At 36.8% G+C, this 576,716-nt stretch overlaps 5 protein-coding genes and 3 long non-coding RNA genes across 28 annotated transcripts in view; 5 read left to right on the forward strand and 3 right to left on the reverse strand.

Annotated features, from left to right (window-relative positions):
* LOC148132563 (uncharacterized) overlaps nucleotides 1-40,861 on the forward strand; it is a 90,934-nt gene extending 50,073 nt beyond the window's left edge. Inside the window, exon 3 of the long non-coding RNA XR_015748216.1 lies at nucleotides 40,587-40,861. This is a non-coding gene — a long non-coding RNA (uncharacterized LOC148132563). The remainder of the gene's footprint in view (nucleotides 1-40,586) is intronic.
* Nucleotides 1-80,345, forward strand: part of LOC148132562 (uncharacterized) — a 179,127-nt gene extending 98,782 nt beyond the window's left edge. The window contains exons 2-3 of the long non-coding RNA XR_015748215.1: nucleotides 61,077-61,146; nucleotides 80,131-80,345. This is a non-coding gene — a long non-coding RNA (uncharacterized LOC148132562). The remainder of the gene's footprint in view (nucleotides 1-61,076; nucleotides 61,147-80,130) is intronic.
* Nucleotides 80,346-94,396: 14,051 nt separating this feature from the next.
* Nucleotides 94,397-114,820, forward strand: CD180 (CD180 molecule). 2 transcript variants are annotated; one of them, XM_087958340.1, is made up of 4 exons: nucleotides 94,397-94,467; nucleotides 103,820-103,937; nucleotides 110,216-110,382; nucleotides 112,346-114,820. In XM_087958340.1, the coding sequence occupies exons 2-4, from the start codon at nucleotides 103,848-103,850 to the stop codon at nucleotides 114,060-114,062; spliced, it is 1,974 nt and encodes a 657-aa protein (XP_087814466.1). In that variant the 5' UTR covers nucleotides 94,397-94,467; nucleotides 103,820-103,847; the 3' UTR covers nucleotides 114,063-114,820. The 2 variants fall into 2 exon arrangements, with proteins under 2 accessions (XP_087814466.1, XP_026526258.2); XM_026670473.2 differs by lacking the exon at nucleotides 94,397-94,467 and having other exon boundaries at nucleotides 103,715-103,937.
* Nucleotides 114,821-118,575: 3,755 nt separating this feature from the next.
* On the reverse strand, nucleotides 118,576-323,319 carry MAST4 (microtubule associated serine/threonine kinase family member 4). Of its 12 annotated transcripts, none has more exons than XM_087958342.1 (31): nucleotides 322,628-323,319; nucleotides 294,261-294,414; nucleotides 285,458-285,579; nucleotides 235,931-236,005; nucleotides 229,634-229,665; nucleotides 182,939-183,027; nucleotides 171,972-172,041; nucleotides 170,874-170,894; nucleotides 169,875-169,953; nucleotides 167,067-167,224; nucleotides 164,694-164,769; nucleotides 164,007-164,216; nucleotides 162,042-162,143; nucleotides 160,247-160,379; nucleotides 156,855-156,916; nucleotides 155,848-155,933; nucleotides 144,572-144,780; nucleotides 143,856-143,994; nucleotides 143,140-143,272; nucleotides 142,358-142,523; nucleotides 140,153-140,254; nucleotides 137,212-137,334; nucleotides 136,941-137,059; nucleotides 135,762-135,886; nucleotides 135,435-135,667; nucleotides 133,513-133,713; nucleotides 132,549-132,778; nucleotides 130,150-130,272; nucleotides 128,085-128,221; nucleotides 126,850-127,031; nucleotides 118,576-122,714 (listed from the first exon to the last, which is right to left on the reverse strand). In XM_087958342.1, exons 2-31 carry the CDS (start codon nucleotides 294,385-294,387, stop codon nucleotides 118,957-118,959), a joined length of 7,422 nt encoding a protein of 2,473 aa, XP_087814468.1. In that variant the 5' UTR covers nucleotides 294,388-294,414; nucleotides 322,628-323,319; the 3' UTR covers nucleotides 118,576-118,956. The 12 variants fall into 12 exon arrangements, with proteins under 12 accessions (XP_087814468.1, XP_087814467.1, XP_087814469.1 ...); XM_087958341.1 differs by having other exon boundaries at nucleotides 156,849-156,916; XM_087958343.1 differs by lacking the exon at nucleotides 170,874-170,894.
* Nucleotides 323,320-413,793: 90,474 nt separating this feature from the next.
* On the forward strand, nucleotides 413,794-449,119 carry LOC113413868 (interleukin-6 receptor subunit beta-like). The gene is made up of 16 exons (XM_087954233.1): nucleotides 413,794-413,881; nucleotides 414,577-414,627; nucleotides 415,940-415,972; nucleotides 422,102-422,213; nucleotides 430,632-430,795; nucleotides 432,348-432,487; nucleotides 433,333-433,474; nucleotides 433,609-433,691; nucleotides 434,546-434,759; nucleotides 435,114-435,272; nucleotides 436,643-436,762; nucleotides 439,320-439,472; nucleotides 444,320-444,463; nucleotides 444,792-444,888; nucleotides 446,698-446,779; nucleotides 447,476-449,119. The coding sequence occupies exons 1-16, from the start codon at nucleotides 413,794-413,796 to the stop codon at nucleotides 447,779-447,781; spliced, it is 2,088 nt and encodes a 695-aa protein (XP_087810359.1). The 3' UTR covers nucleotides 447,782-449,119.
* Nucleotides 449,120-449,918: 799 nt separating this feature from the next.
* Nucleotides 449,919-476,686, reverse strand: SREK1 (splicing regulatory glutamic acid and lysine rich protein 1). Of its 5 annotated transcripts, none has more exons than XM_087958355.1 (13): nucleotides 476,504-476,686; nucleotides 471,585-471,718; nucleotides 462,813-462,935; nucleotides 462,432-462,544; nucleotides 461,744-461,905; nucleotides 460,770-460,948; nucleotides 458,875-459,005; nucleotides 457,210-457,324; nucleotides 455,961-456,083; nucleotides 455,071-455,628; nucleotides 453,781-453,876; nucleotides 452,682-452,823; nucleotides 449,919-451,920 (listed from the first exon to the last, which is right to left on the reverse strand). In XM_087958355.1, the coding sequence occupies exons 4-13, from the start codon at nucleotides 462,489-462,491 to the stop codon at nucleotides 451,771-451,773; spliced, it is 1,716 nt and encodes a 571-aa protein (XP_087814481.1). In that variant the 5' UTR covers nucleotides 462,492-462,544; nucleotides 462,813-462,935; nucleotides 471,585-471,718; nucleotides 476,504-476,686; the 3' UTR covers nucleotides 449,919-451,770. The 5 variants fall into 5 exon arrangements, with proteins under 5 accessions (XP_087814481.1, XP_087814480.1, XP_026526346.2 ...); XM_087958354.1 differs by having other exon boundaries at nucleotides 462,813-466,116; XM_026670561.2 differs by lacking the exon at nucleotides 462,813-462,935 and having other exon boundaries at nucleotides 462,441-462,544.
* A 2,050-nt stretch (nucleotides 476,687-478,736) lies between these two features.
* Nucleotides 478,737-565,359, reverse strand: ERBIN (erbb2 interacting protein). Of its 4 annotated transcripts, none has more exons than XM_026670556.2 (27): nucleotides 564,284-565,359; nucleotides 536,198-536,254; nucleotides 535,420-535,617; nucleotides 526,381-526,498; nucleotides 520,386-520,464; nucleotides 520,179-520,268; nucleotides 518,213-518,269; nucleotides 516,118-516,181; nucleotides 515,642-515,716; nucleotides 515,004-515,148; nucleotides 513,980-514,052; nucleotides 513,524-513,653; nucleotides 512,193-512,308; nucleotides 511,346-511,415; nucleotides 509,896-509,995; nucleotides 508,279-508,400; nucleotides 506,906-507,076; nucleotides 505,308-505,487; nucleotides 503,359-503,473; nucleotides 501,613-501,796; nucleotides 498,919-500,434; nucleotides 492,221-492,364; nucleotides 488,257-488,373; nucleotides 485,032-485,241; nucleotides 484,508-484,600; nucleotides 482,232-482,306; nucleotides 478,737-481,605 (listed from the first exon to the last, which is right to left on the reverse strand). In XM_026670556.2, exons 3-27 carry the CDS (start codon nucleotides 535,606-535,608, stop codon nucleotides 481,501-481,503), a joined length of 4,338 nt encoding a protein of 1,445 aa, XP_026526341.2. In that variant the 5' UTR covers nucleotides 535,609-535,617; nucleotides 536,198-536,254; nucleotides 564,284-565,359; the 3' UTR covers nucleotides 478,737-481,500. The 4 variants fall into 4 exon arrangements, with proteins under 4 accessions (XP_026526341.2, XP_026526342.2, XP_087814485.1 ...); XM_026670557.2 differs by having other exon boundaries at nucleotides 485,047-485,241; nucleotides 564,284-565,251; XM_087958359.1 differs by lacking the exon at nucleotides 492,221-492,364 and having other exon boundaries at nucleotides 485,047-485,241; nucleotides 564,284-565,251.
* Nucleotides 565,360-565,627: 268 nt separating this feature from the next.
* Nucleotides 565,628-574,066, forward strand: LOC148132564 (uncharacterized). 2 transcript variants are annotated; one of them, XR_015748217.1, is made up of 4 exons: nucleotides 565,628-565,728; nucleotides 566,398-566,450; nucleotides 569,297-569,414; nucleotides 573,490-574,066. It is a non-coding gene; the product is annotated as an uncharacterized LOC148132564 (long non-coding RNA). The 2 variants fall into 2 exon arrangements; XR_015748218.1 differs by lacking the exon at nucleotides 566,398-566,450 and having other exon boundaries at nucleotides 565,640-565,728.
* Nucleotides 574,067-576,716: the final 2,650 nt, after the last annotated feature.

Below are 576,716 nucleotides of genomic sequence, written 5' to 3' on the forward strand. Positions count from 1 at the left end.
TTTATTTCTAAAAGGCATTTTTAAATGATTCTTTAGCCACTTTTCAGTGATGAAGATATGTAAAAACAATAAAATGAATCAGTAATTAGAAACTACAAAGAGAAGGGGAGATGACTTGAACTATCGCAGTTATTGTCTGTAGCCTCTTTTGAATAGAAAATAAGCAAACTAAAGTGAGCTGCAGCTTTTAAAATAAGAAAGGTCATCCTGAGACCATGTTTGCTTTTCAGTTACTAAATATGCTTCCAGGTTTCTTTATTTGCCTACAGGGATTACCTATAAATGGGTCCACACTCAGTGGAAGAAGAGTTAGTAGGCTATGGAGATTCTCAATCATCCAGATCATAGTTGTGCCAAAGATGCTTCTCAAAAGCAACTGAACTTCCTTGGGGTTTTTTTCCCCATGGAAACATTTCACCTCTCATCCAAGAAGCTGAAGCTGAATACCTATGCAAATACCTATGCAAGGGTCCTCTTTGTAGACTTCAGTTCAGCATTCAATACCATCATTTCAGACACTCTTCTAAGTAAATTAAACCAACTAGCGGTACCTGAACACAATTGTAAGTGGATCATAAGCTTCCTAAAGGACAGGAAAGAGCAGGTGAAGCTAGGCGGAATCACATCCGATACCTGTACAATCAGCACAGCCCCGCCCCCCAAGGCTGTGTGCTATCTCCACTTCTCTTCTCCCTATATACCAATAACTGCATCTCAAATGATCCATCTGTTAAAATACTGAAGTTTGCTGATGACACAACAGTGATTGGTCTCATTCGAGACAATGATGAATCTGCATACAGACAGGAAGTTATACAACTTGCCTTGTGGTGTAACTGGAACAATCTGGAACTGAACACACTCAAAACCGTAGAAATGGTGGTAGACTTTAGAAGAAACCCTCCCATACTACCGTGTTTCTCATATAATAAGGCCGGGTCTTTTTTTTTTTTTTGAGCCCCGAAAAAATGGCTGGGCTGTCTTTTCGGGGGGTGACTTAATTTCCCCCCCCCTTGCATCTTTGGGCGGGTGGGTGGGCGGCGACGGCTTGGATGTTGACCTCAGCGTTGGTGGGGCACTTCGTATCGGGGTCAACGCAGGCAGCACCATATCCGGGTGTGCAACAAAAGTACTTCCTAATGGCAAGCCCCCCCACCATTCCCCCCCATTTCACATGTTTTAATATAGGCCTTAATTTGGGGGGAGGGGCTTAATTTCATTTCATGCCTGTAAAACATGCTGGGACTTCTTATTGGGGGAGGCCGTATTGTTGGAGAAACAGGGTACCACCTCTTACAATACTAGACAACACAGTATCAACAGTAGAGGCTTTCAAATTTCTAGGTTCTACTATATCGCATGACCTATAATGGACACCTAACATCAAAAACATCATCAAAAAAGCACAACAAAGAATGTTCTTTCTGTGCCAACTCAGAAAGCTCTAACTTCCCAAGGAGCTGCTGATACAGTTCTACAGAGGAATGATTGTGTCTATCATCTGCACCTCTATAACTGTCTGGTTTGGTTCTGCAACCCAACAGGACAGACACAGACTTCAGAGGATATTTAGGACTGCAGAAAAAACAATTACTACCAACCTGCCTTCAATTGAGGACCTGTATACTGCATGAGTGAAAAAGAGGGCTATGAAAATATTTACAGACCCCTCACATCCTGGACACAAACTGTTTCAACTCCTCCTTCAAAACGACACTATAGAGCACTGCACATCAGAACAACTAGACACAAGAATAGTTTTTTCCTGAAAGCCATCACTCTGCTAAACAAATAATTCCCTCAACACTGTTCAACTATTACAAAGTCTGCACTACTATTACTGTTAATCTTCTCATCACTCCTTATCACCCATCCCCTCCCACTTGTGATTGTAGGACTGTAACTTTGTTGCTTGTATCCGTACAATTTATATTGACTGTTTCCTAGTATGATTTGATTGTTGATTGTACCCTATGACTATCATTAAGTGTTGTACGTTATAATTCTTGATTCTTAACGAATGTGCCTTTTCTTTATGTATACTGAGAGTATTTACACCAAGACATATTCCTTGTGTGTCCAATCACACTTGGCCAATAAAGTATTCTATTCTATTCTAACTGAAGAAACTTCTTGAATGAGAGGTAAAATGTTTTCAACAAAGAAAAAAACCCCAAAGAAGTCCAGTTGCTTTTTGAAAAGCACCTTTGGGATACCCCGAAATTGATAAATCTAAATGTTGCAGATGATAAAATTCAAAATAACAAAAGTGATGCACCTCAGTCAACATAAATTTATAGTATAGTAGAGACTTGCAAGGTGACAGGAAGCCAAGGAAAGACTGGTTAATAGACTGGGGAAAAATTCTACTTCCCCCTCTTTTGTACCTTGCTCCCTTCTTTAAACATCTCTGTTAATTGTAATGTTAATATTCATTAACTAACTGTGTTACTGTTTTAAACTGTTGTTTTTACTGTTGAAAGCCAGCTGGAGTCACCACTAGGCAAGATGGGTGTCATATAATTTAATAAATAAACAAAATTAAAACAAGAGATATATTTTGGAAACATGGGAAGAAACTACTTTGTGCAAAGCAAAGATTTTCCATTCATAGTGTACATCATTGTAGTGCTTGTCAGTTCTACAGGGTCATTCACCTCTAGTTGATTATCCTTCTTTTATTTAAATTTCCGGGGCACTCTGATAACTTTTATTTGCACTATCTGTTAAACAATCAAGATAAATTTATTTCTCTAAAAGTAGCAAAAGTTTTGCTACATTATGTTTTTGCTTCACTCATTATGTTTTTGCTAGTAATTCCTAAGCATAATAACGACCTAAGCATAGTACATAAAATTACCTATTGCAATGTCCTACCCATCAATGACTACTTCAGCTTCAACCACAGCAATACATGAGCACACAATAGATACAAACTCAAGGTAAACCACACCAAACTCGATTGCAGGAAATACGACTTCAGCAAAAGAGTGGTTAATGTCTGGAATATACTACCTGACTCTGTGATTTATTCCCCAAACCCCAAAAACTTTAACCTTAGACTGTCTACTGTTGACCTCACCCCATTCCTAAGAGGTCTGTAAGGGGTGTGCATAAGCGCACCAACGTGCCTACCATCCCTCTCCTAATGTTTCCTTTTATTCGTATCCATTTCATGTATTCATATTTATGTATTGCTGCTATAAATCATGTTTATACTTATATCTGTTATCTAATACATGCTTGACAATAAATAAAATAAAATAAAATAGCAATTCTTGTTGACAGAGGAGAGTTTCATGTCATTCATGTTATTGAAATGTACTTTTATTAGTCAATAAAGTTTCTGCCTGTCTACTTTTAGTTCTCATCCCTGCCTCTAGAATAAAATACCTTCTCCAAACAGGTACTTTGAGAATTGATGCAATTTGTAATCCAATAAAACTGGAAGGAGCCTGAGCAGGAAAAGGGATTCAAGCCAAATATTACCCATTTTCCTTTTATTCTGTTTAATATTTCATGGCACTCAGGCATCCTATAAGCACTGTTTGCTAGTCTGCTAAGACCTTAAGCAGAAGCTAATATATTTAATAGCACGTATTTAACATTAGCCAATATGTGTACAAATGATAACATATTTTTGCATACCCTCAGCATTGAGATCACAAGCTTGTCATTGGGTGGCACTGTTTCACTACTAATCTGATAGGCACTGGACCACCAGGTTTGATATTCGAAAAAAGGAAGATGATAATTACGTAAGGAGAGAACTTTATTAGCAGAGAGTTTTTGTTAATCCCCAACATGAAAAGAAATTATCTTGCTCTCCTATTTCCCTTAACTTCCAATGAATCGCTGTTAATTATAAAATTATTTTATTTCTTTTTCCTTAATTGCCTTATAGATTATTATACGCTTGAGGTGACTGACATATGCACAGTTGCATTTGCTGAGCTGCTTTTCCAAGGCTTCATTACACAGTTGTGCTGTAATTTCTGGTCAGCATTTATGATAGTAAATTCCAGAGGGCAACCATATGAAATGTGAAGAAGTACTGCCCTTTTATCTATCATGAATCTCCTACAATTTAGCTTCATTGAATACTATGCCTGCATTCGAGTGGTAATATTATGAGAGACAAGACTGCATGATATTATAATTCTGCCTTTAATTTAAAAATCTCCCAAGCTAGCTGTAAACTCCATCGCTGGAATTTTTTAAGGAGTGGTTGGACAGCCATTTGTCTGGAATAAATAAATAAATGGGGACAATAGAACAGGGACGGTAGGCACAATTGTGCACTTATGCATGCCCCTTACAGACCTCTTAGGAATGGAGTGAGGTCAATAGTGGATAGTTTAAGGTTAAAGGAGTGGGGGTAACAACAGAGTCAGGTAGTGCATTCCAGACATTGACCATTCTGTTGCTGATGTCATACTTTCTGCAATCAGATTTGGAGTGGTTTACATTGAGTTTGTATCTGTTGTGTGCTCTTGTATTGTTGTGGTTGAAGATGAAGTAGTCTTTTTTAAAAAAACAGATTTTATTGATTTTCAAAGACAATACACAAACAAACAAAACATAAAAACATAAAACATCTTTTCTGAAAGCAGCTTGATCCTGGGTTACATCTCTTCGTACAGACACAAATTCAAATTCATGTTCATTTTATATACCATTCCATATCTTATTACCATTTTACATTTTCTATATAGCTTCTCCCTTCTTTTAACTTTCTTAGTTTTATTGTATTCATCTCATCTCAGTTCAGATCATTATGCTTATTATTCTTTGTCTGTCCTGTTTCCAGCTATCTATTATCTTTTCTCTTTAAACAAAATTTCTCCTGTACACTAATTAGAGTATGACGCCTTTATCTCTTTCCCCTAGATTTATAACACTTAATATAGTACATAACTTTCATTTGGATTCTGCTTAGTACATTCTAAAGTTACACACTATATTTTAAAGAAAGAAAAAGTATAAATATGTAATATAATTAAAACAACAATCCATACCAATTCAAATCTATCATTAATATTAATATTCATCTGAGTCTTAAACATTTTACACATTACTTTTCAATTGAATATCATACTTTTATGGGAACACTTATAAACTTTCCATAATTATTTCCCCCCCACTTCACATCACTTGTATTTTAAAACATTGTATCATTAAAATGTTCCCATTCCTTCCTACTTCAATTCTCTCATTTATTCCATTGCCTTCCTTTTATTCACAAAAATTTCACTAAATTATACTGAATATTTTATCCCATTTTTCAATCACATGTTGTTTCCAATTTTCTAACATTATTTCTAATTACAAATATAACAATACAATCTTATGTACCTTTGCAGAATCCCTTTTCCAGTTAAGTTTTTACCCATTATCTCTAAATAAATCCTGTTTACATCTTGCTCCACACCATTGAAACTTCTCATCCCTTACTTCCTCCCTTGCTTCTTCTTCTCCCTGCCCTTTTTACCCCCTTGTCTCTCCACCTCCATTTCCCTCTTCTGTATTCCCCCTTTCTGTTGTTTTCTAACATTATATCCACTTTTCACCTTATTTTTCCCTTTTTGGTTGTTTTTTTTAAATCTTAAAGTCTCCATTTTCTTTTCCTCCTTTTCCCTTTCTTCCCCAAATAAAGTTACTTGTTCATCAAAGATGGCTTCTTCTTTGTCCCTATCCTCTTGTTGCACAGTCAGTTTCTCATAGGTGCAAATCACCATTTCTAAGAATTGAAAAAGAGAGCCAAAGGAGCCCTTCCCTTCTTCTTCTTCTTCTTTGTATTTTTTAAATTCAATTTTCAATTCATCCACAAGTGATGCCATTGTAAAAAGAAATTTTTTTTTCCAAACAACCACCCAAGTGTTTTTAGTCCTTCAAGGATAATTTCCAAAAGTCCCAAAGTCAGCAAACAATCCAAATAAACTGTTTCTTTTTAAACACTTTCTTCTTTCTTCACTTTCTCTTCCTGGGGTTACTGTTTATTTACAAAATTCCAGTTAAAATGTATCTTTTAGAGGTCTTGTTAGTATTTAATGATTCTTTAAAATTCTAGGCAATCTCCTCCTTGCTTCCAAATCCTGCTCCAATTCTTTTCCTCTCCCTTCCCACTTACAGCAAAAAAAAAAATTTTTTTAAATGTCCAGAAATCCTTATTATCCCCTTGACATTTAATTATCCAGTTTAGTTACCTATTGGTGCCAAAGCGGGTTTTTCCGATTTCTCATTCATTTCTGTTCGCTGTCAACGTTAGAAAGGAGAGTGAAAAAAAAAGAACTTTCCCTTTTAACTTTCATTCGCTGTCTATGAGTCTCTGGGAACGATGTATCTTTTGCAGATTTTAAATTCCAGGATACCTTCAATGTTACTTTTTGTCCCGGTCAGCAAAAAAAACCTTTCACTTCTTAACTTCCTCCTGCACTTTCTTTTCCAGCTGAGCGCTTCTTTGTGACGGCCATTTCTGACCGCCGCTCTTACCGCCTTCGGAAAAGGGAGTTTGCTGGCTAAGGAAGAGAGGTGCGATTTCTCTCGACCCTGCCAGATCCCCCCTGTCTTCACCACCTTCTACGGGGTGGCTTAGCCCTGAAGCCGGGTGGCTCAGGGCACTCCAGTGGCAAGTGCAGGCAGAAACTGCGCACGATCGCGGATTCCTGCCTGCCCCGAAGTGCTGTAAACTGAAACTCCCAAAGATGAAGTAGTCATTGAATGGTAGGACATTGTAGCAGATAATTTTGTGTACAACATGTAAGTCCAACCATAGGTGGTGTAGTTCAAGGTTGTCCAAGCCCAAAATTTCAAGCCTGGTGTTATAGGGTATTCTGTTGCAAGCAGAGGAATGTAGTACTCTTCTCATGAAATACTTCTGGACTCGCTCAATTGTATTAATGTCCAATATACAGTGTGGATTCCAGACAGATGAACTGTATTTGAGTATTGGTCTAGCAAAGGTTTTATATGCCCTAGTTAGCAAATCAATATTACCGAAGGAGAAGTTTCATAAGATTAGATTTACAACTCTTAATGTCTTTTTGGCAATGATGTTACAGTGAGCTCTGGCACTTAGGTCATTTGATATGAGTACTCCAAGGTCCTTGACAGAGTGAGGGTTGTCAACGAGGTCATATCCACCTAGCTTATATTTGGTGTACTGATTTTTTTTACCAATATGTAGGACAGAGTATTTGTTGATCGAGATTTGGAGTTGCCAATCGTTTGACCATTCAGACATATAATCAAGGTCACTTTGAAGGACAGTAGCATTGTCGGTGATGTTGAATAGTTTTACGTCATCCGCGAATAGGACTGATATGGTCCTCTTCGCGGATTCTTCATTCTTCGCGAAGAATAGTATGGAGTCTCTTCCCTGAGCAGAAGGTTGACTAGACCCTGACTTCCAATTCTGTTATACTGTTACTTGTAACTTCCTCATTGTAGCTGTTTTGGTTGCCTATTTTTGTGAAACACAATTTCACCATACAAGTTTTGTTTCTTCCTTTTGCTGACATACTTGATGTGCTTTTTAGAGACACTGTACAGATGGAGTAGTAAGGATAAATAATTCCCTGTCAGTATGTTATTCTTATATGTTTGTTTTTCTGCCATTCAAGAAGTTTAGGTCAGGGGAAATAATCCTTTCCCACCCATCAAAATAAACCATGTCAAATGTGGCACACTTGGGGATACAAAAGGTCAGAAGATATGCTCCACTACTAGGCTAGATTTTCCAGCCAGGAACCAGTAGTGAATTCCCATCAACCCCCCCTCCCTTGATCCCAAATAACTTCCTTTAGTAGATAAACACAATTTACAGACATCATGAGATCAACGCATACATATAGTAAATGTTTTAGGAGAACTGCTTTCCTATCAGTTTTTAGGTATGAAGAAGTGAGATGGAAAAGAACATTTAAAAGCTGCAGTCTGCTAAAAGTCTATAATAAATAATACATGTTTTAGAAAATTGTGCTAATATTCTGGAATTTTATCATGATGTTCCATTCCCACAAGAAGAGGCCAAAAAAAAAGCTTTTGTTAGATTGCGCCTGAAGGATAAGAGTTCGTAATACAAACTATAAATACAGTGCCAGTTAAAAAGAAACTTTGTGGTGGAAAGGTTATACTGTGCTGCGTGACTAAAATGCATCTCTTGTGATGCCAACTTAACTGCAATTATTTTTGAAAAAGAACTCCAGACTCCAGAATGTGAAAAAGACAATGTTAAGCTGTTATATAGTATTGGAACATTTTAAATTGTGGATGGAAGCCAACAGGTTTAAAAATCCGGAAACTGTTTCCCATCTTTTACTGTAAACAAATACTGTGGAAGCCTTCGTAGATAAAGCTCAAAATAGAAATTTGGAAGATTCAGATCAGAAAGTACATATGATGCAAGTGTTGTAGCAGCCTAAGAGCTAAGTGTGTGCATTTTGTATCAAACTGTAAATTTAAATTAAGGAGGACCGCTTATGGAAAACCAAAATGATATTAGGCAGAAATTAATATAATCTCAACAACCCCAAAAGGTTTTTAAAATATAGAAAAATCTATGTGATTTTAAGAAATAATGTAAGTGTAATTTTTTTAAAAAAGTATTTTTTAAATATTATATTTCTTCTCTGCCTTTTGGCTACGATCAAATGTAATATAGCCTGGGAACAAGGGAGAAAGCAACAACAAGAGATAAATCTCCTTTAACCAACATGACGGAAGCAAAAACAACAGAGCTAATTATGGATGGGAGGCAGTTGAGAGGACCTATTACTAGTGCAAGGGCTAAATTGATTAATGATATATAAAGGCAAAGATCTCTGTAATGGTAGCTTAATACTCTGACGATGTCAGCAGAGGCTGACGAAAGCTTTAGTAAGTACATTAAATGTAATTTTAAGTTCCAGAGATAGCAGGATGTCTGTTTCTTCTTTTGCAAGTATACCTGGAACTCGTATTTTTAGAATAGTTTGTTATATATATATATATATATATATATATATATATATATATATATATATATATATATATATATATATATATGCTATTATATATTTATTAATACTATACAGACACACACACACACACACACATGTATGTATGTATGTATGTATGTATGTATGTATGTATGTAGGTCTAGGTGTGTTCGGGTCTTTTCCCATATAAGATTAAGAGTATCTTGGCAATGTTTTGGTGAGGTTCCACTCGTCATCCTCACGCTGGTGCTTTCGGCTTCATGTCAGTGCAAGCAGTGTGTGATCGGAGCTGCCATCTCTCTATAAATACTGGTGGTGGGGGCTGGTGTGCTGGGCTGGTTGGCTGCGCTGCTGCCTCTTGATTGGTTGATGGAGTTGATGTTGGTATAATGGGCTGTGTGATGGCCTTGTGAGTTTTGTTGTGGAGATATCTCACAGCCCATTATACCAACATCAACTCCATCAACCAATCAAGAGGCAGCAGCAGAAACGTCTGTAAAAGTCTGACTCACAAACGAACACTATACAGAAGCCTGATGATGGCAGATGAGATTCTGCCGAAACGTTGCTACAACTTTAAAGCACAACTATAATGACATGGGAAAATACCCGAACAAAGCTGAATACCATACATGTAAGTACCCACGAAAACTTAATATATATCTTTGGTTATTCAGGTTTTCTCCCACATAAAATTGGAAGTATATTGGCGAAGTTTCGATGAAGTCTCATTCGTCATCTTCAGGCTTGTGTCTTCGGCTTTGTGCTTCTCGGAGTAATGTGAGCTTGCAGCTGCTTCTTCCTTTTAACTGCTAGTGGGGGTGTGACTTGATTGGGTGGTGGCTTGGCTGTGTTCTGATTGGGTGGGGGTGTGTTCTCATTGGTTGGGGGTTTGGCTGTGTTCTGATTGGTTGGGGGTTGGCTGTGTTCTGATTGGCTGGGGGTGTGTTCTGTTCAGGTGGGGGCTTGGTTGTGCTCAGGATAGTCTTAGTTGCCGGGGGATTTGAGCTGGTGAGCTGTGATCCTGTTGTTTGGCTTCACGTTCGTGGTCATGCCACATCTTCATGGTGGGCATCCGTTCACTTCATATATGGGCCAGAGGGGTTTGAAGTGGGTAGTGATGCAGCTGTGGTATGGCTTCTGGTCCGTGGTCGTGTCTCATTATCTGTGTGGGTGTGAGTCTGCTTTTTACGTGGAAGTGTGGTGGTAGCATCTTGTGTGGCCCTCGTGGGTGTGGGTCTGGTGTCATTCTTCATGTTAGGTACTCGTTTGTTAATGAGGGCAGTTTTCCAAATGGCTGGTAGGCGGGAGGTATCATCTCATTTGTTCATGCTGTGTGGGCATTTTTCTATCTCTATGCACACATTGAAGAACACAAGAACTCAATCAAAAAAAAAGAACCGACCTCTTCCCTGGTCCAACACCTCAAAGCCACAGGACATGAGATTGACTTTAAAAATACCAGAACTATCACCAAAACTGAACACTTCAACAACAGAATAATCAGAGAAGCCATAGAGATAGAAAAACACCCACACAGCATGAACAAACGAGGTGATACCTCCCGCCTACCTGCCATTTGGAAATATACCATATATATATGGTATTCAGCTTTGTTCGGGTATTTTCCCACGTCATTGTAGTTGTGCTTTTAAAGTTGTAGCAACGTTTCGGCAAAATCTCATCTGCCATCATCAGGCTTCTGTATTGTGTTTGTCTGGAGAAGCCTGATGATGGCAGATGAGATTCTGCCGAAACGTTGCTACAACTTTAAAAGCACAACTACAATGACGTGGGAAAATACCCGAACAAAGCTGAATGCCATACATGTAAGTACCCGCAAAAACTTAAGAAAACAAATATACATATACATATACATATATAGAATAAGAGAGAGAGAGAGAGAGAGAGAGAGAGAGAGAGAGAGAGAGAGAGAGAGAGAGAGAGACTGTCTATCTATCTATCTGTCTATCTGCTAGAAATTAACTGCATCAGTGGTGGGATTCAAAAATTTTTACTACTGGTTCTGTGGGCTTGGTGGCTATGGCAGGGGTCATTTGATATTGTAAAATCTCTAGTCAGAGATGGTATTTGCCGGTTCTCTGAACTACTCAAAATTTCTGCTACTGGTTCTCCAGAACTGGTCAGAACCTGCTGAATGCCACTTCTGAACTGCATCTGTTGAATTCTATTGAAAGAATTGAAGAGAAGGAAAGGTTGGGAAAAATAGCAAGACTACAGTGCAAAAAGAAAAAAAAATACAGGGAATCCTCAACATCACCATAATTGAACCTAATATTTCTGTTGCTAAGTGAGACATTTGTTAAGTGAGTTTTGCCCCACTTTACAACTTTTCTTGCCACAGGAGTTAAGTGAATCTCTGCAGTTGGTAAGTTAGCAACTGGGTTCTTAAGTGAATCTGGCCTCCCCATTGACTTTGTTTGTGAGAAAATCACAAAAGGTGATTATATTTCATGCCTTGGGACATTGAAACAATCATAAATATGAACCTTTTGTCAAGCATCTGAATTTTGATCACATGATCATGAGCAAGCTGCAAATATTGTAACTGTGAAAAATGGTCATAAGTCACTTTTTTTAGTGCCATACCAGAGACAATTCCTTGTGTGCCTAATTACACTTGGCCAAATATTCTACTCTACTCTACTCTACTCTACTCTACTCTACTCTACTCTACTCTACTCTACTCTACTCTACTCTACTCTACTCTGCTTGTTCTGTTCTGTTCTATTATATTCTATCAGTAGGCAGCTTGGCTTTAGGTTTTGATAAGACATGAGCCATCTTCCTTGGGAACTACTCTATCCCAGAAAGTTGTTTGTCTTTGGGAATTATAGAAATTGAAGTTCAATCACCCTGGAAGCCATTCATACTAGAAAAAGATGCCTCAGCTTCATAGCCTCTTTATAGAAGCATAAATGAACAGTATCCATCCAAACAAATTGTCTAGTGATAAATAATTGCCCCAACTTTATACCTTGTCTTTCCCAGTTATTTATGATCTGTCAGCCCTAGCACTGGCATCTGAATGCATGAAATGAAAATGAAATGTCTTCTCCTTAAATGTGGATAAAGATTTGAGAGAAAAGCTTTCCAAAATTCTTAAACAAGAATGCAAAACCAGATTCCTTGGAATCAGTTGTCAGATCCCTTGTTATTATCAACTCCATTCTAAAGTTATATAAATCAAGTGTACTTACACTTTGGCCAGAATTAGATAGTGTTCCCCCAGTATTATTAGATGTCATTCATATTTTTTTTCCTCAAAGAGATGAATCTGGATTCACTTATTATTGCTCAGAATTCCACATCTGCAATATTCCATGCATTTACTCCAATTGGCAGAAGTCAGATATTCACTGAATATATTAGAGAGTTTGTCTACAGCTTGACATGAAAATGTTTTGAGGTTTCAGGAACAGTTTAAAATATTTTGAAATTCTCAGAAAAATGAACAGGCTAAACGAATTCAGGAAGAGACCAACGACTCCATAAAAATGCTTTCAAGTCCCCATGGCCTACTTGCCTTGTCACCAGACAGGGCAACAACTATTTTTTTGAGGGAAGAAACAAAGAATGTTGGTCTTTATCCAGTTTTTCCTTTCACAAACTGCATCTCCAGGTGCCCTGCTGTGCTTTGAAAGTAATCTTTTCCTTTTAGTCCCCTGAAGTGATCTTGTCTGGATGCCCTCTCAACTGTGGCAATAGAGGCAAGTCCTTAACTTACAAACACAATTGGGATGAGAATTTCCACTGCTAAGCAAAGCTAAAGGAATCATACCCAACTTTTTTGCCACAATTGTTTAATGAATTGCTGCAGGTGGGAGTCATCTGTTAAGGGAATATGACTCTCCCCACTGACTTTATTTTTTATAAGCTGGTTGGGAAGATCACAAATGGCAATCACATTACCCTGGGATAACTGCATCTGTCATAATACATGTCAGTTGTCAAGCCCCTGAATTTTGATCGTGTGACCACGGGGAATGCTGCAATGGTCATAGGTGCGAAGATCAGTTGTAAATCTGTTTGTCAGTGTGAGTTGGTACTCTTTCATCTTTTGGAAAGAAGAAAGGTGAGACAGAACACTTTTGTATAGACTTGTATAGACTAATATATAGACCTCTCCTCATATAAGGTATATCTACCTATTATTGACAGATTACATCATAACATTCAGAGAACTGTATATTTCAAATACAGTTTGCTTCATGCTTTAGTCTGAAGACTCAAAATTATACATGTTCAACTATACACTTCCAAACTCAATGCACCGTTCAAAACTCACATTAGACTGTCTTTCTCAAACTAGTGTCTTCACATTTCTTAAACTTCAGTTCTCATAAACTCTAGCCAACATTGCTAAATGATTGTAGGAGCAAAAATCCAATATATCAGGGAGGTACCATATTGATAGAGTTCTCTTGATATACATGTGCAGGACTATGGTTCCAAGAACAGAACTTGAAGTTATAGAAGCCCCGGGGACATGCTGCTATTATGGCCTGAAACTTGAAGAAGATGGTGAAATATCAATACAATTTTTTAAAACCTAGGATCAAGATTATTAGCATGTTGTGCACACCCACAACTGGGTGTAGCAGATACATGCTGTATCTGCTATTTCCATCAATGATTTAAATTCATTAAATTTCCACTACGGTGCTATTTTGGGTTATGATATCTGGGTTATACAGTAGTTAAGCATGTGCTATTTCTGTGGCTAGGAAAGCATCTTGCATTAATATACAAACTTCTGATGTTCAAGAATTCTGCATTCACCTGCAAAGCCATTAATCAAATCAACTCTCCAGGTGAATTTCTTAACCATTGGACGGTGGATTGTTTTCAAGTAAAACTAACTGTTATATTCTCAGGCAACAGAGTTGACTGAATGCACAAGGGATAGAAAACACTAGAGATATTAACAATGGGCAGATTTTGGATTTCCGGTCTGCAGCGCTTCGGAGCAGGCAGGAATCCGTGACTGTGCGCGGTTTCTGCCTGTGTTCACAGCCCGAGTGCCCCGAGCCATTTGGCTTCGGGGCTAAGCCACCTCCGTAGAAGTGGTGAAGACAGGGGGGGTCTGGCAGGGTCAAGAGACATAGCACCTCTCTTCCCTAGCTGGCTAAACCCCCTTTTCCAAAGGCAGCTGAGCGGCGGTCAGCAATGGCCGCCACATAGAAGATTTCAGCCGGAAAAAGAAAGTGCAGGAGGAGCTGTCAAGAAATGAAAGTGATCTTTGCTGACTGGGACAAAGTAACAGTGAAAGTATCCTGGAACTTAAAGCTTATTAAAGATACATCGTTTCCAGAATGTGTCAAGCGGCGAATGGAAATTAAAGGAAAAACTTTTTTTCTTTTCATTCTCCTTCCGAACGTGACAGCGATAGAACTTTAAGAGAAATCGGAAAACTCGCATTGGAGGTATGGATTTCTGAACACTTAAAGGAAAATCTTTTTGCTGTAAGTGGAAAGGGAGAGGAAAAAAAATTGGAACAGAATTTAAACAAGGAGGAGATTGCCTAGAATTTTAAAGAGCTATTGAATATTAATAAGACTTCTAAAAGATATATCTTAATTGGAACTTTTTGATCAAACAGCAACCCCAGAAAGAGAAATGGAAGAAAGAAAAAAGTATTAAAAGAAATAGCTTATTTGGACTCTTTGGTGACTCTTGGGAATTATTTTTGATTAAAAGCACTTGGGTGGTTGTTTTGGGAAAAAAAATTCTCTTTACAATGGCATCGCTGGTGGATGAATTAAAAATTGAATATAAAAAATATAAAAAAGAAGAACAAGATGGGAAAGATACTTTGGGCACTCTTTTTCAATTTCTAGAAATGGCGGTACATACTTATGAAAAATTGACTGCGCAGCAGGACGACTGGGACAAAGAAGAAGCCATCTTTGATGAACAAATGATTCTATTTGGGGAGGAAGAGAAAGAGGAAAAGAAAAAGGGGATTTTAAGGCTTGAAAAAACAACCAAAAAAGAGGAAAATGAGGTGAAAGGTGGATACAAGGTTAGAAAACAACAGAAAGGGGGGAAGCAGAAGAAGAAAAGGGAGGAGGAGAGACAAAGGGGTAAAAAGGGTAAGGAGAAGAATAAGCAAGAGAGAAAGGAAGGGATGAGAAGCCTTAATGGTGGGAAGCAAGACTTAAAGAAACAAAATTCATTTAGAGACAATGAGTAAATTTAATTGAAAAAGGGATTCTGTAAGGTATATAAAATTGTGTTTTTATATGTGTATTTAGAATAAAATGCTTAAGATATAAATGAGTATTAATATGTATGATTAGTTTTTTAATGGCATTGATAGTGGTCTTATATAATTATAAATATGTTTTTTTTTGTTGTTGTTTTCTTATAAAATACATTGTGTAATTTTAGAATGTACTAAACAGAATCCCAATATAAGTTAAGTGTTATATTAAGTGTTATTAAGTTAGGGGAAAGAGTTAAAGGTGTCATACTCCAATCAGTGTACAGGAGAAGTTTGTTTAAAGAGAAAAGATTAATGGATAGCTGGAAATAGAACAGACAAAGAATGATAAGTATTATGATTTGAACTGAGATGAAATAAATAAAATTAAATTAAATTAAGAAAGATAAAAGAGGGAAGAAGCTATATAGAAAATTGAAAATGGTAATAAGATATGGAATGGTATATAAAATGAATATGATTTTTGAATTTGTGTCTGTATGAAGAGTTTTAACCCGGGATCAAGCAACTTTCAGAAAAAATGTTTTATGTTTTTATGTTCTATGTTTTGTTTGTCTGTGTACTGTTCTTGAAAAGTAATAAAATTTTAATTAGCAAGAAATATAATTTGAATAATAGAATGAAAGGGAGAAATAAAGAGAAGTTGGGATAAGATACGAAGTTGAACAGATAACGTAAATATATATATTATAATTTGGAACTATTCTGTATGTTCTATTGTTTTTTTCAGAAAAGATCTTTTATGTTATCATGCTTTGTTTGTTTGTGTATTGTTTTGTAAAAACTAATAAAATTTGTTTAAAAAAAAAACAATGGGCAGATTTTATTTCTTTTTTCATTCCCGTTTTAGCCAATGAAAAAGAAAATACTGGTCCCCTAAGCAACTACTGAAGAATTTAATTTCTGTTGATTATTTTTTAAGAGAACATGATTTGCAGAATTGCAGTTATGGGTAAAAATTATTCCAAATTGTGTTATGTATTTATCCCTATATATTCAGTTGATTCTGGGCATAAAACTGTTTATAAATCAGGTAATTAGAAGTTTAGGACTGCACTTGATACTCTAAACCAGTAAATATTTTTTAAAAATATATATATCTAAAGATGTGTCATACCAGCAATATTAAAAGGGGAGATAGATATAAGATTCAATACAACAGTTTTAAAGAGGAATCACTCCTTTGTCCATTTCTTTGATAGTTCTCACTTTAAAGGATTAACATGATAAGTTTCAGGAGTGGGATACGACAGGGTTAACTACCGGTTTGAGATTTACGAGCTTCCCTGCCCGCTGTGAGCCACGCGCCTGTTAATCGCCATCAGTACGTTGGGTGCAGAGAAGCAGCCTTTGAAACAGCCCTCTTTTCCTGCTTTTTTAACTGCAGCTGTGCCTCGTTCGGCAGCTGAAGTTGAAAAATCAGGAAATAAAGATCAGGTAAGAGCCCAGGTAGGTGGGTGGGCAAAAACATCAGCAGACATAGAACAAATGTAACCTTACATTGCCTTCAGTCTGATAATCCCCTACTAATGTTTGTGGAGATAATGCTAGTCAACTCTGCCTATGGAATGCTTGGGCAAAAAAAGTACAAAATGGCTTGTGCATTAGGCAGTTGCACATATGTAGAATCCTTCCAGAACTGTTAATGTACTTTAAATTGCATACACAATATAAGTGAAGAAAGAAAACAACACTTGTATTTAAGGAGAACCTGTGGGATCTGTCCAAATGTCCCCCTTGGAGTGACCACAGGACAGTCAGTGACATCAAAATGAGTATGTGAGTGAAGTCCTGCTCTTTTGTATAAGTGTGCAAATATATAACACACATTTTAAAAGGGTGGGTGTCAGATCTATGTATCTATCATTTCTTCAGTGGAAGAAGAAAAGGAAGGAGATTGATAAAAAAAATCCTTTCTTGATGTAACCTGAATATATTTAATCTTATATCGAATCTGTATAACCCACACATGATACAATGGAGGGAAAAAACCCAGATGGCCGGAACCTATCACCTCCGAGAGGCACAGCCAGGAGATGAGAAGATCATAAAAATTTCACAGTGAGATGTGTCCTGGGAATCTCTGGAAAAGTTCGTTCTGAAAAGGGGGTGGGGGGGGGGGAAATTAGGTATGCCCTGGGAAACTGTGAAAAAGATCATTTCTACAGAAAGGGGGGAAATTAACATACTGGCTTTTGTTTCACTAAATACACATCAAGATAAGGGGAGGGGTTCTAAACTCCCTTATCTATCCCTGTATGCCTGAGGGACCTCAGACACTGCTTTGAACTCCCACATGAATTGTCTCGACTCAATAAAGGATTCCTTTTGATACATTTGGTTTTCAGAAGTTCATTCTTGTTAATTGAATGGGAAAAACTTTTTGATTGATTGATTGACCAATCCTGTGGATGACCTTGCTCCAGTCTATGATCCGGTTTCCACAATGGTCACCTTCCTGCTGTTGTTATCCATCAGTTCTTCAAAACATATTGTCTGTAGAAACTCCATGGCGCTACTGTAGTAATAGCTTTGTGATCACAGGTTGGTTTTATTCTATTTTTCTCTATAGGTGTTTACATGGCAGAGTTGATATTGAATTTAAACTAGTTTGTCAAGCCCACTCTCTTTAAGCATAAGGTATTTTGAAGATGGCTGGCTAGGTGCATATGCAAATAACAGAAAACTACAGGCCAAAGCCAAACTTGAAAATGCACAGGGGCTAGTCTTAGTATGACCACTTTAATTGTTCTATTTTTAAAGCATTGCTAAAACTTTTAAATGTTACCAATTGGTCATTAATTTTTGACCTTTTAAAAATTAGCCATAATTCTAATATATTGTCATGATTAAACTATCTATGTATACATGAAGGTTAACATACAGCACATAGTTCAGTCTGGAATAATTGCATTGTGAAGAAATTACATTAAGTGTAAATGCTTCTCTGCTTTAATAACCAAAAGGGCCCAATGAAGGATATGACTAAGGTTATGGTATGGAAACAATTATCGCTCTTTCACACCCACCAAAACAAATTTACACACCTCAATTGGGGTCTAGGCAACGAATGAAGTATACATGGTATTACTGCCACTGATTAACAGAAGCAAGTACATAATCACAGCATTCCATGAGAGTATCTTTGAGTATATATGTCATCCATGTCAGTGGTGGGATTCTAATTTTTTTACTACTGGTTCTGTGGGCATGGCTTCATGGGCATGGTGTGGCTTGCTGGGTGTGGCATGGGAAAGATACTGTAAAATCTCCATTCCCACCCCACTCCAGAAGAAGGATACTGCAAAATCCCCATTCCCTCCCCATTCCTGGGGGAAAGTTACTGCAAAATCCCATTCCCTCCCCACCCCACTAACCTACTTTCCAGCTCCATTCTCCTGTGCAGGGCAACAAAAGAAGACCCAGCTGATCAGCTGGGATTGAGAGGCAGAGAATAGATGGGGGCGGGGCCAGTCAGAGGTGATATTTGCTGGTTCTCCAAACTACTCAAAATTTTCACTACTGGGTCCCCAGAACTGGTCAAAACCTGCTGAATACCACCTCTGATCCTGGTTACAGACATCACCATCCATGTCTATAAATTAAATCAATTTAATCAACTTATTTTGTTGGCATTATTTTCAAGTCAGACAAAAATTGTCCACACACACTTCATCATAAACTTGTGAAATTCATACTACAAGATCTGGTGATGGACTCTGCAATTAATCAAACCAACACAAGTACACGAACCTCTGTTTAGGTCAAGAATCCTCTGAACCTTGATTGAAGAAAAATTACTGTATATCACAGGGAATACTTGGTGCTTAAATGCACTAGGAATTTGTCCAGGAAGTGGTTTTTGTTTTTTTTTTGTTTTTTTTTTTTGTCTGCTATAATCTATTTTTTTTAAATAGATCTCTTGCTTACCTTTATATTTGTTTCTTCCTAACAATTCTGTGATATATTATTTCTATACTAAGTGTGAAAGTAGGGTTAGGTCCACCATTAAACCTTGATGCTTAAAATCTGATTAAAGATCACATCCAAAAAGCTTTCCATTTCACAGTGTGAGATTGTTTGTCCTTAAGAGTTTCAATTGTGCGAAGCACTATCACCCTTCCAAAAGAAAGTGCTTCACAGAGATGTTTGTTTATAACAAAAGTATTCCAATTCTTCTACCTAACCATTATTATGCTCTGATAGAATTTCTCCAGATTCTCTGCCTCTCCATCACAACCTTTTTTACTCTTTTGTTACTATAAATATCAGTTATGAAGCATTCGTGACCTATAGTGCCTTCCCCATAACTGTTTCATTATCATGACTTTAGATGGCTTTCCTTTTTCATATTTTCTTTTACTGAAAGTTTACTCTTCATAGAATTCTACTTAATGTACATGATTATTCACTTCTCAGAAATGTTTGCCTAAAGCAAAGACTGTCCATGTCTAATAATAGGGTAGGTAGCAACTGGAAATAGTCAGAGCATGTTACCTTTGGCATCCTAAAAAGTTAAGGAAAAAAGTCCCATTGATCAATGCAATCATCTGCTTATATTTAGAAGCAGGAAGAACTTCTTTGAGATCAGTTTGGCTAATGATCCTTACAGGTTCTTCTGTCTGTATGTATCGCTCTCTTAGTAAAAGAAAAAGTCTATAACAATACAATGGTAAAGGAAATGAATGTTCCCAAATGAGTACAGCTTGTAACCACATCATAGGAAGTATGATATTTAATTGAAAAGAAGTGTTAAAGATGTTAAGATTTTAATGATTATTAATGATAGAACTGAATTGGAATGGAATGAGGGTTTATAATTACATATATTTATAATCTTTTTTTTAAGAATATAATGTGTATTATAAGAATGTACCAAGCAGAATTCAATTGGAAGTTATGTATTATGTATTATATTGAAGGTCATAACCTTAAGGTATATATTGAAGTTTAAATAAGAGTTGAATGGGTGTAATTTAAAGATACAAAGGTGTCATACTCCAATTAGTAACTACAGGAGAAAATTTGTTTAATGAGAAAAGATAATATGAAATTGAAACAGAACAGACAAAAGTATAAATATAATGATTTGAATTGAGATGAGATAATAAAAATAAAATTGAGAAAATTAAAAGAGGGGAAAACTATATAGAAAATGTAGAATAGTATAAGATATGGAATAGAACACAAAAAGGAGCATGAAATTGAGTTTTGTGTCTGTATAAAGAAGTTCAACCCGGGACCATGCTATTTTCAAAAAAGATGTTTTACTTGTATTTTGTATGTGTGAAAACCCAAATAAAACTTTATTAAAAAAAAAAAGATGCAAATAAGTTTTAAAGAACTGCCCCAAAAAATTAAAATGAATTGTAAGAGCTCAAAGTTCTTGAAGCTGCCCATTAAACACATGGACTAAAAACTAGCAAACTCTCTTATCATCATGGTGATAGTATAGACACAAATTTAAAGCCACCAAATCAAAACATGGCATTTGCCTTGGTCTTCCAAAAAGCAATTCCACTTTTGGGATCAGAGTTTTTCTTAATGTGAATTTTAGAGGAGCATCCACAAAAGACCAATTCACTCATTTATTTAAGTAGCTAATTAAATGCTAATTTAGAAATAAATTGATAGATGAAAGCATGGAAACAGTGCAAGTCTGGCTCTTCAGCACAAAGGAGAAGATTATGGCATCTGGTTCCTAAACCTGTTTAGGAAGACAAATATAGGCATATACTAGATTTTAATTTCATCTAATCAGGTTTGATCCTGTTCCCAAGCACTCTTTCACGTGCTTACTTGGATATATTTGGGTCATCTCTTGAAGGCTTCTGAAATCTGTCTGATATACCCAGGCTATTGGTTCAGTGTACAAAATAGCATCCTTTATTCTCAAAATATTTTTGAAAGATTTGTATTTTCAAAATTCTTTCAAATGCAAAAGTGATACTTCCTCATGCAGGGTTTATTTTTAGGTGAATCTTTATTACATTGGATCAGAATGCAAACAGTCTGCCCAAGCCAGATGTTTTCTACTCTCCATGAAAATACCAACTCGGGGTATTGCTGTGTTATTAGGCAAACACCTTCCGTTTCACAATTTCAGCAAGGAGGTAGGATGGAAAGGAGCCAAGTTTAATGATACCATTCACATCCTTATAAAGAATGCAGTAAGGCAGCAGTACATTTTGTACCATAACACAGAGAGAGCTGTAGACCCTCCTTGAGGATACTTACGACCCACAACTAAAGAAGAGTGTGATTTTTCTTGCAGTTCATCCCCTTAGTTAAAAAAATCTAAATGTAAATTTCTAATATGGCATAGGTCAGGAAAAGTGAAGATAAATTGGAGGAGAAATCATTCACTCACTTAACTTTTCAACTGTCGCAACGGACATGGTCATGACTTCCATACAATTAGCCAAAGATTCAAATACAATCTTATAAGTATTCAAGTTATACACATATATAGTGACTTATATGATTCAGCATTCTGTAAATTTCAGGGTTTTGGGGCTATGAAAATATTTACAGACCCCTCACATCCCAGATATAAACTGTTTCAACTCCTTCCCTCAAAACGACGCTATAGAGCACTGCACACCAGAACAACTAGACACAAAAACAGTTTTTCCCGAAAGCCATCACTCTGCTAAACAAATAATTCCCTCAACACTGTTCAACTATTTACAAAGTGTACACTACTATTACTGTTAATCTTCTCATCACTCCTTATCACCCATCCCCTCCCACTTGTGATTGTAGGACTGTAACTTTGTTGCTTGTATCCGTACGATTTATATTGACTGTTTCCTAGTATGAATTGATTATTGATTTTACCCTATGACTCTCATTAAGTATTGTACATTATGATTCTTGATTCTTAACGAATGTACCTTTTCTTTATGTATACTCAGAGTATTTACACCAAGACAAATTCCTTGTGTGTCCAATCACACTTGGCCAATAAAGTATTCTATTCCATTCCATTCCATTCCATTCCATTCCATTCTATTCTATTCTATTCTATTCTATTCTATTCTATTCTATTCTATTCTATGGACATTGTCCATAGGTTATGTCCAAGTAACTTCACAAAGATCAGCAATTGACAAGCAGATGTGGTGTCCATTCATTGATACTCTGATTCTGTCTGCTATATAGAAAATGTTAGCAATAGAACAGCTAGCTCTGCTTCCCAATATACTTGTTTAAATATTAGCACTATTCTTCATTAAAATCTATCTGTCTGCGGTGCATATTTTCTCTGCCATCAAAATTCTTCACAGAATGATATTTGGGCAGCAATGCCATTTTTCTTTACTTCCTCTGCTTGATCTAAATCATATAGACTAAATTAGATGAAAGGACACATTTATTTGAACAGAAAGTCTTCCAGAGCTCTTGCATTTAATTTCAAGACTTTTCCAGGTTCAGGAAGAAACCTTATCCAAATAAATGAGATGCATCTTTTTCAACAATACTTAGGAAAGACATTTTTCTGCCCATAGAGTCTTTCATTTTGCTACAAAGAAAGGGCACAGGTCAATATACGTACTAAGTTTTTTAGGAGTTTTTTTAATGTAAAAGATCTTTTGATAACTGAATACATGTAATTGTTGTAAATTCAGTCTGATCTGGTAAATGTGTCCGTGAAATAAATCTATTAAGTTCAAAAAGAGTGTTTCCAAGAAATTAAGCTGGAATTCAATTTTGCATGTATCAACTTTCTGCATTAATAAACCCACTGATCACTCATGCCATAGGTATAGAGATAGCAGAGGACTCTGCACTTTAATTGGCTTTTTTTGACTTTGCATGCCTCCTATTGTGCAGATGGTTATTCTCAGAACTTTCGTCATTTCCTTCCTTTTTTTTTCTTTCACTTGTGCTGTTCAGTTGACACCCTTTCCATAAGAGAGTACACCAGGTTTTGGTTATAAATAGATTTAAGAAACTCAGACCTTCCTATCACCTGTCACTGACTTTGCTGTTCAATATGTGTGTTGCTGAGCTTAAACTGTTCCTGAGGCATATCATCTTTTTACTATAGAAGAAAATATATTCCTATTGTCCATGGAGATTCTCAGTTGTCCAGGTCATGGTTGTCCCAAAGGTACTTTTTTTTCCCCAAGAGGCAACGGGACTTTCTGGTTTTACTTTGAAGATGTTTCACTTCTCATCCAAGAAGCTTCTTCAGCTCTGACTGGATGGTCAGCATCCAGCATCCCCACCATCCAGTCAGAGTTGGAAGAAGCTTCTTGGATGAGAAGTGAAACATCTTCAAAGGAAAACCAGAAAGTCCAGTTGCCTCCGGGGGGGGGGGGGAGTACCTTTGGGATATATTCTTCTTGGTTATTATTTTCTTACCAATATCACAAATTGGAGGTGCGTGGCTTAATTTGTTTAGCTACAATATGTCAAAGAAAATCAAGATTTTTTTCAATATGAGATATTTCAGATGGATAGATGATAGATAGATAGATAGATAGATAGATAGATAGATAGATAGATAGATAGATAGATAGATAGATGTGTGTGTGTGTGTGTGTGTGTGTGTGTGAGAGAGAGAGAGAGAGAGAGAGAGAGAGAGAGAGAGAGAGAGAGAGAGAGATTTCAATCAGAATAAAACCACATTGTCAGTTAGAAAATGTAACTTTTGAAGAAGGAAATGATGAGAAGTTCATAAAATAAACAATGTCCTTTTAAAGAGTGTGTGTGTGTGTGTGTGTGTGTGTGTGTGTGTGTGTGTGTGTGTGTTTAGAGTTACCCGCTGTACATTAGTCAGTAAAAAGTCTTGTTGAAAGGCATCATAGTCCAATGCTGGGATGACAGAAAAATATGCATCATGCAATACTTGTTCCACAGCTCTTAAGATGTAATGGGAGAATTGCATGTACAGTATTATCTCTATTATGAAAGTCCTTTTTTATTTTGCTGTTTTCCTCAAAATTAAAATGTAATCCCATCAATCCTGGGATCTAGTGATCTTACTACCACTGCTAAATCATTTTCTGAATTGGATTACTTTTTCTTCTCTATTTATTAATATATATAGTAAATGAAATAAGTAGGTAGAACATGGAAAAATGTAGAACATCTGCCACTTTATTAATGTTTATACAAGGAGCTGAATTAGCTTTTGTTAAATTACTTAAATCAGTTTGTCAACAAGATTGTTTAATATTTTATAACCTACCTGTATATTTTTCAATTCTTATCATACCTGACATACATGTACATCTTTAGCTATGATTGATGGAGATTTACTTAGGGCTAGGACTCCAGGCTTCTCTTAAGCCTATCCCATCAACACATCCCAAAACTCTCATTCCTCCTACCTCCATAACATAAACCTGGAGGATGTGCCCTTTGAGTGGCAGTTCTATTATCCAATCATTGCAACAATGCTATATATTGTCACTATTGAATTCAACTTCAGCTTTTGAATCTAGAAGACAATACAAAGTTACACTTTGCCTTAAGGCAGCAAAATATTTGGGCAAGCCCTGGGGTGTATAGGTAGTGTTATAAACAAAGAGAAAAATATAAATATAAATACAGAGCAGTGTTTGTCAATCTCAGCAACTTTAAACATATGGACTTCAATTCTCAGAATTTCCCAACCTGCTGAAGTTCATACAACTTAAAATTGCTTAGATTGAGAAACACTTTGGCTACCTTTCGGATATGTTGACTTCAATTCCCAGAATTCCCCAGCCAGAATGGTTGTTGCTAACTATATTAAAATTCTTCATACTGGAGGAACCCAGTTTGGGATAAATTGCCTCAGTTTAGGGAAGAATGCATAGCAAGAAGGCTGGTTTTTTACCAGACTTTTCTAGAATAAGTGTCTGATGAGTAGGTAAGAATTTCTATCTAAAAATAGACAAACCAATCAATGTGCTAACATTTTGTTTTATGTATTCTGTCATAAAGCTATCATATGCTAATTGTGCAGACTAGATTTGACCAGCTCATGACCTAAAGGACAGAATTATATACTCCTTACTTTGCAATTGCAAGTTAATCAGATTATCTATATTTTATTTATTTGTTCTATGGATTACAGGTTGAATAAAACTGCTCTTGTGGCTTGTGCTGGATATGAGACAGTCATTATTCCATTTCTTTTTCTTTTGCAATGTATTGTATGCTCAATTTCTCAAAACTAAATCCAGTTGATCCCAAGGTACTTCCTATAATTGAAAAGTCTGATAAAACAAGTAAAAATACATCCTAGACAATCTTGGTGAGTGAGTGTTTGCATACAAGGATTTTAAAATACTTGATATTTTTAAATGAAGTTGCATGTCAACCCAGAAATCAATACTTCTTTCAAAGATCAAGAGATGTTTTTCTTTTAGCTTTACAGCTAGCACTTAGAATTAGGATACTAATCTCTACTAATCTGAAAGTATTTAAGATTACTTTGGAATAAACACGAATAGAAAATAAAAAATGATTTAATGTCTCAGGCCATCTTTGCATGCACAGAATAGTTAGTGAGTAGAATTTGCTTAACACAAATTGACACGTATAAACCAGAAAGAATGAGCTTAATTACAAAGCAGCTTTCCTCTCAGTTTCTCAATTTAGATAGGTGGCGTGATTTTTCCTAGTCATACCATAATTCTAATTATTGAATTACAATTATTATAATTTTACAATAATTCTAATTATCATAATAATATATTAGGACGAATGATAATTCAGAAACAGGCATAAGGTTTGCTTCAGTTTCTTTAGAGTCACAAGATCAGCACTACCAAACATGCATGAACTGAAATATTCAAAATTAAAGTTGAATTAAAAGTGATTGGACCCATATAGTGATTCCATTCAACACTGAAAACATATGACAATAATACACTGTAATTCAAAACTTAGCAAGCTTAGGTGTGTTATAAAAACATTTGGGACAATCCTTAGCTTTTTATATGAAGTATAAGAATAATCCTTTCACTATTTACATACAGCAAAAGAATTAGAATTTTGCCATTGAAAACTGAAGAACGATGGAATCCAAATCTCAAATTCAAAGAGGAAGGTGATTTTTTTTAACATTATTGACATGTAATAATTGTGCACAACATAGACGATTCATGAAAAATTACTCCCAGTAATGAAAATAATACATGTCCCAGTAACTAAAAATGATTTTCTATCATTAGAAAATCCTGCAGTGAAAAAAGGCATTATCAAATAATAAAAAATATGGAGAATTTCTATTTTTAAAGATGCCTTTACTGATGGGTAACTTGACAAAACTGTGCTGAATCCAAAAACAAATTGAATTCATAACTGAGTCAACAGGAATTTGATATCACACAGTGTTGAGAACATGACCTGTTCTTATCACTTTTATAATCTGATTGGGAGATACACTTTGAGTTTGTTATAAGTTGGATATAAATATATAGATGTTTTAACTAAATAAATAAATAAAATTTATCCTGTCAAATATATCCATAAAAAGATGTTTAATGAATCGTGTTATGTCATACTTTCAACAGACAATGAACTATTCAGAAGACATTTATTCCAGGTAAACATTTCATTTTTAAAAATTCATATTTATACAATTTGGATTCTTACTTAGTGTTGTTCCATCTTATGGGGGGGGATCTAGTCCCTTTACAGATTGTTTCTCTTGCAACACCATTCAAGAAACAAGTCTTCTACTCAAATGTGCATAGATGTCTTGGACTAGAACCCATCATGTTTTTTCCCAAAGACTCTCATTTCCCTCCTCCCCATCTGCCAAATCACTCTGAAAAATGGAAACGTTTGTTCTTACAGATCAATTTTTTATTACAATTATGGCAACCAACATGATAACCAGAAATAGGAAAGGGTTATTAAAATAATAAAGGCAGGAGCCTGTTTGCGAGCTATGTTCTAGAGTCTCAGATGGAAAAAGTGTGAGAAACTGAATTATCTAAGGAAACAATGAAATCTGAGTGTAACCACCCTGAAATTTATTTATTTGATTTGTCAATTGTTTACAAGATAATAAGTACAAGTGTATACATAGTTGTGAATATATGAAATGGGTACATATAAGAAAAATAAAAGAATAAGAGAAACAATAGGACAGGGACGGTAGGCACGTTGGTGCGCTTATGCACGCCCCTACAGACCTCTTAGGAAAGGGGTGAGGTCAATAGTAGACAGTCTAAGGTTAAAGTTTTTGGGGTTTGGGGAAGAGACTACAGAGTCGGGTAGAGTATTCCAGACATTGACCACTCTATTGCTGAAGTCGTATTTCCTGCAATCAAGTTTGGTGCGGTTTACTTTGAGTTTGTATCTGTTGTGTGCTCTTGTGTTGTTATGGTTAAAGCTGAAGTATTCATTGACAGGTAGGACATTGCAATGTATGATTTTATATACCATGCTTAAGTCGGACCGAAGACGGCGTAATTCGAGGTTTTCTAGTTTTAGAATTTCGAGTCTGGTGGCATAAGGTATTCTACAACGGGTAGAAGAGTGGAGAACTCTTCTTGTGAAATACTTCTGGACTTTCTCAATTGTGTTAATATCACATACGTGATAAGGATTCCAGACTGATGAACTGTATTCGAGTATTGGTCTAGCAAATGTTTTGTATGCTCTGGTTAGTAGTGAGATATTACCAGAGAAAAAGCAACGTAGGATTAGGTTAACAACTCTTAATGCCTTTTTGGCTATGTAGTTGCAGTGAGCTCTAGCACTTAGATCATTAGAGGTGAGTATTCCCAGGTCCTTTACAGAGCTTGGGTCATCAACAAGATCTTGACTATTCAGCTTGTATTTTATTTTCTGATTTTTTTACCAATATGTAAGACAGAGCATTTATTTGTTGAGATTTGGAGTTGCCATATGTTAGACCATTCAGATACATAGTCTAGATCTTTTGTAGGGTAGTAGTATTGTCTGTGGTATTGAACAGCTTTACATCATCAGCGAAGAGAACGCAATTGCTCTTGATATGATCACAAAGGTCGTTTATGTAGATTATGAAGAGAGTTGGTCCTAGAACACTGCCTTGGGGAACACCACTATTGACAGGTACTGGATTTGATAGGGCGTTCCCAATTTTGACCATTTGTTGTCTGTTTGACAGGAATGCTTCTATCCAGTTATTCAGTTGTCCAGAGATACCATAAGATTTTATTTTTAGGAGTAGTTTGTCGTGTACCACTGAATCAAAGGCTTTGCAGAAGTCTATGTAGATTGCGTCTATTGCTTTGCCCTGGTCGAGTTGTGTAGTCCATATGTTTTTGCAGTGTAAGAGTTGCAGATTACAGGATAGTTTTTTTCTGAAACCAAATTGTTTATTGGAGAGTAGGTTGTTTGTCTCTAAATGGAGGATGATGGATTGGTTAATAATTGATTCCATGACTTTACAGGTGACGCAGCATAAGGAGATTGGTCTGTAATTTTCAACTAGGCTTGGGTCTCCTTTTTGAAGATGGGGATGACTGTGGCTTGTAACCATAGGTTGGGCAAGGAGCTGGTTCTGAAAGATTTTTCAAAGATTATGCTTAGAGGTTTGGCTATGGCAGCGGATAGTTTTCTTAAGAAGTAGGCACATATTCCATCCGGTCCAATAGATAGAGATGGTTTTAGGTTGCGTAGTGCTTTTTCAACGTTGTCTACTGTAAAATCGATATGTATTAGATCATTATTGTTGTCTGTGGTACGGCTAGGAAACATTGGGCATGATCCATTACTGTTTACAAACACTGAGCCGAAGAATGTGTTAAAGATGTTGGCTTTAATGGTGTCGTCGCTGCAGTCTTTACCATCAGGTCCTATCAAGGGAGGGATGGACCTTGAGTCTTTAGTTTGTTGTTTACAAAATTGTAAAAAGCACGGGTGGAATTGGTGCTTAGAAGGTTTTCCTCTTGTTTAATGTGGTAATTGGTGCATTCGGTCTTTATCTGGTGGCATAAATTTTTGTATCGGTTTTTGAAATTAGCAACGTGACCAGATTTGTTTTTCCGCCAGAGTGATCTCTTTTGGATTGAAGTTTCCTTATTGATATGGGTAATCTGCTTTTTTGTTTTGTTTTTGGAGTTGTTGTTGGAACATATAGTTTGATGACTCTTTTGACTTCAAGTAAAAATATGTTGTAATGGTCTTCAACAGTATTGCATCCAGTGAATAGAGATTGCCAATCGAGGGATGAGAGATCGTTATCTATAAGATCATAGTTGCCTTTTTGAAGTTACAACTAGGGATGACATCATTGTGGTGATTTTTGTGTGGACGTATGTTGAGGCAAAAGTCAATCATATTGTGGTCACTACTGGAAAAGGGTTCTTTGGTTTGTATTAGGTAAATTAAATTCAAACTATTGCAGAAGATGAGATCGAGGCAGTTGTTCAGTCTAGTGTTGTTGGTTACTAGTTGTTCAAGACCTAGATTTGTAATAGCATTGTAGAAGGTTGTGTGTATGATTTCAGTTGTACAATTATTTAGGGTCCAGTCAATATGAGGTAGATTGAAATCTCCAAGAAAGATAAAAGGGTATGGGCAGGATGTAGCCCATGTTAGTAGTGTATTTAGCTTGTTTACATGTTCGATGTCATAATCAGGTGCTCTGTAACATAGTAAGAATCGAATTGTGATATTTAAGGATAGTTCACAGATGATGGTTTCAGGAAGGGCAAGCTCCTGGGTAACTTGGATATTTTTTAGATGTAAGGATTTTTTATAGAATATAGCAACACCACCTCCTCGACGATTTTCACGATCTGATCGGTAAACATGATAGTCTCTTACTGTGGTAATGGAGTCGGGGAGAGATGCATTGAGCCATGTTTCACAGACAAATATAATGTCGAAGTTAGCCATATTTAAGAGGATGAGAAATTCAGGTATTTTATTCACGAGGCTTCTTGCATTGAGTAGTTTGCATTTAAGTCCGGCAGCAGTTGGGATTGAGGTAGTTGGGGGCGTGCCATGTCCTATACAATCCTGGAGGGAAAAGGTTGCTTGAGAAGTGTAAATTTATTGAATTTTGCATAATGCAGTCTTTTATATTTGAATATGGCCTAAGTTTAAAGATTATTAGAATCCAAATCCCATTTAAATCGTAAGAATCTTTCATACAGACAACAGAGGTTTTGAAGTTGGCCATAAAGCAGTGACTTGAAAGCTCTTATGAATATTTTGTCGAAAAAAAGAAAAACATACAATTTTGATTGATTGATTTGATGATTAGAAAGGATACACAATGGAAAGAAGGACACTTAGTTGTACCTTTTAGAAAGAGAAAATAAAATGTCAATGTATTTGCAACTGCTTTTTAAAAGATTGTAAACGGCTTTTTAATAATTTTTTCTTTTCTTTTTCCTTCTCTATTTTTTTCTTCATACTTTTTTCAGTTACTTATTTACACTCTCTGCTTTTTTCTTTCAAAATTTTTCTCTTAAAATCTTTAAATAATAATATAATGAATATAATATAATATAGTTCAGTATAGTGTACTGAACTATACTGAACTATGTCATATCATAATATAATATAATAAATATAACATAATTAATATCATATCATACAATAGCAATTGCACTTAGATTCATATACCACACCACAGTGCTTTACAGCACTCTCTGGGTGGTTTACAGAGTCAGCATATTACTCCCAACAATCTGGGTCCTCATTTTACCAACCTCGAAAGGATGGAAGGCTGAGTCAACCTTAAGCCAGTCAGAATCTAACTCTTGGCTATGCGCAGAGTTAATCAGCAATACTGCATTCTAACCACTACACCAGCACAGAAGATTTGGCACAGAACCAGGAATGTTGGCCACCTAGACACCATCTTTCCAATTACCTATATTTTTAATTTACAGTTATTTTAATGTCTTCTGCTTTCATATAAAACATTATATTTATATGACTTTATATGACTTCTTACAGTGCTTAGGTCATTTTAAGTCTTCCCTATTTCCCACTAAGCAAAGTTCTAGACCTGCTTAGAATACCTTAATGTGGTCTACCTAAGAATAACAGTTTCTTCAAGGCTTCCTTTCATATAGCAAAAACAAAACATTCACTCACATCGAAATGCCTGTTCTATTCTCTTAGGCTCATGTCTCTTCATAGTAATAACTACTTAGCCAAAAGCTGGGAGTGGCTGCCCTCCATATAAAAACATGCATTAGCATGCAGATGGAAAATTTATGTGCCAGAAGAAGCATTCATTATTTGCTCTCATTATTTTGTGGCTTATCAAGAATAATGAATCATCAAACTGAACTGGCTCATACATCAATCTTTATTTGCTGTATGCTAATAAAGTAATGTAGCTGAACAAGTATGTAAAAGCTTTATGTAAAGTAAAAAAATTCTGGGATGACAAGAAGCCTCCTTCATTGATTATGCAAAACTCTCAGTTCTATTATCAGCAAGTTAATGAGTAACATTTAGAATTAATATTGTATAGAAAATTTCCCTGCATTTTTAAGCGGTTCTCAGTCAGTTGGATGAAAGAGAATTTGCATTCAAAATCCCTTTCAAAGGAGAAGAGGCAGTTAGTCAAATTCTCATGGGTGATGCATAATGATTTTCAACTTACTAGGTGGCCCAGGGGTATATTTGAAGGTCCTGCCTTTCACAGTGCAGTCACCTCTCTGGCAGCTCTTTCTTTAAGATCTCAGGCTTCAGTTAAATCCCAAGGATTATATTAGAAATATGCACACTTCTTAAATGATTCAGAAGTGTTTTGGATCTCACCCGAGGCAGTTCTTCTCTGCTACTCAATGAACAACCTTTTCTTCATGATTTTCAAGTGATTGAAAAAGAGATGCTACTAGTGTACTTAAAACTGTCCATTGTTTAAAGTTATATTACTCTTTAAAAAGCCACAATCTGATCCAGGCCTGGCTTACTATGTACCCTTAAGATACTGTTGTATTTAAAAGCCAAAGAACTTCCTTGTCCTCATTTTTGACATGTGCTCAATCAACCCTAGACATCTTCATGTTCCTCCTATTGGACTTCTTCAATTTTGGAATTCTGGAACACTGTTGTGGTTTGTCAATAGCCTGTGCAGACAGTAGCAGAATTGGACAGTGAGGAAGAAAGGGGATCAATCCAGGAGTCTGGAGAGACTCAGATGAGGGTCCTGTGTCCAATGCAGAGATGGGGCCAGGACCATCTGGGAATGGGGTGCTGCCTCCGGAGCCTTCGTAGTCTGGCAGTAGCGAGACAGAGGACCCAGGGGAGCCTGTTCCCAGTGCGCATGTGCACAGAGTTGCTAGAAGGTGAGAGCTGCTGAAACAAAAGGGGTGATTTGGGAGTAAGGCTGGGTTATGATTGCCCCTCCCATAAGGTATAAAGGACAGGCAAAGATGATTAAACTTTTGCAGGAAGCAAAGTCATTCATTCGGTTCAGATTCATATTTGAAGATCTTTGTAATTCCGTTGGTTTTTGTTCTAGTTCATTTAACACTTCTGTTATTGGCAGCACTTCACAGGAAAAAAAGGTGGGTGCTTATCTTGAGGGACTGTTTGAGATTCATTACCAGCTAGGAATGAAAATAATTCCCAGCATTGCAATAAACCAAGACTTGTTTTTAAAATAAGTGTGTGTGTGTAATTATGGTCTCAGAAGCATTGGTCAGAACATACACAAAGGAGGCTTCAAAGAGATAAAAAGATATATAACAGAACAGAATAAAGGATCTTCTGCATTGTCTAATAATAAAATAAGTTTACAAAAACCACCTATCAAAATTCAAAAGAAACTTTCGAACATTTAGAGTAAGATAGAAAAGCAGAATTCCTTTGACAAAAGATTTTTGCAGCAGCAAAGCACAATGCTGTTCAGCATTAGTTACAACAGAGGAAAGGAGACAGAGATTTGAAATTATTGGAGAAGCAGTAATTGAAGAAACCCATCTGAAGAAAACCAAACTAAAGAGGCAAGAAACTCAAGTGACCACATCATCTAAACCCAGGGGATTCATTTCTCCAATATGTATCACCTGGGTGTGTGTGGGGGGGACGACAAATAATGAAATGAGTGCTGTAATGCCACAATGCATGTTCTACCCCTTTGATGGCAAACCTATGGCATGCGTGCTGGAAGTGGCACAGAGAGTTATCTCTGCCAGCACGCAAGCCATCGCCCCAGAGCAGGTCCACTGCACAGGCGTGTGAACCGCCCGCCCACCAGCTGATCATTGGGTAGCTCCTGCACATGTGTGGGGGCAGGGCATACAAAATGCACAGTGCGCATGGGGTCACAATTCATGGCACACAGGGGGTTGCATGCACATAGACACACGGGGCATAGTGGTGGTCATGCATGCATGTGCAGGAGACATGGGGGTCCATTTGCATTGCTTTATGGGTGCTGGCACATGTGTGCATGCACACATGTGCACGCATGCACTTTTGGCACGCCAAAAGGTTAGCCCCAGGGGTGGGATTCTACCGGTTTGCACCTATTTGCTAGAACCGATTATTAACATTCTAAGCAGTTTGGAGAACCAGTTGTTAGAACAAATTACTGGCCTAATCCTGTAAGGAAGGCAGGAAGGAAACGTTCTGGTGTTGCTTCCAGAAACTGCCTCTCCGTTAACCCTTATTACATTCTTGGGAGGACTAGACTACCTGTCTCAGGAACTTCTCTGGAGTTTTTTTCCCCTCCTTTGCTGGTACTTTGCTAGTGTGGAGTGACCATTCAAAGTTACAATGACACTGAAAAAAGTGACCATTATGACCATTTTTCACACTTACGACTGTTGCAGCATCTCCACAGACATGAAAGGCCAGGCGAGGAGATGCGTGTCTCAATGTGAGTGATGTTGAGTTGGCCACGCCCAGCCAGTCACATGATCACCAAGCCATGCCCACCAACTAAGCCACGCCCACAGAACCGGTTATTAAAAAATTTGAATTCCACCCCTAGTTAGCCATCACTGTTCTACACCATTTTACATGTATCTATGGACACCCCATGTCAGGTTTTACTTGCTGACAACAAATGGAACACTCCATGTCACACATATTCATTTATCGGTCTGTTCTATCCTGCTTTAGCATGTACCTGCTGTTTTTAAAATTATTAAAAATCATTAAAAATGAATATATTGCAAACAAAACAGGCATTTTTCAAGAACAAGTGCATGGGAAAAGGTGCTTCTCTTAAGGTAGATATTTATCCTAATGTGTATTTTAAACATTTTCTGAGCCATGAAACTGCCAGATGTGGAAAAGTAAAAAAAATAAAAATCCAAAGTTTGTGTATAAACTAGCAGTGCCTATAAAATCACTACATAGTGTAACTCACAAAGATCGAATTGTTCAGCATCTCTCTCAGAAACTCAATTTTATGAGAAAATACATTTATTCATATTTAGAATAATACACTCTATTGAAGGTTTATTTATTCATTCACTCAATGTATGCTGCAGTTTTTAAAGATATCTCTTACTTTTGTTCAACTTCAACATCAAATGATGCCCCATTTTCTTAAAACAGCCTTCTCTGATTCTGCACTGGGAGGTTGTCCTACATATTCTTAATCAAGAACATGTCAACTTTCCCACTCAGTCAGCTAGCAATGAAAGACTCCTGGCCATTTATTCTGCTAAGAGTACACTTAACTGAAGCTTAAATTATTGCAGAAGTAGCATAAGCTGAATTTGAAGTTTTCCCGTGCAAACAACACAAAGGAAAGTTCCATTCCCCCATCCCAGGATCCTCCCTCCAGTTATCTGCAAATGTCCAATCAGGTGCTTGTATATTGTTCAGGAAACAGGTGCTCAGTTCCCAGCTCTGCATATCGTTACTTGACCTTGGCTGGCTGGAGCTTTTCATATGACTCAACTGGGATTCCATTCCCGCCTCCCCTCTTTCCTTACATTCCAATCTTTCTCCCCCCTCTTCCTCACCTGGCAATGTTAAACTGTCAGTTTTGGATAGATGGATAGAAGCTTGGATAGATGAGGTGCAGCCATGACGGAACCACTTTCGATTGTACACTATTCAGAATTTTATGAACCAAACAAATAATTCTGTCAGCATTTCCAGCAAACCTCCATTCGAACCAGTAACTCCAAGACAAGCATAATCTCAAAAGTACCTTTATTAGAATAGCACCTGGCACATCTGTGGAATCTCGAAACTAAAAGATTCCCGGACTTCCCACAATGTCCCAAACTACAATCCATCCCCTTTTTACCATCATCACATCACATGGACCAATCACGATCCGTCCCAGTGTAAGATCCTTTTTCCATCCAGCACCACACTTAATAACCTTGAACTACCAAAATAATTTTGTTTTTTCTACTTAGAACTACTCAATTGAAACCATTCCCCCTCCCACTTTCTCAGGTTATGTGGCAGCATGGAATATGGCTTCCAAAGCTAACAAATTCTCCCTGGGTTTCTTAATGCTAATGCAGACCAGGTATCTCAATATAGGAAGAAATTGCAAAATATTATTTTTTTAAATGCCATAGCATATAACACAAAGGGAATAATTCTATAAGCAATTTGATATGATCTGACATAAAACTCCCTTTTCAGGTGTGGATTACTCAGACATTCAACTGTAAGTCATCAAGTGAGGTTGGTTTGCATATTTGTAGTTCTCTTTTTTATTTTATGATTTATTATTTATTTTGGCATTCTTAAATAGCTCAAAGTTGTCTTCCATTTAGGCACTGCTTAGAATAAAAAGAGGGCTCTATTAGGTGCCTCCAGTTATTGGATTCAATGTTCTTAAATGACTGCAGTAGAGTAGCAACCTTTCTCCAGGATGGCAGTTCTTAACATCATTTGCTATATTTAACATATGTTCACCTTTAAAACTATATCAATTCACTCATGGTAGCAAGTAATAATAAATGTGAATTCACTACAATGGTAAATGCTGGTCATTGTTGAAGTAACAAATACTGATTATGCAATGTTTCGTGCTATCTTTTCCATATAATCAGGTCAAAATTCAAAGTAAAAATATTGTGGTGTTTCTGTCTCATGCCAAGAAAGAATTTCAAGGAAATTGTAAGAATTGAATACAGTTTCAAAGAAATATGTTACCTGAAATTTCAGGCTGAGGGCTGCTACCATACATATTGGTATATGAAAATTAGTTTTCCATGTTGTGGTTAAGCAAATTTCAGTCTTGTCAACTGATTTATCTATAAGCAATTCATGGAATTAAATTGAAGCTTTGGACACTGACAATGGAACAGAATGTGCTGTTCTAATATGAGATTATATCTCCCCTGAGCACAGGTCAATGCTTTATAAATGATTTAGCAGAAAGTTTTAGCATATTCTCATTTTCTTCAGCACATCTTTCTATTCAAGTGCCTAGATCTGTAGCCCATTTTGATTAAATGTCCACAAGAATTGTTCCTGGAGGATTGTAACCTGCATTTTCCAAGTAGGAGAAGTTTGAGAAACATGCCAGATTTTTTGTCTTTAAATACACAATTTTTCACAGAAGCTGTGTACTTCTCAGTACTATTAAGTCCTAATCTACATTACATAAAACAGCCAATATTTTGTAGGCCCATGTAGATTTAGATTTTTAGATTTTAGACTGTTTATATTCTTTATTATTTTTGTAAATAACTCCAGGCAGTAAGCATACCTAATAATCAGTGGTGGGATTCAAAAATGTTTACTACTAGTTCTGTGGGTGTGGCTTGGTGGGTGTGGTGTGGCTTAGTGGGCGTGACAAAGGAAGGATACTGTAAAATCTCCATTCCCACCCCACTCCAGGGGAAGGAGACTATAAAATCCCCATTCTCTCCCCACCCCATTAACTTGCTTTCCAGCTCCGTTCTCCTGTGCAAGGCAACAAAAGAAGACCCAGCTGATCAGCTGGGACTCGGGAGGCAGAGAATAGATGGGGACAGGGCCAGTGAGAGGTGACATTCCAAACTACTCAAAATTTCCACTACCGGTTCTCCAGAACTCATCAGAACCTGCTAAATACCACCTCTGTTAATAATCCTTCCTCTTATTTTTCCCATAACAACCCTGTGAGATGAGTTGGGCTGAGAGTGACTGGCCCAAGGTTACTGAACTGGCTTTCATGACTTAAGGCACAACTAGAACTCAGACTTCTTGGTTTCTACTCTTGACCAAACTGGCTCGTGAATTCTGCTTCCATGGTTTAGTAACTGACTTACATGACACAACTGATATTCTCTTTTGGAAGACTCTGCCTCCTCCAAACAGATGAGGATAGCCTTCTTGGCCTTCCATCATCTTCAATCTCTTCCTCGTCATTATATTGTTTTTAGTATTGATACCTTTACATTGTCTGGACTGCCTTTGGATTGAGGCTGTAGATAAACCCCATAAATAAATAAAATCAGTGTACACACATTCAGAAATGACCAAAATGATTCATTATACTCTTGCACAGGAAATAGTCATGCTCCATGAAGCAAGAAACCAAGAAATCTGCCATCTGTTGCCTGAAGGTCTACCTTTGTATTAACTTTCTCATCTGGTTTGCTTGCTCTTCAGTGTAACAGCTATTTCCATCTCCTGCGTTTGTCTTGCCAGGGTGATGCACCTGGTAATATTTCCACATCTCCACTGGTGAATTGAGATAATCAGATCTCCTGAAATAAATATGCTGCTCCTTTATTCACCTTGTAGAAATGATTTGTGACTGAAAGAGAAGGGAGTAACAACAAAACAAAGAAGTAGAAGCCTCAGCAAACAGTAAAAGCTTCACACTGGCAGGATATGATATATTAAATATATATGATAAAGTTTGTTTGTTGTTTAAATAGCTTTTGAAAATAGAACATGATATAATGACTTGAGATCCATTAGAAATTGATGGCAACCTGGCAGGAAACAGAAATATACATTTTTAGGAATCCATATATAGTAGCTTTAGCTTATAATTCAGCTGTATTCTACTGTACACTACTTGATGAGGCATGGGAATGATGGGATTTGTAATTCATCAGCATCTGGACAGCCATGGCTTAACATCTGTGTAGCCATGCAATAAGAAATCACATCTACTACTATTGATTTGTTGTCAAGTAAGCTACCTTATGCAAATCAACTTTTACATCAAAAAAAGTTTTAGCTATTGCCAGCAAGAATTAGCAATGATCAAAGAATAATATAGCCCTGAATTATCAAGTTATTCAATTTATTGAGCTCCAATGGCTTCAGAAATTTTTATTTTAGAATTCTTAGTTTATGCACAATCTGGTTTCACCAGAATATGCAATTGTTTTTGTCCCAATGGCCTTACTTAAGGTTTGGAAGATTTGCCCAATGCATACTCCCAAAAGCTGATGGGTCAGAAGTGACAGAGCAAGATTAAAATCAGATACTCTAAAATAAAACCCACAATTTGGAAGAACTTTGGAGAGGGTTGTAGCAGTGTATCCAAAGCTGGGGAAATCATCTTCAATATAAATTTCCAGGATCCGAGTTGCCAAGATAATATACTTTTATTTACATCAGATATAGTGCTAAGTATAAAAAAGCAATAAACCCAGTGTTTATTGAAACTCCTATAATGAACATATACTTTATGAGAGAAACAGAATTGGAAAGAGAATGTCATTATATCAAATCCCATGCTGTTCATGTAGAAATGAACATTAGCTAAAGACAATATTCAAGGTCAGACATCATAAAGATTTCTTCCTGAGATTTTGGTGAACTGCCATCAGTTTGAAGACATCCTTGAGTAAAATGATCAGCAATCTGAATCACGCCTCTCTGACAGACACCTCCCAACCTTTTCGATGGAGGTCAGTTTAATATCTGGAAAAGTGCTGCACAAAGAAATTATCCTGCATGTTTTTCTCCAGTTCCTACTCAGTGTGTTCTAAGAAATATTTTGCTTTAGGATTTTTTTCAAAGAGGAGAACTTCAGAAACATGTTCACATCAAATTGAAAATATGTCTATGAATTTGATTTAAATTAGTACAGGTGTGTTTGTGTGACTATCGTGTCCTTCACCATAAATGAGGTCAGTGGTGATCTGTAGACCCTATGGCTTATCATCTCAAAGCAAGCCATGAGATGTTTGATTATTCCATCCTTATAATTAAGAATGTTAAGGTCACCAAAGAAATTTTAAGTGAATTTCTTCTTCCCCTGGAAAATCTGCCCGCCCACAAATTTGGTGGAGAATTTGGAAAGGCTACCTAGTGTTGAAGTGGCACCAGGGATATATATTCTGAAAAATAACGCCATGTCTAGCCCAATTTTGCCTAGACTGATTAGTAGCACTTAGGGATCCAATGTCTTCTCCAGTCCTATCTAAAGATGCCAGGGACATCTTAGAATCTTTTCCAAATATTATCATTGAGTTATAGTGCAAGAGGCTGACACATTCTTGGTAGCATGATTCTGGATGCTGAGAAGCCAGGCAATTGTTTGCACTGAAAATAGAGAATTATATTTAGCATTTAATAGTAACTCTGACATTGTTTTCATAGAAATGTTTTTAAGAAAAGAAGAAAAGCCCCTGATTACAAATGGCAAACCTAATCTACTTGATTATGAGATTCCAACCACAATGTTAATTGCCAAGAGTTTCATGGCTGCCATTAAAATAAATGAGCTAAGTTTTTGCAATACTTGTCTTTCAAAAAGCAGATACCCTATTATCTTATAGTAAACAGTAGGCTGTTAGAGAGCAGACATATAATTAAGGCAATAGACATTTTAAAAGGGGAGGAAAAATGGCCAGAGAATCTCTTGTTTTTGACCCACAATTCTTCCACAACTGAATTATCCGTCAGACAATCTGATAGACTGTGCAACATATGGTCAGACCCTTAGATTAACAGGACTGAAAACAGTCTGGTCTTTCAAAGAGAATTCTGCTATTAAAAGACTCAATGCTTTTTGCACATTACAGTTAAATTAAATGACTTGAAATAAAATTAGGCTTTAGATATAAGCCTTCCCAGAACTGCATCATTCATTCATCATCCAAATGGTAAACCTACTACAAAATAGATTAGTTGTTCATGATTTCAAACTACAGAGATATGGTTATATTAATTTACAATAGATTTCAACTCTAACAACCAAGGAAAGAGATTGCCTAAAATACCTATCGCATTTATCTGTTGCAATAGTTTTGAGAAAGAAATGTGTGAACTTTAGCTATCTCTAATATGTTTCTTTGGTACTCTATAAAAAAAGAAAAGATAGATAAAATAGTGGCATTAATCAGAGCATAAACATTATTGAGAAACTTTTATAGGTTACTGGAATTTATGTACCATAGTGCACAAGAAAATATTAAAAAATCTGAGGTGCTGAAAACAAAAAATATCAGATTCTTTGTATTTTGATTTAATTCCCAGGTGTTTATTTACCTGTTTCTTTATCATTTCAGTTTTTGCAGCCTCCCACTTGTGTAAACCTCTAAGCAGAATATAAAGACTGAAATCACTATAACAAATGAAACAAGGTACAAGGAGAATGGTATGCTGAAGGTGAAAAGTGAACTTGACCTGGCCTGCAAGCTGTAGCAATGAGGCAGACACCAAACCAAAGGATGTTTTTTAGGAATCCTGACAGAGACTTGATCCAATGAGCCATACCTTTTGGTAAGCCCCCCTCTAAAAAAGCCCGATTGTGGCTTAGTGCAATGACATCCTGACACTTTAAAAAAAAACATGTCTAGATGGCAGGTCTTATATCAAGGAACAGAAATGTGAATGCAAATCAGGTTTGCTGAAGCATTTGAAACCAATACTTAGTCCATAATTACATGACAGAGAAGATCATAGTGTCCCTACGGCTGTTAATACAAAAGTAGGTGTTGTCTGTATTGGCTAATCTCTCCTTGGCAGTATACCAGGTGTCCAGGCTGATGTGTTGCTGGAATACTTGGAATAGCTAGAGAGCAGAAATATATTTATTTATACTTATTATATATAGATATATACAATAAACAAAGACTTCTGGCTGGGTGTGTGTTTTGTTCTAACTTGTTTGTCTTGGTTTGGTCCAATTACTTTGTGTATTGCATTAACTAGTTCCAATGCTTTGGATGTTATGGTTTATGCTTAACGGGATGTGTGATCTCAACTATTGTTGCTTATTCAATGAACCATGGTTAAAGCAAATAACACCTTAGTATGAAAGATGAACCATTCTTGTACCCCAGGTTGAGCAAACAACTTATTTTGCAGCCTGATCTTGTGTAAATTAAATGAGGTTTCCAAACCAGATTCCTGAATTCACTTTATGAGTTATTAAGATAAAACTATAATGACAGTGATACACACAGAAACCAAGGTAGGACACTTCTTTCTACTATGGCTTCTCAAACTTTTTCAAAATGGTGGTATGCCAGGAAATTGGGATGAGATAAGAAAGGACGAAGAAGTTTTTTCTGAATTTAGAACTCAAAATATCCTGACTGAGGACTTTTCTGGTCAGGATTCTGTTCTAAAGATTTTTGTTTTTAATTCAAGCCTACCCTAAACTGGCTTCTTTTCATTGTTCCAGAAATGACGTTTTCAGAATTTCCTCCACCATGCTTTTAACTGTTCTAACAAGGATAGATGATTGTACCATTCTAGAAATTCTAACAGTGGAACAATATAAACCCTACCATCACATGATCTAGTTGTCTGCAATGTTATGATTTCCAAATTATTCCAGAGTTAATTATATTAGCAACTTACTAACAAATTCTGTTTCAAGCTATAATTGCCTCAGTGCCTTAATTTCAAAGGTTGGTCTTGAAACTCTTTGGGGAAATAGAGTTAGAATTTGCTGCACTTGAGCTGGGAAAACAAGTGGAATGTTCTATTTCTCCAACACCTCTGATTAATGGCTAGAATTATCCCAAGAAGTCAGGGGAAATCCAAGTAAAATAATCAGATGATTTTCCTTCCAGAGGATCCCATTTAAGAAGCAATAAATAACCAAGTTTAGTCAGGACAGTGCATAGAGATTTTGATCTTCATTTATCTCTGCAGGCTAGTTAAATCTTACTCTTATCCTTATTGCTCTGCACAAATAAGTGTAATATGTGTAATACCTGGCTGTGGCCAAGGAGATTTATTTTGTTTTTCATTAACTTCTAAGAAGCAGAAATTTAGTTTGGAAGAGGAAAACCTGTCCTGGCTCATTAATTATATAGCAGATCAGCTCCATCTTGTGTTGTGCTGAGAAAACTTGTATGTGCTGAGAAACTTGAAATTCTAGACCTAGAAAATCTAGAATACGCCGCCTTCAGTCCGATCTAAGTATAGTATATAAAATCATACATTGCAATGTCCTACCTGTCAATGAATACTTCAGCTTCAACCATAACAACACAAGAGCACACAATAGATACAAACTCAAGGTTAATCTCACCAATACTCTACTTGACTGTGGTTTCTTCCCCAAACCCCAAAAACTTCAACCTTAGACTTTCTATTATTGACCTCACCCCTTTCCTAAGAGGTCTGTAGGGGGTGTGCATAAGCGCACCAATGTGCCTACCATCCCTGTCCTATTGTTTCTTTTATTTTTCTTATATGTATCCATGTATTCATAACTGTGTTTTTACTTATACCTATTATCTTGTAAGCAATTGACAAACCAAATAAAATAAAAATTAATAAATTTTTGTAAATCAGGGTTTTTTTTTTAGATCATATAGATTAGATTCCTTTTTTAACAAATAAAGTTTGATTTTGTTTATTTTGTGTGACATTGACAGACCTCCCAGAGTTGAGAGGGAAGGCATAATAACACTTCTAGACACACTCCTGTATGCTACAGGACAAGGAGATTTTTACTACAGGCAATCCTCAATTTGTGGCTAGTTTGTGGTAGTTGGGGTTGGGATTTTGGTTTCTAAGCAATTAAATGAGCCATCACGTGATCAGGCCTGATTTTTCACAAGCATTTTTGTCATGGTTGTTATGTGATTCAGGGATTGTTAATGAATCTGGCTTTCCCAATCGATTTTGCTGGTCAGAAACCAAGTGAGCAGCTTACACATTGTGATCACATGACTGCAACATGCTGCAACCATCATAAATGCAAGTCAGTTACCAAGCATCTGAATTACAATCATGTTATTCCAGAGATGGTACAACAGTCATAATTTTGGGGCAGGTCATAAGTCACTTTTGAAATGTCCAGGCTATTGAAATGTTGAACTGTCATTAAACAACAATTGTAAATTGAAGATAATCTGTATTTTTTCTCATTTAATACATCAGAATAGCAATATAAGTTGGAGGAACCCTATGTGGGTCACACACCAGTGTTAGTGGAAGGATGTCAGATGAAACACTACCTGGAAAAGAGGTAGTAGCAGCAGTAACTTTGATGGCAAGAAGCAACACATGGCAGAAGACAAGGCCAGAGTGTGTAGACTTAATGGACGTTGGGATTTAAAACCTCCAGCTTTTAACTCTCATCCATACCTGGGTTTAAAAACATGCAGAAATTCATTACTTTTGTCTACATCTTAATCCAAAATATACATTTTGCATGAATGTTAATGCTCTATGTATTTTAATACTGTGAATACTGTCACAAAACTCAGTGAAGTAGGAAAAAAATGAACAAATGCATTCTAGTTTATTTTTAAACCAAAAATATGAATCACCTTAGTTGGTTTAGAAGTGGACCATATAAAATATTTACATGTTCCTGAAAGAGATACAACCTCCCATATAGAAGACAAAATGCAGATTTCATATAATGCCGGCCACTGAGGGCACCTTAAAAGTATTTTAAACTATAAATCTCACGCAGCCTCCCACAAAATATACTAGTATGATTATGATGGGGATCACAATCCAATATAATAGGAAATGATCATATTGGGAAAGATTATCTTTTTTCAGTATGTTTAATTCATTTTCAGGTCATGTGCAAACAGGAAAGCTGATAGAAATTATTTATTTACTTTGTTTGTTTGTTTATTTAACAAATTTGTACAGCCACACAACTCACACACAGTGACTCCTCCTCAGATGTCCCTTTCCTGAAAGGTCCACAGGTCTTTCTTAAACTTTTAAGTGCACTGTTCAAAAGCCACACTTGAAGCAAGGATCTGTGAATGCTACTTCTGCAGATTCTTTGTTGAATACTTAATATTGGTCTGAAATACAAATTATTGTATTGGTTTTGAAATGACCCAGTTTGTTGGGACATTGTTAACATAAAATAAAAGTATTGATTGGTTGATTGATATATTTCCTAAATTAAGGAATATGGTCCATCAGGTTAAAGCTACAAAGCTGATCAGTAACCATGATAGTAATCATTTCTTTATTACAGTCATTTGATTGCCACAAGAGTGAATACATTTAAGCCATTTCGATAACTAGATACTTAAGGTTCAGTTCTTAGGCATGCCTCCCACTGACCTATCATTGATTAGTTAACATATTACTAGTCTTGCTTATCAGATCATTTGCAACAAACATGTTGATAGAATAATAAAAATAACGGTAATGAAAAATTTGAACATCGGGGGAGTATTGATCTATTAGCAGATAGAATGAGACAACTATAGAATGAGTCTTCCCTGATTTATTCTTAATAAAATAAAAAGTATTGAAATCTACTACTGTAGAAAGAAGAAAATCCAATGAGATGCATTCTCCTCCCTCTATCTCTCTGATATCTCAAAGGCAAATATGCCCATAATTTCAAATGTTTGCCAGTATAAACAATTACTACTTTTCACATTTCTTATATTAAACAAGCTTGTAGTTAAGCTGTGGTAAATCTCATGCCATCTTTAAGGAGAGGCATTCAAAAATATTACTCAAATATCAAAATGCCACACATTCACTTTGATAATCTTTTGGCCTTTAAATCTAGACATACAAAATATTCAAAGACATAACTAAAGAAACAGAATTTCGCTAAAGGAGCTTTCACCGAAGTTGTATTTAAGGCTACATTCTAAAACAAGAATGGAATGAATAAATCTTGCTAGGGGAACTGTCCTTGCAGGTTATGTATAACCCTTAAAAGCATTCCTTTCATTGAGATTTTGTATTATTAGAAGTAAATATCTGTCAGCAAAGTATGTCCCTAGTCCACAACCTATCTCAAAATCTAATTTTAAATTGAGATATGTACTTTTGGAAGTTGAAATGTTCTATGTCTACATGTGTGTTTCTGTGAACATGAATCTGACCTGAATGGTATTTAATGAAATAGGCTTTATAATGCTAAAAGAATGGAGACTAACTTAAACAATATAAATTATTGGCATTAGAAAACCCTATCTCCTAATTACAGCTAATTACAATCTACTAGGAGAAGACTCCAAGAGCATATTCCAACCTCAGTCCTTTTCTTATCTGTTTGGTTTTAAGAAGTTGTTCTCCATGGACAGACTGACATAGTACTAATGGCTTCTCTGTCTCTTTTTCTTCCTTCTATACATACATTGACTTTGTGCTTTTGGCCTGCATACAAACTCTACATCTAGACTGATTCACCCTTGGCAGCAACTTCAATCCCTTGGCAAAATTTTCTAGTTTTAGAACAGCTTCTGGGTCACTGTGCCCTATTTGCTAGTGCCAACTGGCTGTCTTGTTTTTATGGTTACAATTCCTTGATGCCCTGGCTTTATCATCTGCACAGTCCAATCCAAATAGTCCATTTTTCTTTAGGGTGCTTTTTCCATATTACATTACATAACAATAGTTGCCATTAAATCTTATTTCTCATAATTTCACTGTAATATAGTTTATTGAAAACAGATTATATTCCATATATAACACATATAAAACACGTTAATTGTTTCAATGAGTGCCTTTCCTTTGCCTAATTCAACACAGTTGAATCTTACAGGACTTCTCCTGGCTAAAGTGATTTTGTCCTTTTACGAAGTAATAGTGGGTTTGTGCTGATTCGGTTTAGTGGATTCTCTTTTTCATTAATGGATTTAGGTGATGTGGTGGAATTAAGATGGATATTACCTGTTTCTCTGAAAATCTGACTGAAAGTAGAAGTCCTAGCTTGATTTTTACATGTGTGCCCAATATAAGCCATACCCCCAAACTAAGCCCTAATTAAGATCCTGCCCAATTCAGAGTGCACAGGTAAAAATTAAGCTAGGGTGGGGATGGGGAACTGGAGGTGCCCTACTAGTTACCTTTAGTCAGTTGTAGCAAGGCCTTGCACACCCCGACACCTGCCTTGCCAGCCCATTTCTTCTGCAAGGCTTTCCTGAAGGCCTCTGTAGCTGATAACAGAGCCCCAGATTGAACTGGAGTTCTGTTATCCAGCTGCAGGGGCCTTCAGGAAACCCTCGCCAGCCACAGAAGAAGTTTCTGAAGGTCTCTGACAGCGAAAAAGAGGCCAGGGGCAACACACACAAGTGAGGTTAGTCAGTGGATGGCACCCTCCGAAAATAAGACCTGGTGCCTTTTTTGGTGGCAAAAAAATGTATAAGACAGGGTCTCATTTTCAGGGAAACACAGTATATAGCAGCCCACTTATTCTGGCACTCTTTATTTCTTTTTGGGTCTTTTCTTATACAGGTAGTCCTCAACCGACAACACTTTGTTTAGTGACCATTCAAAGTCATAAAATGGGGCAAAACTCACTTAACAAAGTTCTCATTTAACAACATAAATTTTGGGGTCAGTTGAGTACTACCTATACTGAGGTAAGAGGAGTCTTTACCTGTAAAATGTAGACTCCTCTAGTCTAAACAGTTTGTCTTGTCTCCCTTTCCTTTGACAATTGGTTATAAACGATGCAAGCCACCGAAAATGAAGTGTTTTCTTCTATTTCTTTTACCTTACATAAAGATGGTTGACACAGAACTGCAGCTTTCTCTTAAGGGTTATCCATATTATAATCTTGCAAGTGTTTTATCATGAAATCAATATCCGCAAGGAAATGGCAAGCATAGAGTGTCATAGTACTCTTATACTTTTCTTCTTGAACAGCTGTCTAATTGCTGCCAGTGCTTCTGTAGTCAGAGTAAATACCTATCAAGTTAATAACTACAGATAGGCCTATCCTGCACTATGAATGTGTCCATTCTCCTTACCATCTAAACCAGTAACCACCCTCCCCTACTGGCCCCCCAAAAAGAGCATAATTAAATCTGCATTGTATAAGAATGTACTTTCTTCTACCATCCTCAATTCCAGTAGATGATTCCAAAGTCTGAGATGTATGAAATATTACATGACTTCATTCTAAATGAAAAAGCAAAAGCAATACTGTTGACACGCATAAGAACTTATTTAGCCAGACAATAATTTGTGGCTTTCTGTACCTTTTCCAGCTCTATAATATCTTTTTTTTTTCTCATGTGGAGATCAAAACGTAGATAGCAATTCAAGTACAGTCATCCATGAACATAGATGGCAACATGATTTCATAGATCATTTTATTTCAGTCCTTCTGAATGATTTAAATGGCAGCTGCATTGCCTTTCCTGATGATTCAAGCAAGGAATTCCACGGGGAATTGTATTTGGCTTGGGGAATGGTCTGCGCAAAGTACCCCTTTGAAGCTGCTTCATGAGGCGATGCCTCCATCCACCCTTGCTTCAGCTGCAGCCCTTCTTCCAGAAAGCTACTGGCCCTGCTGGATGTAGCTCCAAGGCAAGGCAAAGCAACTGGCTGAGATGAATCACATCAAGGCCATTGCACAAAATGCCCTGAGGCAAAGTCAAACTGTTTCACACAAGCCGAATTTCAGACATGGCATTTGAGTTGACATTTTCACTGAGCTATCATTTTCCACAATAACTCTAAGAACTCTTTTCTGACTGCTCGCTCATTACTAATGCGAATGAGGGCATATAGAATCAGCATTTTACAGCTAGCTTTTGCAGGATCCTGCCCTTCACTTGGACCATGGGCTATATGTTAACTGAAGCATAATCACTCTGCATAGCTCTGCCCATTGCTCAAAAGGTTATTTTTGTTAACAGGACATCAGGATTTTCTCAGTTCTTAAAATGATGTTTCCTTTTAAGTTCACATTCTTTCCATGCTCTAAATAGTGCTTTAACTACATCCATTATCCTCTTATGCAATGTTCTCTCTACCCCTTTTACCCTTGGACCAAGCGCTGTGGTCTCAGCTGAATATTTTTGGAGACTCTTCATTTTCCTGTTTCCTTTCAGGTCTGCCAACCTTGCGCTGGTTTTTATAGATCTCATGCATGCATAGTTTTTTTTTGCCTAGACTACAGATATTTTAAATGTATCTTTCAAAAACCAAAGTGAAGCAACTCATTATTCCAAGGTTTTAGCTTGGAAAGTTCTGTTCTATTTCCCATGCCTGTTAAACTTCTTGCGTGTTTAACATAAATTTCTACATATTCAGAGCAGGGGTGGAGGGCAGTTAGATGGCTGGAACTCTTCTTCCTTGGGAGGCAGAAAGCAGCTGTAGAAGAAGCCTCATTACCCCAAATCTACAAAGAAATTAATGGTTGTTGTCAGCCCTTTGATATAGACTAGGTCATGAAACAGTCTTCTTTATTGACATTGGGTATAAAAACAGAATATTGAAAGCCTGGAGTTTCTCTTTCCCTGTCTAATACATTCAGAATCAAGGGAGTTCAATCTTGAGTTTCTTCCTCATCCTCTCCTATCTTTCTGAACCAAACTGGTAGTATTTAATGACTGTGAAATCTTTTCTTCATGGCCACCTCTATACTCCTCTATACCCATAAGCTTATTATTGTAGAAAAGAGTGGCCCAAGAGAAGACATCACCTTGCACTGCCTAGTTCTTAAGGTCTCCATGGGCTCCAGAACCAAACCTCTTTCTCATATCAGCTTGACTTAAGTTTTTTTTCCAGTGAAAGAAAACGGAAATAGATTATTAGAAGTAGAAAAAAGGATTGAAGTGCACTCAAACTTCATGCCTTATTAATTGCAAACTGGTGGACTTCCCACTACTCAAATCCCCGTGTTCTTTGGATTGTTTTACATTGTGGTGGGGGACAACTAATATTCTTTAAGCATACAGCCCAGAGGTGGTATCTAGCAGGTTCTGACCAGTTCTGGAGAACCGGTAGCGGAAATTTTGAATAGTTCGGAGAACCGGCAAATACCACCTCTGACTGGCCCCGCCCCATCTATTCTCTGTCTCCTGAGTCCCAGCTGATTGGCTGGGTCTTCTTTTGTTGCCCTGCACAGGAGAATGAAGCTGGAAAGCAGATTAGTGGGGTGGGAAGGGAATGGAGATTTTGCGGCATCCTTCCCCTGAAGTGGGGTGGGAATGGAGATTTTAGAGTATCCTTCCCCTGCCATGCCCACCAAGCCACGCCATGCCCACCAAGCCACGCCCACAGAACCGGTAGTAAAAAACATTAAATGTCACCACTGATACAGCCACATAAGGACTTTGCACCATTTCAGAAGTCCATAGCTTCTGATTAGCAGAGGCTAAGATTTCTCTCCCACACCTGTCTGAAGATACTTATTATGGAAACCGGCAAACTGTGTTTTCTTCCTACTAAGTGACAGTCCCTCATGTACATATATTGCCTAGCAGGTTCCTTGCATGTAACTGGTCCGAGCTCCCTGTGCATGGTGATTCATTTCCTGGTACATGTTGTATTGAAGTGCAGCAAAAACATATGTAACCAAGGAGATACATGGTGCCGCCTGTTTGTTGTGAAAGCAAAACTAATATTGATCTATATCAAACTGACCTGAAGGCATATTAAGTTGTGATTGTGCATCGAAAAGGTTGATAGAGCGTAGCTGCTAGAGGATGCTGGAATTGAAAAAGTTGTTAGAGCCAGAACAGGATTATCTAATATTTAAAGTATGCCAACAAAACAAGCCTAGTCAATTTGAAATGCTAGCTGGTTGTGTAACTGTGGAACTATCTGGGAAAAAAAATAGGCCATTTCCAAGCTGTTTGGTTTAGTTTGTGTTTAGATGTTCCCTTATTTCTTAGGAATCATGGCAGCAGAGCATTTCCTTGTTTTCTATCATCATTTACTATCTGAGTTCGTAAAAAGTAAGGAGAAACTAGTCAATGTCTTCAATCATCATCCTAAGAACTTTACCAGCTACCTTCTTAAGGATGTTGGTCTTTTTTCATACAATATTAATATATGTGAACTTTGACAATTGGTGGGAATCCTTTGTTTTATAGCATTAATATGTTTGTCCTGCCTTCTTCAAGAGAGTGTGCAACACACATACACATTCACATACAAATGTATACAAATATAAGTATACACACAACATTGCTTCAATATACAGTAATGATTCCCAAATGTTAAGACAATGATAAAACACTGGAAGCAATTTAGAAATGGCTTATGGTAGTTACAAATTAAGTTACTTAACTATTTTGTTGGGAAATACTAAGCATTCAACATAATAATCCCAGAGCACCCACTAGACCTTTATGCTGTTACCTCCACAAACAACAAAACTCTAGGACAAAATTTACAAGCTAAGATCTCAAAGCTTCACAAGCCCCTTCAAACATACAGTACAACCCTCAAAACCTTCCCAAAATTGCCTCAAAATATACATTTGCATCAGAAGGGAATTACAATTAAAAATATAGAACATTAATTTATTTTTAATTAAGTTTCATGTTAATTTTTGTTCTGCCCTTTCTTTCAGTCTGAAATGAAGAGAAATCCAGTCTGCTACCCAAAAGTCAACTTTTGGTAACTACAAAAGGATCTTTTTAAATATTACCTCCATGGGTTGAATATTGTGGATAGAACTACTCCAGTAGTATCTCTCTGCTTTGTTAAATCAAGCACTGGTATACAATTAAAGCAAATTACTTCTAATAATCTGCGTTTGGAAATACAGAAAGAAAGGGTAAGGTGAAGACACTTCAGTGGGGATGTATAGTACAATTTTAATGTGAAAAACTCTTGAGAACTAGGTCAAACACAATGGAGAAAGAGAGAGATCTGAAACTATGCCTTAAAAGGAAACAAGCTGCAGGATCCTTTAAAAAACTATCTGGAAAATTGGAGTAGATATACATTTTAGACCATGAGCCAATGTTTGGCATCAGGCAGAAAGAGTAGAAGGATTACTGTTTTGTGTCAGGGAGTGACCAGATTATACATCAAAAGGTGTGCTGACAACCAAAACAATGACAAATAAGTTTTAATTTATTCCCCCATAATTGACACAGCAGAAGTAGACTTGCATGAGAAACAAAAAAAGATATTTATTACTATATATGACAGGTAGGAAATTCTACAGAAACTTTTAGCAAGCCTGCCAAGGAGTTATAAGAATTTAAGTTTATATTGGATCATAGCTCCAAACCCCATATTTCTTATTTAAGAAATCACAGTTAAGCATTTTTCTTGTCATGCCACATCCCATTCCCTAAAGACTCATCTTGTAGTCCAAGTACATCAGCAAACACAATTTACATTTTCCATATAATTATTCTGTAATTCTTTAGCATTCTGTGCAAGGAGCAGTGGGCTTTTAAAGAAGTGCAGATCTTTGCACAGTTATAGAGAGACATGGCACAATACTTCTAGCAGTACTGAGCAAATGAGACTCTAACAAGTGAATCCCTCAACACATATAACAAGATCCTGCAGTTTATTCTGGGACAACATGCAAGAGCTGTGGTGGTGCAGTGGTTAGAATGCAGTATTGCAGGCTAATTCTGCCAACTGCCAGCATTTCAATTCTCACTGGCTCAAAGTTGACTCAGCCTTCCATCCTTCCAAGATCGGTAAAATGAGGACCCAGATTGTTCAGGGAAATAGGCTGACCTTATAAACTGCATAGAGAGAGCTGTAAAGCATTATGAAGAGGTATATAAGTCTAAGTGCTATTGCTATTGCCTTTGAACAGATTCGAATAGAAGAGAATATCTGTAACTCAGGGTTGAAATGAGGAGATCTTGCTGCTCTTTAAGCTTGGTTGTTTTCTTGCACATGTTTCATTAGCCAACTTGATAACATCATCAGAGTCACTCTACAAGAAATTAGGAATAAGATGTAACGTAACAAAATTTTGATTTCATTTATACTAGGACATACTAAATATTGATTTTGAGGTCATTTCTCAATTTTACAAAATAACAAGCTGGTAACAACTTTTGGAGGCCATATTCAAGGCTTTGGGGTTGGATTCTTCTATGATGCAGTTTTAGTTTATCAGAAGCTGTTTATCAGCACATGATTTATATCAAGCGGAACTCTATTGAGTAATGGGAGGAGGGAGGGAGAACTGAAAATACATGATAATAAGGCAATATTCTGCAAAATCAATACCTTCATGATGTAATGCAGTGGTCACCAACCAGTGGGCTGCCAACCACTAGTGGTCCATGAGAAAATTTTGGTGGTCCGCAGAGAAATGTCACCCCCAAAGCAATTAATCCAAGCTGCGCGAGAACACAAGGGTGCGCCGCCCACATGGCCTGCGGGAACACAAGGCTTGCGTTGCTTGCATTGAAAACAACATGAGGTAGTGAGGGGAGGGGGAAAGGGCGGAGAGGGGGAACTTGCCCCACATACCCCACACGCCTCACTTGGTCACCAGGCTGATTCTTTCTTCTTCTGCTTTTGGCTACATGAAAGGAAAGCAACAAAAGTTTTCTTTCTCTCCCCCAAACTCCACCAGAAATGAGTATCTTAGAAGTATATTTCATTTAAATGAACATTAAATAAATTAAAGATAGATTTTGTCCTCGCTCCATGTAGTTTTGTCCTGACCTTACCAATTTTTTAAAATTTCCAGATCTCCCAAAGTATTGTACAAAGACCAAGCATGAACCTTAGCTTAGTTAAATCTGCAGAGTATTCCCCTAGAGAGCCATTGTCAAAATATAACATTATAAGCCAGGAAACTAGTAGTTTGACATGGAATAAGCGTAAACCGGCAAAGACTGAAGAGAGGGCCAACCACCATGCAAAGTCCATCTTTTGATACTGAGTTGTAGCATCTGCAATAGACAAACTTTATAACTGTACAATGGTTGTTCATAGGCTACCAACTCACATATTGAGATCTAACCACGTCATAGTACAAAACATGTTGAACTCTTTGTTTCTTCAGCCTCAAGGAAGGCTTTTGCACAATTCTCTTCCATAATCTGTCTCTCACTGGTTTTTGTGGTTTTGTTTTGTTTTGCCGCTAACGGTCCTTTATTAAAGACTATGCTTCCTGCAATGGTGGCGCAATCAAGATGGGTTAAAACAGCATTTTTGTATCACACGCACCCACAACAGTTAAGCAGCACCTAGAAGCATTCTGAGAAAGACCAAGAAGCTATACAACGTCAAGAGAAAAAGGGAAGCCCCCTCCCCATGGCCTCACTGGAGGAGAGCACAGCTCACACCAGGCAATGCTCCCTCTTTGTGCCCCACAGTGACCAGGGCCAAGCAACTTTTGGCAGAGAACGAGGGGCCAACGGCTTGATGGGACTCCATCCACCAGCCTTTTGGCAAGCAAGGGACAAGCAGGATTCAAAAAGCCAATTGCTTCTTATTGGTACTTGCTGTCCCAGTTGTTCAGACCAAGTCTAAAAAGCCTTGCATGCTTACCAGAAAGTTTACTGGTCCTTAGGCAGAAACAGTTAACAAGTAGAATGTAACAAAAGAGGGGGAAAGTCCCCAGATCCCCAAGGTGATATGAACACTCTCATTTTGAGTACAAATAGCAAACTGATTGGTTTCAGTGAGGAAAGAAAAAGTTGACCCCTTTGTGTAACTCTGAAGCGAGGATATTTTTTTTTTCTTTCTCCTTTCTAAGCTCTGAATGCCTTCCTTTGCACTCAACTTAACTCATGTACTGGATTTTGTCCAAGTACATTTTGTCTTTTGATAGAGAGCCAGCCTTCACTCAGCTGTGATGCTGTGTTTTTTTTTCCCCTCTGTCGCTCTACTTTTTTCCCCAACTCTCCCCCTCCACCCTGGGCCATTGTGTCTCTCTATTATTTGTCCTATTTCTTAGCTGCAGCCAAAAGAGGGGCAGGATCAAGGGAAGCATCTGATAGGGTGGATATGTTTGGCTCTAAAGCTACCCAGGACCTTCTCCTCTCTGGCAATGCTCTCTGCCACCCCTGCTTAATGAGTTCTGTACACTGAACTGTCCTGAACTGGGCTCTAGATATGTCTAAAACCAGCTAAGGCTGAAAGCATTTGAACGCTCCACTCTGCCAAATAACTTCCAGATGTGTAAGATACAGCCTTGCTCTGCACTCTGAGGCTGTGCCAGCATACATCTGCACAATTCTGGTACAGGGAGAGCATGAAAGAGAATATTTTACAGCATCTGTTGCCTTTTCCTGATTCTTGCCATGTATTGCCGTGTGTGTTTTTTCTTCAGTTTATTCTTCAATGTTCAAATACTGTGACTTTTTTTAAAAAAATAAACACTTGTTTTCCATTGATGCTCTAAAAGTTTCGCACCTTGTAGATTAGGCCCAGATATACAGGCCATTTCTGCTGCCACCTTAGTCTGTGACATAAGCTTCATTTTTCCCTTAAACTCCCCATTCATGTGTGATTCATGTGGCTGTAATTATGAGTAATATGTTTTAATATAAGCCATATTCAGTTTTGGCTGGGGTGGGCAACTATGGCAACTTTACAACCTGTGCTCTTCAACTTCCAAAATTAGAAACAGAATTCCCTCAGGAATTCTGACAGTTGAAGTCCACTGATCATAAAGTTACGCCTCCCTGGTCTAGACAGTCATAGAGAAAAAGGGATGGGAGCTAAGAAAAAAGATCCTCCCAATATTCCAAATATAAACAAATAAAAGCACATTTCAGACTAGGAAAAACTGTCGACATTTTTTAAAAATTACTGTTTAGTGTTCTTCAGAAAAGGATAAGATTTCTCAGTTTAGGAATTTGGGAATTCTAAGAGTGTGTCATGGAGAAAACCCAGTGTGATGGAGTTTGAAGATCAAGGAGACCCACATTGAAAAATAGTAAGTTAACTTATGAAAGTTGACTGGCATACTTTGGTTAGTTACTCTCTCGGCCCCACCTATTTTACCTGACTGTCATTTGAAGATAAAATGAAAGGAAGCTGGTTTGAACTCCTGGAGAAAATGCAAAATATAAATATAATATAAACTAAATGAACATTCTTACTAATTTAGCCACCATGGGGATAGTCTTCTGAAACCAACCTTTAATGGAAAACCAGGTAAATTAATGTCATTATGCAAAGGCTATACTTACTATCATTTTTTTAAAAAAGTAGACTATAAAGACAATTCTTTATAGACTGAATATTTGGAGATTATCTAAAATAAACTCCAAGTTTATTATTGCCCACTTTGGTTATCTGTGAGTTTCCAAGATCTCACTTCTCATTAGGAATCCTAGGACATTGCTCATTTAGTATAAATATTTTACTTTTCATGCAAATACACTATGATGTTTCCAACTACAAAACATTTTTTAAAAACACAGTAGTCACTTTTAAGAATGCACTTTTTAAATATAGAAATTAATCCATTATATATGTTTTAGATTTGCATCAATACAAATTGATGGAAAGGTAGGAGAGATTCCAGTATATTTGCAATTGATTTTTTTAGTACATATACTAATTAATTTACATTGATCCTCCCAGTCTGCTTTAAAGGCTACCAAAAAGGATTGTACAAAAGACAATCCATTGAAAAGCAAAATAATTAAATATTAAATAATTGTACCATGGCAATGAAGTAATACATTTTTTATTTCTTTTTTAATTTTACTCTGAACACTTCTCCTTGCAGAATTTCAGATGTGTGTAGATATGCCACAAACATATGTGCATTCTGTTATATCAGACTATTTTGTATAATATTAATAATGTGCTATGAAAAAATTGATGGGTACTGTTGTATATAGACATTTACATACTCGTAATACTACGTTCCGATTGGACAACCACTACCGCCTAGCGATTGGTGGTTAACAACGTATTATGATTGGACGCCTAACGGCAGGAGGTTTAAAATGATGCCATTGGTTGCGAGCTGCGAGCAGCCGCTATAAAAGAGGCTGCCGCGGCTCGAGTTTAGTTTAAGTTTACTGACTGTAAATAAAGAGCTGGTTTCAACTCCGGTCTTCAGTCTACTTTGTTCTGGCGATAGAACAGGTACGACCTATAAGAGAACAAAACAGAGTTGGAAGTTCCTGGAGGTCTAGTCCAACCCCCCAATCTTCAAATACCCATTTGTACAAGACAAATTAAACACTAAATTGCAGCTATCCAACATTTTATTTTTTAAGAACATGCCTGGGGATTATGTGGTCCTGGGCTATTGTGGAAAATGTAACCTTAAAGCTGTGATTTTGTTATGAGACAAACTATCCTTTACTTTTTAAATGAAAAGGATATCACAAATTAAGTGGGACAAGAAGCACAGTAAGCTGCAACAAAGGTATCAGGCCCATATTAGAGACTCAGATCCTATATTCTCCATTTTTTGAAAGCTTTGCCCATGGAAAAGATTAATCACAGCCAGGGGGAGGGGGGACTTCAGATGAAGGTCTTAATCCACTTCCCTTTCATTAAAAAAATAACACCTAGTAGTCAGAAAATAATCTTTGGAAGTAAGGTGTACACAGCTCCATGGGAAAATAGATTACACATTTATCTGGAGGAGGTATAGAAACTTTGGAGACTATTTGCAGTAGCAAAGATCGCTTGTTTCTTCTGCTTCTATTTACCGCATTTATCAGCCTACCACCCAATTTGGGAAAAAGGCCAACCCTTGGAACATGTTCAGTCTTATGGTATAAATTTGGTAGGTAGCAACTACACTACAGCATTCACACATCTTAAATGGCGTTAGGCAGATTTTTTTCTTAAAAATCTAAAGAAAATTAAAGGCAATTTAAATTTAGTTCTTAATCTTTCTTCCATGAATGTAATGTATTTCTTTAGTGTTTACTCTAGTCTATGACCAGTCAGTGTATCAAAAAGAAAAATAAAGACATGAGACAAACAACCCAACAAATAAAATATACATGTCATAATCAAACTGCTGGGATAGGGCACCCTCTCAGCTATCTAAAATAAGTCACTAAGCCAACTAAAATTGTTGCTTGTTGTCATAAAACAAAGCAAAATAAATGATGCTTTTGCCATCAAGGTTGTGTTTAAAAATAGTTATGTAATCAGAAATGAATAAATTTATGTTTGTTTCATACAGAGCAAAAGAGGGCAATAAACTGGGCAGGTAACATCCTAACAAATATGAAATATACTTTCTTAACAGGGGAGAGACCTTGGTGATATTTGGAAGGTAGCCATGAACATTTTGTGTGGCTGTTTTTCTTTCTGTGAACATCACTCCATTGGTTTGCTGCCTCCCAACTTTCTGATCAAAGAAAATTTCATAGAAGGAGCTTCTTCAATAGATTAGTATGGTATTGATGAACATGTGGAAGTCTGGAAAGGCTAAAGATCAGTAAAATATATAGTGATCTATATAAGTCCTTCATCCATCTCAAAATTAAGGGTTATACATCATCTAAAAAAATCGGAATAGTTATCTGAAGAAACTCAAGATTAAGGTAGAATCATAGAAAAAAGCATAGGTGTCCTCTTGTTACTATTTTGTTATTTTGATGATGTTGTCATGTTGTAATATTGGCTGGATTAGTTTTTTTGCTGTAAGACACCTTTGAATTTTTACCTTTGAAGGCATAATAAGAATAATTTAAATAAATAAATAAAATATACAAGCGTGCCTGTCAAATTAAAGTAGAAGATTTTAATTTTAACTTCAGAAATGAACTGGCTATGACTTGATATTAGGCACCTCGTGCCTAATATCAAAATCTGCTACCTCCCAAAACTTCAAATGAGCTATGCTAGGGGAGAAGGAACAAGTTGTATGAAATGTTGGACTAATTCATTTTTTTATGCATCAAATCAAACATTGTGCTTCATGCCAAGTTGCTGGATTAGTGAAAAGGAAGCGGGGGAGAACTCAAAAGCCTCCAAATCCACATTCTTTCAACTAACTGTTCTCAGTTTTCAACCCTACCCTTTCCTTGGAGGCTGTTATTCAATATTTTGACTATGGGGCATGGTGACCGATAAGCTCATTTTACCAATTAAATAAAAGCACATTGCTAGCTAGTCGCCAGATGGAATTATTACGGCCTAACATGACCTTCACTGGAATCCAATAGCTGATTTGATACAGCACCCTTCACTGGTCAAGTGAAATATGAACTGCAGATGCAATAGGCCTTGAGTTTAGGCAATAATGACTTAACTCTGAATGCAGATGTGAGTTTTGACAATCAAGTGCTAAATTTCACCTCTTTCATTGTCTCAAGGATGAGATTTACCATCTCTTCAGTTCTGGAAAAATTGTGGTCCAGACAACATTTGATTGATAACTAACATGTAATAGTTTCCTGTTCCAATAAAATGAGAGGAGAGACACCCAGAGTAAGATGTATCACAGTTGTATCATTTTTATGGATTCCCATTTCTTCAGCACCACTAGTTTTTGTCCTACAGTATCTAGATTTAAGATTCCATTTACAAATGTATGTTACTCACCTTCAGTATTCAAGATAGGGCTGGCTAGAAGTCTAAAACTGTGTTTCCTCAATGTCATTTAGATCAATCCATAATGCCTGCCCTAAATCCAAAACTCCCTTGTCAAAAAGGCAATAGTTAGGGGTTGCCTCTTTAGCAACTTCTTATGGAACCATAAAGATGGAAGTGACTATGTGGGTAAGGCCCATTATTTGTAGCAGAACCACTGCAACAGCATTCTTAACAGGCAACAATCAATCAATTAATCAATCAGAATAGAACTGGAAGCGACCTTGAAGGTCTTTTAATCCAACCCCCTGCTCAAGCAGGAGACCCTATACCAGGGATGTCAAAATCAAGGCCTGGCCAGCAGTGTGCTTACATCTGGCCCGTGGGGCTGCCCTAGAAACAGCAAAGGTCTGGCCCATGGTGCCTCTGCCAGCAAAAATGCACGCAGATCTCCCATGCCCCATTTTTGGCTGCCACGGCCTCCTGCAGCCCTCTGCCACAGAAAATGAAGCTCCATTTTCATTGGCAGAAGGCTGCAGCAGGCCATTGTGGCTGAAAAGGGGGTCTGGGGGCACACATGGCCCACACAAGCTTCATTTTCACTGGCAGAAGGCTGCAGGAGGCTGTCATGACTGAAAGCAGAGCTCAGGAGCCCATTTTCACTGGCAAAGCACTCGAGCCATCACAGGCACCCCCGACACGAGTGATTCACCCAACCTGACCATGACCACCCTGGCCCCTGAGTTCAAACCCAACCCTGATGCAGCCCTCAATGCAATCGAGTTTGACGCTTCTGCACTATACCGTTTCAGACAAGTGACTGTCCAGTCTCTTCTAAAAAACCTCCAGTGATGAAGCACCCACAAATTCTGTAGGCAAGTTTCCATTCATTGTTAGATAGAGTAGTTTCCATCCATTCCATCCAATGCAGCCCAGTGATTTCATTGACAAAACCAAAATCCAAATCCAGGTGAGACAAATCAGATTTTGATTGAAAAACAAGCATAAAATAAAGAAAACAAAAACTCATGTCATTCCAGTTTTACCTTTATTGTGTTCCAAAATGTTTCTTCCTCCCTGAACAATAGGAACAAAGAAGGGAAAGAAAATGTACGTTGGAAAATAAAATAAGCACTGCATGGTTGAGTTGGCATCTGAATTAAAACTCTGGGGTTTAGTAGCCTTTTCATTCCACCAAAGGGAATCCTTGGAACAAGTAAGCAGAAGCTAAAATTAAGAAAGGGCATTGTTGGTAAAGCATTCTTTTCTAGACCTGATTCAAAGCAATAATTACACTTGAGAAAAAAAAATGTTAAAAGTTGTCAATCCCAAGTGCAACTTGAACCCAATTCTAAAAGAAAAAGGCAATTATCCAGGAATGAATTAACCTTTCCAAAATGAAAGCTTAATTTTATTTCCATAAATTCTTTTTCCCTTTTCAGTATACAAAGGGGTGCTATTTCTTATTCACAAAGCATATTAAAATCAAGGTGTTTGTTTGATACTGTGGTGGCATACATAAGATTGTCTTTTTACAAAACAGGTCGCACAATAATATTTTTGCAAGACTGATTCCCACAGGCATTAAAGTGTAATGAAACAGCCACTCTTTCTCCAGCATCTCTGCTGACTTCTGTCTTGATTGCAAAAAAATCTATATTTGTTTCCGTTTTTGTACCTGAGGGGACACCTAGGAGATAATTGTATATGCAAACAATACTCTAATGCTGTTTCACCTTATTGAAGGTGATAAGTAACATTGGATGAGAAAAAACAAGTTTTATAGAAGCTAGCACTCAGGGATGTTGGAGATCAATAAAAAATGACTCATTATCCAGAAGCATAAATGAAATGAATTTCTACATTAAATTCAAGGCAGTGAGACAAGATTTTGGGGGAGAAAAATCAGATCACTTGCATACCTTTGCCTTTCCTTAATTTGTGTCAAGAAAACTCTCATTTTACCAAGTCCCCACACTCCGCTGTCATAAATATAGAAGAAAAAATATTTCTATAAAATGTTCAGTAGAAACCTTCTGGGACAATCTTTTTAAGCTGGTGAGCAGACTTAGAATACTGAAAGCCAGTTATGGACATATTCATAAAAGGCACGCAACCATGTACACGTAACCATTTTTCATAACCAAATTGAGGTAACTGTTCTTGGCCATCTCTTCAGGGCTGTTGCTTAACAATTATCTTTGGGTGGTAGGGTGTGGTGAAGAACTGGTAAATGTCAGTAAGATAGAGAAATCAGAGGCTTCCAGAAAAGGGCATAAAAGACAGGGAATGGATATGGGTCTAAGTTTCTCCCAAACTGTAGTCCCTTCCAGCAGCTCAGAACTTGGTCAGTAATTCCAAATCCTGCCCTTATAACATTTTAATTTGATTTTCAGCTCACCTGGAGAATAAGAACTATAACCTTCATGAATCCTTGGTGGAGTCAGTGAGAGAAATCCATAGCAAGTATTGATTCAATGGTGTATTACATTATATGTTATTTATTTATATCCTTCCTTTATTATTTTTAGAAATAATCCATGATGAAGAACATAGTTAATATTCCTTCCTCCTCCTATTTTCTCCACAGCAATCCTGTGAGCTGAGCTGAGCTGAGCTGAGAGAGAATGACGAGCCCAAAGTCAACCAGCTGGCTTTCATGCCAAGGCGGTGCTAGAGCTCATAGACTCCCAGTTTCTAGCCTGGTGTCTTAGCCACTAAACAAAATTGACTTTCTTTTTTTCCTTTCAATTATTAAATTTTATTTAGTTTTTAAAAATTTTAAACGTAAAATAAAACTTTATACATCATTATATCAACGTCAAGTCATCTATTACATTTCCTTATCATCTTTCTATATACACATTTCTTTCATTATATAAATAAATATAGGTAGATATGAATATAGATATAAGTATTTAAATAGTTTCTTATTCTTTACCTAATTGCCATTTTGATTTCTTTTTATTCTTAAACCATTTATACCAGGCATCCCAGACATTATAATAGATTGATTCTTCTTTGTATCTTAATTTCATTGTTAGTCTGTCCATCTCTGCACTGTCTAAAAAAATTTTTATAACAACATCCTCTGGTAGTACATTTTCCTGCTTCCAAAACTGTGTGCAGGAAATCCTAGCAGCTGTTAATATATGTAGCATAATGTATTTATCTCTTTTATTATATTTTTCTGTTATTATGCCTAATAGAAATAGTTCTGGTTTGGGTTCAATTTTCTTAAACAAAACTGACTTTCATTGATGCTATGTTATATTATGCTATTAAACCTGTATCTGCCTTATTGTAGAGACATGCTTGATTTTTTTTCTATCTTGAGTTCATGGTTTCCTTGATTCAAGGATTTAAAGTTTCATAGCTATAGAAAATAATATTTTAATTTACAGTACTGGAAAAGTCATTCTTTTCAATTCACCGTCCTTTGGATGGCCAGAAATAAAACTTCAATAGGATGGGTATCACAAGAGATGGAACCACGCTGAGCACTGAGGCAATATAATAGCATACCATATTAATTATAACAATGGTGTAGCAGCAAGAGACCATGCCATATAATGATGAAAAATATTTGGAATCACTGATAATAGTGCTCAAAGAGCGCTAGATTCATTCTCATTTTCTCTTAACACCAGCATTAGCTGATAACAAATTATGGGGCCACTACTTTCTCAGCTTTCAAAACAACTGGATACACCAGGTTATTATAAAGCCATTAAATAAAGCAAGCACAGCATTTTCTTGTGCAATATATTAACCTCAGCCAAAAAGGATGGACTAAAAATGTCAAAAGACAAACGACTTTACATTGCTGTTTATGGGAGAAAAAATTCCTAGAAATGGAACAAAGAAGAAAAGGATTGCTGCCCGTTGCCATCATCAGAATTCCTCTCTGAATATGACAGAGTTAGTGAAGTCAGTTTATGAATGAAAATAAAATCAAGACAAACTAAGCAAATTCCCCAAATACTATATGTGGTGGTGTGGTTCCGAGGTGAAGTAGCTGAACTGACATTGGGAAGATCACTTTGAATGCCTTACAAACCATGGAGTTCGCAGGGTGATTTCAACCTCCCCAACTTAGCTCTTTGGGAAGTGCTAAAAAAAAATAAAGATAAATGTGTAGTGCCTTGACCTCTTTGAGGAAAGGTTGACTATAAATTCAGTAAGGAAATTGTTAATAATAAGGTAATATTCTTTTATCAAACTTAAATGCTCTCAATATTCCTTATAAAATATGGAAATTCCACACAAATGAACATAACAACCTAAAATTGCACAGATAATGCAAAATTCTGAGACAGAATTAGCAAAGCCTGCTTGAGAAGTATTTAGACCAGAGCAAAAACCTAAGTAAGATAACAGTAAATGTGTTGCACTCAGGTTGCAGTAAACAGGCAAGGAGACCTGTCTTAATGAAATGATCATTAGATGATATGATATGATATGATATGATATGATGATATGATATGATATGATATGTATGTATGTATGTATGTATGTATGTATGTATGAATGAATGAATGAATTTATCAAAGAGTTATAAAGACAAAGATTTGGCCTCCATATATTTTACATTTGAGAATTTATAATTTGGGTTCTTTCCACTGTGCTTTAGCAGAATCAGAGTCATACTTGAAGAAATCTGCAGTAAATGTGACGCTATTGCAATCAAGCATTATTGCAATATTCTACACAGTTCATTTCTTCTTGCCTTGGTTCAGATAAACTCAATATAGCCAGTCCCTACCAGAAGAAAGATTGCCCTCTGCTCCTCGTGGCTATATTAATGTGCATTTCTTCAGCTCTTGATTCAGCTTGAACCGCATTGCTCAGAACCAACAGCTAATCTGCTTCAATAAAGAATCTGGCAAGTATTGCTCTTCTCCTGACACTATTCAGGCAGGACAAGTTAAGAAAAGTGACTGGTAGATTCCCCAGCTTAATTTCCCCTCCCGTCAAATACCAGCAGCTTATGGGAAAACAATCCACCAGCCACTGTCCTTAATTAGACCGTGGAAGAGACAAGTTCTGACAGATACCTAGACTTGGAGGTTAGCAATCTGTCAAAACTTGCTGTGTTTCTATATAAGAAGTGTGTATTCAAAGATAGCCTCAAATAGCCCAACTCTTAGTAGATACCAGCTGATAGACAATTTTTGGACAAGGGTTTCGCACTTTTCTGAAATAGTGCTATGTAGCACTCTTCTGGAGAAGAACTGAGCCCATGTTTAAAAGTGGTTTGAAAACAGCTGCAAACCATGCATCTTCTCCTTCTCAGCCAGGCTATTTGGCATGCGTGTTTAGATCTGTAACATGCTTAAAAATAAATTCCATTGGATTTGGTGGGATTTACTTACACCCAGATCTCAGGCTGGCATGATCTTTTCAGGATTTTGAGATCCATGATCTGGAGCCAAATAGATATAAACATGCACTTAGAATTTATCTTAAGAATCAAAACTGAATAGTATTGCCAGACAGCACTCTCTGCCTGCGTAGGAGGTTTTTATTCCACAGTGAGCTGAGTGAGAAGGATACAGATTCTTCTGCATCCATCAACTATGCCCTCAGAAGCCCTGTAGAAGGAGAGAAGGAGCCAAACTTTCTTTCTTTTTTTTTTTTTTTTTTTTGGAAAAATACTTTATTAGTTTTACCTTTAAAAGAACAACACAACTACAAGTTATGTACAAGAAAAAGACAAACAGGCCTTAGCATAGGCCAAGAGGGAGAGAGAGGAAAGCCTAAGAGAGGGGAAAGGGAAGAGTAAGGGAGGGGAAAGATAGAGTAGGGAAAACAGTTAAAATAAAACCATATTTTGTGACTGTCTGTAAGATCCTTTCTTCTTCAAAAGTATCATCGGCGGTGCTTTTCTTTATCTCTGCTTCGGAGGCCCTCGGCCATAATTTTCCTAGAGGTGATCTATCTTTGGTTTAGCCAATTATACAAAGGATTCCAATTGTTGTAATAGGATGAGGATTCTTTATTTTTAGTGCTTGGGTTAGTTTGTCCATTTCGGCGCATTGTAAAATTTTCTGAATAACCATATGTTCAGTGGGAATGGAAGGTAATTTCCAGCACTGGGCAAATGCCAGTCTGGCTGCGGTTAAGATATGAATTACAATATACTTCGATTTTTTGGGTATTTGTTTATCGAAAATTCCTAGAAGGAAGGACTCTGGTTTGTACTCTATTTGTTCCTTGGTTATTTCCTCTAGCCAGCGCCTAATTTTTTGCCAGTACTTCTGAGTTTCCTTGCACGACCACCACAAATGGAAGAAGGTACCTTCTATGCTTTGGCATTTCCAACAATTGGGGCTCGTGTTGGGGTGCATCTTCGCCAATCTCGAAGGGGGCAGGTGCCATCTATAAAACATTTTATATGCGTTTTCTTTATAAGCTGCTGATTTCGTGATCTTAATGTTCCTGTTCCAGATCCTTTCCCATTCTGCTAGAGTAATGCTCCGTCCCACGTTTCTGCTCCACGCAATCATATTTCCTTTGACAATTTCTTGTTCTAATTCAGTTTCTAATAAATGTTTGTAAAATTTAGATATATATTTTTTGCTCGGTCCTAATAGAATTTTGTCTAAAGTCTGTAATTTATTGTAGATTCCAAATTCCTTAATATCTTGTTTATATCTACTATGAATTCTATGAATACACTGATCAATTTTAAATCCTCGCTCTTGTAATTCTTGTCGGGTTTTCAGTTTTCCTTGTGGGTCTAATAAATTTTCGTACTTAATCATTTTAGTTATATCCAAATTATTAGGGTGTACTATCGCTTCCATTGGAGATAGCCAAATCGGTATTTTTAGATAAAGTTTTTTACGTACTTTTTTCCAATTGGTTAATAGAGAGTCCCTGATAAGATGCCTATGGAAATATGATTGCCTGGGTTTCCCAGTTTCCCACAGAAAGGCATGCCATCCTTTCTGCATATCGTGGCCTTCTAATATTAGTGTTCTTTTGTTAGTTAAATTCACCCATTCCTTTATCCATAGTAGGGTGGCTGCCTTATAATATACTTCCCAGTTTGGCAGGCCTAACCCTCCTCTGCTTTTCAAATCTTGTAGGGCTTTTACATTAATCCTAGCTTTTTTCCCCTGCCAAATAAATTTCAGTGTTATCTTGTTTAATTCCATAAAAAAAATTTTTATTTAATTTGATTGGAATTGTCTGGAATAGATATAGAAATTTTGGCAGAATATTCATCTTAATCAGAGCAATCCTGCCCAATAAGGAAAGTTGTAATGTACTCCAGGAATCTAAATCTTTCTTGGATTGTTGGAGAAGTTTGTCATAGTTGTTTTCTTTTAATGATTTGCTTTGTGGAGTAAGCCAAATTCCTAAGTATTTAATTTTTTTTTTGTCACCTGTATTCCCATTATTGTCTCTAGTTCTTTATTCTGGTCTCCTGTTAAATTTTTAGACATTAATTTCGTTTTTCCCCTATTAATTTTAAATCCTGCAACTTCTCCAAATCGTTCTAGTTCTTCTAATAAGTTATGTCCTTTTTCTATAGTGAGAAGGAGCCAAACTTTCAGGTTGAACAGAGGTAAGGAAAAAAAATGTACAAGTGGTTGCATAGACTAGGCCATAATTACCACTGTGCATGCTGAGAAGTTGAGTGTTTAGGGATATAGGAATCATTTCCTCAGTGCTGACACTAGAGATGGGATTCCAATTTCTTAAGAACCAGTTATGTGGGTGTGGCCTAATTTGTGGGTGTGACTTGGTGGTCATGTGACTGGCTGGGCATGGCTTGCTGACTGGGTGTGGCTTGGTGGTCATGTGACTGGTTGGGTGTGGCTTATATGAAATATTGTAAATATTTATGTAAATATTTAATTTTTTATTAAAAAAAGAGCAACTTTTATCCAAAATCAGGCAAAGCAGGCAGGCAGATTTGAGTTGCTCACAGAATCACAGATTCACTTAAAGATTTATATATCTGCAATCTGCTACCTGAGTCTGTCACATAAAATTTGCTTGCAAGCAAACTCACAAAATTAACTCACAACTCACTGTTATGTAAATATTGCTTTTTTTTAATTAAAAAAGAGCAACTTTTACCCAAAATCAGGCAAAGCAGGCAGGCAGATTGAGTTGCTCACAGTATCACAGAATCACTTAGAGATCTACCTTTCTGAAATCTGCTACCTGAGTCTGCACTGAAAAATAGAAGCTTCAGTCCTAGGGAAGGTTCAGCTCTGCTTTTAGATTAGCTAGAAAGCAAGAAATCCAACAACTTCCTGCTTTCTAGCTAATCTAAATCTCCCAGCACAGCAGAAGAGCTGATAGTTGAGGGGGGGAATAACAACTTAGCAGGCAAGTTTGATGGCACGCATGTCAGGTAAGGAATGAGTGGGCGGGGAGGGGAGGGGCAGGCCCAGCCAGTGGTGCAATTTGCCGGTTCTCCAAACTGGGCAGAATCATAACAACCGGTTCTATAGAACTGGTCCAACCAGGTAGAATCCCACCCATGGCTGATACCAAAGCTACGCAATTTCACCAACAGACAAGCCAACCACTCTCAAACAGAGATCTTTCTGGGTAAATTAGGTGAGCAACCCTCAACTCACAGGCCATGCAGCCCATTCAGCTTTCTGTATCTTTGTTCTTGCAATTCCCAATGCTATCTGGATTGTCTGTCCTTGACAGCTGGTGACAAACTGTCAAACAACAGTAGTGCAAGTAGTTTATTTGGGAATAAAAACAAAATAAAATTGGTATGCCTACTGCTGAAGAGGATTGGTCACCAAGAAAACTCAATTCCTCAACCCTGGCTCAGTTCTTCTCCAGGTACCATTCCATTATTGACTCAACTATTGCAGGGTCAACCAAATAAAAAATCATTTCTGGCCTAAATGTCTCAATCATTTCTGGCCTAAATGTTCCCCTCGCACATATGTGCTAGTCATTTCCAGCTCTAGGGGGCAGTGGTCATCTCTGTAACAAAGCTGAAGAGCCAGCGCTGTCCGAAGATGTCTCTGTGATCATGCGGTTGGCATGACTAAATGCCAAAAGCACATGGAATGCTGTTACCTTCCCACCAAAGTGGTCCCTATTTTTCTACTTGCATTTTTGCATGCTTTCGAACTGCTAGATTGGCAGAAGCTGGGACAAGTAACAGGAGCTCACTCCGTTACATGGCGCTGGAATTCAAACTGTCGAACTGCTGACCTTTCTGATCGACAAGCTCAGTGTCTTACCCACTGAGCTACTGCATCCCTCATGTATCAATACACACAAGTAAAATAAGAATTAAAATCAGCACCCAAATACTATATAAGAGGGACATCTGGATGCCTTTGAAACTGCCAAAAGAAAACATGTAGAGTGTCCAATAAGAAAAATCCGTATCTTTACTATAAATTCTATTTAGAGTGAATGCATAAACATTCGTTCCATTAGTGTTTTTCAAACTAAACAGCTTTAAATTGTGGACTCCCAGAATTTCCCAGCTTGCATATTGGCTGGGGAATTCTGGAAACTGGAGTCCACACATCTTAACATTGCTAAGTTTGGGGAAAAACTGAGTAGCAACGTTTCAGCAGAATCTCATCTGCCATCATCAGGCTTCTGTATTGTGTCCGTCTGTGGGTCAGACTTTTACAGTGGTTTCAGATTTAAATTTGGGGCAGCCTATTGCTGTGCCAGAATGGTTTTTTTCTTCATCCTGATTGGTTGGGAGTCTTGGTCTGTGTTTATTGGTCTCGGAGTTTGCTGTGTTCTGCTTGATGGGTGTTTCTGATATCTTCTGTCTGTTTTTTGGCTCTTTTTGTATCTTGATTGGCTGGCAGCATTGTGTTACTTTAATGGAGGTCTTTAGTGCAGCTTGGCTTCGGGTAAATGGACGGCTATCATTAGTTAGGAAGCTGGGTTTCATCTGGGTGCCTGGTTGGGGTGTGTTTGAGCTGGAGGTATCAGGGGATCTGTTTGTGCCCAGGTGTTTGCCTGGCTTGTGGTGTGGAGATTTTTTGTTTGTGAGTGCAGGCTTCCAAATGATTGACAGCCTGGTGGAATCATCTCTTCTGTTCATGCTTTCTGGTCTTTTTCAATCTCTATGGCTTCTCTGATGACTCTGTGGCTAGGGTTTTCCATAGTGGCCAGGGTTTTGGTGCCATTGAAGTTGATGCTATGACCTGTAGCTTCCATGTGTTGGACTAGTGAGGAAGTGTGTTCCAGCTTTTTGACTGCATTTTTGTGTTCATCCAGGCGGGTACTTATTCTTCTATTGGTCTGTCCAATGTATGTGGCGGGCATGATGCACAGGGGACTTCGATACGCCCTTGGTTTTCCAGGTCAATTTTATCTTTGGGGTTGCTAAGGATGGCTGCTATTTTTCTGTCTGTTTTGAAGGCAGTCCTGATGTGATGTCTGTGTAGTACCTTACTAATTTTGTCTGTAGTACCTCTTATGTAGGGCAGGACAGCTGTTCCATAGGTCTGTTCATCTTCTGGGTCCCTATTATGTTTCAGTGTGTTTTTGTGGATCAAGCTGGTGATTTTGCTTTTGTGGAAGCCGTTGGCTGTCAGTACTTTAGTCAGGGTGCATAGTTCAGCCTTAATGTGTCTTGTCTGCCAGGCGTTTGGTTCTGGTAATTAGTGTTTTAGCCACGGAGTTTATCTGTGCTGGGTGGTGGTGGGATTGGGCGTTGAGGTAGCGGTTGGTGTGTGTTTTCTTCTGGTATATGGTGTGTCCTAGTGTGCCATCTGTTTTTTTGTAGATTAGTAAATTTGTAGAAAGCATGAACAGAAGAGATGATTCCACCAGGCTGTCAATCATTTGGAAGCCTGCACTCACAAACAAAAAATCTCCACACCACAAGCCAGGCAAACACCTGGGCACAAACAGATCCCCCTGATACCTCCAGCTCAAACACACCCCAACCAGGCACCCAGATGAAACCCAGCTTCCTAACTAATGATAGCGCCCATTTACCGAAGCCAAGCTGCACTAAAGACCTCCATTAAAGTAACACAATGCTGCCAGCCAATCAAGATACAAAAAGAGCCAAAAACAGACAGAAGATATCAGAAACACCCATCAAGCAGAACACAGCAAACTCCGAGACCAATAAACACAGACCAAGACTCCCAACCAATCAGGATGAAGAAAAACCATTCTGGCACAGCAATAGGCTGCCCCAAATTTAAATCTGAAACCACTGTAAAGTCTGACCCACAGACGGACACAATACAGAAGCCTGATGATGGCAGATGAGATTCTGCTGAAACGTTGCGTACAACTTTAAAAGAACTACAATGACGTGGGAAAATACCCAACCAAGCCGAACACCATACATACATATATATATATATATATATATATATATATATATATATATATATATATATATATATATATATATATATATATCTCACTCTGAGAAGCACAGAGCTGAAGACAGAAGCCTGAAGATGATGAATGAGACTTCATCGAAACGTTGCCTAGATACTTCCAACCTTACGCAGGAGAAAACCCGAATAACCAAAGATCCATATATAATATATATATATATATATATATATATATATATATATATATATATATATATATATATATATTGTGATTCCGGCATCTGCTACAGGTTTTTTGAATGACAGCTCCAACGAGGAGGACTTATATGAATCAGCAAGTTCTAACGATGAGGAGGAGATGAATGCATTTGATTTGCAAGATCGGCTTGAACCTTCAAACTCCTCCACCCTTCAATTAGGTGGTCAGCCGGGAACGGGTGATAATGAGGAACCAATGATATCTTCAGGTGAAGAAGATGATAATTTGGATGATTGCTGGGTAGATGTCAGGACAAGACGCCTCCTGACAAGGAGGAACCAACGAGGATACAGTAGGAGAGCAGACCAGCAATTAGACTAATTAGTTACTCTATAAAGGGAGAGATGACTTTGCACTTTGTCCGGAACAAAGTGTCTATTTGCAAGGAGAACTGAAGAGCACAGTTTGGAGGATTTTGATCTGAAATATCTTGTTGGGATTTGGATTTAATTCGTTGGAACTTCTACTTATTGGAATTATTTTGTGAAGGATTTTGATCTGAAGAATCTTGTTGAGTCTTGGATTTAGTTCGTTGGAACTTTTACTTATTGGAGTTATCTGTGAAAATTCCTGTTTGCTGCCTTTCTTACAAGGACTGTTGCTTTCAGCCTTATCTGTTTACTTTAAAAGGTGGGACATAACATTTTCCTGTTTGCTGCCTTTCTTTACAAGGACTACTGCTTTCAGCCTTAACTGTTTATTTTAGAAGGTGGGACATAACATTTTTGTTCCGGACCCAACAGACCATCTTTGCAACGATGGATTCAACTCAAATGCAACAATTGGTGGAGCAGCAACAGATGCAAATAAATCAATTACTTCAGAGCAACGTATCCCTTCAAAATCAGGTAACACAATTATTATCGTCGTTGCCAATTCTCAAACTGTTTCAGCTGCAGCTGGAGTTCCCCCTGCACCCCTGTGAGAAAAATTCGATAGCTATGCCAGATAAATTTTCTGGCAAACGGACATGTTTTCAACATTTTTGGGTCAGTGCCAATTGTATTTTTCTGTGAGGCCGGAGGATTTTCCAACCGATCGAAGTTAAAATTGGCTTTATTATTAGTTTGTTAACCGGCAGGCTGCCAAATGGGCTACTCCCTTATTAGTACAAGATAGTCCATTACTGGACGATTTCCAGGGGTTTATTCAACAGATGAACGTTATGTTTGAGAATCCAATTAAATCTCAAACTGTGGACAGAAAATTGAGGGATATTATTCAAGGTAAACACTCATTGCAAGAATACATTGCAGAATTTCGCTTGTTGTGTATGGACTCCACCTGGAATGAACCAGCTCACATGGCAGCATTCCAAGAGGGTTTGTCCGACATTATCAAGGATGAACTTCATGCAGAGCGTGCTTCAACTTTGGACACATTGATTACTCAATGCTTACGTATTGAAGCTCGCCTACAACATCGTGGTGTAAACGGACCGTTGCAGAGCCACCTGTGTTTCCTCGTTCACGCACCCCGTCTATGAGGGTTTTCCAATCCAGAATTCCAGCAGAGGAGCCAATGGAGATAGGCGCACTCCGCCTCGTTTAACAGTTCAGGAACGATCGAGAAGATTTCAGGAAGGTTTGTGCCTTTATTGCGGGGGTTCGGGACATTTTGCAAATTCCTGCACTCGGAAGGGGACTCGTGGACCTGTATCAAAACCCATTGCTGGTCCGTCGGAAACGGGTAGGCCCGACCTCAGGAAACCCTAGGTCGGGCACAGTATTCACTTTCATCTCAAATTGCTGAAGTTAATTCTGGCCCTCCTCGACATTTACTTTTGGACACTCGCATATTCTTGCAATCTCGGAAGGAGGGAATCCTGCCATGGCACTGGTGGATTCAGGGCTACGACTAGCTTTATGGATTATGATTTTGTAAAACATTTCAAAGTTCCTTTAGTGCCTGTGAATCCCCTCATGCAGGTGGAAACCGTAGATGGGCGCGAACTCAAGTCGGGACCTATTCGCTTTACACCCAACCACTGCGTATGCGTATTGGGGATCACGAGGAGGCGATAAGTTTTTATATCACTTCGAACCTCCATCTTCCTTTGGTGCTCGGAGTATCCTGGCTGCGCTTTACACGATCCGTTGGTGGCTTGGGCGCAGAACGCTGTTTCTTTTCCAAGCCTGCAATGTGTGGACCACCTGAGACATGTCTGCGCAGGCCAACATATTGTCGCTTCTGCTGCCTCGATTCCTTCAGAGCTGTCGGATTTCGCCGATCTTTTCAGTGAACAGGAGGCAGATCAATTACCACCACATCGTGTTTACGACTGTCCCGTGGATTTGATACCGGACGCCCATTACCAAAGGGGAGGTTGTATTCTTTGTCTGAGCCTGAACTAGTTGCACTTCGAGAATTTTTGAATAAAAATCTAGCTCGGGATTTATTCGACCTTCGTCATCCCCTCTTTCAGCACCTGTCTCTTTGTCAAGAAGAAGTCGGAGAACTTCGCCTTTGTTGTGACTATAGACGCTAAATGCTATCACTGTGAGAAATAGCTATCCTTTACCGCTCATCTCCGAATTGTTGGAGCGGTTACGGGAAGCTACAATTTTCACGAAACTTGACTTACGTGGAGCTTACAATTTGGTTCGGATGCGTAGGGAGATGAGTGGAAGACGGCTTTTGGCACTCGTTATGGTCATTTCGAGTACAATCGTTATGCCATTTGGTTTGACCAACGCTCCTGCTGTATTTCAACATTTAATGAACGATATCTTTCAAGACATGTTGGATAAGTTTGTTGTCATATATTTGGACGACATTTTGATTTATTCAAAATCTAAAGAGCAACATCTTCAGCAGGTGCGCCAAGTGCTTCAGCGCCTTCGGAACATAAACTTTATGCTAAATTAGAAAAATGTTTCTTTTTCAGTCGCCTCATCGAATTCTTGGGACACATTATTTCTCCTGTGGGCATTGCTATGGACCCCAAAAAGGTTGAGGCGTTGTGTAGTTGGGAAGCTCCTCGTCGGGTTAAAGATGTGCAACGACTTTTAGGATTTGCCAACTATTATCGGACTTTCATTCCAGGTTTTGCGAAGATAATGGATCCCATAACCCAGCTTCTTTGCAAGAAGGTTCCATTTGTGTGGGGGCCTCCACAACAACAGGCTTTTGACACTTTGAAAAAGCATTTATAACTGAACCCATATTGAAGCATCCTGATCCGGATCGCCCATTTGTGGTCGAGACAGATGCTTCTAATGTCGCTATCGGAGCAGTGCTGTTACAAGCTTCGGAGGATGGCGCTCTTTGTTTCCTTTGCGCTTATTATTCTAGGAAGCTTACAGCTTCGGAACGCAACTATACCATTTGGGAAAAAGAGTTGTTAGCTATTAAGGTTGCTTTTGAGACTTGGAGACATCATTTGGAGGGAGCTCGACACAAGGTGGAGGTTCGGACAGATCATAGGAACCTGGAACATTTGACCACGGCTAGGAAATTGAATCAAAGGCAGATTCGTTGGTCGTTATTTTTGCCAGATTTAATTTCTCGGTTACTTACGCTCCAAGTGGTCAGAACTGGAGGGCGGATGCATTATCTCGAAACCAGAGTATACTTGTGCCAAGATCCTCTTCCTTACGGACAGTGTTACCACCGGAATCTCTAGCCGTACTCTGCAGGAACCGGTAGATTTACGGGCCCAACTACGAGAGGTGCAACGCTTTGGATGCGTGGACGCAGCAGAGACGGGAGGACATTGGCCCAACTTCTCCATGGTCTTTGAAGACGATCTGCTTCGATATCGGGTTTATTATATGTGCCTACCAGACCGTTGAGGGCTCTCATCATGACACAATGTCATGATAACCCAGCCGCTGGTCATTTTGGATTACACAAGACCTTGCATTTGGTCACTCTGACTTTTTGGTGGCCTCGAGTTCGTCATGATGTGTCTTCTTACGCCGCTTCATGCTCAATGTAGGCAAGCAAAGCAGCATCCGTGCACCTCCTGGACTTTTGCAACCCTTGCCGACTCCAAGTAGACCATGGGGAGCGATCTCTATGGACTTTCTGACACATTTACCGTCTTCATCGGGGTTCACAACAGTGCTTGTGGTAGTGGATATGTTGACTAAAATGGCCCATTTCATTCCCTGTCGGAAATTACCATCGTCCCGCACTCACGGCTCAGTTATTTTTGCAACATATCTTCCGCTCTACATGGACTGCCTGATAGAGTGGTTTCTGATCGTGGGGTCCAGTTTACGGCAGAATTTTGGAAACAGTTAATGGCGGCTTTGCAAGTGAAAGTATGTTTAGCGCCAGCGCACCATCCGAAACTGATGGCGGGACGGAGAAGGTGATTGGGATTCTTACTCAATATTTGAGATGTTTTGTTAATTTGCGACAAAACGATTGGGTGAAATACCTCCGTTAGCAGAATTCGCTTAACAACTCGCAGCATACCTCCACCCGTGTCACGCCATTTTTTGCAAATATGGGTTATCATCCGTGTTTCTTCCCATTAACTATGATGGATTCCCCGGTTCCTGAGACCCGAGAGTTTTTGGAAGAACTACACGCAGTTCGCCGTCTACTGATACAACAATTGAACAAGGCAAAAGAAGATTATAAGCGGTTTGCAGATCGGTCCTGGCCGAGATACACCTCCGTTAGTTGTGGGTGATAAAGTGTGGCTATCTACAAAACATCTGAAGGTCGATCGCCCTATTAGAAAACTTGATCATCGGTTTATTGGTCCGTTCCCGATTGAGGCAGTTATTAATCCGTGGCATACCGCCTCACTTTGCCACGATCCATGCGTATTCACCCCGTCTTCATCGATCTCTTTTGATTCCTGATTCTTCTGTTTGTCGATTACGTGATTCTGCTGAACCGGGTCCGTTATCATTGCCTTCTGAGGAGCCTGCTGTTGACGATACGGTGGTCGACGCCCTGATTCCCGCTGGCTCAAAGGTCGCTTCCAGTATTTGGTCAGGAGGAGGGTAGATGACTCGGAGGTTTGTTCCTGGACGGATGCGTCTACACTTCATGCTTCGGATCTGCTTCGAGACTTTCATGCACGCTCCCTTCAAACCGCATCCGGATCGCCAGACCCGGGGAAGGGCCCTGCGGTGAGGGATAGTGTTGTGATTCCGGCATCTGCTACAGGTTTTTTGAATGACAGCTCCAACGAGGAGGACTTATATGAATCAGCAAGTTCTAACGATGAGGAGGAGATGAATGCATTTGATTTGCAAGATCGGCTTGAACCTTCAAACTCCTCCACCCTTCAATTAGGTGGTCAGCCGGGAACGGGTGATAATGAGGAACCAATGATATCTTCAGGTGAAGAAGATGATAATTTGATGATTGCTGGGTAGATGTCAGGACAAGACGTCTCCTGACAAGGAGGAACCAACGAGGATACAGTAGGAGAGCAGACCAGCAATTAGACTAATTAATAATCATCAAACTATATGTTCCAACAACAACTCCAAAAACAAAACAAAAAGCAGATTACCCATATCAATAAGGAAACTTCAATCCAAAAAGAGATCACTCTGGCGGAAAAACAAATCTGGTCACGTTGCTAATTTCAAAAACCGATACAAAAATTTATGCCACCAGATAAAGACCGAATGCACCAATTACCACATTAAACAAGAGGAAAACCTTCTAAGCACCAATTCCACCCGTGCTTTTTACAATTTTGTAAACAACAAACTAAAAGACTCAAGGTCCATCCCTCCCTTGATAGGACCTGATGGTAAAGACTGCAGCGACGACACCATTAAAGCCAACATCTTTAACACATTCTTCGGCTCAGTGTTTGTAAACAGTAATGGATCATGCCCAATGTTTCCTAGCCGTACCACAAACAACAATAATGATCTAATACATATCGATTTTACAGTAGACAACGTTGAAAAAGCACTACGCAACCTAAAACCATCTCTATCTATTGGACCGGATGGAATATGTGCCTACTTCTTAAGAAAACTATCCGCTGCCATAGCCAAACCTCTAAGCATAATCTTTGAAAAATCTTTCAGAACCAGCTCCTTGCCCAACCTATGGTTACAAGCCACAGTCATTCCCATCTTCAAAAAGGGAGACCCAAGCCTAGTTGAAAATTACAGACCAATCTCCTTATGCTGCGCCACCTGTAAAGTCATGGAATCAATTATTAACCAATCCATCATCCTCCATTTAGAGACAAACAACCTACTCTCCAATAAACAATTTGGTTTCAGAAAAAACTATCCTGTAATCTGCAACTCTTACACTGCAAAAACATATGGACGACACAACTCGACCAGGGCAAAGCAATAGACGCAATCTACATAGACTTCTGCAAAGCCTTTGATTCAGTGGTACTGCACAAACTACTCCTAAAAATAAAATCTTATGGTATCTCTGGACAACTGAATAACTGGATAGAAGCATTCCTGTCAAACAGACAACAAATGGTCAAAATTGGGAACGCCCTATCAAATCCAGTACCTGTCAATAGTGGTGTTCCCCAAGGCAGTGTTCTAGGACCAACTCTCTTCATAATCTACATAAACGACCTTTGTGATCATATCAAGAGCACATGCGTTCTCTTCGCTGATGATGTAAAGCTGTTCAATACCACAGACAATATAACTACCCTTCAAAAAGATCTAGACTATGTATCTGAATGGTCTAACATATGGCAACCCAAATCTCAACAAATAAATGCTCTGTCTTACATATTGGTAAAAAAATCAGAAAATAAAATACAAGCTGAATAGTCAAGATCTTGTTGATGACCCAAGCTCTGTAAAGGACCTGGGAATACTCACCTCTAATGATCTAAGTGCTAGAGCTCACTGCAACTACATAGCCAAAAAGGCATTAAGAGTTGTTAACCTAATCCCACGTTGCTTTTTCTCTGGTAATATCTCACTACTAACCAGAGCATACAAAACATTTGCTAGACCAATACTCGAATACAGTTCATCAGTCTGGAATCCTTATCACGTATGTGATATTAACACAATTGAGAAAGTCCAGAAGTATTTCACAAGAAGAGTTCTCCACTCTTCTACCCGTAGAATACCTCACGCCACCAGACTCGAAATTCTAAAACTAGAAAACCTCGAATTACGCCCGCCTTCGGTCCGACTTAAGCATGGTATATAAAATCATACATTGCAATGTCCTACCTGTCAATGAATACTTCAGCTTTAACCATAACAACACAAGAGCACACAACAGATACAAACTCAAAGTAAACCGCACCAAACTTGATTGCAGGAAATACGACTTCAGCAATAGAGTGGTCAATGTCTGGAATACTCTACCCGACTCTGTAGTCTCTTCCCCAAACCCCAAAAACTTTAACCTTAGACTGTCTACTATTGACCTCACCCCTTTCCTAAGAGGTCTGTAGGGGCGTGCATAAGCGCACCAACGTGCCTACCGTCCCTGTCCTATTGTTTCTCTTATTCTTTTATTTTTCTTATATGTACCCATTTCATATATTTACAACTATGTATACACTTGTACTTATTATCTTGTAAACAATTGACAAATCAAATAAATAAATAAATAAATAAATAAATAAATAAATAAATAAATAAATAAATAAATAGTTACTCTATAAAGGGAGAGATATGACTTTGCACTTTGTCCGGAACAAAGTGTCTATTTGCAAGGAGAACTGAAGAGCACAGTTTGGAGGATTTTGATCTGAAATATCTTGTTGGGATTTGGATTTAATTCGTTGGAACTTCTACTTATTGGAATTATTTTGTGAAGGATTTTGATCTGAAGAATCTTGTTGAGTCTTGGATTTAGTTCGTTGGAACTTTTACTTATTGGAGTTATCTGTGAAAATTCCTGTTTGCTGCCTTTCTTTACAAGGACTGTTGCTTTCAGCCTTATCTGTTTACTTTAAAAGGTGGGACATAACATTTTCCTGTTTGCTGCCTTTCTTTACAAGGACTGCTGCTTTCAGCCTTAACTGTTTATTTTAGAAGGTGGGACATAACACATATATATATATATATATATATATATATATCTTTGTTATTGGTTTTCCTCGCGTAAGATTGGAAGTTCCAATACTTCCAATCTTACGCGGGAGAAAACCTGAATAACCAAAGATCCACATACAAATACCCATGAGAACCTCAGAAAACAAAATATATATATATATATATATATATATATATATATATATATATATATATATATATATATATATATATATATATATATATATATATATATATATGAATAAAACATATATGCCATGGCCTACTCTAATATCACAACATCACCAAATGGATTTGTAACTGTCTGACAAACCTCACTCAATAGGTCTGCAGCGCTTCGGAGCAGGCAGGAATCCGCGACTGTGTGCGGTTTCTGCCTGTGTTCACTGCCCGAGTGCCCCGAGCCATTTGGCTTTGGGGCTAAGCCACCTCCGTAGAAGGTGGCGAAGACAGGGGGTCTGGCAGGGTCGAGAGATATCGCACCTCTCTTCCCTAGCCAGCGAAACCCCCTTTTCCAAAGGCAGCTGAGCGGCGGTCAGCAATGGCCGCCACATAGAAGAGCTCAGCCGGAAAAAGAAAGTGCAGGAGGAGCTGTGAAGAATTGAAAGTGATCTTTGCTGACTGGGACAAGTAACAGTGAAAGTATCCTGGAATTTGAAACTTGCTAAAGAAACATCGTTTCCAGAATGTGTCATGTAAATTAAAGGAAAAGCTTTTTTTTTCTTCTTTTCACTCTCTTTCAGAACCAGTTGTTAAATTATTTGAATCCCATCACTGAATGAAGTGCCACATGGTTCCATTGTAGGCCCAGTATTCTTAAACAACTTAGATGAAGGAATGGAAGAGGAACTCATCAGATTTGCAGATGACACTAAACTGGCAGGAACATCCAATACCACAGAATACAGGATCGAGATCAGACATGAACACTGGGCCCTATCTAACAAAATGAAAGTATATGTTGAGAAAAGATTTTTCTTAGGCAAGAAAAATCAAATGTACAGGTACCGATTGTGAAACCTGGCTTAATAACAGTAATTGTCAGAGGCTGACCCTGGATCATCTTGATTACAAGAAATATTTTCAAACCTTTCTGAGCCTCATTACTTCTGAAGTGCATGACATTGAAAACGGTCATTTCATAAGCTTCTTTAGAGGAAATGATTAGATGCTGTAATATTTTCCAAGAGAAAAAGAAAAAAATGCCAGCTGTGCACACTTAAATTAGTTGTCTGGGTCTCAGCGGCCCTTAGCCCTTCCTTGTTATGTTCAGACAACTCAGATCCTTCATTTTCAAGATTAATCCAGTTTCTAGGTATCTTGGAGAATTTTCTGGTGTTCATTTCTACAAATAGAATGAAATCTGACCCTGCTTAATTGTTTGTGTGACTGGAAAACCTAGAATAAAATCCAGAATAAAAATGTCAGATGTACACCAGTAAAATATCCTAAAGTAAGGATACTACATAAACAGATATATTCATATATATGAATAAGCTGATATAAATGGAATAGCAATGCAACATACAGTCACAGCTGATTGTAAGTACTGATAAGTTGGAGCAGAGGTAGTATTCAGCAGGTTCTGATCAGTTCTGAAGAACTGGTAGCGGAAATTTTGAGTAGTTTGGAGAACCAGCAAATACCATCTCTGAGTGGAGATTTTACAGTATCCTTCACCTGCCACGCCCACCAAGCCATGCCCACAGAACCGGAAGTAAAAAAAATTGAATCGCACCACTGGGTTGGGTTTAAAGAATTTTCATATAACTACAAGAATGGACAGATAAGATGGCAGGTCTTCACCACAAATTGTGTTTTTATCAATACTATCCTTGCCTTTTGAAACAAGTGGGCAGCTTTTACTTCTCTTTGTTTGCAGGTGAAACCAAGGGACAGGTACCAAAAGACCGGGGGGAAGTAAGCCAGAAGCAGAGAGAGTGGTTGCCATCATCCTGCTATTTCCCCTCCACACTGGAGGGGAAAATGCCTCCATGTTTGTGCCAAGAAGGATAAGAGGAGAAAAAGAAGCCTAGGAAGCAAATATATTAAGAAGCCTCTCAATCTTCATTTTAGGACAGAGACAAAGGATATATGAAAGGAGTTTATGTATGTATGATTGATTGATTTTGTGAGTGAGTGTGTGTGTGTGTGTGTTAAAATATTTTTTATTCAAAAGTTAAAATATAAAATCAAACTCCCCAAAACAGACATAATGAAAGATTATTTTAAAAGTGCATGAAAGAAAAAGAGAATACTCAGATACTGGCAACAGTAGAATCAGATTTGCAATCTGGTGGATTGGAAATTAATTTGTTGCTGACAGAGTTGGAGAAAACGGAACTTTGTTGCAAAATTACAGATTTGGTGGAGAAGCCTGAAAGGGCTATGAATCCAAGAGATTTAGAGATGACAGAATGGATCAGTGATGAATTGGACTTTCTTAAGAAAATTAGTAGACTTTTTGAAAACAAATATGGAGAAATTTACAACAGAGATCCATAACTTTGGAAATGAAATTCAATTATATTGAAAGATGCTAGTTATAATTTTACGGAAAAGTTTTATTATTAAAAATTAGTCAAGGATATTTGATCCTGGATGAACAATCACTGTTGTGGATAAGGCTGACACTGAAGCCATTGCAGACTTTCTATGATACAATACAATACAATACAATACAATACAATACAATACAATACAATACAATACAATACAATACAATACAATACAATACAATACAATACAACACAAAATTATTTTCAGAGCATTTTGAAGTTTTGCTGTTAGGCTTACCTATTAATCGTTAATGGAGTTGTAGAAGCTTATATATTATAGACCTGTTTCACAAGGGGGCCACACTACTAATGTTGGATATATTTATCAGTATTCAATGAAAAGAAATCAAGTTTTATGACATTATTTGAAGAGATTAAAAATATTCTAATCCAACATGCTACTCAAGGTAGGAGTCAAATGAATTTTCAATCTTTTCTTGAAAACCTCCAAAAAATGGCAAGCTGTTTCATTGGTTAATTGCTGTCACTGTCAGAAAACTTCTCTTTAGTTCCAGGTAGGATCCTGTACCCTCAAGTGCTAGAAGACAGCTATTATGTCACCCTTAACTCTTGTCTTCATTAGACTAGACCTATCTGGTTCTCCCAACCATTCAATGCACAATTTAGTCTCCAGACCTCTTATCTTCTCTGCAGTTCCAAAACATTTGGAAGCAACCAGATTGGTGGTGACAACATATCAACAAAACAGTGTGTGTGTGAAAGTTGAAGCTTACTAATGGCTATTTGTTAAATTGGTGAATGAGGTGACTAACCTTATGTTAGAAAAGTTCTCACTTTGGAAGAAGGAGAAAGGTGCAAAGCATGACATTGGGGAGATGCAAGAGACGGGAAATTATTCATTCTCATGTAGATGTAGATGTGAGAACAGCATATCATGAGAATGGGATCATTTAAAGCTCAAGGGGAGAACTAGAAGAGTTTGTCCCACATCCTTTCCTGCTCAAATTTCCCCTCTTCCCCCTTGAAATATACACAGCATGCAGATCTCTTCTCTTGGTTTTTATTTCTAGCGTTCCATTCACAAAACTAACAGCTGGCAGAAGGTGGTTTTGGACAGGAAAACCTGGCTTGTTGTAAATCATTCCATAAAGAATTCAACAGTAATGCTAACAGGCTTAAATCCACCAGGTCTCATTAGCAGCTGATAGCCATGCAATCTTATTACTATTTATATTACTGTACCCAGAAGATACCTCTATGTGTGCCATCGCATATGGCAAATTAAAGAGCAGTAACGACAGAGTATTAACCTGGATTTGGGACACCTGAGTTCAGATTTCTGCTTATCTAAAGTCAAGTCCCATATGTTATGCTAATTTAGTTCTCAGAAAAGTTGTAGACAGATGTACTGGATGTGCTGTTCCCATCGGTTGTGATAGCACCGGTCAGTGGAAATTGCAATCCTAAATATCTGAAGGATGCCTTTTAGAGAGGACAAAAGAAAATTCCTTAAGAAAAGGAGGACATTATTTCAGCAAGACTAAATAAATAATAAATGGACGAGAAGGAGGGTACCCTACTTACCCAGATTTAGAGCAGTTCACATTTAAAAGTTGGAGCTGATCCAATAACCAGAGAAGTGCATTTCCAGAGAAAGGCATATGCAGAGTGCCTGATAAATCACAACTGCATGCCTACTTAGAAGCAGGTCTCATTGAAGCCTTACGGCTTATTCCTACAATAAGTGGACCTATCCCAGTAAGCTAACTTGTAGTATTTCTCAAAGAAGAATATATTGTTTTCCTTTAACTTGCTGTGGTCTCTGGCCACATATTCTTGGTGCTGGATAAAGGAATGTAATTCCCCTGATCAGAACAACAGATACGTTGGGGGGTAGTGATGCTAGCCTGTTTCAGAAACAGATGGTATTTCACTCCTCACATCCAGGTCCTTTTGCAAATGCTTGCCAGGTAAGGTGTCTGTGCTGAAAGACGTAGGTAAGATTAAACCTCATCCTCCATTTTGGAGGCCTTCCGCTTTTTTAACTTTTATTTTTAAGTTATTTAGACCAACTGTGCCCTAATGTGTTCAACTAGCGCCATCTTGTGGATTTAATCTTTGAAGCCATGGAGAAAAGGGGGAAAGAACCCTTTATATTAACAACCATAGAATACAAACTACCTTATCAATCCTTTGCAAGGACTGTTAATTTATGCAAAGGTATCGACATATCCTGATTAAATGGTAAAGAAAAGAATGACTGCAGGAAATCCATCTGCTTGTGACTCTTTGGCTAGTGAGCTTTGTCCAGGTGTCATTTAAAGCACTTCTTTAAATACATTCATAACCAACATCCAGTTAAGGAACTTTCACCAGAGAGTATGGGTTTTGGGTACCATCACAGGCTTTGAAGACATCTGTCAGGGTTCCAAGTAATAGATCCACTGCAAGCAAAAACTCCAAGACAGGTAGGTTCCTCAAAGAATAGCTTTATTGGAAACTATCATATTGGCATATATCAGATGTCACCAGACCAGCAGATGTTGCCTTGATTAGACATGTGACTGTTTGGGATTGAGGGACGGGACTTTCACATTTAATTAGGTGAAAATCGAGTCGTTCTTTATATAATTAAAAGTGAGTTTTCTCCCCAATCCCAAACAATCAGTCACATGGCCCAATCAAGGTAGCATCTGCTGGTCTGGTGTCATCACTCCTTCTTCCTCTGGCCGAATGTGTGAATATCTTTGGTTCCCAAGAGAAAGTATTTTGTTTTGACTACACAGCCCCAGCTATCTCTAATCCCCACCGCCCATCCCTCAGCTCCAGTGTGGCAGCACTGAAGTCCCAAGATGGCTTCAGCCAGGCCAGCTTCAGAGTTGACAACATCTATTGGACTTATCATACCACCACTGACACAATTAAATACATTTGTAAAACCTACTCAATTTAACTGAATTTGAATTCTATACTGGTGGAAGTGGTGGTGATGGTTTTTAATAGCTTAAAAGTTTATTTATATACTGATAAAAATTCCTGGATCATGAGGTCCTACGTTCAGTCACTCGTGCCCAATCATCTCCCATTTAGTTAACAGGTTGTGTTACAACCTGTTTATTGACTTACAGCTATTCATTTAGCAACCATTCAAAGTTATAATGGTACTGAAAAAAGTTACTTATGACAAGTCTTCATACTTACAACTGTCACAGCATCTCCACTGTCAAGTGACTAAAATTCAGGTGCTTGGACCGATGGTTGTAGCATCCTGTGGTCCTGTAATTACCAATTGAGACTTTATCAGCTGGCTTCCAGCAAGCAAAGTCAATAGGGGAAGCCAGATTCATGTAATAACTATATGATCCACTTAACAACTGCAGTGATTCCCTTGGCAACCATGGGCGAAAAAAGTTTGTAAAATCAAGTGTGCAACTCACTTAATAACCACCTTGCTTGGTCCCTATTGTGGTTGTAAGTTGAAGACAAAATGTACTACAACGCGCTCTACATACTGATCCCTTGAAGAGTATCCGGAAATTATAGCTTAGTTACTGTTAGGATGGTGCATGTAACACTGCTGTTACATGAATGAAATTGGTTGCCAATTTGCTACCAGTTCCAGTTTAAGGTGCTAGTCATCACCTTTAAAGACCTTCATGGCATGAGACCAGGTTATTTGAAGCACCGTCTCACCCAAATGGTATCAACCCAGACCACTTGATCCAGGAGAAAGGGTATTGGCCTCATTACTCAAAGAGTTTCAGCTAGCAGGGTCTAGTGGGAGAGCCTTTTCTGCCATGGCCCCCACACTTTGTGATATCTCCCCACCTGAGGTGGTATCTGCCACCACCCTTTTGGCCTTCTGGAAGAACAATAAAATCTTACTCTACCAGCTATCCTGGGGTCCTGATAGAAGTGCTTATTGCTAGAGATGGCTGATGGATTAACTGAAAAGATGCTACCATGGTACTGATTTTGCCTTTTGCTTATTGTTTCTGTATTTAATATAGTTTAATATTTATCATTTTAATGGTGAGCCACACAGAGTTGCCTTGCAGGTGAGTTGAGTGACATATTAAATAAATAAATAAAATTGGTAGCTGCTTTTTAAACATTCATTGTGCTTATTGCCTTGATTCAAATTTTCTGTATCCGTCTTTCCATTCGTTTATATATTCCCAGGATCCATTTTGGTTACCTGAAATAGAGCAAGGCTTATACTTCAGCTCTGGGAGGACGGTTACATCACTCATAATAGTATTCGAAGTCAGGAGTCTCCCATTACATTTCACAAATGTATAGCAACCTGGGGACAAGTTTAGGAAAGAGCACAGAACTAGAACAGGGCAATAATGGTAGTTTTTGTTTAGTGGCCACAGTTGGAACTGGGAAGCAGTTGCTGAGTGAAACCAAGACTGTACTTATAATCTTAGTTCACCTTTCCTTTACTTCACAAACTGCAAAGGTCATAAATGCAAGGATTGGTCACAACGTTACTTTTTCATCACTACAAGCAAAGGGTCACTAAACAAGTCAGTCACTAAGTGAAGACTACCTTTGGATTTGTTTGATTTAAAGCAAGAATTTTGGAGGCCAAATGTAATGACCTGGGGCATGGCACAAAGGCAACACAGTCACATAAGTAAGAAGAATCCCTTTGGTACCTCCAACTTTTTCCCTAATGTCCAGGTTACCTTCGGCTGGACAAAAAACTCTCCCAAGAACAGTCTTTAAGCAGAGGAAATTCAGTCCGAAAACAAAATACATACAAACTGTGAATAAAAATCCACACAAACCATGCTGCAGTAATTAACTTGACAGGGCAGGATAAGGAATTGCAGACTTGAAAGGCCAGCAAAACGCACACAGTTGGGAAGACACCAGGAACCCAGATAAGCCTTGACAATACCAGATAATTCACAATTTGTTCTCAACAGTTTGCTGTGCACAACTTCTCTTTTAAAACACTGTGTTCCCAGATGCTGCTAATGAAGGGAATCAGGGCCCTTTCCTCCCCCGTAAGTTATGCAACTCACATTGCTCCCTTCTCTATTCCTCCCTGCATGCCCTAGGATGAAGAGGGGTGGGTCTGGATCTTCCTCCAAATTCCCTCTCCCTTGCTCTACTCTCTCCTGCTCTGCCCAGCCTGATTTTGCCCTTCCCCAGTTTCTTCAACAGCCAACGGAGCAGAGGTGGTATTCAGCAGGTTCTGACCAGTTCTGGAGAACTAGTAGTGGAAATTTTGAGTAGTTCGGAGAACCGACAAATACCACCTTTGACTGTTGATTTTATAGTATCCTTCACCTGCCACGTCCACCAATCCACGCCCACAGAACTGGTAGTAAAAAATTTTTGAATCCCACCACTGCAACGGAGCCACACTCCCACTCCCTGTCAGCTGCTCGGCCTCCCCCTCCGAATCAGATTCTGACAGGGGTATGACACCATGTGTGACCCCAGCTCGTGTGTGTGTTTGTGTTTGCTGTATAGGTTGTTTTGTTATTTTTTCCGAAATAGAAAACAAGCCTCTGTTGAACTTCATCTATTTTTATTTTTTAAGTCCACTTCTACCATCAAGATAAAGATGAAAATTTGAATCCCACCACTGCAACGGAGCCACACTCCCACTCCCTGTCCCCCTCCGAATCAGATTCTGACAGGGGTATGACACCATGTGTGACCCCAGCTCGTGTGTGTGTTGTGTGTTTGCTGTATAGGTTGTTTTGTTATTTTTTCCGAAATAGAAAACAAGCCTCTGTTGAACTTCATCTATTTTTATTTTTTTAAGTCCACTTCTACCATCAAGATAAAGATGAAAATCTCAGCCCTGTCCTTCCAGTGACATTACCACATCACTGCCTCATAAATACAAGGTCTTTTTTTTGTTTTGTTTTTTAAATGTCCCCATCCTGATTTCAGTAAGATTGCCTTCTGCAGGTTTAAGGCAATTATATATTTCCACAGGTTTAGTGAGTAACTCAGATCTTTTGTCAAAAGGAAGGATGGTGAAGAATAAAATTTGTATTGCTGCAAGCACAGCCTTCATGCTGCAGGCAGGAGAGGCAATTAACAGAAGCCACTGATAATGCTGGTGGAATAATTTATGAGGCAAGTTGTGAAGATACTATCAATGAAGCAATTATTTTTGTTCTTCATTACTCTCGCTCTCTCATTTATCACTATAAACTTCTACCTGTGAGGATAAGCTCATCTCCCAAAGTGCTATCTTGCCTCTTTTCATTTTATTGTGGTAAGCCAATCTAGAGGAGGGGATGATAAGCAGCCAAACTGTGGCTTATTAAGTGACATTGAGATTCATTTCACATTGGCACATTAAACCACACAGATAGTGGGCTTATCACCTGAGACCGAGTCTCTTCCCACCTCCTGTCCTATCCCAGGAAGTACTTTTCAGGAGACCTAATTCTCCACGCCAAAGAACTCTGCAGAAATGGCTTTTCAGATTGACAGGCGCTTGTGTGTCTTTTATTCCCGTCTCCTCTGGCTCCACTCCAAGTATACTGAGCAGGAGGATAAGGAACAGCTCACATTTTTTCTGGCAAGAACAACTTGTGCTTTATAGGGTATGTTTCCAGTGATTAGCACACCGCCACAAAAGACAAGTTGAGCACCTGTTTGAGGGCGAAGGGAATAAGGAAATCATTTTGTAATGATATTTCTCAAAAGCAATGAAAGCAAGCACAGGTTCTGTGTCAGAACTCTGTCCTCCAAAATTACCCAGTTTTAATAGAAGATGCTTTGCTATGGTCTGTGATAATAAACCACCTTGCTTGGAACTGCCTATATTCTTAGATGCTACCTTAATATTTCTTAGGTCTTTGGTTACGACTTGAATTAATAATTTCCATCAATCTTAGACTGTGGATTTAACTGTAGATTACTGAATCATCAATATAATAATACTTAAATCAAATTATTATTAATAAAATTTAAAGTGAATGCTTGCACATTGGAAAATAATTCATACATATTCAAATATCACTAGACAACAATTAATAGGCCAAAGAAGATTCATTACCCAAAATTAAATATTCAGGGAGGCAGAATTGGAAAAGATCCATAAAAATTGTAAAAAAATGGAAGACTTCCAAACAATAGGAGAATAATAGAAGAAACTCAAATAACAATTACAAATATAAAGGGAAAAGCTAGTAGGAACTGCAGAAAGGACAACTTTGAAGACGTAATAACAACTGAGCCAGTACAGAGCAGCACCGAAATAGTCTAAGAAGTGAGCCCCTAATAAGAAGAATTAAAAAGGAAAATTGTGGCACACCACTAGAAACAGAAAGACTCCCAGTGATAATAGCAATAGCACTTAGACTTATATACCGCTTTACAGTGCTTTACAACCCTCTCTCCAAGTGGTTTACAGAGTCAGCATATTGCCCCCAACAATCTGGGTCCTCATTTTACCAACCTCAGAACCAGGGGTGGGATTCTACCAGTTCGCACCTATTTGCTAGAACTGGTTGTTAACATTCTAAGCAGTTCGGAGAACCGGTTGTTAGAAGATATTACTGGCCTAATCCTGTAAGGAAGGCAGGAAGGAAACATTCTGGTGTTGCTTACAGAAACTGCTTCTCCGTTAACCCTTATTACATTCTTGACAGGACTAGACTTCCTGTCTCAGGATCTGATGTCAGATTCTGGAGGCTCCGGAGTCGGCACATAACTCTCAGGTGTCCCTGGCCCCATCTCTGTGTTGGATGCAGATCCCTCATCCGAGCCTTCCCCAGGCTCCAGGACTGGCCCATGTTCTTCTCCACTGTCCGACTCTGCTGCCAGCTCCACAGATCTCTAGCGGACCACAACACTGACTCCTTATCACTCTTACATTTGTCATTGCTATGATCCCACTTTCAGTGAAACAACTAGTAGTAACAGCATAAATAGTTAAACATCGACTGAAATGGATTAAAAACTGAACATTTTCTGGTCAATTTCTGTAAGTGGATTAAGATAAAATAAGTTAATGGATTACAACTGAAACCTAAAAAAAAATCAAATAAGAAACTGAAGGTTTGATTTTGTCTGCTCAAGAGCAAGCTGTTAGAATTAATGCAATCATCCAAAATTGAAAAATCATCAAATGATTCAAAATTCAGTCTGTGCAAAGAGACAGAAGAAACAGTAGGTCGAGGTCATGCACGAAGATCACACAAAATGATTTTAAACAATGACATAGCACCATTGCCAAAAACAATTCATTGGAATCATGTAAAATTTGCATGATAATGTAAAAAATTTTCATGTGCCAGTAATGAAATATATATTGGTGTGAATGTAGAGTTGAAAAAGTGGTCAAAAATGAGCAGGTTAAAATATTGCAGCATTTCTGAATACAAACTGATAAATTCTTGATTCATAGCACACCAGCTTTAATTGTATATGAAAAGAAGAGAGTGTGGATAATTGATGTGGCAAAACCAGGCAATAGTAGAACGGAAGGCAATGAATTGGAGAAGTTGTGAAAATAATTGAGTGCAGACTGAATATGTGATAGTAACATAACAATGCAATTTTAGACAATATGTTCAGAAGCATAATTTCCAAATCATCCCTCCACTCTATTCTGCAATCACCATCTCGAGGATTGGACTCAGTTCTGAGCACCTCCCCTTCTTTAAGAAAGAACCAGATGAATTAATTAATTAATTAATTAATTAATTCCTTACTGGCCAAGTGTGATTAGACACACAAGGAATTTGTCTTGGTGCATATACATAAAAAGAAAATTTGTCAAGAATCATAAGGTATAACAGTAATAGTCATAGGGTACAAATAAGCAATCAAATCATACTAGGAAACAGTCAGTATAAATCGTAAGGATACAAGCAACAAAGTTACAGTCATACCATCACAAGTGGGAAGGGATGGATGATGAATTGGTATGTGTTTAGAGAAGGGCATGGAAAAATGATTAGAAGATTAGAAAGTACTATGAAAAGAGATTTTTATCTTTAATCCTGAGCAAAGAAAACTAAGGGAAGATAGCTGGAAAGATGTCACGCATGAAAAGATTAAAAACCTGCTGTCCATCATTCTAAAACATTGAATACAACACAATGAAGTCAACTTCCAAGAAGGTAGATTCTGACTGAATGTAAGGGGAAAAAGTAACAGTAAGAGCCATTCAATAATGAAATCAGTTACTTAAGAAAGTAACATACATATGTTATTGCATACATTTGTTGAGAGATTAGATAGCCACCTTTCCGAGATGTATTTAGATTTATTCACTGAACATCACACATCAGACTTGATGTCCTCAAAGGAGCGCTACCATCTCTAGGATTCTGTGAGTTGAAGGGTCTTGATGTGAACAAAGTTTCTTAAACGCTAAAAGGAAACAAAAGAAAGCAAGAGGATCTAGAAGCTAGAGACAATAGTGGTAGAGTGGTTAGAATGCAGTATTGCCAGCTACCTTTGCCCACAGCCAGGAGTTCGATACTGACAGGCTCAAGGTCAAATCAGCTTTCCATCCTTCCAAGTTGGTGAAATGAAGGCTGAGATTGTTGGGGGCTATATAGTGACATTTGTAAACTGCTCAGAGAATGCTGTAAAGCACTGTGGAGCAGTATATAAGTCTAAGTGCTATTGCTACTCTTACTAGTCAGGTTAAGCAGTTTAGTCTCCCACAATAAACTGAATAAGGAGATGCTAAGAAATCGCACCAAGGCTACCCCAAAAGTGAGCTCCTAGTAAGATCTAAGAACCAGTCAGAATAAAGAAGGACAATCATACAGCCTTCTTCACAACCACAGAACTTTTCCTTAACCTGGTGCCCTCCAGGTAACAGCTAAGAATTCTGCAATTGAAAGCCAGTAACCCTCAAGGTAAGTGATAGGTGTTTACAGTAGTAAATAGTGACATGCTATACTATGATTAGTAATTTTAGAGAAGAAGCAATTAAAAGTTGCTTTCCAATGTTCACTACTGTTAAGGATGTTGGAAGTTGGCTACCATTAGAACAACTGGTTAGCATGTTGCCTTCTCTGTGGCTTGAAAGGAAGAAAGTCCAAAGATCTGATTTACATATTCTAAAGGCTTGGAAAGTTTCATTTTGCCTTGAACTGAATCTCCACACCTGTCCAATGGCATCGATGGTTAGCTGTATAATTTTTGGTCCTGGGGTCTTATAACAGAGCCCCTTTAAACAGTCTTGTGTTGTCCTACATCTCTCTCTGTCTCTATCTTCCCTCCCTCTCTCTTTCTCCAAATCATTCACTTAATATCCTAAAGTCATTTAATAAAGCACAATGGACATATTTATACAATATAAGGTAAAGGTAAAGTTTTCCCTGCACATATGTGCTAAGTCGTTTCCAGCTCTAGGGGCGGTGCTCCTCTCCATTTCTAAGCTGAAGAGCCAGTGCTGTCCGAAGATGTCTCCGTGGTCATGTGGCCGGAATGACTAAATGCCAAAGGCACGCGGAGCACTGTTACCTTCCCATCAAAGTGGTCCCTATTTTTCTACTTGCATTTTTACGTGCTTTCGAACTGCTAGGTTGGCAGAAGCTGGGAGAAGTAACAGGAGCATACTCCATTACATGGAGCTAGGGATTCAAGCCGCTGAACTGCCAACCTTTCTGATCGACAAGCTCAGTGTCTTAGCCACTGAGCCACTGCGTCCCTTTGTTTATACAATATACTTATTATGGCTGATCATATGGGCTTAGTTCACATAACATATTAACAAAAAGGCAGGCTTGCATAATAAGCTGAATCATGAATTATTTGATCTACTTTTAGCCTAGTCTGTTATATAACTACCAGCAAACCCTCCTTTTTCCTGTTGTGGAAATAAAAATAGCTACTGGTAACAACAACACCGTGTCTTTACTCTCTTCCTATCAAGCTCCAAACATCAAAGAAAGATCCAAGGGCACTGAGATTCTTCCAAGCAGTTTCCCTTATTTTTCCTCATCTACAGAAGAAATCTTACAAAGCTAAAGCAGATTACAGGTAGTCCTTGTCTTACAACAATTTATTTAATGACTTTCCAAAGTTACAATGGCACTGGAAAAAAGTGACTTACAACCGTTTTTCACACTTACGACCACTGCAGCATCTACATGATCACATGATCAAAATTCAGACACTTGGCAACTGACTCATATTTATGACGGTTAGTGTCCCTTGATCACCTTTGGTGACCTTCTGACAGGCTGAGTCAATGAGGAGGCCAGATTCACTTAACAATTGTGTTACTAATTTAGCAACTGCAGTGATTCACTTAACTTCAGCAAAAAAAGGTCGTACAATGATGCAAAATTCACTTCACAACTGTCTTACTTAGCAACAGAAATCTTGGGATCAATTGTGGTAGTAAATCGAGGATTACCTGTACTTGCATTATTAAATATATACTCTGGGAACTGCTAGGGATTAGCCGACTTAATTCTCTTTCTCCCATACAAACTTAAGATCTAAACTTCACTTTTGCTCTTCTGGAATTCATCCTGTCCTTCCTGGGATTCTGGACTGTACTCCATCACATTTCCCTCTTCATGTTTTATGGCTGGCTGATTAGTGATGGGATTCAAAAAAAATTACTACTGGTTCTGTGGGCATGGCTTGGTGGGCATGGCAGGGGAAGGATACTGTAAAAACTCCATTCCCTTCCCACTCCTGGGGGAAGGTTATGGCAAAATCCCATTCCCTCCCCACCCCACTAACCTCCTTTCTAGCTCCGTTCTCCTGTGCATGGCAATAAAAGAAGACCCAGCCAATCAGCTGGGACTCGGAAGGCAGAGAATAGATGAGGGCGGGGCCAGTCAGAGGTAATATTTGCTGGTTCTCCGAACTACTCAAAATTTCTGCTACCGGTCTCCAGAACTGGTCAGAATTACCTCTGGGGCCGATAGACATTCTGCAAGACAGTTGCACTACTCAGTAGCATCAGAAACCATTGCCATGTGGCTTTCAAATCAATTACCTGTGAAGCCAAAGTGATTTCATCCCCCTTATAGAACTGTAGAACTGACTAAACACTCTTTGAATTATTTCTATAGTAGTATTACAATAATTCTGCTGTAGGATAGATGCTGGCTTTCCAAAGAATAATGTATTTTTAATTTTCACATACAATTATTCAAAGGAGATACCTTCAGGAAAAAAAGGTGCTTCAAATTATAAACAACTTGACAATCTTATTGGTGACTCACTCGGCTATCAAGTCACTTATGCTTGAAATGAAATGTCAGGTTCTATGGTAAATTGTTAGCACTTTTTCATCATCAAGACTGATCAAAGTATGTATAAAAGATAATTCCATTCCTGATTAAAAAGATGAAGCAACAAAGAAGCATTAATGTGGAAACTATGTCTGTTAATCTATTAGATAATTAAATGGGGGGTGTGGAGAGTTAAAACTGAAAATCAATTTGGGCTACATTTGAAAATAAATCAAGCAACCATTGATTTCTGGAGGAATGCTAATTAATATTTCTCAATGTTTCTGAAAATAGAAATGAAGATAGTGCAAAAGAGGAGGAACATGGAAACATAACAGTGCTGTTTCCAAAACCTACATTCATTAGGATATACTGGCTGGGATTACAAGTTTGTATTCAGTAAAAGCATAACACTGACTAAATGCCAAAGACACTCTTTCTATTCTTCTTAACTCAGCAAAGTATTGGAGAGAAATTATATAGAGAGTGTTTGGACTTGGTCCATCAGTAGGATAACACTCCACAAACAGAACTGAATGAGACCAAATTTGGTGTAGCAAAAGAATCTAGGAAAAGAAAAGAATGATTGTTTTGAAAATGGGTCACATCCAGCAAACAGCTGCAGAGCAACAACATTCTCCCACGCATTTTTGTGGGAGAAAGGTCCTAACACAACATCAGATTTTTACCAATTGTTTTCAAAAGTGCTGAGTTCCACCTATTCCAGTAAGTTGGTTTCACTTTGAGACAAGAGAAGAGGAGAAAAGGGGATAGTTCACAAAGTTGTAAAGGATACAAGATTTGCTTATAAGATCATCAATAGTTGGATTCACGCTGTATTAACACACACAAAGTAATATTATGGTCTAGTACAATATGGCAAACAATCCACGGTGACCTTGATCTGTTCACAATCTTTCAAGGAGGTTGGTTCAGTGCATGAGTAGCATTTTTCCAAAGGTTATCACATCTCAAGTCAGGAAGTCAGGAAATTCTGATGCTTCATTTAGCTATAGTTTTTAGCCCATATACTTTGTCTGCGATATAAGCGTCCATCCTCCATTCTCCATTCATCATCAGAGGAAAATTAATCCAGCTTTTGCCCTCTACATATGTAGGACATACACTATTGGCTGGGAATACAACACATCTGAAGGATAATAGGTTTCAAAATGGGGGTGACATCCAGGGAAACAATTAATCAATTGAGTTGTAGATGGATAGAATGTATCCTGCAGTTGTCTCCACTGAATTGATCTGCTTTGCCTTGCATAGATCTGGATGTATTAATGTGCTGAATATGACAGGACTTTACCTCTTATAGTACTCCCATCTAGTACAATGTTTGCTATCAATGAAACGCAAAGGGGTTTATTTGTTCAAAATGTTTTAAACTTTCAGACCAATATCTTTCTTCATTTTTAGAATTTCCTCCACCAGGATTTCAAGAATCTCTTCAAAGCTACTTTCACATTTGCTCCAGCTGTCAGAGTCACACAGGTACAATTCTAATTCATCTTTTGTCTCAAACCCTGACATAGAATGTTTTTTCCGGTGAGACGTGTCTATCAGAGCAACCTGGGCTACCCAAATATGGGACAGAGCATACTGCTTCCACTTTCGCCTTTCAGGCGCAATCAAGGAGCCTTGGCAGGCAGTCGCTTTGCGACAAACTATTTTTCTATTGAATCGCCATACTCTTCTGAGGCTCAAACCAGGCTACTTGCATATTAGGTAGATGTATTAACCTCTAAGCCACGGGCTCTCCTCACTTTGTCAGCTATACCTGGGGAGAGATTAAGTGAGAGCGGTCTATCAGGGCAACCTGGTCTACCCAAATATGGGATGGAGCGTACTGACAGAAAATGACAAAATTACCTCAGAGCATTCAAGAATATGAATTTGTCCTATTCATATATCTGAATTCTGTCACACTAAGACCACATAAGCTGGTAGTATCATGTATGTACATATTTTAATTTGTTAAGCAATAGTTTCTATATTAAAAGATAGCTCACAGAGAGTGAAAATGTGTTGTTGTTGTTTTTACCAGTCCAATACTTAAGAGAACCAGTTTAGTGTAATGGATGTGACACCAACTGGGTGACTGTGAGTTGTAGTCCCACCTTAGGTACAAAATCATCTGGATGATATTGGGTCAATCAAAATCTTGCAAGAAAATCACAGGGACTTGTCCAGAAAATCGCCAAAAGTCAACACTGACTGAAAGGCACAAAAAATACAAATAAAAATATTACAAATGACCACTAGGTGTCTCTGCGGTATGACATTCAACTTTGTATTATCTATCCCCCGCCCCTGCCCTGACATTTCAATTAGTGTATAAAGATTAATACAAGACCTTTTTATTCTAATAACCCAGATCCAACAGTAGGCATAGATCACTTCTATCTAGATAGGTTGAATGGCCAAATTAAGCTCTTTAGGCTTCTTCCCAGCAGACTGTATTGCAATCAGTTAAGCAGGCACCCAAGTATCTAAAAACTCTTGAAAACTCCTGGATTGCATAGTTTCTCTTTTTGAAGTATTCAATAGCGTAATGGATTAGTCTGTAATATTTACATTATTTTTTGGATATGAAAAAGGATATTGTTTGAGATAATTAATAGCTTTTATTATTGTTGTTGTTGTTAAGAGATGAGGCAGATTTAGACTAAATTAAAAAGGGGACCATATACTTATGTTGTTAATATTAATTTTTATTGGACCTTTGTGATCTATAAAAGCTGAAGACTTAGAGATGAGTTTATATAAATGGAGTGCGGCATGGAATAAAGAGGTAATTTAAGATAAATTGTTAGTGCTGAATATATGTGGGATGAAAAGGGAAGGGTTTTTTGTTTTTGTTTTTTGTTACTGTCTTGGTGGGGTTCTTACTTTTTGTTTAATATGTTTGAATTAGGGGTTTTTTTAATTAGTTTTATCTGTTTAGTATAATTCTTAATAAAACTACTGAAAAAAATATTATGGTCTTACAGTTTCTAGCCCATTGTCTTAAACACTATACCTAATCAGTTGGCAAGCAATAGTTCAATCATACCTAGTATATTTTACCTAGCCTTAACATTTTTAAATCAATGTTTGTGTTACTGAGGAAGCAAAAGAATTTACACATGAACAAAATGATAAATAAATCTGCCAAGATAACTACTAGTTATATAATTGCTACCCAGCAAATGTATTGTGCACAGATCAAATCAATAAGTCACTCACTGAAAAATTGTTTTTGCAGTTGATGGAGATATTTTTTTACTCAAACAAAAATGTTTGCAAAATTCTTTAACATTAAATTGAATGTTTTTACTTACTGAGGACTAAAAACTAAGGACTAACATTAACTATGGAAGTTACTTGCCATTTACCACCTTGGGATCAGTTAAAGATGGTTTTACAGTCTGACACTGTAGCATATCCTGAACATGAATCATGCTAAAGAAAGTAGATGGATTACCAACAAAGCTTTTTGTGACCCCCCCATTTGAGGAAGAAATGCATCATGACTCCTAGTGCTTCAACTCAAAGCAGAGCTGCCACATCAGAGTGCCAGCCTAAGCATTTTGATTGGAGGAAAAATATGGTATATCCTTCCCTGTCCATCTTTAGTAGTTGTTTAGATGGCCAGTTAAATTTTACTTTTTCACTGGAGATCAAGGCCAGATTAAGGCCAATGGGTTCTCTAAGCATAGCCAAACAAGGATGCCCATCAGTCCTCCCATTGTTTAACTATCAAGATATTAAGACCCCTGTAAGTTCTAGAAACTAATACTGTCCTAAAGTGAAGCAATTAAAACCATGATAGCTGGGGATAGGACTCTGCGGTGTGCTCCTTCTCTGGGTGCCATAAGCAGTTGCTCATTTTTCTTAATGGTTAACTCAGGGTTGCTGGAAATGGGGTAGTATCCTCCATCTATTCACTCCTTAACCTGCTTCCTTGCTGCATTTGCTAGATTCCTAGTCTGCTCCTATTGCACCTTCTCTTTGGTCTTCTTTGCTTTCTTACAACCATCTTCCAATATGGGGAAATCCATCTTCAGTCATGGAAAGATCAGCACGTGACATTGCTCTGACTCTTGTGCTCCTTGTCTACTGTGGAAAAGAATCAGGGAGAAACTCAACCCAGCCTATAGTTCTGTCTAAGTACATTAGAGCCTACTGGCTGGGGAATGCTGGGAATTGATGTCCATGCTGCTTAAAGTTGCTGAGGTTGAGAAACACTGCATTAAAGCATCAGCAAATGGTAGAAAAATGGTACTACTTCATGCTCATTGTAGTGTGCAAATATAAAAGGCAAAATATTTGCATTGGTTTCAGTAGAAAACACATTTTAAAAGCTAAAATACCAATAAAGGAAAATATTGGTATTTCTTGTGGGAGAATACCGTGTTTCTCACAAAATAAGGCCGGGCCTTATTTTTATTTTTTTTGACTCCTGAAAAAATGGCTAGGCCGTCTTTTCAGGGGTGACTTAATTTCCTCCCCCACCTAGAGCGGCCCATACGCACATACCTCGCCACGAGGCCACTTCTATTGGCCGACAAAAGATCCCCGAAGGCAGAGTCCCGAGCCGCTTCAGGGCGTGGCATGGCTGCCTGTGTCCTCTTGCCTTCAGGCAGTTTCTTTCGGGTGATGGAAGCTCCCTAAGTGCAGTCACCAGCCACTTCGATCGGCCGGTAGAAGCGGCCTCAGGGCGAGCGCACACACACACTCCCCTCGCCATGAGGCCGCTTCTATCAGCTGATGAAAGCTCCCTTGAAGGCAGAGTCCCCAGCTGCTTCGGGGCCAGGCATGGCTGTCCGTGTCCCCTCGCCTTTAGGCAGTCTCTTTCGGGCGATGGAAGCTCCCCAAGTGCAGTCACCAGCTACTTTGATTGGCCGGTAGAAGTGGCCTCGGGGCAAGCACACACACACACTCCCCTTGCCGTGAGGCTGCTTCTATCAGCTGATGAAAGCTCCCTTGAAGGCAGAGTCCCCAGCCACTTCAGGGTGAGGCATGGCTGCCCATGTCCCCTCGCCATTAGGAAGTCTCTTTCGGGCGATGGAAGCTCCCCAAGTGCAGTCACCAGCTACTTTGATTGGCCGGTAGAAGTGGCCTCGGGGCAAGCACACACACACACTCCCCTTGCCGTGAGGCCGCTTCTATCAGCTGATGAAAGCTCCCTTGAAGGCAGAGTCCCCAGCCACTTCAGGGTGAGGCATGGCTGCCCATGTCCCCTCGCCATTAGGAAGTCTCTTTCGGGCGATGGAAGCTCCCCAAGTGCAGTCACCAGCCACTTCGATCGGCCGGGTTGGAGGGTTGGAGCTGGGATGGAGTCCACAGAAGAGGATTTCCAAGGCTGCAGAGAGAAGTTTAAAAGAGTGGGACAGGAGAAGACAAAAGCTTCTTTGGCGACCCTCCTGTGATCCAAATGATTGCAGTGGGAAATCGAGGTGGGGGGCGAATAGGGCTATCTGAAGGGACGAAGAAGAGCAGATGGCTCAGGAAGCAGAAATGCAGTGGGAATCTTGGGGACGTCTGATATTTATTCTGACAACAGCATATGTACATTGCATTGAGTTTGCAGTTGCATTGAGTTTGCAGTTGGGAACCTGATGCATAGGCACGCCTCGCCCTGAAGCGGCTGGGGACTCTGCCTTCAAGGGAGCTTTCATCGGCCAATAGAAGTGGCCTTGCGGCAAGGGGAGTGTGTGTGTGTGCGCTCACCCTGAGGCCACTTCTACCAGCCGATCGAAGTGGCTGGTGACTGCCCTTGGGGAGCTTCCATCGCCTGAGACTGCCTAAAGGCAAGGAGACATGGGCAGCCATGCCACACCCTGAAGCAGCTGAGGACTCTGCCTTCGGGGAGCTTCTATCGGCTATCAGGGTATTCTAGCCTAGGCTACCTGCAGGGCACTCCTAAAGGCAAGTTTTCTCCCCATCCCCCCCACCCTTTTCTCTTCACCTCGTGTAGTTCTAACGAACAATGTGAGAAATGGTGGGGAAACGCATGGTTTAAATAGGCCTAAATTTTGGGGGCAGGGCTTAATTTCACCTCATGCCTAGAAATCATCCTGGGCCTTCCTATTGGTGGAGGCCATATTGTTGGAGAAACATGGTAGAAAGAAGAGTCATCTTCCATTTTGGTGGGAAAGTATCAAATTAATGCCTGTTGGAAAAAGAAGAGCGAATTACATACTCAGTTGTGTTCAGCTTTTATCTCAACATTTTAGTTTTTGAGGCGTCTTTGATGTTCTCTGAGCTTGCTTGTTTTCCTGCAGACATTTCACTACCCTAACTAGGTAAGTGCTAGTAAGAAGTTCTGTTTGCTGTCAGTTTATATTCTGATGTCTTGCCTGTCCGCATGGGTGGGGTAGTCTTATAGATTCTTTGGTTGGGCTGTTGACTGATGGCTTTTTGGCACTTTCTTGATTGGGGTATTGCTTACTTGATAGACGGTCTGAAGTTAACCTTGAAGTTAAACTATGCTGATCTGAGTACTGAGTACTGATTACTGATGGAGAGGTATAAACCGACAACAAACAGCATTCCTTACTAGAACTCTTGATGTTACCTAGTTAGGGTAGTGAAACGTCTGCAAGAAAACAAGCAAACTCGGAGGACACCAAGGACTCCTCAAAAACTAAAAGGTTGAGATAAAAACTGAACATAACTGATTCTATCTTCTCTTTCCCACAGGGATTAATTTGATTCCTTCCCACCAAAATGGAAGATGACTCTTCTTTCTGTCCTCCAACATGAAATGAGATCCTCCTAACCTTCTGAAGAAAGAAGTGTCCAGCACTTGCCAAGCAGGATTATTTCAGCATAATTAAGAAAACTTGTCAGCAGGAGTCTGGCCGCAGCCTACAGCCTTGGGATTAAGTATGCATGTCCTTGGCATGCAGGAAGTCCAGATGTCTTTATCTTCTTAGGCAATGAGTTAGATTAGGTCCAGATGGCATCCTGATTGCTTGAAACTCAGTTGATTGAATTAGTAGAGCTGTTATTTGTTCAGCAGTTTTAAAGCTTGGGACTCCCATTCGTTGTCAATGTCCTAGAGTTTGTTGCCAAATGCCTAGTGGGAGGGCAGATCAATAACTAACAACTCTATAGCATTTCTAAGTGTGTGTATTTAACAGCCCAGTGCTGTCCTGGAGAACACATTCATATGCTTTTCTGTTGACCTTGATGTGGCTGGGCAGATGCATTGGCTGTTCTTGCAACAGAAGGCTTTCACTGTCTGCTTTGTATTTCAGCCTCATTTAACCACATCCTCTACCCAAAACCCACAAGGCCTTGCAAGCACCTGCTATCAGGCCACTGTGCCAGGGATCAAATCAAGAGCATTCAAACTCTAAAGCTTTTGCAGTTGTACTAAAAGCTATAATAAGTCATATAGCACATCATGATTCTTGGATATATATATATATATATATATATATATATATATATATATATATATATATATATGTATGTATGTATGTATGTATGTATGTATGTATGTATGTATGTATGTATGTATATGTATATGTATATGTATATGTATATGTATATGTATATGTATATATTTTGTTTTCATCCAGGCGAGTACTTATTCTTCTATTTAGAATAGAAGAATAGAATAGAAGAATAAGTACCCGCCTGGATGAACACAAAAATGCAGTAAAAAAGCTGGAACACACTTCCTCACTAGTCCAACACATGAAAGCCACAGGTCATAGCATCAACTTCAATGGCACCAAAACCCTAGCCACTATAGAAAACCCCAGCTACAGAATTATCAGAGAAGCCATAGAGATTGAAAAAAGACCTGAAAGCATGAATAGAAGAGATGATTCCACCAGACTGTCAATTATTTGGAAGCCTGCACTCACAAACAAAAAAATCTCCACACCACAAGCCAGGCAAACACCTGGGCACAAACAGATCCCCCCGATACCTCCAGCTCAAACAGACCCCAACCAGGCACCCAGTTGAAACCTAGCTTCCTAACAAATGATAGCCATCCATTTACTCGGAGCCAAGCTGCACTAAAAGCCTCCAATACAGGAACACAATGTTGCCAGCCAACCAAGACAAAAAAAGCCACAAAACAGACAGAAGATATTAGAAACACCAATCAAGCAGAACACAGCAAACTCCAAGACCAATAAACACAGACCAAGACTCCCAACCAATCAGGATGAAGAAAAAACCATTCTGGCACAGCAGTAGGCTAGCACCAAATTTAAAACAGAAATGAAAGTCTGACTCACAGACGAACACTATACAGAAGCCTGATGATGGCAGATGAGATTCTGCCGAAACGTTGCTACAACTTTAAAAGCACAACTATAATGACATGGGAAAATACCCGAACAAAGTGAATACCATACATACCATATTTTTTGCCCATAGATGAAAATAGATTAAGAAATATGTGAAGATGCACTTTTTAAACTGGAGGCAGTTCAGATAGGAACAAGATTATACAAGAAAAAGGAGATAGGGATTCATTCTTTTTGTAAGTTAAAAAACAATAACAAGTAGACAGACATGCCTTCATTTCTATATGCTTTGATGAATCCAATATAAACTTGAAATGTATCCAAATACTAATATCCATACTAATGTTTATTTTTTTAATTTTGGGATAAGAGGAGGATCCCAATGGCAGATTGAGAAAGAAAATGGTTTCCTTTTTTCAATCATTCATGTCCCGAGGCCCAATTTTATGAACCTGTAATTGGGTTTTCAGATTATGGTAACCCCCAATATGTTTGTATGAAATCCTTTAGAATCTTATGCAGGGGTGGGATTCAATTTTTTTAACAACCGGTTCTGTGGGCGTGGCTTAATTGATGGGCATGGCTTGGTGGTCATGTGACTAGCTGGGTGTGGCCAACTCAATATCACTCACATCGAGGCATGCATCTCCTCATCAGGTCTCTCATGACTCTGGGGATGCTGCAACAGTCGTAAGTGTGAAAAATGGTCATAAGTCACTTTTTTTCAGTGCCATTGGAACTTTGAATGGTTACTCCACACAAGCAAAGTACCAGCAAAGGAGGGGGGAAAAACTCCAGAGAAGTTTCTGAGACAGGAAGTTTAGTCCTGCCAAGAATGTAATAAGGGTTAACGAAGAGGCAGTTTCTGTAAGCAACACCAGAATGTTTCCTTCCTGCCTTCCTTACAGGATTAGGCCAGTAATTTCTTCTAACAACCATTTCTCTGAACTGCTTAGAAAGTTAACAACTGGTTCTAGCGAATAGGTGCAAACTGGTAGAATCCTACCCCTGATCTTATGGAAGTCAAACTATTTCTTTTATGCAATAAGTATAATCCATCTTGTCTGCTACATCCCACTATGTAAGGTGAATTCTGGAGATCGTTTAAATATTCAAGTACACATGATATGAACTCAGAAATTACTATTTGCTCAAAAAATTGTTTTTCCATCTCTCCTATCAAAATGTCTGGCACTAAAACAGCACTAGAACCATATAAACAAACAGATGTGTTAATAGGTACCCAAAGAAGGGCAATAGGACACCTGCAATTCAACCTCTTCCCATGGCAGAAGAATTAAACATCTCTATTTAGTACATAGAAATGCATTAAACAAAGCTGTGCTATACAGAGTTGCTTTAAGCTGATGGATACAGATACAGATTAACAGAGTTGGAAGGGATCTTGTAGGTCATTTAGTCCAACCCTCACCCAAGCAGGAGACCCTACACCATTTCTGACAAATGACAGTCCAATCTCTTCTCGAAAGCCTTCAGTGATGAAACTCCCACAACTTCCTAAGGCAAGCTGTTTCATTGGTCGATTGTTCTCACTGTCAGAAAATTTCTCCTTATTTCCAAATTCAGTATATAATCTGAAAATTGTAAAGTTTTTCTTAGTTGCTACTCCTAAATTGAATCTCTGACTTATGAAAATGTAAGATTAAAATCACAACAGCTTGCTGGATGATTCTTCTTTCTTTTAGAGAAGAAAATAGAATTTTATAGATTTCAACTTCTTTGACACACCCTATGCACACAAATAACATGGCCCTTTACAACCAGATGCAGACTCGAACTTCCTTTTTTCACCACAAACATTCTAATAATGGTGAAAGTATTTTCCTTAAAGATGTTAATAGTAATAGTTAGTGATTTTGTCACTTTTATTCTCTGGCACAATAATCACTATATCCTTTGTTCTCAAATACTGCTTGATATGTCTCTGGACTAGATAATTTGAACAAATACGGAAGCAAAAAAAAACTTATTAGGGGATTCATAACAGAAACCTATGCCTTTGTCTGCCAGCAAACCATGATTTATTCCATGGTATTCCATTTTGTCCTCTCATGTTTCCCAGTTCTTTGTTGCAGGTTCACTGATTAGACTTAGTTCTCAATCACTTATCTGGATCTCTCTAATAGGTTATTGGGGGATCTCTAACATCCAAACCTAAACAATTGTATCCCTACTCCTACCCTAAATACAAAAGTAGCGATCTTTTCAAGAAATAATATGCTCAGAGAACTCAGTTTTTTAAGGACACCCATTTTGGAATGGTCATTTTGGAATGTCATTCTACACAGACGAAGATATTTTAAGATTGGCTGCAAAATATAGCACATTTCTCACAAGGTTGTGAAATTTTCCAATAATTAATGGCAAAAATGGTACAAGAGAAACCAAAAGTGATGAAAAGAGCAAGAGGAGGAACTGAAAATCATGCTTCACAAAAATCCTTTGGGTGTTAAGAGGAAACAACGTCTTTTTCAGGCACTCTTTGGTCTCTCTTGAAGCATTAGATTCAAAATGCCTTTTCTGAACCCCATGCTGGAAAATTATTTTTCATCCGTCTTCCATTACAGGCGTGTGGAGAATCTAATCAAACCCTTAATGGTTTACTGCACATATTGCTGGCTTTTGATGGGGCTTTTAGGTCTTAGCTATGAAGTCTCCAAACCCCTCAATCAGATGTGCACTGAGGTGAGTGATCACTTATTTGTCTTTCTATGGGGAGAAAAGTAGCTTCAAGAAAGAATCAATAATTAATTTGGGAGCAGTGAATACTTGCATGCTAACACTGGGTCATTGAAGGGCTGAAAGTCCTCTGGTGGGTCTAACGGGAAAAATACACAAATAAATGCAGTCTTTTAGGACCACATTTGCTGTACAGAAAGAAAATTTGCTTCACCTCCCCCAAAATCAGACTGACTTTGAGCCCATTGTTATAGTTAATTGTGATTCTATTTTATTAGTTTCATATTCACAGTGATGCATGTTAGCTAGGTAGAATCATGTGCCTGCTTAGAAGCAGATACCATTTTGAAATTCCCACATGGGCAATTCGAGGCAATAAACAAGCAAGCAAGCAAGCAGGTTGAGGTGGTCTATCTCTTCTTTATTTTTGGCCAAGAACCTTAAAACAAATAGGACCAATGGAGATTGGAGATGAGAGAAGATCTGCTGTTTAAGACACCATGTGGAGTTTTCAGGCACCATTTCGAATTGGCATGTGCAAGGAACATTTGCCAAATGCTGCTGGACTAAGAGGGGCTAGGAGGAAAACAGACCATTGGCACTTTTTATCTACGTGCACCAGGGGCTCTTGAACAGGTGCTTAGCTTTATAAGCAGTTTATATGCACCTCATTTCTGTACAACTAGACCTTGGGGTGTGATGCTTCTCATGGCACACTTACGCTCACTAACACAGACATTTTTTACAGCTGTTACAGAAAAGGCTAGCGGCCTCGGGTTCCCTCTGGCTTTTTGAGTTGATCAAGTGATTGCTTTCTTGATATTTGCCAAATAAAAAAAAAACAAAAACAACCCACACCAACCCAGGATGAAAAAAAGAAAATGACTTGGCACATATATGAATGGTGGTAATGAAGTATTCCTGCACTTGCACTTTCAGAAAGTTGTACGTGCTTTAGTCCACTCACAGTTTGATCTTTTATCATGGCTAGTTCTTTGTCCTAAAAGAATTCTGCTCTGTATAAACCTTAAAATCTGAATGTATAGACTTTAAAACATTGACAATTGACAAACGTTAAGGAACAGTTGCAAGGTAATCAAGTAAATTATGGTAGAGGATCAAACTAGATTATAATTCCAGGGGCATCTGAAGTGAGGGTCACTGGCTTCAAATAGGTAATCAAAGGGTCACCCTCTTTCGTTGTATGTGTCATGCATTGTCCACATGTAAAAAGGGAGCAGGGCTTTGAAGTTTAGTTTTTCCCACCAATTGAAATATGTAACAGTTGCTTTGAATGCTCCTGCAGTAATTATCTGCATTATTTAAAAAAAAATGATTAGAATTTCCTGGGGGCTGTTTTAGACTATGACTCAGTGCTCCAACCTGGTCTAGATATAAAAATCAAAATCCAGGGCTAGGAACCAAACACTCTGGTATCTTCAAGCTTGGTTGTGGATAACTCACAAGAATGATATTACATGGCAATATAAAAGACCTGATTAGTGCTTATATCTTGCTGCAGTCGAAGTCAGCTCTCTGCAGTTTGCATAACTTTAGTAGGCAGAACTAAAATAACGTTTGATGATAAAATTAATATAAACAGTCAAAATAATTAAAATAAAATCAAAACTCCAAACTCCAATTAACCATAAAATACAGGGAGGGTCCAGTCTAATGAGAATGGTATTTGGAAGAGCTCCATCTTCAGCATTTTCTTGAATGTACTTTGGAAAAGAGCCGGGCTAACCTCCAACTCCTTTTACTTCCTCAAAAGTGGGGGGCTAAGAATAATTTCTCCCAACATGACTAATAAGTCAGGCAGATTTGGGGGGGGGGACTAAGCAATGCTGCAGCTACCCATTTTTGTCCTTGGCTGCAGGAGCAAAGAGTAACATTTGAAGGACAATGATGTATATCTGATCAGCATTAAATTTATTACAAGAATTAGATCCGGAATCATCAACCAAGTACCTTCCTCTCTGTATTTTAAGAAAATATCTATATACAGAGATTGGTAACAGGTTTATACATGTTAGACATTAAATATTAATTTATTCTTTTAGATTATATTACCATTTCCTATAGCAAGGCTGAATTTACTCTCACATTAGTCTATTCAAGAGTCTGATTTCCCTTACCATATTTAAATATTTTCCTTTTACTAGCCCAGAAAATATTTCCCATAGTAGTTGAGTATCTGAAAATAACCCAAAAATGTTACAAATGAAACTTTGAAAATAGATTATATGATCATACAAAAAAACTGTTTTTATTCCTTTAGCTTCCCAGCAGGCATATTGCATTTTTCTTTTTCTATTTTGACTTGCACTGATATTGTCTCATTTTGCTATGAATACAGGCAACTGACACCATGCTTAGGGCACTCAAAGTACCCCCCCCCCTTTTTTTTTTTTTGCAGTCCCTCACTAACCAAACCAGGCAAACTAGTCACTTAATCCAATTTTCCATCTACTTTCATCAGTTTGGCGTTCACCCATGAAGAGAACTTCAAGTCAAAACCCCAGAAGGAATTGTAGATTGACAATGCTACGGCTCCTTCTCCAGTAATTCCAGAACACTTTACTAAGCTCCTGGGTATATTCAGTTTATGCTAGACTACAATAGGGGAATATTTCAAAAAGTACCAATTGTTCCCATAGGTCACAAGGATCTATTCTCCAACTTTTCCTGTCTTTGAAGTACCCTGAAACTTTTTTATATATACATTGACTTCAGTAGTTTTCCTGTTCAAAAACAAAGTGCTCTTAGGGTTTTATTTGGGGAGTTTTCCATTCTGAAAAGTTAGCCACAACAAGAGTTTGGTTGATGTGCGTCTTCTAGCAGAAATATCTAAATGAAGTATCAGATGAAAAGATCTCTCTCTGTCCCCCATACAAATTCCTATTTTTCAAAAAGAATGTTATGGCACATCAATTTATAATAATCTACAGGTGAAAGTCAACAAATTAGAATATCGTGCAAAAGTTCATTTATTTCAGTAATGCAACTTAAAAGGTGAAACTAGTATATGAGAAAGACTCATTACATGCAAAGCAAGATAGTTCAAGCTGTGATGTGTCATAATTGAGATGATTATGGCTTACAGCTCATGAAAACTCCAATCCACAATCTCAGAAAATTAGAATATTGTGAAAAGGTTCAATAGTCTAGGCTCAAAGTGCCCCACTCTAATCAGCTAATTAAGCCATAACACCTGCAAAGGGTTCCTGACCTTTAAATGGTCTCTCAGTCTGGTTCAGTAGGAATCACAATCATGGGAAAGACTGCTGACCTGACAGTTGTGCAGAAAACCATACTGACTCCCTCCATAAGGAGGGAAAGCCTCAAAAGGTAATTGCAAAAGAAGTTGCATGTTCCCAAAGTGCTGTATCAAAGCACATTAATAGAAAGTTATGTGGAAGGGAAAATTGTGGAAGAAAAAGGTGCACAAGCAGCAGGGATGACCGCAGCCTGGAGAGGATTGTCAGGAAAAGGCCATTCAAAAGTGTTGGGGACTTTCACAAGGAGTGGACTAAGGCTGGAGTCAGTGCATCAAGAAACACCACACACAGATGGATCCTGGATATGGGCTTCAAATGTCTTATTCCTTTTGCATGATATTTTAATTTTTTGAGTTTCACTTGTTTATGTATTGACTTAAATGTTCCATGAAATCAGTTTGATCTGCTCCTAAATTCATAGCCTCAGTAACAGCAGGTGGAAAATCCATTGATATCTAGATAAGAAATATTTAGAGTCGATTTTATCATATTTATTTTCTAGAGTGTTTTTTTTCTTACTTACATGAATGAATGAATGAATATGATGTTACATTTCCTCAAGTGTACTGAATATTACATTTCCACAACAACTCAAAAAATAGCTTAGACTGAGTAATTTTCAGAAAAGCAAATGCCCACAGTGGGAAAATAGGGGCTCCGTAACATTGAAAACATAGGAAGGAAAATCAGCTTCCAGAAGACAAGCAAGAAAGACTCTTTCTGATCCAGGTAATCATTGGTTCTGTCTATCCTTCCATCATGAATTCCTTCATTCCATCTTCTGTATTCTAAACTTGCTGTGATGGGCTAGTGAATTTGCAACTTTCTGTGAGAGCAAATTCTTTGGATGGCTGAGGCTGGCCCCAACAAATGTATTTGCTGGAGACTTTGTGATTTCTTACATTGTCATTTTCCATAGGATGCTTTTTACAGGTGCCATCTAAAACAGTGCAGCAGTACTTATTTGCAGTAGATCAAGTTGTTCTATAGTATCTAGATAAGGTATTTTGAATGGAAAGAAATTGAAACTATTAAACATGCTTTATAGAAATAAATGTCTTAGTTATGCTCTTTCTGTTCACTTTCTAATGATATTTCTAATTGTTCTCTTCCTGACAGGAAAATTATATCCTAGCTAAAGAAAATTGTGTTCTGTGACTATTGTATTTAGCAACGTTTTCTCCAAGATTTTGAGAAATTCACACTAGAATTGAATGCAGTGTGTTTTACTTACATTGTTATTTATTGTGCAACATGGGAAACCCATAAGCAGTTACAATATTTTGAGAAATGTTTTCAAGGTCACGCACACATTGTATAACCATATTTTTTCGATCATTTATCATTAGTTGAACTGTCAACTTATTTTGAATTTTCTGCATTAAAAATGTGTAGAAAGCCTATATGTGAGATTACTATTTCACATTGAGCTCTTCAATGTACATAAGACACTATCAAAAACCCCTGTAAGCCAATGTCATAACAGTGTATGAAATAATGAACTTTCATTATTACTCATCTGGTTGTTGTTTTGTCTATAATACTGATGGTCTTTTTTGTCTTTTTAAAATTGTCACCATTATATGGCAGCAGCAACAGACAAATGGCAGTAATATAAATTTTAGTGACATGTCAATAACTGAGAAAAATACTGTTAGCATTAATTTTTAAAAGAAATGTTAACAGAGAGATGAAATGTCATTCTGTGATCCTTTTTATTCATTCCAAAAGGTAATTGGTGTAACCTTTATAATTTATCCTCCCTCCACATAAGTAATGAAAGTTTACATCAGATTTCTGGCAGTATCATTTCTGATGATAGCTCTGGTTTGTCCCCGATAGATAAAAAAAGAGTTAGGGTTAGGTTTCAGATTTGTTTTGTTGGCATATTTAGCTACATGTTAGCATATTTACTTAAAATACAATGTTTTTATTAAAAACATAAAACTGGAGAGATACATATAATACAGGGGTGTCAAACTCGATTTCATTGAGGGCCGCATCAGGGTTGTGTTTGACCTTCGGGTCTTGCGTGGGTATGGCCAGGGTGAGTGTGGCCAGCTCGATGTCACTCATGTCAGGGATGCCTGTGGTGGCCCAAGCACTCTGCCAGCGGAAACAGGCACCTGAGCTCTGTTTTAGCTGCAACAGCCTCCTGCATCCCTCTGCCAACGAAAACAGAGCTCGGGAGAGCTGTGTACAGCCCTCCTGAACTCCGTTTTCACCGTGGGCCGGTCCTTTGTTGTTTCCAGGGTGGGCTTGTGGGCCAGATCTAAGCACCCCATGGGCCAGATCTGGCCCCCAGGCCTTGAGTTTGACACCCCTGATATCAGGGGTGGGATTCAGCCGGTATTACTACTGGTTCAGTGACTACGTTTTGCGCTGCGCGCGCATGTAAAAAAAAAGTCAGCTGAGGCGCCCAGAGAGCTGAAAAGCATTTGAAAAGCCTCTTTGTTCCTGCTTTTTCAACCTCAGCTGTGCCACGCAAAGCAGCTGAGGTTGAAAAAGCAGGAAATAAAGGACAGGTAACAGCCCGGGCAGGCGGGTAGGCCAAACAGCAGCAAACACAGAACCGGTTCAGTGTCTGCTGCTCTTCAGAGCTACCAGCTCCATATAACCAGGCAGAACCGGTAGCATCCCACCCCTACCTGATATAATATATTCAGATATATTGGTAGTCATCAATTTACAAACATTCGTTAAATGACTTTCAAACTTGCAATGACACTGAAAAAAGTTTACACTTCTAAAACCATCGCAACACCTCCAAAATCATGTTATCAAGCTTTTGGTGCTTGGCAACCAGCATGTATTTATGGTGGTTGTATTATCCAGGGGGCTTGGGATTACATTTGCAACTTTTATAGGCATAGGCTTCTGACAGGCAAAGTCAATGAGGAAAGTTTCATTTAACAACTGCATGATTCATTTAACAACTATAGTAGGCTCAAGAACTACTTGTATTGATATACTGGTATCACACTTGATATATAATTTTTACAGATTTTCATTAATAGAAGCTACAGTTGTGAAGGTTTAGGACTGAGAGAGCTTCCAGAACAACTTCCTTTCACGACTGAAGTTCTTGATTTCAGCTTCAACTTCCTACATCTGCTTCAGCAATCAACATTCAGCAGGCTGAAGGCCCTGGTGCATTTAGATTTAACAAGGTTGGTTGAATGTTTATACTGCCCAATTGCAGCATGATCTGGGAAATTTCACAAAGTTAAAACAAACAACACTGTATAAAAAGAACAACATGGCATCCTTCTACAGCATCCCCAGTTAAAGGCATTCACTCAAAGGCTCAATCAAGACCTAGAAAAACTGGTTTTAAAGAATTTCTTGAGAAGGGGCAAAGTGGTGGACATATGAATTTCCCATGGGAAGCTATTGAAATAGATAGATGCTGCAACAGAGAGGGTTCACCTTCTGCATTTGTTAAATTAGTAACACTGTTGTTAAGTGAATCTGGCTTCCCCATTGACTTTGCTTGTCAGAAGCTAGATAGCATCACTTTCCTGACAGGACTTGAAGCAAGCCAACTCTATTGGAGCACACAGGCTAAACAGACACTATAGGAAATAGACTTAGATTCTGTCTTCCCTTCAAAATTTCAAGATGGTTCACATCACTATTATTCCCCACCATTTTATCTTCACAATAATTCTATGAGGTAAACCAATCTGAGAGAAAATGGCTGAGTAAAAATTCCTTAGTGAACCATGATAGTTAAATATGGAATTGAACTCAAGTCTGCTGGGATCTATTCCAACTACTACACGGAGTTCTCGATTTACAACAGTTCTTTTAGTGAGAGTTCAAAGTTACAATGGCAGTGAAGAAAGTGACTTCTGGCCATTTTTCACACTTCTGACCCTTTCAGCATCCCCATGGTCATGTGATTTACCCTCGGATACTTGACAATTTATAATGCTTGCACTGTCCCTATGTTATGGGATTCACCTTTTGTAACCTTCTGACAAGCAGAGTCAATTGGGGAAGCCAGATTCAATTAACAATGGTGTTACTAATTTAACAAATGCATTGCTTCACCTAACAAATGTAGCAAGAAAAGTCATAAAATGAGGCAAAACACACTTAACAAATTTCTCATTTAGCAACATAAATTTTGGGCTCAATTGAGGACTATCTATACTCTAATTTTTTTCCATATCTTTTTTTATGCTCTCGGGTTTTTTCATATATATTGCTCTGGTGGATGAAGTTCTAAATGTCTCAATAATAGTGGCAATAATCTTCAAGAATTATACCGTGTTTCTCATATAATAAGGCCGGGTCTTTTTTTTTTTTTTGAGCCCCCAAAAAATCGCTAGGCTGTCTTTTCGGGGGTGACTTAATTTGCCCCCCCCCCTTGCATCTTCGGGCGGGCGGGCAGCGATGGCTTGGATGTTGACCTTGGCGTTGGTGGGGCACTTCGTATTGGGGTCAACGCAGGCAGCACCATATCCGGGTGTGCAACAAAAGTACTTCCTAACGGCAAGCCCCCCCACCATTCCCCCCATTTCGCATGTTTTAATATAGGCCTTAATTTGGGGGGAGGGGCTTAATTTCATTTCATGCCTATAAAACATGCTGGGACTTCCTATTGGGGGAGGCCATATTGTTGGAGAAACAGGGTAGTTCTAGAAAACCTGAAAACCTGCAGCTGTTGGTAATAAAGGCATTGACTCTGAATGTGTACATTTATGTACACTTGCCAACATGGTAGCTTTTATTTCTTGTAATATTTGACATTAGCTTTAAAATGTTATCAGAAATTGTCCTGTACTTTTATGTAGAAATTCCATTTCCTACAGTGTTTTTCAAGGATTCACCCAAGAAAACAAATTTGAATAAATTTTAATCAGAATTTGCAAGCTTGTAACACTCTTCCTGAACCTGTAATTGATAGGTATTTGTGTTGTGTAAGCAAACATATCATGATGTGCTTAGATAACCATCTAAAATCTGTCAGTGTTGATTGGGTCCCTAAATTGATTTAAAAAATAATATGCTTCATTTTGCTACCTAGTTACCTAATGACCTGCTAAAACAAAAATAGGGCATCTATTTCAATTATATCCACAGTTGTGCTTTGTTTTAATACCAGATTTTGTTTTGTTTTAAAAGGTGTCAGATTAATTGGGTATATGAAGGCACTTTCGAAAACAATATTTTCCTGGAGACGGTTGTCTTTACTGGAAATAATCTTCTCTTTCTGGCCTCAACAGCATTTACGGGTCCTCGGTGTCTGAAGCATCTTGATCTAACCCAAACAGGGATCACTAAATTAGCATTTATCCCATTGCAGGATCTATACAACATAGAAACACTGTTACTAGGAAGCAACCATATTCAAACATTGGAGGTGCTACCGGATTTTCCAACTAGAAAGCTCAAACACTTGGATTTACAGATGAACAATATACAAACAATATCAACTAGAGGCATAGAGGCATTAAAACAAGCTAACAATCTAACCCTCAGTCTTAGGGACAACAAGATTATGCACATAGAGTCCAAGGCTTTTAGTTCATTTTCCTTCTACAGTTTGGACTTTGGCAGTTGTAGTAATATTTCAGTGATCTTGGATGGATTGCAAGGTGTCAGCACTGCTATCCTCTGGCTCGGCTCTTTTTTGGGTGTAGATAGCCTTCCCATTCAAGAGACCACATTGCAAGGCCTATGCAACATCTCTGTAGACTATCTCACTCTGCAGTATCACTCTTTCCTAGAACCTTCTGGTGACACTTTCCAATGTTTATCCAAACTGAAAAGATTGGACTTGATCCACACCTCCCTTTCTGAGCTACGGAGCCTTCCTCAGATGAATTTACTGAAAGAATTAAATCTCAGTTGGAATGACTTTTTGAATCTCTGCGACATTGACTTTTCTGCTTTTCCTTCTCTTACTCATCTCTATATCCAGCAGAATTATAACACAATGAACTTGAGTTTTGGATGTTTGGAATCCTTGTCAAAGCTTCAACACCTTGATTTGAGTGGGAGTAAAATAGAAAGACTAGACTGCTGCAGCAACCAACTTCGTGGTCTAATTGGATTGCAACACCTCAATTTAAGCCACAATAGAAAACTTTCATTCCATAACACAGCATTTAATGAATGTCCTAACCTGAAAGTTCTTGATCTCTCTTTTACACATATTACCATCAATAATTCTCAAGGCCCATTCCACAATCTACATTCTTTGCAGATCCTGAACCTTTCTTTCTCTCATATTGATACAAGCAAGCAGAATATTTTGCAAGGTCTCAGCAGCCTTATTGTCTTAAATATGAATGGAAATACCTTCAAATCTGGCACCATTTTGAATGACAACTTTCTTCAGAAAGCACCCAATCTAGAGGTGTTAACTTTAGCTTCTTGCCAATTGATGGTTATAGAAGCTAAAGCATTTTCTGCCCTCAGCGCATTAAAACATGTGGATCTGAAGCATAACAATCTTACTGCATTCTGTTCAGATGTGTTTTCCAGCCTCAGGAACATTTATCTCAATTTTGCCAATAATAGGATCCATATTATCCCACATGATTTGTTGACTGGACTATCTGGCCAGAGTATAATCAATTTAAGTTACAATCCACTGGAATGCACCTGTTCTAATATTGGATTATTAACTTGGTACAAGCAGAACATAGATAAAATTGAAGATTCTGAACAGACTTTGTGTGCTGAGCCTAAATCACTAGCAGGCACTAAGCTTTTCTCTATAAATCTGTCCTGTAGATATAGCACTGCAAAAATAGCATTGATTACTCTTGTTGTGATAATAGTAATTGTAGTGACCTTCGTTTTGATTATGTATGCTTTAAAGCAAAAATTTTAACAGATAGAAGCTTTTGAGAGAAAGGAAGGAAGGAGGAATTTTTTAAAATATACAAATATATTTCTTAATAGAAAGGCATTTTCTAACATCAATGGGTGTTTCTTTTCCTTTTTATATCAATACCGCATCAGTTAATTCTGACAACATGGATTTGGGGAGAAAATGATTGCAAAGGAGGGAAATCAGTTGTTTAGTATTGCATTTTCCAACTGTAGTATGTCTGATTTCATTCTCTCAATGTGTTAGGTGTTGATAGAATACCCCAGGCCTCATTGTTGTGACAAATAGGTGAAGAACATAGTAATGTAATATTCTTGAAAACAGGAGAGAACTCAACTTTCCAATTGATTTAATTATGTAAAAATATGAAGATTGCATGCCCTTAGTTGTCTTTGAAACCTTTTTTTTTTAGGTTAGAACATTAGAACAGTGATACTGAACCTATGACATGCATGTCAGAGGTGACACACCATGACTGTCAACCCTGAAGCTGGCCTAGCCAAAGCCATCTTGGGCTTCAGTGCTGCCACACTGGAGCTGGGGTTAGGGAGGGGGGATTAGAGATAGCTGGGACTGTGTAGTCAAAATAAAATACTTGGGAACCAAGGACGTTCTCACATCTGGTCAGAGGAAGAAGTGATGTCACTGGACCTTCAGACAGCACCTTGATTGGACCATGTGAATGTTTAGGATTGAGAGAAAAACTTTTACTCTAGATATGTGCCAATATATTTCCAATAAAGCTATTCTTTGAGGAATCTACTTGCCTTGGAGTGTTGCTTGAAATGGATTTATTACTTGGAACCCTGACATTTAACCGACTCTGAAAAGTCCCACGGGTTTTCACCTAATTAAAAGTAAAAGGTTTTGGTGACATGCCAATGTTCACCATCACCCAGCGAAAACTATTCTTTAAAGCACCCTCGGTCTTCACACAATTTTTGAGGCTATAGAAGTTGTGCTCTTGCGCAGACTTTGGAACCTCCAAAAACTAGTTTGTTTTACTCATATTTCATTGCTGTAATTGACATTTCTTTATATAAAATACACAGCACCATACGTGATTGGACTGTAGTTTTAAAAACGTATTTAAAAATAAATATGTAGGGAATTATTTCTTTTTTGTTCAGGGATGAGGATGGCGGTGACATGCCAACAGAATCAAGTTAGTGTTTTTTTCAAATTTTTGACATGCCAAGCCCCAAAGGTTCACCATCATTGTATTAGAATATATAAAAATTATTCTTTCCCAAAAAATCTGTAAAGGTTTTCATACAATATGTCAATATACACTTTTTAAACACTGGTTTATTAGGTTTGTTTCTTCTTCTAAATGAATATGAAGTACATCTTATACCTTCTATTACATTTCACAAAATGTAAACATATTTTACCTGTAATGCTAAAACATAGTTTAGCTTCAATGACTAAGTCTACAGTCCTTTTTTGCACCCTATCTTCTAGAACAGTAGTTCTTAACCTTTCTGGCTCCATGGACTGGCAGTGATGGTGACAGTGGCGGGGTGGAGGGAATGGTTTTGCATGCACACCCACCACTTACACAAATCTTGTAACTGTGCATAGCTTTTTTATTGCCCAGAGCTCAGTGGTAGAAAATATCTTTGTAGCCTAGTAACAGAGGCCTAAAATAATCTCCCATAAAATGCTAGTGATACTTCCAGAATTAGCATCCAGTTACCTAGGAATAATTTCTTCCATTTTTTTCTGAATAATTAGATGCCAATGGAATATGCCTTTCTTTTCTTTTATGATATGTAAAACTTTTCTCCTGGAAATTTACTTTATGATCTAAAGTCTACAATGTTGTACAAATCAGAGAAGTAAACTATTTGAAAACCAGGTAGCTTCCACTTGGATAATGCCTGGTATTCTTTCCAACAATCTTATGCTGTATTATTATTTATTCCATGGTCACAATGACGGAATAAAAAAATCCTCAATTTTCTTCACATAGCTGTATCATTTCTCAGTTCCATAAAATGTCATGAGTCAGAATGGATGTGCTGCCACTTCTATACAGGCCATTGGACAAAGTGAGCATATAACGTATATGGTCATAAATAAAGTAATTAAAGTCTTTGTGTACTGAAAAACACTCTAATTTGATTGTTGAATTTCTCATATATGTGATTTCAAGTTTACTGGAAATGTTGCTATTTGTTCCTATTTCTTATATCTTTATAAATATTTATTCTTTTCATTTTATTCTCAGTTTACAACCCACCAAGTCGATGACCAATAATCTTTCTTCTGTCACTTTCATATTTCACTGAAGAATAAATCATATTGAGTTTCTAAGCAACAGAATATTTACCAATCTCTTTCCTTTTCTTATAGCCTCCTTCACATAATTCACATGGAGTTCTGGTGCACATTGTACTTATCAATGTAACAAAAAATATTTCATGCACATTATTGTTCTATTAAATCTGAATTTTTAAAATGTAGTATTTTAGAATTCAAGAAAGCCAGTTCAAGAAACAAACTCAGATTTCTTTCATGCCCTTTTTTTATTTCAATGTTCTCCAACTTCCAAGTATAAATATTTGCATTTAATAGGCAATTTTTATCACAATCATGGGGATCTTTTAAAGAAAAAAAAAGACTGCAAATATTTTATTGCAGAAATCCTAACAATTTTTTATATAATTTGATAATTAACAGTAGGGGATACTACAAATGGACATTATAATATACATCCACACAAAGACTGACAAGTAATACACAATTCAGAGGACCTTTAACAGTTCACTTTAAGGTAAACATTAACGAACAAGGAATTACATCAATGCGAACTCAGATGCTACAGTATTTTCAAAATGAGGGGAAATATTTGGCAAAAGTGATAAAGCACTATATACAAAATATACATTAAAAGATACATTTGTAAACAAGATAGCTAAATGTGCCTTAAAGAAAAAAAGTGAAAGGGTTTTCTCCCCCAGTACAAGTAACTGTAAACTATGAAATACTTCCCAGAGAATGACATTTTTATTTGGGGGTGCATTTGCATTCAGTTTTATTCCCAAAGCACAGATTCAAAGTATAAATGACCGGAATACCTGAAGAGTATTTTTCCTTCTCTGCTTGTTTTAAATAATTCATGAGTGGCAAATGAATATACTACCACTCAATGGACATTTAGAAACTGGCTGCTGCTATCATTTTCTGAGACTTATAAATATGAACAAATCTCACCTGGTTTATTTCTTCCCCAGGGAAATGCATTTAGCATACTTGTAAAGATCTTATAAACAGTCAGTTCATAATTAGGTTATGCTTGGTTGGCTGTAATTAGGAAACAGGAAAATTGCTCTGGAGGACACTCAACTTTAAATGGACTTCCATAAGGTTATATAAAAAGAAGAAAAATTAATGAATTCTCTTCTCATGTTAACATTCTTGTCTATCATAACCTTTGATGTTTTTATCTAAGTTTCCAACCAAATTGAGTTTCCTTCAAACGTCATTTGTTTAAACTTATTTCATGAATCATGAAATTAAAGTAAGTCTTAGGAAAACTTAAAAAAACCTCACAAACAGCCCCAAATAGCTCCAACATGTTCTCCCCTTTTAGTCTAAAAATGTTTTTCTTATTTTAAAAAATTAACTTCTTTTTTATACAAATAAATATCATGCTATGAAATGTTTACAGATACTTAATATACGTTAACCAGAATGTGAATCCTAGCATCACTTGCAGAAAAACAGCAAGTTTAATCTACAATGTAAGGCCCCAGCTAAGTATTTAAATGTTACAAGGTACAGAATATATTATCTAGATAAAACGATGGAAAATACATCCCTTCACCACTTTTATCATAAAACAGCGAAGAAAACTGAACTGCTAAATGACCAAATTTACCTATCACGATAGCAAAGATGAAATGTAGTCCTAAGAGATTTGTTTCTACATAAGTATTATATCAGAAAGGCCAAACCATACTTAATATGACCCGAATAAAGATAAGTATGCTTAGCATGCCATGAAGAAAAAGGAACATTTCCTGTTATTCAAAACCTGTCCTCTAGCAAAAAAGTTTTATGTGAGAAGACAATGGAAGTTATTTCTGTTTCCTCACATCAATACTAAACAAAGACAATCACTGTGCATTAAAGAACCAGTTTGTTCATTTAAGCCAGTGTTTCTTAAACTTGCAAACTTTTAAAATGTGTAGACTTCAACTCCCAGAGTTCCCCAGCAAGCATAGGTGGCCAGGGAATTCTGGGAGTTGAAGACCACAGATCTTAAAGTTACCAAGTTTAAGAAGCACTGGTTTAAATGAGTTAAGTCTAGCTCACGAACCAAAGTATGAATCTGTAGGTCTTAAAACTATGCAGCTAAACTCATTAGAAAGCACTAGATTTCGATGTTCTTAGATTTTTATGGTGGGTGTACAATTCTGAACGAGAAAAAATTGATCTACTTTCATCCTCCTATTAGAGCAATGCATTTGTGGGTTCAGTTTAGGACTAAGCTTTAGCAATTCTGTTTCTTCTTTGATTATGGCAAATTGGTGGCAAAGCAGCAACTCTAAAAAAGAGTAAACAATACAATCAGCAGCAGTTGGATATTGTAAATCAAAACAAGCACACTAACTATTTACAGTGAACTTGCCATGACCCAAGCCCATTTTACCTCAAGTCTCTCAACTTGTAAAAGTATTTCTATGCTAACAGTTTAACCGGTAATATTTGGGAAGACATTTATGAAGGGAAACAAAACTTGAGTCTTTCTTTAGAGACCCTGCTTAAGTGACACGCTTTTTTTTTTCTGAAAGAAAATACGATACAGTGCTGATTTTTGAGAGGGGGAGGGGAGGGAGACAAGAAATTAGATTTTCATCTGAGACATCCTATTTGCAAGCAACTACTAAGAGCTCTTTTTGTGAGGGCTGTGTCTTGAGGGGTCTTTTCCTCGTTTCTGCCGGGAAGAATCTTTGTCCAATGAAAGTGCATTGAGAGAGTCATTTGTAGTCCCTGACTTTGGCAAATCTTTACCTACATTCTGTTTTTTTATAGCAGAAGATTGAGGCAGACTGGGGTCTCTTCCTTTTATGTCCATAGTGCTAGCAGAGTGAGACCTCTCCTGACCTCTGGGCTTTCCCCCCAAATCGGAAGTAAGAACTCGCTCTTCTTTAGGGGGCGAAGTACAGCGAAAGTTCAATAGTGACACAGTTTCTGTTCTGCCCTCTGCTGAGGAAGAAAAGATGCTTTGCTTTTTGACTTCCTTGCAGCTCGCTTCAAGGGGCGGCGCTGCTGATAGCACTTTAGCCTTTGAAGAAGGCAAAACAGGGGCTTTCTGTCTAGGTTCTGGGCAGCTGAATGGGACATCCAGCTGCTTTGTAGTGTTTGCCACCGTGCGACACGAATTCTGCAATGTGGTCAAGGAGGAATGTTTTGTTGGATTTGATTTACTCCCTTCTGCCAGTTGCTTTGGATTTGCATGTCCTTTTCCTTTACAGTCCTGAACGTTTTTGTTACCCGTGGCTGACTTTTCCACACCTTTTCCTCTGGCATCACAAGCAGAAACTGAAAGGCTGGGATCCAATTTCCTGCTGTCACTTTGAAAATAAAGTGCATCAGTACATTTCCTTCCTTCAGGTTGTTTTTCTGGAGAGACTGTTGGGTTACTTGAATCCTTATCTCTTTCTTTGTTCAGCAAGGGGCACTCTTTTGCAGTGGATACCTTTGGCTTGTTCCGTAGATGGAATGGCTTTTGATCAACTGGATCTCCTAAGCTTGCTGTCTCTTCCTTCTGAAAAAACTTGGTATTCTCTGTCCCCTGGCTTTTACTAAAAGATTTAAGCTGATTTTCAGCAATGGTTCTATTGAGCTGGACTGGTGGTTCTGATCTACATGCTATAGCCACATTCTGTTCTGTCTGTATCTGTGCATTGTTTAGCTTTCTCTGAGAGCTTGAAGAATGTGTGAAAGAATCCAAAGTGATCTTAAATATGTTTTTCCCCTCCTTTCGAGAACCAGCCATTCCCAGTGCACCATTTTCTTTTTCTTTTACCTGTGTAGCTAATGGTTTATGTGCAGATTTTTCAGAATGTTTTAATTTAGAGGAACACGCATCAAGAACCTGCTTTGATTTAACAGTGCTATTTTCCATAGCAGGCCAGAGAATTTCTTGATTACAGTAACACATAGGAACATCTGCTGCAGATGGTCTGTTGAATGGTTCTTTTACTGCAGGAACATCAGAATTGCTACTTTGTGGCTTAGAAGGAAAATTAGGCTCCTTATCAGCAGTTGGAGGCTGTGTTTTTTTGGATTGCCTCTGCTCTTTTGATCCCAGGTCTCGAGGCTTATCCTTTTGCACAGTTGCAGCAACCATTGTTTTTTCTATTTTAACTGAATTGAAACACTTTGGGGAAAGCAAAGCATTAGTTTTTGGTTTAGGCATGCCAAATTCATTTCGTGAAAATTCTCCAGTGATGTTTTCATCTTCCTTTGCAGGCTGTTTAAGCAAATCTTTGACATCTTTGAGCTTCATCTTGGAATTTGATGCCTCTACTTTTGCTGTACCACATGCTTGTAAATGAGCAGTTGAATCCAAAGTATACCTTTGACTGTGCTTAGAGTCTTGATTTGAAACCAAATCTGGAATGAAGCTCTTCGCTGAGGAATCTGCAGTCCTCCCATCACCAGTCTGTTCAGTTTTCATGTGGCTCTCCAATACTTCTTTAATGTACTTCTTCTCTTTTCGTTTGCCTTTTTCAGTATTTCCTTGTCCTTGAGTAACTGTGCAAGTTATCAAAGCAGAATTCTGATTTTGGAAGCCATTAGATTTCATACTGTTTGTACCAACCTGGATTGTTTCTCCTTTTTGACAGGTCTCCCTTACAGAGGAGTCATCGTTAGCAGTGAGACTAGAGAGTGGTTTTCTTGACTGCTGTTGAATCATCACAGGTGCTGGAGTTGAATGCTGGGTATTTTTATTAGGCTTTGAGCTCTGCAGCTCCAAAAGATCAGATTTATAGGGTGTGGATTGCTGGATGGTTGGTAGCATCTTCTGAGATAATGGCTCAACTTTCAGGCTGTTGTCACACTGGGGAAGTTGATCATTTTTAATACTCTGGTCACCTTGGAATGCACATGAAGACACTTCTGACTTTGACGCTTGTGGCCCTGAAAGCAGAGCAATATCTAATGTACCTTCAATTGGTTTCAAGCAAGAAACAGACCTTCCTTCTAGTTTGTAATCTGAAGAATTCTTCCAGGCCAATGATTCTGTGGAGATCAGGGTTGATTTCTCAATACCAGGTTCAGCTCTGCTGTTCAAGGTTTTGAGGGGAACAAAAGGAACAGAACTAATCTGAGCAGCATGAGCACTGCTGAGAAATGATGGATTTTCAGCAGGCAAATTGGAATTCTGTATAATATTTATAGGCTTAGCTGAATTAAGCTGTTGGCACTCATGTTTGTTTGCTGCCAATTTAGGCTTTAGCACTGGACTGGAATTGTCATCACTTTCTTCAGAAGATATTTTCTTTCGAAAATAATCTATATTTGCAAGATTACTATCTAATCTTTCAAATTTGACAAATTCTTTTGTTGATGCATTTTTATCTACATTCCCTTCTTTCCCATTTGCCAACTTCTCGGATGAGTGAGGCAGAACATCTAGCAATGTGCACGGAGGGGAAAATCTTTTGAAATCATAAGACAAATGACTAAGATCATTAAGTGCAGGGCTATGACATGACATGCATGCATCTGAAGCACTGTATTCATTGGACTTCAAATTTGCATTCTTCTGAAGGGTGTCTTTCAGTATGCCACCTGTTGCCTGTGTCTCCAAAGCTGTAATTTTAACTTCAGAGTGATTTGATCTTTCCAAAGCTTTTTGAAATACCTTTTTGCTATCCTTGTCTTCCAGGCATGAGATAATAGGGTTTTCTGATTCACTGCAAAGTTCATGTACAATGCTTGTTTTCTGCAAATATTCTTGTTTTTCTGCCAGATCTTGTTTTTTCACAACTATCTTGAATTTTAATTTTTCTCTATCCAGTTCATCAACAGATTCTTGCCTGCCCAGTTTCCTGCAAAGAGGGCGTTTTAAACAGCCTTGCTCTGCAGGCCTCACTCGTGTGACCGAAGGCGATTCCATCGCATTCTCCTCCAGACTCTGAAGAGTTATATCACGCTGGGATGCTTCTCTATTAACCTCTTCCTGAGTTACTTCCAAGCTGTGTTTGCGTGAGCATAAGTGTTTCTTATCAGTGCCATAAGAAGGAGCAAGTTTTTCTTCGGACTGAACCCTTTTGAGTAGTGGGGATCTTGGTGGCTCTGCACTCTTAGGTCTGACAATATGTCTTACAATAGTGGGAGGAGAATGCATTTTACTGGGAAAAGCCTGAGCTATTTTTGCATTTCCTATTGAATGACCCAGTAAGGGTGATGGAGATCGCTGAGGAGAGGTTGGCTGAGGTGTTGGAGATGGAGTCCTTGCCAATGGTGAAAGGGGAATACTGCCAGCTGATTTGCGCCTTCCAGATCTGTATCTTGATCCTCCAAGCTTGGGTCCTAAACCATGGAGTGTGCTGGGTCTAATATGTCCAGAGCCAGCTGGAGAATTGGGTGCACTTGAACTTGGAGAACTACTTTGGGAAGAATTTGTCCCTAGGAGAAAAAACAATAACACATGAAACATTATCAAGTTCTTCATTTCAATATTTAGAAACTATTGTAGAACACACTATTTTCATAGAATCTACATTTCATGAAAAAATGATTGTCAAGTCCGATACAGACTAAATATTATCAGAGATCATATTTCTCTAGCCTTAGAAGTTTTATGTTTGGGCTTCTGGTTTGAGCTTCTTCGGCGACAGACCAAAATCTGCGATCATGCACAGTTTCGATCTGTGCTCGCTGCTGGAGTGACCCGAGCCGGCTGGTTTCGGGGCTAAGCCACCCCGTAGAGGTAGTGAAGAGGGGGGAGACTGCCAGCAGGGTTGAGGAGAGTTGCATCTCTCCTCCCCAGCTGGCCATTACTCCCTTTCCCGAAGGCGGTTGCAGCGGTGGTCAGAAATGGCCACCTCAAAGAAAAACTCTTTAAGCAAGAAACCTGCAAAAATCCACTTTGACTTGGTATTTTAACAGGTATTTAAGCTGAAAATAAAATGTCAAAGGGATAATAAAGATTTCGGGATTCTCAAAAACTTTTAAAAGAAAGAAAAAAAACAAAAGGGTGGGATCTGAAAAAATGGAGGAGACCATCTGGAAGTGAAAGGCATTAACAGTGAAACTTTAATAAGATTCCTAAAAGATACATTTTAACTGAAACTTTGTAACAAGAGAACCCCAGGAAGAGAAAGTGGAAAAAAGAAGCAAGAAGAAACAGTTTTGGATTATTTGGATTACTTGGTGATTTTTGGATTTTTGGCTATCAGATCTAAAGGACTAAAATTAATCGGGTGGTTGTTTAAAAGTTTTAAAATGGTATTTTTGAGAATGGAATAAAAACAGAAAGAAGAAATGGTATACACTCTTGGAAGAATTGAGAATGGAACTTAAAAAACAGAAAGAAGATGCACAAGAAGGAAGAGGTTCTTTTGGCTTCGTATTTCAATTTTTAGGAATGGAGATCCTGAACTATGAGAAACAACAAGTAATGCCTGTAGAACAAGAAGGGCGGGACAAAGAAGTCATCTTCATGACCAAGTATTTCTATGTGGGGAAAAGAAAGGAAAGGGGGGAAAGAGAGTGAAAAATTCAAGATCTGAAAAAACAACCCCAAAAAAGAATAGTTTGAAAAGTAATTACAACATGAGGAAGAAACAGAAGAGAGGATTACAGAAGAGAGAATCAGAATTAGAGAGAGAAGGGGTCAAAAAGGGAAGGGAGAAGAAGAGGGGGAAGAGGGAAAGAAAAAGAAATTATAAAGAACAGAAACAGGACATAGAGAAACAGGGAAAATGTACAAGGATTAACCGTATAAGCCTATTTAGAAGACACAGAGATAATGGGTGAAAACTTAACTGAAAGGGTGATTTTGCAAGGGTACATAAGATAGTATTGTTATATTGGAAATAGAAATGAACTTTGAAAATATGAAACAAGTGTGATTAAAATGAGAGATAAAATACTCATTGTAATGGAATGGAATGTTTAATAAATAAATGAAATAAAGAGAATGAGAGAATGAAATTAGGAAAGGAGGGGAACATTTTAATTATTATAAATGTGTTATAAAAATGTAAGTGAAGAGGAACATGAAAGAAACATGAAAAAATTATGGAAATATTATAAGTGTTCCTAGAAGTATGATACCCTATTGAAAAGAAATGTTAAAGATGTCAAAGATTACAACTAACATTAATGATAGAGCTGAATCGGAATAGAATAAGTATTTTATTTATTATTTATATATATATATATATATATATATATATATATATATGCTTGCATATATGAAGATATACGTCCTAGATACTTTGAATACGCGGAGAAAATATAACAAAGATATATATATATATATATATATCGTATTTGCCGGCGTATAAGATGACTTTTTTGCCCTGAAAAACATGCCTCCAAGTGGGGGTCGTCTTATACGGCGAGTATATATAACAAAGGTCGTCTTATACGCCGGCAAATACGTTGTTGTCACTCGGTGCAAGAGCGACGGGGGCGGAGCTGCGCAACTTGCGAAGCCCCTTCAAGGCCAGCTGGAGTCTCTCTTCCTCCTCTTCCCCACCCACCCACCCACCCACTCCGCTTGTGCGAGCGGACAGGCAGGCTCCAGGCTTTTCCCCCATCCCTCACCTCCTTCCATCCCCTCCACCCCCCAGTGGCAGAAACTTCGCCGCACGTGGGGACGAGTGGAGGGGTGGGAGAGCAGCGACGCAGCTCAAAGCTGAGAAAGCGCCATCCTTGCTTTTGTGCTTCGGGAAGAGTTCGTGTTTTTGTTTTTTTGTTTTTCTCCCAGGAATGGGATGCTGCTCGTGCGATTTTCTTTGGGAATTTTCTCTTCCCGGTTTCAGCCTTTGCTCCAATCCTCCCCCGATTCACTTCTGGAAAGGATGCTTGTGTAACTCTTTTCCTAAGCGTTGCTGGGGTGGAGGGGGGCAGTGTGCAGCGTGAGCGAGAGGCTCTTTTCCTTTCTCCCTGAGCGCAAAACCGTCTGCCTTCTTCTCTCTTGGACGGACCGAGCAAGGCTAATAAGATAATAATAAGATAATAAGATAAGATCCTAAGCGCGTTGTGGAAACAGATCTGGATCTCATTGGAGAAAGGTAGCAAATGAATGAACTGGACTTTTGGCAAGTCTCGGGGTAGGAACTCGACGCTTTCTGGAAAGTTAGTGAGCAGGAAAATAGACATCCTTTCCGCTTTCTCCCAGCGTGGGTATTTCATTATCCCTCCCTGTAAGAAGTAACAACCACAAAGCCAAGGGAAAAAACGATGCGCAGGAAAAAGCCACAGTAGGAAGCAAAGATTTCTCCCCCCCCCTCTCTCTGAAATAATTAATGTCGCAATCAGTGTGGTGCACCCTTGGAGACAAATTGGTTGGGGAGGTGGAAAGATATTAAGAAACAACTCGACTGTTTTTCGTCCAGTTTTATTTTTATTTATTTATTTTCCCCTGAAAAAAGCAGATCGCTCAATGGTGTCACAAAGAAAGGGAGAGGAATTGAGTGCCAGCCTGAGAAAGGCGAAGCTGCCTCTCTAAAGCATTTGTAAGGCTTTGTAAGTTTGGGGGAAAGGGGCGGGGGTGTCAATCAAGAATTATATCCAGAATACCCCAAGTGTTACAACTTAGCGTATTTGCCGGCGTATGACTTTTTTGCCCTGAAAAACATGCCTCCAAGTGGGGGGGGTCGTCTTATACGGCGAGTATATAACAAACTCTATATTTTGAGTGGAAATGTTGGGGGCTCGTCTTATACGCCCAGTCGTCTTATACGCCGGCAAATACGGTATATATATATATATATATATATATATATATATATATATATATATATATATATATAATTTGTTTTCTTAAGTTTTCGCGGGTACTTACATGTATGGTGTTCGGCTTGGTTCGGGTATTTTCCCACGTCATTGTAGTTCTTTTAAAGTTGTAGCAACGTTTCAGCAGAATCTCATCTGCCATCATCAGGCTTCTGGAAGAAGCCTGATGATGGCAGAATTCGACTGGAAGTTATGTGTTATATTGAATGTTATAATTGTAAAGGCATAAATTGAAGTTTAAATAAGAGTTGAATGGATAAAAATTAAAAGATACAAAGGTGTCATACTCCAATTAGTAACTACAGGGAAAAATTTTGTTTAATGAGAAAAGAAAATATGAAATTGAAACAGGACAAAAGTATAAATATAATGACTAGAAAGATATTGAAACTTAGAAAAAGATATATATATATAATTGAATTTAGAAAGGAATGAGATAATTAAAAGTAAGATTGAGAAAACTAAAGGAAGGAAAAATTATTGGGAAATGTTAAAATAGTAATAAGATATAGAAAAGAACACAAAGATAAATATGAAATTGAATTTGTATCTGTAGGGAGAATTGATAACCCGGTACCATGCTATTCTCAAAAAGAGAAATTTTACTTGTATTATGTTTTGTGAAAACCCAAATAAAAATTTTATTTTAAAAAAAGAAGTTTTATGTTTGACACTCATACAGCAACACAAGAAACTTCATGAAAATAAGTTCACCTTCACACTAACTCTGGGATTAGTGTCTGAGGAACTTTTCATTTTTTTCATTGAGAATCTTTAATCACCAATTCCTTACCTGAGGGGAAATCAGGGGTGGAACGAAGGCTTGGTGTTGGTGACCGGGGAGACAAGCTATGAGTTGGAGAACCAGGTAAGCTTTCTCCTGATGATAATGATCGATTCAGACAAGAGAAACTCCGACTTGTATGAAGAAGAGGGGATGGTTGCTTAGCCAGCTTTTTGAACAGAGATCTCCTCCTAATACGAAACAAGAATTTTTCAGTAAAATCCAAACATCCCTAAAGCAATAATCCAAAAGTTATGACAACATTTCCCTTGGTAGTTAAAAACTTACCAATGTTTTACTTGACATTGCAACTAGATGTTTAGGCACTTACGTTGTAAATCAGAGGAATTTGTTAAAATCTACAAATTATGAGAGATAATTTCTAATATTCTACTCTGGAAATCTGGGATAATGTTCTGATAACGTGCTAGGTATCTATCTATCTATCTATCTATCTATCTATCTATCTATCTATCTATCTATCTATCTATCATCCTCTGTATCAGGAGTGTCAAACTCACATCATCACGGTGGCATCACATGATGTATTGGGACTTATTTCCCCTTAGCTAAACCGGGTGTGGGTGTGGCCAGAGCATGATGCATCTGGCCCACGAGCTGGGAGTTTGACAGCCCTGCTCTCTCTCTCTCTCCCTCCTTCCCTCCCTCTCTCTCTAGATCTATCCATCCATCTATCTATCTATCCATCCATCCATCCATCTATTCATCCATTGCCCACCTCACCTAAGTGACTCTGTGGAGTTTACAAATAGCAATAATAATTTAAAAGCCATATGATAAAACACTTTTTAAAGAAATCCTAACTAACCAAAATCTTAGTTTCTAAAAAACTCTTGAAAAAAAAAGATCTGTTATAAAAAAAAAAAAAAAGAAAAGAAAAATCCCACTGCCCCTCATATTACTTACATATAAATACAGAAAGTAAGGCTCACAACCCCAGCAACTTTAACTATTATAAAAACCACAATCTTAAATTATTCTAATGAAATGCTATTATTCTAATATGCTAATTAGACATATGATTAAACCTTTGGAGATTTTAAGAGATTGTAAAACATGAATAATAAATCAATACCCTTTGAGGCAATATTTAATGCTAGTAAGATTGAAAAAAATTGGAAATCTTGAATGAAAATACCATTTAAAAAGATACATTTAACATAAAGAAGTACATATTACACAAATGTTACACATTTACTCTTCATTAAGGAATCACAACTCACCTTTCCAAACTCTCCTTCTTTTTGGTTTTCTTACTCCGTCTAACCATTCGGCCTCTATAGCTATTCTTTCTAGCTGGTCCTGTTTTTATTGAGGTATTTTCAAATGGGGTAGTAGTAATTGACACTTTATTGCCACTCTGTCAAATAAGAAAACAGGATCAGACAATATGGTACTACTATAAAGTCTTTATTAAAAAAGGAACAAAATAATTAGAATATGGATCTAATATGTGAACCAGAAGGGGGAAAAATCTATTATGTTGGTGCGTTCCATCACAAACCCTAAAGGTTGATATACTACTGAGATATTAAGGGGAGGGAGATGTTCACTTTTTATTATCACTACTCATTTATGTCTTGACCAGGTATTCCTGGATTTTTCTTTAATAATATATCTACAGCTTGAAAAAGTTTGAGAAATCCTGTTTTCTATATCTATATAAATATAGGATTTTCTGTATCATTCTCATGACCAAATCTTAGTTTTTGTTGAGCAAAGCCATTATAAATAAGATTTTTACTATGAACAGTATTTTTCTTGCTTTTAGCATTCCTTATGTTTTATATTACAAGTGATGTTAATTTAGAATGCCCCAGTAGCCACTTGCCAATGATCTGGGTGCTTGCCAACTGGCTTGCGCATATAATGGTTGCAACATGATCACTATTTTTAAAAGATTTTATAAAAATCCATTTCCTAAAACTCTTTCATTGTGCCTTTCATTTCAATTTACAAAAAGAAAACTGAAAATTTTTAAAACCCTTCCTCAAATTATTTGAGTACACACACTTTTGGTAATACAGAATATACAGTAATAGCAAGATATGACATTTTCCTCTATTGTGAGAAAAACAATTAAAAGTGGTATCTAATCAAAAAGGCTCATTTTCTTCCATCAGTTGCCGGATTGAAGCTGACAAATTATTAGAATTGTGGAAGACAGCTTTTCAGATAAAGCTAATTATCTTTTTTATAAAAATAAAGACTTTTCTTTATAATTTTAGTCTCTCTAAAAAATATAAAAGCAACAGTATGCCTTGTGCAAGCTTGACTGTAATATGAAGGAGTTCACTTGCAAAGACCAACTGCTGGAGGCTTTCTTTAGTATATCATTACTATTTATCAGGTGTTAGCAGAAAAAAAATGGAAAGAGGTTGAAATATAATTACACAGTTCAGAGGATAGCTAATTGCAAGGAGTGCTTTATTTTATATCATTACATTTCTGCTGTCAGCTTTGGAAGCCATATTAGTACCAGAAGCTTCCATGCTACCACATTCCTGTGCCTGAGAAAGTAGGAGCGGGAAAGATTTTTAGAGTGTTGATAGTTAGACATAATAGCATTCTTTTTTTTTAAAATCAAGGTCATGTTATTCCTGCACCTGGAGGAGGAATGGTTGAAGGAATGTCTCAAGTTGGGATGGTTGATGATTGGACCATGTGATGGACTGATAGGTGCAGGGCTTGGGTTTTCACTTTTGAATTAGGGGATTAGGGAAAACCCGGAACTGTCAGATTTGGGTTTTCCCAGATGTGCCAGTATAACTACTCTAATAAAAGGAAACTTTGAGAAAATGCCTCTCTCTGAGTTTTTAATTGGAGTTGGGGGTTTTCTGGAACCCTGACATCTGCCATTTATCTCTTGGGGGATAATCTCTTATCTCTTATTAACTTGGGAGTGCATTTTCACCCATCCTGCCAGGTTGACTCCCTAGATGCCTCCTCTAGCATGGAGAGGAACATCCAAGGCCTCTGTTTTTATGACATGTAAGTGATTTTATTAACCATTTTCCATTTGATTAACCAAATGCATATGGTTCAGAATCACTACCAAGCGCTTTAGACAAAAAAAAAAAATGAAGGCTTTTAATTATTTATAGATCTCTTAAAAAGAGAGATAAACATAAACAAACCTACCCAATTTAAACAAAAACCAAATTGTAAGGAATTGAAATGGGTGAAAGAGCCAACTAAGTCTAAATCAAAGCAGTACTTTTCTGAAGCACACTGTAGTCCCTAACCCCTATGGCCCTTCCAAAGCTTACTGAATCAAAATTACTGTACCTTTAATAACAGTTCTATGACTTCAGTGTGAACAAGGCCATGCACTGGCTCTCCATTAATATGTGTAATGAGATCACCAGCTTTCAACCCAGCATGATAGGCTGGACTTCCCTCTTCAATGTTCTGGAAAGTAAAAGAAAATGCATAAGCTCAAGTATATTTGTCCTAGAAGTATAATACAGTAGCTTCTGGATTTATCAAGAAAAAAAGGATTACTTTGTTGTTCTTCTACATGCCAATGGCACAGAGTCAATCACAAAAACTTGCTCCATCAGTGTAAACAGTTCTGCTCTTTAATATCACTGAACATTAAAGATTAATTGCTAATGTTAATTTTTCTGTCTGTTCCATGCCAGTTTTCATTTTAAAACTTCTACATTCCAAATCATGAGAGAAAAATTTGGGGAAACCAAGGGTAGCACTAACTAGTCTGGGTTGGTGACAGCACAATTTAATGTTGTAAAGTAGAAAAGTCATTTTACAAGTATATGCAAATCCAAGCTCTCCTATTGGTGGTGGGAAGTTGTTTTTTTCATTTAAAGTTACTGTTGCATTTTTCAAGAAAAGGAGATCTCATTACAGCTTGGTTATTTAATGTATTTACAGACAAAGGAATGTTTGTGCAGAAATTAGAGGAATGTTGATTGGATAGATATGCATGAGTACCTTTTGATGGAGATGATGCCATGTTGTTGGCTGAGAACCTGAAAGATTTGCAGCAAATGTTAGATATACTGCATGATGCAAGAGTATGCATCTAAAAATTAATGTATCAAAGACCTAAGAAGTTATTTTAGTAGGGGAAATGGAGTGAACAACTGCAAATTATATATAAATGATGAAAATCTATAGCAAATAGATGAAATTGTGTTTTTTAATAGAATAGTTACTAAAGATGGAAAAATGGATGAAGAAGTTTTAAGACACACACACTCTGATACAGCAGTGTATGGTGTGCTTTGAGGAGTGCTTGCAAAAGGAAAGAACAATGGCTATGTATAACTGGAGGCTTCTGCCTGCTTTGTTATATACAAGTAAAATTTGGAAGAAATGTGAAATATGAATGGACAGGGAATGAGCTTAAAAAGAAATGTGTGGGATAAAACAAGAAAAAGATCTGGTTAAGAACAGATAGGTGAGGAATTAATGTGGATTGAATACAAAAATGAGCAGCCATTACAGATAGTCCTCATTTAGTGATCACAATTGAGACTGGCAACTTTGTCATTAAGTCAAGTGGTTGTTAAGTGAAAATGCAACTGTCCCTATGATCTTACTTCCTTTGCTTTATAAATCTGTGAAGGTTATAAATGAAAGGATCATTCAAAAAATGACTTTTTCATCACTGTTATAACAATTGCTAAATAAGACAATCGCTAAATGAGGATTACCTGTATTAAGGAAGAATGCTGAGGTAGTTTGGTCATATATAAAATATGAATGAAAACTGGAATCAATTGAACCAATATGTAATGAAAGATGGATAGTTGGAGAGGAAGAGGAAAAGAAAATCATAGCTGAATTGATCAGAAAAGGGGACTCAGGCAGCAGCATAAGGCCCTGGACTTTAGATCCCCCCATTAGTATTGTATTCAGAAAGGGGAATGATTCAACTTCTTTTGTTAATTAAATACTGCCATAGCAAGAAATTGCAAGACATTGTTCTTCTAGAACAAATACTAATTTTAATGCCATTTACATTTTTGGCTGAATTGGTAAGTCAAGTTACTAGAAAACTAAACTTTGTTCCTGAAGATTTTTCTTTTGAATTTCATCTTGATGCAGACAAAATGAAAAGGGTACATTGACTGAAAGATTAGAGAACCCAAACTTGGAATTGACCCACAGAAATTACAGTACCTTAATAACAAATATGATCAGCTTGAAGATTAGTAAAGAATAAACACCTGCCAAGGTCTATATATTAAGATATATTTTGAAACTATTTTTCATTTTAATAAGCTTAAACAAGGTAAGAATCTCTATAGATTTTCCTCCTTTTAAGTTCAAATATTCTATTTTAAATGGTTAGGGCTATTTTGTGTTACAGGCACTTTAGTTATATTTCCAATTCAGATTAAATTGGTGGCTGTCAAAGTGTGGTCTGGAGAATTCTGGGTTTCCCCAAAAGCCTTCCAGAGGATCTATGAATATTTTAAATATTTTAAAGTTTCTCAGTTTTAATTTCTAATATAGTAAATATTGATAGATATTTGTGGTTCTCAATCATTTTTAAGAATGTAAAGAGGATCTGAAACCAAAATGATTGAGCACAGCTGGATTATGTATTATACTAGGTTATAATACTTTTCCACTTTTTAAACTATACTAAATTATGTGCCTCATTTAAGTATAACCTACAAATAAATTAATCAGGTACAAGAGTTTGTAAATTTTACCCAAATAATGTGATGAACTGTGTAGATGTCGCTATCACCCACATATACTCGGATTGCTCGGATAGTGAATCCATACTTTTTGCCTGAAGTATGAATTATGACAGGCTGGTGGGGACTTGCAGGAGCAGTTGATGAGTCACGGCTTGGGGAAGAATCTCTGGAAGATGAAGGATCTGAAGATATGGAATGGGGGGACATTGGACTTCCCAAAGGCGACACCCCAAAAATATCTGAAAAAAATGGTCCTCTGTTTAGGAATATATTCAGTTTCATATATATGTTAATACACTATGTTATTATATTCACAGATTTGCTGTTAAAGAACTATCTGTCACTACTCAAAACATTCCAAAATATTTCTCTTTTTTTCTGGTGGGAAAAATTACCAATCAACAGGTTTATGTATTTAATACAATGTTTATGGTTAAAATCTCTTTGGTTAAAATCTCAAGGTAGAATATATTCCTACCCTTACAAACTATATAATATACCCATGTTTTTCAGAATATTATTTTATGGTTAAAACAAAGTAGGGAAAACACGGGATAGTTTCATTCTAATTCCTCACCAAGCAAGTCTTATAGGACTAGCACAGTCCATAGAAATTAGGAAAGGCAGCAGATACGCTGATTTGGATAACAAGTCCAGAAGATAAAAAGCAAGGTGGCTTCGAATGGACCAATCCTTAGCATTCCAAGCCACTATCTACAGTATCTGACTCTCTCTTCTGGATCAAATCCAGCCCATTGTTTAAGTCAAAATTCCTTTTTCTGATAGCAAATATTCACCAGATAATGAAACTTCTTTTACAAGAAGGTAACAATATGTTGCGTAGGGAATATTAATTATTAATAAAAATTCAGTGTACACACCATGCAAAACCTTTAAAAACGTGACTCGTTTTAACACAAGAAAGGCTAAAAAGAAAAAGAGCATCCATTTCACCATTATAAACAGTATCTACCTCCTGGAATCATAAGGGACAGAGCACTGGCCGAGAGGGACTTTGTAACCTTTGCTGATATTTTCTTTTTTTCTGTAGTTTCTAATCGTTGACGAGCCATATGAGATGCTTGTTCACTAGATGGCTTTGAGAAATTATCTGTGCTGTCCACACTTTCATTTCTTCCGTTTATCTGATCCAAATGCTCTGAAAAGCTACCAGCTGCACAAAATAAAAGAATCAACACATTAAATCAAGATTTGGGAGGAAGTCAAGCAATAAGATGAGGATTTATTTTTCTGCTACAATCTCATGCAATAAAATTCAAGAACAAGCACCTGCACAGTTATTAATCATCCTTTTGGGACGTGGACCAAGCAGTAATATTAGTTTCTTTGTCCTTCCTTGCACTAAACTTCCCATGTTAATAATTGGTGTAATTTTCACAACTCTGCTTAAAGTTGTTGGATTAACTTGCTGTCAGCTACAATTTTTGAAATACAACATACAACATACCAAAAATGCTTTTTCTAAAAAAACAATTGGCTTTCTTGGGTTTTTTTTTCTTTGAAAATATTTCTCTTCTTATCCAAAAAGTTTCTTCAGTTCTGAAGTGAAACATTTTCAGAGAAAAAAACAACAAGAAAATTCAGTTGCCTTTTGGAAAAGGCAACATTGAGACATTCATGACCTGAATGATTGAGAATCTCCATAAACATTTAGAGCATAAAACCAAAAGAGCTGATATAAAAGTTAGTGCTCATATGAAAGGGGGAAGATTATCAGACCAAAGCTGATTATTTCTGTATACTCATAAAATACCATTTCAGGCAAAGAGTATTGCTTGTTATTAAACAATATAGAAAACTGAGGTGAGAAAGCAGCAGTATTAGAAACACTGGAGAAAAGTGATCATCTAATGCTGGAGCTTCTGACTTTAAATTAAACTAAGCTGAGTGTGCCTTGGACTTTAAAAACATGTGCCTTGAACTTTAAAAAAGTTAATATGAATTTCTCAGGAATAGGTATTACCAGATTACTAATATACAATTTTTATTAGATATTAATTTATTAATAGATTATAGGAATGTACTGTATAGATATATCTTGATTTCAACAAAGAATTTATGCTAGTACCCTCTATCATATTTTACTCAGCAAGCTAGGCAAATAAGGATTAGCTAAGTAACAAGTAGCTTGAACACTGTACTTATTAAACTATATGTACATATCTAAACAAAAGATTGTTGAGCTTGGCAGTTTGCTGTAGATATTTTATTATCAGTCTAAATAACATCTTCAGTGCTAGATCAGGGCTTCAGACTTTAGGGCTAACACTGAAGATGTTATTTAGTCTGGTAATGATACGTCTGCCAACAATCAAACTGAGAGAGCACCAAGGACTCCACAGTTCAAATATAGGCCACAAATTTTTTCTATTAGTATCAAAGGATTGTATCTTAGTTTATTGATGCTTACAAGAGCGTTATAAATCTTTATATCTCTGAGGATGAGACCATGATCTTTATATCTCTGACCATGAGATCATGAATCACATTAGATTTTTTATTCTTCATTAAAAGTAGGTGTTAAGGAAAGGGTGAGGAGCACAATGAAAAGCAGAATATAGAAAACGTTAGTTCTTTGTTGTTTTAATAGATTTTCCTACTGTTACAAATATGCTTTTAAAAAGTTGACATAAGTACTGACAGAACTTTCTTCTTCTAACTAAACCAAAGGTATTTTTTGGACACCAAAAGGGGCAAGAAATAAAAGAAAGTTGTGTTAATTCCCGTTTTGATATAAAGAAAATGATCAAATGTGCTCATCTGAGTGACCCATTTCACACCACAAAGCAGTTGAAAAATTCAAGATAACTTGGTATTATAGCCCACTTAATAGGTAGACTAACAAAAGCCATTTCTATATATTATGCATCATACCTGAGAGTGTGGAATTACTAATTGTGCTTGCTGGAGTTGTTACTTCTACTTCATCTTGAACAGTTTCTTCACTTACAAACATAGTCTTTTCTTGAGATTTATGAGATCCACCAGAACACAGTAATTCCTCTGAATCTCCTTCAGCTGATATAGCTAATTTTGGAAGTAACCCTGAACTGTGGCGTTGTTTAACACTTTCAGTATCTGAAGAAACTGATGTAGATATTTGTTGCCTATATTTAAAATGATATCACATAATGTCAATACACACTAAATATATGTAAGTTCACAAATGTTGCACAGTAATCAAATATTAATATTACTTACACATCAGAATATTCTGAGCTCCAGCATGAAGATTCTGAAGATGTTAGTGTCACATTTGTTGTTCCTTCTATTGTATTCTCCTTTTCTTCAGTTTGAATAGTGACTCGATCTATACTACTAAAAACCTGTGCACGGGGGTTGGGGATGAGGATAAAATAATAAAGTTAATGATTACTTGTATCAAACAGAACTTCATAAAAGTATGTAATATGTTTCAAATACTTCAAATGAATGTGTGTACAATCTATGTTTACTTTCATACAAGGAAGAAATATATCATGGGGTTTGTCTGGATCATTCTAAGTAGCTCACAGTACAGTCAAAGTGAAACCCAGATTATTTTGGTTGTTTCTGGTTTTGGTAAAGAAAAAAACCAAAATAGGTGAGTAGTGCAAAGCTCCTGCTCCTTCATCCTTCCTCTCCTTCTTGCATGCCTTTGTACCAACTTGCCTGCTGGTGGCTTTTTTCCCTTTCTTCTCCCAACTGCAGCCACCTTGAATACAAGTAGAGCATAAAATGGATATAAAAAGTCTACATACCCCTATAAAAATGCCAGGTTTTCAAAATGCAAAAACATCAGTTCAAGATAAATCACTTTAGAATTTTTTTCACCTTTAATATAACAATTATAAAGATGTCAATTAAAATGAAAAACAAATGGAAATCTTTTGGAGGAACAATAAAAAACATACAATGTTTGGATTAGAGAAATACACATTTATATTTTTTAAATATAATAATTGAATCCTATGGGCGAAAAGAATTTGGAAACCGGGTAGTCCCTCTGAATGAATTTACTCACAATAATCCAAGAGGGTACGACTGTAGCACACAGTTATTGCAATTCCATATCAATTGCAAACTCACTGTAAACTTTACTTTAAACCTTCCTTCTCAGCACCTTCTTTCAGTGTGAAAAAAAAATGCACTTCATGGTAATCATATTGGCATCCTACTGATTCCTTGAGCTGCTGGGAACAGAATTTTATTGTCCTGTGAGGATTTGCAGACGTGGCTACTAAGGATGACAAATGGCTTCTGTGCCCTGAGTTGCTCACCATATTAACATACTGAACCATATTTAACATACTTAAATTTTTATGCAAAATTATTTTGTAATCATTTATAATTACATTTTTGTATTACATATATTTGGAAGTGGAATATTTAAATACTAACTTTTGAAAATCGATGTGAACATGAAGAAAACTGCCTTATCTCCAAATTAAAGTCTTCATCATTTGTATCTTCTTCCTCTTCTTCTTCTGTCTCCATATGATGATACTTCTCAGAACGAGCTATAAAACAACATGCAGATTTTATCTCTCTCTCTCCCTGCTCTTCCCCAAAAATCCTTAGATATCAACAAAAGTACATTTCAAAATCAGCTACCACAGCCATAAAACTTAATACATGGATATTTGGTATATCTCTATCGAAGTAGACATACTGTCAAAATAGCTTGTGTCATCTTCAGATTCCAGCTGAGGAATGAATTCTGCTTTCTGTCTCAGCAAACTATTCCAATCTAAGGTTTGAAAGAACTGATGTTGTTTCACTTCATAAGTACCACCTGGGGGAGCAAGAGAAACCGGTTGCAGATTACCATACACACACACACACACATACACACACAAATTGTTTATACTTTTAAAAAGTGAATTACCTTCCAGATTTACACATAATAATTAGAAGGGCTGCAAGTTTATCATGCCACTAATTTTCACAACTACTGAGAAATATTTCCATTTGGAAAAAGGACATCACAGAAAGTACAATATGTCCATTAACTATCAGTGCATTTTTAAGTTATTAAGCAGTGTACAATAATTTTATATTAGACCCAAAACTCAGACATAATATTAAAAGAAGAAAGCTTATTTATAAATCATCTGAAAACAAATACTTATTTAAAAACACTGGATTCATTGTAGTAATAAATATTTTTCAAGATTCTCCTTGAATTTTTTGCCTACATTTTGTTTTCCCACAATACAGTACTTAAATTTGATAGGTAAACAATCTTTGTCAGCATGTAAAGCAGGGATGTCAAACTCATGTCGTCATGGCAGCATCACGTGACGTATCGGGATTTTTTCACTAATCTGGGCATTGGCATGGCCAGTGCGTGACACATCCGGGCCAGGAGATTGACAGCCCTGATGTAAAGCATTTGGCAGTGTACTGTTGGATTGCATATAATACTCATTTTATTGTGATTTTCAGGTATGGTATACAGTAATTTCTTAGAGTAATCTAAATATTTAAAGAAAGTAAATATTTTTTCATTGACATATTATCATTTGCAAACAATTCTACAATCATGATTAATGAAGCAGAACTTTGAAGCATAAGAAATTCCATCTTCCATTGAAAACAAATGACACCTCTCTCCTCTTCCATTACTTCTAGCTGCAGCAAACTACAATTCCCAGAATTACAAAGCAGAATTGTCAAGAGTGAATGATGGTTGCTATTGTAGCTTAGGCAGAAACGAAATGATACACATTTTCGATTCCTTATATTTAAGAAATCCTCCCTACTGAAAAAGAATGAAAATGTATTTTGTCATTGAAAATCATCTGTAGTTTGATTATTAATTAAATTTACTGCAATATACTTACTCATTATGGATTATACACTGAAGGAATTTTCAGCCTATTTTCTCATAGCAGTGGACAGCATGAATGCAAGACTGAACTGACATTACCAATTATATAAAGAAAAAAAAGAAAAAAGAAACCTGCAACCTTGATTGCTCCTATAAATATCATTGCTCAAGCTATTCTTAACAGTTCGACACCAAAATAAGAAATTTTATATGACAACAGATTTATTTTAGTCATACGTGACTATGTGTGTCTAATATACAAAATATTGTTACACCTTTTAATTATTTTGAAAATTATCTAAACTGTTGAAAAACAGTTCCTTCATATTAATTAAAATGCTGAATGGGAATAGAATTAAGACTTTTTATTCTGCAGGGAATAGCAGTAGATTTTTAAAAGTACAGAAAAATATGGAAAAAGTAAAATCGTATTTATTCTCAGTTATTAATATTTCAACATCGACATAAATACATAATATTTGAAAAATCTGGAGTAATCCTCTTAGAGATTAGTGCATAAAAGATTTAACTAAAATATATTTTAGTGCCATGTTTTCCACTGATTGCCTATGAGAAAGTCCTTTAAGTTTCTGAGTTCATTCCAATCAAACCAAGTTACTTTTTTCCCCTAGTAGGAATAGTATTTGCTTAAAAATTCCAACTTTGACTTTAGGCTTTTTTACTCAAGATTATCAAACTTTTACTATAAAAACAAGTTAATTTTATGTATTTTAAAGTTAGTGGATTGTAGGTACTTTGATTCAAAATTGCTGCAGTATAATGCAATTTGGGCTAATTTGAAGGTACAAATAGATAAACAGATAAACATAATGATACTTTTAATAGTCTACAACTTGAGTCCTCAACTGTAGTGAAAATTTTAAGTATTAGGAGGGGGGAAATAACTGGCATACTGCTTTAAAACATGTGTGACCAATTTAATGATTAAAGAGATCCCTTTAAAAATTTTGTTCTAATTGTCATGGCAAACATGATAGTTTTTTAAAAGTGTAGTTGTGAAATACTATTATCTAGATCAAGGGTCTTTAAACTTGGTAAGTTTAAGACTTGTGGATCTCAACTCCCAGAATTCCCGAGCTAACATGACTAGAGGAGGAATTCTGGGAATTCAAGTCCACAAGTCTTAAAGCTGTTAAATTTGAAGACCCCCTGATCTACATAAACCATTCCAGGTTGTCTGCAAGTCTCAAGCATGAATCAATTCTGAATCCTCTACAGCAGGGCTGTCAAACTCACGGTCCATGGGCTGGATCCATCACATGCTGACCACGCCCCATTTAGCAAAGGGGAAAATATATGTCACATGATTACACCAGGACAACCCAAGTTTGACACCCCTGCTCTTCAATCTTTACCATGATGGCAAATTGTTTAGCTATCGAGGACCAGCATTTATTGATCTATTGTGGGGGAAAATAGGAGGAAGGAGTATTAAATAAGTTTGTCGGCTTTAGCTTTTTGTAAAATAATGAAGACAAGATACAAATAAATAAACAAATAAATAGTAAGAATAGATTAGAAAATGAGAAGAATTTAGAAGGTGTAGTTTGATTCAATGCCAGCTTAGTTATTGTTTAAATTAGCAAAAGAAAGAGGGAGGGAGGGAGAGGGGGAGAGACAGAGAGCGTGCTAGGAAATACATTTTTAAACTACAGCCAGAGACAGGTATTTATCAAGTAGAAACAAAAAGACCAAACACACAGCAGACAAAGATATAACACTTCCAGCATGCAGTAAAATAAAATAAAAGTTTTCTAACCTGTTCCTAATCTCTCCAAGGGATTTTGTCTCAGAAGCAAAGTAATCAAATCTTGGGCATCTGGAGGAGGTGCTTCATCCTTTTCAGGCCAGTTGATCTCATCTAGGACAAAAAAAATACCATTTGTATATCAGTTGTTTTTTTTAATGTTGTAGGCATACTATATGGACAAATCAAGCCAGCTTAATGTTCAGTTCACAGTTGTTTTGAGCCCCAAAAACGTTACTAGTTTACTGTAGTATATAACATACTATGCATATACCCAAGAGTTCAAGCACATAAATAAATAACAGCTTATTTTGAAGTTTGCTGATACCCAAGAGTTTAAGCACATAAATAAATAAAAGCTTATTTTGAAGTTTGCTGGTTTTTAGTTTTTAAAATGCCATTTAAATTTGATTTGAAAAATGTGAATATGTGTTGATAACCTAAGGGATCAAAGCTAAAACATTTGTTACATGTACTAATTAAACATTTCATATAGCTTTGCACCATTCCAGAAACAGTATTTATTACTTGTATTATGAACAGCTACTATATTGTATAAAAAGCTCATTAACAGTAGGCATACCATATATTTCTTTCACTTTTATTAGAAATATGCCAGAATATTTTTTTTAAAAAAAGCTTTTTTAAAAACACAATTGCAATTGTTCCCTTACCATTACCACCTCGTTTTATTAGACCTTAATAGCATATTTTATAAAATATATTGGGAAATGAGTAAACATAGATTGCTTGACATAAACAACAGGTATCTCTTTCTATGCATCTGGAAAACATGAAAGAACACCAACTAGAATTGTGATAGATGTGGTTCAATTAGCATTTAGTTTTGCCACAAGCTGCAAAATAATACTTTGATTCAGCCTGCAGGTTACTATCTAAAAGGTTATGGAATTTTAAATGAAAGAAGACAGCTGCTACAGAAATAACATTATACTGTAACAGCCACCAGTGAAATCATTAACAATCTGTGAACTGCATTTGAATTCTTCTTTTCCCCATTATTTATTATTTGGGAAACAATTATTATAGGTTTTTATTACACCCCTTCTAATTTATTGCATTACGCTATTAGGCATTTTCCATTTTATGCAAATTAAGTCAATGAACTTTTTAAAGTATAGATAAATTTAAGGTTTGACTAGACTATGCTACTTTGAAGAATTAATCTAAATAGTTTCTTTCTGTTTAAAGCACCTGACATTTATTTTATTGCTTTCTCCACTCTTTTCAAAATATATGAAGTCACTCATTTCTATAATGTAATTGCTCTGTATATGACTAATGATATCTTAATTTTTAATTTCTTTATGATCTTATTCTTCTCTGGCAGCTGTGTAGCAAATTATTTTTCCTTTTCCATTCCCTTCCTTTCCCTGGTTCTTTAATCGCTATTGCTCTACACTGAGAACATGCAGACAGAAATTGTTCTAAATGTGTATTTAATACATAGTCACAACTTTACTAGCATTTGTTAATGTAATTGTGATTGCTGTCATTATAATTACTGAAAAGCAAACACATTTACTCAGATGACTTTAGAACTGGGATGTGTGTCAAAAGAAAAGGTTCTTCTAGCAGTGAAAACTTTTAACACTTTACAGAATGGAAAGCATGGAAGTGATTCAAATTATAAAAAACAAATTAAGCATTCCAGAAATAATATATAATAATATTTCTTAGTGAATTTATTCTATTTTTTTCTGAAGTTTAAATTTGCAGGCATCGTTCTTGCCTGATGGGCAAGAAGGAGATTAGTTATGGATAACTAATGTAGTATTATAGGCTTTCATAAATAATAAAACCCTGATTGAGGAATTAAAACTGGTCAAGGAGTGTCACAGTCACACCCAAGCCCAAAGACAACATGTTGAAATCTAATCAAATTCAGTTCTTCATTTGCATATGCCTAGTAAAATCCTGCCAGACTAAAGGCATAACTTTCTAACCTAATAGATATACTTTGGGAGATTTTAAAGTGTGGCTGCTCTGAACTTCTTCCAACTTCTCCATCCAGTTCAAGGCTGTGCGGGCTTCTGTTTTGGGCCCCTATCTGGAATGTGCAGCATCCTCCCTGAAACCACAGTGCCACAATTCTCCCACTTCTTTCTCCAGCTGCACTTTCCATCACAGGTAGCCATCCCAAAAGGAAAGTGTGTAATGATATAAGGAAAATCACTTCTGTCTTGTGATAATTACCACTGATAACTTGTCCAAATAGCTCCTCTGGTGTATCTCCAAAGAATGGCACACACCCAACAAGAAACTCATAAAGGATAATTCCCATGGACCACCAGTCTACCGGCTTGCCATAACCTTGCCTCAGAATCACTTCTGGAGCAATATATTCTGGTGTACCACAAACCTACATAAGGACACGGTAAAAAAGAAAACAGTAAACTTTAATATCTATCATATTAAATAATTTCAAATTTTCTTTTCCTTTTTTAATTTTAGAAAACATGTTAATATTTCACATTTTTCTAATAAAAGTTTCTAACAACTTGCAGGTAAAAAAATATTTCACAGATACTGTCTGCCAACTTGAAATAAAAATACATTATACATATATTTATACAGATTATGTTTGGATTATTCTTATTTTAAATTGAAAACTTGAAGATTTTACTCTTAGAGTGAACAGATTGTGGGTAAATGGTAATGAGGCATGCTTAAAGGGAAATGGGCCATAGCTAGGGTTTTTAGCATCCTTGATTGTACAATGCATCATGAGTTTCACAAGTACTCTGCTGAGACTCTGAATTCTTTATAAAAACAACGTTCAATTTGTCTCTTTCACAACCTCACTTGCTTTCAATTAGACCATTTATCTTACTAATAGACCATAATGGTGAAAAACCAAATCTGAAACAATCTGCAGTGCAAAAATAAAGATAACTCCTATATAGAAATTTGTAATACTATTATAGAAATTAAAAATAATTTGCTAAACTTTTGGAAAGAAAACAAACATTGCTTACCTGTTTATCTAGAAATTCTCTAGCATCCTTCTCAATATGACCCTCATAAAGATTGGTAGTCATACTCATGAGGCCAACCTTAGACAGCCCAAAATCTGTTAACTTTATATGTCCCATGGATGTTACCAGTAAACTGGAAAAGAGAATAACAATAAGTAACTATTAGCCACTTAGTTACTGTTGTAACAGAACAGTGTTTTCAAATCACCAGTTAATATTAAGTATTTATTATAATCACATCCTATCTGCAAGAATACTGGAATTACTATGACACTTGAAATGTGGTTTTTCATGGAGTATATTTAATTTTGAAAACAAAGTACTACTAGCTTAGTGAGATCCATCAAATCACAAGATAGTCTTAAGGGATAATGGGAGAACATTATAACAACAAATTTATAATGCATTGGTGTACTCAATTAAAAATTTAAAAATGGAAATTATAAAATATTAATCAATGAACACATTATGAACATAAATATCTTGAAAATCTGTACTAATATTCATCATAATTATGATTTACTTCATATATCATCCTTCTTTATATAATTAAATAATAATAATAATAATAATAATAATAATAATAATAATAATAATAATAACATTGTGAATTCTGAATTTACTTAACAAGAATAAAATAAACATTTGTTTCTTGCTTCATATTATACACTCCTAGTTTTTCTGTATTTTCTGTTAATTACATGCTACATACATACTTATCAGGTTTCAAATCTCTGTGTACAATTCCATAGTTGTGGAGATATTCCAGTGCTAAAACAGTCTCAGCAAAATACATCCTGGCCATATCTACAGGCAAAGGGCCCATATTTTTCATCAAAGTAGCACAGTCTCCACCTAAAACATAATGCATATTGCTATATTTTATTCCACATAGAGAAATCAACCACAACATTCCTACTAGCAAACAGCTGGAAGTATTAAAAACAAAATTACCTTGTTAGTAAACAAAAAACAAAATAAACTTCAGTGTGGACATATAGAAATTCTTTTTTGGGGGGAGTTCAGATTAAAATTTGAAAATATTGTACACTAATTTGCTGATTATACTATAGCGAAGAAAGCATTTTTGCTCATGACTTGGGGGTAATTTTGTACCAACCAGGACCAGTTTAGTTGGAGTCTTGCTTTCCCACTCTCATTTCTTTTCTCAATAACCCATGAGGTAAATTTAATAGATATTATGACAGACAAAATGACATTATATAATATCATGATCATGCAGAGAGACTTGATGCTATGTCTCCCTTTTCCAGCCCTGTTATTGCTATACAAATACTATGACATATGGAGGAGATTCATCTTTTAAGTCAAGAGAGAAAACATTTGACATTTCTAATTTTCAATATTCATTTATGGTTTCTCAATATTACAATATATTGCACTTGACACACAACGTAAAACAAGACTGTACCTTCCACATACTCCATGACCATGCATAAATGGCGTTTAGTTTCAAAGGAACAATACATGCTGACTACAAATGGATTTTCTGCAAATGTCAGGATATCACGCTCAACAAACGCCTGCTGAATCTGGTTTCGAAGAATGAGATTCTGTTTGTTAATCTTTTTCATTGCAAATCTCTGTCTTGTTTCTTTGTGACGCACTAGGTAAACGGCACTTGGAAAGAAAAATAATGGGGAATTATTAAATCAATTACAATTTAAAAATCTGTAATACTAAATAGGTGTGCAATCTGGAAGGGCAAGTTTAACATTTGAGAAGTTACAGAATTTATTTTTTAATGCAGCTTGCTATCCCAATCTATCTACGTACTCAACTACAGAAAAGAAGCATCGATAATTTTTTGATAATTATCCCTAAGTTTCATTTCATCAAATTTTTCATAAAAAAGATATGGCACAATATTACAATTGTAATGATACACAGATAAAATGTTTTTTTTTAAAATAAAGTTTTATTTGGGTTTTCACACACAGAAAATACAAGTAAAACATCTTTTTTGAAAATAGCATGGTCCCGGCTTACACTTCTTTATACAGACACAAACTCAATTTCATGCTCATTTTTGTGTTCTATTCCATATCTTATTACTATTTTGCATTATCTATATAGTTTTTCCTCTCTTTTAATTTTATCAACTTTATTTTGATTATCTCATCTCAATTCAAATCATTATGTTTATACTTTTGTCTGTCCTGTTTCAATTTCATATTATCTTTTCTCATTAAGCAAATTTTCTCCTGTAGTTACTAATTGGAGTGTGACACCTTTATATCTTTTAATTTTATCCATTCAACTCTTATTTAAACTTCAATGTATACCTTAAGGTTATAACATTCAATATAATACATAATACATAACTTCCAATTGAATTCTGCTTGGTACATTCTTAAAATACACACTATATTCTTTAAAAAAAGGATTATAAATATATGTAATTAAAACCCTCATCCCATTCCAATTCAGTTCTATCATTTATATTCATTAAAGTCTTAACATCTTTAACATTTCTTTTCAATTAAATATCATACTTCCTTGGGGACACGTATAATTTTTCCATAATTAATTTTTCCCCTATTTCTCTTCACTTATGTTTTATAAATCATTAAATATTCATTTTATTACGTTTATTTATTAACAAACATTCCACTAAATTACGATAACTATTTTATCCATCATTTTGATCATACATTGTTTCGTATTTTCTGAAATTATTTCTATTTCTAATATAACAATACTATTTTATGTACCTTTGCAGAATCCCTTTTTCAAATAGATTTTCACCCATTATCTCTAAACAGGCCCTGTTTCTCTATATCTTGTTTCTGTCCTTTATAACTTCTTTTCCGTTCTTTCTTCCCTCTCTTCTTCTTCCTCCCCTTTTTGCCCCCTTGTGTCTCTACTTCTAATTCTCTCTTCTGTAATCCTCTCTTCTGTTGCTTCCTAATATTGTAATTATTTTTCAAACTATTCTTTTTTTTGGTTGTTTTTTCAAATCTTAAACTTTCCACTGTCTTTCCCCCATTTCCTTTTTTCCCCCCACATAAAATTACTTGATCATTAAAGATGGCTTCTTCTTTGTCCCGACCTTCTTGTTCTACAAGTGTTTCTTGTTGTTTCTCATAGTTCCAGATCTCTATTTCTAAAAAGTGAAATATGAAGCCAAAAGAACCTCTCCCTTCTTGTGCATCTTCTTTGGACTTTTTAAGTTCCGTTTTCAGTTCTTCTAAAAGTGGTCCCATTTTAAACACTTTTAAACAACCACCCGATTGATTTTAGTCATTCAAATGCAGTAACCAAAAATCCAGAAGTCACCAAGTAATCCAAATATTCCCGAGCTGTTTCTTCTTACTTCTTTTTTCACTTTCTCTTCCTGAGGTTTTACTATTTTGTTGCCATGGTTCAGTTAAAATGTATCTTTTGGAAGTCTTGTTGAGATTTTACTGTAAGTTCTTTTTAATTCCAGGCAGTCTCCTCCCTTCCAGATCCTGCCCTTTTATTCTTTTTCTCTCCTTTCCTGCTTTCAAAAGCTTTTAAGTATCCAGAAATCTTTATTATCCCTTTGACATTTTATTTTCAGCTTAAATACCTATTGATGTCAAAGTGGATTTTTTTTAAAATTTCTTGCTTAAGTCTCTTAGCTGTCAGTATAGGGAAAGGAAGAGGAGAGAAAAAAAACCAAATTCTTTCCCTTTTCTCTCTCCTTCGCCGCTTGAAAATCTTCTTTGGGAACAGTGTTATTTTTTTTTATAGTTTAAATTCCAGGGTACCTTATTTATTGCTTTTGCTGTTTGATCCGGTCAACCAAAACTTTTTCTTCTTATCTTCCTCCTGCACATTCTTTTCCAGTCGAGTTCTTCTTTGTGGTGGCCATTTCTGACCACCGCTACGACCGCCTTCAGGAAAGGTAGTAATGGCCAGCTGAGGAGGAGAGATGCGGCTCTCCTGAACCCTGCTGGAAGTTTCCCCCCTCTTCACCACCTCTACGGGGTGGCTTAGCTCCGAAACCAGCCGGCTCAGGGCGCTCCAGCGGCAAGCATGGATCAAAACCACGAAGAAGCTCAAACCGGAAGACAGATAAAATGTTATTGTACCTGGAAATGTTCAGTTTCAAAGGAAAGTTGAAAGATTTATACAGCTGCCTATGTCATATATATGCTCTAGGCGCCTTATAAATAAATAAAACAACATAAAACAACAATTTTACAATAGTAAAAACAATATGAAAACATTTAAAAACCATCATAAAATTCATAGCTGAGATAATCACTGTAACACTCAAAACCACCCCTGGACAGGTTCTGAATTAGTAAATAAAGAATTAATTATTTATTCTTAAGTAATAATTAAATAAATTAAAATTAACACATTGATTATCAATTAGGTTGAAAATGACATGAATTTCATAGGTAACACTGTTATTATATTCAGGATTTAGCATGAGAAGTTAAAAAAACAGATTTCTCCTTACTCATGCTATATGTAGTATCACAATTAATACACCAGTGTTACTTTAATTTCTTAATTTTCAGACTAGAAAAAGTATACAGAAAAAAAAAGAAAGCAAACAAGTGAAAACTCAAAAACTGAAGATGACATGCCTTTGAATATACCATAATTCAGTAATGGCAAGCTAATATTATTACAATAGATTAAAATTCAAATTACAATGACACTAACTTAATCAAAAATTCAAATCACATATCCACTGTTTCTATTTCCTCATAATGTATTTTAGAGCACACCATGTTCTTATTGCCATAAAGCCATATTTACATCTTCAAAATATGATGTTTGCGGGCTTCCGGTTTGAGCTTCTTTGGCGACAGACCAAAAACTGCGGTGTGCAGATTCGATCTGTGCTCGCTGCTGGAGTGCCCCGAGCTGGCTGGTTTCAGGGCTAGGCCACCCTGTAGAGGTGGTGAAGAGGGGAGAGACTTCCAGCAAGATTGAGGAGAGTCGCATCTCTCCTCCCCAGCTGGCCATTACTCCCTTTCCCGAAGGCAGTTGCAGCGGTGGTCAGACATGGCCACCTCAAAGAAGAACTCAACCGGAAAAGAATGTGCAGGAGGAAGATAAGAAGAGAAAGCTTTGGCTGACCAGGTCAAACTGAAAAAGCAACAATATAAGGTACCCTGGAATTTGAATTATAAAGAACAACATTGTTCCCAAAATCCACTTTGACATTAACAGGTATTTAATCTGAAAATAAAATGTCAAAGGGATAATAAAGATTTCTGGACTCTCAAAAACTTTTAAAAGAAGGAAAAAAACAAAAGGGTGGGATCTGGAAAAATGGAGGAGACCACCTGGAAGTGAAAGGAATTAACAGTGAAACTTTAACAAGATTCCTAAAAGATACATTTTAACTGAAACTTTGTAGCAAGATAAGAGAACTCCAGGAAGAGAAAGTGGTAAAAAGAAGCAAGAAGAAACAGCTTTGGATTATTTGGATTACTTGATGATTTTTGGATTTTTGGCTATCGGATCTAAAGGACTAAAATTAATCGGGTGGTTGTTTAAAAGTTTTTGAAATGGTATCACTCTTGGAAGAATTGAGAATGGAACTTAAAAAAACAGAAAGAAGATGCACAAGAAGGAAGAGGTTCTTTTGGCTTCGTATTTCAATTTTTAGAAATGGAGATCCTGAACTATGATTCTGAACCACCACTCACCACAGATAAACTCCGTGGCCAAAACACTAATTGCCAGAACCAAACGCCTGGCAGACAAGACACACATAAAGACTGAACTATGCACCCTGACTAAAGTACTGACAGCTAACGGCTCCCACAAAAGCAAAATCACCGGCTTGATCCACAAAAACACACTGAGACATAATGGAGACCTAGAAGATGAACAGACCTATGGAACAGCTGTCCTGCCCTACATAAGAGGTACTACAGACAAAATCAGTAAGATACTACACAGGCATCACATCAAGACTGCCTTCAAAACAGACAGAAAAATAGCAGCCATCCTAAGAAACCCCAAAGATAAAATTGACCTGAAAAACCAAGGCATATATAAAGTCTCCTGTGCATCATGCCCTGCCACATACATTGGACAGACCAATAGAAAAATAAGTACCCACCTGGATGAACACAAAAATGCAGTAAAAAAGCTGGAACACACTTCCTCACTAGTCCAACACATGAAAGCCACAGGTCATAGCATCTACTTCAATGGCACCAAAACCCTAGCCACTATAGAAAACCCCAGCCACAGAATTATCAGAGAAGCCATAGAGATTGAAAATAAGACCTGAAAGCATGAATAGAAGAGATGATTCCACCAGACTGTCAATTATTTGGAAGCCTGCACTCACAAACAAAAAAATCTCCACACCACAAGTCAGACATACACCTGGGCACAAACGGATCCCCCTGATACCTCCAGCTCAAACACACCCCAACCAGGCACCCAGATGAAACCTAGCTTCCTAATAAATGATAGCCGTCCATTTACTCAGAGCCAAACTGCACTAAAAGCCTCCAATACAGGAACACAATGTTGTCAGCCAGTCAAGACAAAAAAAGCCACAAAACAGACAGAAGATATTAGAAACACCAATCAAGCAAAACACAGCAAATTCCAAGACCAATAAACACAGACCAAGACTCCCAACCAATCAGGATGAAGAAAAAACCATTCTGGCACAGCAGTAGGCTAGCCCCAAATTTAAAACTAAAACGGCTGTTAAAGTCTGACTCACAGACAAACATAATACAGAAGCCTGATGATGGCAGATGAGATTCTGCCGAAACGTTGCTACAACTTTAAAAGTACAACTATAATGACGTGGGAAAATACCCGAACAAAGCTAAATACCATACATGTAAGTACCCACAAAAACTTAAGTGTGTATATATATATATATATATATATATATATGCGTGTGTGTGTGTGTTTGTGTGTGTGTGCGTGTGTGTGTGTGTGTGTGGATCTTTGGTTATTCGGGTTTTCTCCCGCGTAAAATTGGAAGTGTCTAGGCGACGTTTCAATGAAGTCTCATTCTGCATCACTACCCACTTCAAACCCCTCCGACCCATACATGAAGCGAATGGACGCCCACCATGAAGATGTGGCATGACCACAAATGCGAAGCCAAACAACAGGATCACAGCTCACCAGCTCAAATCCCCCAGCAACTAGGACTATCCTGAGCACAACCAAGCCCCCACCTGAACAGAACACACCTCCAGCCAATCAGAACACAGCCAACCCCCCAACCAGTCAGAACACAGCCAAACCCCCAACCAATGAGAACACCCCCCACCCAATCAGAACACAACCAAGCCCCCACCCAATCAAGTCACACCCCCACTAGCAGTTAAAAGGAAGAAGCAGCTGCAAGCTCACATTATTCTGAAAAGCACAAAGCCGAAGACACAAGCCTGAAGATGATGAATGAGACTTCATCGAAACGTTGCCTAGACACTTCCAATTTTACGCGGGAGAAAACCCGAATAACCAAAGATCCATATATATATATATTCTCTTTAAGAACTTAGTTTGTATTTTAAGAATGTACCAAGCAGAATTCGACTGGAAGTTATGTGTTATACTGAATGTTATAATTGTAAAGGCATAAATTGAAGTTTAAATAAGAATTGAATGGATAAAAATTAAAAGATACAAAGGTGTCATACTTCAATTAGTAACTACAGGGAAAAAACTTAATGAGAAAAGAAAATATGAAATTGAAACAGTACAGACAAAAGTATAAATATAATGACTAGAAAGGTATTGAAACTTAGAAAAGGATATATATAATTGAATTTAGAAAGGAACGAGATAATTAAAAGTAAGATTGAGAAAACAGGGAAGGGAAAAATTATTGAGAAAATGTTAAAATAGTAATAAGATATGGAATAGAACACAAAGATGAATATGAAATTGAATTTGTGTCTGTATGGAGAAGTGATAACCTGGGACCATGCTATTCTCAAAAAATTTTTTTTTACTTGTATTATGTTTTGTGAAAACCCAAATAAATTTTTTTATGTTTGGGTAAGTATTTATAGCTTGAGTTTCAAGATACATATTTTTTATAAAGCACCTTCAGGAAACATTTCAAATACATTAAGTAGTAGAAATAGGAAATCAGCAGCCTTTCCTCTAAACAGTTAGCAGTCTTTGAAAGCTCTATAAGAGCAAAACTATTGTGATTTGTCTTTATCCTTTTCTGGGATTCTGCAATTCTTCACCACAGAATAGTTGAAAAAGTGATACATATGAATGTGTCAGCCTTTCAAAGCAGATCAGACTAGGACAGCATGAGTTGTGTAAACTACATTTATTATACAGTTATATATCTACAGTTATAGAAACTTGCATTTCTTAATAAACTTCCCCCTCACAAAAACTAGGGATGATAATGCATGAGACTCTTTCATTATAATTCTGCTCTTGACTCAGTTTTTATTTTTCTGACTATTGCCTTGGTTGCAAATCTTCTTTCTCTTCTTCAGGATTATTCCTACTGCTCATTTTGCAGGCCTAAAGTCCCTCTTTTTCTACTGGTGTACCTACACTTTGGAACAGCATCTCACTAGAAAGTCAATCTGCCTCCCATGCTATTGACTATTTAGAGAGAAGACTTCTGGTTGTTTTTCATTTTAATGAAAATACACTTAGTGTATTTGGTACATTTATACCTTATGTCTTGGGAACAATATTTCTGTTAATATACTATAAAATGGAAAATATAGTTTTTGCAACCACACTGCTGTCTCATATTCATTTATTTATTTAAGAAACTTACATAGCTGTCTGTCTTATACAGATCTGGGCATTTTATGGCCGATGAGCCACATCTGGCCCTTTGACAGTCCCTGTCTGGCCTGCACTGGTGGCAACAATGGCGGGGGGGAGTAGCAGAAGAGGGACAGCGATAAGGGATAGTTAAGGGGTAGTAGTGGTGCATCAGCAGCTCTTCACAAGAGTCCCAGTTTCTCATGTGGGCCCTTGGAAAAATGAATAACTCACTCCTGGTCTTCCCAATCCCCGGGCCTCAGCCCACTACCAGGATGTGGCCCATTCAGACTCAGGCCACGCAAGTGGTGGGCGAGCATGCATGCAGCTCCATTTGTGTGAGCAGCAAGCGTGCTCAAAACTCCATTTATGGTATTTATGAAAGTGGTAAGCGCATGTGCCCGTCGCTTACTCAAATGGACCTGTGCACACTCATGCACATGCCTGCTGCTCACATGGAACCATTCCCCCCCCCCAGGCCACCAAGCCAGAAAGGCTAGAGACCACTGTTATATAACATTACTCTAGGAAGTAGTAATCAAATACTATTCCAACTTTTTCACAAGTATCTTTATCCCATACTTGTAAATGTGCTTTTTGTTTTCAAAATGAATCATTCTGCATTGTACTCTTAACTTTTGATTTGTGTTTCATTCTTCCAGGATATTAGCTATCCCATCCAATTTTGTGTCTTCTGCAAGTCTGATAAAAAATTCTCCAGTATTAATCTAAACCATTAATTTTTTAAAAAAGACAAATAAAGGGTCAAGGATTACATCTTATGCTACTCAATATCTTTTTCTCTCCTGAAAGAAAACAATCATACATTTCAAATCCGTTCTTCTATTAGGGCTTTCCTATCAGGCAACCATATTTATCATTGCTCTGAGTTTATTAAAATCCATGTTTCTGAGCTACAAAATGCACATTTGAGTATTCTCAATCCAGCATTTACATTGTCACTTCCATCTAATTTTAATGCTACTTCAACTTTCTAAATTAACTTTTCTCTATCAGTTATATTCTGTCAGGAATATCTAATGTATTGTGCCTTTCCCCATCCTCTGTAAGACAAGATAGACATTCCTTAAACAATGATGATTGGCAGAGTTTCTCTCCCCAAAGATGTGGGGGAAATGTAAGTTCTTCATGATTATGTCTGTCTGAAAAAAAAACTCCAGTCTACTTTTGGAAATCATTGTTTCTTCTTCTTAGATTGGCCATGCAATAAAAGCTATTATACTGATTTTATTTGTTTTTCCATCTACTTTAACTTAGATATTATATATAGTATTACCAGGTTCATTCATTTGGATTTCTGAGCAAATGAATACATTTTAATATACAGTACTAAGTGGTCTTTGAACAAGTGTTTTTGAACAAATTATATCCTATACTTTAGTCAAGGTATTAAGTCCCATTGATCTCCATTATATCAATCAAATTATAATTGAATTAGTACATCAAGATTTCAAATTGTACCTTGTCTCATATAATCATTGAAATCAAAGCATACGTGTATGAGGTAGCAATGTCCCAGGGTCAGGTGATCACCATTTGTCACCTTCCCAGCAGGCTTCCATCAAGGAAACTCAAGGGAGAAGCTGGATTCACTTAATGACCATGTGATTCACTAATGACTATAGCAAAAAGGTCATAAATTGGGCATGGTCACATGATGACTCACTTAATGATCACATTGCTTAGCAATGGAAGTTATGGTTCCAAGTGGGAGTTGTAAATTGAGGGCTATCTTTCACTGTATATATCTCTTCAGCATTTTGGTAGCCTATCTCTGAACCCATTTTAGTTTTTCAATGTCCAAGTCTGATGGTGGTGCCCAAAACTGGATACAGTATTCTAAATGGGTTCTGACTAAAGCAGAGTGAGGTGACATCATTTAAGACATTCCTCTTCTAAGGAATAGGAGGATGGATGACACCACCACCTATGTCCCCAGAGTTTTCTGCTTCCTTCAAAAACATTCACAGTCCTCTGCAGTATTACTTCCCCATGTGGATTAGAAGAGATAACTTATAATTATGTATTTAGTATTACTCAAAGTTTATTCAGTCACTAATCCTTGCTTTGGGCAGGCAGGACACTTTATAAGCCAATTGTCAAGCTGACAAACATTTATTTTCATTCCTTGTAGTGTTATTTACCACCGTGACTGTTTCATCTTCTATCAGGATACAGCTGCATCTCCTTCTGGGATCCAACATCCTTTCTTCTGTTCTGCTGTCTTCATTCTTTCCTCTGAAAATGCCCAGCTTGATTCTTCTGTGAAGTCTTGATAGCTGTTTCTGAGTTCCAGCAGTGCAAAATAGTTTCTATGTAGCTTGTTTCTAATTGCAACTCTTTGACTGCTTGTCCCTTTGACTCCCTTCCTTACAAAGAGTCACTTGCTGTGTCAATTCTTAAAGTCTCTTTTATTTGCTCTGATAAATCCTCCTTCTTTGTCACAGGAGGGACAATGGCCATTACTTATTTCCACCAGTTAACTTTTTCACCAATGGTGCTAAAAACAGTTCGTTTGCAGTAAAGATAATGCCAGGTTGTTTTCATACAAATAACATACATGACAAAAACACTGCAAGTCACACCCACAGAATCCTGTCCATATATTTTCACACTCTGTCCTTGGAACGTGGAGTTCTGTAGCAGAGCTTATAAACCAATGTTAATCAAATCTTGTTAAAGCAAAAACAAGGTCAAAGCAAGGGGGAAAGAATCAGTTTGTCAAGCTGAAGGAACAGAAAGTGCCAAATCAATGTTACAGGGGAGGATATAATCACCAGAGTAGTATCAGACTGTGTTTCTATGTGACTGAGCAAAGCATTGCAGTTGCTGGCAACACTGAAAGCTATAAAGCAGAAATTTAAATGTCATAATCGAAGTGTTTCTTAGGGGGTCACAATTTTGACATCTGCTGGAAGTTATAGAAGAGTGTCATTCTGCAAATCTGTGGTGAAGGTTAGTTTGGATTCCCAGGAGAAAGGGGCTACAAATAGCAAAGAGGCAGCAAACATGGAAAGTTTTGGTCAGAAGAAACAGAGTTAAGAAGACTCCTCCCTAGCAATTCCCAGAGTGTATCTCAGTGGTGTAAATAGTTGCTTTAGTTTGACAAGATTTCTGTTTATAGGTGAACAACAATAAAGACAATTACTCAGAAGTAAGTTCACATCTTTCTTAGTTCTTGGTGCCTGACAAATGTAGTATAAGTGCTAACATTGGTTGTTATTTTTGTAATGCTTCTATGCACACTAGGATCTGATGGAAAAGCATGGGAAGAATGTAGCTTAATCAAAAGCTCTCAGGATGTACTTATTTTTACTTACTGACACATAAAACATATTTCTTTGCCACCACAATCAAACAGACATTTTTGCTGTCAATCCCTATTCCAGAAATGTTTTCATTCTCAACCAATCCCTTAAAACAATGTCTCTCTTTATTTCTCCCAATTCCTACTCTCTGAGTTCTGAGCTCTACCAGCAAATTCTTCTTTTCCATCCTCTATTCCACCAAGCTGCTTTCTCATTTCCCCTATAACTTCCATGACAGCTGAAGTATGAAGCAGAGTACCCCGCTTCAGATTTATGACTATGTTAGCCACATACTATTCAGTGTTTCACACAGCCACTAGCCCACCTCTCAATTATTTTATTCTGTCAACCTGGGATTTTCTCTTCAGGATCACTGAAGAATGCTATAAAGCCACAGTGGCTACCTATTCCCTCTTTCCCTCTCCCTGGAGTCATCTATTTTCATGAGAAAGAAATGACAAACGCATTTCATTTGAAACAGCATGTAGGCTTCAGTACATTTCTTCTGACATTTTTCCACAGCAATATTTTTAGCATTCTTCCAAAAGAAATACAATTTTTGTGTGTGCTAAGAAAAATATACCAAGGTACATAAAATTGTGACAAAACCCAGAGAATTGTATTTATTTTTACTCACCCATATGCTCCATTGCTAATCAGCTTAATTGTTTCAAAATCATTTTCACGAGGCTTCCTCTTAAGTTTAAGTGATGCATTAGAATTCTTCAAAATAAATAGAGGAAAATTAGTTACATAGACAGTAACACTAGGGTTGTGCAGAGTTTCAGATAAACTTCAAAGTATGCATAGGTGTGCATGGACACTTGCTGGCAACTCCTTAAATCAAATGGTACCTTTTCTTTAAACTATGCTGTAATTGATGAAGCAATGATCTTGGAATTTAAAAAAAAAACCAATTAGCTTCTCTGACTATTGGCAGGTCTATGTGAAACCCCATGTATTGTGGAGTATCTTTTTCCCTTCTCATCAAAAACACCACCACAGGTCCTCTGTACATTTAATCTATTATTGTTAGCAGATCTTCAGATGTAGTACCATTCATCAAATAAATACTGTCTTTTCGGTAATGCCCAGCAATATATTACAAACCATTATTTTATCAATGATTATTTGCATACTGTGTTTAGATATTACTTACAAAGCGTTTAACATCATCAAGATAACAAAGTAATTACAATCAGTCTTAGCTGAGAAATACAGTATCATCATTAACATCTAATACTTAATGTTTTCTCTAAACTTATTTTTTTTGTCTTACAGCATTAAGAGTTTTTATGTCTGTACTTTGAAGTGAATGGTAAAGTGGCAACATGGAAAGGACAAGATTTTTTCAGTTGTTGAAGGAACACACAGGTGCTGATTCAGATCCATATTCTTGCCTTATTTACTTTTGTATGACAGCTGAATATAAAAAACAGCTATTTCCCAAATAACATTAAGCTAAAATACAGCTTGTTTTTTTACTTAGCAATGACATACGTTGCTTATCATTAAGGGTGAGCTAATTTGTTATGATTGTTCCCATAACTTAAAAATATCATTTGCATTTTGGGTAAATTCAGCCAAAGCAGAAACTATTTGTTTAATAGTAAAAGTACAAGAGAACAAGAGACTTTCACTGACCGGTTGATCTGTTTCTGGAGTGGCGGCTGCTCCACTGTCATAGTTAGTCAGCTGAGCTATTTCTATCAGAAAAAAGAATATCCTTTTTAGAATACATTCTAAAGTTTTAAGTTAAGTTTTATTAGTATTGTTTTATGTTATGTAATGCACTATATCCTGGTCTCTAAGATGGAAAGAAAAATTTTAACTCAGGATCTTCTTAAGTGGTATCAACTTTTCACATCAAGATACACTAAATTAAGATCAATGTTAAGTTAGATTCTATAAAGTTCAAATGCACCAATATAAAAACAAACAAATTAGGCTTTGAATGAACTGTTGGGTCACTGAGAATCAAAAATCACTGTCATTTATAGGCCATCTAGTCGAATTTTTGCTCAGTGTGGCTTTTGAATTCTGATGCACTGGCATCTTAAAACAACATACACATTTATAGGATGCTCCATAAATTACTGCTATTGGTTTTTTTTTTAGTAAAAAAATCATTAGATTTTAAGGCTTAGTATTAAGAATAATTAATTATCTTCCCCATACTTTCCATTGTAATCTCAGAGTATATTTCCACCAGTAGTTTCTGTTCTGCAGAAGCTATTGGTAGAAACCGTAAATACAATCTTAAGTGTGAACTATTTTTTTCTTTTATTTATGATATGTAATTAACATGACTACAGTAATTCTAAAGTTTTGAAACTTTTTAAATTTTTCCCATGTCTCTTCAATAAGACCTAACTATCTATCTTAATCCTATGCTGCCAGACTACATGTTGATATAACATGCAATCATGGCAAGTTAGCAGAAAGAAGAAATTATTAGGGAGAACCGATCTATATTTTCAAAGTAGTGCAAGATCAAAAGATGTGGAGAGGCAGGGCCCATAGAATCGCCAAGAGTCGGTCACAACTGAACAATCATCATTCTTATTCTTGCTGAATGATGGCAATGGGGGATTGCCATCATAAAGCAATATGGTCTATTTGATTTGCTTTATGACCACATTGTTTAGCAATGGAAATTCTGGTACCAATTACCATCATTAACAGAGCTCTACCTGTACACACAATTATAAACATTGACACAACTTGTTTACTTTGAAGCTGAAAGCACAAAGAGAAAGATCTTATCATAGCAAATATAGCATTCATAATCCAAAATGTATTTATTTAAATCACAACCTAAGTCAAACATGCCTGGAGGGTATTCTTTCAAATCAAACCCAGCATGTTTTTATTTAAGATGAAGGACACTTAGAACAAAAACATAAAACTTGAGATTAGCTTTACTATCAATATATAAATGTGAAACTTTATTAAAGAAGTGCTGTGAGAAATAGCTTTTGGTTTGTTTTTCATTTTCTAAAAACCAAGCCATTGTAATGTACTTTGACAGTTTTGTCAATCCCATATTTATATTCATAAATAGAAAATCAAAGTGGTTCAGTTATGTATCCTATTTTTTATAAAAAAAATAACCATTATCTGAGAAGTACACATTATTTGTAAACAGTAGGTAATAATAGAATAAAACCAAGTCAGCTTTTAAAGCTGAAAGCTACGGAAACATTTTGCAACGCCTGAAGACATTTTTTAAACTCATCTAAATACCATTAAACATCTGCTTTTTTATTTTATTGACTTAAACCATTTCTAAAGAATCGTAATTCAAAAAGGTAAAGATTTAATCTAAAAGCCACAGGGAAAAATTTCAACCTGGGGAACATTTCTGAAATACAATGACCACACTCCAATAAATGATGAATTTGCTATTTATTGCTTTGTGTAAAAAATAGTTTTATCTAGCGTTATCTGCAAAAGCTGCATGCATCATTTTATTTGAAAAGAAACTATACCTAACGGACAAAAAAGTAAAAGATGCAATTTTAATTCCAATTACTGGAAAATTCCATTGGAAGCAAAGAAATATATTATAACTGGGGAAAAATCAATGTCCTTCTTTAAAATATGCTTTTATAACATAAATCAGCAGCTGTAGACTTGGCTACTATAAAGTTTCCATAATACAGCACAACAAATAAAGCAGTACTAAATTTATATTGATCCTAGAGAGAAACTGAATACTCCCTTGTTACTATTTTAATTGTTTTATCAAATATTATATATGTATATATCCAATTTATAATAACTAAGGACCATAATTCAGTTAAACCTAATTTCATTTTGCTCTGAAATGTATTTCCCTCGAGATATATTTGTTTGGCTCCTTCTAAAGCATGTAAAAATAATTGATCAATGATACCTTCTTGAATATGGAAGCTGAAATATTTGATATAATAATTTCAGAATAAGTCTTATTCAAATCTGTTTATTCTAAAACATGTAGATTACATATTTAGTTTACACACTTTATTAGAATGTGATGCTACAATGTGGGGTAAGTAGGCTACCTGACATTCAGACTTACATAACACATTTTCTTTTTAAAATGTACAAATAAAGACATTGTGGTTGAAATTCTGGATTTGTAAAAATCAAAATGAATGTGTCTAATTTCAAAACAATATGAAGCTGTGATTGCTTTTAAACTTTTATGATGGAAGAAGAAATAAAATATATTATGATTCAAGTAAGATAGATAAACCTGAACCTTATGGTTCAAGTATGATAGATGAAACAAAACAAAATGCAATTTGTTTTGCCCTAGCATAATTTATAAACCCATAAACCTGCTATTGCTTATTCAACAAACTATTATTAATACTAATTGAATATTACATAGAAATAAAACTATATTGTCCTGGATACCTATATTTCCATAATGGCAAATAATTTGACTTAAGCATTAAGTCAAAATATAAACATTCAATTTGCCAAATATTCATGATTCAGAGTTAACAGATTATGCACAGTGAAGTGCATTTGTGCTACATTCAATTTTATTATAAAACTAGTTTATTTTTATGAGACAGATGTCATTGTTTCTTTTTCAATTTGTACTTCTACTTCATTAATTGTCCAATAAATTCTTTCAGGTTTTTACATGAAGATAATTAAAAATTGCCCCAATTATTAATGTTTTGATGTGTTCTACTGTAATTCTGGATTTTCATCATGCTTCATTATCATGGCCTACAATCTGATCAGATTTTCATTCATTCCAGCTTTGACAACATTATTAAACATCTTGCCCCAATATGCCTTCTTTGAAACAGTTGATATTAAGCCCTGACTAACTCATCAATTGTTTTCTGAGATGAACAAAGAATGAGCCTAATCTTTTAACTTATTTTGTCTATCAAAGGTCTGTTTGGAAATAAATCCCGTGATGTATTAGATACATATATTGAAATATGCAAGATTAATAAAAATGGTAATACCCCAAAAATGATCAAAATAAGAAAATCATTTGTGTTTACTATATTATTATATTATCATACCTTCCAAAGGATCCTTATTCAAACCCAGTTGACTTATGATATATCGAGGGATGTCAGTTTTAATACCTTGCCCCTCTTTTGCATGGCCTTCTGCAGCTTCCAAAAGATAGTAAAATTCTTCTGGATCAAACTCCTAATGGAAAAGGAAGTAAACATGAATTGGAGATTTTATCCTTACCCCTGTAGACATTAACTTACTTTTTGCTGCAGGAAAAGAACCATTTCTGTTTTATGGTTGCTGTTATTTTTGATTGATTCTTTATAAAAACAACTTTATGTATAGCAATTCCTATAAACATGATCACTGCTACATATAATTTCTGAAGTGGAGAATAGGAGGAAAAAATAGAATTAAACTTCTGGCAAAAAAGTCCTCAATTTACTTAATCTATCCTGTGAATGAATGTGTGTGTGTGTGTGTGTGTGTGTGTGTGTGTCAGACATTAATACAATTGAGCGAGAAGAGTATTCCACTCCTCTGCTCACAATAGAATACCGTATGCTACCAGACTCGAAATTTTGGACCTGGACAACCTAGAACTACGGTGCCTACAGATCTAAGCTTAGTACACAAAATTGTCTGCTACAATGTTCTACCTGTCAACGACTACTTCAGCTTCAACCGCAATTATACACGGGAAAACAATAGATACAAACTCAAAGTAAACTGCTCCAAACTCGATTGCAGAAAATACGACTTCAGCAACAGAGTGATCAATGCCTGGAACTCACTACCTGACTCTGTTGTTACATCCTCAAACCCCAAAAACTTTAACCTTAAATTGTCTACCGTGGACCTCACTCCATTCCTAAGAGATCTGCATAAGTGTACCAGTGTGTCTATCGTCCTACTGTTCCCATTTATTCATACTCATTTATTATGTATACACTTATACTTATATGTTTATATGTTATGTTCATACTTATACTTGTTTTCTCATACATGTTTGACAAACAAACAAATAAATAAATAAATAAAATAAAACTTAGTTTGGTAATGAAATGTTTATGAACCATAAAGGACCCATTACAAGGCCATTTACCCATACAGAATTTTCTGTAAACTTTAAAGTGTAAAATATAACAGTGAATTATACGGAATTTGATTGTTATTTTAACATTCACCAGATCATCTGATGATTAAATTTCCTTTTTCCTTAGAGTTATTCAATCCAATCATGTGTAAGTTCAAGTTATATTGCATTCATTCTCTGAAATTGTGTATGTTTTCTTTGCCAGATTTTTAATATATTGCCTAGTTGAAATTTTATGTGTAATAGATTTATTTAGACCTCAATGTTATCATAAGTATGTACACAGTTATATCCTGATGCATTACAGGACATAAGTAGTATGTCCATAAGTAATATGGTTTGTCCTTATATTAGCCAGATATTATCTGTTTCTGACAGTATCTGGGTCTTAATCAAAGTCCCAAATGTTATTCAAGGTATTGTCATGTTTTTAAGCAATGTATCAGGACAAAGCATGGCAGTTTCATCACTTTCTTACTAATATTACTGACAATTGGCAGACCCTAAAGAGCCTGCAAATCCAGTATTTGCTTTGAACATTTGTTAGATATCTATTAAATCAGACGTAATAAATTTGTCCTATTTTCAGCCAGAGCCAAGGATAGTCCTCATCATTATTAATATAGGAAATTGCTCATTTTATTGGACAGGTGTATATTTAATGCTATTTAAGTTTAATCAATACATGAACTTTTATGTTTATGATTTATATGCTATACTTAACTAGCTGTCAAAGTTATCTAAAGCAAACATAATCTTACCAAACATTCAAGTAAACGAGCAGGACGTGCAATGACAATAAGTATTTTTCGAACAAGCTGCTTAATAAATGCCAATTCTCCACTTTCTGATCGTTCTTGGGCCTGTTAAAAAGCATTAAAATAGTCTTGATATTAAACATGGACACAAAGAAACACTAATATGATAGACTAAATATAATGAATTAAATAAACTATATTATTTCAACATCATCTCAACAATCTTGAACATTCGAGAAAACCAATACATTCGTAAGTGAACAATTACTGTTTAGCATAAATTATTGATATTTACCATTTATCATTTGTTAATTTCTATGGTATAGGAAATTAATACCTAGAGAGATAAACAGTCCAAATTAACAATGAGAGCTAGAGAAGAAATTATAGAAATAGACATAATGTGAAAGGACCCCTACTGATTTGATCTATTAGGGCAGTTTTACCACAATGAGTGACGCCAGAAAGTTTGGATGTGGCCCCCAAAATACCCTTAAATTTAGAGAAGTAACAATAAATGAATGATCTAAGTGAGATAAATGGGGAAATAAATTCTATATTTTGTACTGCATCCAAAACTGACTTGTAAGAGTAGACTTCCAAAAATCTAACAAATGCAACCCCACCCCCACCATATGTTTTTTCCTGGGTGAAATATTCTTACATGCCTTTGTTCATATCTCAAGAAGACATTTTTTTGCTTCATTTCAAAGCAGTTTCAGGATGAAGTTCAAATTCCACACACTACTTACAATCTCCAGTGGTTGACAATTATTTGGATATGGAATTGAATTAAACAGATTACAAGTCACTCCTTGACATTTGGTTTTAAAACATTTGTATTGTTCATGAATAAAAAGTTTGTAAATATTTATAATTAAGATAAAAATAATAACAGATTTTGAATAGATTTAATTAGTTTATAATTCAGCTTTTCCAAACATTAATTAATTATAATAATAGAAGAAATTGATAAATTATTTTAACTGTCAAAATTTCAGAGATATCTGTCTACCAAAAGCTACATACCAAATATATTACTATCAGTATCAAAGGCTTAAATGAAACTATGAACAAAGCTTTTGTGAAGTGAAAAAATGCCAGCAATAAAACTCAGTTAACCTTGACCTGAGAACTCCTGAAATGTCAGCTAAACAAAACTGTTCAGATGCCTTGTGACTTCCCTAGGCCATGCATTGCAATCACAATGTGCCAAGCAGCAGGGGATACAGCCATCACTGAATGTCACAGCTGGGGACTGACTGAAATGTATCACCAAAATACTAAACTGTATTCCCACAGTCTAGTTCCAAAAACAGCAGGCTTTCTTGCAAGACTACATGGTTGATAAACACAGTAAATCAGACAGAAAATAGAGGATACATAAATGAAAACCATAAAAATGCCATTTGATTCTAAAGATACTGTTTATAAATGTGCTTGGGAATCAATGGTAACCTTATCCATAAATTAAGAATATCAAAATCATTCCACTGCATTAAAGCATTAGGTAAAAACTGAAGCATTATTTCAATATGTTTCTCCTTGCTGATTTACCACATAAAACCATACTTGTCAGAAATATTTGTTGACATTGTATTAGAATGGGTAACATAGACTCATTTGCCTATAAAACCTAGAAACAATTCCAGTCAAATACTCTGACATGCAAAATTATGAAACCTTCATGCATTTTACTCATAAATTTTAAACATCTAAAGAATATTAACTAGCAGAGTAGTTGACAATGATTCCATGCCAAAGAAAAGTCTTGAAAAACTGTAATGGAATCAATATCTACTTAGCCAAAATGTCAAAAAAAAAAAATCTGTTTACTTCTGAAAAAACCTTGCCTAGAAAACAGCAGGGACTAGTCCAGGCAGTCACCAGAAGTAAACAGTGATTTGAAGGCACAAAATAAATAAATAATCTTTGCTCAGCAATTTATGAAACTTTAATTGATTATACCTCTTGTAGGAGCTTATCCAATTTGTGCTGTAATTCAAAGAAATATCGTGAGGTAATAAGACCCTGATGAGATTTATCCAAGCAATCACGGCCCAGTTCAATGATCTGATGGTGGGTGAAGCTGAGCACTCCATCTGCCAAAGGAAGGATGTTCTCAGGAGAATGGTTGGTGATAATCTCTTGAAGCCTTTCTTCCATTTGAGCAGTAGCCTGTATAATTTATGTTTTTTAGACTTAATCAAGGTATTAATGAACTTAAGCTTCTAAATCAAATTTTGCACAAAAGCACAGGCAAAAACCAAGAAATGTACTTTTGAATTATAAATAAAACATTGAACTTAATCAGATATTAATAATAAAGCTATAAAGATAACACACACACAAATAAAACTATTTAAAATATTTGAAATAAACTATTAAAAATAAATAAAATATAACCCTATAAATTAGGAAATGTACATATGTATAATATATATAGACTTATTGATTCCAGATATATTTTCCTGCCATGTCAATAAGGAAATCTTTACAATTTAATGCTAACATAAAAGTCAAAAGTTACTACCTTTTCTGGAACTTAAAAGAACAAAGCTATTTGGGATTATTTTAATCTGAAACATAACACAATGTTTTTTCATATGGTTTTCTTGTGAAATTAGCACTAGATACAATTTGTATTTTTGTTACCTTAGGAAACCTTTCTTTGTACACATGGTTCATCATAATAATTTCATGATCACAGCAGGCAGGAGGACGTCCAGGACTGCAAGCAAAGAAATTAACCCTTGAATCTCATTCTAAATTAACTTAAAATTTATAGTCCATATTTTCCACTGATAGCCAGTCAGTTTATTACAAGTCACAATCTGCCCAAATAATGGGACCAGGTTCTGTTTATTTTTCCAATCTGCCAACAATATCTTATTTTACTTGGCTTCTGTTTCATTGCCAATTTTTGACTATGTTTTATTAGCACTTTGCACCTACCACACATATACAGTCAACTTATAGCATTATCTTTTTTAATGTACTTTTCCCTTTTTTTCTCCTGCAAGTTTGCAGTTTTCTGAAACCTGTTAATGTTTTAACTTTCTATTAATGGTGCCAAATTGTCTACATATTAGATAAAACACAATATCTTCTAACAGAATTTCAATACATTGAAAAATTTTAGACTATTATTAAGCAATTATTTCATGAACCATTCAATATTCATATTATTACTAGTTAAGTTTGGCATATTTATATATTGATAAAGATATTAAAGTATTATTAATTTAGGAACTGGTAGGACAGAGATATGCTGAAGCCAGCTCTGATATTTTGTTTCTTATAATAAAGATCTTAGCTAATAAATACTGTACTAGGCAAAAAGGAGAAAGGCTACCATAAAATTCTTCTGATTTATCTTATGCAATGTTCAGAATAACACTTTAAGAAAAAAACTTTTAATCAAGGTTACCTCTTAATATACAGGATGAATTAAAATAGATGAATGGACTTCAGCTCCCAGAATTCCTTGGCCGGCAAGATCTACCCATCTTAAAGTTCCCAAGGTTGAGACTTACTTCCTAATATTATTCCTGATATTAAAATGCTACAATGTTCTTTATTGCCTTTGGGTTTATTTTATTTATTCAATTTATATAGCCGCCCAACTCAACAAAGTGACACTTATTCCAAGTATGATTAAAGGAACAGTCAAACAAGTGTTCCTGTGGTTTTTTTTTATTATTACCATTAAATATTTGATAAAACAATGTACTGTATTTATGTGAATTCAATGAATAGGAGAAAAAGTATATCCCTCGGGAGAAGATGGATAGTTCAGAAATGTGAAAAATAAATAAATAAAATAAAATAAATATCATGAAATTGATTACTTTTTTGTGATTTCTCCACAATTTGGTATACCTGGAGACCAAGACTATAAGAATTTTGTAGGTATTTTGGATTTTTATCAGGAAAATTATTCTAATAAAAGAAAATATTTACATGTATATAGAAACACACACACACACAATTACAAAGTTTATAGTAGGAGGTGGACTTTTATTCATTCCAAATTTAAAATGTTAATCAAAATACTTAATGAGCTATAAATCCATCAAAATAAAGTATCCATTGCAAAAATGGCACCATCAATATTTATCTCTTCTCAGATTAAAATTCCTCTCTGTCAAACAGAATGTATTATCGCAAGACCTGATTATAAAACACCAGCTTACCTTTATCAATCTAGCCCTGTCTTGTCAAACAATATTTCTTTTTCCCATTCATCCAAAATCTATATACTTCCATTAAATTCTGATTAAAGTAATAGATGATACCAGAGAAATCTGATCAGGGTTCACTGCATGCTTGCATTAGATTGACTTGGTTATTCTGACAAACAAATTACGGTCCCCTGTTCAATTATATTGTGCTGCTATTCAATAAAATCAAAGTAGCGAACCACGAACATAAGAATAGCTTTTGCCTGCAAAACCTCTATTCCATACACTGTATTCTACTAGTCATGAATACAGTATTTTATTAAAAGTTAAAAGTACTCAAATATTTTAATAACAAAATATATTTACATGTTTTTCTTTAAATTTGGAGATTTCAAATAATTTACATTGTCATTCAATATATGTTTAAGATAAAGATATATTTAATATATCTTATAATATATAATACATTTTTTCTAATGTCCATTGCTAATCATGTTTCTAAAGATTATTAGACTAGAAATTCACCAGAATAAAAATTACAAACTTAACAGTAAAAGTCTAGACTTTATACAAATACTGCAGAATTATACAGTGAAATGTACCTTTTGGAATCTATTTTCCTTTTTAAACAACAATATAAAACATGATGGGTTAAATTTTTACTGGCATCTCAAACACCAGTATAATATTCTTTATTATTATTGCATAATTGTTTATTGTTTATTATCGCATTAATAATATTGGTGTGTGTGTGTGTGTGTGTGTGTGTGTGTGTGTTCCGATCATTTTTCACAAGTTCCTATACCAAGATACAAGTCATACTTCTAAAAAAAAGTAAACCTACCTGAGGCTTCTGGATCGTGGCCTCATTTGAGTAGTCCTACATCTATTATCACTAGCAATACTTTCAGTAGCACAGAAATGTTTAGATAAAAAATGAAGTTCGTCTGGTGTTGGCTGATACGGTAACTGGTGTAACTTCTCTTGAGAAGAACAAGATGACTGCAATAAACATGTGAAATATTAATTTGTACCAATAGTCAAAATAAAAATCTGCTCTTCTCACTTATCAACAAGGTTACAGTATACAAAGAAGTTTCTTTTTACATGTAAATGTACAATATTGCATTTCTAATATTTTCCATACTGACCATAAAATGTGCTAAATCAGAGCACTTGGAATTTAAATTCACAAATTAGAATGTTTGCTTCCTGAAAAATTACTCATATTTATGATTTTGTTTAAAATATAACATTAAAAAAAATTAACTGTGAAAAAAGCTATTAATGAAAAACAGGTTTTCTCTTAATTATATGTTTACTATCTCATACATATTCTAGTGAAATAAACTTTGCTCAGTTTCAAATTGATGAGTATTTAGTGGAGAATCTCTTCAATGGCACATAATGTAAAATCTCTCTGGAAACCTCTTGCCAAAGCACTTCATTATAAGATTTTTCTAAAAGTTTTAAAATAGCAGAATTTGATAAATAACCTAAGAATGGAGGGATGCAATTAATCATAACTCCTTCTGCTTTATTTGAATACTGTTCATCATAAAAATAAATATTAATAAAGTTGAGTAATTAAGATAATATTCCATAATATTAGGAACCAAGCATATTTTCCAATGAATATGACACTTTATTAAAAGATGGATTTATTTCAGGGGAAGTAATTCAAATTTATCAATGCAAAAATGACTGCCTAATGGTTAATGCAGCATTAAGTCTTACGTAGATAATAATAAAAGATTAGAAAAAATGTCATACAATTCTCACTACAACAAACAGATCTTACCTTCCATAACTCAAACACAAGATTTTTTAGAGTAAAATATTCAAAGTCTAATGGATGGACTAATCTATCAGCTGTATATTTAGGTCACTTAAATCTCTGTCTCATTTACCAACATGTTCACAAATTCTATTTAAGATTATTGAAATTCTCACTCACATAACCTGATTGTGGCCATATAAGAATAAATACTGTTTCTTATATCATGTTATTTATCTATCTATCATCTATCTATCTATCTATCTATCTATCTATCTATCTATCTATCTATCTATCTATCTATCTATTACAAGTTTTCAGGTTCATATTGTTCAGTTATAAACTGTTTTAGATAGATTTGTTGAGGCTAGCCGCTAACTTATGCTATCAACATAGAAACCACAGACTTTTCTTCAGCATTTCCATTATAATAGATAGAAAGAAAAGAAGCAGTTATATAGGTGACTGAGCTACTCAGTACTGAAATTATGATAAGTATTTAATTTAAATCAGACCAATTAAATTTTATTTGAATAATGTTTCTAGAATTTTTTATAAAAGAAAATAAATAATAAATAATAAATAATAAATAGAAATAGAAATAGAAAATAAAGAATAAAGTGGTAAAAATGTGCAAAATATTTTAAGTTCAAATTTATTGGAAAGCAAAATATCCTGCTTTGACCTTGAAATATAGCTGTTCCAGTGCTATTCTGATCTTATTCAAAATGTTGGCTAAAAATGTTTTGATCTTGGAATGTGTGGCACATTTCTGATATTCCAATATAGAAATTTACACACCCAGTTACTGGATTTTCTAGCATCATCACTCAATTTCTATCTATCTAGTAGAAAAAATGACACAACTAGCTCTACACTTACAATCAAACTTTTCAACAGGTTTTATTTGTATGTATGTATGTATGTATGTATGTATGTATGTATGTATGTATGTATGTATGTTATTCAGCTTTGTTCGGGTATTTTCCCACGTCATTATAGTTGTGCTTTTAAAGTTGTAGCAACGTTTCGGCAGAATCTCATCTGCCATCATCAGGCTTGTGTATTGTGTTCGTCTGTGAGTCAGGTTTTCACAGCCTTTTCTGTTTTAAATTTGGTGCTAGCCTACTGCTGTGCCAGAATGGTTTTTTCTTCATCCTGATTGGTTGGGAGTCTTGGACTGTGTTGATTGGTTTTGGAGTTTGCTGTGTTCCGCTTGATTGGTGTTTCTAATATCTTCTGTCTGTTTTGTAGCGTTTTTGTTTTTTTTTGTCTTGATTAGCTGGCAACATTGTGTTTCCTGTATTGGAGGCTTTTAGTGCGGCTTGGCTTCAGGTAAATGCACTACAAGCCTCCAATAAAGGAAACACAATGTTGCCAGCCAATCAAGACAAAAGAAAACAAACTCTACAAAACAGACAGAAGATATTAGAAACACCCACCAATCAAGCAGAACACAGCAAACTCCAAGACCAATCAACACAGTCCAAGACTCCCAACCAATCAGGATGAAGAAAAAACCATTCTGGCACAGCAGTAGGCTAGCACCAAATTTAAAACAGAAACGGCTGTGAAAGACTGACTCACAGACAAACACAATATACAAGTCTGATGATGGCAGATGAGATTCTGCCGAAATGTTGCTACAACTTTAAAACCACAACTACAATGACATGGGAAAATACCCGAACAAAGCTGAATACCATACATACATACATACATACATACATACATACATAGACAGAGAGACAGACAGACAGACAGACAGTCAGAGCTCATTCTTTATTTGTCAATACTACCGAAAACTTCCCAGTTTTCTAAAACAGCTGAATCTGAAAATATGTGACAGAAAATAGCCAATATGAAATCACTTACTGAAACTGTTGAACTGGGAGTGTTTGTACCATACCCAGAAGAAGGGAGAGATGCCAGTGACCAACGCCGTCCATCAGTCCTAAAGTGTATTTGAGTTTAGTCACAAAATACAACTGCAATTTTACCATGCCAAAATATTCAAATTGGGTTTATGCAATATTGACCAAAAGGAAACTACAGCATTATAAGCAAGCCTTATTCAGTGCATTTCTTTAAAGCATGTGCAAATGTTTGGAAACAAATGGAAGACTTCATCATTCTGATTGGCCAATTCAAAATGCTGACTAGGAAGAAAATAGAGAAAACAGTGGATAACCATCACAATCTACGTACTAAATATAACACATGTAGATTGACAGTTAAAGTAAATCCAAAATAATAATTATTTTATTTGAAAAATGAAACAGAGATCATTATATTTTTGGCAAAATATTGATCGCATGGAACATTTTTTTGATCTTTAATACATGTAATGAAATTTGAGACATAGAACTACCAACCTAGTTTCATTCCCAGTCACAGTCTAAATATTTATCTAACACATACATCGCTGTTGCTTATGCTTTAAATTTCACTACTGCCAAGCAATATTATTCTCAAATATCAACAATACAGACATCAGGAAACTCAACCAAGCTAGACTTTACAGCAAATTACATGCATAATATGAATGATATAACTACCATATAAGAAATCTCTGCTCAACATTGTTCAGAATTCAGCATGCAGAAACACAGGTATATTAATCCTACATGTGAATGTAACACTTTATCTACCACAAAGATATGTGCCTAATCCAGTTTAAATACACATACATGGAAAAGAAACACAGAAACACCCCACACAAGCACTCCTTGTTTTCTCTCTATGAGGCAAAAGAAGCAGGCAGAATACAGAATAGCTGCAGATTGTATCTGGACTTGCTGTGATGACCGATTCAGCCTTGCACAGGCATGGCTACAACAGTGAGCACAGCTTGTACAGGTTAGAGATAGTTACCTTTCATTTCGATGCCCATGACTGCAAATGTAATTGTACCAAATATAATTAGAAAGAAATACAAAAGGACAACTTTTAAAGTATGGATAAGTTACACAGAATCTTCAAATAACAAGTGGGATTAATTGTTACAGTTGATTTCTCTAACAAAGAAAATCTGACTACCAATGTTAACAATTTTTGATGTACAAAGAGATACTGAACTGAATGATACAAATTTCTAATTCTTCCAGGCTTCCCTGGTTATTTATAAAATTTATTCAAGTATCCTGTGAATAAAGTTTTTGATAATGCTATGGAGGTGCTCTAATTTGATTTTTCTCACATAATGAAGATGGGAAAAATTGAATCAATTGATTGAATCAACTGAGTTCAGGCATCAGATAAGCATCAATTGCTCCCAAATTATGTTGATTTTTAAATATTTCAATAGGGAACACTATTAGAAGGGGAAAGGAGGTTATTCAATTATATATAGAGCAAGAATATAAATTATTTTAGCGTCAAATTTCACTGTTATTTATTTTTGTTTATATTTCAATCAGTATTATTCTATATGCATACTGGTTTTCTACTTATGGAATGGGTGAGATTAGACAACATCTTATAGAAAGACAGTGGCGGAGTACCATAACATAATTTGCAATAGAGCTTGTTGCAAATGATTATGTATCTCATTGACAAAGGAGAATATTTATAGCTTAGGGTTGAAACGAAGGGTCTTCGTGCTCTCTGAGTTTGGTTGTTCCTTACAAACGTTTTATTACCGAACTAGGTAACATTATCAGTGCTAGAAGATATGCTCTCAATTTATATTCTAGTGGTTTGCACTGTCAGTGTTGATAGGAATGGTTGTGGATTGTCTTTGGTTGGAATTAAAAAAACAAAACCTCCCCACTAGCAATTAACACCCAGATCAGCATAGATTAACATCAAGATTGACATCAGATCAAAAATCAAGATGTAAATAATATCCAATCAAGAAACTACTAAATAAGCTAACAGTAAACAGTCAAACCATCAGCATTATCATTAAAGATGCGTATCAAAATATTTTTCTGATAATAATTCTGACATTGTAAGCATATATTTTCTTACCTTCGTGCAAAAGAGAAGTGGGCTGAGGCACTAGGAGAAAAATTTCTAGGACTGTCTTGAGGACTGCTGCCTGTTATGAACAAGTTGAATATAAAATGTCTTAACAAAAAGTTCCATAAATCACAAGGTTCAAGAAGAATCTGTTATAAATTCCAATTATTATTTCTCATTTAGATGCCACTTCTTGCCACATCTTCCATGCCATATATACTTACATAAAACTGAGTTGTGGTCTAATTAAGGTACCTGGCAGGGTATCTTATGTCCTAATTCAAGGAATGTGATTACAGTAGTCCTTGACTACAACAGTTGGCTTAGTAACTGTTCAAAGTTACAAGGGCACTGAAAAAAGGGACTTATGACCATTTTTTATACTTATGACCTCCCCATGGTCACATGATTTATATTTGGATACTTGACAACTGACTTACATTTATGACAGTTGCAGTATCCTAGAGTCATGTGATTACCTTTTGTAACCTTCTGACAAGCAAAGTGAATGGGAAAGACAGATTCACTTAACCATGTTACTAATTTAACAACTGCAGTGATTCACTTAACAAGTGTGGAAAGAAAAGTCGTAAAAGGAGGCAAAATTCACTTCACAAATTTCTCACTCAGCAACATAAATTTTGGGCTCAATTGTGTTTTAAAGTTTAGAACTACCTGTAGTAATAATTTGGTGAGAAATCTCCCACAAACATATTTTTTAAAAAATTTGGACTGATATTAAATAAATGCAAATGAAAAAGCAGCTAAGACAGTGAAGAATAACATTTTTTTTTCTTATCCCGGACCTTATTTCTCCAGGGAACCATGTGCTTGGTGGACTGAAGAAACAAGTCAATGGAGCCCACATTATTTTCCTCAAATTCCTTTTTTTCTTCAGCAGAAAATATAATTTCTATATTTAAGTATAAAAATATATTTAAGTATATATTTAGACCAAAGAGTATTAAAATATAACATATTACAATAATATATGCAATATATTAGTTTTCTTTCTAAACTAATGATGCAAATTGGTCATGTGTACCAATATAAGTCATTTTGTTATTAAAACATTAAACAAACACAAATTACATCACCTGTGGAACTTTATTTTATTTCCATAACAGCATCATTATTTACAGATAAAGTAATGTGGGCTTCACGTGTTTAATTCATTAGGTAGAACATATTTCTGTTCTACTTTGTACTGATTTTTTTAAAAATCTAGAACGATCAGGCCATGTAGAGATGATTTGGAATGATGTAAAGATGTGATTTATTGTGAAGATTTATTGGCATTTCCTTTGGCTTTTTTACTATTCTCACATAGCAATAGCACTTAGACTTATATACTGCTTCATAGTGCTTTACAGCATTCTCTAAGGGCCCCAACAAAAATCTGGATCCTCATTTTACTGTTCTTGGAAGGATGGAAGGCTCAGTCAAGTTTCAGCCCATCAGGATCAAGCTCCTGGCAGTAGGCAGTGTCAGCCTCCAAACTGCATTCTAACCACTGTGCCACCACAGCTCTACATAAAACCATTCAACTTGCTACTAAACACTGAGAATGCTTGGCAGACAGTGGTTGATATCTACTTCTTCCTCTACCTTCAACATGTATAACTGGAGTGTGTGGATTTTCTATAGGCAAAATATATGTGATACAAAACAAAATTGAACTTTTTATAAGCGGCAATGCCTGACAGAAAATGAATTAATATCTGTATAGAAATTCTTTGATAAGCCTTTACTGTGCTTCACAAAAATATATCATGCCACTTTACTGAATACAGTTGAGTTACTGCATATAGGACTTGCATTTTTCAACCTTTGTTTCAGTATTTGTTTTTTTAACTTAATAAATTATTAACAAAGCATATCATTTAAAATATGAAGACATATCAGATCTTCATTGATTAACTACTTACTATAAAATGTTCTACCAATTTAATTATGATTGTATAACATAAAATCTCCTACAAATGAAAATGAATTATAGTGTATATAACGTGTTATTATTTATTTAGCATATGGTGTTTATACATTGAGAGCCAGGGAGTTTACAATGTTATTATTAGTAGGTTGGCTGCCTAGGATTGCCAGTTTGTTTAGTTCACTCACGTGCTATTCGGGGTCCACTGCAGGGGTTAAGCTAGCTCCATACAGAGGGTGGCTAACAACATTTTGCAGGTATCAGTGTTATCCAGGGCTTTCTACACCAATTTTGCCTTGCATTCGGGCAGGTCCAGTGCCAGTTGGTTCCTTGCTACTGCACAAAATGCCATTTACCTTCCACCACGGGGGTACCTATTTATTTACTTGCATTTTTACATGTTTTCAAATTGTTAGGTTGCAGAAGCTGAGGCAAATAATGGGAGCTCACTCCATCATGCAGTGCTAGGGCTCGAACTGCTGGAATACAGAGAGCTGACCCTTTCAGGCTGGCAAATACAGCGTCTTTAAGCCACTGAATGACTGGACCTCTTTTATATAATTGGTTAATCTGTACCTTGGTATAAGGGAAGATAATTTTTTTTAGCCTGACTGACCAAATTAAAATATTTCTGTTTTACATATTTAAACTGCTTCTTCTAATCTAGAATATAAATCTGTTAAAATGAAAGACTGGATATTTATTATTCTGAAAAGACTTGCATGGTTTCAGTCCTAACTATTAGCTTCTCCCAATTTAAATAGAATAGCTACATGATTTACATCATAGAACAAGACCCCTTACTTAAAAGATTGCCTAATGAAAATCAGATTTAAACATACAAAAGAATATTAAATAGGGACACTGAAATTTGTTATTTCTTAATGGGCATTTTGGTTGAAGAATCTAAGTAGCCAGATTTTAAAAATATTGTTAGACTCATATTTTTACCTTCTGTTGCTTTTAGCTACTTTTTTTTTAAAAAAAGATTGAAAATATTTTCTGTCATTTAAAACAGTTTAGCCTTCTAGCTCTTTACCTAGCTCTTAACTCTTTAATCCCTTCTCAAGCTTTGTTTTTCCCCCAAATAAACCAGGAGTCTTGATTATGACTACTGAAGTTCATATTTTATCAAGGGAATGTTGATGAGGTGTTGTTGTTTTTCTTAAAAAGCTCCTATGTTCTTGGGAAAATTCTGATCTAAATGAAAACAACGAGGAAGCACTGAAACTGTTTTACAACATGAATTATGTAAACAAACTAATCAGGCAGGGAAGAAACAGAATTGTCAGGGGAAATTAATGTACAACATAGCCCTATTTGTATACTTGGGAGATGAGATGAGAAGCAATGCTTCATTCCTGAGTTTCAAATGCTATTTCTTTTTTCTTTCTTTCTTTGAGAAAAAGGGAGTGTTGACCAGCAGGGCCACAATTTCAACATGGGGAATGGAAGAAATAAAAGGAAAGGGGATGATGGAACTGCATTTGGTCCAACCATTTCAAAGTAATATATTTTTAATAGTACTGTTATCTATTATGTTTCTTAGTTAATTATTTCTGTTCAGTTCACTTCCCCATATCTACCTGGCTGTTTTTAAGGGCTCAGTTTATTCTGGCTGCAAAGAATCTTCTTGGTGGACAAACTTTTATACAAGATTTTAAAAAAGGAAGGTTTTTTTGCTGTGGGATATTTAATTGTGTGGCAATTGAGGGGAAAAATATTAAAATTAGAGCCCTGGCTATAACCTTCATAACTCACATATTTTCTCTCAGTATTTGTCCATCCTAAATCTTATTGTTCCAGAGCTTGTTGCTTTCAAAGACTTCAAAAGTGTAGTGTAGTTTGCAACTACTGCTGACTACTATTTAAACCTAATCAATGAGGCCAGACATTATATACGTTGTTAACACAGGTTCTTCACAGAGACACTGACACGAGAGTAGCTAATCATCACTGAGTGAATCAATCTGGTATAATAGATAAGGCAGCAGGCTAAAAACTGAAAAACTTTAGAGTTCTGATCCCACCTTAGGATGGCTTTGACCTAGTCAATCTTTCTCTCACTCTTAGGAAGAAACCATTTACAAAAATCTTATCAGCTGCTTCCCCTGGAATCCAAACTAACTCAAAGGCAGACACACATAAACACACACACAAATATTTAAAATAGTAATGTATCCGAACTTATTATATGGGGAATATCATTGCACATGCACATCTATTCTTGAAATTTTTTTTAATCCTGAAAACTTGGTTGCTATTGCAGCATGTGCATTATTTTATGTAATCAGGAATTTTATAATTCATGTAATTTTTCAAAATAAATGTTTTAAGGTTTGACCTGCTATTTATGCATCTGGATAGCAAAGTAACTTTTTAAGGAACAATATTTGCTTGCAAAAATATTTAGGGAATACTTTTAATTACGCCAGAAGGTAAGAATATTTAAATACAAAAACAATAACTTTTTATATGAAGACATATTTTTGATTCCAAGTTAAGGAAAATACTAAACTTTCACTAAAAAGTCTTGTGGAAGCAGCAGGTGATTTGATTTTAGAAAATCTTTCAATCTGTAATTTGTCTCTCTGGGCCCACCAGAGACTGGGGAAATATGGAAGTACAAAAATGCAGATGGCTATTGGTAAAATACCGGAAATTGTTTTTTATTATTACATACTGACCTTCTTTTAAATGTAAGGAGATGTATATAACCATCCTCCAGCACAGGAATATGAAGTACTGTATGTGTTTTCATTTCCTTATATTAGTGACAGCTAAATAATTGATTTGGCTCCTAGGAATGGGCTATTTTCCCAGGTCTGGAATGAAGTTTTGTGCACATATGAAATTCTCAGCTCAGGCCATTCAATATTAAAGAAACAGCATTAGCGTCTTATAGGAATTCATTTAACCAAAATATTTTTTTCACTAGAAGAAAATATGAATGCACTAGAAAAGAAAATATTTTTTATGGGAAGCTACAAATTCAATCTGATTTTATAATACTCCATGAGTTTATTAAAAATAGACATTGAAAACTACATGTTTATTTTATTTTATTTATTTTTGTCAATTGCTTACAAGATAATAGGTATAAGTAAAAACATAGTTATGAATACATATAAGAAAAATAAAAGAAGCAAAAGGACAGGGACAGTAGGCACGTTGGTGCGCTTATGCACGCCCCCTACAGACCTCTTTGGAAAGGGGTGAGGTCAATAGTAGACAGTCTAAAGTTAAAGTTTTTGGGGTTTGGGGAAGAAACCACAGAGTCAGGTAGAGTATTCCAGACATTGACCACTCTGTTGCTGAAGTCGTATGTCTCTGTCTCTTGTCCTGGACAATAAGAATGGTGGGCATATCAATAGTTGCTGCAGGCCATTCTAGAGCCTTTCAACATGTTCAAGGTATGCAAAAAAATGGAAACAGAACTGCTAAACTGAAAATGGAATCTGATCTTTGTAATGCAAAATGGGGAAATTAGTGCTAGTGCAGTACAAAGATGGCAGTCCCTTGGAGTAAGCATTTAAGAAAACATATCAACCTTATTTTATTTCTGAAGCACAACCATAAGCATGGTTCGCAGAGGTTTGTTCCTGCTGCTTGGGCAAGGATGGCATTCGATCATGCTTTGCATTGTAAGGTGCTTTCTTGGCCTAGTCAAGTTGGCCAGGTTTCATGACAGATGTCACCAGCAGATACTCTTTTTTTAATCATCCTTTCCCAAAGTGGCAAGTCTTACTAAGGGCTGCAGAAGACAAAGAGTCTCTGAGCAATTTAGTCTTATCTTACCCAATCTTGAGGTGAGTACAAGGAAATTATCAGGAAAGAAGAACAAGGCAGGCAAAGCAAGACAAGTCATGGAAGGTGACTGTGATGACCTGTCGTCTCTCAAAATAACCCCAAACCCAAAACATATATTAAAGTCTGGTAATGCCTTCAACTTAACTTCACTGTTTTATTAGGCACAGTTTAAAGCAGGGGTGGGCAAACTAAGGCCCGCGGGCCACATCCGGCCCGTTGGTCATTTTAATACGGCCCGCCTCTGAAAAAAATATATTCCCCTCTGGAAAAAAAATCAGGGCCGGCCAAAAGAGGCCAAAAAATCGCACACACAACACGGAGCTGGGCAGCCGCTTCCCTGGTGGAGGGGCCGAGGTCTCCACCCGGGGAACACCCACTGCTTTCCCTTGCCAGGGCCGAGCAGTGGCGTGTTGCCCTGCACCGCGTGGCCCCCGCCTGGCAGCGCGCTTCTCGGCTGGTCTCCTCCTCCTCGGCCATACAGAACAGGCAGAGAAGGAAGAGACCAGCCGGCTGGTTGGGGGAAGCTTTCTGCGCCGAAAGAAGCAGCTACTAATCTCCGGCTTTGCTCCACTTCTCCAATGGTCTGGCACCACCCTGTTCTATGCGCTGGCTGCTCGGACTTGCTGGGCCTGACACATAGAACAGGGCGGCTCCGGATGTTGGAGAAGCAGAGCGGAGCCGGAGATCATTAGCCGTGTCTTTCGCAGCACAAGAAGCCTCCCCCAACTGGCCAGCTGCTCTCCTCCTTCTCTGCCTGTTTGTTCTGTATGGCCGAGGAGGAGGAGACCAGCCGGCTGGTTGGGGGAAGCTTTCTGCGCCGAAAGAGGCAGCTACTAATCTCCGGCTTTGCTCCGCTTCTCCAATGGTCCGGCACCACCCTGTTCTATGCGCCGGCTGCTCGGATTTGCTGGGCCTGACACATAGAACAGAGCATACTGCAGGCATCTCACGACAAGCCCCAGGACATGTGGTCACCTGCTGGCTGGCCGGGCCAGGCCGGGCTGGAAGAGGCACATTCTCCAGGAGAAGGAAGAAAGCGTGCTCCGGGAGGGCGGGTGCCGGGCAGGTGGACAGATGTACTGGGACGACTTAAAGGTCGACTTTAAGAGTGCCCCCATGGAAGAAGTCGAACAAACGTAGTGGCGGCAGGGGTGACGGGGCATGTGTGTCCCTCCACAAGGAGTATGAAGGGAGGCAGACACCGCACCTCTCAGGAAAAAAGTAGGTGCCAAAGCCCTGGCTGTCACCTGGGAGGGGACCGTGGAGGGACCCATCACATGTCCCTGTTGCCCCCGCCGCCTCTACTTTTGTTCTCGTTCTTGGCTTCTTCCATGGGGGCGCTCTTAAAGTCAATCTTTAAGAGCTGGAAGACGTTTTGTTAGATCGCCACCAACTCATCGTTGGGAGAGGTGTAGCCCCTGAATACACGAGAAGTCTTGGGCAAAGTTCTCTGACTTTTAAAATGCATCCGTGTGGTGTTTGCCTCCCTTCATGCTCCTTGTGCATGCCGGGAGCACCTAACTGGAGCAAAAGAGAGCGAAGTTGACTGCTATGAAAAGAGCACCTTGGCTTCCCCTCTTGCTCCTCAGTTGCCCTGAGCTGGTGCGGTTCTTTACTTGGGCAGCCAGACGCCCGCAGCAGCGCCCGCAGCAGCAGCAGGCAGTTCCGCCCGGGCTGCGCTCAGGTGTCCGGCTGGGGCTGTCAGGAGTTGCTACCGCCGGCGCAGCTCCGCGTGGCTCCAGTCCCGCGTTGCCTTGGGAAGGGAAAGGCAAAACCAGGAGCCACTGAGCCTGAGCCTCCGGTGCCGCTGCTGCCGTTGCAAAGCGCCGCCGGGGCTCTTCCTTTTTGCCTTTCCCTTCCCGAGGCAACGCGGGACTGGAGCCGCGCGGAGCTGCGCCGGCGGTAGCAACTCCTGACTCAGGGGGCCTCCGAGGGGAGGGGAAGGAGGAGAAGAAGGGGGGGAAGGGTGGGGGGGGCGATTCCCAAAAAATGTTGTGCTGACCCGGCCCGTTTGTCAAATTTTAAAAGTCAATGCGGCCCCCGAGCCAAAAAGTTTGCCCACCCCTGGTTTAAAGTCACAAAAGTAAATAATGAGGCAAAAAGAAAACCAAAACAAACCGCATTGATGAGAGTTCCGAAGCAAGCCAAGATAATTAATCATATATTCCAGGAAGATAAACGAGGAGAGTCCATGGGAAGAACACCAGCAAAGATAAACCTCTTTCAAAGAAAACATTAAACTTTGACTCCAGCAATTCTGACTATGCAGTTACAAACTTATATACATAGCTCCCAGCTGAAAGCCACGAGGAGGATCATGGTAATCTCTTCCTGAGTAGACCTCGCTTTTCCCTGATCCTCTCCTCTCTGCGTGCCCTAGGATGGATAGGAGATGGGCCTGGATCCTCTTCTGGTTGCTCAGCCAGCCTCTGCCCTTCCCCAGCCTCCTCCACATCTCTGGAGCCACAATCCCACTCCCTGTTGGCTGTTCCTCCTCTTCCTCAGAGTCAGTCTCCACCAGGGGCATGACAGTGACATGGGAGTTCCAGCAAATATGATCAGCAGGCAAGCAGAGGCAAAGGCATCTCTGGAACAGGGTAGCTGGAGCTGGTACATCTCATGGTCAGCTGGGCACTGTGTGTTTTAACAATGATTGAACTTTGAGGTTGAGTATCATGGTTCTAACTCCTGAAGATGCCACTCAAATGAATGACCGGGAATACACAGAGGAGTTTTAATGTTTATTTCAGTTTTTGAACTGAATAGACAAACAAGTTATTTCAATTGCAATTTTGTCCAAAAGCTGTGATCAAGTTTCTAATAAAATGGAGATATGGTATGTGAAGATGCTAGTCCTTAGAAAGAGGGTAATTATTTTTAGTATAAGTAATTGTAACTCGTGCTACAAAGTACCCTACTATGCATTTTGATTAAGGTACAGGCTTGGATGCATATTTCCAATTATTGGTTTAATTTCTATTTAGTTCAAGTCATTTTATCTCCTTTTAAATACTTAATTAGTCATCTTTTCATACAGTTCAGGTATCTTAGCCTTTCAATATATTAATTATTTATTACTATATTAAAATAATAACCAACTTCATAAATTCATGGGATTCTATAAATCCAATTCAGCACAAAGGAGGAAAATGATAAGGAGTATTGATTATTTAAAATATTGGAGTAAGGTGCCACCTAATCATTACTCATTACAACCTCACCTCCCATATTTGAATGGCCTCCACCCTACATGCCTTTCCAATGTAGCTCTTTGTCCAAACTTTTGGCAAGGATGATTGATTGCCCCCTTTCTTTGTTTCCATCTGGGCTTGTTTTCTTGGTTTCTTCTGTTTGTCCTGGTTTTGTGTTCATAAAAACATTTTAAAACTGTTTTTAAAGTCATTGGGAGTCATGTGGTATAAACATTTAATAACTTAATAAATTAATTAACTTGAATGAAAAGAGGATCTTTACGATGGTATATTTTAATGCTTCCTCCTCTACCTTACAGTCAGAAAGGTACTTTGAGGTTCTATTCTTGAAAGATATTCACTAAGGTGGATAGGACGACATTAAGAAGTAGCATATGTACTTTTACCTTTCTTCTATTCTAGAAAACCTCTTTTAACTAGATTTTTAGAAAGATTTTTTAATGCTCTTTTTATTATTTTTCATAAAATAATAATAAAGCTACTTCAGGCTCCTCCCTCTTGTTTGATTGTTTCCTAAGCGGTATCCCTTTCCCTCCTCCCTTAAGTGTCAGCCACACATTCCATTGCCCTAATTCTATTTATTTAATTTATTTATTTATTGATTTATTTTGATTTGTCAATCACTTACAAGATAATAAGTATAAGTATATACATAGTTATGAATACATGAAATGAGTACATATAAGAAAAATAAAAGAAACAATAGGACAGGGACGGTAGGCACATTGGTGCGCTTATGCACGCCCCCTACAGATCTCTTTGGAAAGGGGTGAGGTCAATAGTAGACAGTCTAAAGTTAAAGTTTTTGAGGTTTGGGGAAGAAACCACAGAGTCAGGTAGAGTATTCCAGACATTGACCACTCTGTTGCTGAAGTCGTATTTCCTGCAATCAAGTTTGGTGCGATTAACCTTGAGTTTGTATCTATTGTGTGCTCTTGTGTTGTTATAGTTGAAGCTGAAGTATTCATTGACAGGTAAGTCATTGCAATGTATGATTTTATATACCATACTTAGATCAGACCGAAGATGGCGTAACTCAAGGTTTTCTAGGTCTAGAATTTCAACAATGAGTATTCTACAATGAGTAGAGGAGTAGAGAACTCTTCTTGTGAAATATTTCTGGACTTTCTCAACTGTGCTAATATCAGATACATAATGTGGGTTCCAGACTGATAAGCTGTGTTCAAGTATTGGTCTAGCAAATGTTTTGTATGCTCTAGTTAGTAGTGTGATATTACCAGAGAAAAAGCTACATAGGATTAGGTTAACAACTCTTAATGCCTTTTTGGCTATGTAGTTACAGTGGGCTCTAGCACTTAGATCATTAGAGATGAGTATTCCAAAGTCCTTTACAGAGCTTGGATCATCAACAAGGTCTTGACTATTCAGCTTGTATTTTCCTATTTTTTACCGCCACCAAAAACTCTATGAAGTGAGCTAAGCTGAGAGAGAGTGATTGGCCCAGTGATTTACCCAACCTTTTACCAAATATTTATTTGTACTTTCTTTTAGTTTATTAGTATCTACCAAAAATGAATGCAGCAAAGCCCTATCTATAAACCTATGCCATCTACAATTAATGTCAACTGCAATTGTTTTGCCTTGAGTTACAGTTCCAAATCTATTTTATGTCAGTTCTGCAGATGTTTTTATCTTGTACTGTGTCCGATCAATAACAACAACCAATTTAGTTTAAAGGGGGTAACTGATGTCAGCTATTCAATTGTACAGAGAAATCAACTAGTGATGCAATTATCAATTACAATGTTGCATAATGCGTTAATTACAGTATTTACATTTTTTCACTCCTACTTTATCAATGACTATTGCTGTAGTTATAAGCAAGAATTATTCAAATAGATATGCCTTATTCATTGCAATAAATATTAAAACCTGTATTTCATATTATTAAATTCTACATTAAAACGTATCACATGCTATACATTTATACAAAATTTCAAATTATTGTTCAGGAAAATTTGAAAATACTAAAACAAATTTTAAAAGAGCAATGGTATTACCTGCATGAGCAGAAAGTGGTGAATGGGGCCGAGGCATAGCTGAAGACTGTCCATTACAGATCAAACTTTTTCGATTACTTGTCCGGCAACTATAAGAAGAGAGTACTTGGTTATTAAATGATAATACATTGTAAATCATTAGTTAATATTTAAATAACTCAAAATACATAGCATCAGTGTCATCTATTTCAACACTACGTTACAAGCTTGTTATATTCTGAAATAGAAGGAATAAATCCTAGAGTTATCTTATATATGAAATAGCATAGTAGTGTATATCCTATATATCAGGGAAAATGTAATAAAATAAATTAAACCACATTTAATACATTATCCAGCAAACATATTCATCCTCCACTTTCCTCTTCAAGGTTACAAATGCAAGTTTACTTGATATAGAGCAAAGACCTTAAAGGTAAGGGAAAAGGCCAGAAAAAAATGATTGTGAAAAAAATGATTAACACAATGTAATTGTGTCTTTATAGATTTCCTTATGTCAAACAGAGTAATGATTGATCTGTTTTATGATATACCAATTAAAAATCTAATTATTGAGACAAATTTCACATCTCTGCTTGTTGTAAATAGATGTGGCATATACCACAAAGATAAATGTGTTCTTTTGCTCATATGCTTTGCATCTCAAATATTGCCAATTACCATTTTTCCCAATTAGAGATGACAGGAATATTATATTTATATTTCAAAATAGAAAAGATTTTTGCAGATTTTTAACAGTATTTATAAATCTTGAAATTCTAGGCAATGGTGGTCACAAGATCACTATTTGCAACCTTCTCTGCTACTTTCTCATAAGCAAAGTCAATGGGGAAGTCAGCAAGAAGCCGCAAATTGCTCCTGTCAATCACTCCCACTGTTTTTTTTTCTGTGAAGCCCCCAGCAGGGCAAGTACAAATCCCAGCTGCATTCGTGCTAACTACCCTCAGCCCCACCTCTGCCTGCAATCTCACCACAGCACTCACCCATTCACTCTTGCTGCAACATACCAGTCCATAATCCTTTAAACAAGGATTTACCTTTTTAAAATTATGAGTGTAGTTTGACATGAATTATCAAGGAGTTACTGGTTATTCAAGACTCCTGAATGCATGCCCTACTATCTTATTACATTCTCAAATCCTTTTGTATGTGGAGATCATTTTACAATAGTGACCCAAGATTTACAGTTCTATTGAACTATATCGCTATTGTTTCCAATACTCAATATTATATGATTCACTATTCACAAAAATCCTGGCATATAAATGCTGGTGCCTTATTAGTGAAAGTTTGTCTCACAAGTCTCAGCCAGACATTCATAACACACGTTGTTCACTATGTCTCATTAACTAATTTAGCTTCAAATGTTTTCATTACTTCATTTTGATCAAATCAAAGGAATCAATCAGTCAAATAATTTCCAGCTTTCTTTGTCTACTTCTTTAGGTTTATTCTAGATTGATAAGAAAGCCAGAGGAAAAATACTATCAATCCGCTAAATACTTTTGTTCTGCTTTTTTCCTTCATTCACTTTAATACTTTAGCTAAACAATGAATCTGAGTCTTCAATTAGCACTGTCAGTATTTTTAAGTCCTATCAAATAAAATAATGGGTATTTCTTTCTAAACTGTTAGTGCAAAACCTGCAGTACTAAATATAAAGATTCTTAATTATAAATATACTATACACTGTGAAGTCTTATAGCAAAACTGCTCTTCTTCTGCAGGAAAATGTTTTAATTATAGCAAGACAAAGATTAGAATACTCAAGAATCAAATACCTAGATTACTTTTTGATTTAAAATTGTTATGTGTATTCAGAAAAAAATACCACTTTATAATAGCCATACTTATTAAATGCAGCATTTTTGATAACTTCTTAGTCATTTAACAGTCAATTCTTTTTTTAAATGAACTTAGTCCAGATAGAAACATTTGAAATAGAAAAAAACCCTCAGACTTAACTATAATTCTTTAACATAATTCTTTAGGTCTACAGTCAGTTTAATGACTATCCATCTTTAATAGGAGAAATGTGCATGTATCCAATCATTAACAGATAGACAGGAACCCCTTGGCACAGCCTTCATATTATTCCAATGTTTATATATATAAATATAGAACACATAAATCAATATTAACATACAAACATATTTCAAAGCGATACTCCCAATGCAGCTTTTATGATAAGCAATCAACAGCACCAATAATGATACTCAAATAATACGATCCATTAAGGTTCTTTCTTCAGAGCACTATTTTACTCTGTATACAGGAGTAAATTACAAGCAATAAAGGTTAATTGCTAAAAGGAGCATGAATGGAAGATGTGCTGACAGCAATTACTCCTTATCATGCTTTTCATATGAAATTTGGCATCTGCTTTAATCATTTATAATGATTTCATTTTAACATCCTTAATTATTAATATTTGCACTTGTAATGAAGATGGATACAAGCTTTAAAATACTATGGCAGCACCTTTAGGAGCATGTGCTGACTATTGCACTTTGCTGCAATGTAGCCCATAATTTAGTTGCCATCTGGATGAGCAGGAGATGAAGCTTAAAAAGAATATGAACCATTGTATTTGAAAAGCTACTGTGAAATAAAATAATACAGTCTGCCAAGAAAAATGTGGGGAAGAATTTTTGTTACAAAACTTAGTTGCAGTAAGCGAAAGATAAAAAAAGACAGACGTACACAGATTCTTTTCCCTCCTTTATTTATCTTTCTTTGTAATAAAACCTATGCCAAACATCTCTTTCCAAGAAATAGAGTAATTCATTTCTACTTTGTTTATATGGCATGCATTATGAAACATGCTGATCTGTCATTTCAATTATTTGCTGCCTTTCCAAATTCAAGTACAAAAAGGTATCTATAAATGCAACATTTTAGGATCTGTATAGCAGAAATTATCTATTAGATTATACATGTGGCTGAAGTACTGCAAGTGGCTAAGAAACCCCCAACTAGTTGAAAAAAGCTGTTATTTAAAAAAGTCAAAGAAGTTAATAAGTTTTCACTTAAAAATACTTCTTCAACATTTCAACAAAACTATTAATATGGGATAAGAAGGCTTTTAGCAATAAAACAATCTTGAATGCAGTTGTAATTAATTTGTTGCTATTAGACAGATACTAGTTATTGGCTTAGTTTCAACATAATTTCTCCTTATTAAAATGTGTCACAAGAAATCTGACAGTAAAATTCCTCTTACTCTATACAGTACTGCTTCCAAAGAAAGTAAAATATTGTTCTGTGCCTTATTTTGAAATACAATGCAGTTTCTTGCTAGGGACAAAACAATATTATGCAGCTATCATTTCCATTACAAAGAATCTATCAAATTTTGTTTGTACTCCAAGTGGAATAAATCTTGTCCACTAGCAATAAATAGGAAACGTATATCAAGTTTCATATTTACTTCAACCCTTCGTGTGGTTATAAAATCTCAAGGGGATATCCTCCCAGATTCAGTATCTATATACTGAATATATTAACTGCCCTTATCATTTCTGATTCTTCTGCTGATACTACAGGGAGATAAAAAATATGTTTCCTCTTTAAAAGTTTATTTTGATCAGCTTGGAAAAATTAGGTGATAAGCAATTTTTCTTTGTTTTTTATTTTATCAAATAATTGAACCATACTGAAGGAAAAAAGCAGAAAATAAAGTAGAAAAAAACAGAAATTTAAAGGTGACCTGCACACAACTGTTTTTCAAAACTATATAAAGCAAAACCATTGCACAGAAAAGAGATGGAAGATCTATAGTGCTAAAGCAAGTATGTATTTCTTTTCTGATAGCTTTTAAGGGTATCTCTGCTTTGGAGTGCCTGTACAAAACTTATGAAGTTACTTTCGCAGCTTGGCTGGGAAAGCAGCCAGAAATTTTGTATTTCTAAATAAAAGAAGACAGTGATAAATTTTTGAATTACAAAAGTGGTAAACTTAAAGAAATGAATCATTAGAATTGTAGGAAAAAGAATCAAAATGGTGTGAACTTCACAATTCTGGAATTCCCTTCAGAATAAGGAGTTCAGTTATGCTGACCAGCATGGTTTATGATTATATTAAGTTTTAAACTTCATATACTCTTGCACACTAGAGTATATGAACCACTGAAAGCCAACTTGGGATACTGGTTAAGGCACCAGGCTAGAAACCAGGAGAACAAAACATCTAGTCCTGTTGGGAACAAAGGAAGCTGGATGACAACCTTGGACTGATCACTCTTTCTCAGACCAGCAACGGCAAACCACTTCCAAACATTTTGTCAGGTAGTCCCGGGGGTCAAAACAGGGAGATCTATCTATCGAGACATATCTAGGGAGATGGTACCATGATATAAAAGAAAAAGGAGATACTGGGTTATTTCAAACAAAATAACTATTCATAAGACAATTCATAAGAATAAATGATGTTTCTCAAAGTTTAAAAGAGAAAATTTAGCTATTCAACTTTCAAAAAATATAGCCATGATAGGTATATAGCTATGAAGAAATTATTTCTTGTTAGAATTGTTATTTTATTTAAACAAAAGGGATTAATGATGTAGTAGGTTCAGCTCTTGGAAGAACCTCTTTTCCTGCAGTTGTTTTCAAATATTACTCACCTAGACCTAGTCAACTTAGAAGAGGTGCCACAGTATCACAACCTTTTGGCAAAATGATGAAAGCAGCATTGCACCATCACAACATAAGTTCTGTACCTTCCATACCTCCATGCAACATAAAAAAAAAAAAAAAAAAAAAAAAAAACCCCCAAAAAAAAAAAAAAAAAAAAAAAAAAAAAAAAAAAAAAAAAAAAAAAAAAAAAAAAAAAAAAAAAAAAAAAAAAAAAAAAAAAACCGACCCCCCCCCCCCCCCCCCCAACCCCCCCCACAACCCCCAACAAAAACCAAAACCCCAAAACAAAACAAAAACACCAAAAAACCCCCCCAACCACAACCCCCCCCACCCCACCCCAAACCCCCCCCCAAAAAAAAAAAAAACAAAAAAAAAAAAAAAAAAACCAAAAAAACAAAAAACAAAAAAAAAAAAACCCCCCAAACCCCAAAAAAACACCAAAAAAAAAAAAAAAAAAAAAAAAAAAAAAAAAAAAAAAAAAAAAAAAACCCCACCCACCCCCCCCCACCCCCAAGGGCCACACCCCCCCCCCCCCCGCCCCCCACACAACCCCCCACCCCCCCCCAAAAAACCCCCCCCCAACCCCCCCCCCCCACCCCCAAACCCCCCCCCCCCCCCCCCCCACCCCCCCCCCCCCCAAAAAAAAAAAAAAAAAAAAAAAAAAAAAAAAAAAAAAAAAAAAAAAAAAAAAAAAAAAAAAAAAAAAAAAAAAAAAAAAAAAAAAACAAAAAAAACAAAAAAAAAAAAAAAAAAAAAAAAAAAAAACACAAAAACACCCCCCCCCCCCCCCCCCCCCCCCCCCCCCCCCCCCCCCCCCCCCCCCCATGTGCATACAAAAAGGCTAGAGCTTGCATTCCAATGCTAGTTCCATCTTGCACCCTCCACTCAGTTCTGTGAATGCTTCTGCCAACTTCTGTGAATCTCACAATAGTTTCAAATGTTCATTATACAGTTGATTCAGAAAAGCTTAAAAATTAAGGCAAACATTTCAAACTCATTTTGATTTTCAGATATTAGCAATTATCCACATTGTAACTGAATGTAATCCACAACAATCACAATGTAGGTAACAGGATGTTGGCTGGCAATGTAGTCTGCATGCAATTTAGATTGCATAGAATAATGTATGCATGCTTGGATAAAACTGGCCTTCAGCTGCACTTGTGATATATATACTGGGCAAAATGCGTCTAAACTCTCTGATATTGTGCTTTATTATCAGCAAAGAATGTTGAATGGTTGACTAAGGATAATTGACTTTCAGTTTCTTACATAAAGGCATTACAGGTAGTTCTCAATACAGTCATCATTTACTTTGTTTGTCAGACATTGGCTGGTAAGGTTGCAAAGGGCCCTCAACCTAGGATGAGTTTTGAGGAAAAACCATGCAACATTCTGAATGAATCCAGAAGAAAATACTACTATGTTAGGTGACATGAATAGATGAGTGAAACTGAAATGACAAACAGCAGAAAAAGTATCCGAGTCAGGCAAAGATCCAAGAATGAGTCGATATTGATTAAAGGTTAGTTGCTATATGAGGTAACAATGCTGTATGATGAACATTAAAGCATTTTTGAGAATAAAATGAAAAAATTTGCAAATGGTTCAGCACTCTTCACAGACTGAATAGATTGAGTGGAAGGGAAAGTGATTGAGGATGGAAGCAATGTATGAAGTACTATATGTACAAAATAGAAGCAAAAATGAATTTCAAGACAGAAAGGTATGAAGAGGTTTAGTGAATGTTGGTGTAAATTATATTTAACTATTTTTCATTTTTTGATTCTCTGCTTTAACGTTATTTTGCTTCTTCCTTTTTTTTCTTTTTCTTTACACTTTGCATAACATTTTTATTTGTGTCAATACATAAATTATGTCATGGAATGTATGTACGAATATAGATATTGGGAGGTATGTGCTATCAAAAAGTAAAATATAGGTTTTGTTTCAATTTTGTAAAGGATCCAAATACACTTTATAATAAACTTGTCACTTCCAATGATACCAATTTAATCATCATCACCAGCATAAGCCCAGTATTAACAGGAACTGAGGTTATTTTCATCAAGACCATGGATGTGTAGAAGGTAAATTGGTCAGCCCTTCAAAATAAAGCATATCAGGAAGCAGGCTCCACAAGAACTATTAGAACTTTACCAGTGTAGGGTATAATAATAGAATCTTGAAAGGTTGCCAGACATTTCCCTCTGACTTATTTTATATCATGCACAATATAGACGATGTTATTTTGAGTCTCTTTCTTACTTTCCCAGAGCTGACATTTAATTTACAGTTCTTGCATTCCTTCACCGACATTATTTCTGCCTCTGTCAGAGCAACACTCTGCCGGGGTCTTAGTTCTACTGAAAATTGTATCACATACTTTAAATATGCTGTCGTATCCCACTTCATACCTACTGTCATGAAGAATATTTTCTCCTTAAAAGCCAATGTATACATGAACGTGAAAATCCTAGGAAGGTGGTTTTTTTGGCACTGAAATGGAAGTTGTTTGCTAGGAAGTCCAATTCCAATTTCTAATCATGCTTTGAAAGGGGAGAAATGATGTATTTGGAAGTCAGTGACCCTGTATCCATATTTTGCCTTATTCTTCAACGTTAATCATGGACTAACGAGCCTAATTAGCCACCAAAAGTTGTAACTTTCCCTTCACTCATTTAAAGGTATATATTTTCATTGTTTTTCTCAAACAATTTTCTGTGATTTTATTTATTATTATATTATGCTTCCATGAACAATTGGTTCAAGTTTGTTGAAGGATCAGCATTATTTTGATGTTTGCTATATTGTAATATTTCAATATTTCAAAGGAGGATTCACCCCCTTAAATGCACTCCCATCCTTTGGGGTGAATCCTCTGATAAATCCTCCTTTGGGGTGGATCCTTTGGGAGAATCCTCTGGGAAGCTTGGTGCTAAGGGTCTGTAGGATGATTCCTTTTCTCTTCTGTTTGGATTGGAAGGTTTGCCTCTGCTCGAAGGGCAAAGTGGATAGATGGTTCCCTTTTTAAAACTACCAGGAGGGGTGGGGAGGAAGCTGTCCGGCCAGTCTGTATTCTTAGGGAACTGACAGAGGGAATTAGAGTAAAGAAAACTTAAATGGGAGGGAAAGGTCCATGGGGGGGGTTTCAGGTGGCTGGAGCAAGAGGAGAGCGCCCGACCGTACAAGGGATGAGACCATCACCCGAAGCTCTGGGGCGGGAAGCAAAGTGAGGCGTGTGGGGGAGAGAAACAATCGCATCACCCTCCCGCCACCACTTCCATCCATCCAACCCTGAAAGACTCACCGACTTGCAGGACCTTGTCGACACAGCTGCCATCAATCAAAGCGATGCCCCTGCGGGAGGGGGCAGGCAGTTTTCGTCAGCAGCGGGGTCTATCTCACTGCTGCTGCTGTTGTTGGAGATGGCACTGGCAAGAGAGGCGCCAGCGCTGGCAGGAACCATGAACGCTACAGCTTCCCCACCCGAGAAGTGGCTGAAACGCTGCCGGTGGAGGAATGTGCAGCACTCCATACGTGGCAGCGCACGGGCAGAAGGGAAAGCAACGGCAGTGGAGGAAGCAACAGCAGCAGGCACGATGCAAAGTGCCCCTCTGCCACCGAGGCCGACATCCACACCGCCGCCGCCCCCTGACCCGGCCTGCAACCAGCACCATACCTGGGTCTGCAGCAAAGGCACTTGGCAGGGGTAGGGAGCCCTCTGTGCTCTGCGCCATTAGGAGTGGCTGGTGGTGAGGCGTGGCTTCCCGCGGGGTGCTCCAGGTGAGGGTGCGTGGGGGGAGAAATTAAGTCACCCCGAAAAGACAGCCTAGCCATTTTTTCAGGGGTCAAAAGAAAGTAAGGCCTGGCCTTATTTTCTGAGAAACACAGTATTTAATTTTTTTTAAATTGACTACATGATATAACACTAAACCACAACATAGTTATTCTGATCTTCTTATCATGATGGCTGAACCATTAATTCCCACCCCCTTGGGATGAGTTTGTACATCAAAGTATGCCAAAATTAAACATTATAGATCAGTGTTATGTACAAATAAGACCTGTGATCAACTCTGTTAGTAAATTATATATAATTTATTAAATTCAGCATCTCTTTTATTGTTTAATTTGTAGTTGACAGGAAACTATTTTTATGCATACTACCACATAGGTAAAAGCTATATTTTAAAATATGGATATATCTTTAATGTTTACACAAAGTACTTCAATTTATCTGTGTACAAAGTACAGTACCCAACACTTCATAACCAGGGACTGGTTACCTAACACTGCCTTACTGGGAGTATCACAACTATAAACTTAAAATATTCAAGCTTTGCCATAAACTTCTATACAGCCTGAAAACCCTCAAATCCTATTCTTTTGTATTATCTTTAGACTTCAACCATTCATCTATAATAACTCAAAGCTGTTTGATTGCTATTATGATTATGGTTGGTCATACACTCAGGCAGATATTTAGACTGGATTTGGCATTTTTATCCACCTGTTGAGTCCTTCCTCAAGGACCTGGGATAAGCAGGTGTTATTTCATAGTGTTAAAGGTATTGTTTCAGGATGTAAGCTGTTCCAAGTAAAGCTGCCTTTTTGCAGTTATCAGTGCTGATGTGTCTTCGTTGTGCTGCAGTTGTTTTGGGATTGCACCCAAGATGCTTATTATTGATACTACCTTTGCTTTCTTTTGCCACAGTAATTCTATTTCTATTTGCAAATCTTGTATTTTGTGATTGTCTCCATTCTCTTCTACTTTGCTGTCTCAAGGGACTGCCGTGTCCACTATCCAGACTTTTTTGTCTTTCTTATCAACAATTATTAAATCTGGGGTATTACATGGCAGTTGTTGTCTGTTTGAATTCTGAGGTCCCAGAGCATTTTAGCGTCTTCATTTTCTATTTTTTGTCTATTTTGCGGTCCCACCAATTCTTGCTTGAAGGCAAATGGTATTATTTGCAGATATTCCATGCACCATTGTTGCTTCTCTATAGACACGGCATTTGCTACCTGTTGCTGTTTTCTCAATTGTGCCTTTGTATGCATTTGTTCTTAAGGCTTGATCTTGTGCAAGTATTTTTCAATTTCCCTGTTCCTAGCCATTACCAGGTCTTGTTCTCTGCTCTGTCTACTAGTTTTTTGCTTGCTTGTTTATGTCCTTGTACTGGCCATGTAATAATTTGCCTTGCCATGTCTCTTTTCTGTTCTTCATTTGGTCTTCCTTGTAGGCTAGTTTGGTCTGTCTGGTATTCAGTTAGCCTTCATGGTGTGCTAGTTTCAGTGCATCTTCTTTGCTGTCTTTCAGATATTCTTCCAATGTCCTTTTTATTTTCTCAACTGTCTGCTGTACTTACAACATTCCACACCCAATTATGTTCCTTGGTAAATAGAGTCAATGTTGCCTGTGTGCATATCACCATCATCATCATCATCCGCACAGTCAGCCAGATGTTCAGATGGGATTTGGCATTTTTGTCTACCTATTGAGTCCTTATTTGGTAAACTAATTATTTCATAGAATATCACAGAAATGTAAAATATTTTTTCCTTGCAATACAGAATATTTCATCTAAAATCCTAATTACATTCATTTAATGCATCTTTTAAAATAGCAGTGGACATTTTGCACATGAGTCCAATTTTCAAGTATTCCTGTTCTGACCAACCATTCCATCAAATTTTGGAGGGCAACTGCAAAAAACTGATGGGATTTAAGAGTTTTCCACAATTTGGAGAAAGGCAACATATGAAACTATTGTATAAATCATAAAATAACAGTAGTTCCATCCCAAAAACTATGTTTAAAATAGTAAAACTCAGATCCATCCATGCAGTTGATGTAGATCTGTTTATTTTGCAGCATCACCTTAGGCCATCATTTACTCTTGTCTGAGTTTATTAAAAGTCAGGCGTTATGTGATACAGTCTGTGAATGAGAAACCTCCTTGGCAAGAATATGTTTGTATGTCAAATAATAATTCTAAAACTATAAATTGATTTAGATGTAGCCTTTTGATGTTGTAATCATCACACATATTCCATCACATAAAATGCAATCTAACTGGTTGGTCTTCCTTTTGGACAAATAATGTGACATATTTAGTTGGGGAAGGATTCTGCTGATAATACTATATTTTCTAAAGATTCACTATTTTCATGGAAACACAGACCAAGTTAAACGCTACCTATATGTCTTTCCCCCCCAAAAAAGAATACCTTTTCTTCTCCCATATATTGAAAAAGGTGCAAATGATCTAACATAAGATAATTCATTGTAACATGAGGGTCTCAGGTGACAATCAGTGGGGATCAGGCTATTTTCAATGTTGGAAAGCTGCACTTGGGAAGACTTTGGGTATCTCAGGTGTAAAACATAGGGACTGGGAGGGTTGTTATCCTCTCCTCTCAGCCAGGATGTAGTGAACAGATTCTTCCTGGATCATATAGTACCGGAAGTAACAAGGATGTGAGCTGTACGGTCTTTATAAATATAAACAAACCTTAAATTAGACTCAGAGGTAAATTTGCAGCCATTACAACTCCCACAATGCCACTGTTATCTGCTATTCCAGTTTAACTGGTCAGCATACAAGCAGTTGACTTAATACCAACTATAGCTTTCAGATGACCTTTAAGGCCAACCCCCTGTAGAACATAATAGTGTGTGGGAATGCTCTTGGGAAACAGGAGGCAGGAGGAAGAATCATAGACTGGATAACAATCAAGTAAAACAGGTCACAAAACGGAAGAGGGAGAATATGGGAAGTGTTTCAGAAGAGACCCTCCTTAGTTTTCCAGACAGTAAAAGGAGGGTAGAAATACTTTAAGTCTTGTAAGATTCTGTTAATGCACAATATAATGCTGGCTGAGGAATTCTGGGAGTTGAAGTCCTAAACCCCTGACAGAGTTTGTACTCACAGTTGTGCTTCTTATCTAGACTACTTCAAACAGCTAATGTAGCTTTGAAATAATAATATTGTCAACTTACTTGGCCTTTTCGAAAGGTTTCAAAACATGGCTGTGCTGTCTTACTTGGGCTCGGAGAGGAACACAGCCATGGTGCTGGTTAGTGCCCTTAAAGCTCACCCATTAATTAACTTTTAATATTGATATTTAACCAACCTGGCCTTTTTAAAAATTTTACATCTGTTTTTATGTTTTAATGTTTTATTCATACATGCCCACAATCCCTCTTAGAGGGAAATGGGCAGCTTCAATCTAACTCTATGATTATCTCTATCTCTATCTAATCTATCTATCTATCTATCTATCTATCTATCTATCTATCTATCTATCTATCTATCTATCTATCTATCATTCCGTTATATAAATAAATTAAATGCCTTAAGTTCTCCTCCACTTACCATTTACACTTACATGGAAAACTGAAAGCCTTGATACACAAACACATTTTCATCAGGTTTCATAGTGTTTTTCAAACTATATTCTCTATAATCTTTGGTGGGATTTAAGAGGGAGGGGGAGAAAGTTTCACTCATACATAGCAATTTTCTATCACTAGAGTTTTTCTTTTGATAGAAAAAAAGGGTTCTGTGTTTGTTTTTTTAACTAGCAAAGTTTGGAAAACCCTGGTTTGGTTTAGCACACTGAATTTGTAAATATATCTTTTTAATACGTACCATGATGAATAATGAAACTGTTCAGCTACAGGAGATGCTTTACATGTTAGATTTCTGCTTGTCATGCAGGAATGTTTGTCAGGGAAAAAATATTGGCAACAGGTATATTCAAATCACTTCCTGTTTTCTCGTCTGCTGAAGATAACTCACTCAATTTCTTAAGCCCTCTGCTGATTTTTTTAACAAGGAAATAGAGGACCATATAAATAGAAACAAGTCTTTGCTCAGATCTGAAAGTACAGATTTAGGAGAAAAGCATTACATCACCTAATGTTCCTTTTAGTAGAAGGAAGAGGAAGGTAAGAGTCATCATACCTAAAGTGAGAATGAAGCTTTTTTTAAAAAAACTGACCCTGGCTTTCTAACATATCTCTTCTTGCTTCTCAGGTGAAGTAAGGCATGGCCTATTTGTTAGTAATCTTTGGGTGGCACAGCATTAGTCATATTATTTCACACACTCCATCTAAATAAAAAGAAAACCAGACAGCCACAAAACTCGTCTAACTGCTTTTCCTTCTGTTTCATTCAGAATAAGCTTATGAAAACTCCCAGTGGCATAGCAAATATTCTATCTCACTTTTAAATACACCACATGCCTTTTGGCACATGAAAAAGTTTAACCTATACTTTATTTATATGTTATACAATTTATTTTAGTCAAAATAATTGTTAGAAGAGTCTAAAAGACATGTCCCCTAGAATAACTATAATCTATGTATATGCAATCAAATGAAGTAAATCATAACTTCAAAAATGCATATTGCATTAAAATACAATTTTGTAATAATTAAAAGTGTACATAAGCAAATTTATTTTTGTACTGGATCACCAAATTCCAGATTTCTCCTGTATCATTTTAAGTAAGGATAATCTCCAGATGTAGCTGGTTAGCTTTAAATTCATAGTATATATGTATAGGAAGTGGGATATTTTTCAACATGTTTTTATCTTTGACTTCAAACCAACAATCAAGGTTAATGAGTGATTTTTTAGGAAGTTATGAAAAGACATGTTCAGATTATTTTTCCTAATCTAAACAGATACACTCATTCACTAATTTCTTTAACCCTATTTTAGTTAATCATAGGAATAACGAAACAAGACATACTTCACTAAAGAGAGATATCCTATTATTAGACGACGTAATCTATTTTTTTATGTAATAACAATACTTCTAAAAAGGAACAGTACAGTTACAGGTACATTTATGCTATGTTGCTCAGAAAGATCAAGGGAAAATGATGGCAGTAATCCTATTTTGGATTTGCTTCACTTGTGCACTAACTACATCCTTTCTTTTTGAAGGAAGGTTTGGATGCCATGATCCAAACTTTAAGAACTCTTCATTTATATTATTACTGTAATGGATCCTGCATGGGAATGGATGTCTAGCTGCAGGTTATTCAAAAAAGACTTTTCCCTGAGACTGTTTTACACATATATCAGTCTTTAAACAGTTTAATCTCTTTCCAGTTTTATTTCCTGACAGACTTCCTAAAGGATTTGAGGTCAAATTATCTACAGGACTTACCCACACCTGCCTCATTATCACAGACCATGTTGTAAATAAGGGGCTTTTTGATTAACAATTATCTCAGCTGTTTCACCTATGGAGGTGAAATTTAGACTGTATTTAATGTGTTTTTAATACAGTGTGGTTTTCAACTGTGTTCTGTTTTACAATACTATTGTATTGTAAACCACAATAGTTCTCTTCTACTTTTCAGAATTAACTCCACAAAAGTAACAAAAAAAGAAAAGAAAAAGAAAAAAATTCAGGTTCATCTTCTCTTTAAAAAAGTTGCTAGCTCCTGAATTGAGAGCCCATTTGGTCTAGTGTAGGGATGTCAAACTCGCGTCATCACATGACATATCTTTGCTAAACCGGACATGGGCATGACCAGCAGGTGATGCATTCGGCTCATGGGACACAAGTTTGACAACCCTGGTCTAGTGGTTCAGGCACCATGCTGGGAACCAGCGACTTTGAGTTCTACTCCTGCCTTAAGCATGAAATCCAGCTGAATGATTTTGAGCCAATCTCTCTCTTTCATCCCTAACAGAGAAATACAAATACATCTATCAACCTATCTGCCAGACCAGTATGGTAGTTTATACTACATTATCTTCAGCAAAGAGGTCTTAATCCTATAGTAGGTTGATTTTGACTGAAGATAGTAATAATTTGCAAGTTTGGAAAATGTGATAAAACATAATAAAACACAATGAAATAATCAAATGGTTACCACCTGCCATAGGAAAACAAGCAAAGCCTGTTCAAAATGAAAATATTATACAGCTGAATACAAGCTTTGTATTGTAAACAACAAGCCAAGAAGGCGGAGAATAGGAATGCACTCATAAAAATTATGATTCATAGATATTGGCAATCAAAACTGATATATGGCATATGGATTGCTCCTGCAATTTTTAAATCTGGATGCACTGAATTCCTTTCCAAGTCTTTGAAGATTTCATTAAAATGAAATCTTCGAAAGTATTATATTGTGAGCTTAAAACTTTCCTCCCACATAACCCAAACTCCTCCTAGGAAGATTTAAAAATGAAAGACTCTAGTGAATTCTTGTATAATGCAAGGAAATTTGGGTTTACTCAGGGATTTAACTTGTCTTTTCTGATCACTTGTCCGCACATTGTGATCTAAGAAGGATCTCTTGAAGCTGCCTTGTTAAAGAGCCATCTGTTATACAACCACTTTTAGTACTCTACTATTCTTGATTGCCTTTACTGTTTTTACTGAGTTAATCAACCATGAAAGATTTGCTGACATGGTTGGCTAGACATATTTAATAATAAAAATATACAAGTACTATACTTGTGCATAAAGCAACTTTTCCATGAGAGGCCAAAGCACATGGAAAAGCTGCCAACTTCTCCCAATGGCAGCTTCTTTGATATCATGAATGCCATTTGGGAAGGTCCCAAAGTTTACAGAGCACAAGCTGCTGATATTGGAGGAAAGGGCTAAATGCCTACTTTATGCCTACGGTAAATCAAAACTTATTCTTTTTTTTTAAAAAAAACAATTTTATTGATTTTCTACAAACAAACAAGACAAACAAAACATTAAAACATCAACTCTCTTATGTACATACAGTGTGTCGGTTGGTTCATCAGTTTTGTGCATTCATTTCGTAGTCTCAATTACAGTTATATTACATAACAACTCATATTGTCAATCCAAACTTATATATCCTGATATCGCTATTAAAAAATCATTTGACTATACTTTTAATCATTCATGCTTTATGAGATAACAATACTTTAAACAGTTTATTCTATAACAAATCATATAATCATACCAGATCAACTCTAAATCAAAATAAATAAATCAAAACTTATTTTGATAACAGACCATACTTTAGAATAAAGAGCCAACTTTTCTTTTCTTTCCTTTTTTTTCTCTAACTCTGTTATTAAAGAAAAACAATTCTAAAAAAGGAGATATACTGGCATGTGCAAGATATATGTGGCTATGTTCAAATGGCCCAAATGATGTTTAAAACATGAATATTAAACTGTCATGCAAAATCAGTTTCTATAAAGCTTGAAATGACTTCAAAATATTTGCAAATACAGGGAGTCCTCAACTTACAACTGTTTATTTAATAAAAGTTCAAAGTTATGACAACCTCAGAAAAGGTGCCTTACAGCCCATCTTCGAGGTATGACCATTGGACAACCCCCACAATCACAATTCAGGTGTTTGACATTTATGATGGCTGCAATGTCTTATGGTCATGTGATCATGATTTGCAATCTTCCTAGTCAACTTCCAACCAGCAAAATCAGATTTTCTTCAGATGCCAGATTTGCTTAACAATCGTGTGATCACTTAAATGTGATGAAAATGGTTATAAAATTGAGTCCAGACAGGTGATGACTCCCTTTCTGATTGTGGTGACTTATAATGGAAATTTCAGTCACAGCTGTGATCATGTTAATAACTACCTGTATAGCATTTTCTAGTCCTAAGAATCTGCCCAGAAACATGAAAGGTAAATGAGAAAAATTTTCATATTTTTTGAGGTAAAAAGCAGCTCACAAAAATAAAATTTAACAAAATAATTATTCTGGAAATTAAAAGAAACAATCTTAGGTCCAGTTAAGGTGGACTATTTTTTCCTTTTTCCTTTATCTCCTTTGTATCCAGCTACACATCTGGCTTCTGCACCAATATTTTGGCAGATATTCCTCTTTACATTCAAACAGTCAAATAGTGGTTTATAAAACTTTCTACATAAATAACAATCTGACTATTCATGAGCATTCAGAGGCATCATTTTGAGATCTTATACATGAATATGGTGCTGCGTTGATTTATTTTATTATAAAAATATGAGTTCCCCATGCAGCAATTCTTCCTTCATTAACATTTTATCTAAAAAAATGTTAGGGGAAAAATTCCTTTATCTTAGCACAGTCACCAATTTTCTGTTGATGATGTTCCAGGAGTTGAGTTTCATTCCAAATCCCAACACCACCTTCAATTTCATTTACAATACAAAATGTTATCCTGTTAAGTGTTATTCTTTACAATCCTACAAATCCAAAACGAACAAAGAGGGCAGGGTTCCTTCTTTATTGTTACTATTCAAGTTAAGACATAGGCCAACTGGAGAGCACCCTGAAATGCATAATAATCCTATGTTGCAACTCATCTAGGAAACAAAGAAGCTCAAGAATTATATTTTGGCTCAGCTGTAGGCAAGAAATAGACATGGTAATCCAGAAGAGAATTAATGTTTAACTTAAGCTTTCAACATAGTACTCATTCCGTCCTGCTGAATGAACACAGACATGGCAAAGTCTCACCCTACCTATAGCTGTGAGAATCAATGCACACACTTCCTTTAATGCTGAAATCTGTTAATGGTCAAGAAGGGCCTAGTCCATCAAAACCACAGGCTATGTATAGAGACTGAATACGATGCAATTTTTTTCTGATGTCAAGCACTGATAGGGATGTAATCATATGTAGAACCTAGATCCAAAGGCAAGAATTCCTTTTTGCTTGTAACCTCAAAGGACAAACTGTACTTACTTCAGTAAATTTTAAGGTTCATAGTTTAGCAGAAGAGCATAGTTTTCCAAAAGAGATAAAAGCACACACTACTAACATAGAAAATGGACAGCCATATCCTATTCACTAAGGCCAGTACTTCTGCATTGGAGAACACAAAAGAAAAGAAAAAAAGCATTGCTTGCTGATAGCACTCTTCAAGGTCTGATATGACATTAAAACAAGTTATTAATAGCTTGCATAGTTACCATTTAGCAGTTCTAACTTTGTATTTTAAAGTACAGTTAGTCCCATTCTGAGCAAATAGTCAAATGTTTGTCTAGCATTAAAAAGGCTTTTGGTATACATGTAGAGGCCATATGTACAGAAACCACAAAATATTTCTCCAAGGAGGTGCCCTTAATACAAAAACATTTGTCATTTGGTCTGATGCATCCTCAAATTGGCTATATATACGTATATCTAAGGCATTCAATTGCAAAATGAAATGTTGGCATATTCAGCCATGATATTCTATTTTTCTAGACTTTGACAAATAAAACTGGTTGTTCATATTAAGGGATATCGTAAAATCAAAGAATTGACATTACCTGTCAACTGAAAAAAAAGCCACCACTGAATACTACTGATCAATACTACTTGCCTAACTGACTGCTACTTTATGCAGACTAATAAAAAGGAATCCCTGCAGAATACTTTCAACATGCTATGTATTGTTATAAAGTGATATGTGATAAGGCCTCAAACATAGGCAAAAATCCAGATGTTCTTTATATGTAAAAGTAGTCTTTCACTTACAACCACAACAGACCCCAAAAGTTCCAGTGCTAAGCAAGACAGTTGTTAAATGAGTTTTTCCCAATTTTATTACCTTTTTTGCTACAGTTATTAAGTGAATCACTGCAGTTGTAAAATTAGTAACATGATTGTTAAGTGAATCTGGTTTCCCCATTGACTAGAAGGTCACAAAAGGTGATCAGTACACTGCAAACATCATAAATGTATGCCAGTTGCCAAGTGTTCAAATTTTGATCATGTGACCATGGTGATACTGCAATGGTCAAAAGCGTGAAAAGCAGTCATAAGTCACTTTTTCAAATGGTTGCTAAATAAATGTTTGCAAGTTGAGGACTACCTGTATTGCAATCAGATCCACTGGATCATATCTGGACTTGCATTCTATAATTTTATGAGGATGGGAGGGAGGGAGGGCAGGGGGAAGGAAGGAAGGAAGGAAGGAAGGAAGGAAGGAAGGAAGGAAGGAAGGAAGGAAGGAAGGAAGGAAGGGACTTTTTTTTAGTATGTGTCTCATAAATACAATCCCATCATTACTTAGAAACACAACCAAAGATCCATTGGTAGTAGCCATTCCTAATATGAGTGATCTTGCGATATGTGGATTTCAATTTCTGGAAATCCTTGGCTGTTCCTCAGAATCGTGATATCTATATATAAAGAAAAAGTCTGTAATTGTGGAAAGGCATAAAGCAAATGGGATAAGAGTTCTCATGTTAAGGATAGGTATCCTTATAAAGATTTTTTTTTAATATTGACATTTTATTTAAGTTTTTATTAGCCAAAATGTGTGGAGTTTATACTAGCTTTTATAACTATAATAAATAGTTTTTATTTTATTTATTAAATTTGTTTGCCACTCATGTTGCTGCAAGATGATTCTGGACAGCTTAGAACATCAAAATAAAAACACGTCTATATATCTATACACACATAAGTGTATAAAATACCAATAAAATCATGAAAATACAAATTATTAACTAAAAATAATAGATGGGGAGGAAAGGTACAGAATGTTCAGGGGAAAGTGGAAGTTTATATTGGTCAACCAACCATCTCCAGTGTGCTACTTCCCCACTGGGGTCCCAAGCAAACTGCCAGGTCTTTTATTTGTTTACAGCAGGGTATTTTAAAATACAAATCATTTTTGCTAACTCCTAACTTTAAAATAATAAAAAAGGAATAAAGCTAATGAGACCAACCCAAGAAGAATAAAATTAATATTTCCAACCATTAGAAAACGAAAAACATTTGATGCCAGCAGAATGTTCAGAACATTACCATTTGTTCTTATTTTAATTGATGTCTCACTGATAGCAGTTAATCACTAAAAGTACTGGTATAGGTTAGGAAACTCAGTCATACTGAGTCAGACCATTGGTCTATTTCAATCTCAACTGGCCTTTTATGTCTATAGCTTCTCCCTACACCAGAAACCAAACATTAAACCTGTATGCAACAATTTAGCACTCAGCTACAACTCCTTTTGTGAATTTCACACCATTCTACAAGTAGTTACTAAAATCCACTTTTTAAACATTACTTATCTTCAGTATCTTCTAATTTTACAGAAAAGCACCAGATTCTGGACCTGGTTTGATTATACCCAACTTAACTTGTCATGAGTGTATACTTTTACCATAATTTATATAGCTACTAAACTTTTTTTTATTTGCTTTAGAGCTGTTAGCATAAAATAGTTTTTCAAATCATTTTTCGTTTTTATTAATTTTTAATCACAGCTATGGCTCACAAAAAAATGGATTGAATGCCAAGCATTTTATACATAAGGACCTTTGCATTTTGAAGACTGGAAAAATATTCTGACCCATATCTTCTATGTTTTAGACAGATACTTGCTATCTAGCATTTAATTCTGGACTGCTGAATATACCACTCAAACTGCCTTGTATCAGTACAGCATAGGAATGTGAAGGTGGACACACAATAAGAAGAGGGGTGGGAAAGGAAGGACACTTGCAAGCCTCTATTTCAGTATGTGTGTGTGTTACTTTCTGCTTTGTTATTACTTTGATGCATCTGTTACTATATTGCTTCAATAAACATAAGAAAAGTAATTTGATAGATAAATTACTATATATACAAATAAATACAAATTAGAAAATAAGATTGAAATAATAATTATGTTTTTCATAGTCTCAATATTATTCAGCAGATCCTATTATCACATACCTAAATAAGCAACACTGCCAGTCTATCCTAAGATAGATTTAGGTAGTTCTAATGTTTTTAAATAAGTACATATTCTGTAACTATTTTTAACTGTCTGCCACACGTTAACTTCTAAGAAAAAATTAATCATAATATTAATAAAGCAGCAGCTCATTAGCTTTTATTTTATATAGGTAAGCATTTGATCAAATTTGAATTTATGCCTCAACTTCCATTACAAAACCTCTATAACAAAAGTTATACTACTTGAAACAATAAAATTTATAGTTACTGAGTTCAAAAGTTTCATCCCATTACCTATATTTAAATTAGTCAAAAGTCCACAAATTATTTACAGTCTACCAAGTATTAAAAGCAGCATGAAACTAGAAACAAAAATCAGGCAGTTACTGAAGGAAATCAGGAAGTTACTGTTTACCTGCTGCTTTTCAACCTATTTGACAACAGTATTTGGTAAAGAATTGTGTACAGTATTTAAAAAAAAACTTTACAACATAGGTAATAGGCAAGTCAGTACAAGAGTTTTCTGGACTCTGTTTTACCTTTGTGTTCGACGGAGCCTGTTTCCACTTCTCAAATGAGGCAATGTAAAGTTTGAGAAGACACTCCAAGTAATCGCTGGATCAGACATATCCAAAATACTCTTTCCTTTAACACGCCAATTATTTAAAAAAAGTGGAAAATAGAAAAAAATAATAATAAAATAATCCCAATTCGATTGTCTCTCTTTTACACCACTGAAAATGTAAACATTAACTCCACTCAGAGCAATATTAATGTAGATCAAACAGCTGGGTACTTTAGATATCTAAAGTAATAATAATAATCATAACAATAGTAATTTTTAAAAATCCTTTTCCCGCAGATTCAAAAAAGCCCTTCCTTTTTTCTCTACACTTTCTGTGTATTACAATAGTTTTTAGACTCCGGTTCTGCTGAAACTCTGTTCCTGTACGTATGATTCAGCCAAGGTACTTTGTCATCTGTTTGGAAGATACCATTCTGAGCCAGCAAGTGGGGGAGCTATATTGTTTTGCTTCTAATTTTCTGGTTATTATAGGTTTAACATACAATTCTACTTTTAAAAAAATCCCAATACATAAAGAACTTTTTACTTTTTCAGCATTCTTTAATATCAGCAGAGCTAAAGACGATACAATTACTCCCCCAAACAATTTTTGGAAATGAGCTTATCTCTCAGGGATTTTTCCAGGACCTCAATCTATTATCATTGAACTTATATTTCTGATTAATAAAAGATCGAAAATTAGAACTGTGTGGTTTACTATGGAAGGAAAAAAAAGGTCTCACTTCTTTAAACTGCCTGTTGCAGTATTATTACAGAATTATAGAAATCATTTGTTAAACAAGAGGAATTTAGCAAGTGTGAATAAACCATTTCATCCAAATCAGAGAAACTTATAAATATTAATATTTTCTAAAGATGAAAGATTGTTTATTGAAGTATATTCATCCTGTGATAATCACTTATATTCAAAGCAAAACACATTTCATTATTTACTCACTCAAAAATATTATTTTAATGAAACTACTTACCAAATTACAGACAATTTAGGTAGGACGCTTAGTACAGTACTATTTGAATACCAAAAACTAATAAAACAAATTAAAGGAAAAGTACAACAGGGATTGTTATGTTCATATTCTTGCACTTGTAAATTTTAATTTAATATATCTGATCATATTCTGACTGCCAAGTCTGAAAGTGAAATTGGAAAAACTAAAACATTTTACAGTACAGATGGAGTAAGCACAATATAAGGAAACTGCCTCAGTATTTTTTTGTGAACATTCCACAACCTGGACTTAACCACCCACTCCAAGATGAGTATAATTTCTCTCAGACACATTTACTCTATTATATTCCCACAAACAATCCAAAATTTTGGGCGGGGTAGGAGAAACTATTTAATGACTAAAAGTACACACCCCAGAGTTTCTTTCACTTTGAAGCACCTTCATGCTTACTCACTACTCACTCACTACATGATAAAAATACAGTATTCCAGTTATCCAAAAACTATATTTTATTTTTTATTTTTTTAGTACACTCAATGGATATATACATAAATCTAAATTTAAGGAGGAAAAAGGTGATGCAGATTATTTGTGCATGTCGCACCTGTTCAGCAGTTCCTTAAAGAAGCAAATTATATTTTCCAGGAAAAGAAAATGTGTGCTTAAGGAAATGTAACATAGAAATGCAATGTGCATGCATACCAGTTGTGCTCCAAATTCATTTTTCCCCTCTGAAACCAGATCTCTGCATAACCCAACAAGGTGCAGTGCTGACTTTGAGAAAATACTATACTGCCATGCCAACAGTTTTTATTGTGTTCTAGGTGTTTTTAATGTTTTTGCTCTTTTGTGAGCTGCCCCAGGTTATAGCTGGGCAGCTATATACAGTAATTCAAATAAATGAATCCTTAGTTCTTGATTCACTTTGTTTTGTTTTCAAAACACTAAATTCACTTTATGATTTTACTAATGTTAATTCCTGGTAGTCCTCTACTTGCAACCAGTTGCTTAGCAACTGTTTGAAGTTACAAAGAACCCCCAAAGCAACTTACACCCCAGTTCCAAAAGTCCAATGCCTGGGGGGACGGGGGAGACCATGGTTTATATGTGACCACATTTCAGGCATTCAGCAATTGGCTCATATGTGTGGCCTAATGTCACATGTCTGCAATTTACAACAAACAATTTATGATAAACAATGGGTTTACTTCAGTGGTGGGATTCAAATTTTTTTACTACTGGTTCTGTGGGCGTGGCTTGGTGGGTGTGGTGTGGCTTGATGGGTGTGGCAGGGGAAGGATACTGTAAAATCTCCATTCCCTCCCTACCCCACTAACCTACTTTCCAGTTCCGTTCTCCTGTGCAGGCAACAAAAGAAGATCAAGCCGATCCAGCTAGGACTTGGGAGGCAGAGAATAGATGGGGGCAGGACCAGTCAGAGGTGATATTTGCCAGTTCTCCGAACTACTCAAATTTTCCGCTACCAGTTCTCCAGAACTGGTCAGAACCTGCTGAATACCACCTCTGGTTTACTTAATGGCCTTGGAATTACCAAATGATCATTGCCCAAAAAATGTTGTAAAAATTGGGTTGGTCATATGATGATGTACTTTACAACCATCATGACTCAAAACTATAGCATGCAGGCCCCATTGCAGTTCCAAGTCAAAGACTACCTGATTTGAGTTGACATCAGACCTTAGAATATTTCTTGACATGTCCTGAAATACTTTAAATCCAATACAAATAATAATCCCTTGCAGAAAAGTGTTGCTGTTCAACAACTACAGTACATACAACAGCTTTTGCATTAATTTGGAAAGCATTTGTACCTGTTTATGTTCAAGGTCAGCTTCAAATATTATTCTGAAATTTTGTCTTATGATTCCCATTTTCTATAACTGGGATAAAAATACATTAGGTACAATTCATCAAATGAATATTTTGTAAAAGGATCTATTTCTAATGTGAAAATGAATATATACTATTACTATATTTCTACAACAGTAGATAAAGATTGTGATAAAGATTGTCTGCAGCACATTTGATTTAGATTTAAAATCCAAACAATGGTGAAAGTAGAAGCTATAAATAATGAGAAAAGGCTGGTACCAGAAGAATCTATCCTAAATGCCACCAAACTGACACTATTAGCTGCCAACTTTTTGAAAAACTGTAACACTGCCAACAAAAGTAACATGTTCTGGAAGAGCCAAACAATATTTAATTACCATCTATAATTTACCCTTCACAAAACTAATTTTTAATCATATAATGCCGAGTTAAAATTAGACAAGCATCCAATATTGTTACACATTTAAATTTTTGTTAGGATGTGCTCTGATTCCTTGAATTACATAACAGAAAATAGTTTTTATGGGGGGAACAGAGGAGACATTAGGTTAATATCTATATTGGTCCACAGAAAAGAAATATAACATGTCTTTGGCTAGGAGAATCACCTGTACATTAGAGTATTTGTACATCAATCAAAATATTTTTAAATGTATACTTTGTTTCTTTAGGATAGGGAGGGAGGGAGGAAAACAAATTATGTTGCATATAGGAAGCTATTTAGCCTAATTTTTAAATATTTTAAATATGTAATTCTTCATACAATGACAAGTTCCAAGTTTTAGAAAAGAACTTTAAACCAATCACTATAAACCATGAATATCAAGCAAAACAAGACAATGATTAGAAGTCCACATTGCATATCAGCCATTTAACAGCAATTCACTGATAAACGCTTTGTAAAAGCAAAGTTCCCAACCTCAAAAACTGACTCATAGAATATTTATTGATACTGTTTTTGACAGATGATGATGTAATAACCTTGGAGACATAATCTTGTGTATACCATCACACTTGGCCTATGAAGAATATTTTGTTCTGTCCCGTCCCTATCACAGTAAATTTCAGAAGGACAGGAAAGCCACTGGTCAATTTCTGTAAAAACACTCAGTTCAAACCTGAGAAAGCAAAGGTCATGCCCTTTTCAAGGGACTTTTAAAAAAATTACTATGAGCCTCAAGGTGCATAACATACAGCAAGTTCCCTGTTTTTATTTATTGGGTTTTATGTTGCAAATACATAGTACAAAGCACATAATTCAGTCCTCTTAAAGTAACCAGCACATACTGGGGGCATTAAAAATTTTCAAAACAAGATACTACTACAATTCCTATATGGAGCTCAGTTAATTATGATTCCAAATCAGTTTTGTATGCAAATTATTCAGAGTGAAAATGTTGTGCTTAATGTTGCCCTGTCAAAAAGCAAAGTTCATAACTGGTGATGGTATGGTTTTGTGTGTTTAAATGTTGGCCTAAAGCTAATTTTCAATCTCAAGACTTGACACATCTTATACTCACAGCTAAATATTAACCTTTTTTGAATCATCAAATAGAACAAACATGATAAATGGGATTTCCAACTGAGATGCTGATGCTCCAATAGAAGCCTTGTAGACAAATACAAAAATACATAAGACATAAGACATAAGAATTTATTTGTCATTACACTCGCAAGCGGGTGCAACGAAATGAGGTGCTCTTCCACAAGTAAAACTAGACAAATACCACTAAAAAAGAAAAAGAAAAAAAAATTAAACTAAACACAACCAACCATACAATAATCTCTATACAATTTAAAAATGTAAATACCCCACTACTCTCAGCCATTAAACTCCACAAAAATCTTATGACCCTGCATTCAGACTCAAAACTGCACTTGGATAAAAACTGTTCTTAAATCTACAAAAATACAATCAGAATACGGTAAGTTGTTACCCAGAATACATTTGAGCCATAATAAATTTTAAATTATACATTACTTTAAATTAGCAATGTATTTTGACCAACTTACAAAAAATACATTTCATTGGACTTTCATATTAGTGCAATTCAAAGTATTGCTGTCAGCAATGCTGGATGGTAAATTCCAGAAAATCCCTTAAATTGAAATTTCAAAAAATTCAGAAGACAGGACGAAAGAATTATAGGGTCATATTGTGCTTTATTGCATTTTTTTAATCAAAGTATTTGCAATACACTACAGGTAGTTCTCTAACTACAACAATTTGTTTAGTGACCATTCAAAGTTAAAATGGCACTGGAAAAAGTGACTTATGACTGTTTTTCACGCTTATGACCATTGCAGCATCCCCATGCTCACCTGATCAAAATCCAGACCCTTGGCAACTGGCTCATATTTATGATGGTTGCAGTGTCCCTGGGTTATGTGATCACCTTTTGTAACCTTCTGACAAGCAAAGTCAATGGGAAAGCAAGATTCACTTAACAACTGACTTACTAATTTAACAATTGCAATGATTCCCTTAACAACTGCAGTAAGAAAGGTTATAAAATGGGACAAAACTCACTTGACAAATGTCTTGCTTAACAACAAGACATTTGGGGCTCAATTGTGCTTGTAAGTCGAGGACTTTCTACGCCGTTTTTAGTCCATTTCCTGGATGGCAAAAAAAAAATTATATAAACTTTGGCAAATAAGTTATTTCTTAAAATAACTCTTGCCATTGCTAAGTTTGCAACAGTAGCCTGGAGAAATCAAGGTTTGTTGATAGCAAATAGACTGGGCATGATCACAGGCCTTTTTATGGCATACCATTATATTGAGTTTTTATGTTTGTGTTGTCTGGAGCCTCTGACCTATACGGTAATAAAGATAATTCATTCATTCAAACACTCCTGCTTGTTCAAACACCAACATCTACATGTGTGCTTATACTGATAAGACAACAGCAGGAGTGTTTTGCTCTTGAGCCTCTATTATTTATTTTGATCTGCTATTATTATATCATAACTAGATACTTGTAGCTACATTGCAGCATGTGCACGTAAGTATATAAAGTATCACCTTAAATTTTTCTGTGTTTTTTTTTTCAATTCAGCTAATATATCCTACATTTACTTTTCTTTTTCCCATTGCCAAATTATTTATTTTTCTACCAAGACAAGTAGTCTTCACTTAAGGACTAGTTGTTTAATGACCATTCAAAGTTACAACCAACTTCAAAAACGTTATTTATGACTGTCCTCGAATTTATAACTGCTGTCACTGCACAGTGATCCCTTGATCGTATTTTGGACATTTGGCAACCAGCTCACATTTACATTTGCAGAAAACAGAACAAAACACTGACCTTACTCATTTGCCCCTGGTTTCTAAAATAAAGTATTCAACTTTCATTTATCAGTATTATACTTAGATTATATGATATTATTTTTTGAAGCAGGATAAAGAATAAGTATTAAAAATTATATCCTGAATAGAATATAAATCCACTGGCATAACAATAGCTCTATGAGTCCATTAATACTTTTGCAAATTTCTCTCCTACTCTTTTCATTGTTAATTTTTTTTAACAGTATTATCAAAATAAGGAGTAATTTTTTGAGTAGTTTACACTTTTCCTACTCACCCAATTGGTTAAGTACATCATATATATTACTGGAAGACTAGTAACATATTGGACAAACACTGATCTTGTTCCTCATCACTTAACTGCAAACAAACTTGAGTGTGTTTAGCAAGAGAAAAAACAGCTGTTGTGCACCAAATAATAAACTGGGTACAAAATACTTCTATGGCTTTAGTTTATAAACTAAACTTACTGTTGTTATAAAAAATACATTAAAGCATAGCTATTCTTAGTTATTAAAAGTATTCCGTGATTTAAAAAGAAAGAAAGAAATAGAATTCCAGGTCACTCTGCCATCACAAAACTTATAATGAAATAAAGGTATTTTTAAAATTTTGCATAGGAATTATTTATATATGAAACTCCTAGAAACTAGAAATAAGCTTTGCAAACTAATGCTATTATTATCCATAAACAACGGTAATTTTACATGTTTTAATCTAATCATATAAAATGCTTCACAGCAGACATCAAAATAAACCAAAATTTGTATAATGTATCTGCACAAACTGGGGAGGTGAAGTCCCAGTATGGTAAAATTAATAAATTAGAATAATTAAGCCAAGATCACACACACATTCACAAACTGTATGCGCAATACTATATTTACAATTACAATGTAAAGAAAATGCTGTACAAAGCTAAACCTTTACTGAACCAGTTCTTCTGCCATTCTTAGCATCTGCTCACGAACATTTTTACCAATCTATCAGCTTTATTAAATAAAAATCAAATCTTTCCTAAATGTACCAAAGATCTATGGTGCCAAGAAGTAGAAAAAGAATACCATAATTGACCCTGAAATCCATACAAATAAGATAGAATAATACTAAAAAAGGAAATGGAAAGAACTCTTATCCTATTGTAGAAATAGGCTCATTCCGAGAGGAGCTGGGCAGGTAACAGGGAAAAGCTTTTTTAAACAGTATTATCTGTTACATGTTAACTGCAGGCCTTTAAATTCTAGCGTCAAGATTCTAAATGTATTTGTAGTAAGAAAATATAGGAAAAACAGGGTAAGCTACAGTAAAGGTTGGGATAATTGAAAAGACAAGGAAAGACCCATTCATAAAGAGCTGCAATACAATAGTCTAGGTAGGAGATCATTAGAGTCAAAACTAGTATTTGTATACTGTCAGTGGACAGGAACTGCCAAATTCAACAGATGTTTAGTAAGTGAAGATGATACACAGTCACAGCTCTCACAAAAGATGGCCAAAAATAAAACACATCAATTAGGAGAAGCCCAATGCTTCTGGCCACTGCAACAGAACCAGTTGTTGGTATTGTAGTTATTTAGATTTTCTAAGACCAACCAAAACAATTCTGCGCAGTTGCAATATATCTAAGTTGCTTTTAAGAAAGAACATGATCACTTACAATAAAACAGCATTCACAATATTTGGGGGCGGGGGGCAGAGGTGGTATTCAGCAGGTTCTGATCAGTTCTGGAGAATCAGTAATGGAAATTTTGAGTAGTTTCGAGAACCGGCAAATACCACCTCTGACTGGAGATTTTACAGTATCCTTCCCCTGCCACGCCCACAGAACCGGTAGTAAAAAAAATTGAATCCCACCACTGGTGAGGGGGGGCTCCACAGGGGCTCTACGGAGACCCAAAAGTTCAATAAATGATGCAAATTTTATTCCTGACAAGACATTAATTTTATAAGGGAATATATATTTTTCATTGTTTATATTTAGCTTTCAAGAAAGCCTCTCAAAAAGAATTTTCAGAACTTCAAATAAAGCAATATCCCTACATATTGTCAGTACAGTTTGTTGGGTTACATAACTAAAAATTGCGACTAGTAAAATAATTTAAATGATGAAATTTGTTTCTTAGCTATTGATATGTGTCATCAAGTCACTGTTATCTCTGAGTAGCCACATAGATAAATATTCTATGACAATCTCTTCCTAAACTGGTTTTTCAGGTGTTCTATCACCACTGTAACTGAATCCATCCATCTTGCTGGTCATCCACTTTTTATATTTTCCTCCACCACAACCAGAGCCTTTTCCAGACATCTAAGTCTTCGCAAAATGTACCCAAAGTAGGACAATTTAAACTGCTCATTTTTGTTTGGAGTGAGAATTCTGGGTTGATTTGTTCAATGATCCATGTGTTTGTTTGACTATCCATGGTATTATCAGGAATTTTCTACAAGACCAAGGTTCAAAAGTGTCAAGACTCGTCCTATCCTACATCTGCAAAGTCCAACTTTCACTTTTATACAGTGTCATAGGGAATACTACTATTTGAATTTTTCTGATACAGACACAGACACATCGGAGCATCTGACTATCTTTTCCAAAGCTTTCATGGCTGCTCTACCAAATGTTAATCTGTGAGATTTATTTATTTATATCCTACCTGTATTATTCTTATAAATATCTATAAGTAGGCAGAGAAGGCATCTAATCCTCCTCTGTCCTCCTCTTTTCCCCACAACAATTCTAGAGAGGAGGTTGGGCTAAGAGACAGTGACCAGACCAGGGTCACCCAGCTGGCTTTCATGCCTAAGCCAGAGCTAGAACTCACAGTCTCCTGGTTTTAGTCTGATTCCTTAATTACTAGACCAAAATGCTTGTTTTTCTTATTATTGATAGTTGAAGCTAAAAGACTATCCACCACCTTAATATCTTTTATGTCAATTCCAATGTTGGTTACTGTACTAGTTATTAGTTTGATCTTCTTTTTATTTAATTTTAGCTCTATTTTTTCAATGTGCCTCTTGATATATACTGGTATTACCAGAGCTTGTAGATTCTTTGCATTTTTGGCTGCGAGTAGCATTAACAGCCCAGTGAAGGTTATTGATGGTTGCTTCAGTTTTAAAATTATGCTAATCTTCTTTCAATCCTACTTCTTTAACTATGCGTTAAAAAATTCTTGATTTAGAAATCAGCATAAAACAATGCAATCATCCTGATTATTTGGTCAAAGTATTTAAATTCTATAATTGAAATTAAGCATGATATCTTATTTTAAGAATCAAGATTTGTTTATAGTAGTAATGCTGCACTCTGTCTTTATATGGCCTTTAACAAGCATTCTTCTAAAACAATATACTATAAACATCATTTATTTTGATTTGGAAAAAAAAAAACAAATTATAGGATCTAAGAACAATTTGTGATCACAACTCTGTTCATGTGAGCATGAGTGTGTATACATATACTCACCACACATTTCTGTGTCAAGTGCTTTACAGAATTTAGACATATAATAATCCATATTTGCTACAGTGAAAAGAAAACCCCCTGTATTTGCTATAGTCAAAAGAGACACTGGACACAGATGTATCCAATGAAAACAGAACTGCAGCCAGAAGCCTAAAGGTGATCAGATATTTCAGCCTACATGCCCTCTTTGTAATGTTCCACAGAACAGAACAGTAGTATATTCAGGCTGCCATCTAGATTGGAAAGCAAACTAATTTGTTTTGGCTCAAAAGTGAGCGGGATCTGCATGTATATGTGCATTAATAAAGAACATAATATTAAAAAATACAAAATTAGATAAACTGTGAGTTGCCTAGTTATTATTTGTGCAAACTTAACATTAAGGAAAAAAACCAAAATGAGTTAATGTGAAAAATAATCTATGGCAGGATGTTTTTAAAACATAGCTAACATTATGTAAGATATTCAACAGTAGCAATAAAACTTACTTAAGAACAAGAAAAAATGCTTCGTATGTTTTATTTTTTTATTTATTTACTAAATTTCTACAGTCATCCATCTCAGCCAACAGATTCTAAGCTGTTCTAGAACTACAAAACAATTAAACAATAAAGTCATTCAAAAATATATACATACATGTTATTATATGAATAACCATATTATAGGAATAACTTCATTTAATTATGTAAAGCAGGGGTCCCTAACTTGTAGGCCACAGTCCATTAGTGGACCATGAGGAGGTTGTAACCAGGCTGAGGAAACAGAAGGTGAGAGTGCACGCACATCCTCACTTGTGCAAGCAGGCGACCGCGTGCACACACGCTCCATTTCTGGGAGCGGCAGATGCACACACACACACACACACCAGTCGTGCAAATGGAGCTGTGTGTGTGCACACTTGCTGGCTGCTCATGCAGAACCCCACCCCACATCAGTCCACAAAGCTAGAAACATTGGGAAAAATAAAGATCAACCATCTTTACTTCAGTTGCTAATCCTACACAGGTTGCATTCTCACAGCCTTTAGAAAACCAAAATAGATCTAGAGAACAGGTGGCCTACAAGTGTCTCAAAAATTGTGATATCTATCAGGATTTGCAAAATTGAAATATTTTAGAAAGTACATGTCAGGGCACTATATTTAATAGTAATTTACAGCCATCCATATTATAAACCGCAACCCTGGAGAGTTAACAAGACAAAAAAGTAAAACAATAAAAACAAGCAACCACTATGACAACTCCTGGCATCCAAGAACAATACCCTCCCACAATTATCAACATATCTCCTTATTTCTTCATTTGACCCTGATGCTTGTGCGGAGAGCCATATGTGTTTGGTGGTTTCTTTGTTCAGCATAATGTAGTAAGTTCCACAGACTTCTTTCATATTCACTGATCTGGTATTTAATGTAATTTCAAAAAAAAAAACCAGCTTATCCTCCATTTGCAAATTTGCATTCACAAATATGACTCCCTTTCAAGTGAGGTTTTAAAATCACATTTAATATACAAAAAGCCAACAAAATTGGTAAGCTTTCTAATCCTTGTGTCATTTCTAAGTCCTGTATCCAGCAGCAGTAAATAAATACTGCCTTTAGAAGTGAAGGTCAGGAGGGGCTGCTAATACTGCCTAAGGAGTATCAATATTGCCCAAAGTACCTTTTGTTATGTCAACAATTTCAATCATATGTGAAGAGAAAAAGGTGAATGTTCTGCTTATTCATACAATGTGTTTTTACGCGGAAGCACTTTTGAATGCAGTGCAGAATCTACAGCTGATGGACCGGTGGACTGTTAACTTATGAAAACATACTCTGCATCAACAACACAGATTGCCAACTTATTTCTACTATAATTTAAAGGGCCAGAAATCATCTAAAAGCACTCTAGTCTTTGAGAACATACTTTGACACACTGCTCAGGTTTCATAGTGCTATACAGAGTGATGCCAGAAGAAAAAAAAGAGGTCTGGCCAGAGAAGACACAGCATCTTGAAGCCTATCAAAAAGTGCATTTGCACTTATCTCACATTCTGGACACTGAAGATTGTATTTAATAGCTTTTATTAAATGTTTCCTTGACTTTTTTGGGAAGGAGAATTCCTCTTTTCAGAGCAAAAACACTTTTCATGGTGGGCGTTTAATTAAAGAGGCAGCTGTCCTTTTAAATTAAAACTGAAGAAATAGAGATCAGGCAGTTGCATTCTGCATCAGCTGTAGATTCTGCACAGCATTCAGAAACGCTACCCATCATAAGGCAAAAAAGGGGAATACAAAAATTAACTGGACCATGATAATACAGTATCTGCTATATGAGATAATCTTACATATGACTAAACATTTTGCTCCAAACTAATATTGTTAACAGCTGCTTGCCAAAAACAGAGGTGGGAAAAATACAATATCCTTAGTTAATTTTCTTACATTTTCCTTTCATTTCTTCTATTATACTGCTGAATGTTTTCTTCAGATTCATAGATATAAATTATAAAACTAATTTCATTTAAGTCACTTACTCTACATACTTGTTAGACTGATGGTCACCTAGATCTCCTGGAATTGGTGACTAGTTTTTGTATCAGTAAATATTTTAAACAGAATCCTTTTTTAAAACTATAATCCAAGCCTCTGAATGCTAAACTGTAAGTAAATAGCAGATTTGTACAGCACCTATGAAATTCTATATGACAATTGTAATTTCCTTTCCCACAGTGGACCTTCACCAACGGTTCCAACTCTTCGCAACAATCTAGTGCTATCTAGAGCAGGGGTGTCAAACCCATGTCATCACAGTGGTGTCATGTGCCATATCACGACTTTTTCCCCTTTGCAAAAATGGGCATGGGGCGTGACCAGCATGTGACACATGTGGGCCAGGGCCACGAATTTGACACCCCTGATCTAGAGGATTATGGTTTGGGAAATACAGAGACTGTCTGATCTATTTTGTAAAAAAATTATGTGTACCTCTGAAGTAAAAGCTTCCCTTCTCCATTCTATAGGCATTTTCAAGGGCATTTTCCACCTCTCTGAGCGCTACCAAAACAAACACATTTGGGTTTAGTGTTGCATGGAAAGTTTTAATTCAGTACATGATGGGCTAATCTGGGTCCATTGCTTATTGGACTGCCATTTGTCAGAAATGGTGTAGGGTCTCCCGCTTGGGTGGGGGGTTGGACTAGATGACCTATAAGGTCCCTTCCAACTCTGATTATCTGTTATCTGTTATCCCCCAGAATCAAGCTTCAGATTGAACAAAAGTATTACATATTGTTTCCAAAATGAATGCATCATGTCTTTCACACAGCTAATTACATGACTCATTTGAGTGGTTAACTTAATTTTTCATTGTTTTCTTCTTAAAAAAATATAAATGTCTCTGTTATTTATATAACATCTTATGTGCTTTCCCATGAACTCATTCATACAGTCATTCCTAATTAGTTTCACAATGATGCATCAACTCCTTTCATCATTTTTAGAAGCGGCTGGATCTATAGTAAGCCCATGGAATATTGGTTAGGAGAAATGATAGAAATCCATTTCAGTAATTTAGAATTCAATCTAAGCAGAAAAGGTCATGTGCCTAATCACAACATGTTTTGCAAACTGCATCAAAATGCTCTTTTTTTCCAAACTTTTTATAATATGTGAGTTGATTATTTGATCTAAGATAGCTAATGACATCATGCATTATGCATGCACAACTTCAAAAGTGATTTCAGAAAAGTAATTCTGCTATTGTTATTAGCATTGTATCCTATAACAATATCTCAGGCTATTATAAATAAATGCACCTAACTGTCAGACTATTTTAGTATTCTGAACAAAATTTGAATTATTAAATGTTTGCACTGAGAGCTATTGGAAGTTGGCTGAATGATAAAATTTAACACAAAGCATTTTCTGGAAACAAATTCTTTGGACCAAGAAGTGCTTCATGGTATTCTGAATATACTGGCTCCAGAATGAACCTTTAGCATAGAGATTATTGTAATGAGTATTAAGTATACTAAGTTTCTTTCACTGTGATAGGTAAACTGGATTATTATTAGTTCTCAAGAAGGCAATCTGTATTTATTTCATTTTCCTAATCCAAGCACATTGCTAACATTTCTGATTCTGCCTTGTACTTTAGACATTCATGTAGAATAGTTTACATTAGAGCATACGTGCACATATAAATATTTCAATTATTCACTTTCTCGTTTTCTACAATGTGGAAAGAAGAGAACTACAACAATGGAAGTATAGTTGCTTACCTCCAAAAATGAAAAGCGAACAGAGGACTGCATGGACTGCAGGGGCTGGTTGGGGTTGGGCTCAGACTTCTTGGGGTGAGACTGAAAGTTAAAATAATGTCATCTCTAATGATATAAAACCATTAAAAGCTCTAGTTTGACTGAATTCAGAGGACTAGTTCTAGTGACTCCTCTGAATAATAATAATAATTATAAGGAAGCATGCTAAAGGAGTATGGGGTTTGGGGCAATCAACAATTGCCCAAGGATTTCTCTAATAAACACCATTTTTTTGCACTGAGGAGAAAACTGTGTCAAGCATGCAAATGTTTTTTATTATAAAAATGCAATTTTTTTAAAGTATTTAAAATATACTAATTTTCAGTCAAGAACTACTGATTCTGAATTTCCATATCTAAGAGAATCTTAAGAGAAGTTTTCTGTTAGAAATATCATGCCTCAGCTTTAATCAACCTAAGTAGCATGCTGCACTGTACAAACTGTGAATTATTTATAATTACATCTATTGAATAAGAAATAGAAATAACAAAAACATTGCAAATAAAAATTTAAAAACAAGAAGTGAACTTTAAAGATGCTCTTTTTAGCTTTTGAGAATGCCATTTGTGAAAAATTCATTCCAACAACTACTGTATCATACTCAAGCACACTTAATTTTAATACATTATTGAAAATATTTTATCTGCTTTTGAAAGTATCTCATATAGTTAATAACTATAATTATTTACTGCTTGGGTATGAATCACTAAGGTGAACATAAGCATTTCTGATTGTTAAATTATAAACTTTAATTATTTCATTTAAATTCTGTACTTGACAAAAATGTTTCATAATGACAATTTTCTTAATGTTTTAGCATTTCTCCAAGATTAGTTTTTAGCCATGATAAGAATGGCTCAGAAATTACACCAACATAATTACCTATAGAAAAAAATTAACATTAAAATCAAAATAATAAATAATATTGATTATCAGAAGTAGAATTAAAGTAACAGGAAATGGAAGTTTGCAAGGAGAACATCAATTCTTATGAAAATTATACAAGGGGATTGAGATCCATTTTTTGTTTACAATTCTAAAGTTTACCAAGTAAATGTTTGTATTAACATTTGAGATTTGATGCTTAAAAATGTCTATTAATAACCTGGTTTACTTATAAGTATTGGAACAAAACATGTAGTTGGGAACCAACACTTCTCAAGAAATTTAAAGTTTGCCCCAAGCACCGAGTGTCTAAAATTATAACCATATAATTTGTATATAACCTATAAACCATGCTGTAAGAAATTCTTTCCAAATATTATTTACAATTAATACAATCTTATTAATCCATACACAGAAGTATTGAAGACTTACTCTTCAATAAACTGATATAAAATTACAGCCATTATAAATAAATACATTTAAAATCAATGCTTTGTAATACAGTTATCTGAAATATAAAAGCCAGCAGAATATCCTCTTTAAAACAATATTACTTTTTGTTAGTTATAATTCAAAGAAATTGATGCTGCATATAACAGCAGGAATATATGAAATTGTCTCTAGATACCCAAAGTTCATTCAATAGCCTATGTTTAAATAACTTAAGCTACAGATAATTTATTCTTTTTGCACAATAATACAACAGATATTTAAAATGTATTGTATTCAATCATTACAACATGAAATCTTAAGATAATATTTTATTTGTGTACATATGCACACATGCATATAGTTATATACCCATGCAGTAAATTTTGAAACTCAAAATTAAATGTATTTAATTAGATGAAATATGCTTATACTTTTGACAGAGATTGGCCATCATGTTCTATAATGCAATATGCATATATTTATGTAATTGTTTTATAAATGGAAACTAGAATCACATAAATGAATCTATCGTTTTTAGAAGATAGTAAGCAAAGCCTTTACTCAGCCAAATATATTTAGCTTAGAGTCTCTAATACCAAACAAAAATGTCATGATACAATATAGTTCAAGAATATTCTGCTGCTCAGTAAAATAAACAGATCATATTTAACCATTTTTCACAAATAGCATTCTTCTTCTGCTCTAATTTCTTACAGAGCTCTCTAGCATTCACCAGGAAAAAAGGCCTTTCAAAAAACGCAGCATTTGGATAAACAAATAGTAACGGGGTGGGGGGGAGTGGGGGGGATGATGGACAGAAAAGGATCACCATGGCCTACAGAAGGATGGTCTCTCTTAATACATTTATGATGCCCAGTTTCATGCATTCAGATACAGCAAATGTAAATATGCAGTATCGTTTAAAATATCCTGCAATATCACTGCTTTAGAGACACACATTTGAAGCTAAAGCAACTGCAGTACATTTTGAAAATGTTCCTGCAACCTAAAGCTGCAGTGCTTTTAGCCTGTCAGCATAAACACATGTAAAATAAGCTAGTGCCATGCAGAAAGCATTAAAATATTAAAAGGCAGACAATACTTACTCCAAGGTCAGCCCTGGAATTTGCAGCCTTTCCCGTTGGGCTTTCATGGCTGTTAAGTTAAAACATTCTACTGTAACCATGACAAACATTCAGTGGCAGCATCCTGGTGATGACAGAGAACCCAAATGAGCCATTATAAAGGAATGGTCTAACAAACTCTTGGGGGAGGAAGCTCTGTAAATTTGGGTCCTTCCACTTCTAGCTGTCATGAAAAAATGTCAGCTGCTTCCGTCTAGATTAACCATCAAGTGCAGTGCACTGATTTAGCTAGCAGCAAGAAGGCTTCCAATTTGAATATCAAGCTACTCATTTCCAATGTTCTAACAAGCATTGCATGGCACAAACGATTTTGATATTAGAGGACAAAGAGCCACAAAAACTATTAGATTTTTTTAAAAAGAAAGGAAGAAAAAGTGCAATAAAGATATTACTCTTTAACAGAGCTAACAGACATCACAATCTTATCAAATAAGCGTTAGCTCTGAGAAAATCATAGAAAGATTAGATCTGTTCTTTCTCTTCACATGCAGCAGATTAAAGTTTTAGAGAGCAATGCAGATGTTGAAACACTGTAATTCCTTATTTGTGATTCAAATAAGTCATCTTTCTTAAATAACCTAATTCAAACAACAAGATGTGCTCAGCAAAGATTCAACAGGAAAGTAATTAATGGAATGGAACAGGACTATTTTATTTTGCTTTGTTCCAAATATGGCACAAGGAATAAGAGCAGGAAAAAGCAAGATTGAGAATTTTCTTGGAGACCGAGTTTGCAAGTATCAATGGTGGTAGATGTGGTTGTGTGATATGGAAAAAATCGGGGCAGGCAGGTTGGTAGAATATGTTGCTCTGGGACACTGGTGACAGCGAGGATGAGAGGAAGGCAGAGACAAGAAAGGAAGGAACCAAAAGGATCTGGGAGAAGGCAGGATAGGAGGATGTGCCATAGTGGAATACCAATAGCAGCACCATCCATACCAGCTAAAAGGGAGAGTTTTTCATACCAGTTGGTATCACAAAATGGGAGAGAATGCAAAACCTAGAATAATACAGTACAGTGATTGATTCCCTTAAATTGCCCTGCAATAATAAATTTCTAAGAACAGTTGAAAAGACAAATTATAACTCAGCCACTGGGGTAATGCAAATTACACCAGCATAGTTTACTGTGAGTCAAGAACTAGAGGAATGTACATTAAGGTGGCCATGAGGAAGACTTGAGTGGCATGTTACAGTGTTACTTTATCTTTCCTATAATAGAACAAAAGAGGGTAAGAATGAAAACAGACATGCCTTTCACCAGGTTTCTAGTAAGGACAGGATGCTATACAATGAAGATATAAGTACTTTATAAAGATTTTTAAAGCAGTTAAAAATCAGAAATATGTATGTTTTATGCTTCATAAACTTTAACAATCATATATAACATTGGTCCAAGATTATTTTCAGCTTTTTACAAGACCCTTTGTAATTTGCAAAAGTTTTATATATCTAATTAGCACTTCTCCTGAATCCTTGAGGAAGATATTGCAAATCATTCTCCAAAGGATGGAAATGACTTCTGATTCTCCAACTGATTTGATTTTTCGTTTTCATATCCTGGATTCCCCAATCTTGCTAAGCTTACTCTTTTATTTATTAGGGAAAAATCAAGGACTGCTCATATTATATAAAATAAACCTATGTAGCTAATAACAAATATACAAATTATAATGTATGTAAGATTAAAAACAAACAAAACTCTCACATACCACCAGACATCTTGTTTAATAAGAGTTTGTTGATGTAGCTGGCTAAATTTATCATCAAAAATCTGATTTGATAACCAGATCAGATGTGTGTATGAGAGATGGATATCAGTATCTACAAGAGCAATTACACATTCACCATTGTATAGAGCTTTATAGACTGACCTGTAAAAAACTTAAGATGTCACTCCAAATTAGCTGATGATGATGATATCAGAACTCCCCCCTGATCTGGAAACAAACTGATGGAAGAGGTTGTGTTGCCAAAGTTTTCTTCCTGGGGAAATTAACCAGCATTTGATGGCACATCAGTTAGCAAGGCTGCCCTCAAGAAACAGCATCCAACCGGATGCAAATGTTTTTCATCCCCCTATATGCATCTCGGAAATACCTGATCAATACTGGGCAACAGCAGCTGGGCAATAAAGACAGCTAAAATGACTGACAATGCACACAGTTATTTTCCCAGAAGTTATTTGAAGTAGTGAATTTGATAGCACAGTTTAAACAGTTCTGAGAAACAATGCCTGCCAGACTCTGTACTCCTATTGGTCATGTGCTGAATATGGCCCAAGCTCTTTCCAACCTGTCTTTTCCTTAAAAGCTGGCATTTTGTTATCACTGTGCTCTCTGCCTGACCATCTTTCAATCCTTTGGCCACTATAGAAAGTAAAGAAGCTAAAATTGATGGAGATATGCAATACCAATACTTAGCCAAAGTCATGAAAACATTTTTTTAAGGACAATGAGATAAATGTGAGGGAGATGGGCGGTTAAGAAAAAAAATTCAGAAGTGGTTTAGGCAGATTCACTGAAATACATGGAAGAAAAAGAACTATAAGATATTCAGACTTGCAAAATTCTGTTCTTATAAGTTAATCTCAATTAAAAAATAGGTCTAGTGCCCACTGATGAAATGATATTTTCCCTTAGAAGCCTAATTAGATACTGTAACATCATTTCAGAGCCAGATTAAAACCCCGTTTTCAAATGTTATTAATTGCAGTGTTAATTGTGATTTATGCTGTATATTTCTTGTTAGTATTTTAAATCTATGTTAATGGTTTGTTATTATAGCTTGCTCTAAGATCAAGGGATATAGGATGAATTGTAAATAGCTTTTAACTTAACTTATTTACTACATAAAATATTTAAATAAACAGATGAGAAAGCAAAGCACCAAAGAACAAGAATATTAGCAGTGTTCTGCTGGATCAGAACCCTGGTCCATCTAATCCAACAGGAGTTTGTTTCAACTCTTCTACTATTAGAGACTGGACAGCCGTCTCTCGGGAATGTATAGAACAGGGGTGTTGAGGGCCACAGAAAATAAGGGAAGAAAATACTAAAGAACTTCAAAGGTGTATAACTCAAATTGGGGGAAAGACCTTGCTCTTTTTACGTAAAAACCAGAAATTCTGTACGAAAAAACTTCTGTTTGCTAAGAAACTGTATCTTTTATCCTTCTTTAGCTACCATAGCCATAAATTAGTACCATAGATGCTTTACTAGGAAAGGTCACAAAGATCATTTTCATTCATTCTTGAGTCTCCAAATGGTTCAAACACTTCTTGTTTATCTTCCATCTCATGCATCCATTTATGTCAACTAATAATTTCCCCAAAAATCACATTCCTTCAAAATGTTGCACATTTTTTCCAAAAGCATCTCTAGTTTTCCATGATTACTATTCAGCTTAATATAACACACACTGAACAATTTATGGATTTCCATTCTGTGTGCACATTCAACAAACTAGATCACATCATTCATGTTTTTGGATATTTTACCACCTTTATTCATAATCATTTATTTCATCTTCATTTCTATGCATGCATTCATCAATTCCATTCCATGAGGTGAGGCCTTTTACATATAGATCTTCTTACCTTCTCTTTTAGTTTCAGAATCACAACGTATCTATTTTTCTATTTTTATACCTGCCCTTTGTCATAGAATATTGTTGCATTACAAGTTGTACTAAATCTTCCATATGAAATGTTCATGAACAGATCATCCAGAATATTGATCTCTACCATCTGTCTAGGCATCAGCCAATCAAACAACTCATATGTTTCAATAAAAAAAATGTGCTAAATTACAAGCTATAGTTATAACCATTCAAAATGCAACATTCCCTGTACAGTGTACACTGTTAAGATTTTGGCACAATTGGCCAGTATGCTACATTTGCAGTCACTGCCCATTTCTTCTCCAAATATGTTCACAATATCCATTTAAACTAGGATTATCTATCAAGGGATTACATGCCAATACACTGTTGTTCACATGTTACCAACTATGAGCTTTATACAATATACCGATATACTCATGATAATGTACTTTATTATTTACTAACTGTCAAAAACAGTTTAAAATACCCGGATACAGAACAAGTAGCTAACATTAGATTTCAGTAGCTGTTTTTAAATATATCAAGTTTTATAATATTTATTATTACGTTAAGTTTCATTAAATCCAGGTCCAATCATGATTGTTATTTTAACCAAATAAATGAAACTATGTACATTTTCAGAATCAATTTCTTAATAGGGACCACATTTTATTTCCATAAAAAAAGAAGTAATGGTTGATATCTACAAATATATGTGAATTGAAGCAGAGAGTTGTCTTACAACCACATTCGAATCATATTTTAAAAGTATGTTGCCAGTTTTTAATTCAAGTATTTTTAATAGAGTGCAAATAAACAAAATAGCTGATTACTTACAATAAATATTCTTGAATACAGTCCTACTGCCACAATAAAACTGAAGTACTTTTGAATATTGGATAAATAATTGAAAATTGTTTTATGCAAATGAAAATATACATAACAAACCTATTTGACAATTAAGCATACTAAAAGACTAGCATCTGACTTGAAAGTATTATTTTGATAGCTATGAAACTTAACGTGTCCATTGATGAATTTATTAAGATAAGTAAGGATTGTTCTGGAAAATATAGTCAAATATATTCTAAAATATACTGGATCCTTTCTCTGTCAAACAGAGCTGCATCACACGAAGACATAAATATTCCCAATATTAATAATATATTTGATTAAAATATTTTATCCAATATCCTATCAACTAATTTTTCGATTTATAAAATATATTTTTCTACCTAATCTTCCCAATATTTTTTGTTCACTGACCACAATTTATCACCATGCTAGTAAATAATTAAAAAATGAACATTTTAAAGATGAAAGGACCAACAGATCAGTGCAAAAGGTGGAAAAAGTCTTCAAACATATAAATCTACTGAAAAAGTATCTTTGAAGTATCATATAAAGATGGGGAGTGTATTTCTTTTTTTATCTATGTCTGTTTGATATTTTCTACCGAATTTTATGAGTTTCATCTATTTATTCTTGTTAACAATTGCTGGAGACCTTTTACCTACAGAGTATTCTTTTTTTCTCTCTCTTCTTTTATGAGACATCTTTTCAAGCACATGCCTACTGCACAAAAAAGCGGTGACTTCAGAAATACAGAATGTATGGTATAATCTATTGTGTTCCTTCTTTAGTTCCCAGCTACAGTTTTCAATTTGATAAGAATTTCTGACATATTGATTCACATTCACTTTTATTATATTCTGTTATATACAAAAATAAGGAGCAATTTATTACTGGACAATATGGTTACAGAAAATAATCATTTTTGTCACACTGAATTTCATGCTAATATTTTTGCCTCAGCAATATTAATTTATTTCCATTATCAGTTGAGATACTTCATTTAAAACATAAAACAAAAATATTTTTGTAAAAATTACCTGAACAGTATTACTCTTTGAAACTGATAATTGGGAGAAATGGCATATTCCATAGCAGATAGAGCAGGAGTGTCAAACTTGATTTCATTGAGGGCCACATCAGGGTTGTGTTTGACCACAGAGGCTCAGATGGGTGTGGCCAGGTGGGCATGGCCAGCTCAATGTCACTCATGTCAGCACCTGTGGTGGCCTGAGCACTCTGCCAGTGAAAACTGAGCTTGGGAGGCTGAAACAGCCTCCTGCAACCTGCACGCTGTGGCACTCCTGAGCTCCATTTTCACTGGCAGAGGGTTGCAGGATGCTGTCACAGCCTCCCGAGCTCCGTTTTCGCTGAAGGGCACACTGAAGGGCTTTGTGGTGAATTATTACATTTTGCTAGCACAAATAGTTTGGTACTAAACTTTTTGTCATGAATTTCTGAAAGTCCACTCCAGATGAATACTCCAAGACTAGAAAGAAGAATTATAAGACTGAAGAAACCTTTGTCATACAGATAATCCTTGACTTACACCATTTGTTACAATGGCATTGAAAAAGAATAACCTACAACCAGTACAGCATTCCCCAGGATCATGTGATCAAAATTTTTGACTTGGCAACTGGTATGTATTTAAGATGGTTTCAACCTCCCAGAGTCATCTGATCACCATTTGCAACTTTGTAAGCAGACTTTCAATAAGTAAAGTCAATAGGAGAAGCCAGACTGGCTTAATGACTGAAAGATTCTGTTAAAAACTGCAGTGATTTGTTAAACAATCATGGCAAAAAAATCTCTTGAAATCAGGTGCAATTCACTTAACAACAGCCTTGTTTAGCAACTGAAAATCTAGTCCTAGTTGTCGAGGGCTACCTGCCTCTATATTCTTTATAAGTAAAGTATATTTGTGTGTATTTTTGTATGTGCTGCTTGAAAATAGGAAATCAGAGTAGTCAACTGTTTGACTACCAGCTATAGAACTGGTGGCCCATAGGGCAGATACACAACCCACAAGCCACACCCACACCAGCTCCGCAAATGGGGAAAGTGTTGCAAAATATCACGTGACAGCAGTGTGGCGTAGCAAGTTTGACACCCATGCTATAGAATGTTATCCAGTTTATTTCAGTTGGTTTCCCCAGCAAAAACAAACAAAAACAAAATTGTAGAGTCTTCCCTCATGTTTGGAAATATAATTCTTTAACTGCATTTACTTGTTGTACGTCTGTTTTGCTTTTTAATTTAATTTTGTTTACAAAATCAAGATGAGCACTCCACATATGCATTTATTCATTCTATCAAAATAGGCTTCTGCCTTACACACAGAACAGACAAATGAGCAACTTATTTAAGTAATTTATTTTCCAAAGGATTTATTTGTTGTTAATGTAAATTTGCTTTGAATCATAACTGATTTTTCAATTAATTATTATTTAAATAATACTTAATTGCCTGAAGAAAATACTGACTGCTTAATTTTTTGATAAGATGAATCCTATTTTGTATGAATATTCTAAAAATGCTGAATATTCAGCCAACAGAGGTGCTTTCACCTCTTCCTCATTGAAATTTTAAAAGCCAACAATAAATAAATATATAAAATGCCCTATGACATTGCCAATGACTGCATGGCTCATGGTTGTTCTCCTAGGGTTCCTGACACAGGGACCTCTCCTGCATTGGTGCATCAGAATTGAAATTTCAAATGAATCTGTAAATCTGTTAAGACAACTGCACATTTTTCTTAATTTGGATTTAAATTGATATCAAAGATACATCAGTGCAATTTTAAAAAATAATAATATGGATCTCTCCATTTTGAAAAATGTAATATTCTATTGTATCTTCTACATTATACCTTTCCTTCCTTAAAATAATTCACACTCAAGAATTCTAATGGAAACATCTATTATAACCTTTATTAGCTTTTAGGAAACATGCCATAATAAAGTGTCTTAATTCTTGTTAAATTGCATATGTGAAATTTATATTCAGCATCTCACTTAATGGCATTAGCCACTTTTTCCTCAACATAGAATGACACTTATGATTACTATGTGGGAAACCTGCAGTAGCCTGATTGTGAAAACTGCTTAAAATAATAGAACAAAGTGGTTCTATGAAATATTTTCATAGATGACAGTTTGACATATTTCATTAAAATTAAATGTAGCAAATGATAAATATGGCTGTAACGGTATTAAAGCCAAACATGTTGTACAATTACCCCCAAAAAATCTTCCCTGTAGTCTTATAAGCCTACTGTTGTGTTTTAATGTGACATTTCTATAACAATCATATCAAATGACTAACAATAGATTCAAAAATAAAGGACCAAAATTACCTTCTCAATAAATAACATGGAAAAGATTTTTCAGTGTAATAATTTTAAAAAGAAATATTTAATTCATAATCACCATTTCATTATAGCAACAGCTTGAGTCTGCTGCTAGTTTTGAAAAATAGATGAAAGGTTCAGCTCAAATTTTCTGAGTATTTTCATAGTTCTCTAAGAAAAATCTGTTCATTCTGATCAAGCAACACAGCCGATATGATATGCAATTATAGTACTATATTCACTAGTTTTCTCTAATATTGGTCCAGGAAGTGAAAACAGGTGTTGGATTAATATATTACAATGACACAATCAAGGATAATTTTAGACACCTAAAGATTATACATTGCTAACTGCTCTCAAAATTTAAAATTTTGCTATAATTTTTTCAAGCCATTAAAAGTCCATCTTATTAAAGAACTCAAGAAAAAAATGAAAATGATTCCCAATAATCAACCTCAGTATTATATCCTCGTGCATTCCAGCCTTCACAACAAGTTTTAGGAATGGTTTTTAGAAAGAGAATTTTGATTTTCTGTACTGAATTTTCCTGAAACAGATTGGAATTTAGTTTTATCTGTCATTTGCAGCATTTTTTGGTTTGTTATTTCCAGGTAAACAAATAGAATATTACAATGGTCTTAGTTTCAAGACTATTAGTCCCAAAATAAATTAAAAAGCCAAAAATTTCTTAAAGGGTCATTTACTGAAAACAAGCCCATCTGGGCTGCAATTAGCTAAAAGTTTAAAATGGACTAAGACCAAAATAGCCATAAGGTTGTATGTAGCTTGTGTACTAGTTGAAGTAATCTCATTTACACCTTTAAAAAATTGCATTCTACAATGGTATTAATCAAAAACCCTAACCAAAAAATCTCTACTATTAATTATGTTTTACTATTTATTTAAAATCTCCAAAGATCTGAGATATGTATGGAAAGCAGGTTAATTGACCAACATTTTTGTATATCATAAGAAAAAAAATCCATTTTACAAATTTTCAATGAACTATTCTGCTTCATGTTTAATTGATACAGGATTGTCACAAGATGCACATGCTCCCAAATTTAATGTTCGAAAGGCAAATGGCAATAAATAGGAGTGGGATAAAATGAAATTATTTAAGAGGCAATAGATAGCAGATACTGTTTTTTAGCTACAATCTCATCATTCAGATCATTAGCACCAGCAAAGTTTCTTAAAACTACCAACAGCTGTTTTATTTCCCATTCCATATTTAACAGTCACAGTTTCATAGAAGATAGGCACCAGTAAGAATTATTATTCTGATTTATCAATTTTTCTAGAGTTTCAAAATAATACAGATGTAACTTCACAGAAAAGTATTCACAACTTATACTGTTATAATGAAACTTTTTAATATAAAAACTAATAAACAACTTAATAAACGTCTTAATCTAAAGATCTTCATAATCTGTCCTGATCAATATATTATATCCAGAAAGAAAAAATAGAGAATAAAGCACAAAAGCTATACACTTCCTTTGTCCACTATCTACTGCCACATTTAACCTTTGTTTATCAGTCACTGATAACACACAACGGAGGACCTGACACACCCTTTATAATGAATATATATAATTGTAATAAACATTGGTTACTTACAAACTTCCCCTTCTTGGAAGGCTCAGCTCCTTCTGTAAAAGTAGGAAAAGAGTATTTACTGTGAGTTCCCAAAAATATAATAAAATTTTTGTGGTTATTATAATGTTACTACTATTTACTTCAGTTCAGGAAATGAGGTTTAACCATTTTAGCCAAAAACAACATTGTGGATACAAAGAATATCAAAATACAGAATATGTAAACGAAACCTGTAATAAATTGAATAGTTTAATTACAATGTATGGATACTAGGTGAGACTGAGAAAACTCATTGAAACATCAAAGGACGCAACCTGGGAAATAAGGGAACAACATCATCAAAAACTCATTTAGAAAACTTTAGAGCCTGGCATTGATTAAATGTTTATCAGTAACATCATCACCCAGTCATCTATCCACTTTTCAACCTAAAAGTACATGGTAAAATAAGATCAAGAACAGTAAATAGGAGTAGGGCTAAGAATTATGAATCATGGTACATATATGTTAAGAACACATATGCATTAAGTTAACACTTTGTATTAAGATATTTTAAAAGTTTTTTATAACAATCACAAGTTTGGAGAAAAAATAGTAAAATGAAAAATCCTTTGCTATACTAGAGTATGTTTGCCAAGAACACGGTTGTCAAACTGGATTTCTTTGAGGGTCGGATCAGCATTGCAGTTCTTCTCTGCAGGCTGGCGACATGGAGGGGTGGGTGGGATGAATGCCTCTTGCAGCACCCTACCGGCCAAAACATGGGTCATTTTCGGCCTGTTTTTCAGCCCATTTTTGGCCTGTTTTTCAGCCCGGTTTCAGCTGGCAGAGTGCTACAGGAGGCCATGGAAGGTGAAAATAAGTGTGGGAGGCCATACGGGACTCATTTTAGCCACCAGGACACAACGGGCCAGTCCTTTGATATTTCCAGGTTGGTCCCATGGGCTGGATTTAAGCACCATCCCCCCCTCCCTAATTTGAACCCCCCCCAAAAAAAAAAAAAAAGCCCCACCACAACCAAGACCCCCCTGACCCCAAAAAACCAAGCGCACTTCACAGGCCTTGAGTTTGACATCTCTGGCCTAGAATGAGAGAAAATGGTACATGCAAAACAATTAGCTGGGGAAATGAAACTTCTTGACTCTTCCAATAATGTTGGAATGAATTTGCTTCTTCCTGTCTTTGAAGTGAATAAAATTGTTTTTGGAATTGCATCCAAGACACCACTGACTGGTGGTACTAATTTTACTTTTTTTTTTTTTTTGGCACAGATGTTCCATTTCAGATTTTTGTATTTTGTTATCTTCACTAGCTCTTTCTCTTCTATTCTGCTGTCTCCATGTATTGCAATATCCGCTGTCCAGACTTTTTTTGTCTTTCTTATAATAATTGTTAAGCCTGGGATGTTAAGTGGCAAACGCTTGTCTGTTTGAATTCTAAACTCTACTTTGTGGTCCCACCAGTTCTTGTTTTCATGACATGAAAACAGTATTTTTTGCAGATATGCCAATGCACTATTGTTGCTATTTTATTATGCCATTGTTTATGTTCAGTCTATGCAAATTTCTTGAAACAGCTAACCAGTTAGTCCACTGTTTCTCTGCTTCTTTTCATTTGATGTCTATTGCTGTCCTTTTAATTCTTGCTTTCTATGTGCAATCAGAATTAGTCCCCCTCTTTCTTCACTTTTCCTGCTGTTAGCCATTGCCAAGTCTTGTTATTTGCTTTGCCTGCTAGTTATTTTTTATGTACTGTCTATGTAATGCTTTGCTTGATAATGTTTCTTTTCTGTTTTCATTTAGTCTTTTTTGTAGACCAGTTTGGTCTCTTCCCAACTCAGAATACTAGTTTCATTGCATCTTCTTTGCTGACCTTCAGATATTCTTCCAATGCCGTTTTTTCCTCTTCAACTTCTGGTGTACTTGCAACATTTCATACCACCTATGCTTATTGGTATATAGAGTCTGTCAGTGTTGCTGTTTGGATGAAGGGCACAATTCATTATAATTATATTTTTAGTCTTCTTATACAAAGATTCTAATTCTGTTTGAGTCAAGTCCACTATTCTAACTGTGTATCTACTGGAATTGCCCAGATAATAATTGCCTGGATGACATTTCCTCTACTGAGTTTAGACTTTAAGATCTTCATTCTCATATATTAGATGTATTCACTACTAACCTTCTAGACTTCCATATTCTTGATGTTAACAGCTTGAAGGAAGTCTACGTATTTATAGTGATTTTCTTCACCCAGACTTTTGATGTAATTTCTGTAAAGCATATTCAATTTTCACTATTTTTTTCACTGTTGATGGTAAGGGTAGCACATTTGCCCAGGGCAACTCCACTGCAATATTCTGGATGTATATATGGACATTGTTGAGCAGCAATTTTATTTCAAATGGTGTTTTTCCATTCACCTTTATTCAGATCATCCAGGTAAAGGGTAGCCTGACAGATTATTCTGATGTCTGATAGACATGGCCTGACTTGTTCATTATCGCTGACAGAGAAATCTCTACAATGATAATCAGTAGAGTTGATACTGAGACTCCTTGAAATTCCCCTCTTGATGTTAACCTTTTCTAGTCTATCATCGTAGACCAGCAATTATGTCATTCATTGTGCCCCTGATCTTTGCACAAAGCTTCCAATGTTTCTACTGTCTCTTGTTATTTCTAGGTACTTGATTATCCAATAACAGGAGTCAAAAACTTTATTGTAGTTGGTCTATATTCTCTTGCAGTTTTCCAAAATCATCTTGTCATTTAGGAACTTATCTTTTGTTTCTGCGCTGTTTGGATGGTTTTCTGCTTTCTGCTCAGATGGAAACAGCCACAACACCAGTTAGCAATTTATAAGTTATTGGTAAGCATGTCATTGACTTGGAATTGCCTGATTCTGCTCTTTTCATTGAAGAATTTTTCATTATCAGAAAGTTTTTGCTAAATGTTAAGCAATTTTCAAATTTATCTCATTGTAGTATGTTGTTAAACTGCTTGACAATGAGTATAGACCAGTCAGATGTTTCAACCAAAAACTATGTAGTCATTTTCACATGGTGCTGACCAATTCTTGATTTTCTTTACCCTTTTCTCCACCATTTCTGCTGTTATTACAAGGTTTCTTCTTATTTCAGCTTCTTTTTCATTTTTATCTACATCCTTTATCCAAATGATAACCTTACTTAATTTCTTTGGGTTGTCCCATATCAATGCTCACAATTGTACCGTTTCTACTTTGTCTGGTATTGGACATTGTAATCATTCTATTGTTGCTCAACACCCAAAGACTCTAATATCTTATTTTCAAATCATTAGAGCAGAAGGACCTTTTTCAGGGCCACATGGCTGCTTCAGAAGCTACCCCCAATAGGCAGAACCATAAGTCTGGAAAAAGTTATCTTTAACTATTTATCTGACACATTTTATACATGTTCCTAAAGATTCCAAAACATTTCTTTTGAGGTTTTACACAACAGTACTAATCACATGCCTTTTTCCCTACCTCTTTAAATTTACATAAAATTTACCTATATACTACTGGAAGGAAGAAATATATTTCCAAATCTGTTTTGCCTAAGGATACTATATGCCTGTGGGTAATACTATATATTCCATATATGCTTATGGGTAAGCCAAGAGTTTAAGGCTCCAAAGTACAAAGTAAATTTGGGTTACCTATGGATAGGCTTGTCCACAAGCATATATGGTAAAACTTTTTAAAAGTAACCCTATATACTCACAAATTAGCTGAATCAAAATACCATTGTTAGGAATCTGTCTACCAATTAGTTGGGTTGGCGATATATAAACCAACAATGTATGTTTGTAGCTTTAAGACAAAATCACTGTATTGATTTATACTATATTCCGATTGGTTGATTATATTGCAAATTACCATAAGAGGGAGCTAGAGATCATAGCTTGCTATCACTGACATTTTGTCTCTCTGACATTCTGTCTCTCTGACATTCTGTTGCTATCTAAGGTTCTCTGTTGTATTTATACTGTGCTTATACTTTGATATTTTTGTTTACTGTAAATGACAAAGGCAACTGGTAAGAAGACTTTGTAATTGGATATTCTTTGGACTGTAAAATGTATATGACCTGGACCATTTATTGGACTGTGCTATTTCTTAAAGTAAACTTTAACTCAATTTAGTGTATCTGTGTGTGATTGAATAATTATTCATAACTACTCTCATAAACGTTTCCATGTGCATATCCTTGTTACTCAAGGGTTATTCTGTACATATCATAACAACCATGAAAACTGTACCACCCATGGCTAAGCCAATTGTGAAAAACTGAAACAGAATGTTCTGGAAAACAGCTTTTATTGATATATGAAATAAAATATGAAATAAAATAAACAAACAATCCTTCAGAATTAATTGAAAAAAATATGAAAATTTTGAGAGCTGGTTTATCTATGTGCAACCCAAAGAATGTCAGCTGGCAGGTGAGAAGGTGAGCTTTTTCTGCAATAGACCCTGTTATGTGGAACATCCTCCTTACAGAGATTAGAATGGCCCCAACCCTGTAGGCATTCTGGTAAAGCTATGGTTATGTTCCTAAGCCTGGGTTACTATATGAGCCAAGGCCCTGCCTCCTGGCTATATTGTTAATAGGCCAGATATCTTGCTTTGTATATATTTCAAACTTTTAATGTTCTTACTGTTTCAATACATTTTACTGTTTTATTGTTTTAAAATGTTTTTAAGGTTTAATAGTAATATATGTTTTGAATTGTGAGACACCAAGAGTCAATTGCTGAGATGGATGGCTATAGAAATCTAAATAAATAAATAAACCTATTTTTCATGGTATTTGGCTTAAATTTTGAAGGTTATATTGTGTGTGGATAGGGTTATATGTAGAGATATATGGTACTTTTCATCTATTCAGGAATCAGAAATCACTAATGCTGAAAAACAGCGAAGACAACAGCACAAAACAATTGTAATTTGAACATAAAATACAAACACAAGAAAACACACCAACAAATTAACAAAATTTTGTTAATTTTGCAATTAACAAAAATGTTCAGAATGACTATATTTAAGAATTAATGTTATCTGACTGCACTAAAACTTACAGAGCCATTAGAAGCTTGATTTCCATCGCTATTCTGCTATGTGGAAATGAAGATAGGTCTTACCCTATACTCAAAATAATAATAAAAAAAAACATCAAACTGGTTTGGTCTAAAAAATTCCTTCAAACCGAAGTTAAAAAAGAGCTAATTCCTCACACAGAGATTTAAAAGCATAATAATAACTGTCTCTTTAAAAGATGATTATTTCTACTACCATTTTCTTTTTCAGATATTGTTGGTTACAGAAGGATATTTAATAAATTATTAGAAACCAGATAAATTATTCAGAAAGAATTTACCATATTTTTCGCACTATAAGACGCACCTGACCATAAGATACACCTAGATTTAGAGGAGGAAAACAAGTAAAAAAAATACCAGGCAGAGCCTGAGAGGACCACAGATAGGTGTCCTCTCATGTGCCTATTGACTCTTGCCTATTGACTCCTGCACTGCGGAAAAGAGACAGAAGGGGCAGGCAATGACAAAGACAGAAAAGGCGGGATTCAGCACTGTAAAAGGACTCCACCGCCATGGGCCGGCTGCTATTCATCAAAGGATCAGCATCAATGCAAAAACATTTCCATCCACTTTGGGAGGAGGGGGAAGTGCATCTTATGGAGCGAAAAATAGAATATATCAATGATATCTTAAAGAAAAATTGTGCAATATAGGATAATTTAGTTCATCTTCATTGACACTAGATCTGAAGGACATAAGAGACAACATTTTTCCATATCTTATAATGCTTCTCTTATGTCAGCAGACAAAACCGACCAGAAATAGAAAGGAGCCATAATTTTCTTAAAATAAACAAATCTTTTGCAATCCTAAATTATTTCCAGATTAATTCATCATTAATAACATTTGTCCCAAATTTTATATGAATGTGATATAATGATAGAAGAATCTTTTAGCAAAAGCAAACAATAATAATAAGAAATCCATCAAAATGTAATTTTTGCCTAAATACATAATATGGATTTCTTGTATGAGGCTAGCTTTGATAGTAATCTGAAAACTGCACCTGTGATTTTGGAGTAAAATGTTTCTGAAAGGACTCCTGTATTCACAGTAACTTATACTAGTCCAACGGTACCCCAAAGGACACCAGCTGCCTATGATTAACAAGAGTACTAATGCAAAATATCCAGCATACATTTATGAATATTTTCCTTGTTTGATACATTTAAATTTCTCTTTAGCCCACTCACTTTTGTAGCTGCTGGTTCCACTAGCCGCTGGCGATGCCGGATTGAGCTGAAATGGCTCTTCGGGGGTATCCCTTCCTGACAGTGAATAGAATGCATTGGGTTGGGGGTGGGGGTGGAGAATACAAGACAGGGAAAGATGAAATATGGGAAGGAAGGAATGGTAAATGATTGGAAAAGGGAAAGGGAGAGTATTTAACTAATATATATATATGTATATATATATAAACTATGTTTCTAAGAATTTAATACCAATAAAGGAGAATATAAAATAATATAACAATATTAATACTGAACAAATGTAGATACTAAGTACTATTCATACTATAATTGATATGACCACAATTCAGCCAAATCATGTGACTCTTCCTCTGCAGCCAAATATCTTCATACTTCTCAGTTAAGGATATATCATTTATATCTACTTGTAGCAGTTTTTTAAAAAATCACAGAACATTTTACCGGCCTCATGTGAAACTTACATATATAGTATGGACAGAACATGGTTAAACAAACTGGTTTCAGGCTGTCAAAGAGTGCAAGAAAACCGTATACTTCCCTTATTTATTCAGTTTATATACTGAATATATATTAATAGAACCTGGATTAAAAGAAGGTGAATGTGATTTTAAAATTGGAGAAAGAAGCATCAATAACCTGCCATCCTGGCAATACCAGATAGTCAAAAATGCAAATGATGTGCAAGCTCTAGAATAAATGGAGCATGGTGAAAAATGGGATAAAATTAAATATAAATAAAACCAAACTAATGATAAGTGCAACAACCACCTTACAATTGACAACAAAGATATCAAAGTGGTGTGTCAACCTGCAAAACGACTTCAACTGATGCTATTCCTTCTCTTGCTTACTCCTACTTCATTTATTGGTTGCCATTCATGGGGAGAGGGATGGGGGAACTTAAGAATGTAGTGCCTCAGCTGCTAGTCAAAACATTTACCAGCTGGTGTGTGAACCAAGGCCATGTCAACAGACACCCCTAGCTGAGCGGGAACTTATGATTGAATTAACTGGCCCATGTGATCTAGAAGACACAGGGGGGGTGGGGAATTTTTATTCTTTTAACTATCCCTAAGCGTGGGAACCCTTTAGAGCTAGCTGCACCTTTCTAAATGCCGATATGATGTACTCAATAAAGGGCTTCTTGAACCTGAACAGTCAGAGTTTTTTATTGTCATGAGTTCATTACTTGGAAGGATGACAAATGGATAGCTTGTGCCTTACTAGCACTTGATAGAGAAGACATGAAAGCTTGGAAAAGATATGCAAATGCCATGATTTGCAAACCTTTAAATACCTACAAAGAGCAGAATTGTAAAACCAATGGTATTCTTCTGTGATACTCTACGGAAACAAAAGATGACCATGAAGCAGCAGGATAGGAAGAATATAGATGCTTTGGAACTTTAGTGATGGAGAAGACTCCTGAAAGTAAAGAAGACAGCCAAAAACACAATAAATGAATCACAAATCAACCCAAAATTGTCACTCAACACACACACAAAGCGGATTCGAATTATCCTATTTAGGATGCATTATGAAAAGACCTAGCTCTCTAAAGAAGTTTCTAATTCTTGGAAAAATGGAAGGAAAAAGTAGAGGACAATCAGTAATAAGATGGGTGGACATAGTTACAGTGGTGATGAGTGCACCATTGGATGACCAGGCTTAGGGATAAGATTGTCATGAAGAAAATCTATATGGTTTCTAAGAATAAATAATGACATGATGGTATTCATAAGCTAGATGGATTATATATTTGCTTCAGCTCTAATTAAACCAATATCATTCATTATTTATACTGACATCCATTACTGCTTAAAGGTTCATTGCGCCAATATACTTAATCAGGATGACTGTTTGTCTTTATTTTGTCCATTTCCATGTGGATGACCTCAAATGAAGGATATTCACCATTATATTCACCATGGATATCTTCATGAGACAATAAGTGAATAATTTCTAGATGAGATGTTATGATCTATAGTTACTACATACATTATATATAAAGAAAATGCCACAAGTACGAGAAAAATAATGTATTCATCTATTTATCTATCTATTCTAAAAACTTATATAAAAATCAAGTTGTAACATTTTTATAACTTTTCCCACTTTATATTGTAAAATAGGCATTTCCATGGCTATGCATTTTTATAAAGCTACTATGAATTTTCCAATAAAAAGGAAAGAGCTACTTTATCCTTTATACATTTCTTAACGTCATTCTGCTGCACAGGGAAGTCATAATCCTGGGAAAGATGCAGCTGATACAAGAAGTTGCATACAGATTCTATAACAACTCCCCTCATACATAACAGATATATGGTATTTTTCATCATCAAATCCAAAATACTGCAAAGGCCTAATTGGAACTGACTTGATCACTCTGGGGAATCATCCTTGCCAGATAAAAATCAGGGGAATGCTACTTGATTTTCCCAGACATTACAGCATTCTCATCCTGTTATATTCATTCCTTTTTCATTCCCATACTATTTTAACAACTATATTAAACTAAATATAGAAATAAATCTGCTGAAATAGATTTAATGTACAACAATACACAAGGCAGCTCTTTTTCCCTCTATCAACTACTAGTGAGATATTTAGAAGTGAGTATTCTACAACGCTGCTTGCCTGTGGTAATGATCTGGATGGGGACCAATAAATTAAAGCCCATGCCAGCAAAATGGAGGTTTTGTTAATAGATGGTTCTTCTATCTGGAGAAAATAGATTGGAATGGATAATCATGAGCTTCCTATTTTTCATTTTAAAAATCAACAGAGATATTATATGAAAAAAAGATTGACAGCTTTTGAAAAAACTTGAATAATTTAAAATATTTAGAATACTTTAAATATTAAACCAGAAATATTTTGAAAGTGATACGTTTACAAGTGGACCTCTCTATCTTTTCAAAAGACTCATTTAGTGAAAAAATGAATTAGGAGTTTTTGTTTACTAATCTAAGCTGGTAAAAGTTCAGATGGCAACTATCCATTTATTTTTGTACCTAAGTATCTTTTTCTTTTGTCCTTTTAATTATTTTTTCTGCTGCTGTTTGTTTCAACTACTATATTTGTAAGTTCATATAGTATGTCTCTGATCTTTTATTTGATGCTTCTAAACTATTTTAACAATTTTGCAGTGTTTCCAGAGTTTTATTTCTGTTTTTTTTATTTTATATCCCTTGGAAAACTTCAATATATGACAACTTAAAAAATGGAAATATTCAAAACATTCTGTCTGGCCTTTAAAATATAAGCCTGTTCACTAGATCTACCTGTTAACATTTCTTATGGACAAAAATAAAAGCTGATATGCCTTTTTACTCTTTCAGAATTTTCAAAAATGTAATTCTTTGAAGCAAAATGTCACAATTTGGGGGCATCACTACTGCCTCTCTATAAAATGATAAACCTTATTCTAGTATCATAGGAACTCCCACAAATACACAGTTTAGTTAACTCTAATCATTAACTTCTTTCCTAAGAGTCTGATTTGATATTATAGGCACCAATATATTATAAAATATATTCCAATATTCTGTTTTCTCAATATTCTAAAGTTGTTTTAGTGAAAATTTATATATCATTTTTGCAATGCATTCAAATGTATAGGAATTTCAATGTAAAATCCTGAATCACTCTTCCCCTCAGTTATAATTATTGTTTTTATTTAGATGCAGCCTAGAAGACCTAATCAGAGCAAAATTAGTCTTTTACAGATTGAATGTAATTCTTCCAGTTATCTGTACAAAATGAAAGCTCTATACTACCTACAAACCACTAGGAACTTTCTAAATCAAGGCTAAAGTTTTGGTGTGCTTCATCACTTTTCTGAGAGCACAAATGCTTCCTGCTCAGTTTCTAATAAATATACAAGAACATTTATAGAAAAAAATCAAGGTAGATAGATAAGCAGTGTGACTTGACAAATAGCCTCTCCAAGAAGTACTTAAGCTATTTACCTGCTGCTGGACTTTTCTTACTAGAGGAAAGTCAGATGCTTATAAATCAGTAACTCATTATACACCTTCCAAAAGAAGTGGCTGCCAAACAAGGAGATTCAGGTTTTGATTGAAGAAGAAAATCCAAAAACATTTTTGACAAGTTGAAATACTTAAACAATAGGAGGTCTTTCATCTGTATGCAGGACCAAATATAGTATGAAGGATCAAATCTCAGCACCTGAGATGACTACCACTATAGAGGCTATATGAAAAGCTGACAGATAAAAGTAGCAGAAAACGGAAAACTCAAAGACCACAGCCATCAAATATGTAACAACATGAAAATAAAGCAATGATTTAAATTAGAGTAATGAGTACTAGATAAGTGAGCATCCTGCCAATCCAGTGACAGAGGACTGGTTAGTGGTACAGGAAAAGGGTTTAGCAGTCCACTTGGAGAAGGCTGTAGGTTGTATATTTATGGATTGGGCCAATGGGTTTGAGCAAGGAACAATATAAACAAGGAAGAGAAAGAGGATGTTATAACTCACCCTCAACCTAGCAGGAATTTCCCCCTTCATAGCCTTCAGGTACCAAGACAGAATCAAGCATAGTGAATGCTACTTCAGGCCTGGGGCCTGAAATCTGTTATTCTAAGGTTTCACCCAAACTAAGTTTAATAACAAACCATCCCCCAAGCTCAGTTTGATAACAAACCTTCATGAACAACACAAAGATTTCTCTAAATCGCAGATGTCAACCTCACGGCATCATGTTGCCATCACATGACATTTTGTGATATTTTTTCCATTCACAGAGCTGGGATAGGCATGGCCTGCACATATCTGGCCAGTTTGACACCCCTGCTCTAAATAATCACTTCCTTAAAAATCCTCCTAGAGCATAACTCCAAGATTTGATTAAATGGCATATGAAAAAAAATTAATTAAGAAAAAAAAGATTTGATTAAAAAAAGGAATTGATCAATTTAAGATAAACACGTCGAACATATGATGTTTGAAGGCTCCATTACAGGGCTCTGTGCAATAATAAAACTCATATGTATGAATCAGAGACCACATTGACAAAATAAAAATGCAATGTAAACCTATTCAAAATATCCTCAGATTATTTTATCAAGACATATTGCTTGATAATAGATTTGACATGAAGGAACATTAAGTTTATGCTTTCCTTTCAAACAGAACACTAAATAGTCAGTTTGGTAACATATTGTACACATTATCAAGAAATGTTAGTGCAATTACAAAAAGGCATTAATGAGAAGTACGATACAGGCTACAGACATTTAGTTTGGCCAAATGCCACATACTCTAGCTATTAACTTGGCAGGTTTTGCTTCTGTTACATGAGGATACTAGATTAGAGAAATAGGGAAGCCATGGGGATTATGTTAACCCTTTTGTGAAGCTTAATAGCTTTAATAATAGCAGGATGGACAATTAAAAAATGAAGAGCCTGGAGACAACTTGGCAAATGTGCTAAATGTTTCAAAAACGTAAGACAAAGCAAGCAAATACACTGTTACCTGTACGCCAACAAAAATGAGGACTCAATGGACATTAAAGGCATATCCAGATACAATTAATTTGAGAAGTAGAGCCACATTTTGTTCAGAAGTACAAACTTCTAATAAGCAATTTAACTGAGAAGAAATAAGATAACTAAATTCAGCAGTGTACTGTTCCAATTTTTCCAAACCATTTTTCAATGAAGGCCAATTTACAAACATTGCAATTTATTTATGTACTTATGTACCAATAGAAATAGAGCTAAGGTAGCTGGGGTTAGTTCAGTAATGAAAAAAACAAAAACAAATTGACATAAATTGATTTTTTAAAAAATAAAATAAAAGAGGTCTTTACCAACTTCTGAAATGCTCCTAATTAGTATATAACTTTTATTTGGGATAAGTCAGGTATGATTTTTTTTTTTTTACTGGCCAGAAGTCAGACATAAAAAGGAACAGCATAAAATAAAGGTTGGTATAGAAGAAACAAGGATACAAAAGGTAATGGGCGTTGGTAAATTTACCTGAGAACACCCTTTCTATAGATGCTGCTAGAGAGCCCAGGATGGGTTAGACTCCTCCTGATGACATCATCAAGCTGGGTCTGTCTTGTATAAAAAGGACTGCCTGTGGGAGTTTCCCCCCAGCTTTGGCGAAGGTACTTGACAGACTGTAAGAAGTGTCTCTAAAAGCCAAACAGAATCTTTAACATTAACATTAACACATCTTACCATGGTCCGGACAAAATAAGGGAGGGACTGGGCTCTCTAGCAGCTTCTATAGAAAGGGCATTCTCAGGTAAATTTACCAATGCTCATTCTTCTAAATGCTACTACGAGAGCCCAGGATGGGACATACCAAAGCCCGCATGTCCACGGGAGGGTCCTCATCCGGCAAGTCTCTCCGAAGTTGGAACCACTCACTGAAGCATCCATCTGCCAAAAGCCGCACTCCTTGAGGCATAGGAGTCCAGACAGTAATGTCTGATGAACAGAGACGGGGAGGTCCACATAGCCCTCTGTAAATCTCCACTAGTGGCCCACGCAGCTGGTCTGGGTGGCCCACGCAGCTAAAGTTGAGGCACTCCTAGCAGAGTGTGCCGTTAGGCCCTGAGGTACTGGAAGGGCTCTGGTTAGAAGGCCTGTGCGATGCATGCCATGATCCACTCCTCAAAGTGGGAGGAGAGGCTTTGTTGCCCCCAATGGGAAGGGGAAAGGACACAAACATGGCGTCAGTTTTGTGAAATGTAGAGGGACATCTGATGTAAATTCTAAGTGCCCTGCTAACATCTAGGGTGTGCCACTTGCACTCTAAGTTGTGGAGCGGAAGGGGACAGAAATCAGGTAACACGATGTGTTGGGGTCCGAGGAACCCAGTATTAATCTTAGGTACAAAAGGTAGAGTCCAGATGTCTTTCCTGACAGACAAGGCTGCCAGGACCGAAATCCTTCTAGAAGGGGTGATCACTACCAGAAATGCCACCTTACAAGACAAAAAACTGCAAGGGAATTGACCTTAGTGGTTCAAATGGGCCCTTAGTCGGCAACTGTAGTACTTCAAAGAAGTCCCATGTGGGATCTCGATGACCACTGGAGGTCTCAGGTTTGTAGCACCCTTCAGAAACCTGCGGACCATGAGCTGTCTAGACAAAGATTCCACTCCCCCCAAGGATAGAACAGAGGACAAGGCTGCAACCTGCCTCCGCAGAGTGTTAGGTGAAAGTCCCTTGCCTAGACTCTCTTGGAGGAAGTCCAGCATCTGGCAATTAAGGCCCCGGAAGGGCAATGTCATACTTACGACACCAATCGCTGAAAGCCTTCCAGGTTGCATCATAGATGCAGTTGGTGGAGGGTCCCCTGGAGGCTTGGATAGTTCTTATTACTCTGGAGGAATGATAGTTCTGGATCAGGGATCCCCGCTCAATCTCCAGATGGCCAACTGAAGCCACTGGGGCTCTGGAAGCAATATTGGCCCATCTGAGCAACACTCTACCAGAATCCTCCCAGGACTGGAGATGGAATGGTTTACTAAGTCTGCGAACCATGGCCTCCTGGGCCAGTGAGGGCTACAAGTATACGTTCTGCTCTTCTGCCCAGTGTTTCTGGAAGACCACCGGAATCAGGGGCAGAGGAGGAAAGGCATACAGGAGTTCCCGTGGCCAAGGGCTGCGTAAAGCATTCATTCCCTCCTCCCCCAGAACCGCACACCTGGAGTAGAACCTCGGGAGTTGCGTGTTGTCCTGGGAAGCGAGGAGATCCACTTCTGGCAATCCAAAGTGCTCCAACAGCTCCTGAAATAAATCGGGGTGCAAATGCCACTCTGCCTGGTCAGTGGTGGCTCTTCTAAGCCAGTCAGTCTCAACATTGGCCCCGCCTGCAATGAGCTCAGCTCTGAGCAATACCTGGTGTCTCTCTGCCCATAAGCAGAGTTGATCTGCCTCTAACATCAGGGGTCCTGAATGTTTCCTGCCTTGGCGGTTAAAATGCACCTTGGTTGACACCTTGTCAAGCAAGATCAGGATGTCCCTATCTGAGACAGCATCCTCTAATTGTGTCAGGGCCAAATGGACTGCTTGAAGCTCTAGCCAATTAATATTATGGGCCAAATTTGCCTGGGACCATGGTCCCTGGACCACCCTGGATTGAAGGTGGGCTCCCCAGCCATACAGACTGGCATCCGTGGTCAGCACTAACCTGTCCGGTTCCTTGAACAAGAGTCCCATGGAAAACACCTCAGATGACCCCCATCGAAAAGATTTAAGGACCAACCGAGTTAATCTGACCTGAAAGAGGAACAACTCCTACCTGTCTTCTGATAAGGTAGAAGAAACCATTGGAGCGACCTGGCATGGAATCTAGCCCAGGGCACTATATTAATGCATGATATCATTTTCCCCAGGAGCTTGGAAAACGTAGCCAGGGGCACTCTAGGATTAAATTTTATATGGCCAATTAACTGATACTCTCCTGACATTCCTGGGACAAGGACACCTTGCAGGAAAAAGTACCCAATACAGCTCCCAGATGGAGTAAGGAATTGGTGGGAGTAAAGTGGCTTTTTTGGCCTCTTTGACAGAGAAGCCATGCTCTTGGAGAACTTGAAAGGTGATATTCAAATCTTCTGCTGCCCTAGATGGGGAAGATGACTGGACCAATATATCGTCCAGGTAACACTGGAATCTTACTGGGATTCCCCTAATAAGGGCTAGCAAGGCTGCCACCAGCTTAGTAAATTATCTGGGGGCTGAAGAAAGTCCAAGGGGCAAGGTCTTGTATTGGTAGTGTCCCCCATTATAACAGAACCTGAGGAGCTGTCGATGGGTCGTAAGTTTAATGGAAGAGAGGAGATAGCCCTTCCGAACAGTCTCTAGAATAGAATGCAGCATCTGCATTTTAAGGTGCCTGAATGGGATAAACACATTCTGAAATGTTAGGTTGAGAATAGCTCACCACCCCGCCCAGGCCTTGGGGACAACAAAAAGCCAAGAATAAAACCCATGCCCCCGTTGGAGTTCAGGGACTGGTTGAATGGTCATAATGTCAACTAGGTGTTGAATGGCCAATTCCATAAGGGCCATTTTTTGAATTGTCCCACGAGATGGGGCAAAGCAGAAAATTTCCTGGGTGTGATGATAGAAATTCTAGTTGTAACCCCGACCTTACTGTATTGAGTACCCAGGCGTCCGTCGTTGACTCCTCCCATTTGGATGAGAAGAAGGCCAAATGACCTCTGATGGGAAGAACGAGGGATTATTTCGAGCAATGGAATGAGCGACCCCCTCCCCCATGAAAGGGCCGTTTTTCCGCAGTTTGTTGTTGTCTGCCTGGTATGTCAGGGCGTTGCTCTTGGCGCTGGGAATACGCTCTCTGCGGCCCAGTGAAGCAAGAAGTAATTTTGGGCCTAAATGGAGGTGGCAGGTAAGGGGCAGGATGGAAGTCTGCCCTCCAGCCTGGCGAGGAAGGAACTTTTCCTTTGACCCTTGTTTTGACGATGAATGGATCAAGAGCATCATTGAACAGCTTCTCACCAGTGCTGAGGCCCGAAGCCAGCTTCCACTTGCGCCGAGGCTTCGCTGCCAAATTCATAACCATAACAGTCTCCTCCCTGCCACAGATGAAGCCATGGAGGAGTACTGGCAGAAGTTAGGGTGGCGTTCCCGTGAATTCCGCTGCTGCTATCTTATTGAGATCTTGATGCGATCTCAAGTCTGATGGAAATATGCGGTCTTGTAGCTGGTGCAGCCAGCGGATAGTGGACCTTGTGAAAAACAATGCAGCAGTCGAGGCCTGGACAGCCGAAGCAGAGGCCTGGTGGTTACATTTTAATGTCTGCTCGGCACGTTTGTCCCCTGCCTAAAGTACATCCTCGGGCTCAGTTGAAGTGCCCAAGGAGAAGGAAGCCACAACTGGAGCATCTACAAAGGGAACTGTAAGAGCGGCAGCGAGGGAAGGGCCCATATTGTAGAACAGCCTGTCATATGAAGATGGGTAGGGGCCTGCGGCAGGAGAGGCAAATTAATTCTGATCAGATCCAAAGTGGGTGATGGAAGGATCTTTGAGTGGACTATATTTTTGGAGAAGGGGAAATCCCTGCACCCCGACTGTACCACCTGAGTTTCAGGGGCAGCCTCCTCTGGGGACACTGGGCAGTAACCAATGCCTTGTGGAGGAGAGGCTTGAGTAAAGCCAGTTTGTGGCTGATGGGGCTTGATCGGGTAGCAGATCTTCCTCTTCCTTAGAGAGATTGGGGTCCCAGATTTCTCCCTCCTCCTGTTCAGAAGCAGGAGAGTGGCTACATTCCAATGGTTCTGTATAGTCTCCCTGCTTTAGTGCCCCCCCCATTCTGATTGAGCAGAAGGGGCCTTGGGCTCCTGTGAGTGAAGCAGCCCCCTCTGGGGGATCTGACTTGTAGTAGGCCAGCAAAGGGTGGGCTGGGCCCTGTTTGAGGGTCGAAAAATTCATAGCAGCCCTTCTGCTAGGCATTGTCTGATGGCAATGGAGACTACATCTTGGATGTAGTTGGGTCTGCCACCAAATGATGGATCTGAGGGGCAAAGGCCTGTAACGGGGGTGAAAGAAGCCTCAAGTTTAGGTCGAGAACACCTTGGGCCATGGAGGGCCAAGCTGAAGAGAGGTCCCAAGACGCCTGTTTAAAAATTGGAGCCTGATCTGCTTAGGTCTAGAGGCCCGAATTGTTCTTCAACCAGCTCTGGAGACTGGGCTTGGGACACCCCCCCCCCCGTTGTCAAAAAGGGGCTGGAGTGTTTCATCCACCTCCCTGGAAGTACCTGCCTGAACAATCGGAGGGTAAGATAGTTGGGAGGCCTGATGATGCAGCTGGCCTCTACCTACCTTTGCACTAACTGAGAGTGCTGTCTCTTTTTCTTCCTCTTGGTTGTTTGAAGACCCTGGTTGCCCAGGCCTGAAAGCTCTGCTGAATTCTATCCTCCTCCATCATTGGTTTGGACAAGCACAGGAGGTGCTCGGAGCGACCCTCACTATGTGCTGCCTATGTAGAGGCCTTGATTACGGCCTACTGTGGCGCGGGGGTAGGCCATTGATGAGTGTGGCCACTTAAAATGGCTGCTCGCCATGTGCTCTGAGGAAAAGACAATCAAATTGGCCCCTCGCACAATTGCAGGTTGCAATGGCTGATACTCGCTCTATAGGCAGAAAAAAATGTCCCGAGCGGCATCAGCAGTAGAAAGGAAACCATATTGTTTACAATCAGCTGTGAGGCGCTGTTATCTCCATTTCGATCTTTATGATCGCACTGGCTGAATTTGCTCAGGGAGAGCTGCAGGGGAGGGCCTATGGTTTCTCCCTTACTTACAGTCTCCCTGGATTATGGGTTGATTCCCTGCATTGCAGAAGAACGGAAGCCCGCTATCCTGAAGGCACAGCTGCATCATGTCCCCGGGAGCTGTGCTGAAGGTTTGTAATTGCTGTTCCGAATTTGCTGTTGCTGCTTTGCTAAATTGCTTTCAGAGACACAGCCCGATTGTCATCGAAAGAAGCTGAGTCAAAGCTGGGCGGGGGGAATCCCACAGGCAGTCCTTTTTATACAAGACAGACCCAGCTTGATGATGTCATCAGGAGGAATCTAATCCATCCTGGGCTTTCGCAGCAGCATTTAGGAGAATGCAGTGATTGTGGGTAGGTCTAGGATCTATCTTCTTTGTCAGAGCATGGTTGGCAAAGTTCTGCTTTTTTAATTGTGTTGAACCAATCTTTAGAGCTCTAGTATAATTTTCATGCATTCCACATCTCACAATGGCATGACATTATGTGGTTTTGGCAACTGTATAACAGGGTTCCAGTGATTTAAAAAAATGGGTGTTTGGGGCCTCAAATTACTCTAAGCCCCTGTTACTTTGGGCCAGAAGCTGTCTTTAATCCCAACCAAAAGTTTTCAGGGGTCTTGGGAATTACTGATCCTCAGAAGAAGGCTTCTATATATAACTCAAAAGACAAATTCATTTTATAGAAGTAGTCTTTCAAATATTTTGCCTTTAAAGCATTCAGGATTAGAATTATTTGTACTTACTGGTAACTTATACACTCCAAACTCTGAAGTCTCTCAACAGTTAACACACAAAAACTAATTTAAAATCAATATTTTAAAACAGTAAAAATAACAATTAATACAAGCAAGTAAACAAACAAAATTATTAATGTTATCAGCTAAAATCAGCAGTTTAGAACCTATACAAAATGAAATGTTTTAACTGTCTTTTTAAAAGCTAATAAAGCTTATATATGCTAATAAAAATGCAACATCACTCAACTACACAGGGTGTGAATTCTAAAGAGATTATACTCAGAAACCAAACAGAAGCCAGAACAGTTCTTTAGTAGGAGTCATGGGATTTCTATATGCAACTTCTATTTACAAATATATTGCAGCATTCTGGACCAATTGAGATTTCCAAATACACTTAAGAGAACACTATTAGAATACCTTTCAACACCTTTCAAGGTGCTAACCAACCCCAGAGCTGTGTGTTTCTCCAAGCAAGACAGAACAGCTACTTTTGAAAGGCTTATTTATATAAATAAAATAAAACTTCGAACAGTCACTAAATGAATGGTTGTAAGTCAAGGAGTAGCTGTATAGGGGTGGCACAAAGGCTTGGATCTTTCTACTAATGTAAAGGTAAGCAATTTGCAACCCATCATTTGCATATGAAATCCATTGCTGAAATCCAGAAACAAAGCCACCAATTTTCAATACCGCTTATTATCTATTTAACCTACAAAAGCACCATATTCCTGTTTTCCATATTTGAAAAATCATACAAATATATTTGTGAACATGTTCAGTTTGCCATCCAATGATAATATACCATAAGACACTTGAATGTCAATTAAAATGCCCACACACACAAAAGCAGTTTCATTAGTAGCCAGAGTTATGAAACAACATAGATTTTGCACCTATGAGAAAGAATATCACTGTTATGAAAATGTATTTATGCATTGCTTTGTATGTAGATCACTCGTTCATCTTTGCAATGAGCAGCAGAAACTATGGTTTTTTTAAAAAAAAATTCCTTCCTTTTATTTGTAGAGAAATTTGAAACCATGCTATAATCCCATTTTATATCTGGCCTTTATATTTCTCCCTATGCTTCTATACATGGTCTGTGATCAATATTCTTATCAATTTTTCTTTCAAGCTGTTAAAACACTTAATTTCAACTTTGAACTATAATAAAGGCAACAATTTCAGTATTCACAAAAAACTGTCAAGTAAATCCCCTCACTGCACAACAGGCAGTTACTCTTTTGACTATCAAAAGCAACAGGAATGTGCATGAATTTTTAAAAATCTGAGTTATAAGTATTAAATTCTGTAATCGAGTTCAGTTCAAATGCATAATGAAATATTACTTAAGATCAAGTGAAGCTAAGACGTTAATACAAACATTTCAGCTTTCAGTGCCTGGGGACTATGTGACTGGATGGAGAAAAACAGACTCAGTAACCTAATCTGAGTAGCTTGGTTTGTTTTATCTGTTTTATTCTGGGGATATTGCATCTTATGGGATTGCACATCTCCACTTCTCTAGCACACAATCTGGGAGTCTCCTAGGCTTAAAGAGCAGATGACAACTTTTGGCCAAAAGGGTCTTTGCAGAGGTTCATCTGGTTCACTAGCTGAAACAGAACACCCTTCATCAGGCACTCATTCATACCACCCTCACCTCTCAACTGAACACCTGTATTGCAGTCTACATAGGATTGCCCTCCAAGAACACTCACCCAATGCAGTGGCATGGGCAGTGATGGGTGCATTACAAAACATCCACATGTTCCTGCTACTTTGCCTACTGCGGTACAGTTGGTTTCCAGGTAGAATCTGAGTATAAGTTATCCTTATAAAATCTTTCATAGCTTAGAGCCTAGCTACTTGGGGGAACATCCTATCTCCATATGTTTCTGCCCATCCAATGAGGTCACCTAGATGGACATTCTCCGTATCTCACAGATTGAACAAGACTCAGGAAATATGGCTTCTTTCTAATGGCTCCTGTCCTGTGGAATTATATCTGTTCAGAAATCCAACTTTGAAGAAACAGGCTAGGAAGAGCATCAATGCTTCTGAACATTGCTGTTTGAGAAGACTCCTGGAGAATACCATGGACAGGTCACAAAACAAACAAATGGATCATGATATAAATCAAGCCAAAGTTTGCTCTCAAGACACATTATCTCAAGATGCATTATGTGAAAGCTCTCTCTCTGGAAAGACTCTAGTGATGGGAAAGGTGGAAGGAAAGGAAAGAAGATCATCAGTAGCAAAATGAATGAGTCGGTTACAGTAATAATAAGTGCATCATTGGAAGAGCTGAAGAATCAAATTAAAAGACAGATCATCATGGAAAAAAAATATAGCTATGTGGTTGCTAAGTACTAAGAAAGACTTGATGATGTATCATCATCATTGTCATCAGAGATCTGTACTGCTCCCACCCTTTTGATTTTACACAAGATATTAAATACCTGGTGGTTTCCCTAAACTTTGGTTAGGATGGCAGTGGATTGGTGGGTTGTTTTTTGGTTCTGTCTTCCCTTCAGCTGTACTCTTCTTCTTTGCTACAAATTGTTTCTTTTTAACTTTTTATTTGTAAGTTACCCAGAATCACCGTAGAGTCAGATGACTTTGAAATAATTTAGGTATAATATTTACATTTTGAAAAAATAGCCTAATGTGACAAATTTCAAAACTCAACAAAGCAGGGATCCCAGGACCCATGATGCAACTCAAAATAATCATGAATCTACCATCTGCAATTTTTTAATTATTTATTCCAAGATCGGTGGGCTCTCAGAAGAGGAAAATTATGTTGTTAGTTTTTCCAACATTAGTTTAAAATCGCAGCAACTTGACTATATGTTACATTTCCTTTTTCAAAGGGACAGATGAAAAAAATATTCAAAAAATAAAGTGACATTTCTGCTCTCAGATCCTAGGTAGTGCTGCACGTATCATGCAACTTAGCTCCTTTTATAATGAACTGTCCAGTGAAAATGTTTCAAGTACTGTTTCAAGAACTATAAACATTTGAAAAGCTTTATTCAGATTTAGAGTAAAGTAGTAAATAAGAGGAAGGTATGAGTATAGAATCAGATTCAAGGAAACTATATAGTTTTTTCTCAGAATTCTTTATCATTTATTTGGTCATATAAACTCAAAGTAGGTAACAGTTTAAAAGTAGAGTTCTTCACTGTATGACTCCATATTTTGTTGACAATCGTATTGTTACTCTACACCTTTAAAGCAGTTGGACAATTCTAGGAAAAGGCACACTGGATAAACTGCTTCTTGCTTTCAAATCTGAAAAGCAGCACAAAATTTTAAATGCATTATGTAAGCCTAAAGAAAAGCATGTGTCAAATCACAACATTAACACTGTAGATTCCAGCAATTTGCTTCAAGGGAAATATTACTTTCAAAAATATGAAATAAACTTCTATGTATTGTTATTTAAAAACTAGTCATACTTCTCAGAAGGGAATTCTGAGATATTGAAAGAGGCTTATGTCAAGTGATGGTATAATAAGCAATTGTGCTGAGAATATATACAGAGCCTCTGGCCAATCTCAAGGCAGAGACAACTGATATATACACTTCTCTACTAAGTTATTTATGATTTTTATACTGGTATCAAGAATTAGGATAGATAGCAATTGGACAGCTCTTATGAATCTGTGAGATGACTCCTCTTCTGAAGAGATGGAGATATTTTTGTTAATTCCTGATTTGAAAGCAGACATTGAAAAGAATCACACATTAGTCCAGCCTTTCCTGCAACTTCAGGCTATATGTTTAGACGTAGTTATCTTAGCTTTAAAACATATCAAAGACTTTCTTCTAAACTTTTGAATTCATTCCTCAATAAGAAAAAAAATTGAGCAAACCAGTAAATCAATGAAGCCACGATTACATAAGCATTCAATATAGAGACAGTGTTACTAACAGCAATCTTACAGGTAAGTCCTCGCTTAACAAAAATTAATTCAGCAACCATTTGAAGTTACAGCAGCGCTGAAAAAAATATTTACATCTGGTTCCTAAAGATACAGGTATTATAACATCCCAGTAGTTATGTGATTAAAATTCAGGCACTTAGCAGGCCACCCATAGTTACAACCCACAGGGTTGCCAAGTGCCTGAATTTTAATCACATAACTACTGGGATGTTATAACACCTGTAACTTACTGCCTACCTCTCCCATCTATACCCTTTTGACTATCCTGCATAGTAACACACCTCAGTAGAAGTGAAGATACTGCAGCCTTGTGTCCAGGGCACTCAGCAGTTTCAGCTGACTCTTGCCACCATTCCTGGCCTCTGTTTCAGGCCCAGTGTTGCCACCTTGCAGTTCTACCTTAAAACCTGTTCCCAGCCACTACAGTGCCACAGCACAAAGCCCCAACCAATCCTGCTGTCTTCCAGCAGACCTTCCTCATCTTCCTCTGGAGAGCACCGAGCCAGCTGGTTTCGGGGCTAAGCCACCCCATAGAGGTGGTGAAGAAGGGGGAGACTGCCTGCAGGGTTGAGGAGAGCCGCATTTCTCCTCCCCAGCTGGCCATTACTCCCTTTCTCGAAGGCGGTTGTAGCGGTGATCAGAAATAGCCACCACAAAGAAGAACTCGACTGGAAAAGAATGTGCAGGAGGAAGATAAGAAGAGAAAGTTTTGGTTGACCGGATCAAACAGCAAAAGCAACAAATAAGGTACCCTGGAATTGAAACTATTAAAAAAAACAATAACATTGTTCCCTAAGAAGATTTTTAAGCTGCGAAGGAGAGAGAAAAGGGTAAAAATTTGGTGTTTTTTTTTCTCCTTTTCCTATACTGACAGCTAAGAGACTTAAGCAAGAAATTGGGGGAAAAATCCACTTTGACATTAATAGGCATTTAATGCTGAAAGGGATAATAAAGTTTTCTGGATAATCAAAAGCTTTTGAAAACAGGAAAGGAGAGAAAAAGAATAAAAGGGCAGGATCTGGAAGAGAGGAGACTGCCTAGAATTAAAAAGAACTTACAGCAAAATCTCAACAAGACTTCCAAAATATACATTTTAACTGAAACATTGCAACAAAAACCCCAGGAAGAGAAAGTGGAAAAAGAAATAAGAAGAAACAGCTTGGGACTATTTGGAATACTTGATGATCTCTGGATTTTGGGTTACTGTATTTGAATGACTAAAATCAATTGGGTGGTTGTTTAAAACTTTTTAAATGGCTCCACTTTTAGAAGAACTGAAAATGGAACTTAAAAAGTACAAAGAAGATGCACAAGAAGGGAGAGGTTCTTTTGGCTTCGTATTTCAGTTCTTAAAATGGAGATTTGGAACTATGAGAAACAACAAGAAATGCCCGCAGAACAAGAAGATTGCGACAAAGAAGAATGAACAAGTAATCTTAAGTGGGGGGAACAAGTAATCTTAAGTGGGGGGGGGGAAAGGAAAGGGGGGAAAGAGAATGGAAAATTTAAGATTGGGAAAAACAACCCCCCCCCAAAAAAAAATAGAGTGAAAAATAAGTATAAAATCAGAAAGCAACAGAAGAGGGAAATGCAGAAGAGAGAATTAGAAGTAGAGAGACAAGGGGTAAAAAGGGGAGGGAGAAGATGAGAGGGAAGAAAGAAAGGAAAAGAAGTTATAAAGGACAGAAACAAAATATAGAGAAACAGGGCCTATTTAGAGATAATGGGTGAAAATTTAATGGAAAAGGGGATTCTGCAAAGGTACGTAAGATAGTATTGTTATATTAGAAATAGAAATAATTTTAGAAAATATGCAACAATGTATGATTAAAATGTTTGATAAAATAGCTATTGTAATTCAGTGGAATGCTTGTCAATAAATAAATGTAACAAAATGAATATTTAATGATTCACAAAACATATGTGTAGAGAAATAAGGGAAAATTAATAATGGAGATTATACGTGTCTTTAAGGAAGTATGATATTTAATTGAAAAGAAATGTTAAAGATGTTAAGATTTTTAATGATTATTAACGATAGAACTGAATTGGAATGGAATGAGGGTTTATAATTACATATATTTATAATCCTTTTTTTTTTAAGAATATAATGTGTATTATAAGAATGTACCAAGCAGAATTCAATTGGAAGTTATGTATTATGTATTATATTGAAGGTCATAACCTTAAGGTATATATTGAAGTTTAAATAAGAGTTGAATGGATGTAATTAAAAGATATAAAGGTATCATACTCCAATTAGTAACTACAGGAGAAAACTTGTTTAATGAGAAAAGATAATATGAAATTGAAACAGGACAAAAGTATAAATATAATGATTTGAATTGAGATGAGATAATAAAAATAAAATTGAGAAAATTAAAAGAGGGGAAAAACTATATAGAAAATGTAGAATAGTATAAGATATGGAATAGAACACAAAAAGGAGCATGAAATTGAGTTTTGTGTCTGTATAAAGAAGTTCAACCCAGGAGCATGCTATTTTCAAAAAAGATGTTTTACTTGTATTTTGTATATGTGAAAACCCAAATAAAACTTTATTAAAAAAAAAAAAAAAGTAATATCTTAGTACCTGATCAGCTTAATGTAGAAGCTGCAGTCATTTAAGGCAGTCACATCTCAAACACTTTGAACATGATTTTTACAATGAATGAGGTTTCTAAATAATCTTTAAAAGAAGATCCATGCTCAGTGTCTAAACCAGGTATGTCCAATTTGTGGCCTGTCTGCCACATGCAGCCCTGGACTAGTAATGCCACCTCACAAGATCAAAAACTTTCAACATGTGACTTATATCCATTAACTATATTATACACAGTTCAAAAAAATAAAGGGAACACAAAAATAAGACATCCTAGCTCTGAATGAATGAAATATTCTTATTAAATACTTTGTTCATTACATAGTTGAATGTGCTGACAACAAAATCACACAAAAATTATCAATGGAAATCAAATTTAGCAACCCATGGAGATCTGGATTTGGAGTTACACTCAAAATTAAAGTGAAAAAAAACACTGCACTTTGATCCAACTTTGATGTAATGCCCTTAAAACAAGTCAAAATGAGGCTCAGTAGTGTGTGTGGCCTCCACGTGCCTGTATGACCTCCCTACAATGCCTGGGCATGCTCCTGATGAGGTGGCAGATGGTCTCCTGAGGGATCTCCTCCCACACCTGGACTAAAGCATCCCCCAACTCCTGTACAGTCTGTGGTGCAACGTGGTGTTGGTGGATGGAGAGAGACATGATGTCCCAGATGTGCTCAATTGGATTCAGGTCTGGGGAACAGGCGGGCCAGTCCATAGCATCAATGCCTTCATCTTGCAGGAACTGCTGACACACTCCAGCCACATGAGGTCTAGCATTGTCATGCATTAGGAGGAACCCAGGGCCAACCGCACCAGCATATGGTCTCACAAGGGGTCTGAGGATCTCATCTCGGTACCTATGGCAGTCAGGCTACCTCTGGCAAGCACATGGAGGGCTGTGTGGCCCCCTAAAGAAATGCCACCCCACACCATTACTGACCCACTGCCAAACCAGTCACGCTGGAGGATGTTGCAGGCAGCAGAACGTTCTCCACGGCGTCTCCAGACCCTGTCACATCTGTCACGTGCTCAGTGTGAACCTGCTTTCATCTGTGAAGAGTACAGGGAGCCAGTGGTGAAGTTGCCAATCTTGGTGTTCTCTGGCAAATGCCAAACGTCCTGCACGATGTTGGGCTGTAAGCACAACTCCCACCTGTGGATGTCGGGCCCTCATACCACCCTCATGGAGTCTGTTTATGACTGTTTGAGCAGCCACATGCACATTTGTGGCCTGCTGGAGGTCATTTTGCAGGGCTCTGGCAGTGCTCCTCCTGTCCCTCCTTGCACAAAGGCAGAGGTAGCGGTCCTGATGCTGGGTTGTTGCCTCCTACGGCCTCCTCCACGTCTCCTGATGTATTGGCCTGTCTCCTGGTAGCGCCTTCATGTTCTGGACACTACGCTGACAGACACAGCAAACCTTCTTGCCATAGCTCGCATTGATGTGCCATCCTGGATGAGGTGCACTACCTGAGCCACTTGTGTGGGTTGTAGACTCCGTCTCATGCTACCACTAAAGTGAAAGCACCGCCAGCATTCAAAAGTGACCAAACCATCAGCCAGAAAGCATAGGAACTGAGAAGTGGTCTGTGGTCACCACCTGCAGAACCACTCCTTTATTGGGGATGTCTATGCTTTCCACCTGTTGTCTATTCCATTTGTACAACAGCATGTGAAATTGATTGTCAATCAGTGTTGCTACCTAAGTGGACAGTTTGCTTTCATAGAAGTGTGATTGACTAGGAGTTACATTGTGTTGTTTAAGTGTTCCCTTTATTTTTTTGAGCAGTGTATATTTTATATGTGGCCCAAGACAATTCCTCTTCACTTAGTGAGACCTAGGCAAGCCAAAAGGTTGGATGTCCATGTTCTAAACCAGCGGTCACCAACTGGTGGTCCGGGAGAAAATTTTGGTGGTCGGCAGAGAAATGTTACCCTCAGAGCACCCCCCAAAGCAATTAATCCAGGCTGCACAGGAACACAAAGCTGTGCCGCCCGCATGGCCCATGGGAACCCTCCCCACCCACTCATTCCTTACCTGGCAAACTTGCCTGCTAAGTTGCTATTTTTCCTTTTTCCATCCATCAGTTGTTCTGCTGTGCGGGGAGATTTAGATTAGTAGAAAGCAGGAAATTGTTGGATTTCTTGTTTTCTAGCTAATCTTTAGATTAGCTGAATCTTCCTTAGGACTGAAGCAGTGCAGACTGAGCTAGCCGATGGCAGAAACACAGATCTCTAAGTGAATCTGTGATTCTGAGAGCAACTCAATCTGCCTGCCTGCTTTGCCTGATTTTGGGTAAAAGATGCTCTTTTTTTAATAAAAAATTCAATATTTACATACATGGTGTGTTGTGAGTTAATTTTGTGAGTTTGCTTGCTAGAAAATTTTATGAGTTTGCTTGCAAGCAGATTTTATGTGACAGACTGAGCTAGCCAATGGCAGATAGATAGATCTCTGAATGAATCTGTGATTCTGTGAGCAACTCAATCTGCCTGCCTGCTTTGCCTGATTTTGGGCAAAAGTGGCTCTTTTTTAATAAAAAAATCAATACTTATATAAATATTTATAATATTTACATACAAGCAATGCCCAGTCATTCACATGACCACCAAGCCACACCCACAAATTAGGCCATGCCCACAGAACCGGTTAGTGGTCCCTGGGATTTAAAATTATGAGTTTGGTGGTCCCTGAGGTCCAAAAGGTTGGCAACCCCTGTTCTAAACTGAATGTTACCAGATTTTGAATAACAATTGTTAGACTATCTCTGCTGGAATAAGACCTTCTACACATAGTACACTTAATTCTGTACTCTACTACCAAGTAAAGTCATATCTAAAATAATATTCCAAATTTTCATTTCATTCTTTTCAGAAGTACAATCCTATCTTTTAAAAAAGGGTTTAAAAGTCTTCTGAGTCAAATTATCTCACTGAAAACCTTGTATGCCAGAGATCACATAATATTTCAGAATGCCTTGGGTTACTTTTGAGGAGACTCACAACTGTAAAATAATAAACTAAAATATAGCCACGCTTCCGAAGCAAGTTCAGTTGAATTTGGCAATGAAGTAGGATAATTAAAAGACTGCAGGGTTCAAAGTATTGTTGAAAACCTTCTGATGAGTATTGCTTGATTTTGATCTCTATTATAATGTATATTTAATAAATATAATTTATGTTTCTGTCATAATTATATAATTCTATTAAATAATAAAGTTAGGATATATATGTACATATCATATGATTACAATTAGCATGCAGATATCCTTATCTCAAATCATGTAGGGATTTGTTTGTAAGTAATAAATAGCACACTGAACTCCCAGAGGGTACCAGCCTGCATTAAATCAAGAAGATGTATTGTTCTCAGGATTCTATAGGAAGTGACTAGTTTACCAACATCTGCTTCTGGTAAGATGACTAGATTTTACATTTAAAATATTAAGGACAGTTCCTAATTTGTACCAACAGCTAAATCTGATCTAAAGAATCAGCTGTCCTATCAGGCAGTTTTCTAGAATGATCCTTCAAAGTTTGTCAATTCTTTTGAAAATATCCCTGACAGTGGACTACTGGATTCCAAACTCTTTGAAAATAGTTTTGTAACTTTTTCTATCTTGGGAAGCATCAACAATGGTCTGCCAGATATCCTCAGAAATCTCCTTTGTTCAAACCATGAGACATTTGCATCTATCTGTGTTGTGAAGAACAAACTTTGATAGCGAATATCAGAAATTCTGATCTTCAAATAAGGCAGGACTTCCTACACTCACACCTGATTATCATCCCACTGATTAAAACATCTGACTCTTCAAGTGAATCTTAGAGATTCACATACTTTTGCCACCCACAAATATGTAGTTTTGGATAATTTTCCTCAATAAATACATATTCACTTCTATAAATCTATGTTCACTAAGCATGATAAAATGTTGCTTCATGTTCAAATTTTCAAAATACATTTGAATACCCTTTATTTATTCTGGATTATTTCCTTGATGTCATATGAGTATCAATGATATATTAGTGCACAAAAATGTGAGATTATAATGTATTCAATAGTTCATCCAGAATATCTTTATAAAACGCTTTTATCTTCATTTGGGGCATAGATTCCCAATATCAAAGCCTTAGCCTTAATTTTTATCCCAAATTATCTACTATAGTTATCAGTTAATATAAATTGTGGATAAAGTTGGGGATTTATGCTCAAAACAATCCTTCTGAAATAAATTCCTCATCAAAATTTTTGTGACTATTTTAACTATTTTATATCTTCTTCCCAAATATGTGTTTCTTGTAAATCACATTTTGTTTTTACTTTTCAATTTTTTTTGTCTTTTGAAGGCCATTTTCCCCATTTATAGTTGCACACTAAGCATTTATTATCCATAATTAGGCCATGATATTGGAAAAATCAATACCTGTAGTGCCCAGTGTAGAATCCTCTTTAGTGTCTTATATCTTTTTGTAGCATTTGTTTAGTCTGGTTCAGTGTCAAAGTCATTTCCCTTTATGTCTACTCCAAATTTTTTTTGGAAAATTGTGAAATTTTTTCCATAATTATCTTGCTTTCTACACAGAATTCAAGTGAAATCTCTGTTGTTTAAAAGTAAAAAACCACCCGTTCTAATTTATCCCCATCTAAATGAAATTTTCTTCTGTTTACATTTGTCAGGAAAAAAAATGATCTTCAGCAGAACGTGGTCTCTTGTCTTCTTCCAGAGAAAATGCACAAAGACATTCCTTGGAACACTTCTTCATTGTGCAAAATATGTATTGATTCTACAGACCTCATCAATCTGTATCAGTGTCATCTTTCTACCGTCCAGAAAATCAGAGACTTATTTATTTTTATTTTTCATTTGTTTATCAAATTTGTATGCCACCCATCTTGCCAAAGGTGAATCTAGCTGGCTTAAAGACATTAAATAAAATATAGCATAAAACATTAAGATAATTCAGTAATAGAGATCATAAATTTAAAATTCAATAAAAATAAAAAGGATGCGGAGGGAGGGAGCAAAGTGCGCAGAGGGAGGAGGGGAAATGCTCTCTATTCCATTAGCCATCTTCAACAAACCACACCCCCATTGGACCCCCGGCCAGTTGGCGTAGGCACCTCTTCAAGGTTTTTTGGAAGGCCTCTGGGGGCAAGATGTTCCAAAGGGCAGAAGTCACAGCAGAATAGGCTCTCCTCCTGGATCCTGTGAGCCAAAATGCCTTGGCTGACGAGATCCATAGCATGCCCCTTCTGCCAGTATGGGTAGGGCAGGCTAATCACATCGGGGTGGTCCAGTTTCTTAGTGAACCTAGACCCTTGCCAGAAGGGACTTTAAAGGTGATAACAGGAGATAGTATATCCCAGTTTGTGTAACAACTGATTCTTCCAAACTGTGTTTGTATGCAGCAGATATGAACACGGCCGTGCTTTTTAGGCATCGTTGGAATCCCAAGGTTACAATAATACCATATTATATTGAGTGCCTTCTCCTTCGCTCTAGTTGCAATTTGCCTTAGTTTCCAAAATGTTGTCCACTAGTTTCTTTTAAATCTTCTGCTTTTGCCCTATAGATTCTTCCATTTTCTTTTTCTTAACTTCTTTCACATTTTCTTTAAGCCCTGCAACTGTTGCAGTAAACTTATTGCAAAATTCTTCAAACAGTTTCTGCATTCTGGTAAAGTACCTTTACTTGTAATTTGTTCTAGTGAACCCCTGCATCCATCTCCCAATTTAGCAGTTTTTCTTATGGTTGCCATGGTGAAAAACTGAAGAAGTGTCAATTGCTACAATGAAACTAAAGACAGGCTTTTTGTTTTGTTTTGCTTCTCTGTCTTCAACACTTTAGTCCCAATTAGGTCTCCATAGTTACAATCTCAGTGTAAGTCAGCCCATATCCTCATATTTTTGTTTTGTAGTATCCACCAATGACTTCTGTCTTTAAAAGTAAGCGATCAACATTTTCATGAACTTCCAGTCAGTTTAATTAATTTTACGATTTTCAAAGGCACTTTCATAAGAAAAAAAAAAGTTTCTTCTTTTTTAAATGTTCCTTCTGTCCATTTAAAATTTTCTTAGATCACAATCTCCTTAAGCATTTTGCTTTTAAAATGAAATCTTTTAAAATAGCATTTTTAAAAAAATTGAAAAAGAAGGAACTCATTGAGAGCCTTTGGTCTTCACTGTCATTTGGAGTATCTCCTTTAGATTGTAAAGTAATTAAATCATAAAGTGATTAAGAAGATGAGACTTTTGCAGGTCATATGTCCATGAAGCAGTTAATGACATGTAATAAATCCCTCAGCTCCCAAGCCGCTGGAACTACAGTCAACCACAAAAAAAAACTATGTTCCTGTGGGCTTCTTCTGAGGATCTCTTTCACAGCACCAGTTTTGGTCATCACACTATAAAAAAGATGTCGAGACTCTAGAAAAAGTGCACAGAAGAGCAACCAGGATGATTAGGGGACTGGAGACTAAAACATATAAAGAACGGTTACAGGAACTGGGCATGGTTAGTCTAATGAAGAGAAGGACCAGGGGAGACATGATAGCAGTCCTCCAATATTTGAGGGGCTGCCACAGAGAGGAAGGGGTCAAGCTATTTTCTAAAGCGCCTGTAGGCCAGACAAACTGAACAAGGAGAGATTCAACCTAGAAATAAGGAGAAATTTTCTGACAGCGAGAACAATCAGCCAGCTTGCCTTCGGAAGTTGTGGGAGCTTCATCACTTGAGACTTGCAAGAAGAGATTGGACTGCCATTTGTCAGAAATGGTGTAGGGTCTCCTGATTGGGAGGGGTTAGACTAGATGACCTACAAGGTCCTTCCAACTCTGTTAATCTATAAGCACAAGTAGGTGGTCCCCGTTTTCTCCTTTCAAAGAAATTTCCTTCAGTCAGAACCATCTCATAGCTGATGATTACACTGCTGTATTTCCTCTACTTCCAAGCTTCCCACAGAGCCCTCTAACCAGAGTAACACCTCACCTGAAAGCTTAGATGTTGTCCTTTTTTTGGCCACACACTAATGAACATGCAGAGAGGCTTGCAAACTTTAGTAGGACATTTTCCAACAAATAAAAAGGAACAAGAAATGTGCATGCAAATGTGCATGTACACATACAAACACATGAGAAATCAAACTCCCTATTTATATCATTTAGCTAATGTTTAACCATTCTTAGCCTGAACATTAGTTTCTCCATCATCAATGCTATGTTGCTCATCTTGTCTATCCAAAACTAAATTGAATACATGTTGTCTGTTTAGCTATCTCTAACCTGGCTATGAAAAGAAGAAAAATAGTTATTATCTAAGAAAATGTTCCCCTGTTTTAAAAGGAAGAGCAAGCAGAAGTTCATTATCCTATAATTTTTAATGGAACTCAAAAATCCAAATTAAAACATGTCAGTCAGAAGAAGATAAGTCCAAATGATCTGTATATGTGATGCAATGTGCTGCTGAAGGAGAATTTTGAGAGGGGTTGGCAGAAGTACCACAGCTTTTCAGGAAGCAGACAGAATATTCCAGAGAGGGACTCAAAACAAGAGATTGCACAGTCCTGAATTGGATGGTGGGGGAATAAAAGATTCAATGTAGCCACACTCCAGAATACCACAAAGTATATCATTTAGGGTAGAATGCAGGATTCTACCGGTTTGGTCCACCTCTGCAGAACCGATAGTTCTGAAGAGCAGCAGACAGAGCATACATAGAACTGGTTCTATGTCTGCTGCTGTTTTGGCCCACCTGCCCGCCCAGGCTCTTACCTGACCTTTATTTCCTGCTTTTTCAACCGCAGCTGCTTTACACGACACAGCTACGGTTGAAAAAGCAGGGGAAAAGGGCTTTTCCAACTACTGCGCACTTGCACGCAGCGCTGCTCAGCTGTCCAGGCAGCTCAGCAGGTTGTAAATTACACTCACGCGACTCATGCAACTCGCGTGACTCATGAATGCGCGCATGACGCAGAGCAACAGAACCGGTAGTCATACCGGTCAGATCCCATCCCTGGTAGAATGTCACAGTTTTAATCTGGCAAGATTCTATTAGGTGCAAGCCAATAAGATCTGTCCTTGAGTGGATCTCACTGTGTCGTTTCTGACACAGGACCTGACACTATTCCTACTCAGTCAACTCTGAACAGGTAGTCCTGTTATTCACTGTTACAACCACAATTGAGCCCAAAATTTCTATTGCTAAATGAGACATTTGTTAAGTGAGTTTTGTCCCATTTGAAGCAAATTTGAAGTAAATTTAAATTTGCTTCAAATCCAGAACCATAGCTTTCAGAAATTCTATCAAATTGTTTTGGATTAACCATGGTTTCCCAACACTATTTAATTATTCCTATATTTTACAATTGTTTTATATTATTTTATTGTATTGTAAGCAACCCAGTTTTGCTCTGGATAGCAGAATGGGCAATATATAAATTTAATGAATAAGTCAGTTGGAATAGGTTTCAAATAAAGGAGAATATTTGTAGATCAGGGTTGACATGAGGGGTCCTTGGTGCTGTTTGAGCTTGCTTGTTTTTTTGCAGACCTTTCATTACTCAAACTAGATAACATCATCAGTGCTAAGGTTTCAAATGAAACAAAATCCAAAGGGATTGAGTAGAACAGGGCTAGTGTGCATCACCTCTTTTCTTTCACCTTCCCCTCAGCACTTCCCATTGTGTCATGCCTTACCATCATACTTACCCCAACATTTTCACAGCATGTCCCTCCTCCAAGCCCTTCAGATATTATGACTACCACCAGTTCCCAGCAGCATATCTCATTGGCCTGCCTTCTTTCTTATTTCCTTTCCCTTAGCCATCACTACCTCAGACTGACTAGCCTTCATCAACATCTTTCTATCTCCTTTCCTTCCCTCAGCCAAAACTGGTATCTTCTGCCTTCCTTCAAACCACTTCTGCCCAAAATGTGTGCTCCCAGTCTGTGCATGGACCAAACAATCCAAATATTTGTGTTTCAGTTCAGGCAGGGGTTAGAGTTTATGCATGGGATGTTTTGTACATCCCTACTCTGCACCCTTTCCATTACCAAGAAAGGGGAATAATTTTGTGCAATTTAAATGGAGAGATATATCATCTAAGCAATAATTACATGGTGATGTCTTAAATTTCCCATGATAAATCCTCAAAATTTAATTTAGAAAAAAGCAGCCCCCATAGTTATAATAAAGGCTAATAATACAGGTCCTCCGTAAATAAAACTTTTGTAAACAAATGAATTTGCTTCAGTTGGAGTTGGTAAAGTTTGTAGCAAAAACATGTTCCTAGGGTTTCAAACAAGTAGGAAAGGCATTAAAGGAGGAAAAAATCTTAGCCTGACAGTTTTTTTCTTTCATTCCAGCGTTAAAGTAAAGATACTCATATGTTGCCCAAGTAAACCTGATACACATAAACATGATAAAGCTATACAAATAATTAAATTAATGCTAGCACTTTTTCAATTAATCTAATAGTGTCAGAGTACGTAAGATAACCTACCACTATAGAGGTCCAAAGTAGACTTTCATCTGATGCCTAATAAACAGTAAGCTGTACCTTGAGAAAATCCATTTTCCCCTTTTATCACAGCCTGGAAAGTAACAAGCCACCATTCTCCTAAGCAATTTCAAACGAACATATGCCACTGATTTGTCAACATTATTGATTCCTGTCCTACCATATTCCTTCTCCCTACTAACTTCAGGCTAACTTAGAAAGTGCATATCTGTAACCTTTCCAATAAATCAACATTACACCTACAATTATTTCCACTAATAAAACTAATTAGCACATTGTTCTTATATGTATAATTGCATATAAAGACAAATTTATTCCTATGATAGCAGGGAGTTTGCAACATAGTGCTTTCAAACACATGTCCATAAATTCAAAGCCGCTAATGTTTAAACATTTGATTTTTAGAATTAAATATATATATATATTGTGAAACTGCCAAATGTGAAATTGCAGTACATTTGCATGAAATCTTAATTTTTCTCTTTCATAATCTCAGTGTAATATTCAAGCATTTAAATTTTATTTAATATTCACTTTCACTGGGTAAGAATGGGTGACCTTGGGCCAGTAACCCTTTTGTCAGCCCAATACACCTCTGAGAGTTGTTGTTGTAGGAAAATAGGAGGAGGAAGGAGCTTTATGTATATTTACCACCTTGAAGGAGATATAAAAATCTAATAAGTAAATAAATCAAATTGAAATTACTCAAATCTTGCAAGATTTTGGAATTTATTACTGAGAGGTAGGGTCTGAGTCTCAGATGCTAAATGACATATTCACCCATGCAGGACTGAAATGAATAATGCTTAAAAATATATTTATAATCACCCATATAGAAAATGTACCATTAAGTATACATATACAACAAACCTGCATTATACCACGTACATAAACCAAGAAAGAAAAGCACATATATACAGGCAAAATATCATCACCCTGATAATCACTAACCATATGTAGTACCAGAGACAATCCAATAAATTTAAATGATAATGGATATTAAGAGTTGTGTGAAGATTTAGATTCTATTCCAAAAAGGTGCTTCAATGTACAGAAAGGATGTCTCCATAACACTTCTCTATAACTCTTTAACACAGCCATGTCTTTTCCTGGGACAATTGGCAGATGTGTAATTTCCAAGAAAAGGTCCGCTGATTTTAAATGTTAGAGGCTAAAGGTATGTCCATGCTCCAAATTGTTTTTTTGGAATCAAATCTGAAGCACTGCACAGTCCAATTGATTAATGGCATTTGGTTTACAATATGGCAGGTAATCTCTTCCCTTTTTTCTAAATTGAAAGAATTTTTAAAAATATTTTAAGACCAGTTGAACAAAGAGCTTGGTTGGTACCAAAAAAGCAGGCACACTGATGTTCACTGTCAATATACTGGCCAATGCAGTCTTAATAAAATATCATCCCTTTAATGCAAGAAAACTAAGGTCAATTTATCTGATCAAGGCTTTATCAGTGCTAATTAAAGTCCTAATATCTTAGGGAATCACATTTTTCTTTAGTGAATATAAGCACAAAGGCAGCAGGCCTTTACTGCTGTAAATAAAATACAAAGCAACCAATAAATGTTGCATTTGAGTAAATATTGAAGACATGCTGAGGAAATTTTTCTTAACTTTATGGACAAAGGAACCAAAACTCAAAATTTATTTGGCTATGTCAAATTCTCAGATGAATGAGAGGCAAAAAAGAAGAATCAATAAAGTTTAAAAACTAAGTACTTAAACAGTTTTTGCATTTATTTTGGAAACATGGTTCAAACATCAGTAATAAAATTAGACTGTATTTTCAATATGCAACAAAAATACTTGATTCAGATAGATAAATTTATTACAAATTATATGCTTTTGCTAAACACTATTAAGACTTACTAAAAATCAGTAAAACTTACTTTTTAATCCTAGTTTCAAGAAATTCATTCATGCTTCTAAATAGTAAAAAGCATTTATTTTAATCATAATCATCCCAATTATTTAATACATTCAGATCATAAGAGTTATTTATCATAATCAATACATTCTTGTGACCAGTGTAAATACAAACAAAATATATTCTCTTTAAGGCTACATGTTTTATCAAAAAATCTCAAGACTTAGTTCATCAATACTGATCTCATTAGAATAATTGTCAAAACAGCCACGTATTTCAGCAACATAGATATTTCAGTAAGGACTTTCATTTATAGGTTTAAAAGTTTAGGAATTTCCAGTAACTAAATATCAGTGGCAGTAACATAGCTTCTTTGAGTACAATGAAACAATAGAATTGCATAGAAAACATGGGAAAGGAAGTTTAGTCAAAGATGAATGACCTAAGCAATTTTTTTCTTCAACAACAGAAAACAAAGAGGTTTAAGAGTGGTACTTCATCTGTCTTCAATCATGTTAATTATGTTTTATTCTTGCTTACAAGTCTAACACCAAACATTGATTTGTGAGAGTTTAATTCACTAAGTTGTCAAAACAAAAAGTTTTGAAATTCTAAGACATCCACAAGTCCAGACAACAAAAGGCATAACGTGTCTGAACATATATAATAACTCAGAAATCTTGAACGATAAGCTAAGTATTCTGAAATTATTTCTCTGGCACTGAATTCAAAGACTGCTAAAACTTTGTTCACATTCCTAGAAAAGTAGATTCTATAATTTTCTTTGCCAATATGTTAACAAAAAACAATCACACTGAAGCATCATTGAGGTTTTAAGCTTAAAACAGTATTACTAATAGCTTCCACATTTACCAAATAATATAGTGTAAATGCTGAACATTCAAAACATTTTAAAATGTGCAGAGATGTTTGGCTTCTTTTTGTTTTGCTTAAATATTCAGAACATTTGAAATTGTCTAGAGCTGTTCATATTTACCTGAATGCTAAATACTTTCCCATTTAAGATGCTTTTTGAAAATTTCTTTATAAGGGAATCAATTATCTATTGCTCTATCTGAAAGAGCAGATAAGACTGTAAGGTCAGACTGTATCTTTTTTAAAAGCTTTTTTGCTCAGGTGAATGTTAGTAAAAGATGTGTGATTTCACATCCTTAGAAAAGAAAAGCAGGCAGCTTTCTGACAAGGAATACTTCTGTGATAAACCATTTATCATGCTGTACTTCTGTGATGAACCATTTATCATGCTGAAACATAGTAATCAATAGTTTAAAATTGTCTCTATATTTTTGCCCAGGGCATAAATGCAAATGAAACTTTTACAACAAAATTATTCACTGAGAAAATAGCTCTTAAATAGCCTACCTGAAGCCCTCGCCTTCTCAGAATGCTGGACTCGTCCATTCTCTCCCTCATTCCTTCTATAACAATATAGCCATGCTCTATTATCTCAGACTTCAGCTCACTTATTCAGATCCTAGCAGCTGCTAAACACTTACATCACAGTTTATCTGATTGGAAAGGAATAGTCAGCTGACTTTAGCCAGTTATTCACTCAGCAACTTCTGAGCTCATGCATGTTTGCAGTACTGTATTACAAAGCAGCAAGTGGGCTCCAGACACCTAACAAATTTATCTAGACAGGAGTAGCTATTTGACAGAGGAAATCCTGCAAGAGGATTGTTATTCGCACAGAACAATGTGCCTGCCATCCTGTGCTAGCATGCCGTTTTAAGCACAGTCTATATAGATCAAGCTTTTGAGAGGAAGCAGTGAGGTAAAAATGCCTCAGTTAATTAGCAGTGGCACCTAAAGTAAACAGAGAAATTAAGAGTAATCATGGAAAAAGTGAAACAGAACTGGGTATTCAAACAACATAGATAACTGATTCTAAAAAACATTACCAGTTATTTAGCTTCCTAGGAAATAAAAACTGTCTCAGGATACAAAACTATTTAAAATAGCAATACACATCGGATTGATATCTGATAAAAAACAATTATTAGTTAGAAAGTTCACCTCAGAAAGAAAGCCATAAACAGAAATATTATTTCTACCATCATGCATAATTTCACACTCTGATCTCAGTTGTTTACTCTGATCATTTTCATTTTATTCCAGCCCTAAACAGAAAGGTGCTTAATGTTGAGATTTAGATCACTGCATATTGCAAAACCAATGTACCACAACATTCAGATATATTTAAAGCTTTAAATTCTGCTTTCTGTATTTCAGTAGAGAAAAATGACTGAATGTCAAAGGGAAATAAAAGTCAGCTTGATAACAAAACAAAGCCTCTTTTTTTTTTTTTTTGAGTTCGAGATTTCTAGACAAATTTTAAAAGAAGAGAAAAGCTATTTGGTTTTACTTATAGCTTAGGTTATCCCAATTATTGATTTTTTTAAGCTGTCATCAGGCTATTAAACTTGAAATCAGTTGATTAGACTGTATCATTAAAAATTGCTTAGGGATTTAAATGTCTACCTAGCAAGTAAATTGATTGCATTTCATGCTTTATAAATGGGCTCTGCCACTCTCTTTACACATACGTGACAAATTCTTGCAAACACATATTTGAATCGCCACTAAAAAAATGATTTTTTAAAAATATATGAATAACAAATATATGAACATTCATGTTTGCAAACAACTTTAAATTAATTAACAAAATTTAAGGATAAATAAGCAGCAAGACACCACTAAAGCTGACATCAGCCACAGCATAGAAAAACTCAAAGAATTAATGCAAGACTGGAAAATGTGGAAAGACCTAGCCCATTGAATCGCCAAGAGTCAGACATGAATGAATGGATAACATCATCATCACCACCATCAAGCAAAAGAAAGAAAGTGAAATATCTGTCTACAATTTGTTTAACAACAATTCAGAGTTAAGATGGCTTTAGAAAAAGTGATCCAATATTCAGTCTTGACGTTATTAGAAATTTCCCTTTCTTGGTTAAGGGAGGCAATTATTAAGGTCAATTTTAAGAACTCATTGGCTCTTTTGGAAATTGGCAGTTTTTATCCTTTATGTAATAAAACAGCACAGAAAATATAGAGAAAGAACAAAAACAAACCAACAAAAATACTACAGGCAAAAGTCTTTTGTGTCTGAGGAGTGCGTGGAGGTGTACGTATAAGTTCATATACATGTGTAGAGGGAGAGGGGGAGGGAGAGAGAGAGGGAGAGATAAAAAGTGATGAGCTTTGGTGAAGCACTATGTCTTTGCAGTGGTCTCTGAAAGCCTTGAAACCACACCTGCCTAGCAATAAGGGTTGAGCAGGTCTGAAAATGGGAGCTCGAACATTGAGCACTGGGACATTTTCAGTAGCCTGTTTCTGGACTTGGAAGCCTAACTTATAGGGACCTGCCTTAATCACTTCCTCTTGGATTGCATTCTACATGGGGCTTCTCTAGAAGAGCATTTGGAAGCTGCCACTGGGCTACAATGCATTGGTATGGGCATTTCATGTTACACCTACATCACACCTCTGCTCCATGAACTGCAGTGAATTCTAGTGTACTTCCAAATTAAAGGTGCTAATTGTCACCTGGTGTAATGACAAGTTTGTTGTGGGACTGCCTGCCAAGCATACACTCCCTCTGTACATCAGGCCAGAGATAACTTAGATCAGATCCATAGTTGACTTGACAGTTGTGAACTCTCAAGCAACTGCCAAGCCCACAACAAGGAGAGCATATTAAAGTCCTGTGATGAGGCCTGGGGAGAAGGGGGTTCAGCTGGTACATTGTTCCGGGGCCCATGGAGCTCAAAGGAAGTCCATGAATGGGATTTTTTTAAATAAATTTACTAAACCAATTTTTTAATAAGAAAAACAGCAGGATGGTGTGTCAACCTGGGTGCGCCCAGGCGGTTGGTGGTGTGAGACAGTGGTGGTGGCTCACCGCAAAACACTCCAAAACTGGATCAAATCAACTCATCGGACAGCAAATGGCAAGGAAGGAAGGTATGTACTTCCCACGTATTCTGCACAGTGGTAGATTTTGTCTTCTGTACAGATACAGATAGATAAACTCAACAAAACATTCATGAACATTCAGTCTTTATTATTGGTTCATCAGGTATCCTCATAACTCACATTTGTGACGAAGTTCTTCTTAATGTCCAATCATTTGCATATCTGTCTTGTAGGTAAAAAGACGGTTATCTCCTTATCCCTTTCCTCCCATCTCATAGCAGTAGAGGTAGAGCAGCTACCATGAGTCAGTGAGTTCAGGCAAGAGTGAAGAAACCTCCCCCATACCATCGAGGGTTAATTTAGTGACCAATCAGGATTACAGATGTGGTCATGTGACATGGACTACATTTCCCAGGATACCTTAACTACATTTACCATGATGAATTCCCTTAAGGGGACAGCTCACAATTACTAACTAACTATCCAATTCCCATACACTGGCTGGACAGCACACTCCCCGCCTGGAATTGTAAATTCCACTACTAAGAAAAAAAGGAATTAACTATATAGCTAAGATAAACAGTAGACAGTAATACTAACTGAATAGCAGATAACGATATAACTAAGATAAACAGTTAGCTATATAACTAAGAGAAACAGTAAACTTTAACAAAGCATCAAACAAAGCAAAGCATGCAAAGCTTGAGGTTCAATCTTCAAATTCAGCCTTTCTCCGCAGTAGCACAAGGTCGGTGACTGGTCTGGTGTAGAGCTTCTTGGTGAAAGTCTGCTGGTCGCAGGAGGAATCTAGTGACCTCACCATCAGGACCTTGACTTTGCGGATTAGTCCATCATAGCTGGGCAGGGTTTGAGACACAAGTCCCATAGGCCACGTGTTGCGATGCACATCCTTGTCTTTCAGCAAGACAAGGTCTCCCTCTTTCAGGTTTGGTTCTTTGGTCTTCCATTTATGGTAGTCTTGTAGGGTAGACAGGTACTGTTGCTTCCAGTGGTTCCAAAAGGTGTTGGCAAGCTGTTGAACTTGCCTTCATTGTTGTTTGTACCTTAGAATCAAAGTTCCCTAATGGCGGCCAACCACACGTCTTCTGAGTTAGCAAGGCAGCTGGAGTGAGAATGGTTGGATTCTCAGGATCTGAAGAAACTGGAACTAAAAGTCAACCATTGATGGTGGCCGCGACTTCTGCCATAAGGATAGATAAAGTCTCATGTGTCTGTATAGATGCTTTTGCCAACATCAAATCCAGGATCCGACAAGCTATTCCAATCATGCATCCTCCCATCAGGGCGTTGATGAAGCAAGAGGTGTCCATAAATTCGATGACTTCGATATGGACTGCTCGAATGCTGAGGCATGTGAAGAGTACTGCCCATCATTTGCTGTTAGCTTTACCGCCTCTGGTCAGTTGGGCAGGGCTGAATACATCGAGGCCTACATTGGTGAATGGTGGTTTGAAACTCAGGCGCTTGGGTGGTAGGTTAGCCATCATCTGGTGTAGAGTCTGACTTCGTTGCTTGCGACAATGGAAGCAAGACTGCAGAACAGTTGTTAAACATCTTTTGGTGCCTCACCAGCAATGATCACCCCGTCCTCTACCTCCTCCTTTCTCTTTCTTCCTTTCTCCCCAATTTTTGAAGAATGAACTTCCACTTCTCACCCTGTCAAAATCCTTCACGCTAAAAGTAAGGAGATTCCACTGTTAGTTTAGTCAGAGGATCTGTGCGTGCCAGCCATGCCAAAGGGTAACTGGCAAGAGGTGGCTTTAAAACGCAGGAGGATAAACTGGGGGAGGAAGAGTGGCGGGTGAAGGAAGTGTCACTTTTCTTACATTTGTATAGACTAGAGTGAATCATTCTTCTCCCAGCCGAAAAAAGAAATCTACTTGTGGGCTACACGGACTCCAACACCACTTCTCCGTACTTTGACTCCACCCCCCACCCCCCACTTTCCAATCTGCTTCATTGCTCTGGAAGCCCCCTCCTTTTTTTAATAAGCCTGTCTGTTGGTTAGGAGTTACGTGATGTCAGTGCAGGGAGTAACGCGAAATCCACAGGTGGTGGGGAGGGAGAGATGTTAACTTAATGTGTAGGTGAGTGGGCCCATATTAGTCTTGTTCCAGCACTTAATAATCCTCTCAACGGCCCTACCTGTTATGCCAAAGATTTGAGGAACTCCACTGCCAACCCAGAACCTCATGGTCTCAATATGCTATCTGACTTTCCCTGACTGATCCATTCTCCCTTTCAAAAAAAAAGGTCTCATCCAAAATATCCATACATACTACTGGGCAACTGGTATCAATTATGGGGATGCTTTTAATGTATACTCAGCAACCTCTGCTCATGATTACAAGCTGAACAACCTCCCTCCTCTATTACAAATCCCACATGTAATATCCTACTGCATTTGTCTATGGAGATTCTCAGTTGTCCAGGTCATAGTTTTCCCAAAGGTGCTTTTTCAAAAGGTAACTGGATTTTCTTTGTTTTTTTCTTGAAGACATTTCGCTTCTCATCCAAGAAGCTTCTTCAGTTCAGAATGAATGATGGAGAATGGAAGAATTTATATTCCTTGTAGTCATCTGGTTGTTAGCACTCTCCATGTGCATTTGCACTATTCAGGTGACCCTAAGGGCACAGATAAACCTCCAAGTGGTCTCAACGACTCTCAGAGAGAGTGCTAATGACCAGATGACTGCAGGGAAAATAAAGCTTTTCATTCACCACCATTTTCCATTTTTTAAAAAATATTACCAGAAAGATATCTAATGAGCAAAAAGGTGAAATCATTGAGGTAAAAGAATAGCTCGCCGCCAAGGTTTTGCTTTCCTCCTTCTCATGGATGCGGCAGACTGGGATCAAAGGTGAAGGATTTAGGTAAGTCTCATTACCAAATTTGAACAATATTTTTATGCTGAATATTTCCTCATTTAGACAAACTGTACTAGAAAGAAACTATAGAGAAGAATGTAACTGGACAATCAGAAATGTCAAAGAAAGAATTGGCTCCTTTTCTTATACTGTAGATCAGGGTGTCAACCTTTCACCTTCCTGGGCCACATTAGAAGATGAAAATTTGGTTTGGGCGCACATATAATAAATTATTATAAAATAATTATATTATAAAATTATATAATAAATTATAAATTATTTTTATTATTTATTATTAATTATTTAATAAAAATTATTTATTTTTATTAATTTTCCAGCCAAATTTTGCGGGGGGGGAGGGGGAAGAAGCCGCCTCGGCCTCCTCCTCCTGCATGGATGCGGCAGGACTGGAAGGCAGGACCGGGAGGCTCGGTGCAGCAGCAGTGGCGGCGGCGGCAGCAGCGGTGAGGGCAGAAGCGGCGGCAGCGGCAGCGCGGGGCAGAGCGCGGCGGGGGCAGAAGTGGCAATGGCAGCGGGCGAAGCAGCAGCGGGGCAGAAGCAGCGGCGGCGGTGGCGGGGCAGAAGTGCAGCGGTGGCAGAAGCGGCGGCGGTGGGGGCAGGGGGGGCAGAAGCGGCGGTGGGGGCAGAAGCAGCGGCGGGGGCAGAAGCAGGCGGGGGCAAGGGCGGGCGGGGGGCAGAAGCAGCGGCGGCGGGAGCAGAAGTGGCAACGGCAGCGGCGGCAGGGGCAGAAGCGGTGGCGGCGGGGAGGGCAGAAGCGGCGGCGGCGGGGGCAGAAGCGGCGGCGGTGGCGGCAGAAGCAGCGGCGGCGGCAGGGGCAGAAGCGGCAGCGGGGGCAGAAGCAGCAGCGGCGGGGGCAGAAGCAGCAAAGGCGGCGCCCGCCTTTTCTGTTGCTGCTTGGCGTGGCGCTTGCCTCACCCCGCCTCACGCCTGCCTCTCCTCCTCCTCCTCGCTGGCTCTTGCCAGAAGGTTGGGGTGGGCACTGGGCTGCATTATGGGCCGCGGGTTGGACAAGCCTGCTGTAGATAATACACTACTCAAAAAAATAAAGGGAACACAAAAATAAGACATCCTAGATCTGAATGAATGAAATATTCTTATTAAATACTTTGTTCATTACATAGTTGAATATGCTGACAACAAAATCACACAAAAATTATCAATGGAAATCAAATTTAGCAACCCATGGAGGTCTGGATTTGGAGTTACACTCAAAATTAAAGTGGAAAAAAACACTACAGGCTGATCCAACTTTGATGTAATGTCCTTAAAACAAGTCAAAATGAGTCTCAGTAGTGTGTGTGGCCTCCACGTGCCTGTATGACCTCCCTACAACGCCTGGGCATGCTCCTGATGAGGTGATGGATGGTCTCCTGAGGGATCACCTCCCACACCTGGACTAAAGCATCCCCCAACTCCTGGACAGTCTGTGGTGCAACGTGGTGTTGGTGGATGGAGAGAGACATGATGTCCCAGATGTGCTCAATTGGATTCAGGTCTGGGGAACAGGCGGGCCAGTCCATAGCATCAATGCCTTCATCTTGCAGGAACTGCTGACACACTCCAGCCACATGAGGTCTAGCATTGTCATGCATTAGGAGGAACCCAGGGCCAACCGCACCAGCATATGGTCTCACAAGGGGTCTGAGGATCTCATCTTGGTACCTAATGGCAGTCAGGCTACCTCTGGCAAGCACATGGAGGCTGTGTGGCCCCCTAAAGAAATGCCACCCCACACCATTACTGACCCACTGCCAAACCAGTCACGCTGGAGGATGTTGCAGGCAGCAGAACATTCTCCACGGCGTCTCCAGACCCTGTCACATCTGTCACGTGCTCAGTGTGAACCTGCTTTCATCTGTGAAGAGCACAGGGAGCCAGTGGTGAAGTTGCCAATCTTGGTGTTCTCTGGCAAATGCCAAACGTCCTGCACGATGTTGGGCTGTAAGCACAACTCCCACCTGTGGATGTCGGGCCCTCATACCACCCTCATGGAGTCTATTTATGACTGTTTGAGCAGCCACATGCACATTTGTGGCCTGCTGGAGGTCATTTTGCAGGGCTCTGGCAGTGCTCCTCCTGTCCCTCCTTGCACAAAGGCAGAGGTAGCGGTCCTGATGCTGGGTTGTTGCCTCTTACGGCCTCCTCCATGTTCTGGACACTACGCTGACAGACACAGCAAACCTTCTTGCCATAGCTCGCATTGATGTGCCATCCTGGATGAGGTGCACTACCTGAGCCACTTGTGTGGGTTGTAGACTCCGTCTCATGCTACCACTAAAGTGAAAGCACCGCCAGCATTCAAAAGTGACCAAACCATCAGCCAGAAAGCATAGGAACTGGGAAGTGGTCTGTGGTCACCACCTGCAGAACCACTCCTTTATTGGGGATGTCTATGCTTTCCACCTGTTGTCTATTCCATTTGAACAACAGCATGTGAAATTGATTGTCAATCAGTGTTGCTACCTAAGTGGACAGTTTGATTTCACAGAAGTGTGATTGACTAGGAGTTACATTGTGTTGTTTAAGTGTTCTCTTTATTTTTTTGAGCAGTGTATTTAGAGATTACATATTGAACAGAAGAAAATAAAAATACAGAAAGAAGTTGTGTCTGATGTGATTGGAGACCCAATTGTAATTCCTCAATTACCACCAAGTCCAGACCAAGTCCTGAAGTAGGTTCACAACTAGTGGCTGCTCCACATTTGACAGTATCAGACCCACCAAATATACCTGCATGTCCCTGCATGTTTCTACATTTAACAGTGTCTATATTTTGGCAGGAAGTGTGTTATTGTATTGTATTGTTGCTATAATTCTTCCATTGATTATGTGCCATAAGGTGCTTTCAACCCCTATGATCACATAGATAGATTTGTTATCTTATTAGACTGCTTGCAACCCATTGAGCCATCCTTTGTTATTGTTCTGACCCAAGCCTCGTTCAAAGCAAACAAACACCAAACAGCGATAAAAGCAAAACCTTTTTAATGCTTCTCTGTGAATTCCGTTCATTCACAGTAAAACGCTATTAAAAACTAATTGTCCCAGATAAGAACAAGACTTGCAGAGGTTGTGCAAGGCTGCCAAGAATACTAGATTAAATTGCAAGGAAATAATCAAAACCAAAAGTCTCCAAACATAAACCAGGATAGTTCGAGCTTCCACAAGACTTGAAGTGCAAGAACCTCTTTGCTTCCTGCAAAGAATCCCATCTCTGAGGGCTGGCTTTTATCCCTTAAGGGAGGGTCCATCACCTTGTATCCTTACTCCCAAGTCGCCTGTGCTGCTGCAGCTGCTCTTTCCTTTGAGCAGCCCTGCACACACGCGCACTGGGCACAGGCTCCTCAGGGTCCTCTGCATCACTGCTACCAGCCTCCACAAGCTCTGAAGGCAGCACTCCACTCTCTGATAGTCCTGGCCCCATCCCTGCATCACACACAGCCCCTTCATCCGAGTTCTTGCTTTCCCAGATCTCAGCCGTCCGCACCTGCTGCTGGCAAATCACAACAGTTATACTGTACTTACTTACCTAAAGAGATAAACAGAATGACCATGAGTGGACAAAAAAATCAGAGTGGGATTGGGAGAAACTTCTGACTTCCTGCCAGTTTCCCCATTGACTTTGCTTTTGGAAAATTAACTGGGATGTTGGAAATCCTGACCACATGGCCACATCTGACCTTGGCAGCATTGCAGTTGTTTGTGAATACAGCTGGTCTAGATATTCTTGAAATTTCAACTTTACAGAAGTAATATCTAAACCACTTTCTCAATTTACTTTCCCCCTCCAAATTCTAGATAACACAGCTGGGTGATATACCAGCCTCCACATTAGAGTCTGCCCAGGAGGAATCAAGACTGGCATTTCTGAACAATTTTCTTCAATACACTAGAAGATAGTGTATCACCCTTCACAAGAAAGGAAGCTTACCAACAACAACAAGGGAGACGTAATAATGCTTTTCCTCCCTTATTGTCAAAGTATGGGCTTATACCGGAGAGTGTAACTGTGCCTAATCAGGTCCAGTTTCAATCTTTCTTTGCTGGTAATCCAAGGATTATTTCTATGACTCCCTTCATCTCCTAAACCAAGATGCATCCAAGATTGGCAATTAGGAAAAGAAAAAACAAACCACTCAGGGGAATTTCATCAAAATCCTGAGTGCACAATTCAAGTCATGATGACCTACTGTGGCATATCTATTTGACAAAGTACTAATGGTATTAGCAAAATGCTGATAGAGTCTGAAGAAATAATGGGTATTTTATCAGATTATACTCCCAATTAAAAAGTATACAAAACGAGTCTACTAGTAGTAGCACTTGCAAAAGGCAGTTATCTGCAGATTACTAGGCATTAAAAAAGAACATGCAAATGCATGTTGAAATGCATATGGTAACTCAGGAAACCAAAATACAAAATAAAACTAAAACCCAAGGAGCCTCAAAGAATTACACAATCATTTTCTCAGTAGACTTGAGATCAATTCAAGAGGAATGCAAACACTTAAATTGAACAAGGTTGAACAAGGAGAGATTTAACCTGGAATAAGGAGAAACTGTCTGACAGTGAGAACAATCAACCAATGGAACAGCTTGCCCTCGGAAGTTGTGGGAGCGCCATCACTTGAGACTTTCAAGAAGAGATTGGACTGCCATTTGTCAGAAATAATGTAGGGTCTCCTGCTTGGGCTAGATGACCTACAAGGTCCCTTCCAACTCTGATTATCTGTTATCTATTAAGAGGAATTAAAACACTTAAATGTCACTTGATATAGATGCCATATAATAGAAATATATTTTTATATATATTTTTTGTTTCTTTTCGATTTGCATGCCACTAGCTTACAGCTTATTTCATGGGGCTTCTAAGCAAAACACTACATGGTTAGCCCCAATTGCAAATAATTACTCTTTTATGCAGCTCCATTCATTTAAAACTTTTGACTAAGTTTATACATATTAAGTCATAATGTAATTTTTTTAAGCTAAGTGTATTATAAAAATCCATGCAGTGTGAATTATTCACCAAAACATAGCTAAACCATGGCTTAAGTGCAACATGTAAATCAGACTGTGGTTTAGTGTATGGATACTTTTAAGCTTAACTACTTAATACCTCTCTTAAGACAGCTAGCCTCCCTAAAATTCCTGTCTTTCCATAGCTGTGGGAACATTAGACTTAAAGGAAATATAAGCAGCTTAAGGTTAAACACACACACACACACACACACACACACACACACACACACACACACATTTTCTGCTTCTTTGCTTGGATCCTTAGCAGTATTTTTTTTCTTAAACCAAAAATGGCATTTGGTTTTTCTAATATAGTCTGTATCTTTCCTTCAACCATCTTCTTTTATAGCTTATCCTTTCATTTCCATGGCATTTTTTGCAATCCTTGCTATATCATAGCACTACTGTGTTTCTAGCACCTGTAAATATCTTCAATTCTAACTAAATTAACAGATAATTATTCATTTGATATATCACAGCACATTAAATCCTTTTTCATAATATATAAATGCATGAAGCAGAACATAATGGTAGCTTCTACTGCAAGATGCTGATCATTTTTATACATTTCTGTCCAAATACTTTTCTTTCAGGATAGCAGATGAGAGTGTCCTTCATTTACTGAGTTATTTTAAAACAGAATTTCTAAAAGTGGAATTACTAATTACCTTTTCTGTTGTCCAAACAGACGCATCTTCTATTTTTAAAATGAAATAAAAATAGATCTATAATGATGACAGCCAATATATACTTCCCCCTTAGCATCATCTTTGTGAGGGTTTCCCCAACAATAGAATCTTTGAGGATGTGGAAAAAATAGGTCCTATTTCCATCTAACTTGCAAGTTATGCCAAAATATTATCCTGGAGCTTTAAATATCTATAGCAAGGATTGCTATTTAAGATTCTTGCTTCACTTTTAATAGATCTATTCACTTTTAACTTTTTAAAAAGATACCAGGAGGGTGAAAGAGAAACAAGGACATTTTGGAGTAGAGGTGAAAGGTACATTTCTTACCAAAGGCCAATGAGAAAGATAAAAATACAGGTTTGTATTTAGCCATGAGCAAAGTCTACAATAGGATTATGCCAATCTTGCCATCAAATCTACTATGAAAAACATTGATTTTCTGTCAGAAAGCATCACTTTGAGAAGACGCGCACTCTGCCACAATCACATTATACACACATTGGTGCGTGCATGTGAATGCACACCTCTACCGCCATCTCCAAGATGGATAGATAGATAGATAGTTACATGCTGGAGGGAACAATATAGGATAAAATAAAGTTTTTGAAAGAGTACATCAATGCGGTAACAAATATATAACAAAAAAGTGTAAAATAAAACTATTTTCTGCTACATGCTTAGACCAGGTAAAAAACAATAGAAAAATGAAAAAAGGTATTCTCAGATACAGAAGTAAACTAAATGACAAAACTCATTGTTTTTTCAGAAATATCTCCTTTGACTTTCAGGTGCTAGATTTAACCATACATCATTTTGCAAACAAAGTAGAAATCACTGAATACAAATAGCAAATCTACACTTCTATTACATTCTGCAAGTAATTTTTACAAAGTATGCCAGTCCCTATCTATTGCAGCACATTTAATATCCTTTTGGGGCTTTTCGATATTGCTGCCAGAAGGTAGACTCGGGCTGGAAAGCAACTTTTGATTATTTTTGTGCAGTACAATATGTTATGGTGCAATATGCACCAGAAAACAAGTGTTCTGCCAACACCATGACATTCCCACAAAGATTCTTCCAACCTCTAATAAGTCTAAGCTCGTTAAACCAGATGTTTCTGACAGAACAAAATATAAACTCTGCAATGCTTCTGATTCAGCTGATAATCGCTTAATGGAAGTACAGTTAATAACATCTTTATATATTTTCTGTATCAGCACTCATATCTAAGAACATTTTATTATCCAACTGAAGTTAATTTTGAAGAACTTTCTTCTATTTATCCAAGAAGTATTAATTCTAGACTGTAACAGAAGTATTTGCTGGGACACAGTCCTAGTCAAACACATCATAGTTAATTACCAAATGCTAAGTGAGTCAGGGAAAATATCACACAAGAGGCCTTAAAGCTTGGACAGTTACTACTCACTCAGTCAGTGACAGAAACATTCCCCACTGAGGCGCATTTGGATCATTATTTTGGCACTGGTGCACCTGCCTGAAATTCACCAGCTGCACTGAATCACCAGATTTCTATAGAGGCTGGCTAGTGGAAGATTTCTTTTTCAATCAGTAAATTAGTAATATCAAACTTGTAACATATTGTACATAGAGTCCTCAGATATACAGTTAAAATATTAGATCTACTTCAGTATTTATCTGCATTTCTAATATCAATGATTAGAAGGGAAAACACAAGAAGGGCAGAAATATTTTTCAAGAACTATTAATCATAAGATTAATAGTTGGTTATTTGGGAAAAACTGGTTATTGGGAAAAAACTGCCCAATGTTCCCCCACATTTTTTTTAATTATTTAGTGTACTACTTTAGAAACGTTATTATTTTATGCTATTTGATATCTGGCATGTATATATAATGTATTCTAGCATTTATCCTCCACATAGTCTTTGTCAGGTTGTTATCTTATTCAATGTCATTTCCAGCCTACCTTTAACAACTGTTTTAGTTAAACTGTCACTGTGATTCATAACAAATGCTGCAAAAACAAAACAAAGTAAAAATTCCAGATGTTCCAGAACTTGTAATGTATCTGTTACTAACAATAGAAATTCAGTATCAAAATTTTAAAACCAACATCACTTCACAAAGGGACTCAGGGCACCATACAAATAAATTACTAAAAATATCAAAACTGTATATAAAAATTTAAAAACATGAAAGCAATGTTAAAAATTAATTAAATGGTAGTGGGGAAGGTTTTCAGGACACTAGCCAGCCCCGTGGCTGTAGGCTCCTCTATGTGCCCCACACATGTTTTCACGCCTTTCTGAAAAGCCAGGAAAGTGGAATCCCGCCTCATATCCTGGTAGAAAAAAGGCTGTCTTCCTGGACACACACACACCCCCACGGTGGAATTTTTTGGCTGAAGGGGTCCAATAACATACCTTCCCTGCCTAACCATGTGAGATGGTTGATGTAATAGATTGAAGACAAGACCTTCCATAGGTAACCTGGCCTTTACTTAAAAAGCAACACTTCGTCTTTATGTTAATTTACTTTATTTTTTTAATGGTTCTATAGCATTATAAAATGCTAAAATTGCATTTGGGTACAGCGACATTTGTATAGTATTGGAGTTTATTAAGATTGAGAATTTAGATAAATAGAATAACAGAGTTGGACCTTGAAGGTCTTCTAGTCCAAAATACTACCTAAGTAGGAAACCCTATACCATTTCTGTTCTGACCCAGGTCACGTAGCAGAGGCAGCCGAATCCCAATTCCAACTTCTACTCCTACTACTCTTCTCAACCGGAATCTGACAGGCTCATGACAATTTCAGACAAATGGTTATCCAATCTCTTCTTTAAAATATCCAGTGTTGGAACACCCATAACTTCTGGAAGCAACTCATTCCACTGTTTAATTGTTGTAACTATCAGGTTGGTTCTCTGCTTGATTAGTTTCCATCCATTGCTTCTGGTCCTTCAGGTGTTTTGACACTACCCCCCTTCCTTGTGGCAACCGTTTAGATATTGGAATACTGCTATCATGTCACCCCAGTCCTTTTCATTAAACTAGACATACCCAGTTCCTGCAACCATTCTTCCTATGTGAAAGCTTTAATTTAATTTAATTTAATTTAAGACTTTAATTTAATCTTTAAAGTTAAAGAAAAAAGTTATGGTTATGAAATCGTACTATTAATGTTCACAAACATAGAGGTAAGGTTACTTAAATGCATATCTAGAGCTGTGAATAAACAGCTCCAAAGTGCAATATATATATGGGATTGTTCGTCAAGGACTGTATGGAATTAATCCAACTACCAACAAATGCTTATAGGTACTCATTATATTTGAAGTAAAAGATACATTTATTAGATGATACAAGAAGATAAAAATGCCTCTCCTCTAACTAACAACTTTACAGGAAGGCTGTGATTAAATCTCAACTGAGAGAATGTGTGTTCTTTTTCTTAAACAAAGAGATTCCTTTAACTAATAGAACAGCTGAGAAACAGCAATTTTCCAAGCCCACCCCTATTTATTTCTCACTATCAGCCCTAGTACCAGTAGCTCATATTGTAGGTACAAAGTAATGCTATCATCTTTTAACTATTTTCCTCTTCAAAATGAATGAATGAATGAATGAATGAATTGGATGAATGAATTGGATGAATAAAAGAATAAATGGTCACCCTTTTGTAAATCCAGAAAATTAAACAGTACTGCAAAGACTAATTCAGAAGAAAAATCAAAGGAAAGTTGAAACATGTAAATATCAAAAAGACTACTGAACAACAAGAAAGGGGCAGAGGAAATTGAGTTTGCTATCTGGTTCATGCAGAAGAAAATCGCCAGTACTTTTTCTAGTGAATTGCACCTACCGTATTTGCCGGCGTATAAGACGACTGGGCGTATAAGACGACCCCCCAACATTTCCACTCAAAATATAGAGTTTGTTATATACTCGCCGTATAAGACTACCCCTCTTCCGCACACCTTCCACATACCAAATAAAAGGTAAAAGAACATCAGATTTGATTTCAACATGTTAATTTATATTCAAATGCTTATGACATGCAGGAAAACTCACAAGGCTGTGAAAGTATGCCAAATAATAGAACATAAGTAATTTTCCGATTCAGAGCAGGTTCATAGTTTTATAAAATGTGTGTGTGTGCCTAAATTTCAAATTACCCATTTACCATGACTTGTCATGGACAGGCAACTTTATTAAAAGAATTCTATTTCAGCTAAGCCAGAAAGACACAAATAGGGCCTGCAGAAGCATAATTTTCACTCTGATATTAATTGTGGCAATGTTGCATTTTAAACTAGCCATGATTAATTATATCCAAATTTTCACACACACACTCCCCTTCCTTTAGCTTTTCTGAAAACCCCACATTTGCAGATCCCATTTTAGCAATGCATCTAAGATTTGACTTGCCAGCCACTATCATTAAATTATGCTTGCTAAAATATGAACTGAAATATGAACTGAAATATGAACTACCCTGCAAAGCTGCCCATAATGAAGATAAGTTGATCTTGATGTCAATCCTCCTCAGCCTTTCACTTGTCTTTTACTTGATACCGCTGCCAAACCTGCTTTTCCATCGATACCAGAGTAAAAGGTGACATTGCTCCCCGCAGCAAGAGAAGACAATGTGGGATGTGAGAAAGAGGAGAAATCGCAGTGAAATTAAGGAAATTAGGCGTTTGTGTTTTTTTTTCCTTTCCCCTTCGGGACTGGATCTAGAAAGTTGTCATTTTAACATGATCGCCCCCTTCTTCTCTTCCCACCCCCAACCTCTGTTTCGTCTTTAAAGAGAAAAAGACACCCATTCTGCTTTATTGTATCTGACATAGTGGGCTTTAGTTCAGAAGCTGATGTCACTCAACAGGCAAGTCCTTTCGAAAACGCCAGGCCCTGCCTGGTCTTACCCAACGCTGCTTGCCAGGGATCTGGCAGGAAAGAAGGAGTTCCAGATCCTTTTTCTTTCTAGCCTCTCCACCTGCCTTTCCCGAGTCCATCCAAGGACGCGCCTGAAAACCAGGTTGATTCTGGGTAACGCCTAAGCCCCAGAGGCGGGGTCCGATCAGTCCCTTCGCCCAGCTCCACAAAAGGTGAAATCGCCAGCGAAGCAAAACAAACGGAAGGAAGAAACCGAGCAAGCCGGGTCAAGAGCTGCGCTACCTCTAGTTGAGCCTTAGCGGTAGTAGGGACCCACATCCCACCTCCGCCCCACCTCAGCGAGAGGGAGCCGGCCGGATTGCGGGGCGTAATCCCTCCCTGGCAGAGCTACGGGTAACCCGACGCTCAAGGCTACAACTGAATGCAAAGTCCCCGCTCTGAGATCTGCAGCTAATTTACGAGGAACCCTTTGCAATTCGCCTGCTATGACCTCAAGGAGAGGGAGAAGCGAGCCTCCTCACCAACAAGGCGAAGAATATACCAGTTTGCGGCGTATAAGACGACCCCCCACTTGGAGGCATGTTTTCAGGGCAAAAAGTCGTCTTATACGCCGGCAACACGGTAATTAGAAAGCAACCAAGGACACTGCCTTGTAAAATTTTAGTTCATGGACCAAACTAAGAAGTATGCTATGAAGAATGATCCAGAACTTTCACTCCCTTGAACATAAACAGTAGACTGAAACAGAGATCTGAATAAGCACAAGATGAGAAGATTCAAGACAGAAGAGTCTCAACTGACAATAGTTTTAAATCTTTACAAATCAGTTTTTAAAAAGCAGTAGAAATCAATAAAGATGAATTGGTTGAATGAGTTTTCTAGAATTCTGAAGCTGCACTTAGCCAATTCTAATAAAACCTCTATTCTGAATTCCAGATATGACTACAAATTTGGAATTCCATTCCATTCATAAAATATTTACACAAATAACAGTAAATATTTCATTATCTTGTTTAAAATAGCAGTATGTGTTTTAATCCTTCTGTATAATCAATAAGCATTAGTTAACAGCTTGGTTGGAAGACGTCAGCTGTATATTTTTTTCAAAGTCAAAACTATATTTTGCTTTTAGAATCTTAACACAGGAAGATGTTACAATGATTGCAATGTTTTGTGTACTAAATAGTTAAGAAACACAATAATAAAATGCATGCAAAAATATTTCTTAAGGAAAAAAGTCCCTGTTAGTACGACTTAAGAACAAAACCACTAAGAACCTTTTCTCAAAATAGAGCAATAATGCTATATGATACACACTTGGTTTTTATGCCATCTAGTGGATATTATGTATACAACACTGCTTCCATAATAATTCTGGATGACATGCACTCAACCATACCTTAACATACAAAATATGTTCACACTTTCAAATATCAATTATTGTGCCTAATGTAGATCAGTAGTCAGATTGAAAACAATAATATATTCCACATCTGGATTTTAAGTGTATGTTATCAACATTCTCACAAAACTGATCATGCAAACTATCATCTACAAATATCAGATTTAGTCTCTTTTGCAACATATCTTTTTTATTTCCTGCACTAAACGTACTGCATTCTACATTACGTTTCTGTCCATTATTTGGTGACATACAAATATACACATAAGAGAATCATACTTGTTGAGTATGCCTGTTACATGCATACAGCAACAGATAATTATAAAAAGCCAAATATTTGAAAACAGTAGGTTTTTAAAAAATATACTGTATATGATGGCCTCTTTTTCTTAAACAGACGACTTAAATGGAAAAACTTATAATAAAATATACTACCAGCTCATTTTATATGAAATTAGAGGCCTCTCAGCAAACGTAATTCAGATACATTAAACATGTTTAGTACTATGATATACAATAATCGACCCAGTTCTATGAAAGGCCCTGAATTATTGTGTTTTTGGAAAGCAATTTGGGGGTTATTTGACTCGTGTGCAAAAAATATATATATATTAACATTAATCTTTTTTTGACTGAAGAAATATTTGGAAATGTAACTCACCAAGCTAGCTGTTAGAGAAGGAGCAGATTGTCCGAGAGCTTGGGTGCGCATTCGGACAAGATTGGAAGTTTCGCCAGTTTGCCATGAATGTTGGGTAACAGCATTTGGCAACAAGTACCTGCCTGCCAAGAGAACGAAAATAATTGTTAAACTAAGTTTACAGTACATAATTTAGAAAGTTAATTAACAAAGTGCTTCAAAATTAAAACAAATAAAAGCAAAATCGTAGAGCTAAAAACTGGACACATTTGGAGAAATTTAACAGAAAGTACAAGTAGTCCTTGACTGGTTCATTTAGCGATGGTCCAAAGTTACAACATCACTGAAAACAGTGACTTATGACCATTTTTCACACTTTTGTGACCATTGCAACATCCCCATGGTCACATGATCAGATGCTTGGTAACTGACTCGTATTTATGACGGTTGCAGTGTCCAGGGAAACATGGGATCCCCTTTTGCGACCTGACAAGGAAAGTCAACCAGTTTCACTTAACAACCCTGTTACTAATTTACCAACTGCAGTGATTCACTTAACAACTGTGGGCAGAATTGTTGTAAAATGGGGCAAAATTCACTTAACAAATGTTTCACTTAGCAACAGAAATTTTGGGCTTGATTTTGGTCATAAATTGAGGACTATTCTCAAATTTCTGCTTTTGTAAGCTTCTAAATTCAGAGTTTTTCAACCATCCCTGGATGGCAAAGTATTCAATTTACATGACAAACTGTCATGGATGAATAGAAATAGTTCAGTTACAGGTTAATAGCAATTCCTTTTTTCTTTCATTCATGCTGCCTATTTCAGATTAATAAACTGTTAGATAATCCTATAATCTATCCACTGCACTGTAAGAGCTTGTAATATACCTGTCAATATAATTTAGCTGTTTGCGTTATCATTTTTTGTTTGTGAATGCTTGCAGTTCAAATGTGTGGGTGTGGCCAGTCATTTAAGAGAATTTATAAAAGAAAAACTGGTACGTATATATTATGCCAGTTACTAAGTGTACTGCATTGTCAAAATACTAAACCAATAGTTCTCCTGACAGAAATAAATCATTGGAAGTTGAATCTCAAGGAAATATATTTGCCCTTTCAAAGATACGTTTATTACTTTAAAAAGATGGACATTATCTAATCAAAATAAAGAGCTTTATCTAAGGTACAATCAATATCAGATCCATAGAATCCGATCCCAAAATAGGGATTTTTTTGTTCTTCTCCCCTCTGCACTCTCCTTTCGAACATAATACTGTATGCCCCAGAGGAACACAAGGGAATTTTTTTCCATAATATCCATTCTAGGAAAGAATCTATATCAAATATACTTTTATAATTATAATTTAACTTCAGGATAAAAAAATGCAAAATTCGTATTTTTAGAATCTAGCCAGGAGTTATAGTTTATTACCGCATGCTTTCCCATTGTATCAATCTCACCAAAACAAAAGATGAAATACACATGCCTGCATTTATGTTTAACATAAATATATCTAAATTTAATATAATACCCATTAATCGTAATATCAAAAATAGATAATGAATTGATTTTAAACCAATGTTTTCAAATCCTTCATTATTATTATTTAATTTCGTTGTGGCTATATCAAGAAACTTTATTTAAACCCAACAGGGAGGAATACAAGCAGGCATAAAAAGTATGGTGCTGCTTAATTCATGCATCATTTGCTGCTTACAACTTAAGGAAATTAGCATCTGTCAAGTGTATTACTCAAGTACATATGGTTAAAATTCATGGAGGGTACTTTTTTGTCTGCCAGATTTAAAACAGTGATGAACCTCCAGTCTATTAACGCTGATAAAATTCAATCAAAGCTAGAATTACAGCTGTCCTAATTATGTTGTCCTTGGCTAATGCAAGCGAAACATTTGTACGAACCCCATTAACAAAATTCAGCATTTTCCTGCCCCTTCCCTTTTTCATATAGTAATAAAAGCTATCCAGCAAACATTACTGAGGTCCTAAAATATTCGCAGCAGTTTGAAATAATTGCCCAGTTAACATTTACAATTAGTGTTATTTTAATTCTTTGCTCTTTAAAAATGACTTTCACTTTTTCAATACGCTCTGTAATAAAGGAAGAAATGAGATCCAGCTCAACGCTTAAGCTAAAATTAATGTCCATAAATAATATAAACGTTTTAGAAGTAAGTGGCAAAAGCACATTTCAGATTGAGTAGGATGTACTTTAATCAATATCACAGTTCATTACATCTGAGAAAAACACCAAGTGGATACAAATAAAAGGGTTTTTTAAACACGAATTCAATTTTAATCTATTTAGATCTTTGACTAGTCACTGTTTTATAATATCTGTATCTACAGTATATCTTTATAATATCTATTACATAATGTCTTGTATCTCAGTAATAAATGGATTGCTTTAATTATTTCTGTTGCTTTTATGCCACTTCAATCAAAAGCAATTTAAAGACCTCCATAAAAACAATTAATACCCCATTTCCAAAATCTAACATACAGTTCAACATAAATAATAACAACAATCAACACCAACACACATCCCAGATTCCATCAAGTTCTTCACCTGGAACTAAACCTGTTTAATTCTTTTCTGATACAATTTTATGAAATTGTCAAGCAAGCAGACATGAAATAGAATTTAACTTTCACTTAACCACATTCTCATCTGTCGGTATCTAGATTGTGCAAATACAATTTTAGTGGCAGTTAATATATATATAACTAAATATGCATTTTCCTTATTGTATTTTTTGGGTAGAATCCACAATAAAACTACTTCTGGTTTTAAATCAATATGATGTTTTATCATTTTTTCAACCACGTATGTATTTTTGTCCAGTATTTTGTTTTTGCTTTCGGGCAAGTCCACCACATATGATAATTGGACCTAGGTATTTGGTGGTACTTCCAGCACTTAGCTGGAATAATATCAGAATTTTAGATATTAGAATGTACAGAAATGAACAGATTAATGTTGGCAATTAAAGAGAAAGAGCAAACTGAATACTATATGGTTTGAGGTCTATTTTATCAATGGTTAAATAATAAAAATGGAAGTTAGAAACAGGGAAACAAAATAAAGAAGATATGTTAAAAGAGATAAGTAAATATTATTACTAGTATGTTGAATATTACTATTTTAATATTGTAGAATATGTGGAATATTATTCTTTTAAATATTGTAGAATTAATATTAATGTAATGATGTTGCAATTTTGATTATTGTTTAACAAAGATTTTTGTACCCAGACAACACACTGTTCAAACTGAAGATGGAATTATTATATTAAAACTAAAAAATAAAGAAAGAACTAAAAATTATAATTAAGGTGCAGACACACTAATATACAATGACATAAAGTATTTTAACTCTGGGAGAACTGAAGGATAATTGGCAATAGTGTTTTCAGAATTTTCTTTTAAGATTGCTTGTGCATATATAAACAGGTTCAAAAGAAGAGATAGAAAAGGATAGCACTGAGGTTGTTTTGAACACATATTAAACTGATAGGATGCATTAATGATATGTGTTACACAAGATTCACAATGAAACTCATTGATATTTCAACAGCTAAAAGGGAACACAAATAATAATTCAGAAAAGTGATGTAAATGTATGGATTTTAACTCAGAAGAGTGAAGAGTTAGTCTCATATACTGCACATATTTTGGTTTTTTTGCATTTTTCTTAGTTTGTATTAGTTTGTCTTTGTATTTTTAAATTTCAATAAAAATTATTACTAAATTTTAACCTGCAAAAAAAAAAAGAATTTAACTTTCATCAAATTAACTTTGTTAAAAAGCCATAATAGCAAGGAAGTATTAGTCTTGCCCAGAAGAACAACTGATGGAAAGATTGCTGGATCAATGCAATGAGCTATTTAAGCCATCCTTCTGCTTTTAACACAGGCTAGTTGATTAATACCTTTGGGAAGTTCAGAAACAGGGCATTAACTCAGACATCCTGTCTACTCCCATTATAAGATAATTTGCATCGGTTTGATAAACTGAAGAATATCTTCAGCTTTCACTAACTAATATAGGTTTATTATTATTCAGATTTTTTTCTTAAAACCATCAAAATCATTTGTCATCATCATAACTTATAGAAAATCTCACAACCCTAAGTATGTATTGTATAAAATTTCAACTATATTGATGTATTGCTCATCAATTACTATACATTGGATCATTTAGAGCCTCATTTTTCTAGAAACAAGCATTCTATATTCCATCAATGCCTACAGTTTCTTAAAAAACTTTATTGAAATGAAATGAAATTGAAATGAAATATTGAAATGAAATAAAATATCATAGAAAAAGGATCTTTTGTTATCTGACTGGCCATGGCCAGCATTCAACATATATTGAGAACATGGAAGTTTTCATTTTGTGAGTACATTCACTATATATTCTCAAAATGTCAAGGGTGACCAGGTTCAAATGTTTCTGTACTGTATCTATTACCTCTCATGCTTCCTCAATATTTATTTTATCTAAAATATCTGAATTTCAATGTAGTATTGATTGATTGACTGATTGATCACATGATATCAAGTTGAAGTCAGCTCCTAGCAATCATGTACATGTTTTCCCTGAAGGTGGGACATTACATCACCTAATATTCTTCTACATCTAGACAGCTTTGCCTCAGCAATGTCACTATATTGTTCCTGAAATAACTAACATCCATTTGCCTTTAACTGATACAATTATTAATAAAAAGAAACACTTCAACTGTTCAAAATTTACACTTTGAAGTTTATTGTGCAAACTCTTTCTTCCATGGTCTATTCTTAGCATCACTGATGTCACTTATATGGTTATTTTAATGATCTGCTTACTTTATTTAGAAAGGTTCCTGCAGAAGATGAATAAAATGATGAGTAACCTATAGTGTTGCTTTGCCTAATATTACAACCCCTTTCCTATCTGCCAATTAATTCTTTGTCAAGCTTTGAAGAGTGCATTCCAATTTTATGCACCTACTAAACCGGTGTTTGACAGGATTCTTCTCTCCAGGGTCAAAACCTCTCTTTCAAATGCTTTAATATGAGGTGATCTTTTTATACTATAAATTTAGATTTGCCATGAAATCAGAGTCCAGTGCTGCTCTCTAAAGCTCAAAGGAGCATTGAACTTTACCTGTCTTAGCAGTCAGCCTGGTATCAAAGGAATTGTAAAAAAATGTGAGAACAAATCAGAATCCCTTTTTAATAACTGCTTTTATTAAAGCATTAGGACACAAATGGCATAAATTCACTACTACAGATATTTTCACTTGTTGGCATTTGGGGGGGGGGGGAAAATCTTGCCTTCTTGTGACAGAAGCAGGGAAATGTAGAAGGAACTCTGAAAAAACACTTAACAGGCAAACTTTGACTATACAATCTCTCTTCTTCCATCCCATCCAAACACAAAAAAACTATGCATCCTGAATTTTTTTTAAAAAATCAGCTAAAAATGGAGCAAAGATATATTTATTACTCATTTACTATAAAAATGTTTTTAAAAAGGATGCATTGTGTGCCGAATTATGATGAGGAGTGCTAAAAGATAAATATTAGATGTTTGTATGGGAATGATTATGCAATGTTGAAGACTTACTTGAAATAAATCTTCACATCCAAGGGGGAAAAAATTAAAGTAATGATGCTATAAGGAAGTTTAAAAATATAAATGATGTACTGTAAATAGATTATATAAACTGGAGAAGTATTAAAATATGGATATTTGCTTGGTAACTTTATCTGAAGACTGAATTTCTGACTGATAACTGGAAAGTTGCCAAAATTATTCCCCCAAAAAAGAGTAATTTACCAAACACGGGATGGTGTTTGGCAAAATTTTGACTGAAAGGATATAAAAGGTATAAATGAGCAGTAACTGTGAAATAGAATGCAGTTTTATGCAGAGCAGGGAAAATGCATACCAATTTTTTCTTCTTCTTCAAAAGCTCACATAAATGTGAAAAAACGGTCATTTATTGTGTGTTTGTTGATTTAGATGGAAATTATGGAATATTTTGGTTAAGGTTGGCATTGGTTCTTAATTACTTAATATAGTATGTTATATGATGGAAATGAAGCATGTATGAGAATAAATGGAATGCATATGAATGGTTTCAACACTGAGAAAGAAAATAGCATATGATACGATATTGGTTGTTTAATATTTTTATGGATAAATTTCATCCCAGTAAAAATATATTGGTTGAAAAAGTAACTCTTTGTATGCAGATGATACAATATTCTTCCCCAAACCCCAAAAACTTCAACCTTAGACTGTCTACTATTGACCTCGCCCCTTTCCTAAGAGGTCTGTAGGGGACATGCATAAGCGCGCCAACGTGCTTCCGTCCCTGCCCTATTGTTTCTTTTATTTTTTTATTTTTCTTATATGTATCCATGTATTCATAACTATGCTTTTACTTATACCTATTATCTTGTAAGCAATTGACAAAAATAAATAAATAAATAAAAATAAATAAATAAATATTGTTGGCTGCAAACCCAAAAGACATGCAAAGAATTTTATCCCAATTGAAGAGAAAATCTGTAGCTCAGGTTTAATCTCTGGAGTTCTTGATGTTGGAGGTTGTTTGTTTGCTTGGAGACCATTAGCCAATTAAGTAGCATAATTAGTGCAAGCAAACAAGCAACCTCAGAGAGCACCAAGAACTCCACAGAGAATGTTGTGTATGTATGTATGCTGCAATGAAAAGTAAGGTTTTGAAAACTGATGCATCAAAAACCAACACAATTATACCCAACAGTTGAAAGTAACTCAACCCTTGGAAAATATACATAAACAGCAACAAACTGGAGAAAACAAGATGATAGTATGATCATCAAAGATAATTAAACAGCTGTAGAAACTTTTAACAGGTAAAAATATGGGCAAAAGAATAGTGACTACCATGTGATCTATTGTGAAGAACAAGCGTTTGTCAAAAGAAAAAAAACATGGCTGCATATAAGCCATTCCACTCTGTTATATGGAGATTAAGTTTGTCCATGACTGGAGAGATATGAAAGTAAATTAAATGTACAGTGAATCGGATATTTGGTATCCAACTATGGTACATGCTAAAGCAAGAAGAGAATGGGTCAAGAATGAATGTGTACTAAACAAATGTGTATTGAACACAAAAGTAAGGAACCAGTATGAAAAAAATACACTGAGGTAATTTTGACTAACTTTCAATGAGGATAAACCTACAAAAATATATTAAAAAAGAGAAAAGTGGAAACAAAACTAACAAAATTGTGGTTGGGTGAAATTAAATATAACCTAAGGAGAGATGAGAAGTGTAGAGAAAAAAACCACAATGCCTGAAGTGTTGCATGAATATGGTGAAAGCTTGAAACCTTTGAAGGTTACAAAAACATAGTTTGATGTACACTACAGGTAGTCCTCGATTTACAACAGTTCATTCAGTGACCATACGAAATTTCAATAGCACTGAAAAAACTGACTTATGACCATTTTTCACAATTATGACCATTGTAGCATGCCCGTGGTCACGTGATTTACATTTTTATGACGGTTGCAGTGTTTCAGGGTCATGTGATCACTTCTTGCAACCTTCTCACAAGCAAAGTCAATTGGGAAGCCAGATTCACTTAACAACTATGTTGCTAACTTAACTACTGCACTAATTCGCTTAACAAATGTGGACAGAAAAGTCGTAAAATGGGGCAAAACTCACCTGACAAATTTCTCAATTAGCAACATAAATTCTGAACTCAACTGTGGTCGTAAGTCAAGGACTATCTATACTTTTAGATACATTTATATTTCTTTTTCTCATGCCTTTAATTTGTTAGTTTACTCTTTGTTATACTTTTTTTGCATTCTGCACAATGCTGCTTACCCTTAAAAGGACCCACTGTGTTGGATATATATGTATACATTCAAACATATATGTCTATATGAGCTTTTATGGTATTTCATAAAAAGGCATTTTAAAATAAATATATCTGCTAAACTTGCAGGGTTCTCCAACCTTGGCAACTTTAAGACTTGTGGACTTCAACTCCCAGAATTCCTCAGCAGCAAAACTGGCTGAGGAATTCTGGGAGTTGGAATCCACAAGTCTTAAAGTTGCCAAGGTTGGAGATCCCTGTGCTAAAGCATTATTCTGTTTATAGGAATACGTATAAAGAAATAGACATGGTAGACAGTAGAATAATACTAGAGGAGAACTAATGAGGGCAAGGATTATAAGAGAAAAGTTATCATACACAGTGAGGTCAATGACAGAGGACTAATTTCTGTTTTGCTGTAACATTAGTCAGTAAGAACATGATGAATCCAATGATACAGGTAGTCCACAACTTGTAACAGTTTATTTAGTGACTGTTCAAAGTTACAACACCACTGAAAAAAGTGAGTTATGACCGTTTTTCGCACCAACGATCTTTGCAGCATCCTCATGATCATGTGATCAAATTTCAAACACTTGTCAACTGGTTCATATCTACGCCTGTTGCAGTGTCCCAAAGTCATGTGATCGCTTTTTGTAACCTTCTGACAATGGCGAAGCCAGATTCACTTAACAACCAGATTACTAACTTATCAACTGCAGTAATTCACTTAACAACTAAGGCAAAAAAAAGGTTGTAAAATGGGGCTCACTTAATAAATGTCTCACTTAGCAACATAGATTTTGGGCTCAACTGTGGTCATAAGTTGAGGACCGCCTGTAATCTGTTCCTGCAGTGGTCAAGCAAGACTGGAAAAGTGTGCTCTAAAGGAAATGTACATAAGTATTTTTACAGTCGTTTTTCTTACCAGTTAGAGCCCCTCCGAGACTTCCTCTTCTAAAAGGTCGACCATCTTCACTGAGCTGCCTTTTAAATTTCAGCGATTTTCCAGGACCAGAAGAAACTTCAGGATTACTGGATTTTCGAAATGGCATAGGTGGAGGAGACAATATACTATCAAGCTGGAAAAAAAGAGAAAGAGAAAACTATTGAGCCTGGGTTATAGTTACTGTGAAGACAGTTTGAGAGTTAGTCATTAGATATTATGTCCTAAATTCAGGGCATATTTGCATAGAACAAAATCAGTGAATAAAAATAGCAAAGACAATTAAAATAGTTATGGGCTGGAGCAGTGATGGCTAACCTTTTCCACATTGTGTGCCAAAAGTATGTGCACGTCCTAACCCTAACCCTAACCCATGATGCAATACATGTGTGACTCCCTCACCCCTGCACATGCATGCACGACACCCATACCGCACGCCTCTGCGCATGCGCACACAACCCCCTGCACCGCATATCTCAGTGCATGCGTGCACGTCTCCCAGACGTGCATCTCCCCCCATGCATGCATGGCAGATAGCCGACAATCAGCTGGCTGGCGGGGTGTGTGCACACATGCACAGTGGGGCTCTTCCGGGTGACCTCTCGCATGCCGGCAGAAATGGCTCTGCGTGCCACTTCCAGCATGCGTGCCACAGGATCACCATCACAGGGCTAGAGCATTTTGGCTACATCATCTAGAACTTGTTAGCTCGGAGAGAAGAAAGATAAGAGCAGAGGTACCCTGTGATGACCCAGGGTGGGATACAAAATAAACACAGCCACAAAAAACAGGTGAAGCCCCTTTTATTCCTTCACTTTGCTTCCAAGCTCCAAATATCCTTGACTGGAGACAAAAAAAACTACACAAGCAGTTACAAGAAGGAGGAAATGCCGTTTAAAGTATAAAGAGTAAAAAACAACACAAACCAGGCAAGATAAGGATTTGAAGACGTCCACAGATATCAGAACACACATGGGAAGGACACCAAACTCAGAGAGGAACAATAAACTAGAGATATTTCCACACTTTGTTTCCAGCACTCGCCCGTACGCATGTCCGTCCTCTTATCCAGTTGTCACAGCTGCAGCCCATGAAGACGATCAAGGCCCTCTCCTCCCCAGTAGACCACGGCTCTCCCTTATCCTCTCCTCATTGCATGCCCTAGGATGGACAGGGGATGGGCCTGGGTCCTCCTCTGACTGCCCAGCCAGCCTCTGCCCTTCCCCAGCCTCCTCCACAACCTCCAGAGCCACACTTCCACTTCCTGTCAGCTGTTCTTCCTCTCCCTCAGAGTCAGTCTCCACCAGGGGCATGACATACCCTCTATAAAATGATTGAAATGTCACTGGTGAAAACATTTCTCTGTCTCTCACAATAATGGAACCAACAGCAATTTGATTAAAACTAGATGTAAAGGGCTGATGAAAGAAAACACATACCCAATATCTAAGAAAATTATAAAATTATTTTCTGCCACCGTATACGGGTAATCCTCAACTTATGACCACAATTGAGTCCAAAATTTATGTTGCTAAGTGAGTTTGCTCCATTTTACAACTTTTCTTGCCACAGTTGTAAATGAATCATGGCAATTGTTAAGTTGTTAAGTGAATCTGGCTTCCCCATTGACTTTGCTTGTAAGAAGATTGCAAAAGGGGATCACATGACACACACACACACACACACACACCCAGGGACACTGCAACCGTCATAAATATGAACCAGTTGCCAAGCATCTAATTTTGATCGTGTGAGCATGGGAATATTGCAGCAGTTGTAAGTATGAAAAACAGTCATAAGTCACTTTTTTCAGTGCCATTGTAATTTTGAACAGTCACTAAATGAACTGTTCTAAGTCGAGGACGACCTCTACAATGATGTACTACAATTTCATATTTTTAAACAGCAGTTTGAACAAATAGCAGAAGGATCACACTACTATGCCTTTCATTTTATCCTTGGTTTTATGTTTTGGTTAAGTTCTTTATTGTAAAACATTGAGAGATTTCAATAGACAAGCAGCTTAAATTTAACAAATAAAGTAATTTATGTTTTATGTATCTGCACGTCAGGCCCAAATCCAAAGAGGATACAATAAAATCAAAAGACTCCAATTCTATATATCTAATAGACAGAATCTTGCCGGAATAAAGCCATAACTTTCTAACCTATAGAGATACCTGGGAGATTCTAGGGCATGACTAGCCTGGGCACCTTCCTCCTTTCCCCCATCCAGCTTGGGATTGTGCAGTCTCTTAACTGAATTTATCTCTGGAATCTACGATCTCCCCCCTGGGAAACAATGGTGCTCTTGCCAAGATTCTCCTTCCAGTATCAAAAGAATACAAAACAGAAGTAATGTACTAAATATACTAAATCGAATGTAAAGACTGCGACCATCACCACAGAGGAAAAACAGGTAGAAGCTCAACAGAACATATCCATGAATACCAATCCATATATGTTGCAAAGAACTAAAAGACTATTTTTATCATTTACAGATGACTATATTGTGAAGTTCAAACATAAAAACTGAAAGGAATATTTCATGGATTTCATCATGGAATTTCATATCCAGATTTCCATTTTAATAATAGTGTTGGGAGAAGTAGAAAATCCACCAGGTGGCACTATACTATAATGAACAAAACAGCAAAAATTTACTTACACGGATAGCGTAACTGTATCAACAAGAATTTACTAAATAAGTTTATTGTATCTAAGAAGAATTTACTCTCTCTTGACCATTCTATTTAGAAGTAAGGTCTCATTGGGGTGGGGTCTAAATTTGACGAAAATTCAGCTTCAAATTATTTTAAGAAATACAGAGTGGTGCTTTTTAATTTTAATTTGTTTAATAGGATTCTCTTTACCTAGTTTTAGGACTTTTGAGAAAACAGATCATATTTTAGATATATTTATGCAATAACGTGATCTGTTTTCCACAGAAAAGCCCAAAAACTACATAAAGTTTAAACTAGTGAGTAACACTATACTTGTTCATTTATTATTGAAAATGATCCAAAGCAAAGTATGGGGAGGTTGTACCTTGCTTAAAGAATTGAATTCTGGGTATTCACTATCAAAGCTTGAACTTTAGAAAATAGATATGTGGATGTGTTATGGCTTTAAGAAAGAAAAATTCCAAAAACCTCCAAAAAACAGTTGATTATGACCCCAGGACATAATTCCATGTAACCTCAGAAAAGTTACAAAACTATTTCCAACATGTATGGATGCCACCAGTCCACTGTCAGACAGATTGTATACAAACAGGAACAATTCCACCCCATTATTCCAACCCACGGTCACTCATGCCCTAGTCACTTCCAGTCTTGACTACTGCAACATGCTCTACCTGGGGCTGCCCTTGAAGAGCATCCAGAATTAACAATTGGTGCAAAATGCAGCGGCCCTTATGGTTTTGTGAACACCTCAGGGTGCACATGTATCACCTCTCCTTCAGGATCCGCATTGGTTGCCGATTTGCTTCTGGGAGCAAATATTAATTTATGTTTATTCTCTTTTATTTAGTTTTATTGTTTTATATATGAGGTCTTTATATTTCTGTAAGCCACCTTGAGTTGCCATGTGCAAATAGGTGGCAACATACATTTTCTAAAATAAATAAATAAACTATTACTCTCCACAGGAATGGTTGACTAACCAAGATCCCACCAAGAGCAAAGAACCCCAGAGTAAAGTCATAAGAGTTAAAGGCGTCTGTAACAATGATGAATATCAGTGTTCATGAGACTACTCTGTGGAGAATACTGAACAATAGTATGTATGATAGGATTGCAAGGAGAAAGCAACTTTCACCAAAAGAAGAGTGCTGCCCATCTACAGCTTGTAAAAGACCATGTAGATAAACCAGAAGACTATTGGAAGAATGTTCTGTTGACAGATGAGACTAAAATAGAAGTTTACTTGAATAAAAAATGTTATGTTTGGAGAAAGGCAAACACTGCATTCCACAATAAGACTCTTATCCGATCTGTGAAACGTGGTAGTGACAATAACATGGTTTATGCCTGACTTGCTGTCTCTGCACCAAGAAAGCTTGCCATCATGGATGAAACTATGAATCCTGAACTCAATCAGCAAATTCTACAGGAAAATGCCTGGGGATCTGTCTGTGAACCAAAACTCAAGACAAACTGGGTCAAAGCAAAAGAGACAGAATGGTTAAAGCAGAAGAAAGCTAATGTTTTAGAATAGCCAAGTACAACTCCTGGCCTTAATCTTATAGAAAGTTGTGGAAGGACCTGATGAAGACAATTCATGCAAGAAAGCCCACCAAATTTCCTTATTGAAGTTTTTCTGTAAGAAGGAATGGGCTAAAATTCTTCCAAGCTGATCTGTAGGACTGATGAACAGTAATCAGAAATATTTAGCTGCAGTTGTAGTTGCCCAGGGTGATATACCGAGATTAAAAGCAAAAATTCATATGCTTTTTGCCACACACAAATATGTGGTTCTCTTTATCTACTTTTGGAAAATGTATGCATAAATTTAACGTAAAACAATATTTGTTTTACGTTAAATTTATGCAAAAAATATTGAAAAATCAAAAAGGTTCACAAGCTTCTAAGCACAACTACACAAGAAAGATACAATTACAGGAGCTCTCCAGTAGCTGTTTCTGAAAGCCATACGTTCTATTCTAGCCATCATAACAGGACTTAGCAGAACAATTTTCCATGAAGCCGTTTTCTTTTTCCTTTTCCCAAATGAAAATGCAGGTCAATTACATTTTTTTTTTGCATTGAAACCAATTTGAAAGAGAATAGCTATTATTTTGAATCTACCACCTATCCATTTCACTGTATAATCCTTAATTCCAGTATTATGGAAGATGGTAAAATTTCTCTCTACTAAATGCTACAACATCTAATTTTCTAAAATTCCTCTTGCGTGCTTGTATTTGTTTTATTCGTAAATAAACAAGGCCAAATATTTTGCTCTTCCCTTTAAGGTCAATCCTATTTTCATTCTCATTCTCTCCATCCCCCTCCCTCCCTCCCTCCCTCCCTCTCTCTCTTTCTCTTGTACTCTCCTCTCTTTCTCTCTCTCTTTCCCTCCCTCTCCCTCCCTCTCTCTCTACACACACACATACACACACACACATACACACATGTATATATTCCTTCGCATGTGAGTACATGTTTGACAACTGAAAGCCTAAACCAGTAACAACAGAACAACATGAATTTTAAAAACAGTAGCTACTTTTCTAGAAGTTTCTGAAGACCACTCCACAATAAGTTCCACCGAACATTTCTTTTCTGACTTACCAAAATAATTTATCAGCAAAGGAGTTATTAAGTCTGTGAACTAAGCCATACCAAAAATGCAGTAAGACATGCATGACAGATTCAATTTCCCCCAAGAAGACATAATCAATCTTGCATTGGATCATGTTATTCTCCTCCAGAATGAATGCAAAAACCACTGGAGCACGCTTGGGAAGCAGTTTGGCAGAATTTTGATTGAGAGATGACAATTTGGGAAGTGGATATACAGCTTTATGTCAAGCAGGAAATGTGTACACTCTTTGTGTGTGTGTGTGTGTGTGTGTGTGTGTGTGTGTGTGTTGTTTTGTTTTGGGTTGTTTTGTTTTGTTTTTTGCTCTTCAGTTGGATTGAGGAACATACATATGGGGGAAAAATGGAGCTTTATTGCATGCTTGTTGAAGTTTATTGACTGTTTGTTCATTTCCTTCACAATACACTTCATCTAAATCAAGTTCAGTTATGATATATTTTCCAGAAACATGGAAGTGATGATTGGTTGCTGAAGGTGCTAACAGCAGCATATGAAGGAAGATTTCTTTTTTAAAAAAAATCACAGATATAACGATGAGATCCTTGAAAAGAGAAAGGTGAGGAATTCGAAGGAAAAAACCCATGAAGAAATGCATGAACATGATGGATGAAAAGATGTTTGCAAAGATAAGCAGGAATAGGAATGGAACGACTTATTCTTTTTCTCCAATGGATCTCCAGAGCCCTGCATATAGTTGCAGAGATTTCCCCAGTGCAATCTGTGGGACTTTTAGAAGAAGCTCTACAAAGGCAAGTAAACAATTGGTGACAAGGCGTCGGAAAAAGTATGTAGGACCTAGCAGGTTGAATAGCAGGCCCTAGGCCTGTGGGGACACAAAGGGGCAGGAAGTGGAGCATGGGGTGCCTCGAGAGGAGGGGAGATCTCAGGATGCTAGGTGCAGAGCCTATGCCAAAACTCCCATGGTCTTCCCCAGGGCCCCTGAATCAGCCCCTTCTCTGCTTAACAACTTCATCAGAAAGAGCAGGGGGGTTGTGAGGCAATCATGTGGTGTGTCACTTAACAACCACCACGATCTCCATGGTTGGTCAAGAACTATTTGTCCTGTACATTAAGATGTTGACCTTGCTACGCTTGACTTTATCACATAATCTTTTAATGTTTTCATAAAATCTCAGTAAGAAATTTTGTAGTATCTCCTACAGAATTAGAAGCACAACTGCTACATTAACTGCACACATAACTACGCAATCTTGGAGTATCTCTTATAGTATCATTGAACTCATCTGCAAAGTGCTATCTGACTATCCAACAGAGAAATATTTGTTAAAAAACTAAAAAGCTATATTTATAATTGTTGAAGTTGAGAAGAAGCCAATGAAAATATAGGACTTTCATCTGAATTAAGAAAACCAAAAAAGTTAACTAAATGAATACACTCAATAAGGATGATAAGTAAGTACATCCACCTACATGTTTCTGGAAAGTCTTTGATATAAAAGAATCTGTATTCATTTTGAAAACATCAAAAGCTGGAAAACAGAGCAATCATGCAGAAAAAAAATGTTTAAATTAGCCTGTAGATTATAAGGGTTCAGTCCCACTTAGTTGAAAGTGTAATTTAGGACAATTTATGCATTATTCATGCTGCAATAAATTATTCCATTGGTTCGCCTATTCTCATAGCAGATATGGATTGATTCAAATCCATTTAATTCATGATTCAAGCAGCAAAAGAAAGATTGGCTTAACTTTTAAATCAAGTTTCTCCAAGTCTTTAGAGAATCCCTTACTATAATGGTAATGTAAGCATTAAATCATATTTAATTTAATATGCCATCTTTAAAAATCTCCATTTATACCAAACCCTTGCACCAGCCTGCAGTGCTCATGGAAGCCCTACAACCTGCCAAGGCTTTTAAATTACAACTTGGTATCAAAGTGTAAGTGGTTTTTCTGTAATGGCACTTTAGAATGAGCTCTGTGAAAGGCTATTCCTGATCTACAATTGCACTGAAGAATCACAACCAATAAATTAGGAGGTACATCAGAGTATTTATTTAAAGGATATTGCCAAGATGAAGAACAGAGGCTGTAGTAGCTGCTATTGAGTTCCAGGAGGTTGATAGTTATAGGATAGCAGAATTAAAAAGGACTCCATGTAAGAAGGAGCTTTGCAAACTGAAAAGGGGAAAAAGAACTGAGAAACTCAATACAAAATAGAAGTAATGTGTCAATTACCTTTCCTCTGCCATCCATGACAACTGCAAAATTACAACAAAAGAAAAGTAGGTGAGCAGAAGCTGCATCTCACTTACTTTGGCCATGCCATGTGGGGGAAATCACTGGAGAAAGTGATAGAGTTCATAGTAAAAGGAAACCAGGTAGCGGGGTGTTTCAAATATTTTTACCACCGGTTCGTTGGGTGTGGCTTAGTGGGTGCGCTTTGCACACACACACACACACTTTGCATGCATGCCAAATGCACATTTGGTGCAGGCGCAGAGGCAATCCTGCACTCTCCCTGATGCTTCAGCAGCTACCATGCGGCAATTGCTGTGCCGCGCAAAGCAGCTGCACTTCAAAAGCAGGACACAAAGGTTAGTATGGGAGCCCAGGTAGGTGGGTGGGCCCAACACAGAGTGTCAGAGAGAACCGGTTCAGTCTCTGCTGTCATCGGTGCTACCGGCTTGGCAGAACCGGGCCAAACCGATAGAATACCACTACTGAAACCAGGCCATGAAAGAAAATGGTGGCCGGAGATTATCAAAGCTGACATCAGCCAGAACATAGAAAAATTCAAAGAAGTAGTTCAAGATCAGAAGAAGTGGGGAGGCCTGGCCTATAGAATCGCCAAGAGTTCACACAACTGAATGGATAACACATCAGCAGAAAGGGAAGATTGCTTGGATCCCAAAGGTGCTTTTTTTCAGAAGGCAACTTGGATGAGAAACATCTTCAAGGAGAAACTAAGAAAGTCCAGTTGCCATTTGAAAAAAGCACTTTTGAGACAACTGTGACCTGGATGACTGAGAATCTCCATAGATGATTGCTTGGATCGATCCTTCATCAGTCTCCATTCAGATGTTGTGAATTCTGCAAGGTAGTCTCTCCTCTTCCCCAGCTCATGAACAGATATACACATCCCTTCCCTCAAAAACGAAATCTACTTGACCCTTTTTTTGCTGGGGCAAATTCAGGTGGTACCCTAAAAAAGACCTGGAAAGACTTGGTGTGACAATGGAGTGCTAATGGCACTTGAAGATCTGTGCCCTGTGGATTGAACATTGTGTCATAGGGGTTGAACACTGACCCGTTGACTCCTTTTTGGGGGGGGCACGGGAATTAGCACCTGTTTCACATCATTTCCCACCTTATGGTGGAGAGCTTTGCTCTGTTGGTGTTGGGCGGAGGAGTAATACAGAAGATTTACACACAGCCTCAGGCAACTTCTAGAGGGGAAGTGAAAGAGGTGATGCTGTGATAGTTGGTGGTAGCTGTACATAATTTGATGAGAGGTTGTAATGGATGTTTGATGATGTGCAGTGTGAGTATGTGTATGTTAATGTAGGAGGGAGGAGGATGTGAAGTGCGAAGGATATGGGAGTGGGCCAGAGCATTTAAGGGGGAGATATAGCAGTATCTGGGAGTAGGCTGAATTGGTATGTTGAGCCCAATGGTTGAGAGGGATCCAGACTTCTAGTCCTCAGATCTTTCCCCAGAATCATATTATCAGTTCCTCGATGGACCTGGACTCTAGCAGTCGCTGCTGAATGCTAGAGTAGTCTACAATAAATTTGTCAGCCCTTTGACTAGAAAACCAAAGTTATGAATGCTAATACTACTTTTATTGTCTGTTTACAGCAACAGGAATCTTGCAAGTCTGAATATGCTTCTTCCCTCCCTCTATCTTCAGGAGAACTAGGGAGGGCCGAGTCGAATCATTTTCTCTAATTGCTTTGGAATCAAATTCCTTTTACTTGACTTTTCTCCTGGTCGCAATTTTTCCTCCTGGTTTTCAAGGCTATTCCTATAGCCTATTATATCCCCATCTATCCTCATTCTCATCCTACATGTGCAGCCAGGTCTCATTAAGGCATGCCAGGGCAGCTACAGCACCTACAATAACTCCACGTGAGGCACTTTGGTTGAAAATGAGCTCTAGGGAACAAATAGTTGCACTTGTGTATCATTCTCTCTGCTGCCCAGTATTGTCTCTTCCTGAGATACTGGATTCCATTAAACTCCAAGGTGTCAGTTCTTGTGGACTTTCAGTTGCCACTGAATTGAGTGGCTGATATTTTCTCTCTGTCTTCCTTTCTCTTTCCCTCTCATCCTACAGTTCAGGAGAGACGGTGCATAGTATGTCTACTGATATGTCTACTAAAGGTCCTTTTAAGCATAATTTTTTTCTCAATTTTTCACCTTTCTTTTTCTGCATAACTGAAAAAGTAACATTCCAATTTAGTCCATGTATCAAAGAATCTGTTATTTCAATTTTAAAAATATTCTTTAAGGATAGGATGTAGGTTTTGTTTCAGAATTAGACTCCATCAGAAAACAAAACACCTCAGGTTTCTTTGAAGTACACTTTTCCATGCTGAGCTGTCAGGACACAACTTGAGCTGTATATATCTCCACTGTTGTAAATTAGGCAAGCAAAATTCTATTCGAACTTGGTAGAAATCCTTAAAATAATCATCACAAAATATTTGATTTAAAGTTTATTCTGCATTTCACTCATACTTTCCAATAGAATGTCCTATTTTCAAAAGCAAATCCTTCTATAAAGTTAAATATCCACAGTCTTCAACATCAATCTATACTCCAAAACACCCAAGCTTGTAAATTCCACAAACAAAGAACCCTTTGGATCATTATACGTGGGGCCAAGTAGTTGCCAAGACTGTAATAAATAAAAATTTTATAATGAAGTCCAGAAGTCTAGTAATTTTTAATTCAACGTGTGGGTGGGTGGGTGGGTGGGTGGGTGTGGGAACAATAAAACAAAAGCCCTATGACATTTTTAGGTAAATTAAGAGTCATCTTTTTTAAAAGATAATCTCAGTTTATCCTTGGTGGCCTATTTAATCATATATATTTCCTCAGCAATTTGCCTATCTGAACGAAATATCTATTTGAAATTAATTTTGAAAGACTTCTTAGAAAATAAATCTACCAGGGAGCAATATTCACTTTAATTACATTAATATTACCCCAGCAACTTAATGGAATTTTAATCAATCTGTTAATATCCAAGGCAACCTCCTAAACTTTAAATGTGAGTTGTTTCTCTATGTTTAGAAATATTTCTAAGAATATAAAGTTCTAAAATCTTAACATGTTCTATAGAAATTACCCAAGTCCAGCTTGGGTTTTTTTTTTAAATAAATTTTAAATTTATTTATTTATATGGCAAAATCCAAAGGAAGTATTATTCAAAGCCTGCCAATGATTACAATATAATTTTATTTTTTTAAAAAATAAATTTAACATTTTATAACACTCCCATAAGAATTAATGGACTTCCGGTTGCAAGGCTTCGGCGGCAGCAGGAATCCGCGATTCTGTGGGTCCCTGCTGCGCTCGCTGCTGAAGTACCCCCGATCCAATTGGATTTGGGGGTTGTCGCTACCCCGGAGAGGTAGCGGAAGATAGAGGAGATCTATAGAGGGGACATCGCAACCCCTTTCCCCAGCCAGCTAGACTCCTTTTTCCGGAGGCGGTGGAGCAGCTGTCAGTAATGGCAGCCAGAAAGAGATCTTCAACCGGACAAGATTTGTGCAGGAGGAAGAATTAGAAAGAGAAAGTTTTTTGGCTGAACCGGGACATGAAGATACATTTAAATACCCTGGAAATCTGACTCTTTGATTGATACATTTGTTTCCAAAAGAGGATCAAAGCGGCGGATGAACGTGCTGAAGGGAAAGTTCACTCCCCTTCCTTACGGAGATAGCAAACGGACATTGAAAAACCTGCTTCTTTACAGAAGGTAAAAATAAGCTCTTTGTTATAAGTGGGAAGGGAGAGGACTAAAAAATCTCTAAGAATTTGTTGGAGGAGACGCCTTGAAGATTACAAGACCAGAAATTAACTGTAATAAGGCTTTAAAATATATTTTGGGATTTTGCCCCAGGAGGAGAAAGTGCAAAGAGAAGAAGAGGAAATATTTTGTGTCTGTTTGGATTGTTTGATAACTTTGGAACGCTTGGAAATTACTTTAAGATTAAAAACATTTGGGTTGTTCTTAAAAAAAAGAAGAAGAAAAGGCTTTACAATGGCACTATCTGTGGAGGAATTAAAAATGGAATATGAAAAATTAAAGGAAGGAGAACAAGAAGGCAAGGATTCTTTGGGAGCTGTCTTCCATTTTTTAGAAATGGCGATTTCTACTTATCAGCAATTACATGGGGAAGAAGAAGAAGAAGAAGAAGAAGAAGAAGAAGAAGAAGAAGAAGAAGAAGAAGAAGAAGAAGAAGAAGAAGAAGAAGAAGAAGAAGAAGAAGAAGAAGAAGAAGAAGAAGAAGAAGAAGAAGAAGAAGAGGAAGAAGAAGCCATCTTTAATGGACAAAAAAGTTCAACTAAGAAAGAAAATAGGAAGAGGGGAAGGAAAATTGAGAATTTAAGATTTAACAAAACAACCAAGAAAGAGAAAAATAAGGTGAAAAAAAGGTACAATGTTAGAAAGCAACAGAAAAGAGAAATACAACAGAGAGGGGAAGTTAAAAAGACAGAGGTTAGGAGAGGGGGGGGCAAAAAGGCCAGACAGGAGAAGAAAGGGAGGGGAAAAAAGTCACAAAGGCTTGAAACAAGATGCCAAAAAGCAGATCTTTTTCAGAGATAAAGGGTAAAGCATAATTAAGGAAAGATTCTGCAAGAGTACATAAGATAGTATTGTAGTATTTGCATTTGAAATAGTGTATTGGAATATTGATAGATTTCAATATTCAATAAAATATTAAAGAGAATGTGTAAAATGATTAATGTTTAGTTATAGTTTAATTTGTTATTGTCTTAATGTTATTATAAATTTACTATTTCATTTTCTTATTTTAAAATAATGTATTAAGCAGAATTAGAACTAGAATGGAAATTATATATTCAACTATATTATAAACTTATTCTTTTATTTTAAAATGCAACATGTAGAATGTATTAAGCAGAATCAGAATGGAAATTATGTATTATTTTAAGTGTCAATTTAGGGGAGAGATAGAAAGGCGTCATACTTTAAAAGTGATTACAGGGGAAATTTTCTGTTAAAGAGAAGAGATAAATAGATAATTGGAAAAGAACGGACAAAAGATACAAGTATAATGATTTTAAAATAAGATGAAATAAATAAAATATAATTAAGAGAGTGAAAAGAAGGGAGAAGTTATATAGAAAATATAGAATGGCAAATAAGATAAGAATGGTATATAAGGTGAGCATGAATTTGATTTAGGTCTGTAAAAAAAGATGTAACCCGGGGTTAAGCCACTTTCCAAAAAGATGTTTTATGTTTTATGTTTTGTGTTTTGGTTAGCTATGTTTGATTGAAAATTAATAAAACCTTGGAGGAATAAAACTAAAGGGAGAAACAATGAGAAATTTGGAAAAGATATGTACAAATGATAATTTGGAATTATGTTGTATAAAAGAATGTCTCATTTGTTTTGTCAAAATCTATAAGTACCCTTCAGAAAGGAGGTTTTATGTTTCTATGTCTTGTTCTATGTTTTGTATTTTGTGTGTTTATGTTTAATTGAGAATTAATAAAACCTTGATAGAAAGAAATATAATTGAATAAAAGTGAAGGGAGAAACAATGAGAAATTCGGAAATGTGTTTAAATGGGAATGTGATGATTTGGAACTATGCTGTACAAAATAATGTTTTATTTGCTTTGTTAAAATCTATAAGCAGCCTTTAGAAAGGAGGTTTTATGTTTCTATGTCTTATGTTTTGTTTGTCAGAAGTTTTATGTTTTTTGCATTTTGTGTGTTTATATTTGATTTAGAATTAATAAAACCTTGACAGAAAGAAATATAATTGAATAAAAGTGAAGGGAGAAATAATGAGAAATTTGGAAAAGATATATATGTGCTTAAATGGAAATGTGATAATGTGGAACTATGCTGTATAAAATAATGTTTTATTTGCCTTGTTAAAACCTATAAGTAACTTTTAGAAAGGAGGTTTTATGCTTTTATGTCTTATGTTTTGTCTGTCTTTAAAAAATTAAAAAAAATTGTTTAAAAAAAAATTAATGAAAGTGGGAAAGAACAAAAAAGAAAGAAATGTTCATATGGGAACATAGTGACTGGTGTGAAAGAAATGTTCTTACGGGAACAGTATGACTGGTGATAACCCAACAGATGGAAAAGAGGCAATATTATTTAACATTTGGCTGAGAATAATTCCCTGCTGTCTTCTTTATTCTAGGAATTTATTCTAGGTTATACAAAGTCACTAAAACATTACTCATCTTTTTCGTTACTTTTTTATTATAATCGTCTAGTATGTTCCATTCAGCTTATTAAAAATCCAATATTCAAACATTAGCAAAGCAGTATTTTTACAAATAAAAAAGCAGAATTACCCCCCATTAGGTTTCACTATAATTTTTCAATATATTCTGCAGAAAGCCTCTGGGTGAAATGATTTAATCATTAATGATGGGAGAGGAGACTTGAGATCTTCGACATTTCAGTATGGGATGCCTCATGGCTCAGCCCACTCTTCCATTTTGCTTATGTTTACACAAAACCACTGGGAGAAGTCATCTATTGTTTGTGATGACCAAACGTTAATACCTGACGTCCAGTTTGTAGACATCCAGTCTAAGCAGAAAAAGGAAGGCAATGAAAATTCAGAGCATGGAGGCTAGACAGCATGGCACAAACTTAGGTTGAATTAAAGCAAAACAAAGGTGTAAGTTGTACAGAAGTCTTTGGGTTCTAGCACACTTCCATATTTATTTCTGAACCTGAAATGGAAGGTCCTCAATTTGGAGTTTTTTTAAACTTGCAGTTCCTGCTGACATCGTAGATGGAGCAATGACCAGGATGGGTTTTCTCCAGCTTTAGCTGGTACATTAATAATAGTTCTTTCTTGTTCAGTAGATCCTGGTCTAGCAACAGCAATTTACATTCTTAACATTCAACAGTTCAGAGAAACCATACAACAACCATTTTGGTGGAAGCTGTACAGTTTACTAGTATATTTCTAGATGCAATTTTGGTCTATTACTACCTACTATGGTTGATAAAGCTTTTCATATCTCAAGACCATGTTAACCTGGAGTTATCTGATCTAGCTAATCTTTGTGTCCATTCTACATAGGGCAAGAAGCTCAAGGAAAGTCAAGGAAAGAGTTAGGAAGCAAACTTTTCCAGCGATAATAACCTTGTTATGAAACACCGTTCCTATAAGGAACACCTTTTTCACTTTCTGTTTGAAAAGCTTTTTTCATATAAACCTTAGGGGAAAGATATTTCATTGGAAGCAGCCAAATTATATGGGGAAACAATTGGGAGACTGGGGACACATACATTTCTATTATTGCTTATGCTTAATGTAATGCTATGATCTAATCATTTGTGGTTAGATCTCCAGGCTAATCACTCTAAAATTAATGATTTTTCACTATAACTTTTAAAATAGATCTTAATTTATAATGTTAATAATCTTGGTTCAACGTTAAGGTGGAAAACATAGAGGAAGAGTAAGGAATGTAAATCTTTATAGTACCTAAATTAATGCAAAAGTGCTCACTTTACTCCCAGATAAGAATATGTCAGTAGCTGTAGACAATTTCAAGTATTGCTATTTCTAGCCTTAGGACATAAAGAAAGAAGCTTCTTGCATCACCAACTGAGAAATGCTATATACTTTAAGTCAGGAGTGTCCAACCCCCAGGCCATGGCCCATTTGAAACCCAGTCCGCGCGAGCTGCTGGCCGGCGCATGTGCACACACAGCTTGACTTGTGGGCCAGTTCCCCTCTCCCCCCTCCCAGTGGACCACTAAGCCACAAAGATTGGGAAGCTCTGTTCTAACCATTGAAGCACAGCATTGTTCATATGAAACAATCAGATACGAGACCGGTATATGTCCTCAACTTACGGCTGATCATGATGTGATCCAGGGGTGGGATTCAAATTTTTAACAACCGGTTCTGTGGGCATGGCATAGTTGGTGGGCGTGGCGTGGTGGTCATGTTATTGGCTGGGCATGGCCAACTAAATATCACTCACATCGAGGCATGCATCTCCTTGCCTGGCCTCTCATGACTGTGGGGATGCTGCAACAGTTGTAAGTGTGAAAAATGATCATAAGTCACTTTTTTCAGTGCCATTGTAACTTTGAGTGGTCACTCTACACAAGCAAAGTACCAGCAAAGGAGGGGGAAAAAACTCCAGAGAAGTTCCAGAGACAGGAAGTCTAGTCCTGCCAAGAATGTAATAAGGGTTAACGGAGAGGCAGTTTCTGTAAGCAACACCAGAATGTTTCCTTCCTGCCTTCCTTACAGGATTAGGACAGTAATTTCTTCTAACAACCGGTTCTCCGAACTGCTTAGAATATTAACAACCAATTCTTGCGAATAGGTGCGAACTGGTAGAATCCCACCCCTGGATGTGATCTAGAGCAGAGATCCCCAACAGCTGTTAGGAACCAGGCTGCAGGTGAGCAGCAGAAAAGTGAGCGCAACCATCTCTCCCGTCCCAGTCTGTGGAAAAATACACTTCACTTTATGCACAATAACACACATACTATCAATGTATTATTAAAATTGTTTTGACATAAACTACTTGCCCCATTTATTCTTTATGAAAATAATATAATATCACTTTAAGTCTTAAGTGGTTTTAGACAGTGTTTATTTTCTTTAATAAATTAATAAACATTCAGGATTATCAATTCTTGACTTAAGAGGTGTCAGACAATTGTCAGGCTTAATGGAAATGGGATGAAGACATGAGTAGACATTTCACTGCAGTATTGTAATCTCCAGCTTCCATTCACAACAAGCCATCATCCAAATACATAAACTGTTGTGTTATGATGAATATGTGTCACCAGAGGTTTGTCTTTAGAAATGAAAACCTTTCCAAAAAAAATTACGAATTCATTTTTCAGAGTATGGATCCTAGCCAACAGCGTCCAAGTCAGTTTCCACTTGCAAAGCAGGGTTTCCTCTTCCCTGTATCTGTAGATAGCCCATCCAAAATCTCAGGAATTGTCCTTTCTCTTTCTACCATGTCGCTTTTCAAACCAAGATGAGCAGCCAAGCAGAGTATAGAAGAATCAGAGGAAAATATAGAGAGTAACTTGTTTCAGAAAGAAACAAAAAAATTGTTCTTGCCATATATTTATGGCAGTGAGAAAAAGAAAATTAAAGCGACTGAAAGGGAGGTGGTGGAAGGGAATGAGCCATATCAAAGAGTTTTTCCTTCTTTCACCTGAGGCTAGATCTAAACCTCCCTTTGAGGATCTGTTCAAGCTCATTCCCTCATGGGCTTTGGGTGGGACTGTACTTTTCCATCATTATTCATACATATATGTTTTCTTCTGCAGCTATGTGTACTGTGTGGCAGCCTTTTTGTGAAAAGGCAAGCTGCACCCAAAGCAATTTCAGAAAGTACCAATTGGCTTGGTTTCATCGGTGACACAATTCCACCAACGTTTACCAGATTTAGTGAAATCCTAAATTAAAGGGATTAATTCTGGTAGATTCAACTGTTGTTCTAGTTGAAGGCCAGCCCTGCAAGGTGGGTGGGGTCAAGAAATTATAATAGTATGCATGGTATTGAACATGCCTTTGGCTTGAATAAAATCACTTCACAAATAAAAATCCTATAAAGGAGACAGACAACAAACCAGATTGTTATCTTTCCTAATGGTGTGAAAAAAGGCAGTACAGGTACTCCTTGACTTACAACAGTTCATTTAGTGACCATTCAAAGTTACAACAGTATTGGAAAAAGCGACTTAGGACCATTTTTCACACATACGACCGTTGTAACATTCCCATGGTTACATGATCAAAATTCTGACACTTGGCAACTGACTCATATTTATGACTGTTACAGTGTCCGGGGGGGGTTAATGTGTTGTGGTTAGCCAGCAGGCAGGTACGAACAGCTGAGGAGAGCGAGGACTCAGATGAGGGGCCAGGACCATTAGGGAGTGGACTGCTGCCTTCAGAGATTGTGGGAGTTGGTAGTAGCGATGAGGAGGTTCCCGAGGAGCCTGTACCAAGTGCACGTGCACTCAGGATTGCTTGCAGGAAAGAGCAGCTACAACAGCATGGGCGACTCAGAAGTAAGGCTGCAAGGTAATGGCCCCTCCTTCAAGAAGCCAGCTGTGAAGCGAACGTTCTTTGTAGGAAGCAAAGACATTTTGAAACTCAGCCTCGTGGCCATTGCAGTTGGTATTTGAAGACTCTTGTGTTGTAAACTATTTCTTATCTGTTGTTTTTTGGCAGACTTGTAAAAACATGGCAAGGCTCTTTCTTGTCGGAGCTAATTAGTTGGAAGCAGCCTTTTATCTGTGAAGAAACAGGATTCATAGATGAAACATTAAAAGGTTGTGCTGCTGCCTTTGTCTTGTGTTTGCTCTCTTGGAACCAGGTTTGGGTCAGAACATCATGTGATCCCCTTTTGCAACCTTCTGACAAGCAAAGTCAATGGGAAGCCAGATTCAGTTGTGTCACTACCTTAATTATCTGTGACAAGAAATGTAAAATGGGCAAAAATCACTTAACAAATGTTTTAATTAGCAACAAAAATTTGGGCCTCAATTGTGGTCGTAAATCGAGGACTACCTGTATATATTAATTTTTCCTATGTAACAAACTTTCCTGACTTTGTTAGAACACTTTGATGAGGAAGCCACTGATCACTGTAATTGTGCATGCCAATAAAGAAACTTTGCTTCAACTATCTGCAATTGGTTTTTAATTTAAATGGGCATTTTTTTTCCATCATCCAAACATGGCAGAGATTCTAGGAATGCTTGTGATTTTACATAGCAGAATAGCAGAATCTTTGAAGTCAGAATTTATTACTGCCACATCGTATACCAAACAAAATCAAGGCAGGATTTCTTTCTATTTCCTCTTTCTTGGGATTTTCTAAAAGTCTTCTCCCCCAAAAGGCTCACTCACTTCCTCCCCATTCTTAATACTAGATCTACTTTCTTTCGCATCAGGGTAACATTTTTTCCAGACTAGATCAAATCCAAACTTTTCTCAAGCTTGCTGTTTCAGAGTTTGTAAAGATACTCATGGTATATCTATAAAAACATATGCATTTTTCTTAAGTTCTTTATTTAAGAAAACAGGCTATAGCAAACAAGATACAGTAGTCAGGTAAGTTCCCTTTTGTTCACGATAAATTATTTCATGATGTCTCTCCAACTGAAATCATAAGAAAACTCCTCTTCTTTTCCCGTTACCATTCCCAGCATTGGTGCATTCCTCAGTTACATTTTTCATGAGAAGAATAATTTGAGTCTGCCATTTGTGAGAACTCTGGGCTGATTTGTTCAATGATTCATTTGTCTATTTTCTTGACTGTCCATAATATTCCCCGGAATCTTCTGCAATAGTAAAATTCCAAAGCATTAATATTCTTGGTTTCATTTTTTTCAAAGTCTACCTTTTATTTCCATACTGTTGCAGGGAAAACCACTGCCTGCCCAATTCTTTTTTGCGGGCATAAAAATATCACAACATATATCTTTACCAACTTTACAGGTTATTTGTACTTTACTGCTATTCTATCAAGTACACCAATAAGTCTGCAGGTATTTCTTGACTATTCGTTACTTTACTGTTGATAACTTGATACCATATAAAGATCTAGTTCATGTAGGATTATCATTATTTTGCCGGCATGTAAAATTAAAAATAGTATACAGTCTTTCATCAGCTCTTTTAAGTCTCATTTTTTTCAGTATTGGTATACTCATGCCAGTACTGGTGTTCCTTTAGCAACCACAATTGGGACTGGCAACTAATAGTTAAGCAAAATAGTTACTAAGTGAAACTACAACTATACAGATTACTTCAGTTTTTCTTTGCTTTACAGACCTGCAAAAGTTATAAATGTGAGAATAGGTCAAAAAGTTACTTTTTCATTATTGGTGTAACTGTGAACAATCAGTAAATAAGGCAGTTATTAAACAAGAATTACCTTAATAGACTGTTATCTTCCGATCTATTGGCCACTTTGTAGTTCTCAAGAATTGCTGCAGACGTTTGGCTAGAATCTTTACCAAATCTTTTTCTGTTGCTAGCCTATTTCTGTACTCATTAATTCCTGTAGCCTTCTGTGCTGGCATTGATTCAAGTAACTTCATTTTCTGATACTAGGGCTTCTTGAAAATAAGGAGTATCTTCTAAGTAACATAGATATTGACTTTTTTACAGTGTTTCAGAAGTGTATACCTTGCATTTTTGCTTGAGCTTCTTTGAGCCAGTTACTATCTGCTTACTGCTGCCCTTTAACATATCAGTTCAAGGTTGGAAACTTCTTCTGAGTCCAAAGATCTTTTGGAACTCATTTCTTATTTTTCCAGGTTTGTGAGCAACTTCAAGGTCTTTATGTATGCTGTTTTTTAAGACTGCTTTTTCCCTCCCTTTTAATATCTCTCTCATATTGTGTTATTTCCCTAAAAATAACACAATAAATTGCCTTGTTTTAGTTTTGACTGCTTCTTGGCAATTTCCATCATTTATTCTGAGGTTGAGTTGATTTGATCATTGATTACCCTGCAGCTAAATACTATCCTTTCTATAATCTTCCTACAAAAGTCCTTTTTTGGGTTGTAATGAACAATACAATCTTCTGACTGAAATCTCCAATTCCAATTATTTCAAGTGGCTGATGTCTAAAATGTCAATTTGTAATCCATACATTTCATTTTTTATTGTGCTGAAGCTTTGTTATGTTCCTGCTTCAACTACAATTCTATGCAGCTTCACATTTTCTTTTCCTGCATGGAACACCAGTTATTAAATGTTCCAAAGGCTTTATTCCAGCCATCATATGCACTATTAGCACTCTGAAAAATCCTCAGCTCTTCCTTAGAAACATGACCAAAAGGACCCATCATTTGTGACTATATTGCCAATCATATTCATTCATTCATCCATCCATCCATCCACCCATCCACACGCTTTAATGTATCATGATATATATATTTCCTACACAGGAAATATCTAATCAAAGCTAAAATAGGTGGGTTTTTTTTATCAAAGTGGATGATGTTCAATAGCGTACCAAAAGCTGGCCATTGATTTCAAATCCATGTAAATCGTCATTCAGGGCAGACAAGAAATAAAGAAGAGCTACATGTTACATGTTTCTTAAGTGAATAATACAGCACACTTAGTTCATTTAAACTTGGTCAGCCTTCCTTGAATTAAGCTTGTCTTATACAAAATAGCAGCAATCAAAACATGATAGGTCATCATTTTAAAGAAGTTGTAAACATCTGAAACTGTTTGATGATTAAGTACAAGTAATGAGAGTTAATACTGTAGTTTACTTCTAGTGTGGTTTCAAAGAATATATGAATGAATACAGGTAGTCCTCGACTTATAATTACAATTGAGCCCAACATTTCTGTTGCTAAGTGAAACATTTATTAACTGTGTCATCCTAGCTGTTCAATGTGTAGGTTATGTTTCTTGCAAATTGTTGTTGACAGTGGGCATAATATACATATAGTCCTCGACTTATGACCACAACTGAGCCCAAAATTTCTGTTACTGGGAGTTATAAAGTGAGTTTTGCACCATTGTATGACCTTTCTTGCCATAGTTGTAAAGTGAATCCCTGCAGCTGTTAAGTTAGTAACATGGTTGCTAAGTGAATCTGGCTTCCCCAATTGATTCCGCTTGTAAGAAGGTCATAAAAGGTAATCACATGACCTCCCAGGGACATTGCAATTGTCATAAATATGACTCCTGACCATGCGGATGCTGCAACAGTTGTTTGAAAAATGGTAACAAGTCCCCTTTTTTAAGTGCCTTTGTAACTTTGAATAATCACTAAATGTACTGTTGTAAGTCGAGGATTACCTGTACTGTCTCTGTTTAACAAATTGAGGATACATTTACTTCCTAAGGTAATTATTATTACATAAAAATACAAGATCATTGTATCAACTGATTTTGAAAATTATACCAAGCATAATATTCATTATTTTTCCATAGTTTACTGATAATTTGCAAACTACATTTTAATTCTCACTACTATATTTTTGAAACTTGTATTAGCAAGGAAAAAATGAACTTGGACAATAATGGTTTATTAACCAAACATGATTCATAAATTCCTTATATGGGAACCGAACATGTAATTAGATCTTCTCTCCACGTAGATCTTGCATTTATTAGTACACAGAGTAGAAACAAAGATTTATTCTTTTCTCCAAATAGCAAGCTTCTTATATTTCCTAGTATTTATCTTCTTCCACCAAGATGCTTTCAAAATTATGGGTTGCATTATTGCTTAGAAGAGAAAAATCTAATAGTCAAATATTATAAGTACCAGTTTTTATCCCCATTTTAACAGTGTGTCTAACTATGCTTTATACATACTTGTACATTTATTTGTTCATATAAAAATTACACTAAAATAAATATAACCAAGTATCACCCACACATGACTGCTATTCCTTATAACAATACAATTGCTACACAATTGCAGGAAAAAACATGTATGGTTTAGGGAGCTATACACAAGTCCTATATTCAAACCCAATTCATACAAAGCATTTGCCTTTAAAGTTAGTACAACCCTAGTAGTTAACCTCAGATACTCCAAAATAACCCCATCTTCAAAAAATCATATTGCTAATAATATATACTAGTTTCTGTAACCATATACAATTAGATCTGTAATGAACAAATATTATACCTCTTCATTTTATCTAGGGCCATTTCACCACTGAGAACTTATGGTGGTCTTCTACCTAACACTGAGAAGATATAAGCCTTGTCCTCATTACTTCCAACTACTTTCCTAGTGCTAAAACTTAATTCATATGACTACATTACTTTATATGCAAGCATGAAGAAATTATTCAGATACTTTATTCTAATTCAAAAGTTTTCACTCTTAGGATTAGGATTCACTTTCAAATCAAATATGCAATAGGAGTTGCATTTAAAATTTTACTACTAATATTTATAGTAACAATATAGCAGTAGAATCCCCTTTAGAGTGAATTACAGTGTACCAGCTAAAGATGCATAATAGAATTCTTTCCTTATACATAGGTTACTATTCATTAATAGATTAGCACGAAATAAGATCATAGAAACACATGAACATACATTTCTGAAATCCATATTTATAAGAACTCTAGTCAAATTTGAATTAATGAAGTTATGAACAAATAGCTCTCTTCTCTGTTACAACTTCTTCTATTCCAAATAGTGATGTGTAGTTTTAGAATGTGAAGCTTTACATTTAATACACGTTTGTTAACACTGGTAGGCAAATATTTTTTCCTTGATATAAGAAATGCTCTTTCAGATTTTTTTTTATTTTTTTTTTTTGAGAAGGCAAAGTTTGATAATTCTATTTAAACCCAGAAAACATTCTGTTCTGTGTACATACTGGTTTGTTTATATCTGACATCTCAGAATGCCCTCAGAAGGAACATTTATAGCTCAGTTTCAGCTAAAACAAATGTGCTGACTTAAAAGTACACAATTGTAACTGCACGTTGGAAACCAAACTGCAAAGTGACCTCAAATAATTAATGCAGACAGAATAAAATTCTACACCCAGAAAAAGAAATTACTAATTTATGAAGCAAGGCACTAAAGTTATCACATCAGCATGAACTTCCTTCAATGTGAAACCAGATTCCATTGATCTGCTATCCATTTTAAGTTGGATAAGAATGTGGGAAGGACTGGAGTAATGGAAAACAAAAACAAATATGCTTTTCATTTGAAATATTTAAACATTCATTTTTTCATTGAGAAATCTATTGAAGTTGTAGCTCTTAAAGAAAATTAAAATACATTGTAGGTTTAGTGGTCAAACTTTTGAAAATATTAACATTCATAAAACCAAATGAACTGACTTAAATAATATATCTCATTTTAATATCTATTACAACAAAATACACAAGAACGGGATCCCCTTACACCCATACAAACTAGGAGAAACCCTTCAGAGGAAACTCAGACACCTGGTCAATGACTCAATTACTCAATAAACTCCCCAGAACAATTTCTCCAATGCATCAAACATACCAAGACCAACAAGGAATAAATCATGGTCTCATTCAATGTCACCACTCTCTTCACCTCGATTGCCAATGACCTGGCTAAATAAACCATATACCACCTACTCACTAAACACCATACCTACAAAGATGATGCCTACAGAACATGCCCACAGAAACCATCATGAAACTCCTGGATCTATGCCTCAACACATACTTCAAGTTCAATGGGAAAATCTATAAGTAAGTACAAGGTACCCTGATGGGATCACCCATATCAGACCTAATAGCAAAAGTAATCATGCAATGACTCAAATCCATAGTTCTACACACCATCCAACCATAATTCTGGACACGCTATGTCGATGACACCTTCGTCATCATCAAACGCTCCCAAATTGAAGAAACATACCATCTCCTCAATAACATCCCCTGGGATCAAATACACACACAAAGAAAAGATAACCAGATCCTCAGCTTTGCAAGCAACCACCCCACCACACACAAAAGAAGCTGTGTCCCAACACTCGTCAGAAGGGCCAGAACATACTGAAGCACCACAATACTAAGAAAAGCAGAAAAGAAATGGCTGCTTGACATCTTTCTCTGTAATGGCTATCCAAAAAACTTCATATTCTGACACACAGCACCTAAACCACCACACACCACACAGCCAACCACCACGCAAAAATTAACCCTACTGTACACAAAATGGGTGTTGTAAATGACAGCCAGAATCTTCCAGCCTGTACGAATAGCAATAGCCCACAAACCCTCAACCACACTCTTCCAGGAATTATCCAGAACCAAAGATACAGAAGGATGAAAGAAACAATGTAATCTACAAAATCAACTGTGACCAGTGCAACCAATTCTATGTTGGACAAACATCATGTCAATTAAAAACCAGGATCCACAAACACTGGCTGGCAGCCAAATGCCACGATCCCAAATCCTTAATCTCTTCCCACATTGACACCAAACAGCACCAGTTTGATTAGAACAACCCAAAAATAATCAGCCACACTACCCACCCACCACACTCATCTGTCCATCAAAGCCTGGTATTCCACAAGCAATTCCATCAACAGACACATTGACCTACAACCAGCCTATGAATCCCCCAGATCCAAAATAACCACACAGCCAACCAGAGACAGCACTGACCCTCAACCAACCCATGCAATCCCCTCACCAATGATCCCGACCTGATGTAACCTCCCCATCACAATGCCCTCACTTGACACACCCACCTCTGAAGCCCTTATAAACAGAAGAACACTGACATCCCCTAAACTCTACTGAAGATGTTACCTAGCCTGGTAACGAAATGTTTGGAAACCAACCCACAAGCTTGGAGAATGGACTTTCACTCTCATCCTATACCCGAGATACAGATACTGCAAATATCCCTTACAATACTCAGGTCATTTGCTGGAAAAAAAATATACCCCTGATATACATGTTTACACATCATATTTATTAGACCATGTTAAGAAAAGACATATTTATCTAGCTCAAAGGAACAATTCAGCTTACTAAACCTCTTGGGGGGAAACTCCGTTGTGGCCCTATCCCTTTGTTCTCCCCTTCAGAAAATTCTACATTGTTTTATAGACATTTAGAGAAGTAGCAAGTTCAAATGTACAAAGAGCACGTCCAGGCATATTACACTCAACAGATCTGTCAATTACAAAGTCAGTCATTAACCCACATTACTCAAAATCTTCCAAGATTACTGCAGCATGAATATGTAGTATGTTTTTGACACTGCCCTGATTCAGAGAACACACTAAGCTACAAATGATTGGCTTGGTTTTGGTGAACCTAGCCTTTCTTTGTTGTAATCTATGTCTAATGTAGGCATGTCAAACTGGCAGCCTGTGGGCCAGATGCGTCATGTGCAGGCCACGCCCATCCCAGCTCTGCAAAGGCAAAAAAGTCATGACACATCATGTGATGCAATCAGTTTGACACCCGTGGTCTAATGTGTCATGCAAACCAAGGTTATGGTTTATCCAATAGCTATGGCGAAGCACAATGAATAAACAGGCATAAATTCTAAAAAGCAAGATTAATTAATACATTCTAAAAAGCAAGATTAAGAGCCATGGTGGGCCAGTGGTTAGAATGCAGTACTGCAGGCTACTTCTGCTGACTGCTGGCTGACTACAATTTGGCAGTTTGGGTCACCTGCTCAAGGTTGACTCAGCCTTCCATCCTTCCAAGGTCAGTAAAATGAGGACCCAGATTGTTGGAGGCAATATGCTGACTCTGTAAACAGCTTAGAGAGGGTTGTAAAGCTCTGTGAAGTGATATATAAGTCTAAGTGCTATTGCTATTACTGATTTTTGTTCAAATTCTAGGAAAGCTGTAACTTGATCAATAAACACAATTCAGTCTGAAGTGTTTAAATTGAAGACACTGTACTAGAAGATTCCCATTTTCTGCTGTTTAAGAAATAGGCATTAAAGTTTAGTATTGTGGAATCAGGTCCTAGCATTTGATAAGAGGTTTCATGACTGACACCTAGTTATATTGAGAAAACTTGGCCAGTGTTGGCGGATTTCAAAAAGCTAAGAGATAAAGAGTTCTGATTGGTAACTCCATAGAGTCGATAAAGAAATTCCAGGCTACAAGTGGGAAATCTGTAAACAGGAGAAGGAAATGGCAACACATGTAGCTAGATACTGTGGGAAAAATTGAAACCCACTATCCTTAGGATAGTTAAAATAAAAACCATAGTTTCTCATGCCAAATATGTCAGTTGTGCCAACAACCAAAAGACACACAGTTTTCAGTTATGCAAAAAAATCATTTCTAAGCAGGGCTATCATATCTATCAGTAATTGCCTTTCTACAGCTATAACAAGGCATTTAAGGCTTGACACTTCCTGTTTATAGCCATCAGAATATATCCTGTGAAAAGCCATAACTCTGAAGCATCTGATAAAATGAAATCTTCTCTAAATCAATTCACAGACCTAAGTCCACAGGAAAAAAGGTAATTTAAGTCAGAATGAAAATATTTATAACCATATGTTGGTTTACATTCTAATCAGTCCAGCTTCACAACAGTGGGCCACCTTAAGGATACTAGATTGCACGCTCTCCAAGTGGGACCATGAGCCAAAAGGTCCTCCCCCAACACACACATTGCATGGACGTGTTCATGCAATCACCAAGAATCATGTTTCACTAGAAGTTTTTATTTTTATCAGGATTGAGCCTTAAATTCTCTTTCCCTATCTTCTAAGTCTTTCTCTACAATGGGGAGACAGAAGACCAGGGGTGGGATTCTACAGGTTCGCACCTATTCACTAGAACCGGTTGTTAACATTCTAAGCAGTTCGGAGAACTGGTTGTTAGAAGAAATTACTGGCCTAATCCTGTAAGGAAGGCAGGAAGGAAACATTCTGGTGTTGCTTACAGAAACTGCCTTTCCGTTAACCCTTATTACATTCTTGGCAGGACTAGACTTCCTGTCTCTGGAACTTCTCTGGAGGTTTTTTTCCCTCCTTTGTTGGTACTTTGCTTGTGTGGAGTGACCATTCAAAGTCACAATGGCACTGAAAAAAGTGACTTATGACCGTTTTTCACACTTACGACTGTTGCAGCATCCCCACAGTCATGAGAGGCCAGGGGAGGAGATGTGTGCCTCGATGTGAGTGATGTTGAGTTGGCCACACCCAGCCAGTCACATGACCACCAAGCCATTCCCACCAACTAAGCCACACCCACAGAACTGGTTGTTAAAAAAAATTGAATCCCACCCCTGCAGAAGACACTTCAAATGTATTTTAAGCCTGCAATCCAGTGCAGCGGTTCATCTAAGCAGTGCTTGTTTGTTTGCATTTAAAAGATGTCCACACCTCAATTTCAGGCTTGTTGGCCAAGATCATCCACCTCTCAGGACTCTCTGGAGCCTCACTCCACAGAAAGTATCTGAACCTTCACAGGAGTCTTGTGTTTATGACTTTAAATGCAGCTCCCTGTGGAATTTACCACTTCCTCCCTGGAAGGTAGCCCTGGAAATTCCTGAGACAAGCCCGCTTTTCCTTCTAGAACAGGGGTTTCCAACCTTGGCAACTTTAAGCCTGGAGGACTTCAACTCCCAGAATTCCCCCAGCCTGGCTGAGGGAATTCTGGGAGTTGAAGTCCTCCAGGCTTAAAGTTGCCACGGTTGGAGACCCCTGTTCTAGAAAGCATTATCCCGTTCCCAAGGAGCCTGGGCGCCCAATAGCGCCAATGAAGCGCCGACCCCAAAGTACCACCAAGCGTGTCAGGAAAGGACTCGCCGCTCCGGCCGTCGCAGGGGCCACCGTACCCCCCATCTAAGCGGGGCGCCCGCGACTGCCGCCTTCCCCTCTCTCCCCATTCAACAAGCTCCCCCCTGAGATGGAAGAGGACAACCGCCGTCCACGGGCTCCGAGCCCAACCCGGAGAGGCGGAGAAGCGATTCGCAGAGCCTCGTTTGCGGTCGGTTTCAAGGGTAATTAAGGAGAAACGCCCCGTACAAACACACAGCCCACTCAGGCAATTAGGAAGAGGCTCACCCGACCGTCAACACGCGACAGGGATCCCGCCTTTGGCAGCTGCTTCCCGCCGCCCCGAAGGAGCCAGGCAGGGCAGCCGCGGCCGGCGGTGGCTTTCTCCTGCCCCCCTCGTTCCCCAGACAAGCCAGGTCATTGCCCGCCCGCCAACCTCTGGCCTCCGGCAACCACCGCCAGGCGGAAGGAGCCAGCCTGGATCTTCCCGCTCTTTTCGGAGGGGGCACAGCCGCCCGAAGCCCTGCGCCGCCTCTCCAAACCCTGATATCTCCCACCTCCTCGTCTTGCTCTTCCAGCGAGGCCTCCGTCTCGGGACGAGGGCGGGTGCCCCGCAGCCATCTAGACCGCCCGGGCTACCCGAGTCGTCGTCCTCTTCCTCGCTCTCCCGCCGGCCGGCCGCGCATCCTTCCTTTCCCACCTCGCCTTCCTTCCCGGCGCTAGGGGAGACCGAAGGTAACGTGGCGGGGGCGCCCGACGCTTCCACTCCTGGTCCCTGCAGCTGGGAGGTACCGCCGCGTCGGTGGGGATCCGCCCGCTCGAAACCGCTCCGGCTGGCTGGAGGGGCGGCAGAGCCAGCTTCGCCTTCTTCGGAAAGAGTTTGGGAGTCTGACGACGAGGGGGACGAGCCGGAGCTGGAAGAAGAGGGCGAGAGTCGCTGGCCTCCCTCCTCTCTCCGCTCAACCTCCTCCTTTTCCACCGCTGCCGCCGCGGAAACTTTCTTGCCCATCGCCGCCCCTCTAAGTGCGGGGGGAAAGACCGCCACCGCCACCGCCACCGCCTGGGGTGGGTTCGGAGGAGAAAGTCAGCCGCCCGCCTCCGCCGGCGGCATCAACACCGGAGGCATCCTCCGCCGGAAAGGGAAAAACGCCAACAGAGCCGCCGCCGCCGCGCCCCGCTATACCGGGACGTCGCCCGGTGGCAGCGACATCCCACCTCAGCCACCTTTCGTCAAGCGCCAGCGGCTCGGAAACTCTGCGCGGGCTGCCGGAGAGCTCTCGGCGCGCAGCCGAGTCCTCAGACAGCCCGGGAGGCGTCTCTTGCCTTCCGCGGACCCGCCTCCTGGCAATAGGCGAGGTAGATGGGCTGTCCACGCAGTCAATGGCGAAGGCGGTGGCGATGATGATGGGCGGGCCTGCCAAAGGGCGGGGGGGGGGAGGTAATCCCGAGACGGCTGAGCGGGAAGCCGCAGGTAACAGGAGCACGAACCGGTAGCTGCAGCAGTCGCCGGCAAGGGAGAACGCGCGGGAGGGCTCCTGAGCGCCCTAAAGTCGGAGCACGCCCCTGTTGGTCGTAATAAAGCGGGGACTTCTGAACGTGCTGCCCGGATAGTTTATGGTTAGGGTCCTTGGCTATCCAAGGGTCCGAAGCCTCCAAAACCACACCTGGGAATCCCAGGTAGGAGGCTTAGACTGAGAAGTCGTCCATAACACACCGCTTTAATGCTCTTATTAAGAAAGCTGCAGAGCGCAACAGCGAACTGCATTTATTCAGGTATCCCATTTCCTGTGGATTTAACAAAGTGCATTCCGGAGTGGAACAACAGCTTCATCAAGCAGTTTTATTTTTATTTTTTATTTTTTTGCAAACCTGTCACAGCATCATCCTCCCCAATCCTCCACAAACAGAATAGTCAGTCATTCTGGACAATTCTACAATTAATCTATAGGTGTGGATGTCTTATCACTTTTTAGCTACCCTTTTGGCTACAATGTAAGCCTAAACCTTGTACCTGTCTCTAAACAAACTCACTCTTCGTCTTCTGCCAAACGCCAGTGTTTCTCAGTCGTGGCAGCATTAAGGTGTGTCGCCAGATAACAATGGCATTCAGCATCCTTGTTATCACTGGAGCTCAATGGAACTTATGGCAGAATTGCCCATCACATTACTAGACAAAATCCCAAGCATATGTCAGAAACCAAGTGGATCATGTTCCTGTCTCAGGGAATCTTTGTTATTGGCATATTAGGGATGCTCTGACAAATGACTGTGTTGGAAACCTATCCATTTACCTACTTGATATGAAGCACAGTTGACCAAAATGCTACTTCCTTGATCCTAGCTTTAAAAGCTGCTCTCCAGTACCCCCCATTCTGTTCTTTTCCTAGGTACATGGACACACTTCCAAATGAACAATGCTGAAATCAACAGTTTCTCTATCTTTTAAGAAAATTAGAATCACTATTGCATATCCAATAAAGTCCAGCCCCTTTGAAATCTTCCTGGGAAAGAGAGATCTAGTCAAAGTGTTATTCTTATTAGCTCTGATCATGAAGAATCTGGTCTCTCATTTCAAGCTACTGGATTTTAACCTCTCAATTTTACATAACATTTTATATATTTATACACTGCTATCATGTCTCCTTTTAGTTTTCTTTTTGCAATCCAGGGATATTCAACTCTTTTTACTGATACTTCTTGGGCTTTCTAAACCTCTTAATATTCTAATAGTTGTATGAATCTGGTCCTGCTAATGTTTTTATTAGGCCAAAAAAATTATAATAGTTTTTAGAATGAGAATGTAAGTTAGTTTTAAAAAAAATTCAGGAATTAGAATGTAGCATATAGATTTCATCCAGAGTTCTCTAAATCATATATCACAATTGAGGTCTTCCAGAAATCAATTTTGGGGTAATATGAACAGAGCAAATACAATATGTTTCAGATGCTATATAGAGGATCAGAAAAACTAAGAATGATAAATTAATACAATGGTGATAATGCATCATGATAATTTGAAATTTTCCCTTCAAGTTCCAAAATTACTGTCAATAGCTACGGTTTCATATTTTTATCAACTCAGGTAAAGACCTAGCTTTACAGTTGTCCAACATGTAAACTTGATTAGTTCTTAGCCATGGTTAATGCTCTTATCTTGTGACTTCATTTGTTGTGTAAATGCAGCCCTTTTGATTGATTTATACTTCGAAATATTGCATAAATTCAGAAAATAGTAACTAATTGAGATGTGTTAATACACCTATGAGAATGAAGACTTGGTGTCCTTTCCAGGTGATCACTTTGAAAGTAATATATCAAAAGGTTTAGACAGGCTCCCTTAACATTTTTCATCAAAGAAGCATTAACATTTCAAAGGTACTATACTTGCCTTGGTTTTAAGAAACCTCATTCTTTTATAATGATTATAGTGCTCAAAATGACATTTTTCACGATATTTATTTGTGGTAGTTTTATTTACTTTTTTATTCAGCAAAAACTAGTATTAAAAAGAGAAGCTAGAATAAACATAGAACATATTTCTCAGTGAGAAAGCACATGTAATTGTAATTTCTATTTAAAGGGCTTTGATAGGTCGAGTAACTGAGACTTCTGTCACTGCCAGTCAGAATAAACACACTGATCTATATGGACACAATGTCTAAATTGACCTAAGGATGCTTCTTAGGTTTCTAAAATTGGAATTAAAATCGTTATTCTGTTAAAAACTACTTCGTTATATTGTATAAACATCAAGTATTTTGTGAAGTTGACTGCAGTCATTTAGTTAACTGGCCCAAGGAAATATTATTGTGTTGTTGTGTTTTTGTTTCCTATTTGTCCTTTTAGCTCAGGGATGTCAAATTCCCAGCCCGCAGGCTGGATGCGTCACGCACTGGCCACGCCCATGGCCGGGAATGCCATGCTTAGCAAAGGGAGGGAAAGTCGTGATACATCACATGACGCCACTGTGACGACGTGAGTTTGACACCCCTGTTTTAGTTTCAGCAGGCATTCTTCAGCACTGAAATACTGTACAGCTCTCCATTAGCAATCTGAGTTTACAAGTAATGAACAAAATGCACTTTTGAATCAACATTCTGTTTTACCACATAGATTACTGAGTACATCAGAGTTTGGAATCAAGTTAATTGTACAGTACTGTGATCAAAAGTAAATCCTACTGAATTCAAAAGGCTGTGTACTCAGGTGGGTGCAGCATCTTAAAGTTACAGCATCCATTAACCTTGTGTCTCAACCATGAAGAGATACTAGAAAGAAGAAAAGTACTATATGAATAGCCAAACCATTCAAAAATAAATAAATAAATGCTTCAGTTGTAAATTCCAAGATGATGTTTGGATGCCTATATTGCATAAAAACATAGCTTAAACCTGGTTTATTGAATAAACCACAATAGACTTTTGAACAATATATTAGTCCATAAATTATTATTTAAACCATACATAACCACATATTAGCAGTAAACATATTAATATAAGCCAAGCAATAAATTGTGTAATCCCAATCAATGTGTCTCCATAATTTTAAAATGTTTTAGGAAAATTCATTCTGCATCTTTCTTTAGTGTAATAAAAGGAACAATTATAGGCATCAATGAATATTACACTTTTTCTAATATGCAGCAAGTGTTAAAACTATCATAATGCTATTCAATATGGATATTATTTGAACAAAAATGTATAATAAATTATAGCAGTTATATTTTGCTTAGAAAAATATTAAATAGCAATAGCACTTAGACTTTTATAGTGCTTTTAGTGCTTTTTACAGCCCACTCTTAAGTGGTTTACAGAGTCAGCCTATTGGCCCCAACAATCTGGATCTTCATTTTACCCACCTTGGAAGGGTGGAAAGCTGAGTCAACCTTGAGCCTGGTGGGATTTGAACTGCCAAATTGCAATCAGCTGGCAGTCAGCAGAAGTAGCCAGTAGTGCATTTTAACCGCTTTGCCACAGAAGCTCTTAAAAGAGGGAGGTACAGTGATATTTTACATATTGAAAGCCTGCCATCCCAGAAATTTAAATTAAAGTTTTGTCTTATGTTACTGCTACTGTGGCCAGTTAATATACATTAAAGTGGTTTAGATTCTAAACTGTTAATGATACTAAAACCTCAGGTATCCATGATGGGCATGGCATTCTATGTTTATGCAGATATAAGACCTGCTATATTGAATATGGTTACTCCCAGACAACGGCACAACTTCACATGTATCACCAATTTTCTGCCTCTTTGTGAAGTCTGGAATCCTGAAGGCATAATGAGATGTAAATCTTACTTAATGACTTTTTAGGTAAAACTTGGCACTTAGCTCACACTGTACAGGAGATAGTCCTCAACTTACAACCACAATTGAGCCCAAAATTTCTGTTGTTAAGTGAGATATTTGTTAAGCGAGTTTCCCCCCATTTTACGACCATTCCTGCCACAGTTCTTAAGTGAATTCCTGAAGCTGATAAATTAATGACCAATTTGTTAAATGAATCTGGCTTCTCCATTGACTTTGCTTGTCAGAAAATTACAAAAGGTGATCACATGACCTTGGGACCCAGCACCGGTCTACAAATATGAGTCAATTGCCAAGCATTTTAATTTTGATCATGTGAGCATGGAGCATGCAGCAGTTGTAAGTGTGAAAAGCAGTCATAAGTCACATTTTTCAATGCTGTTGTAACTTTGAATGTTCACTAAATAAACTGTTACAAGTCAAAGACTACCTGTACTGACTTCACAGCAATCTCCTCTGAGTTGATTATCATAGTACCATGTTTCTCCAACATAGTACCATGTTTCTTCCCCCAATAGGAAGTCCCAGCATGTTTTATAGGCATAAAATTAAATTAAGCCCCTCCCCCCGAATTAAGGCCTATATTAAACATGCGCAATGGGGGGGAATGGGGGGGGAGTTGCTTGCTGTTAGGAAGTACTTTTGTTGCATATCCGGATAGGGTGCTGCCTGCGTTGACTTCGGCGTTGGTGGGGCACTTCGTATCGGGAGACCTTCCGCCACCGTTGCTTTCCCTTCTCCCCATGCTGCCGCGGTGTTTAGAGCAACACCACGGCATTTGGCACAGCTACGCAGCATTTGGCACAGCCACACGCAGCCAGCCAGGGCTCCTCCCTGCAACCGGAGCCCGGTGGAGACACTCGGCTTCAAGCGCTCCTGTCGCCGCCTTTCCTTTGCCTTCGAAGGCAAAGCCAATTCTTTTAAAAACGATGCCCTACTACCGGTACGACAAAGCCTCCCCTGCCTGAGAGGGCAGCCCAACCCCACGTGGGGAGGTGAATCTTCTGGGGCCGCAGCGCAGGATCGGGCCACCCCGGGAGAAGCGCCCAGCCACCATCCCTGCCTGGCTCCGGGCAGAGCACGAAGAGAGCCTGGGACGCCTAGCGCAGCTGACAGGCGGGCCCTCCTGCCCGGTGGTGGAGCTCTCACCAAGGCAGCGAGGGCCTCCCCGCCGGGCCCTCCGCTCATCCTGCCAGGGACACGCCAGAGCCGTGCCGTCTGGGCAGAGCCAGGAAAGGAAGTCGCGGGTGCGCACCCACCTACCAAGCAAAAGAGCCGGGCTGCCCCAAGGTTGGCTTCCTTCCCAAGCCCCTCCAGCCCGAACCTGAAGGGGCCAACAGGAGACTCTGCCCAAGGCAGTGATAGTGCCCACCCATCTGCGGACAGGGAGGCAAGGCGACGGCAGCGCTGCTTCCCTGGCCTGCAGGTCTGGCGGAGAGAGACCAAAGCCTCCCGTCCTTTTCACCCCTCGCCCAGCCCGTCTCCATCCCCACGCATCTCCAAATGCACCGGCAACTCCAAACGCTGCAGTGGCACGGGCATCAGGCAGAGGCGCTCACTCGGCGGGGCTCAGCTCGGAGGAGGATGTGGCGCAGGCCGTCGCCTTGCCTCCCTGTCCACGGATGGGTAGGTGCTATCACTATTTCGGGCAGCCTCTCCCGGTAGCCCCTTTGGGTTTGGGCTGGAGGGACTTGGGAAGGAATCCAAGCTCGGGTCGGCCCAGCTCTTTCGCTTGGCAGGCGAGCGCGCACCCGCGGCTCGCTTTCCCGGCTCTGCCCAGCCCACACAGCTCTGGCACGGCCCTGGCAGGATGAGCAGAGGGCCTGGCGGGGAGGCACTCGCTGCTTTGGCAAGAGCTCCACCACCAGGCAGGAGGGTCCACCTGTCAGCTGCACTGGGCACCCCAGGTGAAGCTCTTCGCGCTCTGCCTGGTGCCAGGCAGGGATGGCGGCTGGGCACTTCTCCCGGGGTGGGCCGATCCTGTTGCGGCTCCGGGAGATTCGCCTCCCCTCGTGGGGTTGGGCTGCCCTCTTGGGCAGGGGAGGCTTTGTCGTACCGGTAGTAGGGCATCGTTTTTAAAAGAATTGGCTTTGCCTTCAAAGGCGAAGGAAAGGCAGTGACAGGAGCGCCTGAAGCTGAGTGTCTCCACCGGGCTCCAGTTGCAGGGAGGAGCCCTGGCTGGCCGTGCATGGCTGCGCCAAATGCGTGGCTGCGCCAAATGCTGCGTGGCTGCGCCAAATGCTGTGGCGTTACTCTAAATGCCACGGCAGCACGGGGAGAAGGGAAAGCAACGGTGGCGGAAGGTCTCCCGATATGAAGTGCCCCACCAATACCGAGGTCAACATCCAAGCCGTCGCCACCCACCCGAGGATGCAATTAAGTCACCCCTGAAAAGACGGCCTAGCTGTTTTTGGGGGGTCAAAAAAAAATAAGGCCCGGCCTTATTTTGTGAGAAACACAGTATATATAAAAATAGTATTGAAAGGTTTGAAGTTAATATACTCCTTTCCAAAATAACTCACCTATTGTTTACATCAATGTTTTTCAAACTGGGCAACTTTAAAATCAGTCTCCCAGAGAGAGTTTACAGTTTTTGAGAGCAATATTGAGTGTTTGAGAGGTAGAAGCAAAAATTAAAATAACATCTCAGTGTTGAATTATTATTGCTAAAGAATGGACCTAAAGTAGAGATCAAATATGAACAATGAAGGTTCTAACAATATTACCCTAATTTGTCAAGGTTATCTTCTACAATTTTAAAAAAATATTTATATTAAATCTTTTTTTATTTCAATTTCTCTTTTGCTTCATTTCTAGGTAAATTATCCCATCCATAGTTTGTTTAAGCTTTTATTATCTTGGGAAATTATACTAATATTTTCTGCAAATAAAATTGAAATTAGTTCACACCTGGTGAAAGCCAAGTTGTAAAGCACATTTGATATATAATTTTTATATCAGCAATTTTGGAATTGCTCTCAAGTGAGGCACAATAAAAATCAAAAATCAAAATAGGAAAGTACAAATTTAAATTATTAAAATTACACTATAATACAGGCATTTTGCAGTTAATTTAAAAAGCTAGTTGGAGATATTTTCTAAAACCAAAAATGAGGGCCAAATAAAACCCTAAAGGTAAAGATTCCCCTTGCACATACATGCTAATTGTTTCCGGCTCTAGGGGGCAGTGTTCATCTCCATTACAAAGCCGAAGAGCCAGTGCTGTCCAAAGACGTCTCAGTGGTCATGTGGCCATCATGACTAAATGTCAAAGGCACACGGAATGCTGTTACCTTTTCACCAAACTGGTCCCTATTTCTCTACTTGCATTTTTACATGCTTTCAAATTGCTAGGTTGGCAGAAGCTGGGACAAGTAACAGGAGCTCGCTCCATTATGCAGCGCTAGGGATTCGAACCGCCAAATTGCCGACCTTTCTGATCGACAAGCTCAGCATCTTAGCCACTGAGCCACTGTGTCCCATTTAAATGAAACCCTAAAGCAAATTGAAAACAACATGGGGAAAGGATCTTTTCTTACCCCACTTCCCTAGAGTATTAGACCTCCCATCTCACTTCACACTCTGTGATCTACTTGCATCATGGCATTGCACGTATGTTACGTGGCAATTGCCTTGCATTGACCCAATGCTACTTTTGTCATCTTGACATAAGTGCTAGGTCCTGTGGACATTTCTGCTCTCATCTCCCTTTGAAAAGAGCATCTGCCAGCATCTGACAGTATTTTTATCTTTATCTGCATTTCCACTAGAAATTCAAAGCTGTCAACTTGGATTTGTTAGAAACAATATATTTTACTCTGTACTGAAAGAGAATACTGAAATGGTTATAAATTAGTCCTGGCTGAATAGAGATTCCAAATTTCAGTTCAATTTCAAAATCCAGCAGTAACTATAAAAACACCCAGGAGTAGCCTGAAGTGTGTATTCCCTAAGTCAGAATGAATTTTCAGCTTTTTCCATCTTCTGTTGTCTTTTCTGATGTCCATTGTGCATCATTTTCTCCTCCCATAGCTGGTTGTTTCTGACTTGTATAGTTGACCCTAGGGAAATATTTGCTATCGCAAAAAGAATTTACATTTACAGTATTGTCTACAACTGATTTCGTGACAAAATTTTAAAATGCGAAAACAAACCACATTTAATTGATTGTAATATGATTTTGGTATGTGATTGAACAGGAAGTAAATTATGGTCAGTTATATGTCAATGATAATTAGAGTAATTACACATATGTATAATTTAGTTGTATAATTAATCTGAGATAAATTACTTTGAGGCATATATGAAAATAAAATCATTTTGTAAGTTTACTAATCCTTAACTGAAAGGACTTATACATAAAATTGCGTAAGCAGCATTAAAACAGTGATCTACTTTGCCCTAACTTTTCATCTAGACTACTCATTTCTAGACTATAACTTTAAGGTTTCAGAAAATGGAATGATTGCCCATTCTTGTTTTAAAATGCATTCTAAGCAGTGGTGCGTTTCAAAGAAGTTCACCACCGGTGCGGTGGGCGTGGCTTGGTGGGTATGCTTTGCATGCGTGCACACACTTTGCATGCACACACCAAACACACACTTTGTGCAGGCGCAGAGGCTTTCTGACTCACCTCCTGCAATCCTGCACTCTCCCTGTTGCTTCAGCAGCTGACGTGCGGCAATCTGCTGTGCCGCGCAAAGCAGCTGCGCTTCAAAAGCAGGGAATAAAGGTCAGTATGGGAGCCCGGGTGGGCCCAACAACAGAGCATGCTCTTTGGCACTACTGGTACACCAGAACCAGGCTGAACCGGTAGAATACCACCACTAATTCTAAGTAACAAACCTAACAAAATGCCACAGCCTGAGAGCGTTGAAACTTTTAGAAAGACACCAGAGGTGCTTCATATAAAGCATGAAGCTCTCAAGTCTATGAAGTCATAAATGATGGTAATCCCCAGCCATAATTAACATTTGGCCTTCCAAGTGCCACTGTAGAACCAGGAAAGGAATTCATAAATCTGTGGCTTCATGTGTTCTTCAACTAACAAGACAATCTGGCCTGTCACAATGACATGTTAAATCAGATATATAATTCAACTAAAACCCACACTGGGCTGATATACATTGTTCATGTGATTGTAAGCCTGGATTGTTTGCTGTCTATATTTGGCACAATGGCTTTCTTTTTTCTTCTAGGTGTCAGTGTTTTGAGATAAGCCAGGTCAAAGACAGTATAGGACTAGCTATCTAAAGGATTATTGAAACTAATCGTTATAGGGTATCGCAACAGTTCCTTACATTTTCTTCATGCCAGGACTGAAAGTTGTTTACTTATACAGCTAGCCCATGCTTATCAACAGTAACTGGAACCAAGAACGTCATTGCAAAGTGATGCAATCATAAGGCCTAATGTCACATGACTGCCCTGATTTACAATGGCATTTCAGGCAATCCCGTTTTCTGCTAAGTGAATCCTGCATGGGTGCAATGTTCTGTGGTCATGGGATCATCATTGGCAACCTCTTGCCAGCTTCCCTGTTCACTTTGCTTGTGGAGAGCTGGCAATGAAGGTTGACAATGGTCATTGTGTGACTATGGGGATGCTGAAATGATATAATTGCAACCCAGTTGCTAAACACACAAATTAAGATTACGTGACTGCAGGAAGGCTGTGACAGCCACACCTACAATGATTCTTTCTAAGTACCCCTTGTTTAGCACCTCATAAGTTGGAACAGTCATGACCAAGTGGGTGTTCAACGAGGACTACTTGTATTCCTTTCATTCCTTTCTTAATTATTCCAAGCTCCTCCGTACCAAATGAAAACTTAGTATGAAATTAACTGAATAATTAATTTGTGGTTACTTTGAATGGCAGTTCTGATCATATTAACATGATATAAGAAACCAGGCTTATACTTAGGGAGGTGGGTTGGTAGCATATTGTAAGAGCTCTCAGGTTTTAATTTGCACAACTGTGATCTACCTCTGTCTCTATAATTTGAGTTGTCTTAATAGGTCCTTATTAGAATAACACTTAATATCCGACTTCCGCACATGGAAGTGGAAAGGCTGAGTAATAATGTCTTTTTAGAAAAGGTGAGAAGGTGAGAGACAAGCAGTGAGATAACAAGAATGCAGTCTAAAGAGAAACCAGAATTAGAAATAAGACTCTGCAGGACTAGACAATAGGCCCAGGAACAGTTTTTGAATTACAATTTACACAATTAGCAGTGACACATATTTGCCCCTTTAAACATAACCAAACTGGCTTGGGAAATTCAGGTGTTTTCTTTGTCCATTTTTGATGCCATACATCACCTGGAGTTCAGGGCTGAGAAAGCTTTGAAAAAAATCCTCCATATTTTATCTGGTTTCATCATTGAAGGAATCACCATAGTGTCAATCAGTTCCAAATACTTTTTTAAAAGCAATAAAAATAATACTTGGCATTCCTCCATTTTAATTCTCCAATATTTGCACTCATGTTATATAAACATTTCATTAGGAAACTCAGTAGGAAAACGTTCATTAAAACAATTTTGATTTTCAGTGTAGCTCAGCAAGATAAGAGGAAAGCAGGAAGCAATGTGTTTGGTATGTGAAATGCTACACATCTTTCACACATATTGCTATTAGTTTTTTTAAAAAATTCAGATTTATTTTCACTTTTACTCTTCAATTTAAGGTCCTTTTCCCTAGTTATCTCCTCAATGAAATGTTTAATAGACTACAGTGGTACATGACAAATATGTAACACAGGTTTTCTGTAATTTTGCATTTGGATCACACATGTAAAACAGAAAAACATTGAAAATTAGCCATGTAGCAAATTAATCCTCTGTTTGAAATCTGATGAAAGCGAAATGAAGGGAAATAAGTTTGTATTAGAAAGTATAAGGAAAGTTCAAGGAAAGTGAAGTTGTCTACTGCATAGCAAGGAGAGGCAAACAGCAAAACATGTTGTAATGTCACAACACAAACCATATGACTAACATACTTGCATCATATGTTGGGACATAAGTAGAAATGGTCAGTGTTTACATTATAACATTGTTATGCAGGTTTTGTCATTTTCATGTCATTACAGATTGCACTGGATGTCTACAAAGAAAAGCAGTGGACAACTAAATTGCTAATGCAAATAAATATATATTTTGTTAAAACTTTACATTATCTAAATAAATATTTTGTCACTTTCTTAGAAATCCCAAGCATTTGTATTAGCCATCATTAGCTCCTTAGAGATCCCGGAAACATAGCATAGCCTGATTTTAAATAATGATAAAACATAACATAATTGCTTTTGGCTTAGTGTAACATGTGAATTGATCTCCTATGGCTCAGCATGATGTGTGAACTAGGCTACAAAATAATGAACTATGTTTTTAAAAAATCCCAACTATATATGAATACTATGGTTTTACTGACCTTTTGGATCTAGATGCATACCTGTTTTCTTAGATCTAATATGAAATTAATATTCTCCTTCGTACTACATTGCCCAATATGAAATTAATATTGCCCAATTGCCTAATATAAATTAATATTCTCCTTGGTAGTACATTCCCCAATAAAAATATATGGAACTGATATAGAAGCCTCATATTACAACAATTAAAGATAGGAAGTTTAGCCAAATATGGCTTCCTAGACTCATGACTTGACATGCATACTTTCCAATGAAACAGACCAAAATAGGAAGATCATTTTATTATAATTTATTCAGAACATTCTGACTAAAAAAGATTTATCTCACTCAAAGTGGGAACCTCGGGATCTAGCTTTCAGTCCCTTTTATAGTTAACACATCGAAGGAAATTACAAGAGAAAAGTTGATTGGACAGGACAAAAGTAATCCTTCCTTTGCACAGAAAATCAGTTACATGGAGCTAAACATATTACATGTGACAACACACATGTCCATTTAAATGAGGTCTGATGAAAGCAGGGGCGTAAAATTTAAGATGTTAATGTGGGGGGGAAAGTCATAATGTTATTTGGAGTTCGGAGAGAGATTAAGCAGATACAAATTAACACTTTTTCTTATCAGAATACCAGACTTCCATTCTATCCTGACCTGGGGAACAAAGACAGGTGTATATTGTGAAATTTAGGTGTGTTAGAAGTTATCAATAAAACCATTGACATCATTTAAAAAGAGAGAAAAATAAGTCAAATTAAAAAGCAAAATAACTATGTTAGTTAGCAAGTACAACAATGCTACAAAGTCCATGGTGTTGGTATTACAAAATCCATCCTCTGTGGGCCTCAGAGGGAAATATTTTTCCAGCAGACTTACTCTCTTTACCTATTCTAACATCCAAAGCACCATACTACAATTCAATATAAATGTATTGTATTTGTACTGAAAATGAGAACTTACGGATATTAAAGAAAAATAGGAATGGTGAAATATAAGGTCCTATCCATGGCAATCCCATCCATAGGGCTCCTACCAAATTAGTTTCCTTCAGATAACTTATGCCAAAAAGCACTGTGATGCATTTTAAACTAAGTTACTACTATTACTACTACTACTACTACTACTACCACTACTACTACTACTACTACTACTAATTATTATTATTATTATTATTATTATTATTATTATTATTATTATTATTATTATTATTATTATTATTAATGATGATAATAATAGTAATAATAATAATAATAATAATAAGCAGAAAGGAGAAGAATATATTATTTCTTTCACAGATGTACTATTATATTCCTTCTCAGAATATTAAACATTATATCCATGAAAGCTGTATGTATTCATTAAATATATTACAGCAGGCTGTTGAAAATGATGCATTAAATCTGCGTATAAAAGTATTTCAATAGGCATGCTGTCTTATTCAATCTTTAATGTGCTTTTTTCCAACAAAATTCTATTAAGGACATAGATTAAATATATTTATAGATAACAGTTCTATTACTTTGATTCTTTCAGTAACCAGATTTTTCAAAATAAATGTCTTCAAGTTTTCAAAAGCAATTTTGCAGTAAAAGCCTGTCATTCTTGAGAACTTCATATGAATATTGAAGTTTTAAAAGAAAATAGTGAAAGGTTTTGAGTGTTCCTGGTCCTAACTGGATAAATTTAAGTTACAGCTCTACAAGACATACTTAAATTAAAGAGATCCCTAGAAACAAGTGAATAGAACTAACTTTCTTAATTTTGATAGGTATTTTATTTATAAATGATTAGACTCTTTGGGGAAATTTTCAATTTAACTTCATAAAGGATACAATGAAATAATATAAGTCAACTAAAATTAAAGAGCATTTGGCAAAACAATAAAGATACACAATATTTTTGCAGAATGCTGTTCTTTCAGAAAGTCAGGTACAATTATTATGATGGGGAATGGTATTATTTGTTAAGCTATCTCATGTGTCTGCTGGGGTTCCTATCTCACTCTAGGCTATACCCTGGACAGATTCATCCAACAAAAATATCGACATTTCATGTTACGTGTTTACAATTTACACACATGACTGCATCAGCTAGTCCTTGTTAAAAGTTCAAGTATCCTTCTAAGTCAGAAGGAAGCTAGAAGTGTAAAATTAAATTTAACTCAACAACAATTAGTAAAAGCAAGTATTGTTTTCCCCAAGGTCATATCTTGGTGATTTCATTGATTATATCAGTGTTTCTCAGCCTTAGCAACTTTAAGATGCATGGACTTCAACTCCCAGAATTCTCCACCCAGCATTCTGGTTTCTGGGAGTTGAATCGATACATCTTAAAATTGCTAAGGTAAAGAATTACTGATATTAATGCAATCTTCTTGGCAGTGATACAAGAGTGAACTCTCATTGTCTTATTCTTGGGTATTGTTCAACTTCTTGGTCTAGTGTCTAGTCTGGGCATTTCCATGTAGTCTCTCAAATATTAACCAAGCTCAACTCTACTCTAAGCCCATCATGGTCAGCTAGGAACTGTCACCTGCTGAAGTACTGAAATACAATCACTAAATAACATTTTATCTGAAGATCTTCAACACAGCGATGCTAATAGTGCAAAGCTATTATCTAAGCTATTAGTGTCATCTTCCACAAGTATTTCTACATGAAAACATGAGCAGTATTTCAGTGATCATGTTAATCACTCTGAAAATTTCATAACACTCAGTTTTCAATTGTGAGATTAACAGCAAAGCCCTCAGTGAGTATAATAATCTTGAAAGATAAAGCAATAGTATGTGCAGCACAAGAAACAAAACTAGCCTTGCACTGGATGAAAAATGTGATTATCCCAACCCAGCTTTATGACTGAAATCACAAAGGTTTAGTGCAATACAAGATTTGTTCAGAATTGCTGAGTACATAATAAACAGAATTTATTTTAAGCTAAAAGATGAAGAGATAATTACAGATAAATTAATCTGTGCATATCTACATACAGCGAAAGTGAATTAAAAACAAAGTTGCCAGAATTCACTCACCTAATGATTGAGAAACCATCAGTCTTTCTATAGGTTGTAATAAGAAAGCTGTCAAATAAATTTAGTTTAACCCAAGCTTCAAACATACAACTAATGTATAATATACTATTGACACTTCATTCTGGCCATTCTGCAGTTACTCTTTATAGTACATAGTAATGCCTTTGTGGAAATTCCTTACTTCACCTGCTTCCTGGTTATTTCCTTTAGAAACTTTCTCCCAGATTTTGAATGCAAAGAAGTATGTTTATATATGCAGTCCTATGAGTTTTTAAAATCTTGTATTATAAGCAAAGTTTATTATACCCATTAATTAGTCAATTAAATATATTCAGCTATATAGTCAACCTAGTATTGATCATACCTAAATACTGTACATAATAGTTAGCGAAGAACACCCTGGTCTATTTACATTGTAATTGCCTCATACTATCACCTACAATAGGGTACCCGTTTTGTATTATTTGGTATGATTTTTCAAATTAAAGGGATACTTCTTGCTACTAATTTTTAACAGCAGTTTAATGTATGGGCAATAGGAAGCTGTAATAACTACCCATAGAGATTTGACATCAAGGTTACCAAAGAACATGCTACTGAGTGTCAGATATGCCTTTCACATAAATTCTGAAGTTCAAATCCCAGCATCTTCAAGTACTTAATCTGAACTCTCTCAGAGAATTTTTCAGTCTTCTCAAAGCTTGGATTAATTCTGAATGAGGATTATTATAAAACTATTGTTATAAAAAAGAAGTAATTTGTTACACAGTAATGTAATTAGTAAATTACTGAATTATCCTTATAGACACAGTCTAAACCAGGGATGTCAAACTTGCAGCATCATGTCATCACATGATGCATCACAATTTCATTAAACTGGGGGTGGCCAGCACATTATACATCTGGCCCATGGGCAGCGAGTTTGACACCTCTAGTCTAGAACATGTTTTTCAGGCAAATCTAAGTTATGTGAACTTCAATTCCCAGAATTTTCCAGCCAGCTGTTGAGCTTCTTCAATGTCTTAAAAGTTGCCAAGGTTGAGAAACATTGATCTAAACCAGGGCTGTCAAACTCCCGGCCCATGGGCCAGATGCGTCAGACACTGGCCACACCCACGCCCAGTTAGCAAAGGGAGAAAAAGTCCCAGGATGTCACATGATGACTCCTTGACACCATGAGTTTGACACCCCTGATCTAGACATATATAATGTTTGTTTGTCTTTATAGCTGTGTAGCAGTGTAAGAAACAGCATGTCAACACAGCACACTATAAAGCAGGAGTAGGCAATCTGGTAGTTACAGAAAGCACCTGGAAATCACCCTACTTTTTACAATAATTTCAATTTAAAAAATAAAATGGCTGGTAAAATGCCAGTCTCTTGAACTAACATTATTTATACGAATGGCACAGAGCCTACATACAACCCCACAGGCATTCTTACGAATAAGGATGGCAAGCTACAACACAGAGCTGTGTTGAGAAATGTGTCCCAACACTTACCTACTCATGACAATAGAAAGCTAAGTTAGAAATAAACAAATTTACTAATTGGCTTTCTGACATATGAGTGTTTTGTGATTTCTGTACTCACCATGGCAGATGTTTTGTGAAAGCATTCCTGTCACCCCTCCTTATATTCAGCATATATACAAAAAGAACATTTTAAAAAATAGCTTTTCCCCCCAATGGTATTCAGAGCTTAGTTTATAAAGTCTTAAAAATTCTGATTTTGGTTTTATGAGGATGGTGGCATGGACAAGATTTGATGTTTTTTCATTGTTTGTGAAGTGTAAGCTACAGTATGAGGCCTGGTGACACAGCTAGTACCAAATAATACAATAAATAAAACCTTTTAAAATGTTTAAAAAACAGGTTCCTTTAGAAATTATCTACATCAAATATTGGATTTCAGAAACTGATTTTGAATAAAAGGAATTGTATTATATTGAATCTTGAAATAAATTTCAGTGATGTTTGGAGATCTGAATTCCCAACCCTGGAATCTAGGAAAAACTATTAGAGTTGTATGTGCCTCAGTTATACGTTGGCTAACCATAAACTGTGGGTTTTCCCTATTTAGTCACATTCCTTTGTTCCATACCTACCCAACAGTTAGGCAAGTAAGATGAAGAAAGAAAGATTTAATTAACAAGAATTTTTGGAGCTGAGCCCAGAATTATCCACACTCTGTATATGGTTCTTTCTAATTAGAAGAATGTGGTGGGAGGGAGATCAAGCCATTTCTTTGTTTCTTATAGGATCTCATACAACAACAAATATACATACATAGAAAATACACTCAAAAAGCATACTCTAAAGAGTATTGGCATAAGTAACCTTTGTCTACTTGTCCTTTTTGTAAGAATTTTAGGAGCCACTGAGAGCTACTCCAATAACAGTATATAGATTTGATCTGGATTAGAAAGTCAGAGTTGATATTCTTAGGGCAAGCAAAGTTATTAGTTCAAAGCATCTGTTACCAGATGTTTTGAGCTCTTTGAAAACCTTTCAGTTTGTGAACCCAGGCTTTGGATAATTCAGACAAATTTGGATAATTCAGACAAATTTAGATATTTTAATGGACCTACAACAACATATCTAATTTCAGTTCAATTGTATATTAAAATTAAATGTTTCCTATTTTAGCAACTAATAATACTGTTTCTTATTTCAGCAAAACCAATGTTGCCCAGGAAATCATTCTTTGAGAACCACCTCTTCAAAACTCTAAATAAAGAAAATAATGGAAGTGCATTCTGAAACCATCTGCACTAAAGTAGGCCATTTATTTTAATTGGGCTCTTCAGAATAACTCAACTGATCCAGAAAGAAGGAAGAGAGAAAGAAAAGAAAAGAAGAGAAAAGAAGAAAATTAAAGGACTTAAGGACTTAAGATCTAAAAAAACATTTAAGAAAGGGAAAAATAAGGTGCAAAACCAATATGATGATAGTAAACAAAAGGGAAAAGGAATACGACAGAGAAGGGAAGCTGGCAAGGCAGAGGCTAGAAGAAGGGGGTAGAAAGGTTTGTTGGGAGAAGAAAGAAAGGGAAAAGGTGGAGAAAAGCTACAATGTCTTGAAATTAAATGAAAAAAAAGAAACTTTTTTTGGATAATGGATAAAGTATAATTTAAAAAAAAAAAAAAGATTTTGCAAGGTACATAAGATGAGATGGTAGTATTGTAATGATTTAAGAGTTGATAAGAGATTAAAATGTTAAAATGTTTAAAAATGATTGGCTTTAAAACTTAATAATAGGGAGGTTTAGAATATTGTTTTAATTAAAGAGTTTAATAAGACTATGGTATTGATGTTATTATAAAATTTTTATTATAGTATCTTTTTTTAATATTTGGATTTATTGTCTAATTATGTACTTAATTATGTTGGATGTATTAGTTAGATAGAATGTACCAAGCAAAATCGGATTGGGTATTAGATATTATTTTAAAGATTAATTTGATTAACTTAGGGGGAGATAGAAAGGCATCATACTCTGATTAATGATTTCAGGAGAAACTTATTTTCTTTTTTTTTTTTAATAAGGAATGAGACAAAGGGATGATAAAAAATGGACAAAAGATATAAATATAATGATTCAAATTAAGATGATTAATTAAGATAGAAGTAAGAAGTGTGAAACATGTGGGGAAGTTAATATAGAAGGCTTAGAATGGTAAATAAAATAAGTAATGATATGTAAGATGAGCATGAATATAATTGAAGTCCATGAAGAGAGAGACACCTGGGTCCAAGTTACTTTCCAAAAAGATTTTTTATGTTTTGTGTGTTGTGTGTATATGTCTTTTTGGGGGAGAATTAGTTAAAAATTGTAGAAATATAGATTGAGAATAATGGTAATTAAGTCAGAAAGAAACAGATGAAATAATAATAATGATATTGAATAAGAGTAAAGAGAAGTAAAGAGAAATTGAATAAGAGGTTTTGGTATGTTGTATGGAAATGGTTTAAAACAGAATTATAATTTATCTGACTTGTTAAATTGACAATGAAAAAGGTTTAAACATGTAATGAATAATGACAATTTGTGTGTTTTAAAAATTAATAAAACTTGTTTAAAAAAAAAAAAGAATAACTCAACTAAAGTACAAATTACAGCCAACATGCTACTACTTAGAAGTTAAAACTCAGGTGATAATACATTTTCATCTCCTTTAATGCATCTTGTTGAAATGAAGACAATGACAGTCAGGTTCAATGGCCTTCTTTTTATATTGTGTAAAAAATAGATTATATTAGAAACTATAGTTGCTGCAGGTTATAAAAAATAGTTTTTTAAAAAATGGCTCTGCATTTACAGATTTGAATTCTGGTTATGTGCTCCTTTCCATAATAGTTGTAATTCCACTTTAGAGATGAAGCGTACAAATAGTTCTGTACAGACTGATCGTCTTTTGATATTTAAATCTTAGGGCTATGCACTGCACAGAGATCACACTAATAACATAGGTACCATATTAGTCTCCAAAGTGTCTTCACTCAGTTGAAAAATTAATCTGAATGAAAGGACATGGTACTAATTTATTATGTAAAGGCCTTTAAAATTTAATGGCTCTTTTGATTACTGTGCTACAATAAAAGTACATAATCCTTATTATATGCCAAGATTGCCAAATGCGAGACAAATCTTGCTAGGAAGCATTCAGTGTTGCTAGGGGAAGTGCAAGCTTTTTGCAGAAACCTTTCTGTTATGCTTTTCAGAAATCCCACAAGCTCATAAGCAGATACAAGATTTGATTCACCAATTTCTCATATTTGTAACCTGAACATTTTATGTCATTTGTTCATTGTTCAGTAAAGGTGCACAAAGTAGCATGAAACATCTTCCCTACAAAACAGTATCATTCAACAGTATCACCATGAATCAAGATGGGCTGTGAACTAATTGAATGAACAAACAAAAATAAACAAATGAACAAATAAATAAATAAATAAATATTACAATTAGAGAGCCTGTTCGGTCTAGGGATTAAGGCACCAGGATATAAACCAAGAGATTGTGAATTCTAGGCCTGCCTAAGGCATAAAAGCCAGCTGGGTGACTTTGGCCTTCCTCAGCCCAACCCACTCCACAGGAATGTTATTGTGATGAAAATAAGAAGAGAAAGTAGAATTGGTATGTTCACCATCCTGAATTATTTGTTAAAATATTAAAGGCAGGATATAAATTACATGAATAAAATAAAAAGTATGGTAGGTTGAATGGACTGTGAGTAACCAACCCAATGTCACCAAGGGAAATTCTATGGCCAAGGCTAGGTTTCCCTTTGACCTAAACTAGGACCTTAACCATCACATCACCATTATAGCCTGCAATTACTTTCTGGTACTCAAATTTGTCACATTAGTTGGCAGCAGTGTTAATACAAAAATAAAATCTATAATTTTTGACTGAGGGAACTTTCACTGAATCTTACTGCTGGTTAAAATTCTCTCCTTGTCCCAGGACTGTCTGAAACTCCTGCTTTTTCTGCCATGCCAGCTCTACAATTTATGTTATCTCTTTCACATAACATTGATACCAACCAATATATCAAATAATAATTTATCCCTGATATACTGAGGCTCATTGCTATTATCAAGGATAATATTTTTTTTCCTATTGCAAGTTTCAGCACGAGCTCATCAAGACAGACAATAATTCATCTACAGTCCCAGGTAAAACAGGCAATTTTTCTTACACCTTAATTATACTAAAAGTTTTCAATGCCATTGAAAGTTTGCAATGCCATGGTCTGTAAACCATCATGCCATGATGGTATTTTGTTCCCAGTTTAACTTGGAACCTATATGGAATGAAGGCTCTTGTTTAACCTCTGTAGCACACAACCAATCATGCCACTCACGTCATATTATTTTGAATAACAACAACACAAAATATCTTATTCTAAAAATCTAAATCATGCCAGTTATTGAATTCACTGCATTTTCCTATGAAAACTTTATTAATCTTTCCTGTTTATGCCTGGCTACTGTGAATACTTGATACCCACCAGCCCTTGTTCAGATTATGAGCTATTTCCTATGTAGTAAATTGCACAGCTAGCCAGCAGTGCAAATGTTGAGAGTAATTAAAAGTCAGTTTTGGACTATGACTCTGTTCAGCAGCACACTGAGTCAAGATTTTCTTGATCACATAGATCATAATTTTCAGGGTTCACAAAATATATTAAGCTATGCATCATAACTGGATTAACCCGACTGACAAATAGATATGCTTGCATCAATCCAGTTCATTTATTTATTATACCCCACCTTTATTATTTTTATAAATAAAGTGGCAAATATACCTAATCATACAGCAAGGTAATTTGTATTCAGTGGGAATAGTTTTAATGAGCAGAATAAAATTGCTGCATTGCAGGTTTCCTTTGTTTTTTCTTTCTTTTTTTGTTTTTTCTTTTGGTTAAAGCCTAAGAATTTAAAGATATTGTAGAACAGAGTTAAATATATAGCTTTAAAGAACTAGGACAACTTTTCATGCCTTATTCTTCCACAACCTGCCACCTTTCAAATGTGTTAGGATCCTCTTCACATCAATTCTGCCAGAAAGCTATGGCTTATGAGAGTTTTAACCTTGTTAAAACAAGTTGAGATTATGGAAGTTCAAAAGAATCAATCTTTCCAAAGTGATTTTTCGTTTCAGTTATTACAAGTGTGTTACAGATTGTGTTAACTTTGTTCATGCTAACTCACAGAAAGGATATTGACTAAAACATAATAGACACTGCATGTCTATATTTCTATATTCGAAATGGTAAATTTCTTCATAGGCAGAGTTGAATCCCCAGTTAGCTCTTGCTGCTCTTTAGAATTTGTGTTTGCTTATTTGCATTTGTATAAAATATTTTTATTTTTTAATAAAAGTGATTGACAATAGTAAGTCAAAACATAATAAAATAAAATTATTAAAGGGGCAGGAGGAATAAAAATATTTTTTTAAAATCCACAAAACAGAAATGTGTAACTTTTTTCAAACAGGGACACGCTTGACCTTTGACTGGTTTATAATATGACCTCACCCTAAGAGTTGAGAATAGCCTTTTTGAGAGAACATAAAGGTGGATGAAATTAGGACAAAAATAAATTTTAACTGACGTCAAGATTAAATTAATTGAAGGCTCTTAACTATTTCCATTAATTTCAAACTGTCCTCTCACAATAAAAATTACAGTTAGGCAACAAATTTTAAAGAAATGCTGGATGCTACACTTAAGTCTTGATTTAAACTTTGTATTAAAGTAGCTGGACAATAAAAGGAATTCTATAGAAAAATATTTGCATACATTATAGAGGTTTAACAGCACAATATATATATATATTAATGAATCCTTGGATGTCAGAGGAACTTCTAGTAAATAGGCAGTTTGGATGACATGAATTAATTATTTTTTGCATCTGTATTTACTGAATAATCTGTCATAAATAATTTGATTCTTATATTTTAATTGTAATAATTAAATAATTACATTTTAATTGTAATAATAAAAATAATTCCAACCCACACAGATGTTAAAAGCACACACATTCTTGCTGTGCTTTAACATTCACCAAAAGGAAATAAGGGATTTGGAGACCTCCCAAATATGAACTCTTAACATTCATCAGAATATTCTCATCCTATTTTTTTTTATTGAAGCTATTTTTATAGAATCTGTTCTTTCCGATTATGTAAGCGAATATGTGAGTGAATATAAAAACATAAAAGCTTTAGACAGATCTTTGATCAAAGATACATACTGCATTTATTTTTAAGGCCAATCTGCTGACTTCCCTTGGGATACATTGGTCTTTCACTCTCATCATTTCCACATAGCTAGTTAGAGTTGAAAAGTGTAGAATGTCCATACATCTAAACAATACACACACACACACACACACACACACACACACACACTTTTAATAATAATCTTCTTGGCTCTATACTTATTTCAAAAGCTTTTTATCTATGTTTAAAAGGGCGACCTGTTCTCAGGGTATGTAAGAAATGGGATCCTGTTACTTTAAAAAGTTTCTTTCTAATCCACTGTGCAAGAATATCTGAACAACGGCTTGTGACGAAGATCTGATTTGGGAAATATTGAAAGAAACTCTCCTTGCCTCCCCACTAAAAAATTGAAAGCTTCATAATTTACTTCACTTTGAGTTGGGCTCAAAAGCATGCTAGAAGTCAGTTCAGCCATAAAGTGACTTAGATTGTGTTTAAGTTGCTCCCTTATCACCTCATTTCCTCTTCTTTGTCTGTAATCTGAGCCCCAGTTGGGCTAAATCATAAATGAAGTGATATTAGAAAAAATAAAAGGATGCCCTTTCCAAGCAGACATGACCTAAGATTGTTCAAACATCCTCTAAGCCTTCCTTATTTGTATAGCTGATTGACAAATTTTAACAAGTCAGTGGCAGATTTAGCATAAAGATAATTGCAGTAAATATTCAGGCAGCTCCTCTGACAAAAAGTAAAATATCCATCTCGACCCCTGATGTCTTCATGCAGTTTTATTAACAATAATACCAAAATATTTTGCTATTGCTTTCCTTTAAGGTGGCCTTCAACTTTCCCATTTACCGAATCCCTGATATTTCCTGGAGGTTTCTGATTCAAAAGAATAGAGAGAGAAAAGAAATTGGGAAAAGAAGAGAAGAAAGAGAAAAGTAAGATTATAAATAAAGAAAAAAGAAATATATACAGAAGTAGTCTCCAACCAGTGGTGGGATTCAAAATTTTTTACTACCAGTTCTGTGGGCATGGCTTGGTAAGCATGGCAGAGGAAGGATACTGCAAAATCTCCATTCCCACCCCATTCCAGGGGAAGGTTACTGCAAAATCCCATTCCCTTCCCACCTACTAACCTGCTTTCCAGCTCCATTTTCCTGTGCAAGGCAACAAAAGAAGACCCAGCCAATCAGCTGGGACTCGGGAGACACAGAATAGATGGGGGTGGGGCCAGTCAGAGGTGGTGTTTGCCAGTTCTCCGAACTACTCAAAATTTCCGCTACCAGTTCTCTAGAACTGGTCAGAACCTGCTGAATATCATCTCTGTATTCAACCTTAATCACAAGAAGTGTAAACAAATTTAGAAATTATTCACCCTCTCTAACACTACCTCTTCATCCCATATCACATCTCTTATCTATAAACAAATCAATAAAAGATTATCTTTTCGGTCCTGTTGCCAGCAGAATGTACATAAAGCTTAACCAGAAGGAACAACATATTTTATTTAACTTTAACCAAATAAACCAACTTTATATTCCTTCATTTTACTTCTAATAATCTTTAGTTCATTCAAATATTGTTACAGTTTCTGCTTCCTTTTCTTCTTTGTCCCATTGCAAAGTTCTTCAAGGCTTTAACAAGCCTCTTTTGTAAATCCAGTAGGAAAAAATTATCCAAACCACTCTTTTAGTTTATAATTTGTCTTTCCATTTTTAATGTTAAAACCTCTACCAGTTTCTTTTCTAAATCCAATGAAATATCCTTTTTTAAATCATTCTCTTGGCCTGTCATTTATAAATCTACTTTTGATACTATTTCTACCTGGCCAGATGAAATGTATTCTATATCTGAGATTACTTCAGCAAAATATTTTGGGTTAATCTATCCAAAGAAGCAGAAATTACTACTGAGATTCTTAATATTATGACTAGCATTTCTGATTGCTTTCTTCAAAAGTCTCCTTTTTGTTCTTGAATGTTTTGTACTATTTTCCTGGCCTTTACATCTTTTCTCTGTCTAAAGTCATTCAACACCTCTATCGTCCAGTTTTTGAAATTATTAAATATTTTAATTGAAATTATTCATTTTTATGACTTATAAAAACCAAAACAGGTTTCCATGAGAAACTGTTTGTTCCTTATAATTACTCTAATTCAATATTGCAATTATATTTAGACCTTTCATCCATTTAAAACTTTATAAGTTCAAAATCTTATTTAGTTTTTTGATGTTTATTTCAGATTCTTATATTCTTAAGTTTATGATTAAAATTTTCTCTTGTTCAGCATTTATTGCGTCCTTCATGGCTCAGTTTAATTAATTGTTATTCTATATATTCTGTCTTTTGAAACCTATACTCTCCTAAATTTCACATACAGTATCACTTTCTTACATTTCCCTCTTCCTCATCCCATTTCCTACCTCCAAAAATTTATATTCAGGAATCTTTGCAACTCAAATTATTGTATATAAGCTATCATAATTAAAGCTACAGTTGATTTCATCATAAAAACAGCATGCTCTATTATCTATTCAGCTCTTAAAATTTTCTTTCTCTGAAGCATTTATTCTCATCAGTTATTGTTTCCCAATTCTGCATATTCACTTTTGCTTTTCCATAGCTATGTTTTAATGTTTTATGAGTAGATTAAAAAAGAAATAATTTGAAGATAAAATCAGTTTTTGTACTTCTTGAATATGTGTGTGCGTTAGTATACATACACACACAAACACACACACATATACACAGATACATAAAGTATTTTTCTTAGATTTCTTAGATTGCTGACTTTGGCTATACATAATTCTTGTTTTTTCCTTCCATGTTTTAAACATTTCAACCTTTTCCCAGTAAGTCTCGTTTCCCAGTAATTGCTACAATGGAGTACAGACACTATTCAAGCAAAGTCATTTCCCATGACAACTCTATTTTCCATGCTATTCAAAGCTCACTTACCAGCATACAGCTTGGGATGTCACAAAACTCTTAATCACTTATTTGCCTGAGCATAATGTAAAGAAGAGCCAAGCTGTCAATTTTCCAAAACATCAGTTGCAACTCTTGAAGACACCTGCCACAACTGTGGCAAAAAATGTCATAAAATGGGGCAAAACTCACTTTACAATTATCTTGCTTAGCAAAAGAAATTTTGGGCTCAATTGTCATAAGTTGAGGACAACATGTAGTATTCTGCCCATTGTTAATGACAATTTGTAAGGAAAATAACCTACATATTGAAACAGTATTCTGCCCATTGTTAATGACAATTTGTAAGGAAAATAACCTACATATTGAAACAGCTAGAGTGACACAATGACTAAGATTTAAGCTATGTCTGGAGAGACCCATTTTATTTCCCTACAGAACTGTAATGTGTTTACTGGTATGTGCTGCACAGTCATTATGAGCCAAACATACCTTGTAAAGTTGTAATTATAAGAATAAAATTAGGCAAAATGCCCTCATTTAAACTAATTAGAACACCCAAGAATCAGGGTGAAAAGATACAGACACTGTATAGCTAGAACGAACATACAAACACTTTTTGCCCATTCATTCATATAACATTTGAATGTCATTATTATTGATTGTAAGCATGCTGAGGCAGGCAAGTAAATGGCATTCTTCAATTCCTGCAAGACTTAATACATATTTTCTGTTACAACCCTGACAAGGAAAAAATAGACTAAGGAAGGATGTATTTTTCCCTAGTACATTGTTAGGGAATGTCAAAAAATTCCCAGGAGCAGAAATTAATAGCTAAAAATTCTAAAGATAAAGGTGCAAAACCATCATACATATGACTGCAGGTTGTATTTCTGTGTTGTGAAATGACTTCATTGCTTTTCCTCTCTTTAATGAAAAGTAAAAGCAAAAGATTATATAAATGGTTCTTGAATTTCTAGAGTACTGTGGAGAGTTTAGCCTTCTTCATGACATGCCCAATCCATATTGTCAGGCCTCTCTTCACTGGAAGAGAGCAACACACTGCTCATTTTAAAACTAGGGAAGAATTCCAGAAGATATAAACGAAGAATGGAAAAAGCATAGGATGAAGATTGTTCCTTCTAATCTCTGATAAGTTTAGGATTTCTGCAAAACTTAGAAATTCAACTGAGTGTACAGAGAACACATCAAAAGTTTCTTTCTTCATAAGAAATGAACAAATTTACATTAGGCATTCATATTTCTGTGCAGAGCTAAGCCCATGTTTCTGAATGTCTTCATACAAAATAGGAAAGCACTTTTATTCATATTTTACATTGGGTTCCTGACTTTCTTTGTAGAATCAGCTTATAATTAATAACATTAATTTAAAACTGTCCATCTCCTCTCATTAGATGATATCATGATATCATCTACCCAGAGCATTTTCTCTTGGGATTGTCTCTTTTAAGTCAAATTGTTTTACTGAATGGGCACCCGATTGGAATGGAAAATGCAAAGTCCTGATCTGAAAACAAGATAAAGATCCTTGTAGAGAAGAATCAAGACTTCCTGGAAGTTCAGCCATAAACTACAGTCACAATTAAGTTATCAATGCAGTATAACAATGTTAGCTATGAAAGAACCTATCAATCTAGAAACAATTTAATTCAGATTTTTGTTGCAATACACTAAAAAAAGTGGTTATTACTTTCAAAAGCATCAGAACAATAAAACCAGCTACAGGAAAAACAGGGAGATAAGACCTGTGCTTTTAAAATAAAATAAAATATAGCATTACAGCTGAACAGTGGATTTACAAATACAAAGCAGATTTTTTTAAAAAAATAAATAAAGATCAAGCTTTACTTTTTCTACACTTGCTGTCACTAAGCATTAGAGCACAAGATTCACAATCATTGATTAAGTCAGTGGTCTGAATGACACATCAAGGACAGCCAGTAGGGAGCCTTCAAATCTTGCACATTAAAAGACAAAACCCTTTCAACAAAGAACATTTCTATGTTAATATATCATTAAGTCAATCAGTAAGTGATTGAACATTTAAACCCTGTGCATTCCTTTAAAAGAAACCGATTTTCAATCATCATATCATGTTTCATCTCTAAACGTTAGGTCACCTTTTTACTATGTAAGTCAGATTTCTGTGTTCAGCCTTCTCTACATATACTGGAGAAAGATGTGTATTGATTGTTTGTTAATGACTGAACAGGAAAGGTAACCAGTAATCAAAATGCAGGACCCAGGCCGAATTATAGCCTTTTAAAACATGTTTGCATTTTTCAGCTGAAGCAGAGTTGAACCGCCTGACCTTTCCTTTCATTCTTCTGTTTAAATTAGGCTATATCTATTTTATTCAAATATATGTTCTTCTCAACCTCTATTTTTTACCCTGCATAAGTGATCCACCATTCTATTTAGAGGGCAAGCAAATGATTTTAACAGCATCTTAGGTTGAAGGCATAAGAAGAACATTAACAATGTAAGAAAAACTGCACTGAAACAGGCCAAAGGACAGCATCCTGTTGAATACAATAGCCAATCATATGCCTAAGGGAAGACCACAAAAAGGAGAGCAATGATACACACACACAGTTGTTCTCCAACAATTGATATTCTCTGTGGAATATTATCTCTGAACCTGCAGGCTATGTATGCCCATCTAATTAGGACCCATTAGTAAGATTCCTGGTCATTAATTTATCTAATCCTCTTTTTTAAAGTTCTGTATGCTAATGGTCTTGTTCTATCCTATAAAGAGAATTCAGTCGCATTGATTAGTATTAATGTTGTAGGCAAAGACAAATATTTTTAAAAGCCGAAAGCTGTAGCCTTTCTTCAGAATAGATTTGTTCTAGTCCTCCAATAGTTTTGTCCTTTTCTGTATCTTTTCCAGCTCAACAATAACCTATTTGAAATGTGGGTCCTGCACTCATTCTTTTAAATGTAGTATGTCATGAGCGTAGATTAAAGGTATTATTTTTAATTTCTTTTGTTCTGTACTTTCTTAAAATTGTGTTAGCTTTTATTCATGTGAATAGTGTGTGTGTGTGTGTGTGTGTGTGTGTGTGTGTGTGTGAATTTCAGACAAAAACTGAATTCTGATCAACTGTCTTGTTGGAAGAAAGAGTTACACATCCACTAATGAAAGGCAGCATATGCCAGGACAATGTTTAATGTGTATGCCAGTATTATTTCTTTTTGAAGGTAAAACAATTTCACTAAAAATAAGTTAGTCCTCTCCACCTAGGATATCAGCATTGATCATAGAAGTGAAACCTTTTTGATTATAGATAACAGATGAGACTTAATTAGTACAGGCATCTGGCTCTCCCACTGAAATAACATGATTGGAGAAGCCTGCAATCTTAATTAGAAATAGCTGTTAACCCTTCTTTCATCAGTCTGAATTAATTGAAGGAGATTCAGAATCCATTACTTATTTTTGCCACACTATGAATACATCATCAGCACAACACAGTTAACCATGGAAGATAAAAGCTGGCAACCTATTGCAGTGTATTAGTTTTAAACCATAGTTCTTGAGTGGTGTTTAAGCAGTTTCAGTAAAGCCATTGCTAGAGGCATTGCAGTAGATTTCAGGAAGAATTTTTTAAAAAAAAGACTCCAAACATCATGAATGACTTCTAAAAGTCTGCTTTAGGCATGCCTATGGATTGGAGTAAGCCAGTGAAGTGTTTGACACATTTTTCTGTGAGCAACATACAAATAGTATGTTGCACAGTGGGAGGGATGCTCTTCAGAGGGGTTAATCAATACTTTCCTTGGACAAGCAAAGTTATTGTATATCAGACCCATATTTTATAGCAAGTTTTGAATTTCAAGTACATGGGCCTGTTACAGATGTTCAAAAGGACTGAAATGAACATAGGCCAGCTTTGCCTCCAATTTCCAAATAAAAAAACCTTCTATTTTCCCTTAGCATGGAAAGCCCAAGTGTCCAGAAGGGTCTGTTATATTGCTGAATTTCACTGTCCAAATGCTCAATTTGCATACTGCTCGATTTCTGTCTATTAATAGGCAATAATAATGTCCAGGGGGCTCATAGATATTCCTGCTATTACCTGCAAAATTTCTGCCTCTTCCTGTCTTTACTCTTTCTAGACACTTTTAATTGAAAACAATTGCCTAGGAAAATAACTATGGAGCTTTTCAATCATCCAGGTCATGGTTGTTCCAAAGGTGCTTTTTCCAAAAGGGAACTGGACTTGTTTTGTTCTGTTTTTTGTTTTGTTTTCTTTGGAAAACATTTCACTTCTCATCCAAGAAACTGGAACTGGAACTGAAGGTACTGAAAAAGTTTCTTGGATGAGAAGTGAAATGTTTTCAAATGTTTTGGGACAATTACATGGGAAGGAAATTAGCCTACTACTACAAGGCAAAGGATTAGCATCTGAAGTCATGATAAAACAGGGGTCTTCAAACCTGACAGCTTGAAGACTTGTGGACTTCAACTCCCAGAATTCCTCCTCCAGTCATGTTAGCTCAGGAATTCTGGGAGTTGAAGCCCCTAAGTCTTAAACTTGCCAAGTTTGAAGACCCTTGTCCTAAAAGAAATAGCCGTTAACTTTAGCCACAGTTTGTATTCTGGCAGAGTGATTTTCTGTGACTTGGACATTTCTATGATAGCACCCATGTTATAGATAAATAAGCAACACTGATATTGTTCACAACATATTCTTAAACTTTTAAAGGTGCCCACCAGCAAAAAAAAAAGGGGGGGGTTGCCTGAAAGTGGCTTATCTCCCATGAATATGTGAAAAGAGAAAAATATTTTCCTTTCTTAAATAATGTGATAAGAAACAAAATATATATGACATATACTACAGTAATTATAGGGAACACAACATATTATATCACATTTATACTTCTTTTAAACCATGATGTAGTGACTGATTCAGGTGTTGAAATCTGAATGGGGAAAAAAAACCATCTTTTTTGAATGTCCTCCATCCACAAACCTCTTTTCTCCTTAAATCCATATTCTGATGAAGGAGATATTTTCAGTGAAATGTCAGCTGCTTGTTAGTGCTGAGGTAGCTGTTTCAAAGAAGCAGAAAGCCACATCCAAATCTCTCTGTCTTAGGTGTGTAAAACTGAATATGCCAAAGGTCTTCCTCACTATAAAAGAGAATAGTGCAATTGAATGAAAGAGGCAGATTTTCTTCCTGTTTGTCATTACTGATGTGTGCAGCTTAAAAAGTATGCTATACTCTGAAGGACAATTAGGTTCATCCTCACTTCAATTTCAAAAGATGCAATGAGAAAAATTGTACTTTCTTTCTTCTTCAAATGTTTATTTAATATGACATTTTAGAATTTAAAGAGTCATGGTTGCAGGGTGAATGTACTATTTTATTGTCTTATATATTTATGTAGCATGATTTTTTTTTAACTAGCTAATCTTAGGGAAGCGTGTGGACAAAGACTCCATACACTGTCAGATTTCCCTAGTACTTCTGTGACCTTGCTGTCTAGAATGTTAAAATATTAACGAAAAGCCACACAGCAAAATTCTTTGAAAACCTGATAACATAGTCTATGGCCAGTAATAAATATATCAAAAGTGGCCTTCTAAGAAAAAGACTAAAATGCTTTTTAGTGAAGCCAGAAGGGTATTCTAACAGTTATTATTTAAGGACAAGGAGTCAGGAATATAAAAAAGGCATTGCTTGAAAAGAAACCAAAGCCTCTTGTGACTCCAGAGCAGAGCTGCCTTTGATGTTAGCAAGAGCTATATCAAAACTTTTCAATAGTCAGGCCACAAGGTCAAATTTTGTCCTAGAAAAGATACAAAAACTCAGTCCTACTTTATAAATGTACTATTTGGCCTGTTACATCCATATATACAGTATGACTAATGAAGAGGGGGGGAAATGTTAACCTTCCTGCCAGGTTAGTGGTACTAAGAGACATCCTTAATCAGGATCTAATTGGCAAACCAAGATCCTTTACCAAGCACACTAAAACAATTGTTATCCAGAAACCTCAGGAAACATCTTCAGTAATGAAATCGTTGAAACAGGAAAGAGTATAAATTCCATGTGTAGAAGGAAGGCAGTTCAGATAAAGAGTTAGTGAATATCTTTCCAGAAGGAGCAGCCAATTTCAATAAACAAAGCAGCCATGCTGAAGTAAGTTTGAGTTTTGAAACAATAATATTTTCCCCAAAAAAGAGAGGGAACCAACAATTATTTTGTTTAGTCTTGCTTTACAGCAAGTTTTGGAAAAAAAATTATTACCTGATAATGATTTAATTGCCATGGCTGGAAGCCACGCAGGCCAAGTTTTGATATGGTTTGACCCCTTTCAGATTTTTAACCATTTTACCTGATGAACAGATACTTAAAAAGTGTTATCTGGGCCTAATTAAGTTATTGCCTTACTATGGATGAGGGCTGCTTCTAATTTAAATTATCACGTCCATATTTAGCATGAACAAATATTATAAGATGATGATTATTAAAAGTCACTTTAGATCAGGCGTGTCCAACCTTGGCAACTTTAAGACTTGTGGCTGGCTGAGGAATTCTGGGAGTTGAAGTCCACAAGTCTTAAAGTTGCCAAGGTTGGACACCCCTGCTTTAGATGCTTAAATCTGAAATATTATTGGGGAAAGTAGAAGCAGGAAGAAGCAAAGGGGAAGTAAATGCAGGAACCAATCTGGGTCAGTCCCTGGAACAAAGAAGTTTAGTCTTCGGAGTTTTCCGACTCATGCTGGAGCTCATAGTCAGGGAACTTCTCTCACACACATTCCTCTCAGAAGACAAAAAAACCTCTGGTTCCAGTGACTGACTGACACTGCATCCTGCAACATTATCCTGGAAACGTATATTTACCTTCATTCGTCAGGAAGTGTGTGCTTTCCTTGTTCACCCAACAGCAGCAAGCAGAAATCACTGCCCTGGATTTCTTTTTGAAGTGTGGTTAACAGCCACTTTCTGTTTTCTTCCCAATTCAAGTACAGAAGCAAAACACATCACCACCAGTGGTGGGATTCAAAACTTTTTACTACCAGTTCTGTAGGTGTGGCTTGGTGGGCGTGGCAGGGGAAGGATACTGTAAAATCCCCATTCCCTCTCCACCCCACTAACCTGCTTTCCAGCTCCATTCTCCTGTGCAGGGCAACAAAAGAAGACCCAGCCAATCAGCTGGGACTCGGGAGGCAGAGAATAGACGGGGGAGGGGCCAGTCAGAGGTGATATTCGCCGGTTCTCCAAACTATTCAAAATTTCCGCATCCAGTTCTCCAGAACTGGTCAGAACTTGCTGAATACCATCTCTGATCACCACAGCTGTAGAGAAGCATCCTCCATCTGACTGAAATAGTGTAAATGTCTATAAAAATGAAAGTACAAAATAAATGAATAAACAAACTCAACTCCTCTGGTGAGAACAGCGTGAATGGAACTCCTCATGCCTTGACCTCTTGACTTCCCCTAGAGAAAAGTAGGACATAAAATCTAGCAAATAAATAAAATTGCAGTAATGGGCAAATATATAAATGGTCACTACACTCTTCCTTAAATATTTTAAGTCAGGAGTATACAACTTTGGCAACTTTAAGACTTTTGGACTTAGAAGATGAGAATTTTCCAGCCAGCCATGCAATACAATTACAGTAACAATCACATTCTGGCAATGCCAGATATTATTTAATATACTTTCAGCATCTCCAAATAAGGATTCAGATAACAAAACTGGCTTCTCCAGAACTTGCTCCACTTTAGTATTACTGCTAGTCACAAAATATATTAGGATATTGTCATTCTATGCAATAATTTAATTTTTTTAAAAAGGGACAGACAGATTTTTAAAAATCAGAGTAGATAAACATATCTTCCCACCCCCACTGGCTGCCTAGTCAGAATTAATCAGAATTAATTTTTTAGCATCATTATCCAATCCTTTGTGATTCTTCTAGAAAAGCTATTTCAGGTTTGATTGCCTTCCCAGTCACTGGTGAAGGACATAGCACTCAGTTTTCCTTATAAAAGCTAAGCCAAAAGGGAGGTCTGTCGTCCACATTACTAGTGGCACTAATAGCAATACAAAGTAGACCACTCCATCTTCATCAAGGATCTGTACCAATTGAGACACCTTGTTGATGATAACCTGACTCAGCTCTAAGACAGATTCTTTATTATATAGGTCACCATCTGAGTTCACGGCTACCAGTTCCAACAAATCACATCTTGCCATAGCTGGGAGAGAATGGAAATTTCTAAATATCCAATCTCGTTTAAGAGAAATGCTGCATAAAAGGCAGCCACAAAATAAGGTGTAATTGGCAGGATTTTATAGTACCCCCCAAGAAACTCCTGGTGTTGATTATTTTGAATGCACCCCCCCCCCCCAAAAAAAAATCAGCATTCAAATACCTTGTTACCAAGACTTGCCACTTGCTACTTATTGGAAGGCTAAAACATGTTCAGAATGACAGTGCATCAGAACATGAGCTGAATAAATCTTGTGCAATGCATGCAAGCAGCTAGGACAATGTATCCTAAGTCCTTGTTCAGAGTGCAAAATGCAGATATATTCAAAATAAATATTCCCATCTGCTTGGGGAAAACAAGGCTGGAAGAAATAAAAAGATGAGAAATTCCATTATTCATAATCTATAAAAACCTAGCACTTTTATTTCTCTATCTCTTGATAATTACTTTTCAGTTAGGTTTTTTTTTATTTTAAAAAACTTAATGCTTTCATTTTTGTAAATATATCTTGCCATATGGCCAGAGCTGGCTCAGCTGTACAATTAATATAAGTGATGTTTTATAACATCAGTAACCTTCAAGGATATCAATAAAGGACGAATCAGTTGTGTGTCAACATCCTCAGAAACACTGCAATTAATTGTTGGACATATATTTCAGATTATACAATGCATATTGCTTATTGTTATTTATTATTGTATTAATATCCCACCTTTCTGTTATTCCAACAATCTTCCTAAATACTGGGAGCCTCACCTGAATGGGAGCCTCACCTGTCTCATTAGGAAGATCATTCCATATCCTGGCTGGTACCCAGAAGAAGGCCTTCTTCTATACACATGATGATCAAGTTACTGACAGCTGGCATCTTCAGAAAGGTTTCTCCTAATTTGAATAATTGGGCAGATTCATGATAGGAAAGTTGGTCCCACAAATCTTTGTATTTTGCCCTAGTCAACAACCAGCTGCCATTTTGATACATTTTTCAATATTCACGTAAAGTAAAGCACACTGTGGCAGTTTTGATAGGTAGTTCCTTCCTGCTGTTCCTTTCTTTCTTTTTCCCTTCCTTTCGCTCTTCCTTCCTTTTTCCTTCCTTCCTGCTCCCCTTCCTTCTCTGTCCTTCCTCCTCCCTCCCTGCCCTCTCTCGTCCTTCCTTCCTCTTTCTTCTTTCTCCCTTCCTTCCTCTTTTTTCCACTTCCTTCCTTCTCCATTTTTTCCCACTTCCCTCCCTCCTTGTTCCTTCCTTCCACCCTTCCTTCCTTCCCTTCTTTACCCTTCCCTCTCTATTCTTCCTCCCTTCCCTTCTCTTGCCCTCTCTTCCATTCCAGTAAGTGAATGGCTGTTGCTGAGCTGAGTAAAGGAGGAAGCATGTTTATAGGAAGAAGCTATAAGGTTTTTATTGAAAAAAAAACTGCCCTTTTGTCAGAAACTTCACACATGGTGTGAATATCCAGGAAGCTTGATAATGAGGATCAGGGGACAGTAACAGTATAGCAGCAACACTAATGCCGTAGCAGCAGTCCAGCAACTCTGAAATAGCTATACTTTTCCTAAATTTAAATCCCATAGAAGTCATGAGGTCTGGATTTTGCACACACACTCTAGGTTAGCCCATTTGACATATCTTGGATGAAAAAGTTTTGCCCTCTGATGTACCAATTAGAGACACATGACACGAGTTTTAGTAGTGCTTTATATAGACAGTAACAAAAGCTGCTACAGTTCCATCCAAGGTCACATTCCCTCTATCTACCAAAGCCACAAACTCATACAAATATCCTATCCTGGACAAAACCCTAACTGAAGTGGGTCTAGAAAGTCAGTTTCATCCATCATTTTCCAAAGCACCAGAAGGCAAGATAAGAAGGTAAGAGATGGAATCTAATCAAGGAGAGAAGCAACTTAGAACTAAGGAGAAATTTTCTAACAGTGAGAACAATTAACCTGTAGAAATAGGATTTCCTGATTGAGCAGTAGGTTCAGAGGTGGCATTCAGCAGGTTCTGACCAGTTCTGGAGAACCAGGAGCGGAAATTTTGAGTAGTTCAGAGAATCGGCAAATACTAGGTCTGACTAGCCCCACCCCCATCTATTCTCTGCCTCCCAAGTCCCAGCTGATGGGGATTTTGTTGCCCTGCACAGGAGAACTGAGTTGGAAAGCAGGTTAGTGGGGTGGGGAGGGAATGGGGATTTTGCCATAACCTTCCCCTTGAAGTGGGATGGGAATGGAGATTTTTGCAGTATCCTTCCCCTGCCATGCCCACCAAGCCACACCCACAGAACTGGTAGTAAAAAAAAATGAATCCCACCACTGAACTGCGGGTTAGATCAGAAGACCTCCAAGGTCCCTTCTAACTTTGTTATTCTGTTAGTCTATTATCACTTTCTTAGTCATCTTACTCAAGAATATAATGTCTGAAAGCAGGCTATAATGGAAAGATGTTTCAGACAAAAGGACAACCTTCTTGAATAAAACCTTTTAGCTGGTTCCTATAAACATGCAGGAAAACATCCCTCGCTCTAGAAGGCATTGATCACTTTCCATAACCATGGGGCTGGCCAGTCTCAGCCTATCGAATCTTATTAGCCAGGAAAACCCAAGATTGAGCATGCAAGATTTTGACCAATCTAAGACTGGAATTGAAGCAATGCGTTGCCACTGGGATATAAAGCTCATTTTTTGCGCTTACATTGGTCAGCCACCAATTCCAGAGTCTTTTTCTTGCCTAAATCTCCTGAGGTAATTTTTAATATACAATTATGATTGGTTATTTAGACTATTGTCATCCACAGAACTGTGTGCACAGGCATACTGATATATTTGCAAGTGTATAGAGTTTGTAGAAAATCACCAACCAATCAGCACTCTCCATTCTTGGTCAATAATTACCCACATTTTGCTCTCGGTCAAACTGTCTCAGCCAGCCTTATCTTTGTGTGAAAATGTGCCACCTTTTCCTGTCTGTAGAAAATAAAATAAGAGATCAAACTGCTGCCATTACTGAGCTTGTCATCCATTTCAAGCAAAGTTCTTAAACTGACATGACTGCTCTGTGGTCTTTAGAGCTTTTTATACAGAGATGATATGTAGCTACAATGTTGGGCTCTCAGGAGTTTGCCAGTGAGAAACTAAGCATCCCTGAAGGATACAGACTACTCTTTGAAATGCAGTCCCTAAAAATTGATTGATTGATTGATTGATTCAATTTGTATGTCCATATATGTTCCCTTCTTGTGGAACTGACACTAGACACTTGTTGCTATGGATAGCATCCAACTATAGCATGGGGTCCCCAAACTTGGCAACTTTAAGACTTGTGGACTTCAACTCCTAGAATTCTCCAGCATAGCATAGGAGTTGAAGTCCACAAGTCTTAAAGTTGCCAAGTTTGGAGACCTCTGAACTGTAGCATCATCTAATCAATGTGGATTATTTGATACACTATCATACAGACACACAACTCATGGAAGAAACCACTATCTTATAGTTAGTCAAATTCACCTTGCAGGATTACAATGGGAGAAATATGCATATTAAGCTATCTTCGTATTGTTGGTTATAAATGCATTACATTAATAGGGAAAATGCATTCATTTATTAATTCATTCATTCTGTATCTCTCTTTCTTATGAGAGCATTAGGAGGCAAATATGGCTCTGCTCCAATTTTTCCTCACAACTACAGTCCCATGAAGTAAATTGTGCTGAAAGATAATAAATGAACCATAGTCGCTATGTCTAAGTACACTTAAACCAGATTGTTGCCTATTCTAAGCCATCATCTTAATCATTGCATCACCCTAGTTCTTCAATATACAGGTAGCACCAGAGGTAGTGGTATTCAGCAGATTCTGACCAGTTCTGGAGAACCGGTAGCAGAAATTTTGAATAGTTCAGAGAACCGGCAAATACCACCTCTGACTGGCTCCGCTTACATCTATTCTCTTCCTCCTGAGTCCCAGATGATCGGCTGGGTCTTCTTTTGTTGCCCTGCACAGGACAACAGACCTTGAAAGCAGGTTAGTGGGGCGGGGTGAGGAGAGAATGGGATTTTGCAATAACCTTCCCCCAATAGTGGGGAGGGAATGGAGATTTTAGAGTATCCATCCCCTGCCCCTGGAGTTTACTTCCATTTTTCACAAAAATACCCATAGCAAACACTGAGGAATCACTTAGTACCCATGGTGATTTGCTTAATGGCTGCTGCAAAACAAGGTTGTAAAATCAGATCAGTCACATGATAACCCCCTTGATGACCATCACAACTTATGACCACTATGAGCAACTTTCATTACAGCTGTAAGTCAAGGACTACTTGTATATCATTGATAGGGATGGGAGGTGCCAATCTGATCATTTATGTACTGGAGCAACCTGGAAAAAGCGGTTGCGACTTAAACTGCATTTTCTATTTCTGAGTTTTCTCACTATATATTTGGAGTTTCACTCCTCTTATTTTTCATAGTGTAATATGAAGAAAATAATTCCTCACGCTAGGCAACATTTCAACAAATGAGCGGCTACAATTTGATTTAGCATCTTATTAGTGCTGCCCATGATTCATGATTACATACTCTGATACATTCTGCTTCAGGTCAGAGTGGGCACCCCATGACTAATCTGTGACTGATTTGGCGACTGGCACAGCTGTAGCGTTTGCATACGTCTTCAAACACTGGGAAAGGGTGGAGGCATAAAGAAAGCATTCTCCAACAGCCAGGCAAGTTGAGGTGAAGGTTTCTGGATGCTGCAGAGGTAATCGGGCCTCTTTCAAAATGAAAGTTGTAGCTGAAAGACAAACAAAATTGCTTACAAGAACAAAGAGGAGAGGTGAAAAACAACAAGGATTGAGGAAACAGGGAGAAGAAAAGGAGCTGAGGTGGGAGGGAAGGTAGAAAAAGAAAGGAGAAAGGAAGGTGAGGTGAGGTAATCTCATTGAAAAATGATGTTTCAGAGAAAGAGATGGCAGACTGGTTGCAATCTGATACATTTAAGTAACCAGATGCCTGTAACTGTGTTTAGTTTTTGAAAGAAATAGATCCCTTAAATGCTGAACCCACATACATTTCTTCAAACTTGGTAAAAGTGCTGATTTTATATAATAGCAACATAATGGTTACTATTAAGGTAACCCTAAGCATCTTCATAGGAATTTGTACATAAATATCAAAGTATCATCCAAACTTCCCCTTTAGTGATACCATGTAGATTTTGGCTTTACACTCACCATTTTTTTTTGAAGATCAATAACATATTTAACTAAGGGCCTTTTTCCGTGTCAAATTTGTAGGATTCAAGAAGGTTTATTCCATGGTTTTGTCAAATGATGTGATTATAGCAGGGTAAGTTACTCAAGATAACATCCAATAATTTAAGCTTAGAACTACATACAAAACCAATTAAACGTCATGTTTGGTGTAATAGTTCTTTCATTTCTAAATATATCTAAATAAGCTTTATAGTCTACATGTATTCACTATAATTCCCCCAGGCATCCTCCCCCCATTTTCTTGACAGCTGCTGGAACTTCTAAATTATGCATGAAATTTGGTATCAAATCAATGAATAAATCTATGTTACTTTTTAAAAATTGAGAAAGGAGCCTAAAAATGTAGGTCGTGTATACTTTAACAATATCAGTACAGATATATGGCAGCATTAATCTTAGGGGGGAAAAACAATATAAATTAAATGATCACCGTTCCCAAGTGTAAAAAAATTTCCCACTTTGGGTTTGCATTTTAACCTACTTTTCCCTAGTCTGGTATCTTACAGAGGCACTGATTTTCAACTTCCAGAATTTGCATAAAAACACATAAGAGAATATGCCAGGGGGAGAAAACAAGACAAACTCTTTCCTTTAATATGATTGCTTTGCTTGAAAAGGGTTGTAAAAAGAAACCGGGCAAAAGTTTACTAGGTTGCAAGGAAGCATTTTTGGTTCTACTCATTTGTAATCTGAAAGTGTGTAATCCGAAAAATTCTTTGCTACTTGATTTTCTAAATCTATAAACCATTTATTTTCCCACATAAAATCAATAATACCTATTTAGAAATAGGCACATCTCTCTATATGTCCATTTATATCTCAATAAGGGTGTGACACAGCTTTTGCAATAAGGAATTTGTTCAATATATTAACCATTCAGGCACATTCTCTATCTCTTACAAGCAATTTCAAGCAAAATATGACACCTGTTACCATGCGTGTTGCTAGTGCTCCCTACCTCTGTAAGTGTAGAAATAATGGAATCAAATAAATATAAACAATGTTCAGACACTGTCCTCTATCACAACCTAATTCTTTTTCTTTGGGGAACCCATAACTTCTTTTTATTAGAACATGCAGTGATTTTATTCAATTTGCTTCTGGCTTTCAGTGGGTTTCAATTCTCTCTCCTTCTCCATGGAAGCAGCCATTTATGTTAATTCCATGGGCTATGAGGAGACATCTTAATAGCATTACAGTGACCATGGCTAGAGTCTCCGGCACCAACAAACTAGCAGGAGAGGCTTTCTTACAGCCTTGCCCTCTTTCTCAGATTAATAGAAAAATTTCTGAACCAATTTGCTTTCTCTCAGCATGCTCCTTTAAATCACAGAATTGATGATAGTAGATATTCACATTTCACTTCTTTCTTTCTAAGTGTGCTTATGCATTTTTCTAAACCCATCAAGCCTCATCAGCTCTAATGAAGCATTTGTTTGCAATTCAGCTATTATTATTATTTTTAAAGAAAGCTGAGCATGATAGAAAAAGTTATATGAAATTCTACCATTTCCAAACGCAGTATTTGAACTGAATTGAAACTGACATGTATGAATTGCTTTGGGGGACACCATCCACTTATCCAAAATAAGAAAATGGGATGTTTGATGGGTGATTTTTCTCTTTAGTATTTTTAGCATACAATGCTGTTTAATTAGTGAAGCCATCCCAATAAATAAAACATAATATCTCATTAACATTTGCTTCAATTCAGCATTAAAAGGTATATCACGTATTTAAATGTTGGTCATGGTCAGGAAATGCATTTTGTATTTACCCTTGAACAAATAAAAATCCTGTTAGGTTAGGCTTAGTGTGACATGGGAACTTTGATCACAAATTAAATTGAGGTTAAGCCTGGTTTTAATAGGTTTATTTACTTCAATCATCTAAGCCTGGACAATGGGGTTTAATGTATGCTTGAGCATAATTCTCTGTCTGTTGAGGAGAGTGATCAGGGAATATTCTCCTATGTAACTAGTGAGAGCTGGTAGGAAGAAAGGAAAATCCAGGAATCCAGGAATAGCAAGGGAAAAGTAGAGTAGTGGTACCAGGAGGATGGAAGATGTATGGTTTTCTTACTTTTCAAGGCAAAAAGAGACTAGAGTAGACATCCTCCAATTCATATGGATTTCTAAAGCTAAGAGATGTGGAACACTTTGCAAGCAAGATTTGCTCTTTGTAAATTGTTGCTTTCCATCCACAATAAGCCTTGCAATTTGTTTACGGATAGTAAAAATAACTGTATTTCCTTCTGACCTTTTGATCTTAAATAACTGGGAAATTAATTCAGGCTCAGAAATCAGCAGCTTTTTGTCTGGCTTTACTATGGTAATGGAAAGGTCAAAAACAGATAGGGCAGAAAAGCCAAAAAACAACAACAACCCAAACCAACCCTCTTGTGGGAAATAAAGCCTAGGAGAAAACAATCTGAAATTTGATAAGAACCAAAGCCTGGACATACTAAAAATTGTGTAAGTGAATATTTCTAACTACATTTATATCATGTTACAAGGACTTTATTCTTAAAAGGTAGAAGTTATTTTATTTTTTAATTCAGTATGCAACTGTATTCTCCAATAGTACAATCATACTGTTTTATTTCTAACAGTCTTATTTTTTCAAAAGAATATGTGCAATTTAAGCCATACATTATTAGAGAATCTCCTTACTAAATTGATCTGCATTCCCCAATGTACATACACATGCATTCATCGAACTAATTCCATATTGTTCATACATATTGTTCATATTATGTTGAGCCAATATATATTATAGGATTGCTTTGTAAATGTCATAAATATTTCATAAAGAATTTTGTATTCCAACTGAAGTGTAAATAATTAATTCTATATTGTTAAAACAGGAACAGAATTCAGATTGAATAGAAACATACATATCGCATATATTTCCTAAAATTGGTCCAAAACACATTTTAAAAACACAGAGGAAAAACTAATATCTTAACTTCTTCAATGTTTCAAGAAATGGTATTTCTCAAATATAGCTGGTGAAAAAATAATCTTAGTGTGTAATAGCAATAGAAAAGAAAATCCAGTGATAGAAAGGTTAAATAAAAGGCTTAAAATAGAAACATGCAAAAGATTCTGTACATAGAACATAGAACATTAGATGCTTATGTCAAGCCACAAACACAGGTTTCAGCTGTGCATAGATAACAGTACATATATTTGGTGCAGACAAACTTACAACATACATTTTCAAGGCAGAGGTGTTTGGGTGAAAGTAATCATGGAGAAAACCTAAGGCCCTGGCTGTGTTGTAAAGCAACTGTTAAGCAGAGCAAAAAGGAAAAGAAAGTCCTGGGAATATGGGGGAAGGACAGGTGAGACAGGTGTTGCTCTTTCAAGAATGGTTCATGGGCTGCAGATACTGGGGAAAATGTGGGAGAGAAGCAATGGGGTTGGTCAGTAATGGACCATTTGGATATGGACCCCTCAAACTTAATGATAGCTAATGGGGGGTGGAAAAGACACTAGAGAGATTAAGAAGGGTGTATGAACCAGCTGCATATGTCACACTTGCACTCAACTGCACTGAAATGCAGAGAAACAGTGGGGAGATAGACTAGCACACAGCCACGAAGGGAAGACGAGAAAGCCTTGTTCCACCTGTCCTTAAAACACTTCTAGATTTTTCTCAGATTAATCCTAGAACAAGCAACATGTTTTGACCCTAAAGTGCTTTTTCCAAAGGACAACTGGGCTTTCTTGATTTTTTTTTCTTTGAAAATGTTTCACTTCTTATCCAGGAAACTTCTTCAGAACTGAAGAAACTTCTTGGATGAAAGGCAAAATGTTTTCAAAGAAAAAAAGAAAGAAAGAATCTTTTTGGAAAAAGCACTTTTGGGACAACTATGAGCAGGATGATTGAGAATATCCGTAGACAACATATTCTGGGTTTGCATTCAAGCAGATTGTGGCTTCCCTGGAATAGTCTGGTTGAAGGTCCTAATCTGTGCATATCTCTACTTCAACAGCAAAGCAAAGTTACTTTGATTTCAAGAGAAAAACTGGAGTCAAGATCAAGACCAACACTTTGTCTTCCTCACCACCACTACATAACAATAGGGCACAAGCATCAATTTGGCTAAGGAAGAACGCCTTGGAGAGGTTGATTGTGACTAAAATGTGGTACTGTAAATGTCTAGATGCTAAGCTATAAGCCATTTTATAAGTTTTATTATTTAAGGTATTTTTATATGTTTCTATGAGTTTTTATTAGTATGTGAATATCAATACAGGTAGTCTTTGACTTGCAATCACAATTGAGCCCAAAATTTCCATTGCTTAGCAAAGCAGTTGTTAAATAAGTTTTGCCCGATTTTAATACCCTTTTTTGCCATAGTTCTTAGGCAAGGTAATGCAGTTGTTGTGTGAATCATATAATTGTTAAGCAACTCTTGCTTTCCCCCTACTTTGCTTATCAGATGCCAGCTGAGAAGGTTACAAATAGTGATTGCATGCAACTGTAATAAATACTAGCCAGGTTGCCAAGGGCCTGACTATGCACATGTTCTTAAGTGTGAAAACTGGTCATAAGTCATTTTTTTCAGTGCTGTTGTAACTTTGATCAGTACATGAACGGTTGTAAGTGAAGAACTACCTGTAATATAATAATTTTATAATTCTATGTGAAAGAACCCATTGTAGTTTATTCAAATCAGTTTCGCATTCTATGTGAACTGTGTGCCTGAGACATGTTAAAAGGCAGGGGTTTAATAAAGTTGGAATGGGTTTGGGTTACAAGATTTCAAAGCATTGTTAGGTGAACTCTATATTAAAAAAGCCAATACTAAATTGAGAGAACCTTATAGTAAAAACACAAGATAAAAATCAGCAGATAAATGTTGATTATGGACCAGAATAGCTAAAAGGAATAAGACCCAGACAACTATAAACTTTTCCTCATTCCAGTCCTTTTCTGCACCAATAAACCCAAACTGTCACCACCAGGTGGCATTTGTCTTTTCAGGAGGTCTAGATCTAGATGATGGCTGAACATGTTTATAATTAAACAGATCTTAGATTAAAAAGTGGGGGAAGATCCCTTCTTTTCCCCTGGCATTTTCAGTTCCTGAAGAGTTATGGTCAATACTCTAAAATTCTTGTTTCAGGCTGACTAGGAGACCTGAAGAGAAATATGTTGTTGTATGCTGCTTAGAGCCACTTTCTGTGAAATGGGCAGCCAATGAAGTCTGAATAATAAATAAACTTTACAGGCAGCAGTCTTTAAAAATTCTTCTGTAAGAACCATGATGGCGCAGAGGTTAGAATGCAATATTGCAGGCTAATTCTGCTGACTGCCAGAAGTTCAATTCTGACCAGCTTAAGGTTGACTCAGCTTTCCATCCTTCCGAGGTCAGTAAAATGAGGACCCAGCTTGTTGGGGGTTGACTCTGTAAACCACTTAGACAGAGCTGTAAAGCACTGTGAAGCGATATATAGGTCTAAGTGCTTTTGCTATTGCTATTGTATCTTGCTTTCAGTACAAAAGTGTGGCCAGTCTAATTTTAGAACAACTAGATTAAACAGGGGCAACTATTGTAGGATTTATATTATAATTATTACAACTACGGAAGTAGAAGGCTGTGAAAACTAAGTGAACCTTTCCTGATTTTAGCTATAATTAATTTGTTTAGTAAGAAAAAAATGAATTATTTAGCCAGAAGTTATTTCCATATTGGCCTATTTATTTCTGTATTAAATGATAGTGTTGAAATTGTTACCATTCAGGGATTACTTCCTTTCAGTTTGGCTTTGCAATCCACTCCATTCAAAACAGGCAGTACCAAACTGATCTGGCAACCCTTGAAACTAATTATATGTATCATATGGCAGATCTGTACAAATATTTAATAGTATTGCCATAATGATTACTTTGCTCATGAGGCACATGACGCTTCCTTATAACCTATTGTCCTAATTCCCTGATTGTTATGGCACGCCTTTCAGGTAATCATAACTCTCCTATATTGTCAACTACAATATAGAGTTGAAGTAATATTAGTTCTATTTGTGAAGCAGGAGATCAAGCCAGGAAATCAGGCCCAGAAACTTTCTGTCAACATTGTGAAACTGACTAGAAGAGACTAGGAAAGAATGGCTTTCTCAGGAAAACTTAATGAAATTTACAATAAACCTAGTATATGGTTAAATGGGAAAAGGGCATAGCCTCCTTCTCTGTCATAGGGCTTGGCTGTTGTGTGAGCACCCAACTAATGTTAAGAGTTTTTTGATGCATAAATCCGCACTACTAATTAATGTTAAAAAGAAAAACGCAACAGGAATTACAGCAATTACATCTCCCTACCCTTTACTTCTCTTGCATTGGCCATGTCATGTGTTAGTGTACGCTGTGCTAATTTGTTTACTGCAGAGAAATTGAGTTGATGACTCTCATCCAGAAGCTGCTGCACCACAGAGAATCAGAAACTAAGGAAGAATATAAAAAACTACTCTGAATTACTTCAAGCTTCTTTATCCTTAGAGTAGGAAATGCTTCCACTGAAACATTTCAGGAAAACTCTTTTTTCCAGTGCTAGGAGGATTTGGTCATTGTTATCTTCCCTCCCAAAAAAAGCAAGATCACCAAGGTATAAGTATAAGGATAGCAAGATTATTTAAAAACAGCAAGATAATCTAAGAGTGTCTTTAATTTTATGTCGTGTGTATGTGTTAGAGTCCTTGAGTGACCTCAGAAGCTATATAGAGTTAGTTCTGTTTACAACTTGGAGGATGAACACCAGGAAATTCAAGGGTTCTATGCTACAAAGGAAGGTTTTTTGTTTTGTTTTTTAAATCCTGGAAAAAGGTAATGGAAAATCTCTTTGTATAACCACCAGGGTTCAGCTCAATTCAATTTTGGCTGATCTTGGAAAAGATAGATTGGGAAGTAAAATAATGCTTCAGAAAAGGACACTGGAAAACCACCTCCATCATGCTGCCAAGAAAAATTACATGATTCAGTAAGGTGGTGGATTCAGTTCAATTCCAAAGGGACACTTCAGAAAATGTGCAAGTATTAATGTAACCCTGTCTGTGAGGCATTAAAAACGGAACCATCTGTTTCTAGGATTGCATAGTTATTCTTAATTTCAGCAATTCTTCTGAATCATATTCCAAGCATTATTTATTTTATTTAACGTATTTACATAATTGTCTATCTTGCTAAACCTGGGCAATGTACAACCCATAGTTAAAACAATGTCACAATTATGAAAACACTTTAAAAGAGAAATAAAACAAGTTAAATAAGATAATTAAAAATAAGGTTGTGAGAGACAGCCATCTAAATCATTGCACAGGCTCCCCACAGAATCCCCAAGTTTGCTGGGAGAAGCCCATTTTTAGATACTTTTGAAAAGCCATCAGGGAAAGGAACTGAATTGTGAAATTGCTCCCATGACTCAAACATCCCAGAAGTTAATGCACAGCGCATCAACTCCCCATGAATTCTAAAACAAAACAGTTGCTCCTTTTGCCACTTAATGGTCATCCAGATTTATGCAATCCAGGTTTGGGCACTCTAATTTAAATTTTTGATGTATATTAAATAATTTCACTTAAAGGTTTTTTTTTAAAAAATGACTTAGCAGCAGATCTGTGTATGATACGTGGGATGAATCGAGACTTGTTTGTTTTTTGTCACAATATTTATTTGAGTTCAATCACTGTTTAAAATCATTTCTTGTATGTCAAATTAAGGGAACCGCCTTCTCATTACACAGCCATAGGATCATAGACAGCAACAGCTTGCCCAAATGATGCCAAAATGATGAAATGTGCATTGTGGCACCACAATGTTAAGCTCCACCTTTTTCTACTTCTGCTGTAATGTTGAATACAAGTGAGTAAGGTGCAGAATTTGCATCATTACATAGAAATATGTGCTTCATTATTTGACCTCCATCCATCCCTCTTCAACAAAATGAAGGTGGACATAAGCTAAACTAACGAAACTAAAAATTATACTCTTCTGGAGAGGCAAATGATAGTATTAGCATGAAACAAAATAAGTGCCTAGCACAGCTGGAAGCCTTTAAGCTGGCCAAGTAACCAAACATGTTGCAAGGTCACTGAACTTTGTGAGTTCAATCTGAATATTTTTTTTGTTTCATAAACAGAAGCCAATATGATATCAGAATAAGCAAACTTAGCCATATTCATCAGAAAGTGAACTGTAATTCAAAGTTCCCAGCCAGACATTTCCAAATTTATCCATAAGGGGGCACTCTGGAGCAGTTGCTACTAAATCAGATTTAGTGACAAGTGAAGGGATTAAGTGAACCTTCAGCCACTGGGTTTCTTCATAGATTCTTCTATGTAACAACAGAGTGCATAAAATGTGTGCAAGGCTCCTTACATGCTCACCAATAATATTTAAAATGGTTGAGGAAAACTGCTCTAACAAAAAAAAAAAAAAAGCATTTGCAGATTCAAGGTTACAAGAACATTTTTAAGGTTTAATGCCATCCCAAATTGGAATTTGTCGTTTAATACAAATTCAAACCGAATCCCGCTGATCATCTGCTAAAACAAAAGACCTATATGCCCAAAATTTGGCTACAATTAATATGAAGGTCCCCAGTTAGTTTAATGTCATTGTCAGTGACAAAACATTTGAAAAGAACATTCTCAGTCCATTATTAAATAAATAAATGTGTGGTTAGGGGTGTGATGGCTCAGAGGTTAAGACAAACTGAGCTTGCTGTGTGACGAAGTGAGGTCCTGTTACATTTCCCCAAGTTATAAGTTCGAAAGCATACAAATGCAAGTAGATAAATAGGTGCCACTTTGGCAGGAAAGGTTACTGCATTCCATATTTTCATGCTGGCCACATGATGACAGAAACATCTCTCAGACCATGCAGGATGCCTCGGCCGAGAGAGAGTCAGTACCCTTGAATCGGTATGTTTTAAAAAAGGAATTGCTGGTAACATCACCATCGCCTGAGAGATGCCCAGCTGGAGGCTCCTTTCATGTCTCTGTGAAGCAGTGGTGGGATTTAAAAAAATGGACTACCGGTTCTGTGGGCGTGGGCTGGTGGGCATGATGTGGCTTGGTAAATGTGGCTTGGTGGGCATGGCAGGGGAAGGTTACTGTAAAATCTCCATTCCCTTCCCACCCCACTGACCTGCTTTCCAGCTCTGTTCTCCTGTGCAGGGCAACAAAAGAAGACCCATTCGATCAGCTGGACTCAGGAGGCAGGGCCAGTCAGAAGTGGTATTGCCGGTTCTCCAAGCTACTCAGAATTTCCGCTACCGGTTCTCCAGAACTGGTCAGAACCTGCTGAATACCACCTCTGCCTTGAAGTTTCCTATTGAAGTGGTGTCCATTAATCTACCTGTAGTTGCCTGCTTGGTCGGTAGGAACTGGAGTGATGAGAGCTCACCCCAAACCACGGCAGCAATGGGTCTCAAACACGAGCCTGTCGATTGTCAGCCCAGCATTCTCACGTTGTGAATCACCACTCTCCTTGTTTTGTAAGTAAATAAATGTAAAAAAATTATAATATGTTTCCCTCCTATGCCTTGCAGTACAAGCCACCACCCTGATTATCAATTATAAGTTGTTATAAAGATGCCTCACACAACCTGGTATAAATTGAAGGCACAAGTTAGCATTTCAGAATTAGTCTTTCTATACATACACGCACATTTGTTTATTCTTGTATTTCTTTTATTTATTTTTCACTAATATTTTTAATCCTCTGTAAGCTGCCCAGACTCAATTAGCAAGTATGTGGTTATAGAAATTGAACAAACACATTTCTTTACTTCTTCACAAACAGGATGGAAATATTCTAGAAGAGGTTTTCAATCTAGGTAACCCCAACATGGCTGGGGAATTCTGGGAGTTGTAGTCCACATATATTAAAATTGCTGAGGTTGAGAAACCCCATTCATGATGATTAAACTGTTATGTGCAAAAGTAGGCCAGTCCTGCTGTTTCCCAAATAAGTGTCTATTTTTATGTTAAGCAGTGAGAAATATAAATTTATGTACCAAGCCCTCAGCTGACCTTTGATCTATACAAACCAATACATGCTCTTAAGATAATCCACTGCTTTGATTCCTTGGCTTCATCTTGAATTCAGAGCACCTTTTCTCTTTGTCAAGTGTGGACTTCATACAGCAAAGATTGTACAAGATATATCTTAATCATTGCATAGCTTATAATAGGTTCATATAATTAGATTCACTAAAACAGCATTATTATTTTTTACATTGCTTCAATAGGTAGGTGTAGGTAGAAAGCTTATTCTTACTTCTCTTTCTGCTAATGAGTTGAAAAGATGGGTGATTAATCTGAATTATGTTCCATTTAATATGGATTAAAATGATATGATCTTCAGTAGGAGGGGTTGGGAAATTTCAGTGGGTAATTCTCAGTTTACTTTGCACTCCGCATCCTGCCAGTCACTCCCCACTCTTAGATCTGAGCAAGCAGACATGCCACTCAGTTCAGCTAGCAGAAATATAGCTTGATGTTTATTTATTAAACATCAGCAAACATCAGAAGAGATAATTGGCCAAATGGGACAATATAGCTAGTTGTCTATATCAAAAAGCATGGAACTTTCAAGAATCACTGGAAACATATTGTGGTAATTAACAAGGACAGCCCCAACTTTAATCTTTTTATGTAGTAGGATGAAGATGGAAATGAGATCTCAGGTGATCTTTCCTCTAATCTAGTGAACAGACAAGATGTATCTAACAGTATGAACACACATACCTTCCACCTTTCATTCATTCCCCGTTGCAACCCACTCTCAATTTTAGATTTATTTTGGGTTGTAATTTGATGCCTTGTTAACCAGCTTGGTCCGTTTTAGCAATTTATTCATTATTTATTATTTTATTTTATGGTTTATTTGTGTCCCATCTTTATTACTTTTATAAATGACTCAAGACAGTGAACATATCTAATTTTTACCTCCTCCTATTTTTGCCTATTTTAACAACAAGGTTGTTGCCATAACAACAACAACAAGGTGGGTTGGGCTGAGAAAGAGCAACTGGCCCAGGGTTACCCAGTTGGCTTTCATGGCTAAGTCATCTTTTAAGACTTACATTTAATTTTAGAGCTAGTCTGCTTTACCCCACTAACAGATGCACTTGGTACTTAAATAGAGGCAATGTTTGGTAATCTTATTGTAGATTGTTAGTGGTATGAGACACAAATACAAAACAAATGGAAAGGACAAATTCATCCTCTATTGCTACTCCTTAAGAATGTGGGATGTTAGCTACTGTAGCACATCATTCCATTTTCCTAATTACGACCTTTGATTATATTTTTTATGCTTTTGGCTAAACAGTTGTGTTATTCCATCATTATGGCAATAAAGATTTTTACATCTATATAAACTGACCTAGTCGAAGCGATTATGCGCCATAGGGATGACCAACTATTCTGCTAAATATGCTGAATGGGAACTAGCACAATTTGTCACTTTCCCACACATTTGGTTATGTTCCAGCTCATTCCACTGGGTAAATAGATGCATCTATCATTAGCAGATAATGGACTCGTTTTAAATGGTTTTAAACTTTGTGGCTTCCTGAATAAACATTGATTGTTATAGCATCATGGCAAGATTAGTTCTTAAAGAGAGATCTCATTTTTTTTAAAATGATCCACTCCCTGGGGACATCATTTACTCTCACATACCCCAAGTTAAAAAGCTCTTAAATGTATCATGTGATTTATCAGAACCTCATAATAAAGATTCCCTTAATTGAAAGGATATCCTTTTCAATTAAAAGTGTCCTGAGTGAAAATAGATTTTCAAAATATTGATGATGGCTCAATCATTTTAAAATATCATATGTGAGAAACACAGCTGGGCTTTAGGTCTTCAAGTTTTGTGATGGTCTCCCTATTTTATGGTAAGGAGAGCAGAGCAGAGGGATATAACATGGACAGCTTGTAGGGCTGAGTGGGTTGTTTGTAGGGATTTGGTTTGTGAGATGTCTGTGAGCCAGAAGTCACCTGAGTGTTCCTATGTCAACTGGCTGGGGGTGTCTTTGGACAGGAGGAAAAAGCTGGGTGAGATGGGAAGGGAATCACTGAGCACAGGAACTCAGGGTTGAAGGGAAAAGGAGGTATGATGGAAGACTTAGAAAAGGCTGCATATGGGGAAGGTGAATTAAATATTTTTGATCTATTTCTGCTTACAGTTCTCAGTCCTCACAGCAGGAACCAGGGTTCAAGGGTCCTAGACGATGCTTTAAACCTAAGCCTCTCTGTAATAAGTCCTTAATCATCCATGTTAGTTGAATTACTTGTATTATCCAAACCTGGGTGAGGGAGATAAAGGGACTTCCTCAGGAATCTGTCCATCCAGTTTGGAGTTTGGTACCAACCCAAGATCCTTAGGGAAGATGAGAGGGTAATTGTTATCAATGTGACTCTGTTGGCAAGAGGCCCTACTCCATAGATATCTGGATGCAGGATCATGTTTGTTTTTCTGGGACAAAGGAATGGGTTGGATTTTCTGATTGTATACAAAATACTGTACAACAATGTTCTTGATAGGGTTGCTTGACTTGAATGTGATAAGGTAGTAGAGTTTCCCTAGCTAGTGATATGGAGGACTTCAGCATGCCTTCTGTTAGAAAGAGTGGCCATATATTCATGCCTACTGTGAAACTATAGACTATAAACTATAGACTTGCACCTACTTATTAGAATCTGGTGTGTATGAGAGCTATTTACTCGATCTTGTTTTGTCACAGGACTCATACAACATTAGGGGACCTTGGTGCTGTCTATGCTTGCTTGTTTTCTTGCAGACATTTCATTTCCCAAACTATGTAACATCATCACTGCTAGACTAGCACTGATGATATTACCTAGTTTGGGTAATGAAACATCTGCAAGAAAACAGGCAAGCTCAGAGACCACCAAGAACCCCTCATTTCAACCCTGAACTACAAATATTCTCTTTTATTCATATAACATGATTTGAAAATGAGGGAAACCAAATTTTGCACTTTGTCATGGATAGATCATCGTCTGTTTGCTATAGAGTTCTATTGTATGAACAGTCCATTTCTCTGCAGTGCAGAAAGGCTTATTAGATTAGTCTGTCCCAGATGCCTGTTGGGAGATTCACAAGTTTCTTGAGAGGTTTCCTTAAGATCTGGTGGGTAAGTCAGCCAAGACTCTGGTTGCCCATTGGAATGAAAGAATATCTGGGGTACTGGACCGGGTTGTACCTGGACAGCCTCTATGCTCACAGCTCCACTGGAACCCTTTAATTTACTGAAGAGCTCAGGAAAATGACTGGTACACCACTGGAGAAGTCCCATCTCAAGTTTGACTGGACATTGCTACGCATTCAAGCTTTCAGAGTAGTTATTTGAATTACTAAAAAGGAAATATTTGCCACCATTATTGCATTAGTTAAATGCCACCCAGTAGTTCTTTTTAAGGTGACTCATCCTTTCTAGGAAAGGATGATTATCCAAGGCCATCTGTGCTGCTCAAGAATTCTTGCAGCATCTGGCAAACAAAACTGTTCAAATTTAATAGAAACTGGACGCCAGCTGGAAATGACTGGGTCTTATTTTATGATGTGGTATCATTTAGGGTTTGTGAATCTTGAACAACATGATAAGCCTCCTGCAATATCAGTTCTTCTATTTCTCTGTTGGATCCCTGCCTCCCCATAGTTGGTTAACCCCTCCTGTGGGCTGGCAGAAGGTTGGATCTGAAAAATAATAAATGCTTCTTTGATTGAAGTGATACCTGTAGTTAACTCTGCAGGATGCTATACTATGCCTTCTGCTCAAGATGCTTTCACTTGATCCAATTGTTTTAGACAACTTTAGCCCTGTATTCTTTTTCTTGGAAAATTGTAGAGGAAATGTCCTACAGTTTTAAAGATACTGAGAAGAAATAGATTGTTTGGAACCTGGCCAGTAGTGGTCCAGGCCAGGATATAACATGGAAATGACATTGGTCACAATTCTGGCAGATTTTAGAGTAATAGAGATTGGGGAAATGCAACTCTCCTGGTCCTTTTGATTTCCCAATAATTTTCCATACTATCAAATTTGAGTCTGTGTTTTAAATTTGTGTGTGTGTGTGTGTGTGTGTGTGTGTTTTCTTAAGTCACAGACGGACACAATACAGAAGCCTGATGATGGCAGATGAGATTCTGCCGAAACGTTGCTACAACTTTAAAAGCACAACTATAATGACGTGGAAAAATACCCGAACAAAGCTGAATACCATACATATAAATACCCGCGAAAACTTAAGAAAACACACACACACACACACACACACACACATACACACACATATATAATCATGATATATATAAACATCGAATTTTTCTCCTTCCTGAATGGCAGTTCAAATTGGTGGTGGTGGAAGAGGAGAGATCTGCCAATAGAACCTTTAATCTCTGGAGTAACTAAGGAATCTTTCCCGTCACTCTTTTTTAACACGCACATGAAAATACTGGGGAAGGTGATCTGTCAGCATAAGAGTCAGCATGAACAATATGCTGATGATACCCTGTTATATATCTCATCCCTGGGTCAAATAGACAATATGTTGGAAATAGTCAACCAGTACTTCAAGGCTGCAAGGGGCTTGATTGGGATGACTCTGACTAAATCCCTCCAGGAAGTAATGGCTTCAGGCTTGTTGCCCAAACAAATCCAAATAATTCTTTCTCTAATTCTGAGTGTAGGATAAATCATGTTTAAAGAGCAAGGGGCAACTGTGGCCATGGGAACTTTTGCACCAATTGTGAGCATTCTGGACAACCGGTTCTGTAAGCACACACTTCATGCACATGCTTTACATTTTAAAAAGCCCATTTTCAACTCAATTACTTATCTTCTGCTGCATCCTCAGTGAGTAAAACATCTGATGTGCAGCAAACCGCTCTGCCCTGTGAATCAGCTGTGCTAAAAAAAAAACCAGGAAACCAAGCACAGGAAAGGGCAGGGATGGGGGCGGGGGCGAATGCTCACCGGAACTACTGGTTCGCCCAAACCAGTCTGAACCGGTAGAATCCCACTCCTGATTCTGGACTTCCTAGATAACAAATCTAGTCAGATCCTGTTTTGGACTATACAGGAGGCTGCTGTTGAAAACATTCAGGAGCAACAACAGGTACAGAATCTGAAAGCCCAAGCAATGATGGTTATGTCCTGATATACTTAGCTGAACCACTAATTTGAGAGTTTTGAGAGGACAGTAGCCACTTTCAGTCTTTGGAACTCCCTCCTAGCAGAGATTCCACTTGGTGTTTCTTGGGCTTTGGGGAAATTGTGCAGGCCAGCCTGTTGCCTCCTCCATGGGAGGAGTAGTGTTGTAATTGAAGGTGGGGTCAGTGAGTATGTGGCATTTTTAGTTTTTCAATTTTATCCTTATTGCTCTTTGTATATATATTTTGGGCTTAAGGGTCATGATTTTATATGTTGATGTTGTTAGATGTCAAGAGTAGAATGGGTAGCAAATAAACAAAGCAAAAAAGGAATAAATAAACTTTTAAAAAACTGATTTAATTAGAAAAATTTAATTAGAGTACTTTCATCAATAGGACATTTCTATTCCAAATGAGCCTATTATTAACTTTCTATGGCAGCAGATAAAACCTTTTGACTCTGATTATTGCTCATAATATCAGCTAGACTGATTCTTTGATTAACTTTTTATTTGCTGAGAATGAAGTTAATTATTCTACAGCAAAAACAGTATTACTCGTCTCAGCTGCGAAAAGCTACATAAGAAAACTTAGTTTAAAGGAAGGAAGGAAGGATAGGGCAGTTAATTTCATAAGTGAAAACTGGGAGCTGAGTAAGTAGGTTCCTTTTCAAATGGCAAAACATTTGCAGCAAACATGCTGCACTTTCCCCTTGAATGATAGCCTCAGGGTGGAATTGATGCAGCATGCTAGAGTGGGAAAAACTCCAAAGATGTATCATGAAGTAACTATGCAGGAATAGGATTATTTTGCTTCTTTGCTCCTTGGACTATAAAAAGGAATAGTATCTTTGAAACCATGAATATGTATGCATTGTCCAATAGGGTACAGCAGATTGCATGAAAATAGCCATGGTTACTGAATCTGTTTAGTAACGTAGTGTTAGGAGAGAATGAGATCATCACGACAGAACATAGGGTTTTATGCAGAGAGTGACCAGGTTTTATTTTAGGAAGTCAAAAAAGTGAATTATTAGGAAGGGGAGGATTGGTTTTGTTTATTTTTAGGAAGTGATGATAATGTGCAACACATCACATCTAAGCAGATATACTGTAACTCTACTTCAAGCAATTCACCTTGGTAGGAGACAGGCAAATATATGTTGGTTTGCAAGACATTATCTAGATTAGAGAACTACTTTCTATAGATAATTTGAGCATTTTCTGGGAAAAACAAAAGAACCTTTGTCGTAGTGACCCAAATGTCCCAACACAGATTAGTACTGTTCTTATTGTTAAAAGACAATGCTACATGTGGTTAACTCAGTTAAAATTTGGGATCTATTTTTCATTGTTTTTATATAACTAAAAAAATTTGCATCAAAATCTCAGTTGACCAAAGCCATGACAGGCAGCAGTAGGGAATAAAGACTCATATGGGAAATTGTTACTTACAAGAGGAGTAAGTGGTATGAATTAATGAAAGAAAAAAAAGTGAAAGCACTTACATTGTTTATGTTGAAAGCAATAGGGGGATTAATATGTTAAGTGTGCCAGGGAAGACATTTCAGCAGATTTCTGATTGAAGAGGTATGAAATCTGACAGCAAGCACAACTGGGGAAATGCAGTTTGGTTTTATACAGGGCAGAGGGTAAGCCGAGCAAAGGTTTGCTTTTCATCAGGCCAGTTTAAAAATGCATGAATGTGAGAAAGAAAGTTGACTGTACTTTTCTTGATTTAAACCTGGTATGATAAATAAGCTTCAGTTATCAAATGTTTTACCTGAGTATAAAGTTAAGGCTCCGTCATTGAATATCTCTAAAGTAGTATATGATGGAAAGGATAAATGAAATTCTTAGCCAATAGTTTAACATTGAGCAGGAAATAAGACAAGATCTGTGCTGTCCCTTTAGTTGGTTAATGTACTGACATGTAAATATACAAGGACATGTACTTTTATATGCAGACAATGCCATATTGTTGTCTGAGAACTGAATTATTTGCGGGGAATGTTAAATAGATTATATGATGTAATGAAAATCTGAAAAATAACAATCAAAGTAGTTGTTTATAAAAGAGAAATAGACTGAATTATTGCAAATAATAAATACAAGTGGTCCTCACTTACCAATGATAATTGGGACCTGAAACTCTATTGCTAAGCAACATGGTCATAAGGTACAACATCACATACAATGGTTATTCTAGCAATCCCAGTTGATGTTGGCAGGCAAATCCTCCATAGTTGCAACATCCTCTGGTCACCTGAGGATGTACACCTTCCTGGTGGCTTCCCCATTGACTTCTCTTGCTGGAAGCCAGCAGAAAAGGTCACAAATGGCAATCACATGAGCATAGGATGCCGCAATGTCATAATTGTAAGTTGGTTGTCAAGCACTCAAATCACAATCATGTAACCACAATGGCCACAACTATGGGGATCCATCATAAGTACTCCTTGTTCAGGACCATCATAGCCTTGAACTGTCAGTGAATGAATGGATGCTAAGCAAGGACTACCAATATATCGCAAAACAGAGCAAGTCAATGAATTTGTGTATGTTGGGAGAAGGGAAATATGCTGTAAAATTTTTAAGATACACAGATTCTAGTAAAAGATAGTGTAGTTGGTGGTCTGTGGACAATTACAAGGAATAAATGTTGTCAAAAGACTTGGAAAAAATGCAAAAAAAATAATGTTTATATTCACTTTATTATATGATAGGGAGCCAAGTACGTTGAGAAAAACAAAAAGTTGAATGCAGTGAGAATGGACATGTACGTGGTAAAAATAAGGATAATAAAGTTAGAAAGAAGATGAATAAATGTGGTCTGAGCAATATGAAAGAGGCATGTTTAGTCATACTGGAGTGGAATGGAATGAATAACAAATAGAATTGAATTGTAAAACAAATATATGAAAGAATCAATGGGTTCAGGGGAAAGAAAAACAGATTTTAAAATCATGGTTGGAAGAAGTTGATGAGATCCCCCAAAAAGAGAAAGGGAAGTTTAAAAAACAAAGGCAATAGAAGTGATGGTACCTATGTGCAAAACTAGAATGGTTTTAAAAGATACATTGAATAGCATTGGTATAAATTAGATTTAGTTCTACTCTCTTCTCCTTTTTTTAACTTCATGCATTTCACTTCATTGACTTATTTGTTTTGCTCTCTTTAGAGATTTGCATAACATTGCTAACCTCAAGAGAAAATAGCATGATATGTATGCATATTTGTATTCTCATATATTGCATTCTTTTTCTTTATTTTGCATTTCATAAAGGCTTTCAAAAGATTGTTTAGAAATCATAGCCTTTCTGGTATAGTGATTAAAATGTTTAATGCAAATCAACATTCATTAACAAATAAACTGAGATTTACAGTAAGCTTCTTTGATTGCCTTTTAACATATATTAATTGATTCATTTCACCCAGGATAGATATTACAAGTAATTAACAAGGAAGGGTCCTAAATTAGTTGTAGATTATCAGCAGCATAACAATGAAGAAAATGATAAACAAAACATTTGATGTTATAGGAGAACAGGAGGCATTTCCATATCTCCAGAAGGGCGGAAAAAAGATGGCCTGATAAGAGATGGAAACTGAATAATAAAATATGTGACATTTAAAAATGTAATGGGAACCATGTGCTGACCAGAGTTTTTCTTGACCATGTCTACTACTTATACAAATATCACTCTGTTAGACCACCACAGGGAACTCCTTCCCAAATTTTCCAGCTGATTCCTTTCATGATTGCAATTTTGAGTAAATCCAGTAGCCACTAAACATAGTCCAGGTGTCAACTTCCCTTGACCAACTCAGCAGCCAAGCAGAGATCTTTGTCATCCAGGTCAGTGGTGGGATTCAAATTTTTTTACTACCGGTTCTGTGGGTGTGGCTTGGTGGGCATGGCAGGGGAAGGATACTGTAAAATCCCCATTCCCTCCCCACCCCACTAACCTGCTTTCCAGCTCTGTTCTCCTGTGCAGGTAGGACTTGGGAGGCAGAGAATAGTTCAGGGTGGGGCCAGTCAGAGATGATATTGCGAACTACTCAAAATTTCCGCTACCGGTTCTCCAGAACTGGTCAGAACCCGATAAATACCACCTCTGGTCCAGGTCATGGTTGTTCCAAAGGTGCTTTTTCAAAAGGCAACTAGACTTGAAGACGTTTCATTTCTCATTCAAAAAGCTTCTTCAGTTGAGAATGGAAGAAGATTCTTGGATGAGAAGCAAAACATCTTCAAGGAAAAATAAAGTCCAGTTACCTTTTGAAAAAGCACCTTTGGACAAGCAGAGCTCTTCTGACTTTATGTAGTGTGGGACTTGACAGAAATCCCACAGTCATGGCTTAGTTAGCTAAGAATATTCATTTCAAACAAAAATGAAGCCCAAATGAAACAAGGATTTGCTCCTGCCAATGCAAAGGTACAATCTCCCCAGTGATTTAAACCAATAAGGTAAAGGTTCCCCTCATACATACGTGCTAGTCATTTCCAGCTCTAGGGGGTGGTGCTCGTCTCCATTACAAAGCCAAAGAGCCAGCACTGTCTGAAGACGTCTCCGTGGTCATGTGGCCGGCATGACTAAATGCCAGAGGCACATAGATCACTGTTACCTTCCCACCAAAGTGGTCCCTATTTTTCTACTTGCATTTTTTACATGCTTTCAAACTGCTAAGTTGGCAGAAGCTGGGACAAGTAACGGGAGCTCACTCCATTATGCAGTTCTAGGGATTCAAACCACCAAACTGCCAACCTTTCTGATCGACAAGCTCAGTGTCTTAGCCACAGAGCCACCACATCCCTTTAAAACAATAAAGCCCCATAAATTAATGGATTCTCTTTGCTTGCAAATGGTGGCCTTGAAGCCAAATGGTTGTTCATTGTTATATAAATTGCCATTTCTGGTCTGAGAATACATGACTGTTGACCTAACACCAGGGAACTACAGTCTCCTGTTGCACACCATTTCCCTTATCTCATCCTTTAGGTATGGCCAATAACAGTTAATCAAAGTCAAGATGCCCCTGGTGATTCTACTGTATCAATGCAATATTTTTGGCAGTGCTACAGAAATGCTTTGCTGTTGCTTTCTTCTGGGACTTTTCAACTCCCCAGTGATTCCCAATCAAGGACTAATCAGGGTTGATCCTGCTTAGCTTCTGAGATCAGCTTAAATTGGGTAGATGCTGCCTCAGGTTGAAGTTAATCCCTTAGTTGAATTTCTAAGCAAAATGCATATTTAAGAGAAGGGCAAAAAAAAAAAAAACCTAAATGTTTGGCTTAACAATGCAATTTCCAAAATAAAGCTTCCACCTTTTGGGGATTTATTTTAAAGTAGTAACAATACAGCAATCCCAGTTATTTGAATAACTTGCCATGAGCGGAGACCTCTTTGCATAAATGCAGTACAATGAAATGTAGACATTGCTTTGTTAGAGATGAAAACAATGGAAAATTGCTGAGGGGAGGGGGAATCAGATCTGAGACTGTAGTATTCTGTTAATGCTGAGGACAGACAATAATATACACAATCAAAGCATGCATGTTTGATTAGAGAGTATCATCATTGCCTTTGTGAATACAACTGGCTCTTTTATTGTTCTTCATACATTTATATCATTCTGACAACTTAGGATCCTATGGAGAAGAGAAGAACTTGAAGATTTCTCTATAGTAAGTCCTTATACGCAAGTATAATATAACAGAACATAAAGTAGCTTGTTCAAAGTAATTGAGTTGCTCTGGGACCTTGGAAGATATAACAATTTTTTAGGATAGGAAGGGATAAAAAGTCACTAGAAAGATCACAGAGGGAAAGAGATGAAACAAAAAGGAAATACCTGAACCAGAGCCAGACAGAAAAGAATGAATGCCTACTGAATCGCATAGGGGAAAATTACATTTTATAGCCTAGTAAAATAAAAGAGTCTTTACCTTATCAAATGATAGATGAAATGGTTTTTCATTGTCCTACAGCAAGCAAGAGGCAACTGACAATACACCATGATATTTAAAGCATTATCCATGTATCTGGGAAATGATTTCAATATCATATTATGTATTATCAGTTGCTTCTTCCTTGGTATTATACAGGGCTGGGCAATTAATTTTCCCAGTGGGTCACATGCAAAACTGGGAGGGCCAAACCAATAGGGCTTTTGCCACTTCTGCTAGACAACAGGAACAGCCAAAGGGCCCACAGATCATAGAATGCCCAGGCCTGCTATACAACATTGAAGAACTATTTCTTTCACAATTCAGAGCCAAAAATATGGAACATTTAATCACACATCTGGATGGTACCAGCTTAAAAAAGGCTCTCTTAAATCTAAAGGGCACTGATTCTTAAGATTCCTGGATGATCTTTTACATAATACATCTGAGTGGATCAGTATAAGCAGCCATAGAGGTATTTTTAAATATAACTCCCTAAGAATAATGAATACATGCACCCAAATGTATGTAACCAGAGGTAGTACTCAGCAGGTTCTGACCAGTTCTGGAGAACTGGTAGCGGAAATATTGAGTAGTTCAGAAAACCAGTAGTGGAAATTTTGAGTAGTTTGGAATGCCATCTCTGACTGGCCCCACCCCAATCTATTTTCTGCCTTCACGAGTCCCAGCTGATTGGCTGGGTCTTTTTTTGTTGCCCTGCATAGGAAAATGGAGCTGGAAAGCAGGTTAGTGGGGTGGGGAGAGAATTGAGATTTTACAGTATCCTTACCCTGCCATGCCCACCAAGCCACACCCACCAAGCCACACCATGCCCACCAAGCCACGCCAACAGAACTGGTAGTAAAAAAAATTTGAATTCCATCACTGTATCTAACTCCAAAGTTCATATGTTATGGAGTAACTGTCATTTGAGCTATGACACATTAACTTATCTTTCTCCAAATTGAGAAAGGTAGATAGGAACCTATTTATTTCCCACAAGATGAATTGCTTTAGTAAGTTGTCTCTTATGCTAGTTATCAAACCACCTTATTTCCACATTTGAGCAGTTTTTTAAATTCTGAGGGAACTATCTTAACTTTCTGGAAGGATTTCTGAATTATTTCAAGTCCCACTAATTGTCTGAATAACCCAGTAGTCTTAAAATATGCAGAGCTTTCATACTGGTTATTTCAGTGTTTTCCTTTCTGCATTTCTACAGAGAAGGTATTCAAGATTCCTCTTAGGGAATGTTATTTGTCCTGAATGGAAAGAGTTGAAACAGTCAGTCATGTTCTTTTGTATTGTTCACTCTATTGTGGCATCTGATCCATTCTCATGCCCTCCTCCATCACATTTTAATGAAAAGGAAAGGTAACTCTACTTAATATTATATCCAGTTACTTTTGGCAAAGCTAAAACCATGAAATCACTCTCGGCATAGAAAAATTATGTGCTTCTCCCTGTTAGGCACAAGCACACACTAATCTGATCTTCGTTAGCTCTCATTATTTAAGTAAACATGTGCATTACTACATATGAACATATTTGCTTATCTGCTTGTTAGTTGCTTATATTTATTCTGCAGTTCTTGCTTGTTTGGTCAAGGGTCTGTAATAAAAATTCACTTGACTGCCTGGTATTTTTATTCCGGTCAGGAACTACAATGTCTTAATTAATTAAGTGCACATTCCTCCTGGTAGCAATACTTAGTTTGTGTTTTGCTAGGTTCCAGTTCTTTAAAACGATGCAAGTGAAAATCAAACAGAGCAAATCTCGTAAGGAGCTCCTGATAAAAGGGTTCAATCCAATTTATTTATGGTCATTCGACTACAACCATTGCTGCAGAAAGAAACCAAAATGGAGCATAGTTTTTAATCAATAGACCCAGATCACTAGTTAACAGCAGGCTTCTCTGCTGGTGTATATCTCTGGCTCACAAATGTGGTGATAGCAATTACTTGAAAAGCAATCATAATTTCACATGCAACTGAAGTCCTAAACAAGAGAAGTCTCATGCTACAAATTCCCACAGCCACTTTGTATTTCATACGTCTCAGTACTTGTTGGTAAACGCCCAAAACATTTGGGCAAAATCCCAAACATTTGCCTAAATGTAGAACAAAAATAAAACCGAGGGAACCAGAAGTGTTGTTTCCAAACAGTATGCAGATATTTAGCATATCTCTGTTGAGGGAGGCACTTAAATGAGATGTCAGTTCAGCTAAAAAGGAGTGGGGTTGGATGTGCACCGTTTGGTATTATAGCAGCAAAAAAGATAATTTCATTTAACTTCCTGAGGGCTGGAATACAAAATATCTTCTTTATTAAGCAGCGACAGTTTGTTGCCGAGGCAAAAAGAACAGCTTTCTGATTAAATACCTCTGGGAAAAAGTCTGTAGCAAAGCAAGTTATTTTTCTTCAGGGGGACATTTCATACAGAACTTATTTTCTTTGCTAGCCCTGACCATTTTTCTTTCAGAAGCAACACTCCTCTAAAACCAAGCAGAATCAGAACCCAATCCCCCAGTGCAACCAAGAGGATAAAAAACTGTATCCAAAGGACCGTGGGCAAAGCTACACGCTGTTCTCCCCACCTCGGCATTTAAATCGTGATTCTGAATGAAAAATCCCCTACGGCCCCTGAAATGTATCTAATAATAAATTCAGCGCATTATTTATGTAAAAATCTGCCCCATTGAAATTTCAGCTGTGGAAAAAGCAAAGGGATAGAGAAAGTGCATAATGAGATTTTTTTTTCCAGCACAATTCTTTCTCTTCTTTTTCTCACTAACTGGGAATTTTAACAGAATCTGCCACTTGACCTTTTCATCTTATTCATAACAAGAGCAAAGAAAATAAGTCAGCTGTGGAATCATCCGTAGCTCTAGAGAAAGCTTACTCGGTTTCTTTTATGGCAGAAAGGCATTTGGTGATGCGTGTAGATTTGTATGCACACACAAAAATATGATTTTGAAATTAAATTAGGTCTTCCTCCTTCTTTTAACATGATCAAAAATGATTTTTGTGTGGGGGTGTTCTTTTGAATTAATTTTGACTCCGGGGATTGCCTGAACAAGTCCCTGCAGGTTTTTTTTGGCAAGGTTTTTCAGAAATAGTTTGCCATTGTCTCCTTTCTAGGGCTGGGAGACAGTAATTGGCCCAAAGTCACCTAGTTGGCTTCATGTCTAAAGTGGGATTCAAAGTCACTTCTTCATTAATTCCTAGCCTGGTACCTTTAACTGCTACACCAGGGATCTGACAGCTTTAAGACTTGTGGACTCCTAGAATCCCTCCTCCAGTCATGTTAGCTCAGGATTTCTGGGAGTTGAAGTCCACAAGTCTTAAACTTGCCAAGTTTGAAGACCCTTGGGCAAGCTGGCTCCAAAGTGAACATGTAAAAAGAAAAAAAGTATGTTACTTTTAGGTATGTCTACTCAAAACTAAAGTTATTCAGTTAAGCAGGGCTTATTGCTAAGAAACTGTACAGGTGACTGAGGTCAGAAACAACATTATATTACCAATAGACAGACTAATTAGGTTGGTCCCTTTTGAAATAACCAATGTTAAGCAAAGAGATAAGAAATAGAAAGCCCAAAACTTAAAAACTGAGGTTTCTTTTTAAAAGGGAAACAGTTAAAAGTAGCTTACATTAACCCCCATAATTCTCCATAACTCCTTACATGCCATCCTTGCTTCCATTTGTCCATACCACAAAATGACAATGACATTACACTATTATGATATCATCCCCCAATAAATTATGTAAATTATATAATTTATTCTTATTGCATCATGACCCAAATGACATAAGGAATGTATGCCATTACATGATGACATCGTGCTGAGCACAATTTCTCTTCCTCTTTGCCTTCCTTTTAGATGTCCATGCTTCATACATTACTTTTTGTTCTTTAACTTTCCCATCTCCCTCTCAAGTTGTTATCAAGGCTGCCCATGGATTAACCACCCATCCTTTCCTAAAATGATTCTGAATATTACCAACAGGCAGGAATTTGCAGACGCAAAACACTTGGAGAAGAACTGACATTTTGCCCCTCTTACAATCACTGTGCAAGCTCAGGTGTGAGTTCTTACCAGTGCTGAGTCAGGACTACTTCTGGATTTACAACACTGTTACTCTAAGGGAGCACTTCATTGCCCTTCACTGCCCATTATCAGTTCGGTCATTATCAGTTCAGCAAAGGTTGTTTTGTTTTTGTTTTTTTTGTTTTTTGCAACATAGAGCAGAGTTCAATTAAGTCACCAGCCTTAGCTGTGTCATTCACAGTATTCACAGATATTGTTAAAGGTAGTTCCAGTCAGTTTACGCTAATTTGGAGACTACCTTGCTGTTGCCCATGTTTCTAATACAAGTATAAACAATACAAAAATAACCATTTGGAGAACAAAGTAATTTTTTTAAAAAAAATAATACATTAAAAACTATTTGCAACAAAGATGTTTCCATTCAACTGAGCTTGAAGTATAACATAATATACATAACATAACATACATAACTTATACAAAAAAATAACATATTCCTATAAATGCCTACCGAGAAGAAAATCCCCTCAAATTCAGTGTGGCTTATTCCCCAAGTTGTCTATATAGATATGCAGTCTTTAGCATACAAAAGCTTTGCTAAGCCTTCAGTTCTAACATATGCATAAGTCTGAAAAGCAAGAAGTGCAGAGCAAAGAACTGACTGCATAACAGAAGAGTTTAACAGCACCACCAAACAGTTAATAGGCTTTTCATATTTCAGACATAAAACTTATATTGGTGATACAGCACCAAACAATCTACTTACTAACTTCCAAAATTGGGAGTAAATGGTTGAAAATAATGCAAGATTGCTAATTTTACAAGATAATTTATTTTCTTCCATGATTTCTCATGACAATATACAAGACCTGATGATTTTTTTCCACTACAGTGTTATAAGACATTGTAGGAAATCACTTATAACAGAGAACTTCCAGTAGTACAATAAACAGTTCAAAGGAACACCAAGAAAGTTTTGCTAAGCAACATTACAAATAACCTTATTTAATACCTTATCCTGAATCCTCTCCTAAGGGTAATGTTCAGATCAAGTTGATAAAATTCCAAAATGTGAAATGAATACCTATACATTCCCTGTATTATTAGAAATACAGTCACTGTGATTCTGGAATTTGTGATTCAAAGATATCTGGAAGGCAGATATTTTACCTTTTAACACCAAGTATGATTTGGCCATTAATTTATTCAATAAATTTATCTACAGTACCACTAATCAACAGTAACAGAATATTATGAAGACAAACCCAAATGAGTTCTATGTGTGAAATGGAAGGGTTAAACGAGTTTATGACTGTAGTGGGCAGCACTTAACCAAGTAAGGAGGCCATTTGACAATCCCAGGGTACCAGACTAAACTGGAAGATAGAAGAATGCACCCTGGAAGAAGACAGTGACAAACCAATTCTATCTCCTTGCCAGGCAAATACAAGGATGTCTCCATAAAGTCACCAGGAACTGACGGAATGAATAAATCTTTATGTTTTTATCTGTTGTCTCTCTGCAGCCAGAGTTATAGACTAGTAGTTGGATAGCATCAACAATCAGTAAGGATTTGTGAGATGGTGAAAACATGCTGCAATAATGCTGTAGTAGGTCTCTTTGCTCTCATTGACCATTCCCCAAGGCTTTCAGCTAAGCTACTGAGAGATTGCTGAAATGCATTTAGAATCAAACCAGCCTGGAATGTCTTTGATTTTTTTTTCTCCCACTATACAATCACTTTCCTCCTTCCTATTCTTAATGCTTCAAGCACATCAAAGTGTCTTATACATCAGCTTAGTCCTTATCAAAGGATATTAGCAATTATTTTTGCTTCATTTGTTGCCTTCTCTATTTTTTAGGCTTAAAAAATTAGTCTATGAGTCTAACTTAAAAACAATAATCACAAATTAGCTAAAGGCTTTGTATGAAACATTTTGTTTTCTTTACATTTTCACAATGCTTTCCCTGAATAATTTTGTCTGTAGCCTGTCAGGCTTTATCTCATAGCTTTGAATAGTAATTCTAAAATCAGTGCCCGCATCAAAGGCAAATATGTACTTTGTTCTCAATTGCAACTTGAAAGAAGAAGGGAAGAATGCAATCAGTCTTACAAGGTAGGTGGAAGAAAATAGTATAGACAACTTTTCACTTCTGGAGTTTTAATCAGAAAGAAAGAATCTGTAACTAATTTTTTAATTCTCACTCACCCATCCCCAAATTATTATTAAAAACATCTACTATATTAAAATCTCACAAACACATTCAATAATTCAGGAATCAAAGACTTTCTATACCAACAGACTTTCTATACCAAATAATGGGTGATTATATTTTGAGTAATTTGTTCTACTTCTGAGGTGGTACTCCTGGTGTTATAACTTTTATTGAGCCCCACAATTATTATTGTAAATTGTGAGGGTGATGTGATGGGTCACCCCATAACCAGGCCCAATGTTATCATTTTTTTGTAGTGGTCATTGTTAAATGAAACCATCATCTGAGGAGAAAGGCAGACATTGTAATTTCAAAACTAGTCATAAGTCTGTTTTTCGGGATCTGCGGTAATTTTCAACAGTTGCTACGCAACCAGTCATAAGTCAAGAACTACTTGTATACTTTTTGTTACTACTGAACAATACATGAGAATTAACTTTGCAGAGAGATAATGATAAATGTCCCTCTGGCAAAAACAAAACAAAACACGCCTGGTCATTTTCTCAGAATATTATTAAAGGATACTCCAGAATTTTGTTATATAATATTACTACAGAATATTATTAAAACAGTTTAAACAAATATGCATCCTCTCATTTAAGTGACACACAATGGGATTATGCGACTGGTGGAAAGCAGCATTATTAAAAAGGTTTATACAGTGCAATGCAAATGTATTTTCAGCCTTCTATTGAAAAGTCTCAGTGTGATGCTGCTGTAACACCCTGTTTCCTGTACGCACTATTATAAAGTGATTCTTGAGCACCAACTCTTCTCTTGTCATCTAATTTCCCATTATCCAAGTATCCTTCTGTGCGTCTCTGAAATTTTCACACCTTTTCCTTTCTTTTCATTTTCCTTTTTGGGAATCCTCAATATTTGCTGATGTGTATGTTATTTTATGCCTGCCCAGATAAATGTAAGCAGATTAGAGAAGCAGTCAGAAAAAATGAGTGAGTGGGAAAAGGAGGATGATATGGGAAGAATTGCTGAAGGTTTTGTGTGCAGTCCAAAATGGAAATAAGCAGGTCAAATAGGGCAGAACCACAAAATAACATATACATCCAAATGTTGGCATGGAGGAAGAGCCCTCAAAGAAGCAAGAATTACACAGTAAGATGGCTTTAAATATGCAGTAGTCCGTAGTAAATACAGAATCTTGAAAACTGTAACTATTTATAATAAATTAATTAAGGCTCTTTGACAGATTTGAAATGCTTCGTCTTAAATTTTTCTCCTCCAGGATTAAGTTGCTGTTTATGAGATGAGCTTTGAAATGGCATCTCCTTAAAGAAACTGCGTCTTTTCCCAAACTCACTCATCTGACTGCTGCTCCTTCATGAACCAGAAAAGATGTGCTTCACTTAATATAGGTAGTACATACTTGACTTACCACCGTTTAATGAACGCTCAAATAGTGACTCAATGGTCACGTGACCAAAAAATCAGATGTTAGGCAACTGGCTGATATTTATGACCGGTCATGTGATCACTTTTTGCAACCTTTTGACAAGCAAAGTCAATGGGAAAGCCAGATTCACTTAGCAAACATGTTGCTAACTTAACAACTGCAGTGATTCACTCAACACTTGTGGCAAGAAAGGTTGTAAAATGGGGCAAAACTCATTTAACAACTACCTCGCTTAGCATTGGGCTCCATTGTAATCATTACTTATAATGTGTTGACAAGTTCTATATGTGCATTCATATACATTCCAAAACATTGTTTAGATTAATAATGAATGAAACTAGATGAATCTAAGATTGCCATGCAGCATTAGCCCAAACATACATTGGTGTATGTGCAGGGGTGGGATGCTACTGGTTCTGCCCAGCTCTATAGAACTGGCAGCTCTAAAGAGCAGCAGACACAGAACCGGTTCTGTGTTTGCTGCTGTTTGGCCCACCCTCCTGCCCGGGCTCTCACCTGTCCTTTATTTCCTGCTTTTTCGATCTCAGCTGCTTTATGCGGCACAGCTGAGGTTGAAAAAGCAGGAAAAAGGAGGCTTCTCAAACACTGTGCACCGGTGCACAGCGCTTTTAAGCTGTCTGGGCAACACAGCTGATTTTTGTTTACATGCGCGCACAGCAAAACGTAGTCACTGAACTGATAGTAACACTGGTTGAATCCCATCCCTGTGTCTGTGTGCACTGTGTTTTAAGAAGGATTCTGAAAAATTGGAACAATAACAGAATGATCAGCAACCTAAAAAAAAGAAATAAAAAAGAGCTAGACATAACTTTGAGAAAATGTATGTGTGATACCGCGCCCCACCCCAAAAAAAATTCCATTTAGAAGATGATCAAGTAGTATTCTTCATTACCAAGGATGGTATGATGTGGAATTAATGATTTAGATTCCAATGGAAATTTAAGAATTTTTTTTTTAATTTTTCCTTAAATTTCCTGTGCAATGCTGAGTTGTGCAATATTAAGAGGCTGTTCAGTTGTACTTCAGTGGATATTTCTATCTATCTATCTATCTATCTATCTATCTATCTATCTATCTATCTATCTATCTATCTATCTATCTCCATTTATACACAAGGCTGCCCACATTCCTGACTCTGGGTAGCTAACAAATACTTAAAACAGCACTTTAAAAAATCCTAAAAATAAAGAAAAAAACCATACATATGATATACAGCCGAGACTAAAAGCAAACTCACCAATAACAAATCACCACAACCATTACACAGATTCAGCCACACCTCCAGAATCACAGACCCAGTGATAAAATCATGTCTCAAAGGTCTTACGAAAGGCTGACAGGGTCAGGGCCAGTCTAATATATGGGGGAATAACATTGTGCAAGCATGCTTTTAAAAGCCTAGACAGGGCATCTATCAACTACAATACTTTAATTTATATTTCATGGTCCAAGTGACCTCTTGCAGTTCTGTGATTCCAAGAATGGTCTTTCCTTGGCGTCTCATTTTTTTGATCATATAATAATTTACTTATTTGGCCTATAGTACTTCTTTGAAATCTCTTTTGAAAATAGGGACATGTGTTGTATAAAATGCCTTTTAAATTCATACCATCTTTTCCCTTGCTTTCGTACCTGACGGCATATAGAGGTAGTGCTTCATTTAGTGACTGTTTAATCTAGTGACTGTTCACAATTAGAACAGTACTGGAAAAAAATAACTTTACAATCAATCCTTTACAATCAATAAAGATAGAATTGTTGCTCTACCTGTAATTATTAAATGGCAATTGCTGTAGTTTGCAATTACTGTTGCTTTCTCTTACACTTGTAATCTGGACTATATTGTTTTGACCTGTGATGATCTAATATGAGTAGACAAAAGACATTCAACAGTTGTAGTCTACTACAGGTAGGATACCTGGAGCCTGACACACTACAGGTAGCCCTCAATTTGCAACTACAATTGAGCCCAAAATTTCTGTTACTAAGTGAGACAGTTGTTAAGTGAGCTGTGCTCCATTTTACAATCTTTCTTGCCACCATTGTGATGGGCCATCTGCTAAAATAAAACCAGGTCATGGAACACACTTCAAAGTAAATCAGGAAGCCTGTAATTGTGGAATCTGCCTGACAAGAACAGGGAATGCTTATCCACAGGAGATATGCATATGTAAATCTTGCAACAATCCTGGCTAATTGGAAAGCTGATAAAAGTAATATGAGTTAGCCAACTTGCATACCTTAGCTAAAAGTTAGAAATAGAGAATGACCTGCAACAAATCAAATGTATATTAGATAACTCCTAGGGATTTCATTAGCCAAGACTTGGGAATAGGGACAGCTAGAGACCAATAGAACAAATTGTAGAATTATTACTAAAATGTTTATTAGATGATATTTCTTATTATCTCACTTTGTCCCACCTTCTCCTTTAGTGAAAATGTATAAAACTTACTCAATCTCTGTTCTTGGCTCTTGGCATTTGGACCAGGAACCCTTTTCCTTGGAGTACTCCAATAAAAAGCAATCAGAAAATCCGCACTTCATGTCTGGGCATCTATCATTGGCTTTGGCACCAGGCTCAGACCCGAATTGGGGACAACAGTCATTAAGTGAATCCCTGCAGTTATTAACTTAGTAACGCCGTTGTTAAGTGAATCTGGCTTCCCTATTGACTTTTCTTGTCAAGAGTTCACCAAAGGCGATCACATGACCCCAAGACACTGCAATCCTCATAAATACATGCCAGTTACCAAGCATCCAAATTTTGATCATATGAACATGGGGGATGCTGCAACAGTTGAAAGTGTGAAAAAAGGTCACAAGTCACTTTTTCCAGAGCTGTTGTAACTTTGAATAGTCACTAAATGAACTGAGAATTGTCATGAGAGAGCAGGGGAGAGGGAGGGAGAGAGGGAGGGAGATTGTATTTCTGTTCACCTTCATTCCTTTAGCCAAATATGAGCCAGCAGTGTTCTGCAGCTGCCAAAAACAGTCAGTGCAATCCCAGGCTGCAATCAACAGAGGAAAAGTATTAAGGTTAGTACCACTTTATGGTGCCTTGGTAATATCACACTTGGAATTCTGCGTCCAGTTTTGGTCACCACAATACAAAAAAGATGTTGAGTCTCTAGAAAGAGTGAAGAGAAGAGCAACAAAGATGATTAGGGTAAAGGTAAAGGTTTCCCCTGTCCAGTTGTGTCCAAGCCGCCTGTGAAAGCCAAGGGAAATCATCGAAACTATAAAAAAGTGAAAGTTAGAATATTTTGGACATGTGATGCGACACCCAGAAAAATACAGCATACTTCACTTAATCCTCCAAGGAAAGATTGAAGGCAAACAAGGTCCAGGCAGAAGAAGGACATCATGGCTTCAAAATCTAAGGGACTGGTTTGGACAAAACTCAACAGCATTTTTTCGTTGTAAATAAAAATAGGATCACCAACATGATCGGCAACGTCTGATGATGGATATGGAAGGAGGAGGAGGAGAAGGAGGAGGAGGAGGAGGAGGAGGAGGAGGAGGAGGAGGAGGAGGAGGAGGAGGAGGAGAAGGAGAAGGAGAAGGAGAAGGAGAAGGAGAAGGAGAAGGAGAAGAAGAAGAAGAAGAAGAAGAAGAAGAAGAAGAAGAAGAAGAAGAAGAAGAAGAAGAAGGAGAAGGAGGAGGAGAAGAAGAAGAAGAAGAAGAAGAAGAAGAAGAAGAAGAAGAAGAAAAAGAAAAAGAGTGTCCAACTCTAGGGGGTTGTGCTCATTTCTGTTTCTTAGCTGAGGAAACCAGGATTGCCTGTAGACACTTCTATGGTCATGCAGCCATGGAATGCTGTTACTTTCCCATGGAAGTGGTACCTATTTATCTACTTGCATTTGCATGCTTTCAAACTGCTAAATGGGCAGAAGCTGGGACAAGTAACTGGAGCTCACCCAGTTGCTCAGTGCTCCAGTCTCAATTCTGGGCTGTCAGCATGATTCAGGAGCTACAGGCTAAACATACAATGAACAGTTGCAGGAGCATGGTATGTTTAGTCTAACAAAGAGAAGGGCTAGGGGTGACAGCCTTCCAATATGGAGGTGCTGTCAAGGAGAACTGGGAGACAACCTATTCTCCAAAGCACCTGAGGGCAATAGAATAGAATAGAGTAGAGTAGAGTAGAGTAGAGTAGAATAGAATAGAATAGAATAGAATAGAATAGAATAGAATAGAATAGAATAGAATAGAATAGAATAGAATAGAATAGAATAGAATAGGAAGGGACCTTGGAGGACTTCTAGTCTAGGTTTTGTGCATCGTGCTAAGCCATAACAACAAGGTTTGCTAGGCAAGGCTAAACTGAGCTGGTAGTTTTTGCTTCACTATAATGTAAGAATGTCTTTGTGTTGGGTTTGTGGGTTTGTTTGAGTATAATGAGTTTTGTCAGTGCAACAGTTGTATTTTGTAAACCTTCATTAAGGGTTGAGGATTTATTTATTTATGTGATTTCTCTACCACCTGAGGCCTAAAGGCAGCTTAAAAAACTTGTAATGCAAAAATGCAATATAAATGTCAGAATTATGATTACTTAAAATAATAACATAGAAAACATATCTTTTTCCCAACAGTTGCTAAAAATAAGCTGAAATATTTGATATGGCTCCTAAGACCCAAAGTGTTTCCCCCTGTTTACAGAAGACCACAGGAGTGGGGGCCATTTCCCAGGTAAACCAGAAAAAAGACATGATTAGATGGACTAATTCTATTTTATTATAAGATTACATTAAAAGAATCTTGCTAATCTGAAAGTATAAACTTCTTGTAACTGCTTGATCCATTAGGCTCGGCTCTTCCTCAGATTTTCTTTCCCTCTGAATATTAAACCACTGGGAGCTTCCGTCCCTCTTGCCTAATTGTTTTCTAGGCAGCATCTCCTCCCTGTGTTCCACACATTCCACTACACCAGTGGTAGGGAAACTTGGCTCTTTTAACATTTATGGACTTCAACTTCCAAAATTCCTGAGTGAGCCATAAAAGGTTCCCCATCCCTGGCCTACTGGTTTTTCAGTTGTGGGGGAAATCAATTTTTGACTTGAATGGGACTGTTTAATATACAAATTTAGGACAAAATTGATTTCCCTCTCAACTGAAAAACCAGTAGGCCAGGGATGGGGAACCTTTTATGGTTCACTCAGGAATTCTGGGAGTTGAAGTCCATAAGTGATAAAAGAGCCAAGTTTCCCTACCCCTGAACTATACCATGCTTTCCTCAGTAGACAAGCTGTTCCCAAGGAGAAGAGCCACTCACTGAATGCCTGTAATTACTGGCCCATTTCATTCAACATGAGTTGAAGGGCTTCACATTCAATCATATTGCAAATAATTTAAAACAAAAAAAAATTACGGTAAATAACCTATAAGGTTCTGTTATATGGCAACCATGATTTTGGAGCCCTCCTACTCGATAGATACCTGAGATTGGGTGAAATTTCAAAATCCCAGGCCAATGTGGTCCTTTCTGGAGGTTGGTATACCTTTATCTCAATACCTGTCAGGAGGATGTAGGAATGAAATTTGGATGTAGTTGAGGAATTGTCTGAGGCAGAGTTTCTCAACTTTGGCATCTTTAATTAAAGTCCAATGCCAGCTGGGGAATTCTGGAGTTAAAATCCACATAACTTAAAGTTTCCAAGGTTGACAAACATTGATTTAAGAATTCAAAGACTGGACTTGGTTGAAGAAGCTGCCATTCAACTTTAATAAAGGCCCATTAATTCACCAACCAGTGATCGACAATGAAGAAGATACCACAAACATAAAATCTTGGAGAATTTGAGAAAAGGTTGCTTAAATACATTGGAGGTGCTTTCATATACAGTGCTTTTCCAGGGGTGGGATCTGACAGGGTTAACTACCAGTTCGGTCATTTATGAGGTTCGGTGATTTACGATGTGCTTCCCTGCATGCTGCCAGCAATTGTCATCAGCATGCTGCGTGCAGAGAAGCAGCCTTTCAAAAAGCCCCTTTTTCCTGCTATTTTAACTGCAGCCCAGGTGGGCGGGTGGGCAAAAACATCAGCAGACATAGAACCGATTCTGTGTCTGCTGCTCTTCAGAGCTACCAGTTCTACAGAAGTGGACAGAACTGGTAGAAACCCACCCCTGTGCTTTTCATTTTATTTTCTCTTTCTAATCTCTTATACACTTGTAATGCAAAAAAAAAACACTTGTAATGCAACAAAGCCAGCCTGAACATGCTGAAAGACAACACCATAAACAGATTTGTTCTTTATCAAACTGACCAATAAAGTTACTTTAAAAATGGTAATTCAAGTTGTGTCACATTCTCTGGAGTAATAAAAATATTTCCCCACCACTCTAAACAAAATAAAATAAGTAGTTCTTTCCAATCCCCATAATGTCATATTTTCAATTCAGGTGTGCATTCTTCTAGCTATCAGCAAAGAAATAAGACACTCATTATGTTAGTGAAGAAGCAATCCTGTTTTGAAGATAGCAGTTCAATGGGGAATTGGCACCATAGGGCACTGTATACTAACACAACTAGGTACACAGAGGTAGTTTCTTCCTTCATGCCATCACTCTACTGAACACCTAATTCTTGCAGCTGACAAAATACAGTGACTACTATGTTTTTTTGTCTAGTAGGTACCCATAGGTAATATAGGGCATGGCTGCAGTATTTATCCCTTTTATTATTCTTACTTCTCACTTTTAATAGCTGTACATTTTAATATTATTATTATTACATGTTGTTGTTTTGCAAGTACATTGAATGTTTCTGTACTGGAGACAAATTCTTTCCTATGCATCTAACCATATATAGCCAAAAAAATAAAGTAAGTAAACAAGTTCTGATGTTATTAAAAAGCCTCTGCTAAAACTGTAACACAGATAATTCTCCGTTCACAATCATTCATTTGGTTACAACGATGCTGAAAAAAGTAACTTAGGAATAGCCCTCACACTTATGACCATCACAATGTCCCTGTGGTCACATGTTCAAAATTTGGGCCCTTTGCTATCAGCATAAATTTATGAAGTTTACAGGGCCCTGGAGTCACATAATCACCATTTCTGACCTTCCCAGCTGGCTTTGGACAAGTAAAGTCAATGGGGAAAACCAGATTTACTTAATGACCAAGTGCTTCACTTCACAACCACTGTGATTTACTTAATGACTATGGCAAAAAGGTTATACAATAAGGTATAGCTCACTTATTGGTATCATCCGGTAGTAATTGTGGTTGTAATTTTAAGGCTACCTGTACTGAAAGTGTAACATTTTGGCATTTTGCAACCTAGAAATTTTCACAATAGCTTAAACATGAATGAACATTCAGCCATCAAAAAGTATGGTGGGGAGAGATGTGCCTCAAACCAAACTGGATGATACAAAGAGTATTTCTGGATTGGTCTTATTCTTTTTCACAGCCCTGTGTATCAGTTTTCTATGAATTAAGGTCCCAAAACATCTGAGTCCACGTGGGGCTGCTTTCTGCTTATTATTTAATACAAGACCAGCTGATCCTTTTATGTATTATTTTAGGAATCCCAGGGTGATGAAGCTGACAGGATTTAAAAGGCTTAGTTCCTCAAATTATCAAAGGAAATATTCTGTTAAAGAAATTTGCATGCAAGTAACATTACATTCTTTTTCAGTTCTTATAATGGCTACAAGGAAAGCTTTTTAGGGTGGGGGAAAGTTCTAATGGACTGATGTTCTAAATTTGCAAGGATTTTTCTCTCGTACTCTTTTCTCCCCATTTAAATCATGCTCTGGAAATTAATGTTCACTTTCCACCATAGGAGTGGTGCCAAATTCTGAAGGAGGAGTAGGGAAGTGATGTGGGAAAATAGTGCAGAAGTTGACCCCATGTCACATTAGCTATTTTCCCTAACCTTCTTGGGTTATGGCTTCTGATGTATGAGACTGTGGAAGTCCTAACTTGTGCTTAAAGCAGAACCTGATAGGCTAGATTTACTGGAGATTTACTGGAGATTTACTCAGCTCTTTATATGTAACTCCAAAGGGGGAGAAGATTTTCTTTCCTTAATGGATTAGGTCATCATTACCCATAGTTTCTTGGTGGGCTTTCTTTTTTTTCTTAGAAGGGATTTACATTTTATTTTCAAATTCAATAGGTCCTGATACCAGGGACTTTGAGGACTGTTTATAAACTATATATGCAGCACACAGTTTTAAGCTGGCCCACTCTTAACCAAATCAAGCTTACTCCCTATTGCCCAGGTTATAATGATTGTTCTTCTTTTCTTTGATAAATATGAGCTTCCAAATACTAATGAGCGCATCTTATTCCCCTTAATGAGAACCTGTTTTATGTAGTAGTTAAGGCACCAGGCTACAAATCCAGAGGTTGTGGTCCTTAGGCACAAAGCTTTAGGTAGGTGCAAATTCACCTTACTGACTTTGGGCCTCTCCTTACCCTAGGAGGAAGGCAATAGCAAATCAATTCTGAAAATCTTGCCCCCAAAATTGCGAGGAGTGGTCAGTCAGTTGCCAGGAGTCAAGATTGATTTGGAGAAGCAAAACAAACAAACCCTTAAATCCCCAAATACCCTTTCTGTTATCATTATTTTTTGCTGTTAGGTATGAATGAATATTTAATATGAATAGCAACATTTAGAAACATGAGTGCTTCTTTCATGACATCTGATTTGAACCACAGTATTCATGTTCCCCTAGACTGGAGCATCTTTTCTCTCAATTCTGCCAAATTCATTGTGTAATAACACAGTTAACATTGAAAGATGGTGGCTAATTAAGAAGGAGGCTGAGATATTATAAATATATTTTGTAGGTTGATCCCCAACTGTGTAGCCATTGAGGATACATAAATCCAGGTACATGGCCATCTGTTTGACAGAAAACCTCTGCCAGGATGCCCTTTTGATATTTTGCTTCCCTTGCGTTCAAGTTTTCCTCTAGAATTTCATAACATAACGACATTAAAATAGTTAGTTTTAGGAATGGCCATCAGGGTCCAGCCTGGCATTAAAATCCCCTCCTATATGATTAACGATGTGGGATTGGGTTTAATGCATTTACCTTTCATTTTCAATACACTCCTAGCTGACTTTAATCTGTGTGTGAGTCCTAAGGAGGGGGAATATTAATGATGACAATTTCAATCTTTTTGAGACACAGTAAAGAAGTTGCTACTAATGGCTATAGGGGTAGCAGGGAGGCATTCTAAAATGCCAATCTGGGCTAAATAAGTCATCTTTTAGATTGCTTCACTACCTTACCAGGTGTTGCCATATAAGACTTAATACAAAATTCATTAAACTCCAAGGTAACTGTAGCCCAAATCTCCTGCCATAAAAAAATGATATCAAAATTTGAAACTTTTAAAAGGAACGGGTCCTTTGTATTTGCTGCCAAAAGATAAAGATTTTAATGAATGTCACACTCCCTGTTTTGGGGACTTACAGATGTTCTGTAGGTGTCAATTCTGTAACGGGGTGTGATGAAATTTAGACCAGAATCACAGAACGGGGAGACTCCTTCCCAGAAGGCAAAGAGACAGTGGGGAATAGGAATGTCTGGTAGGTAAGAAGCGGGCAAAGATGGATCCTCTCTAGCAATTCAGATCTGTAGTTTATTCCAAAGGTGCTTTTTCAGGAGGCAACTGGATTTCCTTGTTTTTTTCTTTTGAAGACATTTCACTTCTCATCCAAGAAGCTTCTTCAGCTCTGACAGGATAGTGGGGAATGGAAGCGTTATCTAGCCTGTCAGAACTGAAGAAGCTTCTTGGATGAGAAGCGAAATGTCTTCAAAAGAAAAAACAAGGAAGTCTAGTTGCCTCCTGAAAAAGCACCTTTGGGACAACCATGATCTGGATGACTGAGAATCTCTACAGCAGGGGTCTCCAACCTTGGCAACTTTAAGCCTGGAGGACTTCAACTCCCAGAATTCTGGGAGTTGAAGTCCTCCAGGCTTAAAGTTGCCAAGGTTGGAAACCCCTGCTCTACAGGCATTTGTAGTTATTGCACATAATTGCTTTTGGCAAACAACATTAAAGGAACTACTCAGAGGTCCTTCTTGGCTCTTTGGGTCTGAAAGGGTGTGAAACCGAGGTAGGCTGCACATACATTAACAACAGGTTCGCCAAAAATCTGAGTGCACATCCACGTGCCATCCGCACTTGCAAGTGGCTGCAAAACCAAGGGAATTTCCTGTGCACAGCAGCCAGGGTGAGTAGATCAGGTGAGGCACAGAAAGCAGCAGGGCATGTGAGGAAAAAGATGAGATATATAGGGACAGGATAGCACCTGGACAGGTGGGTGTGGCCAACTGGTGCTCGTGGCTACTGGTACGGGTGAGCCGGTCCAAACTGGCAGCAGCCCACCACTGGTGTGAACTTTCCTTACTTCTGCTTGATTCTCGGACTCACTACTGGTATGTGGCCCAATGTCCAGAGTTGCCAACGTTCCTTGCACCTTGGATAGAGTGATTGCAGTGAGACTGTTAGACAAAAGTAGAGAATATATTTTGTTGAGTGCCCTTTGCAGGACATAAGATTCAATCTTCTTGCCTCAGATTTCCAATAGACATCTCAAGTGACAAATTTGGATTTGGAACTACTATCTTTAGAAAAAATGTCATCTTTTCCTTCTATGCTTAACCTTGTAAGAGAAAATATTAATTGCTTTGAATGTTCTGTAAAGCATAAAAATCTTTTTACTCTTTCTATGGCTCCTTGTATCAATAGAGACTTCCTTTGGGCACCTGGACTTCTCTTCCCCTTTGCTACATTTGTGAATTATTTCGTGAAATTGACCTTCCCAGTAACATGCCCTCTTTCCAGCTGGAGCAGCTGTTCTAAAATAGCCATACTTCCTATTAAGACTGCTGACAATTTAAGCTTATCTTCAAGATCAGACAATCTTTGTTCTAGATTATTGTAGTCTTAACTCTGCCTGTAATAGGAGTGGGGTGTTTGTGTTTTGTCCTTGAAAACCATTTGAAACTTAGCAAGGAATGATTTCATCTCATAGCTGGGAGATATTATTGTTTAAGTATGAAGAGGATTATTTCTGATTGCAGAATCAGTGAATTGTGGTGAACATCTTAGAGGTCTGTTTATCCCTCTTCTGTCCAGCTTCTGGCTTTTGTTGATAAGACTCAAATCAATCTGCAAAAGAACTTGCTTATCTGGTACACACTGAAAAGTGAGAGCTGACATCTGAAGAATTTGTAAAAGTGGCCTCTCACAAACTCACACTCTTGAGATGCAGGAGTGTTGCAAAGATCTACAATCTTTCTCAGATAATTCCCCTTGTATCTCAAAGATGGCTTTAACCGTTTGAACAGGAAGGAAACAAAGCTGATATATCACATTTCCTTCCAATCCACTGGATAATACTTTCTAAGCCACTTCCTCCAAGTTGGAGATTCATTGTGGAGGGAGAGATGGTGTCCTCTAAACTTTTAAATCTTTTTTTTTTAAAATTCAATATATTTGATTTCTCACTTTGTTCTTCAGGTAGCCAGTAAATGGTCTATTTTTAGCAGTTTCATCATTTCCTTCATGGCATAGGGCAGGGGTGTCAAACTCGTGTTGTCACGTGACATATCGGGACTTTTTTCCCCTTTGCTAAACTGGGCGGGGCCAGCACGTGACGCATCTGGCCCATGGGCTGCAAGTTTGACATCCCTGGCATAGGGCTAGAGACTTATCCCCAGAGTTCTAACTCTTCCCATCTAGAAAAAAAGAACCCTACATTATAAAATCTCCCAAAACAGACCGTTAAAAATAATAAAATTCTTCAAGAGAAGTAGGGCACTTACCCATGAGAGATCATCCTCTTTTATTAGGTTTATATACCACCATTCATGGCATATAAAGAGTGCCCTCCTATTTTCTTCACAACCATAACCCTGTGAGATAATTGGGCTGATAAAGCATAACTGGCCAATTATGATACTAGCTAAGTAGCCCTGAAAATTTTCATTCCATTTTTTTCACGTTTGTGAATTTATTGTATTTGTTATTTATTGCTCGAGCAGAGGATTGGACTAGATTACCTCCAAGGTCCCTGCAAACTCTGTTATTGTTATTGTTTTATTCTATGGTCTATGGTCAAATTTACATAGCTACCCATCTCACTGGAAGTGATTCTGGGGGGCTTACAACAATTAAATAAAACAATAATATAAAATATGATGATAGATAGGTAGGTAGGTAGGTAGGTAGGTAGGTAGATAGATAGATAGATAGATAGATAGATAGATAGATAGATAGATAGATAGATAGATAGATAGATAGACAGAGACAGAGACAGAGACAGAGACAGAATAAATAAATTAAAGGGATTGTTGAGAGAATTTTAAGGAAACATATTTTGTTTCATAAAGAATTAACACCTCTATGTCCACCTTTAGTTTTGTAAGAAAAGTTTATATACCCAAAAGAATTATTTTGCTGTCAAATTTACAAATGGAATCAGGGCTATGAAGTGAAGACAAAGAAGCCACATCTGGCTCCTAGAAAACAGAATAATAGAGTTGGAAGGGACCTTGGAGGTCTTCTAGTCCAACCCCCTACTCAGGCCAGAACCCTATACCATTTCAGACAAAATGGCTGCTGAAGATTTCTCACTTGCGTTTAAAGCATTTGAAAACATTGATCTGTCATCTGAGGTTCTGGAATCTTTTTTGATTCTCTTGAATAACAAAATAACAGAGTTTTAAGGGAGCTTGGAGATTTCCTAGTCCATTCACTCAGACAGGAAACTCTACATCCTTTCAGAGAAATTATTGTCCAATATCTTCTTAAAATCCTCTAGTATTGGAGCACCACAACTTCTGAAGGCAACTCATTCTACTGATTAAGTGTTCTAACTTTCAATTTTTTTCCCCTTACTTCTAGGTTGGTCCTCTACTTCACTAGTTTCCATCCATTGCTTCTTGATTTCTTGACTCATACTCAGAAGTAAAAAATCAAACACTATGCCATTTTATCCATTCTCCATTTTCCATTTTTAATCATAATTTCATAGAATTTCTTCTATCAGTCATGTTATCTTCACAGATCCTTCCTACGGCTGATTGCTTTTTCTAACTTCTGCAGTATATAGTCAATATTTTCCACTTCTCTGTCTTTTTTTTAATAACATTCCTATGGTAAAAATTACATTAATTCCCCCAACTCTCCCTTCTACACTCCTTTTTGCATGATCTGTTGCCTTCTTGCTATTTCTATATACTAGCTTTCCTAAACTTGGTGCCTTTCCTCCCCCCAAGATGTGTCGGACATAAATTTCCAGACTTCTCAGGCAGCACTACTCAGCCATCTGGGAAATCAAGGAGCTCTAAAAAGAAAAAGATGTACAATTCAAATATTTTCCTAGGCTCTTTTTTCTTCTGACCATTCCTTGCATTTCTGGTTTACAGGTGTGGTATTTCTAACAGGCCTTCCATTTCTGTCTCTATTACCAATGGTGCTATATAAATAAAATTATAAGGAGGCTTCCAACTCCTATGAGAACCACATAACTAATCTGGGCTGTTGTTCCACTAAGACATTGGCTTATTCAAAATGCAAATGGTTGATGTTATTTATCAATTAATGGGAAATTGATGGATCTCCTCTCACAGTCATTCTTTTAAAAAAGTAGCATATAATTAGGCCATTAGATTTTTTCCCCATTTTTTCAGGTAGACTTCTGCCTTTTAAGTAAGTCACATTTTAATGCACAGTGAAGGATGATAAATCAGCTGTGGTTGTTCAGTTTCTCAGTAGAAGTGGTTCCTTGCAAATAAGCACCTGAGAAGAAAATGTGCATGCAAATGAACCTATTATGCAGTCTGTCCCACAATTCCCAGGGCTTATTACCTCTGAAATTGCTTTCTGCATAAGGAGTAACTGGAACTTATTGAAGTTTTTTCTTTTGTCACTGCAAGAGCCATACTGGTGGCTGGCTGTGTTGTTTCAAGTGGATAAAATGTTAGTCAGAAATGTCAGTGCTTAATCTCAGATTTGCATCTCTATAGATACTGAGACTTAAAAGATATTTGGATTTTGTAATAGAAAATGCCTATTTTTGTCTTTATTACTACTCTATTATGTCTCGTATATTATAAGACTAATATAAATCATCACTAATAATACCAATAGGGTAAACTGAATGTGACAAAATTTAGGTATAATGACTTACAAAATTTAAAAAAAGATGGGTTTCTTGTGATATCATAAGCCATAATGTAGTTTGGCTTTGGCTTAGCTTGTACAAATTCAGGCTGAAAATTGTAATCTCTTCTAGAGTTGTGCAAACCCAGATAAATTTGGTTCATTCAATCAATATAATTTGATAAATTGGGATATCTTAAGGACTAACAGATTTACTATTCATCTATTATGATATAACAATAAATCTTCAAGATACCATTGATTTTGATGGTTTTAAAACTGTCACATCTCTATTCTATGTGGGGAAGAAAAAGGAAAGGGGGGAAAGAGAATGGAGAATTTAAGACTTAAAAAACAACCAAAGAAAAGAAAAATAATTTGAAAAATAAGTATAATACTGGAAAGCAACAGAAAAGGGGAATACAGACGAGAGAAATAGAGGTAGAGAGACAAGGGGGTAAAAAGGGGAGAGAGAAGAAGAGAGGGAAGAAGGAAAGGAAAAGAAGTTACAAAGGACCGGGGCAAGATATAGAGAAACAGGACCTATTTAGAGATAATGGGTGAATAACTGAAAAAGGGATTCTGTAAAGGTACATAAGATTGTATTGTTATATTAGTAATAGAAATAACTTTAGAAAATTGGAAACAACGTATGATTAAAATGAGGGATAAAATAGTTAGTGTAATTTAGTAAAATGTTTGTGAATAAAATAAGTGAAATAAAATAAATGAGAAAATTGAATTAGGAAGGAACGGGAACATTTTAATTAGTTAATGCTTTATAAAATATAAGTGAAGGAGGGGGAATTAACTATGGAAAGCTTATAATTGTTCCCATAGAAGTATGATTAATGATAGAATTGAATTGGAATGGAATGTTGTTTTAATTATATATATTTATAATTTTTTTCTTTTTTTAAGAATATAGTGTGTATTTTAAGAATGTACCAAGCAGAATCCGAATGGAAGTTATGTATTATATTGAATGTTACAACTTTAGGGAAAAGATATAAAGGCGTCATACTCCAATCAGTAACTACAGGAGAAATTTTGTTTAATGAGAAAAGATAATAGATAATTGAAACAGGACAGACAAAAAGTATAAATATAATGATTTGAATTGAGATGAGATAATTAAAATAAAATTGAGAAAATTAAAAGAGGGGAGAAGCTATGTAGAAAATGTAAAATAGTAATAAGATATGGAATAGAATATAAAAATGAGCATGAACCTGAATTTGTGTCTGTACGAAGAAATGAAACCCGGGATTATGCTGCTTTCAAAAAAGATGTTTTATCTGTATTTTTTTTTCTCTTTGTGAAAACTCAAATAAAATTTACAAAAAAAAAAAAAATAACCTGTCACCTCTCTGAAAGTTGTTCAGATATTCATCTAATATCTTGGCAATTGCTGATTGCATACAATAACTATGCTTACATGCTTCAGGGGCTAGGATAATTTAATACGTACAAGTGAGTTTGCACCAGCAATGATTCCATTATTGTAGATGCAAAATAGCAACCCAAGGCAGCACACACTATGGCATCATCTGAAGAGATACAGATTCCTTTCCCATGATAAACAGGAAACATGTACAGATTACATCTATGTGTAATTCTTTAGAAGTATGAGCTTCAGAGCAAGACATATTCTTAAACAAATAAAATTACATCCTGTTCTTTAATTTTCAAACAAGTGCTAGCCTGTAAGAGCAAAAGTAGATAAAATCCACTGTCTTTAAAGCTGACATAAGTGTAATTTTGATTGATTTCTGGTCCGTGTTATTGGAAGATTGTGAATACTATCAGGAATTTTACCAGCAAAGCCCACAAAAGCATATTGATTTTTAGATCAACTGCTTGACCATATGTAAGAGTGGCAGTACATGATGAGGGAAGCATATTTAGTGGAGAGGAATACATATCTTGCATTTTGATATTGAAACTGGATGCTTTACACTTTATATTAAAGTTTTATTATGCAGGGTCTTATCAATTACCTACCAGATGGTGATATCTTGGGCAGTAAACTATTCAGTTCAAAGAATGTCTTCCATAGGAATGTCTTCCATAGTTTGTATGTGAGTGTGTGTGCCTTAAAAGTACTTGGACTAGGTTAACACAATTAGTTTTGTAATTTGTTTCATACTCACATGAAACTTTTTCCAATGGTATCCAGAGGATCAAAAAAGTAAAAATAGCAGCCACTTGATTTAAAGCCACATCCCTTTTTTATTTGTGTTACATGATATAAATATGCAGGTAGCATCTTCAAGTTGCTCTTCTTCTAAATGAAGCTGCAAAGTATAAAAAGATGAGGTTGCGTGGCTGTAGCATAAAATTTGAGTAATTTACTATGCTGCCTTTCTTTCTCTTGCTCTTCTAGCTTCTGTTAGGAAAAAAAAGCACATGATTTATTAATTGTTAATTCTAATGCTTTGATCTACAAGTCTCAACAACCTTAATGAACCTTAGCAGTGATCAAGAATATGGGGGTTATAGGCTAAAATACCTAGACTTTAGATATCTGGCATGATGTAAGTTTGGAAAACAGCTGATTAAGCTGGTGGTTCTGGGGTAGAGAATCTATTCGTGCCATGTTTCACACCATATGTAAATAGATTTCTAGGGCATCTATAAAATTTTTGATTCAACTCAATCTGACTTAATCCCCTGCGGGATAAGTAAATTATATGCAGCATTTGCTGTTTTCTTATGCCACATAAGTAACATACCAGTTACTCTCAAAAATGCTTTTTCAAAACTGGAATGGGTTTTTTTCCCCTTCAGGAAGATGTTTCGCTTCTCACTCATGAAGCTTCATCAGTTCTGGCAGAATGGTGGCAGCAGTGGAAGCATCAGTTCTGACAGGATGTGGGTGTGTGGGTGGGAAGGATATTTATTTGCAGTCATTTGATCATTTGTCTCTTGAAGCCACTTGTGGGTTTATCTGTGCCCTCAGGATCACCTGTATCAGAGTGCAAATGGGGTGGAACTTTCTTGGGAATGTTGAAAGGACTGCATTGTAGACAGGAGATAAATAGTGTCTTAGTCTTCTCCTTATTTTGAGAGAGGGCTGTTCAATATTAACATAAATTTCCTCTTTTATCCTTTTTCAAACCAATGGTTCCATTCAGAATATGGACTTCATCCAGAATGTAGGCTCTCTATCCAGAATGTGGGTAGTTGAAGCTTCCTGGATGAAGAAGTGAAACATCTTCCTCAAGGAAACCAAACAGTCCAGTTGCCTTTTGAAAAAGCACTTTGAGACAACTATGACTTGGATAACTGAGATTCTCCACAGACATACCAGTTGCTCTCAAAGCAAGGTAGGAGCATAGAATTAATTCATACCAGCAAAATAGAAAAAATAATTCTATTTCCTCAGTGATATTGTTAACTTAAAAATCAGTCAAAATCTTTATTCAACTACAAAAGGATACAGGCTATGTGAAAATAAAAAGCTGCTTTAATTAATCTATCTACATATTAAATAAAAGTAATTTTGGTTAGACTTAAATTGTTCCTAAAATAATATTGGATGAATTGACTGTAATATTCATGCCAATATTTGAGAAGCATGATTTTTTGTTACTATTTCTCAAGATACTAGGAAATCTAAAGATGAACCATATTTTCTGGTAATAGAAAATAATCTCCTAAATAATCTTATGTAACTTTTCTTAAAATTAGATAATTGATTTCTCATTTAGAATCCAGGAAATCATCCAGTTTAAACCCAGTAATATCTGGACTTCAGAGGCTAATTAGATTGTTCAACTTCCTTCATCATGAATTGAAGCTGTCCTAATACAAGTTTGAAAGTTAATTAATGTGATAACAAAAATTGGTAAGCTTTTTGCCAGTTAATTAAATCAAAGGTGTATGTTTCGGATTGAGGTTGATCAATCCAAATCATTTTCCTGAAAAGTAAATGGGAATTTTCAACATGCTGTCTTCATTGATTTAAAGACTTATTCTAATTCAATCTCGAATGAGATTATTTATTTTATTTATTTATTTATTTGATTTGTCAATCGCTTACAAGATAATAGGTATAAGGATAAACATAGTTATGAATACAAGAAATGAGTACATATAAGACAAATAAAAGAAACAATAGGACAGGGACAGTAGGCATTTTGGTGCGCTTATGCATGCCCCCTACAGACCTCTTAGGAAAGGGATGAGGTCAATAGTAGAAAGTCTAAGGTTAAAGTTTTTGGGGTTTGGGGAAGAAACCATAGAGTCAGGTAGAGTATTCCAGACATTGACCACTCTGTTGCTGAAGTTGTGTTTCCTGCAATCACTCTTTTTTTGTATGACAAAAGACAATTATAATAGACAAGTCAATGCATAGTTGCTAAAATTAGAATCACCAAATTTATTTGAGCTACTGGAGGTGACTTTATTCACTTTACCAAATGTGGTAGCTTGAACTTTTTGCAATCCACTGTTATGGGAGAAGATTAAATCTTTGTCCCCAGTGTTGACCAAAATGGTTCAAACCACGTGGCTCCATTCTTACCCATAATATTAATCAAGGCATCCAGCCTAGAACATTTGCCAAAAGAGCTCCGGGCTGGATGGCTTGAGCCTTCTGTAACATTGCAGATAATCCCATAGCATTTGCTGAAGCCAGTCATCTTGAAATATGTTGGCCAATGCTAGGAGATGGCATCTTTATTCTGGCCAAAGTATTTTGAAATTCATCTTATAGGTTCTTGTACATTGTTCCAGCTTGTCAAGATTCACCTGAATCATTATGCTGTTCTCTAAGGTATTTGTTATCTCATGTTTTATTTGTTTGCTTATTTGTTTTCATCAAATGTGCATGCTGCACCAATCAGTGACTCTAGCTGGCTTACTAAATGAATTTTTGTGTCTTTCACCTGCAAATGTAAAAATCTTTTATTCTAACTTGTTATCCAATACATTTATGAATATTGAAAAACCACCAAATTCAAAGAGTGCCAAGGACCCACAGTACAACTACAAATATTCTCTTCTATCAATATTGAAAAATAGACTGACTAGAATAAAGCCCTATAATGTGCTACTTAACAATGTCTTACAGCATGACATGGAGCTATTGGCATAAACTCACTGCATACAGTAGCTCAACTATATGTAACTATCTAATTGTGGCATGATCCAATACATTGTCACTTTTTCCATTAAGACAAGATGGATGATTTTGTCTAATGCTTTGCTAAAATCTCACATACTCACTGTACTCCCATGATCAACTAAACTTGTAAAAAAAGAGATTGGTTCAGAAGAAATCAGCTTGATTTGATAGGACTTGTTAATGAACTCAGGATGGCTCTTTCCAAGCCATGCTTTCTTCTCAGTTGTTTCCAGAATAGAAATAATGCTTCCAGGTTAATATGGAGAAAGAATAATAGAAATTATTATTGAAGTGATAAGATGCTTTCTAGTGTATATTTTGAATTTCTCAATAAATCCCTTTCGAGTAGTTCTGCTATTTCATATTAAATACAAGTTGATCTCAACTTTGTAACTATTTGAGGTAAAAGACATTCACTAAACTAATGTCTCTCAGCCCATTGCCTTCTAGTTATCTAGACAATGCTGCAATAAAACGTATAGAATGGTTTGCACAAATACAGAAATTAAACTTGGAAATATGAAAAGAGTAATATATGATGAAAATAAAACATGAATAGTTCAATTTTTATCAGTGAGTAAAACAAGATTGTGTGATATCCCTTGGTTTTATTAATGTATTTTTGGATAAATGTATAAGGAATGTTCATGGTAGATGTTGGCTAATTAAGAGGTTAACGTGTGTGTAGTTTTTGTGAGAAACATTTCCATATGTTTTGTGACATATGACAAACATATGCACAATGATGTCCTTGTGCATATGTCACAACAAGATACGTTTTTCTTAGGCAGTTAGTATTTGCAATTAGCATAACCCATAATCACAGAATAAATTTTTAAACCTTGCATGTTTACATAATAATATTAATTAAAAAAAAAACACCAAAAAAAAAAAAAAAAAACTAAAAAATTAAATTATTTTTTTTTTGATTTGTTACAAATGTCAGTGAAAGTTTCTTTCAAGTTTGTTAAATGGATGTGACTTGGGTACTTCAAGAAAAATATACACACCAGTTGAATACTGTAGGAATGGGAACAGTGTATCAAGAACAAAGAGTAATGAAATAATCTGGATTGAGAACAGGGGTGCGCTGCTGGGATTCGCAGGAGTTCGGGAGAGCCCCTAGTTAAGATTCTGTGCAGTTCGGAATACCCCCAAATCCCATTCCTTGCTGGTCCCCCACCCTGACCACCCATCCCAGGAGTTCCCATGCGGCCTGTTTTGTTTGCAGGTAACTTCAGAGCGCGTGTGGAGGCTCAAGGAGGGCAAAAATTGAGCCTCCTGGAAGTTCAGGGAAGCTAGAAATGAGCCTGTTTCCAGCTTCCAGAGACCTTCCGGAGCCAGAGGAGGCCATTTTCACCCTTTTGGAGGCTCAAGGAAAGCCTCCAGAGCCCGGGGAGGGCAAAAATACCCCCACCTGCTGTGGTGCAGGAAATTGACTAGGCCAGAGGTCTCCAAACTTGGCAACTTTAAGACTTGTGGACTTCAACTCTCAGAATTCTCCAGCCAGCTATGCTGGCTGGAGAATTCTGGGAGTTGAAGTCCACAAGCCTTAAAGTTGCCAAGTTTGTGGACCACTGGACTAGGCCACACCCACCATGGGCACGCCTACCCAGCCACCAGGCAGAGAACCCTTTGCTAAAAATTTTGATGCCCACCCCTGACAGAGAACCAAAGTGAGTGATCAATATAAAGGAGGGGATGGGGATGGTTGGGTTATTGAATGAGAGTCCAATATGAAGGAACAGTTGGAAGGAATAGAAAGACTACAAAAGTCATAACTGAACTGAATGAATAAGTAAAAACATACAATTTTTGGAAAGCTTTTCATTACATGTCATGGATTTTTTTAGGTAGCAGTTTGAAAATTGTAGAGTTAAAGTACATTTGATTTGTGGTTTAGATAACATGGTAATGCTTAAATGATAAGCTATTTTTGCAAAGCAATTTAAATCTATCTAGTTGACACAGCAGATGGGGAAAAGTTTCTTGTGGGAGGTTAGAAGCTGTATCTTGGTACTTTGTAGAGAGTTGTAATTAGTATCTGAATTCACCTCTCTCCTTAGCTTTGGCCAACAAACTGCATGGTCCATGCAGTTAATTTGTTAATTTTTTCCTTAAGCCAAAACTATTTAATGCTGTTTTCATTTAAAACTGCTCTAAGCAGAGGGAAATGAAAATAATCAAAAATTTGATAACTCAAAACCAAAAGAGTCTATCATCATAAACTATGTGTGATAACTGATTAAAGTATTTTATGCATGTATTATTTGAAATAAATATTTAGACCTGTTTTTCCAGGATGGAGTTGAATAATCTTCTCAAAATCCTAGGTAAGATATGAATAAATTTAAAAATGTGTGTGTGTGTGTGTGTGTGTGTGTGTGTGTGTGTTTGCATTGTCTGATGTGTATTCCAGGACTTTGAATTTTTACTGTTTTAAATTATTTTAATTATGCTTTGAGTGTGGAATATGGAATTATACTTCATATAGTTTTAGATATTTGCTACTTATTGCTCCTGGCTTTCATTGTTTCCCCCTGGAAAATGCTTTAAACCAGTTTCTTCAGCCCAAATCCTAGGCTTTATGTTGTTTAAAAATTAATGTGTGGATTTCCACTGCCTTCTCTCTTTTAACTCGTACCTAGTAATTATTTAATTATCCTACAGTATTTGTATGTTGCCTTGTGGAGAATTGTCAAGGAATATACAAAGCAATTAAACAATCATCAAAGCATAAGTGAGTAAATGAGGCCAACTAAAAATATGCTCTGGGTTACCTTTCAGAAAGCGGGGACAGCAAGTATTAATTGTAATTTCTCGAGAAATACATTTTATAATTAATACAACAGGCCAAGAATCATTGCAAGTGGCAGTGTTTCCAAATGGGCTCTCTTAACATCTTAAAGAGAAGTCGGGTATCATAAAGCACCCAGCTCCATAGCTAAAATCTCTACTTTGAACAGAACTGAGAAAACAATGTGGGGTCTGTGTAGAGCTTTTAGGAATGGATCAGTTAGTAAATGATGCTATATTTTACATAAGCTGAATCTTTCCTGTGACCCTGTTTAGGTAGGATGTATATAACTGTGGGTAAGATTGGTTCAGAACAGCCAACCTGTCCTACTACTGTATTCATGAACATTTTTGAACATATATATGTATATTAATGAAACATTATAGTAAAGGTTAAAAAGAATGTACTTATAATTTAAATGTATGGTTTAAAAAGTCACACAGTAGTTACAGAAACCAAAATAAAAACATAAAAATCAACACAGTACTTGCAGATGTCCTATTTAAGCACTATTTAATTACATCAAATTTTTGCTCTAACGTAATAATGAAACTATTTTTTTATCTAACTATTTTTTATGAATCTTCCTTTTCTTCATTTTGCACTCACAAAGATTAGCATTGTGCTTGCTTCAATTGTGCATAAACTACCCTCACATTAACTGACTTTAGATTGCATTAAATGTGGCCTGGTATCAATTTACAATTTGCACTATCTAATATTGCATTATTCAAAGTTGCACTAATTGCAACCTAACTTTCATCCAGCCCATTATTCAACCCATTATTTAACTTTCAAAGATAACAGATGCTTCCTTGGAATAAGCTAATAAGAAATAATGTTCCAATATGGCAGTAGGGCATGAAACAAATATCTGTATTCACTATGTCTGGTGCCCATCAGAGTGGTGGAGAAAAGGCCAGACATTAGAAGCAGGTAAATAAGATTACCAATCTAAGCAGAGAGCTCCCTGGGTTATGAAATAGTGCAGGTTTTCTCTTGACTTTACATTTATTTTCTCCATAGCCTTATTTACCTAGTTATGTAATAACATTATGCAAAGGAGGGAGACTACATGGTAACACCTGACAAATCAACAAAGTAAAGCAATAAGGAAAGAAGTGGAGATTGTAGTGACTGTATATATGAGTGTCAGAAATGTGTTTTTTATATTACTTTGTAGATGCCAGACAAGAACAAAGAACAAGTAGGATGGTAAACCTTTGAGCAGAACACAGCACCTCTCTGATTTTGGATATTGTAAATGAGGAACTTGCTTTCTCACTGGTATTTTAGATAGTAGTTCTGGAGAGTGATTTACAACTGTGGAGTTGAGAGCTGCATTCTTTGAAGTTTCATGTTGGTTTGAAAGGAAATTGGAGATCATGCTACTTATGTGGAATTGATGATTTTTTTAAATCTGGGCACTATCCTAATATGTGGACCAAAACTTCAACAAGCTAGTTGGGAACAAAAGTCACACCTTGGGAAGGCCGTTAGGTTAGGAAAGGCTCAAGATCAAAAGTTTGCCAAAACTATGACATTATTTTTCAACCTGTTATAAAACTGTTGTAATGGTTCAACATACTGAAACAAGTGATAGTTGCCTAATGTTTCTTTTTCTCCCAAAGGTGAATTAAGGAAGCTTTTATTCTTTTTGTCCATTGCTTGGTTCACAGTGGGTAAGTTTTTATTCATTTAAAATCTTTTTCACCTAAGAAAGTTTAGACTGAGTTATCACTTAACTATGTTGAATAATAATTAAGGAACAAAAAGGTTTGGATCAAAGCTGGGTATTCAGTAACAGATCTTTTTTTTTTTTTTTTTTGTGGAGCAGCTGTAAGAAAATGTAGACTATAAACATCTTTCCAACTCTTTTCCCAGCAAAATAAATCAGTGTGACTACTTGTTTTATTTTACTTATTTAAATTCTGACTTTTCTCAGTAGGCTGTAGTCAATAGGATACATATAGCAATTACATTAATAAATATTAGAAAATAATGAAAATATTAGCCACAATATGTTTTTGAGATAACTAGTTGTCTGGTCCTAAAGAATACAAATAACCTAAAGATGGCTGGTGGGATAAAAGATAGATAGAAGATAGAATTCTTTATTGGCCAAGTGGTGATTGGACACACAAGGAATTTGTCTTGGTGCAAATACTCTCAGTATACCTAAAAGAAAGGATACATTCGTCAAGAGTCAAGAATCATAAGGTACAACACTTAATGATAGTCATAGGGTACAATAAGCAATCAAATCATACTAGGAAAGAGTCAATATAAATCATAAGGATACAAGCAACAAAGTTACAGTCATACAGTCAGGTGATAAGGAGTAATGAGAAGATTAACAGCAATAGTAATGCAGACTTTGTAAATAGTTAAACAGTGTTGAGGCAATTATTTGTTTAGCAGAGTGATGGCTTTCGGGGGAAAACTGTTCTTGTGTCTAGTTGTTCTGATGTGCAGTGCTCCATAGCGTTGTTTTGAGGGAAGGAGTTGAAACAGTTTATGTCTGGGATGTGAGGGATCTGTAAATATTTTCACAGCCCTCTTTTTGACTCGTGCAGTATACAGGTCCTCGACTGAAGGCAGGTTGGTAGTAATTGTTTTTTCTGCAGTCCTAATTATCCTCTGAAGTCTGTGTCTGTCCTGTTGGTATGCAGAACCAAACCAGACAGTTATAGAGGTGCAGATGATAGACACAATAATTCCTCTAGGATAATTGATAGAGCCCTCATTTTGCAGGACATGATGGTTTCAGTCTTCCTGTGAATATTTCTCAATTTCATTAAGCAAGTTGTAAGTCCTAGTTGGCTCATGGGACAAGTTATTGTCCATTCTTCAGATTTAATCTGCTTTAGATATTCCAATCTCCAAGCTTTTCTTCTAGTGATTAATTGACTCATACTCTCCAAAGATTAGACATGAGTGCCTTCTAGTGGCTGCTGGTTATTTCCAACTTATTTCTTTTTATTTTCTCCACAGTCCCTGCCTTTCGATGCTTTTTACGTGAAAAAGGTAAATGCCAACCCTATCACTTAGATCATTTTCTTGCTAAAGTTTCTCCCACTGGTCTCCTAGCAATGGAGCTGAGACTGTTATGTATGTGAGCCCTTGTGCCACTGAAAATATTTGTGTGACGAAGAGATACTTTTTCTCTGCATGACTTTAATCTGAATTGATCGAAATCATACTTCCCAAATTAATTAAGAAATAAAAAGGCAAGTCTTTGTATTCACTATTTAAATGTGGGAGGCTGCACCTGGATTCAAACGTTCTGTAAAAAAAATGTGGATTAAACAAAATGGTGCATTTATTCAAGTAAATAATATACAGTATGAAAATGTTTTTATCTGGAGACATTTCTCACCAATTGTATAAACAAATGCACAACAATTATGAAACATATAAAAATGAAGAAAAAAAAACAGGAGCAAACTGTTGAAATGGGATGGAACAAATCTGAGCTGGATATATACAGTATAATGAAGATTAAAAAAGCCAGATTTAATTCTTTATAAATTGAATCCCAGAACATCTTACTGTCCTTATGAAAAACTATATACAGTTAAAGACGCCATAGTATGGACAGGCATGGAAAAACAGACTGTATCCAGATTGACAAAGGAGACATGGTATAGGGTCTCTCCTTATACATTCAGCTATATGCCAAATCGATCTATTTATCATTCTATGGAAGTGGACTGCAAGAAGATTAGTGTGGCTTTATAATTAGAGAAGAAACAGTAAAAAGCTACGATATGCTGATGATCTTTAAAAGAATCTGCAAGCTCTTGTGATAAAAATCAAGGAACACAATGAACAAATGAGACTTCTTTAAATATAAAGAAACCAAACTAATGACAACAGGTACATCAACCAGCCTTAGAATTGATTATGAAAATACTATGTGATAGCTTCAGCCTTTAAGATCAAATAGAAAAGCAGGCAAAAAAAATTACCACAGATTACTATCTGATAAAGTAGCAATTAAGCCCTTGGACAAGACGTTCAGATCCTCTGATTTGTCTACACCAGGGGTGTCACACTCGTATTGTCAAATCGTCGTCACATGACATATTGTGGGGGGTTTTTTTCCCCTTCGCTAAAATGGGGGTGGGGGTGGCCAGCGTGTGACGCATCCGGGCCGTTGGCCACAAGTTTGACACCTCTGGTTTTTACCTACAAAGATCAGAATTGTGCAAGCAATAGACTGCTCTGTGGCACTTTATGGAAGCAAAAACTAGACTTTGAAGAAGCAGAACAAAAAGTATGGATGCTTTTGAAATTTGCTGGAGGAGGCTCCTGGGAATACAGAGGACAACAAACAAAGGTATCCCTGAACAAATCAACCCAGAGTTCTTATTCAAGTCACAAAGTTCAAATTATCCAATTTCAGACACACTGTGCAAAGATCTGTTTCTCTAAAAAGGACTCTAATGCTGAGAAAGGTAAAAGGAAAGGAAATGACAGGTAGATGTACTTAATTACAGTAAGTCAGGGGTGCACTGTCCAAAGGCCAGAAAACTTTAGGCAAAGAACCAATTATCATGGAGCAGATCTGTTTGTGGGATTGCTTAAAATTAACAAATTAATGGCACATAACCAAGAGTGAGAAAGTGAGCAATGTGAAAACAAGTGAAGGAAAGCATTCATAATTTTAAAAGGTTAGAAAAATGCCATCAATTTTTCATATCCATATTTTTTTTCCTGTTGTCTGATAGTTGATTCCGGTTGCGACTATTCTTTGTGCAAATTACAACCAGGTAAGTATCTTTGCTTATCAGTATCTGCATATGACCCAGTCCCATGTGCCAATACAACAGATAATCAGAGTTGGAAGGGATCTTGTAGGTCATCTAGTCCAACCCCCGCCCAAGCGGGAGACCCTATATCATTTCTAACAAATGGCAGTCCAATCTCTTCTTGAAAGTCTCAAGTGATGATGCTCCCACAACTTCCAGGGGCAGGTTGTTCCGTTGGTTGATGGTTCTCACTGTCAGAAAGTTTCTCCTTATTTCCAGGTTAAATCTCTCCTTGTTCAGTTTCCATTCATTATTCCTTGTCTGGTCTATAGGCATTTTAGAAAATAGCTTGACCCCTTCCTTTCTGTGGCAGCCCCTCAAATATTGGAAGACCGCTATCATGTCTCCCCTGGTCCTTCTCTTTACTAGACTAGCCGTGCCCAGTTCCTGCAACCGTTCTTCGTATGTTTTAGTCTCCAGTCCCCTAATCATCCTGGTTGCTCTTCTCTGTACTTTTTCTAGAGTCTCAACATTTTTTTTATAATGTGGTGAACAAAACTGGATGCAGTATCTAGGTGTGCATATGCTTCCCGTTTTGTCCTTAATTACAATTTCAGGTGCAGATTGGCTTCTATAAAACCTTGAAACTTCTCTCCAATTGACTTTATCCACCCCTAAAAAATCTCATGACGGGGGGCAGGGGGTGTAATTGATTAAAGAACACCACCTTTTTGGATCCAAGAAGGATGCCTTTTCTGTCATGGTACCTGCCTTCTGGAACACTTCATGCAAATTCAGGATGGCCCTGACCCCGCTTTAAGATCTGGCTGTTTGCCCATGCACCCGGGTCAGGAAGTAAATGAAATCCAGGGGGGTTGTTGTTGCTTTGAGGATTTTACTCTTCGCTGCTTCTTTTGTTTGCTTCTTTGGGTTATGTCTTGTGTGTTTGCTGGTTATTTATATTACTGTTTTTAAAACTTGAAACTTTGTTTGCTGCCCAGAGTTGCTTCGTCAAGACGAACAGCCATAAAATTGAATAAAGTAAATAAATAAAATTCTTTGGATACCAGACACTACTAAATTCCACGCAACCCTCCAATATAGAAGTTATTCCAGAGCATTATGGGAATGCAACATGGCAGTTCCCTGGTTCTAATGATATAAATACAAGTTCTCCTGGATAAATGAATTGGGAGAAACACACTAATATGGAACACAGTTTATCAGAAATGCAGGTCAAATGTTCTCACCGCTTAAGTAAGAATCTGTGAAGTGGTTGTTTCACCTGCCAGCCATACAGAAAATATTTGGTCTTTCTATTTATTACCAAAATAGAAAAAGACCAGCAGCTATATGCAGATCATTTTGGAACACACTGGGTTAATAGACAATTAATTTGCAGGAAGTACAAGTCTTGTGGTTTTGTAGTATAAAATAACAAAGATTAAAATCTCTGATCCTTTCACACCTTACTCATGTACTGCATCTTTTAATAAACAGATGTGAAGCAGTTCTCAGAAGTCACCCTCTGCTTCAGTTTTTAAAATTCTGCAAAGCAATGGCTGATAGTGTAATGCTAAATTCTGCAGTTTTATTTGGAAATAAAAAATTACTATAATCTCAAGTATCAAAAAAGCAATGGGTCCATATATATAACATCATCTCAACTTATACAATCACAGAGCAGGATACTTCCACGGCAATAACTTTTTCATTTTCCAAACCTTTATGAAACAATATGAAGTATTTTTATTTCCACCACTGTCAGGGTTCCAAGTAACATACCCATAGCAAACAAAGCTCTGAGGCAGGTAGATTCGTCAAAGAATATGTTTATTGGATATGTCATATTGGCACAGGCTGGTGAAAACTGACTCTGAACATTCCTATGGTTTTCACTTCATTAAAAGTAAAAGTTTGTCACTTCCCCAAAACATCCAGTCCCATGGTCCAATCAGGATACAGTCCAGTTGCTACGTGACATCAGTCCGCTCTTTCTGAACACCTGTAGGAATGTCCTTGGTTCCCAAGAGAAAGTATTTTGTTTTGACCATAATACCCCAACTATCTCTATTCCCCCACTCCCTAGCCCTCAGTTCCAGTATGTCAGCATTAAAGTCTCAAAATGGCCTCAGTCAGGCCAGCTTTAGGCTTGACACCAGCACTGAAACACAGAAAACATATAAAGAATATTCTGGCTAATTGGAGAATTTAAAACATCTAAATACTGTCCCACCCCCCACCCCCCACCCCTAAACTATGCCTGATCCTAGTTGCAAAATGTATATGATGGTCTATCAGTAAACTTTCCTAGTACTTGTTATCTTCTTTTGCAAGAGATCGTTATAATCTGCATATACGGTCTTAGGAAAGATATCAGAAATCACTATTGGAAAAGGAAAAAAGAACATCTTCTTTAAACTTGGGAATTGGGAACTAGGGAATTGGGAATTGACGTAAAAGTGTCACCAATGGGAAAACGGCTTGCCCTTAAGCATCATGAGCTGAAAAAAATTGAATTTTTGAATTTCTTCAAAAAATGCAAAATTTCCAACTGTTTCCCAGCTACATCAGATGCCCCAGTTGCACTTTGCCTTAGATGCATGGGGGTGGGGGAGATGTGTGTGGGAGCTTCATACAGTCACTCTTGCCCTGGTCATAGCTTGACTAAGCAACACTCTCTGTCTGAAATTGTCCTTGAAGACCACCCAGAGCTGGTCCATCCGGATGTGCTCAGTGATGGACATATCTTGATCCTTTGATTCATAAGCTGAGCTGGTTGGCCTGGATACTTGAGGGACCACCTGTCTCCCATAGCATCTGCCTGCTTGGTTCAATATGACAGGATTGGCATGCTCAAGTTTCCATCAATTAAACAGTGACATCTGTTGGCATTCTGAAACCTCCTCTTCTCCATAGCAACACATGCCCTCTGGAATGAAGTTCTCCCAAAACTCAAGCAAGTCCTACCCTATAGTATTTTTAAGGGTCCTTTGCAGGAGACAGCTGATGACTCTTTTCTCCATTCTATTCCCCTCTGGGTTTGTTTTCTTTGCCACCGTTCTTTTGTTATGTGCTGTTTTGCGGGGAGGGGTTGTATTTTAATTTTAAATGTTTTAAATCATTGTAAACCATCCAGAGCATCTAAGAGTTAATCAGCATATATGGAAATAATGGGAGGAGGAGGAGGAGGAGAAGGAGGAGGAGAAGGAGGAGGAGGAGGAGGAGGAGGAGAAAGTAGTAGTAGTGGTGGTGGTGGTGGTGCTTTTGTTGTGGTTTCAAATGCACCACAACTGCAGTCATATATAAACTAACTTTAAAACATTCAACACCATCTGATTTAGATGGTCATCCATGTGGGGCAAGTACAAAACATGTCACAACACTGTGGTCCAAATCCACCCCTTGCATACTTAGACATAATATCATAATGTAAATATGGAAGGATGAAGCTGGTATGGTCATTTCACATTGCAAATTTCATTATTTGGGTTTTATTTGGCTATCAGTCTAACGTTGATCCTGCTATGTTGCAAAGTCCTTGTGTATATGAACTCATAATCTGAAACTAATGCAAACTGTTAATATTATGTAAGTAAAATAGGGGGGAAATTAGCAAAATAATCTCCCCCCAAATTAAAATAATATTTCCATCTTATATCTGTTATGAAAGGTTAAAAATAAAGTGCCATATTGTATGGAACATATATGGTGGATAACTGTAATAACATTTTTCCAAACTATAATTAAAGGGAAAATCAATAGTTAAGCCCTGTATGTTACACAAACATAAGTACATTAATAATTTATTATACAGTGTTGGAAGAATTATCCTTCTGGGTTCAGTTCAAGTGGGAAAAAGACACTGGAAACATGGAGGCTGTTTGGACAGGACCACATAGCTTGTTGAAGCTGCAAAGAAGAAAGGGGCTGAAATGCTGAAAGTGCCTGGTTTTATACCTTCTGTTGGGATTTGAATTTGAGCTTGTATTCTGATTAGTTGTCAAGACTCCCATGGGGCCATGCAGGGACAACTCTATAGTCTGTCCTGAGTCCCAGGCTTGGTTGAGCCTTGCTGGATGGTGATGTAATGAAAAGGGCTTTGGGCAATTCCTATAGTTGTACTTTGTTATATAAAATATTCTGACCCAGGACTTAATGGCCCACCCATTAACAAAGGTGGGAGTGAGCTTCTGCTTCTGAGGTTTCTGCTCTTTTTAGGGGAAATATTCTGCCTTTTTAATATTTCCTAGGATATTTCATTTTTCTAGGAGAGGGGTGGGTGCTAACTTCCTACAACAGAAAAACCAGAAGTCCTGGAATGGTTCTAATAAAGTTTGTTCCTTTCTTTTGAGTTAGTCACAGTGAGCAAAACTGCTTTCTTTCTTTGTTTCTTTAACAGATTGGCAGGATGATATGATTTACTACTATGAGGACTATTCTGGACTCCATCTTCTTTGGTCACCGCTTTCTCACATATCCAATCCGTTTGCATATACAGTATTTTTAAAATGGTAAGGTGGTCAAAGACTGGGAGGGGGGAATTAGAAAATAGAAGTGGCTATTTCTAGCTTGTTGAACAAAATACAGCTCAAGAGCTAAATCCATATAAAATTGTTTGCTGATTAATGGTATAATTAGTGAGTCATACTGAAAAAATTCATTGTCATTCGAATTCATACAATGTAAAAAAAAGAATAGAAATACTGCTGCTTTGATATACATGTCTTTATCATTATAAGTTGAAGTCTTATCTCTCTGTAATTTTATTTAAAATGTGCTTAAGATCAGAGGTCCCCCAACTCCTGGGCCGCAGCCAACTACCAGATCTTGAGTCCTTCAGAACGAGGCTGCGGAAATGACAGGCGACCACGTGTGCATGTGCATATCCCCATTTGTGTGTGACGGCCAGGTGTGCATGTGCTCATCCAAAAGGAGCTGTGTTCACGCATGCCCACTGCTCGTGCAAATGGAGCTACATGCACACGCACGTTTAGCCATGTCTCAGATGGAACCATTCTCTCTCCTGCCCCCACAGCCCCCTGCCAGTCCTCAAAGCTGGAAAGATTGAGGGACTCTGCTTTAGATTGTACTGTACTCCTATTCAGGTACTTTAGGAGAGAGATGAGGTGGTGCTGAGCTATGATATAACAAGTGGTCCAAAAATTGAATATAACATTTTACTTCTTGCGTAGTTTCTTCTCTCACTCTGTTATTAAATGTATGAGGCAATAAAAAGTAAAATTTAGCTAAAATTGAGGGACAATACAAGAGGACTTGTGGATTTTTAATTTGAGCACTAATGTATCCTGGGAAATCCTGGGAAACAGGGGAAAGAGTCACAGCCTAGACCAGGGGTCGCCAACCTTTTGGACCTCAGAGACCACCAGAGTCATAATTTTAAATCCTGCGGACCACTAATATGAATTTTGACTGACAGTGGCTTGCTGATGTTTTCCCAGGGTCTCTGCAGAAAGCAGCAGAGACACTGGGAAAATCCCCAAAAAAGCTGCAGGAAAATTCCCCACCCCATTTTTCTACTGATCGATTATTTATTTATTTATTTATTTATTTATTTATTTATTTATTTGGGATCACAGGATACCATCTCCAGCTCCATTCTTGGGGAGGGAGGGAGGGAGGGAGGGAGGGAGGGAGAGAGAGAGAGAGAGAGAGAGAGAGAGAGAGAGACTTTTGGCTTCATGCAAGGAAAGCAGCAGAAGAAGCAGAAGTCTTTCTTTATCTCCCCCAAACTCCACCAAACATGAATTTTTGTGAGACTTGTTGCTCCGGCACAGCCTGTTGGAGGAAGATGCCTTTCAGGGTCCCAATGACTCATTTCCGGTAGAGTTTGGGGGAGAGAAAGAAAGACTTTTGCTACTTTCCTGGCATGCAGCCAAAAGCAGAAGAAAGAAGTGGAAAGAAGCAGCCCAGTGGCCAAGCTAGGCATGTGGGGCGAGTGGGGGCACGTTTCCCCCCTTTCCCTCCCTCCCCTCACTACCTTGTGTTGTTCGCAATGCAAGTGATGCAAGCCTTGTGTACCTGCGGGCCATGTGGGCAGTGCAGCCTTGTGTTTCTACACAGCCTGGATTAATTGCTTTGGGGGATGTTTTGCGGGTGAAATTTCTCTGCAGACTATCAAATTTTTCTCGCATACCACCAGTGGTCCCCAGCCCACTGGTTGGCGACCACTGGCCTAGATAACCATCATGCAAAAGATATCTCAACTACAGAAACAGAAGCAAATGTGGCCCTCCCTAGTTTTTTGGGGAGTAAAAAGAAAGACAGGGTAAAATTCTTTCAAATCTGCAAAAGTCACTTAGGATAGTGACTGCCTATATTTTTTCCCCTTTCCCTCTCTTAAGCCAGGGTCTGGGTCACTTAATCGCACCTTAGTTGTTTTAGGTTTTACAGGTGGTACTGTCAATGGCACGTCCTCTCTCTCCATTTACCCCATCCGTTTTCCATTGCCCTCTCCACCATTATCTTCAGCCACTTCTATGCCTTCCTCCACCGTCCATTCGGGATCTATGCCTTCTGCCATTATCCACAGTGAAGTAGGTTTGTTTGTTTGAGAGTAAAGGTGAGCGCTGACTTTCTGTAAGCCTTCGTTTGTACATGTAGGAATTCTAGCAATAAACTATATTATTCACAGGATTCGTTGTGAATAGGTACGTTTATTTTCGCTCGTTTTCCTTCAAACACAGCAACAACGGATATACTGGATAAAGTCAGCGCTGAGATCATTCGTCTCTCAGCGCAATTTATCATGCAGCCCCACCTTATGCAGCTAACTAACATCCGCCCTCCCCATTAGTCCTACACACCTCCACCCTGCAATTCTAAATGCAACTAATTACCAAACAGAATGTGGTTTCAATTCCTAGGTTGTGCCGTAACTTCCCCAATGATTGTTTGTGTTTTGTTTCGGGTAATGAGAGGAGTTGGAGTGATAAACCTTCTCCCACCCCATCCTTGTCGCATGTTCGTGCTGATACGAGATAAGTCGAACTGGGATGGGATCTTCAAAAGTAAGAGACGTTTTCCGATCAAGTTGATATATTGTAAATGGCAGGATCGGACTTTCATATCCCCAATCAATATAATGTGTCGGGATTCACTTCAGGAGATAAACCGGTCGACTCTTTGAAACCCGACAGGCGGCCCCCTCTACCATTGTTCTTTCTGTAACAGAAAGGTTATTATTAGTTACATGTATACATCGTACTTCATCCCTCCCACCTGGCTTGGTTGGTTTTTTTATATGGAACTGTCGTCTCAAACGAGACACTGATATATCTGTATATGGTATCCATGATGCATCAGCTAATGGGTAACCTGTCCACCAGACTAAATATTGCAATACTCCACATCTACGACGTGAATCGAGTATTTCATCGATTTTGTAATAGTCATCATGGACTGGTCCTGGAGTATGCAATCTAGGCTCTTGTTATGTCATATTTTCAGGTTTTAACAGACTGATATGAAATTCTTTTGAACCAAGAGGGAAGTTGAAGACCAACTGTCACAGGATTGATTACTCATATAACTTGAAATGGTCCAAAGTATTTTGGACCTAGTTTTTTACTAGTTAAACCGAGGTGTAGGTATTTAGTCAATAGATATACCCAATCTCCAATATTATATTGTGTTTGTGCTGATCTTTTTTATCTGCTTGGATGTCGTGTCGAGCGACCGATCCTTTATTTCGATCTTCTGGTTGATTGCTAAATTCCTCTCAGAACGGGACCCTCGCAAGAGTGAGATACAGAGAAGCCCTCGCAAGGGCGAAGTTTGGCAAAGCAGGACCCTATCCAGGGTGAGTTTGAGCGTCTGCTGGACCCTATCCAGGGTGAGATTGAGCAGCAGCGTTCAGCGTAGAAAAAGCGTTAAGAGTAAGCGTTCAGCGGAACCCTAGCCAGGGTGATTGCGGGACTCTCACAAGAGTGATTGCAAAGCGGAAAGAAAAAAGAACACAAGGCGAAGATTTCTTTAGGTGAGGCAGCGCATCGCCTGGGGCAGATGGAATTGTCCCGGCTGAGCCTGAGACAGATGGATTGTTCAGGCTGCTTTGATTGCTCTGCGCTGTCCCCTTTTATTGTACTGAATCAAAGAGGGGGGTGAGAGGGATTACAGAAAGACAAAGAAGTTACAAACTTTATCTTTGAGACCAGGCTACGTGATACAAGTAACGAACTTTTTGACTGTTACTGATAAACATGTTTTTTCCTGAATATACATCTTTTATCTGACACAAGCTTCTGTGATGATACTTCGTGACTGATACCGAATACACATCTTTTATCCGACAGACTTTTGTGAAGTTAATCTTATCAACTTCAGCTTCTTCCTGTCAGTTCTTTTCCTGTCAGCTTAGTGAACTTTGCTCTGAGAGGTATACGTGCTGAGCAGGATTTGTCTTATGGAAAAATACTGAGACAGAATAGCCACACTTGGACTTTATACATTTCCTGCACTTTTTTCAAAGCGAGACGAACTGAGTTCCATTGCTTACGTATTTTATCTGCCTGGGTATTTGTAGTCTCTATATTGAGTTCTTGTTCATTATAGGGCCATTCGGGTATGGGTACAAATTCCATACCACTTACTATTTGGAAAGGGGAATGAGCAGTACTGCTATGTACCGTATTGTTATATGCTATTTCAGCATACGGTATCAGATCTGCCCAATCACTTTGTTGATAGTTAACGTAACAACGAAGATATTGTTCGATGGTGGCGTTTGCTCTTTCAACCGCTCCATTGGTAGCTGGGTGATATGCTGTACTTAGTCCTTGTGTTGAACCAATCAAATGAATAAACTCCCGCCAGAATTTTGAGGTGAACTGTACTCCCCTATCAGACATTATTTTTCGAGGTACCCCATGTAAGCGATATATATCTTTTATAAATAATTCTGCTAACTTTTTAGCAGATGGTATTCCTTTTCATGGGACAAAATGTGCTTGTTTGGAGAACAGATCAATAACCGTCCATATCACTGTGTAGCCATGGCTATCCGGTAGATCAACTACAAAGTCCATTCCAATGTCTTGCCAAGGTTTCATTGGTTCAGAGACTGTTTGTAATAATCCTGCTGGCTTTCCAATTTTATTTTTATTTATTATACATACAGGACAGGATTTCACATAATTCTCTATATGTGATCTCATGCCTGGCCACCAAAACTGTCATTTTGCTAAATGTAACATTTTTAGGAACCCATAATGTCCTGCCTGTTTAACATCATGACATTTTTTAATACTATTGATCTTAATGTGTTCAGTACATATTTTAGTTCCCCACCAAGCGATCCCATCTTTCATTTCTATTTGATTTTTATTACTTATTAACCATTCATCTTCTGCTAATATTGTAGGTAAGTCGGTTATAAGTATTGTGGATCATAAATATTCTATTCTATTAGTAGTTGGTATCAATGGTTGGATTGTATTATCTCGTACATTATTATACTGAGGAAGCCTTGACAAAGCATCCGCCATAAATTTTTTCCCTGATGGGATGTATTTTAGCGTGAAGTTAAACCTTTCAAAAAAGATTGCCCAGCGAACTTGCTTTGGCGACAACCTTCATGGATTTTGGAGTGCTTCTAAATTTTTATGATCGGTCCACACCTCAAATGGTTGTGAACTTCCTTCTAGTAAATGTCTCCAGTTCAGTAATGACCAGTGGACCGCAAAGGCTTCCTTCTCCCAAATCGCCCAATTTCGTTCAGTTGGACTAAATTTCCTAGATGTTTACGCACATGGTTGTAAATTACCTTCTTTATTTCTTTGCAATAAAACAGCTCCTACCGCTTCATCACTGGCATCCGTTTGAATGATACATGGTAGCGTTGTATCTGGGTGTTTCAATACTGGCTCTTTTGCGAACAGATTTTTTAGGTTATCAAACGCTGTTTGACATTGGTCAGTCCACTTTAGCATAGCACTTGGTTTTGGATTTTCAATACCAATGGATTTAGTTCATAATAAATCTGTTAGTGGTATAGCAACATCAGCAAAACATGGAATAAATTGTCTGTAAAAGTTTGCAAATCCCAAGAAACTTTGCAGTTGTTTCCTGGTTTTTGGAGCTTGCCATTTTAATACCGCTTCCACTTTTTTGGGGTCCATTTCCACTCCTCATTCTGAAATACGATACCCCAAATAATCTAATTGTTTAGTGTGAAATTCACATTTCGATAATTTTACATAAAGTTGGGCATCCAATAATTTTTAAGCACCTGTCTGACTAATTTAATATGTTCTTGCTTAGAATTAGAATAAATTAAAATATCACCCAAATAAACTAAAACACCTTTATACAAATGTTCATGTAACACTTCATTTATCAATTGCATGAATACTGCTGGAGCTCCTTGCAATCCAAATGGCATAACGTTATAGTAGTAACTACCAAGAGGGCAATTAAACATGGTTTTCCATTCATCCCCTTCTCGAATTCTTACTCTATAATAGGCTTCTCTTAAGTCTAGTTTCGTGAATATATGTCCTTTGGCTAGTGTGGCTAGTAAGTCCTTCATTAATGGCAATGTATACAATGGTTCTACACAACTAATTACCAAACAGAATGTCGTTTCAATTCCTAGGTTGTGCCGTAACTTCCCCAATGATTGTTTGTGTTTTGTTTCGGGTAATGAGAGGAGTTGGAGTGATAAACCTTCTCCCACCCCATCCTTGTCGCATGTTCGTGCTGATACGAGATAATTCGAACGGGGATGAGATCTTCAAAAGTGAGAGACGTTTTCCGATCAAGTTGATATATTGTAAATGGCAGGATCGGACTTTCATTCCCCAATCAATATAACGTGTTGGGATTCACTTCAGGAGATAAACTGGTTGACTCTTTGAAGCCCGACATAGGCAGCACAAAATTTAATGAATAAGAAATATAACCTTAAAATAAAGATAAAGCTAGTATAGTATTCATCATTGTGCTTCTTGTCTGGACTACATCAAAGGACTAACATATCCCCAAATGTACACAATCTATCTAAGTAATTCATATAAATGTTCAGTATGCCAGCCTTGGCAAGTCACTCACTGAAGATGGCATAGACAGATAGTTCTAATTATACAGGGAAAGAGAATGAAGTTCACAGTTTAAAATTCTGATTTTTGTCGATGAAATCCTGTAAGAACTTAATGTAGAAATATGCTACATATATGAATTTGGTTCTTTCTCAGGTTAAGGATTATTTCATTATTTTTTTACTGCCTAACTGTTAACTGTTAAATTACTCTTGGTAATGATAAATTATGGATCTGAAGTCAAGAAGAAAGAGAAAACAAGAAGCACTTTCTTCCCCTTTCAGAATTTATTTCTGCTCAGCGAGAGAAATGGTAGAGAAAGAAACTCATTCCCCTGATGTATAGTCTTCTAGAGTCACTGAATTAATGCGGATAAAAGCATGAATGGGAGAAAGGAAATACTACACTTTAGAGATGAAGCAGAGATCTGATTGTCTAGATCAAAAATGGCAGAATTAAAACCTTATTGTTTGGCTCACATCTTCTTACATTAGAGTCCTTTGGATATTTGAAGTATCATCTCTCCATATGATCTTCTGTTCTCCAAACTAAGTACTTTGTTATTTTTAACTATTCCTTGTTCATTTTTCATTTCAGACCCTCCTTAAAGAACTGGTATAGGAAATCGCAAATGAAGTATTTCTGAATATTTAAATAGTGCTCAATAAATCTTTCAGTTAATTTGTTGTGTGTTGTTTCTTGAAGTAATTGGCCATTAGAAAAGACAAGTTGAGTTGATATTCTACAAGATGTGGATAATCATAGTTGCATGACTTTATTATTTATCGATTTATCAAATTTGTATGTTGCCCAACTCTCAATGACTCTGTGGGGTTTAGAATAACCACCCAAAATGAAATTACAACAAAACCAATTTTTTAAAAAGGAAATACTTTTAAAAGTGGGTAAACTGACAGAGTAGATCAAAACAAAGCAAATGGTTTCTCTCTCCCTTGTCAAAGTCCCTAGGGAAGATCTGATTTGGATCATGCAGAATCATATCGGACCTTAAAACAATTAGTCAGTCTTCAGCCTTTCCTTATTTAGCTACCACACTCAGTTGTTTATTCAGTTCTTTGCCACAGCTGAAGGGTTTTAATACAATTTTTCATCAGAGAGTTTGTCCTTCTGGCTTATTACATAAAATAGATTTTCCTGTGCTTCTTGCTAAGACAGACAAATCTATCTAATTTCCATTTAAAGCCCTGCAGACAACTCTCTCCATTACTGCTTCTCCTATATGGTGAAGTGACAAGATTAGGCACAAAGGATACCAATGTCATTTCAAGTAATTTGTGGTGGAATGTAGCCTGGATTCCCAGAAAGGTAGGGCTGCATTCCAGAGGGCAAAGGATTTTAGATTGGTTGGTAAAAAATAAAGTTAAGAAAGCTTCTGTCCAGAAATTCTTAGAGTATAATCTAAGGCCCTGATGGGGGTGCTGGAGAAGGTTAGTGGAGTGACAGAGAAGGTTTCATCTCCATATCACTCATGCTCTTGGTTCATAGTTTTCATCGAATTCTTGTTGATTTTAATCTGTTTATATTATTTTATTATATTGTAAGCTGCCCAGATAGTAAGATAGGCAACATATAAATTTAATAAATAAATGAAGCAACTCTTAAGTTGCAATTCTACATAAACCAAAAAAATGTAAAATCATAAAGCAATTCTATGAACAAATGAAATAAACTTCAAGGACTCCTGATGTTTGAAGTCCAAAATACTACTAAGTTGAAACTTCAATATCTAGGCAACATGCCACCAAAATGGGATTTAGGGAGAGGGAAAAGTTGCTGAAACTATCTACATGGAGAAGGTGTAACATGTGCAGTAATGGCCAATCTGTTTTCATCTTGTTTTCTCTTTACCTACAGGAATCACAACTGTTGTGAGAAGTTAGAAAATGTTTCATCTCCTATCAATAGAACCCGGGCATACATGCATACAGGTTTACATGTGACTATATGGATAACAGCTAATTATTCACATGAAAGCTGTGTGACAACAAAGAACATTTCAATCATGCCTAGAGAAATAGGTTAGGCACGTTTACTCACTGTTTACTCATTTTTAAATCTTTAATTATCATTGAAATAGTCATTTCCTAGTTATATATTTAACCAGGCACTAAAATGCCATTTGGCTGGAAAGAATATGATTGCATCATAATGTGATAAGCCAGTGAGGGGTAGAAGTTAAAGATCTGAACTATAATTGCAAAGGACCAAATTCATGTCTGCCATCAGCTATGGAAATTGAGTTGGTGTCCTAATCTCCAGAGCAATTGTTCACCTCAGCCTCCTTCAAATTAGAGGAGGAAATACCCATCATGCCACCTTTTAGTCTATTTGGAAAAGGAGAATAAAAATATATCAAATAACAGCAATATATGAGGTTTTGTGGTGTAGCCTCAGGATGTTACAACACAACCAACGACCCAGGAGATTACAGCACAAGACCCAGGATGTCACAACAATAGAACTCAGAAGGTCATCACACAGCCCATGACCCAAGTCATTACAACCCAGGAGATTACAGCACAAGACCCAGGATGTCAAAACAATAGAACTCAGAAGGTCATCACACAGCCCATTACCCAGGTCGTTACAACACAGGAGGCTGATAGACACACAGCCAATACCTCAGCCACACATGTTCTTATGAAAAAGCCAGCCAATCTGCAAACATCAACTCCATCAACCAATCAAGAAATGACAACACAACCAACCTCCCCACCAGTATTTATAGAGAGACGGAAGCTCAGATCACACTTTGCTCGCACAAGCACGAAGCCGAAAGCACCAGCCTGAAGATGGCGAGTGGGACCTCATTGAAACATCACCAAGATACCCTCAATCTTAAACGGGAAAAGAACACGCCAAGACCTGCATACCTGTACCCGTGAAAATCTACGAACACACACACACACACACACACACACACACATATATATAACTATTACTTGAAAAAAATAGTTGATGTCGATGAATGAATACTTATTTATCTCTTATATGTACTAAATGTTTTAATGCCAATTTGAAATTATATGCTGCAAGGCATCATAATGAACTTGCTTCTATCACTGGGAAGGCCTCTTTCCTCCATCATCTTCATCAGGGGTGTCAAACTCGCTGCCCACAGGCCAGATGTATCACACATTGGCCACGCCCACAGGGAAAGAGTCGCAACACATCACATGACAACAATGTGATGCCACAAGTTTGGCACCCCTGATCTTCATAATTAAAAAGGAAGCCTTCTTTTAATGATCCTTTATCCTGGTGATTTCGTAGATACATCTATGTAGTTTTCTTGAGAACAATATGGAAGTGGTTTTTTGCTGACTTCTTCTAGAATGTTGGGGAGGGAGGGTTAACTTCTCAACCTAGCCTACACTTTCTGGTGGTCTCCCATCAAAGTCACTAAGTGCTTTCAGCCTTCTTTAGTTTTTTTTTAAGATCAAAGAGAGTTGGATATTCCTACCTGCTTAATAATACCTTACTACCCACCTTTTAGAATATTTCCTTTGACTAGAGAAGGTGTTTTGGAGCTTGTACAAATCAATGATTTTTGCATTTCTTATATTCTAGAAAAATGCCCTTCACCAGTCAACGTAAACACACAACAATTATTCAATAAGCTAATAATAACATGGGAGTCACCACAAAATATATTACAGTATGAATTGCAATACAAGGACTTAATGCAAAGAACCTCATCCTGGATACCGGTGTGTATTTTCAGTAGATATGAGACAGAAGAAAATGTTCTCATTGTCAAAAAATATCTAGATATCCTCCATGTGTTCTTTTTATGGGAGTTTCGGCGAAAGCCAGTTCACTGAATTTTAATTCTACAGTTCTTTGCTTCTTTCTCTAGCTTGTTAAAAGAGTTTCTACACCTCATATTTCAAAGGAGGCTGTTTGATATCTGATTAGGGATACCTAAGTAAAGAGCTATTTTCTCTCATTCTGAATCAGATCTGCCAACTTTTGCTGCTAACAACAGCATCAATAATTTGACAACAGAGCAATACGCTGAGTGAGATTTTTGTATCCATAGCAAAGGGGATGCTTGTATCTGACTTCCTGTTCTAAGGCCTTGGGATGCTGACTAAGGACTACAGCCTAAATGGACACTTCTATAAACAATTATTAGCCCATATAACAGAGTACCTTATTACTAAATTGCACCAGATTATGCTATAAGGACAAAGTTTTATATTTGTTTACCTAAGAATAAGTCCATTGAATTTAATGGGATCATTTGGGGGGAATTTAATTTGTTTATTTTTTCTCTGTTTCTATATTGCTTCCTCTGCTGAGAGAACCTTGAAACAATGTTTGTAATTTTAAAATGCACCTAGTTAAGACACAAAACTCAATAATGTGAAGTTATAATAATAAAAGCATTCTGTATTAAAATGTTTAAAAGAAATAGGATAAAGACAAAACAATGCATCCTTACAGAGTAGCATCCTTGCAGAGAAGGCTGTATGAAGAAGCTAATGGCAAACCATTTCCAAGAAAACAATATGTTTGTGACGAAGATGCTCTTATCTCAAATTCTTTGCAGGTCTCCATGGAGATGAAAGCTTTTAATGTTACTATCCCGGATGTAAACCCAGCATCATCCTACATGGTTCGCCTCAGATGCATACCCAAGAATAACTCATGTTCTGTTTGCCTTTGGACAGAAGAAATTGGTATCCCATACAGTGAGTGTCATGTTGGGTAATTGATGAGACAGCATTACTTGTATTGATAAATTTCAAAGTTTTACTTCTTACTTTATGAAAGAGTGTGCATACAGTTCTGAAATGAGACTTGACATACTATTGTCCTTTCACAGAGCTTACCAAAAATCCTACAATTTTGGAAAATATAACTAAAGAGATCTCACCAGGGAAAAGAAGTGTCTTTCTTACATGGGAGGTATATTGTCATTTTCATAATTGTTTATTACCTTTGACTTGTCCTCTCACCCCAAATAGCTTAAGAAAACACACATGAATGTTTTCTCTTTGTTCAAGAAATTATGACCTTAGATCAATCATTCTTGGTTTGCATAATCATAGCTCACCTGACATCTGAATTAGAAAACTATGTTTTAGAACAGGGCTGTCAAATTCAAGGCCCTGGGGCTGGATCTGGCCCATGCAGTGCTTAGATCTTGTCCAAGGGCCGCCCTAGAAACAGTGAAGAACTGGCCCGCGGTGCCTCTGCCAGCAAAAATAAAGCTAAGGAGGGCCACGTGCACCTTCCCAGGCCCCGTTTTCACTGGCAGAGGGTTGCAGGAGGCAGTTGTGGCCAAAAACAGAGTTCGGGAGCCCATTTTCGCTGGCAGGGCACTCAGGCCACCATAGGTACCCCCAACATGAATGACATCAAGCTGTCGATGCCCACTCCACCCCACCCCACCCCAGATTAAACAGAACCCGGATGTGACCCTCAAGGAAATCAAATTTGACACCCCTGTTTTAGAAGGTTTAAGGCTAAAAGATGAGAGGAAGCCCACATTCACATCATTTGTTTCCTATCCAAGAAACTGGTTAATTAAGTCTTATTCTATAAAGGCATAGAAATACTGAATTATACGGCAGTCAGATAATATAGCCAATAAAAATTGACATTGAAAAACATCTAATGAAGTCATGGTTAATTATATTTGTCAATGAAAACTAAATTACATAATTTATTTGGATTACTTTTGCATTATTTACAAATTTAACTATGTATGATATTACTATTGTGCTTAATTGTTCAGTGCTGGTATTTATCTGCCCTAGACTGACGAAAGCAAGCATACCATTGGATATTTCGTACATATTAAGAGAATACTTGACTCCTTCCATGGAATAACATCTCTCAACATAAAGAAAACTTGGCTGCGTCTAAATGTCTCAATGGCAGCTTACCATATTAAAATCACTGCCTATAATGAACATGGAAAGTCGTCTTCAGTGATATACAGGGTTCCAGATTTCATATCAACATATTCAGGTAAAATAGCTTCTTAAGAAAACATCATGAAAAACTTTCCATTTGTATTTTAAGTTTCAGATAACAAACTATGGAAAATCATGTTTTAAAAATGCTGTATTGCCTCAGGTTTTTCTGTTTTATTATCTCTGGGATTCATGGAATAATAGAACATAGAATTCAATGTGCTTAGAGTTTAGAGACTGTAGCATTGATGCTCAAACCATAAAATGGAATATTATGTATTTTATTCCATTTGTATCCCTCTTTTCAGCTTATTCTGCAGAAAAAAAATATAGATTTTTCCCATGTGAGAGGTTAACAGTGAGTTTTCTTTGAAGAATATTCTCTTAACATTTCTACTTATTCTTACAGATTTACCTGGTCATCTCATTATTTCAAATCAGCAAAATTATACCATTATAACCTGGAATCTAAAAGATAACCCTGATTGCCTTGCTATTGATTGGGGCACTGGAATAGAAGACACGAAATCTAAATGTTTCTGTCAAAATGAAACAAATGTAATACTTGGTAATGTCAACTTTATAATATGTTAAGAAACCAAATTAAAAATGAGTTTGGGCTTGCACAGTTTTATATATGCATGCAAAAAGAGCAACAATAATGACTGAAATGGAAATATGTCCAACTGCATCAAAAAATCACTGAATGTTAGAATTGCTCTGCGTTCTGGTATAAATGTAGATTTCAACCACAATCTAACATAGAATTAGATATAGTTAAGCCAATTGATATCAAATGTCTATTGTAATCTAAAAAGCCTGGTCTTTGCTTTACTGGACTGAAGTATTTATTGGACTGTAAATTTTGTCAACTAACAAGAAAACAGGGCAGTTAGCATAATCTTAATTGTTTAACAGCAAATGCAAATTTAAAGCAGAATATTTCAAATACAGCAGAAGTTGAGTACAGAAGCAAGATATCATGATTCCCCCTTGTGGAACTTCTGTGCACTTTCTCTTTCAGTGAGACTTGCACAGCGAGACTTTGGAATAATGCTAAGTGAATATATTAAGAAAACTGCATTATTTTTAGCCATAGCAATGATGCCAAAGGCATGATATCCAAAAGGAGAACTGAGAGATTTTTAATGAGAAACAAAAGGAATAAAATCCTGTAAACATGATAAAATCACTTTCTCTCATGGAATTTCATGAGACTTTGTGAGATTCTTTGTTGAATTCAAGCACTCTATGTCCATTACAATCCTCTGGTTAACTAAAGTGGTTATTCTCAAAAAAGAAGGTCAGACAGATTTGGCAACATTTATTCTTAAATCAGTACAGTCTTCTGCCAGGCAAGGCATTATTATTAAAATATTCACAGACTGCTTATTAATATGTTCCAGAATTTTGCATAGTATCAATCAAATTAGTTTACTCCTTAATTATCCAGGGCCTTCCCCCCCCCTTTTTTTTGAAGATAGGAACAATCTTTGCCCTCCAATTCCTTGATGCTATGCCCATCTTCCATGATCGTAGAAAAGCCCCCTGAAATTACATCCACAAAGTCCTTCAAGTCTCTTGATATAACTAATCCGATCCTAGCAACAAACTCAGCATTTCAGCAACTGCTCCTACACAATCTCTGTATTGGGTTGCCAGTCTTTCTTTTTGTCAATTGTTTTCTGCTTTAGCCCAATTGAACCCAGTTCCTTTGGTGCAGCAAAGCTACTTCTTAGTAGCTCCTTCAAGCTATTTCTATTATTTGAATTAATACATTATCACTTTTACTGTCTTTACTTCTGATGCAGATTAGCAGATTTGTTTATCCACTTTATTGTGTCTCATCTGTTTTTCACTGATAACCAGTTCTTTTTTCTTAAATCATATTTTTTTCTTAATTGTGTATTTCCAAGTGATGACATTTCTGTTACCTAGATCACCTCCAACCTTATCAGTTATATAAAGTAATGCTGCATGCATTGGACTGTCAAAGCAAGGACTTAATAAAAGATGAACAGACATTGGCGGTGGCCAACTTCTATGCGGTGGAAGGAGGTATTTTTACAGCACTTTCTTGCTTTGTTTACTGTTTGTCACTTTTAGTGAATTCTATTCCAATCTTCTAATTATAGTGTTATGGTTTGGGGTGTTTGATTATATAAGAGGAGCATGGCTTAAGATATTTATAATATAGTTTCCAAGTGTTCCTTTTCCTTTTTCCATTTTTAATTTCTATTGCTGTGTCTTGCGATTTTCTTCATTCTTTAATGCTGTTGTATGCATTTATATTATAAGTCAGTGTGATAAAAGAATATAAATAAATACTAAAATAGAAAATAATTGTAATAAATAGCAGAAATTGAATGACTAGGGAGAGGGGGAGGTTCCCTTGGCTGCTTTATCAAGCACATTAATTCTTTCTCTGCACTAATCTAGAACATCAGCATACACATAAATTCTATCTGCTTTCCAGTTTCTGCCATGAAATACTGCAATGCAAATAGGGAATGAAATCTAGTGCAGCAGTTCCTCCTAGCAGAATTGCTTCTGTCAGCAGATTCAGGAAGACAGCAGTTCCTTTGCACACCTTCTATAATCCTCCTTCTGCATTTTCAAATTTTATTCTTTGGATTACTCTAAGCTCCAATGCAGATTTATTTTCTTTGACATCTATATTTCCCTGGATGTGGAGCTTTTTTTTTAATATATATTTCCCAATTTTAAACTTGTCTGTATATAGTTTTCAGCTTTCTTCAGACATGACTTTTACAAATGTTTGATTGAAGAATACCAAAAGTTAAGACACCTTTTTAACATTAACATTTATGTCATATAGAAGTCAGTGAGAATAGAAAACTCAAATTTGTTCCCCCAAAAATGTATAGCTTTGATAATGTTATAAGATCTTTATTGCTTTCTGAGCTTGATGGTTTTCTTGCAGGTGGTTATTACCAAACTAGATAACATCATCAGTGCTAAAAGCTAGTGGGCTTTGTTCTCATTTTATATACTAGATTGCCGTGTCAGTATTTATGGGAGTGATCTTGGTGGTTGCTTCATTAGGCTATTGTTTACTGTTTGTTTGTCTGAGTTAATAGTTCCTTGATTGTGGTATTGTTCACTTCTTGATTCTTGATCTAGGACTAATCTTGGTGTTAAATCTTTGTTTATCTGGATATTGATTGTGGTGAGGAATAATTTTGGTCTTTTTTTCCTTTTTGGCTTTATGATTGTTTCTTTTCAATGATATATAGATGTTGTTTATCTCTATGTGATGGTTGATTTGTTTCAGTGCCAGGATTCCAGGAATTGTCTAGCATTTTGGGACTTTGCTTGGTCTAGGATAGTCACAGTTTCCCAATTGAAATTATGGTTAAATCTGTCCATGTGCTATGGAGTTTTCGTCATGTCTTCTGGCTGCTTGTTGGTGTTCATTAATACAGTCTGCCAATCTTCTCCCAGTTTGTCCTATGTAATGGCTGTTACAGTGCTTACATTATATGTTGTAGCTGACTCCTGTTTTTTCTACTGGCATTGCTGGATATTTTGGTTTTCACCGCTTGTGCTATATTGGGTTGAGTGGTCAGGCATTTTTTAATGAAGTTGCATGAGTATCCATTTTGTTGAAAGATGCTGTGCAGATTATCTGTTTCCTTTTTCTGATGTTCAGGGTTGCTCCAATGTGTTTGTGCCTGTCTAAATAGCGTTCTTGCACAGCTACTCTTGTAGGAGGTTGGGTTATTACTTTGGTAATGGAGCACTTGATCAGTGTGGGTACTTTTACGATAGACTTGTGTTTCTAATTTGCTATCATTGCCCTATGCTGATGAGAATTTGATGATGGAATTTTTTTACATCACCAATATTGAGATACTGAAATGCTAAAGTTAGACCTTTCGTATTTTTATTTCTTTATTTTTATTTAACTTTCCAATTTCAGGGATGACAATTCCATAATAACATTGGGTGCCTTACAGCTAAAAAATAAAGAAAACAAAATAGATCGGGGTGGGGGGGACCAGGTAACCAGAAATCAAAACCCCAAAAGTCAAGCAGACAATAATCAACCAAAGGGTTTGCCATCATCCACATTCTAGCTCAGGGCATGAGAAAACAATATCTTAAGCAGTTTATGAAATTCAGAAGGTGGGAGAGAAGGGCAAATAAATATTTTTCTTACAGTTGTGAAGATCAATAGATGTTAATTTTATGACTGTCTTCTGTGAATTAATGATAGATTGAACTATCAGATTGATTCACACACACAAACAATATAGAGTCTAGTCCAATTGATATGGCTGTCTATAAGGAATATGTCAATGTTTATTCTATTATGAGTAATTGAAATTCATTTCTGTGACTCAATAGGCTTCAGAAGTGCCAGACCACAATTCCATTATTTCCAATGTGTGCTGACTCTTGATGGTGAGGGTTGCAGTGCAATTGATTTAAGAATAAATTCAGGATTCCTGGAGTATACTGATGTGGTAGATAGGAGCTATAACCAAGAATTTTTCTTTCTTACTTTGCAAAATCTAACAGCACAAGAATGTATAGAATTGATCAAAATAATTTTGGAAAATGGAAAATTGATTTGGATGTTCTTTTTAAGTTCCCAGGATAGGTCCAGCTCATGTAACAATTCCAGTTATGGCGAAACATTCAGCTGTTGTGAAATGGACTGAGATACCTACAAAAGATTGCTTGGGTTTCCTTTTGGGATATAGAATTCACTACACAGAAGTCACAAACAGCATCTCTTGGGGTAATTTACTTCATTGCCATACATCATTGACATAATTAATCAAAAGATTTATTATATATCCACTCTGTAACAAAAGTGCTATTCAAAATGGAAAATATTGAGGAAATTATGCCTTGTGTTTAGCATTATTGAAGTTTTCCTTCACCTAAATGATTTTTTTAAAATTAAGAAGGAAGAAGAGGGTTAACTAAATCCCAAAAGGCAGGTGATACATAAATTGCTCCATAACCTCAGCATTTTATAAGACTTCAGAGCAGTGGTGGGATTCAAAAAAATGTATTACCGGTTCTGTGGGTGTGGCCAAGTGGGCATGGCCATGTGATTGGGTGGGCATGGCTTTTTTGCAGCACCACCCCTCACCCCATTTTTTGGGGCCTTCCTGACCTCAGGCGAGCCTTTGGGGGGGGGTGCATTTTTGCTTCCAGAAGGTTCCCCTGGGGCTCAGGAAGGAAAAAAAAACAGAGCATAGGACCCAGCACCCAGCACCCCTCCATGCTCCATTTTGGGGGTTTCCTGGCCTCAGAGGAGCCTCTGGGGGGGTGTTTTTGCTCCCAGGAAGCTTCCCTGGGGCCTAGAAAGGCAAAAAATGGAGGGGGTGCTGTGCCCCCTCCCTCCATTTTTTGCCTTCCTGGGCCTCAGGGAAGCCTCCTGGGTGAAGCAGAAAGAAGCAAAGGGAATCCCACTGATTGTCAGGAGGTTAAAAAAAAAAGAAATACCTTAAGGAGTGATGGCGGGCGAACATTGGGAAGACGGGGTGAGTGAGCATCGGCCATTGGGTGGGTGTGGCAAGCGAGCAAGTGGCAACCGGCCAACCGGGTTGGGGGTGTGGGCAGCCAGAAGTTACTACCAGTTCAGCGACCCATGCCAAATCCTTGCTACCAGTTCACCCGAACTGATGTGAACCGGCTGAATGCCACCACTGCTTCAGAGCCTTCAAAGTGCTTGTGGCCTATTTCTGTTGAGGATAATCCTGTAATGTAGACCTCTTGCCTAAGGCCATTTGCTCCTGTCAGATCAGAAGCAAAAGTTAAACTGAGAATCCAATGTTCATTTATGGAAAGTAGGATCAGCACAAGGCACTGGAACTTGCAAGAAGTTTTTGGGGATGTGTCAAGGAGCTGGATGCACTGGTGAATACATTGGGCATCATTTGTAAATATTGTCTATATCCTGTAAATTCTCTCACAATAAAATACAAAAATTGTATAAGGACCCGATGACCTAAAGGTATATTCTTTCAGCTTTTCTCAAGCTGATATCCCAGCTGTGTTGGAATGCAATAATTGAATTAATGTCTGAAGGTCCTCAAAGGTCCTCAAAGTAGAAAATAATTTTATTTATTATTTTATATAATAATAAATGTATGAATGTATGTAATGTATATAATGTTATATATCTATGTAAAGGAAATTTTAAATGTGGTGGGTTGGGAAGGAATGAGGAAAAAGTAGAACTTCAGATCATGTTCCAGAAACAAATCAGATGTCCCCACATGAAAAAAAAAGTATATTGAGTGTTGTTACAAAGCTTTACTTTCAGGTTTTACTTTACCTTTTGCATTAGATCTTCTAAGAAGTAAGGGACAGGAAAGACCACTCACAAAAATATAACTAATGAGTCAATGTTGCAATGTTCACTTCTGGTAAACCTGATAAACTTTCTTTTTTAGCTAGATTGCAAACAAGAGATAACCGAACCGTTTTTTGAGGGCAGAGCCATTTCTATCAAATGAGTTTTCTATTCAGATATATGTGATGTGTGTGTGTGTGTGTGTGTGAGAGAGAGAGAGAGAGAGAGATGTGTGTGTGTGTTACATCTGACGAACACAATACAGAAGCCTGATGATGGCAGATGTGATTCTGCCAAAACGTTGCTACAACTTTAAAAGCACAACTATAATAACGTGGGAAAATACCCGAACAAAGCTGAATACCATATATGTAAGTACCCATGAAAACTTAAGAATATATATATATATATATATATATATATATATATATATATATATATATATATATATTCTCGTAGATTTTCACGGATACAGGTATGTAGGTCTAGGTGTGTTTGGGTCTTTTCCTGTGTAAGATTAAAAGTATCTTGGTGAGCGTTTGGCGAGGTCCCACTCGCCATCCTCAGGCTGGTGCTTTTGGCTTTGTGCCAGTGCAAGCAGTGCTTGCACTGGCACGGCAAGCATCAGCCTGAGGATGGTGAGTGGGACCGCCGAAACGTGCCAAGATACTCTTAATCTTACACGGGAAAAGACCGAACACACCTAGACATATACATATACATATACATATACATATACATATACATATACATATACATCATATACATATACATATACATATACATATACATATACATATACATATACATATACATATACATATACATATACATATACATATACATATACATATATATATATATATATATATATATATATATATATATATATATATATAACATATGTACAACACACACACACACACAGATGTGATAACAGGCAGATAACAATTTCAGTTGAAAACATGTAAAAGGGAACAAGCTTGCGTGACAAGAAATAGATTTTCTTTAACTCATACAACATCAGGCTCCTAATTTTTAAAGTTAAAGAGAGAGAAAAAAGGAAAGTCAGCAGGAATGAATCACATCTATGCATTTTGATTTTGGAAGCAGCAATGTTCATAATGACCCACATGCTGCAAATGCTTTACTATTCTGAAATAATATGAATCTTTTACTCCACTCCAATAAAATATTTAAGTGAAAAAATGCTTTTAACTTCAAACGCTGGGGAAAAAAAGATACTTAGAATCCATATACTGCAAGATATTCTCCTTTAAATGTCAAAGAAGGGATCTGAAGTCTTTTCAGAAAGTGAGACATCGTAGTTCTAAATGCAGAAGAGCTTTAACTCTCCTTCATCTTTTTCTTTTATAAAGAAAACCAGTTGCGAAATTAAAAGAACTCAGAGAGAGGAAAGACAGAAAGAGAAAAGAAAAGCAGCTTGGACAGGGTAATAAAAGGGAGAAAGAAGGGAAGGTAACAAATATACCTAAACTGGAATTTAAAAAGAAAGAGACCTTGACAGTGTCTTGTAGTCAGCTAAGAAATAATGGTCAAATATATATATTCTCATTTTCTTTCTCTCTCTCTCATTCTCCCTCTCCCTCTCCCTCTCCCTCCCTCCCTCCCTCTCTCTCTCTCTCTTTCTCTCTCTCTCTCTCTCCTTTAGTCGTTTGCCATCAGAAAGGGAGTGGGGGAAAGCAGTGCATTCCTCAAATGCCTTAGTTAGATAATTGCCTTGGCAGCCCAAAGCTGTTGGCGCACAAGAATATTACTGGAGAGCATGATACTCTTGGCTATGGATGTGTCCCATTGAAGAATATACATCCAGGAGATGGGGGAAGACCAGGGTCAAGGGGAAAATGAATGAGCTATTTTAGTGTAGGCTGCACCCAGCTAACACCAACATGCCCATTCCTAATAAAACATTTTTTTTAAACTCTGAGAGATGCGGCTAGAGATTTATGATTTAAATGGGGGTAGATTTGTTGAAGCCCTGACAGGTATAGTACATAAAGCACAGTGAAGTTCTGTTGATGCTCCTCTTTAAAGAGAATCCACATGGCCAATGAAGAATTCTTTTCAGGGGTGGGCTTCAAAAATGTTAGCAATGGGTTCTCTGCCCAGTTGCTGGATGGGCGAGGCCATGGTGGGCGTGGCCTAGTCGGCCTCCTACACCATGGCAGGGGGGCATTTTTGCCCTCCCAGGCTCCGGAGACTTTCTTCGGGCCTCTGGGAGGGTGAAAATGGCCTCCCCCCAGCTCCGGGGGCTCTCTGGAAGCCAGAAACAGACCCGTTTTCAGCCTTCCCAAACTTCCAGGGGGTCCATTTTTCACCCTCCCTGAGCCTCCGTGCACGCCCTGAACTTACCTGCATCCAAAACGGGCCACATGGGGACTCCTGGGAGGGGAGCAGTAGGCGGGGCCAGCAAGGAATGGGATTTGGGGATTCTCCAAACTGTGCAGAGAGGATCTCCGGAACACCTGTGAACCCTCAGCAGCACACTCCTGATTATTTTCTATTCTATATATCGACTGCTCATATCATGTAACAGATAGTCCTGGTTTAATTATGCTAATTGGTAAAATCTGTAAAGTGCTACAATCTTGTCAAAAAAAAACCTTATGACCACCGTGCTGCTTAGTGACAATACTTCTGGCAGTTCTGATTGTCATAGTTAAGCAAAGATTGCACAGGTAGTTAAGTGACAACCTCTAATGATCACAACTTCTAACTTCCTGGCAGCTTCCCCATTCATTTTACTTGTGAGAAGTCAACTTCGAATGTCGCAAATCTTAATTACACGACTGTGGGGACACTGCAACCACCGTTTATGAGGTTTGGTTGTAATTGCCATCATTCATCATTAAACAAGGATCACTTGTATTGCTAAGCAAAGTTGGAATTGTTCAAGATCATTTGATTCTTTGTTTAAGTGGAGACAAAATACAATAGCTTCTACACTACATGTAGAAAGGTGCCATGCTAACAGGTAAAATATATTAAGAGAAGAGACAAAGTCAATGACTGGTCAAATGTTAAGAGAAGAATTCTCCATTTATCATTTGAGGAAAGCATCACTGAGAGCTTAGAATAGCATTGAATGAATTCTGGGAATTGAAGTCCACCCATCTTAAAGTTGTCAAGATTGAGAAGCACTAGCTTAGGAGATATTTATCTATCACCCAAATACACATGGTAATGAATTATTCCCCTCCTGGGGTAAGCGCAGCAACTATTATTAGTAACATCTTAGTCCTTCCCTTCCATTACAGCTGTTACTCTCAATTCTTCAACGAGACAGTACCGCTTGGCTGATCTTAAGGCAAATACCCATTATACAGTCCACATCTCTGGCATCACTAGAAAAGGAGAAGGAGCTCAAAGCCAGCCGCAAGATTTTACTACACTGAAATATGGTATTTTGATGTTTTATTATTATGCATTTACTTATTATTTTTCATGTGTTTTCTACTGTTCCACATTAGTGTTACCCGGCTGTGTATCTAGTCAAATTAAGAATTTCCACAGGATCATGTTATAATCCACATTGACCTAGCAGAGATGGCCAACCTTTTCTGTGCCAACAATGGGCATATCATTACCTCCTAACCAGTTACTGGGCCATAAGTAACTCCATATGTTAGGTCCTTAGTAGAGAACATTTCAGTGGAACATTTTTTACCAGAAAGGTTAATTCCCTAAAGTGATTTTTCTCAACTTTTTCTGTTGCTTATTTCTTCTTAGATCAAAGAGAATTTGAAGGAATGGTGGTTGGCCTATGTCTTGGCCTCATAATAATTCCAGCTATTACTATCACAATTTGTTCCTCAGTTCTGAAACGGTAATTATATTTTCATGATCCAGAAATATTTTAATTGCTTTGCATATTTTTATTCAAATTGTGTTAATTAGCAAACAAAAGCCATGGAAGTCAAAAGTGGTACAAAACTTTTTAAATCATGAACAAAAGAAAAATAAGGTTCTGCTCAGTCCTCCATGGACTCATCATTACCTTGTTGTCCAGCTCTACAAAAGTTAAGAATTAAAGTAACATTATTAACAGAATTGGAAGGGACCTTGGAGTTCTTCTAGACCAACCCCAATCCCCAAGCAGGAAACCCTATATTATTTTCAACAAATGGTTGCCCAATCCCTTCTTAAAAGTCTCTAGTGTTGGAACACCAACAACTTCTGAAGGCAAGCAGTTCCACTGGTTGATTGTTCTTACTCTCAGGAAGTTTTTCCTTAGTTTTAGGTTGTTTCTCTCTTTGTTCAGTTTCTATCTATTGCTTCTTGTTTTGCCTTCAGGTGCTTTGGAGAATAGCTTGACCCTCTCTTCTTTTTGGCAGGCAGCCCTTCAAATATTGGAACATTATTATCATGTCACCCCTAATTCTTCTTTTCACTAAACTACACATATCCAATTCAGGCAAACATTCTTCATATGTTTTAGCTTTCAGCCCCCTCCCCCCCCCCCCATTTATCTTTGTTGCTCCTTTCTGCATTCCAGGTGTGGCATTATAAATCGGTAGTATCACTTCTCGTCATCTTAATTCTACCCCTCTGTTAACTGGCATCTGGGAATAAGCACCCAGAGGGGTGTATACAGAAGAAAGTGCAATACAATGGGGAGGAAAAGGGCAGAGAGAATCCATTGCAAATGAACTGGTTCTAAAATCATGTAAAATCATTTTTCCCCCTTTTCTTCTTCCACTTCTGCATTTGCTTTGCAATTTCCCATTCAGAATGATGAGAAAAGCAGTAAGGATAAGTGCAAGCATACTTTTTCCTTAGTAGGGGCCTGCCCTGCTAGGACAATGGGGGCCTTTTGATCCAGCACATTTAAGCTTCTGTCACCTCAACACATTTCAGGAGTTCTTTTTGCACCCAGAGGGCTAGCAAAAATAAGGGCAAAGGCGATTATTGTGTTCCCACAAGAAAGCTTACAAAGCTACATCAAGTTCTTTACTAGCAGATTAGAATCTTGTTTGTCAGAAACCATGGAATTCAGAGTTTCCATAACCAGAAATGATAGTTTACTACTTGCAGCTTAAAAGAGAATGTAGACCAATAAAATGTAAAACTATTTTAACCCCTTGAATTATAAATGTTTTAATAAAACAGAAAATAATTGTCAAGGGTTTGATGATCAGGACACATTGGCTAGAACAGGGCAAATAGGAAAACCATTATGAGCAATTGAGTAGGATGTCATTTGCCAGTAAGAAAATGCTGTGTAAAAAAGAAAGAATCAAACAATAATTTAAAAATGAATGTTTGGGAATAAATATACTAATACATAAATCTCACAATCCTGACAGTTCTTAGCTCCCACAACTTTTGCTGTGAGCGTGTTATGGATTATGCAGGGGGAAAAACACCCTATGTGCTTAAATAGTGTATTTCATGCAATTTTAGCTAGGAGTTACTTTTACAAACTGCACCAAATTGGTATTTACAGCATGTAAATTGCACCTGCTGGTTGGTTTTTCTCAGATAAGCCCATTCTAAATGCTTTGGCCAAAAGGTCATTTCTGCCAGGTGGTCAGTTGTAGCTCCTGTTAACACTGAATTCATTGTGAAACTTGCAGGATTAGGTTTTTAAGAACTAAACATAATTTTCATGTTTCAACAAAATTTGGACTTTCAGATCAAGAAAATCATGCTGGCCACCTGTCCCAAATCCGAGAGATAGCAGTGCTATGCAAGTTGCAGAAAAAACTTTTCCAGTGGTATGATTCTTTTAAGCATTTTAGCATCATTTTAATACTGTGGACTTATGTTCCATTATTAAATAGTATAGCATAATTGTTTATGTATTGTCTTTCCACTGTTGTATTTGAAACAACAGTTGTATTCCACTGTTGTATTTGTTGGGTTTTTGCTGTCTGCACTCTCATCTTTTATGGGTCTAGAATAATTCTGAGCAGTTCAATGTGGAAAATTATTTTGCTATTTTTAAGAAAGCTCTGTTGAGTTAGTACTATAGCAGTGAAAGGTTTCTTATAAAAAAGATTAAACTGGACAAAGGAATAGCTGTCAGTTCCTAAGTAGGTCAACATAGCTAATGGGTATGTTGGCTAGGAATGTTGTGCCCTCCAGTCCACCACAACTGGAGGTTATTAGGTTGGACACCTTGCAGTGTCATTACCATGATTAATTAATCACAGTAAAAGTGATTTTTTCAATTTGTCTCTTATTAATTTCACTTTAGGAATTAATAACTTTAACTCTGATATTGCCATAAGAAAGTAATGCACAATACTTACTCGAGGTTAATTTAACTCTTATGTTCAATTAACCCAATGCTCTGAGCCTGCACAGGATATAATTACCCAAATGGACTGGTAAGGTTGGCTGGTTTGTGACTTAATATGTTGCTTGAATGGTGACAAGTTATTTTCTTTTCCACTTCATTGTATATACAGGCTCTCCTGAAACCCAGTTTACAACCATTGCTTCCTTCTGCACCACTGAACGAAGCCGATAAGCTTTATGTGATAACAGATGATTTGGAGGCATTTCCTCCAAGTCCAGCAACTGGGAGAGTTTTCACAGAATATTCTGAAGCAGTTGTAAGAGAAAAGGAAGGAACACTTCCCAAGCCTAACAGAGTAAACGCCAGCGAGAAGGCAAAGGCAGGTCTTCACCTTGATTATGTCGGTATGGAATTCAGTCACAAAGCCATGCAGAAGCTTTCAGAGAATCTGCCTACGAAAACGGTCCACCTCTAACAGGAGTTGTCCAAAAGCTCAGGAAGCAAAGAAGAATCACCAGCACCTTGCTGTTCTTGAGGCGATGATGCTTCAGGCAGTAAACCAATCCTCAGAAAGTATATTGAAATATGAGCAAAAGCCTCTTAACGGTAGATGGAGGAAATGTAGTTAGATTTCATATTGGCATAAGTAGCAATATTTTGATAGATTCTAATCAATCTTATTGAAATTATTTTGTTACATTTCATATATCAATTATAATTACAAATACAGCTGAGTTTAAGCTCCACCATACAATTATATTAATTCTACCATGGGAATTTAATTATTTTAAGCCTAATTATTTTTACTTGAAGTAATTCAGCACTGTATTTCTAGAGGGATGTTGTGAGCTATTGAAGCCCGTCCCTACAATTTAAAGGCATTGGCACCATCTTGTTCAATTCTTTGCAGATATTTTTTTCTAATGTACATTATGCCCAATGTTTTTCACAATTCAGTTCTATTTGTAGCAAAATACATATTTTCAAATTATGCTATTCAAGTTGTCAAAGCTTGAAGTTTCTTCAATTAACATTAGTCTGAAATCAAAAGGCCACATTGCTTCCGATCCCTGTATTACCTTATATATGTTAACATATATATCAAATGCTAACATATATCAAATATCTATATTAATATTTTTGCAATGAACCATACTGTCATTTTTAGCTAAGCTTACCAATTGTTTGTTCCTGAAGCTCTCTGGATACAAGTAAAGTCCCTTAGAAGTTAATATTTACCAATCAAGAGTTCATGCTATTTGGAAATGGCTTGATAGAATGTGTGTTAAGGCAGTGGAAATTAAAACAAGTACAGTATCTTTCATGCGTTCCAGTTTAACTCCCCTCCTCTCCATTGTGTTATGATTTTATCTTTGATAGCACTGTGGAATAAGTTACTTCTAAATTATTTACATTGCTAGAAATCTTGGAAATATAAGGTAAATCCCCAGCTTGTTTAATTGTTCTAACATGTTTCAAAATCCTATAAGGATCTAAAGCAGGGGTATCAAACTCACGTCATCACATGATGTACCCGGACTTTTCCCCTTCTCTAAACCAGCGGGGGTGCCGCCAACATGACACATCCAGCCCACGGGCCACAAGTTTGACACCCCTTATCGAAAACTATCTTCTATTCCCACTGCCTTGTCAGCAACATTTAGCAAAGCTAGCTTCTTTGGCACCTGTGCAGATAGCTCTTTCCACATTTACACAAGATGGCATGGCAGACAACAGGGTCCTCATAACCTCCCATTGTACAGTCTTTGTATTTCCAAATCTGTCATTTCTGTATTTGACATTAAAGAGATTATTCTGCTACCTTGGCCTACACATTTGTGGTCATAATGCATGAGCAGAAAGATAGGCTGTGTCCTTGCTAACATTTTTGTGAAAAATTTAAAGAAGTAAATTCAACTTAAGAACTTTTGTTTTCAATTGACAGTATTATACAAGACACTGAAATACATTTGTACACTTTGGAGTTTTTTTTTTTACAATTTTTCCCAGAATTCTGTAAGGTAGTCTGTGCAGTCTTTCTCTTCCTCTTCTTTGCTCTACATCTTCCTGTTTCCACAAATCTACAGGAGGAATCTCAGCCACCAAGGAAAAAATGTAGAAGAAAAAAAAAATCATGCAAACACTGGCTACAGCATCAATTTGGTGAAATATTTTGTATAAGGAAATGTTTAAGTATTCCTGTGGAACTACACAGAAACATAACAGAAAGTGTCTCAATGATCTGATGCAATTTTAACAGGATTTTATTGTAGACTCACACAACCTTAACCTATTCAGCTACTACATTAACTAATTTTAAACTGATCCCAATCAAAGACTCACTAGGCCAATTGTAACCATTTCAGCCTCTGCTTGTAAATTAAAGTAATACCATCTTTGGCAATATATGAAAAAAACTTGGAACATAAAGTACTGACAATTACTTTATACTGAAAAGTTGTAAAATTTTAATATGTATCTCCTCTGCGCTCCATCTTTTTTACTTTGCTATGTACCAATGCAAACCAAAGTATCCACATAACAAAATGTAGCTATTGTAGAAAATGATCATCAACGTCCAGGCATTATTTTAAAAAGCAGATCAAAACTACTTCCCTCTAAAATACTAAAATTTATTAGTGATGGTACCAAAGATAGCAAGTATACAATCTTTGCTCTATGCTACTTATACATCATAAATATGACAGCTGCTGTTCCAAGACACAATCTTTCAGTCCTTCAAGAAGCATGAGGTTTGTCATTGCTTTATCAGAATAAGCTGTTTGCGAGCCAACTTCATGTGGCATAAACATCACAAAATTACTGTCCATACTTTACATGGTAAAGCATTCACTAAAGGTTTTTTGAAGAAAAACTTTAGACTGTAACAAAACAAATCTCACCCAACAATGAGCTACTAAAGCAGTGTCACAATCTATGGGCTCTAATCTTATAGCTTTCATTTTATCATACTCACCTATCTATCCGTAAACAGAAATATTGAGAACACAAACTGAAAGCTATATGACTATTTGGCTTTTCATGCCTCTTTTTAATCCTATAAGGCCATATGATTGTATTACATTGTATTCAAATAGTTCTTGATTTCACAACCCTTTGCTTTAAATTTTAAAAGGCTGCAATGAGGCCAGAATTAGTTGTGCTCATATGCTTTTTTCTTTCAGATTTTTATCAAACAGAACAGAAATCTTAATTATTTCTTTACTTGTGATAGAATGTATAGAAATAACTCTTACATTTAGCCCATAAGATGCATGCTTTTAAAGGGAGCTTTCTATGTTCCAGTCCTGCCGAGAGGTAAATTATTTTTATTTAGCACTATTCAATTCCCTGGTTCAGTATATGATCTGAAAAATGTATAGATTAACTGGATTATTTGCTGGATCATGCTCAACTTTTTATGGTCCCTAAACAGCAATTAGATTAACTAGGATTTTTTTTTAACTTGAAATCAAGAGATCTTCAAATTATTTCAAATAACTAATGGATAATATGACTGACATCTTTCAAATGCTTGCCTACTGGTGTGATAGAATCATCAAAAAGAGCAACTCATAAACAGATAATTAAAAAAACCTCTACGTTACTAGAAATCACTATTCTCTGTGTCAAAGGCACTAAAGCATCAGCTTGTGCTCTACATCTCCATTAAAAAGTAAAAAAAAAAAATCATCTTTCTGTTTCTGTTCTATTTGCAAGTGACTAGGCACCCTGTAATACAACTCAAGACAAAGTCAGTTGTTTGCAATTACTATATAGATGTGCTTATAACTGGAAGAATGGAACTCTAGTATAAACATGGATCTTCTTTTCAGAATCCGAACATTAGCATGCATTGATCAGCTATAGTTAAGAGAAGAATTTTAGACTTACGTTGTAAATTATGTTTTTAAAAATATAAAAAGAAAGTCACAAATAACAGAGGAAAGAATCTTCACTTGCCTTTGTGGGCATAACACAACTGTAAAACTGTGTTAGGTTAAAACTTTTCATCACTTGTAATTTACAACATCAAGGGAAATATGTTTATTTCTGCACCATTTTCAAGCACATCATCAAAACATATCACATGGAGTTTAGTTTTTAAACCATAAGAAAAACAAAAATTATCAATCTACAAATATTTTAACAACTTCCAAATGCATCCCTTGGTAGCTTTTCAGGATAGTACATTGCAATCTCCTAGTATTTTATTATCAATGAAATACATTTATTTTGGAAGATTTGACCAGTGCTTTTGTCACAGCATATCCTGTTGGTAGTCCTGCTTCTTGTCAGTCCTCAAGGTGACCAAACAACCAAGACTGGAATAGCTGCAAGCACAATTTGATAGGTCCAGTTGATTGCTTAATAATGTTGTATCCTTTTTGGATGTATTTTGGAGATGAGACAAAAGGTTTTGTATTTCTTTTGCAAAATGGGTCAAATGTCCCATTCAACATTCTACACATCTTCAGTTTTAACTGAGATTGTTTCTTCATTTGGCTGGCAGTTCCCATTCTGTTGTTCAATTTCTGCTGCAATTGTTGTCTCCTCTCCTTCTGTTGCTTTATTGATTTCAGAATTTTTATTCTCTTTACTGAGATCTTTATCCTTTGTAAACAAAGAAAAATATTTAAAAGGCAAGAAATAAAAAATACACAACATATTTATCTATGATTTTTGATGGCATGCATGACCGAAAACCTTCACCAAAATAAAGGATTATGTCTCCTCTTTCTATCTACCAATTTTCTACCAGCCTATAGAGAAAGGGTTTGAGAAATCTTTCCATTTATGTGCTAAGGGGTGCAGCTTTCTCTTCCAGAAATGGAGTTAACTCAATCCTATCTGGTTGCTGGCTGCCATTAAAGGGGATTTTGGGAACTTGCCTGTCTATTCATTACAACAGATTGCTTACAATTGTTATTTTCTGTATGTCCTTCTTGTAGAAATACTACTCAAGGTAGCTTTACAAAATACAGATATTATTTAGTTTATTATTAACCTCACAATAGTGTTAGAAAATATGCTAAACTGATTAACTTCACTTTCTGCAATTAAGAACAGTTGTCTTTCCTTCCTGTTGGAAACAACATTCTACTGAGTGAATCTTCCTAAGAACGCCCCAAAAGAGTAAAATTCAACACTGCAAATTTTGTCCTTCCATATTAAACTATTTGTTTTTAAAAAAGGAATATGATATTTATGACTTCTTGTTCTTATCTGAAATTACTGAGTTATTTCAAAGAGAATTTTTCAGTAATTGAATAAAATTTAGGAGGTATCCAAAGAACCAATGAAAGACAGCAGGCACTAAAGTCTTCCTAAAATATTCTACAATGATTGTATCGGCTTGATCAAAATAAGCTTACCTTCACAACTGAGGTTTTATCTGATTTCTCTTTGACTTCTTTGTCTTTACTACTCTTTCGCTTTGAGGTAGACCTCTCCCTCTCTCTTCTTCGATCATTACTTACATCTCTCTCCTTCTCTGTCTTTTTGTCTTTCTTGCTTCTGTTTTGGAACAAATATTATACACACTGATGTAATTAGGATGGTTCATTTCATGCTTACAGAATTCATTAAAGAACAATTAGCAAAGTCACACATCCTCAAACAATACTGAATTCATGACAAGTAATATTGGAACAAGGTCATAGTACTTAATATATTTAATGATAGGAAACAAAATTTTTATTTTAGCTGTTTCTTCTAAATACTTACCAGTAAAATATGGGTAAGCTAATTTTAGATTTTAGTCAAGATATCTGGATAAAAATAAATAATCAACTATTCTCAAAATTGGCACATAAAGAACCTCCCAGTTAAGACTAAATAAATATTTATATTAAATAATTTATGTTACTCAACAAAAAATATCTACAATAGAAAAATATTTTACATGTTAAATTTAGCATTTTTTAAAAAAGTAGCTTAGTTATTTTCTGAATATTTAAATCATCTTAAAGTTTGTTTATTTATTGATTGATCTAGAAGATTTGTATGGCTGGCCATCTTAAACAACTATGGGCAGCTTACAACCGCAATAAAAAACAGTGTATCCATCAAACGAAAAAATCCTGCACCTTATTAATCCTTTTAGGATGCACTGCAGCAAGCTCCAATAGCGACAATTAGGCTAAAGGCTGCCTCAAGCCAAGCTCAAACATGTTTCCTCTGCAGTCTTTAAATAACTGTTTTATCACCGCCTTTTTTTCTAAGGTGTTTTTTTCAACTTCCAGTCAGGCAACTGCTACTAAAAATTATTTTCAAAATGAATTCTACATTTCAAAGGAAAAAAAAATATTGAAGGTATTATTAATCAAAGAAGAAAAGCCAAATATATGTTTCCTGTTTCTTCTTTGTTCGGCGTTTCTTTTTGCATTAATCTACTTGCTGTTAATGAGAGGCATGTACTGCAGAAGAGCCTGAACAATACAAAAGCTCTGCATGATAAATCAATGCACTTACCTCCTTGGAGATGGAGACCGAGATGATTTCCTTTTTGTGATTTTGGATGATCTGGGAGACTTTGAAGGACTTCGGCTCTTCCTCTTCCTTCGATCTCTGTAAGATCCATTAATCAAAAATTGGAAGTCCACCGGGTATAACTAATTTAATTAAGCTCAGGTTGCTCTATCATGCAGGTCCTAAATTGCAGTCAATGTCACCTATAAAATTATCTCAGTGCACATTTTGATTGAAAAACAAGAAGTTGCTGTTTTTATCCGTACCAGAGAAAAATATAAGCTTCTGGTGCTCATTCACACCTTCAAAACCATAATTTGGCATAATTAGCCCTGTTCATTACAATCCATACAAAATGCATTAAAGCCTAACACAAGGCCAGCTGATTTAAAAGAAACCTGATATGGTATTTAATGAAAATGTGTGTGTGTGTGTGTGTGTGTGTGTATGTATTTGTAATATATATATATATATATATATATATATATATATATATATATATATATATATATATATATATATATATATATATATATATATATATATATTTCTTAAGTTTTCGCGGGTATTTATATGTATGGTATTCAGCTTTGTTCGGGTATTTTCCCACGTCATTATAGTTGTGCTTTTAAAGTTGTAGCAACGTTTCGGCAGAATCTCATCTGCCAGACGAACACGAACACAGACGAACACAATACAGAAGCCTGATGATGGCAGATGAGATTCTGCCGAAACGTTGCTACAACTTTAAAAGCACAACTATAATGACGTGGGAAAATACCCGAACAAAGCTGAATACCATGTATGTGTGTGTGTGTGTGCATGCGTGTGTGTGTTTTCTTAAGTTTTCGCGGGTATTTATATGTATGGTATTCAGCTTTATTCGGGTATTTTCCCACGTCATTATAGTTGTGCTTTTAAAGTTGTAGCAACATTTCGGCAGAATCTCATCTGCCATCATCAGGCTTCTGTACTGTGTTCGTCTGCTAGCGTAGGCTGGCCCCAAATTTAAAACAGAAACGGCTGTGAAAGTCTGACTCACAGACTTGATATGAATGAAAAATCTTGTCCAGAAGCACCAAAGGTTTATATCTGGAATCCTTCATTATTTACCAGATGAAAAGCATATGGTAATTGATTCATAGTGTGGCCCTAATTTAATCCCTTCAAAAATATGCAACAGGTATCAAATAATCATTGTCTCATCATTGTTTTAGTATGCACTAAATGTACTATTTACTACAATTTAAATTTTTTAAAAAAGAATTGAGGAACTTTGAAAAAAAATCAAACCTGCTACAACTACGTGATCTTCTTGAGGAACTATAACTTCTAGGAGGTGTTTTAGATCTCTTCTCCTTTTTCTTTTTTTCATCTCTTTCTCGGTCTCTGTCTCTTTCTTTGTCTTTTGCTTTCTCTCCTTCTTTATCTCTTTCATGGTCCTTTTCTTCCTCCTTTCCTTTGTCTTCCTCCTTTTCTTTGACGTGTTCTTTGTCATCCTTCTCTTTGTCTCCTTCTGTCTCTCTCTCCTTTTCTTTTTCTCCTTCTTTGTCCAAATCTTCTCTCTTTTCTTTTTCCATATCTGCTGCTTTCTCCTTCTCTTTTTCTTTGTCCTTCTCCTTCTCTTTGTCTTTTTCTCGCTCCTTCTCCCTATCTTTCATTCGGTCCTTGTCTCTATCCTTGGTCTTCTCCTTCTCCCTCTCTCTCCCTCTCTCTTTTTCTCTGCCTCTCTCTTTTTCCTTGCCCTTATCCTTTTCTTGATCTCTATCCTTCTCTTTTTCTTTATCTCTGTCTCTCTCTCTAATCTTTTCTTTTTCTCTAATCCTCTCTTTGCTTTCTTTCCTCTTCTCCCTGAGAAAAGAAAATATTTATTAATTCAGCTTTCCTAACATTACTGTAAGAGAGCACAAGTCAAGTAAACTTAATTCCAAAATTGTCCTTTAACAAGTTGCACCGAGTACTGATGGCAGAAAAATTACAAAATAGCAGATAGAAAAATCAGTAAACAAAAATGATATTATGCTAACTGCTATTCATGCCGTTTGTATATACAGCTGGATAACATGCAATTATAATTCAATAGCAAGATGTACTATTAAATTTAAGTTTTAGGATTAGTCCTAAGCCTCTTAGTGTTTGGTGATATCAAAAATATGTAATAGCCGTAATTATAGGAATCTCACCGAGGAGGAGAACTGCTTCTTGATCTTCGGCGATCTTCTTTAGACTTTGAACGCTTTGGGAGAGGACTTTTGGATCTGCGTCTGTCCTTTTGACTAGAGCGTGATCTATCACGGGATCTACTCCTGTAGCAAGTAATTGTAGAGGCTAAATGCTATAAATCATACTGGTTCTCTTTCTATGTTGCCTGCATTATTGTGCATTTTTTTAAAAAAATAGAACATTCACAAGTTACTAAACAACATGAAAAGCCAAACAATATGTTCCAAAGCCATCTTCAAAGCAAAAGGCAACTGAAATGTAATTATTGTATGAATAATGATGACAAATTATGATAATCTTATAATTTATCAGTTTACAAAAAGGGCTATAAAATTCTTTTAAACCTTTTAAACCTCACAGCCAGTTCAAAGCACCTGAATTTAGCTTTAATTATACATTGTAACATCCCTATGTCTCCCATTTTGGGAGGGGGCAAGGGAAGAGAAACTAACCTGTTAAGCTTATTTATATGCAATAAAACTATGCCAACTTTAGCAATAATTCTTACAGGTAAGCCTGGGGATAACCTGGGCTGCCTATTCCATCATAGAAGGTTCAATCATAAGAGCAAGAATGTGGATTCACAGATAAGGAACGAGTTGAAGAAATACATTTACTCATTAATTTGTGCTTTTATTAAGGTCTTAAAATTTCAATATATATTATTGGATGTAAAAAAAATGGCTGGAGATAAATATGAATATTAAATATGTGGCACTCTTGGGATGAATGCTATGGATCAAGACAGATATTTTTCATAGTCATTTCTAACAACAGTATAATGGAAGCGTTTTAGTATACTCATACACAACTTCCTCATAATGTATCATTACGTTTGTGAAGTCTAAATAATTCTTGGATTTAAAAAAGCATTATATTTTATTATTACTTCACATGTTGTCTACAGCCATTTTGTTTTTCAATCTTGAGACACTTTTTATTTTTTACTGTTTTTATTTTCTGTAGCACGTATCACCACTATCACACCATATAATGTACTAAATAAAATGTTGATGCACAAAGAAGACTCAATCTCATCTTGGTCCTCCTTGGTAGAACTTCCCTCCTAACTTAACCAAAAATTGGAAGTCCCATTTGGCTGCTTGTGTGGCCCAGTTCCCAACAAGCCATGGCTGGGAATTGGGGACACCTGCCTTAGCTGACATAGGAGAAGACAAATTCAGAGAAGTTTTCATGTAGACGACTTACCTGCGTTTTGAGTGTGATCTTTTTCTTCGAGATTTTGAACTAGATCTGGATTCTGAACGTGAATGGGAATGGGAACGCGATCGACCATCTTTTCTTTCACTGCTCTTTCCAGACTCTGAGAGAAAAAACGACTTTGCAGTGTAAGCTCAGAATATTTAAAGATCCCAGCTAACAATCTGGCACAAGTGGAATGTACCACATATATTGCAAGGGGCCTACTCTCTGCACATCTTCCTTCTTTGCAAAAATCCTTCAGAAACATCCAAGAAAGTCATTGCATATATTCGTTGAGTGCAGCCATCCTGCAGCAGTACACATAAACCAGATAATTATAAACAGCTAGCTAAATAAGGAATGGGATTTGTTGCTGCCACAATGCACAAGATTAAAACATGTTTGGTAAAATTGATTTCAGACAGAAAACACATAAAATCTGATAGAATTTTGAAATGCTATGCAGAATGCACATGAATAGCACTGGATTTTTATTGCCAAAGCATTACTATAATTAAGTAGTTAATCCTCAAATCTTTAAGAACATAATGGACTCGCCTATAAGAAAAGCAGTAATTCTAGAACCAGAATCAAGAAATTAAAATTTTGTTCATTCAGTTTTTATAATAACATGAAATAAAATGATAGACTGATTCATAATATATGTCCTTTAATATTCTACAAACTTAGTTACATGGCTATGGTATTTAAGGTCTGGGTTTTTTTTTTACATTGTTTACTGAAAATGGACTGGCTAGATGTTAGCCATATCAAGAAAAATTACCAAGATAATCTGTATGATGTTTTCTTTCATTTTTAAAGGCCATTTTAATAAGAAAACAAGAATGCTAAGGGTCAGAATTTCTTTTTCTTCATAAGGTACTTAAGAAAATTTCATGGTCTGATATTTGTTCCTCAATAATCTGCCAATTACTTCAGTAATTTTCATTACAAAATCAAATTATTGCTAGACTTTGCCTGTCAGTTGTCTTCTGATGTTGTAGAAAATGACTAATTTTAACTGCATGGATTATTTTAGCAGTTTTTATAAAAGTGAGTGCTGAACAGTTTACTTTAGGTGCAGTCTTCCCAGTCCAATACTGCTAGTTTTGACCTTTTCCTAATTATCATAATTTTCTGATGATTCTGGGTATTACATCTACTTTAATAAATTTAGGAATGTCCTCTAAACCCCAATACCTAAAAATAAAAAAGCAGAGCAACTGAGCACGTTACTCATCTGCACTCAAACAAAACACCCAAGAAAAGTTATACTTCAATCCAAAATAATGGAGCTGCAAACCATAATGAGACAGAAGCCCAAAAAGAAAAGAAACAGGTCAGGCAGTAACAAAAATAAAAAATCTGAAAGAATTAAAGAGACCATAGAATGAAAGATGGTTGGGAAATTGTGAGGAGTTGGGCCAACAAATAGTCCTTTTTTTAAGCTATTAAAAATTATTAAATAGTTTGACATTAAAAAACAGTGCTATCAGGTACCTTAACTGCACATTCTTGACTATCAAGTACTAAACTCAAAATTACTGAGTCCACCAAAGAATTCTGCCCAGGATAGCCTCTCCCTGTTTCCTAGAGGAAAAAAAAAGTGTTCCACCAAACATACATGCCAGGAGTTACCCCTGTGGAAATACAGGGCAAAGAAAAACCTACCTGGCTCAATAGCAGCTGATATAAAAGACTGAGCTTCCCGTACTCTCTTCATCACTTCCTCCAACTCCTTTGCAGCAGCTTGTGGTGTCATTTCAGGTGGCTTCACTATTGCATTATTGGAGTGGTTTATTCTAAATTAAACCACATATTTTATTTAGTTATTTCACTGCATGTATGCATATGTTTCATTCTATCTTTTTTTTTTTTTTTTTTTGCCATTGAGTAGAAAATGGACTCTTGTTATTTATTAGCTCGCGGATGGTTTGGACTAGACTTCAAAACAATGAATTTGACAGATAAAACTACTGATTTTTAAAAAAATCTTATTATTCCGAGGAACAATCAGGCAGGTTTTTTATATATTATGATAATTAAAGGAGGGGGAGTTAAAATCTATCAGAGATACATTTTACATAAAGGCCTATAAAGGTAAAGATAAAGATTTTCCTGTCCTGTCGTGTCCAACTCCAGGCTGCAGTGCTCATCTCAGTGTCTTAGCTGAAGAAGCCAGCATTGTCCGAGGACCTTTTATCTGCTCTCATTTCGCATGCTTTCAAACTGCTAGGTGGGCAGGAGCTAGTGCAGGAACAGGAGCCATTCCCGTTGTGCAGCGCTCGGCTCTCAAACCTGGGCTGTTGGATTTCCAGCTGACAAGCTCAGCATCTTTAACTGCTGAGCCATTGGGGGGGGGCTCATAAAAGCCTACAGCTTTTAGCAATTACTTACCCTGCCTATTCCTCCTCTCGGCTAATGAGACAGAAAACTTTGAAAATTTGAAAAACATGGTACAAGAAAGACTTGAGACCTGTTAGTAAAATACTTCCTTTGAACTCAGATGTTTTTCTTCTTCCCCTTCTGTCAAATCATAGTCCCATAACTCCTTAACTCCTTCCATCACTTTCTCACATCTAATTCTTTTGTTGCATTACTGCTCTGCTAAGCCTCCTCTGCTCTCCTAAGAATGCATAGGGATCTATCTGAAGCCCAGAGGCATTTTGACTATCAAGACACCATTTAGCTTCAGTTTACTGCTTCCTTTTGTTAAGATCCAAGCAAAATATTAAATTAGCATAGCATTTTAAATGTTATTAGATATTAGAACACTTCTTGAATGTAAAAAAAAGAAGGTGGGAATGATGTTTGTGGCCAATTGCTTGTCCCTATACATATAAGATGAAACAAAAATGAAGCCATTAAGCTGCTTCTTATCTGGTTTTTCAAAATATGCCTTCAACCTCTAAATTAAAATAAACTCTAAATTTTACAGCATTTAATATGGTGCTGAGAAATTTCAATTTCCAAGACTCTCAAACAGTGCAGTGAGTTGCTCAAGGTCTCTAGCACAGACCAGGACCCTGTCAATATAGTACAGAACCAGCTGCCTTTATGAAAATATAACATACAAATAGTGGGACGGTTCTCTCAGATTTTCTTAAGAGCACCTTTCCATTCACATTTTATGAAATACTTCCAGTTGGACATGCCAAGAATGAACTTCAACTTCCTACAGGTCAGCCAGAGCTTCTGTGCTAAATCCCCAATTTATCCATGGTTTCTGTCCAAAAGTTATTTATTAACTAATTATAGCAAACGTTATCACTTGTTTTATTTGAAGTCAATTAGTTACCAATAAAAACATTTGCATTTTTCCTACAGACATACAGCAGATCTATTTATTAAGCATGTGCAATAAATTGCTTAAATAAACCCATGGGACTTGCACAAATTTTGTAGAAATGCACACAAATGTCCCTATGAAGAATATGCATGTATATACTATGCTAGAAATAGGCAACCTAATACTTTCCAGATGTTTTGAACTACAACTTTTACAAACTCTATCTATTCTGGCTTATGTTGATAGAAATTTATTATAAAAAATCTGTTTTTCTTACTTCAATGGTCTGTCTCCAAATACAACTCCATTAAAGGCAAGAGCTCTAGGTACAGAATTCTGATCAGCAAATTCCACAAATGCAAAGCGTGTTGGCTGGGTTTCGTCACCTGCCATCCGCACAAACTTCACCTCTCCAACTTGCTTGAAAAACTCAAGCAACTGATCAGCTGTTGTAGTCTGAGAGGGGGGGAAGAAAACAACTCAAATTAAAAATAACTTGCAAATTTATTTCTCATTCTGCTTATTTGGAATCATGCCAACTACAATGTTAATTTCTGTCCCTAAAATGAAAACTATTCCTACATCTTGAATACCAATATTAATAGCAAGAAATGATTTAATGTTTTTTCTAGTGTCTTGTATGCTGCCAAGTCCACTGGATTTGGGTGGTCAATAATGGGGGGGGACCAAATACATATAATAATGCAAAGATGCCCATGCTTTGGATCATTATCATCACAGAAATCAGATTGGGTCTGACTTTGTCAGTCTATTCTAAGACCTTAAAATTTTGTTTTGTCCCTGGACCTAGGGGTGAGGACATGGAGCTAAGCCCAGGCATTGGTTATGTTAACCTGCATCTCTTTTTAACCCAGCTGTTGTTTTATACGTTCCATTTTTGATTTTTTCTGTTTTTGTACTTTTTAATACCATTAACCAAATCATGAATTTAAGATGGGAAGCCATTTAAATTAACATAATAAATACATAAAAGAGTATTATATTGGTGCTGCCTCTTAGCAACAACAGTTCTGGCAGCCATCATTAAACAAGGACTATATAAATCATTATGCAAAGATCTCATGTCACTGTGACTTCTGACTTAACAGTTTTCCTAGACTTTTGCTTGCATGAAAGACCAAGGTAATTCTCTGATGGAGAAAATGAAGCAAACAACTGCAATTATACACAAGTGACAAAATAAGCAGCTACACTTTTTATTAATATATTCCTCTGTAACAGAAATGTTACCTGGGAATTGAGGTTTCCAACATATACAGTCCTTCTAATTTCATCAATCTTGGAAGGATCCACATTGCCCATAATGGGTGGCTGGGGTATGTCTCCAATGGCTGTAATGTTATCCAGTGCTGTTGCTGGTATAGCTCCTAGTGGACCAAGGGAAATTCCTATCTGTAAATAGAGAATATTGAGACAAGCATGGGGTCTTTCTTCTGTTTTGAATCAATACAAAAATATTTTATGCTGATTTAAAATTATCTAAAAACACTATAAAAATACTATAAAGTACTTCTTCAGTTTTAAAACATGAAGGAATAATTATTTTAACTTCTGGGCAATAAGGCAATATTTTTAGCAGAAAAGCATGTACTAAGATTGAATAATTGGAGTATTACAAAGCTGCTTCAGTCCTTTTAAAGCCAGAAACTCTAGCAGCTTGACTGTACCAATCTGTAAAAAATCTAGCTTTAACATTATTTTTTCTTGCTATTTTCTCTGGTCCTCTTTGCTAATATAGGCTTCTGATGAAGTCTAAATCTTACTATGTTAAGGATTTTGGTTTATCCTAATAAATGCCTCATCTTACTTTGGATTTTAATTAATTACACATTAGATTTTGTCAAAGCCATCCCTATCACAGGCCACTTACAAAAAATGTAACTGAATCAACTGCATTATTACATCCAGCATTACTTACTGAACTCACAGGAGGCGTTGGTATAGGAAGCAACCCTCCACCAGGAATCAGACTTGTCATTGTTGGAGCAGGAGCCAAGAGAGAGAGGGCTTTGGCTTCATCTGGAATTTTACCTGAAGAGCAAAATGGTTTTGTTATCAAAAGTAAGGCCACCTTTCAAATTTTATTCTTCTATTTACTATTTCCCTTCAACTTAAATATAGTAAAGAAAAAAAAACTACAACAGCCTTTTTTTAAAAAAAGCAAAACAACACACGTTTTCCTTTCCCCTACTCCACTAGGAACAGTAAGTGAGCAAAACTACAATCTCATTACCGGATTTTTACTTTAAAAACTGAACAATGAGTAGATAATTATTTAACACTTTGAGCTATGGGTCACCTGTACTGGAAACTTAATGTTCATGAACCAAACGATATCAAGCATGGACGCTTTCGCAGGACGTTGTTTCACGGTGATCGAAAGGTGTGTTACACATGACAACCGTTCGTGTTGGCTGCATCACTAATAGCACACAGAACATCAGATACAGAAAAGAAGAACATTTTTTAAAGTTTAATCCCCAGAAATGGCAAATAACCAAATCAGTCAAAAAGAAAAAGAGGAAACAGGAGTGTGCTAAGCAAAAACTGGCCTTTTCTTCTGCTGAAAGTGAAATATTGCCAGTTGATCATCAGTTGTCAATCTGGTACAACAAATCAAGCAAGGCAAGAAACATAATGATACTTTGACCTAACAAGGCCCAGAGTTCTGTAGCATTATGAGGGATAGTGTAATATAGTCTTTACAAAAATGTTTACTTGATCACTGACATGTTTGTTATATCTGCATAATGTCAGTGCAGCTGATCCACAGTTGTTTTTACAAGATGACAAGGAGATTCTGCCTCTCGCTATACATATTCAGGGAACAAGGCTTACCTCAATAAAATTGCTCAAGTTCTTAACTCAGAAATGTTTCATGTTAGGGACTGAAAATTAGGATAAAAATACTTAAATAATTAAATAAAAATTATTCCACACTAACCACGGTTATCCATATTTGAATAATTTGATTGCATTGGTCTTTACTAAAAATGTACTTTAAGGATAACCTATTTATACTACTCTTTAAGATGCTTTATAGCTAGCTACTATATTGTGAGTTATGCCCAAACAATCCAAATGTAAATATTTTAAGCACAGGACTACCAAAAGGATTAGTTCCTAATCTATCCAGAAATTACAGGCTGCAGGTGGTAAAGTACTCTGTCAAGGATCCACAACTGTCTGAAATAACTGTTACTTATTAGAGCAAGCCCAAGAATTTAAGTCAATCTGCCCGCATAAAGCATCAATTATCTAGAATTATAATAGCATTTATAGTAAGAAAAAATACACAGTATTTTTTATTATTTCTTATTTTAAAAGCCTCACCAACTAATCTACTAATGCTATAATGTTCCATTAAAAAAGCCAAAGATATAATGTAGATTGCAACGCAGATCAAAAGAAGTTATTCCCCTTCAAAAAGGGGAAGATGTTTCTGATGTAAAAAGCTACCTGAAGATCTATATTAAACATTCTGACAATTTGAGTTTTGGAAGGAAATAATTTAAAGCTTTTTATATATAAAAGTTGAAATACTGTAAACTTCGACTGAGTGGAAAGATTAAACCAGCAACATAAAAAGCATATAATAGTTCCACTTGATTGAATGGATTTAAAAATAAAAGGATCTTGACTCAAATATTAAGTGGGCTGCATTTAAATGAAAGTATTTCAAACCCAGTTTCCTATTATTCTAAAGAGTTCAATTGCACATTCCAAAATAAATGCTTATAAATTGCAGTCTTCCATAACCATATCTAATTGGGATTTCTCCTACTGCGGGAACACATTTTAATCCAATCCAGGCATCCATCAGTCAAAAGGGAAAAAAATAGCTAATTTTCAATGATTTTCCTCTCCCCTGCAAATTTCCTCATTCCTGGAAGCAGCATCGAAAATCATACAAAGTGAAAAGTCATAAAGTAACTTCTCCACTTAATTGAGAAGCTTTTGATCAGTGGGTGGCCATCCAGTAAATATAACAGAGAGCAACTTGTATTAAATACTGAACTTTCTAACCTATCATACCTACATGTAACTAATTTACTAGAAAACAAGCATTCTTTTAAAAAGCAACAAAATGAATATCTATCTTCAAAACGAAAGAAAATAAAATAATTTTTAAACATCTGCTAAACATAGACTTACATCCAGAAAGGGTCCAACTGTACCACACTGAACACTCAAATGACACTTACAAGCAATGATGTGAAAAGCATGGACATGCACAAAAGGTTTTTACTCAGAACTAGACTATGTCATTTTAAACTGATTAATAACTGACTACTACTTCAATCTGTGTAATTAAAGTCATCAATTTAAAGCTTCTATCAAAAATTTCAGCCCCTTACTTTAGCCCCCTATTTCATATTTTTAAATAATGTGTAGCTTTAGTATAGATCCTGCTGGTCCATTAGATAAACAAAAATTTCTAGTAGGGTATACTGCTAATTATGTAATTCCCTATTTACTCATAAAATTATCAGAACACAGTAAAATATTTAAAAGAAAACATATATGCAAAACTACGATAATTTGTGAACTCTCATCCCTGTTGCAAAAAAAAATAGCAAAAGTTATTGTTCTTGGGAAGGTTCTGTAGAAAACATTCAAATTCTATGTGTCTGTTATTCCAAGACAGACTGTCATAATCATGTGCCAAGATGCAAGAAAAAAAATAGTGATGCTTGTCACCTTCTCACAGAATGCTACAGTGAAGAGAAGACAATATACAAAACAAACACTGGTCAGCAGTTATTTTGAGTATTCCCTTTTTTAAAGATTTGTTACAGAAATAAGTATATTGAATATCAAAATTAAATAAATAGAAAATCTATTAGTCTTGAAATAACATTACCCTTCTTGACATATATCATATTACCAATATGTTTATATACTCTGTAGTTCAAATATCAATGGGAAATCTCATCAGGCTTCCATAAAGCTTAGGCATGAAGGAGAACATTTGCTCAAATACATATTTTGAAGAGTAATAGAGAGGTTCAGGGTGGGGGCATGGGAGAAGAAAGTTTCTGAAAACATTACAGGAGAAATGAACACTTCAAAACTTAGTCCAGAGAAATCAATGCATAATATAGAAGCTGAATTACATGGAGATAATGTAAACAATTTGATGGCTTCATTTGATACTCAAAATGGTCCTAATTAAGAGTATAGAAATTATTTCCACTGATTTCAAATTATCTAATCTTAAAATTGCACTTACAGTTGAAATGTAAAGTCTAAATTGACTTTAGAATTATGTCAGCTCTTACTGACACAGTATTAGTTCCACAGGATAGGTTTAAAATGAATCATGAATTCCTATAACAGAACAGCATTTTTACAGAACTGAAAAACCAGTTCACAAATAGAAACAAAAGAATTACAGCAAGAAAGGGACAAAATTAAAAAAAGAAGAAGAAAAATAAAGCAAAACAAAATAATAAAACAGAGACAGGGCGTCCATCTTCTGCAGGCCAGACTTCGTTCTCATTTCCCCCATGAAGTTGTCACTTGGCGGCAGGTTTAGTGGCATGGCAAACAATGCCTAATTCAGGCAAGTGTAACAGGTCTGCCTTGGCCAGGCTAGTCATCTAATAATGCACAAATATCACACAGAGAAAACATACAAAACCAAATTAATAGTCAAAATCCATCTACCAGAAAATGTGGACATAAAGTTCAGAATGATGATTAAAGGTGGTATCAGATGTATTTCAATCTGGTCTTCTCTCAAACTAGACCAAGTCAGAGAGAAATTTCCAATATACATAAAATGAGAAGGGGACCACGCATTTTGACAATGGGATGTTGCACTGTATCTAAAATCACGTTGGTCATGAAGTATGAATTATATGACATCATTTTTACTATTCAGTGAAGCCATTGCCATGCAGTGCTGAGAATCATTCCTGACAGACAAGATGAACATTTTAAAAAGGTCTCAACATTCTTCCTTCCCCATGTCGTTTTGTGTCTGAATTTTGTACAATAATAAATTTATAAATATTAGGCATCACACTGTTTGGATTTTCCTGTAGAGTAGATCAATAGAGCACGTGTGTTCTACATCCTATGTTAACACCCCACTTTTCATATGAAATCCAAGGAAGCTGTTAAATTTGATAATATACAAGCCTATGGATTTGATCTGAATATTTTACTCTAATAAAACCATATGAATCACTTGTAATTAATCTCAAAATGTAAATAATTAAGAAATTATATTTACCCAGCACTGACTGCAGAGGAATAGCTTTGCATACTTACTTTGGAATAGCCGCTAATAGGTTTACTTTTAGGTAGGCTTATTGGTAGAATAATCCTTCCCAATCCAAGTATCTTTCCACTGTGTTCAATGAATTCCTCAAATTCTCAGCCAAAACAGATGGCTAAAAATTATATTAACTGAAATTTAGCATATCTAAATTTGGGGAGATCACCACATAAATTCAGAGATTTGGGAAAAAAAGAATTTACACTGGAAGAGGGAGTAAATGCCAATGACTGCTGCATTCTCTTCAATTGCTTTTACATGTATCATTTTTTTTGTTCCCATGCAGACAGTTAAAATGGTAAATTATAGACAAAATTCAAATGGATAATTATATGCATAATCATTGATGTATCTTATTGACTTTATACCACATAGTAGAGAATGCATTTTTTAAAATCTAATAACTCATTGAGAGAGAAATTACAACTTATCAAAGTGCCATTGTAATATAAATGACTTAGCTTTCTGTTAACTCATCTTATTATTGAGCCAAATCTAAAGGGAGAGAATAGGGCTAAGGAACACCACTAAATCCTCTGCATTAGTCAGTCTAGCAGAAACATAGTAAAGTTAGTAAAGTGATATTTTTCAGTTGGAGAAATCTTTGTGTCTTTCTGGGCTGTTTTTAGCACAAAGACAAGTAGAAGAACAGAAATTGTCTTTTCATATGCTCTTCTACTCCAGGCATGGAAAATCCACAGATACACGAGGGAGAGATGGTATATTCTCTGTTGTATCCTTATTAAAAATCAAATATAAAAATACAAGCGAGATTATAATTTAGATCAGAAGTACAAATCAATATATTAAGACTAAAAAAAATTCAAAGATGTACAATATGTAACCTTTGATAACTATGCTAGTTTATGAAGCTGCTCCAATATCATCTTGTTGTAGACAAAGGGAATAAATAGATGAACACAATAAAGCAATATTTTTATAATTTGCTTATCCTGAATAAACCATGTTAAACATCAGTTCAAGCAAAATGAATTAGCAAAAATTACATAACTTAACTTACTAATACTTTTAAATTGTTGCTCTTATCAGACAATTTTGCTTTTAAAACAAAATAAAGAAACTCATTTGTAATATTCTCTATCCAGATATGTCCACATTTTTGCACTGGAAAAAAATCTGTTAAATCTGTCTTAAAAAAAGAACTATTCCACATTGTGTTCCCTGAAGTCGAACTATATGACTCTACTATAATTAACTTATTCTTTTCTACATATAACGATAGTCTGATGTAATGATTAAAGCATCAGACTAGAAACCAGGAAACCATGAGTTCTAGTCCCAGTTCAGGCACAAAGTCAGGTGGGTAACCTTGGGCCAGTCGCTTCCTCTCAGCCCTAGGAAAGAGGCAGTGACAAACCATTTCTGAAAAAACTTGCCAAGAAAACTGCAGACAGGCAGGCAGTCAATGAGAATCAAACACGACTGAATGGAAGGGAAAAAAAATCTGTATATGTATTTGTTTTATTTTCTTCATGATATTTAATAAAAGATTTCACAGAATTAAGTCTATCAAGAATTGTGATGAAATTATTAGAACTAAGAAAAGCAAGTAAAGATGTAATAGCACCAATAGATACTTCTTTGATATTTGTATTTTAGCAAATAAACTTCCACAGCCCAAAGAGCTATGAAGCTAATTTAAAATAAATAATAAACAATATGGACTGCAAAAAACAAACTTTCAGATTGCTCACAGGCCTATTAAGGGAACTTCCCATTCTACAATCATCCATTAAAATGCTAAACAATAACCTAGGTTAATTAAATAAAGATGTTACAAAAGAAAAATGGAACATGTGAGAAAAACTGAAAGTGTTCCAGTCACAGAGGAAGTCTGTGTAGAATTGTTCAAATGGTTTCTGGAAAGCAAAAGTTTAGCTAAGAATGCTAAGAATAACAGAAAGGACTTCTTTAAATACATTCACAATAAGTAAAAATGAAGACAGCAAAATGCTATCAGATAACAAAGTAAATAGTCAGAGCTATTCAATTCCTTTATTAGTTCAGGTTTTTTTTTCAATGAACAAAAGAATTTTATCAAGAAATTATAAAAAGCAATAGGTTGAGATGCTTCAATTTGGAGTTGTACTCAGTAACCTAAATGAACCCCATAAATTATGTGGCTGGAGCTTGGGAATAACAGAAACATGGCTGGGAATTATCTTTTTTATTCTGAATGAGTTTAAATTTCCAGGACCAGATGAACTGCATGCTAGGAAATAATTAATCGTCTCAGCTGAATTCCTCGAGAACTGAGCAAGTGCCAGAAGACAAAAGGAGAAACAATAATGTCCCTATCTTCAAAGAGAGAAAAAAGATTCAGAAAAGTATGTGCCAGGAGCATGAGATCAATACTTAAGACAATTTTGGAGAAGACAGAGAAATTAATTTGGAAAAATATACTTACTTATTAGCAATATTAGCATGGGCAAATCTTGTCAAAGTAATCTTATGTCAATTTTGATTGAGTGCTTCTTGAACACATTTTGGGAATGCTGTATATTTAGTGCACAAAACATTTCAAAAAGTAACTCATGACATTATTAGCAAAATAGTTAAGTATGGACTGGGTGACAATTAAGTGGACAGAGCTGGGTCAGAAATCATACTCAGAGAGTGCATATTGATGGTTGCTTATCAAATCAGAGAAGTATCATATAGAATGCCACAAAGATCAGTCCTGTGTCTTCAACTCTTCAATATTTTTATTAATCATTTATAATTGGATGAAGAAAATGCTTTTAACATTTGCAGGGAACATAATACAATGAACTAACTAATGCACCCAAAGTCAGAATTAAAATAAGTAATGATCTTGAGTGATTTGGGGAATGGTCTAAAAGCAAGAGAATAAAATTAATCAGAAATAAGCGCAAAACTTTTCCTTAGGAAACAACCATTAAATGTACAAGTATATATATCCTGGGAATAATACTTATAAAAAGGCAAATCTGTCTGAATCATGGCAAATACTATTTCTACTTCTTTCTGTTTTGGTCAAAATAATGTACTACTTCAAGGAGGATTCAAAGTTGTAGTAGATCCAGAGAAGAGCAATGAGAAACTAGAAACTAAATATTATGAAGTGATATTGCAGAGATTGTACATGCTTAGACTTGAGGGGGGGAAAACACAACTGACAGAAAATATGATAGAGCTATTTAAATATCTGAAGGGATGTTACAAGAAGTCAAATCAATTCTCTCTCATTACAAAAGGTAAATAATCAAAAAAATTAATTTACATTTCAGAAAGGCAGAGTTTGACTGTTAAAAGAAACTTTCTAACAGTAAGAGCAGTTCATAACCTGATGCTGTTAATTCTATATTTTTAACTGATTTATAGAAAACAAAAGGCTGAGGATGTAAAGGCTGCAAACATCCTAAGGGAGATGGGCAATCTAGAAACAAAAAATAAAATAAAAATGGCAATGCTGAAATCAGTGCTTTCCAGCCTAGACAGAACCATTATAGCAAAAGTAACCCAGCCACCTCCAAGAGTCATCCTGTATCCCACCAAATAGTTTTAATTCAGAAGGGAAATAATATAAATATAAAGTTTAAACTCTGAACCATAGCTGCAGCTGTAAGCTTGCAGTGGGCAATCAACTGTTAAGTTCAGAGTGCCATTTCACTTGTATCCTCAGTCTTGAATAATTTATATTTTTATTCAAAATCCCACCTTTTAACTTCTGCCTGAATAATTAGAATTGCACCTGTGGTTTTCAGCTGCTATTCCCAACATTTTCCTTTCTACCGAGTAAATTATGAGTAAATAACACTTTTCTAAATCCTCTCTTACCTGCATAGCTATTCCACTTTCATGCCTCTCTACTGAAGCTACAAAAGTGGCATTCAGATATAAGTACTGAGCTAACAAAACCCAAAGCTAATATAGGAGTAACTGTAGTATAAATATTTTTCAATACTACTATAAAAATAAATGCACTCTAATACTAACATCGTTCAAATAAACTCATAGAACCAAAATCCCAACGATATTAGAAGTAAATACAGGAATAGATTTTTAGGCAGGCCTTTGCCTTGAAAAATGCATAGACATAAAAAAACCTGTTAAGTTAAAATGTCTCAAACTTTATGCTATATTTGATTTCTCATGGGTATTTGATTTCAGTTTTTTTAAATATTCTATTTTTAAATATATAATTTTGAGATTACCTGAAGCAATTTGAGGATCCTGGTGTGGTGTTGACCCCACTAAGTAACTATTCTCTATAATATATCTCTATAATATATTCTCTATATATCTTTTGTATCATTTTATTACTGGAAAAGATATGATATCTAGCTTGGAAAAATTACTCTCTTTTACATAACATAATAAAAACTAAAATACATGCTTTCTATTGCTGTAATAAAGACGTGTGCTCACTCTCATTTAATTAAAAATATACTTAGGGCATTTTCAGATATAATTTTCATCTGTGTTGTTCAACTCACTTTTTCTAGGCAAATGGTGAACAACACATATTGGAACGAAAAGAGTAAGTGAAAGAAACAAGTCCTCATCCTTGTAAAAGACTACATTACATTAAAGAAAGTATTCACATATTTTAGAACTAATTAAACACTGAAAATTTGTAGAACTCCAGGTAACCTCTTCTCTTTCCTTTTTATTGTTCTGTTTTATTTGAAGAATAGCAAATGTACATGTATCATCTCACAAATGCTGAAAAAAACATGGAACAAACTGACAAGAGTGGAGACCACAAAAATGAAGAAAAACCATACTGAAAATACTAACCTTCTGCACAGGGTACAACTATCAGAGCTCTGTCAATAAAAACTGTGTTTGTTAGATGCTGGGCCACACCAACACTTGAAGACTCCCGAAACTTAATATAACATACTTTAGAAGAAAAAGCGAGCGGTGCATTGCTGCAAGAAAAACAAAACCAATTAGATGTTAGTTTCATCTTTTTTTCAAGCTGTGCTCAAAAGCAATTATAAACACATAAACACCAAAAAAATAAAATTAACACTTATATTTTTCGATATTGTTTTCATGCATCTTACGCTGATGCACATGAAAGTTCATTATAGAAGTTATCAGTTCTTCTACAGATTCTTAATTTCTTATGTGCCTACTCATATGTGGTTAAGAATATAAAACTTTTACTAGTCAATATCACTCAACAACTGAGTTTCCTATTTACTCCATAATATAATAAAATATACATCTAAGCATAATAGCCTTGTTGATGAAACATTATTTCACTATTATTATTTAACTAACATTGTAAACTACTGCTGACTCCAATAATGCTTTAGTAAGTGTCACATGACCCTTCTATAATTAGCCTATGTAGCTAAGACCTTCTAACCAACTTAGGCTAATCTTGAAAAACCACAATCTATTTAGCTAACTTCTAGTTCCTAGATATTTCTATGAACTGAACTCAAACTGGAATAAAGACAATGCATTATGCAAAGTTCTATATGCGACTTATGAACTATAATAATGCTAATATAGTTAAGAAATGGTAACAGAAACCATCTGAAAAAGTTTTCTAAAGTACACCTGACTTCTATGTCTTCTTTTGAATTCCTTCTTTCTTACATTATCATTCCTTCTTTGACATTAAACCTACAGGATCATTTTTAATATTTGGACATAATGTTTGCAAAGTAAGAGTATTTCAGTCTATATAGAATGATTCCAATTATTTTCCTCTGCACAGGTTGTAATCTTAAAAGGCTTAAAAATCCTTAAAATAAATAACTATTTTCAGTTCAAATTGTGTGATACAATGTTGACACTCAAACTGTAAATATATTATTAATACTCCATATTTATGTTACAAGGCAGTCAAAACTGCTAAAATTTTAATATATTTAACAATTGGATTAACTGCAGGCATGGAAGACCAAAATGTGAACTAGAATATTGTAGGCAATAAGTAGCCAGTAAGTAACATATTTCATTATAGTGCTTATCTATGATGGCCCTCTGCATTGGCATTCAATTTTTAAAAGCTATTAATAATAATGCTAATTGCACAAATGATTCCTAATTAGCTTAGTTATGATTCCTGTACATTAGGAAATACTTAATAAAGCATGCTTCAAAGCCTACAAATTCTTTATTTGTATTAATATTTTAATTATTAATCTGTTCACACTGAGTAAACAGAAAAGAGAACAGAAAAATTTCAACATCAGTTAATTCAAACTAATCAGACAAAATACCCTGATCTCAAAAATGGTAACTGGGTCTGAAATGGCAAAACTTTACTGAGTTAACTCTAGAAGGACCATGGATAACTTTAGATCAATTACTGAAGCAGTAAAATATGCAAATTCATATTCAGAAAGCAATAAAAAGAAAATCCAAAATTAGGCAACAAAAATATATTTACAATTATACAATATTTCAACTGTGTGCAGCTTCAATTTGCTGAACAGAGATTGATGTAAAGGCTTTTGAATTCAAGAAAGAAACAACATAAAAGGTCAGTGACCAAGTTTGTTCTGTCTTAAGAGACCTATGGATAACCTGTTATCCATATGCAGATTCCAAAATTCCAGGATCGCACCATTGGCATTTTGTAGTTAAAAAAAAGAAAGAAAGCTTTTTTGGCAGAACAAATTCTGGATATTTTACTGGTGATGAAAAATCCAGAGTGAGAATGATATAATTGTCTCTTTCAGAGATATCCCATTCCTTTCCTGCTATTAAATCAAAGGGAATACTTTCTTTTTCTAAAGCATCTTTTTATCAAATCCTGATATGTTTTGTAAACCTTGGTGCTTTATTTGAATATGCTGCACAAATTGAGCTAATTAAGGTTTATTTAATAAAGAATGGTTAACAAAGTCATGGCTTATGTGGTACATGAAAATAACCAATAGAAAATATTTTTCTGTGCCCTACATATCAGGATCTGATGGGGAAATTGTTAGAAGGCTGGTGCAGGCTATTAATGAAAAAAAGAACAGAACAGAATGAAATGGAATGGAATAAAATAACAGAATTGGAAGGGACCTTGGAGGTCTACTAGTCCAAACCTCTGCTCAGGCAGGAAACCCTATACCATTTCAGACAAATGGTTGTCCAACTTATTTTTAAAAACTTCCAGTGTTGGAGAATTTACAACTTCTGGAGGTAAATTGTTCCACTGGATAATTGATCTGTCAGGAAATTTCTTCTTAGTTCTAGGTTGCTTCTCTCCTTGATTACGTTTCCACCCATTGCTTCTTGTCCTGCTCTCAGGTGCTTGGGAGAATAGCTTGACTGTCTCTTCTTTGTGGCAATCCTTGAGATATCGGAACACTGCTATCACATCACACCTAGTCCTTCTTTTCATTAAACTAGACATACCCAATTCCAGCAACCATTCTTTATATGTTTTAGCCTCCAGTCCCCTAATCATCTTTGTTGCTCTTCTCTGCACTCTTTCTAGAGTCTCAAATCCTTTTTACATTGTGGCGACCAAAACTGGACGCAGTATTCCAAGTGTGGTCTTACCAAGGCATTATAAAGTGGTATTAACACTTCACGTGATCTTAATTCTATCCCTCTATTAACGCAGCCTATAACTGTGTTGGCTTTTTTGGCAGCTGCAGCACACTGTTGGCTCATATTTAAGTGATTGTCCACTAGGACTCCAAGATCTCTCTCACAGTTACAACTATAGACCGAGGTACTTGTACTTGTGCATTTGGTTTTTCTTGCCTAAATGTACAACCTCACTTTTTTCACCACTATTTTGTTCGATAGACCCAATGTTCAAATCTGTCAAGATCCTTCTGAATCTTAAGCCTATCTTCTGGATTGTTGGCTATTCTTGACAGCTTAGTGTTGTCTGCAAATTTAATGAGTTCCCCATATACCCCCTCATCCAAATCATTGATGAAGATGTTAACGATTGGGCGTAAAACAGTGCCTTGGGGTACCCCACCGCATACTTTCCTCCAAGCCAAAATATACTTAAAATGTTGATTTAAGTATATTTTGGCTTTTCTAATAAAACAATTATTTCTATATAATAATTCTATTCTATGTTTTTACATGTCAAGAATTAAAAAAATTATTGTATACTGTTAGGAATAAATTATAATGAAAAGCTGGGAATGGCAAGGCCAAGGATCAAAGTAAGAAAATTATTCGCCCAATTTTTTTAAAAAAGCTAAAAGGAGTAAAACAGCACAAAAAGCAAAAATTTCAAATTCTAAAACCTAATAGCACTGTAGACTTTATTTTATTATCTATCATAATTTTTTATAAAGTTCAAAATTCTGACTTCAGAGTCCTTGCTGAGACTTCCCATCACAAAGAGATGATGAGAAGGGACTCTGCAAAAGCTCCAAGAAAAATTGGATGAACTAAATATGTACAACCTCTACAACAGCAGAGAAAAGAGGGAACATGATTGAAACTTTTAAATATATTAAGGGTGTGGATTAAGTACTAGAAGGCAGCATTTTCAGTATTAAGCAAAAATCAAAACATAAGGGCATAGTCTCAAAGTGATAGAAGGGAAATTCAAAAGTAACAGTTTGAAAACATGGGACCAGCTTCCAGCAGAAATAGTGGGTCAATTATTAGTAACTGAATTTAAACATAAACCCATGTCCATCATCTGACAAACATTTTAAAAATAAAAATAAAATAAATTCAAAAGACAGGCTGGACTAGAGGTCTTTTTCTGCCATCAGTTTTCTATATTTTTATGTTTCCTTTTCTGTGAAATGCCCTTCATCAGAATTAAGTCTACATTCACTTTTAATATTCAGGAAGCTTTTAAGAACATGACTTTTTCAAGGCCAGATCAGTGAAGCAACAGAAAAGCATTATAATACATAAATAAATATTTGCTTTTGGATACATCTTTAGGTTTATCTTAATAAAAAGAATCATGTCTGCTATCAGCGACATGTTTTGGTACCTTTTATCACACAGCACATTCAGAATTCTAACTACTTGATTATAACAAGTACTTGAACACATTAAGTGTTGGAAATGTTTCTGGTAACCATAATACTTCAATTTTCCCTGAACATTATTGAAAGACTGTAAGATATGGTGGTTTTTTAGATTTTACATAAGGTGATAACAAGGAAGAACCTTTATTCACAATATTAACCTAAAAATGCCTTAAATAGGTTGCAATTTCTATCCTAACCGTATTGAATTGGCGGTTCAGCCCATGAAATTTCACTAAATCCTGTCCCAATTAAGTAAGCAAAGGACTGAAGCTCTGCAGGGGGGACGTGAGGTTGGTTGAAAGAATAAGGCTGATAAACTGCACAACAGAATCCATTCCAGCGGTTGGATGTGCTGAGGGAAAGAAGTCGGGAAGGAGCTAAAGGGCTTCCCTGCCGCATCTTTTCCAAAACCGACGGAAGGAAGCTAATCTGCAGAGGGCTCGGATCAGTGCTTCTAACAAAGAAGCGCCAACCTCAAAGGCATTTCTCACAATACTGAAAGGGAAAAGAATGATAGGATTGAGTGAAGAAAAATAAAACGGTGAATCGGTGCCATCTTCACTCCGGGCAACAAACCTCGCAGAAAGCAAAAGCCTCAAAACAGTTACTACTAGCCACCCACAAGCAAAATGGAGGGCGCAGCATCCGGTCAGGGTTTTTTTTTTTTAAATATACCCCTTTCCTTAAAAGACAGTCATTCCCGCCATTCTCTATGGCTTCCCGGGCCTCACTTACTCCGGAGGGTAAAGGCGCAACTCCTCAATGTCACCTAGGAAACCGAAGAGCGTCCGCATCTGCTCACTAGTAACCGCGGAGGATAAATTAGTGACTTGAATAACCGAAGTAGGAGTTAAAGGAAAGCCGAGGGGGACCCCGATTCCACCGCTGTTCATCATGATGGCGGCAATTTCTCTATCTGACCCAAACCAACGCACGTAAGCGAGGAGACGGAAGTTACCATAGAAAAAGCGTCTCGTCCTAGAGTGTATAAACGTTGCGATGTTTCCGTACACATGGTATTCTATGAGGTGGGAAGTGTTACAGCGCTTGCCCTGCGGGTATGGCTTTCCTAGAAAGGTTGTTTTGTAGAGGAAGGTGGGGGAGTCGCTATTTTAGGCTGTCGGTGTTAACCAGGGGTGAAAAATAAGCTCACCACTACGTCTGAAAAGGGACAAGTTGGAGAGGAAAGCTCTATGGTCAAAGTATCCCAAATACAAAAAGAAAAGAAAAAAAGACACAATGCGAAATCCAACCTATCTTCAAGCTGGGACAAAGTTCTCCGAAAACCCCGCATAAAGCAAATTCACTGGTTAATGCACGTGGGAACGCGGTGGTGGTTGCAGGATATGACGACCTACAGTATTTTGCAAACCTAATGACAGTACTCCTAAATTTTTAAAGCCTCATACTTAAGCGCTATTTAAGCATATTTGTCTAATTATATAAAACATGTTTTATATAATTATGAGACGAAAATATCCTTAAGTAGTGCAGGCGTCTTCTACAGGTGGGTTTCTCATGTAGGGCACTAAACTGCTTCACGGCAGTAAAGAATATTATTTGCGTTGTTAGGTTGTACGCAGATTAGACCCGGTTTAAAAAGCGCGTCCTAGGGCTGAGGCTCCTGCGCCAGCTGCAGAACCATAGTACGGTCAACTCTTGGGAAGGGTTAAGCGTTTGGGGAGCCACAGCTACCACAGCTGCTCAATGGTGATGGCAGATAAATGAGTGGGGATTAAACGAGGGTTGGGCGGAAAGACCTCTTGATATGTTTCCAGAGCTTTCATGCTAATTGAGTTTATTTTATTTATTTGATTTGTCAGTCGCTTACAAGGTAATACGTATATAAACATGAGTAAGAATGCAGGAAATGGGCACAAATAAACCTCAAACTATCCACTATTGACCTCACCCCATTCCTAAGAGGACTGTAAGGGGCGTGCATTAAGTGCACAATCGTACCTACCGTCCCTGTCCTATTGTCCCCATTTATTTGCACCTATTTCCTGTATTCTAACTCATGTTTATACTTATCTTGTAAGCGATTTATTTGACAAATAAAATAAAATAAAAACAATAGGACAGGCACGATTGTGCACTTATGCACGCCCCTTACAGACCTCTTAGGAATGGGGTGAGGTCAAGATTTATTCTTACAAATCACACATTTTCCTCACATAGAATGAACTCATGCTTTTATCGGTTCAATTCATTTTCACGGCTCTCAGAATAACGGGGAAAGGCTTTTCCAAAACGGGGAAAGGGGAAAATACTGAGAAAGATAAGGCATGGATCCCAGCAGCTCTCTCGGTACTGGGATCCTCAGCAAGCTTTCCTCTGATAGATTCAACTAACTTCGGAGATGGTTTCAGATCCCTAAGTGTGGCAAATACAGGAGACACACTCCCCTCAAATTTTGGACATTTCCTTCTGGGTCAGCCTAGCTCAGGATGAAAACAAGTCCCTCCACCACCACCCAAAAAAAATTAGTTTTTTAAACACTTTGGTTTCTGGGTGTGAAATAGGCAATGGTTTTAAGGAAGCAAAAAGCCCTGGACTAGTTTTAAGAACTTTATTTTAAATACACTCATATTTTCAAAATGAATTGCTTGTTTGGCTTGCAACACTTCTAATTAGTAATTAGTGTTGGATTTGTGTTAATAATTGTGCAAATAGAGCTCCCACAAAGCATAATTGAAAGACCTAGAAAAGCATCCTCTAAATTGTTGCCATTGATAAATGGCTGTGAATTTGAGAGTCAGTCTGTCTACCTAACTACCTGCTTAACCTACCTTCCTTCAGGAATAGCAATCAGTATCAAATATAAAATCAGCATAGAATGATTTGTTCATACATTCTATTTAATTCAAATAAATTATAAAAAGTTTTTTTAATTCAAGGGGGTAAGTTTCAACAATTTGTAAAAATTAAGACTAATGTAAACTGAAACCAATAAAGTACACATAAATTTAAAGAGCGTTAATTTATTATCTATTCTTCTCATGTTACTCCAGAAACAATTTAATTATATACAAAAAAACTGGAATGCTGAATAAATGCTGATCAATAAAAACATTACAGAACTGCTGACAAGGGAATAGTTATTTTAAAAAGTAGTATACAGCAAATTAATGATAAAGGCTTGGTTCTGTGTGTCCCTTATTGCTATGATTGTGTTCACAGATGTGTTCAAGTATGTACACATTTTTAAACTCGTCAAAAATAGTAAAAAAAATATTTACACAATAAATATGTGGGAGTTTTTCCAAAAATTTCACTTGAACTGATTCTTTAAAGAACTGTTACAAAAAAAAAAACCGAATTGATAACATGATCCATTCTGTATCTATTCCATCAAATTTCCAGATATATTTTGATAAAATGAGAAACATTAGAAATCCATGGCTTTAAGAAACGTTTTCCTCTTTTGGTGAGCTTCTTTTTCAACAATCTCTCCTCAAACATACACTCTGACAATGTTTTTTCCCCACAAAATAACTTTAAACAGAATTTTATTTCCTTGCAAACAAACAATAAGCACCGTTTTTTTCTTGCACTGTTACTTTAAACAGTGAACATATTGGCAATGTTTTTAATAAAAAAAATATTCAAACGAATTTCTAATTTAGTTTAAGGAATATTTCTCATTTCATACAAAATGCAATATTTTGGGACATATTTCATTCTTAGGTATTGTATGCAAAGATAAAATTGAATCCATAGTTTTGAAACTTATTCTTTCACATAATTATGATTTTGTTTCTTTATATTCTTTTTATTAAAAGACTGAATTTCATAGTTAAAAGCAATGAATATGAATATGAGTCACTGAACAAATTGTAAAGCTTGTCACCATGTAGCTATTTTTTTAAAGATTAACAGCACACAGAAAATGTGAATTTTACCAAAATACAGCACATTTCTGCTAATATAAAAAAACAATGCCTATGAAAATTTTAATAAAATCAAATAAAGTTAATGTACAAAGAGTTGTTCAAGGATTTCAATTAAAATTAAGAAATATATGTATTACAATATTCAGTTGGTAAGTGAAGTGCATTATCATTTGAGTTTAGGTATTCAAAAACTACTGAGAGTTAACAATGTGCATTTTCCATTCAACTATGCTTTTGCAAAATCTTTAACAGATTGGTACTTTGCTAAATTTCTTTTTAAAACTATTGATTCCTATTAAAGTTTAATTAAATGAATACTTTTCCAATGATGGGTTAATCGTTCACTTTGAAAAACAGTTACTGTCTTCTATGGCACTTTTCTGTGGACCATAATAACTATGTATTACTTATTAAATTGTGAATTAGGCAATATTATCTCTGTTACATCATGAACATAAAGAACATAAACATTTGTCAAAGTTATAATTCAATGGTTTATGTAAGTAATAATAAACAAAAGGCAGCTTGTAGTAAATCACTACTAGTTAGAAATCCTTTAATGACTCTGAAGTGTCGAGTTCATATTTAATGTCACCTGTAGGAACAGCCCTTTGAAGAAAATCATACAAGTTGGTGAGCCCAAAATACCTGTCCCTTTACAATAGGGATCAATCTTCTATTGCTGTGCAACAGCATCCCATAACCTGGCTTTGGTTATAGCTCCATAGTATTATTTCCATTTAGTCTCACAAGATGATTGAAGGCCAACAAAAATCAAGAGTTCTTTCTGAATTGTTTATTCTGGGGCAGCCCAATCTTCATTATGGCTCAGTATCGTAAGTCTCCTTAAAAAGACCACAGCTTTTCTATTCAGAACATGCACGTTAAAATTCTATGCATTATTGTGTCTATGCATCATCATACATTACAGGCAACACATCAAAAACTAGCCATTTCAGCTTCTTTTCAAAAATGTATAAATAATTTGAATATGGAGCATTTCATACAAGGCAGAAGAAAATCATCCTTTTATATAAAACCAGGATTTTTTGTAATGAGACTATTTTTTCAGTACAACTCCATCGCATAATTATTTTTTTTTAAATGTGTGATTAAAAACACTCAAAACTAAATTACACATAAGAATATGACAGGCAATGGATTTGATATGAGCCAATCCTATAGAACTTCCAGAAGTATATTTATTCACTCTGCTTAAAAAAAAAACATGTTTTATTGCATTTTTTTCAATTGGTACATATAGATTCTCGCATTGTTCCTTTCCCCTTCTTTTTATTTCGTACTTTTACCTAGCCTTTTAATTTAATCCAATCAATCCACTACCAATTCATCTATACAATAAGCACATTGCAAAGCCAACTTTTAAAATACCTTACCAATATCTACTGAAGTGGTTTCAGCAAAGATTCTAAAAATAAATGAAAAATTAAAGGCAACAAAACTGCTATAGGACAGAAAGCCCTGCCATCTGTCCACTGGCTACAATGGAGGCTCCTTGTACACAAAGTTCTTTAATGTATATGAATTATCCACAAAATAAACCTACCATCTGTACAAAATATACCACAGGTTTGTTCTTGGAGGAGTGATCCTTGATTGCTACACTGTCTTAAAACAATTTAGCTCTAATTACCATATGCATTTCCATAACTGCTTCATTTAAATTCTTTACAGTGGTTTTTCCCCATAACCACAAATTCATTATTTTATTACTGTACATAGTTTTAAAAGTTTTGCATAAAAAAATAGTCAAAATATCATGTTTTCCACAAGTCCTTCAAAAATTAAACAGAATTTCCTCTTTCTCCACAGTATTTAAGAAAGCTCTCGAACAATAGTAAGTTCCACTGTGTTCTGAAAAGTCTTTAGCAAAGATACAGCTTGTCCATGATCAATACTGATGAAACTATATCCATTAGCCTGGAAAGAAACAAAAACATTAATAAATTTAAAGGAAATATTTTCAATAAGTTTTTAAAGTTTATTTTTGAACCTTATTTTTTTTAACATCATTCAAATGAAATTCTGATTTATAATTTTCAGAAAACTTTGTTGTTGTTGTTCCAATAATATGTCAATGGAGGAGGAATACAAAAGAGCAAACATGTTCATATGTTCAACATACAGTCACAGCCACTATCTCCTACCTCTAGGAAGTGATATTAACAAAATCATTATCATCATTACAGCTAAGACTATAAACTACCAAATCCTGAAATGTTAAATTGTTAATTGAAACATTTTTTCTGGAAACTTTACTAAATACTGTACTATTTTGCTATAAGATTCAAAATGATAATTCTTTAGCCTTTTTATTTGGAATCAAAGCTTTATATACAATTATTCATTTTGAATAATTTATATGCTGCCTTCAGATTTTTTTCCAGGATGGTTTACAATATGTGACAGAGAAAAGAGTATCTTAATAGACTTTTTTCCTAATTATCTACAGAAGGGGCAAATGTGTAAAACTCAGAAAAATGAGAGAATCTTGAAAAGGCGTAACACTGTTGAAAATAACTGATGGATACTTTAAATTACATTACCTGAATAATTTTATCTCCTGGCTGTAATAATTTTGATGCAGGTCCTTCAGGCTGTACTCTAGTCACAAAAATACCCTTCAAGATAACAAAAACAAAGTGGTATTCATCTTATAATAAACATAATATTTATACTGGATAGGTATTAACAGTAGCGGCAGAGTTCAACTGGCTATATTATTTTGAACAAAAATTGTTTCAAATTTAAAACTCATGCATGTTATTAAAGCCATTAACCACTAACATGTGCAGGGAAGGTATAAGAAGGACAGTTAGTGGATATGTGGGATTTCTGCAGCCCAATCTCTGAATAATATTACATTTATACTTGCCTCTGATACAAAATATGTGTTAACGGTAGTAATGAAAATAAAAAATTGAAGTGAGCCCAGCTTAATATTACAATATTAGACCATATCAGTCAGTACCACATCTTCAGTGGCAATGGTTGGTATTTCAAATCTTTTCTACTGCATAAAACTTTTACTTCTGCTTTGGCAAAGCTCCTGACCAGGAAGCTATCATAAAACTTCCAAACATTCCCAATCCTCCCCTCAGTTTTAAGTAATATAATTCTTCCACTCCAAAACTATGGAGAAGGAATTGGCTATTTATCAACTGCCAGGGGTAATTGTAGTGTGCTGAAGCCGAATGAAAAGCCATATTGGTCAGAGCTAGAGGTATTCAGCAGGTTCTGACCAGTTCTGGAGAACCGGTAGCGGAAATTTTGAGTAGTTCGGAGAACTGCCAAATACCATCTCTGACTGGAGATTTTACAGTATCCTTCCCCTGCCACATCCACCAAGCCACGCCCACAGAACCGGTAGTAAAAAAAATTGAATCCCACCACTAAGGGTGATCATTAATTACATTGGTAATTGATCTCATGGATTCTGAAAAGGGTGGAGCTGTACTACTAGGTTTATCAACCTACAGCAAGAGTGTCAAACTGGATTTATTGGAATGTCAGATCCACATTGTAGTTCTCTGCAGGCCGGGGGGCGGGGCAGGGGAGAGATGGGACGGAAGGCTTCTGCAGCACCCTGCTGGCCAAAATGGGGTGCCTTGAGTTTGACACTTCTAATTTACAGGAATCACTTTGGCATAGATTTTGGTTAGCTGGCTTCTATAGGTTCCACTAGACTGCTAAGTCTTTTCAATAATATAACAGATTCTACAGTTAAATTTGTTTATTTAGAGAGCCATAAAGTATTGCAAAATATTGGAGAAGGTGGGAAAGACTTATGCCAATGACTTGCAATCTTCCCTGCTTGGTTCCCCATTGTTTTTTCTGGGGAACCTAGCAGGGAAAGTTAGAAATATCAGTCATGTGACTGTGGGGGTGCTGTGACAGCCACAAGTCTGACCGATCAGAACTACTATTCTTTCGTTCACCATGGTTGTGTCTTCAAACAGTGGTTAAACAAATGGTTGAGAGATATATGAAGCCTTCCACCTACAAAGCCCCCTTAGTTTAAATAGCATGATTTACCATACTATGAAAGAAGGCTTATTTTAAAATAAATATCTTCTTGAAGCAGAATTTTCTGATTATTACAGTTGAAAGAAACTCATATAAACTCTTTCTTTGAAGATTACAGTGAATTAATTTTATAACATTTGACTGTTACTGTACAGTTGAAATTATTTTCTATTACAAACTATGTTTATGTTATAGTTATTTTTTACTTATTTTTATGGTGAAGATAATTGTTTTTATCAAAAGATTATGTAAATGAACAAACATCATTTAAGTATTTCAATCCTGACAATTTGAAGACATTCTGAAAAGTTTGTGTTATAAAAGGTTAATAAAAAATAAGTACAATAACTGTCACGCTATTAACTGAAGCTTTTAAACAATTCTTTAAGGAAATTAAACAGATTGCAATAGTTTAACCATATTACCTGTTACCCCACAAACCTTCAGAAACTGAATGGTAAATAAGCTAAAGAAACAAGCCAACCAACCAGTACACGCCTACAGACTCAAGATATGGTGTGCATGTGAAGACTTACAACTCACCAGTTAAGAAAACACAAAAGAAACAGATTTATAGAAAGTACTGCTGATTTAGAATATGGTATAAAATGATGTTTAATTATATACAATTTTAGGATTTTTATGAAAGATTTATAAACAATGTATAAAGAATGCATGAAAAAAGCATTGGCAAACAAAATATTCAACACTGATGTACAAATTCATCAGTAAACAGTGCCTCAATGGATAAAGGATAAACATTCATTTAAAGAAAATATTTTTAATTGATACTTACATCATCATCTGGTCTGAAGGGGTTTCCTCTACCCCCAATTCCTCCTGATATACTAAATCCAAGTTCTGGATCTTTTTCAATTCTTACTCGAATCTAAAGTATAAAACATATTTAAAAGCAGGTTACTTACATATTCAAGACTGAAGATGAAGATAATCAACCCAATTATCTTGAATATGTTAGGGATATTATTATTTTTATAGTTGATGTTTTGTTCATTTATTTTAGAGGTATTGTTTATATTGCGTTTGTAAACTACACTGAAGGGAACATTTAAATCAAGTTAGCTCTTTAAAATAAATAAAATGTATCTAAAATTTTGACAGCATTCCTAAGTAATGTCTATGAAAGTAAAATGGTACTGTGATAATAAAGCCATTATCATTTTTGTAAGCCTGAAAGAGGCTACATTGAAAGAAATCAGAAAAACAGAATTGCAGTTAAATATAATTTTCAGTGCTTAGTTATGGGAATGAAATCCACAATCAATTAACTGATCCGTAAAATAGAAATGTCTCCCTTGCCTCTTGTTTTGATACCTCATGGCATTGTCTGGTTGGACCTTGGGGCTGACTATAGGGAGGCTGATGGGCAACTTTAAGCATCAGATAATCAATCAATTGCTCTCTGGAAGGATGTCTTGCCACGGATGTTTGGGGTCCAGCATGGTGGATCTGACTATAGTTTGCCTGAGGTCTTGAGGGATGACCCATCTGCCCATTCATCAAAGGTATCTGAATAAATGAAACATCTCTTAATATTTACACCAGCAAGAATATATTTTGATTTACTTAGCTATTCTATTTATACATACAAACACGCATGCACAAAAACAAACATTGTATTTTTAACACACAATAGATTATAAAAATATATAATTTCTTTATGACTTCTAAATAGCAAATCTATTCACTTTCATTTGGAATTGTTCTTACTGACAATCAAACTTTAAAATGACTTATAAAACATTTGAGAATATGCTAATGTATTTCATGGTTCCTTATCTCTCATATATGTTTCATTTCCAAAGAAAATGAAGAGACAATTACCTAATTATAAACTCCTAGCACACTTTTTAATAGAAGATCTGGTTGAATAAGCAATGTTGACAAAAACTACTCTAAATTAATACAAACAGTACAAAGAAAGCAGAAAGTTTAAAGATGGTGAAGGGACTTGAAAGAATAAAACGAAATTCCTCTAAACCAGGGATGTAACCACAATCTTGGTACAAAGTCAACAAGCTCAAAAATCTGTAAATGTTTTCAGGCTTTTCAATGAGACAGAATATATGTGGAAGTTGAGCATTCTAAGCAGCCTCAGCTATGGATTGCTACAGATTTAATAGATGAATGCTAGAAATTGCAATACAACATTATCTAGATACACGGGGTTCCTTCTATCAACTTACTTCTAAAAAGATATACATATAGTAACATAACAAACTCCAATTGATTAAATTGAATTCTTACTGATCTTAATTCAATGGGTTATTACAAAAGTACTGAATTTTTACATGACAGATGTTAGAAGAGAAAGCTGGATGGGGAAGGGAGAAAGAGATTCATGGTAACCACACCCTAGAATCTCTCCAGATATATCTATTAGGGTAGATTTTGTCCATTGGATAAAAGCAAATAAAGGATAAATCTTGATTGGATTTTGTTGGACCTGATATTATTGGTCTGATTACCTCAAATATCTCTCTAAATCCACTGAGGAATAAACTTGATTTATAGTGAAGACTTTGCATTTGGATAAAAGTCTATGCGTACAATATCTTGTAATATAAGTGTGAGTTCTAGTCCCACCGTAGGTATGAAAGCCAGCTGGATGACTTCAGGCCAGGGGTGCTTTAGGCAAAGTGTTTATATCTGGCCTGTGGGGTCACCTTGGTAGCAGTGAAGGACCGGCCTGTGGTTCCTCTGCCAGCAGAAATGGAGTTCAGGAGGGCCACATGAAGCCCTTCTGAGCTCCGTTTGCGCTGGCTGAGGGTTTCAGGAGGCTGTCATGGCTGAAAATGGAACTCAGGAACCCATTTTTGCTAGCAGTGCTCAGGCCACCACAGGCACCCCTGACACAAGTGATGTCAAGCTGGCCAAGCCCCCCCAGCCCCCTCCCAAGGTGAAACATAACCCTGGTATGGCCCTCAATAAAATCGAGTTTGACACCCCTGCTTTAGGACAATCAGTCAACCCAATCCACCTTAGGCTCGAGTTAAATAATAAATGTGCAATACAAATCCAATAATAACTAAATAAAAAGTTCCCTCATTGATTATATTACTCACTTTAGTGTTGGTGGACCCATATTTTTCATCAATTTTTTGTTATGTAAATTTTCTATGCTATTAATTTTTTCTTGACCTTTTCCTTTTCCAATTCTTGACTTCATTCTTTTCAGCCAGCACTTCCAGGAACACTAGCTGGCTGTCACTCCATTTCTTCCATATCAGTTTATATCTCATACAATGCTGCTTGGGCTCATCATCTAGCTCTGATATTTAGCTTAATGCTAATGTCCTTAAAAGTGTTATTACCTATAGCTGGTGCAATATGGCAGCAGGGTTTTCATCAATGTACAACTTATTACAAAAATATAAACTGCAATTAATTTTCTTTGCACTGAGATAGGCTTTGGTCTGATTGCTCTGATTTAAATTCGCTGTGGCTGCCCACAAACCAAAAGAATATATCAAGTCTGCCCATTCCTCCTGTTTCCCTTATCAATTGATAAATATCTGAACAGCACTAAGCCTCCACTGTAGATGAAGAATGGCAAGAGTGCTATGGTCATATACTTTTCTTTTTAAAACAGTGTCTTTTCTTCCTCAGATCAGCTCCTGCAAATCCTTTGGCATTAACCTACACTGGCTCTGTCCTTTTCACAGATGGGTCACTTTCCCCAGCTAGCACAAAAGCAGTCTAGTGTTTCATTGCTTCTGGTCCTACTTTTGACTGCCAGTCTGTTTTTTCTATTTCTTATGACATCACTGGAGTCATAATTATAATGAAATCTTTAACCAGTTCACAAGATTGTTTAAAATTTGAATTACTTTGATGATTAGGTAAATAAGGGGAAGCAGGGAGTTAATGCATACCATGGATATACCAGTACTGATAAGAGACTAGGCACTAATGTCCAGGGACTTTATTATTATTATTATTATTATTATTATTATTATTATTATTATTATTATTATGTTGTTGTTGTTGTTGTTGTTGTTATGTTGTTGTTGTTATTATTATTATTATTAATTATTATTATTATTATTATGTTGTTGTTGTTATTGTTCCGAGTCAGCCAGATATTTTGACCACACTTGGCATTCTTTTCCACCTGACAAGTCCTTCGCAAAAATCTGAGACATGCAGATGTTTTTGTTTGATGGTTATTATTATGGTTCGTCGCACGTCAGCCATCAGATTTTGATACTGGATTTGGCATTTTTATCCATCTATCAAGTCTTGCCCAAGGTCACATGATAGGCAACTATTATTAATTATTATTATTCGTTAGTCCTCATGGGCATTGAGTATCTACTTCGTTCCTACAAAGATAATAATTTTATATTTTACTGAAAAAAGAGGAACAAACTTTCAATCTACTACTGGCAGCAACAGCAAAGGAAGAGATGAAGGTAAAGCACATAAGCCTAAAGGTCATATATGTAAAATTAAAATTTAAACAATACTAATTGCTATCACTACATTACAGTCACATATGATTAATGAATTGTAGTTTTTTACCTGCGCAGGAAGTTTTTTAATGGTATCTGGAACAGCCTCTTTCAGACCAAGTGTTGAATAATTCTGCTGTCCAGAAATGAATACATCCTCCTCTACTAGATTAGCTGTTTGGGGATGCTGAAAATTACAAATAAAATCATGTAAACATTTCTGCGATATACCAAAGCAAGTTAACCCTTTTTCATGCTGTTCGTAAGTTTGTGTTCCTGTATATTGTGTTACAAATTATGTCATTAGTTGGTAAGTGTACCTCTTAATAGCAGTTTTGCTATTTATTTTCTGCTAAGAACTGAAATATAGCATGATTTTGGATAACTGGACATACTGTTCAGTGACTGCTGCAATTGGTGCTTTAGTTTAAAATAAAAAGAAAGTCCTTGAACTGTTGGATCTATCACGTGTATTTTACTCAGGGAAGCAATATAGGAAATCAAATTAAAGACAAAAGCTACACAGGAAAAATATGGTTTTATTAAAGACGTTCATGGTTTCACCCCTGAATTAGACAGCTAAAAAAAAAAAGATGAAAAAATGAAAGAAACTATAGAAGTGGACATGATGCAAGTGAATATGGACATTTACGTAGCACCATAGTGTGTCTAAAAATTATATTGGTGCCAAAAATGGAAGAAAGAAAAAATATACTGATAGAAATCAGAAGTCAATGTGATGGAGGACAAGAGTGAGAACTGGATTTATTTTTTTATTCAAAAGACCATATTTTTAAAAGTGCTGTGTATGGAGAAGCAATCCAGACTTGAAAATAAACTACTCATGGAAGGAAGCACGCATAAAAGATAGTCACATTCATATCTGATCAATAAGATGAACAAATCTGATTACATCAATCAGATGAACACATGATAGGATAGTAGGTTCAACTTTACTCATGCCAGAGTATATCCAATATTACAAGAAAACTTCTATTCATGTAACATAACTTCTTTGTTATATGGGCTGAAGATCTGATCCAGAGTGTTCCCAACCACCAAGAGCAGATTTAAAGGAATCTTGTAAAGATGTGGTGTAGATGAGAATATCCATTTATCCCTCCCCTCCCAAAAAATGAAAGATAGCAAAATCTTTATTATACAGGTGAAACTCAAAAAATTAGAATATCGTGCAAAAGTTCATTTATTTCAGTAATGCTACTTAAAAGGTGAAACTAATATATGAGATAGACTCATTACATGCAAAGCAAGATAGTTCAAGCTGTGATTTGTCATAATTGAGATGATTATGGCTTACAGCTCATGAAAACCCCAAATCCACAATCTCAGAAAATTAGAACATTACATGCAATCAATAAAACAAGGATTGTACATAGAACAATATCGGACCTCTGAAAAGTATAAGCATGCATCAGTACTTGGTTTGGGCCCCTTTTGCAGCAATTACTGCCTCAATGTGGTGTGGCATGGAAACTATCAGCCTGTGGCACTGCTGATGTTATGGAAGACCAGGATGCTTCAATAGCGGCCTTCAGCTCTTCTGCATTGTTCGGTCTCATGACTCTCATCTTTCTCTTGGCAATGCCCCATAGATTCTCTATGGGGTTCAGGTCAGGCGAGTTTGCTGGCCAATCAAGCACAGTAATCCCACGGTCATTGAACCAGGTTTTGGTGCTTCTGGCAGTGTGGGCAGGTGCCAAGTCCTGCTGGAAAATGAAGTCAGCATCCCCATAAAGCTCGTTTGCGGAAGGAAGCATGAAGTGCTCCAAAATCTTCTGGTAGATGGCTGCGTTGACCCTGGACTTAATGAAGCACAGTGGACCAACGCTAGCAGATGACATAGCTCCCCAAATCAACACAGACTGTGGAAACTTCACACTGGACTTCAAGCATCTTGCAGTGTGTGCCTCTCCATTCTTCCTCCAGACTCTGGGTCCTTGGTTTCCAAATGAGATGCAAAAGTTGCTCTCATCAGAAAAGAGGACTTTGGACCACTGAGCAACAGACCAGTTCTGTTTTTCTTTAGCCCAGGTAAGACGCTTCTGACGTTGTTTGTTGTTCAGGAGCGGCTTGACAAGAGGAATATGACATTTGAAGCCCAAGTCCAGGATCCGTCTGTGTGTGATGGCTCTTGATGCACTGACTCCAGCCTCAGTCCATTCCTTGTGAAAGTCCCCAATACTTTTGAATGGCCTTTTCCTGACACTCTTCTCCAGGCTGCGGTCATCCCTGCTGCTTGTGCACCTTTTTCTTCCACACTTTTCCCTTCCACATAACTTTCTATTAATGTGTTTTGATACAGCACTTTGGGAACATCCAACTTCTTTTGCAATTACCTTTTGAGGCTTTCCCTCCTTATGGAGGGTGTCAATGATGGTTTTCTGCACAACTGTCAGGTCAGCAGTCTTTCCCATGATTCCTACTGAACCAGACTGAGAGACCATTTAAAGGCTCAGGAACCCTTTGCAGGTGTTATGGCTTAATTAGCTGATTAGAGTGGGACACTTTGAGCCTAGAATATTGAACCTTTTCACAATATTCTATTTTTCTGAGATTGTGGATTTGGGGTTTTCATGAGCAGTAAGCCATAATCATCTCTATTATGACATATCACGGCTTGAACTATCTTGCTTTCCCTGTAATGAGTCTATCTCATATATTAGATTCACCTTTTAAGTTGCATTATTGAAATAAATGAACTTTTGCATGATATTCTAATTTTTGAGTTTCACCTATATATACTTTAACCTGTGAATAAATAAATTTATAAATTAATCATTACTACTTCTAAACATGAATAGGTAAAGAAATATATTTATTTGCATAAAAACATTTATGTTTTGAAATTTTCCCAAAAAAAACAACCTTCTCATAATTCAGAATCAACTTGGAAATTGAATCGTTTAAGAAATTCAAAGCAAGAGGCTATCTATTTATGTTTAAAATCATAGTGGTACTGAACAAATGTTAGCTATACCTGGTCCTATAAGTTACAGTTATTTCAGTGCCCTTGTTGTCATGTGATCAAAATTTGGGTGTACTCATGATGATAGGTAACTTCAATTCTCTCACCCATATCCTCTCTCTTCTCTGCTGCCCTGCACTTCACTGCTTCTGCCATTCCTGCTACCATGTCTCTGCTGCCTCTGGCTAACCTTCACAAGGTGTGTCTGGGCCCTTTGCAAGGCAGCTGTAAGCCAGGTCAGGCCTTCTTCCTGAGGCTGTTAATGCTGTTGTCCAATTTGAAAAGCTCACAAGAAGGCTTACAAACTTGCAGTTTGGACAAGGACACATCGACCTTAGGCAGAAGGCAGCTGCCTTACAAAGGGCTAGGCAGGTGCACCTTGCCAACAGTGGGAGGAATAAGACAAGAGAAGATTAGCTGAAGGGTGGCAAGATCATTGGTACACAGGGTAGCCAAAAGGGCAGAGAGTGGGGCAGAGATAGGCAGGTATGGGTAGTTGAACAGGAAGCAGCTCCTTATCTTACTGAAATCTGGAACTGGGACAAAGCTGGGAATGGCTTGAGTCAGGGTGTATCATAATGACTGGGTGGGATTTGGTTAACAGTGGCAACTGACATTATCACCACTAAACAATGTGGTCATGTAACATCATGCCTTATGACTGCATCACTTCATGATGGAAATTCCAGGCTCAATTACTGCCATAACCTGAGGATTCCCTGTATGTTTGTATTTCATCAAAATCTTTTAAGTCATCTTCCAATGCAACAAACAAACTCATTCCATATATAAGCTGTCCCACAGACTAAAATATGCCAATGAATATTTTTAAAATCAGAAGATGATCTGCTGTTTGGCTCAGGGCAGGAAATGCAGTAATATTAAGGGGACAGGTGGATTCATGCATTATTCTTAAATCCTTACCTTTTAAAATCATTACAGTAATGAATAAAATCAAACATAGTAAATATTTCACCAATTGCAAAAATTCAATTGCAAGTCACTTCCAATGTCCTTTTAACAAGTACTTTGTTAGGAATGTACTCACACGAAGAACTGGAACACCAGAACTTCTTCCGTCTGCAACACTCAAAGCAATATTGCCCTGGCTGCCATGCAGATCCCTAGAGCTGCCACAGTAAAAGTTGCTAACTGGAGCATAATTGGAATTAAAGGACCGTGACAGCATGCTCTGAATAAAGAGGGGACAGATAACAGAGATTACTGCAGCATGCATAAATCACAAGGCCTGTTATACACAAAGTCAGTGCAGACACACAGATTGCATATCATGTTAGAACCATGCAAACAAAGAAGCGTCCCGCTGTGAATACAAAATCTTGGTTACATGCCGTGTGATTTTCACAATATAACCGAACATGCTGTCTGGCATAATCACCACACAAAGCACAGTATACTGCCATTCATTTGCCAGGACTGCCTCCCGCTATCTGCCCATCCCACGAGACCAGATAGAGTAGGGGCATGCTCCAGGTCCTCTTCCTGAAATCTTGCCATCTAGTTAGACCTTGGAAGTGTGCCTTTTCCATGACTGCTCTAAATTGTGAAACACCCTCTCATCAGGAATTCAAGAGAAAGCCCCCCTACACCAGCTTTTCAGAAGATCTGGCTTTTTGGTAGGTGGCGAGGATTGTATGGATGGAAAGTATGGAAGGAGAGCAGTAATCCTGCTGTGGGGCATCCCAAAGAGATGATTCGGGTTCAGGGTTTTTATTTGTGATACACTGGTAAAAATCAAGATCCTTCAAGTATTGAAAGAATTATAGCAAAATGGACAGGTTCATTTTTAAGGACTGATACCACATGAAATTTGGTATCCAGAACAAGTCCTTGGCACACAGTATATAAAGGATGGTTTTAAGTATTACCATCTGGATCAGAGTTGGTATTCAGCAGATTCTGACCAGTTCTGGAGAACCGGTAGTGGAAATTTTGAGTAGTTCAGAGAACCAGAAATACCACCTCTGACTGGAGATTTTACAGTATCCTTCCCCTGCCATGCCTACCAAGCCACACCTACAGAACCGGTAGTAAAAAAAATCCCACCACTGATCTGGATGAATGGATTTAAGTGTTATAGAACTAAGATGGGCTGCATATTTTCATGTTTGTTCCCCAGAAGGCAACATGAGAAATAAAAAGTTTGACTGAGAGGCACAGCAAGAATTTAATTTATTACTTCTAGAAAAGCTTTCAGATTTTAGTATGGAATATAATATTAAAGGGGAAATTTAGTGGAGTTCTATGAATAATGATGGACGGACTGACGAATGAATGAATCTTTCCTTTCCAAGGCATATTATTTACAGCCCTCTTCATTCTAATGGCACTGAGAGGAGACATGGCTCAACATTTAATTTCGGAAAATTTGTGTTAACAAGTTCCACAAAAGACACACAAATCAACAAAATGTGTGTGTTTAAAATTGGGTTTAAGTTCTCTTTCACAGACCAAACAATAAAACAGCAAATGGTTCAAATATTTCACTGACCCATCTCCCTAAGTATGTATAAGTTGATGAAAGGGGACATTTTTGTATCACCCAAACAGTACAGCACTACAGCAATAACAAGGCAAGATAAAAATCTGAAAAACAACAAATATGTCAAAGTGAAAACCCAATGGAATTTCAGCACTGAAATAGATGAGAGGTCGGCATTAATCAATTCTGAAAAAACCACACAAACTATAAGACTGGGAACCAGATTTAAATTGAAGATCAATATCCCCAAGTGCTATTTAACAATATTTTCAGTATTATCAAAACCTAATGAACAAAGTAGCTCTAAAAAAATTCCTACAGAAGGAAGCATCCTTTAAAACTAGGTTTACTCAGAGTGATCTCTAAGAACTAATGGAACAAGAGACAACCTAGAAAAGACAACGTTAGACAAAGATTGAAGAATTGGTATTAAGCTCTAGCATGAAAGAAAACCAAGCCTGTCTCTAACAAAGTACAATGTTTTAATGCATCTTGAGATTGTAAAGATAGCTCTAGGAAACTTAAATACCTTCAAGGATGTCAATGTTTCTAAATGTACTGGCTTGAACACCATAGTGGAGAGATTACTTTGATTACAAAAGATTACTTTGACTACAAAAACTTTGCCCATAAAGATATATTATATTTATTTCAGCATCATAGTTTATCATGAGCTACTATGAAGTCATTTTGCATGGTTATTGCTTCTTCTTATTGGTTACAGCCTAGTTCCCAAAACAAAACTGTTAAATATATTTAGATATATTAAGAAGAAGCTTCTCCCAAATCTATAGCCATAAGAAATGTTTTTACTTTGTTTGTTTTTTTACTGGTTGTTGTGTATGAGTTTTATTGAAGTAATATAAATTGTTTTGCTTGTTTCCTGCTGTGCTCAAAATAGTTTGTGCCAGACTGTATTACAATTAATTGTTTTAATTCAGTTCCATTATTTCCTAAAACGTTTTTTTTTAAAAATTTTTAATCCTAATGTCAATCTTTTTGTAGGCTAGGCAACAGCACTCAGCCTTAAGTACCATCCTATTTTTGTGGCTTTAAAGTAAAAATATATATAAAAAAGAATAGGGGATTGTTTTAACTTCTCATTATGCCCTATGATATACAACTTAGAAACAGTTTGAGCATTTTAAACTAATATAACATTCAAGACAATCCAAATTTTGCTCTAGACCCTCAGAACATTCTTAATGTGGCCCATTCTGTGTTTTTTTATTCAATTTTTTTTCTTGCTTTCCCTCTTCTAATAAAGATACCACTGAGGCAGAAAACTAACATAGACTACACAGTGAAAATACTTTTGTAATTCAAGCGGAGATAGGCATAAATTAAACATGATATTGTACATAAGAGGAAGAGAAAGTATCCATCATTTCTCAAAATTCTGTGGAGGGATAGAGGAAAAGAAATTTGCTATTGCCATTCAAATCTAAAGCAGATAAGACTTTCCAGCAAAAATTCATAAAATTCACAAAAATTTAATTGCAGTCTAAGGCAGTCTCATGTTCCTCAAACATACTATTAACTAATTAGAATTAAAGCAAGTTTTTTTTAAAGTTCCAGTTTCCACACTGTGTTTAGGTATTTGTGTATTTTACTTATACTGGATGACAGTTACTCTCTCTCTCAGCCCAAACTTCTCAACAAGTTTGTTGTGAGGAAAACAGAATACAAGAATATTAGGTATGTTTTCCACCTTGAGTTATATTACAAGTAGTCCTTGGTTAATGTTAGTAACTGGGACCAGAATTTTTGTTGCAAAGCAATGCAGTTGTAAAGCACGAAATCATGAGACTGCATAGCTTAACAACAGCAGTCCCAGCACTCCCTGTTGTCCTCATTAAGTGAGGATCAATAGGGGGAAAGTAATGAAAACTGAAGAAATAAAAATTCCTTTTGGAAATAACATCAAGAGTCTGGATGAAGATGATCACTAAACATAGCATCCTTCAAGGATCCTGGCATTCTTCAAGCTGACAATATCAAGCACAGTGAAGATTAGAAGCACTTCTAACCTTCAACAACAAAAAAATTAAAAGTGAATATAGAACAGGAAGAAGATGATCTTAATCTAAACTCAGTGGAGGAAATACCATCAAGGTATTTACACTTGGCAATTCCAATAATTAGATACATAGCTGGAATAGTGGACTGGACTCATACAGAACTTAAAACTGTGGATGGGAAGACCGGAAAAAATGATGATGCAGTGATGTTGATAAGACTCCACCTACCAAGGAAAATAGGTAGGTGTGGAATGTTGCAAGTATACCAGGCAGCTGAAGAAGAAGAAGAAAAGGGCACTGGAAGAATATCTGAAGGGCAGTGAAGAAGATGTGCTGAACCTACTATATGAGGAAGGTTTACTGAATACTGGAGAGACCAAACTGGTCGAAAGAAAGACCAAATGAAGACTAGAAAAGAGACATGGCAAGGCATTATTAGTAAAAAAAAAAATAGCAGGAAAAGCAGATAACAATAAGGCTTGGTAATAGCTAAGAGCATGAAGTTGAAGAAAGAGACAGAGGAGCTAATTAGGGTTGCACAAGACATTAAAAACAAATGCATATAAAGGCAGAATTGAAAAGACAGCAATAAACGGCAAGTACTGCCTCTGCAAAGACGCTGAAGAAACAATGGACCCACTTAGCTGCTGCAAGAAGCTGCTGCACAGATTGAGTACAAATTAATACTGAGAATCTCCATATACATTTACAAACCATGACATGACAAAATAACAACAATAGTATATTGGAAGATCTGCAAGAAAAACCATTTGCCTGGAAGCAAGAATTGGTGGGATAACAAAACAGAAAATGTCATAGAAAATGAAGAAGCTAAAGTGGTCTGGGATTTTAAAACTCAAATGCATAAACCCCTGCCACATAACATCCCAGACTTAAAAATTGTCAGTAACAGGCAAAATAGTCTGATAGTAGACAGTGCAATAGGCGGCAACAACAGACATACAAAAAAGAACTGGAGAAAGATCACAATATAAAAAGACTTGCAAACAGAAGTAGAACGACAAAAGAAAGCAATGACAGTGCCAGTAATAATAGCAACCTTGGATATAATCCCAAAAGCTCTGGAGCACCACTTGAACAACATCAGCATTGATAAAATACCCATCGTACAATTGCAAAAGGCAGTTTTACTTTGAACAACTTATATCTTGCAACAATACTTTTAATATCATCAAACAACACCCAAATCCCAGGTTCTTGGGAAGGACTTGATAGATAGATAAAAATGTCAAATTCAGACTAAACATCTGGCTGAGAGTATGCCCAGCAGTAATATATAAAGTTCAAATCAATCTGCAAATCTGCATTTAAAGGAAAATAATACTGAATATCCAACATTAGAAATATTCAAGAAAAGCATTCCTCCATTCCAAGGTATAATTGCTGCAGACACACTAGGTGGATGTTGATTCCTATAGAACGGACCAACATCAATATATATGAGCCACATAATATAATTGTTTACATTCCATAATGTATTTCTATGTATACATAGTATGGAAAATACACACACACACAAACACAAACACACACACTTGCCTGAGTCTTTAGCAAGGATGACTACTGCCCCTTTCTTCCTTTTGGGTTTTGTTTTCATTGTCATCACTATTCTGTCTTGGTATGTGTGAACATGCATCTGTGTGTGTGTGTGTGTGTGTGTGTGTGTGTGTTCTTAAATGTTTTAACAAGTGTAAACCACCGAGAATTGCTGAGAGTCATGTGGCATATAAATTTAGTAATTATATAATTGAAAAGTTAACTTTAATAGAAATTGTAGCATTAATCCTCAAAAAGCTTGTGAACTTAGCTACTTTTTAATACATTTAAATATATAGTGGAAATGTTTAAATTTATATTTAGATGAAAGTTTTTACAATAATCTCTTGTAATTTCTGTTGAACAGATTCCTTTAAAATATCTGAGAGTATAGTTTACCAGATAGGAAACCTTCTGTTTTGACTTATTTAAAATTTCCTGTTTATTTGCACAGTATTCTAATGTCAAACTGTTAATGTACAAAGCTGGAAGAAATAGATAGCTAGAGCAACCAACTATCTTTTGAGGGAAATAGGCCAGAACCAAACACTTCTAAGGGAAAACTAAAAAATTTATATCGAGCAAATAATCCCAATCCTTGACATCTGACAGTCAAAAGATGACTGAATTTATGTAAGCATGCTTGCTAATAGACTTCAATATCATACATGAGGCCAAATGAGTGTTATATTTAACAGTTTACCACATCAGTAGTTTTCCTCTAATCCTCTACTGCTGTACCAGAAAGCTAGTTTTGTATTGGGGGGGGGCATATTGGGGGGCTGGAAAAATATGGAAGGGCAACAAGTGGGACAATACATATCAGTGCATAATTGATGTATGTGTAAGGATACGTCAAGACTGAGAACAAAAACAAACAAACCCAGTTTGATGAAATTTCTATGTGAACTAGGCATATTATGTACTATATTGAATTTATCCTAAGATTCAAGTTTCTGTGTTACTAGAAATAGGTAAACCTTGACATTCAACCAGAATTGAGCCCCAAATTATGGTCATAAATTGTACCAGTCATTAAGTAAGTCACCATGTTTTTATGATTTTATGACCTTTTTGTAACTGCTGTAAGGAATTTTGAATTTAGTTTGTAAGTAGCCCTGGGGAAATCCACTGTGACTTCAAACATCCAGTAAGGGGCTGGTCATAAATTGAGGATTACCTGTATATTGCCACTTTCCTTAGTACGTCAGAAAAATTAAATCATTTGAAAAATTTCAATCAGCCCTCAGTGAAGTAAGTATATATTTGATACTTTTCATTTATACAAGAATGTATTATCAGTGAAGTAATAGCCATGTCACTTTAATAGGATATTTTATTATCTCCGTGTTTCAAACATGCTGCTGAAGATGGATAGATTTTCATCTGTTTAGATGTGATAAACATTAATTTTATGGCAATAATTTTCTTGATGATTTTAGAATTCTTCCTTCCAAATAAAGCATACTATGTACCATACTAAAACATCTAGCTGGGTAATTCTAAAGCTAACTTATCTATTGTAATGAACATGAGTTTATTACTAAACAAGTTATTGAAATTTTGAACTGTACCACAACCGCACATACCTTAAAATGGCAGGCTTTTACCAGCTTAATAAAAAGCAGACGGCTGAATTCAAGAAGAGGAAGTAAAACTGCTTACCTTTTCTAACTTTTTGGCTTCTATGTGCCGTAGTACTTGTTCCCTCCAGTCATGAGGAACTTTTTTTCCTGTAGGATCCATCAGAGAGTATTCAGAATTAACTCTTGGACTTGTTCTTTTAGACGGACTAGTCCTTGAGTAATTGAAGTCACTAACCGACATAGTTCTCTCTGGTATATCATTTGCTGAAGGACGGGCACTCTGAGGTCTGGGTACATTTGGTCCATCCATGCTGTATGTTCTTGCAGAAAGAGGTCTCTGTTGACCTGACAATTTTGGCGGGACTCTTCCCGCTGAATGCAAATCCCTATACGTTAAATAATCCCCCTCAGAAACCAGAGGACGGCGTGAAGATCCAGAATCAACATTAACTGAAGCAGTAGAAGACACACTACTCTGTCGCTGGAGAGTATTTCGGGTTGCACTAGAAGGATGCCTGTCATTTGGTGAAACAGCCCACATTTCCATATGCCTACCACCCATTCTTTGATGCATATTATAGGCAGCACTAGCTCTAACGTTATTATGGTTAGAGAAATTCATGTTGGCCGAATGTTTTGCAGAAGTGCAGCTCTCTGTACTATCCAGTCTTGGTAAGCGCTGAGAAGACAAACAACTTTGTTCAGCTACAGGATTTTGTTTCTGGAGCCACAAAGACTCTTTGGGTACAATATTGCTGCTATATTGTATATTATATTGGGGGGTAGTGAATGGTTGTGAAGAATTCAATCCTCTAACTGTATTGGTATCTTCAGGATTATGATTCAAATCAAATTTAATTGCTGCTTTTGTAGATATTAAATCAGAAGATGATGAACATCCAGGAAATACTTGTAATGGCTGATCATACAGAAGAGTAGCTGACTTGCTCCGGACTATATTTTTTCCATCTGCAGCCATACCTGCTGATTTTATTGCTGGATTGGGGTGCTGGGATCCACCGTCATTTATAATATCACAGACTTTTAGAGCACCGGTCTCCATGTTAGTTATGCTATGGGATTTCACCACTGGCCCACTCCTCTGGGGAGACAAGTCTTCAGTACTTTTTGAAAGACACATTTCTGAAGAAGAATCGGTATCAATGGTGGCACTTCTCTTTAGCTCTGACTTTCCTGCAGAGCATGGCATATCTTCAGAATGCCCATTGATATTATTTAAAGGGCACACATTTGGATATTTTTTTTCATTTTCCATTTGTTCAATTTCTTCTTTCATATGGTCATTTATCAAGTCCTTAATTGACATCTCTGTTGATTTTATTTGATTCATTACATTAGATTGTAGTCCCTCTTCAGTTAATTTGCAGATGTTCCTGTTGATCTGATGCATGTTGTGAGACTCATCAGTGGCATTGTTTAATTCAACACCTTTCTCTATTAAAGCTAATCTCTCCTCAATATTTAAACTGAATTCAGATAGATTTGTGATTTTTTCTGGAGAGTTCATTTTTTCTTCTATCAGAGCATTTACTTCTCCATTTTGTAAAAGACTGTTAGAATTTTCATCTTCGTCCCTGTAAAATAAAGCAATCATAAATATAAGAGCAATTTTATAAAATGGCCATAGTTGATAAATGCATTTTAAGAAAGCAGCATTAAGCTAGATTTAATAATCTGTAGAGACAAATTAACTGGACTCAGAATTAATTGATTTTAATGGATTTTACCTAAGTTTGCATTTAATCTCATACAGTGATCAGACCAAGGTATAATAAACTATTGTAAATACTGTGTAATCAAAAACCTGATTATAGTAACAATTTAAAATATTGTTCAAGAGTTTATTTTAAATCATCTGATAGTTCATTTAATATTTTTTATTAAAATTAATTAAATTAAAAAATAAAATATGGAAACAAGGAGACACCACAGGAAAAAAAAATGTATTCATTTGACCATGTCAGCATCCCTGATCCCACAAGGTAAGCATAAGGAACAATAGTTTTTAAGAAAAAAAAAATGAAAGACAACCAAGACAAGGGGGAGCAGTAAAACCTATCTAAGGTGATAATGGGATTAAATGTCTTTCCAGTCTTTTCTAACAAACAAACAATGTGACACACCAGAAAATTGTGAATTGCATGGTGAGGGGGCAATCTAAAGCTTTACATAAACAGAAACATTGTCAAAGATTATTTCTTTATTCTGAATGAATTTAAATCTTCAAAACAAGATAGCAGAACCAGTTAATGCTTAGTTGAATCAATCCTGGTGAACTGGTGACATGCCAGATAGCTGGAAGATAAGAAATGTTGCCCTTTCTTCAAAAACAGGTAAAAGAATATCCAGAAATTCAATCCAACTGACTTTAGGATTTAGAAAGATGTTTCAGAAATGTATAGAATTAAGTCTAACACCATCTTGAAAACAATGCAATGTATAGATTTGTTAAGAACAAAATTGCCAAATTAATCTTATTGCATTTCTTTGATTGGGTTATTTTGTTAATGAATTGAAGGAATGAGGTAGCCATAATATACATTGACTTTAGCAAACCATACAAGTACCTCACAATATTCTGATTAGCAAACTAATTAAGCATCCTAGATGGCATGACAATTATGAAGAAGTAGAGAGGATGTTTATTAAATTTGTAGATGATACAAAATTGCAGAGGATAGAAAAAATGGACAAAGAAACATTTTATCAATATTTCAAATAGTCTTATAACATACTAGAATATTTCCCAAACCTGATTTTGGTATTGACAGTCATGGTAATTTCTCTGTCTGGAGAACACAATGATGCTTCTTGGCTACTGTCAGTGTTTAGAGATTCTGAATCCGACATTCGGGAAGGAGAGGAACAATTGCTATTATTCTGATTGCTGTTATGGGTGGGATCATCAGATGAAGAATCTACTGCTTTGCTGTCATCTGAAAATAATTTAATTTGATTAGCATATTCACATTACTAACTCATACAAATGTACATCTATAGTATTCATTCAGTTTAAATGAGACTTTTCACAGCCAGTAAAGTCACAATACCCTGGTAGTTTGGAGAATAGCTTAAGAAAAGCACTTCTATTTATTTTATTTTTTTGAAGAACATTTCTGAATGACTCATACTACCCTACTAAATATGCTTAACTACCTAAATAGTTGATTTTACATTTGAATAGGCCAAAGAAACTAATTCTATACTGGTATTAGGATAAGGGTATTCCTTTCTCCCAAATAGTTCCATAATATTCTGATTTCATAGTATGTCATATTTAATGGCTCCATAAAGTTTTCATTTCATAAAAATGAGCATGTTTGTTTTGTAACTTGCATGACTAACAGGAACAATCAGCTTTATACAAAAATACACAATTTTACTTGAAATACAGGTAAGTCATTGACTTACAACAGTTCATTTAGTGACTGTTCAAAGTTACAACAGCACTGGAAAAAAAGTGACTTATAATCTTTTTTCATACTTACAACCATTGCAGCATCCCCATAGTCATATGACCAAAATTCAGATGCTTGGCAACTTGTTCCTATTTGTTGTAGTGCCATGTTTGACAAGCAAAGTCAATGGGGAAGCCAGATTCATGTAACAACCATATGACTAACTTAACTACAATGATTCACTTAACAACTGTGGCAAGAAAGGTCACTAAATGGGGAAAAATTCACTTAGCAACATAAATTTTGGGCTCAGTTGTAGTTGTAACTCAAGGACTACCTGTATTCACCGAGTATACATGAATATATTAAAAATTTGTGAAATCATAAGGCAGCAGTTTGTTAAATAAGAACACTTGACCATTTCTTAACAATGAAAATCTTAACAAATTCTGTATTCAAATCCTATAAAATAGCAAATGTATTGAAGAGCACTTAAAAACAATATTAGGAATTTAAAGCATACAAAAAACAAAAATAACAAAATAACAACAAAACAATAAAGACTTCAAACACAAAATAGTAAAACTTTATCATCCTAATCTAACAATATTTGTACTAATTATTGATATTTAAAAAAACCAAAAAGATTAAGATAACGCCAAACAGAACAGTCAATAAAACTGAAAAGCAGCAACCAAACAAAACATAGTGCTCAGAATATCAAACAAACCAGGCTGCAAGGTATAATAAATAGTTGCAGATTTGACTTATTTACTTTAATACAAAATTGAGGATGTGGAAGACAACAAGCGAGAACAAACCCAAACAATAAGCACTGAAATGGGAGAAATAGAATGCAGGGCAACAGCGACAAAATCAAATTTAAGCACACAGATCTGCCTTTACACAGCACTGGGTCTCTTTTGTTACCTAATAGCTGCAATTCAGACACAAACGACTGAAGGAGCATTAAGTAAAAAATATATGAGTATAAATGTATTTTTATGCCATTTTTCAAGCAAAACTCTTTATTTGCAACTTTAGCCATCTCAGAGAAATAGATCTCTTTTTAAAGCATTTATCACTGAATAAATGCCTACCTTTTTTGCTATTGCCAAGTGCTACTACTTTTGGTTGGTTAATGGAAGTTTCTATGAGAGGTGGTCTCATTTCTGCTACTTTCATTTCTTCATCAGAAGATAGTTCTTCTGATTCCTGTAAAAGAAGATGAACACCAGGTTTGTCAACATAACTACAATCTATTTAAACAGCCTTTTAGATCAACACAAGGACCTTAAAGCAGCGGTGTCCAACCTTTTTGGCACCAGAGACGGGTTTTATGGAAGACAATTTTTCACAAAGAGTTTCGATTTTGCTTGCTCACCCACAGCTCATTCCACCTGTGCAGTCCAGTTCTTAACAGGTCAGGGACTGGTACCAGTCCATGGCCTGATGGTTGGGGACCCCGCCTTAAAAGATTTTCCACAAAAAATGTTCCTTAAGAGGTATATAGCTATATTTGAAAGCTAGTCTTCAGAAGAGAGTTTGCCACCAAAAACTGTAAAAATGTTACCTCACTGGATGTTTTAATTTAGGCTAGTAAAATATGGAATGCAGTGAAAAATGTATTTTCCATACTGAATACTAGTAATAATAGTATATAGGATATTTGTAAGTTACAAAAGTCTCATCTAACTTAAGGCTATATAAAAGGAAACATTTATTATACATGACTTCTTTTAACCATGCGGATTGAAATTTTTCTAATATTAATTCTCAGTTATAAAGCTAGGAAAAATAAAAGCAATAGCAGCAATACTTATATTTTATTTGCACAGAAATAATAAAAATATATTTTTGAAATTTGTTACCAGGTAACAAATTAGGTACCGTATTTATCGGCGTATAACACGCACTTTTTTCCCCCTGAAAATAGGGGGCAAATGATGTATGCGTGTTATACGCCGATATAATGTTAAGAAGCCTTCGGTGAATGCTGCTGGGATCAGGGATCAAGGACACAAATGAAATAAGGGGAGGGAGGAAGCAACCGAAGCCTGTCCTTCTCTCTGGGTCAGCTCTCTCAGTCGCTCTCTCGCTCCTCCACCAGCACAGGAAGAAACTGCTTCAAAGAAGCGGGGGGGGGGCTTTTCCTGTCGCCGCAGCTTCCCTGAAGCGCCCGTTTCTCCCCACCCCCACCCCGTCCGCCCGCCCGCCCGCCCGCCCGCAGTGCTCCGTTCTGCCTGCCTGCCTGCCTTCGTTAATGGTTGAATCGGAACAGCTTCGGCTGAGTAAAAGAGGCGAATAGTTATTATTCTCAGCGAAGCTGCTCCCAAACAACCAGAAACTAAGGCAGGCAGGCAGAATGGGACACTGTGGATTGAAGCGCGCGTGGGGTGGGAGTGGGGGTGAAACGGGCGCCGGAATAGCTGCGGCAACAGGAAAAGCCCCCCGCTTCTTTGAAGCCGTTTCTTCCTTGGATGGTGGAGCAGCGAGAGAGCAAGCCTCCTTCTCTTCTCTTCCCCCCGTCCTTGCAAAAATTTTCTGCTTGAAACCGGTCCCTGGTACAAAAAGGTTGGGGACCACTGATTTACCTTATAAGTGGTAATAATATTTAAAAAAAAAAGTTCTGAGCTACCCTTATTTTGCTTCAAAGTTTTTATTTAGAAATTTAATTTTTTTTCCTGAAATTTCCCTCTTAAAATGAAGATGCGTGTTATACGCCTGTGCGTGTTATACGCCGATAAATACGATAATTATTATTCGCATTTATTTAAATTTGCTATTCAGTAAAAAGTTTGATGTTGGTAACTAACAGAGCAATCCTATGCATGACTACTCAAAGGCACAATAGTTTTGGGAAATATGTATAGGATTATTCTATTTTTAGGATGTAAGTATACAATTACCGTATGAAGTATGGAGTTTAGTTATTGTTTTAGATTTATTTAAAGAATGAAAATTATACACTCCTTATGTTTTATCCAAATTTAATGCCACAATGATAGAGATAAAGATAGAGAATAAGACATAAAAATATATAAAATACCTCCAGGGTATCTTCATGGTTAACAATTGGCTTCACATTTTCTGTGATTTTAACTTGATTGTTCATCTGCGAGTTTCTGGTACTGTTCTCATCATCTGATTCATTAGGTTTCTGCACACAGTTTCCCATAACATTCTGCTCTTTTTCCATTTTGTTTTTCACTGGAGTAATTTCTGAAGTCTAAATATTTAAAGTAGTTAAGAGATTCCCATTGGATGAGGCCTCTTAAGCATACCAAAGTTAATATGCAGATATTATAAATAACAATAATCAATATCCCCCCCCTCCTCAGACTTCGATTTTGATATCCGATAAATTTAGCAGTTGTAAAGTATAACCTATTCCAGATGGGCAGCAATATATCTTGATGCATTTCAATAATAAAAGCAAGAATTGCAAAAATAATAACAAGCAGGATTTCACTCACAGGAGTGTGGGACCTTACTCAACAAAATTAGCAGAATTGGTCACAAATAAAGTGGGACTTACTGCATGTTCAAACAAATGAAATAAAAATGCATTATAGTCTAGAGAATAGTAGTATAAATTCATCAAATCCAAAGTCTATCTACACTGGTCCTGACGCCTTCCTACCAGCCTTCCTACCATTATAAACTCATCTATACATGTAAAAAAAGGTGCTATGTATTAATATATATATTTATTGGTATATAGTTAAAACAAAGAAGTAAAAAGCTGTCTTAACAACAAAATGGGAAAACAATTTAATTCTATGCAGGATTATTATTTTCTTTTTTACAATATATCATTTTTATTTCTGTGCTTCTCCCAAAAATTCTTATAGCAAACATGTTTATTTGTCCAATCAAACCATATGCAGTAGTGTGAATTTGTTCCTTGAATTTCAGATATATGGTCTTGACCCAACATATTTTTGCAAATAAGAATAATTTATTTTATAACAGAGCATTAGTACTGGAATGCAGTCAAACTTCAATCAAATTGAAGAATGCTTTGGGTTTTATTTGAAGGATCAACATTAACAAAAGTATAAGTTACCTTCTATTTTTTTTAACAGTAGCTTAGCCCGATGTGTCAATTACTCATTCCAGGCTAGTAGTTGGAAGTACTCCAAGACCCTGCTCAAGTCAGTGTGATATCCATCTGTAGAAAATCTACCAGCTTTATCTCTTCTTGAACAGAGCTGACCTGGCCATTTATCTGGTTGTAACTGACAATGCAGAGGGCTTTTTTGGTGATAGCACCAAGACTTTGGAATCCCCTGTTTTACTATCAGATTTTAAATGCTATTGTCATGTATTCTTTCTATATTCTTAATTATCACTTTGAGGCTGTTTCTTAAGGTTTTTTTTTTTTTTCAGATTTTTAAACAATTTGATTCTTTATAGGGTTATTTTATTCTTTATCTTAGTTTTTATCTATTAGCTGTAATGTTAACTGAATGGGCCAGTCTGCCAACCAAAATTGTGAAACACCTAAGGGTTGTTTTTTTTAATTATTTTCACAATAACTGTAGTTAAAATAAAAATTAAACAGTTCAAATCTTAGCTGCTCTCAAAAATTATTAACCGTGTGGTAAAAAGTTAGACAATTTCAAGCATAACACTGAAACTAACCTTTACTCCTATATCCTTTATTGAAACTTGTTGGTTTTCTTGCTTTGCTTCTTTATTAGTTTCTTCTGTGTTTTCTTCATCTTTTAATCTGTGTACTATTGTTTGAACAGTTTTGACCATATTCTTCAGTTCATCAGGGTAAGGTGTTGGATACCTCTTCAAATTACCCTCCTATAGAAAATAAATCAATTTTGAAATTAACCAATTATAAATTGCAGCAAAGAGTGTTCCACATTCTGATCAATACAGTAAGTGCAAATACTCCTCAATTTACTACAAGAGGTACAGAATTTTGGCTGTAAATCAGGGCAATTGTTAAGTGGGTCACCATGTGACCTGACTCTATTTTATAGCCATTTTTACAGCAGCCGTAAATTAAGTCACCAGCCCATTAAGTAAATCAGGTGGTTGTTAAGTGAATCCAGCATATCCAATGGAAGGTTTTGGCTGTTCTCTGCCAGAAATTGCAGGCATGTGACTACAGGACGCTGCAACCAGTCATAAATGTGAATCAGTTGCCAAGCACCCAAAATGCATTGGCCAGGGGAGGGGGAGCGAATTTTATGGCAGTCAAATCTACTTTATAGGCTGCAAAACATGCTTTCTGAGGATGACATAACTTTAAATGATCATTAAATAAGGGCTACTTGTAACAGAACTTATATCTTGGGTCACTTTCCATCTGGACGATTGCAATGTGCTATACTTGGGGCTGCCCTTGAAGACCATCCGGAAGTGTTGGTCACTTTGCTCATGTTACATCCCTGATATGCAAGCTGCACTTACTCCAAGTTTTCTTCTAGGTACAATGTAAAGTGCTGGTTATCACCTTTAAAACTCTACAAGACACTAGAGCAGGTTATCTTTAGGGCCAGAGGTGGGATTCAGCAGGTTCTGACCAGTAGCAGAAATTTTGAGTAGTTCAGAGAACCAGCAAATGCCATCTCTGACTGGTCCCTCCCCCATCTATTTTCTGCCTCACGAGTCCCAGCTGATTGGCTGGGTCTTCTTTTGTTGCCCTGCATAGGAGAACAGAGCTGGAAAGCAGGTTAGTGGGGTGGGGAGGGAATAGGATTTTGCAGTAGCCTTCCCCCAGGAGTGGGGAGGGAGTGGGATTTGGCAGTAACCTTCCCCCAGGAGTGGGGAGTGAATGAGGATTTGGCAGTATCCTTCCCCTGCCACGCCCACCAAGCCAGCCCACAGAATTGATAGTAAAAAAATTTGAATCCCACCACTGTGTAGGGCCACGTCTCCCTGAGATTATATGCCCATCAGATTATCCACCTCAGCAAAATATTACATCCAAAGCAGTTTGTGGTTCACCTGTAAAGGATGAAACTAAAGCAGGATAACAGAATAAAGCAAATACATACTCTAGGCGGTGCCTCTCTTTCGTCTTTATCTTCATCACATTCAAAAGCCACCTGAGCACGCTGCTTCCTTTGCTCCTCCCACAGTGAAGGATTGAAACTCTCATTATCAGATATGAACATAACTGAATGAAAGTATAAAGGTAAGTTAGAACAAATAAAATAATTCACACAACAGGTAGCATTTCTTTTAAACCTCCTTAACAAAACAGATTGAATGCACTATAAACAGCTAAACTCAAGGTCCAATTTGAAATGAATGAAATTTCCATTTCTACTACTACCTGGCAACAGAGATAGTCAACATGTGAACTTTACTGAAATCAAATGAAAAAATATTTAGATCTGAAAACTCACAATGGTCTTGTTTTTTAAAAAAATAAAATAAAATGTTTTGCACAGGCAGTCCTCAACATGACCAGTTACTTGCTTATCATTAAAAATTACACCAGTACCCACCCTCCACAAAAGGTACTTACAAACCCAATTCTGCTTCTACCCCACCCACCCCCCGACTCATGTGACTGCATTTTGGACACTTGGCAACTCGCCATTTATGGCTGTTTGCAGTATGTGACCCCCAATTCATGATGTTTTTGCTGAAAAATATATACTTCTGATTTTCAGTAAAAAAAGACCGACAGCGAACAATAAATTCATTAACGACCCTGGCCATCATTTAACAACTGCTGCAGTCACTTTATAAGTATGGTATTTGCTTAACAACTGTCACAAAAAAGGTCATAAAATCAGGTCAGTCATTGTGAGGGTCTGCTTTATGACTGCCATGACTTATGACATAATTGGGATAATTATCGTGAGTTGAGGACTACCTTTACTAATTGCTCTAAGTATCACAATTTCAATATTCTGTACAACTGAAAGCCTGCTGAGGAAACAAAACACTTGTTTTTTCCCCCCCAAATTTGTTAATTTATATTTTGGATCAGATATTGCACTCACACTGTCCTAGGGGCTTCAATTATCCATGTTTATAAACAGTAATGAGAGAAATTATGCACAACAAATCTATTCATCTCCTCATCCCAATTATAAAGACTTGATAAAGCATGAAGTAATTTATAAAATAGATAATGTGGTTCCATTCCTAATGTATTCCAGAAAGCAAAACTTCCGGCAGCTCCTAAATCATTTCACGAAGACTTCTTCTATATGCAGTTTAACTTGTACCTTTTTTTCCTTTTATATGAGACGGTAGATATGAACTACTTATTTTAATCTGAGCCATAACTTCCAATTTATTCTTTACTCAATGCTCAGAGTATGGCCAGAACAAAGACACAAAAGACATTCATTTATAAGTGCAGTAAAGTTACAGTGTAATGTATCTAAAACAGCAGTTGTTTAGATGCTGTCTCACAAGTCTGTAATTTGCCAAAACCTAAAAATCTTTCAGAATTTTAATGGTCATCGTATCAATATTAATACTGCCATACTGGTGAGAGCTATAGAATTTAAATATTGTTAATAGTTGTTTCTCCAATGAAACATGTTTATGGCTTTTGAAGGTGTTTTGAATTTCTAAGGTCAGGCAAACAAATCCAATCTAAGCATTTTTATTCCAAGTAGCATTTGTAAAATAATCAATATAATTATTACCATCTTCAGATCTTGGTTGTTGTGGGAACATATAATTAGTAACAACAGTTTCCTGTGTTTCTGGATCAACTTCTTTTTGAAGTGGAATGAGAGGTTTAGACTGTATGAAAGAAAGGAACATTTATGAATGCATATATAGATTATGCAGGTTAAACTACTACAATTTGTTTTTTTTTAAATCTAATTATATAACTTGCTGTAAAACATTAAATATGGTTCTTTAAGACCAGTTCAAAATTTGCTCTGGATTATTAGATGACTCGACTCTCAGATCTCAAAGGGACAGAATCTGCTACCATGGGAGAAAGCAACAAGGTCTACGAATGATTCATTGTGCCTGACTCCACAGAATCTTAGTTCAGTTCTGAAGGTATAGTGATAAGACAGTTACTGTATACAGCTCCAAAACTTAATTTATTATATTTGCTCTGCCACGTCATACTAAGAGATAAGCCATTATTTGGAATTCGTCATTGGTAATTATTTGGACACAAAGCAAATCTTATGTTGATAGCAAATGAATATCTAAGATATATAACTGTAAGATAAACCTGCATTGAAATGACATACACACACACATTGCCTATAATCCTGCATATTTTGTAAGCAGCCCAGAGAAATCTATGTGTGAGTTGGGCAACTATGTAAATGTGATAAATAAGTAAATAAATATTCATGTTTAATTATAGACCACAATGGGTATATAATGTGAGGTGGGTCACACGTTATATAGAAGGTGGGTCATTAGAGAGAGCTTATTTATAAATGTCGTATATGCCTGTAAAAAAAATAGTAAAAATCATGAAACCAAATATTCAATATGTTATTTGTTCAATCTATGAGGAAACAGATACAGTTCAAGTATTCATTCTTCTTATGGAAATACCAAAGAACTCAATTTCCAGTAATTAGACAAGCATATGTTTTACTGTGTAAGTAAAGCTTCCTTTTATATTTTACTGAAACATTTTCCTTCCTTCCTTCCTTCTTTCCTTCCTTCCATCCTTCCCCACTCCCTTCTGCCCAGAATGAGACACAGAGTGAGGGAGAGAGGGAGGAAGGCTTAAACTTTTCTTAACTAGCAAATTAGAAATATAATAAACATTATCTAACCCAAGAATTTTCAACTGCACTTTTATAGACATGGAAGGGAAGATATTTCTTAAGAAACTGAATAATAACTGCTCTGAAGAGTTTTTTGAATATCTAAAACCCTCTCGATGACAGTTCTTTCTCTTCATTTCTGGGCAAAGTAACAATAAAATATTTTTCTTATTAGAAATATAGCATCATATTCAATACAACACTTCATGATAAAAATATCAAATATACAAGCCAATATTATGAAGTAATTTCACAATATATTTTCAGTTCAAATGCTATTTTTAAAGAAAAATATGTTTCAAGGGAAAATATAAATACTAAATTATGAAATACAAATACCATTTACCTGATTATCTGATAACCACAAAGCAGTCAAATGTTGCAGTTGCAAAATGCTATAAGGCAAATACTTCAATCTGTGAATAAAAGTCAAGATGACTGTTTAGCTAATCAGCAAATCAAAAACAGTAATAATTATTTATTAGTAAAGTATAGCTATAAAATAGTCATCTTTCCACATTCTTATCCATTTTAATTGTGTATTTTTCTCTTTTTAATTATTATTGGGTTTACAAATTATTCTTCTGGTAAGTTCAGCCCTTTAAGTAGTTCCAGACAGTTTTACGCAGCTAGACTATGACTAAGTTCAGAAGCAGAGCTCAAGTAACACAGTGGTCATAGGAGTAGGCATTTGCACACTGCTCTGGAACATTAAATAATACTGTATAAATGAATTAAAGAGAGGCAAAAAGGAAAATCCACCATAATTTCTTCCATTTGTCACTTGGTCTCCCTGGTGTGAAATACTTCCCCTTATCTTGCCAACACAACTGCAGCCCCTGCAACCTTTAAACTTGTCTGGAATGAAAGCACGTTTCTCTTGCAAACAATGATGTGCTTTCCTCTGCCCGTTCCTGTCTAAATTCTTAAGTCACATTTTTAACGCTTCCTAGACATATCTTTTCCCACCAACAAAAACTATAAAATAATAAATCAAAATATTTTATATAAAGTATGCTTTACATAAAGAAAATCTATTACATGTTTATTCCACCTTCATCCAAAGAAACAGTAATTCCCCATCACTTTATGCTCATAACAATCCAATGTGGGAAATAGTGATTGGATTAAATCCATCCAGAGCTTCATTGTGACTAATAGAATATTCATGCAAAATAATTTAAGTTACAAACCTATTATCACTTAAATTTATAACTTTTAATTTCTGCATATCACCCATTTCCTCTGGAAGAACCTCCAATTTATTAGAATGAAGAAATAAAACAGTTACATATTTCCAGCTTCCAATCTGAAATAAATAAACATAATTTTGCAGAAGATTATTTTATCAATAATAAATGTATAATTGCTATTTTTCTGTTGAATATAAAAGTATATTTCAACATGTCAATTCTGAATTACCAACACTGATGAGAAAACACAGCTAAAAGATCATATTTCTGATTATATTTAGACTTTCTACTTTGCAGAAAATATATTTCACACTGAGATTACATGTATTTTTCTATCTAATGTATAGGAAGGCAATCTGCAGCCTCTATATCAGTCCTGAGCAACTCTTGTGCAGAACCTGGAAATCCAGTTGGTGCCATCTAATTAAGATAAGCCAATAAATACAGACTAAGATACTTTACCAATTGTGTCCTTTATGGTCAATTCTCTAAGTTTAAATACCAAAGCATCTAAGTACTGGAAGAAAAAGATAACCTTTGCACAACTGCTTCTGTTATAAGATCAGATGTTTTCTGAATCGGGAGGCCCTTTCGACAATTATAATCTATGCTATAATCATCTAACAACTCAACTACTGCAATGCATTCTGCATGGAGCTGTCCTTGAAAATCATTAGAAAGATTTAACTGATGCAGAATGCAGCAGTATGGGCATGACTTGTATCCTTCTGTGTGCAATTCAAGATACTTGTTATCTCTAAAGCCCTGCATGGTTTGTAGAAAGAGAGATCAGCAAAACATACTCTTATCTCTTTAAGTCTTTCCATTAGTGGAAGAGCAAGTTTGGATTCACTGTGCATTCTAATAACAGAAAAATCTTAATGCATCATCAAAAAAGATATAGAACATTTAGAGAGAGTATTTCATGGTCATGAAAACTGGATCCTTAATTTCCAAATATCAAAAATTGCAAATTTTGTCACATACAGGACAATGTTCCAGGTGGTAAAAAGTTTTTAACAGGTGTTTTCTTCCCCAGTTCCCCACTTTCTCATTACAAAGTAGTTACACTCTCCTAAACATTTATCATTTTTATTTCTTAAGATTTATATCCTGCTTTTTGAACCAATTTGTGCCATTATGAATCATTTGGCAGATAAATATACTTGAGTATTTTTATACCAGTTTTCCCAGAATCAAGAGTTCCAAAATTAGTTTCTAATTTATGTCAAAAAAAAAATTTAAAGTCACATTCTACTAGTTTTTTTAAATATCTCAATAATATCTAAACCTATAAAGACAAACAATTGGATCCATGAATAAAAGCATACCTCCGGTGGCAATTGTGTTAAAAAATTATGATCTGCAGCAAAAGTCCTTATATTAGAGAACTGTCCAATAGATGAAGGCAAAGTTTCAATTTCATTGAAGCTGCAATCCAGTTCTTCAATTGATGTTAACCTAAACCAAGTTGAATGAATAAAATCAGAATTGGATCATTTTATTTGTTAGTAGAATGTAAATTCAAGTATGCAAAATATAAACACTACCAATTGAAACTTGAATCACTACTGATTTGGACGAAGATCAATATCCCAAATCCCTATAAACCTCCAAAATAATTTGAATCTATTGGATATGCAGGATTATAAACTTCAAGATGGTTACAAATACAAACATCGGTATATTAATAGATTTGAAAGGCATTAGGTAATCTATTTAACTTATTCATTAAGAACCATTAAAAACAAAATGTTCTTTGTTAAAGAAGATGTAGAAATACCTACCCTCCTATGGAATCTGGCAAGTACATTAACTGATTTTCATCTATTTTAAGAACTGTTAATTTCTTTAGACAACCTGTTGTAAAAGAAATATTAAAATGGTAGTCATTCAGTATTCATATGACAATCCTCATCACTAGAGGAAACATGCAATAGCAATCTCTCCACATATCTTCCATTTTTTTATATGCAACTATTTCATTGTATCCTGTGCAAGCCTGAGTAGCAAGATTATTCTAGTCCTAGATCAATTGCAACCAACATCAAACCACATTATTACAGAAAAAAGTACTTATTTTAATTTATTGTTATTTATTATTAAAGGATAACGATGGATACTGTCAATTGAAGTGAAGAGAAAACAATTTATTTGCAAGTGTCCTTATGGCTACCACAGAGCAATATCTAAAACCATAAATACTTCATAATTGACAGACCTAATACTATATTCCCTTTGCCAGCTCTCTGATCACAAATAAAGCTGAACTGGGATGATGAAAACTCTAGACTAATAAATCTGGCAGCCACTATATTTTACAGCACTCTAACTAACGCAAGTCAATTTTGGAAATATTAATCTATCTACTGCATTATATTGGATTTATTAAACCATTGTCATGGGGGTGGAATCCTTGGTGCTCTCTGAGCTTGCTTTGTTTTCTTGCAGATATTTCTTTACTCGAACTAAGTAACATCATCAGAGCTGGTCTAGAGAACAACTAGCACTAATGTTACCTAGTTTGGATAATGAATCATCTGCAAGGAAACAAGCAAGTTCAGAGAGGACCAAGGATTCCTCATGTCAATCCTGAGCTACAAATATTCTCCTTTATTACTACCACTGTCATTGTTTCCATTGATGAAATTACTTTTAAGTTAACTTCAATATAAAATTGTTCTTTAAAATAAAAAAAAGACAAGGTATACTTTTTTTGTTTATGTGATACAAAAGTACATTTATGGTCTAAATAAAGACTGCAAAATGTTCTCATGGTTTTATGATATATTTATAGCTGACAATACTAACCAATGGACTCTGGCAGCTGCTGAAGTGAATTACTAGATAACAGCAGGTCTTGTAAACTTTCACATCCTGAAACACCTTCTTCAAGAGTTTCAATATTGTTTTTGGAAATATCCAAGTAGGTCAAGTGCTTCAAACTGCCCATAAACTGAAAATACAGAGGCACTGGTAAAATACAAAGCTTGTGAATTAAAACATGAATATACCCTACTCTGCAGGTAATGCAAATTAATTATAATACAATTTTTATTTGCGATGACATCAGATCAAACTTATGCTCTGTTACAAACTAGGATGTATACTTTAATCAAAGTTTTACACAATCCAAATTTAGAAAAAGACATTTCATTGTGGGATTCTACTAAAAATTTTAACCAATTCCCCCTCTCTATGAATTCAAGAAAATTGATATGCTATGTGACACAGAAAAATTAGTCCTTGTCATTTTCAGATTTTTATTCTGAAGGTATATTTGTTCAGTGTTTGCTGAATGGAAAGAGAACTTTTTTCATGAATCTCTTTCTAGACAGGTGACTAGCATTCTTGAACATAATTATTCACTTAGGCATTAAACATACTACTGAATTGTCATAGTAGTTGTAATATAAATATAAAATATAACAATAATAAATATACATTACCCCTGGAACAAGTGTTAGTTTGTTATCATCCATCCAAAATTCTTTTAACCCACTTAATTGTTCAAGTACTTCAGGCTGATAGAAATTTAAAAAAAAACACAACCATGTATTTTTATAACAGAATATTTAAAAGAAAATACAATATTAAGAGAGAAATATTGAGAATTTTGCTAATTCCTTTCATTTATTTATACACAGATGTTTTACTCTCTGCTCAAAATCTTTATTTTTATCAACTATTATTAAATTACATAAAACTAGAATTGTCAGTTCAATGCATATTTTCAATGTGTCACCAAAATGCCTCACCAATAGCAAAGAAAAGTTGAGAAAAAGCACTCAGCTTTAAAATGACATAACTCAATACAGTTAGCTTAGAAGATAAAAGTTAAACAATTTCTTATCTGATATTTTCTAAAAGATTTAAGGATATGACCTTTTAGCGAAACTGTTACTTAAGTGAAATTATTACTTACCACTTCTGTGAATTCATTACTTCCCAGATCTAGCCTCTCCAACTGAGTCAGTCTGTTCATGGTTCTGCAGAAATGAAGGAATTAAAAGTACTTAAGAGGAAATTTCAATTATATCTTATTTTCATCTACTCGTTCTGATGTATTTTAAATAAGCATTACACATTTAACAGTTCTAGAAAACATAGCAAATAGGATCAGAATTCATAAAAAGTAAGCAGTCGTATTATCTTATTACTTAAGATTAATTTAATTAAGATTAAATGATTTTGCTCTAAATGGTAGCATCTTCGTATATCTTCGTTTCCTGTGTTTTAATCTAATTGTAATAATTACTAATAAAATTTATATGCCCTTTATTTAAAACAGCAACTCTGTAAATAAAATAAATGGACACAATCCATTTATATATACAGATGCTCAAAGCTAAATTATGATAAGTTATTTGTTAAAATAATAAGGCAGGATACAGATAAAATAAATTAAATTGAAGACAAACGGACAGTCCATTATATAATGATGGGAAAGAAGTTAAAAATCAAAATTATGACACTTTTGTCATAATAAAAAAGACCTATTAGAGAAATCACACAAAACTCTATCAACAACTTTTTCAAATAAATAAAATTCACAAGGGAAAAAGAAAAAGCAACATGTTTCCTGGATACCCTCACCAGCAAAATTAGAATAGCAAATTAGAAACACAAGTCTATCCCAAAGCCTCCAACACCAATCAAGTATTCTATTATTACCAAGTAATAATAGAACCCAACCAAGTAAAAACAATCCAACCTCCCACAATAGAAACTGTGGAACAACACTATTTAGATGAGGACAAACAACTGCAGCAACACCGAACACGAGAAAAGGAATCAAATCATCTCTACAACTTTTCTCAACAAAATGGATACCCCATCAACTTTATCGAAAATGACCCCATCAACTTTACCAAGTGTCTCAACCTCAGCCCAATATAGCACAACCAACACAAGCTATGAAAAAGGATAACATTGCCAACTTTGCCATCAAAAACCATAAACACACTATTACAACCATTATGGTTATTGTTACTATTGCTGTAAACCAACGAATGCGCTCCAAAAATCCTAAGTAAACCAAAAGATCCAGCAGACCCAAAAGAAGAAACAAGAGTCACCTACAACATATAATGTAAGGATTATAACTGCCACTGTGTAGGACAAACAAGACAAGCAGAATGCATCCAGGATCAACTAGCAGTCAGAAGACAAGATTAAAAACTCTTTATTTTCACAGCACATGGATAGACTTAATATCATAGTTTCAACTGGAAACTGTGAGCATCCAGAACCAAAGTCCAAATATATTAGAGAATTCTTGGAATCCTGGCCTTCAGACAAATCAGCCATCAACAGGCACAGAGAGATAAAGGGGCTATTTACATCTAACCAAGACAGAGAACACAAACAGAAATGTTGTCTATAGATACCCCTCAAGTTATGACCATTCATTAAGCAACAGTCTGAAGTCACAAGAACATGATTACCATATCCAAGTAAACTGCAATCATATGATGACAATTTCTTATATTCCCTGCTGACTTCTCACAAGCAAAATCAATGGAGAAGCTGGCAAGAAATTGTGGTCACATGGCAACCCAGAGAGTGGTCATTTCATAGTGGTAACTGGTACTGCTGGAATTGCTATTTCTAAGCAATGTGATCATGTGACATCACACTTTACAACTGCACGCCTAGCTACAGCAATTCTGGTCCCAGCTGCTGTTGTAAACTGAGGACTGCTGTTGCACTGCAGTTATTTAAATATAGTTATGGTTTTTTTAAACTAAATGATAAATATTACAGACCTAAAAATGCTTTCAGAAATTTAAAAAAGGACAATGTGAATACAGCTATAAGGGAGAATTACTGTCAAAACGAATAATTGCATAGTTAGATGAAAAAGAAATAATACATAGTAATTCCAACAGAAACAAACCTCAAACAAGAAAATGGTCCTAGAACATCAAAACTACTCACAGTTGATTTAGAAATTCTGATTTTTATTATATTTAATGTATTTCATACCAAAATATACTCAAATATCACTGTATACTTACTTTGGCAACATTTTTAACTGGTTTTCTCGAAGTTCTAAAATCTGGAGTTTTGTTAACCTATAAAAGAAATACAATGAATTACTTTTTGAGAAGTATGAAATAAACCTATTACTATAACAGAGATTTGATTTAATTTGCAAGTTTAAACTATTAAAACATAAATTTGTGGCCTTAGCTAATAAAGAACATCCCTTCAAACCATGCTGCTTGTTTTCTCTAATAGATTTTTTTTATTTTACAAGAATAAGTTTCTAAGATCAAACATAAGTAGAATTTAAAATTATTTTAAAAAGTAAGCATACAATTCAACTGGTTTTTTTCCCTAAAATTACTTTACTGATTTTGTCTTCCTGAATGGAATCTTCTCTATTTCTCAGTAACAGGGTTCTCCAATTATGTTAGCCTAGTCTTCCTACTGATCAAAATAAATATGCATGTACTAGTTTTTACTGTCATAACATGAGGTATTTTTTCCTTACAAGTATTTAAAATTGATCTTAATCTCTGAATTCCTTTTTATTTAATATCCTCCAGGGTGTTTGTCTAAAACAGAACTGCAATCATTCATTCATCTACTTTGTATTCTCAAACCAGTGACTTGGATTGGGCGTGACCAATCAGGAAAACAGTTAAAACACAATATAAACAAAAAATAAATACAAATAGTAGCCAGGAGATAGCATAATTAGTTGGTGTCGGCATAACAGGAAACGGGGCTCTTCATACACACTGAACCCCATGTAGGTCTTCAAAATCTTCCAAAAGGTCAACATGGTCAGGACTATCAAAAGAGAAGGTATTTTAGAGCAGGGATTTCCAACCTTGGCAAATTTTAAGAATTGTGGACTTCAAATCCCAGAGTTCCTCAGCCATCTTTGTCCACAAGTCTTAAAAGTTGCCAAGGTTGGAGACCCCTGCTTTAGAGGGCATTTGCTACAGCAGAAAAGACATTCCTCTTGGTCCCCACCAACTGACATTCCTTGCCTGATAGAAGTCAGTAACTAAACATGATTAACCATGCTCTAAACTCAACGTTCGTTTGATCAGTTTCAACCTCAAAATTGCACTGGATATCAGCTTTGGGGTTTGGAACATTGATTTTATAATCGTGATTTGTGAAGCTTGCATCTGTGAATAATTTAGGTAGGGGCTTAGCTAGGAACCACAAAGCCACTGAGCCAAGGATTTTGTTGGGAATAATTTGAGAGTTGAGGAAAAACATTTTCCACCTTTTGCACAGAAGGATATTAGGATGGGAGAAGAGCCTTTTTAAACCTGCATTACCATTGCATTGACCCCAAAAGGCAATATCTAAATTATTGAAAACCCTTACCTACTGAATGTCCTGCCTTTTTATTATCCAACAAAGCTTCGTGAATGTTTTAACAGAGACCATTATGTTGAACTTCTGGAGGCCTAGTACAAGGTGATTTTCACTAAAGTAGCATTCTAGGTTTTTGAGTGTATGCTAAGGCCAGCTGGGATCTTTGAGATAATGGTTGCATTATCTGTATAAAGCACAAGTGGAAATACTTATTTGCCACACTAGGCAGATGAACATTTGGATTTGAGTTTTGTTTTTGTTTTTTTGCTAATGAGTTCATTTCCAAATTGAAGAGACATGGTGCTAAAATGCATCACTGCCTGACTTACCTATGTACACAAGATAAAATTTAAAATTAGACCTTGTGAATCACAACTTGTTCTCATCTTAGAGTTTTAATATGATTTCTAAATTACAAGCAAGAGCTTCAAGTCAATGTCCAATCCCTCTCTCCCCATAGAAGTTTTGCAAAAGAATCCAATGCTGACTTAAAGTTAACAAAAACCATGACTTGAGATCTACTATAGTTCTGAATTAAGATATTTTAGTACAAGGACATGGTCTACTGTTTGGAAGTTTCAACATTCAATCCTGTGTCATAGCCAATAGTGACTTGCCTTTTTAAACTTTTTTACAACTTACCTGCCAAAATTGGCTGGTAAGAATTCCAGAAAAGCATCATTCAGATATAATTGTGTTAGGTTTAACAACTGTGAAAATCCATCTGGAAGCCTAGATAAATTTAAACAGAGATAAATTTAACAAATACAAGATCATATTCTTAACCTGAAGGCACATGTAATACTCATTGTACAACACATTTAAAAAAAAAATTACAACAAAACTTACTTTGAAATAGGATTTACACTGGCCTCAACAATTGCTAAAACTTTACAGTTCTTGATATTTTCTGGAAACTCCTGTATACCTGTAGAATCAGAGCATTAAAAATATCAGAAAATGAGTAATGTGAGTTTAAGTTATAAAGATATTACATGGGAGATGACATTTAAACAAATAAAATGGATTTTCTGTACCTTATTTATAGCCAAAAGATTTACATTTCATCATTGGAAAGACAAAGATATGGCTCAAATTATGCAGTGGTCTGCAGAATTTACTCATATAGCTTAGCTAATAATAATACGTCTTTATTGATTAGCCCTTGGACCATATCAAAGTGCAAAGTTCCAACAACAATTTGTTACTAAAATTTAATAAAACCAATTCAAAATGAAATTTGATAAAATACTATTTAAAATGGAACTTGATAAAATACAATTTAAAATGGAATGTAGACAAAATACGATTTAAGATGAAATAGTAATAAAATACAATCCAAAATAAAATTGTAATAATGTACAATAATTTAAGATATAGAGAAAATATAATAACATTATATTTCGGAGTCGCCCTTGCAATCTACCCCAATCAATCCCACATATGCAGATCTCAACCGAATCATTTTGTTTAAATACTGTGCTACTTTAAATGTTATTTTCAAATTCTGGCCAGACATAAGGTAAGTTATTTTGATATGGGTATCCCAATGGGTTATTCGTCTGATATATAGACCAAGATCATATTAGCTATGAATGACTGTAACAAATCATGGCTTCTATTTATTGATATATATGTGCCTATTAATGTATAGTCTGCATGTTTGTTTCTTTTCTTCAGAATTCTTTGTTTTATGTATGTGTAGCGTTGCACAACTACTTCTCTTCAATTGTGCAATTATGACTTTTCTGTGAATTAGAGAAAGTTGAGTAGTAATAAAATGCTCCTATGAAGGTGCATTTACACTGTAGCAGCAATTTTTTAACTTATTTTTTATTTCAAATTTTGATTGAAACTACAAAAGGCAGAGCATTCTTGGATAAAAATGTAACCGCAAAAGCATTTGTGAAGCATAAACTACAAAGTTTGTATTTGGTTAGCTAATATAACAGGGTAGTGAAAATTGAACTACAGTGAGCATTGAACTGGTTAAATGTATTAATTCCTAATCTTATTTGAAATAGTGGCACAAAGATCTCACAAGCAATTTTTGTGGAACACATTTAATTCCTTCTGTCAGCCATTGGAAATAACATAAGCTCTTCATGAGGAACTGAATTCCATGTGAGCATCCTTTCAGTCAGTATCAATTTTGAAAGAATAAAAATAGGTTTTCTGTCTATCTGCTTTTGCTCAGTGTGGGATAGTCAAGGAACAATGACACTCGAAACATTACACTTTGAATGTGGAATTTATCACTTAGCTACAATGCAGACATCTTTTTTTAAAAAGCAACTCATCTGTTCCATTCTATAAATATTGAAGATGGTACACAATAATAAATTTGAAACTAAATATAGCAATAAGGCATTTGAAACAATATATCTGAAATTAATTGAAGTACCTAGTAAAAACAATGATCATACACACTGTCAGGTTTTTCTTATGTACAAACAAAAACTAAGAAGACTCATGTTTTAATCAAGTCCTGTATATCCTGCATATCAATATGTTAGTCTTTGCTACATTGTGATCTTTTTGATCTGACAAGAATGTGTCCTTATTTATTTTATACATGTTCCAAGTATAAAGATGCCTAGTATGTGCTCAGGTGGATCCAATTAAAATTTTCTTCTTAAAGATTGTTAATTCTGTGCTGGGTTAGTTGCCGAGTATGAAGCGTGAAAAACTAAAGTACTTGAGTCCAGACTCAAAAAATGATTATCTTTTCATGATGGAATCATAAAATATACAAAGAAAGGTCCATTTTCTCTGTAATTATGGATATTATCCAAGATACTGGTAAGATCAATCAGATCAACCACATGTTTGCTATCTTTCTACTGGCAGCAACATTGATGAATATCTGAATATAAAGTTACAAGAGTCCTTCCGGGGGTTTTTATAAATAAAAGACCACTTAGTAGCTAGTTTGAAACACCACTGAGAGACTACCGGTTTGTTCCTCGTCAGTGTTGGTATGGAATCCGCGATTGTGAGCGGTTTCGCCCGAGCTCACTTGCTGGAGGGTCCCGATCGAGACTGGAGCCATCCTGGTGGGGTGGTGAAGAAGGGGGAAATCGCCTGGAGGGTCGAGGAGAGCCGCAACTCCCCTCCCTGACAGGAAAATCCCTCCCAAAGGCAAGCTGCAGCTGTGGTCTTAAAATGGCCACCACAAAGACGAAGAACATTCTGGGAAACTAAGTTTTGTGCTGGAGAGAGAAGTAACGAGCAGAGTGTGAACCAGACAAAGGACATTGCTTTTGAGGTACCCCAATATCAAATTAAAGGGCTATTTTGGAGGAAAGTGTGTGGAAGCGGTGACCAGAGAAAGTGAGAAAGAAAATGGGTTTTTATATTTGGATTTGATTATTCTATTGGACTAATTTGGAGGAGAAATTTAAAGGAAAATACATTAACACAACAAAGGTTTAAAAATTAAACTGGACAGATATTGAACTGTGGGCACTTAAAGGGCATAACTAAATGCTGGAATTGAGTGTGTTGAAAAGAATAGCTAATGATTGAAATTAGTGAGCTTAATAAAAATATTACATTCAACAAAGAAAGTTAAAAAGAAAAAGACTCAAGGTACCACCTGATGGTACAGGAAAACTTTAGTATGTTTTAAAATAAGTGTCTGGTCTTTTTGAGACTTTGGATTTTGGAACTTTAAAGAAAATAAAACTTTATTATTGCCAGTCATTTGGGAAATGGTTGAGAGGCCAATTAGAGGATTTGAAATAAAGACTCAAGAGTATGAATTGTTGAAAATAAAACTCAAACGATATTGGCTGAAATAATATATTGGACTCTGAGATTGAATATATCTATTAAAGAAGAGGATTTCAGCTATTAAGGAAGAGGAAAGAAAAAGAAAAAAGGAGAAGATATAATGGAGGAGCTACTTGTTGATATAAGACTGGACTCATAAAATATAAGATCGGATAAGCAAGATACAAGGGACATGATAAAAATCAAACTTGAAATGTGTAATTATGTACTACAGAAATTAGAAATGGTGATTCAGCATACACAAGAACATAATAAACCAGAGGGGGAGGAGTTCTATAAAGAAGAAGCCAACTCAGAAGGACAAAAAGAACAACAATTATTTAAGCGGGGGGAATTAGAATTAAAAATTTGTGGTCTGATGGGATGATAAAAAGAGAATGGTTCGGAAAATGATTAAAGAGAGAAGGAAAAAGCAGAAAAAGGAAGTGCAAAAGAAAAATCAAAAGAGGGAGAGAGAAAAGTTTAATAACTGGAATGAGAAAAGGAGGGGAGTAAGAATGGGGGGAAAGGGAATTAAGAGAAAGGACCAAAAAATAAAGAGGAAACAAACAAGGATGAAAAGAAGGTACACTGTTCAAAGAGTGAATTAATATGAATTAATATGAATATATGCAATGAGAGATGTATGATATATATGCCACAGTGTTAATGTATTGTTATATGTAGATTGAAATAAAAAAAAACTTTGGGGAAAAAAAGAAACACCACTGAAATGTATTATTGGTTAAAACAATATCGACAATAAAGAAAGCTGATATTTTGTCATTATGTCTTATTGAAGATTGCAATGAGTGCCTAGTGCTTTTTTTAATCATGCAAATGATAGCAGTAGCTAGTTTACATACTCCATAAAAAAGTCTAGAACAGCGGTCGCCAACTGGTGGGCCGTGAGAAAATGTTGGTGGGCCACACAGAAATCTCACCCCCAGAGCACCCCCCCAAAGCAATTAATCCAGTCTGCGCAGAAACACAGGGCTGCGCTGGCCACATGGCCCACAGGAACCCTCCCCGCCCACTCACTCCTTACCCGGTAAACTTGCCTGCTAAATTTCTATTTTTCGGACCATCAGCTGTTCTGCTATGCCAGGAGATTTAGATTAGCTAGGAAACAGAAAATGGTTGCGTTTCTTGCTTTCTAGCTAGTCTTTAGATCTTCGGCTCTGCTTTTAAGTACAGCCGAACCTCCCTTAAGACTGAAGATTTGCTTGCAAACAAATTCAGTGCAGACTCACGGCAAGCAAATTTGAGAGACTGAGCTAGCCGATGGCAGATAGATAGAATGATTCTGTGAGCAACTCAGCAACTCAATCTGCCCGCTTTGCCTGATTTTGGGTAAAAGTTGCTCTTTCTTTAAAATAAAAAATTCAATATTTACATGCATGGTATGTTGTGAGTTAATTTTGTGAGTTTGCTTGCTAGCAAATTTTATGAGTTTGCTTGCAAGCAAATTTTATGTGACAGACTGAGCTAGCCAATGGCAGATAGATAGATTTCTGAATGAATCTGTGATTCTGTGAGCAACTCAATCTGCCTGCCTGCTTTGCCTGATTTTGGGTAAAAGTTGCTCTTTTTTATAAAAAAGTTCAATATTTATATAAATATTTATAATATTTACATATAAGCCATGCCCAGCCAGTCACATGACCACCAAGCCACACACACAAATTAAGCCACAACCACAGAACCAGTTAGTGGTCCCTGGGATCTAAAATTATGACTTTGGTGGTTCCTGAGGTCCAAAAGGTTGGCGACCCCTGGTCTAGATAAAGGAATCAATGTTTTACAAGCTATCCATGTTTTTTTTAATGCTTCTCAGAGTTCAGAATTGTGGGAAAGGTTATACTGGAATTGTATACACTAAAATATTTTATTTCTTTGCCCCACAAAGAAAGTATGACATTTTGTCTAGCTGTCAAAATAGTGATGACATTGTGAAATGAAACTGAAAATCTAGGCAACAAAAAGAAAGTCCACCATATAACATTACAATAGAATCAGCAATTGGAGTAGATTACAAATATTTACAGCAATCTCGGTTTTCAAGAAGGCCCTACTAAAAGCAGATTTGGAGAAGCCATATAATTTGTTGATACATAGAAATTAATCAAATAAAAAGTATTCAGTGATGAAACAAAAGAGAACACATCACACCTGCCCAATTGAGAATAAACATGGAATGCTAACCAACTGCCAGTGGGAAAGAAGGAAAAACAGAAGAGTGATGCTTAAATTCTAAACAAAAAGTATCACAAATTGAGGTAATTTGTTGTAAGTCACAATTCTAGCAGTACATTTTTTTAAACAAGGTAACTTATTTGAGCAATAATTAATGTCAATTTGAGTTTGAAACTTAGGTGTGTATTACTTATAAAACAGAATTCACATGTTCCCCTTCTTTCTTGCATGTCTGAATAAAGGAAACAGGAGCCAAGCTGGATTTGATATTGTTTTTGTTCACCTAGGTGAAAGCATCTAAGCAATTTTTACTGATCTTGCAAAGTAAATATGGACAGACTTGGTTAGGACTTGAAGGCCACCATGAATCCATAAATGTGTCATAAAGTTATATCTGAAGAAGGCGATGGCAGATCAAGAAAACTAAATTAATGTGTCCATAAAATAGTAATTGTCAGGTTGATGTAATGATTAATACACTGTAACAAACACAATAAAATGTGTTTGCTACAGTATATTATGCAGTAACAAACACAAAAATGATTCTACTGCAAGCAGATAAAAGCTCTCCAGTTACTATGATTTAAAATATATACATCTTCCATAACTATAGTCTCCAGTTTATTCTGCTTGCATAAGAAAGCATTATACAGGTTACTTTCAACTTCAGTTGTGCCATGCCAAAGCACATTCCTTTCTAGAAGAAAGAGGAAAAGTATTTTAGTGAAATCAATTGATTCAAAAAAAATTATGTCATGTATTATCACTTTTGGACCTTTGAACCCAAAATTATTTCCATAGATTCAGATATCTAAATGTCTAATTTTTATGAATTTGTTCTTTAGTGTTCATGATAATATTAGGAAAAACTCACCATTTTTGCTGACATCCAGTTCCCTGAGGTTTATGAGATTTGCTATGGATGCAGGCAATGTTGTTAATTCATTGTCCGGCAAACTCAACTTGTATAAAGACTGACAGTTAAAAAGTTGCTATTGAGACAAAAAATAAATAAGCAAAACTGTTAGTACTTATGAATCTTCAAAATTATCTGTAAAACGTTGTCTCTGAACAAATTTTTGAAAATAAGAATTCATAATTTAATATTGTAATACTTAAATAAGTAACACTTATATCTAATATTATAACTTTTAATGATTGGTGCATTTATTTTTATCAGTGAACACAGAGACACACATGGTTCTATTGAAGCTGGTAAGATTAGACTAGAGTTTGCATTTATAAAAATAAAAGCATGACAAACATGTGATTTACCCCACCACCAGCCAGCTTTTGAAGATTCCTTGGTGTAGTAGTCCAATATAAATTCTATAAATAATCACACAATTGGAGACTGTTTCTAATAACCTGTAAGAATTTATACTGGTAGAGTCAAGGTCAAGCACCAGTATTTCCCCTCCCCCACCCTTTTCCAACTTATGTGGTCTGACAAAAGTTTGAAAAATCAGGTTTCAACCAACCTTCAGTAATCTAAATACAAGTTCCCTAACTTTCATACAATCCAGATTTATGTAACAACTGAAATTTGTTGTTACATAACTTCCCTGCCAGCATGACCTATTACGGAGAAATCTGGGAGATGAAGTTAGTACATCTGGATAACAGTCATGTTGGGGAACAATGAATGAACAAAGTGGTATTGAATCCATGGCTTGAAAAGACTAGTTTTCAACTGGTACCTAAATAATAGTATAGTAAGTAGATGCTTCCTCAAATTTCAGGGGAAAAGCATTTCAGGGTGTAGAATTTTCACTGACACGATCAGACTGTGAATAGACATCAGATGACATTTCTCAGTAAAGGTTGCAAGTCCTTCCTGAGGTTAATAATCTGGCAGATCTTCTACAGGTTTACTTTGTTTAGCAACTGTCTCATACAACAACTATTTGCAGTTACAACAGCGATGAAAAGTAACTTTACACCTAATCCTTGTCTTTATGACCTTTACAGGTCTGTAAAGCAAAAGAAAGTTGAAGGAAGATGGTAAGCACAGCCACAGTTTCATTCAGCATCTGCTTCATTTAACAACCAAATTGCCAGTTGCAATTGAGGTCACTAAATTTGTAGTTTCAAATAACATAAAACCATAAAGCTAGCTCGGTAGTTAAAGGCAGACAGTGCATCGCAGTGCAGAGCAGATCCAAATTAACATGTTTCTATTAATCCTAAGTAAACATAACCCCATACAGAACAAAATCAACTCCACATTTTATGAATCAGGAACCACCCACCCACCTGTCTCAATCTTATTAGGATTCAGCCTTTTGTTTCTCCTGCACATGGCACTGGTTCAGAATCTGCACCACCTCTCCTAATTTGAATTATATAGAGAAGTCAAGTCAAGAGTGACTTTACCTCCACCCCACTCCACCAAATTTTGATGATTCCTAATGATTTCACAGATACCTTTAATAATATGGAAAGGGGGTGAGAGAATGTCTTGAGACACCCCAAGCATAGAGTTAGGGTGTAAAAGTACACTCGCCCAATATTACTGTCCAAAACTGTCCTTGCAAGTAGAGGAAGAAGCACTGTAACACAGTGCCCCCAGTTCCCAATTCCCAGAGATAGCCCAGGGGAATACTATTAGCAATACCAATAGCTGCTGAGAAATCCAACAGAATAAATAAACTCAAATTTTCTTTACCTCAGTTCCCATAAGAGACCATCCATCTCATCTAGTTGCACCTAAGAGCCAGCTTATTGTACAGACCCCCAATATTTCTGCCTAGTCAGTATGTGCTGGCAGATTTGGCATGTTCCAGATTTCTTTAAACAGTACCATCTACTGAGCCACAGTAGCACAGTGGTTAGAATGCAGTACTGCAGGCTACTTCTGCTGACTGCCAGCTGCCAGCAGTTTGCCAGTTCGGATCTCACCAGGCTCAAGGTTGACTCAGCCTTCCATCCTTCCAAGGTCGGTAAATGAGGACCCAGATTGTTGGGGGCGATATGCTGACTCTGTAAACTGTTTAGAGAGGGCTGTAAAGCATTGTGAAGCAGTATATAAGTATAAGTGCTACTGCTATCTATGGGGGTTCCAGAAATGTGCCTTCTTTGCCGTGGCAATCCATAAGACCTTGAAAACATTGTTTTCCCAGGCCTTGGGTTAAAATAAATGGAGCCCTTTGCTGGCTGTATTTTTGTCTATGCTTTGTGTAGAAAGGGTGTTAGTACTTACCTGATACGCCCATTCTCTTTGAGCTGTGAAGAGCATCCAGTAGTGGGAGGTACTTCAGTCTCTGCATGTCTAGGCTGGGCTTAATTTCTGGAACGCTCCTTCTCCTCCACGGGACTCCTCCCCAGCGTTCCCCAGTTTTGGCAAAGACAAGAGAATAACACCCTCGCCCTCAACACCCTAATGATTTGTTGGCCAAAACAGGACCCCACCAGACAGAAAAGGGGTGGGACTGGATGCTCTTCACAGCTCAAAGAGAACGGGTGTATCAGGTAAGTACCACGCCCTTTCTCCCATGAGCTGTTCAGAGCATCCAGTAGTGGGACATACCAAAGCTTGGCCTGTCCCACGGGAGGAACTCTGTGTGGCTTGGAATCCCCTCCTGGTCCCTGTGGACCCATTGCAGAACTCTTCTGCCAAAGGAGGCCTCAACGGATGAAAACATATATATTTTATAATGCCTAATGAAGAGCGATGGAGAGGCCCAGGTTGCAGCTCGTCAAATTTCAGTTATTGGTGATCCAATGTTGCTGCCGATGTTGCGGCGCTCTTTGATGAATGAGCTGTTATGCCCCTGGGCATCTGTAGTGATTAAGTCTGATCCGTTTTCGCTATCGCAGCCCATAGCCAATGGCCTATTGTGGAAGATGAGACCTTGCATCCCTGAGTGTTTGGTTGAAACAACACAAATAAAGCTTCCGTTTTTCTGAAAGTCGCTGTGCGGCGAATATACATTCACAATGCTTGCCTCACATCAAGCCGATGCCATTGTAGTTCCAATCCTTGAGATGGCCTGGGACAAAAGTTAGGAAGTATCAGCTCTTGTGCCCTGTGAAAGGCCAAATTAATTTTGGATATAAACGTAGGATCAGGATGAAGGACCACCCGTTCAGAATGGAAGACACAAAGATCTTGTCTGATCGACAAAACTGCCAGTTCCGAAATACGATGAGCGGAAGTTATCGCTACAAGGAAAACTACTTTATATGTCAGAAATTGGAGACTTGAGGATTTCAAGGGTTCGAAAGGGCACTTAGTAGACAAGGACCTTGTTAAGGTCCCAAATAGGATAATGGTGAACCTCTGGCGGATGTAAATTTGTGGCTCCTCGAAGGAAACTCCGCATGCATGGGTGATGAGAAAGAGACAGTAGACCCTCACAATTGACAACCGACGCCAAGGCCGCCACCTGTCTTTTCAATGTATTTGGAGATAATCCCTTGTCAAGCCCCTCTTGTAAAAACTCTAGGATCTAGTGATGGAGAGATAGGATCAATTTGAGACTTAGTACACCATTTGCAGAAACTGGATCACGTGGCATTGTAAATATGAGTTGTTGAGGGGCGTCTGGCAGCTTGGATAGTGGCGATAACTCTGTTGGAAAACTTTTCACTCTTCAGACGTCTCCGCTCAACCTCCAGATGGTTAAGTGCAACCATTGAGGGTCTGGATGTTGAAGGGGTCCCTGGGTTAGCAAAACCCTGTCCGGCAGAATTCTCCATGGTCTGGGCCAGTAAGGAGCTACGAGTACCAGCTCTGCCCTCTCGTCCAGCAGCTTCTGGATGACCTTGGGGATCAGTGGAAGTGGTGGGAATGCGTGCAGAAGGCTTGGGGATCAATGGCAGCAGAGCGCATTGAAGTTCTCCGCTCCTTGCGAGGGGTACCTGGAAATGAATCTTGGGAGCTGAGAGTTGAGGGGGGAAGCAAACAAATCTACTACCGGCTGCCTGAATCTCCTGACCGCCTCTTGAAACAGGGTCGGATGGAGGCGCCACTCCGATTGATCGATCGTGGCCCTGCTTAGCCAGTCTGCCTGTGTATTTGTATTTGACAGGCCTGAAATGTGCTCTGCTCTGATTGAAAGCACATTGTTCTCTGCCCAACGACCCAAGCCTCCGCTTCCCACATAATGTGTTTGGACTGCATGCCCCCTTGCTTGTTTATGTGAGCTTTTGCTATTACGTTGTTGGTCAAGATTAGTATGTGTTGATTGCGTACCTATGGAAGGAAGCTGCGAAGAGCCAGATGTACTGCTCAAAGCTCCAGCCAGTTTATGCTGCACGACTGTTCTATGGAGGACTAGCGGCCTTGGGCTGTGAACGATTGAAAGTGAGCTCCCCATCCAAACAGGCTGGCATCTGTGGCCATTAACCTTTTGGCGTGCTCCCCAGTAGCAAACTCCCGGCGTGTGGAGGAGTAGCCTCCGACTGCTTCTCCTATATGGCTAAACAGCGAGGAAGGGTGGAAGGAACTAAGTGTTTAAATCTTCCACCCCCAGACAGCATTCAGAGGGGGGAAGGAGAACGATATGACTCTGTTGTGAGCAAAAATGCTCACACCGCTGTTCAAATGTAATAAACTCTGTGGCTATTGCAATGGCAGGGGTAGAAAGAGCGGTTGTGGGGAGGGGGCACGGAACAACGCCGAAGCCTCCCTCTGCTTCAGGGCGCGAATCAGAACTTCCTGACAATGCGAGCGATCACCAACTGCCAGATGTTAAAGAGCCAACGTCGTGAGATGGTAATGCGATTAGGAGGCTAAAGAGTCCTAAAGACAAACTGGTCAATTTTCAAATCTGCTAATAAGAAACAAATTTTCCTGTTTTGGCCAAGGAAGAATCACAAGCACTGCCTATCCCGAACGAGGATGAGCCAAAACTGGGGAATACTAGGGAAGAGTCCCGTGGAGGAGGAGGAGCATTCCAGAAATTAAGCCCAGCCTAGACATGCAGAGACTGAAGCACTTCCCACTACTGGATGCTCTGAACAGCTCATGGGAGAATAAATGGATCACATTTTGTTTTGTATTGCATTTTTATGGTTCATTATATTGTGAGCTGCCCAGAGTCAGTCTGGAGTCAGGCAGCAACTAAACTGAGTTAAATAAATAAGTAAATAAATCTTATCAATAGCTGACTCTATCCCAAAACCAGGACTGAATCCAAATTGAAAGGAATAAATAAAATATATGTACAAAAATTGAAAGACACTAAAATACCCACAATAGAAGAAAGGTTTATAAAGATAATGGCAAAATTTATTTGATTAGAGAAACTACCTCTTGTGGACTTTTTGCTGAAAAAAGGAGAAAAATGAACTTGTATTCATGGGTTTGGGGATTAGAAAGGGTAGCTTACAGAAAGTAGGAAATTGTGATGCAACCTTAGAGAGAAAAAGTAAACTATAAATGCATTTATGACCACTGTCAAAAAGATTGGAAGGTGCTTCTTTATAATCCTTTCTTTCTCTTCTACTATTTCTTAAATTTTCTTAATTTCTTTCTTATTTTCTGTTTCTTTTCTAATAATACCTGAATTGTTTTATCTTCATAAAAATGTCTTCAATAAGCTTTAATTTAAAAGTAATTATCAGTTTCCTCTAAGAAATGCAACTACAAAACTATTACATGCTCAAGTACTTTGAGACAATCCAGGAAATGTTTCCTCAGGAGCAGAAAGTTACTAGTCTGATGGCACTACTGTGCTTCCGGTCTGGTGGCACTACTCTCTCATGCAAACATTACCACTCCCTGCCATCCACCCACTCAATCCCTCAGCCAGCTCAAATGAAGCCACATCACCAGAAATCACGAAGTGTGTTGTCAGCCAGACAGGTACAAGTTTCTTGTCCATGTCCTTGGCTTCATAAACTGAAACAGTGTGTATCCTATAAAACAGAATATAGTAACCTGTTTTCCCATTCTGTAGGCCAACAAGTGCCTTATCAGAAAAAGATATTATTAGTGGTACAAAAGCTGTACCTCTGAAAAAGGGAAACTTGGGAGGAGAAAGTATAAACCTGCTACAAAACTCTGTGCATGTAAAAGCATACAATTGGACATTTTAATGAAAAACAACTTGGGATGAAGAAAATCAGACAGGGACAGGAGTATCGAAAATCTACTTCATTATATTTAGGGCACTGACCCAACTTAATATCAATCATCGTTCTGTAGTATATGAGGCTTTATTTGCTGGGATGGTGCAGAGGGAAAAGGTGTAGCAGTCAGCTGTTCATTGTGAAATATCTGTTTCAAGTGCTTATCTAATAGTATTTGTTTAGCTTTTGGATTTTGAGGATGCAGACAGAATGTCTGAGTGACAGAAGCTGTTTTTCAACATTACACTTTTTGCTGGTTCAGTCAGTGAAAAATGTTTCTTTGCGTGTGATGATATCGCAATATCACTGTGATTAGAATGGTACTGATTATATGGATCTGTTTTATTCAGATTTTGTCTTGAATATTGGGAAAGATTACCATGGTCATCTTGGTAAATTATCTAATTTTTATTTTTTTAATGTTATCAACCAAAATAACTTACAGATGTAGAGTGACACAAAGCACCTAAAAGCCATGGTGGCGCAGTGGTTAGAATGCAGTACTGCAGGTTACTTCTGCTGACTGGTGGCTGCCAGCAGTTCGATTCTCACCGGCTCAAGGTTGACTCAGCCTTCCATCCTTCCAAGGTCGGTAAAATGAGGACGCAGATTCTTGGGGGCAATATGCTGACATTGTAAACTGCTTAGAGAGGGTTCTAAAGCACTGTGGAGCAGTATATAAGTGCTATTGCTATTTTAAAAAAGGAGTGCTTCACAAAAGATGCCAGTTTGAGTGAAGCACCTTTTGTGAAAACATGAAAACTGTTTGAAGGCCCGCTTGACTGCCTCAAAAGGCTATTCCTGGGTATTTTTGTGCATATATGCAAATGCTTCACTTTATTAGTCATTGTGGTGAAAATATCATGTAGAAAATTAACAACAGTCTCCAGTGACACTATGCATGCCTGTCAGCATATAATCTGCTTTAATGTTTTAACGATGGTACTTTCTTCACATTAACAAGTTTTCTGAACTGTTCCTTCCTAAGGCGGGGTTGAGATCAATATATTACAAAGGTTATGTTCTATTCTACTGTGCTGTGTTTGAAAAACAGAACACTATTCAATAAAACTATTTTATTTTGACCTTTATTATTTAGCATCTACAGAAAGCCACTGGGAAGGAATTATCTGAAGCTCTGGAGAGAACAGTGCTAATATACTTCACCTAGGAGTATGCAAAACATATTGCTTGGATTCTAAACCTTATCAACAATCCATGTTCAAGGGGGTCATTTACTAATAGTTTTAAAACTGATTCTTCTGAAAATGGAAGCAATCTATTGCCTAGAATACTACAAACTGTTTTCTGCTCCACAAAATCTATTGTGTCAGCCACTCACAATACTAGAACAATAATCAGTAAGTAAACAACTATGGTTCATTTCAACAAAGGTGACATGCATGTGGACAGAACCTTTCCTGACATACAAACATTATAAAACTACTAGAAAATGGACGTTGGTAGAAGTTACCGTGAATGCCCTTTCTATCTATGCTGCGAGAGAGCCCAGGATGGGTTGATTCCTTCCTATGACGTCACTGAGTCTGTGACGTCATAGGATATAAAAGCCAGCCCCCGGGAGAGACCCCAGCTTTGGCAAAAGTACCTGACAGACTGAAAGATGTCTCTAAAAGCCCAAAATAAATTCAGAAATATGTCTTACCCTCTCCGGACGAATCAAGGGAGGGGCTGGGCTCCCCAGGTTTGAGGCCTGGAGGGAAGGGGAGGAGCATAGGGCACAGAAGCCTGTTGGAAATAAGGCCCAGATCTGCTTAGATCCTGAGGATCTGATTGTACTGCAAGAGCCTCAGGAGACCAGGATGGAGGATGGAAAGGCTCATAGATAACTTCTCCTCCCCTGGGAGGGCTTGGTTGGGGCCCACGAGTATCACCTGAAACATGCTGTAGTTGCACTCCCTTCTGTTGAATAGTTCTGTTGAACTGCCTCTCTAGAGCTACATGTCTGCGCTTCTCTGCCCTCAAGTCAACCTGAGTTGCCTTCTTAGGGGCTAGAGCCTTTGCTTTGATTTTAGCAGTCACCTCCCTCTGGACTGATTGGGTGTGTTGCCTACGTCTTTTTCTCTTATTGGGCTTAAGAGACTGTTCCACTGGGGGGGGGGAAGCTCTGCCTGAGCCTTATCTTGCTCCATTTGTAGAATAAAAGCTTGCGTTGGAAAGAAGCTGTTTAGAATTTTTTCTATTAAGCCCCTTAGGGTATAAATGGCCTCCGGGCTTACAAAATGGCCGCTCACCTCGTGGTGGAAGGCTTGAATCCAAGATGGCCACTGACTACAGGAAACAGGCTCCAAGATCGAAGAATCGCTCCTTAGGCTATACAGAGCCCCAAGCGAAGTCAGCAACCAGCCACACGATCAGCTGGCTTGTGCTCTTATCAGTTTGCCGATAGTTTTTACGATCACTCCAAACCCCAGGCGTGGGGGAGGTCTACAGACGCTGCCCAGCTTGCCTGCACAGAGCTCTGTAATGCTGCTCCCAACGTTGTAGGAAAGAGAATCCTGCTCTCCTGGAAGAGCAGCTGCCCTGGGAGCTACTGAAGATCGCTGGTGAGTGCTATCTAACAGAACGCTTTCAGAGACAAAGCTACTGACTGAAAGGAGCTGAGTCAAAAGCTGGGGTCTCTCCCAGGGGCTGGCTTTTATATCTTAGTACAGACTCAGCTAAATGACATCATAGGAAGGAGTCAACCCATCCTGGGCTCTTGATGCAGCATGGAGGAGAATTTACTCTACCTACTTCTGTACACAAAGCATGTATGTGAGGATTCACTGTTATTCACTTACATAATGAAATGCAATATGAGAATGCAACATACCTTTGGAAGCTCTTCAATTTGATTAGCATCTAAATAGAGTTCTTCCAATGTCTTTTCAAAAGTAAAAATTTCCTTAGGAACCTGCTCCAGGCTGCAATGTGAGTAATCAAGTGTAGTCACAGTTTCTTCTTCTCCACGCAAGCAACGGCATGGGACCAATCGCACAAACAAGCTCCGTTTTGTTGTCATTTTCAGGCACTATTGTGAGAAAACAAAGTACTCTAAAAATAGTAACAAGCCTAGGAAGTTGCATAAAATATTGCCACATATTTACAGATATTAATTGTTTATAAATTAAAGATACTAAGTACTTAATTCAAAGCACATACAAAGTTTTTAATGTTATGTTCATGTATCTTCTTGAATTAGAATTATCTCTAAACAGAAGTATTAGCCTCTTTATACTAATAAATCCTCCCAAAAAAATATGAAAGCCATTTATGTAACTATCTTTTTTTAACTTGAACAAAAACTAAGAACTTATAGAAGGTGAACTGATCAAATTTGCAGATGACACCAAACTGGGGGAAATAGCCAACGCTTTGAAAAGATCAACAGAAAATACCGTAATAGTTGTAGCTCATGGTTGAACTGTGGGGTTTCTTAGTGCTTTCTGACTTGATTGTTTTCATGCAGATGTTTCATTATCAAACTAGGTTACATCATCAGTGCTAGTAAACAGTGGGCTTTGCTCTCATTTATTTATTTCAATAAAAAAGCCCAACTAAACTATTGCTTGTTAAATAATTCAATGGGATATCCATGCAGTCATGCTTACCACTGGATTATGATTTTCTCCCTGTTGCTTCTTCCCTGAGCTTTCAAAACCAACATTCTGTGAAAGGGGAAACAATAACTTTGGTCAAAACTATAACTGCATACAATATTCTACAATCTTCCGTTTATTTTTTTGCTAATACTTCCTCTTTTCAGAAATATAAACAAAAATAAGCTATAGAATATAGATCAAGCATCAAAGTGCAGTAACAATTTTAAAAGACATTAGGATATGTACAATAGAAGAAAATCTATAAAAAACCCAAAATACAGTCATTTGCTACCAAATTAAGGTGTTTCACAAAAAGGAAGCTAAAGTTCAGTTCAGCACTTGGGCTGCTTCCCAACTTCAAACAGCAGTTGTAGATAATATTTCATTAAATAGTACAATTTGCTGGTACAATTCAGAATCATTAGTTCCATCAATTATGGCAAACTATCCTGAGACAGCACAGCAGGCCCAAACCATGATATTGGAACATTTCCCATATAAAGTTCTTATGCTACTATGCGGAGTTGACCTTTTGCCAAACAAATTGCTTTTAATTCAAGGGAAAAAAATTATATTGGTAATATCTATCCACAAAATTTTTTTTCAATAGCCTTCTGGCTTATCCATATGGACTTCTGGAAACCGTAGATTGGCAATAATGTTCTTTGTAGAGATTGCTAGCTTTCTCTTTGCAACCAAACTACTGCTGTTTAGTGTTCTCCCAATGGTGGCATCATGGACACATTCGCCAAGGGCTTTGCATAGCTTTATGTTGTGCATCAGTTACACCCATTCCTATATTTGGGGGGGGGGGGCTCTGCTCACAATCATTCACCTCCAGATTGGACTAATTACTATAATATGAACTACATGGGGCTGCCTTGAAGAACTTGTGGAAGCTTCAGTTGATACAGAAAGCAATAATGTGGGTAGTTACGTCTGCTTCTAAAACAACACGTGTCATATCTTTGCTCCACAAGATGCATTGGTTGCCAGTTTGCTTCCACATCCAATTCAAGTTGTGAGTTTAATCTTTTCAGCCCATCATGGCATGGATCAGATTATCTGAGGGGCTACCTTTACCCAATTACATCTACCAGCCCCATTAGATCTGACAGAGAGGGCATTCTTTGAATCCCATCTGCTAGGGACTTATAGTTGGCAGGTCCCAGAAAGTGGGCTTTCTCTGCCTTGGTACCCACCTTCTGGAATACTTTCTTTCACAAAGGTCCCTGTTAATGTTCTGTAAGTCTGTTAAAATCTGGTTATGTCATTTGGCTTGGGATCCCAGAAGAGGTGTGATATTCAAAGATAGCTCCATCATTGTGCTTAATTTATTCTCTCCTGTACCTAGTGGTTTATATTTTAATAATCTTTCATTTTATTAATAATTGTTTATGTGTGTGTTTTACTAATTGCCATACACCACTCAGTCACTTCTTGTGAGATAGGTGGCCATATAAATTTCATACATAAATAAAAATGCAAGAGCAGCTTTCAGTTCCTTTCATTGGTGGGATTTATACAATCAGCCTGAAAGTTATTCATGGAGTCCAAAGTTTTTTTAAATTGTTTTGTAACATTTCCCAACTTGGGAACATCAATAATTTTTGCTGGAGGACCTAAAAAATATCCTTTGAGCTATGATACACTTCCACATACCATGTTTGTAAGATGAGATTTTAAAGATGAATAACCAAAATTCTATTCTTTTTTTATAAGGCAGAATCTTGTACATTCATATCCGATTATCATGTTAGCGATACATGATTTTAATTTCCCCGTCAAATCAACTGATAATCCTAGAAGCTTAAATTCATTTGCCACACAAAAATATTTAGCTTAGAATCATTTTCCTCAATAAATGAACAATTATAACATTTTTGACCCATTTGTTAAATTGGGGCTGGTTTTAGGATAATGTTTATGCAGAAATGTTGAAATACAAAGGAGTTCACAAATTTTTAAGCAGCACTGTATATAACTGGTTTTACATGAAATACACTCTTATAGCATATTAAAAACACCACCAAAACCCAGAACGTTTCCAAAAGTTGCTGATAGCATCATTTTTAAAAATTCAAAATTAAATGTTATGGATTTAGTATCATATAAAGGGGATGCCGTGGCTCAGTGGATAAGACGCTGAGCTTGTCGATCAGAAAGGTTGGCAGTTCAACGGTTCGAATCCCTAGCACCATGTAATGGAGGGAGGTCCCATTACTTGTCCCAGCTTCTGCCAACCTAACAGTTCAAAAGCATGTAAAAATGCAAGTAGAAAAATAGGGACCACTTTGGTGGGAAGGTAACAGCATTCCATGCGTCTTCGGCGTTTAGTCATGCCAGCCACAATGACCACGGAGACATCTTTGGACAGCCCTGGCTCTTCGGCTTTGAAACGGAGATGAGTACCATCCCTTAGAGCCAGAAACAAGTAGTACGTATGTGCAAGGGGAACCTTTCTTTACCTTTACCTATCATATAAAAATGTAGTTCTGAGAACACTGCAACTTGTTTTACAGTGACAGTGGAAAGTAAACGTTACTGACCGCTATCAGACCTACTTGTACTGTAATAAGACACAGGTAAGGTTGCACACTAAATTCTTAAATTCAAAGCTTGTAGGCAACAGATGACAGCTTTTGTTTTTCCCTTGCAACCAACTGCAGAACAGTTATTTAGGGATCTTCCCTCAAAATACATCCTGACGCCCTTCATATCCTTCTGCATTATTTTTAAAATGCTTTCAAATTCACTGCTTACTCATTGCATTGAGTATCCCATAACTACTTCCCTTCTGCTTTTTTTAAAAAAAAGGTTGACTCCATTTGTTTTATACTTAGCATTATTTTAACGCTTCAATATAAATTCACCAAGGGAACCTCCTTCCACTCAAGATGATCCCCATAGAATATAAAACTTTTTTATATATAACCTATTGTGTCTTGAGATCTGTAATTAGAATAATTGTTCTGCCTGTAGTTAAAAGGGGAGGGGAATCACCACTTGGCCCAGGCAGACAGGAGTGCATTGTGGTATCGGGCGGCTTTTCTACCACTTTCTCACAAGCCAGCCCTTTAACTTCATGTTCCTGGCAAAGGCCATTAGCTGATAATTGTATCTGCTTCCTGAACATAGAACTTAAAAATAATTTACTCTGCCTCACTGGGTTGCTTAAAAGCCTTTGGGCAGAGGACATCCCACTTTTCTTTATTTATTTTAATGCATAGAGGGATTCTATAACACTTTTACAGCGAAAGGCACCTGGCTCTTTTGCCTATGAAATGAATAGCATTTTCCTTTCATGTCAACATAGACACTCTTTCTAAGCACTTCGATTCTAAAATTAATTTACTGTTCCATTTGAAGCACTGCTATATACTAAACATTGTTCAATTATTGTTGAATTCAATTATTCCATAAAATCAAATCCATTTATTGCAGCCATGGGGCCAATATATAGGTAGTCCTCAACTTATGACTGGTTGTGGAACTTTCAGTTATGATGTACTTTTAAAAAGCTCCTTCCTAAGAGTGATGGCTGCCACACACATAACACACACACACACACACACACACACACACGCACACAGTCATTTGATTGTGTTTCAGGTATTTGGAAACTGGCACCCTTTTGCAACCAATTGTGGTGTTTGTGGTCACATGATGACATTTTTTTGTCAGTTTACAACGTTTTCTACCAGTTCCTGGCAAAAAATGCCCATTCAGAATTCAACTTAATGACTAGCTTCTCACTTTATGACAGTCATAAAAGAAGTCCAATCACATGTTGTCTGAACTTACAAATGCAATGACTTACAGCCAAATTACGCTTCTAATGTGCAGTAGCATGTGTCAGGCTCTTTTAGGCAGGCTTAATCTGAAAATAAAAGCCACATAAATTTCTGGAAAGATTTTTATTGCCCGTTAAGTTAATGTAGCAGAACCTTAAAAGCCTGTTAAATTCTCCCACTCAACTTCTATCCAGTGTAATGGAGATAGAGTTGCTCTGAATTCCTTTTCTTATGCTTCTCCCACGTCTGGGCTGAAGTACATGTAATTCTTGCTTTGGGACCATTCATTTAGTGAGCATTCAACATTACAACATGCTGAATGAAGAGATGGTCATTCCTTGAAGTTGCAGCTGTCACAGCATCCCCTCAGTCACATGATCCCAATATGGTCACCCAGTTTGGCTATTTACGACATTCACTGCCAGTAAAGTCATTGGGAAAGCTGGCAAAAGTGACAGGTCACAGTCAGGTGACATCACATTTAATGTGCTTTCTTTAACACATGAGCCAGAACTGCTATTGCAAATCTCATGTTTTGTTTTACGGCCATATCATTTAGCAACCAATCCCAACTGCAGTCATTAACTGGGGACTACCTTTATCTCTTTTGGAATGATCCCTCTATATTTCCAGGGTCTGTTACACATTACATTATAGCACTAATATTCCCCCTAGCATAACTCAGGTTTAAAAAAACTGTACCAATTCTACGGCACTGCTAAAAAAAATTTGGAGAAATCACCCTCAAAGTAAAAACCCATCAGAAAACACATACAGCACAATTTGACAGTTAAAAGCAAAAGAGGAGAGAGGAACAAATATTGTAGTGTTATACACTTTCTTACATTTATGAATGATCAGGCCAGTATATTCAAATGTCACAATTTTTAATATGAAAAACTTATTGAAGTACTCTTCAACGAAATTGTGTTGCTAGCTAAACAATGAATCAGGTTTTTTCATTCTAAATTGAACATTACATTTTTAATAAAATGTTCTACAGGTTTAGAAAATGAAACATATAACACATTCACCACAAGTTTAATTTCTCCTATTACCTTCCCTCTTACAATACTACAGAACTGAAAAAGATGCCAAAAAGGTCATCAAATCACTGAAGCTGCAACAGCAACTTTATAAAACCAAGGACATTAAAAAAAATTAGTCAAAAAAAGAGAGTATAATGATGGAGAGCAAAATCCTGAACCGTATGAAAAGTTTTTCTTCCACTCTAACAATGTTAAAGGAATATTAAATGTGGGAATCTTCAGATAGAAGAGGAAGCATTTCTTTAAACATTGTAGACAGCCCTGCACTAGATTTAAAGATGAAACCCAATTTAGATATTTTTAAAAGGCAATAGGACTAATTCATGGAGAAATAGGTTGTCAGAATTCAAGACATAAATATCTTACCTTCAGAAGCTTTATTCATATTCAGGAATTACATAATTACCTAAGCTAATAGATTTCACAATAATAGGTAGTTAATGGCAGACAAATGGAAGCCATATATGAACAAAATGTTACGGTGCAGAATAGTGAAATCAAGTTTTCAGTGCTTAGAGTTTGAATCTGAAGTCTTTTCCTCACACCTTCTCTAGTTAACAGACCCTTGGCCGTTCTTTTACCAGGATTGAGATTATAATGCATCTACACTTGCACAGTGATTCTATTCTACCAGTGCTGTTTACAAGCTTCATTCCTTATCTGAAATGTCAACGTATAACATTGATGGCTTTTTATTGTACCCTCAATGACAAGCATGGTAAATGACAGGCAGGATGGCGTAAATACAAGTTGAAGCAGTGGAAGGTTTATTACCTTCTGCAGAAATTGTAAATTTCTGAGGACGTCAAGTTGATCATTGCATTACAGAAAATGCTGAACTAGGTAGGTCTTTAGAGAACAAAGTGTAGTGGTTAAAGCAGATAGGAATGAATCAAGCAAGTTTATAAGATGCCAATAACTTCTGAATAGTATTATGTTGCTATTGTCGTTGTTGAAGGTAGAAGCTATAACAAAGTAATTCCAGCAACTGCGATATTCAAGACTAAGTGAAGTACATATACACAGATACCAAAACAAAATATGAAATCTCTTTGGTTCTTCTTTCTCCTCCACCTCTCCCCCACGTGAATGCACGGCATAAACTCAAAGACCAGCTGGCCGGTGGGAGGTGCACGCACACATGCACGGCAAAGCTGAGCTGGGGCGATGGCTCGTATGCACAGAGAGAGGCACACAAGCCATAGGTTCACCATTACGGACATAGACTATACTATTGTTCCAGTGTATAGCAACGTTCTGACTTCTACATACAACAGAACAACTAAGCCAAAGAAGAAAAATAATAACTGAAATGTTGCTAATTTTATAATAGTTGGATTATCATGAAATAAAAAAATAGGGATCATATAAATCCACCAAGAGTATGCTTTCTGGGTATAAGTAACAAAAGTATTTTTCTCCCCAAATTAAATTGTATTCAATGCTAAGGCTGAAAAAATTGGATTAACTGAAGAAAAATATTTTCATTAATTTTGTAATAAACATATTATTTTATGCCCTTATCTTTTCGCACTTTTAAGGCGAATTTTCAAAACTTCAGTTCCCTTTAGAACGATTTTAGAATGATTTTTTTCCAAATTCTAAAAACAGTACATTCAAAATTATTAACTGAAAAAACATAATTAACTGCTATTTGTAGATCTTTATACAGGTAGTCGTCAAGAAATAACAGGCCACTTAACAATGGTTCCAAGTTACGACCAACACCCCAAAACCATTTATGACCATGTTTCAAAGTTACGACAGCTGCAGTGTCCCCCTGGTCATTTGCCTTATAAGAGACCATGGAGATGCTGCAGCACCCCTGCTTCTCTTCCCCCCATCCCATGCCTCCTAGAAGCAGCCACCGTTTTCAGTGCCCCCACAATTTTTTGAAGAAACGGTGGCTGCTTTCTGAACTTTTTGCAGCAATCAGCTGGCCTTTGGGTGACTGCAAAACTCTCCTGCCTCATGCCTGGCTTTGGGAAACCAGCCCTAAGCAGTCAGATGGACAGCTATGATGGCCTGAAGGAAGGGTGGGACACCTTGAGAGATTGTAAACGGGTCGCTTTGTTCCTGCGCTAGGCCTGCCGCGATCTTCCCAATCCCTGACCTCCATTTAACAACCTGCGCATTTATTTAACGAATGCACAGTGGAGAGCAGGGATAGCTGGTCGTTACTTGAGGCAGTTCATTTAACCTTGTCCCGATTTCCAACCCGGGTTGTAACTTGAAGTATTCGCTGTGCAGAAGAGAATGAAAGATTACATTGTGTAGGGATTCATTAACACCCTCAGTATCAGGCCAGGTTTTTGTCAAATTTAAAGCAGCTGGCAGGAAATAAGACTAGCTCCATACCCATGCTTCGCTACGAAACTATGTGGTCTTAGTTTTTGGGAAAGAAAATAAGGGGGGGATTCTGCCTCTGCCTACCAGCATCCATCGGTATTCATCTGTCTAGCATCCTGTCAGAGTGTGAGTGTTGAGGGCTGTTTGGAAACTGAAACAGTATTTGCTGTGTGAGCAAGAAGGAGACCACAAGGAGCCTGGGCGTGGCTTAGCTCAACTGTTCTGTACTAAAGCTGCTTGATGCTGTGAAACTGAAACTGAAACTCCTCTCCTCTGCTTGTGTTTTGCATTTGGAACAGATTTCTTTTCAGGTGGGGAGGGGGAGTACAACTTCTTAGCATCAGAGCGTGTTAATAATAATATACAAAATACTAATACTCTGATGGTCATTTCAAAAAATCCTGTCTTAGTGAGCATTTGGAAGTCAAGAGTAACATACGTGCTAAATTTCAAGTTTGTAGGCTTTATGGTTCTGGAGATTTTGTGATGATGTGTGAGTGGTATTTTGTAGATAGATAGATTAGATTAGATTAGATTAGATTAGATTAGATTAGATTAGATTAGATTAGATAGATTAGATAGATAGATAGATTAGATAGATTAGATTAGATTAGATTAGATTAGATTAGATTAGATTAGATTAGATTAGATAGATTAGATAGATAGATAGATAGATAGATAGATAGATAGGTAGATAGATAGACAGACAGACAGACAGATAGATAGACAGACAGATAGATAGATAGAGTTTCTATGCCTCAGTGACATGGAAGCCACATTGTATTGTTTAAATGCAAAGGGATAGATTACTCAGAAAGTGTGGATTTGATTTAAATCAATTTAAATCAGTGTTTGCCAACTGGTGGGCTGTGAGAAAATTTTGGTGGGCCACAGAGAAATCTCACCCCCAGAGCACCCCCCCCCAAAGCAATTAATCCAGGCTGCGCAGAAACAGAAGGCTGCTCAGCCCACATGGCCCACGGGAACCCTCCCCACCCACTCACTCCTTACCCGGTAAACTTGTCTGCTTAGTTGCTATTTTTCCTTTTTCCGACCATCATCTGTTCTGCTGTGCCAGGAGATTTAGATTAGCTAGGAAGCAGGAAATGGTTGGATTTCTTGCTTTCTAGCTAAGCACAGCCGAACCTCCCTTAGGACTGAAGGCTTGCTTGCAAGCAAATTCAGTGCAGACTCACGGCAAGCAAATTTGAGAGACTGAGCTAGCCGATGGCAGATAGATAGATCACTGAATGATTCTGTGAGCAACTCAATCTTCCTGCTTTGCCTGATTTTGGATAAAGGTTGCTTTTTTATAAAAAAAATTCAATATTTACATTTGTGGGGTGTTGTGAGTTAATTTTGTGAGTTTGCTTGCAAGCAAATTTTATGTAACAGATTGAGCTAGCCAATGGCAGATAGATAGTTTCTGAATGAATCTGTGATTCTGTGAGCAACTCAGTCTGCCTGCCTGCCTTGCCTGATTTTGGGTAAAAGTTGCTTTTTTATAAAAAAAATTCAATATTTACATAAATTTATAGTATTTACATACAAGCCATGCCCAGCCAGTCACATGACCACCAAGCCACACCCACAAATTAGGCCACAAACACAGAACCAGTTAGTGGTCCCTGGGATCTAAAATTATGAGTTTGGTGGTCCCTGAGATCCAAAAGGTTGGCGATCCCTGATTTAAGTCACAATTTAAATCAATTAAATTAAAGCGGCTCCTCCTTTGATCCACTGTTGACTCGCCAACAGTCTCATTCACTTCAATGGGACGGCTGGTGACACAGCAGTGACAGAACAATGTGTGGGACGTGGCAGGCAGCAAGTGAGTGACAGGCGCTGCCATGATGGATCTGAAATGACAGGTGGTCTTTAATATTACTGTATTTTTTGCACTATAAGATGCTCCCGACCATAAGAGGTACGTAGTTTTTGGGGAGAAAAAAAAAATCTGCCTCTTCCTCCCAGCAATTTGCCTCCTTGCAGCAAACAGTCTGGTCAGCTTCAACACAGCCTGATTTAGCACGAGCAGCTGATTTGCAGTTGGATCGGCCTCCCAGAATACCACAGATCAGCTGTTCCAGGCTGCGGGAATCGCCGCCTCCACGCACCCCATTTTCGGCCTCCGCATGCCCCATTTTCAGCCTCCGCACATCCCATTTTTGGCCTATTCCAGCTGCTGCCGCCTAACACTGCTTGGCAGTGGTGATCCCCGTTGACTAGAACAGGCCAAAAATGGGGTGCGTGGAGGCAGTTATAGGTGGCAGCGATCCCCACAGCCTGGAAAAGCTGATCGGCGGTATTCCGAGAGGCCGATCCAACCGCCAATCAGCTGCTCGTGTTAAATCAGGCTATTTGCTGTGAGGAAGGCAAATTGCTGGGAGGCAGTGGCCGAAGGGTGGGGGCTGGCTGGTGGGTGGGGCTTCGGCAACATTCGCTCTATAAAATGCATTGACATTTCCACCCACTTTAGGGGTGGGAAAGTGCATTTTTTTTAAAAAAAAAAACAAGTTTTATTAATTTTTAAAACACACAAATTATCATTATTCATTACATGTTTAAACCTTTTTTCATTGTCAATTTAACAAGTCAGATAAATTATAATTCTATTTTAAACCATTTCCATACAACATACCAAAACCTCTTATTCAATTTCTCTTTACTTCTCTTTACTCTTATTCAATATCATTATTATTATTTCATCTGTTTCTTTCTGACTTAGTTACCATTATTCTCATTCTATATTTCTACAAGTTTTAACTAATTCTCCCCCAAAAAAAGACATATACACACAACACACAAAACATAAAAAAAAATCTTTTTGGAAAGTAACTTGGACCCAGGTGTCTCTCTCTTCATGGACTTCAATTATATTCATGCTCATCTTACATATCATTACTTATTTTATTTACCATTCTAAGCCTTCTATATTAACTTCCCCACATATTTCACACTTCTTACTTCTATCTTAATTAATCATCTTAATTTGAATCATTATATTTATATCTTTTGTCCATTTTTTTATCATCCCTTTGTCTCATTCCTTATAAAAAAAAAGAAAATAAGTTTCTCCTGAAATCATTAATCAGAGTATGATGCCTTTCTATCTCCCCCCTAAGTTAATCAAATTAATCTTTAAAATAATATCTAATACCCAATCCGATTTTGCTTGGTACATTCTATCTAACTAATACATCCAACATAATTAAGTACATAATTAGACAATAAATCCAAATATTAAAAAAAGATACTATAATAAAAATTTTATAACATCAATACCATAGTCTTATTAAACTCTTTAATTAAAACAATATTCTAAACCTCCCCTATTATTAAGTTTTAAAGCCAATCATTTTTAAACATTTTAACATTTTAATCTCTTATCAACTCTTAAATCATTACAATACTACCATCTCATCTTATGTACCTTGCAAAATCTTTTTTTTTAAAAAAAAAATTATACTTTATCCATTATCCAAAAAAAATTTCTTTTTTTCATTTAATTTCAAAACATTGTAGCTTTTTATTGTGCAAAGAATACAGTATTTTTATAAGCTGCTTAGGTTTCACTTTCATTTTTACTGCTTGCCCTTCCTCCTCACACTTAAGAGCTTGATGGTACAGATGCATTTCTCTTCAAACTATCATAGAGTTTTTAGTGTACATAGATTTGCAAAACAATGGGATAAAGGAATATTCCTGAACTTTGTTTTATGATTTATCTCATGGTTACTGTCAAATTGTGTGAATGCATCAATGCAGTGCATGTTATCTCAGCTTGCAGAGCTGGGATTCAAAAATGTAAATATTGCCTCATGCTGCATAATTAAATTCCATTTCGTGCTGAACAAACTAAATTATTAACGTATCTTAAATAGAAAAGTATCTTTAGATTTTTATTCCAAAAGCATGTTATTAAAATAAATTTGATAAAAATAAAAAAATCCAATTTAAATTTTTAAAAATCCAATTATTTTATTTATTTTTTAATCGATGTTTATTCACCCTGCTCTGAAAGCTGACACTATTTATGCAGGCATTTAGTTACCTTTCCGTTCTTGCCTATACCAATCTCATTCTCCTGGCCATACATTGAAAAATCATGTAAGTTGATTTCCAATTTAAAAAGAATGTTTAGATCAGATAATCTCTATTTTTAATGTATTATAATTAAGCAGATATCTGTGTCTGCTATATATATATATTCCATCTAGGATATTTAAAAGTTACTAGCAATGAGAAAACTTTTAAGCTTCTCTTAGATATAATGCCAGAAATAATTCCTAGGTGAAATCATAGTTTTCCCTGTTACCAGCCTGATGAATCATGCAACCTCCCCAAAAATGTTTTTTTTTTAAAAAAAAACCTGCTTACCCTTTCCATTTAAAAAATATAATACCAAGAACTATTAACTCTATGCTTTTCTTTTTTAAATGTTCAGGCTCACAAAACAGGATGTGGTTCCCTTGACTGAAAAAACTATTACTAAGAAAAAATATAGGTTTTTTTTATTTTTTTGCTTACTTTATATTACCGAAAACAATTCTATTGAATTCCCAGTTTCAAGCAGCAGACACATGACCTTAAATTTGTTTTATATTTATAGACATCCTTGCCCAGGTGATTTATACCTTTTGGGTTAATTTCAATGAAAGACTGCCATTTGCCCAAAGCCATCCTTTGGCAGCCAAGTAAAAATTTAAACCTGACTAAGGTGCTGAAAATATATTAAAAATGTAATCATGATTATTGTTAAAACCTCCTGACCTAATATCTTGCCTCCCAAATGTCTTTCAACCATGCTGTTTTGGAGTTCCTTATGGTTCTTCCGTTTGTAGATTCTTGGCCTAGTCCACTGACCTAGTCAGATGTAATTGAGAAAATAAGAAAAAATGAGTTTCCTTATCAGAGGAAAATGACATACCGATTTTATAAAATTAAAACAACTTTTCAAACAATGTGCATAAAGTTAAAAATTCTATGTGAGATCATCCAACACCGTGGACTGAGGTGATACTCAGCTTTACATTTCTGTTCCTGGTGATCCAAGCGATGTTGTGGCTGCCCTTTCTCAATGCCTGGAGGCTATATGGTTCTGGATGGGCAACAACAGGTTTCAGTGGAACCCAGGCAAGATGGTGGATGCAAGTTGACCTCAGAATCCAGTTGTTTATCATCATTCTGTCTGGGGTTGCACCAATGGTGGTATTCAATTTTTTTTACTAGTGGTTCTGTGGGTATGCATGGCTTGGTGGGCGTGGCAGGGACAGAATACTGTAAAATCCCCATTTCCACCCCACTCCAGGGGAAGGATACTATAAAATTCACATTCCCACACTACCCCACTAACCTGCTTTCCAGCTCCGTTCTCCTGTGCAAGGCAACAAAGGAAGAGCCAGCCGATCAGGGACTCCGATCAGCTGGGACTCCGATCAGCTGGGACTTGGGAGGCAGCAAATAGATGGGGGTGGGGCCAACCAGAGGTGGTATTTACTGGTTCTTCGAACTACTCAAAATTTCCGCTACCGGTTCTCCAGAACCTGTCAGAACTGGCTGAATACCACCCCTGGGTTGCACTATCTCAGACAGACCTGTTGTGCACCATGGGGATCCTCATAGCTAGGAGGGCCTTTAAGCCCTCATCTTTATCATGAAACCCTGTACACGGTCACTCATACCCTGTCTTCTTCTCTTGGCTAGATTACTGCAATACACTCTACATAAAGTAAAGCCTTGACAAGTATTGCCAGGAAGCTACAGCTGGTGCATAATGCACTGATACACACAGTTCTGGGAGCCCCTAAGATTGCACATATAACACCATTATTGCACAAGCTGCATTGGTTACCAGTTTGCTTCCGGATCCAATTCAAGGTGTTTGTTGTTACTTTTAAAGTCCTACATGGAATTGGTATCTGCCCCACTTGTCCCAATGGAAAAGGCCTGCTATATATTCCATCTGCGAAGGAATTCCGGGAGGCAGGGTCAAGGAGGGGAGCCTTTTCTGCCGTGGCCCCATCCCTAGGGAACACTCCATCACCAGAGGTGAAAACTGCTCCCATCCTTTTGATCTTCTGGAACCCTATTAAAATTGGGCTTTGCCAGTAAGCTTGGGGTTGGGGTGGTGACACATTTGCTACTACAGGTGGTTGATGGGCTTAGAAGACCTGTTTCCTGTGCTGTCTTGAATAATAAAACTGTGGAACCCACTTTCGCATTATGTTTTAGAATTCGGCTAGAATTTTACTTCAGCAAATGCACCCATTAATTTTCAAAACATTTAAACTGAACATCACTAGATGTGTTACAAAGGATGTAAATCCATGCAACTAGAGATTAAAATTTGTACATATTTATATTGCAATTTTGATGTATTGCTATAAAAATCTGAATGAATTAACTTCAACGTTTTACAGATCTGAATGTCATTCAAATCTAGGTGTAGCTATTTAGAATAAAATTTCTCTAACTTCAATGGAATTATTCAAATTATGAAGAATCAGTTGTCGTTGGATTAAATTTTATAATCTGTATCAACCTGCATTTAATGTGTTAGTGCGTAATCAATAATTAAAGAATCACTGAAACATCTAATTTTGTTTAATTTGTAAATGCTAACTATCACAGCTCTTAAGTGTTCACAACAATTAACACTTTAAAATAGCATGAGTAGGCAGTACAAGAGTCAGTGGCCCAGAGAAATACAATTTCTAAATGTTAATAGCCAAGAGCAAAAACAGAACTATAATTCCATTACTAAAGGAAAGTATTTTTCCCTTAAATGAAAAATGTTAGCTGAAGGAATTATTGTATAATTTTTATAGTAAGGTAAGCCTTAAAAAATCACAACAGAATTTTTGTTTTATGTTTGTTTCCTGCTCAAAATTGGAAGAAAATTGCATTGCCACCAACTTTCAGTTTTATAACTTCTACGAGCTCTTACACTCTCCAAAAATGAACACTGTGACTGCATAAATATTGCAGCCTACAGATTCATGTAATGTCTTTAATCAGATTGTAACCTTATCAAAATGTAAGTTATTGTAATAGTCTCCAAAGCATGATATAAATATACACTGCTCAAAAAAATAAAGGGAACACTTAAACAACACAATGTAACTCCAAGTCAATCACACTTCTGTGAAATCAAACTGTTCACTTAGGGAGCAACACTGATTGACAATCAATGTCACATGCTGTTGTGCAAATGGAATAGACAACAGGTGGAAAGCATAGGCAGTTAGCACGACATCCCCAATGAAGGAGTGGTTCTGCAGGTGGTGACCACAGACCACTTCTCAGTTCCTATGCTTTCTGGCTGATGTTTTGGTCACTTTTGAATGCTGGCGGTGCTTTCACTCTAGTGGTAGCATGAGACGGAGTCTACAACCCACACAAGTGGCTCAGGTAGTGCAGCTCATCCAGGATGGCACATCAATGCGAGCTGTGGCAAGAAGGCTTGCTGTGTCTGTCAGCGTAGTGTCCAGAACATGGAGGTGCTACCAGGAGACAGGCCAATACATCAGGAGACGTGGAGGAGGCCTTAGGAGGGCAACAACCCAGCATCAGGACCGCTACCTCCGCCTTTGTGCAAGGAGGGACAGGAGGAGCACTGTCAGAGCTCTGCAAAATGACCTCCAGTGGGCCACAAATGTGCATATGGCTGCTCAAATGGTCAGAAACAGACTCCATGAGAGTGGTATGAGGGCCCGATGTCCACAGGTGGGGATTGTGCTTACAGCCCAACACCGTGCAGGACGTTTGGCATTTGCCAGAGAACAACAAGATTGGCAAATTCGCCACTGGTGCCCTGTGCTCTTCACAGATGAAAGCAGGTTCACACTGAGCACATGTGACAGATGTGACAGGATCTGGAGATGCCGTGGAGAACATTCTGCTTCCTGCAACATCCTCCAGCATGACTGGTTTGGCAGTAGGTCAGTAATGGTGTGGGGTGGCATTTCTTTAGGGGGCCGCACAGCTCTCCATGTGCTCGCCAGAGGTAGCCTGACTGCCATTAGGTACCGAGATGAGGTCCTCAGACCCCTTGTGAGACCATATGCTGGTGCGGTTGGCCCTGGGTTCCTCCTAATGCAAGACAATGCTAGACCTCATGTGGCTGGAATGTGTCAGCAGTTCCTGCAAGACGAAGGCATTGATGCTATGGACTGGCCCGCCCATTCCCCAGACCTGAATCCAATTGAGCACATCTGGGACATCATGTCTCACTCCATCCACCAATGCCACGTTGCACCACAGACTGTCCAGGAGTTGGGGGATGCTTTAGTCCAGGTGTGGGAGGAGATCCCTCAGGAGACCATCCACCACCTCATCAGGAGCATGCCCAGGCGTTGTAGGGAGGTCATACAGGCACGTGGAGGCCACACACACTACTGAGCCTCATTTTGACTTGTTTTAAGGACATTACATCAAAGTTGGATCAGTCTGTAGTGTTTTTTTCCACTTTAATTTTGAGTGTAACTCCAAATCCAGACCTCCATGGGTTGCTCAATTTGATTTCCATTGATAATTTTTGTGTGATTGTGTTGTCAGCACATTCAACTATGTAATGAACAAAGTATTTAATAAGAATATTTCATTCATTCAGATCTAGGATGCCTTATTTGTGTGGTCCCCTTTATTTTTTTGAGCAGTGTAAAAGCATAGAACAATGTGTTCACATCTATTCACAGACAGCCATATTTATTATTGCTTCAATAACTAAAAACCTGAAATGACTCAATCGCATAATGGAAAGTGTACTGTTACAGCGCAAAGGAATTGCTGATACACTTAACGGTTTTAAAAAATATCAAATATAGGTAATCCTTGACTTACAACCACAACTGGGACTAGAATATAAGCCAAGCAGAGCTGTTAAGTGAGACACCCATGTAGCTGCTTTCGCTCAACAACTGCAATCCCGACTCTCCCAACTGTGGTCCTTACGCAACCCCACAGTCAATGGAGCGAAAGAGCTGTCTGCTGAAGGAAAGCAGGCAGCTTCCCTCTGTGTGCGGATGAAAGCTCCTGTGGCAGGCTGCAGAAAAGCCCAGATTTTGGGAATCCAAGCTTCATTTCTGCAGTCTGACACAGGAGATCCTTTCACTTCCATGTATGAGGGGAACTCGGGGCCTGAAGAAATGGGGCTCCGAATAGTGAGATCTGACTTCTGTTTCTGCAGCCTTTTAGAAGAGGTTCCTTTTTCCCCCTCCTTGTGTGGAAGGGAATTCTACACTGGGCCAAAGAAACAAAGCAAGAATTGATAAGATCTGAGTTTCATTTCTGCAGCCTGCCAAAGGATTTTCCTGCTCCCGCCTCCCCCATATGGACGGGAGGGAAATCCCTCAGCAAGCAACAAACAGCTTTCAAAATTTCCCAGCCAGTTTCCTCACTGACTTTCTGGGAAAGCTGGCCAAAAAAAGATTGCAAATTGTGGGGTATTTGGCACTCTGGTAGTAAGTGAAAACAGATTGTCAAGCACCCAGATCACAATAACATGACAGGGGAAAGCAACATTTTACAAAGGCAGACTTTTTGACCCATTGTAACTGAGGACTAGATATTGGGGGGAAATGTGATTTTGTATCTTATATAAATCTTCTCTACTATATAACTCAAATACTGGATTTGAATACACTTGAATACAACAACTGTTATTTTTTCCCATTCCCATATGCTTATTGATCTTTGTAGAACCACAGACATTCAATTTATGCTTTTATCTTTTTTACATTCAAATTGTCATTTGAAAACAATATAAAAAAATTATTCAAAACCAAACTCTTATATGACAATATAAAGCTGTAGAAAAGAGTACTGTCAATGAATACTTCAAGTCTATTAGATATATAAGTATTATTGTTTTAAAGCAGTCTTTAATTGAATTTCCATACAGTTATAAACATGCCAAGTTTTCAGTGATTTTTTTAAATGAATGCATTTATATGCAAACGAATACAATTTTGATGGAAATTGATGCTCGGAAGAATGTTTTTCCTCCAATTCCAATATTTTCCAATTTGAAAATAAATTCATATACTGTGTTTCATCTACTGTACAATAACAATATTAATCCCTCCCAGTGGGGTGCTTTAACATAATTTATTTCTTCAACATTCCCCTAACAAATTTAAGATATCTGTTAACACTGTAAGAGGAACATTTGATTTATTAAAGCAAGGATAGAATATTTTAGAGCAGATAGAACTCATGTTAATTTTTATTCTGGTGTGCCATGGTGGTGCAGTGGTTAAAATGCAGGTTACTTCTACTGACTGCCAGCTGCCAGCAGTTTGGCAGCTCAAATATCCTTCCAAGGTGGGTAAAATGAGGACCCAGATTGTTGGGGGCATATGCTGACTCTGTAAACCGCTTAGAGAGAACTGTAAAGCGGTATATAAGTCTAAGTGTTATTGCTATTATATTGCTTAGCTTTGTTAATTATTAAATCATCACCTATTTTAATAATGGTTTTGATCACTTTTACATACAGCACTAACTTTATGTTACTTTGAAATTTTTACACTGTTTTACGTAGCTTGTTAAGTCTCTTTTCTGTTTATTTTTGTTTTCTGCTTTTTCTTTTTCTGGATTGTGCTTCCATATATCTATTAAAAAATTTAAAAAGAAAAAAAGAAAATATAATTTCCATACATTCATATTACACAAATTGAAAAATTGAGAAGTTGATTTAAAAATAAAGTTACTTGAATCTGATTCAGCAGAAAAACATCTCAATATTTATCTCTAAAATTAAATGCAATATAGACAGAATCAGAAATATAATAACTTTTTGACTATTCTTGTACATTAATAGTCACGTAAGAAAAATGTCATTCCAGTTTGAGGTATCTACTTTAAACCAAATAAGTAGCAAACCTTAATGTGACTTAAGAGTGCCTAGATGTATCCATCAGATGTGAAAAGTATTAACAATTAAAAAGTATAGTTGCCTTCAATTTGAACTTTCTGCCTGGCAATCATACGAATGGATAGCATGCATGCATTTTTCTAATGCTTGTTGTTGGCTCTACTATTAGAGAGAAAATGAAAGAAATGCTTTGGCCATGGGTGTTTGAGAGCAGTTTTAATGTTATATATTTAATAGTAATAGTAACTAGAAGCTGCTCAGAGACTAAGAATAAAAACGGGATTTATTCTCTGCCCATTTTCCAATAAAGACCACAACAGTAACAGAGGCAGTTTCAGTTCCTAAATCACATTGGAACTCATAATAAAACAGCTCTACAAAATCATGATTATCCAGAGCTGATCCATTACCTTTTATTCAAGATGTTATAAATTGGTCAGTAGCATCCAGAGTACGTTTCGTCTGGCAGAGATCCCTCTTTTGGGAGTTCTTCAGTACCAACTCATGCAATAATACATTCATCACTGCACCCGATTCAGTCAATCTTTCCTGGCTAACATAAATCAGTCATGAAGAACAGGGTCAGACACCCAAACCTTGGCCTTATAATAAAACAGCTTCTCCCTGCCTTCAGGCCATAACAACAGAAAGCCAACCCACAGAATTAGGCCAGATATGAAATCTGGCACCTAAGGCAATACCAAAGCACTTACCATTAAGTACTTAAAATGCTGCCATTGGTTTATATTAGATTTGAGCACCTTTGTCACTGAGAAACCAATAAATCCTCTAGCTATGTTAGAAAAGTATTTCATGATATAAGAAAGAAAAGACCTTTGTGTTACCGTACTGTCTCATTATAAGGATGCCTTAGTACAGAACACGAACCTGCTGTTGTGGTCTGTGGCAGTCACTGCTTCGAAGGCAGCATCAGGTCTTTTGGCAGCAGTGAGGACAGGACTGGCTAAAAAAAGATAGGTTAGAAGGCTGGGACTGCCCAAGGAAGAAAGAAAAGGAGAAAGCAGTTAAGGAGGACTAGGCTGCCCCACGGTCAATGTCTTTCTTCTGGAAGTATCAGGAAAACGAGCAAAATTTGTTGCTTTGAGATATATTTACTAGAGCAGTGGTCGCCAACCGGTGGGCCACGGCCGACTGGTGGTCCGTGAGAAAATTTTGGTGGTCCGCAGAGAAATGTCACCCCCAGAGCACCCCCGCAAAGCAATTATTCCAGGCTGCACAGGAACACAAGGCTGAGCCGCCCACATGGCCCACAGGAACCCTCCCTGCCCACTCACTCCTTACTCGGCAAACTTGCCTACTAAGTTGCTATTTTTCCTTTTTTTTTTTTTCCCTCCGACCATCAGCTGTTCTGCTGTGCTGGGAGATTTACATTATCTAGAAAGCAGGAAATCTTTGGATTTCTTGCTTTCTAGCTAATCTTTAGATCTTCAGCTCTGCTTTTAAGCAGAGCCGAACCTTCCTTATTAGGACTGAAGCTCTATTATTCAGTGCAGGTAGCCGATGGCAGAATCATAGAACTCTAAGTGAATCTGTGATTCTGTGAGCAACTCAATCTGCCTGCCTGCTTTGCCTGATTTTGGGTAAAAGTTGTTCTTTTTGTTAAATAAAAAATTCAATATTTACATACATGGTGTGTTGTGAGTTAATTTTGTGAGTTTGCTTGCAAGCAAATTTTATGAGTTTGCTTGCAAGCAAATTTTATGAGTTTGCTTGCAAGCAAATTTTATGAGTTTGCTTGCAAGCAAATTTTATCTGACAGACTAACATAGCCAGTGGCAGAAAGATAGATCGCTGAATCTGTAATTCTGTGAGCAACTCAATCTGTCTGCCTGCTTTGTCTGATTTTGGGTAAAAGTTGCTTTTTTATAAAAAAAATTCAATATTTACATAAATATTTATAATATTTACATACAAGCCATGCCCAGCCAGTCACATGAGCACTAAGCCACACCCTCAAATTAGGCCACACCCAAGAACCAGTTGTTAAGAAATTTGAATCTCACCCCTGCCTCACCTCTGTGTGTTTGTTTGTTTGTGTGTATGAGAGGGGGGAGGAGAAAGAGGTTAGATCAGATATCTCTCTCTCTCTCTCTCTCTCTCCCACCAACATCAGCAAGCCACTGTCAATCAAAATTCATATTAGTGGTCCCCGGGATTTAAAATTATGAGTTTGGTGGTTCCTGAAGTCCAAAAGGTTGGTGACCCCTCTACTAGAGTATATTGATCTATGAATATGAACCCCAAATTAGTGACCTGATTAATTAAAAAAACACTACCAACAAAGTGGCTAATTATTTTACAAGGAGCACTGTTTCATAGAAAAGACTTTTTACTTAATAGGTTTATGTTTAATGACATATCATGCTACTCTTCATTATCATCACTTCTTATGACTTCTATATAATTGTTAAAAGGTTTTCAGTCTTGTAATCCTCAGGCTTATAAATACGCTGCATGACCATTTTAATTTGGGATGCTTACCTTAGTATATATTCAATCATCTTGTTGACAAATTCTCTGTCAAATATAATCTAGCATTGCCTGACAATGGGTTGGTCTACTTAACTGCCAAAATTCCCATCACTACTGGAGTACCAACCATCTGACTACAGTCGTTGTAAAGTACAATGTTGTACTGTAGCATTCCCAATAGAAGCATGATTAATGTTCTGAAGAATTAGGCATAATGACTGTCATGGCCAACCCAAATTGAAAGACTGAAATCAGAAAGTCTGCTCTGAATATATCAGAGCAGACTTCCTGATTTCAACTTCAGAAGACAAAAAACCTATTGAGGCTGGCCGCAGCAGCAATAATCAAGAGAAGCTCCACTCACAAACAGGATGCTGGTTGACTGCCCAACCTCAAGCATACCATGCTCTATATCTGAGCCAAGCAAAAGTACTCTATGTACCTCTCTACCTGGTAATGGCATTCCTAGCTTTGGTTGACTTTCACCTGGCAGAGACTACTTAAGAGTCAGCATTAGCTGACTCTTAATTGGGTACCATCATTCTACCCAATTTCCATGTTCTTAAAGCTCTGAATCTCCTGCCTCTCAACATTTCAGTTGCTTTGAACCTGGAATAGCTGATAATCTTTGGATCATGACCTGGCAACACTCTTGCTTTTTGGAAGTGTTTATAAACAATCTCATGTATGATTGTGATTTTGTTGATGTAAACTTATACTTGCATAATAAGTCTGCTTACTGTTGCACTTTAACCACAAATAAAGCCTGAAATATGTGGCCTGAAATATAACAGTATGTACGTCAACTGAAACTGATTGAAACTGATGAAATACTTTTTAGCTACAATTGTCAAAGTGACATTGAAAAGCAAAGAGATCATAACTATATAGTTAAATGGTGTTGGGGGTTTCCGGTTCAATGTGTGAAGGGTGAAGGATGTGTGTTTGTGTTTATTTTCATGATCATGATGTGCACTGAAGATGGTGTTTGATTTCGTTGTACAGGTGCAATCACAATAAAGTAAACTAAACTATCAATCTCACCATTAGAAAAGACTGGATTATGATGTCAACAAAAAAGATGCAAAGACCTTATTCCCAAATCAGTCAAATAAGCCATTATTAGCATTTCAGCCTCCAGTCTATAGGCAGCCTTCACTTAACTATCATAATTGGGACTGGAATTTCAACTGTTAAGCAATGCAGTTCATTAGGTGAAATATCAGAGGTCCACAGTGCTTAGCCAGAGCAGTTCCAATAGTTCTAGTTGTGGTTATTCAGTGACTGATGAAAGACAAGCCCAGCATTCAGTGACCTGACCTCTAGGCCAGTGTTTCCCAAACTTTTCCCTTCATTACTCAAAACCACTTACCAGAAAGTCCATTTTACCCAAAGTAAAACACTTTATTAATTTAAATATCCATGTTGTGGTAATGGGTTGTTACCAATGAAAAACCACTGTTATCCAAATTGAGGTATCAAAGGTGCGTTTTCAAGAAGCAACTGGACTTTCTGGTTTTTCTTTGAAGACTTTTGCTTCTTATCAAACAAGTTTCTTCAGTTCTGACCAGATGGTGGGGACTGGAAGGATTTATACTCCTTGCAGACAGTTGGTCATTTACAGTCTTTTTAGTGAGCCATTAACGCCAGGGGTGTCAAACTGGCGGCCTGCAGGCCACATGTGTCCCGTGCAGGTCACACCCACCCCAGCCCTGTGAAGGAGAAAAAACATTGCAAAGTGTCACATGATGACATGACAGTGCGAGTTTGACATCCATGTGTTAAGGCCACCTGGAGTTTATCTGTGTCATCAGGGTCACTTGAGTGGTGCAAATGGGTGTGGAGCCTTCTTGGAACTGTTGAAAGGACTGTGATGTAGACTGGAGATAGATGGTATCGGATCCCTCCCCCTCTGTTGAAAGAGGGCTGCTCAATTTTGACATAGCTTCTTTGACCATCTTTTCCAAACCAGGGGTCCTCTCAGTCCAAACTGTGGCCTTTGTCTTTTAAATACAGATGGACTGTTGAATCTAGTCCTGATGGATCTATGTTGTGCCATGTTTTTATGAAGTGGTTGTTTTGTTTCCCCAATGTACAGTTCTGCACATGGCTCACTGCATTGTACTGCATATACCACATTACTCTGTTTATGTCTGGCTGTTTTATCCTTGGGGTGGATGCAAATGACCAGCTGTCTGCAAGGAGTTTATAAATCCTTCCATTCCCCACCATTAAGTCAGAGCCAAAGAAGCTTCTTGGATAAGAAGTGAAATGTCTTCAAAGCAAAACCAGAAAGTCCACTTGCCTTTTGAAAAAATACCTTTGGGACAACTATGACCTGGATGACTGGAAATCTCCATAGACAATCTGGGGTAATTTATCCAGGATTTTCTCCCCCTGCTTTCTTTTGTCCCAGCCTTTCTTCTACAGAGCTCACAAGAAGCCAGCAGCTTCCAATGCACTGAAGCCCACAGACTTGTTCTCCAGCAGGGCTTCTGGTGCATGTTCTGCAGCTCCCAATGGAAGCTGCTAGTCCATCACATTGCTTCGCAGGAGGAAGCCTGAGCCAATAGCAATGATTGGTCTGGAAAATCTAATATTAGTAGTTTTAGCTATGGTTATGGTTTAGTAATAAGCCACGCTGTGCACCTGATAAAATGAATTGCAAGTCAGTTTATACCGTTTATAAAAAAAAGGCATTAGCACACAAACATTGCTGTCCCATTCACACTAATCTGTATAAACTTCAGGACAAAGAGATTCATCCAGAGAAATAGCAAAACACATAATGGCCTTTCCTTTCAGACTGATTTTGCAGCAATAAAGACACTGATAAACTTATTCAGAATAAAACTCCCAAATATTATTTAAAAACAAAACAAAACCATAAGTGGGCAAATTCTCTTTTCTCCCACATACTCAAATTCTGCTTTGAAAAATCATCCCAAGTCTACAAAATATATTGAAAGAAGAAGTTCTATGGTATTTGCATTTTACTGAGTTTCACTTTTGCTTTTCAAAATATGTTAAAACATTAAAACAAAAACATTTCTATTGAATAAAATGTGTTTTTGCAATTGTTATATAATTTTAATTACACTAAATATGTCAAGGGAATTATTTATAAGTATCAGCTAAATTTATGAATTTAAGTGATTCTTTTTGAATATTTTGTTTAACAGAGCAATATTATATGTTTAATACTTCCTCTTTTATTACTTGAATAGTTTATAATCTGTGATAGGCCATGTAGCTCCTTCCTCTTTCCTTCTACTTGCTCCATTCTTCTAATTTATGTACACTGAAAATTTCATACAGACTTTCCAGATTTCATTAGGTCCAGTTATATCACCTCTATCTGGACTCCTTTTGTCTCATGTTATCTGTCATTAAAACATGTATTGGGTATGTTTTTCCTTTTCTGTGAATTTAAGCAGAACAAGTTGCCAGGGTATATGGATATGGACTAATTTCATTTTACCATCTCTTTTACCTGATACCAAATATGCTTCTTTATGGTTGTTAAATAGATTTCAAAACCTCAGCTTCTAAAAACATTATTTGTATTCCAGTAATTAAATCCTTTTTGGACACTTGAAATATAATGATAACTAATCTCACCGGCTCAAAATTGACTCAGCCTTCCATCCTTCCGAGGTTGGTAAAACGAGGATCCGGAATGTTGGGGGCAATATGCTGCCTCTGTAAACCACTTAGAAGAGGACTGTGAAGCAGTATATAAGTCTAAGGGCTATTGCCTAATAGCTATTGCTACACATTTATTATAAAATTGCTACACACAATTATAAAGGAGGAAATCACTGAAAACCACACCAGGTCACTTCTGGCCATAACTTACGCTTTCCCTCCCTCCCTATTAAAGAGTCTCAGCAGCAAAATATAAATATAGCAAAACTCAATGGCACAATAACTTAAAAAGACTTAGTCCTGATTATTTTAAAAGATTGGTTTTATACAGGTAGTCCTCCACTTATAATAGTTCATTTAGTGACCCAGAAGTTACAACGGCACTGAAAAAAGGGACTTACGACCATTTTTCACATTTACCTTTACAGCATCCTCATGGTCACATGATCAACATTCACATGCTTGGCGTGTGGTTCATATTTATGATGGTTGTAGTGTCTCACAGTCATGTGATCAACATTTGTGACCTTCTGACAAGTAAAGTCAATGGGGGAGCCAGATTCACTTAACAACCATGTTGTTAATAATTCACTTAACAACTGTGGCAAGAAAAGTTGTAAAATGGACCAAGCTCACTTAACAAATGTTTCACTTAGCAACATTAATTTTGGGCTCAATTGTGGTCGTAATTCAGAGACTTACAGAACGTGCCTTCTTCTTCACCTTGCAGATCTTTCTGTCAACCTCTCCTCTCTATTTTGGAAGGGAGGTGGTATGAGTGGAGTATTGATATCATAGGGAAACCAGTATAAACTGCCTCCCTTCTGTTCTAATAGAAGAAGTTTAAATCTTTCACATGAATAAAACAACAATTTCTATCTGCCTAAAAACAAAATTATTTCCAACCCATTGTTTGAGCAATCTGCAATTCAACATTTATTTGGCATTCAATGTGACACACCAAAAGATACAAATAAAAAAAAATGTCTTCTATCTTTATGCAAATTTACCATCACCCGTATTTCACACTGAGAAAATTCTAAGATTTAACACGAACACACTCAGGGGTGGGGGAAATAGAAACAGAAGTGGAGCACATTACCCAAGATCATAGTCAATTAATGTATGGTAACTCCAAAAACACTTCATCAAAACTGCAAGTCCATGGTTACTGACTTAATTAAACATTCTAATCCTCAGAGAAGATCCACACTTTATATGGCAACTAAGTTTGCTGTAAGCATAACATTGTTACTGTTACAAAGGATGTGTCTGAAAAAATACACAAATAACACAAGACAAGCCTTTGCAGGGCTGAACCAAAATACTTTTGGTGGCAGCTGTAGAAACAGATTCAAATCCCAATTTACTGAATGTTCCTTCTAACCAGGGCCTTATGGGCAATTGAAACAACAGTACTTCCAACACTGACAGTACACACAGACCTATAGATCTCAGTAGTCAGGCACGCTTTTTACCAATCTCTTTAAAGAAAGGTTGAATTATTATCAGATTCATATAATTTTAATTGTAATCCCACTACCAGTTACTACTTAGTATGTTTTATATTTATTTACTTTTCTTTCAAAGGATGCAGCTGGCAAGGAGCAGAGAGACTTGCCATGACAGGAATGAATTACCAGGAAAACATTACAACAGTACGCAGGAGCACATAGACTTCATAGGCCCTCTGGGCATTATCCAATGAAAGGTCTGGATCCACATGTTTACGTTATTTTACTTATTTCCAGGGGCATTGCAGACAGGGTCTTAATACCACCTCTTTAAACTCAGTCACAGAAAAAATGGCAGTTTCTTCAATATTCTGAAGCTGCCGAGTTTCCCTAATGTAATATTTTCCAGATATGTTTACACCAATTGCATAGATTACTAATATTTACACCAATTGCATAGATTACTCTTTTTGCTATTATTCTTTTGCAGGGAAACAGAAAATGTCTCTAAATTAACAGACTGCATTCGACTTATTAATAAAATGTCTGCAAAAAGGGATGTTCACCTCAGTTTCTCTAGTTACTTACTACTTAGGCTGATAAAGTGGCACATAGTGATATGAAAGTAGGCACATTAATAATTAAATATATTATCTAAAGGGCTAGACCTACGTAGTCAAGAATACACTTGCAAAATATAAACTGAAGAGCAGTCTGTAAGCATCAAAAAGTTTTATGACAAAGAAAGTTATTTGTTCAAACAGGCTACAATTATAAAATGTTGATTATGATTTCTAAAATATATTGTATATGTTATCATTTTCCTTATCAAAACTAAAGGTTTTGTACATCAATAAACAGAACAGAGAACCAATGCAGTGTTCTGAAAAGATCAATTAAGAATGTAATACACAAGTCAACTAAAGAAAATTAATAGATCAGATAATTTATCATAAACTTTCAATCTGCCAGGAGTAAAAATCCCAATAAAACATTTTATAGTAAACTAATGGACTTTTATGACACCAAATTAGCAAAAAAAAAAAAAAACCCTGCATCAAGACACACAAATTTTCAAAATAGTGGCTAATGTGTTCTAGGTGTTTGAGTGGAAAAGATTCCAACAGTTCAAAATACAAATGTGAAGTTTTACAGCTGTAACTTTCATAGTTATACATTTTTGTCCCTTCAGCATTTAAAGTCAAGGTTAGGAATTAATATTGCTTTTGAAATGATCTTTTTTTGTAAAAAGATTACAGGTACTGTACTCTATTTCAAGTTCATGACTAAGCCATATAAGGAAGTTAAATTTCATTGCCATCTATTTTATTGAATATTGTTGGATGACAAAGTAATCTTTGCTCAGATCATGCTACAGGATATAAAAGGGCTTATATATTTTACTAATATAAATCTACTTTCCATCAAGACAAAATATGCTTTACTTAGTTATCAGAGTTATATAGTTTACAATTTTGCTCAATTCACTTTAAATAAAACATTCAATTCCTGCCTAATCCACATTAAGTAATTCTACAAGTGGGATATTTTAATTCCATACAAAAAAAAAATCTAAGATTGTTTCACAAAAACTTTTTAAAAATCTTTTTAAACTACCTTCATATATGCTTTCTGATTACCTAATTATTCTCAAATTAAAATATCTAGTCCAAAGAGCAATAAATATGATATGGGCAAATTATTTTCCTCTTTTAGGTTGCTATTATAGATTTAGTGTATGAACTACAACTTCGATGGGACTCTTGAAAAGTTTTCGACTAGTTTTCCCCGGGAGAAAAAAAAAACTGTTTAATTGGAATTGGAAATAGTTATGGAATATCTTCAAACTGCAGACCTTGGAAGAGGAACTACTACAACTTTAATAAGCAGTTCATCAGGCCTTTCCAGCTGTATGAACTTTACTCCTTAACAAACAAATAGAGGAGGAAATCGATCTTCCCTGTCCAACACCTCTAACTTTTCTAACCTACAGGAGAAAAAGAATTTCAACTATAATATCAACAGATGAAGGGGGAAAGTTACCATTTCAAAAACAAGTCTCTACCGAATCACGAATGCATAATCAAGCAGTTCCATTTCAATACACTACCTTCCACAGTGGAACAAAGAAATTCCTGTTTGAGAAGCTTTAGTCCCGTTTCACACACACACACCCCGCGCCACCAAATCCGCTTTCTTTCACCTTCACTTCGGCCACGAACAAGAGGCGAGACGGATACGTTGTATAACTATAGCAACTTTTCATAGGATTAGGGGAGTGAACTCCAGTACTTTGTAAAATCAATTATGCGAGGAAACAGATCAGGATAGCGGGGGGGGGGGAGAAGTACTTTCCCTCCCGCCTCCCGCGCAAAGAAATTTTCCTAGAAACATTCAACAAACCCAACTCCACGTACAAATTCGCCCACCTTACACTTCGGCCGTCCAGGTTTCCTCCATCTACAAGCGGGATCCCTTTCGCCACTCCGCGACGCTTTAGATCCAAACCAAGTTTTCTCGAGTTCAAAAGAAGAGGAGAGAAGCCGAGGAGGGAAAGGCCAACCTCGGCGAGGGCCACGGGACACGACCGAAAGGAGGCCAGAGAGAAGCGGGCCTGGAGGGGAGGGGGGACACTTGTTTTCCCCTCTTTCCCTCCCCGCCGTTTCACTTTTCCAAGGGAGGGAAAGGCGGTCTTCGGTGGGTCTCGGCGTCTTCGCCCTCTTTCCGCCCCAACGAATACGCGGTTTCAGGTGCTTCACACACACACACCACCCAGTCCCGGCTTTAGAGTCACTTCCTGCCCTCTCGAGGGGGCGGCGGCGGCGGCGGCTAAGAGCAACAACGGGGCCGCAGTGCCTGCGCAGCAGCCTGGCTTGGTTCTTCCGAAGCGGGAGGCCGATCCCTCTCACCACCCCCCACCACCTCCGGCTTCTCCTGCGTCCGCTTCGTAGGCCGGGCCCCGGATGCCGTAGTAGCAGCAGCAGCAGCGCCTGCCGCAGCCCCCCGTTAGCGCCGCCGTCGCTGCTCCTTGAGCCGCCGCACACGGTGGGGGTGGGTGGGTTAAAAAGCGGCGCTTCCTTGAGCTTTTCCCCGCTTTCCTCCTTTTCTTTCTTTCTTTCTTTCTTCCTTCCTTTCTTTCTTTCCCTTGCCTCCGCTCGCTTCTCAAGTCTTTCTCTCCTTCGCACGCCCGGCTCCTCCTCTCCACACTTCCCCCTTCCTTCCTCTCGCCTTTCCCGCCCCTCTCTCGCTCGGCAGCTCCCTCCGTGGGCGCCCGCCGACGACTCGCTCGAGCGTCTCCGCCGCGTTCCCCAGAGAGAAGGGCGGCGGGAGAGCAAGCAGGCAACAGCGAGGGGGGGCGCTCGCGGCCCACGAGGGCGGCGGGAACGGTGCTGCTGCTGCTACGATTCCCACCGCCGCTGAGCCGGGGAGGGGAGGGGGGGTGGAGAGAGAGGGAGAGAGACCGCAGCGCCGCCCAGACAGTCAAGCGTGACTGAATGGTACTCTCCTCTTCCTCCTCCTCCCCCGCTGGAGCAGCGCCAGTTCCTCTTACTCTCCCCCTCCCTCCTCAGACTCTCAGCTCGGAGCCAGACAACAAGTCTAGAAACCAAAGCGAAGCGAGGGGCAAGCGCGACTTAGCCAATCCGGAGAGAGGAGCTGCTAGCAACAGCCAATGACCCTGCTCGGAAGGGCGGCCGTTAAGGAAAGAAGATCATGTTAGGATGTGTAGGAAAGAAAAGAGAAAAAAAAACAAAAAAGCGACGGGCGGGGGGGCGGCCTGGAGAGAGAAAGAGGTGGTGAGGTAGAGAGTTCCAACCACCGTGGAGGATTTCGGGGTTGGTGTGGAGTGTTTTCTGCCAGGGGACTATGAGAAAAGGTTGAAGGCCAGACTAGATGAGATGGGGGGAAACAGTCGAGGGCCTTGAAAAGTGATTACGGGGGGGGGGAGGGGGAAAAGGCATGGGAAAGGAAGGAGCGGGTTGAGTTAATTTATAAATATCATTAAGAAAGAGGAAGGTGGGATACTAATCCTTGAGTTACTATTGACGAGGTATGAGGAAGAAGTATCCCAGAGGTGGAAAACACCGGATCAGGAAGAGTTTTGGCAAGATCGCCTATTGTTAATGTGACACCGACTTGTTCCTATGCAGTATTGAGGTAGTTATGTAAAATAACGTTTGAAGCAGCCTTTTCCAATCTAATGCCCTCCAGAGGTGTTGGACACATCTGATCTATCTGATCTCAGCCAAAATGCCAGTAGGCCATAATAAGAGGGTATGTAAGGGGGTTTCTGGGCCAGTCAGGAGGATTTCTGCATGCATACATATCTACCATATAAGCGTTCCCACACCCCCAGTCAACAGTGTGCAAAGAGTGGAAGAGAAAGTAAATATACCGGAGGGGTTGTGGTTTTGTGTGCTACCTGTACCAGGTGTGGATGGGGATTTGCTTTGTTTGCATGGCTCAGTTTCTGGCATGCCACTGACCAGTGCTGGTCCACGGACTGGGGTTTGGGACCTCTGCTTTAACTAGCCAATTTTCTCAGCGCTAGAGAGAAAGGCCTCTGCATAAGCTGTCATTCAGCACTGAAATGAATTGGTAAGTCAACATCAACAATAGCAGCAGAGTAGAAAAATTTGCCATGAAAACCAACTGTGTGGGACTTCAGGCCTTTCATTCTTTCAGCCCAACTCACCTCACAGAGTTATTGTGGGGAAATAGGAGGAGGAAGGTGGGCTGGATATGTTTGCTGCCTTGAATTATTTGTAAATGTAATAAAGGTGGTATGCAAATGAACAAACGCAGTCATTTATTAATCTTTAGGGGCAAGCAAACTCTAGACTGGAAACAATATTGAAGGAAATCAGATCAGAACCAAGAAAGTCAATCATAGGTGATTTGAGATGGTAGGAGAAATGTGAAATAAACTTGATATGTACGTGGATTAAAGTGCATGTACAATACTGAAGGAAGCTAAAGATCTTTAGGCAACAAGCAGGTAGCAGCTGCCCTGGGGGAAGGGGCTTTGCATAGTTTTGTCCAGTGTGCCAGTTGTGCCCTTTCCTCAACCAGAACACCTTGCTCATGGTTATTCGTCCTTTGGTCACTTCCCATTTGGATTACTGTGATGTGCTCTACATGAGGCTGCCTTTGAAGAAAGTTCAACTGATCCAGAATGTAGCAATATGCACAGTACATAGATTTGCTCATGTAATACCTCAGTTGTACATGTTGAACTGGATTCCAGTTTCCGGTTGCAATTCAACCTTACCTTTAGGATTACCTTTTTAAAGGATAGCTACCCATCCTCCCAGATCAGATAAGACTGGCACGCCCCTAGTCTCTTCCCCTAAATGCTGCCATCTGATGAAAGTTAGGAAGTATGTCTTTTCTGTGGCAGCTCCTGTCCAATGGATCACTCTTCCCCCTAAAGTTCAGCAGGCCTCCACCCACCTAGCCTTCCATAAAGTTTTGAAGGCCTGGCTTTTCCTGGTCAGTGTTCAAAGAGGAAATAACTCTACAAGAAATTAGGTAGCTTAGTATCGAACTGCTACAAGTGGTTCTCAACTTACATTCAAAATTACAAAGAGCCAAAAAGGTTGACTTATGAATCGGATCCAAAGTTAATGACAAGTTGAGTCCCCTCTGGTTGCATGATTGAATTTCAGGTACTCGGCAACCCCATTGCACTTACAACCACTTGCAGTGTCCCATGGTCCCATGCAAAATTAGCAGAAATATGAAAAATAAGTGATAACTTTGGTTCATAAAAGTAAAATTCCCACACAAACCCATTTTTATCTCATGCCTCCAGAAATTTTGTAATGGCAGGGGGAAAAAAAACCACATTTAAATTTAATTCTGAAGAAAATATATGGAATACAATTTTAGCATTATTTATATATGCACAATTGCTTTATTATTACATAAAATCTATTTTGTATAATTTGGTCTGCTTGTAAAATTATCTTCAGTGTATTATTTTCTTTTATAAAAAATATATTTCTTTAGACCAGGCCTGCACAACCAACTCTGTTATTCTATGATATCTAACATGTAGAAGGCAAAGGACACATTAGTAAAATTGCAGGACAATGCAATACCTGGTGTACTTTCAATAATCTGGCAACTAGAAGAGCATCAACAATGCTGGAGCTGATTGTAGCAGTAGGGCTTGGAGGCACTCAGCAATGCATCCTTCAATGACAGCTGTGACCATAATTCTGGGCTCACTTTTGGTCATATTTCAAGAACTACCTATAACATTGTAAGCCATCCGGAGTTGCCTCAAACCGCAACATGATATCAATTTAATAAACATGATATCAATGATATCAATTTAATAAAGAAACAAAGATGAGATCTATCACTTATGACTTGAATCTATGCAGGGTGGGATTCAAATTGTTAGCAACCAGGTCTGTGGGCGTGGCTTAGGTGGTGGACATGGCTTGGTGGTCATGTTATTGGCTAGGTGTGGCCAACTCAATATCACTCACATCGAGGCACGCATTTCCTCACCTGGCCTCTCATGACTGTGGGGATGATGCAACAGTCGTAAGTGTGAAAAATGGTCATAAGTCACTTTTTTCAGTGCCATTGTAACTTTGAATGGTCACTCCACACAAGCAAAGTACCAGCAAAGGAGGGGGAAAAAACCTCCAGAGAAGTTCCTGAGACAGGAAGTCTAGTCCTGCCAAGAATGTAATAAGGGTTAGTTTCTGTAAGCAAAACCAGAATGTTTCCTTCCTGCCTTCCTTACAGGATTAGGCCAGTAATTTCTTCTAACAACCGGTTCTCCAAACTGCTTAGAATGTTAACAACCGGTTCTAGCGAATAGGTGTCAATTGGTAGAATCACACCCCTGAATCTATGGCTTTCCTTGCTCTTTCATTAGTTGTGAGTAGAATAACTGGAACTTGGATGCTGTTTAATGCTTCTTTGGAAGAAAGGGCTGAGTCAAAAGCCTTATAGAAGGCAGTGGTACTGTATAGTGTCTTCTGGAGAGTCTTAACTTGGATCAAATTATATTAAGACTACTCTCCTTCCTTTTTACCTACATCACCTTTTGATAAGGTGATGAGGCTTCAGTGACAGAGAACCCTAGAAGAAGCAGTTTACCAATTGTGTTAAGTTCAATCTGGGAATGGGACAGAAATGGCATTAATTGTCTTTTCTTAACATTTGGATAGCGGGGAATGCGCCTTCCTGATCCCTCTTGACCATAATGCAAGGTGTAGAAATAAGAGCCACTATTTTGAACTGGTTCTGCTTTTTCAGTCAATGGGAGGAAGGAAAGCTAGATGTCAGCTCAGTAGTCCTTCCCTTGTGGATTCTTTTCACTCCTATTTCTTAATATCTCCATGAAAATATGGTGATGATACCAATTTTATATATAAATTTGTGTGTGTGTTCCTATCCGTGTGTCCTGGGATGTATTGAAGGTGGTCTGGAGGTCTGGAGTGGCTTTGTGGAGGTTACTGGGGGACAACACAGATTGAAGCTAACTTGAACTGGCAAACTATGAAGTTGCTACTTGTCCAGAAACCACTTTGCACTCTGGTATGCTCCTATCATACTTTTTCCTGAAAGAGCAATCCACAAGATAGGAATTGTTCCAGTCAGTAATTGCTGACATCAAATGGAGGCCATGGCCAAACCAGCTTCACCGAGTCACAACACCCAGTCCAATCACCCTTATTGCCATCAGAGTAGACAACTGTAATGGACTTCACGTGGATCTACTTGAAAGCTACTTTGAAATTGCATTTGGTGCAAATGCAACCTCCCATGTACTGGTGGATAAGAGCAGGCAGTGCATTTGGTTTTTAGAATGTTTCCTGGTCCAGTTGAAAGTGAGAGTTTGACAAAGGCAGCTTTGGTGACATGCATTCTGTGGATTGCTGCAGAAATTTTGACAGTTAACATTTGAAAGAGAAGCAGTGTAGTAGAAGGTACAGTATTCAGAAGTATAATAGAAAGAGTTACAAAGTATAACACCAAATGTAGCATCTTGAATCAGAATAAAATGTAACAAGCACAACAAGCATCTTGAATCAGGTTTTGTAACTTTTAAAGGAATAAAAAAGTAATAAATAAACAATTGCTTATTTATTTATTAAAACTTGTATGCCCCCTATCTCACCAGAGATGTCACTAGGTAGCTTACAGACATTACCAACAAATATAGACAATATCTAATGTGAATTTAGGACATAAGTGATAGATAGATAGATAGATAGATAGATAGATAGATAGATAGATAGATAATAGATGGATAGATAGATAGATAGATAGATAGATGATAGATAGATAGATAGATAGATAGATAGATAGATAGATAGATAGATGATAGATAGATAGAGATAGAGATAGAGAGATATATTATGTATGTCTGTGTACTTTTAGATTAATAGGACTAATAACGTTTTTGAATCATGCATGCTGTTTTTTCTAACCTACCAAGAGAGGCAGAAAATGAACTGGGTGCCAAATGCGAAGCTGATTGGTAGTGAACCAATCAGTTCAAAATCTTATGCCTCTTTTTCACAAATCAATTGAAATGCAGTAGGAGGTCATTTCATGGGTTAGGAAGCAAGCCAGGTAAAACAGCAGCCTCCTTGCCAGTTCACACTGAGACCACTAGTGAAAGATTGAGCAAGTCTCAGTCCTAACTAGCTGAGAGATAAATTGGATTCTAAAGTAACAGCAGGATTTCTCTAACTACTATTCTCGTTCAATAAATGTTGTTAAAAGAAACAGTGGGAGAACTTTCCCTTGGGTTGAAGTTGTCTGCCAAAAGATTGATTCAATTTGTCTCTTTTTTTAGTAATGGACATATTTGATAGGTTGTTTTTCCTCTGACTTATACAGATGTTGAGATTGTATGCTGAACACAGATTTCTAGTTGGGATTTCAATGGAGTAAAACAGCAGTTTTCCAGTTGACCTAAGGAAGAGCCCAATTCTAGACTTCCTTATTCTAACCAGTGATGGTCCACCGTGAAAATGAGGGACATTAAGTCCAATTTCCCCCAATTATTGGCACAATGAAAAGTCTTGCAGGATGTCTTTGCCAAAGAAATTGATTCAATAACTTATGTTGAATGCTTCCCTGTTTAGAATAGTAGAATGGAATAAATATACAAAGCATTCTAAAAATGCAACATGCTCAAAAAAATTGCAAGAAAGAACAAGCAAGAGCTACTGGTAGAGAATAATTATATAAGCGGATTAAATGAGAAAAATGTAGTGATAGGATCTCCTCTGAAAAGCCTTTGATTGTTAAGGATAGAGAAAGACTAAAGAGTTTTCAATTAATAGAGCAAAAGAGACAGAACTGCTCTAGTATAACCCAGATGCTGCCATTCTGGGAACCAGTTAACTGTTGAGAGGATTATCCAAGCTTTAGTTCTGATCACTGCAAATGGGCCATAGCAAAACCATTATTTCATTTCATAATATTTTAAATAACACTGGTTAGAACAGACTGCAGTTCCCTGAAAGTGTGATTTATTCTATAAAATAAGTAAAATATACTCTCTTCCTCTTGCAAATGAAAAAAAGGGGGAAGAGTTTGATTTCAAACCATCAGACCTGTTTTAGATTTAGCCTATATTTGGTACTTGTATTGATCTTGAAAACATTTGTAGTGCCCAGGTAAGGTACAAAACTCTGGCTGTTCCCAAATTCAGTGGAGAGCCTATGATTTGCATAGGTTTGTGCATAAACTCAATCCTATTAGATAAAATAATATCAACAGACAGTATAGGTATACTTAACTGCTGTTCTGTGAGTTCTGGGTGAAACAGTTATTAATACTGAAATAATTTTATAGTATCCTTTTGCTAATATTACAATCTAATAATTGGTTTGGTGAATAGTACAGTGGTATTGTAAATGCTGCAAGATAAGTCATTGTTGTTTATTGTAGTTGTATCAACAATTATGGAGAATTACTGTATTTAGCTGCAGGGAATTATTAAACTGCCTTTATACTTTGACTGAAAAATAAAGGGACACAAAGGAATTATAGAAAAAGTCTCTTTGGACATTTTTACTACCTTATTTCCCTAATATGGAGATGAAGTTATAAGATGCCCCTTTGAATTTCAATTCATTTTGAACAATACACAAAATAAATATGATCAACCAGGGAAATCTGGGAAGAATCAAGAGTGTAGGATTTTATGTCCCAACCTTCTGTTCCATGTTAATAATTCATTTTTGTTGTTACATTTATTGGGCTGTGACATATGGCCAATTAAATATTGTTGTGGAGTCTGTGGTTTTTCATTTCATTAGTTACTTGAATGTGAAATCTGAGTAATTAATTAATTGAACTTGCTAATTCTTGCTTTGGATTTTAAAATTAATAGTTATTTCTAATGTGAATAATATAAGCTAATAACAGACATAATTATGATCTTTTTCAGAGTTACCAAATCAACAGCTTTGATTGTTTTTAAAAAACAATATAATGCTGAAGAAATTTAAATTTATGGTCTATGGTTTTATGTTGGAAATATATTTTTACTTTATCTATGGAATGCAGAAAACTAAAAAAAATAATGGATGCAATTGGAATGTTATTATACAATCTCTACTATGTAATATTAGAACTTGCTGTGTATTTAGCCATAGATTTTTTGGACCTTTTTGCATTAAAGGTTGCAAAAGAATTGCAATGGATGCATAATTTTGACTCTAATTATTCAAGCAAATCAACTTACACATTGGAATAATGCTTATTTGCTTCTGATTTACAGAAAAACGCAACAAGATTTATTTTGATATTTTGAAAGTCACTACTAATGATGAAAATAATCTGTAATTTAACTTGTATACCATTGTATAGAAATCTTCTGGTTTTGCAATAAACACCCTTCAGTACCTGTTGGCTATGCTACACACTCATATAAAACATATAAAAACATGGAACTGCTATTGAAATACATCCAGTACACAAATACAATTGGAATATTTGTGGAGATCTAAAAGTAGTTTGCTTGCTGCTTAGAATGCTGCTCCGATATACCAAATACTGTTGTTACATATGCAAATGGGGCAGCCATGCAAGAGAGTCATATTACATTAAACAGAAATCGAATCTCCAAAACAATTTGGTTCCAGTACCAAAACCTGACATACAAACCACTTGTTGACCCAAGAAATATATTTTTTGCCACCTCTTCACATAAAACTCAGACTGATGAAAAATTTGGAAAAACAATAAAGACAGCTAAGGGTTTTGTTATTTGAGACAGATGTTTCCAAGAATAATAGCAATAGAGTGGTCAATGTCTGGAATACTCTACCCGACTCTATAGTCTCTTCCCCAAACCCCAAAAACTTTAACCTTAGACTGTCTACTATTGACCTCACCCCTTTCCTAAGAGGTCTGTAGGGGGTGTGCATAAGCGCACCAACGTGCCTACCGTCCCTGTCCTATTGTTTCTCTTATTCTTTTATTTTTCTTATATGTACCCATTTCATATATTCACAACTATGTATACACTTATACTTATTATCTTGTAAACAATTGGCAAATCAAATAAATAAATAAATAAATAAATAAATAAATAAATAAATAAATAACTGATGTCAAGATTAAGGAAGGTATTTATTTTGCTTCACAGGTTAGCTATGTCATCAATGGCGAGATTCAAAGATCTGTTAGTGGGACAAGAGGAAAAACCACCTGGAAAGCATTCAAGGATGTCCTTAAGAATTTTCTTGACAACTGCAGAGCACCAAATTACATTCAGCTGGTTAACAGACTTCTTATAGTATACAAGACCATGAAGTGCAACATGTCACTGAAGATTTGTTTTCTGCATTCACACTTGGACTTCTTTCCCAAAATTTTAGGTGCAATCAGTGACAAACATGGTGAAAGATTTTAACAGGACATTGCCACAATGAAAAGTGCTATCAGACCAATTGGAATCCATCAGGGCTGGCTAATTGATGTTGGAGACTGCAGCAAAATGCATCGGACACTAAGTACAAATGAAAATCAGTAACAAAACATTTTTCAACCCTATAATGTTGGAAATATGTGATTGTCAGCCATCCCTTTTTCTTTGGGTATGAAAATCTCAGATCCAGCTTTGCCGCCTCTGCAACCACTTACTTCAGTAAAATGTACTGTTGTTAACAATGAACCCAAGCATCTTAAATACATTATAGTAATTAAAAGTTAATTTCTCAAGATTTCTACATGACAGTCATTCTGACATTATATTAGTATTCAGTCTGAAAGAGTCTATCATAATCAGGAAAAGGGAGAATATATTAGTGTTATGTCTCACCTTTACAAAGAAGATGAGAAGTCCAAAACTCCAACCAAATACAAGCAGACAAGAAGATTCAGTAATTATAGAGTTAATTCCTTTGAGCCGGCAATGTTCTTGGCAGTATCACACACACTGACTGCCAAGTCCGACAAGATAACAAAACATTAATCACAAAAGCTTTCAAACAACAGGATACACCGAAGCTCCACAGAAAAATTCACACTTTGTCCCGTACGGAGCTCCCAGAGCAAACACACCCACTTTTATTCCCTGTGGGGTGTGTCACTAACTCAGCTCAGTCTCTGATTCGTCCACGTCTCCTGCGTTGCAGCTCACACTTTTTCCTGCGACGCTGCCTAGCATCAAGCCAGCATTCGTCTGCTTGATTCTCTGTCACAGGCTGCTCCGATATGCCCTCCTCCTCCTGATTAGCCTCAGGCTGTCCCTCTCAGTTATCTGCCGAAACCTGAGGCATAATCAGGGAGGAAGGCATTGCCGAAGAGGAAGGTCCTGGGGAGGAAGGCATTCCCAATTCCACCTCCTCATTTTCCTCTTCCTCTTCCTCTAAGAATGCAGATTCAGGACTCGGAGCCACAACATATTAGTAGCCAATTGAACAAGTTTTTCTTTAAACATATATAAATTGGATTCTAAAGTAAAAACAAGGTGCTAGTATTTCTAAAACTTCATTCTATTCCTATTCAATAAGATGTATCAAAGAAAACTCTTGGGAAATGTTTTTGTTGGTTTGTAGTTGGTTACCAAGATGAGACCGATATTAAGAGAAAAAAGATGATTTCTTTTACTTTAAAATTGCACATCTCATAATGGTTAAAGAGGTTTGGTTGAACTACTTCTTCAAAAGGGAAAGGGGACATACTGGGACTGCATATTATAGGATATTTTTAATTATTCATATACCTTTTCAATTCACATATGATCTGGGTTCATAGCAATAGCACTTAGACTTATATACCACTTTACAGTGCTTTACAGCTCTCTCTAAGCAGTTTACAGAGTCAGCATATTGCCACCAACAATTTGGGTCCTCATTCACCTCAGAAGGATGGAAGGCTGAGTCAACCTTGAGCCTGGTGAGATTTGAACAGCCAAACTGCAGGCAGCCGGCAGGCAGCAGAAGTAGCCTGCAATACTGCACTCTAATCACTGCGCCACCATGGCTCATACCTAGCTCTGTGATGCTAAGACAGAATCAGAGAATATTACAGCATGCTGCTATGCCTGATCCAGATCCAATAATCAAAGCCAGTTATTTTTTTAAGTGGATTGTAACATCTGAGTTATAAAGAGATGTAATCCATTATAACATCTGATCCTAAATATAATTACTAATCTTTTTAATGAGTTTAAAACATGGTCATTTACTTTAAAAATAAATTCAACCTGTCCATGTTTTCCTTTCTTGCTCACTATACTGTAAACATGCATTTGTAGTCTGTGCCATGTGTTTTGGGGGTTACAGGAATGAGAAGCTCCCTATAATTTCAATTTCAAATAGCTTTTTGAAGCTAATAATAAAAAGCGTCCTAAGCAGTTTAAGTCAGCAGCTGTTCTCTAGCGGATCAGAGAGAATGGTCTGGTCTTGCACTGACAGCTGGTGCAAAACCATATTTTGTAACATGGTACACACTTGAGTTTAGCACTCATAATATCCAAATTAACATAACTTATTTTATGTAGGAAATATCACTTCTTCTAACTCAAATGCAAATGTAATAACTTAATGGATTAGGTGCAGTTAGCGTACAAGACACTTTATGGTGCAAAAGATTTCTCCATCCTGGAAGTTATAACAAACAATTCAAGACACAGAACAATATAAAAGAAGGTACAGTTGTTGATAGATCAAGCATTTAAAATTAAATCAGCAAATTATAATCATTTGAAAGAAAATCTATGGAATGACCAGGTGTCACATAGGTTCACAGTGCTGATCATCTCATTTCATCCAATACAAGAATATGGTTTTTTTGAAAAGGGACAGAAAAACAGATAAATTAGGACAGTGAAGTAGTTGCTTTCCAAGAAAAGTTATAATATTTGGTCAACTTTTTTGAAGTTCTTTTTTTATGATACAAATTCTTCATGGCACATATTTCCTGTATTGTACACTTTAATTTTAATATTATATTATGTATGGTCTATTGTGATAATTGTTAATTTTAAATCAGTGTTTGTTAACCTTGGCAATTTTAGGATGTATAGACTTAAACTCCCAGAATTTCCAAGCCAGCCAGCTGATATGTAGAATTGTGCATAGTTATTTATTGAAAGATGAATTCAATATTTATTGAAGTTCTTTTTCCTTACAGCTTTACGTTACCATTTTTTGTTTACTTAAAAGTATTTTAAAAAAGGTAAAAGGATAAAGGATTGAAGATTTATGCATTAGAAAGATAATTTCTACAGAATTATGACAGTTGTCACAGGGTAAAATAAACGTGCAGAGGGAGACTGCAAAGGAAACTGTTTTGTGGTTTTAAAGAGGTGGAGACTTTTTTGGGTGGTGTTTAGTGCAAACTGTGTTAACACGAACATTATCAGTG

The sequence above is a fragment of the Notechis scutatus genome, chromosome 2 (assembly GCF_049901735.1).
Source record: "Notechis scutatus isolate UNSWTSFEM ecotype Mainland chromosome 2, rNotScu1.2, whole genome shotgun sequence".
Lineage (NCBI taxonomy): Eukaryota > Metazoa > Chordata > Lepidosauria > Squamata > Elapidae > Notechis > Notechis scutatus.

Excerpts from the sequence above, each read along its gene's own strand:
- CD180 (XM_026670473.2), top strand. The coding sequence starts at position 103,764 with ATGCCTTTTCTGAACCCCATGCTGGAAAATTATTTTTCATCCGTCTTC. Across the intron at positions 103,938-110,215 it reads TCAATCAGATGTGCACTGAG|ATTTTCATTAATAGAAGCTA; the intron begins GTGAGTGATCAC and ends TAATTTTTACAG. Across the intron at positions 110,383-112,345 it reads GTGCATTTAGATTTAACAAG|GTGTCAGATTAATTGGGTAT; the intron begins GTTGGTTGAATG and ends TTGTTTTAAAAG.
- MAST4 (XM_087958341.1), bottom strand. The coding sequence starts at position 294,387 with ATGCCATTTCGAAAATCCAGTAATCCTGAAGTTTCTTCTGGTCCTGGA. Across the intron at positions 132,779-133,512 it reads GTCCCTTATGATTCCAGGAG|ATATTTTTGGGGTGTCGCCT; the intron begins GTAGATACTGTT and ends CATTTTTTTCAG. Across the intron at positions 128,222-130,149 it reads TCATAGAACTGTTATTAAAG|AGTGGCAATAAAGTGTCAAT; the intron begins GTACAGTAATTT and ends CTTATTTGACAG.
- LOC113413868 (XM_087954233.1), top strand. The coding sequence starts at position 413,794 with ATGGCAGTAGGGCATGAAACAAATATCTGTATTCACTATGTCTGGTGC. Across the intron at positions 414,628-415,939 it reads CATTGCTTGGTTCACAGTGG|TCCCTGCCTTTCGATGCTTT; the intron begins GTAAGTTTTTAT and ends TTTTCTCCACAG. Across the intron at positions 415,973-422,101 it reads ATGCTTTTTACGTGAAAAAG|ATTGGCAGGATGATATGATT; the intron begins GTAAATGCCAAC and ends TTTCTTTAACAG.
- SREK1 (XM_026670560.2), bottom strand. The coding sequence starts at position 476,664 with ATGATGAACAGCGGTGGAATCGGGGTCCCCCTCGGCTTTCCTTTAACT. Across the intron at positions 462,545-471,584 it reads AGTTGTACCCTGTGCAGAAG|GTAAAATTCCAGATGAAGCC; the intron begins GTTAGTATTTTC and ends TTTGCTCTTCAG. Across the intron at positions 452,824-453,780 it reads CGGTCTCCATCTCCAAGGAG|AAGCAAGAAAGACAAAAAGA; the intron begins GTAAGTGCATTG and ends GTTCCAAAACAG.
- ERBIN (XM_026670556.2), bottom strand. The coding sequence starts at position 535,608 with ATGACAACAAAACGGAGCTTGTTTGTGCGATTGGTCCCATGCCGTTGC. Across the intron at positions 526,499-535,419 it reads AAATTGAAGAGCTTCCAAAG|CAACTTTTTAACTGTCAGTC; the intron begins GTATGTTGCATT and ends TTGTCTCAATAG. Across the intron at positions 500,435-501,612 it reads ACTGTCAATACCAAAATCAG|GGACGAAGATGAAAATTCTA; the intron begins GTTTGGGAAATA and ends TTTATTTTACAG.